This window comes from Mastacembelus armatus, chromosome 7 (genome assembly GCF_900324485.2).
Source record: "Mastacembelus armatus chromosome 7, fMasArm1.2, whole genome shotgun sequence".
In the NCBI taxonomy this organism is placed as follows: Eukaryota; Metazoa; Chordata; class Actinopteri; order Synbranchiformes; family Mastacembelidae; genus Mastacembelus; species Mastacembelus armatus.
In genome coordinates, this window is record NC_046639.1 from 23832645 (window position 1) to 24284903 (window position 452259).

The following is a 452259-nucleotide window of genomic DNA, read 5'->3' on the forward strand; positions in this document are numbered from 1 at the left end:
AAGTTTGAACTCGAGCAAATTTGGCTTTGTACAATTTTGAAGCTTAGCATTGAGACTTAGGTGAAGAAATCAATTTTTTTAAAAATAAATAAATGAATTACTTTAGCACCACAAGATGGGGAAACACCTCGCTTGTTCAAATAAAGCTACAGGGTATTATCCAACTCTGTAGTTCTCCTGAGCTCTTCACATTTTAGCATCTTCCAGCTCATTGCTTTGCTTTAACAGCCTGCAACTTTATTGTTTTCATCAAGCTGCAGTATTCTCACGTTTTTCCTGTAGCAACAGCTGTTTTCTACTAAAAACCACTGTATGCTACCTGCCCAGCACCAAACGACAGACTGAGTTAACGGTTCAGGTGGTGGTGAGCAGAGTGGAGCATGTAACCCCGGGGATAGTGAAGACCAAAACAGCGCTTAAAGAAAAGTGAATCTTAGACTTGATTTTAGTCGGTGTCCTGAAACAACTAGATGATCATGTTGCTGCTGGTGGAGTAGGCAAATATTGGCTAACATATTCACCGTGACAGCTTTATATGACAATAGGACAGTGATGTGTTTACATATTGTTACAGTGCCACTAAAAATACATCCTGCAGAATCAAGGATTTACTTCATGGCTGCACAAGATCTGTCCCAAATTCCCACCAGGTTTTATGGTCAAATAAATTCAATGACCGACTCCAAATACAAGAACAGTCACAGTGCTTGTATGTATCCTCATATGGGTTCTAGCAGAACACAAGATCTTAACATCACATAGAGCTACAGATCCAAGCTTTGCTCTCCAGCACCACAAAATGAGGAAAAAGTCAAAGGGTACCTTTAACCACAAATCGTAGCCATTTAAAGAGGTTAAGAACTTCAGAGACCTCATGTCATCATTCCAAGGGCCGCAAACTAAAATTAGTTTCCGAATGACAGGAACACAAGTACACAAACAGTCACAGCACTGAAGGAAAGAAACTGCCAGTCTACAGCTCCAGACAAGCAACATTCACCCTGTCAATTAAATGTAACTGGCATGTTTTCCACTGAGGAAAAACCTGACCTCCCTGTGCTTCGTCTGCCTGCCACCACCCACACGCATCCATCTCCACTTATCTCAGGGGATCCCAAGCACACCAACCTACAAGCTACATTTAAGCCTGTTTAATTATAGCTAACCACTGGCTGCACTCAGAGCCATTAATTATATTCCATAGTGCGGTCCACAATTGATTTGTTATATCTGATGTGATGGCTATCAACTGCTTAAATACAAGCAGAACACTCAGAAGCTGAGGACACCTGAGCCCATTGGTGGAAGATAGATGACTTCACAAGGCCAGAATCAATATGTATCCCACACAAGCTGGGAAGTAGCTACTCTCACTTTCTGATTGCCCTGGTTGTTTGAAGCCCACGGCTCTTCCTGACTCCTCAATTATTACACATAAACGTGAAAACACACCTTTTTGTCTCTTTGCCTTGGCCAGCTGGGTAGGGTGCAGATCAAAGACTTGACATTCAGTACCCCTGCAGGAAAAGTAAGAAATATAGCTTTCCAATAAAACAGCATTAAGTGGAAACCCAATTAAAAAGACAAAGCGGTTTTACAAGACAAGATCAGACCAACAAAACACAATGATTAATTCCCATAGATGTAGATGATGGGCATGCCATAAGTTATTATTGCAAACATGAGGGGAAGCATTACCATGTTGGAACAGGCCTGACAAGAAAACACAATGTTGAGCTGAAGTTGAGATAAGCAAACATACTTCTGTCTGCTGTATCTCAGCTCTGCCCTCGAGTCTAACAGCGACCTTCCAATCATTGTGCATATGCATATCAGTGTCACAGAAAAACACTGGAGCTGCCTACAGTGCCGACTGCGTTTGTGTCTTTTCTGTGCGGTTGTCGCTGCACTTGTCGCCCCCAAAGAACAGCCTTGCCTCAGTAGGAATAATTTAATTTTGTTGTGATTTTCGTAACTGAACATTATCTGTGTGAACAACACTTGAGCAATCACTCAGTAATTTTGTTCAGGCTATCTAAAGAGATTAAGGGAATCATATCTTGGAGGAAACACAAAGAGTGCGGGTCTCTGCATGCTGTTGCTGTGTATGACTTCACACAGCACTACGCTTAATTTGTGTCACTCCCAAAAGTTCGTGGCGATTTCTGCTCCTCCACCCTTTCACGGGGCCTCAAGAGGAGGGTGGTAATCACTGCAATTAACATTCTTCTAATTAAGGCCTTGCTTGGTAGTGCCTTAATGGACCACACAATACTGACAAATTAATCCATGCACAGATAATAAATCTGATTTGACAGAGCACAAAATCATTAACCTCATGACCCAGTGACAGTATCCAAGTGTGTGTGAGATGCAGTGATTGGTTGCAGCTGGGGACAGGGCTCTTGTTAGCATCTTTGAAACAATTAACCAAAAAGCCAAATAGTGCAATTCAATAAATTTGTGACTGTATTATCATATTGTCCTTGATCCTGCTGAAATGTCTGCACAAACTGTAATCTTCTATGAAATCACCCAAAATCAGGAACCAACCTCACTAACGCTTGTGTGGCTGAAGCAGCCAAGTTACAAATTATTTGTGGAAGCGTTTCCAGAAGAGTACTACTTACCAATACCCATAATTTTAATATTCAACGCTCGTAACACACACACACACACACACACACACACACACACACACACACACAATGTATGGGTGTAATACTGCTGTATTTACCTCAGAGCTACAAAAGGACAGAAAAATGTGTATATACGCATATAACAATAGTTAATATCAGGTTTTGGTGTCAGCCCAGAGAATAAAACAGACAGGACTTCATTCTAGGCTCACCATTTTGTGCCAGTGTTGAATAGTCATACAGCTCCATGTCATTGTTCCGTCTCTGCTTTTCACAGACCCACTGCTGCTGTCGCTCTCTCCACCTACATGTTTACAGCACAGAGAAGCCTTTTGTTGGAGGCTGTGAAAAGCCATTCTGGGAAATACAGGAAATTGTTAAGTGAAGCAAAAGTTGACAATGCAGGTTGAGAAAAGTGGGTACACGAAAAATGTGAATGACAACACATCAACTAGGCAACATCAGACAGTTCAGATGTAGAACAATGTCAGAGCATCTGGGGGTGGATTTGTGCCACTCAGGGCTCCAGACTCCCAGGGGGCACAGACGTTTCCATTTTATTACAAATTCTGGTAATTTAATTGCAAGTTTGCTGTTTCTGTGAGACGAGATCAATACAAGCTGCCATATCTAATACAGTCTTCCATTTGCACTGCACTTCATGGAAACTTGGAGGCAGTAGTACATAAACAAGGGATAGAAGGCATGGGAGGACCAAACCTGTGCACATTATTATCCTCAGGTCTAATCTTGAAACCAGACAGACTGTGCTCACAATAGTTTGGAGCCTTCCACTGCACTGCGATTGCTAAATTAAGCAGTGAACACGATGCTTTGTGGTGGACAATTCCCAAACAGAACAGGTCAGCCAGAAAGAGAACACAGATCCGGATCTTGCTTCCGACTGCTTCCCCAAAGTCTAACGTTACCCCACGCGCGCACGCGCGCGCGCGCACACACACACACACACACACACACACAATGTTCTTCTATGCTTGTGTGGACAAATCTTCCTTTAAGGACATGTCTACATTGTCAGGACATTTTAGTCAGACCTCACAACTTTAAAAGGAATGTGAAAGGGTTAACATTTGGTATTAGGGTTAAAAAAAAAAAATGGATGTCCTCACAACTATAGCAAAACTGACATGTATGAATTTTAAAAACTCTGCATCATAAACCAAATATAAAGAAGCTCATAAATCCAGTTTAAAGTCCCCTTAATGAAAGAAATCTGGTTTGTTTTTATAACAAACTATCAGAATATAGAAACTAACGTGCACAGCAATTATGGACAATCCGAGATTTTTATTAGCTTTTTTCCCCTCTCATGATGTTGCTTACCAACTGTCAGAAAAATAAACTGTAATTACATGCAGCAGCATTATTGTTTGCTGAAATATGCTGTGTAAATCAGTCCAGTCGCTGGAATATATATTACAGAAACAGAGTCAAATAATTGACTCAAACACAACACAGTCACTTTCATTCTCACGTTTTGCTGATGTTTGTGATTGAGCCAGTACTTAGGAATCAAACTAGTATTCTTCAAATAGTCCCTTATGCACTTTGGCTAATGTGCAGTACATATTAGCAGGCTGGGCTAAAAAAAACAAAAACAAAAAAAAACAAACTTGTAGCTGAAATACTTGTGTGAGTCACATGATGAGTCTTTATAACTTTGCCTTAATCTTTCCTCTAAATTGAAACATTATTTCCATCTATGAAGTTTTTTTGAACTTCAGTGATGTTCTCTGCTATAATCCAGGAACTGATGAATAGTCTTTGTGTCTTTGAATTTGACCATGCTCTGCTCTCACACATATGCATTCTCAATAATTCAGTGTGCTCCCTGGAGATGTTGGCAGACGAATGATCTACAATGTGGCTTGTATTGGGAATAGCACTTAGACCTCATCCTAGATATTGTTTGTTTCGTGGTTAGTCAATATGATGGCAGCTCTATCTCTATGATTGATAAGGTCCTCAGTATGGGCCCCGACTTTCCATTAGAGCAGAACGCCTCCCACTGATTTATGCTGTCATGCAAGCAGCTCATTTCCTCATAATCCTTTGTTTTTTAAAGCATGTTTACAGTCGGGTTCCATTCTCCTCAACCAGAAGATCCTTTCAAGAATCCTCCTCATTCTTTCTCTCCTCTAACATTCATTAAATGTTTCAAGAGTCGCTAGCTAGTGTGCTCTAGGGAGAAAGATTAAGTATTGAACACGCTTCTTCATTTCATTTATTTACTCATTTGTGCTGAGGCCCAACTCAGTGCTAGGTGGGTCTGTGCGCTCATGGGCTGACACACACATTTCATTTGGCGGACGGCCACGTGGGATACCAGAGAACAGCTGTTCTTAAAGCAGTGGATTCTCTCCACAAGGCAGACGGAGCTACCGGTACTACAGTGTGTGTGTGTATATGTTTCTGTGTGTGTGTACTCAGTAACTTAACAGCCAAGAGGCCATATGGACATGGTTACATTTTTTTTTCCCCTCAGCCATAGATGGACTTTTTCTGTCATTAGTAAATTCTGTAACAAGTTCAGCATACTGCACTGTCTCTGAATGCCAGGGTCACGTCATCGCATATATAAATATCAGATGAGTTTCCTGACAGTTTTCCTCTATAGGACAGTTCCCGGTTTAGAGAGAGACAAGAGCAAGAGCAGGGAGGGTTATGACATGCAAAAACCCCATCCATGGAATTGAATGCTTGACAATACAATTATGTGGTAAGTGCCTTAACCATCAGGTCACTAGACGTCAGGCATTTCTCAAACACACACATTTTGACAAAAAACCCTCCCATCTTCACTGTAGTGAATTAAATCAATGGAAAGTTTCTACAGCACGTGTCTCTTTAAAGACAGACATCATCTTTGTTTAGTATTTTAGCACAATAACAACTGCTAATCCGTACTACAACGAAGTATAGCTTTTTACTAATGTCTGGTCTCAGACACTGGTTGCCTGTAAACAGTCAGCACAGCTGTTGCCAAACGTTTCATGAAAACCTGCCTAACGTGAACAAAAGCTGCTACTGGTTATTGTCTTTCTCCTTGAGGTGATGGCAAAACTTTGTAATGTTGAGACAGTACAAACAACTTTCAGTCTTCCACTGCCTCAGCACGCTGTAATTGTGTGAAAAGACCACTTTAATTTCCTGCACAGTGTATGATGTGCACAGCGAATTATATTTTGTCTTATTGGAGTTTTATATACTATTTGAGCTCTTGTAATATTCCAGTGTTCATTTCTCGCGTTATGAACTTTTGATTCTTGTTTCTCAAGTTGAGACTGTGTAAAGAAGTTAATATCAAGCTTAATACAAAATAAAAATGAGAGTTCTGTTTATAAGATTTCCCCTGTCGCTAGAAGACTGTGGCCCTCAGGTGGTGTGTAACATCACATAAACAATATAAAGTAGTGTGGGATGGAGCTGGAAAAGACTCCAGACAAAAGAAAGCAATGACTTTCTCCAGCGACCCGCATGAGAAAACACAAATATTCTTCACGATGCACTGTTTGACCATCACATAATAGAAAACCAAATATAAAGAATGAACAGTATTTACATATAGAACATTGCTGTGAGGTCGTGGGTCTTAAACAGCACTCCTTGCAGTAGCTGCTGTGACTGCAAATGTCAAAACAGCAGTTATCAGTTTCTGAGTGTGTTTTCAAAACTTTGTAGTGCTGAAAAACACACAAAACATTGTAATGTTTCATTTTACAAGGTCTATTTAACCTAAGCGAGTCATTCTTTCCCCCATCTCACTGAGACGATCAATGAAGGGCAGGCTAAGGAGGAAAGTGTCCATGTTTTATTCACTCTCACAGAGTGATATCAAGCCTTGTTGGAAACCCCCGTCCTCATCCCAGGGGCAGAATGTTGTGGTGTGCTAATGGATTTTGCAACAAGGGCGCATTCTCTGGGCGGTTTGAAGATGCAATTATGTCGGTAATGGCAGTGCCGCTGCAAAATGAAAGCATCAGCAGGAGCGACAATGATCATATACAAAACCCAGTGTGCAGCATGACAAGTTTAATCATGTGTCTCTAATCCTAACCTCAAATAACATTCTCTGTGCTCTGCTAGAGACGTGGTGTATTGTCCTGATGACAAAGATAGATGATTATTTTTAAGATGATAGTAATTTCTAACATCAGAACTTGATGTTTCGTAGTTTTGATGATGACAAGGTGGGTGTTTGCACTGAAAGGCTGCAATTAATGTAATGCCCCATAACAATATTTTTTTTTTGTTTTCTGGGATTAATGTTTTGAGAAGGAGGCTTTTACTATGAACAGCACTGTCAGATGATGATTCTCACCACAGTCACAGCTTTCACAGAACGTACACTGAGCTGGAAAAACACTTAGGAGGGGGGGGGGGGGGGGGGGGGGGAAGTGGTGAACATTTTACTCTGAATTCCACCTCACTTTACAGCATGTGCAGAAAAGAGCATATTGTATTAAGTACTGAATAATGCAGACAACCTTCAAAGAGATAATAGGTAATAATATTTCAAAGGCGAGTGGAAATGCTGGACATGAAGTTATCAAATCCGACTGGCTTGCTTTGATGTCAAGGCACCAAACGTACACACGATAAGCACCGTGCCAGGAAGGGGGCTCTGTACGTCCAAGCTCATGATCAGGATTTGACTTTTCTTCTTCATTGGAGCTGATACAATAAAGATAGAAATCAATTCAAAATGAGGTCATTGAATGGAGATTTGTTTTAAAGAAACCGTTATATCAGTGTTATAACCGATGTTTATTAATATGCAAATAGAAAATATAAAAAAAAAGAAGAAAAAAAATTGTTACTAGTGATGGTAATCTACTCCCAACTATCTGCATAATCCATTACAAACATGCAATTCAAAGCCAATTTCATTTTGGTTTCATCTGCAGTTCAGCCTTAGTTTTATTTCTATTTCAAAAATAATAATATGCTATTTTCAAAACAAAAAAACAAAAACAACAACAAAAAAAAAAACTTCCTTGGGTATTTATGATCATAATGTCTACCGACAGAACAACAATAAACATGGGCAGGGATAAAATAAGGTGCTATTTATCCAGAGCATATAAACATTATGGATTTTTCACTTCATTTCACAAATAATTTTATTGTACATTTACTGTATTATTTATCTTAATTTACAGTTCAGCACTATTCATTTAAATAAGCCATCCAAACCAGTGAGGTTTGTGATGCTACTGGCATATTTTAGTGTCAGAAAGATAAAGATTTAGAATGAAACACCATTTTTTTGTAGCTGTACATCAGGCCATGAGCAACTTCTCCCAAAATATTGGCCATGTCCATCATTGTATATCAAATCAAACAGATCTTTGATTTTATCAATTTTCAGACATGTTTGAGTTCATCTTTACATCCTAACAGCTCCGATTACTGCTTCCCAGCAGTTACTGAATCAATATTAGGTTATTTAAACAAATATATGGCTGAAGCCAACCGACAAATCAAACAAGGTGCGGTAGATGCCCCCCACGCTCATCCTGTAATAGCACACGTTAAGGGAGAGCATGCTGGCACACAAAATCACTGCTCTGCTTTGAAACACAGTGTACCTGCTGCGGTTATTTTCAACTTATAGGTGAAGATTTTTTTGTAATCTTCAACTGCCCATTTATGAAATGCTAAATAAGAAAGCATTTCATAAATGGGCAGTTGAAGATTACTTACATGCACTGAAGCATAGAGTCACCTATTCAAACCAAGGGGGAAACTCAGGATTTGCAGGCCAACACTGCCTGACAACATTTCTGACAATAGCAGGTTGCACATGCTATTATTCTGTTTCCTTGAAATCGAACACCCATGACACAAAATGTCGCTGACACAGGGCTCTCGTCATTTTAACTTAGCAAAAATGACATTAAAAATTATTTCCATCTCTAGGTGGAAGCCCGGGACTTATACTGTTACCACTGACTATGCAATTACTGTCGTGGCTGCAGGCAGAGCAGTGAAAAGTGCTGAAATACAAACTGTTCACAATTTGATATTTTGGGTGTAAAGTAACAACCAAGAGCTGTCAGTGAAACACGAGCCCCGACAAAGCAAACGTGCTGTGAAGGTACTTTTCAGGTCTGTCAACTCAAATGTAGCTGTGCAAGTGCATGGAAGTACAGGCATGTGAGTGTGTTGCCTCAAGCAACAGTGTACGAGAGGAAACTTGTGTACTACAAATCGATGTTCCTCGACTAACGTGAGGATTTTTAAAAATGAGGCCGACATATTTCTGATAACAAACCGTTATTTTACACTCCAACATTGTTTTAGCAAGAATTTTTCTTTCCCAGAAAATCCATGGATTCAAAAGTAGCATCAATCATTTATATGTGATTTTTACATTTTTATTTTAGTTTTGTAAGGTGCCTGATCAAGACAAAACCATCTGTGAGCTCAAAAACATTAACACTAAAATAAAAATTTTTTAAAAAGTGTGTCATTTATCCTATAATCAATATTTACACCTAAACTCTTATGGGCTATTGTCCAGACCAGGATATTGAGTAGGAAGAAAATTTAAGAATGAACAAATCACCACATTGATCTACCTTGAGTATGAAGTTATCAAAAGAAAAGTAAAATTGTTTTGAGCCCGTCACTTTGGCGAGACAGTGGCACTTCCTTAGGGCTGCCTACAAGCCAGGTCTGCTCCACTGAGTTTTTCCTGAGGGCTTCTTTCCAACACCTGTTCTCCCAGCTGTGATGGAACAGCTCCAAAAGCTCTCTTCAGAGATCTGTCGCCCGCATGGAAGAAAAAGGAAACTAGTCTAACTATATTTGTTTCTTTAACCTGATGACTGACATGATTGAAAAGTACAAAGATTAAAACATTTTATATGGACGGCATGAGAAGGCTCCTGTATTTTGTCAGGCAGACAGCAGATATCCTATCTCCACAACATCTGGAAGTCAATTTTTAGATAATGATGATATGAGGTCTCTCCAGATTCCTGTCTACATTTGGTTATTGTGTTTCTCTGCCTACAAACTCTTCTCCCAGGTGCCAGAATAAGCCATCTATGGAACTGCTAAAACACACAGCAAACATGCCCCTTATGTTTGTGTGTGTTCCCCCATTCGGATGCTTATCACAGGTGGGACTGTGCCTCCACTGTGAAACACTGACACTGGCTTATTACAAGGAGACACACGAATATTAAAACACTGTCACAGCTCAGTGCCAGTGACTGGCAGGTCTATTTGGAATTTCCTATTCTGTCATAAAAAAGGACAGAAAAAAAAAGCATGACAGAGATCAATACTTCTCTCTGTGCTTGTTTATTCTAAACAGGAGCTTACTTTTATCACACTCAAAAGATGAAAACATGTTACTGAAGGAATCTAGTCTCTTCTATGCTAAAGCTGTGGCTGATTTATGCAAATAAACTGTTTATTTAACTTTAATTTTTAATTAACTAATTTACTTTTTAATTAATTTAAATAACTTTAATGACTTGGTGAATATACTGACTTTAATATATTAGTCATGTGAAATTCTTACTTCACAAAAGAGTAACCAAGCGAGGGGTTGAGAAAATGAAACAGTTGTAGTATTGATTTTTCTAGAGGTTAGAAAAATACCATTTCCTGTCAGAAGATTACTCTTAACATTTCCCTTTCTCAAATCGTATCACTTAACATGCAGTTACTGCTTAAATTGAATAATATTTGAACTGCATAAAATTAAGTACTACTACAGAAAAACTTTTCCATCATTCATGTCTCCTTGCCTGCCCTAGTGGATTTGCACTCATTTCAATTATTGGGTGAAAATCAGTTTTGCCTTTTGTTGCTACCGGTTGTTGTCAGTTTAAGCAATGTGAGCGAATAGTTGAACATTGAGAAGCTAATTTTTTGTTCTTATCACAATCTGAAGACATAAAGCAAGAGGGTTTGGAAGAGGGACCCAGAACTGTGCCAGCTCTAAATGGCCACAACCATTTCTTTTTTATAAGCACTCTCCAGTATTTATAGTGTGTCCCCACAATATGGCCTAAATTAAGTTTCATCTGCAGTACCTATCAAACCCTTAGTCTACACAAAAAGTGTTCACGCTATGATATAGAGACAGTCACTGCACTATTATAACATAAAGCTGACATTTCTACAGAAAATTGAGTTAAATAGTCAGTTATACTGATGACTAGAATCACTGCAATATGATTAGCTCTGCAAAGCTCATAAGGCAAAAAGCACAGCACAGTTACCAACTGCTCATTTCCCATCTCGATAATGGAGTGAAATTTCAAGTGCGCTTATGAAAATGTTGAATGCATGGGAAGTACTACTGGCCAGTGATTCCCAGTGCATGGGGAAATGTCCACCCATGCAAGTGACAAAGTCAGTGGGTGGAATCTGAATGTCCTGCTTGTCTTGACTCTTCACTTGCTGGGTTGAGTTTGGACAGGGACCTAATGGCAGCTGAGGGACTGGCAGGAACACCAACCCTGTGTTGTTGCAGAGAGCTGGCACAGCAAAAACTTTGGGGGTGAACTAGGGTGAAATAACTTTATATTTTCGCTTACCTGGGGAGCAATTGAGCTTTTTAGAACCCCTCCAGGCCAAAACCATCAGGTGGGTTATACATTCAAAGACACACCTGCTGGGTAAGAATGGGAGGCTTAATCACAGGCTGAAAAAAAAAAATGATATGGTGAATCAGTGCAGTTGTTACAACTGAATCAGAAGAGCTCGGGCTGTACAATGTACCTCCTACCTGAAAACACTGAGGACTCGCTGCAATCTAATTCAATAGACACAGTTGAGCTAGAAGTTAGGCCTCATTAGCATGCAGACATGCACTCACATACACAAGAGCCTGGGGAGAGTCTGTTGTGACTTCGCTACATGAAATCAGAGAGCTATTCATTACTGTACACACTGGTATCAGTTCTGTTGTTTCCACAGATCAAGTCAAAGAGTCCCAAAGACTTTGCAAAAGCAACAACTGCATTGTTAGTTTTAGTCATACTTAATCAACCATATAACTTTTACACATGTTTGTAAACCAGAGCTCCGGCCTTTCAGTCTAGGAGAACAACTGACAGGTCATCAGAAGATTAGTGGACAAAGTCATTTTAGTCTGTACTATAAACAGTATGAAGCTTGACAAAGTAGTTAGGGTTATTCTAACTGGGCCCCTAAACCTATGACCCTGAATTATGATTTCCTCACCTGGCCTTCAACTTAAATCCTTTTCCCTATGAGCAGATACACAGATTATAGTAAGTGGGGAGTTAATAAAAGATAACACTGTTGACTTTGTGGAACTTCAGGAAAAGATTAGCCCACCTGACTCTCAGTTTTTAGATATCTCCAGGCTAAGACTTTTGTTTCATCTCTTCTTAAGCCTTGTAGGGTTTGTTTCTACCCTTGGTAAAACACACATAAAATAAACATCCCACTAAAACAAGACGATATTATAGAGTGAAGAAGGGGATAGAGTTACTTTTTCAGTGAGACTATACGATTAAAGTTATGTTTATATTAGTTTACTAACAAGGAAACAAGAAAATCACAGAGAGTTATTTTTATGTTACCGAGTATGTATAGTAATAAAATGAACTGTGTCTAAAACCGTGTATATTTTTAAGTGTGACCCAGTAGCTTGTAATATTTTCATCATAAGGTTTGTGTGGGACTGATATCATATATTGTTTTTCCCCTAATATCCATATTTTTCATAATGATAACTCCACTGCTGCCACACTGTTTTCCTCATCGCCTTGCAATGTCTGTCAGTCCACATTCCTGTGGCACTATCGGGGCTATGAGGAGCGATTCAGAAGGCTGTTTTTCCTCCAATGACACTTCAACATAAGCCACAAAATTATTTAGGATCGTTTGCTCTGGAAGGACAGCACCCCCTTCCTATAATACTTCCCATTACAACTGCGCTTTGATTTATACTTAAAATCGACTCAAAAACATTTTTTTCCCCCTCAACAAACATGATGCTGATATTTTTCTTTATTCAGGTGGGTATTTGATTAATGTCACAGTGAAAACAGGACAGTGTTCAGTTTCACTAACACTATCACTTTGTCAGATGTGGCAAACGTTCAGGCTGGCGGTATTCCATTATAAATAAATGAAGTCTTTATTCATGCTAAGGATCACTTGTTAAGCGACTGCAGGCTGCCTCATAAAATGCCCTAAGTAGGTTTGCTGCTTTTTTTTTTTTTTTTTGCAATGTGTCAGCAAATTTACTAGCCCCATTTATAGCAAGTAACATTTCATTGAAGAATCCATTCTTTAATTAATTCCTCTAGTCTAGGACAAACCAATCAATATCTGAGAAAATGAACTCAATCACCCAAAGACAGAAAACACAACATTAAAACAATAAAATGTAATCCTAGTGTAAAATATTTATCTGCTGATTTTATACCAAATCTTTACAGTTCTATGAGTTAAAGCAGGAAATGCATCACATACAATCCCCCCCCCGGTCACATTCTCCTCCTACTCAAATACCCTCCGATATACTGCCAGTTCTCTGTGTCGCAATTAGATGTTTCCCTTTTCTGCTTTCTCTCCTCTGTGTCTACATTTATCAGATACATGTTGACTTATTGGATCTGATAAAGGTTATGAGAGTTCAATTAGTTCAGTTAAATTAGTTTTGAATACATTTCACACATCATCAGGTCACTTTATTTCATTTATTCCGTGGTCCAATATGGAAGCACACTGCATTTACCAGAGAAAGGGACACTTTGTTTTTGTTTTTTTTAATAAATTATGAAATCTAATAATGACTAAAATGATCTTATAAAAATCCAAAGTAATTATGAGATATACATCATGTAATTGTGCAATCAGGATCTCATAACTATGAGATAAAGATGCCAGCTGTGAAATATGGATCTCCTGAAGTATTCCTGTTTACTTTCTCTGGCAGCTGTGCCATAGAACAAAGGCAAAGAAAAAAGAAATTAGATAAAGGATCAAATGGATCGGGACATCAGCAGCAGGTGTACCGGTCTGTCGTGGTGAAGAAGGAGCTGAGCCGAAAGGCGAAGCTCTCGATTTACCGGTCAATCTGCGTTCCTACTCTCACCTATGGTCATGACCGAAAGGACAAGGTCTCAGATACAAGCGGCTGAAATGAGCCGAGCGCTCCCTTAGAGATATGGTGAGGAGCTCGGTCACCCGGGAGGAGCTCGGAGTAGAGCCGCTGCTCCTCCACATCGAGAGGAGTCAGCTGAGGTGGCTCGGGCATCTGTTTCGGATGCCTCCTGGGCGCCTCCCTGGGGAGGTGTTCCGGGCATGTCCCACTGGGAGTAGGCCCCGGGGAAGACCCAGGACACGCTGGAGAGACTATGTCTCTCGGCTGGCCTGGGAAGGCCTCGGTGTCCCCCCAGAAGAGCTGGAGGAAGTGTCCAGGGAAAAGGAAGTCTGGGTAATCCCTGCTTAGGCTACTGCCCCCGCGGCCCGGCCATGGACAAGCAGAAGGAGATGGATGGATCAAATAGGTCACAACTGTTCTATATAACTTATTGGTTTTGGTAAAGTTCACTAATGCATGAATTATTTTCATCTCTACTTTCTTTTAACTCAACATAATGTTTACTGTCGTCTGTCACATGCTGATGAACATATGGTGAGCACTACACAGTCTCTGTACAGTCAAGTGACAAAGTGGCACATTGACAAGGTGCCACAAATTATGATGTGCAACATTTTACATCCAGGAAATTTTTCAGTTTAGCAAGGTATCTGCAAAGACAGAGGAGTAAATAAGTCCAGCTGTAGTTTATCCAATTTACATAAATTCCAGCTAAAAAAAAAAAAAAGATCTGGTGCTGGGTTATTTTTAGGTTTATGTAATGAGGTGGCAAAGCTGTCATTCATTCTGCATGAGGTAGGCTAAATGACTAAACATTCAGTACTATAAATATTGTGCTAGCACAACAAAAAGATGAGTGATGCATTGAGCATATACCTCACTGCTTTGTCATTATGAAGTTCAGCTCAAGTTACAGTATGTGGAAATCAATGACAAACACGTTTGACTTCACAACCTGCTGCACCACCACCTCAATAAAAAGCTTTTATTTTCCATCCTCTTTACATTTAAATCACAACAAACATCACAAACCTTTTGCATTAATCCGTAGTCAGTCACCATCGTACTGGGAACATTTGAGAAGAAAGATAATACAGCCAAGTCACATCTGCATCCATGAATTGATTATGTCACAGCAAAAAAACCAAAGTCCTCTCAGTGCAAGCACAAGTCATTAATACAAGGTAAACAGAAGAGACAAGATCCCTCCATGTCTAATTACTGGAATTAAGAGTCAAATATTACACTACTGTATGATGGTAAGCATCTTAAGGAATATTAAGGTAGTTCTCTAATACTCAAAAGTTTATAATTGATTTACCCAGATGTGTGTAGTATGTGTTTACACTGGCTGGCAGCAATTTCTTTTAAGATGAAGGTGGCACATACAGTATTGGTGCCATGCTTCTTTTTACTTTTAGAATTAGCTGCCTGTTTTGAAGCTCATCTCTCACATGTTTTCAGCCATTTGTGTTTTCCCCCCACTGCTTTCTGGATCTACACGCCAGTACAAAGAACATGTCAAAACTATTAAGAGTCTTGTTAAAGCGAAAGCGCTTTTCAAAGCTCGAGGCTATGTGATAAAAAGCAAAAACCATTGTAGACTTTACAAAAACATGAAGCACAAAAAGATGGAATTATTAAAACACATCTTCACCCTGTCTGAATATATCAGGAGGAAAATTACCTTCAGTGAATCCAACTGGCACAAAGGAGGAGGAGCTCACTTAGGTCTGATATTTTTGTTCATACAGCAGCTTATTTACTGCCTCAAAAAAAGACAGCAAAGGTTCATTCAACCTCAAACTGTGGAATCTACTTTCAAAACAAGGATCTCAAATGAATATACACAGACATCAGCACATTATATTCTACAGCTGTGTCTACGTGACTTGTTTCAAAACATATGTATAGTTAAACTAAATATAAAGAGCAGCACTTTCTTCTTTAATTAACTTTGTTTCCACATTAGTGTCATTCACTATAGTTTCTCAGATTTGATGAGAATCACTGCCAACACAGGTTTACAGGTTAGATTAGAAACACCATGACTGTTTTTAATTAATCCAGAGACCTGTGAGCTTGACAACTGCATGTCTAATTTCTGACAGACCCTCTTTTTCACTGATGCCTATACATAAAATGATAAGTTAGTGAAAAGGCAGTCTTAGAGTACGTGACCAACTGTCTAATGATTGAAAATGTAAAAATCTAATTCTCACAGAACAAGGATAGAGGAGAACTTCCTAAATCAGCTGAAACAACAAACTCATTGACAAGAGTTCACTATGTTTCACAGTAGGAAAGACAAGATATGAGATCAAAACTTCAAAACAATCAGATATAAAAATAACATCACAAGGTGAAATATAAATTATTTCTAAGGGGTGACAGAATCAGATCTGATGAAATAATAATTGTGAATGGTCAAATCAAACAACAATATAGACGACAGAGCACAAAAACAAGAACAGAGCGATGCAGCAACGATGTCGTTATTAACGCCGCAAGCAAAGTCAACAACAAAGAAAAACAAAGAACAGGTAAATGTCACATTTGCAGCCATGAAAATTATTCAACAATGTATTTTCCTACACAAATAATGACACCAAACACAAACCTCCATGCAGACGGTACCACAAACCAACCAGACAATTAAAGGGCCAGCACCTGAAACTGTTTTGAAACTGTCACATCACAGTTTCAAAACAACTAATTCATCAACAACTAAAGTGTCTGACTGTCCCCTCTAAAACACAAACAGACCAGCACCTTAGGGTGGGGGAATTAAAATGGAATTAATGGCTGATGTGGCTCCACAACAGCCCAACAAAGAACGTTTAGTTTGGTTTTGGTATGTGTCCCAGCAGCTGGGGATGCTGGTTATTTGGTTAGTGGACCCATTGTAGGAAACACATCGGTCCTGTGAGGAGACATCCAGGAAACTGGTGTCACACAGTTTCAGCTGTCCAAGGCCTCAGTACAGGCGGTGGAGCCTTGAACGGGGTTTAAGAGTCTGGGACATCGGACACTTGCCCAAGTCAAGTCAACACTCACTAAATGCAAGCAAACATCAAAATATAGAACAACAAATCAACACACGACCAACAAGGCAAACTGCTCCAACCTTTTACGGTTTAAAGACAGAAAGGCCTAAAACTTCGATTGAAAAACGTGCAGGACGCAGTTAAACAGCTCAGAGCTCCATCCAACAGTCACAGTCACAGTGCAGGCCCCTTAAATACTAAACTCACAAAGTCCAACCCAGCTCTTCCTCAGACCATATTAAACAACACAACCCAGCAAACTAAGCCGACAGTAGCGAGTATTTAGACGGTTACTCACGGGACCGTGGACCACCCCTCGGTTGGCGTTTGAAGAAGCAGCGTCATCTCCTCTCAGACCAACAAGTCCTAGAATAAATCCAACCTGGGAAAAGCATCCTCCTCTAGACTAGTCCTGTAAGGCCTCCATCGATCGTGAGCATCTGGTTTCAACGGTGCGACTCACGCGGACATTACACGCGGACAGGTACGCACAGGTGCGCACAGGTGATTTGGTGTCTTTCACAAACCCGATTCACAAAACGCGGAAAAGAGGAAGAAGGTTTTGATTGGTTTTTAGATGTAGGTGGGTGTGTCTGTGGGTGGCGGGAAACAAGGATGAATTGTTGACATGTGAGCGCTGATACCTGGGATTTAATGGACGAAATAAATGGAAACAGGAGTATAAAAACAAAATAAAAAGTATAGCAAGAGAGCGCGCCCGTTATTTCTGTTACATAGCAATTATTTTAATTATCCAATTATCCTCAACAAGTTTGTTTTTGTCATATTCTTTACACAAAAGCACAAGTACTTACTTTGGTACTTTCAGCAGGTCAAAGTAAAATCATTCACATGACAAAAATCTGTTTCTCCACCTGCTCACACTGATGTCTGCCATGCAAATACAGTAGCTTTGGTTTTATGTGCTGTTGTTTTCAGATATGTGAAGCCTTCTCTCCCTCCCAGTCTCCAGCCTACAATAAAGGTTTGGTTTGTGATCCTCAAAGCATTGAAACTGCATTTGTGGCCTGTCCCCATACTAAAACATGTTGGACAGTTTGTCTACTTTTTGTTCTTATTTATCACTTTCCATGTTCCTATACTGTCTGCAGGCTGCTACAGAGGTGTTTTAACCATATTAATACTTCTTTATGTAACTGCACAAAGGACCTAAATATTTCTCTCAGCAAAGTTTGAGTTTGTTTTTTTATTTTTTAATTCCATTATTGAAGGGATTGATTTCACTGCTTCCCTCTGTTGTTCTAATAAAAGAGAACATTGTCTCATAAAAGAATTGGACTGGATTCATAAACTTGATAGTCTGCATCCAAGGGGACATAAAGGCTGCTTAGCTACTCTGCAAACTTTACCTTTGATGCTAATCCTCCTACATCATTTAAGTTTTCAGTATTTCCATTTTTTCTCTGTGAGAGGGTGAGCCTTTATTTTTAAAATCTCGATGAGTTGTTACTTTGGGCTGTACCTCTCCAAAATGTCGTTCTGGGCTTAGGGCGTAGGTTTGGCATAAATGTGGGCCACAAACGTTTTGAGGTAACACTTCATACTGTCATGTGAGATTCACAGTTACAGATCTACAGTATATGTTGAACATCATCACCTGCTGTAAATTCTAAATTCGAGAGGTATTTTGATTATAGTAACACCACTGATTAGATTGATCATAAGTAACACCGCTCTTGACATCAGATCAGACTCATAAGCTGTTTTTTTTTAGCAGCTACTTAACAGTCAGTGATGTAGACTGAGCTGTAGAGTCTCATGAAGTAAATACAGCAATAAAACTGGAACTTACAATTAAATCATAAAGCCGAATACATCTTAGCTGCTGTCTTTAAATGTGGTAGTTCCTCTAAGACAGTGGTCCTCAAGGACCCCTGCCCTGCTTGTTTTCCAACTCTCTCTGCCCTTCCCACTTCTGATTGGCTGAACACACCTGAGCCAGGTAATTAGTGTTGAGTTGAGAACCACTGCTCTAAGACATGTGCAGTTAAGAAAATTAACAAGAATCAGTTGGCACACAATGAACCTTCTTTAGGGCCTGTGGGTTCAAGGCAAAAAATATATATAAATAAATAAAACACTGCTAGTTTGACAAAAATATGAATGATTCTTTTAAAAAACTGAATTATATAGTGTCGATGCTGTTGTGACGTCTGAGCATGAAAAATGTATCTTTGAAAATGTAGAAAATAAACTTTGTTAATGATCTTGCAATACTATTATTTGTGTTATGGAGGACAGTTAAGTCATTTATCAATGCTATGATCCATCTGGTCACATATGACCACAACTGGTATGCCTCACCCTGCATCAGCCTCTCATGATGGCCTGGTACTGTCCCCTACCTCAGTCTCTTCCTTTGGCAGTTAGTATTAATTCATTTGTTAAGGGGGACTATGCATAGCAGGTGGTCTTCATGATTACTTTAAGTATTCTGGGATCAGAGTCATGCACAGTCCTTTATAAAGATGGGGTTGATCTGCCTAGAAGGATCAGAATTGGCACAGCACCCATTTAGTTTTGTTATTGTGAACTCCATTAAACATGCTTTACAATACAGATCTACTCCCACAGTATCACTCATAGCTCTGCTGTATGAGTTTTGAATATTTGGTGCCATGTAGGTGATTGTTTACTTAGATTTTATAGGTTAATGCTCTACATCCACTTTGTTCAAACACATCTTACTCATTAAAGCAGCTGGCGTCTAAAAATATATGAGCTTGGATTCAGTACAAGTAACATTAATTAAAACGTGTGTAATCTTGTATATGATGACACACAGTCTTACTTATTAATGGCAGGATATCAATTTCATGTTGATAAACAATGCAAATGGAATCTTAAATGCTAATGTTAAAAAATAAATGTTTTGCTTTGTGAACTTTGAGGCCAAGTGTAAATGAAGTAATTAAGCAACAGGTGTATCGCAAACACAAGACGAGCTAAAAATGTTTTAATTAAGCTGAACTCCACAAAACTAGTTAACACAGATTCCTCCTATGTCTTAATCAAAACGTTAGCATATAAGTCACCAAGCTATTGAAGCAGGTGTGTCACCATGTGCTTCATTTATTATGCAAAAGTCTTGAACGACTTATCACAGTGGCTGTTGCTTCGCTGTATGGAAATGTGCCCTCTATCCCTTTGCTCTGGTCTGATGACATTTATAGCACACATTACAGCCTAAACAGCAAGGGAGAGACATGTCTGCACGGTGTAAAGCTGAGAAGTGAAATTTCATGTTCAGGGTGGCCTGGGGAGGTATGAAATAGACAAATCCAATTGTTTTCAAATTATTCCCATGTGGAACAGCATCATAAGCAGACCCCCTGAAAAAAAAAGAGTAGATGTGATTATTTTCACCGTAGCATATACATGCAGCTACAGTTAGACATTAAAATTACCTCAATTAAAGGGTAGTAGAAATACTATATGGTGAAGTTACAGCCCATGGAAATGCTGTTGAAGCTCCCTCACAACTCTGACGTGTAGCGGTGATGTGAGATGTATTTTTCAGGTCTGTTGACTCTTGAGGCGGTGGTTGTGTATGTAGTGCAAGTACATGCTGAGCACACAAAGACATTTCACTGCTCTGTGAAGAGGACTTTCAGCACCACGGACAGCATCACTGCAGCATTCAAATAAAACAGTGAGAAAACACGAGTGAGTCACACAACACACCAGTTCCCCACCAGTAACCAGTAACAGTATCGCATTTTATGGATGAGTTGGCCAAGCATTCAAGGGCTAAGTATTGATATCTCTGTATGATTACCTAACATAGATAACTCACCTATTCTCTTAATTACAGCTAAGGCACATGTTAAAATATGTGAATTGTGATCACATTTCAACATATTGTGACCATTGAAGCCTTTGGAGACTGTGGTAGCAGCTTGGACTCATCTCACAGTTGCAGGTGGCCTGAAAACACCTAAATCCATGAAGATTCAGGTGATGAATCAGTGAAGTTACTTTGGTCATACTAATCTTTGTATCTTCAATAGAAATAAATTATTTTTTTTTATCTGATGATGATGATGAGGCTCACCAGAGTTATCTCAGCTTGGCTTTGGAGGCCACCACAAACTATGATGTGGAGTTTTATAGATGTGGGAATTTACCAGGCAGTGAGGATTTATCAAAAAAAAAAATGCTATTGGTTGCATAATGAAAAAGTGTAGGCTCCATTGATCGATACTAAGCACTAGAAGCTAGGATATCTTGGCTCTTGCTACTTTGATTTTGACCATTTTGATTTAATCTGTCTCCTGTGACTACTCCAGCTTTATGAAAGTGCAACACTAAATCACTGGAGTACCCATTTAAGACTGTGCTTTTATGTGTTTCCTTGAGATCCTCCATTAATTTGGAGAAGACCCTGAATTAGCTTTTAGATCATCCAACATTAACACTCTCCATTAACCCAATACTTAACATGATTATGCATTCTTGTGAAATTTGAGCAATATTTCTCAGTTAAGAGATCAAATGCACAATAAATATCTAATCAATTGAACCACAACATATCATATCACTAGAGTGTGACTATTGAATGTGAACTTCTTTTATGTAGCTACAGTGCAGTATAAAGCAGATTAGCCCATAAAACTGCATTAGTCCTTTGGTGTAGTCAGCAAGTCTTTTACTTCATTTTGGGGATGCCTGCTGTTTTATTAACTGTGAGCTTGTCTACACACATTGGATCATTTTCTGTCTGAAGGGTAGATGAACCTCCACTGACCACGAGTTCTGGAGGCCAACTGGGGGGGCTGTTGATGGTGATGCTTGGCCCTTTGCCCAGAGCTAGGACATGGACTCTCTGAGAGCTTGGAGCACCGAGACTGGGCTGACCTCAAGGAACACAGAGTACTATCCAAGTCCACAGTGCCACAGGAGCAAACACTGACTTTCATCTTAATTTAGGATAGCAAAGTGCAAGATCAATGTGCAGTAAAAGTAAGAGGTGCTGGGTCGTAATAGATGTAAAAGTAAGACTGCAAGGTCACAGTGGGGTCTGGAGTTTAAAGGAGATGGCAGCTTGTCCACAAGCAGCAGGAAGATCTGAACACAAATGGGAAAGGACAGCTGATGACAACACAGTCAGCAATGCTAAAATAATCCACATTAGACTATTGCCTGTAAAATCCACAAGGCATGCTGTACTTAGCATACAGATTTCATCACTTGTTCAATGAGATGAATGTGCCCAGTTCTGACTGCTCCTGAAAACTCACGCAAACTAAGCAACAGTACTTCAGCTGTCAGTTGACACATGCAACAGGAACATATAGAAACTGTTTTGGTCTGAGTTGCTACATTTAATAAACAAAGATCTATTGTGGTTTCCTGCTATTATTTCTATTTCCTGTTTGGTGCTGGGTATGTAGTAAGTGGTCTATGTAAAAGAGCTTTTTTGGCTGGAAACAGCAGCCTGCTGAGTCTCAAAAGTAAGTTCAGCTGACTAACAGCTGAAATATGGTATGAGTCCATTAATCTATGAGCCAAGTGATGCCATCATGAGCCAAGTGATGCCATTTGAGCCATCACTTATATACACGTACTAAGTGCAGCATTAAATTACAAGCTAAAATGTAATTTGTTTTATTTTGTTTTGAATTGTCAACATTTCAATCAACATTCTTCCACCTTCTACTACCCATTTAAGCTCAATGATGAGAATTAGCACCTCTCAGTATGCAGGTGAATCTTCTGGTGTCAAAAACATTTTGTCTGACAAAAGCAGAAATAGCAGTCCTGTTCTGTTAGCAGGCGAGCTGACAGAAGAGCTGACTGTTATTGACAAGTGAAGCTCCAACAGGACTGGGTCAGCAATGACACTGGAAAATCTCTGTGGGCCTAATGCTTTAATGAGCTCTTGCTGACAACAGGAAATGGGGAATAATGTAAAGTGAGAGCTTTTTATTCTGATTCAGAGTGTAGGGAAAGGCTCTAAACTGCCCCCACTCTACTGTAAGAAACTACACCGGAATTACTGACCCTTCATTTGATAAAATGGACAAGCAGCTGGGGTCCCTATTTATTTCCCAAAGACCTGCCACACACTTATGAATATTTACAGTATTTCTAAAGGGGGGAACCTAAAGTCAATAGGACTTGCGTGGGTTAACAACTATAATTCAGTTTTTTTTACCAGCCTACTCTGATTAGGTTAAAATTAAATTTCCAGTTATGTTTGATCACAGGGAATTTGAATAGAACTGTGCTGACAGACAGTCCCTATATAATTGTTGAGCGCGTCTGACACATGCTGTTTGACTTTAAATGTGGTGTGTAAATGTAAAAGGATGAGGCAGAGGTGGTTTTGTAGTGTCTCTGATTCGACTGAAAATGTGTGTGTGCAGCCCAGCCTCACTAAGTGGCTGCTCACTCTGATGTGCAGTGGTTAAAAAGCGAGGCAGATAGGTCTCCAATAGGTTTGAATGTGTAAAGTCAAAGAAAAAAAAAAAAAAAAAAAGAGTAGGACTCTTGGCTTTGAACACAATGCTCTCTGCTTCCATTGTGCTGCTTTTCCTAATTATGCCAGGCCATTGTGCCGACAGACGTAAAGTGCACAGCGATGCCCAATCAGGACTGTGCATTTCATTTCCCCTCTCTTCTTTCTAACTGTTAGTATATTAAACCAGAAATCCGGTGGCTGATTTTCAAAGAGTCTTGATTAAACTCAGGAAATGGGACATGATTTCCCATTTAAAATTCATAACAGGCTAACACTTAAGTAATTTAAATCCCCTCTACCATTGGAGCAGTTGGTATCTGCATCTGATTGAATAATTTTACCTTAACTGCATCAGTCCATTTAATTTCAATTTGATAGCAAGCAAACTCAGTCGGAGAAGCCATGTGAGCATGTTTTCAGTAAAAGGTTTGGCCATCACATACAGGCCTGCAGAATCTACTGCTGCTTGTAATTTATTTTGCTTGACCTTCCAGTTTGCTCTAATTGAAAACAGTCTGCACATAAGAAACGAGCATACTTGTGTGCATATTAATTCTTAATTAGTGTTGAAAACTTACTTTCACTGACACTTTGTAATATCTTTGTATTATTGTTTGCTGAATTAAAATACATTGCAGTATATTGTTGTTCTTTGGCAGCGTTTCCTCATGAAAAGTAAATATGTAAACAATGCAGTCCTTAAATTTAATTATGACTGTATGCAGGTGACTTTATAGGATAAAAATACATGGCAAAAAGTTTCAGTGTGAGTTTAAACATTATAACTACTTGGCATCAGCCTGCATCAATGCCTGCTTTGCATCAACACTGACACTAGCAGAGCCCAGAGCTCCACTGTGCTCCACGGCTGTAGACACAGTCGTCTTCTCTTCACCATAGACACATCTTCTGTTCTTACCTTTGACCCTAAATAAAGCTAAAGTAACATAGCTCAAGTGTTATCAGATGTACTGAGCCCAGGCCCCTCAGTGGGTTTTTTTCAGACCCTGGAATTTGTCAAAGCAGCGTGTGGGGTTCACAAATCGTCCCTCTTCTCCCACGATGCATCACTTGCCCTCTTTGATTCAAATACGGACTTTGAAAGGTCACCTCTTAGTAATATATGTGAAAAAATGCACTCTCAATTTATGTGTCATCAAAATCTTATGAAGATGACAAAGATGTAAATTTCTTCAATGTAGCCAAATTTTAGTGTCAAGCAGCGAATAATACTCTCATCTGAATCAGACCTCTCACTTTATATTGGTGACCGTACAGTTATCAAAAAGGGATATGTTAAAATCCCGGCGTTACCTTTGATCCAAACTTTTCGTTTAACAAGCCCCCGAAAGCAATATCCCTAAGAGCATAGTTTCATCTCAGAAATATCTCCAGACTCTGTAATTTCTATCTTTTATGATGTAGTCGGACTGACCCAGGCTACTGGTCCCATTCCTAGATGCATAAAAATATCCTTATTTAAATCTCGGCAGGCAGAACACACATGCAAACTAAAAAATATGATCACACTGTGCTCAATTTTGTATTGTTATTCACTTTGTGTAACTACTTCTGTCATAAAATCTTTAAGAGGGCACTGGCCCACTATATATCTTTGGTTTATTACCCGATAAACCCACATGAACTCTCTTTTTAATGGCTACAGGAATTATTGTTACCCAGTATCCCAAGCAAACAACTGGAAATGTAAGCTGTAAGCTAATTTACAGTTTCAATTTAGCCATGTAGCTACAGTCATGTTCAAAGTAATGTTGAGTAAACAGGAAGGGTTGACAGATTGTTAAAGTACAATTAGAACAGGCCACTGGCATTGGGCATCATTTATAGCTGTTACCATTAATGAGCAACTGACCAATTTATGGGACAATCAGTCTCCTGAAGAACTGCAACATTAATAAACCCAGAAATACAATAAACTACCAGCAATGATCACTGGCGGCTTTAGTGAATTACATATGGGGGATATTTATTGTGTCTTTAAGATCCATAAATACACAAACACTGGTTCGTTCGATGTGTGTGATTTCTGGTGCTGCAGCCTCTGCTCTGGTTTAATGGTTTTTCTTCTGGTTTAAAGGGAGACACAGTAGCAGAAGGCTCAGTTAGACTGTGGGAACCAGATACAGTAAATGGCACAAACTGATCTGGCTAATCATATGGATGAAAGTTTGCATACCGGGTAGACTCTCTGTTAGTGTATTTGCACTTGCTGATTTTCACAGCATAACCACTTGTTACTTGCCAACATCAAGACGAATAAAAAACTTTCTGCTGTTTTTTTTAAAAGAATTATGTCTCAGTATGAACAACATGTGGTTGTCATGTACACTCTTTATCCACATGCCCTACACAGCCTCTCTCCCGGGTCAGATTCACTAACCTGGAGATGTGTTTACAACCTGCCTCACAGTCCGAATGCTCAGGTTTCTTCCTGGACTGTCAGTGGTGCCATGTTCCCACATAGTGACACAGCCTGGTAAAGTGAACGATTTTAGTACTTTACATAACAGCCATTTATGGAAACAACACCAAGACAAATAAGAACATGAAACCAGGCTAATATAAAGTGTAAGAAGTCCCTTACCCTCCAAATGACTTGGAGGTTAGAACAGCAAAATAAAACACAGCCGAGGAATATATTAATATATAGATATATATAGATATATTCGTGGAATTTATTTTATTTTTCCCTTTTATACCCACCCCTTCTAAATAAAACTCTTTTTCAAACTTAAAATGAAGGAAGAAAAGCATTTCTCAAGATTATTAGTTACTGGTTATCTATGCTTTAGTGTTTTGTAGCTGTTTTATTTACTGCTGCCTTAAAGGAAGACTGGGGAGAAAAACAGCAGGAACTTGCTACAAGTATAAGGCTGCCATCTACTGAGGAGTGTCTCCAAACTGGGTGTGTTTGCAGAGGAACAGTGATGCTCCTTCAGTCACATTTCCCTGTGTGTTCGACAGTCATGGCTGAGGGAAGGTCCTGCTGAGACGGGTAACAAAGTAATTGAATTTCAATCTGTTAAGAGCTCTTCCTCTCATCTATGCGACCCGCGTCCCCCTCCCAGAGATAAAACAAGTCAGCAGCTTAAACTTTGTCTCTCTTTTCAATTATCTTGCTTTCTTCTTTCTGTTTAGATTTTTTTTTAAAAAATAAAAATCACACTTTCATGCTCATAAATAAAACTCACTGTTCGTGTTGATTCCTTTATCACAGTAATTCAAACTTGGGTGGGTTCAAACCTTCAAGCCTGTTCTAGCCAATCTAATCAGTGATGTCACAACTGGTGCTTTGCCATGAACAGTTGTGGAAAACATCTATTGTCATATCACTGATCAGGGCCTGGGAAGAGCTGAACAAGCTTTGAGATTTCTCTTTTTTATTTCCCTTTTTCTGCAAAAAAAGAAAAAAAAAGAAAAGACTCCTCTGGTGTCTGTGTGTGTGTGTGTGTGTGTGTGTGTGTGTGTGTGTGTGTTCTCAGTTTGATGGTCTACAGCTTGAAGTAAATTGCACGAACTCGCTTCACTCCACTGCATGAGTGCTGATCCAAGCCAGCGGTGTACAAGAGGAGAAGGGCTGGTTGCTAGGTTGCATATTCCTCCAGTTACAAAGCTCTTTGATACCTGCATGCTGTATGCTTTCACAGACACGCACCCACTCACATGGCTCAGGCCAGGCACTACATGTATTTACTGTTTTATCCTTTGAATGCTGTATGTTTGACATGTCTCTACTTGTATGGTTTTGTTTTGATTCATTTTGTAAATAGAGATTATTGTTACATTCTTATTATGTGCTCAAAAAGATGACCCTCCTGCATGCACCAGTGAGTACACCAAGTCAGGGCAATAACAGTCACCCAGCAAAAATATGAAACAGTCCCTCTGCTGGGCAGCTATACAGCCATCTAACCATACTAACAAGGTGAGCAGACAGTGAGAGCTGTTGTGGCGGGTGTCTCTTCTCCTTCAGGAGGAACCGGCAACAACTGGACCGGCACTGCTAATAAGGTGCCAGCGCTGCTCTGCGCCTCGCTGAGAGAGGAAGCATGCTGCTCAAACTGAGTGCTGCTGCTCTGACCAGGATCACAATATTAAAACTGCAACAGGCAAAACTCCATACAAAACACCCCTGGCTCACCAAGCTGCAGTGAATCACAAAGTAGAGCTGTAACAAAAAAAAAAAAAACAGGCCATCCCATACCTACCAGCTATGCGGTGGATTATTTTGCCCAATTTGGGGATGGCAGCTGACAAGAAAGCTTTTCCATGCACTATGAACACACGCACACAAACATGACGACTGAAGACTGTGAAGAAACTTCAGGCGCTTGTGCTGGCATTTAAAGGATAGTTTCAGATTTCTGTCTATCTTAATACAACGCTCTCATGCCATCTGTAGGGTTGTTGAAATAATTATCTGTCACTGTAATCTTTTCTTCTGTCCACACTGGCTGTGAAGTGATCCTTTCACAGTACGACCAAAATGCAAGAAATAAGGGATCAAACCCATAGTCCTCTTTCTGTGCACAAATGTGGAGCAAAGCTCAACTGAAGCTAATATGAGGCTTCTAAGTCACTGCCCACATGTCATGTTTGTTCAGTGGTTTAAACAAGCTGTTTCCCTAGTTCAGACAGACAACCAATCAGAGATTTCTAGATGGACTTAAAAATGGGGACACTGAGATCCTTGCAGCTACAGGATACAGTGCATTCAGAAAGTATCCAGAACCCATTCGCCTTTTTTCAGTTTTGTTATGTTGCAGTCTGACACTACATTTTTTGGGTTTTTGCTCTGATATGCATTACCAGCTGTGAGGTCTTCTAGAGAGACGTGTGTGTCTTTCCAAATGATGTCCAATCAATTTAATTTACTACAGATGGACTCCAGTCAAGGTGTAGACACATCTCAGAAAAGATCAAGAGGAATGGGAGGCACCTGAGCTAATTTGCACGTGTTGTAGCAAAGGGTCTGAATACTTATGTAAATATGATATTTCAGTTTTTCCTCTTTAATAAATTCACAAACAATCCCAAAAATTCTGTTTTCACTCCGTCATTATGTGGCACTGAGTGTAGATCAATGAGAAAAAGAATTGAAACAATTGTAATATCAGGCTGACGCCCTGAAAAGTGAAGATCTCCCTGACTGTTTAGAGAAATCAGTTAACATGAGCATAATTTCAAGCTAAAGGACTGAAGTGAAATTCAATCAGATGATCAGGCCGGTTTCAGTAGTCTGGGCTAACCAAATCAAGTGGCTATCTTCAGCCTGGTGGCCATGTGTGGGTTGATTGATTCTGCATGAACACAAAGAGGGAATTTTGTACTGAACAGCCTTTATCTTTGAAACACACCCCAGTCTGCAAACTGCTGAAGCCTCAGAATTCATTTTTACACAGAGTCACGACTGTGGCTTTTATCCCCTATTTCTTACGCTGTAGTCGCACTAGATCACTTTAGGACCAGTAATAAGAGGAATGATTACAGCAACCAACACCTCTTTCAACATACATATGGAGCACTGTATTAAGAAGAAGTTTCAAACCCTTTTGAGCTAAATATAAGTAGCACAGACAAAAAACATCAAATGTAAAAAAAAAATAATAATACATGGAAGTAATTATTAAATGCATCCAGCTGTATTTCTGTAAATTGTTAATGACAAATGTTGCTTCAGACAAGAGGTTAGAAGGTAAAGTCGGAGTGCATCCGGCTTGGTTGCTATCTCCTTTTCATGAGCTTATGCTGCTGTGCTGAGGTTTATTTTGCAGCCTGCATTCTAATGAAGGGAGTGGTGGTGGTGGTGGGGGGGTTGTGTAACTCTGTGTTACATAACACTATGTGCAAGGCCTTCTCTGTCTCTGCATCTCAGACAGAGATAGACATAGCAGAGAGCGAGAGAGTGAGGGGGAAGAAGAGGATGATGGGTTTAAAAGGGTGCTGGTGTTAATGAGGGCGATCTGAGGAGAAGTGTGCCTTGCTGCAAAATCACACCTCATTACAACACGTTTCTAATAATGCTGGTGATGAGGATAAGTTGTTTGGGAAGTGAGGGGACGTGGAGCGCGGACCCCTGGCTTGTCTTAGATTAAAATCCGACCATCAAGTGATATTCAAATGGGTTTGCTGGGTAATTAAAGTCGATAAAATTTTATTGCTTTCACCCTGGGCCCACCTTCCACTGGTTGGCATGATTTGTCAGTCAGTTTCTGGACATTTTGGAACAGGACCGATAACACTTGAGATTTAGCATCAACACTGATACTGCTGCTTTTGTGCATCTTTGCTGATTACAAGACAGAAATCCTGTTTATCTTCACCTGTGCTGTTTTCTTGATATTTCTTTCTCGTGCCCAAATGGTTTTTTTTTAAAAATTATCTTTTTTTTTTCTTTGTGCCTACTCAATATGTTTGTTTCCTGAGATGTCACCTTTTTTGATGAATTTCAACAAGATATCAGAGGAATTCTCATTTGTTCATATTTATTTATATGACAGAATATTTCATGTTTTCAAAATATGTGATTTAAAAAAAGGCATTAAGAAAAATTACAGCACATTTCTGTCTATTTAACACCCAAAATGTGTATATGTATTTACATGAGGCATCATAGAAGGAAACCTGTTTTTTATTTGCCATTTGAAACAAACATCAGTTCACGAGTATTTGACCCTCACACAGAACGTCTCCTCCGTCCTCTCCTCCTGGTTGTTCACATAGACCAGGATCTCTGCTGATCCAGGACTCTGGGTGGGGGCGAATCGTAGTCCAATGGTGTAACTCTCCCCCCCGCCGATCTGAACACAGTGAACACAAACCACACACTTCACATTAATCTGAATGCACTGGGCTGGTAGCACTAAACTGACACGCACATGTGCCTCACTGCTATAACCTCGAAGGTTCTTCTCTGTAATCAAAATAAATCATAACCTCTAAAGCAACAGCCCAACAGTTTTGGTGTCATTACTGTAATTTGCTTAAAAAATAAGGACATTTTAACCACCATATCTTTTGGGAATACCCTGTATGCCTTAGCAGCAAAAACATAAAATAAGTGTGAAAGGGGCTATGTCTTATTAGTTTTTCTTACCATCTCTCAATTGACAATGCAGCTATGACTTCACTTTATACTAAATAACACAATGCTTTGTGGTCGTCAGGGCTCACGGTGTGCAAAGGATCTTTATTTGCACATTTTTTGGTTTTCAGTGCTTCAATAAGACGACAAGTGTCTTCTTGCTCTGTCTGTAATAGCCAGTAATGAACACATGGGTCAGTTTTGGGGATTTATGCTGTAATCTTCCCCAAAAGCAAAGCAGTATTGATCTCTGCATTGATTTGTCTCCTGACACCTGGTTTTATCAGTAGTAGACAGTATTTCTGTCAAAAAAGATGAAGGTGTTTCCAGATTTGTTTAATGCTACAGTTCCAGTCAATTTTTTCTAAGACACCTAGAGGCCTGTTGAAATGATGCAAAAAACAATGAGAGATTTTTCACCCTGCCCACCTCCTTCTGTCCCAGTTGATGCTGTGTCTTCTGGATACAGCAGCGAGTCTCTTTAACTGTTTATGTGGAAACAGACTGACATTGTGTTTAATTCATTTATTTGTTAATTTAAAATGCTATTTGCTTATTTGCTTTGCCATTTCATCACACTACAGCAAATGAAAGACGACGGCAATAATGCCTGAATTTCTGTCTGCTATTAAAGACAGTGAGGCTGACAACAACAATAAACAGCAGTAATGACTTTGTTATAATCCGCCTGTTTTGTTATGTTGACAAACAAGGAAATAATTGACAGCTGCAAGGCTTTTTGGAGATGTCTCCTCGTACTGTCTAATTTTTAACAATCAGCACGGCAGATAGAGGTTTTCAGCGATATCACTCTGCAGTGTGTATGTGACGACTAATCAGTGACGTTACAACATAGTCAACACACAGTTGTAGCTAAAAGTGCAGCAAAACTGACTGTGAGGCTGAAACCAGGCTAAAATGTCAGAACATGACATTGTTAAATAACCCAGGAAAGAGTTCACACACATCACTGTAGTGATTGTGTTGTGGGCTCTGAATGTTGCCAACTAAGTTTAACCTACTGATGAAGCTGGTAAAATAAATAGGAGAGATAATAATTATGGGCCGATGGGTCTGACCAGTACTTTACCTAAAGCCCTTGCGAGAGCTATACTGAACATGATGGAAAAGTTTCTCCTGACCTCTGTCAATCTGTTCGGCTTCAAACCCAAATATGGCACAGATACTGCTCTAAAGGAGATTTTAGATTTCTACGACAGGCATGATACCACAACTTAATGTGTTTAAGCTTTTGATTATGTAAACCATGAAAAGTGATTTTGTAAGTTACACAATAGAGTGGTTCCCAAATATTTAGTGACAATACTGGCCTTTTGGTATGCTCACCAGTTAATGTATGTAAAATGGGCGAACTCTGCATCAGCAGTAACTGTGTAATGGTGTTAGACAGGGAAGCATTTTGTCTCTATTTCTATTTAATGTGGGACTGGCTGTAGGGTTGGTAACACTACCATTAACCACCTGAGGTACGCTGATGATTTGGAGATTTTTTGGTGATTCTGGTCTACGGGGCTCTTTTCTCGATATGGATTTGACTTTGACATAGAATATCATGCACAGAAGAGTAAAATATTGATTATTAGGAGTAGGGAGGACAATAAACTGTCATTCCCTGACTGTTGTTTGACTAATACCATCCTTAAAGTATATGATGAGGTTAAATCCTGAGGACACTACGTAACTGCTGACCTGTCTGATGATCAGGACATTAACGGACAGTGTCATATGATACCTGCACTAAGCTCAGTCAGGTTCTTTTCAGTCTGTGGACTCACTGGCGTTTTAACTTATGGAGATTTGTATGAATTTTGGATTCTGTCTTTTGCATGTGTCTTAAGCCTGTGTCTTAAGCATGTGTCTTAAGCCTGTGTCTTAAGCCTGTGTCTTAAGCCTGTGTCTTAAGCATGTGTCTTAAGCATGTGTCTTAAGCATGTGTCTTTTGCATGTGTCTTAAGCATGTGTCTTAAGCATGTGTCTTAAGCATGTGTCTTAAGCATGTGTCCGCAATAAAGTTTTGATGAAGATGATGATGATGACTGTGTGGCTCTTTACACAACCAGCTACATTTCCAATTAGCTTGTATTGCTGACATCTTTGTGTTTAATGAGTGTATTGAAAACAAGTTTGCTGCTAGATATATTTGTTTATTGGGTTGGGTTTAGAATGGAATTCAATATACAAAATAAATTACATTTTATACATATAACATTAACCATTGTGCTGCAAAAGTGCTGTCAGTTCCCTGTTGTTTCTATTATTTTATTCTTGATGGTATAAAAAACTAATGAAAAGGATCTTCATCATTAGTCAGTAGCAGTTTCCATTAAAGCTAATGCTACCAAGTGTCATTAATCTGAATCTGCCTGTACTGATCCAAAAAGTAAGCTTTTGTCAAGAAGGAAGGATCCTTTTTTTGTCTAGGTGTTAATCAAAGTATTGATTTAACTCTTAATGAGAGTAAAAGAACTACATGGCTCCCTTCTTATCTCACCTGGAATTTATCCTCTTTGAACTGGAGCAGGTCTGGATGGTCAGAGCGGAGCAGGAATATGCGGCTGCTGGTGTAAGGGTTGGTATAGGTGATTTTCCTTGAGCTGCCACGCCCACCACCAACCGGGACACACACTTCAAAGGCCTTCACAGACACACACACACATGCAGACACTTAGTGCTGGCTGGTCATTAGATAATTTAGGCCCTGTTAGAGATATGGTAGGTCATAAAGCACTTCTAATTTCTTTAAGATGATCGTATACAACAACAAATTCTGTGTACAAATTGCATAAATGACCCACATTTGAGGATCCACCTTAGTTAGAAACATTAAAAGGATCAAGACCATAAACACATTGGAACTTATTTCTGTGGTTTAGATTAATGGGAACACTATCAACATAAATTGAGTGCCTTCGATAATCAGTGAGTCATGCACACAGCCTTTTACTGTAGTTAGACAGCTGGTTGGAGAGCTTTGCCTGGGATCAGCTGTCCTTAGCGTGTTTTTGATACTAAACATAAAGAGGTTAGGGATGTACAGCTGATGCAGAATACTGCTAGGATGGCTCAATAAGCACTAAATGTGATTGAGTCACCAACGGCTTTTACTTAGACTGTCCTTTAAGGGAGCTGTTCATCCTATCACTGTTCATCCTCAGCTTCAACCGTCTGCCAGTGTGTTAGAGATTTGAGTGTATAATAACAGCTAATGTAGCTTCGAGCTGTTAGCCTCAAGCAGAGATCAGGAGTGGGACACAGAGGTCTGGTACAGAGGTCAAACGTGTAGTCTTCAGGCCCAACCAATGCTGACTGAAGTGGCATCACTTGAGGCTTCACACAGCTCCCTCTGGAGCCCCAAAGGGTTCAGAGAGGTTTCTTCACATACACAACAGCACATCCCAAGACCTGTAAACAGGCTTAGATGTGTAAAATCAGCTCTCCTTTGAGTGCAACTGGGTTCTCAAACAAATAAACATAAAAGAAAACTATATTTGCAAAGTCATGATGCATAAGGATCTTTGATCTGCAAGTTTATTAGTACTAAACTCGCAACCAGACTCACAGAGCCTAAATTGGTGAAAGAGCATAATAACATGTAACTATGTACTGTAACTAACCAGTTATTGGTTAGACAGATGTGGTCTTAAGTATAAAGAATACTATTTTATTATGTCAACCACATCTGGAGCAGAATAGTAAGACTGTGATGATTTATTACTCTGACACTGTAGTGCTCCACTTTTGGCTCTTCAAGCAGATGCCTATTACCATGTTTACACATCCACCCTGCTGCTAACACAGTGAAGAAATGAGTGTCACCTACAGTTACCGAAGCCAAACCGGTGGAGAATGAAGGAACCACTGATTGATCTTTGAGAGGGGCAGTGCAAGTACTTACATTAACACACATGTAGTAAATACATACTTAAAAAAATACTCCCACCTTGGAGAGCACGGGTTGCTGGATGTTGAGACAGAGCAACCAGGCGTTGGCCAGCCGCCTGTGCTCCACATCCACAGCGTTCACATACAGGAAGCGACTGCCGGCACGCCACGGCTGCACCTTTAGTTGGAGCTCCTGCACTGCTGCTGGAGGCAAAACAAATACACCCTCTGGGTCCATCTACAGAGAATAGGAGAGGACAGTCAAGGTTGATTGGATTTGGCCAAAGATTCTGAGGCTGTGATAGACTGAGTGTGTTGTGAGAATAAAAAAGATACAATGAATAAAGAGGCACAGATTAGTGAAGCGGTTCAAAAAGTTTTGGAATAGGACAGTTTTAATGGGGAAAAGGCGGTTAAGAGTTACAGGAAAACAAAGGGAGTGCACGGATTACAGGAGAGAGTGGGTGACAGAAAGGGCGCCTAAGGTTTGGTGAAAAAGGCACAAAGAGGGGGGAGACAATAAAATGAAAGCAAGTAGAGCAGAATAGTGACAGACACAGAAGGATGTGAGAATGAGATTTACTGTGGAGCTCCTTTTCAGTCTGTTGAGAAAAGCAAAGCTATTCTCTGGCAGTGAGCTTTATCCTATTTTCGAAAACTCCTCCGATGCATTCCACAGTGAACTAACGTGTCAGGAGTCAGATCAAAGAGGCTGCTGATGCATACAGTGAAATCTTCTTTAAAATACATCTGTCGTGTTTTCAGCCAAACCCATATTTCTTCACGGAAGATGTGTTTGGGTGGTACCGTATGGTACGTGGTGGCTGTGACAGTCTATCACTTGTTTATTTCTTTTGAAAGGACTGATTAATAGGCAGTGCCCTTTTACTGCCGCTCTAAGTGAGAAGTATTGTCAAATTCTCCCCTCTTGTATCCAGTTATGAATAAGAAACGATCCATTAAAAATAGAGGGCAATCTGACACTGCTGAAACACACTTTTATATGTCCAGAGAGCACAGAGAGCCAGTTTCGTCCTGACAAGACCTGACATAATTGCAGAAAGTAACAGGGAAACCCAATAAAATGAAATGAAATGACATAAAAAGACCCATTATGCCGTCAGTCTAGATTTGCACGTTCTTGATAATGACTTGAATCTTAAACTAGCGTTATTACAACAGAGGATGCTGGTGTCACCTGCTGCTAAAAGAACAATTTGTATGAAATAATTTTTGGATATGCAGTTTGAAAATTGCTAATACATAAAGACCTCTTAACTTCTCATTAGATATGTAAGAGTTAAGGTATAATTTGAGAAGTTTTGATTTCACTTTTTCCTTATTTTGTGGAAGTGTGGAAATGGACTGCTTCATTTTAGCTTGAACTCAGACGGCTGTGTGATCAAGAGCTAGACTTGTCCAAACCACTTATGGAGGCAGTGGAGAACTGGATGACTATATGGAGCAACTTACCACTACTGTAACTCCAAACAAGAGCTTTGTGACCACACTGCTATAAATTCACCATGTCTGGCACGTGTGAAGGCTGAAGGAGAACGTTCTAAACAGAGCATGTATTTATGAAGAAATTATGGCTCTGAACAGACCCAAGGATTCTCAGACATGATCCAAAACGCACCCAAGCAGACTCAAACATAGGGAAACTACACTGACGAGGCATGACGCACCACCACTTAATAAGCAGCTGCCACAGATCACACTCTCCATCAAAAAAGCTAATGTCTACTGCAGTGGGAACATAAGGTTAGAGCTCAAAGCAGCACGCTGGAACTATTAAATAAGGTTATGTGATAAAGTTAATATCCAGTACATATTATTTATGCACTGGAAAAAACGTGTATTTAGTTACTCCTTGTATGTGTATACCTCAGTCTCTTGGGGGTGTGAGGAGAAACATTTGACTTTCCGAACCGCCTGCTTTCCCCTCAGCACCAGTGATTGACAGCTCCGCTGGCCAGTCACACAGCTGACATCGACCCGCTCCAGGAAATGCACGTAAATCTGCCAGATCTGGGAGGGCGCTGCCATCCACTTATCACTACAGAGAAAAACATCATCAGGAACAATAAAGCTGAGGATCCCTGGAGACTTGGTGGGACCAGCATGGGGTGGAGACAAAGAGGGCTGATCTACAGATGTGCTAGCATTTTAATAAGCAGCAATATCCTCATCATAACCGCCATCATCCTCTCACTGCTGAGATGGAGTAAATTCAGTCTCAGTGGCCCTAGCTGACTCTAAGAGCTGTGAGCAGGAGGCAGTGTAGTCATGTACTCAGCTCTACACTGTGACAGCAACACACAAGCAACATCTGAGGGGATCTGGAATAGAACCCCGGTGATATGGGCTGCTGAAGCGGCTGGAAAGCGATATTTTCAGATTAGCATTTTTCTAAAATTTCAGACTGAACTGAATGAAGTGTTTGTCTAATGCTTTGTTGAACAGGTTCTGAACAGGCTTTGTGTAACATTAGTGCTTGCACCACATTAGCAGTAAACAGCGGGATGCTTCTTCAGGCTAAACTGTCTATGTGTGTGTATTTACTTTGTATGCCAGTTCAGTACATAATACATACGTGTAAACCATAACAAAAAACATTTTCATGTGTGGACTGGGACTTCCTGGCACTTTCAAGTACACATCCTGAGGCTCCCCTGGCACCTGGAAAAAAAAGAAATAAAAGAAACCTACAATAGGACACTGAGTGTATCAAAACAGTTTACAGTTCATGACAGGAGAGCTAGAATAAAGTTCTCTCCTCTGTGAAAATGAAATGGTGTTGAAGGCCTTTCAGTAATTAACCCCATGCTAACGGTCTGGGCTGGCAGATGTGAGAAAATAATGTCATTGTCTCACCAGCGTCCTTGTCTGGCAGATGATATTGGGGTCACTGCAGCGTACGGAAATTTGAGTCGCAGCATTTGGATCTCCAACTGGTTCACCCATTACCAAGAAAAAGAAAACATGTTAGTAAACTCAAACAGTAAGGGTTTGAGCTACTGTACATGATATAGTTAAGTAGTTAAAAATATAGGATAAAACCCACAGATGATCCTAAGGACTGTCATATTTTACATATACATGCAAATACACACATATGCTGCACTATTTTCTTTATTATATCTATTTCATTTTTTCTTATTTATCATTTGCTGTTGTATTTCCAGGGGCCCCTCTATTTATCTTAACCCTTTCTGAAGTAGAAACTGTATTATAATGTTGATATTTTAGAAAAACATAATAAAATGAAAGTAGTATACATTATTCATTCTCATCTGTCCTTCCTGTGGTATACATATGTTATTGTATTTCTGTACACATTCATGTATTGGTTTATTATTGCATTTGAGAGTAAGGCTGTAACCAATACTGATAATGCAACATTATGCAAAATGATAAAATGGAATATATCTAATATGAACATATGCGATCTAGACACAACTCAAAAAGGGTGGATAAAAGCTGTGGGAAAGGAAGTAATGACTGATGGGATAATTGGGGCAACCTTTGCTACCTGTGGGGTCGTGCCAGGGCGGCAGGCGGATGGCCTTCTTAAGGAAGCAGAGTTGGGGGTGGTAAAGTCGAAAAGTCTGGTCAATAACATGAGGTGTCAGCTCCACGCTGACCTGGCAGATGGCCATGGGCTTACCGTCTTCTGCTTTGAATGTAACCTGTGGAAAGAAAGTCAGCGGTATTAGTAGCACGCTGTGCCCCTGGTTGATGACAGATAACCAGCTCGGTGACTCATCTTTTACATCATTATGGGGCAGTCAAAATCCTCAGTGAAAGCCAAACTAATAAAACATTTACAGCTGAGTTAGAAGCTCCTTCAAGGAGAATGTACTATAATTTACTCCAACTGCAGTGTAACTTCATAGTTTTGTGCGTCATTTCTTAACTTGTGAAAAATACTCAAACAATCCTGGGCCTGTGCCATTAAACACTTAAAGAATAAAGTTAATCTAAATCCTTGATTCTCTTTAGTGAACTTCAATTGTATTGTTTTCTTCGGTAGGCAGTTCAGCTATAAATAACATATGCAGCCTTTTAAAAAGCAATCTTTGATGAGTTTTATTTTAAAAAAATCACCAGAGATTAAGATGATGAAGGAGGAAATTCTGCACTACAATATATAAACTGGCTCCAATCTGACAACTGAAACCCCCAAAGACCTGCTGAATATGCTTTGAAATTTGCTGCATTTAAGTAGCCCTCAGGATCTCTGTAAATCAACATATGCACTAATTACATTGGGTTACATACAGCTGGTATTTACAGATATGCCAGCATATGCAAACATATTGGAATTTCTAATCCTGTCACGTATTATTACATCCTGGTTTGGTATACATAAGTAAGGAGAAGTTTAGAAATTATAGATGTCATGTAGCTGAAACACAGGATATGAATGTAACTCTATGGTTGCCAAAAAGATGCTGGGAAGATTATTTGAAAACCATACTTTGGTACAAAACTATTCAGAGGAGAAGACATGCTAACAATGTGACATGGCGACTTCAGTTTGTCACATTGTGCCACATTGTGTTCCAGTGTCCTAACAACTAACGGACAAATTGTCATGACATTTGCTGGAGATATTCATGGTCCCTAGAGAATGAGTGTCATGATTGTGGTGGCCTCCTGTCCCACAGTGCCACAGTCAGGACAGAAATCCAAGTTGTACAAAAATCTAATGGGCGGAGTGACAAAAACTTTTCTGACCACATTAAAGCTTCTCAGGGAATAAACCATATCTAATTTACAAATTACCGGAGCTTATTACAATTTATCTTATCTCAGATTATCACATTTTTGACCAAAATTTAACCTTCCATTAAGAATATGTCATGATGTTATTAATTTGAAACAATATACACTTACAATTTCACACATTCTAAACAACTTTAACCTCTCTGCATGCTCTCAGGAAGAAACAAATAATATTGGGTTTGTTGTGTGCTCCTAACAAGATATTATATTTAAGCACATATTATGAATGTCAATAAATATTGCAGCCTCTAGGGGCTGCAGATGGAGCCTTACACTTGTAGCCTCACTTATTTGGATGCATATTGTTTCAGCAAATAATCAGGAGATAAGTGAAAGTAATACAATTTAAAAGTCATAAGAAAGAAAAAAAACTTCTTTCAGTTACTGCTGTTTAGATGGCAGATTAGTAGTAAGGTGCAGAACGCACAGATATTTGTTACAATAACAATTACCGCATACATGGGCCATGATAAGGACTTATTTTCCAATTTATGGCTTTCTGCAGGGCTTCATAGGAGGATTATTATAATGAATAAATTCAAAAATGAAAGCTGAACCTCCAGCATAGTGAAATACACACAAAACTCCTCATATTAGGGTTTATATATCGGACAGCGTTAGGTGTGAAAGAATGGCATGCAGAGAGCCCTGACCTCAACCGGATCCAAAAGCTTTAGCATGAACTGGAAACCAGCTGTGAGCCAGGTCTTATCACCCAACATCAGTGGCTGACTTCATGCATAATGCACTTGTGACTGAGCAAGAGCAAATCCCTGCAGCAAGGCACCAAATCCTTCCCAGAAGACTTGAGGCTGTGCAGCATGTTAATATAACAACATATGGATGCAATATTCAGGTGTCCACTTAATCTGTCTTGGTATCGACATAGATCCAACTGTAGTGTATGAAAACACATAAAAAATGCTGCATAAATTACACCTCCGAGTTTAAGCAATCATTTGTTATTTATAACAACAGACGCAGTGCAAATAAATCTATGCAGTGCTACAAAACAAGACTGTTCTTAGTAATGAAGTCGACATTCATCACGACTGCGTAAGTACGATTAAAATATCAAGTCATGAGAAAAGGGCTGTACTGTGACCTTAACTTTTGTTTTGCTCATTGATTCACAAAATCACAGGAGTTGATTGCTCCTAAATGGCAGTTGTCCAAATGGTTGATGCGCCTGATTTGTGGGCCCATGCTGACCCACAGGACTGGCTCATATCTGGCTGTGGTGACGTGTTCTGACTGACAGCAGTGCCAAAGTTGGCATCCTGACAGCTCTGCTGTTGGGGCTTGTCAGTTTTAGCAGGATGCAGATTTGATCCAGACCCGACCTCTTTGACCTCTTGACAGGATTTTTGCTCAGAGCAGCAGTGCTGACACTGAATCACAAATACACACAAGCCGTAGGACATACACATTTGGCAGACTGGCAAATATTTCATCACTCTGTGCAAAGGGAGAGCTTCAGGGTCCTGTACGCTACATGAACAACAGGATTATTGTAAGGTACTGCAGGTTTGTGAGCGGTGATGGATATCTTATTTTTGGAAATGTACAGCCACTTGTCAGTAATTGAAGCACAGATTTAAACTCAGGCCTGTGGGTCGAAGAGGACTGATATTTCATTTTGAATGGATTCATGAATAAAGTTAATTGTGGTAACAAACTGCAGTATGTACTGTAGGCACTGCAGAACATGTCAGTAGTTGAAGACACAGAACACACTGTCGTGTCTTCAGTTCATCAACAATTACATCAGCATTAGTTCTCCCTCCTCTATACTTCTTACAATTTCTAAATGGTTGAATAAGTGCTTAAAAGGGGAATACAACTTCAGAGTAATATGCAACGGTTCATTTAAAGTAGATTAGGCTGATGTGTCGAGCTGTCCTACAATTACAGATAGTTTAACTCTCTAGCCTGAAATCTGCTAGTTGGAGAAGATAAACAAAGTTCGGTAAGATAAAAGTGATTTGCAGCATATAATTTTGCTTGACAATCTTGTCTGGTTAGTATAACTTTTGAAATAGTTGACACTTCAAAGTGTCTAAGCTGTGACTGTACGCGAGAGGGAAGGAGAGAGGAGGCGGTGCACTGCCACTCCACAGAGAGTTGTCTGGGATTGTGTGTGTAAACAAGATGTCATTAGATTTAGGCATGAAGAAGAAGGTTAACCTGACTAGACTCCAAACCAAAAGCTTTATAGTACACATTGAGCTTAGATGCCATTAACTCCCTTTACTACATCTAACAATCAATCAATTTATATAGACTAAGATACTAAAATGTTTAAAATGAACTATAATAAAGCTCTTATCATGGCAGAAAGACATTCTGCATTGGACCTCAAAGCCATATCTTATTGTTATTCCAGATTGGAAACAAACAAATAAGGGATTGAGAGGCAGGGGACAACAAATGGAGATGCATATCCTGTACCTTGATAGTTTTGGCAGCAACAATATTGGACAGATTCTTCTTGGCCATCTGAAAACTTTTGTCTGCAGGCAGGAAGCTCGGCCCCTGTGAGGATTTAAGAAACAGAACGGTTCTCAAATATGAACACATACCAAAAACAGCAAATATGCAAATAATATTTATTATAAACTGTCAAGCATGAGTTGCCTTTGTGCCTTTTGGTTTGAACTTGCACTTTAAGTAGATCAGCTATAGTTAATAATCCTTCAGGTGTACTGACATTTATAAATGAACATATTTAAAAATGAAATTTTATTTGTCACTGCTCCACTGCTCATTCCCACTAACCAAAAAAACGTCATTTTAAAAGCACTTCCTGACTTGGAATCAATGAGTAGACTTGTGAAATAGTGTAACATCTTAAGTGTTTGACCTTTCAAGTGTAGCAAAGGTAAAGTGTGGTGATTGTAACTAAAAGCAAACCTAATCTTTTTCATCTGATACCTAAAATAAAAACATATGTGTCAACTAGAAAACTACATCTGACAATAACTACGATTCCCATAACATGGTTTCTAACTCAGCAGCAGGACAAAACTGTGCTTATACTGGGCAGCGTCCATGTGTCAACGTGTATAACCGTGATTAGAGCACTACTGTAAAAGAGAGGACGCCTCTCCCTCAGAGCACTCTGAATAAATAAAGATTAAGGAAATCACAAACAACCTCTGGCCCCCACTGTACCTGAGGGGCCATGGTGCGGTCACAGAGGAAGCCTTGGTATTTCAGGGGAATATGGACACTTTCTTTGGGCCGGAGGTAAACCCTTGGACCTGGGGCATCCTTCTCCAAGTGGAACATGTTCTCCTCCAGTGGGGTAGGAGTTTTAGTTAGTGCTTTGAAGTAACGCCACTCCTCTGTGTTAGTGATGACACTGAACAGAAAGATTAAAGGACACGAGTGAGATGAAAGCAGACTCTTACATAAGTTCTAATGGATCCTCCAGGATCAGAGTTAGACTTGTTATACAATCAAGAATAAGTGTCTAAACCCCTACTGTGGAACACTGCAGAGTTCCTTATATCCTATGGTAAGAGGATGTTGAATATAGTAACATATTGATGTTTTTGTTCTTTAAATTTTAATGGAAGTTTGGCTAATGCACACAAAGATTAATGCAATGGTTCTGATGTTGATGATGATGTTGATGATGATGATGATGATGAAAAGCCTGTGGGATCATTAAAATCTAATTAGTTTCACCTTGGGAACGTGAATTTGCTCATTAAATTTAATGCCAATCTGGATATTCAATTTTGCCAAAGCTTGAGTGCAAAGCAGCCATTTAGTCTTGAGGATGGTGCTACAGAAAAGCTCACTGTCAAAAATGGAAATGTTTCATTCTGTGGAGAGCATGAAAATGTTTTATTTTATTTATTTATTTATTAATTTTATTGTGTGCAAAGTGAAGTTTGACTCTAATGGGAGGGTTGATCAAGAACAGTTACAATTACAATTGTAACAACTTCCAATAGACAGAATCCATCAGAGGTTGAGATATTCTGACTTTACACTGTACTTCAACTCAAACTCAAAGATCACTGGATACTACACTTCCCATTACACCCAGTGACCTTCATGCTGAAATGTAATTTCTGTTAAACAGTGTATTAATCTTCACTTGTACTGTATCTTTCCTTCCAACATCATCAACCCTTGTGTTTATTTGATATGTCAGGATCAGCAACTCCAGAGAAGAAGAAAATCAATAGCAGGATGAGTAGATGTTTTTGTGGTAAGTTTTGTCTCTGTCAGGAAGTAAACTTTAAAGCACTTTAAAGTTTCATAATGTTACGACAATATTTTTGCCAGGAGACATAAGGGGCATTAACTGTTAGAGATACAGGTAAATGCAACAGTCACAGTGTCAGTAAGCAGGAAACTCTCTTCAGCAATAACCATAAAGTATTGGCTACATTTGTAAACAGATGATTTCTTCTTTCTCTCTTGATTAAAACGATTTAGCTCCATTTTTCATAAAGTGAACCATCTATCTCTCTAGCACTCTTCTTATTCCTCTCTACATGTGAAACCGTTGACAAAACAAAAACATCTCAGTGAGATGGAATGGGTGACTTATGTGTACAATAAGTGAACTGGAGGAAAAGCAGTAATTCAGCTTTAAGCACATCCTGATTGTAGCTCTAAATGCAGTGGTGTGAAATGAAATGAGATTATTACTCTGTTCATCTAACTCCTGGGCAGAAAGGAAATAAGCATATTTCCAAAATGCTGATCCATTTCTTTATTGATAAATACCTAATTAATAATAGAATCAAAGTAAATTTTTGAGCTTTGCAAAAGCTAAGTGCAGCTGCATTTACCAAATTACTCTAAAACTGGTGGATTGATCCTCAGTGCAGATATGCAGTGTTGTGATATCATAAACAAATAAAAAGAAATAACCTTTGCTTTTTATTTGTGACTATTGGAAACCATAGGAAATATTTTTATAGATCCTGCAAGCAATCTAAAACAATACAAAAAAAAAAAAATCAATATTGAACTCCAGTGCGAGGTTCATTGCATTGCCACACTTCACCAATCAACACACAAAAAACAATTATTTCTTTTTAATTACCAGCAGCAGCAGCTTTCATAAAGGCTTAAAGAGGTCAGGGAAACCCCTCTTCAAACCCCAACAAATGGATTTACAGGGAGAAAACAACAGGAACTGATAACACATTTCAACATAAGTGTTGTTTCCACTCTTTCCCCTTCCTTTGAATGCCTACATTTCACACACAAATGCATAAAAAAGCTTCAAAGGTTCAAGGCCATGGGCATGGAGTGGAATTTTTCACAATAGGACAGCAAGAGTTTATGAATTTTTCATGGCCCCACCTTACTACTATTTGGTCGAGACGCAACAGTCAACCCCATGAAATTTATTTGTAGATCCCCACCTGTGCACTTTGAATAAAACACTTTGCCTGTGGCTTATCATGACAACAAAGAATATCTGTGTGAGTGTGTTTCACCTGAGCCTCCATTAAAAACCGTGGGTTGATTCATTTTTAACAAGAAAACAGAACAAGGCAGGAGGTGAAGAGGACAAACAGACTGGGACAAAGACAAAACGGGAGAGAGAACAAAAATAAGGATGATTAAAAGGATATCAAGAGAAAGAACTGAATGAATGCTGAGTTGAGAAAACAGAGAGAGGAGGGCAGATAATGAGAAGGAGAAATGATGAGAGAAAGCAGCAGCATGGACAGCAACAGAAAAGCTGGATAGTCTCCTTTCTCTTGGCCAGACAGCAGCCATGGCTCACACTGGGCTGTGTGAGGCCAAGTGTGTAAGGTAGCCATGCAAAATGGAAGGCAACAGGTAGCAACCCTGTAATCCACGTCACGAAAAACCTCTGGGCTCTAAACTACTGCATACATCAAAGCTACAACTAGTCCGGCCTCTCAGTAAGCACTTTCCCTTCAAAGCCCGATGCTGATTTTCAGGTTGAGGGTCAGAAGGTTTTTTTCTGTTTATTTCTGTAGAACAAAGAGCTAACCCAAGGCCTTTATGTTCTTAAGAAAACTCTCTGTCAAATATTGGTTGAAGTGTTGACAAGAAAGCAACAGCAGCAACAGAGTAGGCTCAGTGCACTGACCAACCTGCAGTGCATGGAGTCCAGAATATGAGAGTTACTGGGGACAATTTTGTTGTTTGTGTACATATTACTCATGCAGGTGGTTTAGGAAGTGGATTAATCAGACCTGCTGGTTTCCATCCATAAACAAAAGTAAAAAGACACATTTAACAGGTAGAGTATCACCCCAGTATTTCAAGGATATAAATTCTGAAAAATCTTTTACAACCCCAATAAACTCAGGTAGCGATCATCTTAAAATCCTAGCTAAATATTTAACAATTACATAAATGCACATCTAATGACTTTCTTTTCTTTCCTTCTATTAATTGTCTCTTCTATGGATCAGTTCTGCACATCTGTGAGAAAATATCACAGTGCCATAAAATCTGAAAGTGAACTGTGTTAATCTGACTGATTCTTTACTCCCAGTGCCTGAATATAACTACATCAGATGCAGAAACATCCTTCTTAATTTCCAGATTTCATGGTCCTAGTAGAGGTGGCAGTGGTGTTAAATGCCACAATGCCTTCAGGAAATAAATAAATAAACTAGCAGGGCGCTAAGCCAGTGAGAGGACAGATTCAGGGATTGATGACCCTCAATTAGACCTAGTAGACCTGTTGGCCAGACTAATGCCATCATGATTCATCCACAGCGGACTGCATTCCATGTTGATCAGTGTGATATATGTTAATCCAAAGCTCAGGCATGAACAGAATCCTTAACAAAAGAGTCAGTGTGGGATTAACAGGAATGCTAACTTTAGAAACAAACACAGCATTGATACTAAGAATACGTGACCCAGGACACATCAGGCATAACGGCTGTTGTGTATGGATTAAAAGGGATGTTTAGCATCTCACCAGAATTATTTTTGTGTCAAGTGTTGGTGCTGCTAAAGAAGTTAGACAATTGGTGTTATTACATAGTTCAGGGTGGTTGCTAACAGTCCTGCAAAATTCGACTTATCCATGTGCACATTCAAGATGTATTGTGGCTGTTATTTCTCTTGTTTATTTATGAATAAAGTGCATCTTAAAACTGTGAAAAAGATTGAAATGTGTAAGGTATGTACAAAAACATACATAACACGCTGCCTCAAAACGGAAAATTCATAGACTAAATAATTCATCCACCACACACAAACAAAATCTGTCAAAGCAGTAAATAAAACCATTGGACAACCTATAAAAGGCACACATGCATAACGCATTACACACATCAGTATACACCTACACACACATGCACCATATAAAAAAAAAGAGAGCAAGCTGTGACTAAGAGTCTCACAACCTGAATAAGACAAAGAGTCACACAAGCAAACATCCTAATAGCCTTTCTTCATCTTGATTTCTACTTTTGCTATTTGATACTTGTATTTCAAACTTTTCTGGATGATGGGATCTCTTAATCGGTTTTGTTTTTGTGGTTTGTATTGCATCTCTTTAGGAGCTGTGCTCCATGATGTCCTTCATACTCTTCAACACTTACATTTGTTCTGATATTGTTTATTTATTGTTTCTACTATGGCAAATCAAAAGAAGCTATTTTGTGCAGCATTAATACTGGGCTAAGTGTAGCCTGTATATGTGCAGCAAAAGCTAGAGCTGGACAGCATACCAGCAGTGAGCAGTAGTAATACGAAGTAATGAATCAGCATCATAAGTCGTCACGACTGAACGCACTGTGAGTACCACCTGACATTTTATAAAATTTCTGTTTTTCTTTCTGGTGGAAGGAGACTTTGTTCTGTGTGGTCCTCCCAAATAAAAATTGTCCAGTAGTGAATTAACGCAGTACAGAACATAAAGCCACATGCAACTCCAGAACACAGAGAACTAATAAACTAGAAACCCTGAATAAAGATGGTGTAGGGCCATGTTTTATTCTTCTTTCTATTAGGTTAACAATTGATTGTATCCAGACTAATGTTGCTTTATTGCCCTTTGTATGGTGTTTTGTATTTACACGGTGCTATAAGCAACGCTTGATGCTAAGATTTTGGGTGTGGGTGAGAGTTCTGGATTAGACATATCTCACACTGGGGAGTACGTAGCATCGTTTCCTAAAGCATGATAAAAATGGGTTCTAAGAACTATCTCCAGAGCTACACCATCACCTTTGGAAACACATTCAGAATGTGTGAAAACAGATTCACTGTGGGGTACGGCTCCTCACGGTCTGATAATGGAAAACACATACAGTACAGAATCACATGCTCACAGCTGGTGTGTTAGCCTGGGGACACACCTATAAACTTGTAAAATCCACACAGTTTTAAAGATGATACACATGACTAACAAACACATAATAGTTTTCTTAGATTTCCTTTGAAAATGACAATTACCGAACAGTAAAGGGTGTCAGCCTGACACACACAGCCAACGCTTACCTGAGCTCAGGGTCGTCACTGTGGATGGTGACAGTCTGAGGCACATTAAAGGGGTTTTTAAGGACAAACTCCATGTACTCAGCAGAGCCCAGGCTGGCGTAGAGCAGGTGCTGGGTGGTGATGACCTGGCTCAGCATGTTGGCGATGCCCTCTGCCTTGATGCGCTCTTCAGTGGGTTTGATCTGAAGAGGTTCTTGGGCCAACTGGGCATCTTTATTCCGATCCTAACATTCAAGGATAATAGCAAAGACGTTCTAATGTCATCAGGCAACACATTAGCATTTTTCTTATAATGTGCAAAATGACTGATCACCCAAACTGCCCATTGTAAATATCCATCTGAGTGAAGTGACTTCATGGTTAAATTCTGACCTAATGTATTTGTCATACACACTGTGCAATGAAAGACTATAACCAGGATTTCAGCTATACCTACTCATTATCTCATGTTAAACACAAATGAAGTGATCTAGACAATCTGATGAAAAGAAAACTTTCCTGTTTTGTTGTAGTGATGCTGCCCTGTTAGGGCACAGGTATTTAGTAACAGGTTTTACTAGCATAAACACTGTTTTATGAACATGATTTTCCATCTGCTTGACTCAAATCCTACCATTGCTAGAGAGAGTACATTAAACAGATTCTGCTCAGTGGGTACACGTGTCTTAAAAATAAAATAAAAAATTGATTATAAAATAAATCACACATGGAGTTTCAAAATGAGGTCAGTAAAACTCTGTGTGTAACAACATAAAGAGAACATGAAACACTGAGGGTTTCCAAGGGTCTAACTCAATGCTGTGATGCTGGGTCCAAAACAAGTCCAAAAATTCCAATTCAAATTGAATTGCAAAGCAACTCGAGAGATATTTTCTCCTGTGTGAGCAGGACATGGTTATATTCCACATAGTATTGGCTGTTAGGGTGGTGTGAAACAAGTAAAACACAGGTCTTATCAGAGGAAATGTAATGTGTAAAATGTCTGACAGGCATGCAGCACAGCCAAAATTACATTTAACATGTGCACCCAGGAGTGAAAGTACAAGATGTGCCTTTGGGTAGAAGAACAATTAGCACCTACTTGTACAGTCACTAAAACACATAGGGTTGAAGGGCACATCACTGTGAGAATCGGAACAGCAAGAGGCTGCCTGGGAGATGCTCCACGCTTTTTTGAAAGCTCCCTTATGACATGTTACAGAGCAAGAGTGAAAGCTGTTGCTCTGTTGTCAGTTTGTGATTTAAGTGAAGAAGACACAAAGGGACAGACTATTGTGGCTCATCGTTAGAGCTAAGCAGCTATTTTAGGCTCCCCACTGGCTCAAGTGCAAAGATTGACCTCACCATGGCCTTAACTGCTTTAACATGTTCCTTGCTCTCCCGCTGATGTACGGCAGCCATGCAGCTGAGCTTGTGCTGCCCTGCATCAGGCTCATTTAGATTGCGCTCTCCAGGCATGATGTCAGGTCTGATCCTGTGTCGGAACAAAGGCATGCGATCCCCATCCATCTCCAGCCTGTGTGCTTGTACAGTGTTCCTTGCTGCAAAGGAGAAACAGGCTGCAATCATGAATATGTTTACTGAAGAGAGTAGAATCGATTCTCTTTGCCATTTTGACCATATGTTCTAAAAACCCTCCAAATGTCCAAGAGAGAGAGGCGCTGACAGATTAAAGTATTGTTGGAGCACAAGAAACAACAGCTTGTACACAGAAAACAGTCCAGTCAAACAACTGGCACTACTACAACTGGGCCAAAATCCTACTGCTGAGAAAACAGAATCGCTCTCTCTTCCCAAATTATCCTTCGCCTGCATGTATCGTCCACATGCACCAAAATACCAAATCAAAACCTGATTCATCTACTGGTCACCAAATAAGTGATATTTGAAAAGAGACTGTGCCTAATTCCTGTGCTTTGAACAAAAATTAGACTTTAACAAACCTGAAACTGAGCTGGCCCAATCATTTTTTTGACACTCAGCCTTGTTACACCATGTGGGATGATAAACCAAGAGTGGCTGTAAGTCTCCGACAGAAATAAGCAACACAGTGTTGAGGAAAAAGTGAGTGATATGTCATTGAGTTGACGGTGAGAGAGATAGAGTGATAGGAAAGAGATGCTGAAACACAAGGCTTATGTTGTGTTCACATACATCTGGAAACATTACCTGGTTCAGGGCTGGACAATAAACTTATTTATTGACTAACAGACATGAATCTTTTGTTGCTTGTGTTTTAACAACATTGAACATTAAATGAAGAAAAAGATTTTGTGCCTATTCCTCAAAGTAAGGCTCCAAAAAAATACAGGTTTTGGAATCAGCACAGAAACGTAGGGATCTTATGCCCATTGGTATATAAAACTTTCACTATATTCCCTGCAGTGTTTGGTAACTGGCTAAGATACGCACTGCAGTGGTGCAATTATGGCCTGACATAAACAAAACCAATGACATCTAATCAGAAGTTCAGCCAACCAATCAGGCAAAATCTTGAACTACTCATAAGGTTAATAAACAAGAAATCATGAAGAAATATATTTTTGTTACATTCATTTTTATTGTGGTAACTTGTTTTTAATTTGCATTTTAGGTCATAATAGGATACATTTTGTGCTTTCAAATAAATAACTAGATATTCTGTTTTTCCTCTTCCACTCTTTATCCCCAGACATTTTTCCTTATCAAAGTGCACTGGGTCAACTGTCAGTCAACTGACCAGATAGTGTCCAGTTACACCGCTTCTTTCAGAGCTACAGACAGGGCCCGGACAGGAGTGTGACCATGTACACACATAACAGGGAGGCAGCTGCTCTGTTCAGCATGACATACTGTTGCAACAGGACCCTGGTCAAAGCTGCTGGGGCTTATTCTATGTTTAAATGGCAGAGGGAGGTGGAGTGGAGTGAGGTGTGTAAGAGAGACTGGTGGAGAGAAGGAACTGGTGGGGAGGAGGCTGAGAGAGGTAAGAAACGGAGCAAACAGCGAACAGCTTGTGCTTCTGAATAAATAACTGCAACAGTTTGGAAAATACATTCAGAGTGAGCTTATGCATTAATCAATTACTAAACGGGTTTTATGCAGCACAAGTCTGCATAGTATATGAATACGTAATGTGCGATGAACAAATACACACTATAAACCGTAACACTCTAAACCATAACAATGCAGCATTTCTAATGTACTGTATGTTCTCCTCACACTGTGATTAATTCAAGATCTGCCAGACCAATTTTATTTCATTATAAGAACTTCTGTTCTTGTTTTCAACCCTTCTTTCTTTCTCTGTGTGTGTGCTTCAGTCATAGTCCACATTTGAGGACAAATTTTGGCAACAGCTTGTCCAACTGAGGAAAAAATTGGTTTCCCCCGTGTGCATCTGTGCCTCTGCTTGGACTGCGCATGTATACACACACACACACAAAATACAAACAGGGCTGAGGCTAGCCACCAGAGAGGCTTCTGCAAGCTCAATTAGGCTGAAAATTGAGTGGTTCTGTGGTGCAGCCAACAGACAGAATGTGAAATGGATCTCACCGAGTTGATCAAGGAAAGAACATAGTCGTTCCTCAATGGAGAACAGAAAATAGAGTGTGGCGTGGAACACAGGCATGCACGTGTGCTTACACATTCGCTAAGAGATAAAAGGAGATAAACACAAGCTGCACAGATTAAAGTAGTGTGAAGGAATGAAAGTTAAGTTAATTGATATATAATAACAAACACAGGATTCAGTGGATTAAAGCACTCGCCATTGAGCTGGAGGATATTTCTGGAGGACAGGCTTCCTCCTCTGAAGCCACTGGTGACTTCACGAGGTGTGATGATGTGAGAAAGTGACGGCATCACATCTGCTGCCCTCGTCCTGCCAGGCTCTACTGCGCACCCTGTGGGAGAGAGATACACTTTGTAGTTTGATAGTTCGTTTCTGTTATTTACATGTGAAACGCCTCATAAAACCTATTTTAGATCATTCAAGAAAATCTGTTCTTTTATTAGGCTGCAGGTTTGGTCATTTTAGACCGGCCTCATACATGTACCACCTACAGTAATAGCTGCTGCAGTTATAACACTTGTGCCACCCACTGGCAATGAGTGTACAAATGCCATTGTAACAAAACTGGTTTAGCGCTGCTTTCATGTGGCTGGTTGATTTATGATAAGTGTTATGTTGGCAGATTTGAATTTAGTTGAAATGATTTTAATAACAGACACATTTCGATGTGCAAATCATTTGATCTACAGTACAGTTTTGCTTTACACTGCTTTCTTTTTTCCCCACTGTATAATCTCCTAGGAATCCCCTGCTTTTCTGTTGAAATTATACAGGACAGTCCTGGAGGACAAACTGCAGTTGTAAATTAAAAACATCCTTTGCCTGCAGGTGAACAAGGGTGAGGTGTAAAAACGGCAGAATTTATTACTTTTTTGTTTCTTAATGTCTCACATCAGCCTGTGGAAGAACAGGTAACATTATTTTACCCTGTGCAGACTCTCTAAAAAAAAAGCCTTGCTTACACTTTTGAAGTGTTTTAGCCAAAAAATACCTGGTAGGGGAAGCATGACAGATAATTGCCCACAGAGTCACAACACCAGCCTGCAGCCATGTAACATCTTTGCAAGAGCATTTTGAAATACCACAGGTCAAAAGACTTGTTTTGTGCAATTTCCAGGTATACACAGGCCACCACTTGAAGTCTGTTCGATAGAATTTACAACAGTTTTCTGAAGAAGTAATTAAAACAAAATTTTTACAGCGTTTTAAATTACAGTACACTTTGACATTTGACTTTGCTCCATTACTCATGTTGCAGCATCAAAACAGACCTAAGTGAGGTCCTTAATTACAGCATATGAAGCATTTTCTGAGCGGCTCTGCGGTACCTCATCTAGGATGTGTTCGCATGAAATATGGTGAATGCAGCAATTAAGTGGCTTTACTACCCAGAACTGACACCTCAGTGAGCTTGTAGGAGGTTCAGAAGGGGGGCCAAAAGAACCCTCCAAATCTTTTAGAGGCAAACTCCATCAACAAACTGATAATGGGCAGCAGCTAAATGAGTAATGGGGAGCTGGTGTTGCCATGCAAACAGACACAGACAGCACACTTCTGCAGATTAATGGGTGAGGTGTCTGCCATCCTAAAGCATTCCCCGTATCATCCATCACCCTTCCCTGGCCACACGACTCGGGTGAATGTATTTGTTTGAGTCATATTTCCCAAATATTACTATGAAGACATTATTTCTGCTGTCGTATACACATTTCCAATCAATAACAAAGCCTTAGCGATCTCATTCCCACCACCTCATTATGGGCCTTTCAACATGCTTTCTTTTGTGTTGCGAAGTGTTTTGATGATGGATAGAATTTTACAATACGAACGCGATAAGATGAACACCCAGTGCTATGTGCTCACAATAAAACAAATGGACTGATGATGAACCCAATTATGACCCTCTGATTTAATCATTCGATCATTTTAATTAATTACATATCACTGGGGCCATCATTAGTCTCATCGGATCATACATACTTTAGTGCTAATCCAGGTTTACGTGGATGTCTTATCCTTCCCTAACTGCTGAATCACACTGGCAGATTGTTAAAACAGAGCCGGTGATCCCCATCGCTGAAATGTAAGCTAAGACAACACCAGGTTTGTGTTGCAGAGAGAAAGCTGAGCGCAGCATTGGCTACTCTGTATTGTCTGTGCAAAGGAGAGTAATTGTGAACAAAGTGCCAGGGGGTTGAACTCTATCAAATTTATTGACTGCCTCTCGCTTTTGCATGACAATAACCCTACTTGGCACTACTCCACCTGCCTGCCCTCTATGCTCTGCTGGCAGTTCTTGAGGTTAAGGCCACAACAAACCACTGATTTACTTGGCCCCAGAACAAATGGGAGTAAACACCTAGGGGTTTCAAAGTAGTCTGCAATATTCGATTTCTTCTGTTTCCCCGTTCCAGGCCACTGACCTCTCAGTATAGGCAGATTCCCCCCTCCCCTCGGGGCTAAAAGCAGGGTTGATAAAGGCGGGCTAGTAGCAAGAGTTTTTAATGAGTGAGACATACTACATGTGCACCCCTTAGGGAAGTCCCCTACCTAAACTAATTTTAAGGTAAATTTCACAGGTTTTTTTGTTCCACTTGTGGCAGCCTCAGGCAGGATTCTCTATACTTTCTCTTGCAGAAACAGTCAATCTCTTCAGGGCTTATCGGGCTGCTGCAGATGAGGAGCAATGTGAGGTCTGGAGAAGGTTCTAATCTGTCTTCTCTACAGAGATACATGCTTTCTGTTTGTGTGTGTGTGTGTTTATGTATGTACCTGCGTAAGAAATTGAGCATTTGAGAAAAGGGATGTAGACTGGACTCAGCAAAATTATTTTATATCAACAGGCTTTCCCTTTTGTCGCATTTAACTATTTCACTTCCAATTTGGATACAGTGCTGTGAAAAAGTATATGCCCCCTTCCTGATTTGTTTTTTAATTTTTTCCATATTTGTCACACATAATAAAAACATATCACAAATAATTCAGATCGTCAAACTAATTTTAATATTACACAAAGGTAACTTAAGTAAATACAAAATGCAGTTTTAAGTGAAAAAAAGCGGTTGTATTTTCTTGTCACTATACATTAATGCCCGTTAAAAAGCAATCAGTCACGGTGTCAAGATTGTTTAGTGCTTTCTATCTTTGGGATAAAATTGCATACACATACTAATGAGCCTACTTTGAGCCTCAGATTATAAATAATCATCTTGACAGGTGCTACAGAATCCTACTACCACCTTTGAAAAGACGAGCTCTTGCAGTTTTCCGTTGTGTTAAGGTTAAACACTTGTCTTTAGAGTTTCTCCTCGTCCACCCCCATCTTTGTTTTTCCCCTCAAGTGAATTTAGTACACAAAGTCAATAAAACTTTAGATTCATTAGTTTCATTGGATGAGCAGGAGGTCACCATGGTTTACACACTCCTCAGCTGTTCCAGTTCTGTGTGTGGAAGCAGTGTTTTGCTTCCTCTAGCCCTCATAAAGCAGCAAAGTTAAACCCCTTAATGTTCTGGCCATGATTTCACAACTCTCTATTATTCTGATGAGGGCACTTCCTCTTCTCCTTTATGATGCTATTAATAAAAGGTGCTTCACAGAATGATTGAATATACCTGACACCCTATATTATTGGCATTTAATTAATTACTTGTCAATCCCACCTTGTGATAATTAAAAAGAATATCATTTGGTGTTTCACTCTTTCATCTGGAAATGACACTGTGCCACTCACTCTTCCCAATAAAACCGAATTTTAATCAATTCCCAACAGGGCGAGGTAAAGACATGACTAATAGCATGCAAGAGTGAAACACATAAAATTAGAAAAGGGGAAGAGTATGTAGCCAGGACTGCATTTCTTGTGAGTTATAATGGTACACAAGGGGGGCCTTTAATGTAAAAATATGTGCAGGAAGAAAACGATATTTCTGTTAGGGATGAGAAACTGGAGCAACAGAGTACTGAATATTAAATCAGAAAGTTTCTTACTCAAACAGGTTAGTTATGCTCAAAACAAAATAAATGCTGCTATTCGATAATAAGTGTTACATATGAAATTAGTCAACATTATTACATTATTACACAATAATTCATGACTAATCATAAATCAGCACACTTATAGAAATGAATAAGATTCCCAAAAAAGAAATTTCATCTCTTCTTCCTGTTTTTTATATCGCACTCTGCATCACTGACCATTTTTGAGCAACCTTCTTTCATAGAAATACAGGAGCTGTATTTATGTCAACATGGACACCCAGTCTTTCAGCCTGGGCAGAGTGCATTTTTGATCTATCCAGCGAGGATTTGGAGGTAGTAGAATTTTTCCACTCCACAGAGAAGCTGTGTAATCCTTCTATTGAACGTGAAAATCACATAAATTGGAGCTACAGGGTTCTCACATGATTCTGGTGATATACACCATTTCTACCATCCTACTTCATCACACAAGCTGTCCATGCCCTGTTACTCCTGCCTGTCTATGTGTATGCATGAGTGCACGTCTTCTTGGCATGTGTGAGTGATCTGATATGTACACATGCTTGTGTGTGTGTCCTTCCCATTAAACCTCTGTCAAAAGCTTCATACAGCATATCCATCTGCCACTAATGTCGTACCCTGCACCCCACACCCCCACCATGAGCATTAATGACTGAGTTTCACATTCTGTAACACCCACAAAATAAGAGCACTGACTCATTACAGCTCGATGATAGATGCAGAGAAAGTAAGAGACACAAACTGGATACAGGGGAGGTGAGAGCAGAAAACAAACAGCTAGATAGAGGGTGGATGAGAGAGTGTGTGATAGAAGGGTAAGAGGCAAAGAGATGAGCAGGAGAAAACAGGAAGACAGTGATAAAGAGCAAAGAAAGAAGCGTGAATGTGAGAAAGACAGCGACAGATGGAAGCAGAAACAAAGAAAACTGCTTGCGAGTCCTCCCTTCCCAAATTGATTCTGACTGTCGGTGAGGGTGCCTGATGGATATCTCAGCCTTGATTGGAATTTACATGCCAGACACAACCCTCTGCCTTCCATCCCCTGCACACCCAATAACCCCCTGAGCTCTCAACCTGGTTTGAGTGATAAGCACAATGAGAAAGTGCTGGCATATTTAGCCCCAACAATGGCACTCTGCAGAGTTTCTTAGGCCTGGAGAATGATGCATTGTTTATGTGAGGGAGTATCATTTCAATAGTTGATTAATGGTGAAGGAGCTATCGTCAGCTGCCATCAGGCTGTGGGGGCACGTAAGCCCAAATTGGATGTGTGCAAGGGAAGAGGAAAAGTGCTCAGTTGCTAGACGGTGTGGAACTATCACATCAAGATATTTCACTTTGGCACGGTGTTTGCTTTGCAAGCCTGCACACCTCCAGAAAATCTGAACTTTCAACAGCAGCAACAGCCCTGGGGATTCACTGTCGTTTCCCAACTCAACGCATCAATAAAAGTAAAGTGACAACATTACTTCATAATCTCAGACTCCAAATGGAATATGATCTGAATATTAAACACTTCAGGGGTAGGATGAGATATAAAACTGGATTTTCTTTTGAAAGCTAAAGCAAATACAACTTATTGTTTTCCGGGCGTTCCTTATGTTTACTTTCATATTTTGGGAACACGACTACCCAGCTGCTCACACAGCCCTCACACAGCATTCACTCACAAACCTCTTCTGTTTCTCTTGGGGGACAGTGCTAGATTTGGTCTATTTAATTTGTGTGTTCACAGGAGTATTCACTCAAAGCAACACAATGCCACACATATAAATGGCCAGTCAGCTTTTAATTCTTATCAAATATTTCAGTCAATATGATATGCTCATTTGTCCTTGTATTGTTTCATGGTGAACAATATAAAGATTTAACATACTGTATATTAGAATTTGGCAATCAGCACAATCGGAACATATAAATCATTTGTTATTTTTGGAGGAGACCCTTTGGAGAAGATTTTGAGCATGGATGTTTGTTCTTGATCAGTAGATCAGTACATGTGATAGAATATAATATATAATATCAAATGACGACACATGATAACATCTGAGAAAGTTCCATTTGCTGGTGAAGACCATGAGATGTTTTTGAAAGTGCTGAAAAAGAAGACGTTGTCTGTCTAGAAACTTTATTTTAAGGACTTCTATTATAAGAAAAATCTCCTGCACAGTGAATAATATGCACGACCCCAGAGGATAACTCTTGGCATATTCCTTGGGGTCTTCAAACTGATTTTGTATGTGGATGCTTTATTTTGTAAAACAGACACAACTTGAACTATGCAGAGTCACAAAATTCCTTCTTTACTTACCTACGTTGCCTGTGCGTATGTGCAGCCGGCCCCTGACAATAGTGTGGACCGTCATAGGGCTGGAGGCCGCATGTCGGCCCAAATCTGCACTGGTCAGCAGGGTCTCATCCCCGACGTAGTCGGTGGTCAGCACCTCCACCTCATGAAGGGCCTGCACTGCTGATTTACCATGACGCAGCAAATACTGGGGACGCACAATAGGATACAAGAAAAGAACATAAGTTGCATTTCCTTGAGAATATGCATGCGAACACAAATGTACTGACAAAAACATAAAAACGACTGAAAAGAAATTGAAACACATGGGACTGTTATTTGTGTTATTGCTAAATGGATGAGATCAAGTTCAAAACAGCTCTGCCCTGTTGTAAACTATTCCTTTAATTGTCATTAAGAGCTGCAAAACAAATCAATTCCATATCAAGGTTGGTAAGAGAATTTCTGTCCAATTAACAAATAGCAGAACTGAAGAGGCCGAAATTAAAAAGCCTTTAATCTGTGGTTTGTTTTTCTTTAGGGGTTAAAGCAGGAGAAAAAGTCCAAATCCTTGAATTTAGAGTACAACAGAGAACACCACTAAACAGTCCTGGAGGTGTTCAAAACAGACTGCTTCACAATCTGGTGCAAAGATTTGAAACGCCTATGCCCTTTTCTTGTTTACAGCAACAGTGACCATGCTTGCAAAACCAGATCGGGTCATTTGTGCTTGTTCTGCTGCCAATAATCATAGAGAGAAACCATTATGACGGTTAATGTGGGCCATCTGTTTTTATTTTAAGAACACCTGGTTTATAGAGTGAGTTGTTTTGTGTTTGGCAATAGAAGCTTAACACCAGATTCACTCTGTTAAAAAAGCGGCAAATACTGCATCAATCCTTGACAGATGCACCGCACCGCACTGAAACTACGTCCTGAGTTGACAGTGCACAAGTAAACATAATGTTGGTTCGTTTTTTTCTTACGTAATTCAGGAAATTTGTTCGGTGAGTTGGAATTAGAGTGAACGTTGTTATATTACAGCTAATGACTTATCAGTCAACTTCGGTCTTTTACCTTGAGCTCAATGGCAGTGGAACCTATGAGGAGCAATGAGTCACTGTCCCAGATGTCGATGTGCATGGTGTGGAGTGCCAGGTAGCGAAGGAACCAGTGCTTCTCTCCGGGCTTCAGGAAACTGTCGTCTACTCTGAACTGTACCTGTAGACCTGGAGAACCTGGACAAAGAGAAAGGAGACAGACAATTCAAAAGTAGGGATGAAAAATATTAGAACTTGCTTGTTGAACTGAGATGACTGATTAATCAACTAAATCAATCAAAAATCAAAATCAATCAAGAGACAAATCATTTTGTATGAGTGAGGTATTTGAAGAAAGCTCAAGGGAACTGTTTTCACTTTTACGTTGACATTTCTCAGACCCAACAATTAATCAAGGCAGTTATTGGCAGCTAAATCAATAGTTCCAGCCTGACTTAGACTGAACCATCATGGTTATCTGACCATAGGCGTGTGAAGCAGTGGTACAGATGGGGTGTGGAATTTGAAAGACATGAGAAGTGCAGAATCCTGTGCTTTTTGACCACAGTAATAATTCTGGATATCTCTGGCTCAGCTGCATCTGTTTTGACCATTATTTTTCTTTTATCTATTTCTTACAATCTTCCCCATCGATATGGAAGTGCAAGACTAAACTCTTTTACTCTGTCGCACATTTAAATGATTAACTACATTGAAGCGATCACAAGGTGACCCAAGACAAAAGCACAGCCTCAAAAACTGACTTATGTCTCGATGAGAAAAAGAGTAAAGGAAGATACACAACCTAGATAATAAATCAAATATCCGATGATGATTTCAGTGTTTCTTTGACTCATTTAGTCATATTATCTGTAACCAGCTGCCAAACATGTGAGCAGATCAACAGCCCAGTAGTACAGCCACCATCTACAGTATTTGGATTTACTGGGAGTTATTATTAGCTCTTATGATTGTCTTGAATAGCAGGACAATAACCAGGGAGTGTGAAGCCATTTTACAAAATCAGCAGTACCCCAGGGTTATCAAAATTCAAGATGATGATGGTTCCTAATACACTGCCAAAAAAATGATTTCATTACTTTAATCAACACATCCACAATTGCCACTTTTTGGAGGAGTAGATTTCCCCCTTCATACCAAATACTGTACACACAATTTAAGGACTAAGGGTGTTCAATGGGCAAAAATCTCATTTGATATTTACGATTGTTAGCCATTTATTCATCCACTCCTGCTAGGACCTAGCAGCTAGGTCACATGCAGGGACGCACACATCAGCCATTTGATTCATTTACAGTAAAAGAATTAATTTGACAATGTAAAATGAGTGCTCTGGGATTCTCAGATGACAGCTCTACAATGTACTGATATGAAATCTGACTCATACACTAATTATCATGCAGAACAAATGAAAATGTCCCCACTTGTGATTCAACTCAATCAGTGAGAGGTTACACTGTGCAGCCAGCGGCGACCCAAACTGGGAGGTGTGTTAAAGGTATTGACTTCGCGTTTTGTTGTAACTTGACCCCCAGAATTCTCCCTCTCCCACATCTCTCCAACTTCCAACTGCTGCCTGTATTCCCATAAGTTACAGGGAAGCAGCCAGCTGGGTAGAAATGGAATAATGAGGAACTGTGATGACACCAAGCTCCCCTGACCCTCTTCACACATGAACTGAAGGAAAGTTCTTTTCTTTTTTTTTTTAAACATGCACATACATGTCTGGCAGTTTTCCCATGTTGTGAGCATGCAGACAGCCTGTTCAGAGGTCATGCTTTTTCGACACCTATCGTTGAGGCCTGGGGTCAACAGAGTTTCAACTTCTCACACCTATTGAAGATGCACACCCAAAACAAGTTTTAGTGTCAGTTTATTATTCAGTATAAAGTCATTTTTATTAATCAACACAGAAGAGCCTCTGAAACTGCTTTCAGGCCACCAGGAAACACAGATTTGCAGCGAAAGGTAAAACAGATTTCATCTGAGTGCATTGCAGCTGTTTCATACTGTTGGTTGAAGTGGCAGTGGGCTACAAATAAGGATTTCACAGCCTGCTGAGGAAAATCTGCCCACAGTGAAATATTTTTCTCTGATCACATATCTAAAATGACCCTTAAAAAAAAAAGCTAAAACTTACAGAGTAGAGGAATCTGCATGTTCCTAAAACTAGATAACAGCGACAATGTTGAAGGATTTTAACCGAAGGGCATTACACTATTGTTTGATCATATTCAAGAAAAGGATAAAGGGACACAGAGCCCAAAGCAGTCTTCAGATTGCTGTGCTGCTTCAGAGCTCCTTTTCCTTTAACCTCACTCATGCAGACTCCTTCACCTCCCACTCTACCGCCCCTGCCCCCAACCACCCGCCAACTCTCTCCACTTGGACCATTAATTCTCACAGCATGCTCTGGGTTTGTGTGCAGTGGACGGGTGGCAATGAGAACACAGAGGGAAAGTAGGAGAGAGAGAGACAATGTGCTGTGTGTTTGTGCTCACAAGCAGAGAAGAGCTGACAGATCTGGCTCAAGGCTTGTACAGGGTTGTGTGTGTGTGTGTGTGTGTGTGTGTGTGTGTGTGTGTGTGTGTGTGTGTGCGTGTGTGTGTGCAGCTAGCCTACAGACGAGGAGCGGCACTCAGCACATTCTCCTTACAACCTGGATGCCCTGCCCGGTGTATACACATCAGGCCAGGCAGGCTGAAAATCCTGCCAGGGATCAACAACTCTCAACAACGCTGTGAAGGCTGCAGGCAAAGAAAACAATGAGGCTGCAAAGAGTGTACAGACAGATGCAAACCAGAACATCACAGTAGACTAAGGCCACATTTACCCAAATATCTAGAGGAAACTGTGCTCTTTAAAAAGAAAAAGAAAAAACACACATTGGCCATCTAGGGCTTCTCACTGCAATATCAAGGCTATAATGGTCACATTTGATGTAAGGGTCTGGTGGTTTTCCACATTTCCATTACGCTTTTTCTAAAATAAGCTGCCCAGACATTTTGAATGACGAACAAGGTTAAGATACAGAGGATGCTCTGTTATTTGTATGGTGACTGTTCACCAGAGGACAGTAGTTCCAGCAAACTCCCAACAACAACAGGAAGTAGGGTGACATTGCTTATTATCAGTGTAACCATGATGATGATGGTTGGGGTTATGTTATGGAGGTGGAGCTTTTGATACAGAGCAACCACACACCAATCACATAGTGTAAAATCTGCACACATGCATGTGCATACTATCTACAGCCAATGCTTGTTTAATTGGTACATGGTTACAAAGCATCACAGACCGATAATTAGCTTTGTGTTTAATCAAGGCTGAATTCACCTTTAACAGATGTGACTGTTAAATCACAGACATGTCGAGCACAGCCTGTACACACCCACACAGTCCCGAGAAGATTTCTAATCAGAAAGCAAATGTAAACAGCTGTGTGGGTGGACCCGGGTTGTGTAGAGCATATGTAGGATTATTCCCATCCCTGGTAAATAATTGCCAAAAATAACACAGTTCACATATTGATCTGATATTATGATGAGCTACTCAGAAGCACTGCTGCCTTTAAAATAAAAATCTCTCATTGCAGCCTCAAAAACTAAATTATTTGCATAAGAAGTCATTTGCTTTTCTCACTGATGAATTTGTTTAATTGTTTCTAAAATTGAACAATTTCAATTGATGGACACAACTGTAAACATTTTATACCTATTGCTTGAGCAAAAACAGTCACTCAGACAGAACACTTCAGCAAACACAATTGCTGACTGATCTAACTTACATGAGGTAAACAGCATGGTACCAAACTGTGTGTTTTACTGCATATGTGTAATCTCAGTACAGGAAAGTCTGGAAAAAAAAGTCCTGGCAATCTGTTGCCATTTCTATCAGGACCAGAAAGCATCAATTAAGCCAAGGTTGGAAAAACCACTGTGGTAAAGTGTGTGCACAATGACTTTCAGATGTGGTCTAAAGGTGTTGTGTTCTGTAAGGAATCCACCAAGAGAGCCTGGTTGTCACAACACAGCAGCTGAAGTAAAACATGTATCATCAAAATAAATGTCAGAGATCCTACAGTATAGTATAAAGGTTGAAGCCCATTAGGTTGGACAGGGCTTAGAAATCATTTTCACAGCTTGAGACATGACATAAATGAATAGGAAGCGGAGGACAACACAGTGGAAAACATAACCTGGGAAACCATCAGCCAGCCTTAGCAATGAAGCATGGAGGCAGTGGCAGACAGAAATGCCTCAGGGCAGGAAGTCTAAGAACCCAAAAAAACAAAAAAAAAAAACACCCAATACTATACAGTGACCAGGGGAAAGCAGAAGAAAGGCCTAAAGTCTGGAACTGAAAAACTTGGCAAAGTCAAACTCATGATTTTAAATCTATTGAAGTACATTGATTTTGGTTGAACAAGTCCAAAGTCATTCCTTAAAGGAGGAACTGTTACGTTACGCTAAGATGTAGCTCCAAATATTAGTCATTGTTCTAAAGATTATTATTATTATAAAAATCAGTTACAAAGTCTTTTTTCTCACCACTCCAGTGAGGTGAAACAAGCTGAAAACATTGCACTGAGATAAAACTAACGGTAAATGAAAACAATAAGTCCACATACACTGAAAAAACTGCAATTATTTTTATTTAGTATAAATAAGTTACAGATCAATAGGCCTTAGAAACTAAACTGATCAATAATTAAGATAAAACTGAAACTGAACTAAAAAAATCTCTTACAAAAGTGAGTGAGTCCTGATAAATTTGAATCTACACCCAAGTTGGATAAACTCAAAACCTAAACATAAGAAATTTGATTTAATTGCCAAACTTTACTGAAATCTATTGCCTTTTTCAGCTGTTTCTCTTTCACAGTGTAGAGCCACATTTTGTCTGTCCAATATAACCTTCGCTTAAGAGCAGTCTCTGTGCTGAAAAACGTATAATAGGGTGCAACAAGTCTTGAGACCTTACCATTAGGTGACCTGAATGAAATCAACTGGACTGAGAAAACACTAAACAACAAACAAATCTTATGGTGAAGTCCAGCTCTTTGTCTCCTTTTTTGTGATAAAACAATAAAATGTTTATATGTGACAGTAGCACAAGTAAAGTTTTTTTCATTAACATAAGCCACTATTACAGTAGTAGTTGGACCAGAGTCAGTAAGGCTGTGTTGACAAAGCCCCTAAGTGGAGCAAAGGTTTGTTGTATTTCTTTTGAATTAAAATTTTATATTTCCAGCCTAGAAATTTTCATTTGACAAGTTGTTGAATCACAGGTTTTGTGTTTTGTCTGATTATTTCTTCTGCTCTAAATTAGTGCATAGAAATGTTAAAGACAATAGTTTCAGTTTTCATTCACGTTCTCCCATGTCTTCAGTTGTTTTATCGCTCTGACTCTAGTGATGTTGTTGAGGCATCAGTAACATTAAACAAAATTACCACCTGATATATTTAACTGATGAAGCTTGTAATTTTGAAAGCAATTAGGACACAAATTAGGATCATTTCCAAATGTTCACAAACAGTTGTCATGTGTGTTTGTAATTACATTACAATAAAAGCTGATTTAATGCCACAGGAGAATTTCTGCCAAATCCACTCAGTCTAGTTTTTAGTTTCTTGAGAAGCAGCTACAATAACATCCATATTTCAAAGGTGGCTCTGAGTCATTTTGTGCTTCAGGATGTAAAGTTGCTGAAGACACGTCAGGAACAATTATGGTTAAATAAGGGTTGTGAACAAACTAAGTATTAAATAATAACCTTAATGCCTAATTCTACAAATGAGAAGTTCACCAGTTGTTAGTAAAAGGGTGGGCAGGCTCCAGTGCATAGATAGATGGAAGGGTACGCCTGACTGTAGGAGAACTGGGTGAAGTTACACACTGGATGATATAGACAGAGACAGGTGGAAAAATACTGATGGCACAAGACTGGAGTGTGTGTCTGGGGAACAGCGAATATGGGTAGACATAGGAACAAGGGGTGGGGGGGGGGGGTTGTTTGTGTGTTCAATATCATGCTCTGTCAGAAGCTGTAATATCTCTTCCATTTCATTAGTTGCTACATGAATAGACTTGACATCAATCAGCGCCCGCTCAGCTGAATGAAAGAGAAGTGCCTCAGCATCACAGAACATCATGGAGCATCATGGAACAAGCTTGCTGTTTGCAGGTACTCTACAATGTCAACCTGGAGATCAGTAAAATAAATCACAGCCTGGCTCGTATCTGGAAACTGTAACACGTATACAACAGTAGCACTGGCTTTTCTCAATGTCAGGGAATTCCAAACAAAACTGTGGATGTTTCCCAAACATAAACTCCCCAAGCAACATTGATTTGTTAACAGGCACTAACAAAATAACTTAGCTGTCCTGTCAAACAAAGTACGGGACTGCAGCTTTTTCCATGCTAGTATGATTGGAAGCCAAAGTCTGATAGAAGGACAAGAAGAAAATTAATTTAAAAAACTTTAATTGCTTTAATATGCTTCATATCTAACACAACGTCATTCATGATAAATATGTCCAGGGGTGATGGAAGAATCTCCATTGCAGTGAGGAAATGAACAGCTATTTTTTTTTATTTATTTATTTATTTTTGGAGCAGTGGATCCTTACCAGAGTTGACAGTGCCATCTTTGTTGACGGTGGCCAGGATACAGGGAAGCAGATCACTAGTTTTGTGTTGAACCTTGTCACTGCTCAGTAGTTTGAGCTGCTGCGATGTGACTGGTGGGAAGCGATAGAACTGGAAAGTGAAGTAGATGTTGTCAGGCCAATCTGGACCAACACCTGCTGCCGCTATTCTGTCAAAAGATGGGCAGATAATTATTCAGAAAATAAGGGTAGCTAGGTGCAATATCTAAAAGTCATACAGCAATGAACAAGAGTTTGATTTACTGCTCGGAATACTCTGATGTTTTTATTACATCATTAATCTATGTGGGGAGAAAAGTGGTATTCATATTTAAAAATTAATAGCTTAAATATCATTAAAAACTTATGAGGCTAAATCACATTTCTGCTAATGATTGGCTTCAGACAATTCCAAGAAAGAAAAAATAAAACATGCATTTCTTTCATGCTTCACCAGAGCTGGTAATTCAGCTTTTTGGATGCTTATACCATAAGCGAAAACCCAATAATCCAAACGAAGGTCAGAATTTATGGGGCTTAGGAGTGGCTGTAATTTGGACACCTGATTGAGAAGGTGTCAGTGCTCAGTACCTTTGAGCCAGTTTGATGATGATTGGTTTCGTCTTCACAACATACAGGATCTTTGGAAGATACAAGCTCTAGTCTATGTCAAACAGAGTGGGTAAACAATAATTATATAAGTGTGTTTACATTTTTTAAATATAGTTAGCTTCTAGGTTAACTATTTTTCCCCCCATTCTTTATCTTATGGAAAAAACCTCCTGGTGTTGTGTATTCTTTTCCACAAAAACACCACCCTCTGAGTGTGATTCAACACACACATGCATAATCTAAACCCACATTTCTAACTGTGCATGGCCCACAGAAAGTCACAATGACCCTGCCTGCACTCAATATTAACACCAAACACATGAAATAAGGTTTCAGGATGTATTTCTGCCTGATGAATAGATTAGCAATCAGTCATTGGGTATTAGATAATGAAGAAAGTGCATCTGAATATAAGAAGGAGGTGCTGGTAGGTCCCCCCATGACCATGGACAGGCTATCAGAGCTGGAGTTTTCAAAGTGGAATTTAATAAGAGCAGCATGTGGCCTCCTAGTCAATCACACGCTGATATTCCACTGTTAAAGATGCTGCTGTGCTCAATCTTCACAGAGGAGCCGGCATTAATATTCATTCTGTAAACAGATAAGATTGATAATTATGGCGCCTGGGTGAGAAGTAGAAATTACACTGCCTATCCACAGGCTCCCCGCTTACCTAAGTGCTACTGCTGCTGCTGCCTAAGCCCCCACTTGCCATACCTCTTTGTCATAATTATGAAGTAACCTCCACCCCACACTACAGAGAGCCACACATATCTGCAATTTATGGTCAAGTGTGCGGTTTCACTCCACATTGCCTTAAGGTGACTGATTAAAAAAAACAGAAGAATCAGATAAGTTTCCATGCCTTCATGAACCAGAGATTAAAGTAAAAATCCATATTTTTGATATTAAATATCTGTTTTGTTTCACTGTCTCCAACTGACAATAAAATAGTGTTCAACTTACCCAGAGGCTTTATCTAATGTGGTAATCTTACAATATAACTAGTTTTGTTTTGTTTTTTTTTAAGCTAAACCTCCATCCAACTCGCCTGCAGAAAGGAAGTGATTTAATTGTCTGCCTATTTGGAATAAACAGGAGAATAATGCTGTGCTGGGGAAAGCTGGAGGTAGGAAAAATGTCATTACTGACCTCGCTGCTCAATCTAAGGGGGGGTGGGGGGTGTCTTGGGTACGACGTGAGCTCTCACAACTCTAGTAGGACAGCTGGTGAAAGTTCTAAATAAGTTTTGATAACCTGGGGTTTTGTTTAAACCCCTGATTTTTTGCTGCATGCTCCATCTGACTTACTTTTGGCAATGTCAGAGTTTTCCTTCAATGGGTTCAAATTTCAATAGGAGTTTTCTTTTCGTTTCAGCTGCTCCCTTCAGGGGTCGCCACAGCGAATCAACCAACTATCCTCATGTCCTCCTTCACTACATCCAAGAACCTCCTCTTTGGTCTTCCTCTAGGCCTCCTTCCTGGCAGCTCTAACCTCAGCATCCTTTTACCAGTGTATTCACTGTCCCTCCTCTGAACATGTCCAAACCATCTCAATCTGGCTTCCCTGGCTTTTTGTCCAAAACACCTAACATGAGCTGTCCCTCTGATGTCCTCATTCCTGATCCTATCCGTCCTCGTCACTCCACACAGAAAGAAATAGCAGCAATATGGTGAGTCTGTGACAAAGAACACATATGTGACTTGCTTTACCAAACGTCTGATGGTGCTGATGACAAGCCAGAAAGAAAGACTGGGATGTTTTGTACCCATCCTTCAGCAGCCCAACCCCACCCCTCCACTGTCAGCCCCTGGCAGAAAGGACGCTGGTTCCAGGGTTTATGTGAAGGGCTGCTGACAGCAAATGCATTTATGTGTTATTGATGTGTGTGAATGTGTGTTCACTGTGAGCAGAGGATGAGTAGCAGGACGTCCGCAGTGACGCACCGTACATATGGATAGATTTATGTAAAACAAGGAAGTAAAAAAGGAAATTCTTTGACTTTAGAGTTTGCTACCACTCTCTGCATGTTCTGCTCATGTTGACCACAACATAAATAGTTATAATTAAAGTTGAGAGGGACACGTTTAATGAACTTGGTTGGTAATTAACTTAAAAGTGCAGCGGCTCAAGCACCCAGGTTACCCTTTTTCAGTTAAAGTATAATAGAGTTTAATATAATTCCAACATTCCTGGAAATAAAAAGAATTATATATAGTAACGTAATCACACATAGTATATCATAGCATATATTCCAAACCTACATGGTGAATGAGCTGCTGCTATTTACCAATACAGCCTCATATGACCAAGCACTGGAAACCTCACCTGGTAAACGCCAGAAACTGGAAAACCATCAGGTTGCCCTGTAGGACATCAGTCTCTTCACGCTGAGGGTCAAAGGGCACAGGCTCTGTGGTATCCAGGACTTCTGCAAACTGTCCACTACAGTCCACGATGTTGGGGAAGCCAGCGGAGTAGAGGTGAGCCAGTGAGCTCCTGGAGCTGACTGAGCAGGTACTACAGGAGAAGGGTTAAATGAGAGGAGAGGATCAGTCATTCTGCAGGCTTAAAAGACTTTAGTGAAGGCTGCTCCTGATGCTTCATGAGCAGCAGGAGGTGATGTGGTGGTCCTTGCTGCACCCGCCTCACTTGTGGTCGTAAATGAGGCAGAAAAAAGGTTTGGATCTCAGTGGAGTGTTATGCTGTTTTATCATGTTAGATCCAGAGCTGTTTATCTTGGATCACCTCCATTCTGACTCAAGATAACGTCAGTTTTCTCTCTTCATCCTGTTAAACTGAGCCTGAATTTCAATATTTGGTTGGACCTGACAAAAATGTGGTGAAAAAACAATTAGGCAGCATGAGGATGTCAGCAATATCTGTCAAGCAGTAGCACAATAAGAACATTTACAGGGGAGAGAGAACGTGTGCCAATGCATTCCCTCTGGATTTTCTAGTATAATTGGCAGTTATCTCTAATCATAGTGGCCACCTGTTTTTCGGCAACTACGGTAACATTCATAACTTATACTTTCAACGTTGGCATTAAACACTCTGGGTATGATAAACACAGTGCACAGATGGCTGGCCCAAGTGCAAGCATAGAAAAATGAACAATAATGTTTGGTCTTATAAACAGTAACGCTGCCTAACGTGTATCGTGTCCAGTTGGTAAACAGTTGAGACCACCGCATCACTTTTGAAAAAGAATAAAGCCTTGATTAAAGTAATTAAGAGAACAACAATGAAGGAGACAGCGAACTGGGTTTTCCTCTGCGGCTGTGTAGCATTTCATGCTTTCCCTCTCATCCCCATCATGAAGAATTATATCTTAATTTAGCCCCAGTAGATTAATAGTCAAGCTATAATTTATATTTCAAAGGGGGCTCAATCAGATATGCACAACAACTTCAATTAAACTTCTTTAGACTTCATTGTTCTTCTCAAAGAAGTGGGTCATTCCCCTCTGAAAACAGTCAAAGAGATGTTTTGGGCCCAAGGGAAGAGGCAGAGATGTTTCAGCCCACTGAAGAGAACTGCACTGTGTCTAAGTCCAAACTCTGGGACTGAGAAACTGTTTGGATGCCAGCTGATTACTTACACACCCTCTGTACTAATGCAAAGCCTTGTTTCTGAGTTACAGCTCCTATTATGTGCAGCGAGTACTTTCTCATTTGGTGCCTCACCTCTACAGACGTGGCTGCATTACCACTGCCATTATGATATCATCTCCCATCTCTATTATTAGCTGTGAGTTGATTTCATTGGTCTTTGTACAACTAAATCAAAGTCAAAACCTTTGCTTTGGAGTTTAATAGCACAGTAACAAACAAAGCTGAGACCATCACCCAAAGTGGGATGTAAAGGCTGACAAAACGATTTGTTCAAATTGGCTCTGCGCTGACATACTGCTATACTACCCAGTGCACACATCCTGCCAATTAGAGAGCTCATCGATGTTCCTCTGTAGATACCAAGACAATGGACAAAGACGATTGTTTAAACTGGGACTCAGGGCTGGATAAAAAACATGGTCAAAGAGTGTTTTGAGTCACATATGAGTAACTGACCACAGCAGGGTCTCGTCGGCTTATCAAAGAAATACAACTAGGAGGAAAAGAAAAAATGTGTCGCAAACTTGAGCTTGATGTGTATTAATCTAGAGGTATCAGGTGACTATGAGCTACTAGTTTCATGAATGTGGAATATACTATAACATTCATTTGTACTGAAGTGGCAACCAACAAATTAATTCCACTCAAGTCAGGATTCAGCTAATAGATTATCAAGGATACACATCACGTACGTCTATCATTACACTGGCCAGTGCTTACTGTTTTACAACAGCTGGCCTCTTTATTGCAATTAATATTGCACTGCAGTTGCCACTACCAACAACAACAACACACAGTGGAATTTCCTCTACTCCTCATACTGCATCAGGGGTAGTTTTTGATTTTGTGAGATGTCAGTGGTCCCAGATTCTGTATTTAACACCAATTTATGCAATAACCCAAAACAAAAAGATGGCAAAAACAGATTATTTCCCTCAGCACATGAGCAAAAAGAAGCCTGAACATAATATCCAACATTTTTATGAAGACAGCCTTGATGAAAAACTCCATTTACAATTAAATGAAAACAAGCAAACAAGAAATTCTTCGTGTTACATTTTTCTTGGTTTCATACAGAAACATATTTAGGGATTTTAAACCTTGTAATATTTGTTTGGCATCAAATATGCATCAACAAAAACTGTCTTGGAGGTATTTTACAGAATTAAATTCTCGCCTTTCTAAAACAGATCCATATTGAAACAGACAACAGGAGAGGCTTACCTATGCACATTCATCCCTAGACTGATGACAGGGGCATGGACAGGGGTGAAGGGCAGCTCTTGAAGCTGGTCTCCTTCATTCTGAGACCAAGAAGACACATTTTCTTCCCGCTGCAGGTCCACCTCCAGGTGGGCAATGTTGCTGACAGCTGAACGGCCCTAAAACAGATTTGGTAAATGAAAACACAGGAGTCGAAGAACAAATAAAGTGCTGATGGCAAGAATGCTCCGGTGAAGGTGTCTGCGTTTGAAGCTAAGGTGTCCATTGATGGTTTGTGATGCACACACTAAACTGATCAGCAACAAAAGGTTTACTCCACAGAGAGGTCTCTGTGATTTAAGTCAACATAAACTGTTTAAAATCAGATGATACTGGAATTTCTTCCTCCCCGACTGAAGCTCAGCTTAGCAGCAGTGCATTCAATGCTGCCCTGGTGGCCATAACATACAGTAAATAAATCCAAACTGATTCCCAAACGGCCTGATAATCTGGCTGTCACAACCCCACACTTATACTAGAAACACATACTAGACACACATCTTCACACATCAATGCTAAACACACATCTTCAGTACACAGGAGTCTCATGTCAGAGATGAGATAAAGAGCTTTCTCTGTTTTAGGTTTACTTGGTCCTTGTAAATGCTTGCATTGATTCTGAAAGGCCATTTGTCAGTTACAAGGCAATAAATAGCCTTATCCATCAATATACACACCTAAGATTAAGCACCAACAATCTCTCGGTCATATACTGCAGTGTCATCATAGCATTTATCAGGGTATGACTCAGTGTTCAAAGCTGAAGAAGGTAACCTTTTTAGATTATAATTTTTTGTAATTAACTGCTGCAAACTGACATGCTGGGTAGCCAAAGATAAACAGGATGACGTGTGATTCTCCAAAATTATGCTCTGCTATACTTAATTCCATTTGACGTGTCAAAAACCAGGAGATGTCTAAGGGTGAGGGTGTCACTTTGTCTCATCAGTCACTGTCTATAAGCTGCCTTGCTAATTATAAATGATCTCTTACAGTGTGTTGGTTTTACGATATGACATTGGTGCTCGTGGATCACTAACTTGGCATATGTCTCTTTGACGTTGTACAATTTTATCACTTTTACTACTTTTTTTTTTTCTGCTTTTGTGTTCCTTGTTTTCAGCAGAACCTTACTGTACAACACTGGCACAACTGCTGGTTAAATTATTCCATACACAATACATCACAGAGAGAAAGCATTAAGGTGTGCAAGTGCAATTTCTCAAGCTACTGAAGAGAAGAACGTCAGGGATAGATCACACTGAGATGAATCTGCTCAGATGGTATAACCTCTCAATCACAAGAGGTGAAGTACATAAGTCTGAAATCACATACGTTTCAAAAGTCTAATAACCTGCTCCCATTCTGTGGTACTAATATTTAATTCATCTTTAATATTTAGCTGGAGCTCCTGCAAACATAAAATTTAAAGATCAAAACCAACAACCATGTCTCAGTATCTCAGTAATGCTGCCTGTGGCCCCGGGCACACAGGTTCATAGTACAGATGCAGATCTTTTAAAATCGTTCAGAAATATGTTGTTTAATTTAAAGTCATTTCCAAAACCAGCCAGGCACAGTAGTTTCAATCTCATAGTACAGTACCTTTGTTTGAGACTATATGTCCATTAAATATTAGTAACACTAAGGAGTATTAACTAAAAATATAAAGGCTCCTCATTATGAATAAACATCATTTCATGTGTTATTAATGTTGCGGCTCACTGATGCGCCTTTAATAGTTTTTCAACCTCTGTGACACACACAAACACACAAAATACAAAATACTCATTTTATTTTAGTTCTGATCACGTTTATGTTAGATGAAACATTTCTTTCCTGATGGGACTGATCTCTACCTGGATGACATTGCTTCCATCCTCTGGGTTCAAGGGGGGTCACTGAATGGCTTGCGAGGCATGAAAAAGATATGCATAATATTATTTGGCCTGCACAGACACCGTATCTCAATGCAATGGAAGCCCACTCTGATAGACCGCTATCATCAAAACACTAAATGTGGGTAAAACTTTTAGAAACACGACTTCCATCCCTCCGGTAAATTTCAGATTGTGAAGTGGCACATGGTGGTCCGAGACATTACTAAGACACTTCATGTTGGTTTTCCCTTTAGTTTGTCACCTGTCTGCCATTAACATATGAAGCTAGGACATTCCTATTTTCCTACTAATTCACATAATTATTACCAGGCAAATCAAAAATCAATCATAAGGTGTTAACTTGACTTTTTGTTGTGTGAAGATGATGCTATTTCTGTGAACCCTCAGTGTCCAGTTCACTTATGAAAATAAATGGCGTATAATTGGTAAAAGCTGACATTGTGATGTGCTGACATTGTGATTGCTAAAAAGAAGAAAAAGGAGTAGGGAACAGTTAATGCCTCTGAATCACCTCAACATTTCTAATTTTTTGTGACAAACAATCTGCTCTTCACTGTCAGTAACAGACACACAGCTGGAAGGGTATTAGCACAGATAATTAGCTAAGGAAAGCTAAAGTTGTCACTTTCCAGTCAAGTGATTTTTTTTTTTTTTCTGGTCTTTGATACAAGTGTATATGGTTCAGTTGATCTATCAGGGCACATGTGTGACTGTGTATTACTAAGCTTTCCATCAGACATGCAAGTAAACCATCAGATATGACCAAAGTCAAGTTTCTGTCTCTATGACAAAACTAAACTTTAACTTGTTTACCATCAAAAGCTACAGTCTTGAGCTGATATTACCAGGACCTTCCTGTATGTCAGCCATGAACCTTCAATTAGTGTATGCCTGACTGTGAAAGTATCTGAAAATACTGCAAATGAATGAGCTGTTGCAAACAAGACAGCTGAAGGACAGCTGTCCTCCTGTTTCCCAACACTAGGGATAAAAAAGATTTGTTAAAAACATTTCAGACAGATGAATTAGAGAAATAAACAGCACACTACGTTAACACTAATTAACACTAAAATTACTACAAAGAGTTTAATATTTTTATTAGCAAAAATCCTGATCTAGCTCATAATTTGGAAGTGTAGCAAAAAATCAAGAGAATACTTTAGTTTCACTGCATTTCATTTTTACATGTCATAGGATATGGAAAACCTAGTGTTTGAAATATAACCATAAATACTCAAGTACAAGGTGTTCTCAACTGTTAACCTTCTGTGTATTTATAGACAATATATGAAACCGATAAGATGCTTGGACAGTTTTTCCATAGTACAACCTAGAGAGTCTTTTGCAACCAAATTGAATTGTTTCTTTTTTTTTTGCCATATTGTGTGTTTAACTATACTGTTATCTCTAGTAGGCCTGATCCACAGCTCTGGGAGTACACCTGCACTATGATTCACTGCTTAATCTATATGGAATTTGAGTGTGAAATATGGGAGAAACACATTAAAGTCGCTGCTGTCTAGTTAAAATATGAGCAAAGTCCTTGGCTGTGCTGAGGCATTCAAGTACGTCGACTGGTCAGGACAGCTCTGAAACAGCACCTACAATGTGATGACAGGTTTGAACAAAGAAAACTTCTAAGGAAGCCCACAGCATGACAAATGTGACAATGTGCCTTGACAGCGCAACAAATGTGACAATGATTTATTGTGTGCACATTGAATTTTCCCCATTATCTGGAATGTGAACTGAACCACGGGGCAAACTACTGAGACTGAATTACAGTAAGTGTAACTACAACAAAATTCTTAGAAAGAAAGGAGTTAAAGGCTAAATTCAAATGTCCAGACATGTCCACTCCTTCATGTTCATGGAGTCCAGAGTGCAGCAAGCTGTCCAAATCCCCAATTCATCATGGGGCCTTAAGTAATCTTTTTACTAACACACCGGGTACAGACCAGACAGTCATGGTGAAGAGGGAGCCACAGATGACAGAAACGCTCTGAATTTATTTGTCAACCCAAATCGCCTAGGGTGATGAGTTTTGGGTTATCACCAAAAGAATTAGACTGCAGTTAAAAACAACAGAAATGAGTTACCACTGCAGACAGCATTATTGGGTTCACCCTTACAAACAGACATCCCTTTTGTACTGATACGTGCACGGTGATGTGATTTTCAACATTTGGGAATGCAAAAGGATACAGTGATGAAAGTATTCTATACATTTCCAACTGAGAGGAAAACCTGGAGATTATACTGTACATCCCATTTGTTAGGATATTCCAGGGGGAGACGCAAGAAATGTGTTAGGGCTCCTTTTGCTACCATCATGACCCAGACCTTCATCCACTGAGGAAAATGAATGGACAGCTGGATACGCAGGCACATACATTAGCAATAAACCATGACAAACACAAAATAACTACACAGAACCACACACCAAGCTGAAACTCATTACAAGCCGCCAAACAAACCTGGATATTGTACAAGAACTAGCAATATGTTGTTGTGATAATGTTTTCCATCAGAGAGACATATTGCATATCAAACTGGCTTCAACAAGCAGAAAAAAAATTCAGGATTAATCCCAGGATTACAGCATTATGATTTCACTCCATTCTGTGAGATTCCACCACTGCTTCTAAAGTGCAGTGTGCTGATTCGCAAATATATGCATCTTTGTGGGTGAACACGGACTAAATTAGCAAAGACAAAGAGGCTTTCAAAGGCAAAATGACTTTGCCTGCTGATTCTCAGCAGCAAACACCTACAGCCACCCTCACATTATTTCAGGAAATTATTCAGCAGAGTTATTAAAATCAGCAAAGTATAGCTGGCTTCCTTATTCCTGCTATTCCCCAGCTGCAGTGGAAGTACTGGAAGCAGCATGATTTCAATTAGACAGAGCTGGATAGAACATATAAAAGTGTTTACATTAGGCCTGACCTGCTTGTTGTGCTATGCTGTGGTTTGGTAGTTCATAGAGAAGTACACTTAATTATTTTCTATACTTTTAAAACCATACAAGAAAAAAACAAAAGTGATACATTTCAAATACTGTCCATGGGTATGAGCCTGGGAGCAGAGCTGTAAAGGTGAGCGTGTCTTTGAGCTCTGCATATTCTTTCTGATCTATAAGTCATATTGTCTTTTAGTGTTGTTGTATCTGAATGTGCACTGTTTGTGTAAGTGTAACTATGACTCCCTTTTGCCTACTGCTTGTGTATGCTCCAGTGTGTGTGTGACTACAAGGCTGTGTGTGTGTGTATATGGGGGTGGAAATCTTACGACATGTGACAGCTGGTGGGCCGATGCCAACGGGGAAGGATGGAGCAGAGAAGGAAACGACTGTTGCCACGGCAACACTGAGCTGGAGTGGCTGATGGTCGGGTAGCGTGAAGTAGCTGCCAGCTGAGACAGTGAGAGCTGCAGAGAAACAATGCAAATGATTCGCTGTTATTATTATGATTATGAACAATGGGGCTCAGGAATATACATGTGCCGTCTCAAATGACAACAACAGACCATTACACTGCTTTGGTACTTATAAACCCTTCCCACCGCACCCACGTCTTTACCCACAGCCTTTCAACACTGGTATCCCCCAGCTAGTTTAATTCAAAACTGTCTGCTCCCATTTGCTACTGACGAGGTTTTACTGAAAACAAAGGAGAATTTAGGTGTGAGTGGAGAGATGTTGTTCTTTACAACTGTCTTAAGAGTTATGCAATGGTGGCAAGCAGGTGTATGAAGCACTGCGAGCAGAGGACTTTTATTAATAGTAAAATATCAATCCAAAGGAAGCTTTGCTGACTCTTTTTTTTATGGCTTCAAAAAGCAAGAAATGTGCTTGTGACCTGACAACTACTCACATTATTTATAGCTGACATAACATATAAAAATATAACATAAAACATTCTCATTGCTAGCTGTAACTTTTTACGAGGGACAATATATAACAGAAATTTCACATGATTTCTTCTAATCTTCGTCATTTATTGCAATTTATTTTGGTTTCAGTTAGCAGACGCAGCACAGTAAGGAGGACAAGTTTAGACATCCTGGCCTCCAGATCCTGCTGGTTGATCCTCAGGCATTCTCTCCGTCGACAAGATATATTAGTCTGCCCCAAGGTGTCTGCCCAGACGTCCACAAGGAAGCATCCAGAAGACATCTTGCTCAAATGCAAAACTATTATCTCTCTATGCAAAATGGCTGAGAGCTTTCAGGATATCGGAACCCTTCACTTTACCCCTAAGCTCAGAAAGAAACTTGTTTTGGCCTGAGGTGACTTGAAAATGTTGTTTAATGTCAAATGATGGATTGGTTTCAGTGGTATCCATAGCAACTAATGTCAACCTGTTCCTAGCAACCAAGGCTGCAGTGAAACTGAATACAGACAATTTATGACGAATCTGTGCTATATATCTACATGGTTCCTCTAACCCCAATCTTATATGCGTACCAAATCATAATCTTAAAGATAAAATTTCTCCTTGAAGTTACTCTTTAAGATAAAAAACACACAGACAGACACACACAGACACACACACACACATCTTATTCCACAGTCTCTGGCAGGATCATATATAATCTGTATCAGCGTGCTCCAAATCATAATTGAGGATGTGTGAGGTGAAATATTCAAATTGAAAATTTCATATTTTTTTGACCACACCATTTCATCAAAAAGAAAAACTATAGATGATTGAATGTGAGTCAGTTTATATACAGATACACAAAATTCACCTTTGAAACACTGGGATTCTTCACAAGAATCTAAGAAAGATCTGTGAGTTTAAACAAGGTTTGGGGGCACAGACTTGATTTGTAATGATCACAAGCAGGTCAGAGAGTTGAGGAAGTTAAGGTAACCCGAGTTTCTGTAAGAACAGCAGCCATTATTCAACTGGCAGGAAATAGAAAGCATGTTTGCACATTTCTTTACTGTGGAAGTGACCCAGTTAAAGTTTGCATTTATTATTTGTGGTTTAACAATGCTACTATTGCAAGAAGGGCTTTGTTTCAGATCCCACTATGTTCACTGGAAACAAGGCACGCAGGTAACACAGGGTAATCTCATTGTAACATCCTACTGCTCCTGGTTCATATTAAAAGTGTTCAGCTAGTGAACAGGGAGCACTGCTGTCACAGCCATTAGCACTACTCCACAGTCATTCTCAAAATCATCAACAAAACAGGCCGCCAAATTCTCAGCAGGGTAGCAAACTTTACTGAGCCCCGCTGTTGTGCTGAAAACTACTTGGGCAGAGTGCAGCACGAAATCAACAATGGTTACTTACGACATAATGAAAAAATCTTAACCGTGTACTGACTTTTTATTAACAACACAAATAGATAGATCAATTGCTCTTCTGTTGTTTCTGTTTCTGTTACACCTCCTTTGTTATTATCAAGGTGACAAGAGTAACACAGATGTGGCCAGATCAACTAAGACTGAAATTATAAAGATTACAACTTTAATCAAAGTAATGACTGCTTTGAGTCACTTACACTGTGGCCACAACATAGTTTGTTGGTTTATAAATAGTATAGTAGGTGTAACGCTAAAATGAGCTGTTCTGGCCGTCAGCATCGGTTGAAATACAGGATCTTCACAATTCAAATTGTCCTAAATGTCAAGACCAGTGGGCTGTCATTGGCATTTTATATTTTACACACACACATACTCACTCACACGCAAACACACACATGATTTCACATTGAGTCACCACGTCATGCACCCAGAGGGTGTGAAAGACACCATACTCACTCTCCATGTGAGGATCTCACACACATGCACACAAACACTAAGGGAATTCACAAAGTGAGGCAATTAGTAGCATTGCTATGGCTGCCAATGTTCTGAACTCAGCCTGTTTGCCCTGACAGCCAAGTAGATCATCTGTTCTCTTTCTGGCTTCATGGGACGTATGGGCTGCATGTGTGTATTTACATCATAAGCCATACTCCTCTCTTTTGTTTCTGCATGTGAGGTGTGTTTAAATGCATGTTACAAAGCCTTAAAAACGTTCATTTGGTTGTTTTGCGATGAAGATGGAGAGATTTTCGGAATAAAATACTGTGAATAAAAAGTTGAGGAGTCAGGCACATAAAAGAGTGAAATTTTAGACATGCATTCAGTAGGATGACTGACAGTGATAGTGTGATACAAGAGAGTGTGATGAAGAAAATTAAAAAGTAAAGATATGCAGGATAGTGTGAAATTCTACAAGAAAGAATAACAATAAAAAATAAACAATATCTTCAGGTTTTAGGAAGCTAAATGCAATTACTTCCTACTGTACCTGCAATTTGATTTAACAGCTTTAACAAGTCAAACCTGATTAAATAAACATATTCTGAGAATAAGCTTGACAACAGAAGCATAAACAAGATGCAGTTTATAAATTCAACTGCAGGCCTGTATCTGTGGTCTAGACAGCATTGAACAAGATATGGTTTGTAGTAAAAGAAAGATCACACTTTGGGTTTTGCGGACAGCAAAGAGACACAGCCAACTGTGTATTTTTGTGTTTGTCAAAGTTTTTCCTTGGCAAGGATGTGTTTGGCAAAGCCTGAATAGTACAAAGGGGGCATATTAACTAGATAAAACCAGTATTTTAGGTCTCCTCAGCTCACAAATTGAATGCCAATTAATTACAGCTGCATCTACAATTTGCCACTGAAATTCCTCTGTAGCCAATGAAACCAACTCTAACTTGCTACAGCTTAAGACACTATTAATTATGTATTAAAAGCACGTCTCAATATGCTGAACTTTCCTGTGATAATTCCTCCCTACTTAAAAGTGATAATGATCAGTTTTGAAATCAAACAGCTGACTCAACTGTGTATTTTCAGAGGCTGTACTATGTTATGCAGAGAGCCATTTCTGTTATTTAGCCTAGCCTCACTGGTATATCATTAATGTGATGGCCATAATTGAAACATCTAACAGTATCCATAACACAACAGTAGAAACTATACTATGTGTCTTAATGTCACAAAAGAAACTTCAAGACCATCAGTAATAAAAATCCACCTCTACTAAACAAACGTTCAGCAGCGAATCGACAGAAAGTGGTTTAGCTCAATGCAACAATACAATACCAGCATTAAAAGAAATCCATTAAAAAGAATTTATGCTTTATTTAACACAAAAATATTTTAGGCTTACATCAATGCTAAAGATTACTCTTGACTCTGTAGCATGAAAACATGCTCAGGGTGATAATTGTATCTACTTATTTTTAGAATCAAATCTGAAGGATTTCCAAAATAAACATATAGCTCAAAAACCTGAAACATATTCTTTCTAAAAGAGATTCAATACTAACTACTCTGTGTGAAGGAGGGCTGTGAAAATTAGGTCTGACTGAGCCACTACCAGCTGCCAAGCGGACCTATGCCAGCAACAAACTGAAAACATGGCCTCACCTCCGGCCCATGGACTACAAGACCACCTGGGTCAACAGTACACGAGCATGACCCTGAAACATGACTGTAGCCCGATGTGAGAAATCATCATCAACGGAGGCAAACAAATTCAGCTGCTCTCCCAAATGTTGGCTATAAATACCACAGGATCCTTAGCATTCTGCACCTCGGCAAACCAAGAGTGTCAAGGATCAATAATTTATGCAAGCAAGAAAAAGTTGTCAGATCCAACAATGCCTGCAGACAGAGCCACAGTGTAAGGCAGACACATTTCAGAGAAGGATGCCATTGATTAATCAGCACTTGACAGCCATGATGAAGAGAAAACAAAAATGTTGTTGAACAGGGAAAATCATTGTAGGATTTAAACTAGTGTATTTTTATACAAATGTCTTTGAAAGGGTAGCAGACAGACAGAAAGACTGTTTGAATTCTGTAGCAACACTAGTCATGATAAATTGTAGGAAGACTGCCAACAGCGGTGGCATGGCTTCACAGGGTATTCACTTTCATTTCTTTATGCAAAATCCTGAAAGGCCATCAGAAAAATATCTATTCTGTACACACCATGCAGCCACAGCACTAATGAGGCCTAATTAACGCTGAAATATGTCTTTACAGTAGATTGCATTCATTGCAAACTTAATGCTGCATTGACTTTTTTTTGGAACAAGCTAATAATAGAACGTTTGACATACTGTAGTAACTGCTAGAAAATTGTTCCCTATTTAGACATTCAGCAAATACCATGCAACATTCACATTCAAATGGAGTTCTATTTCCACAAACCTAATGAGTGTAAGTCATGTATTCGCTGTCCTTTTAGCTTTGTTTCGGTCTCCAACCAGTCATGAGAACCATAGGTGGCTTTTTAACTGCGTACTCATGTAGAGTCGCTAATTCTGCCTCTCTTTAAATAACATAATTGAATAGTCAGTGTTTTCTGTCTTATATTGTTTTTAACTTTTGGTGCAAAGTTATTACTTTGGAAAAATGCAGTTGAACTTTAACCCAGAAACCTCAAAAATAATATATAAGCATATTATTCATTGAGGAGGAAATACTTAATAAATATGACAGATATACAAAGAAATGTTTCACATTATCTCTGGTGTTTGGTAGACCAGATATCCTGAGAATTAAAAGCTGATAAATGACTGTATATGCAGAGTGTATAAGGAGTTAAGCACGTCTGCCATTTAATGTCACTGCCTAAGAGCTGTTCAGTAGAGTCATCTCTTGTTGCTGCCCACTTGCAGGCATCCACAGCCCTCGCTGCTTATTCAAAATGAGGGTCGATTTGTGGAGTTCATGGGTGCAGCGCTCCCACAGCTCCCAGCCTCTGTTGGTTCAATTTAAAATAAGTCGACAATACAGAGTACACTGAAACCAAGCTGATCTCTCGCCTCCTCCGCTCTGTGTTACTGTGTGTGTGTCCCTGGCCTCATCCTGAGAGAGCAGCATCCATCACAACTCCCAGTCTCCACTGGCATTTCCACTCAGGCTGAGGGATGATGGCAACGCCTTGTAGCTTTGCTCAGCCAGGATGAATAGACACAAAAAACAGACACAAAGCAACACACACTGTTGGTGTATGTCAAATATGGTCAGTGTGGGTATTTTACTAAAAACGGGGTATGAGTCAGTCATAATCGCCCACCTTAGACATGATAGATAGTTTATTATGGTGCTTAGTTATAGAATTGATCAGTGCTGTATCAGTTGCCTGTGGGAAGCTTCTAACATGCTTTGATGCTAATGTGGCATTTAATCTGATTTGATGCAAATAGGCATGATTATCATCATCAGTCTTACTTCTATTTCACAGGTTTCTGTGGTGATTTTACTGTTACTTGACTGACACAGACATTTTGTCTTTCACAAAGAATAACATTCAAGAAGCACACACCTACATGCATTTTCATTGCCAGCCCAGCTGCATACATATTCATGGAAACAAAATATTTTCATGGATCTAAAGTTTGGACCAATCTCATGCAGATGAAGTGTTTGTAAATATGCCTCTTTTCAATAATACTTCCTAATCACATTACAGTTGAGAGATCTGGGGCAGATAATGCATTTTCTTAGCATTTTTCAAAAACATTTATAGGCTTGATCTGCAATTTTTGTCAACAAACCAGACAGAGCATGACAGTGAGTTAGTCAAGGTTTAAAAGCTTTGTCTGAAGAGCATGGGAAGGGAATTGTGTCCATGTACAGAAAGGCGTTTTCTGATCCTGTCATCCAGCCAGGAACACTGAGCCCCCCTGTTAACCGTAACCTAAGCATTTGTTTCTTCTGTTTGACAAGTGCAAACAAGCATTATTCTTGTGGCATATGCATGTTTCTTTCTTTGCTTGGCTAAGAGCAGAAGACAAGCAATATGTCATCACTAGTTAATGATCAGGTTCAGAAACACAGGCACAGTTTCTTTTGTAGATCTACCATATTATGTTTACAGAGCACACAGTCCGTGTGAATTTATTTCTAGAAACTGCACAGAAAGAATCTAAATGTAGTTGTACTGATGAGTTAAAACTCTGCTATGATCAAACTTGCTTTCAGATGTACAGCAGCAGCTGTTCTCAACACAAAAAGGTTTCATAACCACACAGTATGCTACCTGCCGGACTTAAGATGGTAGACAAAGCTGGTAAGTAACTAGAAAGGAAAGTCATACAGTTAGAAGCTAAAGAATTACAGATTGTTCCCAGGATGGACACTAACTACTGCATTTATTAAAATGACAGAAACACAATTGTGAATGAATGCGTCTATTGGATGTGTAAACAAACAACAGTTTGTCAGCCACAGACCATAATGTGTGTTTTCAATTTCTTCCACTGTTCTCAAAGGTGAAAAAAAAAAAATCAATTAGCGCAGCCTTAAATGATCTATGACTGATGACAAACAGATAATTGAATAATCCAATAACAATTCAGGCACTAAATTAAAGTAACACATAGGTACGACGGAGCTGAGCTATAAGCTTGTGTTGACTTCAAGAGCTGGACCAAAACCTTCTTGTCATAAGGCTCTGGCTGTATAAGGGCTGGGGGTTTAGTTGCCTGTACAGCTGAAGGTGCAAGGTGTCTTACCCCAGGGCCTTGAGGTGATTCTGGAGGAGAAGCTGGTGGAATATGTTTCTGCCCTGAAAAACACAAGAATATAAAGATATATATAATATAATATAATATAATATATGTAAAGATATAACTGTATATCCAAATTGTTCAGCAAAGACTTGACATAAAAGTCGTCTCTTTTATATATTGTGCTTGTGAAGGTTTTCACCACTTAGCTAACTGCACTTCATTTTTTTAAAAGCCAAACAAACAACATTATATTATCTCCCCTCTTGTACTGTTTCCCCAGTAGCATCCAAAACTACAGTGGACATACCAGAACTATATTCACTGAATAACTTCCATACCAAGTAAATACAATAACTTTACTGAACACTTGGATAACAAACTATTTACAACCAGTAATTTCCCACAGATGAGGAGGGATTGTTGGCTTTAGACATCACGCCGGGTTTAAAGTCTAATATTCCTTCCTGAGGTTTTTGGTTGGTAGCCATGGTAATACTGAAATGAAATGCTTTCCAGTATCTCTTTGTCCTCGTCTCCCACTCTTTTGCACTCTCTGTGCTGGGCTTGACTGGCCTTTTGGAAATTGCCTCAGTTGCCTGGGGTGTCTTACTGCAGCTCCCATCTGTTCAGACTACATGCACACAGAGTGGACATGGTGTGGGAATGGCAGGCTTTCTGTCACAAATGTAGCCTGGCATACACCCCCCCCTCCCACACACACACACACACACACACACACACACGCACACACACACACACACGCACACACACACGCACACACACACACACACACACACACACACACACACACACACACACACCCAACACCCAACACTTCCTCTCCCCAGCAGCCATTTTAAGGCTTTCTGTTTTCTCAGTGTTTTACGTCTCGAGATGGTGGAAAATATATTGCACCTCATTAGCTGGACGGATGTGCAATTGGCCGTGTACTGGTGATCAATGGGAGACCTTCTTGACAGGCAAGCAAACTAGCAGATCAATGAGAGGTGGATACAAGCACCTACATACACACAAGACACTGGGGATCGAGAGCGACTACATCTACATATGTAAAGATGACGCATCGTTACAATTTATTAATGAGCATGTGTCAAATCTTCTCCATGTTTTCCTTCTCCAATTAGAACCAGAAAGTGATGCATGATGGTCTCATGAACAACATGGAACTGAGCTAAATTACAGATCAATGAAAATGGACTATCCACCCCTCTAACTGGAAGTCTTGTCAATGTCCATCAGTCTGAGAATGCAGGATTCAAGTGTCTCATTTCTTTCTAACAAATGTCCGATTCAAGGGTTGTGAAAAGCAGCTCTTTCTATTTTAATAAACGTACATGCATCAAAAACATGAATTACATATTCCAGACTCATATTTGTTGAAAAAAGCTGTCTGAAATGTCAATCGGCAACATTTACAGGCACATGTCTGTGAGGCAACGCAAACAGTCTTGGAAAAACAAAGTCAAGGATGATTAAGGTGCTGAAATCAAAGGATGACAGAGATTCATGGCATCATTCTCTTCTGAAAACCAGCCCAAATCACTTGGACTCTTGGGCGATCCTCTGAGGACACTCGTGCATAGATTAAAATTTCATTATTAGACTCTGCCAAAAGCCTTCTCTACGCACCCATGAAGTAGGCCCTGATTGAAACTGTTCTACTCTCCCAAGATAAGTTAACAGCCTCATTAAGGGGGAAACCATCGAATATACAACCGGGGTCCACTCAACAGCTTTGTGCTGTCAGTGGGATTGAGTGGATGTTTGTAGTGTTTTCTACACTTTTAATCAAACACAGAGCAAATCATCAGTTTGGGTTTCAATAAGAAATGTAGACAGTGGCACATCATTTATCTCTGGCTGTGTGTTAATGAGAACTTTGTTTCATAGGTTCACGAGTTACTTTTGGAAGGAAATTGTAGAATGGTCATACTTAATTGGAAGCAATGGACTGAAAAAAGCTTCTGTTAAAGAAATTCAGCAGCAAACCACAGAGCGTACACTGTAAACTCCTTACAAGCTGCCTGTTTTTTCAGGTTATAACTGCACTTAGAGAAAACACACAATATGCGTGATGACACTCGTGTGCTGCTTCGTTTTCATATGCTCATTGAAGTGTTTCTACTTTCTTATTCTCACTTATATGGGAAAACACTATGGTACTGTAACTGGGTACTAGGTAATTGAGTATGAGAAGGTATTTGAAGTTTGTGGAGAGCTGGAGATATCCAAAAACAAAAGTTGGTTAAAAGATGGCAGGGGCAATATATTTTCTATGCTCCAAACCAACATAATTATACTTTGGAGAACTGGGTCCTGTCTCCTGTAGTAGTTTAAAGAAGTTATCCAGTTAACTGCACAGTGTAAAACAAGAAACTTTCTTGGATGTTATTCTTTTTTACTACAAAGTTTTTCTAACAATATTTTGCCCAGATATCTGCAACGTTTGAGGAAATGGCAGCATGTTTATATGGACAGTGTCACTGCATGGATTACAAATGCTCTGATCAGAAAGTAAATCTGCCCAGTGACTGACTGGAAAGCAACAGTGTGGTATGTCTAAAGATGCTACTACAGTTATGGTCCCTGGCTAAAGGTCTGGGGCTATTAGAGGTTAAGTGGGGGAATACTGTTGGTATTATTATGTCAAATGTTTGACTGAATATAAAAATTTGTTATAAAATATAGTTTGTTTTTTTTTTATCAAAGGGAGCTCATTCAGATGTCATTACATGAAGTATAGAACCAAATATATACAATATTTTATCACGTAATCTATTCTGAACAAATTCTGGACCGACTCCAGTTTTATAGAAATACTAAATAATTTTAGCAGAGAGACTAACTATCACCATGTAAAAATGAAACAAATACTCTTACCAGGATTTACCTTTAAAAGCACATTTTGGTCACAGTACTTAGTATGTAAATACTAGATGTGTGTTGTCTACACACAGGCTAAAGTTCCCCTTATAGAGCATATGTTAGTATGGCTTGTTCAAGTCCAAGAGGCTCTAATGGACAGCCAAAGTCTTCTCCCTGCACTTTGTGTTTACGCCTTTATTCCCCTCAGACCCCAACCACGGAGCATGCTAATCATACAGAGAGCAGGTGGTGCCGTTGAGATAACACTGCACAGGTGGGGGCTGCATTATTTGCAGAGGACAAGCTAGTTTGATGCTTATTGCTGAGAACTTAGGCTGATTACACATGGGGGCTGCTGCACACTTGATGTACACCCACACCTGAAACAGACCACACACTCTCTGGTCCAAAAAACAAAGCTTTCTCATGAAGACAGAAAATGTGGGTCCATTTATAGCTGTGAGCAGTAAAGAGCCTCTCACCTCCTTCTTGGAGAAACACTCTTCACATAACTTGCTCCTATTTCTTTTCAAGTAATTAATATGTGCTTAAAAACCCATTACGGATTACCTAATGATATTTACCTTGCGAAGGTGATGAAGGTGATCTTCTCTGCCGTGAGACATCTGTCTGCTTTGTTCTCAGAGATACTTTTGGGCTGGAGGACTTCCTTTCCAGACTGGACGATAGTCGGAAAGTTATCTTATCCTTTGCCTCCGAGACCTTCATGACAGGTAAAGGAATCAAACATTTCATAACACAAAACTGGATAAAATATTAAAGGCTCACATTCTTGATGAGCCAAGACAATTGGAATGGATGAGGATAAGGAGGTGTGTGACGTGGTTATTATCAAATACCTAAGCTGGGTAAAACACATACAGATGCACTGTACAAAAAAAGTCATCACGAGATGAGAACTTTTGTTCCCTTTAAAAGCACGATAAGCATCAAAAAGCCTCAAAAAATGTGACGTGCAGACAATTGTTTGTCTGAGCGTGAGTGTGTTCCAAACAGCAGTAGAAAGATTTACAGGCCATAGTTTTGATGAAAGATATAATCTGACTTTGCAGGCATTGTATGAGGGCCCTGCAACAAAAACAGCTTATCGTATATCTCAACGCACTATACAAAGCCAAAAAACTATTTAAATTGTCTGAAAGTTTTTCTCTTCAGAGAAAAATCTGTGTCCATACTGAAAGATTTTCAAAAAGTGCCTTGTCTAAACGTCTTTCGGCAATTCTTTACATTTTGCTCCAGCGACAAAGACATTCCTCTGTGCTGTTGTGTTACCTGAGTTGTGCCTGGTGCTGAGAGTGGCATGGGGCTCTGAGTGTTGGCAGACATCTCTGTGCTGTAGACCATGACTCCGTAAGGGTTTGGCTTCGCACCTCCGTGCAGAACAAGCTGTATTTCTCCCCCCTTCCAGTCAGATGGATCCTGGAAGGGGCACCAAATCCCCCATCGAAGGCACTGTAAGAAGGCTGCTCGTGATGTGGAAGTGGCAGACAGCTGTGTTATGAAAAAAAGACAAGAATAGAAATATTGTAGATATTGTTTTCATTCACAGATTAAGTTTTAATCAAACTTGTCATAACCCAACAGAAAATAGAACTGAAGTTACAGTTTGTACTTGTATTCTGCTTTCTGACCCTGACCTGCATCTCTGTTCTAATTTCCCCATGATTTGGTTTAATATTTGCCAGTAGCTTCCCAGAAGTTTTCACTCTGTCAAAACAACCAGTTTTTCAATGAGTCTGCATGAACAAGTTATAGATTTAAAAGAACATTTCCTTTAATGTGATTTTTTTTCTTACGAAAAATCTTTATATCACCACTAAAAAAGAGACAGTAGCAATACACATACAGGTAAAATTACAGAAAAATATCAATAAAAACAATTTGTTCTGCATTTTAAGTCACCATGGTCAGAATATGGACCCTGCAATAATGGCAGACTTCTTCAGTTTAATTATAAACAAATTCAAAGGAATTCAATATAGTCTGGCTGCATAAATTGATAATACATCAACAAAATCAAAGGAAGATAATGTGCAAAAAAATATTGAATCTGCTATTTCATAGCTGTATTAATTATAAAATTAATTGTAAATATTTCATTTTTTTATTATTCTCAAGCTTTGAACTGGATCCCAATCAAGTTCTAGCCATGGATCTGAACAGTGTTGTACATTAAAAATTCCATTAATTTTTTAACTTTGAATACATTCTTTAAATTTCAGATGATTATCAAGTGACAATGTAAAGACAGCACCTTTATTGTATTCTATTTAGCATTGTACAATACAACAACTGCAGTATTTTTGCGTATACAGTATGCATGTATTTTAAGTGTACAGTATTTAATTAACAGGTTAAACATAGTTGTGTTCATAAGTTTAAAAAAAAACAGACACGTCTGCACGTGTAGTTTTGTATTCCAACAAATGCCCTACGACACTGAAAAACATGGGTCCCAACATGCAACCTGAATGCAACACAAATGACTATTTGTTTGGCTTCTGCAACAAAAGTCAATTTACCTGTAACCACTGTAACAAAAAGGGATTACACCTGTAATTTCCAGTTAAAGCTGAATACATGAAGAGGGTTATAGGAACCTGTGAATACCACAGCTCTTTGAAGAAAAGACAAAACTTTGAAAGTACAAGCGCATTAGTAGGCCACAGAAGAGGTATAAGAAGAGCCACACTATCAATAACAGAAGGTTTACTGCGTGCATGCTAGTTGGTTATATTAATTACAGTACTGTACTTAACATTGTAATGATACTGGCAAAGAGTTTTTTTTTTTTATAGTGTATATTCAAAGGTTTCAGTGGATTTTGTTTTTCTTTATACTATCACTTCGTACACACCACCACTACAAATGGACATGTGTACAGTCACTCTCTTTCTACAGTTTAGTCCAACACTGTGCCGTTAAGGTTGAAGGTAAAAACCTATATGTTATAAAAAAAAAACATCTACCATATTAATTAACTCACTGTTACTTAAATAACTATTAAGAAAACAATATGATAATAAGTTGCACAACTTTGAAAACAATGCACTGCACATTACAGCACCACAACAATTCATTATGGTCAACACAAAGGGACCTAAATGCAGGGTCACACATACAGATTAGAAGCAGCTCTGTTGTGTTTGAACATGATTTACAATCAGTTCCACTGTGCTTCTACTTCAGCCATCCCAGAAACAGTAAAAAAGCCTTTTGCTTTAAATCATCTACAGGGGATGCAGAGGTTTTGCTGAATCGATTAATAAGCTGGTCAGCTTCAGACAATTGTAATCAATCACAGGCAGGATAGTACAGAATACACAAGGAGCTGGCTAGTCCACATTGTTTCCATATATACTGGAACCTATAACGGTTCATTCAATACTTACAATTCTCCTGAGAACATCTTTTTACATTTAAAACCACAACATATTACTTTATTGGATATCACATGTCTTTATTTTATATGTCATGCGGTTCCCATCGGGTGATATTAGAAAGTAAAGGAGCAGTTTGCAGTAGCCCTGAAATAGGTTGTGCCAGCAGTGATGTGTTTTGAAGTGGTAAAACCTGATGTTAGTAAATCAACCTCTCTGTGGAAATGGCAGCATTTGATCATCAAACCATTCGAAACTGTCTTAAACAGGTTTGTTTCAACTAGAAATAAAATATGACATTCATTATCAGTTTTATTCTGGCTCAGGTTTATGTTTGTATAGTGCTCGATATAGTCTTGAGACACAGTACTTCACTTTTCGCGTGAAACAATACTGCCAGCCAAGTGGAGAAGAACCTATTTCTCCCAAATTTACACCAGATTTTAAACTCCAAACTATGCCGCAACTGTCATTGTCCTCAGAACCAGATGTTACTTGAGCAGCTGAACAGAAGATGGAAACAACATTGTTTATTTATTCATTTATTCTTTTTTCCCTCAGCTGCCACAGCTCTATATTCCCCAGAGAAACTAGACAGCTCAGAGTGGTATCCAGTTGTTCACAGGCAGAGCTGTAGTAGTAGTTTCCCCAGAGAGGTGGGTATGACATCGTGTTCGGCAACTTTAGGAAGGACTACTGGTCTTCCCTGATAATGCAAATATGAGAGGACTATTAGAAACAATCATGCGGCACTAATTGGTTGGCTGGCTGAAAGCATGAAACATATAGACGTATAAATGTAATGTTCTTTGTTGACCATTTCAAGCACTTTTTAGCCTGTAACAACATCATGCTATGTTCACCTTTGTGACTGTCAGATAACAGTCATTATGCCACTAAAGGTCCTGGTCCGCTAAACCAAAACATGCATCATTTAAGGCTTTTGAACAAACAATCGATGCTGTCCTTATGGTGAGGGTAGTTTCAAAATGTCAGATTATTATGCATTATGCAAAGTAGTTTTGCCTTCTTGTTACCTAACAAAGCCAAAGTTAAGTGCTCAGATACGTTAATGGAGCTGACATTTTGAGCACTACCACTAATAGTGCATTGCAGTGGGAACTGAGAGCACTCAAGGTGTAAAGGTTAAAGACATGTCAGCCCCCTGGTTTACAGCAGTCAAATCACAATTTTTTTTCTAACATGAACTAAAAGCAAATATTTAAAAAATGTATATAAAAAAATATATAATTGTCATTTCCTCTAACGATGTCTTCAGTCTCCAATTGGTCTTGTCTGCAACAAAGACCCTAAACATGAATGATGTTCAGTCATATACAGTATTGATTGGTACTGTGGCTGACACATAAGCAAAATATCTATTGTGTAGCATCTACAAAGAACTTTCCAAAGCCTCACATGTTTCAAGCTGCCCTAGATGCAGATCAATATTCTATTCTTTTCAAGGAGGAGTTTGTTTCAGACTATAATTTTATCCCCAAGCAGCACAGACATTAACAGCTCTTTCTTTGAATTGTAACCCAAGAAATATATGGCAGCCATAAAACAGATAGCAGTATATTCCCCCTTGAGGCATTGCCTAGTTTTCCATCTCATGGGGTTAAATTAATAACATGTTTTATATGAAACATTAAATCAAAAAAGTCTATTTTCAAAGTGATGATTTTGTACAAATGATCCAACTAGAGAAAGATCATTTTATGGCGCAGGGAGTAGCCAGTAAAAATTGCAAGGTAATTTATCCAATGCGTGTTTTTTTCCATGCACTTTCTGTCTCTAACATGTCTGCGTTCCCACAGAACATGAGTGAAAGAGCAAAATGATTGTCTAGGACATGACCCAACATTCACTGCTTGTATTATTCAGTGAATGCATTCAATTGCAGGAATGGTTTGCGAGCTGTTGGCTGAGCTCTCAGAGAAGGAGAGAGACAAGGACTGATAAGAGGCCTCTTCCACAGGGACGCTGACAGCCTTGGAAAACACTTTGATCTATACAATACTCAATTCTTCTAATGTCTTTTCAACCTTCAAATCAGCTAACTGAGAATGACTATATATTCAAAACTCGAACTTCACAGAAATCTGTACAAACTGGAACTCTGAGCTCTTAACAAAGGCGCTAAAACAAAGTTAAAGTAGCAACATGAATCACTTTCATGAATTTCAGGAGCAGTGTTTGTTTTAAGGTGCTTCACAACGGTGTGATCAACATACGAACCGTGTAGAGCCCCGACAGCTTGGACTGGAAAACAATGGGACTGAAGGAATCTCTAAGACACCCTTCAGTTGTGCAGGGCCTTATGCAGTTCCTTGATTATATGACAGTAGTTACACCAGCATGCAGGTGGTTTAATAACATTGTGGTAGTGGAGGTAGGTACATACTCTATGTAGCTGATGAATGCATATGTTAAAGGCCTCCAGTGAGAAGAGAGCTGCCTCGCAGAGCCGACATATCAACTCATTCTGAGCACCACAGTAACTCAGTGAGTCCTAATCAATCGCAAGGCCTGCCGGTGACAGCTAGGAGACACCAAATCAATGACATTATATTTCAGTGGAAATAAAGTATGACTTTTTGCACTAGCACAATTTTGGGTAGGGAACAACTGAGTTAATCTGTGAATTTTCCATTGGAATTAAAAGTTGCTTTTAAAAAGGTTTGATGTGGTACTGCTCATAGTGGTAGGCATGCACAGCACAATGACCTATAGCCAATTTCCCAAAGTGTGATTACACCGATGATTTGTGTGTTAGATTTAAAATAATAGCCATTAACATCCACAAGGAGAACAACTGAGCACTTGTTTCAATAGTGCACCATGGAAGAAAAAATAAAAACAGTGGCCTAAGGCAAAAACAAGGAGGCAGCAAACTTTTTCATAAAGTTACACTGAAAACAATAACAGGCTATGTCATTGCACACATAATTGCTCCAACTGGAAAAGTGTTTTCTAAGGGAAGAATCCATCAACCTCGTTTAGAAGTGCAAAATATAATGTTGCTGCATTTCCACACAAATAAAAAAGAGTGTCTGTTTCAAACATACTATGGGCTGGAAACAAAGATCTCATGTCTGTAACCTGGAGCAAGAAAAGTAATCATGAAACTTTTGGGGGATACTGAGAAGAGGAAAAAAGGGGGAGAAATTATGAAAAGGTGGCAGAGTTTTGCACATCAATGAGAGCTGTAACTGCATTTCCCAGAAAACGAGAAGAATCGGATGCAGAGAAACATCCCATTCAATTCACCACCACAACTGACGAAAGTCTGAAAAGCTTCTAATATGTACCATGAAAGTAAAAACACCCGTACTTTTAGAAGCAGCTACCAATTCAGAGCTCCTATTGCTATGCATGTTTAAATTTTCCTAATGGGCCCAAATATTAAAAAAAGACAAGTCTGTGATAAGCTGAAATAAAACAGTTTGCAGGAACATAGTTTTGGAGAAGCTTAAAAAATGGCAAGACGTGCAGCTTCTCATGGATTTCTAGAGTACAGCAGGAATTAATCCTAAATTAGGGGGATGTGAGCATTGATGGGAGACGGAGTCTGACAGTTATTACTATTACCACAGTCTGTTGGGCTGTTCAAGTCATTATTTCAGCCAAGGCCCTGTGACAGGCAACGGCCCACAGCTCCCACTACTTATTCTCCACAATGAGAAGCCCTGGAGGAAGTGAGGGAACATGCACTGAGATCATTAACCTAAGAGCACTAAACCACTCACATTTTCATCCATCTGCACAAGTAGCCCAAATGAACCCAGCAGGCTCCTGTGCACTATTCAGCTCAACAAGGCCAAAATAATGCTTGGGAAGAATTGTGCTCAGTCTCAGATCTAGCTTTCATTGATGATAAAAATTCAAGGAGATGTTCATGAAAGGCCTGCTCACTGCTCGAGCCAATTTTCATTTTTTTCCTCAGTAGTTGGTGCTCTCCTTCTAAAAGAATCTCCAGCATTAATACAGACACAATATGCATGTCTGTGATTGTAAAACTGCATACAGACTAAAAAATCATTTCTTCTCTGATTCAACACTTATGACTGTAAAAATGGGAACATTCTTGAAACATGAGGATTATACTGCAGTGAAATGTTTTACATCTGCTGCCAAATTTGGTACTTACTTCTTTTTAAGAAAAAAAGAACAATAACCAAAATATCCACCTTATTGATTGTGCACCACTTGGATCACGGTTGGAGTTTTTACAATTTAGAGAAAGCTACCACAGACTGAAAGATTCATTTTGGTACAAGAAACTACTTCGATAATTTGTTCATTTAAGATACTAGGGATGCACTTCAGGGTAGCACAGCAGTGTGGTTAGCACCGTCGCCTCACAGCAAGGAGGTTTCAGGTTTGAATCCTGTTCATCCCCTGGTGTCTTTCTGTGTGGAGTTTGCATATTCTCTATGTGTCTGCCAGTTTTCTCCAGGTACTCTGGTTTCCTCCCACAGTCCACACACATGCAGTTTGGGGTTAGGTTAATTGGTGACCCTGGATGTCAGTGTTTGTATATGTGTAATAGAGAGAGAGAGATTTTCTTCAAAAAGAGTAACCTGCGTCTACAATATGTCCCTACTAAATTAACAAATCATATCCAGTTTGTCAATGCACATTTCAATAAATATACAAAATAATAGATGAAAACTTTGGTTTTGCTTTTGTTTGGTGTTCAATAATAAATCATGAATTACCAGTAGTTCTACTAGATGCTGATTGAAATTCAAGTTTGTTATTATTACTTTAAAAATTAGCATCTAAATCAAATAATAAATAATACATTTTGCTTTCAATAGAGTATAAAATAAGTTCCACTTTTGCTGCACTGGTTGTGCTGTGCTGTATGTCGAACAGTGCACAGTTAAAACGGTTAAACCGGCAGCCTGGCTCTAAAATGACAGAAACCACTTTATGCAGCGGCAGTTTTAAAAGGAAATCACTCACGTCTGGGCTGAAGTTCCTCTATATTGAAAACAGTCTCGGTGTGAGGTGGCCATCCACATGGCAACCGTTGCATGTGCAAACATCATCACCACTGCCTCTGTAGCTGCCAGGGCAATGCATCCGTCTGGAGAAGGATGGCACTGCTGGCAGGCACTGACAGGGTAAGACTCACTCTGGGCCTATTGTAGGGGGAGACTGATGCATTTCTCAGTGGGGGGAGAGCTGACATTCATTTTAATTAGGCGTGCAAAATATTGTCTCTGCGGCATGTATCCTCTGTTGCCTTATACATGACTTTTCTTCTTATTGTGAAAAAGGGAAAGGGGCCTCCAGGGAACAACGACCTCCAGAATAGGCCACAAATTGGCTAAATATATCACTTCCAAATCCTGATGACAGTCCTGTGCTTAAGATGCTTGATTAACATTTAATTAACATTTCTATGACATTTCAGATCAAATCCAAACAAAAATATAACTGGTTCCTTGAAAATGAGGTGTGTGTTCACATGTCATGTAATGTAAGGAAACTAAGGCCAAGGGAGGGGTTCATAAGTTCAGTGGATGGTGTCATTGTAAAGAGGGCATTTTAATGAGCATGTGATTGGGGAGCGCTTCACAAGATGCGTTTCATTCAACAAACATCATTAAAGCCTGCAGAGGCCCACAGTAACTGTGAAAATGCATACTCTCATACACACACACACACAAGCAAAATGCACACAGCCACTTAAGGGAGGTCACAGGAAAAACACACAACAATCTATACAGCATGTACCTGTCAGTGAGCCAATTAAAATCTAAACAAGAATCTCTGTGGCACAGAGGAGAGGCTGTATTCCAACACCTTTAATAAACTCAGCCGCTAGCCATGTCACTGCTTTCTGCAGCACACATTATTTATCTTCCATCCCCTGGTGGTGACATATGAGACAAAACAAGAAACAATGAGATAGTTTGAGAGTAATCTATATCTCAGTTAATGAAAATCCTGTCTAACACCTAACACAGTGCATGCCCATGCATGATTCAGAACCACAGGTTGTAAATCACACACATCAATATGTAAATAGTAAATTAGTATTTATTTTTTAAATGAAATCTAGCTTTGTTGTTGTTTATTCTGAGGTGATGTATGAGTGAGTTCAGCTGTTTGAGATTATGTACCTCTGACAGCTTGGCAGGCCTGTTAAGCTTTTGATTTCTCCACACATTGGGCTAAGATCACAAAGAACAGACTAAACAGTAGACTATTTCTGCTATTTCTGTGTTAGCATTAGCATGTGTTAGCATTAGCATGCCAGGCTAACTAACTTATAGTACTAAACAACAGGTTTACCCTACAGTAAAAGAGTTGGTCATGATTCAGCTAAGTGAAAATAAAACTTTACTTTAGAAAAAGTCAATTCGATCATAATCAGTCGTTTTAAATATGTTCAGTATGTAGCAGAGTTCAATGAAAGCCTGAGCCGCTGTTTGAAAACGTTCCTGATATCTGCAGCAGGATGTGCTGGCAGCTCTTCATCCAGTAGAAAGTCAGAACATGTGAAAATGCAATGTCTCCATTAGTTCTGTATCCACTGCACTCATCAGTCTCAGTTATATAGAAATGATTCTCTGTCGTCCCTCTGACAGCTGACAGATGTTTTTGGTTAGTAGTTCTACATCAAACCACAGGCACTAAGAAAATAAGACAATACTCATGAATACATTGTGTTCTGTATGTGACTGACATCGTTCCTTACAGACGACCATGTCTTTCTATGAGATGGAATGCTGCATATGCAAAATATATAAAATAAAATAAATAAACCTGGTACCCGATCCAAACTGAATTTACCAGGATGAGAACTTAGAAAAGGGCAAATCAGTGAGTATGTTTAAAGGTCATGCATTAATGGTTACACTTCCTCAGATGCACAGTAATTGACTGTGCCACTCACTAAGCTCAGTCAGGGTCAAAGGTGACCACCAGAAAAATATGAAGTGGGTGACACATTCATTACTGGTTGTACACTGGCCCAGTTGCTCTAAGGGAGAACCCATTTCAGTACATAACACTTGTCAAAATCCTTTTCAGTAAACAAGTTTACTGTTGTGTAACTGCTCTGGAGAATCACCAATTACAGTTCTGAGGATGTGATTTGCGTCTGTCAGAAACACAACGGTGATAAGGGAGAACATGAAACCAGGTATCTCCCCGCTGCATGTCCCTCCCTTCCCAACTGTCTATCCATCTATCTGCTTTGCTTCCAGCGTTCTGAGTCTGTGACCTCCAAGCAGTCCTGTGTCAGTGTTTTGGATGATTGCAGCTGTCACGCCTCCCGACAAATTGTTTCCTGCAAAAGGACAAAGCTCTGTGGGCCATCAGCACCTGAACCTGTTCCTCCGCTGATGATCAAATAGTGCTTTTCAGTTTAAGAAGACGGGCAACAATAAGTGCAGATGTCTCGCATTCAGCCATATGCAACTGTATTACACGTCTCAGCAGTGCCAGGCTACAGTGGTTGAGAAAAAGCATGATCCGCACGCAGGAGTGAGGCAGAGATGTCTCAGCTGAAGTTACAGCAGAGCTAAATTGGTGCTGACAGACCACAATTAGGCGAGCCGTCGCCTCCTTGCGTCAGTTGTCAATGACCCAAGTATTCTCGAGTGAGTAAATCATGTACTGTGGAAGGCATGCTCTTACATGAATGGAGGAGGTGCTATGACATTGCCATTTTTTCACTTTTCAAACGGACGAGTATGTCAAGGAGCTGAGACAGTAATGTAATGACAGTAAAGGTCAAATTAGTTTACAAGGATTTGTATCAATGCTCTTGAAGTCTGCATGAAAGATGGCTCAGTTCTACGCTGTTATTAAATGAAGAAGAAAATCAACTAATGAGGTGATCCAGGTGATGAAGAATACAAGAAAGACAAAAAGACAAATATGTTGTTTGATCAGAAATATCAGAGGTTGATGTCTTAAAAAAAGAAAACTGCCTGCATGAATAGGATTACTGAAGTTAAAGCTAATTATGTTTTTGTTTTGTGTGGTTTTGATTTTTCACTACACAGGAAGTCGTGTCAAAAGGAACATACTTTACTACACAGTCTAAGTCTCTCAGCTATCTGTATGTGGAAAAATGTAATTATCATGCCAAATTAATGCCATGTTTCATACCACAAATCAATACAGTCCATAAACAAGTAATTACAGTAATTATATAGTGGGAGATACAGGGAATTAAGGCTAACATCATCTTAACATTTTGGGGCATCATAATTACTGAGCAAAGCAGTGAACAGAGAAACTAATTGCAAGTCTCATATGTTCACCCTGGCTTTCTTCTACAGCTTCTCCAGGTCTCTTCTTCAATAGGCAGCAGAGTGATGTGGAAAAATGGGGCTGGAGTGGAGATGGCAGGATACAGTTCCCCTGTGTGCAGCCCATCAACCATAAGCACTTAGAGGGATGCTGGGTAATACAATGGAGCCCATGATGAGGAACGGAAAAAAGACTGAGAAACTAAAATGGAAGAAAAGCAAGAAGAAGAAAGGGAGAGGCACGAAGTGGACATGGTGTATTTGACTGCAAGAAAAGTTGATTATTTGAAGTTCATCAACCCCAGACACCCTCTGAGAACAGCCTATCAGACAAATTCCCAGTTCATCTTCTCTCCCCAGCCTCCTTCATTTAAATTGTTATCTCTTTCCCTCTGACTGCTGCTGAGCAGCATGAAAGAAGTCTGCTCAAACGCTCTGAGAGAGAGACCGTATGCAGCACAGAGACACAAGACAGAAAGAGCAACCCAATCACAAGGAAAATCAAAAATACCAAAGAGGACAAATGACGACACTGCAAGATTTTCTTTCTTCATATCCAAAGGCAATGAGGGCAATGCAATTTTCTTAAAGGAGGTTATCCTAGTTCTTTGTCTTCCAGTGAGAATCAGACTAGCTTTACAACACAGCAAGGATAAGACATGTAGGCAGTCTCAGGGCACAGCATGATTGCCTCTGTATTACAGTGGTAATATTTTGACAGAGAAGGGATTTCAACAAAATTGTTTTACTCTCTTCATCCACCTTAGCCCCCTCAGAATACATCAAAAGACATAATTCTATTTAATCAGAGGAAAGAACAACAGTAATGCAGCCTGCATCCAGCCCTATCGCAGAGATGCTCCCTCAAGTTGCACTACACAGCACCATCTAGTGGCAGTGCATGCAGTCAGCTGCAGAGCAGCATAGAAAATGCCTTAGAACAAGTTTAGTACTTCATTATATGAGTGAATCTACACATAGACTTGTTTGTGTGCCATCAGACTGCAAAGCCATTAGTATTTGTATTATTATTACTTGCACTCCTTTCAGTGCTTGAGCTTCACTCGGTGCATGCACTTAAATTGAAACACCTTTCAAAACATCCATTTAAAGGCTGGTTTTTACTTCCTTCAGTGCTTTAACTTTAGGTACAAATTAATACCCATCTATCTATCTATCTATCTATCTATCTATCTATCTATCCATGTATTTTTTTTTTTTTGCTTCAGCACCTGTGACTTAACTTCACTACTGGTTAAAACTTTACACATTTGTCACATTAACACAAGTTCATCCACAGTGACACTGTACTGTATACAGAATACAACATTGTTTTTTCCATGTATTGTTTGCTCTCCTCTGCTTCTTGTATATTTATATATATTTGTAAATTTGATGTGTGCTGTAGTTCTACTTATGTTACGCTTTACTCTTTGGTAACCTCTTCTGTATGTTTATTGGTCTATTTCTTGGGCTGCTGTTTCTCCACACTGCAGTAAATAAAGTCTTACCTTACATACTCTAATTCCACATTACAAACAAGTTTCAAGACCTGTATTCAGACACTGCTGTCAACGATCATATTTAAAGTATTGACATGTTCTGTAGAATCAGAAAATACACCAATGTCAGGAGTCAAAGGCTCTAGTGCATTTCGTAGAACAGTTACAAGTGGCAATAAAAAAAAATCTGTTGGAAGCAACATTGATTTTTGTAGGTTTAAGTAAAAGTGGAGTTCTAAGAGGCAGTTGTTGTGGCAAACACACATGAACCTTCAGATTTGTGGTTCACAAGTGGTGTCAAGTGGTGTGAAGTACTGTTGACAGTGTACAGCCCTGAAGACACACCTTACTTCAACACAGCTATAACTCCACAAAAGCATCACGTCCCTGACAGCTGTGACACAGTGCAGGGACGTACACTGTCCCATCACACTCCCCTTGGTAGCCAAAGATGTAGAGACTGACGTTTTAGCAGTCAGCCGATAATCCAAGAGTCTTTTTGCAAGATGCAGTTGGTGGCTGGATAAGATTTAATGTGTTATGGCTGCAGCTGTTTTCAGGAAGCAGCGCTTCATATCATACCATTATCAGTCAACACCCAAGACAGATCAGGCTCAGGATTAATGCTCACAAATAACATATGCACATAAACACTCCACTCCCACACAGAGAGAAATTACTCTCCAACTGCTAAATATCGTTCACCTCATCAACATTCATGGCCAACAAGGCGAAGGTGGTGAAGTAGAGTGTAGTACAAGATCTTTTTTTGCTTACACACACAACAGTGTTTGGCCAGCTATTCCAGGATCATGTAAACAGACACTTTCAATGGTTCTGTCAACCATAATAGAGGTTCTCTACCTGAACTGACTGTTTCCACTAAAGGCAAGCATCCATATGGGAGCATGAATATTCTCAATACAATTCAAAAACTGGCTATTAGATTTAGAGATATCTCGTGTCCAAAGTTTAAGGGTAATGGGAGTAAACTGTTCTGCCTATGAGATGTTGACATGAATAGAAATATTGTTTCAATGGGAAAACAACAGGCTCCATTCTCTTGGGAACATGAACTTCCACAGAAAATTTTAATGAAAAATCTGGACATAAGTTGTTCAGATATGGTTTAAACCAAGGACTTCAAATTTCAGGCCATCTGTCAAAATCACTGTGCAATGGTCCCAAAAAGGTGCTGTTCAGACAAAAGGTAAATTCCATACATTAGAGGCTGTAAGGACAGTCTGCATTACCTTAGCTGTGCTACTTAGCAGAATCAATAAGCTCACAGACACACTTGCTTTCCATAAAGATTTACCAGCAGTACACAGATGTGATGATGGGCAGAGCTCAATGAAGTAGCAGTTTGCTGTCAGAAGAGACACTTGCTGAGTGTAACTGAAACCTGAATCAAGTTCTGAACAACGGCTAAGACACTGGCTCAGCCTGATGGCCTGCACTGTGACTTCTTCTGTTTGTTCCCTGAACAATATCCATTATGTGTCAACAAGTCAGTCAAATAATCACTCTAATCCATGGTAAAACTCTCCATATACAGCAGACTGATCGTCAAGTGGTTGCAGATGTAAGAATGAGTGAATTAATACATAAATGCAAATGTGCTGTGGCACCGTGATGACGGTGATGATGGCTGGTTGTTTTTCTGCTGCTTTTAATTGGTGATCCTCTGACCCCTGATTGTATAAAGGAGAACACACAACACAATGTGAGCCCAGTTGTGGCATGTATTAAGTGTTGCAGGCTCACCCACACACATAATTACCCCAGTCTTTCTATTATTTTCCATGCTATGAGCAGTTGTTAAGTGGTGCAGCTTGAAACTGGAGGGGACGTGTTGTCTATGTTGGTCTGCAACAGGTGTCAACTACTGGACTATGTGATTCATATAGGCAGAGGTAAGACATGACAGGTCTTCAAATTAAGATTCAACTATATAATTTTTTTTATAAAAATATATGCATATATATATATATATATATTGTATTCCTTCATATGTTTACCAGTGTTATTGAAAACAATCACAGCAGCATGGCTGCAAAGACGTCTGACATGGTGAAAGACCATACATTATCACACAAAACCTACTGGTATGTCTCAGAGTATTTATGTTATGAATTCATCTTACTAACAACGAAGCCTAGTGATTGACCATTATTCTATTTTTCATTCAAGCCTAATATCTAACCATTGCATTGGTAAATCAGCATTATAGCTCGGTCAACTTTAAATGTCAGTCCAAAACAGTCATGAGATACTGTTCACTGCCAACCTGGGAAGACGAGGGATTACATCAAAGTTCTAATAATTTTATATACATAAACTCTAAATGAAAGTTGACTGAATGGAAACAAAGATTCCTAAAGAAAAGCTCTGACTGGATCTGGCTACTGAAATGTACGAATACTGTGCTCAGCTTCTTCTTCACGCATTCCTCGATGACAGGTATCAAAAACTGCAGTGGTGAAATGAAACTCCCCCCGTCTCACCCGTGATGGATTTGTAATGGGATCTGACTGATACTGGATTTTGGGGGTAATACCGATATCACTATGGGAATCATTGTGATGTATGGCAACATTATGGCAAGAGAGAGCCTGCTGACAAACCTGAAAAAATATCCCTATGAAAGCTGCATTTCAGCGATGGCAGTGACTGAACTATAGATCTACACACTTAGTTCTTAGTAGGAATAAAGTGAGTCATGCCCTAGGCTGCAGTCAGCGATGTCACCTATCACCCAGGCAACACTGTGAACCCTACAGCCCAGTCAAATTCTGGTTAAAGAAGTATATATCCCACTACCAAAAAAAAAATCGCACATTTGCCTCAGACACCATCTAGCCTTAGTTTACTGATCATTACCACTTTATAATGTACTGCAGCCAAAGATTCAAACTTGGCAAACTTATGCACAGAGGTGAGTTGAGAGAAAGCAGTATTAGAAATAATCCAATTCCCATCAGATCAGTCAGGATTCTCTAAGACACACTGTAAGATCTGGCATATTATGAAAGTGGATTTTTTTCATTGGTCCTTAACACCATTTCTTTTATTTGAAGTTTTAATAGAGAGGGTAGAGGTCATGTCAATGAAACCAGAAACTTAGGCAGAGATGAACATGACTAAATATGTGGATAAAAACTGAGGGTAAGAACCAGGTGTCAGCCCAGGTAAAAACACAATGATTAGATATGTTCTCCTCTGGTTCCTTATAGTCTAGTTTTATCCTTCGATCCTTCTATCCATCCTGCTGAGAACAAAAGCAGAATGAAGAGCAAGCAGCAGAGTTGGACCAAGTGTCCGTCTACATGTTTGAGTTTAAAACTTTTAGAGTAAAGAAAAACATCATTGAGGTTAGTCATCATTTCACATGATTTTGGGCTAAATCCTGGGTTTAGGATTAATATTAAGTAAAGTTTAGGGTTAGGAATTAGTCTGATTAGACTGTATATGTGTTTGTGTATCCCTCCTACCATAGTCTCTGGCCCTATCGGAGCAGAGAAGACATATTCCAGCTGGAAGACAATTGCCAAACCGTGATGATTGGCCAGCTTGAGCTCCAGGCTACTGCGGAGGCACAGCACCTCAGAGGGGGATGATGTCGCAGAGCTAAGGAGAGAATGAAAACACACACACACACAAAAACACACTTAATGAAGGACTGACAGAGTGGAAACCAGGAGGCAAGAAGCTATGAAGGGATACATATAAAGATTTTTGTAGGACTTACAAGCTGTAAAGATATTAGTCTAGAAAATGTCAGTGTTTCAGTAAAATGTAGAAAGTCCACTACCAACTTTTAATACTTTTATATTTTAATAAAAGGGAAAAAATAATGTGTTGAAGGATTTACACTTGGTTGTTAAATGTTTCCTGGCAAGCACAAGCTTCCTGTGTGAGCAGTGGAACAGCACTCTTGGTATTCGTCATTCACAGTTTGCATACAACATAGCGGGAGCATACTGTGGACCGCTGGTGTGTCACGAGGCGGGGCCTTTTATTTTTTTCACTTCGTGGGCTCTTTGGAGAATGGAATATTCTCTGCTGACTGGAAGCACCAGGCATTACATAAGTTTTCAGCTTTCAAAAAAGGCAAGCATCATAGTTAGCGTCTACACTGGTGTTACTGTTCGATGCCACTTTTACACTAAGTTTTTCTTCTCGTAACAAAATTTGAATGGTGCAGAACATTTACAGCAATATTTGCATGATGATGATGAAAAGTTGTTTTTCCTATAACACAGTAACTGAACATAGATTGTTGGTGATTGTGCTGGTTTTGCATGCCTGTTCACATTTTCTCATGCTTTTCTCATTAATGGATATTCTACCATTTTATTTTTATTTGATAGACCCTATTATGCATCAATATGTCGTGAACCTGTGCAAAATATCCCACCTAATCATAACACAACCTAAATAAATGTCCTTACACTGACAGACACATCCTGTGTATGCAGTGGCTTCTGCTATCAATGGCTACTGACAGCATGAGCACACTATTATGCATTCAACCAATTAGGTATCTTGCAGACAGTCCTGTCAGCACAAACACATTTCCTCACACCCCCATGGTGAACATCATTAAGGCAAGATAAATTTATAACCGAAAAATATCAAAATTATAACTTACTACGGAATACCAGCATTTTAAAATGCCAGCTCTCATTATTTTTGTTACAGCAGCCAAGTGCATCCCAAAATCCTAAACAATTCTTCACTGTATCATTATGATCCTATTTTGAATGAGGAAATATAACCTGCATCACACCTCTACTTGAATGATTTCTTGTGATATTTTGCATAGCGGGCGTTGGAGAGTTTTGCATATACTAATCTATGTAGAGCAAAGTGTTAGCGTGTATCTGTTGGGGCAGGATTTGTACAACCGCTCAGGAACAAAATGCTCAATTTAGAGGCATGATACACCTGCACCATGTCACTGAAAAAGACACAAACATTTTTTCAACCCAAAGCAGTTCTGCTCAGTGGCTCACTGATGTACCCAGACAACTCATTAAGTGAAACTGCTGGCTCTTGTTTACTTGTGCCGGTCAGAGTTTTGCTCACTCAAAACAGTTTTGTTTGAGAATACTGACAATGATTTGTGAAAGCCAGTGCGGAATGATTTACAAAACTGACATAACAAGATTGAACTTAATTAATGACCTTAATAAAACGGTACTTCAACATCAATCTTCTGAAACTGCATGTTTCTCATCTATACAAATTAAATGAATCATTTTTTTGGCAGATAGAGCAGGGGTGAAAATCTCATCAAACTTCATCAAGTTCAGTTTCCAGTTTTGATGCATTCTCCAGCTTTGTTCTACATCTTTTATGCTAAACCACCGAGTCCAAAAGTGTTTTACAACCAGTCTGGAGCAGATGCTGCTGACCTTACAACAGCATAATGCTCAAGGTTAGCACTGGGTGTCATGGTGTCTCAATAAAAACCAAGGGCAGACGCAGCATATGCCATATGCCCTTGGTTTGTTATGAAGTACTATCACACATTGGAATGCATTACAAGACTGTTTTATGAGGATAGAAGTTGCATGGCATGGGATAGTGTGTAAATTATGAGGCTGGGGTTAGGGTTAGGACATAGGAGTACTTAGCCTCAACACAGCATTCACACCTTGAGCAACGTTACAAAGTCACAAACAAAATAAGAACATACTTTGTTCCTACAAGATCCAAGTATGACTGTGTGTGTTGTTGCTATTGGGTGCTATTGCTTTTTTCATATTATGTCTACAGCTATCTGCTTCTTAGCCACTTAGCTGCTTGTATTTGGATTAGAGGTAATTTGTATGTATAGCTTTGTGCTGCCCTACACTTTTGACAAACAGATTTACAGATTGAGTGTGTAATATTTAGAGCAATCTATTAGCAGAAATGGAATATAGTATTCATAAATATATTGGGATTAGTGTGTAATTAATGGAAAAAAAACAGCTGCTGCATTTTTGTAATCTTAGAATGAGCCGTTTAAATCTACATAGGGAGCAGGTCTCTTCTCATAGAGGCAGCCATGACCTACTGAGTCTCTGAACTCTGAATGAACGCCTTTCGTCCTTTAATTGCTGATGTGGTGAAAAGTGTTTTCTAACATGGTGCACCAAAAAGCCTTCAGTCCTCATACAACCCAGTTGACGTAGTTAGTGTGAAGGCTAGAATATTATATACATTGATACATTATCTTCTGATAGATAAACAATAGGTTTAATGCACACAAACCTGATAGGAACTCATCATGGCCTATATGGAAGCAACTGCAGTCTTTATGAAGGAGCAGTAAAACTTACTCCAATTCACTTTAGTCTTTATCAAAGGCTAAAGCAACTGTATCTAAAAACCAATCAAGCACCCTTGTGGCAGCATTATGGAGTGCTGGAGTGAGTTCAAATGTGATGAGGATGGCAGAATGTGTAATCTGTATATACTTTAGTTCTAGGAAAGTAAGATATGAAGAAAATGGACACCAGGGAAGAAGAAGATACAAGTCTGCATGTTTCACTTTTCCAGACGTCTTACAGCCAATATTATACACAAATGACAATCATTGCAACTTTTTCAATAGTTTTTGCTGACTTTACTGGATGAACCTTCAATCATTTGCTCCTGGAGAAGATGATGACATACCATAAAAATATGCACTGCAGAAAATATGTTTGCACATTTGTGGATTTTGTTGTACAACAGCATTGTGCTCCACCATCTTCTGTAGCCCAGTACCATCTCCACTATAAACAGAGGTTTTCACTGCTTACCTGTCCTTGATCAGGGTGCTCTCTTTGGAAGTGCTGTCTGCTGTGCCCTTGGTCCCCGGGGCTAGGGGCTCCAGGACCACCACCTGGGGTTTTTCTAGGAAACACCAGCCATTATGAACCCCAACATGGAGCCTCCTTTCCTGGATGACAACTGCCCTTAGTGTACCCTCTGGTCCAGGTTGCTTTTGAGAGAGAATGTAGAGTAGAAAAGAGTTACCACACAAAAAGTCCAATCCCTACCAAACACATCTGGGATGAACTCAAATGCCAAATGTCGCCAGTGGCTGATGTCAAGGAAACCCTTGTGGCAGAACAGGAGCAGGTCTAAAATTTGATGGAAAGACTTTCCAAAGAGGAGGCTGTTTAAATGCATATTGATGTTTTATATCATGTGGAGCAGACTCTATTACAATTAGTCAAATGATGTTGCAAAGAACATGGAAGATGCATCTCAGGGGATGTCTCTCATACAGCTATAAGGATGCAGTGTCATCTTTCATGGCTTACAAAACACAAAACCAGTGTGACGACTGGACTTACAGCACATTCATCATGTGGCCAGAAACACAACTCCTACAGTATTTCGTGGTTTCATTTCTGCTAGGTGGCAAACTGGCAAGTGCTTGCCCACAAGTTCACAATAAAGAAATTTCACAAGATGAAGTCAGTGTTGAGTTTACAGCTTTTTCTGCTGCCCCCAAATGCACAAGTGCCGTAAATAAATAATGTGTGTATTTCTCAAAGTAAACTATTAAAACAGTGTTGTTTTGATTTTGGTACTGAAATCTCATGGCTCATAGCAGCAGCAGCGAAGAATTTACCAACAATATCAAGCCCTACATCGTACCGCCAATTTAACCGCTCATACAAATCCCCATGTCAGCCTAACGTATAGCGCCTGGTAGAGAAAATGCAGTCGAATGTAAAACAATTACCCAAACTGGCAACTGTTCAGTGATTGACTGTATATTATCTAACCCCTAAGTGCAAAGCCACACTGAGCTTGCCTCTCGTCCCACTCCTTCCCATTTGTTTCACTCCACTTTTTGCCCTCTCTCCGCCACATATCTTACTCCCACTCTCCCTTTTTTCAACCTTGTTTCTTATCATTTGTTCTTTCTCTCTTTCTCACTGCTTAAAGCCTTCTCCATATCCACCCACTCCTTCTCCATCAAATTAGCATATCAATTCAGCTTTGGGTTTTTCCTTTTAAAACAGCAGGAACAGGAATGGCAGCAGCAGCGCAGCCTGTGTGGCTACTGTACAGCCCACATACACCACCACTTGCTGCTGCTCTCCTCATATTACATCTCTGCACTAGCTGACTCCATCCCTCTCTGTCTGCTTGTTTACTATCTACCCTCTTCTTGTTATCTGCGTTCATTCTCTCACTTACAAGCAATGGCAGATATGTGCTCAGCAGTGTATCATATTTATCTTTTGGTGAAGTGGATGAAAGATTAGGGTTCTCATCATAACCTCAAGTGATTCCCTCCTTTCTCCATTTCCTTCTAGAAAATAACTTGAGTCAAACCTCTCCTCTCATCCATTTTGCTGTATTGGGTGGCAAGAAATATCACCGTGGTTACTGTGTAATACCTTAGGGCAGAGTTGATATGTGTAGTTTTCATAATTAATACTTAGAAGGCCTTGGGATTTTATTTACCTGTAAGAGGAAATAGTGACTCATTAATGCAATGCTCTATCTACAGTCTGTTTTAAATCTGATCAACGGTTTTGGAAGTGGAACATAATGTCTCAGCTGGATCACACAGGCTAAGGCTCCGTTCAGTTAGCGATCATCAGATGTAGCTATCTTCACAGGACAGTGTCTTTATACGTTTAAATTTCTGACTCAACTGCATTCAACATGCATGCACCGTCACCAGCACAGTAATTACTGATTGCCAAAGATAGTGATAAAAAAATAAAAACATACTGTACAATATGTTAAATCTCCGTGTGCGTGTACCATACGTTAAGGTGAGTGGCTGCAAGTTAAAAAAAGAAAAATGTGCTGACAAATTATTGTGCTAAAAATAAACATTCAGGTTTTGTTGGTTTTCTAACATACAGTAGTGCAGTAACACAGATGCAGTTTTCCGTAGTTTTTACACAGTAATCGTGTGACTCAAATACTGTAACGTAAGTTTCACCTTTTTGATTGATCTCATTTTACTGTATTTTATAAAGCTGCACATTTTTTAAGGAACCCTCTGTGCATGCTTGACTGTGTTGTAGATTTTATGTTAAATTGATAAAGTTGCCATTTTGCCCATTAATCAATACTGTTTAACACATGCTGAAAACATAATGAAAACGTGGTTTTAGATTTTTTTTTTTTTCCTTGCAAATTTGTTAAAAGTCAAAAATCTCTTTACAAACATTTCAGGCGCGTTGCTGTAGCACTCTAAATTGTGGTTACTTGCATCCTATTTACTTTAATTATCCTTGATATTAGTCTGACTGGAGTCTACCTGAAGTGAATTGGACTGATTAGACATATTGCAGCTTCAATCTAGAAATCTAAAATTAAATCTCCAACACAATCAAGTGAAATACTGAGTGAATACTAAGCCACAGCATAGTATATGAGCACTATGTATATATACTCATTTTATGATGTATAAATAGAGCGGCTGGGGCACAAAAATATGCATTGGACAAATAAAGTTCTGCGTTTTCTTACTTGATTTTATGTCAAATCATATAACTGGTTTATTAGCTACGTATATTTTTCTAGGCAAAACATTATATTGTCTTTCAATTAACCCACCTAATAAAAATCGTTTGCCAAATGTAAGCTAACAGTGGAAGCGTGACAGTATGTCTGTAAATCATTTTTCAGTAGCATCCAGATTATCATTATGATTGTGTGTTTTTCTCTGCTCTCTGTCTGCCTTTTGCACCACAGTGCTGAGGAAATGGCTTTGTCTTTTGTTGGACATGTCTGCCATGAAGCGCTTCAGAGAGCAAATAAAAGAAAGACAGAGAGAAAGTTGTTTATACCAGAACATCAGTTAAAAGCGCTGCTTCCTGTTCTCTGCATCATCTCACTCCCGACTTTTTCATTTATTTCATCGTTCTTTTTTCTCACTCTGTCAGTTTCTCTTTCTCTCTACCTCTATTGCTCGCTATCCTCTTTCTTCTTCCTCTCACCTCTGTCTGCTGCCATCACAGATTTTCTTCCCTCGCCTGAAATATGAATATTTTAGAGCTAAGAAGCTTAAAGGGAACAATGAAATGGCCCCCAAGTTAAATTATACTCTATTTCCAGAGTCACAGAAGAGAGAGTTTTCTGAGTGATGAGATCACCGGCACCACGTGGGTGTGTCTTTCTCCTTCACACACATACATAAGCTTGTTCGCTCTTGCTTTTACAGTGGTGTGAAAAAGTGTTGGCCCCCTTCCTGATTTCTTATTTTTTTGCATGTTTCTCACACTTCAATGTTTCAGATCATCAAACAAATTTAAATATTAGTCACAGATAACACAAGTAAACACATCATGCAGTTTTTAAATGAAGGTTTTTATTATTAAGGGAAAACTAAATCCAAAACTACATGGCCCTGTGTGAAAAAGTGTTGCTACAGGGTCATGTAGTTTTGGATTTAGTTTTCCCTTAATAATAAAAACCTTCATTTAAAAACTGCATGATGTGTTTACTTGTGTTATCTGTGACTAATATTTAAATTTGTTTGATGATCTGAAACATTGAAGTGTGGCAAACATGCACAAAAATAAGAAATCAGGAAGGGGGCCAACACTTTTTCACACCACTGTATGTCCATATTTGTGATATTCCCCTAGATGTTGCTCTGAATTGCTTCGCCCATAACCAATCAACATGGTGCTTTCAGCTGTCATACTGTACATGTCAGTTAGAAAGAGTGAAATCCCTTTGGAGCTAAGTTGCCTAAACGCTGTTTGTATCATTAAAGGAAAAGAAAGAGGGAGGCAGGACAAGACTAATTTGCATGTTTTTAGAGGCAGTTTGTTTTAGAGCTTTGTTAACAGAGTAAACAAAAGCAGCGCATTGTAAGAGAAGAGCTGGTGGTGGGTTTTTTGTCTTCCAATTAGAAGAGTCACCCTAGTGTGGGCGTTTTAAAGGGGAAACTAAACATTTTGCTTAACCATCCATTTCCTGTTGGAAAAAAGAACTAACAGAGAAAATGTATCAAACCCAGCAAATCACTGTTATCTGTGAGGGCTACTTTCATGGCTGTGCTGTGCATCAGGAGCAAGCCAAACCCAATTTTATGTCAATACGGCCTTGAGGGCTCAACAGAATTTTTCCTCAAACCGCAAAACCCACATTTCTAATATGTCTGCAATCTCGAGGAGGAAAAATGACCATATTCCTTTGAAATCTGTGTTGGGGATAAAGTGCTTGCCAGAAAGTCACAGATAACGCTAGTGGAAAACATATCTTATCTTGTAAAGAAAAACACCACAGAAAGTGCAGGCAATACATTTTTGTGGAGGATTGTAGTGCATAATATTTGCTGAGAAGAGTTTGTATTTGACTCCATTTTGTCTTTTTTTTTGCTTCTCATCTGAATTTCAATCCAAAATGGAAACCTCTGAAGTACAGAAGTAGAAGATTATTTCTCACTTGAGTATTCACACCTGAAAATGGCATTACCATTGTCAAATATTAACAACAAAGATTCTCTTAGATTCAATTTACCGGTTCATCTGCTGGAGGAGGCAGTGGGAGACAGAGGTGACGGAATATGAAATATTAGTAAGCAAAACTGATTTACTTGGGGACAGTGCCATTTGAATAAAATGGAACTGCTGTGAAAGGAAGTCATTTACAAGAAATTTTGAAATAACAGCAGAGAGAAATGGAAAGCAGCCGACAGCTGCCTCATTGTGTGAGTTTGAGGAAAACGATTTTTAGAGGAGTATAAATTAGTTTCTGAAGGTTACTTCTCTGTCCTCAAAGGGCAGACGAAGTGAGAGAGCAAGCTCTTTTTAATAGCTCCAATGGGGCATGTGATACTCAAGTCAGAAAATGGGTCTTGACCCTGAATTCACTGGGAAGGGACTTTATAAATGATCATGACAGGGCTGATCAATAACAAGGTCAGAAGTTGCAGCATTGTAATACTGGATGCCATTCATGTATAGCCTATGATATTTTTAAATTTTGGACTGGACTTGGTAACAAAAAAATAAAATAAAATAAAATAATTGAAGACATTATCTTGGACTACAGGCAAGTGTTAGAGTATTTTCAGCATTTTCTAACATAGTACATAATAAATATAAATTATAATATATACAGTCTATAATGGCTGCACTCAAAGATGAGGGGTATAATTTCTACTATTAGCAAGGGGGAAGATGCAGTAACCATTTAAATATGGAAATAACCACTTCATAGTGTTGCACTAGTTACAAAGGTAACAGCAGTAGTGTTTACTGTATGTCAAAAATGAAAAGGAGTGCTAGAGAGAAGTTCAAAACCCACCTACCTTCTGAATTGGACACAATTGGCCAGTCACTGCAGGATGTGTCAGATTTGTGGACACTCAAAAAGTGTGTGAATAAGGGATTTCAGACACTATTCAATGTTTTTGTATACAAAAACACTACACGAGTTGTGTACATATTGTTTGCCATTATATTGGAGTGTCTCACTCAAATGTAATATGTCACACAGAATATTTGTCACTGAAAACACCTCAAAATAATGTGCTTTATCTGGCTGGAGTTTCATTTCTTTAAAACAGCTAAATTTACTTTCTACTTTTTATAAAGAAAACTATTTAACTAGTAATGAATGAACAACGATGTTGTTTCAGACAAAGCACAAAGGTCTAAAACCTGTTCACTGCTATTTTGTGTCATCTCACTGAGAGGACAAATTCCTTATATCTTTGTGAAAGAAGAGCAGTGCTGACCAAGCTGCCAAACCAGATTATAAATATATAACAGCAAAATAATTTCAACGATCCTATGACTCACAGACTAATTACATCTTTTCTTTCTTATCTAGACAGTATAATAAAGGACGTTCCAAATCATTTGTGATTATCCACATTATCTCACATTATATTTGATTATCTGTTTGCCCAGGCTTATGCAACTGCTTATTTGTTCACCAGTCCACAAAAACCCACAGAGAGGGTATGTAATGTACTGTATGTGTCTTAAATGTGTGTGTTTGATGCCAGTCCCCAAAGCTGCACACTTATAAATTAGTAAACAGACCTGCAACAACCACAACTACTCCTAAAGTTATTAAAAAGTATATAACATACATAAACGTCTCAGCAGACATGAGGCTGCTTTGTCTAAGTGTCAAGGTTTTATTACATGCGGTGCCGGGGACAGTCAATTAGGTGGGGATAGAAACTACCGATGCAATCAAAGCTTTTCTTTCTTGTGCATCTCCAAATGCTCTGACTGGAGACCCTGCACCTTCTCTAACATTCAATGCCTAACATTTTTATCACCAGCCTGATACAGCTGAAAATGCTCTGTGCAGTGTTAGAGCTGCTGTATACAGGCAGACATACAAAGCATGAGACGGATTGTTTACAGTGTTTTCATACCTATAGCACTGTGGTCTGTGGAAACACAATGTCAAAAAACAAAACAAAACAGACCTTCATCTGGCTCAGATCAGCAGAGATTATCTTTATCTTTGGAACTGACTATATTAGAAGAATTGCTGGGGCTGTAAGCATTTATTTGTAGTCAAAAAAGTAAGCATATGTAGCTCCAATACCTAAAAAAGACATGCTACAAAAAAGCCCAAAACACGTGGCTGGTCTTTCATACTTTATGCAAAATAGATAGCCGTCAGCTATTTCTCAGCACTTCATGAAATCAACATGTAGGCTGCAGTAAAAGGCAATAACAACTCCACAGATGGTAACTGTCATCTCCAGGGGTGTGTGAGTGTGTCAAAAAGAAAGAGAAAGAGAAAGCAGGTGAAAATTATTAGTAGAGTTTTGTATGAGCCAAATGAGTGATACAACTCTGGCAAGTTTCTTTTAAGTTTGAAAACCAGCAGACAAAAGAAAAATACACAAATTCAAAGAAAAGATGCTAGTCGGCTATTAACTTTTCATATTCCAGAATCTGACAATCAGTAAGAGAGCAGCCAAGAGAGTGACCTGCCCTAGAAACCTGTTGGAACATAGCATGAATTACTTTTTGAGGCACAGTCATATCAGGGACATACTGTTCTGGCTGAACTCACTTTCAGAGACTTTTAAATCATCCACATTTGTGATTCTTCCTCATCTGCATCTATGTCAAGACACACATGTGTATGTGTATTTGCGTATGTGCTGCTACCCACACAGTAGATGTTGGCGCCCCCATATTGAGGGTGAGTCATCCATGGCAAGAAACAGTGGCAGCTTCATTAGCATGCCGCTCTCATCCTCCTACCCCTTACTCCTTAACAGATTTTAACTGGCACAGCACTTCCACCAATAATTCACTGTCGTCCTACTGCTGGAACACTCCCATAATTCACAACCAAAAATATTATGTCAAACACACATTCATACAGATGTTATCTTATTTCCCTTCCCATGTCATTGTCATGTCAGTACTTTCACTCTGCACAAGGTAACACATGCCATTTTAATCTGCTGCACAAACGACACCACGACCATGAGAACACTGTGTTGAAATTACAGTTCGTTCCACATAGAAAGAAGCCCCCAATGCAGTCCAATCCAACTATGAATGCCAACAGGACACAAATATGCAACATGCTAACTTTAAAGGGCAAGGCTTTATTCTTTTAGCTTTCTTCCTTTCAGAAAATACCATGAAAAGACCAAAACCACTAATTATTAGTCCATTTCTCAGTACCCTGTGACCTTCCTACCTTGTATGGCACACAGCTCCAAACCCATTCGTTCATAATGTAGGCATAGCTTTTTAAAAACTGGTCACTAATATATAGTTAATTTTTTAAAGGGCTTTGTAATTTCCAGGTCACTGAAGCCTTTAGCAAATGTTGCTCAAACAGGAGTAAATAGCATATCTATCTGATTTACAATGTATACAACGTGTACTCACTACTATACAAGGTCATAATTAATATTATATACATTATATTTGCAAAGGAAAAAGATCAGTCCTGCACATGTAATGCTCTAGTAAAATAACACATTTTGTTTTTTTCAACTTTAAGTGAAAGTGAAAGCATAACCCTCAAAATTAAATGTAGAAATCACTCCTGGGCATTGGGAACTACAGCACTTGCACTGATGTGCGATTTTCCTTGCACCGTTCTTTTGAAAACCACTGCCCCACCAGCATGACTAGTATCAGTTTGACTTTATCAGATCACACAAATTGATATTTTGCTCAAATAAGAATCTGAAGTACCTTATTGTATGGTGTGGTATTGATACCCAGCATGTGCCCTGATAAAAGGTGCAATAATAAAAAAAAAAAAAAAAACTCTAAAATAGCTGAGATTAATGATTGATATTGGTGGGGTCTTACCAATAAAGTATCATGTCTGTGTATCTGCCCGAGGTCTTAGCGTCTCCTGAAGGTCAGTTTATTCAGATTCTCTTAATATAAAACTCCAACAGAGAAAAAAAGAAAAAAGCAACTAAGACTTTTAAAGTTCATGAGTATATCTTTCCTCGTTATTTGCTGTGCATTCTCTGTCTTGTCTGACTTATAGGGTCTATAACCAGTCACAGTCTATTTCATGTAATCATTGGGTCGTCAATCATTACGAAGACCTGCATTTCATGAATATTTGATGAGAGCCAAGTGCATTAAACCCAATCCCTTTGCAATGCATCCGTTACAGAGGTTCAAGCCTGATTATGATAAGCAGAAAGCACTCAGCTGGCTCGTTCGAAGGTGCAGCCAAACTTGGTGTCCTTAGAGAACAATGTGCAAAATGCCTCCTATTTCAGACATGTTCAACCTCCTCTGTCTTCATCCACAGTGGCAGGCCTACTTTGAGTGAGTTTTCTTCTTTTAGGACAAATGACAACTTCCTGGAGCTTTGTTGCCAGAGTCTTTCTCCATTCATTAAATCAGCCTAAGGCATTTTGTTCTGCCTGCGGCATGACATTGGTCCTCACCAACTTCTGTCCTCCTCTTCATTGTCTTCTGTGTTCCTTGGTCTTTTGATCACAAGCCAAGATGTTACATAATTTCTGACAAGATCTCGGGGCTTTTCATCAAGAGTAATACATCCTATTGGTACAGGTCATTTGAGGTGATGTAGCCTCTAGCTTCACTCAAACTTGAAGCAAGTACAGCTGTTCAAATGACGCTAGGTTTTTAAACATGAGGTCAGAGTATGTCTGGGGAGGTTAAAGACCACGGTTAAAAATAGCCTCATTAAAGTATAAGTAACTATGGAAAGTATCTGAAGTAACTCCTACAGCAGTTCACATGAAAACTACATCAATTAGGGCACTAGCTCTAATATATATGGGAAAGAGGACTGCAAAAAGAAGCCACACTCTGTGATGGTTTGCCAAGCTAAATATAGAAATGCTTATGGAGATTATGTGAAGGGTATATGTCAGAGTAGCAGCCAGCATAAAGGATTCATCTCATGAAGCACTGTACATTGATCCACCATCCCATTCCTCCTCATTTCTGTCACTCCATTTCTGCCTCAATACCAATTTAAGCACTGACACACTAGAACAGAGTCACAAACACACAACAGTAAAACGGAGTTGGCGGGTGAGGTGTCAGCATCACTTCAGAGACAGCTTGATGACAATCCAGCTGGAGTCGCGCTTTTAAAGGTCACACAGATCACACACTTTTACTCTGCCTGTCTCACTCACATACACACATACACAAGCACACTTTAATTAAAAGTTGTAATCAAGTATGTATTAGCACCTCTGACAAACGTGAGAATGTCGTCATACCACTGAAGTTAGAAAAGTCTGGAACATTTAACTAATCTATGAAACTTAGGGTGGCTGTGAAGACCTTCAAAGAACACTTCACAAATGTAGAAAAAAAAAAAAAAAAAAAAGCTGTGAATGCCAAAATTAGAAAATTTAACGTCACCTCACAATGGAAGAGGAAGACACATTTGTAGCCTACTAGACAGTTTTATTTTATCAGGTACAGGGGTATGTGTTTAGTACAGCAGCACTGGTGCTACCATAACCCCATGAAACTACTTAATTGCACCGACAATCTAAATATCATACATGAGGATGTAAACTGATGATGAAAATTTCACCTTCACACTCAGTTTTCACTTTACAAATTGATGTTCGAAGCCTCAACTATTATCGAGTTCTCTCGGTAGTGACCAAAAGAATCTGAGTTCATATACAGGTGAAAAGAGTTTGGGCTTATCCTTGGAGACAAGGAATCTCAGGCACATATTTGAAGTAGTCGCTGCTCACATGTAATAAAACAAAGCAATCTGGGTGGTCAGACGCCTTCTAGGGAAGTGTCCTGGATGCCTCCCTGTTCTAGGAACATTCAAGTGGGTGAAAAATTGGGGACATACCAAAACACATTCAATGGAAGTACATATTCTACCTAGACTGAGAAAGCCTTCAGTTCTCCTAGGAATCATTACAGGGTGTTACCAAAGCAAATGACCTATAGGTTACTGTTTTGCTGCTGTTGTTTTTCTGCACACTGAAACACTCGCATACAGCAGATATGGCTGTCTTGGCATTTTGCTAATGTTATATTTCCACTGTATCAATTCTCTGTTCAGGGCTTCAATTGTTTCTTCAGCCCAGAAGTCTGCAGATGTTTTAATGGTCATTATAATGAGGTTGTCACTATTATTGGGGTTTGAACATTTGGGAATACAAAACACGGCTTAGCAGATTTAATGTCACTCTGCCTATTAAATTACTGTTTTTCTTGTGAGTCTTGTGTTATTAATTAATGCATTCATGTTCTTTCTCACCACAATCTTTTTTTCTTTATTGGTCACACTGCTGCTTCATTGCTATGGCAGTAATCAAGGACTCAATGCACTGGCACAGGGCTGATTCTGCATAAAGCTTTCCTTTATAAAACAAACATTTGGCACTTATTCTGTTTTAGTTATACCTAATACAGTTTTACAAGGTAGAGACACTAGCACCTACCGTTTGCTCCACTGAATAAACACTAAACACACTGCTATATATAAAACACACCTCACTTAGGCTGTACAGGTAAGTGCTAGACCATAGTTGCACCTCTCAAATATGCTTAAACATATGGGTTTCTATATACAAGAAAAGAGATGGAGAATACATAAGCTCCATTTAGTCCGGGAGGTGATGTGCTTTGAACTGCAGTGACAGCTGTAAAAGTTCTGCTTGCATACTAAAGGAACAGAAAGTGAGACAATAGAAAGCATCAGACAAGAAAATACTCCTGGCAGAGGTGCGTCAGCGCCATTGTGGCCATCTTTATTTGAAGGAGTGTAACAAACTGCTACCTCAGTAGGATGAAATGTTATCAGGATTGTATCGATACCAACATATCAAAACACTATAAGAATAAGTTTTTCCAATAAAAGTATGCCATATTCTGTACATTTAGGATGTAGGATATACAGAGAGATGAAGAAAAAACATCTTTGTGTACTTCCTTCTCCTTGAGTGCATCTTTGTTTAGTTGCACAAGCAATTTAAAACCTGTAGAGCTAATATGGACCAAAAGATAATTGGGCACAATTGTCTTCTTCTCATGATAAAGTGTGTTGCTCTCCCTAATGTGTCATGTGCATGGACTATTAGGGCTGTGGGTGTTACAAAAGCCTGGTCTTACTGTGTTATGGCAGTCAGCACTGATCAGCTGCAGCAGCTGGCTCTCAAACCTCTCCAGGGATGGCTGTAGGGTGACGGTCAGTCTGTTCAGGGTGAAGGGGAACATCTTAAGCAGCTGAGGCCTCAGCAGAACATCTCCTGGTGATAGCAAAAAAAAATGCATTCATGACATTCAAAGTAACACTGTATTTAGAGTACTGTGTACCCCCGCAAATGTCTCGGTTTACTGTACTTCCAGTTCTAAAAAGGGATTACCTTCCTCTGGTTTGTCAGTGAGCCAGCAGTAGGTCAAAAGTTTCACTCACCCAGGAAAATATCTCTTCATACATGTAGTAGATGGATTGGCACAAATTTGAGTACAAATATTAATGGTTCTCATGACTTTGGTAAATCCATTGCTTTTCCTTTATAACCACCAGCAGATGGATTTTGTGAATGAAATGTCTCACTGTTAGATGGATTAATATGCAATTTACTAAACTTTTGTGATCCTGAATTATAATATAGCAACATCAGGTATTTCAGTTAGTCCAATACTTTATTTGCTATAGTTTCTTTTCCCAGTTGAACAAATTCACTACTGTGGACTAGGCTTGTCGCTCATTATCGCGAGAGGTGCAAAATTTTGTATCACTGCAATTTTTCAATTTAACATGATATTTACTAAGACTGGAAATATAAACATGCTTGCAACAGTTTATCTGATTTTCATAGAGCCATATATTGCAACCACCTTTCTGCATAGTCTATATAGCCTCTTGTGTGGTGTCATAAAACTGGGGCATACAGTATATCCTTGCACATAAATCTTATCTTTGTATGTGTTTCAGCCAAGGATCCTGAGGATGAGTGTGGCAAAAAGCAGCCAGTCAAACATGGTTGTACAGTTGACACTGCTCCATTGCTTCAGCTTGGTGCCACTTCTGCCAACTCCCCTCACTGCCCTCAGTCCTCAGATTGGTTGTTGTTGTTGTAGAGTCAGCCCTACTAACGTGTTGGGCACCCTTGCCCTACATTATTTAACAGCTTGACCATAAGGGAAATTACTTTAAACAAGAATTTGAAGAGATCAGTACAGGTCACATATTTAATGCTTTTAATTTTGCATAACATGCAAAACCCTTTCCCCAGTCTTCACAGTTGAGATGGTGGTTCAGAGGTACCCTCACTGTTTAGACTGCTAGCTTAATATGGGTTCAGTAGATGCAGCTCAGATAGTGTAAAGTGAAAGAAAAGGTAATGTGAATGAATGGCAGTGAGGAATAATACTACTTAATCAAGACAAGCTGTTCTTATTTTTTCAATACCACAAAGCATTCAAATGTTCGTTATCATATTTCATGGAGATAACGTGCCACTTTTTTGGCAGGAAGCACTTTCACAGTCAACTCTCACTCTTCGATTAGGAGTATCACTGATTCTTACATTTTGTGAGGCAGAAGTCCCATTGAAATGACTGATCTATTGATCTGTAGCTCTCTAATGCCAATGTCACGGGATTATTTATACCACAGAGAGAGACACCAGTGGTTGTGTCAAACAATCTGACAAAAACTGTTTCCATGTGGAGTTTTGGCATAAATTGAATCAGTATCAATCGAAGAAAGCGCCTCTGCCAATGAATGAGGCAGGAAATACGGTGAAGTCCACAATCATCCCTTTCAGACACAACAAAGAAAAAACAGCCTGTGTGATTGTAATCTCTTCAAGAGTAATGTAGCCATCAAGCATGTCATTGCAGTCCTTGTCTCTGGAGCACAGAGTTGGACTGTTCTGAACGTGGCGTGAATATCAAGCCGGTGGCTGTAGTCTTAAAAGGCAGCTTAGGTCTCTGCTGCTCACAGGCCCAGAACATGAAGAGGATTAGCCTGCTACCATACCTCCCACTGACTCCCAATGATTATAGCTCTGCTCTGTCAGACTTCATTACATTCCCCATTAGAAACATACTTTCTAAGTACTGCAGACATTTGAACTTCTGATGAAAGTTTCCAAAAAAGACCTCTGTTTTGTACCTTGATGAATATGTGTTATTTTTGACAGCTGCTGGCTGCACCAGATGAGCGTGTTGGATTGAACCACGTCATATTTTGAATAACTAGGTTGAGTTTAGCCAATAAGGACTGGAAAGTCAGCAGAGAGAGCAGGTGTAAATGAAGTAAAGAAGGGTGAGATGAACTTCAGGAGAACTGTGGCTCTACATTGAAATCTGGACCATGTGCATAATAAATTAATTAGCACAACATAATTTATTTAATCATCAATTTTCTAACATTTTAAAATCAATTTTAGCCATTTTTTAATTATTATTTCTCCTGCTAACACATATGATATCAACATTAGTTATACCAGTCATAAAAATCAAGCATGTTTAAAATAACTTGGATCAGGAGCCAAGCAATGTGACAGTCTGACACTCTGATTTTATCAACATTGACTGACCCAGATTTCTCATATATTTTTTACACAGTTTTTATCTAATGGTGATCAATTAATATTCTATTTTTACAATAGAGTTTAGCGAACAAATCAACTTTTCTGATCTAGGAGTGACAGCACCATTAGAGTCATATGCTCTTGTCAAGTGAATCCTTTCACTGACGTGACTAATACAGATATTAAACAATCTTAAAAGTGCATCGTAATATGACCGGAGGGTATGATTCATTTTTTTTGACCTTACACCTTCCCCGGGAGGCTTACCTGTAGGAGAAGCTGTGAGCCCGGGAATGTTTTCATCTCCAGATACAAGGACATTCTCTGGAAGGGGGTGCATCATTGAAACCAGTGCAGGGTGGTTTTTTAACACACATTCCAAATGTGTGCCATCAATAGTCTTCAGGAGAATGCCGTCTGCAAACAGAGACATGTAACAGATACATCCATTGTTTCACTATTTCTCAATTAATTGATTAACAATTTCTCACAATTAATGGCAAACAGGCAAACTGTTATTCTGAACAAAAAAGGGATTGATATAATATTCGACCCCACCATCGCCCTTGACCCACCCAAAGCAATGTCATCCATCACTTTGGTGCATCGGAGTGTAATATTTTCTCAGAAGCAGCGAGTCACCTGGCAATATGACATCTAACACCCAGATACTTCCATTTTTCAATATTCCATTTGGCTGACCTAGGTGTAATGTTCCATTACACTGCATGCATCATTTTCTGAGGCTGAACTGCAATGACAACCACTCAACTTAGAAATCATGCATCCTGCCCAAGAGCACTGCAACAGAGATTATGCAAAACCTATGAGCAATGAAGTAGACATTGTCATTTTTCAAAAAGGCCCGACATGTCCCATAATTCCTGCCATCATCACAAACATCAGAACATTTCTAAGGTGTCTGATGCGCCATATATGTTCGCTTCTTTCAGGCCTGCACAACATCACAGTTTTTCACAGACAGGGTTAATGACTGTGTTTCAACAGCGTCAGTGACAATCAATGCAGGAAGCTCCATTTACTCCAACAGGCTGTTAGCTTTCTTTAAAAACAAGCTAGAGATTTGTTTTAGATTTTGAAGTGTCAGGTGTTATATTTAAACTTTTAAGTGAACACGATCTCCTCTGCTAATAGAGTCTAATGTTACAACATGCAAATCAATAAAGCCAAAAAAATGTTGTTATCTGATGATGTATGACTGTACATGTAATCCAGTATCATGTATGTAGGCTCCAGTATCAGCTTTGAAACCTTATAAACTTCACCCAGGAGAAAAAAGTTTAAGGAGGAAACCAGTCATTTTTCAGTCGTAGCGTGGTAGCCCACGGCAGCTACCACGAAAAGATAACAGAAATATTTAGACACCTGAAGTACATCTAAACAAGAAGGTTTGCTAACATGCCATACTTATTCTACTAAAGATATTAGAACAACTAAATGAAAATGTAATGCTTTAACCAAGAAAATTAAAGCAGCAAAACAGATGGTGGATCAACATTATGTTACAGATGGGCACCTTTATCTATATCTTTATCAATCAACATGGAGTCAGCGTTCCAGTTTGACTGAAAACAGAACTTATTGTAAATCTATTTGAAATGAAATTGTATCTTGGGGACTTGAAGGAGAGCTCTCTTAATAAAGTTGCTCTTTCCCAGTCATATAAAACCATAATACTGGGGAAAGTAAATGGGTTGACAGGAAGAGTGGGTAGAATGTCCATTTCTGTTGTAGACAGCTCTTCATCCATTTTTAGGGCAGAGGCAGTGCCTTTATCTCTAAAGTCAATGAAAAGGGATTGAGGGAAAAAAAAAAAAGATGATGGAGTTTTATCGCTGTCTTCTCCTCCCCTTTCTGTCCATGACTCATCCCAGCCAAAACCTTTAACTCTCTCTAACAGACACGTAATACAAAAAAGTGCTTACATCTTAAGCTAAAAAGGAAAATGGTTTGGGGAAATCTCTGAGGTTGCAGCACAGCCTCAACTCTGTTCTACAAACATTGTCAGTAGTGACAGCAGCTTTCACTGAAAAGGTGTCTTCTTTACCATGAAACACAGAAAAAACAAATATGGGAATGAAGGGTGAGAAAGGGAGGGCCAAATCAAACATATAACTTTCTTGATACAGATGGTGCCCAGGTGTCTGCAACTTTTTCATAATTTATTTCTTGTTATTCATTATGCATCAAGCTTTGGTTTCAGTCAGATGTTGCGCATAGATTAGAAAACCACCCCAAATTTTCGTTACAGTCGTGGTGTGGAACCTCAGAGTCAGTTGAGCAGCAGCTTGGCAAGAGATGTGAAACCAAAGGAGGGGGGGGATAAAACCCAAAAAAGGCTCGGCATCAGATAAACAGAGGCGAATACTGGGAGAAGGCTGAGTGGAAAAGAAGAAAGCAATAAAGAAGAGACAGAGTGAATTTTGAGAGAGGGTTTTACTGCCAACTTAGGTAAGAGTGAAGAGATTTGAAGTGGCAACTTTAAAGATCTGTTTGTTTCTAAGTCTGGTAGTAAGTAATCATTAATTTGATGCAGGCATGTAATTTCACAGAAATTGCTTATCAAAAATTGACACCAACTCTGTATTTGATGTTGTATATAACTTTTTATGTCTGAAAATCATTATAAGACGTCAACATAAACATCAGATTTACCCTTTAATAATGTAAAACTGTGCTAAACAGGTTTTGGGCGATTTCAAAGAAACTGTTGTTGGAGCTGGTGGAAGTTTTGCCAGAAGACTTTGGAAATAGTTAAACAAAGAAACAAAAACTAAGTATAGCTGGAATCATCACTGTTTTAGATCCAATCACTATTAAACTTACATCTTCTATATAAAACCACTGTAAACTGGAACGTTGTTTATAAGGTGGTAAAGCAGAGTTTACTCTGGCAGATATGAGGCTAAAGTAGTACAGGTAAAAGTGGAAAAGCCACAGCGGGGGATAAGTGTTGTTTAACTTCATTATGTTTGTTGGAAGCTTGAAGTTCACCCAAACGGCAATAAAGCTTGGCGTAGGTGGTGAAAACAAACACTTATGTGGGATGCCTTAGGGACAGATATGCAGGGAAAACCCTGTTGAAGGCACTGGCAAATCTCTCTATCTTAGCCACAGAGAGGCTTTTGCTATCTCACTGACAAAATTAGTCATGACACTACCTTTCTGTCCCCAACACACAGACATAAACTATAATGCATTAATGCATACACAATTAATGCATGGTGTTTCTTCAAATTAAGACATGCTAATGTGAACACAATGTACCATCTGCTTGTCCTCTCATCACACTAAGAGGGCCCCAGAGCAGCCCTGCATCCTTCTTATTCCATTTTCCTCCCCTCTATTCCTTCGCCCTTTCTCCCAGTTGGTTGAAAGGAGAAGCTTCGATCAAGCCATTGAGCTTACTGCCTCCCTTCGTGCTTGTTTCCTCCTCCTATTTTTGCCTCCCATCCTTTAAGACTTTCAAAATCTCCAAGGCAACTTCCTTTTCTCTATCTACCCTCCATTTCCTGCCTCTTGACCCTGACTCCAGCTCTGGAAAGTAGAGAAGTAGAGAAGTTCTGACTGAGTATAGATGCATTTACCGGTGACAGTAAATTAATATATATATATTCATTTAATAGCTTAAAAACTGAGTTCAGCCAAAGGAGCACTTACTTGTGCTCTTCGTGTTTTTAGATGGACCACTCTGTGTGTTTTATTGAACAAAATGGTTGTATGTTAACCCATTATCATTACAATTAGACGCAAGACCATTTATGTAAGAAGCATCTCTGCAGTTCCATCAAGTCAGACTTCTCCTAATTCTTCTTTCTTTTTTTCTTTAGGTATTCATGTTTCTCTATACACTCATTAGCCTCCCCCAGAGGGTGAAGTATGTGTGAGTGTTAGCAGCCAACAGCAGAGAGCCTCACTAGGCAGTAGAATACAGAAATATATACTGCTTGGAAGCAACCAATATATGACTGCAGACCGTAAACCCAATCTGTCCCTGCTCCTGTTCTGGCACCCAGTTACACCCCCTCCACATACCACACTACACATATACTCCAAAAACATGAACATATCCTGGCAATGGAACTTCCTAGCAATGAGTTAAATGTTTCCAAAAGGCCTGTTGTTGCCAAACTACAGATTTTGCTATGAGTCTGCAGAATCTGTAGCTCATAAACTGTATAAGCAACACCGGCCTGTTCTGAGTATAGATGCATTTACCAGTGACAGTAAATATTTCCTGGACTGATGAAGATGGCAAACACTATAAGTGCATCTGTGCCAGCTGCGTAGGTGTTTCCACCAGCTAGTTAGCTTGAAGATGTTAGGTACATTTGTTATGTTGGTAAAGTATGCATGTTATCATAAATAAAAAAGCATAACCAGACTCCACTGGGGGTAGTCTAGAATAACTTTTTTCATATTTATTCAGTTGCTTTACATGTGATAAAGTAAAAATGGGTTTGTTTCCCTTTTAATACTTGAAGATGTCCAACATATTTAGTTTGAGCTATAGTTTTCCTGAGAGGCTGGAAGTGCAGAGGCATCATTTTATAATACTTTACTTCTGGCCAATGGACAGACAAGAGTGGAAGCTCCACAATTTTAAATCACGTAATTATTTTGTGTTGTTTAATGTATGATTCAAGTAATTTGGTGTTTTTTTTCATCTGTTCTACAAATTCATGATTTACTGTTTCTGCAGCAAACATGGTAACACCAGTGGTTGAAAATGGTTTAACTATGGTAAAAGGCAACTATTTTTGCTAAGTTGTTTACACTTGTGTTTACACATAATGTTTACACATTAATACTGATTCAAGAAACTCCTTAATATTTGCATTTTTACTGTGAACTTGTAATAATTTTCATTCCACATGATGTTTTTGTTTCCATGCCCACATTAAATATTCTGCTTATTTTTTTGTTACAGACAACATTATGCAGCATATAAACAATATTCAAAACTGAAAATGAGGTTCCACCTTACAATTTCAAGGTTAACATTGAACAATACTCAAACAGATTCGTAAAAGGAAGAGGAAGGGCTCTTGGGATGGTAAAAAAAAAAAAAAAAGAATAAATTAACAAAATCAACTAATTTCATATAAGGCATCATGAGATTTAGTCCAGACAGTTATTTTCTCCACAGGATGAATCCTAATGGCTCTGGTGACTGCTGATCCCCATGCCAGGAGAGCACATCTAGTATGTTTACAATGGGATAAAGATGTATTTGGAAACAGTTGAAGCTTGGAGATATATTTCTCAAACTGGACATCTTGATTCATATTTTGTGTTCTCACCAGTATATCAAACATGCCTGGAACAACAGGTGGGACTTATATAACAGGCCATCCTGAGGGCAGATGCTTAAGAAGGGAGACGGAGAGTGGAGATATGGATGTGTGATGGTGGTGGTGAGTGGAGGAGGGGACCAGAGCATGTCAGCTAAGCCACAGATGCAGGGGGAGAGGCAGTGCAGTGGATGAGGGGAGTGATGACAGAAGGCTGGTCGAGGTTACTGGCATGCAGCAAAGGCCTGCTTCACTTTATTTCTGATTGGCATGCAAAGGTAGAAATAAACAGAAACGTGTGTACATTTAAGACTATGAAGAAGCATAATATATTGTAATTATAATAGTGTGTGATACTTACTATCACATCAACACAATATAGGTGGAAATGTAGACATTTATATTTTGAATTCATTCATTTTTAATCAGTTCAACTTTTAACCCCAACTTCATTTGCAACGCAACAAGAAATAAGATAATTTTCTTATCTAGAGCCACAGAACTTTCAAAAACAAAGTCTGAATAAAAAACTGAATAATGTGGAATTTGTAATGAATGAAGTATAAAAAAAACATGTCTGCCTCCTAGGCATGTTTTCTCATTGTAACTGCCTCACAGAATAAAGTGAGAATGACCACATATGGAAATGCACTTATTGCATGGTAGCACATGACAGTTTCAGATACTTCTTTCAATTCACAAATTGACGAAATGTTTCACATCAAGCAGTAGATATGGGGATTACACGTCCCTGTGACAGTGGGTAAGAGAAAGTGATGAATAAAGTGATGAAAGAGCAACAGCAAGAGTGGCAGCAATATGGCACTTAAAAGAGAAAAGTAACGTTCCACTAAACAACAGGCATGTGGTTAATAATTCAGTGAGCATAAGAGTCCATGTTTGAGAAAAGGTTTTCTAATATTCATGGGACATGATAGCCAAGACAGGAACTCTTGCTCTCACTGGGCACAGTGCTATTCATACTGTGAGACACTACAGTGTTTTGTAATTCATAGCCTTGGTTTTAGGCCAAGCAAGGACATAGCTAGACCAGCCCAGCGCTTCAGTAGCAAACTGAATAATTTAAGATTTGTTCTCAAATTCTAAACCGGTCTAATACATATAAAGCCAGGAGAATAAACAAATTGCCAAACTTCAGCAGTGAGATCAACAGCTATATATATATATATTCAGTCAATCATGAGTTCTGACTTTTTTTCTTTCTTTATTATCCACTGTTTATGCAATTGTTTGTCTTTAATATCCTTGAGGGCTTTGGGCTCAACTTACATATAGTGTCCTACGAAAAATATAGTTAAAATGTAAAGTAGCTAAAACACAGAGGAATTCATTGTCAATAATATGTCGACCCAGGCAGCCCGAGAGTACGGTTAGTCTGAAGTGACGGTAGCGAACACACACTGTGACATTTTTCATATACTGAAGACCCACTCAGTGCTTAATAATCATGTCTAACTTTTTATTTTTTCACTATTGTCATGTTGGATTATACTGTCCTATAACTTTAATTGCTTTATTCTGCAAACTGCTGTGAGAAATATTTTTAAGATTCTTTCTTTTTTCCTCCTAAGGTTTGTACTGGGAAACTTTCCAAGTCTTCAGTGAAGTTTTAGGATGGTGGTGCCACTTGAGCTGAGCTAATTAATTTAATCTGTCTTCCTATTCAATCAACTCTACTTCAGTCTCTCAATAAAAAATTAAAAAAAACTCTTTTCAATGCACTATTTTGTATTTTTTGCTCTTTTGTTTTCCTGTGCTTTGGGTTTTGATTGCAAATGTGTTTGATAGTTTAGTGTTAGGAGTAATTGTTGATTAGTTACATCTATTCAGATTCACTCTTGGCAAAATTAAATTGACACAGCACGAGTTCACTTTTATGAATTATAGTCAGCAAAGGTTATACCTGATGAATTAATCCCTTGAGAGAGTTAGTGAATCACTGGTGTAATATTAAATAAGAACCTAACTGCACCCTTGCTTGTGGTCATGTAGCTACAGATGGGTGTGGTTGTCAAGGCTCTTACATGTAGCTTTACTGAGCTGGAAGTTAAAGCTAAACCCAACATCTACTGTGGTCCTTTCAGCCTTCTTACTGTATTCCTCAGGGGATAAACAACATGAACCTACCTAATAAATATTTCCAAAACAGTACAAACAAAAAGACCCTTACAGTCAGCTGTGTCCTTCACCAGGGGGTGGACGAGGCCTCTTGGTGATCCATGGTGTAGACTTAGCCTAAAAGATAAAGAATACACCTGAATGACTAAATGAATTAATAGAACTGGTATATGTCTCAGCAAACAAAAAACACATCTAGTGGTTTTAATAGCAATATCTAAAACTATCCCTCCTGACTGCTGACAGATGAGCAAACACTTATTCACACCCAAACACCTTAAGCACAGTAGTTCAGCTGTCAGCAATCAGAGGGGATAGTTCAAGTAGTAGTAAAAATATGGACAGTAATAATAAATATATATCAGTACTTCACATTAATGCAAAGCCTTAACAGATGTCACTTCATAAGAATAAACAAGCTGGCAAGCCCTGTATGATACTCAAGCAGCACCTCCCTAATGTTCTTCAACTATCTCCTCATGCAAAACATCATTAATCCCTGACTGGGGTAATTAGGAATGGGCAAATCACCTTCTGTCCCCCTCAGCAGCCTGAACCTCTGGCCTGCTGGTAAAGAGATCCAAGACAGTGAAGCCTTGCCCCAAGGCCTGCTGGGAACCGTCTGGTCGGGGTGACAATGACACCAGCTCCAGAACCAGCACTGTGGTGGGGAACTGCAGAGATGTATGGAAGTACAGGACCTAGAAAACCAAGTAACACATGGAGTGAAGACAGATATTATCCACCCTACAACTTCAATTCATTCAGAACACAGCGTGGATTTCATCTACTGCCAAACAAAAAGACCTTACAAGGTCCCCTGCTGTGAAAGGTAGAACGTTTTTAAGTGTGTGGACTGGCGCAGACTGCTGATTTTAAAAGAGGTCAAACAGAAACCTGCAGTTGAATTAAACTCTATTGTGGCAACTTCAGGTAAAAACAAACATTAAAAGTAAATAAGAATTTAAAAATTATTTTGACCACATACAATTCAAATGTCTTGTTCCTTTTGGTAAATCTATTGTCATCATATGAAATATTACTTGTCTTATTATAAATACTATGAATTAATTGTGACTGTGCTGGTGGCCCCTGCCCATTGTGCACCACACAAAACAATTGGCAGAAACTCAAACAAAATCCCACGTTTCACATATGTGTACATGACAAGTCCATAGGTACATACATGACATGAGGAATTTTAAAACATCTAATTAACAGACATATTTTCCAGCTGGTATTAAAACTACCAAAATCCAATTACAGTGAAAATAACCTCTATAAGTTTCTGCATAAATGTGTCCATGTGATCATGGAGTGTCAAGTCTACATTAGTACTAAAGAGATTATCTGCTATATGGGACATCTTTGTCTTAGAGAAACAGGAAAAGAAACTACATGCTAAGGTTAACATATCCTGAACATTTGCCACACTCAGCATGTGCTTTTTTGATGCAGGGAGACTAAACATATTACAGAAAGAACTAAGATCAAGATGAGTTACATGACATATACAATAATAACGAGCAATAAACAGCATGGTGAGATTGACTTCAGGGAAATGAAATTTAAACAAGTACAGATGGTGCACAGTCCCATGATACCTAGTTTAGCTGGCAGCATCAACGGCTGTCGTTTACTTAGTGCAGTCTAGGGATAATCAAAACAAGGACATCATACACATGGAATATTTGGATCTTCTGATCGCTAAGAATGAACAGCTCTAGAATGAACAGCTCTAGAATGAACAGCTCTAGAATGAACAGCTCTAGAATGAACAGCTCTAGAATGAACAGCTCTAGAATGAACAGCTACAGAATGAACAGCTACAGAATGAACAGCTCTAGAATGAACAGCTCTAGAATGAACAGCTACAGAATGAACGGCTACAGAATGAACGGCTACAGAATGAACGGCTACAGAATGAACGGCTTCAGAATGAACGGCTACAGAATGAACGGCTACAGAATGAACGGCTACAGAATGAACGGCTACAGAATGAACGGCTACAGAATGAACGGCTATAGAATGAACGGCTATAGAATGAACGGCTATAGAATGAACAGCTACAGAATGAACAGCTACAGAATGAACAGCTACAGAATGAACAGCTATAGAATGAACAGCTACAGAATGAACAGCTACAGAATGAACGGCTACAGAATGAACGGCTATAGAATGAACGGCTACAGAATGAACGGCTACAGAATGAACGGCTTTAGAATGAACAGCTACAGAATGAACGGCTACAGAATGAACGGCTACAGAATGAACAGCTACAGAATGAACAGCTACAGAATGAACAGCTATAGAATGAACAGCTACAGAATGAACAGCTACAGAATGAACAGCTACAGAATGAACAGCTACAGAATGAACAGCTACAGAATGAACAGCTATAGAATGAACAGCTATATATATTTTCACCAGGCTGGTCTGATATTTCTGCAGAATAGCCTAGACCAGAATAAGCTGAATAATGCCATGATTAAATATAGCAAACTAAGTAACAACTCTTAAACAGCTTAAAATGACAGTAACTGCTCCTTGTAACCACTACACCAGCTCACATGCCACATAAAAACAACTTCAGCAGGAAGGACACATCACTTAATACTGGCTGGTTAGTGCAGAACAAAATATCATATTCCCAACAATAAATGGTTTAAAATAAACATGATGTCAGGCTCAATAACTGAAGTTAAATTAAACTGCTGTTTAGTCTGATTACTGGACTAAAAGACTGTTTGTCTCACTTGTTGCTTATTTTTAACCCTTACTGAGTAAAAAAGGTGTTTTGTCCAAATGTCCTGCTACATTTGATTCTCTGTGGTTATGCCAAGCATGTTTACATCAATGTCCATGTGAGCCAAATATTCACAGATCACAAGAATACCTGATTGGTGAGGATGTGACATAAAAAAAAAAATCCACATTCAAGAATGCCCCCCCCTCTTAGTGCGGGGAATAATTTTATAAGGGCCTGACCTCACTATTTTTGCACAAGTTTAGAAGAAGACAGTTGAGTCTTTTGGGAGCCTGTCTGTAGTCTGTGCCAGGTAGATGCTATTGTTTACAGACTCTGCTCTGCCATTTAAATTGGAAATAATAGCCTATCTACAGCAGAGCCTCACTGATTTACATACACAAAGGCCTGAATATGATAAAGAGACCCACAAATTCTCTGTGATCCATTGGTCCCCAAGCACAATAAAGCCTGTTATTTTTCAAAGCCATACGGAAGAGCATGAAAGTGTCTACAAAAAAATGACATAAGTAGACGTGAGATACCTTGAAATACAGAGCCAATTTCTCCCAGCCCACTGTGGCGGATCATGTTCAATCTTTAGACCCAGCGCTCAGCCACCACAGAGCCATATATTCATATTCAAAACTCAGATGCATTCCTATTTTGACCACATCAGTCTTTTATCTCTGTGCACAGTGAGTTTAAATTACTAGTTTTCCAAACATAAACACTGCTGCATACAAATGGAAAACATGGGAGTCAAAGATATTGGTTCAGCCACGGGTTGATTTAGTTATTTGTCTCGATGTTTGTTTCATATGTCCATTGTACTTTGGCTTGCTGACAACAACGTTAAGATTCAAAAAACACTATAGTTCAGAAGCTGCTATGGCTTGTAAGATGAAAGTGTCCTGCTGCATTTGATTCAGCAACCAAAATTTGTTTGAGGTCCTGTCGACATGGACAAATGAGAGAGAATGGGACGAGTAACCTGGTCCAGGAAGTTGACATAGAGGACTAAATTAGCAGGCCAGTTTTCATAGCTGAGTTTTCAATGGAAACTTTAAAAGAAGAGTAATTTTATTTAATCTAAATACAATTCCACTGGTACCTCAGGTAGTAAGCATTGATACAATAGGTACTCTAGAAGCACAAAACACTGGCTAAGCTGAGAAAGTAAAGATTTCCCTCATCCCAAGATGTTATTCAGTATTTATTTTACTGAGTTTCTTTCTTTCTTTCTTTGCAACCTCAAGTCCAAAGTCAAAGCTTCATCTTTGCATGAACTTCTCTTGATCCTGTGTCAGGCTGCATAAACAAGACACCTAAGGGGAGGGGGAGTCTATGTTCACCTAACTGTCTCCCCCAGAATTTGCATTGTGGTCAAAGACATATAGTCACCAGCCTCAGAGCCAGCCAAAGATGGACATTGTTCACTCCGGATTTCCAAATCAAAGGTAGAAATCCTCTTTAATCTGCCTCACTGCTTTGATAAACCTCCAAACTGATTCTGGTCCAGTCTCACAGAATAAACCCTCTGTCCCATCTCCATTCCTCAATTTGAAATAATCCAGATGTACAGAATCATGTAGTCAATGCTCAAGAAAACAGCCATCACATGTTATGAACAGTTTCTGAAATAAAGCTGAACTGTGAACAGTGTCTTTTGAAGTGTTTTGAACAATTATGTTCACTTAAATTTGTCTGTGAGCTGATTCGCACAGCATTTCTGTGATGTTGCAACATGTTACAGCTGCACCCCAGCACACCCCAGAGTCTTTTTACAATACACATTTCTGAAAATTTCCTCATTCGTCTGTTTTCTTTAGATGCTTCTGAAGGATGACGGAGCTCCATCTTCAACCAACTGTCCTGACATACACAGTTGTCATATTTAACTAACTGCTTTACACATGCAGGTTACAGAAAGACAGAGTATTATTATTATTATCATCAGTGGAGGGCAAAGCAATGATTTTTCAGACACTCATTATTATTCCTTTGGTTTTGATTGTATCATTTAAATCTAGCAATCAGCAAATGGGCTCTTGTGACTGAATCTTTCTTTCTGCTTAGATAAAAAGGTTGAATGAATCACACCCTCATACAGAGTTTGTTTACTTGTGAAGTGACATAACTGCAATGTAAGAAAAGATTGACACCAGATGAAGTCACAAATAACTTTATGATAAGCAACTCACAGTATGTTTTAATGTTGGACTGTAGAGCTGCAAATAAAAAAATGAAGACCATAATGTTTTGAACTAACGAAGTGATACAAGACATGTGCCAAAAGACATAAAACGTGTTGGTTCATGTTAGACAACTTACCAATTAAAACCATTATAAATGTTGTTACTGTTACATCTTTAATTATGGAAATGAAACTGTTCTTGAATTTAAATATTCAACACTGGCCTCAGCTGAACTGACCAAAGTTCCAAATCTATAACGTGCCAACACCACCATAATGCACTTTTTCCCCACAACTTTATGTTAAGGCAATGTTATGAGATCTAGTTCCTTCCCAACGCCATGGGAGCACTAAGAGATGTCATTGAGAAAACAGCTTGCGTCTGCAGTGATGCTAGGCGCAGCATATGTCGGACCTAATGAGAGGTTATATTCTGCAGCAACTGTCAACAAAGCAGTAATTGATTCTCACAGGGGTAAATATCAATCCACAACTTGAGCAAATAGGGGACAAACAGCAATGGGATGACATTAAAACATCATCAGCACAGAGGCAAGTAGCTTGCAGTCACTGTAACTACCAACAACAACCTGCCTGTCTTGCAGCTTCTGGGGGTTTTGATGTAATGAAGCCCTTTGTGGGTGACAGTGAATTTAACTTTGACAGGAAAGAGGCAACTGAATGTGTCAGGGGGCAATGTTGTGATGCATATACATCAGTCAATCGGTTATTTATGATGCATACATGGAACGTGTTTTGTTTTGTTTCATGTCCATCGAGGTGGTCACTCAAATGCTTGACTTGTGGGGCAACTGGGAAAACACTAAGGGGAAATCACAGGCATCTCACAAATCAAAAGAGGCTGCAAACAAGCGTTGGTTTTGCATCGAGTGGGCCAGAGCACCAGGAGTGTAATTGACAGGGCCCTGATGTTCGAGCCCTTTAGGATCCTCTGAAGAAAAGCAAATAGAGCATTTACATTTAGCCAATGCACCAGCTGGGAGACTGGGAGCACCAATGCCAGCTACCTGGGACTTAGATAATAGGCCTACTCCACACGTCTGCATGTCTATTTTAGCTATTCATATGTTACGTTTTTAAGATGCATAAAGGCTGAGAGCGTAGAAATGACAAATTAATACACAATCAGTGCATTGTATAAGTGTAGCAATACTGTAATACATAAATCCTACTGCATAAGTGTTTTATGCCTTTTGCCGTGACACTTGTTATTAAAGGCAAAACTCAAAGTTAGAGCAGAGCTATGAAGGGGGAGAGAGAGAGAGAGAGAGAGAGAGAGTGTGAGTGGAAGAGAGAGGAAGAAAGAGCGATACAGTAAGTCATTTGACAAGCACAGAACCAGTGGGTATCAGCATCGCAAATCCTCTTGGTGTGAAATTCTGTGACTGTCACAAGCATAGGAGAGATGAGAGATGGCGAAGTGGATGATAGAGAGGCAGAGAAAATGACAGGGATGGAGGCTTCAGGCGCTCTTATTGCCAATAATGTCAGTGCATTGCAGCTGGGGCAGATATGGCTGAGTATGCATATGTGTGACAGTTGAATTAAATTGACTTTCAACAAGAGGTCCTCAACATTTTGGACCTGATGTGGAATTGACCCCTGGCAAAACTTTCAGAAGGAACCCTAATCCAAAAAGACCCCAGGACAGTCAGAACCAGTCTGAATTAGGCCAAACAGGGTAATTAGATTCAAAGTCATGGAAAACTACCATAACTCCAGAAATAAGTCCCAGTTAGTCTAACTATAACACAATTTGGACCCAGCCCAACTTCAATCCTGGCCTGGTTCCTCTGTACCTTATTGCAATCCTCAGTAACTCACACAGGTCTAGTCCCATGATCATCACAGCTTTATGGGCAGGAATTAAGAATGGAAATGTGATCTTCCTATGCCAGACTAAACGGCAACAGAAAAATGTGACAAGTGCAAATGGGACTGACACAGCTAAAACGGGTTGTGTATGTCAACTGACGAAAGTATCATCTCTTAAACTGTAAATAGCATTAAAAAGTGTTGAATTAACTGCTCTTAGCAAGCACTAACTGCCTCTACAGGATGCTTCAGTAAACCATACATATCCAAACAATAACACAACCTCCTAACAGAAACAAAATGATGATTAGTCTGATTGTCTAGCTACTCTAGCACCCGGTTGGGTCTTATTTACAGGAAGTGGCGCTATGCAGGCCTATACTTTAGATTCCTAATCTGTCGTTTAATATCATTTCTCTGTCATCTTTCTTGCGATTTCGATTTATCTAATGTTTTCTTTTCTATCACCTGAGAGACTGGTCAGTGGGAAAAATTAGGCTTGGAGAGGCTTAATGGAGACATGATTGCTGTCTCCCCTGAGATGTACAATGTAGCTGAAGTAAAAAGTAAAAAGAAGTTTGATATAAAAGTTTATGTCATAATGAAAAAAACAGGGAGCAAAAAAAAAAAAAAAAGAACAGGTGGAGAACAGGGAAAAGCTGATCTATCAGCCAAAAGATGAGAGGACTGCAGCAATTACTAGAGAAAGAGCCCAATTATGTGCAATCCCTCCAAGGAATGAGTTTGACATTGATGTAATTTCTATCCAGCAAGGACTTACACAGAGCAGAACTTCTTATTTTTCATAAATCTCCATCTGAGGACATTTTAGACTTCTGAGAATTTTAGACAGCCAGCCTTTCGTTTTCATTGTAGATGGGGATATCGGGCCCACATGTTTACACATGAACCACTGTACATTTCTAGGACCAAACAAAATGTCTCTCTACATAAGCTTTAGGTCTGCTTACTGTTTTTTCCCCAAAGTTTAAACGACATCATAATCCTGTTTTTTGTATTTGTCATCTGTAAAGCGAAAATCATCATTTCAATTCGGTTTCCATGTGTATGGTGACATGTTTAGCAAACAGCACAAAATACCTTATCTCTAATCACCACTGATCTGACTGAATGATATCTAGTCTAAAGGCTATATTGCTACACTGCTCTGTGTCCACTATCTTGCAGCACTAAATCTATGACTACTATCATGGCTGACCATCTTGCTGCACTGCAGCAGCATCAATTTCACATCAATGTCCCACACTTACATGCATTTAGCTTATTTTTCAAGTCTTTTCCTGTCATTTACTCTCACGATATTCTTTCTAAATAATGAACTGCTCTGACCTTCGTCTCTCAGGGTTTGGGTCTCAATGTCAAGCCAAGCAACAACATTAAAAATAATTCAAGGTCAACCATGAAAATGCTGTCCTTTGGATTACTGATCAATGGATCTTAAACTGTGGAGCAAAACAAACACTTCAGTTTACATCAAGAAAAAACTATTGCAAGGTTAATTTGCTTGAGTGGGGGCAAAGATTACCAGGCAACAAATACTGTGTGCAAATAGTGCACATAGTGACATGATGAGCTGATTACACAGGAAGAAGGAAAGAAGAAAGCTCATGGGATGTCTAAATAGTAAATCAGTATATCATCTGAGGAGCATCAGTGTGCACTAGTAATATCATAGTCAAACATGGAAATTTGGCCTGGCAGTACTGGAGATAAGGATATTTATGTATAAACATAAATATATACAGAAAATTCCAGACATTATTTTATTTTATTTTATTATTATACAGGGCCAAAGGATTTGTAAAGGGGCCACCAAAAACATTAAGGAAGTATTGTCCAAGTAACAACTACAGAACAAACTGATCACCTTAAGTACAATTGCTATAACCTTTACCCCAAATCCCTTTTCCTTGTTTTTAACTTCAGTGCCTCTAGTGTTTGCTGCCTTAAACCTGACTCCAACAAAATTCAGAGGATCTGCATTCTACAACCTCAGCTTCGCCAACAACAGATCTCAGCATTCGCTGGGTAAAGTCTTAGTTTGTCACCCAGGTTTTGGTCTCCTGACATTTTGTAAATCCTGTCTAGAATGCTTCACAGACAAACTCCAGGCACTGACTGTGAATGCTGGAGATGCATCACAACATAGGAGGAATGCAGGAAATATACAGTGATGAAAGGTTTGGAGGAACAATGCCAGACTTCAGTTTCAAAAAGGTAAAGTTGGAATTGACATATCAAAGCCTGGAACAACAAAATACAAAAGAGACACCGTCTCTTTCTTTCTCTCTGCCTCAGTCTCTCTCTCTTTCCCTCTCTACCCCCTTGCAGGCAGTGCAAACCCCAGGGACAGCTGATAGCTGAATTACGGGGACGAGCTCGCTCTGTGTTTGAGCATGTGCCTGTATGTGGAGGGAAAAAGGAGTGATGGAAACAGAAATGAGATAGGGATGGAGGATGAAGAGTCAAGTAAGAACCAAGTCAATACGTACTACACACAGCTGCAATAAGCCACACAAACACACACACCTAACACCTCCGCGAGGTTCTCATCTCTCCCTACTGTCACCTTGACAGTAGCTTTTGTGGCTGTTGAATTCCCTCGATTTCACACATACGCTCGCACACACACACACTGACTATTTGGATTTCTTTTCACGTCAATCACATCACTGATGAAATAATGATCACATTTCTTTACAGAACCAGAGAACAGAGTACTGGCAGATTTCTGACAAAGTCTTCTGGTACAGTGAATATTTCACCGACCATAATTTTAATTCATTTTGAGAAAATCTCAGTAAGCACAGCTGTAAACCAAGTAAACAGACCACACTGGAGAGGCACGTATACTCTGCCTTCTCCTGACAACTCATCCCATCCAACACCTCCTGCATTCATCATTCATTTCACATATTAAGAAACAGAAATACAAATATCAAGCAGAGAGCGTCAGTGTCTCTATTGTTCCGACAGCCGGTCCATATTCTGTTATTGTTCAGCGAGGGATCGACCTGCATGTCTGACCAACTATTTAATTTCAGGACTGTCCTGTTTGTTGCATTAACAGCTGTTGAAGCTGTCAGCTTCTCAGAGTTTGTTTGTAACACTGTCTCCATTCAAAAGCAGTTTAATTATGGGAGTGTTTTCAATACAAGGGTCAGTAAAGTGCACACATTCTCAGGATAACTCTTTCTGGGAGGGGCAGGAAAGAAAAGGAGACAGGGGCTCGGTGGCCAGACTCAAACCACCCACATCACAAATTGTGTTCCTGCACATGAAGCGTCCGTCATAACCATTCACCTACCGGGGTACTCCAACTGTAATGTGTAAGGGGAAATTTGACAGGGGGCACCTTTGCGCACAAATTTATAGACATTTGGTATGGATGTTTTGCAAAGTCTGGAGTCCAAACTTTGAAGCAAGATTCGCATGGCTTAGAGCTTCTGTTACTTAACATTTCCAGCTTGCTATGCCTTGCAAAAAAGACATAGAAAAATGTATGACTTGTTTAAGGATTGTTGACTCGCCCAAGTAATCTAAACATATTAACAAAGATTATTTAGTGCTGTGGCTACTCTACCAATTGGACATCCAAGGGGAGATAATGTCAGGATGCCCTGCAGCTCAGCAGAAGTTGGATGACGTATCAGGACAATAAGCCTAAACTTCAAAACACACTGAGTCACAGTCCAAATGCTTCAGACTGACCTCAAGACAGCTGTTCACACCTGACATTCAAACGAAATAACTAAGCAGAAGCAGTTTTCTAATGAAAAATCCCTCATGAAGCTTGTGCAGGCTATCGCAACCACTCATTTGAGGTTGTTGCTGCCAAGGCAGTTCAACAAATTATTAAAGCCAAGGTTTTGCTTACAGTGCTCTTGCCACCAGCACTGTGATGTTCATACACACAGACTTCAGTCAGCAGCCATATTTCCGGTAGTCTGAAGATCAGAAAATATTTTTATGAGCAATTTTTCCAGAAAAACAGGTTATTGCAATGGGTTCACATGCTTTTGCCACTGTAGGTCCCCAGTATTATGGGGTATGCCATTCCAGTGTGTAAAGCTGTTAAGCAGCAGCTGCTCTGCTAGATGTTTGGTCCCCTTGGAACTGAAATATTGATCAGTTCTCAGGCAAGGTACCACAGTCTGCGCCCCCACCATCTCTATGTATAATTGAAGTGTATATCTCTTAGTGTGGCATGCCAGTTGGGAGAAGGAATTAAGCACCGAGGTAAGCTGAAGGCCTGTCTACGCTGCCATAGCAGCTCCTTTGTCCATCAATCATATGGCTTTTCACACAGGCAGGTTTCATAGGCTTGCTACATTTACTGTAGGAAGTGTCATGCCTTGTAAAAGAAAATAGAGAATGGAAGACAGAACATAACAACTCAATATAGGTTCATGTTTTACTGCTAGCCATTTATCTGAGCACTTAGCAGTTCAAAGGAGGGGATGCAAGACCGTTTGGGTCGGTTGGGGCCAGTGAGCAGTCGAGAGCACAATTTAATATATTAAAGGATAAGGCTGGTGCTATTCTATATTTTTCATACTGCCAACAAATTCCAACAAAAGGCCCAGAGCCAACAATGAGTTTACCCATTTCAGAATACTTTGACATCTCTACAATGTCTGTGGCATTTAGCCCCAGGCTCATATTTTCCTCCTGAAGAAAAGAATAAAAAAGAATAAACTATAGCAGGCTTTGAGTATACAGCCAGTACTTCTTAATTAATGAGTGAAAATGACCTGTACTAACCACCCAATCATGTGTATAAATAAAAACATAATACCACATGATCCCCATAAGAGACTTGACACTGGCAAAGCAGAAAGGTGTGTCCTGCTGTTTCACACATAGCTTACGAAAGAGTTTTAAAAACATTGTTCTTCAAATGTAGTGGCATAATTACAGCCCTACACCAAACATTCCCAAAGCAAATGTGAACAATAAATCTCAAAATTAAACCGAGCACCCAGTGAGGTGACACATTATGTTTTACCTTTGAGGTGTTGGCACCAACTTAATAGTTAATACCTTTATATGTATATATACACACATATTCATCAGAATGAAGAAACAGCAAAGTATTTAAATACATAAACTACTCTCTTCAACCTTGCAAGAAACAGGTTTAATTACACTTTGTTATCAAGCCTTCCCAGTTTAGGGAGCTGTATAAATCAATAGCAAGAGGTCACCTTTCCCATTATTGAATACTTTATTACCTCTGGTGGCAATGGGTATGAGTACAGTTTATGAGTTTACAGTTTATTTTTAACACAGATTAGATATCTGTATATGAATGAATGAACTACTTACAATACAACTGCCATTACAGCAATTGCACTGCTAAATATCTGAATGAAATATGATTCCTGACACTATTGACACATAGTGAACATCAAGCTATGCTGTTAAGAAACAACAGGGCAATAAGAGAAGAAGTATTCTTTGAAAACCAGCTAAACAAAACATTACAGAATGAATCAATACGTGACTTTCTTCACTGTTCGCTTGTACAATATTTAGCCCAAAACACCTAAAACTTATCAACAAGGAGCAACAAAATGTATTTTCTAACTGTTTATTCTTTTCTTGTAGATTGAAACAGAGCTGACACCCAAGTTAGGTAGCGGCACCTCTTCACTAAACGCTTGTGAAAAGGGCAGAGCTTCCTTTTATGTGACAGCTGAATGGCCATGTTTGAATAAATGTGCATTATGTGTGCGATCATAAATGGTAAACAGAACACTGTCTATGCCGCACAACAACAAATACACGAGACTCCAAAGAGAGTTTTGTTTTCTTCAGCTGAGCCAGCCTTTCTGGAGTATGCCTCCTTTTAGCAAGCACGGGCAAAAAAAGCACTGCCAGCTTAAATTTGGCAGCCAACACTGTGCTTTAAGAAGAAACTTATGCTTCACAGGATGAATGTGACTACTGCCATGTATTTGTTACTAAGAGCCCAAGTTTGAAACATATGGGATTCTTCACTTTAAAATCAGTTTGCTCTTAAGAGAACAACTTAAAAACAAAGGCTCTGGAGACCTAAGATAACATAGTCCACACTGTGGGGGTCCTTTAGTTAAGGGTTGGGGTTTAGGTCTAAAGGGATAGCACAAGGAGCACATTAGACATGTAGTTAAGGTTAAAGGAGGAACAAAGAAATGAAAAACAGAAAGAATATAATATGCACTTGTTTATCACTCCCTGTTTATTCTGTGCGGTGCTACCTACGTCAAGACAAACAGCATGAAAGCATGAAGACCTATAAAAAAAAAAAAACAGAGGTTACGTGGACGGGAACAAAACTTGACCTTTTCTCCAAAACCCAGCTGTCAGCCTGATAATGTTGCACATATGAAAAGAAACCAATGGTTCCCTTTAAAGGCAAGGAGTTCAAATGGAGCGATCATATTGAAAGACAACACAGAATGATGTACATTCCTCTCTGCCTCCTCCAGTCTCTCAGCGCCTCACTCTATGCTGTCTGTAGTACAACACTGCCCTCTAGATGAGTTAAGACATAAAGGACTGTATCAGGACACAAAAAGACAAAAATCGACATTTTCCCATTTTCTTCAGAGAGCTATACACGCAGGTATACACACAGAAACTCATTAGATGGAAAAATGGATGTGTTTTACCACAGTATCAGAAACCAAACAAAGGGAATGTTTTATATGAATTTGTCTCTACTGGGCTATACTTAAAGCATTTCATAGATATACATTGACAAATACATCAAACTATCCTTAAAGGTGTTCTTTCAAAATAAAAGTTTAATAAGTCAGACTAGAAGATAAACTTAGTATAGTATCAGCCAAGAAAAGCAACAGACGTCACCATTAAGATGTCTTGTATCTGCCAGAGAACAAAGAAATGTAGAGACAATGCGAGACAATAGATTAAGAGTGTTCTCTTTCTGTCTTTAATCACTTGCACATCTTTGCTTACCAGATATTAAAACCAATCCATCACGGTTGACTGGGTGGTGGGGGGGGGGGGGGGGGGGGGGGGGGGGTGGAGGCTTTGCAATTTTCAATGTGTTGCAGTAACTCGAGAGGATCCCCTCTGACATTATTTGGATATCAAACAGCAATTTGCCACTCATAAACACCAGCATGAATGCGAGTGCATCGGGCCAAATCCAATAAAAAAAAGCCAGTGCAGCTCTTGCGGCACAACAGAGAGGGCCAAGCCCACTTTATCATTCTGATAGGATATGATGTGGTTTATATTATTACCCTGGATGGATAATGGGATTTGGGATGCTTATTGGGATACCAAGTGGGTTTTTATACAGGCTATGACTATTATGGTGGATCAAAGTAAGGCCATACACTGTGAGAGATTTGTTCGATCAAAGGAACATCAAGCAGAGGAAAGGGGAGAAAACAGATGGTGACAAAACTGGAAATCAGAATGTGCCATAGCTATGACTCATTGATGTCGCTGTAAAAAGACTTATGTAACGCTCCGCATTTAACAGCCAGCTACAGCTCACAGTATTCTTCCCATTAACATCTTGTACAACAGCTCACACTGTAACCAGATAAGACATCTTTGACATTGGAAGCTACAGAGCAGCTGAGCAGTGCTCTGACACAATAATAAAACAGCAGGTAACTGGCCTCCAACTAGGATATACAGAGACCTTCAGATGTTTGATTGAGAGACAACACAGACATCCAGCTGATCCCCAGATATCTGCTCAAAAATAACAGAATGACTCGGAAGAAATTCTAAACATGGTGATGGGCGATGAATTTTCAAGGGATACGATTTCAGAAGGGTACATTTTGGACTGATGATCTGTTAACATGAAACTCCCCTGTCAGGCACTGTCCTCAGACTGCATCACTCAAATGAAGGATCAATGTTCTATTCATGTGATAATAAGAATGCCTAAGAGTAAATCTTGAATAAATGTGGAGTCTTGAACATTACAATGCCAAAACCCTGCCCTCAGCAGGGCTGCTGGTCTGTGTTTTACCTTGAACTCCAGCTCGTGATCATTATAGAAGCCAGTAAGAAATACTAAAATATTTTCTGCCAGGCACTGTGTTCTCTGAAACTGAGAGAGAACATTTTTAAAAACGGCTGCCAAATTATCAGATTTATATTTTTCAGTGAAACATATCAAAATGTATGGTTTTGGTGTCTGTACAGAAACTACTGAAAGTGCGATTGTCTTAGCTTTTGCATCAAAAACATGCCCCAAAGATGTAGTGGAGGGAAAACATCAGGAGCTAGAACAACGTGACATTTACATTTGACACATAATCTCAATCAAAACCTGTGGCTGCACTGCCAGCTTTCTGCATTTCCAATACTACATTAATGTCCAAAACATAAATCATCACTTCATTTGAAAAGTATTGAAACAAATTCAGTGTCAGAGGTTTTTCCTGTTAGACCTGACACCTGACTAGAATAACTCTGGATAGTGATGCATAAAGAGTTGTTTGAAGCCCTCAACTTTAACTTTACTTACTGTACAAGAAACAAGCCACACCAGCAGCCACACAAGGAGGGACCCCAGCTAAACAAAAGAAATCCTTTCAAGTTCAGTGGATACCATCGAGATAATCTTATTTGTGCTACAGTTAAATGTCAGCACTGTATATTTTGTAATATGCTCTTTGTTGCTACACCATTCTCTTTAGCATTTTCAAGAAGTAATTGAAAATTTCATCATCAAAGCACATCTTTCAAAGAGTACATCATACAGTTTGACATCAAGAAATAGTTTCTTTGTTCCCATAGTCTAATGATTACAGAGAAGAAAAGAGTCAAAGAACAATGGTTGGCAAAAGTGAAGAAATCAAAAACGTGCAGCAAAATGAGATTTCTGCAAAGCTCAGTCCCTGAAACTGCAGGCTAACCTCATTCACATTGACTTACATGATAGTGTACCTTACAATTTCATTCCCAAATCAACAAACCAAAAAGTCTTCAAACTTCAACTGTTGTTCAGAGGAGCTCAATCAAATAGAAGCATCACCACTCACAAAATAATTGTTAAACTAAAATTTCACAGTAAGTACATGTAATTGCACCAAAGTTCCCCTTCAGAGTTGGGGTCCTATTGTCTGCCTGTTAATCATTATACAGTAGCAGTACAATCTGCATACAAACAACCACATGTTATTGTGATGATGGAACAAAACTAAAATGATTAGCACATCATGACATGTGCTTCAGGCTCACAACAAGACAAAAAGTGAATTTATGAACGGAAAAAGCTTTTTGTTTTTTTTTTTCTTACAAAAATCTGTTTCCAGCTGTAAATAAAAATATTTGCCTGTACACTAATTAGTCAAATGCTTCAAATTCATCATATCTTCAAATTCTTTAGTTTGTCTAAGTAATGGACCAAAATCAAAATCTCTGGGATTTTTCCTCTGCAAGTGAAATAAAATGAATAATCATTATAAAAATATTAATGAATCAATTTTCTGTCAGCTGACATTATTTTAATCCACTGATTGGCATGCTTTATCAAGTAATACTGTAAAAAGTACCCAGTGTTGAAGTAGTTAGGTTTCTTACTTCTTGATCATTCTACAGTGACAGTAGGTACTGAATATTAATATATTAATATGGGTTATATAATGAAATACACTTAAATAGACTAAAAAGCCAGGAAAGCTACAACAACCAGCTTCCATATAAAAAGCTGATGATTTCTTTTTTTTTTCTTACTGAAACAAAAAATCTAACACATATTTCAAATTCTCATGATGTTGAGCTCTAAACAATCTCCACCTGGTTGTAGGAATATTCAGCAGTGTATTACTGCACAAATACTTTCATTACTACAAAGATTAATATCGCTCAGTATTCCACCATCATCATAGGTGTTGCAACACAGACTTGAACAAAATGAACACTGATGGTTGGGATACCTGGCTACCTCTGTGTGCTACAGCTTCATTCAGTCTAGAGCAGAATGCAGCTATGGCCAACAGCTCCATACCATTTAGTTGTGATAAGGTGATTGATGGATGTGCTTAAGCCAAATGCTCCATTTTGAATTCACTGGGCTCCTCACAGGTTTTGTGTATTTGCTGCTGACAAACTAACACAGATTCTTAGCAGGGGTTCTTGGCAGGGCTGGCTGCCCAACCTGTTGATCACAAAAGTAAAACCTATAGTAACAGCGACAGCAAGATGTTTAGAAGTGTTTATTATTGTTCATTTGTGTGGAGGAGTAGGGAATGAGTTACAACTGTGAACACAATACACGAGGTAGCAACCCTGCTATGAAATCCATTAGATATTTAATTCTTGGACCCAGCACACACAGATTGAAAAATCAATCAAATCTTTTCAATTACCTCTGTTCAGTGGGAATGTGAAAACTAAGATAAAATAGCAAATTACACCAAAGTCTCCACAATGTGACATTGCCAGCTTATCATGTTTGGTGGCCACGCAACAACTGAGGGAGAGACCAAGATGTTTTCATGGTTTTACTTGATCCAAAAAGTATAAAAAAGGCAAAGCCAGAAGCAGCTCTAGCAGCTCCAGAGACATAATGCCACTGTATCTGTCTACAAATAGACACTTTATCAACTCTTGGTCCAGTCACAGCAGTGTTTTTACTCATTTAAGCTGAAAGGTAACACCTTACTGGTTCATTAAGGGTGGTTACCATACTAGCATACTCCTTAATCCTACTCCAACTTGAGCAAATGTCTAATTAGTATTTTATGTCTACCTTTTAACATTAGCCTATCAAAGATAAAAATTGTATTTTTTAATTTGTTGTGCAATCATTTGTAAACAGGCAGAGCTTTTTGCCCTAAATTGGCCCTTTAATATTTTGGGTACAATAGATCAATTCTCATGTTTTCACATAAGAATAGGTTGTTATTTAACTTGCAGGGCGAGGAACATGGACTGGGATGCCTACAACATGGGGTTTCCTGGATACAACTAGATTCACGTATTGGCAATCAGGACAAATTGTAACTTGGTGTGTTTAGGCTGACAGCATTCTCAAGAGAGTAGCAAAACACAGCCCAGTCATCACTGCTAATTTAAAGCTGTGAGTGGTGGAGCTTTTGCATTGATTCTAATTAAATAATGGATGTGCTAAATTAATATAATTTATGCTTGAATGTGCATTGATTTTGCTACGTAATCATCTCACTCACGTATCAAAATAACATTAGATGTGCTGAAAGCTGGCTGCAAACCTAAACCACATGTTATTTGCAGCCTTCTGTCCTCGTCTTAGCAGAATGCCACTGATAATAAAAGGTACCTCATTGAAGGAGATCTTGTTGGTTTTCATCCTCTGAGGTGAGCTCTTCCATGTGTTTCCAAAAAACTGTTGGTGATTTCTATCAAACAAGGTCACTCGCAGCTGGTAGGTCAGGTTTTGTCCCCCCTCTGACTCCTGTGAGTAAAAAGGAAAGAGTCGTGTTTTATTCCTGCCATGAAAGACTGGGCTGTATGAAAATGTGATACCTTCAAATCTTCCAGTTTAACACTGGCCAAGTTCTCCACAAACACCACAAGTTGGACATGAGATCCAAGTCCTCAATTCAATTACCACTTAGCCCTGATCAAATGCAAGGTTACCTTCAATTACAAATCTTTTCAGAGGAGTTTTGAGCTCTTTGCAGAAGCACTGTGGCGTACTATAAAGTTTAAAGTCCTGAATAGGTCTGTCTCATATATTTGCTACTCACAGCCCAAAGTCAGTAGACTACAAATTAAAAAGTAATGTTTCACTTAACTTTAGTTCACTTTAGTTTATTGTTGTTATTTGAAGCAAAGGAAAACCACAATGGAAAATAGTTGCAGGAGCTCAGTCACATTTAAACACAGATAAAAAAACAGAAACATCAACTTTAAGACACTTTGCCACATAAGAAAGACAATTAAATATATAAATATTAGTAAATAACTAGGGATGGGGCCAATTAACCACAGAAAACAACAACGCGTCAAAACAAACAAACAATAAATAAATAAACTTTCGGTATGTTTAACCAACACCCTATTTCTGCCATAAGCAGCGTTTCTAGCTCCACATCCAACAAGCATTTAGCGACAGTAGTAACTAAGGTCTCACCTGCCGGAGGTGAGCTGCAGTGACCCGGGTGAGGCTGAGCTGGAAGCCGTGAGTCTGGGTGAAGTGGCTTTCCACAGCCTGGTGGACTGCCTGGCTGGGTGGGGGGACGATCCGGCTTTTCTCGAACACTTCTCTCCAGCTGGTGGAGACATCTTCTGTTTTTACCATAGTCTTAAAACGATTTAACAGTGAACACTGTCACTGTTACCCGTTTAGACTTTCAAATTCGCAGCCGCCATATTGAAACCCACTGTTCAATGCGACGGTGGCGGAGGGGGGGTAATCGGAGCTAATGAATTATTTCACCAGGAGTATTCTCAAATAAAATGAACTGTACAATCACAGATTAAACAGACCACAAATACGTTTATCCACCAAGCCGTTTTACCCTGAAATGAAACGCTTAAAACACATTTAATAGTAGTCGTCTTCAATGCGCTACACCTTTCACTTGGTATTTCCCGTTGTGCTGGGTCAGTTGCTATGGTGACGTACACGTTGCCAGCAGGCAGGTCTTCCATAAACATGACAAGGAAAAAAACAAACATTTAACAAGCATAAATAAACTATTATAATAAAACCTACAAATGTGTAATCGCTGTTATCGAGATAGCTGCAGATGAAGATGTAGATGTACATGGTCAAAAAACAGACATGACAGATGATCCAGGCGCTCTTCACACAGTCAACAGGTGCAGTATAAAAACACTGAGGACATCAGTAAAAAGGACACAACTGTCTCATTGCTTCAGGTTAGGGACATCGTTACATGATGGGTCCTTGGGGGGGCCCTCAAAACCACTGAGGACGTATCCTGTAAAAATGAGATTTTGATTAGTGTGTAGAGACATGGTATAAAGACTACAGTGCTTATACGTGTTGCAGTATTACAATCTCAGCGCTGCAACACAAAATATAGTCTGATTTGACTGTATATAGTCCTGACTGTTGTTTCTCCTACACCCTGTCTGTTTAACTGGACTTCAATACAAACTGTTCTCTTTCCGCACCAGAAACAGAAGCTCTATTTGCAGTCACTTCAGTGTTCTTACTCCCATCATTTATCTATCCATCCATCCATCCATCATCTGTACCCCCTTAGTCCTAACCAGGGTCACAGGGATCAGCTGGAGCCTATCCCAGCTCTCTTTGGGTGAAAGGCAGGGGTCCACCCTGGACAGGTCCCCAGTCCGTCACAGGGCCACATAGAGACAAACAACCTCACACACTCACACTCACTCCTATGGGCAATTTAGAGTCACCAATCAACCTGACATACATGTTTTTGGACTGTGGGAGGAAACCAGAGTACCTGGAGAAAACCCACACAAGCACAGGGAGAACATGCAGACTCCACACAGAAAGGCCCCTGATGGGTTTCAAACCAGGAACCTTCTTGCTGTGAGGCAACACACCCTCCACGCTGCCCATATATTTATTTATGTTCATTTTAATTCAAAAATCTGGAGCCAAGTCTCTAGGGGGCACTTTAGACTGGTTGACTGGAATATATGATTTCTATAGCTCCATGAAACTGTTACTGTTACTACTATTTGAACCTGCCCCACACAATATGCACAGCGTGTGCAGCATGTAAGTGTATGTATATCCTGTGCATGTTGACACTTGCTTACATCATGTTTATTTATTTATTTTGAATGCAGGAGTTATAGTAATAATGGAGTCACAATAAACCGTATGTTGCACTGAAATAATGTTATTTCCTATCGAGCAAAGGTAATACAGGAAGACAGACACTAGGGGGCAGCACCGCATCACCGCATCACCGCATCACCGCAGTCACCCACGCGAGGGAGAAGGAGGAAGCGGTAGGTACAAACTGAAAACACTGCGATGTTCGGACTCTGGAGAAAAACTAAACCTGTGAAAGTTAGAGGGTGTAAGGACAGCAGAAAGTACGGAGTTGCAGCCAAAGATGTGAAGGAGTTGCTTATAAAAGGCTGCAAGTTATTAAAGGTGAGTCTGTTTGTTGCTTTCTGCTTTGTTTTTGACGATTTTACTGCCCGTGTTTTGTTTCCTCTTTGGGGAGGAGGAAAGACAGTCAGCGCTATTTGTAAGCAGATAAAACACACAGTCTAGTTGTGTGGATGGAGGCCCTGGTGACTTCAAATATTGAGCATATTTCCATTTAAATGCTATTTACCTTTTTTGGACACCAATAAAGAGAAGGATCGAGCCCAGGGTCATCTTCAGCTTGGAAGAGATCTGGAGGATCAGATAACCTGACAAGAAACATGCTGATCTATACTAATAATATATTAGTATAGTAATAATATTAAACTTTATTTATACACAAGAGAGAAATTCAGCATTACAGCAGCCCTGGGACGTCGGCATGAATAATATGCAGAAGAATAGGAAGCAATACAATCAAATCAAGAAGAAGAAGCAACAGTTGTCATATTCCAGATCAACTCGATATAACAGACAAAAAATCAAATATAAATGTACAGTAAATATAATTTAAAGTATGTTTTTACTTTTAGATAAAATGTTGCAAATGACAGTTTGTAGCTGCAACAGACACACACAGGAAATACTGAATAAACCTGTCGGACCTGGAAGGAAAGCCCTTATTTGGGGAAGGAATCTTTTAACTTTGGTCAATATGTCCTGTGTCTTCTTGGCTTCTCAGTAAAACCCTTGTGTCTCCAGGTAGTGTGGCTGTTCATTCCTGAGTTTATCTGTTGTGTAAATTTATGCCATCCACATTTCTAGTTGCCACAATCAGGAGCTCGTGTTTGTTTGTATGGGGATGGGACAACAGTGACAGATGACATTTTCCGAACTCTGCCTGACAACACTGAGCTTGTTGTTCTCTCCAGAGAGCAGACATGGAGTGGAGGTAGGTGATTCTGACTCAAACACCATTTATAAAATTATTTACAAAATAAGACAAATGTTTTAACTGTAAACCTGTGTGTTTTTCCCCGATCAGATAAACTCTAAGTTCAGAGCCACATCCCCTGTGCTTCTTTTTTCAGTTGTATATGACATAGGTCAGTTACTGAGCACAGACCAAAAGACCACTGATGGCCTCATTGAAGCAGCAAAAGGGCTCCTGTCTGATGAGCAGTCTCCTAAGAGGCGGAAAATCCTGACTGACTTGCTGTTGAACTTGGAGGACAGATCTGAGCTGGAGAGCAGACAAGAGGATGAAGACTGGTTCCAAGGTACAGAGTCTAATGAAGACTCAGGCTATCCACACTTAGGCTGCTTGTTTTGGCACAGCAATATAATACTGTAATGATGACAAAAAAACAATATTTGCTTAGTTTCCTGTTTAAAAAGTCTTGTTTTAAAGAGATCCTGAGTAATTTGTGATTGAAAAAGCATCAACTGGACACAAAATGATGTGAAGTACAATATGAATCTATATTATCTCATAGTCGAGCCTGTTGATAAGCAGGTTTCATTTTAGGTGTTGATACTCGATTCAAGACAAAATCCGCCTACATGAAGTTCAGCTGTGAAAGCAGGATACGAAGCTACATGAAGGAGGTAAAACAGAAGCTAATAGATACTTAGCTCCTTAGCCCTAATAATTTATATTTAACATGTTTTGTCTCTCTTCTCAGGTAGATGATGCTACCAGAATTATACAGAAAGCTAAAGTCAGGACAGAATATTTGAAAACATCAAAGAGCCTGGCAGAAATGCTGAAAACAGCCAGGTACAACGGCAGCTACTTTGACAGGACTGAAAAGGAGCCAGATCGCCTCTGTACTCGGGAGGGATGGTTTACTTGCCAGGTAAGTACATAGGTAGTAGGAGAAGGCTGAAAGGTCGACCAGAGCTGAGTGAATATGCTCTAGACAGCTGTGCCACCACTGGACTGACCGAATGAAATGTAGCCAAAATTAAAAACTGTTTGCAAACGGTAACACCTTTTCTTTTCTGTTGCCTCCTCAGGGATCATTTGACCAGAAAATGTGCCAGTTTCTCCACTCCATAAACCCCTATGGCAACAGAGAGAGCAGGATCATCTTCAGCACGTGGAATCTGGACCACAGGTTGGAAACTCACTGTCTATGGTGACCACATTTCAAAACACTGAGGATGTGGACCTTTTCACCCAATTTCCTCCTGTTAACAAGCCTGATTGGTGAAATTTTCTGTGGCGAAACTAGGAATCGATTAGAGCATCTCATTTACCCACATCAGTGCACATGTTGAATATATTAGTAACGTGACATTATAGTTAAGGTTGTCATAGAGCTCACCTTTTATTGTAAATGTAGTGAAATTTAAAAGCTTAATTAATCTTACTCTTAATTTTCATTAGGTATCTGAACATTTAATTTCACACTGATGACTCTCTTGGATTTTATGTTATACACATTTCTGTGTATTTTGTAGAGTTTTTCATACATTTCACATACAACAGTCAAATATGAACCCTGTGTGTAAACTAATGACTCTTCCAAAGTCCACTACACCAGTCATAACAACCGATGTCTTGTGCACAAAATCCATGTTTCCTGACATTACAGGTTGAAAGATAACGTTAAAGTGCTTATTCATTTTGTGTCCAGGATAGAAAAGAAGAGGAGTATCATTCCCACTTTGCTGGATGCTCTGCAGAGTCACAAGAGCGCAGACGTCAACCTGAACTACTTCTACAGCCTGCTGTTCACCAAGGAGAACCTGAAGCTCGTTCACATTGTGTGCCACAAGAAAGGAGCTCACAACCTTTCGTGTGACAAAAATAAAATAATTACACGAGCCACTAAAACAGACAAAGGAGTTCAGAAAGCCAAAGCGAAGAAAAGACGCTTGTGAATATTTTAAATTCCTTTTATGTAAAATTGTTTGTATTGTACTGATATTTTTTTAAACCCTATTATGATAGACTGCTTTCTGAATCAGGACACCCTGCAGACTGGCTTTGGTTGGTTGAAGTGACTACACTTGTCTTGAAATAATGAAAAACATTTATTTGTTCTTTATATTGGCACAGTGATGGAAAATGAAGTTATAACAGTGTATGAGGCGTCTGCTCAGTCAGAAAGTTGCATAGCAGAATGTGAAATGCATTTGCATAAATAAGGCTGTAAAAACATAGAACATTTGACTGGATGGTCAGAACAATCAGCTATATACAAAATGACACAACAAATGTGATGGCCATAGTGCAATTATTGTTAATCCCAGTTAGAATACTGGATTATATTTTTAAGGTCAGGTTTAAGTTATTCTCAGGTTGCTTACACACTGAAGACGTATCAGAAACCTCAGCTTGCTGATATTTTTCATACATAATTTTGTTTGCAAATTTGAATGTAACAGGATGGCTGCACTGATATGTATATAAACAGACAGATGTGTCAGAAAGCTGCCAGAAACTACACATCGATGTGCTGGAGAAATATTAGACACTTGGTGAATGAACAATGACTGTTTGTAATGAAATGACATTCATCTTAAACAATGAATTTCTTTTAATAAACATTTGTTTTGCTGACTGTTCCTTCTTCATCGTATAAAGTCTGAAACCTGTGTGACAACGCTTTTATCAACATGTAAGTTTTACATTTTATAATTTGTAGGAAAATTAGGTTTTTGGAACATCATTACTTAATTCAGCACATTTGGTCAAACTGCAAATCTGCCCTCAGTCAGTCGTAAATGTGGTTTATCATAGAGAAGTTGGCTCCAGATTGTGTAAAATCAATCGTAAACTTGAATTAGCTCAAGGATGCTTGAGTTTTTAGCACATGGAAGCAGCTTTATGGTAAATACACCCATATAATGTTGGCTTGTCTAAAAGCAATGGTACACTTAACAGCAAATTCAGCAAAACAAAGTTCATCCTTAACTGACTGTGGGCAAATGAGTAACTCATCAGCACCTCCACGCATGGTATATTTCTGACAGTTATGTTTCTAACCACTGACAAAGACTGATTGAAAACAGCGTCTGAATTGGTAGTTTCCCTTGGCTGCTTTCACCCCCCCCCCAAAGTGCTAAGATGTTTTATGTCCTTCCACAGACAAGTGCTTTGAGTCCACCACAGTCATCAGTGCTGTTACTCATCACTAAGTGCCTCCTCTGTCATCTCGCTGCACACCGCTGAGGCCTACCTCCTCTTCATCGCTGTCTTCGCGTGCGTAGTAATGACGTCTCCTGTTCTCCCTCTGGACATTGGCAGAAGTTGCTGGTGATCGTTGAGGAAAATCCTGTGGGGTGAAAAGTCCAAAAAGTATCAGATTTAACACAATATAGACAGCCCCACTCAAAGTCCTTGAGATGAGTAAAATATACCTATCTTAATTTACCCCCATGGACAGGACTAACGGCTCTGACGGGGTAGAGTGAAGCTTTCCATTACGTTCCATAACGTTTAATATAGTTAGTGAGGCTGGGAGCTCACCTTTTCTCTATAGTTTGTGTGTGTGTTTGATTTAGTAGAACTGTTTGTTCGAGTTTAAGCATGCTGCGTTCATTATTAGCAAACAGTAGAACATTTACGTAACGACAAATGTGGGTGCTGCTTTAACTGTGGTTTCATCAGTGTCTTCTAAAAACTCAGCCACCACCAAACTTGACCATCAGTTGGGAATGTCCACTTGTGCAAAAACCTCCTCCATGCAAATGAATCCAACCTCAGCTACAGGTTGGATCAGCTAATGGGGTAAACCAAAATGCTTCACCTGTACAGCATCCAAGTTTCCAAAGAACTGCTCCACAGGAAGAATCTGATTGCTGTCGTCATCTGGGAAGAAGTGTTTGCCTGTATCTTCATAATCCATCTCCTCATCCTCCTGTTTGTCCTGAATATGGTTCACTCTGCAGCTGTGCAAATCCAGCTCCATCTTCAGCTCGTTCTCTTTGCCGTCCTGTCCGCTGAGCTCTGGTGATGCTGAACATCTCCTCCTGCCTGTAGACTGGTGGCATTCGCAGCTAATGTGAGAGAGTCTCTCCACTGAACCAGCTGCCTTACTCTGACCGCCGACAGCTAAACTGCTCTCCGCTGCGCTATGTGTTTTTGGACTGTTTAGACATTTCCTCCTTGTAGCAGAAGCCTGCGACACAGAGTGAAAGACCAGGGTCAGGATAAAAGTGATGTTTAGAATCATGGGCATATGCTACACGCTGTTTAAAGATGAGCATAATTCCATTTCAAATGTACCTTTCTGGAGCTTTTGGCCTCAGAGCTTCTCTTCCTCTTTCTGCGCTTTAAGTTGTCAGGTTGACCAGGCATCTGCAAATCAATACAATGTGGTTTGTTTAGTCCCAGTCCTCAATTATATGAACCAGATCATGAAAAAAAGTGGGTTTCATCAGCAGAAAGGCAGCTGCCAAACTAGCAGCCAAGTGTTTTCACTCAGCCGAGTAACTTCCCAAAGCCCGGCTCTGTGAAAGTGTGTTACCTTTATTTTCATGTGGTTTAGGTTTGAACACCATGAGATGTTAGAAAGATCAGCCTGCGGTGCAGCAGGACAGACAGAAAGGAGGCTTATCATGTGTGGACACAACCACTGGGCGTGTTAATGACAACACACACGGGTTTAGTCGGTTCTTTCTAAACCTGGAAACCTGTGGGGTCTCATTTGAGAGAGGGCAGTGTGGATGTGGGGAAAAGCTAAGACCAGTCCCAACATGTGAGCGAGCTTCTAGCTAATAAGAGCAGGGAATAAAAATCTGGTTTGTTTGGTGTCTGCTAATCCGGGCTAACAGTTACCTTGTGGGTCATTTGCGTAGCGTAGTTCTCCTGGTGTTTCACCGACCTCCTCTTTTGTTTCTTAGAGGCTTTTAAATCAGGGGTCCAGACTAACTACAGTTTGATGAACCGTATGTGGCGTCGTCATCGGCCTGGAGTCGCTTCCGTGTTTTTCCTGCTGGTGTGGATCACTCAGAGGTCAGGTAGGGTTCAATTCCCTTGGGTGAGTCTCATTTCCCTCATGTGGTCGTTCCTCGGAAAGAGACCCGTGAATTGGGATGCAGCCCTTTCCTAATGTGCGCGTCCCAATCCCACTAACTACATCCGCTTCCTTCCGTGAGCGACAGAGAAAGGACGCAAGGGCGGAGGAACCGAGGAAAATGTTTTAGAGGAAACAAACTGGCTCCTTGAGCCCTCCTCGGTCCTAGGAATTAGGAGGTTTGGAGAGTCCTCCGAGGAATGATCCCAAGGGAACGGGTGTTCACCCTGTTTCACGTCTCCTTCTTCTTCGAGCGACCCGGAAGTCGCTTCAGTCCGCCATTTTTAGAGTTTTTTCTAAATCAAGCTTTATTTTGTTGTTATATTACAGTTTGGCATTAACAGGCCCACATCTTTTGAAATATGCAAGACACTAGACTATTTGTCTTAATTATCATCATCATCATCATCATCATCATCAGCATTATTATTATCATTATTAGTATTATTATTACTGAGTGATGCTGCAGGTTTACACCCTGACTCATTCATCTGTGGTGTAATATCACAACATGTGTTTAAGTCTGGTTAATAAAAAGGATCATGAAATAACCTCCATCGTTTATCAGATTTTTTTAATTAAGGACATTTTCCCATTTTAACCAGTACCATGAATAAAGTTTGCTGCAGTAGTTTGCTGCAGTAGTTCGCTGCAGTAGTTCGCTGCAGTAGGGTCTACATAAGAAGTACTTTTGCAAACTATCCTAACCCTAACCCGGACAAATGTCCTAAACCTGTTTAATGTATGTACTGTTTAATGTAATGCTTATTATATGGGCAGCGCATATTTCCACACCTGGCAAAGACGTTTACAATGTGTTACTTTTGTAAATGTTTAATATGGTTTACTTGTCTGCGTTATTTATTATTTATTATGTTATTATGGTCTAAAGTTAAAATAAAGTCTAGCTTGACACCTGGTGTGTGTGAAACTTAGGAAAGCTGCTGGTCTGAGATCAGTGAGAGTCATTAAGGGGAGGAGATATATGAGATGGGGTGTTCTGGGTGAGAAAGACGTATATCCTACACCAGACCTCCATTCAGTCTGCTGAGACGCAGGAGGCAGAGAAAACCCCGGAGACGTGCTGTGAACTAGCCTGTATCCTCTTCTCGCACCAAGAGGAGAAGTGTGGCTTCACTGAGGGCCGTGATGGGCAAAAGGCCCCCCGGGGCCACTTAAGTGTCCATGTTTTCATGTATCCGGCGGCGCAGACTCTGATGTCCAAATGAAGGAATTGCACGCAGACGCAGAGTTGTGAAGCACTATGAAGGCAACGCGCCCGGCATCTGAGGGTCTCTGGGCGCCGCAGTGAGAGCCATGGATCACTTTTTCCGAAGAAAGCGCGTCGGTCTCCTGAAACCCCTGCTGAGCCTGTCTCTAGTCTTCGCGTCTTTTCTAATGATCCAGAAGCTGAAACTGTCAGAGAAAGACGGAGTGGGAGTTAAACATCCGAGGGATGGTGGCTGGTGCGGCTCCGAGTGTTTTTCATTCAAAAAGACAGTCGTGAAAAGTGGTTCGGAGACTTCAGACTCCGCGGTGCTTAGCAACAATTTGGATGCGGAGCGGGTTTCCAACGGAACTCCGGCTTCTTGGGACGCGCAAGTTCTTAACTGCAGCGAGGACGCGTCAGTGAGGACCCGGGACTGGTTCCGGCGATTGGACCCGAGATTTCACCAGTTTGTATTGCACAGACACTGTAGGTACTTCCCCATGCTCATCAACCACCCGGAGAAATGCGCGGACGGAGAGGTGCATCTCCTTATGGTGGTCAAATCCGTTATTGAGCAGCACGACCGGCGGGAGGCGGTGCGCAAAACCTGGGGTAAGGAACACACCGTGGATGGGAGGAAGATCAAAACTTTGTTTCTTTTGGGGAGTCCAGCCACTGGGAAAGACACCAATAACCTCCAGAAACTGATTGAGTACGAGGACATGATCTATGGGGACATCCTGCAGTGGGACTTCATGGACACCTTCTTCAACCTGACCCTGAAAGAGGTCAACTTTCTCAAATGGTTCGACATTTACTGCTCTGGCGTTCAGTTCATTTTCAAAGGGGATGACGACGTGTTTGTGAACACGCACAACCTGCTGGAGCTCATCGGCTTTAAGGTGGAGGAGCAGAAAAAGGCCGACTTGTTTGTGGGGGACACCATCACCAAGGCGATCCCCATCCGAAACCGACAGAGCAAATACTACATTCCCAAAGAACTATACGACAAGCCATATCCCCCTTATGTCGGCGGTGGGGGGTTTCTGATGTCCTCCCAGCTGGCCAGGAAACTCTTTGTGGTATCAGAGGGTCTGGAGTTGTACCCCATTGACGACGTGTTTTTGGGAATGTGTCTACAGAAGCTTCACATGACCCCAGAGATGCACCCGGGCTTCAGGACCTTCGGCATCACCAGACGCAGGGTGAGCCCCATGAATAGCGAGCCCTGCTTTTACAAAGACCTCATAGTGGTGCACAAACTCAGCGCGCAGGACCTGCGCAGGATGTGGATCGTGGTGCACAACGAGAACCTGGTTTGCGCGCAAAAGATCTCCATATGACTGCCAGTTTATCTAAAGTAAATGCATTTACCAAAGCTGAACTGACAGTGGGAATACACGGGGTGACAATTATGAAACCACTACCACGCAGCTCCACATTGTGCCACACCAGTCTGGACTCTAGTGTCTTCATTTGAGATCAAGCGTTCTTTTGTGGCTGAGACTTAGCTGTAATGATTTCTGTGCATTTATAAATAAAGACTCGAAACTAGAAGCAGATGATTTTTCAGTTCATGATGACGGAATTTCCGCGTAATCTTGACAGTGAATTATTTGGACTCAGCACAGAACAAACAAGTTTATTCACACGGAAGTGATTATTTTGTAGGGTAGACCCTACTGATGTTGTAAAAATCTAATGATTTGAATTTGTTAAGTTATAATACAGTTTTATATTACCCTTTATTTTATTTTATTTTTATTTTATTTTATTTTTTAGATTTCACAGAGGTAAAAAGTAAAATTGTTGTAAAATTGTTGATGTATGTATAATGGTGTAAATAAAACTGGGTTGCTTTGTCAACTTTATGAATATGTAAGGATTTTTTTTTATATCAGGGTCATTAGCAGAGAACAGAACAACACATTACAGGGAAAGATTTGTCCTCATGTAGATGGGCCCTGCACTTTAACAAGTGCCATTATACATGTTTGTTAGTGTAGCATAGTAAGTTTCACCCTTACGCTGAACAGAGATCTGTTACAGCTGCTAATCACTGCTAGCCTTTAGATGGAACAGTATCAGAAACCTGTTGCTATGTGACATCACATGCAGTGTTCAGCTTTATTTAAACAAATACAGATACATTTGCAATTGATGTTAATATTTTCAGAAAATACTGACTACTGTGCACATAAAAACACATTCATATATCCATGATTGCAACAGACTTGAGTACAGAAGCATATTAAAGCCTGAGTGATGCATTGGGAAGTGCCCTTTTTGAAGATTTTTAGTCATTTGTCCACTAACTACAACTATTAGTGCAATTACAGAAAATAATTTCTTTTATTAAAAAATCAGGGGCCAACTCAAACTGATTTTTAGGATGTTTCTGATGCTATCTCTTGGCTGTAAGTAAATGAAAAATGTATTGTAATCACCTTAATCATAATATTTCATAGTATAAGAGAAGTAGAAAAACTACTATGAATCTTGTAAATATTTGTCTTAGTGCTTAGTTTGAAGCCACTGAAGTATTTGAAACTGTTAGGGTCAACCAATGTCATATCCAGCAGAAGTCATATAGAGGAATGATACATTTATCCCTCACTACATTAGTACATCAAAAAGTATAAAACTGTGCTATCCACTCAAGATTGTCAGTAGGCGTTAAGAGAATAACTACTTAAGTTATTGTACTTAACTTCAGCAGTGAAGCTTCGTCCCTTTGGCAAAGTGCTACTTTCTTCCTCCTACATAATTTATTTAAGACAAGAAATGGAAGGACAAACATTAATGACGAAGCTGAGAGTAAAGCTCCACTGAGGTTGTCGGTGGCTTTGGGATTGAAGAATAATCTGCTGGCATGTTGCAACAGAAAGAAAATCTCCTGCTTGTAACAAAACCTTGACCTTTCATTACTGCTTCAACAAGGAAAGGAGTGTTTTCCTTCACTGTCATCTAGCCCCAGTGAAAAACAGTGATTAAGCACAGAATTGAAGAACCGATTCTAATTCAACAAAAAATCTATACAGTGATTATTAGGATATTTTTGTTTCACTTATATCCTGGGTTGTACTGGAGAATTCATAGTCTTTATAAGAAAATAACCCTGACAATATCGTGGGCCTTTTATTGGGGTTTATAACTGATTTATAACAGGAACCATGCATTGTAGACTGAAGTGAATTTAATGGCTGGATGATATTAAATGAATAGACTACCCCTTTAAGATGAAAATTTTAGCGCACCAAATGGCAGTGACTGATTAGAAAAGGAAAAGCCTGAAAAACCAGATATTCAGTAAGGTAATATCAGTAAAACAGCAAACAGTATGCTGCCTAGTAGCTGTGTGACGCTAAAGGCTTCAGGGGCAAAAGCAATATTTTCACCTTCTTCTTCTACAGGGCTCCGATTTCCAGCTACTGACCATACTAAAAATACAATACAATCAAATTGATCAAAAATTGGTATTGGGCTTTAAAATCCAATTGCATGTCAGTGAATAGAAGCCTATCACTCTTTTAAAAGTGCCTACATGCAGGAATTCGGGATGTGTAAATACGGGAGTGAAGTGCGGTTACTTAAAGGATTTATGTCATCGTTGGGTTCCTCTATTGGGTGTATAAGTGTTGCAGGGTACTTTAAAACAATTTCAACTCTTCCCTGGTGCATGTCCTCTGGCCATGGCTGCCGGTGCCGGGATGCGGCTGCTCCTGCCAATAGGCCTGCCTCTGGCGCCAACTGACCGGGTCTGCTTGAGCTTAGTTCCGCCACCAGCCTTGCCTGAACGCACAAAAACACACATTCAAAAGGACATCCTTCTAGTAAAGTAAGACATATAACATAGAGGTAAGCCCATGTCCTCATGTGTTGTTTATCTAAACAAGCCAACAAGCATTACCTGTGGTGTAAGTACAAACATTATGTCATTGTGTCAGCAACTCGTGATGATGTGGCTGCGTACTAGGAGAGATCGTCACTGATAATGTAGTCTGAGGCTCCCTTAAAATATACAGATCCTTTTCTTAATTAAAAGTAGCAATGTCACTATATAAAACACTGTATCACAAGTATTCAAGTATGAATATAAAAGAATTAGCACATCCATCCATGTATACCACATATCTTGTACATCTTAATTGTAATATGTTTCTATAACCTGCCTAGGGACCACGGATGGAAATGAGCATTTTAGCTATAATCTGGTATGTTTACATTAATGTGCATTATATATATATATATATATATATGTATATATGTATATATATATATATATCTATATATATACATATCTTGTTATACACACACACACACATATATATATATATATATGTGTGTATAACGACACTCGTGGACGAGGGCTGATAACAGGGAACTGTTGGAATGCTACTACATGAGTAACCCCAGCGATAGGGGCTACATGAAGAGGATGTGGGACCTATGGAAACTCCGAAACCCATCATCCACACTAGGGCCAAAGCATCTAGTAGCTCAGTGTTCCAACATCCGCAAACGGCAGCTGCTATCACAACTAGAGATTGAAGAAATACAACACAAATGCTACGGCAAGGGGGAGCCAGGACGCCAGGTCAGGGGGGAAACAACACCACCCCCACCCGAGATTGGGTACCAAGCCCCAATGACAAGCCCCGAGACGCTCAACACAAGAGCAGCTGACCTGAGAGTGAAGATCGTAGGCAAGATGGACACCTGGAACCTCCGCAGCCGGTTACCGAGACTAAGTGAAGTACTCTCTGAAAGTCTACTAGAAGATGTGAATGCAGCATTACAAACAATCCCCACTGTGACCATCACCGAGACCAACAAGCTGATATACACCACGGCAACAGTGATCCTTGAGATGCTTGGCCACAGAATACATTCCACCACCAAGGAGCAGTACCCTGCCTGGAGAAGGAGGTTAGAGGCAAAAATAAGGGCAACACGGAGAGAAGTCAGCCAACTATCAGAACTGCAGAGAAAGGGGATGAAGTTGGGTAAGGAATACAGCAGGCTGTCCATACCAGAGGCCCTGGAGACTGCCAAACAACGACTCACAGCCCTGGCCACACGCCTGAAGAGGTACACCAGAGAAATAGAAGCACGGAGAATAAACAGGATGTTCTCCACCGAACCATCCAAGGTGTACTCTCAGTGGGAGGGCAGTAACACGAGGGCAGACCCACCAAGGCTGGAGACTGAACAATACTGGAAAGACATATGGGAGAGGGAGGCATCACATAACACCAATGCCCAGTGGCTGGCAGACCTGAGAGCAGACCACAGCAACCTCCCTGAACAAGAACCAGTAACCATCGCAACGGCAGATATCCGAGAAAGGGTCTCCAACATGAAGAACTGGACAGCACCGGGGCCTGACATGATCCACACCTACTGGCTAAAGAAGCTAACTGCCCTCCATGAACGCCTGGCAGCTCAAATGAACCAGCTGCTAATGGATGGGACTCACCCAGAGTGGCTAACTGAAGGCAGGACAGTCCTGATCCTGAAGGACCCCCAGAAGGGAGCAGTCCCATCCAACTACCGTCCGATAACCTGCCTCTGCACAACCTGGAAGCTCCTGTCGGGCATCATAGCGGCTAAGATGAGTAGGCACATGGCTCAATACATGAGCGGGGCCCAGAAAGGAATAGGTAAGGACACCAGGGGAGCAAAACACCAACTACTGGTGGATAAAGCGGTCGCTTGAGACTGTAAGACCAGGCAGACCAACCTGTGCACCGCCTGGATTGACTACAAGAAAGCCTACGACTCAATGCCTCACACATGGATCCTGGAATGCCTGGAGCTGTACAACATCAATAGGACCCTAAGAACCTTCATAAGGAACTCAATGGGACTGTGGAAAACAACCCTAGTAGCCAACCTCAAGCCAATAGCACAAGTCTCCATCAAGTGCGGCATCTACCAAGGAGATGCTCTGTCCCCGCTGCTGTTCTGCATAGGCCTGAACCCCCTCAGCCAGATCATCACTAAGACTGGCTTCGGATACCGACTGCGAAATGGGGCAACCATCAGCCACCTCCTGTACATGGATGACATCAAGCTGTATGCCAGGACTGAACGAGACATCGACTCACTGATCCATACCACCAGGATATACAGCAACGACATTGGAATGTCATTCGGACTGGACAAGTGTGGTCGAATGATAACAAAGAGAGGGAGAGTTGTCAGGACTGAAGGAGTTGAACTCCCAGAAGGCAGCATAGCGGATGTTGAGGGCAGCTACAAGTACCTTGGAATCCCACAGGCAAATGGGAACCAGGAAGAAGCCGCAAGGAAAGCAGCCACAGCCAAATACCTACAGAGGGTAAGGCAAGTCCTAAGAAGTCAGCTAAATGGGAAGAACAAGGTCCAAGCCATCAACACCTACGCCCTGCCGGTCATCAGATACCCCGCTGGCATAATAAGCTGGCCAAAAGAGGACATAGAAGCCACTGATGTCAAGACAAGGAAGCTCCTCACAATGCATGGAGGACTTCACCCCAAATCCAGCATCCTGAGACTGTACGCTAAGAGGAAGGAAGGAGGCCGGGGACTGGTGAGCGTCAGGGCCACCATCCAAGATGAAACGGCCAAGATCTATGAGTACATCAGGAATATGGCCCCAAGTGATGGAATACTTAGTGAATATCTCAGGCAACAGAAGCCCGATGCAGAGGACGAAGAGCAAGAACCATCATGGCAGGACAAACCCCTGCACGGCATGTACCACCGACAGATACAAGAAGTGGCTGATATCGAAAAGTCCTACTGGTGGCTGGAAAAAGCTGGACTGAAAGACAGCACAGAGGCACTGATCGTAGCGGCACAAGAACAGGCCCTGAGCACAAGATCGATAGAGGCCGGGATCTACCACACCAGGCAGGACCCCAGGTGCAGGCTGTGCAAAGATGCCCCTGAGACAATCCAGCACATAACAGCAGGTTGTAAGATGCTAGCAGGCAGAGCGTACATGGAACGCCATAACCAAGTGGCCGGCATAGTGTACAGGAACATCTGTGCCGAGTATGGGCTGGAGGTCCCAAGGTCAAAATGGGACACGCCTCCAAAGGTGAGGGAGAATGACCGAGCTAAGATCCTGTGGGACTTCCAGATACAGACCGACAAACAGGTGATGGCTAACCAACCGGACATAGTAGTGGTGGACAAACAACAGAAGAAAGCCGTAGTGGTAGATGTAGCGATCCCAAGTGACAGCAACATCAGAAAGAAGGAACATGAGAAGCTGGAGAAATACCAAGGGCTGAAAGTAGAAAAGATGTGGAAGGTGAAGGCAACAGTGGTCCCCGTGGTAATCGGCACCCTTGGGGCTGTGACCCCCAAACTGGGAGAGCGGCTTCAACAGATCCCAGGAACAACATCAGAGATCTCAGTCCAGAAGAGCGCAGTGCTAGGAACAGCTAAGATACTGCGAAGAACCCTCAAAACTCCCAGGCCTCTCGTAGAGGACCCGAGATTGAGGAAGACACACCACCCATAGGGGTGAGACGGGAATTTTTTTGTATATGTATATGTATATGTATATGTACAGTGGGTACGGAAAGTATTCAGACCCCTTTAAATTTTTCACTCTTTGTGTCATTGCAGCCATTTGCCAAAATCAAAAAAGTTCATTTTATTTCTCATTAATATACACTCAGCACCCCATCTTGACAGAAAAAAACAGAAATGTAGAAATTTTTGCAAATTTATTAAAAAAGAAAAACTGAAATATCACATGGTCATAAGTATTCAGACCCTTTGCAGTGACACTCATATTTAACTCACATGCTGTCCATTTCTTCTGATCCTCCTTGAGATGGTTCTGCTCCTTCATTGGAGTCCAGCTGTGTTTAATTAAACTGATTGGACTTGATTAGGAAAGGCACACACCTGTCTATATAAGACCTTACAGCTCACAGTGCATGTCAGAGCAAATGAGAATCATGAGGTCGAAGGAACCGCCCAAGGAGCTCAGAGACAGAATTGTGGCAAGGCACAGATCTGGCCAAGGTTACAAAAGAATTTCTGCAGCACTCAAGGTTCCTAAGAGCACAGTGGCCTCCATAATCCTCAAATGGAAAAAGTTTGGGATGACCAGAACTCTTCCTAGACCTGGCCGTCCAGTCAAACTGAGCAATCGTGGGAGAAGAGCCTTGGTGAGAGAGGTAAAGAAGAACCCAAAGATCACTGTGGCTGAGCTCCAGAGATGCAGTAGGGAGATAGGAGAAAGTTCCACAAAGTCAACTATCACTGCAGCCCTCCACCAGTCGGGGCTTTATGGCAGAGTGGCCCGACGGAAGCCTCTCCTCAGTGCAAGACACATGAAAGCCCGCATAGAGTTTGCCAAAAAACACATGAAGGACTCCCAGACTATGAGAAATAAGATTCTCTGGTCTGATGAGACCAAGATTGAACTTTTTGGCGTTAATTCTAAGCGGTATGTGTGGAGAAAACCAGGCACTGCTCATCACCTGCCCAACACAATCCCTACAGTGAAACATGGTGGTGGGAGCATCATGTTGTGGGGGTGTTTTTCAGCTGCAGGGACAGGACGACTGGTTGCAATTGAAGGAAAGATGAATGTGGCCAAGTACAGAGATATCCTGGAAGAAAACCTCTTCCAGAATGGTCAGGACCTCAGACTGGGCTGAAGGTTCACCTTTCAACAGGACAGTGACCCTAAGCACACAGCTAAAATAACAAAGCAGTAGCTTCGGAACAACTCTGTGACCGTTCTTGACTGGCCCAGCCAGAGCCCTGACCTAAACCCAATTGAGCATCTCTGGAGAGACCTGAAAATAGCTGTCCACCAATGTTCACCATCCAACCTGACAGAACTGGAGAGGATCTGCAAGGAAGAATGGCAGAGGATCCCCAAATCCAGGTGTGAAAAACTTGTTGCATCATTCCCAAGAAGACTCATGGCTGCACTGGCTCAAAAGGGTGCTTCTACTCAATACTGAGCACAGGGTCTGAATACTTATGACCATGTGATATTTCAGTTTTTCTTTTTTAATAAATTTGCAAAAATTTCTACATTTCTGTTTTTTTCTGTCAAGATGGGGTGCTGAGTGTACATTAATGAGAAATAAAATTTCTCATTAATGTACAAGTAGCTCAGTGAGTCCGCTTCGCTCCCTGGTACTTTTTTGATTTTGGCAAATAGCTGCAATGACACAGAGAGTGAAAAATTTAAAGGGGTGTGAATACTTTCCGTACCCACTGTATATCTCTATGTATGTGTATATATATATATGTGTGTGTGTGTGTGTGTGTGTGTGTCTAGCAATATACAAAATATGTTTTCTTGTATTAAAAATGAAATACTAAAAAAGATGCACATTGCTTTAAATTGTCTGATTGTGTACCCTACTGGGGCCATAACTGGAGCTTGTCAACAGCCCAGAAGGGAGTGGTCAGATAGTATCTGGTTAACTTTGATCCTTTTTCTCACCTTATTTGTGATGTGATTGCTGTTACACTGGCGTAAAGTTCTAATCCTTAAAATGCCGGTCTAGGCTGAAGTGACAACACACCTGTGCTAAGTGGTGTTAACCACAGATGTGGTTTAATATTACCAGTTTGGTTCAAAATGACATTTGCACAGAAGAAACTGGTGTATCTGTTTAAACTCTAAAATCCCCACTGTGCGCCAACATGACACCATGCTGTTGTACTCAGGAAGACTAGAAGATAGTTAGATAGTCAACAGTGTCATCTGGGCATAAATTCATGATAATATGTTATTACTTTGACTGTGCACATGCACCAGCATTTATCTCCCCCTTAACATCCAGTCCATACATGGTGTTCTGTGAATCACTTATTTATAGATAAAGGCGGCCTCTGCCAGTACCAGTGATAACTCAATAAAGAGGCAGATACGCAATGTAAATACACTGACTAACTGCTGCTACACATTGACAACAAATAATGGTGTTATATATCACTAGAAATTGACATAAAAATACAGCAGCCTCAAATTTTAATCTGTCACTATATTCCTCCTTATGTGCTTTAGGATGGAAACCTTAGGGGAAAAGCAGCAACATAAACTCTTACCAACAAACATGGACACTTTTTATAGCTCTTACTAGATGTTGGGGACATACTGTAGGTGTAAGCACAGCGCCTATGAATGCTTTACCTTGTGCGGGCTGGGTTCTTTGGGACACCACAGTCCTGCGTGAGTTTTGTTTACAGCCCTCTCTGCCCATGAGGTGAGCCTTCCAGGCCTGGAACAGAGACAAAGTAGCTCAGTGAGTCCGCTTCGCTCCCTGGTATGTTCTCAGTCATGACAACCATGAGTGACTGTAGGCCCAGTCAAGGCCCAAATGGCTGCCCTCCCTCCCACCAACACTGCAGTCTTTCATAGGGTTTATGCTCAGGGCTCTGGCACAAGGGTGTGACTTTCTGTGAGTTTTCACTGTATGTTTTAGGGTGTGTGAGGTCACAGGCTGCATGTTGTGAATCAGATTTTGAACACGAACGAGTTACAACTAATGATGTACATGAGACAAGCACAGTAACAGGCCTTTCTTACAACAAATAATATGTTACATCAGAAATAGAGGGTGACATGGGGGTTAATTTTCACTCTTGCCTGGTTGTAGTCCCACAAAAATAGTCTGTGTTTTGTTTTTCTTGCACATCTTAAAAACAGTATACACAGTGCGTCAATCCACACACATCATGCAAAGGTTAGGTGGCTTTCTGAAGCCAACCAGCAACCAGAGATCACTGAAGAGTAAAAAAAAAAAAAAAAACAACAGAATCCTTTATCCTTTGAGTCACAGGATTCCCAAAAAATGTCAGTCTCTAATCAGAAGGTGTGTAGGTAATATAAATAACTACAGCTGCATTCCACTTAGATGTGCCTGTGCCTGTACTGTGCATGCTGCCTCCTTAATACACTGGAAACAGAACAATATACCATGACTGATACTTTATTATTTACACCTGTGCTATAAATCAAAATGTCTGCTGAAAAGATTTAGCAGATTTATCACTAAATCAAACCGGTAATAGGAAATTCCTCTACTTGTCTCTTTACCAACATGACATACATCTGGCCAAGTGTTAAGAAAGGAAATCTTAACCAAAATGAGTGATTCATTTTTGTTATGTGTCACAAGAACTGCATTATACTAGTCACAGTTTTCTACAAAAATATTTAGGGAAAGTATGATTAAGTTTTATGTAACCTGGTAATGTCCTTAATTCTCCTTAAACTAATAAAGAATCTGAAGAATGTGAATTGCATTTATTGCATTCTCACACAAATGACACAGCCCGTTAAGAACAAAGGTTTCTCCTCCTTTGAAGTCTGAAGGCCAACAATGGTGTGTTACCTCCTCAACCCCATTATTAGCTGCTGTCTAGTTTCTGTTTATAAAATAAAGAAATCAGAAAAGCTCAGAGTGAAGTTCATATCCACCGTCTTTTTCTTTTTTAGGTTCATGTGACTCTTTTAGTATCTAGGAAGCAGCTCTGTACATGTGACACACTTCATTTTAAATAATATGCTACAGCCACCAAGCAAAAAGTGCGTTTGTGCAAATCAAAGCTAATTCTGCTGCTTATGCCACGTGCATTTTTGTTTTTTATCTAACTACTGTTTCACAACAGAACACAGTGAGAGAGATGGGGGTGATGCAGCTGGTATCAATGACTCTCTCTTGTGTAATATGTATAAATGCTCACCTCTTCTCCAGGCATGAAGTTGCTGTGACACAAAGGACAGTGGTTAGAGCCTTTAGCAGAAACGGGGGCTGAAACAGAAACACGACACTTGTAAGCTGCTGTTATACACTCACAGAGAAAGTCCCCTGAGAGGTCCCCCAGAGAAATGATAAAATTACACCAAAGAAGAACAACTTTAATGCACCTTTGAGGACTGGAAACACTTGGGTAAACACATTTTATTCTGACAAAATTAAATTTCTGGTTTCGCACATTTAACCAAAAAGAGAAGTGAGACTTGATGTTTACAGTGATATTAAAGACTGTGTCGATTATTTATTATCATAAGAATATTAAGAGGAACTGGTTCTAAAAATGTATCTCACTGATGCAGTTGGCCTCTTATTTTAAATTCTAGGTACAGTAATAGTAAAACATAGTAAGAAAACAGAATAATCTGAAAGAAGAGCAGACTTCAGCAGTCAGATTGTAAATGAAACATTTTTCAAGGTAAGAAGATTACTAGGTAAAAGAAAATTACATAAAAAAGCATGTTTATTCATGTTTATTCCCTTTTTAATGCCTACATCACTCCACAGTGGTCTCATTAATTTTTAACTTTTATATTGTGAACCTTTGTTCACATCTGTGCTTCATAATGATGTCACTCCCGATGCATAATGCTCATAACCTGCGAATTACTGAAGCCATGCTTTAAAGTGCATCGCCTAACTTGGTGCAAGCACAAACTTTTATCTTGCACATGCACAAATGAATCAAAGTGGTTTACTTAAAATATGGATCATAAAGGGTGCCAAGGAGATCCAAACTTGGACTCCAGTGCAACTTTGTGCTGTACACTTATTGTCTTGGTTAAAATACATCTGAATTTTAAGCTCAATCTTAAGACTGATGCCCAAGGGAAATATGTTGATGTTAGATGTAGAAGAGATGAATTTCTTCTTATTATTATTATGGGTCAAATGGATAATATCAAGTTTAGCTGTACGCAATCAGATACTCCCTGTGTGGCAGGAAGACAATCAGTTTCAGTTTGGAAGGTGCTATTTCAAGATTTGCCAAAGGTTAATAAACTTCTGACCTGCTAACCTTCAGCTAGGAAGCCTGCTAGCTTGACAGGCTGCTGTATTAGCACGTTAAAAGTTAAACTTAGTCACTTTGAAGTATCCAAAAAGTGTTAGACTAATAATAATAAAGACAACATTCTGGACATGAAACTGAGCATGTGTTGTCTGGATGAAGGCCACACTGAAAATACCCCCCAGAAAGAAAGATATGTAGCTGGCTGTAGTACAGGCTCAACAGAGAAGATACCATGTTAGTAAAAGGGATTTTCAATATTTAAAACATTTTCAGGGGTTTCAAAGACATGAAAAAAGTTAGAGAACTCACGGTTGCAGGCTGGACCCTGGACATGGCGAGCCAGATCCTCAGTGACAACAGCCTCTGAGCAGTGTGGGCACTGACTGAACTTGGACCTGCTTTCACATTCACCCAGTAGGTGCTCTGTGAGACTGGCTATCTCAACTACCTGTAAACACGATGCAGACTTGTAAAGAAAGCTTTCATGCTCCATGAGGTGGGGAGTCAACAGTCGGCCAGATATCTTCAGGAGAATTCTAAAAAGTACCAAACCGTCTAGAGACGTAATAATCTACCTGTCTACATTCATCGCAGCGTTGCAGCATAGGACAGTGTTTCCAGTAGTGAAGGTCCAATCCATCTTCTGTGAATGACTCGTCCTTTTTGTCACAGAATATACACAAACTGAAACAGAAAGTATAAAAAGACAGTCGGATCAGAGTGGATCTTCTAAAAGAACTGGCATTAGTACTGGAAAATAATGACGTGAAATAATACACAGAATGCAAAGTAAATTAACACCTCAGTCGAAAAAGTGTGAAAACCACAAAAACACCAAATCTGTGAAAGCGAGTCTAGGTCAGTTTGAGTATCACATCCTTTTTTGCGTTTTCCTATAATCCCAATGGCTTTTGAAAATCTCCACTGGGTGACGAGTTACTTACTTGTCAAGATAGTTGATAGATTGTTGGCTGTCTGTTATCTTGTTCTGGGGTACTTTTGTGACTGGAAATGAAAAAGGACAGTATCTTTTACTTGTCAATACTGTACTGACTGAAGGCCACAATTTCAAGCCCCAACCAAATGTGTTCCAGCACTGCTACACAAAAAGACTTCACAAAACTTAAAACTGATTTAGAGGTAGATTCAACTTAGGCTTTAATAGAGCTCTATACCTGGGTAATAGTTATTCACTTATGTCAGGCTTGGAATACAGATAATGTCAAAGGTAATAACACCTCACTATAACTAAAGTACCTTCAGCAAGTAATCAGCAAGATACTTGCATATTTTGTCCCATTGTTAAGTTGCCTGCAAATGGAGCAGTGTAGCTCCAGGTCACATTTGTAAGCATCACTTATAGCGTTTGCATGTTTCAAAAGAGTACATCAGGACCATGGTGCTGTTTGCAATACTGTAAAATAAAATGGTCACTATATAAAGATGTTCTCTACTAGAATATTTTAGTGTGAGTAGGAACTGAGGTCTTATGTGTCTATCCATAGTGAACATGTGTACGCACTTGCTTTGCCAGATTTCTGGCTCTCTTTCCCAACTCTGGGAGCTTCTTTTTTGACCATTTGTCCTTTGGTGCTTTCATTGCCCTTTTCCTTCACAAAGAGACAGAGAAGTATTAATAGGTATTTAAAAAAAGATTCCAGACAGTCAAAAGAGATGCTAAGATGATGGAGAGCTATATACAACTTTAACAGCGACTTCAGACAAGAGTTTTAATGAACGACTCACTTTCCCAGACCTTTATATTACGTGCACTGTTCTTATTTGTACATGTGAATACCTCAGTGCATAGTCATGTAGACAACAAATACAAAGTCTGTGGTGACATAAATACAAATGAGTAGCAATTACAAGAGGTGATGTAACTGCAGACTGATGACAGCTCCACCTACAGTGATCTCTTTCAAGGCAGCCAGCTGCTCCTGAAGAGAGTTGATCTCCTCCTTCTCCCTTTGGTCCTGCTGCTGACTGCCTCCCCTCTTCAAAGTCTGGGTGAAAAGTGACATGCCATCAGCCTCTTAGAGCTATTTGGCTATCATGTCCCCCTTCTCTCAATTTCTTTATCACTTGAAAAATATTACAACTTAAATTCACACTTGCCTGCTCAGCAAACCAGTTTGCATTTAATTTCATTCTATTAAAGTGCCACAGTGTCCAGCTCTGTGGACTCGCACTGATGTGATGTGGTTGTGTTGGCGACAACTCACACAGCTGAGTGCTATTCAACAGCATGACCATTATGTAATGGGAAGCGTAGTTCTCACTAAGAACTAGAGCTTTGTCACCACACAAGTCTTTCTGTTAAAACTATTTCGCATGATGCCATCTTTGGAACACATGCAGACTTGGTTATTAGCTCCACTGTGAATACACTAGTAGACAAAACCTAATTTTGTGTCATTAATAATATAAAAAAGTTTGCCACTTGTACAGTTTCACACACAGTACAGTGTACTGTCTGAGCAAGCTTTGGCAAATAAGACAATTACTGCAGCTGCCTGTGTAACTTGAAACCTCACCCCGTCTTCTTCGTTACTCAGTTTAAGAAAATAAACAGGACATGATGTCATGTAGTCTCCTCCAAAAAGAGTCCACCCATCTGCCATTGGTAGTAGTTGTACTGTCTACCTACCATCTGCTTTCACGTATTTTTAAGGCTCCTCTTTCAGTGAAGAAAATGTAAAGTTTCCGTAAAAGATTCATTTGCAGTAAAGGAAAAAAAAAGAACAGTTCTTGCCTGAGTCTCCACCAGCTTTCCATCAATCTTGGCAAAGCCATCAAAGAGGGTCTTGTAGAGGAAGCTCTTCCGTACGGCTGCATCGTTGGGTGGAAGGTAGCTGAGAACAGCACTTCGATGCTGCTGGTACATAGATAAGATGATGCGCACTGCCAGCTCTCGAACTGTCGATGAACTATGCTCCAATGCCGCTGTACAGAACTGATGGAGGGAAAACAGGCTACTTACTATTAATGCGAACATATAGCAGAGATTTGACTGTATGGTTATTATGACATGTATTTGGAACTACAAGTAAGATTTTTTTTTTTTTTTTTTTTATATAATGACTTTTTACCTGTGCACATGAGGGCAACAACTAATTTCAGACTGCATCACAGGAAAGCAACAGGATGAAAGAAGGCGTTATTGCAGTTGTGGTGCATACACATAAAAATTATAAAATTAATTTCATTCATCAGCTATTGTTTTTTGGTTGTTTTCTATTTTTGTGTGCACATGTAGTCATGACATTTGGAGTCATTTAGGGTTCAAACCTTGAGCCCTTATTTTTAACTTCAGATGGATTCCAAACAATTCCTAGGTTTTTCCAAGTGTAAATTCCAACAAGCAGAACATTTTAGGAGCAGTGTGTAGTAAACGTGAAGTTGATTAATGAACACTGCTGAGGAAGTCCTTCAAGAAAAAAAATACACCATGACAAAACAAGCCCATTACCTAACATAGTCTCCATGAAGACAGTCGCAACACAATGGCTACCCTGTCAGTAAAAGATATGAACATCCAGGTAACCCGTGTATATAGGCCACCCATTCAACAGTCAACAAGCTCAGAGACAGCTTGCTATTATTCGTCCACTTCTCACTGTAATTACATGATATTTAATCACAGCATTTTCTAATGTTGTTCCCTCCTTAGAGCAGATCACCAAATTCAAAAGGAAAAATGCTCAAACCATAGCTAAGCTAATACTGTAGCTATCAAAAGGGCAATTCACATAAGGTGAATGAGTTCATGAAAATGGATACTAGCATTGGTTTCAGGTGTGAATTTATGTTTCTTGAGCATATTCAGTAAAGTGAAAGATAACCTGTGTCTATTGTGCAATGTCTTTGTTTAAATCTTCTACAGACAAAAGGCACCACAGTACAATGTGCAGGCCTTTGCACATATTTGTGGGGCTGAATCTCTGCAAACAAATAGAGGTTTGATTGTGGAATTTAAGGTTGAGACTTTTTTTCTTGGCTGCCACATACTGAGCCTTTCTTATCAGGTGTGTCTATCTCTAAGTACAACTTAAGGAGAGTCTAAACTTACACTCACATTTGAAACTGCCTGTCAACAGAGATACAATAACTGAGGCCATGGGCACTGTGTACAAAACTCCCAAGGTTCTAAAAATGTTTTGGATCCTTGATTTTTGTTGCTTTAAAGGCACAGTGATATACAAAGTGTCTTAAGTTAATGACAGATTATTATTTGCTCTAGATAATGTTGAGGCAAACTACAGATAAATTGCTGATTGGCACAGTGTTATTTTGTTGACCAGGGATCCCAAAAGAGCATTAAGATGAGGCAATAATATGCCATGAGCAGATATGAATAGTTTTATATGTTTGTGTGTGAGCGTAGGTTCGTCTCAGAAAAGGAAACTATGTGTTGTAAACTGGGAGGCATATAGAACCAAAACTTGAGTGTGATTTTACACCTAAGGTTTAGTTAAAACAACTCTTACACATTTCACATCAAACTGCTGTATGCGATGGTCAGGACAGAAGGCAAGTTGTAGAATAGAGTACAATCCTGACACATCTTTATCCAGACTGGAAATGTTTCCCAAGCAAACACAGGAGACAGGCAACATAAAGCAGACTGGCACTGAGCAAGCATGCACAAAATTACAAATACGCTCCACCCACTGCCACCTGTGTGCCTTCAGCTTCAAAAGAAGGGGCAACCCACTAATTTGCTCTCATTGACAAAGAGTCACGAGGACGGCTGACATGAGGGGGATGGGAGGAGAACTGGCCATAAACTAGAGAGGAAGGGATGGGACATTGTCTTGTTCAGCCTGGTCAACAGTTGTATCATTTACAAGCAGATATTAGGTCACTGCTGGGAACCAGAGGACTGCAAGAGACATAAAGTAGATGTCAACTGTGACAACATTATCTCAACTGACTAAAGTTTACTGACAGTGTGTTTGGGTGAACTGAATGAGCAGAGTGAGCCCCTTTTAGTTAGCTGCACCATAATTATTAAGCCAAATGCAATGGAAAATCAGTTTGATGCCTCTTAGTGTATATGTCTGGTACAGTACAGTGCTACCATGCAACAGAAGGTAAGTCATAATTGCTATTTCTAGGCTGGAAAAAGTGACTGGAAAGTTGACATGAAAACAGTTTAGAAATCAATCCAATCAACGCCTGATTTTGACCTACAAGGACTTTTTTGTTGTTTACATGGCAGTTATATTTAGTACATTTTCAAAAGTATTTCAAAGACTTACACTTGAATTGTTTAGGGTGTCCCTAAACAATTCAAGTCAGAATACTTCTCACACGGTTGAAAAGCCAGAACCAGTTTTAGGACACAGAACAAAGTCTTAGAGTATGAAAGCCGAACACTGCCCTGCTTGCACTGTTCAGCTCCTCAAGACGATGAGATACTTATTATATTCTCTCGAGATAAAGAACACAATAGCAGCCCAAGCTGCGGTTGCTTTCCATACTCTGAGAGTTTTGGAGTCGCAGTGTCTAAATTTAGTTTTAGATGAAAAAAAGCACTGATTCACGGGATAATAAGCTACTTAATCTTAAGCTAACAGGTTTATAATGTGATTCCAGCCAAAGCTGCTCTTCAGGCTTCAGACAAAATAAATTAATAAAGGATGCAAACATTGTAACATGCATTCACTTCTACTAGGTGGTATACCGTCATGACGTTTTCCAGAGTGAAGCCTGAGTTCTGTGTACCCAGTTCAGCGAGAAGCTTTTGAAGCAGCTCGGCACGGCTCTGAGCCAGACGAGAGGGAAAGTTGGACCTAAAAGTCTTCACCAGCTCAGTGGGAATTACCTGCAGAGCCCGTACATCTTTCAAAACAGCAATTTCCTAAATGGATGACATGAGAAAGATTCAATGAAATTTACAAGGTTACAGTCACTCATTGTCATTGTTGACCTATATCTTTAAATGAAACGTGTTCTGTAATCCTCAACAAACCGTATCTGTAGTCCTACACATAGTAATTAGTCATCCAACATAAGCATCTGGCAAAAAGACAAGTCATGACAGAGAATACAAGTGTACAATTAAAGTAGATACAAGAAGGCTCTTGAAAAAGTTGTATGCTATTTAGCCTGCTCAGGTGAGTGGAATGTATGGTGGAAATATAGGGGACACACCATCCACATGGAAAAAAACTAAAACATAGAATTTGTCCTCAACACACACAGATGCATTCAGTTATTGCTCTGATGGCGGTCTGAACAGATCCAAGGGCTGAGCGATGCTTTCAGAGGGATGAGACTGGTCGTAATGGTCTGCACAGTCGTGATCTAAGTCCATGAGCTAATGTGGTTCATGGACAACGTCCCTTACAACATACAAAAACACACACCCATGAATAAGCACACTGACAGGTTCTACACAGCAAATGCTCATTTACTTCACTTTTCCTGAGATGAATACATCTAGCAAGAACAACAAGGAAGAGCTTTAGTTAGGATTATTTTAGCATCATTTAGGTGGAGATGTTGGATTACTTATAGCAACCTATTTGCTGTTTCTCACATACCTTCATTTTGTACTTTTTTGACATACCAGCTTTTAAAAAAATGTTTAAAAATTCAAAAAAAATGTTGTCCTCCAGCTCAAAACATCATCTCTTAAATCATATCCCCAGCTTTCCTTTTTTTTTTTTTTTATCTTTGAGGTTTAAAAAAATATCTATGTCACATTTCTCCTTCCTTTTCATTCTCTAAAATTGATACCAGACTATTTCTGATGGCAATTTAACCCATGGCAGTCTGACGTTTGTGAGAAATTGTGCTCTTTATGACGAGCTATGAGATATGGGGAGCGTCATGGTAGCGTCACCATTGTAAGATCATCTTCTTATCTTTGAACATGAATGGTAATTGGTACTCTCAGACTCATCTAGCATACCTGTAATGTAAATATTCATACTCCTTATTTGCATTTATGGGTTTGTATGGTAATTTGGAGGGTTATTGGTGCATGTAACTTTTATGTAGGCCTGACTCATCAACTTAAAAATGTTTCTATTGCTTCCTTGTGTAACACCTGCTATAATAACCATAAACAAATCAGTAGAGAATTGCACACATTTTATGTTAGATGTTACCATGAGTGCTTTTGATAAGAAAGCTGCTGACGTGTTTGGAAGCACAAGGCGGGGATAGGCTAACCAAATCAATTTGTGACAAACAAAGTTTCACAATACCTGTATGAAGTCACTGGATGCAGCACGCAGGCGGATGGCTGACTCTCCAGTCCTGGCAAGCAGGTTTGGCCAGGTCTGCTCAAGGCAATAGGTCACCTCAGTCCTGCCCAACCCCAAACCTGGGATAGACTGGCTCAGCAGTAACCGCAGCAGCTTCAAAGAGGCCTGGAAAACCTGAGGGGGACAAGCAGTGGTGTTTTAACACCAAACTTAATGGATTTTAGCAGACTGGCAATGTTTAGTTTGAGCTGGTTAGTATGCAGATGGAAAGTGGCAATCAGTAGCTGAGAATGGAATTTGTTGGATCAAGATTTATAAAGTTTTTTTATACTCAGTAAATAGCTGACCAGACACATCCATTAGACAGTGGAACTAATGATGCTACAGCTAAAGTGCATTATCACCATCATTTGTAGACATTTGTGTTTACCAGGTAAATTTATATTGGAAAGGCACATATACATGTTCTTGAGTCTGTTAGTCTGAGTTTTCAGTGATCTGAGGGTGACAGTTCAAAAATAGAATGACCAGGGTGGCATGGGTCTCTGAGAAAGTTCTGGGCCATCAGGAGGCAATGGGGAATTATAAAGGTGTTCCATAGGGGGGAGGGGGAAGCCGATGACCTTCTGTGCTGTGTTGACGACTCTCTTCAGTGAATTCCTCTTAGCAGCTGTACAGCTGGAGAACCACACAGATACAGTGCGTTAAAATGCTCTCTATGGAGGAGCAGTAGAAAAATACAAGCAGTTCCTGTGCAAGATTATTGTTCCTGAGAAATCTTAGAAAAAGTCTTTGTTGTGCCTTTTTGGTCAGCTCAGGGGGAACACTGTTAAGGATGTGTATGTCAGATTGTGTGCTTAGCTTTTAACAACATGAATGTTAGTTCTGTTTGCAACAAGTATCCAGAGAACATGATTTACAGAACGCTCAGACAGTGACAAACTAAACACATCCAGTATGCCTTAATAAGACTTGTTTGTTCATTTAACATGAATATTCATAGCATTCACACCAAGACAATTTTGGCAATAGTATTTTGAGAAATTAACTTACTGATGATACTTTATCCAGGAGGGCCTTCTTAACCAGGAAGACTGCAGCTCTTATCATGTTTCTCAGCTCCTCCTTTGGCATGGTGGGTGATACCACCAAAAGCCTCTTGTACACAGCCAGAAGAGCCTCCTCTCTGTAGGACCAGGTTTTGGAATACACCCCAGCCACCTGGCAAAAAAAGGGCAATGGGGCAGAATGAGAACACATATATCAATCATTAGAAAACTACAGGAGAGTGAATAGAAATTTTGTGTATAAAAATAATATATTACAAAGCCATGCATCTGGAGATGTTCTTTTAAACTAAACATTTGACAAGGATCTTTTAAATCAAATCAAAATGCACTAATCAAAATGTTTTATGTCATCAATAAATCAAATGACCACAAATGGTGTGTAAAATGTGGCCCATAGTAGAAAACCCATAGAAAATATCATCCCGCTCTGCAGTTCCCCTTGGTTCCACATAACTGTCTATTCTCCTTGGTGAATACCAGACTGGCTTCAGACAAGATGGTGGCCTTTAACCCATGTCAGTCTTTGGTTTGTAGAAAGATTTTGCTCTTTACGGGGAGCTAAATTCTAAAATTTTGTATGAATAGTGCAATTATTTTATTTTGTTTTGTTTCAGCTTTCTATGTCATATACATCAGTGCAACACAGGATCACTGTTAGTGTCGTAGTAACTGTTCCACCTTTACATAGGCTTGCCTCTTGGGACACGCAGCTTGTTTAAATAGTTTTAGATTGGTGACAGGATGGATTACCACCTTGTAGGTGTACATGACATTTTATCCTCTGCTAGCTAGTTCGCTTTGCCAGTTCAAATATTCCCGTTGTGCCGAAGGAAACCGTTTTGGGCAAAAAAAGTTCTGAATAAACCACCTACACTTTGACACACACTTCCATGTTTCACCTGACACCAGTGCCACAAGTTTGCAGGTACATTAAATAACACAGTGCTAAGCAGATTTTAGGCTGAGAGTATAATCAGGCTATGGAGAGAGGGAGTGAGAACACCCTACTTGATGTCCTGAAGGAATAGCAAAAAAGTATTTTTTGAGTACATATGTAGAAAATAAAACCCTTATTTAGCCAAAAACACTTCATCCATCCACTTCATTTTTTCTTACCAGACTTTCACCATAAACCTCTATTGGAAGGCCAGCCTCTCTCTGGGCCTTCTCAGACAGCTCTGGCTCACAGCTAATCTCAGGGCTGGGTACACTCATGTGGGTGTCAGGTTGGTGGGCATGCTGTTCTGCGGGGCTCTGAATAGCCTCCAGTGGCTGGTCTTTCCTCTGAAGGGTTGGAAGTGGCCTTTCATCATAAGGTACACTGGTCTCCTGTCACAACAATATTTAATATGTATATACATTATACAACTGTCACACTTTTAAAATGTTATTTTGCTATGTGTACTGCATATGTGTTTCTCAGTACCCAAAATCTTTAGAGATGTCCCTTAGTTTAAGAAAACTGATCTACAGTGAATAGGGTGACCATCCTTTTAAAAATGTATCACCTCACCACACTTGTTCTTTTCACTAACTCTCACTAGTTTCATGTGATCACTGAAAAAGACATTATCATTCACCATCATGAGAATAATGAATATTTAACCCCATCTATACAAACATAAGCCCCATCCAGTCAGCGCAGTCTCCAGTGACCCTGGGCCAACTGGCAACCTGCTGCCTTGTACAAGGCTTAAAGCCCTGCCTTGAGGCCAGGTTGGCAGCCGCTGGAGTCAGCCAACTGTTGGACGCTTTTAATTAAATAGTGAAACCCAAACCTGCAGTAGGGCCAGTCTCAGTAGGTGGTGAGTAAAGAATAAGAAGCCCCCGCTGGACAATATCTCCCTATGTGCACCATGTTCCAACACTGGTGGCTTAAGGGCAGGAGGTGTTCCCAAGGTGCTATACTAGGCTAGATTATTTTATCAACTATACAAGAATTGAATACATACAGAAGTAATTGCAGGTGTAGCAATTTACAACTAACATATGAACTGAACATTAGGTTTGTCATCACTGACCATTTTCAACAAATCTGGGCTTATAAAGATGTTGTGATGTGCTGGATTTTCAACACATTTGACAACTTAGTCCTTACCTCAATCTCGGGTACAGCAGCAGGGGTACAGGGCATGTCAGCATGGCTGTTAAGTTTGGGTGCCACACTTTCTACATCTGACTGTTGGTTATGAGAATCACTGGTTCCCTTCCCCTTTCTGAATGTGCCTGTGGGAACGAGAGGAGTGGTGGGGACTGAACAGTGATGCGGAGAAGGAAGAAGGGAGGGAGGATCTTGGGCTGGGGATGAATCTGCTACCCTCGCGATCTGTGACACGGTGAAAAGACAGAACAGAAGCCGATTTAGGTAGGATGCATTATTATTAGATCCGTACTTAACTGTACAATGCACATACTCTAAAGGAGTATGTTTCCATATCACCACACGGTGTATCTTTCCATCACACCCAACAGTCCATGTGATGTTACATCACCACCATTGGCTGGTTACTGACCATCGTCATGTCTAGCAAGTTGTGGACCTCCAGCTGTTGATAGACACTCTTTCTGTACTCCTCCATCAGCTCCTTCTTCTTCTTGGCCAGGTCATAGTCTTCCTTTTCAATGGCACATCGTTTCTCCACATCATATCGAGCCAAACGCTCCCCCACCTGGAAGAGTCCAGGACAGGGAGCAGGAAAGACAGCTCTGCAGTGACATAGTGAGTCTATACTCCATAGGCTCATTGCATGTTTAGAAAGTTAAATGGGAGCAAAGCTTCAGGCTTGTGCTTGTATTGACTAATAATCTATTAAATGTTTACTGTTTCTACCTGGTGCTGTTGACAAGTCAAGGAATTATTTTCCAGTGTCTGTACAGTAATTATCTTAAGAGTAGACTTCCTGCTGATAAATCCAGTGCACTTAGAACCATAAATCATTATTTTGACATTTCAAAGATACAGTATGTACACTGTTCATAAATCTGTTTTGGTCCTTGTCCTAAATACAGTTTTATCCATTCTGGTATTGGCTTTGGCCTAGTTTTTGTTTAAAGGGTTATTTCAGCTTATTAAACCTTTGATCTTTTATTTAGGCTTATCTCTACCAATGTGATTGTCCAACTCATCTTTCTTTCTTTTCACAAATGACTTGCATATCCAGAACTACAAAAATGAGATCTAAGTTGAAATAAAACAGACTCATTTAGAGTTTCATCCTCATCATTTAGACTACACTGGACTGGGTTTTGGTGTGGCCTGGGCAGTTCTGCCTTTCACAATAATACAGCTCTGGTGCAACATAACTGTAAGTGTGCCATATGGTGAATCATTATGAGTTACAAGCTGGAAGCTTTTCAATTTCCAGTAAATCAGACATATAATTTCTACTGTGGAAATACCAACAAGCTGAATTAAACTGCTAACCAGTTGCCAAGCCACACAGCTGGAATGGCCATGTTCTGTAATTCTTTACTGTTTTGGTCAAAATAAAGTGGTGCAATCCACACAGCAACTTTCTCTCATTTTAATCAGAATCACTAGATGATCTCTAACCTCTATTTATGTCCTTATGCTTCCTACAAACTAAGCAAAAGTAGGCTGATTGAAGTAAAAAAAAAAAAACAAACATACAGGCCAATACTCTGCCATGTGTCCTATTTTTTCTCTGTCATGTCTTTTCACATGTTGTGCAACACCATGATAATTCCTGTGACATCCTGAGGGTGTGATGACAAGGGATTTTCAGAGTGACTACCGTAGCAATGTCCACAATGATAATATGTCCGGCGTGCATGTTCTTTGGTTACAGAAAAAGGTCGGTGGTGAGGAGTGGAAACATACTACCCCAGGACCATCACTGCAGCTGTTGAGCTTATTAAGAATTCATGGTCAGCGTGGTAACAGTGTATACAAAGGAGGTCAGAAACAAGAATGTGAACAATGTTTAACAACTACTGTTACAAACAGTGGTGGAATCACACTGGATACCAGTAAAGAAAAAAGAATAGAAGCTTCACAGCAGCAGTAGCAATAATTGGGTGACAAGGTCTGGGCAAGAATTATTTCTTTAACCATGATGACATGATTAAAGGTTGGCCTGTGGGCTCCAGCCCAGCACTAATCAGATATGTTCCTGGGAAAATGGTCAATAATCTCTAGATGTCACCACTTTATCTTACTAATTATCACATTATATTTGGTTTGTTTCATCTGTATAATGGTAAAAATGTGAATAGGGGTATTTATGACCATTTGATTTCTTTTGAGGGTCTTACAAATAAAATATTGAAAACTAAAATTTTCCTAGTGCAGTGAGAATGCATCCTGGTATTTAAGGGGCACAGTGTTCAAATATCTGGAGTGAATGTATTGCAGCCACCCACTCTCCCCCTAAGGTGCTACCTTCTGCAGGTCAGCGACTGCCTGCTTCAGATTCTTGGCCTGCTCATAGTTCTCCTGCCGGACCATGTCCTGCTTCTTTTGGTCCAAGACACGGATGATGTGAGCGACTTCAGGGTCCTGGTACATGTCAAAGGCCAGGTCATCCAAAGGAGAAATAGACTCACATTTCCTGAGTATAAGACAGTACAAAAAGACATCATTATTCACATCCATTTTAAGATAAAACATTAGACAAACTGAGATATGTTCTTTCTTCAGAAGCACAGTGTTCTGTCAGGTCTGAGCTTGTTAAACTTGTGAAATATGTTGAATACAAAAAATAGAATAGATTTATTGTTTTAGATAATGCCAGTGTAGAATAAATGTGTCACTAGTTAATATGGACTTGTATTGTGCAATTCCTGGCCACACAGAAAAAAAAAATACTGACTGACCCCCAAAGACGAAGACCCTGAGGTGAAATGTTCTTTGGGGGTTGATATATTAAAAAAAAAAAATAAAAAAAACATTTCGAAATGTGTTTTCTTCTTTGCACAGCCACCACCTGCATTGTCGTCAAATGCATGACCTTAAATGTTTTATTGGTGGACTTCCAGATTAAATGTCTTTGTTGAACAATGTTATTGTCACAAAACAAAGAAACCAGGGTTCAATGGCCTAGCCTCACCCCATGAAGGTCGTATCCAAAGCAGCCTCCAGCTGGGTACTGTTGAGGTAGTGGTCGATCAGCTGCGCTCTGCTTGGCTGGGGGTAGACAGATGGACAAATCACACCCACGTGCATATATACTCTTATATTACTGTGCTCAGGAAGACTTGACCATTGTTGTCTAATCCTAATTCATCTAATTTGCTTTAAGGTGAGCCTAACTTAACTTAAACTAACCGTAACATTATCCTTTTCAAAAATGAAAATTATAAACTAACATTTAACATAAGGATAGACTTCCTGGTAGAGTGCTGCATATTTATATATAATATTTATATAATATTTAAGAGGAAATAAAAAGTTGTTTGACTTAGCCAAGTTTACTGATTAACTGACGATTTAATATGCCACTAATACAATATAATTTTACTAACCAATAAAAAGCATGAGTAATTATGATTGTCAGAAATAAACAATTTCCCTAGAACAGACTTTGAGATACCGCAGAATGAAGAGCACAAGTGTAAATAACAATATGAATGATGCCTGAATTCTCACTAACTGCTTCAGGTTCAGAGTCTGGAGATAATTGTCACACGTTACTGAGACACCTAAACAGAACAAAGTCAATATTTAAGTTAGTAACACCTCTGTTTTTCCAAAAACCTGTAGCTGTAAAGCTGTAATCAAGGCCTGCCATTTAAAGCATAAACTGCCATTTAAAGCAGTTATGTTATATTAACACCACCACAATAAATAAAACAAGACAGAGTAAGAGCAAAATTTGAAAGTGACTTCAAAACTACATTACGCTTTCTCAGAATATTTTTTACAAATGTTCAGAATGGGAAAACAAAAGGAAAGTATGATGGAGACTTAATGATCTTCAGCACTATTGAGACAGCGAAGCTTAGTGCTTACTATCAGACATCATACTTTTTTAATGTTGTTCTTGCCATGAACACAATTCCATCTCAAAACCCTCAGCATGTCCATTCACCCCCAGAGGGAAGTGATAAGACATGCTCATATGTTTTCTTTATAATTTGGACAAACTGTCCCTTCAAAGCAATAAAAATTATCTTAAATTATCCTACTCCTTGTATCGCCACCCGTGTCCTTCCACAGCACCAGCAGAACTTGAGTCCATCTAACAGATTTAAGACAAGATCAGCCCTAGAGGCAAGATCATTGTTGTGGTGAAGTTCCTCAGAATCAGATTAGCGGAGCAACAATGCACAGCCTGTTCTTTGGAATCTGTGCAAGTGTGTTCCTCTGTATTTCTGTGTCTCTGTTTCTGTGTGAGTGAGTAAGTGTGTGTGTTTTAAGGTGCTCTCTTTCCTCCAGGAGCTGTCAGTCGGCAGGACTATCTAATTACCTTAGCAAACTAAAGGCTTCTGTGTGATTACATACTGCCCTCTCTTTGTATCTCATTGCTTCATTCCTGACACATATACACATACACACACACCATTCAGGCAAATACATGAGCATATATATATATATATACACACTTACATTGTGTCTTTGAAGCAGTGAATATGAATGAACACTGCATATAACACTGATACAATACAGCACAATACAATATCCAGTGCATTCTCTCTGTATAATTATTCACTGCAACTTAACAAACTCACTGGCAAAGATCTGATATAGTCTCAACAAATCTGACAAGGCTGAATTATTAATATTATTATTATTATTTTGCAAGCAGATGTTTAGAATCCAGTTTGTGTTTTATGAGAATTTATGGAAAATAAATTAATGACATAATGAAATAAAATGTGTTATGAATATATATTTTTTTTGTTTAAAAGACCTGTTTCCCATTTTAACATTCCAAAAGCTCAACCTTCTCATAGCAATGTCAGTGAATGAGAAAACATCAATGCTTTCCTGAATGGATGCAATGTTTAACAAAATCCCAATGCAATAGCACCATCTACCGATGTGCATTTGCAAGTTCAAGAATGGGAGACAGGTGAAGAGAGTGCTCACTTACAATTGTGTTAAAAGCATTGCCATCCAAAGAATCTCCCAGAACATTAATGGCAACCAAAGCAACCTGAAATCATAAACAGATTTTGGTAAAGTGGTAGAATGAAAAACAAAAAAACTGCGATATAAAATCAAAATCAATGAATGACGTGGGTGAGGACTCTGAGGTTAATGGTGGAAACACTGTTCACTGTTTAAAGAATAAGACTTGTGATGTTCTATATTTTCATCAACAAAGCCCAAGAAGACGCCACAACCAACACTTACCTAACTCTGCTAACCAATAAGAGGTACAGTATGTGTAGTCAATGCTGGCTATAACTTATAAAACACAGAACTGCTCAACATCATTTCACATGCTGGTACACTCTTATTGTTATTTTGAGTCAGTTCCACATAAACTGTTCCATGGCTGTAAGTGCTGATTAAATCTACTGCTGAACGAATAATCCCAAACAATTACACTTTTTATGCCTGTCTGAGTTGTGCTTATTAAAAAGAACAGTATGCAATGGCGTTAGGAAAATATTTCTTACTTGAAAATATTAAAAATATTATTTGTCTCCTGTTTTTAAAGCTTTAAATATTCAGCAGCAACAATTGGGGCTTGGGACTTACTGCCTGACATAAGGAACTAGTTGAGAGATGGTCTAATGCTTTGTAATAGGATTTGTTGATAGTAAGAAACATTTAGGATTACACCTGTTTACTAAATAACTTTACATTAATTAACATTAACATTTACATTAATAATTAACAGTGTTTCAAAAACTTTGACAGTGCTGAAAATCTAATTCAAGCTGCAAATATTAAAACTGAAAAAATAGAGCTGCAACTTCCATTCATTGCTAATTACACTACACAATTACACTATTGATTACTGTTGTGTAATGGGTCATACTAATAGCTTAGTAATAGCTCATCATATGAAGTAACTAAATAACTATTTGGCTCATTTCAGCACTACTGAAAATGCAAATTAAGCTTATGAAACACAGTGTTTAACAATGCAGCAATAAAACAGACAACGTTTGCAATGGAAACAACACAATTTGAAAATTGAACTCATGGTAAAAATACCAACAGAAGATATCCTGTAATCCTTCACAAATTAGCCTAAATATGCTGCAGCTATCAGCCACATTTACAATAAACCAGTTTCATTTCACCACAATAATGAGGAGTGCTGCTCCTGAGCATCTCATGCAGCAGAAATCAAGACAAACTATGTGTTTCAAAAATTGGGAGGCAAAGAATAAATAGGAATTAATTTAAATGAATTAAAACACAATACTTGAAACATGATGTTGACCTAAAAAAACAGCTGCATACATCCTGCTGTTTCAAGGATTCAGATTCTCTGAATTAAATTACATTAGGACCACCAATGCAAGCAAAATATTTTTTACAACCGACACATACCCAAACTGATCACAGTCTTAAATTATAGCCAGTGAAAGCGCAATCTAACAAAGTACCTGATTATAGTGATTGTAACGGTTGACATGGTTCCTGTGAAAGGTTACTCTCAAGTAAGTTCCGGTGGCATCTACATGGACTGACTTCAGCTCCCGAGCTTTGAAGGATGTCTTCTCATTGTCTGACAAAGACACATACCTGTGATGAGAGTACAGTGTTGCTTGTCAGTTCAGCACCTCTGCTGAGATACAAAACTAAAATGCATTCTCACATTTTCTTTAATTGTAAGTCATCACCAAGAAAATCCAGCAGTCAGCTATGGTCCTTTGAGCACATGAACTATGAGCTAAAGTATGTTCAGGTGTGTGTCTGCTGCAATATTCTGATCTCCTAAACAGCTCGTATTAACCTAACGTGCAGTTCTTCTAAATACACAAAAAGATGCAAAACTGAAACTCAGCCTGGCTGAGTGTGTCCCACCCAAGTCTGCGAAGCTGCCCTGGGAACCCTGGGGAGCTGGTTTCAGGGAGAGTGTCTCCAATATGGAACTCCACCTTGGTTGGGATCAGGTACTGGTGAGCCAGCAGCTGCAGCTTTCTCACCCTACTTCTCTCCACCAGCTGGATGGTGATGTGCTGAGGGTAGGTACAGAGCCTGCAGAATTTTTGATTTACATAATTCAAAACTACAAACTTTTGGGTTATCAAAAAAGACAACTGTTATGTTGTGGGGGGTTTTGTATTTTTTTGCAGGGCATGGACTTGCCACGTATCAATAGCACATGTCCTTAAAAGTAAAGCACTGTGTTTTCATACCTGCTAGATCTCCAGCCATGAACTGTGGGTGCATGAACCATGAGCTCCTTTGCACCGAAGTTGTCCTCATGACTTGAAGAGCTGATCACAACAAATCCGATCTTCCTGGGCATCCCGCAGGTTGACACTAACGGGAGAATTTGGGCTTTATTTGCGACCAAATGATGCAATTACATTTGTCAAAGGAAGAGGATAGAAAACAAAACCACACTGATGCTATTAAACATTTGGTTAAGTAGTAATTATAGAGGCTTAAGCTTCTCTTCTGAGTACTGTGAGTCTAAGCTGCCCAGAAGTTGAATAAACGGAGAGTTTAGCTGGATGTGACCTACACAACCGCCCTGGGTTAAACAGAGAAGTCCTTCTTTCGGACTTTTAACACGCTGGCCGGGGGTATTAGCTAATGTTAGTAGGCTAGCGGTGGTCTAACGCTATTTTGACTGGCTAAAATCCAATGTCCATGTCCGGACGACTTTTACTTGTTGTGTGCTATTTGGTGTTGACACATAATTCACGGTAAATATTTGTTTTCTTACGTGCATGTCAAAGATATCTTACCACGAACATCACTATGTTGACAGCTTGTAGTCCCATCTCATCTCCATAACCACCGCTGACAACAACTACAGCGCACATGCGCAATGATAGGACTGGCGTCATTCGCAATGTATTCTGGTCAGTGTAGTTTTATTAAATCCCATTGTACCGACGTACTAGTATGATTTGTGTTTACATGACTACTTCCTGAGATAATTCCGCAGGAAGTACAGCATGTTGTCTCCAAAATAAAGGTACACGATGACTCCCACCTTTCAAAATCAGCGATTTGAAAGGTGGGATTCTGCTATCATGAATCTATACACAAAAATATAGAATATTCACATGTTTGACTGTATTCTTCTTGTATCTGAAGGGAGCTATATAGTTTGTGTCCACAAACACATATAGGAAATGGATAATCGTTTATTTTATTTTGAAAACCTCGAAACGGAAGTCGTGCATTTCGTTGTCACCACATTAGAACTCCGGCTGGTCTGTGGCAGCATGGATAACATGGAGAAATGGCCAGAAATAGAAAAGGCAGCGACAGAGAAGAGACGGGAACTGGTTTTACAGGGTCCTGCTATCGACCAGAGAATTTCCTCTAATGGGGGACTCAGCTCCTCCATCTACTCCCTCACGTTGCTGAATTATCTGGAAGTTAGCCAGTGCCCAAGTTTGACCGAGATCCACGAGAACATCAAGCATCTAACAAACCTCCAAAGTCTCATCTTGTGCAGGAACAAACTCGCCTCCATCCCCAATGCCATCGGTCATCTCAAGTCCCTGAAGGTCCTGGATCTTTCCGTCAACAACCTCCGGGTTTTACCAGAGGCCATCGCCGAGTTAAGAGACCTGAACACTCTCAACGTGAGCTGTAACAGCCTGGAGGTCCTGCCAGAAGGACTGAGCCAGTGCACCAAGCTCTCTACCATCAACATCTCCAAGAATCACATCACCGGTTTCCCCGTTGATTTCTACTCCGAGCGACTGGACCTTCTCAGCACCCTGGTGGCCTCTGATAACTCAATTGAAGAGCTGAGTGGAGATATTCACAAGTTAGCTGCTCTGAAGGTGGGCGACCAGATGCTGCTTACAGATCCAAACAAGCTATAAATCATATAAAAACACACAGGATGTTTTGTTAAATCATTAGAATACTGCTTTGATTTTTCATACACTCCATACATCAAGATCGTAGATTGTTCCTCCACCTACAATGTTAGAAAAAGCAGGTTTTCTTATTGAAAACGCCTTGTGAGTGGGCCAAAGCTGTGCTGAATCTAAGATGACCTGTCACTATTTCTTTCTTTCCATCTTTAAGTGTAGCTAACCACATGTTCCACTTGTTAGTAGGCAATGAAGAACTAAATTGGCAAATTTTCTAATTGAGTTTGGCTGTTAACATCTACAAAAGAAACTGGCAACTAATATACCTGTATCTTAAAAGCAAGACGCTTCTTTTCTAGTGTGCCAGACTGCATTTGGTTCAGTCCTCCTCATGCTTGTCTTTTCAGGTGCTGGATGTCTCCAACAACAAGCTACGTGAGATCCCCTCTGATCTGAGCGACTGCCCCAAGCTAAAAGACATCAACTTCAAAGGCAACAAGCTGAGCGACAAGCGTCTGGAAAAGATGGTCAACGGCTGCCAGACCAAATCCATCCTCGACTACCTCAGAGGAAAAGGAAAAGGAAGGCAGGGAGAGGACGGGGGTTGCGTGGACAGTGGACGCAACGCAGACAAGAGAAAAAGGCAGCAGAAGAGGAAGGAGAAGGTGGTAGATGAACAGGATGAGGTAGAGGAACTGAACAAGATGGTGGTTAGAGTTCTTCACATTTCGAACGCTCCTACAGTGCTCACTGTCAAAGTGAGCACAGAGGTTAAGGATGTCCGGCCATACTTGGTGTGCTGTGTGGTCAGAGGAATGAATCTTAAGCCTGGGAATGCTCTCAAACGGTTCCTGGTGGCTCAGGTAAGGTCAAAACCTTCGTAAACACTGGACCACATTAATAATGTGCGAGAAACTAATGTAGTCACCTAAATCTCTCCCATTTTTTCTAGACCAAGCTTCATGATGATTTATGTGGTAAAAGAACCATTGCAACCATTGCAACTCATGATGTGCAGCTTCTCAAAGGTCCACTGGTGTATGATGTCAAACCGCCCACCCAGCTGAAGGTACGCTGACGCAGGACGATTAGTTCGTTATTGTCAGTGTTCCATCAAAGGTCCTGTGGTTTCTCAGAGGTTCTGGTGTTTTTAATGTTTGTTTAAACCTGAATTTCACACACACACTATACTGTCTGTCAGATTGTGCCACTGGGTCGGAGGGAGATGACAGCCGTCGAGCTCATAAGGCACCTGCAGCTGGAGGCTGACGAGCTGAGGAAGCAGAAGAAGAGGCAGAATGTCACTGGCCTCCACAAGTCTGTGCACGTCACTTCCATACAGCATCATCTTTGTTTTGAAACATCTCTAACTCTAGAGTTAAAGGATGATATTCTCTGGTTAAAACCTTTGTGGTATGACATAACAGCATAAAACCTTTCAACTGTTGTCTCTTGTCAACTAATCTATAGCTCGTTCATTTTCTTACAGATACCTACAGCTTTTGCAGGGAAAAGAACTCTATCCCTGTCTAGTCGACGGAGAGGGACATGTGATCTCATTCCCACCGATCACAAACAGTGAGAAAACCAAGGTATGGGTGTAGTCTTCCTTTAAAAGAAGATTTCATATTAAATACTGTGATACAGTGGAATTGATGTGGACTGAAAAAAAAAGCAGAATATCCAGTAACACATCTGACATTTAATAGCATATTATCTTGTGTACCACATGTTGGTACTGTAACCCACAATCAGCATTTGTGTTTTCATGATATTGTACCCTCAGATCAAGAAAACTACCAAAGAGTTGTTCTTGGAGGTGACGAGTGCAATCAGCCTGCAGACCTGTAAAGATGTTATGGATGCTCTGATTGTAGTAAGTTTCTCTTTTCTCCTTCTCATCACTCTTAAATAATTCTGTTTTGTTACGGTGGAGGGCTGCACCTTTGGTAGTGTCACTAGGTACTGGACTGCAGCTCATCAGCTATTTTGATTAGAGTTGGCATTTCCTTCACTACAGCTCAGGTTGAGTGTGGTGCTCTAAACTGAGTGGGAATATTTGTGAACAAGAGGACATTTTGGTCTGAATATGGCTCTGGAAAAGAGACAGGCAAAAACATCTGAGAATTATCCAAAGGGGCTCATGAAGGTTGACATCTAACTTAATGGGAATTAATCTGGTACTTTGATATGGGACATTTTGCTTTAGACAAAAATAGTTTATTAGATTTGAAGAGTTGGAATGACAGTTTTAATCCACTGCTGGCAGAGCAATACTTAAAACATTTATATGGCATGAAAGACGTCAAAGCTGAATGTGTGCACACAAAAGTTTGCAAAATAAACACATTTCAGTCACTAATGCAATTGTAAAGTCCATATCACCATCACTTAAAGTCCATTTCATGTTTCATCACAGAAAATGGCAGAGTTAAACAAGCTTACAGCAGAACATCAGGAGGAGGTGGGGTCAGGCGAGGAGGGGGACGGCCCACAACAGCCAGCTGCCAGTAGTGAGACTTCCAGTGAGCTGATCATCCAGCAGGTCCGAACTCTTGACGAGGATGGAAACCTGAAGGTTGTTTACCCATCGAAAACAGACCTCTCCAAAGACATCAGCAACTTGACTGTTATTTGGTAGTTGTGTTTTGGACAACCTGTGATGTTTGCACTTGACATGCTCCATGAAATAATTTTAAAGATTCAATTTGTGGGACATTATGGAAACGTTTGACCATATGCCACTGCAAAGCGAGTACAGGAAGTCTAATCATACAAGGGGTTTTGTGATTAAAACATTCTGCAAGTGTTGCAAGCTAAGTTTTCCTGATCACTTTCCAACTTTAAACTAATTTAACAAGTCTTTTTGCTCAACATGACCATCTGTCCAAACATCCTTTTTCAATGCATTTATAAACTGAAGGGAACTTGGATAATGTTGGACTGTTTACTTACCTGTAATACTGAAAGTTGTCAGTTTAAAATGGTATTTTCCCTTTAATCAACATCTGTCTTAAAATGTGCTTGTTTTCTTTCATTCTTTGTATGATGGTGTTTGCTGTTCAGTTTTAGCTTCTGTAGTTTTGCATCCTTTGTTCTATCATTGTAGCTACAACAGCCCATGCTAACCACATACACAAGTCTGGAAATAAATTACATCATTTCCTTTGCAGCTAATCGATTGGCTGCTTTTCTAGGGGTTTGGAATTGTAGTACCATTACTTTTCTGGAACAAGATGCACGCAAATGGTCAAATATACATATGAACAACATTTCATTCAATCCACATTTATTGTGTTTAGACTCATGTTGACAGACTGCTCTAAACACCAGGATCTGTAGAAGAGGGAACATTAAATTAGATAAGTTAATTGTGCAACTAAAAGCAGTGTGGCTTTATTGTAATTTTCCATTTGTCACTGTTCTATGCAGGCATAGCTTTGCCTTTTCTCCACTCCTTAAATATTTAATTTTGCCAAGCTGGACTGCACATTAGCTTCAGAGTAAGAGCCTTTTAGTTACTTACATTCACATGTGTAAGCCACCTCCAGGTACTTGTAAGTGCTGACACAGGGGTCTCCAAACAGCGAGTTGCTCACACTGATAGAACAGCTTTCTTTGCCACTACAGCTGTGGATGTAGAGCAAATAGACTTTACCACAACTTCAAAAGGATATGGAATCTGATGCATTAAAGCAGCTTCAAATACTTTTTTTGGGGGGTACAAAAGCTGTTCAGCCATTAGTGACCTTTTACCAAGAACACTTAGTCTGTACATACTTCTACAGAAGACATGCACAGCACCATACACTAAACCTTACTACAATGCTTTTCTGTTTGAATGCCCCAGACGTACCAAATATCCATGTCATAACTATATGTACATAGTGGTTTGAATTTTACCTTTAATGTCCTTTAGTTTCTGACTAAGGAAACCTTTGAAGAATTTAGATTAATTTATCCTCCCACACCAACAGCAAATAGTTACTTGGTTTCAATGTATTTCCTAATTTAGCGAGGGTGTGCCACTGTACCTCTCAGCAACTTTGGTAGTTGGGCTTGTGCAGTATACATTTTGAATCTGAGAAACTGGACGTTTGTAAGAGCATGTGGTCTGGTCACGACGTCCATAGTCAGCACCCAACACAACTATAACCAGCCCATCATCTGGCCAAAAAGAATACAAAAAGTCAAATTATGCTTGTGTGTTAACATTAGGCCACTGTAAATACAAAACACTGAACCTTACCACAATGCAATTGGGCCAGAGACCCCTCACATATACGGAGGTTATCTGTCAAAATAATGAGATTTAGACATCAAACTCATTGGCAACTTCACCATTAGTTTCATTCAGGTGTGTGACTGACTTGATGGGAGGCAGATGTAGCTGGTGTTCAGATATTTGTAGATGCCAGAGCAGGGATCAGACATTTGAACATCTTTTGTGTTTAGTTCACACACCTTCTTGCCATCACACCTGTAGGAAGAGGTTTCCCCCCCCCCCCCCCCCCAAGCAAAAAACACATTTTAAAAAAAACAAACAAAAAAAACACTGCATATGGCATGAAAGAGCAAACACATTTAGGGACAACATAAGACTTCTACTTCTGTTCTTGTACATGTACCTCTTCTTCAGGATGTCTACAGTGCCTTCTTGAGAGCACTGTGTGTTGGCAAGCTGTTGCTTGGGTCTGCCCTTACTGCAGGTCACATCATCAGTACGTCCATACAGTGCTGTCTGCACACTGATCACACCGGTATCTGTTACAAAGAAAATTTAAGACAGACCAGCACCAAACTGCTAAAGAAGCCAGTGTTTATTGTATTTAATACTTTTTTTTTTTTTTAAGATCAACTCAGCCATCAAAGAGCCGTAGGCTGATGCTCTAGAGTAGCCTACCTCTTGAAACTTAGTCAAAAATGGTGTGTAACCCCCAAAACTTGATGCCTTGACAGTGCAGCATTAGTTTGATGCAGTCAAACTAAAACATGTCATATAAAAACATGTCAGGTATAAATACGAGTCATACCACAGCCAAGGTGTTGGACAGCATCTCCGTCACAGGTGATAACTCTCTCTGTGCAAACAACTGAAATAAGTTTAAGTCTTCATGGCACATGTTTTAAAAAAAAAAAAAAAAAAAATTTAAATGAAACAGCTTCATACCACATTCACTCAGATTTTACCTGGTGCAGCAAGAAAGCAAGTGGCTGCCAGCACTGAAAGGAAACCAGACAAATGCAGGTAAAGGCTAGGTTCACTTTAAAAAACACATTTAGTCATGTTTTGTCAGTTAATACAGAAATGTATTTACTGAGGATGTCGGCTGACCCGTTACATTAGCCCAACAGATTTATACACAAACAAGATGGCAGCATGTAAATATCATACACCATTGTGTGCAACAGTACGTTAAGCCAATCAGCATGCACCAAAGCAGGAGGAACATTTAACACCAGATGGGGGCTTCCTGCTACAATATGGCCATTTAAAATTGCAATCAAGATAGGAAAAAAATACATAAGCATAATAGGAGTAAAATATTGATTTAAAACTCTAAACAGGGCATTTTATTTTCCTCTTATTTGATGAAGATATCACAGCTTAATGCTGTTAGAAGTAAATGCTTCTAGAGACCTATTTTACAATATACACTCAAACTTTCATTACAATATATACAGATATTTTGTCAAATCCAACTTTAAAAACTGCCTAAATTATGAACTTATTGTTCCAGTTATCTGCCAGTACTCACACAGCATGGTGCTGAGTCCAAAACACAGCATAACTACAGAAGAGCAGGCTCGAGACAAACGTTTGCCAATGCTTCCACCTTAAGGCCTTCCTCAGAACATAGAGGACAGGAGTGCTGTCTTGCTGTCTCTCCTTATAAATGACACAGCATGTAACTGCCAATCAACACAATCACTTCCACCTGTAGGCCTCAGGGCGGGGCCTGCACTACACGTTACTGTGGCATCATCCCCCTTTTATAGGTTGAAAACTGATGTAAGTAGAACAAATAAATTGTTGCATTTATTTCTGTAGCCTTCCTGGAACACTTTAATCATCACATACTGACAAGACACATGTTGCTCATTTAATGTATTTTATTTAATATATGCATATTGTGATTTTATTGAGATTTCAACATGTTTACACAGACGCCTTTGGAGAGATCGAAGGATCTGCAAAAACACAGATGGAAGATTCACTTTAGATAAATAATTGCAGTGGCTGTTAATAGAGACTAGAGTTTAGGATTTTTAACACTGTACAGATCTTTCTTTGAACATATTGCTTCACTTTGAGCTACTTACATTCACAATTATAAGCCAACTCCAGGTACTTGTAAGTGCCAGGACAGGAGTCTCCGAACACTGAGTTGCTCACTCTGATAATACAGCTGTTTTTCCCATTGCAGCTGTGGAGCCAAAGTGACACAAGTGAATACAAGTGCATATAAAATGGGGTAGTCAGAGAACATTTAACTCATTTTGATTCACATCACCTAACCTGGAGTACAAGTGGCTAACTGTACCTGTCAGCAACTTTGCTGGTGGGGCCTGAGCAGTCAGTGTTTTGGAGTTCAGTGGCAGGCACTTTGTAAGAGCATGTGGTCTGCTCATGACGTCCATAATCAGCACTGTAGACAGAAAGGACCTGCTCTTCAGCTGGCCAAAGGTGGAGAAAGAATTGGAGGTAAAGTTGAAAGAAATGTAGTTTTGTGAAGCAGGTCATCAAAAGAAAAGTACATATAAGTAAGAATAAGACAAGTAAGAATAATGTTTGTGTTTTTCATGGTAATGTACCAGAAATACATAAAGAAACTGATCTTACCACACTGCAGGTGTGCCAAAGAGTGCTCACATGTCACATGATGAACTGTCAAATGAATGAATGACACTGAACATTAATTATTACTATTCACAAAATTATTTTTCCACACCAGATGCACTAAACTGGATGTCTTTTTATATGAAAGATTAGGCAAAATGTTTATTTTTCTTATGATCTTTTTCAAATCTGATTATATAGAATCGCCACAAAGCAGAACTAAAGTGTTTCCCAGTGCTGACAGACTCCCAAAGCACCTAAATCACCCAAAGTACTAAAAGCAGAAACACTGAGGTCAAAAAATCATGGAAATCACTTGATAATGCTAAAGTGCATACATACACAGAGAAAACATTTGGAAATAAACCATAACCCAAAATCACGTAAATGCACCAAATGAAAACAAAACAAAAAAAGTCTAAGGTTTTGCAGCTTTGCTCCATGCAGACATGTGACTCACTCATTGTGAGGCAGGTGTATGTGGTCTGCAAATATTTATTTGTGTCTCTGCAGGGATCAGTTTCAAAGATCTGTGTGTTCAGTTCACACGTTTTTTTCCCATCACACCTGCAGGAAGAAAAATAAGACCAGGACTCAAACAGCATCCTGACAAAACTGGAACATGCTTTTGTGCTGTGACTTGGGTTAACAAACGTGAGCCACCTCCACTCCCAGCACATATGGTCACTTAGATAACTGGAGAAAAGCCCTTATATATTTTAAAATTGCAAACCTTCTCTTGAGGACCTCCACAGCACCTGCCAGAGAGCACTGGGTGTTAGATATCTCTTGTTGAGATTTTCCCTCACTGCAGGTCACAGTGTCTGCACGTCCATACAATGCTGTCATGACACTGATCACTCCAAAATCTGCTACACAGCAAAGAGGGAGAAATTTAGGAAAAACATATAGACTTGAAATTCTTAATTTCTGACAGAGTAAAAGATCATTACACTACTAAATATGTGGTAAGTGATTCTTAAACTTAAAAATGTTTTCTACAAAATAGCCATACCACAGCTCAGGTGTTGGACTGTGCTGGCATGACAGGTGGTAACTGTTTCTGTGGGAGCTCCTACAAAACAGATACGAAAGTACAAGTGTGACACAAAGATGCATATTTAAAGTGTATTCAAGCATCGTTACACAAGTGATCATTACCTGCATTCACAAGCAGACAGGTTGCTGCCAGCACTGAAAAACGAACTACAATATTAGATTGTTAACTAAACACAAAAGCAGGACATAGATTTAATACATTTTACATGGACCATGCATTTATATACACTGTCTGAGATATAAAGAGATGCTCTAAATTTCCCTGAATTTATATAAAGCTATATTCCCATGATTATGTTAACAAGCATTACTTACAGAGAGTGGTGCTGAAGCAGAGCATGGTTCTACAGGACCCAGTGGTCGGTAACCAGTGAAACTGATAGTACGTATTCAGTATTTATTCGTTTGAGTCTAGAGCCATCTGAAGCTATTATGCAAAACAAATCTAAACCTGACACCAGTGGCTCCTGCACAGCTGGCTACAATTTCAAATGAGAAAAACAGTGGTGAATAGGCTGCCAAGGAAAGAGAGGAGTATTAGGCAAAAACAGGATGTGAATTGCCTTAGGACTAATGAGAAGGGCATATGGGCAACTGTTCATTCAGAGCTGGTATGTTCACTAGGTGGGCTAAAATGGACCATTGGGAAAGTGCATTTCAGGCAAGCAGAAAAACAGCACAGAATGTGCTAGGTTGTTAGAGGCTTCCTTGGAAAAAATACAGAGACAGGAATTCAGTTTTGCAACTATCGACTGATACTAACCCCTACTTACACAGAGGTCTTAATTGTATTTGGGTAAACAAGGTCAGGACCAACCCCTGGGCCTAATGGTGTGCCCTATAGGCTGCACAAAAGGCTTAAGATTAGTTGTTTTCATGGAGCTTTCATTAAATGAGAAGAAAACATTCAATATCCCAAACCACTTCTTCAGACAATGAATAGGATAGAATGGAAATTTCTGTCAGTCATCAACAGACAAAGAAATTCAGGTAATTATTTAAAAGGGGATCTATTTTGACTGAAACATCCTAAGAAGGCTGACATGCACTATTAAAACTTACTACAAAATCTGAGAGGAATAGAAGTGAAAAACGAACCAAAAGTGAGGCTGCAGATGTCTTCCTATAAACGTAATGGAGTAGAGTGTGTATCTAAGCTAAAAGGGCTGACTTTAAGACCGAATCAAAAACAACACGTTAGCCAAAAACCTGGTAGAAGCTGTACTTATTACACAAACAGATGCAAGTGCAGAAAAGAATCACGTGCAAAGCTTGTTTTAGAAATGTGAGTACAAGTAGGTGTAGGAAACTACTACTGCGAAAAACAGTAGTGAAATCAGGAAGAAAATGTGACCACTTACAGTTGCAATCAACAGAAATGATCTGTCTGCACCTCTGTTATCTGATGGTGAGGCACATGAAGAGAGGGTATGACCTGGATTCTTAAAAACAAACAAACAAAACATTCTTGGGCTCTGTCTATCTGTAGTAAAAAGACTCCCAATGTTGTCATGTCCATGTTCCCCAAATATATAAAGAAAACCCTGAACATCACAGTGAGGTTCCTTTTGCAATGCTTGTTTCAGAGTGATTTCATTGTTTGCATTATTTGAAATAAACCTACATTTGAAATAGATATAGAATATGTTTATTGGTGTGTTAAGGAAGAGAAACGAAAAGGATCCAGTTCTAAATTCATGAAGATCCCTTGTGGTAATGGATGGAACCCAAAGAATCACAAGGGGCATCTGAGAGATCAGGTTTTTCTGTAACTCACATACACCATCTACTGGCAATAAGAGTCTAGTAATTTACACTAGTGCCAAACAGAATCTAAATGAAAAGTAACAACATAAATTTTAGATATAATTTCTATCACCTCTGGCTGGGGGGTTAAGATTTATGCTGGGAAGAAGACTTTAATATCAATAAACGATTAGCTCAACAGATGGGGACTGCCCACTGCAGTGCATTACACAAGAGTGTCTGTAGCACAGTGTGTGATGGACTCTCTGGGCTAGGCAGCTGTAGGCAACATGAGCAGATACCCCAAGAACATGAAATGTTTCACCTCTCAGTGGGAGGAAACACTGCATATGTAACTACACTTGACAATGGGAGGACATATTAAACTGTCATATGTGGCTCATATGTCATCGATGGAAAGCTTACCACAACCCATTTTTATAGAAAATAACTTGACAAAATCCCATTTGGTAAAAAAAAAAAACAATACATTAAAAGTCATTTACAAAAAGTCTTTTCAATTTCCAGAGTAAAAATTGATCATTAAATTGTCAACCCTGAAAAATTAACCTGAATCACACTTTCACAGTAGGCACATATATTTTTTTCCCAAAATTTCCTCATAATTAAAGTTCCACCACAGAATAAAAACACAAGACATGACAGAAACAGAAAACTACAGTAAGACATAATTGTCCCAGTACAAGCACAGTCACAGTAAAGCAAATTCATACAATTTGCAAGTAGTACTATGCTCTACTCAGACATGATCTGAGCGAATGAAGGTGAAACCGTGATCAACCTGAAATTTGCTTGGGTGATGACTGGGTTTGAAAATAAAGAAGTTTGCGTAGGAAGTTAAAGGAACCAGGCATTTGCTTGTAGAGTCCTTTTGCAGAGTTTTGTGAGACTTCGTTGTTAACCTGGAAATGAGCACAGTTAATAATCAGATATGTCTAAGTTTCGATTAAAAAGCACTAAGTGATCAAAGGGATTCAATGGAGCCCAAGCTAATTTTGCTTGTATGAAAGCCACCTACCATCATCAACATTGTGACCAAATCATCAGTTTCAGCATTTTTCTCAAGGATACGATCCAGTGTCTCAACGTACCAGGAACCTGAATGGGTGTCTCTCCAAGAAACATAACCTGTATTTGTCACATGGTCAAAGAGTTATTTTTATTATATCATCTTCTCAAAAATAAACATACACATGAGTGAAACACACAAATTCAGACAGAAACATACCAGGAAAAGTTGAGTAGGACACCAGAATGTCACTCGGGGTGGGCAGAGAGGCCCTGGCATCCATTTCGTCCGACATGCTCAGAGAGTCGCTGCTGGAGGACGTTGGAATGGCGTCTGTCTGGTCATCTGCTCCACGAATGGATGGTTCAACTTCATCAGGGGAAACCTCAAAGCCCATGTCTCTTTCATCTCAAAGACAAGAACACATTTCCCTATGAGACCACTCAAAAGCACATGTGTAACTTAGAAACACTGCAAGTAGTACTATGCATTTCAGACATAAATTTTAGTTGGATTTATTCAACAGAGTGTTCGGTGTCGGCTACCTCCTCCACAAGCCTGGATGAAGAAAAGTTTGGGTTTGCTCTGTAAAGAAGGGCAATGCTGGCCATTGAGGTAGTTTGTGACCTGCTGAACTGGGACACACTGTCCATCCACACCATACACGGCACCGGGAAAGCGGCTGTGACTCACCTATAAACACAGATATAAGCTGACAGATCTGACAGTACACATCATCTGGATCTTGAAAAAAGCTCTAGTCTGATTTTGTTAGTACATATCAGATGATAAAAACAAGTTATGACTACAACATCTCTACACACACAAACTGACATATGAAGTCATGAATAATTAAATCGACTTTGTGTTTAGTAATTAAAGGATGATGAAACAACTTTTATCATACACTGCTCTCTTTATTACAACTAGTGTGAACTGCTTTGAAGAAAAGGAAAGCAGAACAGGTTGCCCTCAGTACCATGTGACATACCTCAGTACCATGTGACAGCATGATAACCACACAGCAGTCATACAGTGAATGGTCCTTCTTCGACAGAGCTGACAGTGCGAGTTTGATTTGCTGAAATGTTGAGATATCAGCGTAACCAAAGTGATTTTCAAGTTTTAAGTGTTTTCACACACAGAAGGTGAACAAAATATTCTTACTCTCTGTTTTAGGTTTTGCTTGACTTCCACAATAAAGTTAAGGGCCTTGAATCTTCTTTCCAGCTTGTCACAGTCAATGTTAGACCCAATGCGATTTTTCAGGTCGGACTCATGTTCAAACTCCACATTGTTTATAATAAGGCAGTGTCCACATGGGCTGGCGTCCATTTTATAGTTCTAACATGCACAGAGAGTAAAAAAAGGAAGTCAAGGCGTAAGAATATCATGAGTATGTAATATAAGATGAAAAAGGTTTGACAGCACCCTTTTTCTTTCTGCAAAGACCAGGTGTAGTGGGTTGTAAACAGAGCTTACCTGAATACTGTCGTGCCTTGTTCTGGGTGGCAGCTTTATGTCCCCCCTTTCCGGTGCTGTGATATGAGCAACAATATTGGTTAAACAACGAGGAATATAATGTATCATGTATAAAATGCATATGAAGGTAAGTGCATAACTTACTGGGAGTATTATTGGGTTTCTGTATTGGGCAGATAGGGCCATAATCATTTCTTTGCTTATCTGCATCCATTGGAGAGGCTATAAAAACACACAACCAAGTGTTCATATCACAATACCAGGGAGGACACACAAAAATGTATAGAAACACAGACACATACAAACTGGGAGAGGCTGGAGGACAGGCCGAGCAGCCTCAGTGGGAGGTGCAGGCTGTAGATGAGCTGCTGTTGGACCTCCAGTCTGGAGCAGCTCTGCCAGACGGTGCTGACCTGTCTCCTGGAGGCACTGCAGAAATAACGGAAAGGCCCGACTCCCCCGGGTTTCTAGATCCCGGACTAACTGTCTGGCCTGGTCCCGTCTGGTCCCAGAGCCCTGACAGGAAACAGCGTATCAGCTGTGTGCCAACATTACATTGAGTAGCTGTTGCGTTGAACGTGAAACATTAACACAACATGAACCTCAGGGGTGTGACCTGGTTAGCTGGCCTACCTTGATCTCTTCGATCATATCTTGGGTAAAAACCCCTTTTTCGAGAAGGAAATCATACAGGTCTGACGGGTCCAGGTCTCTCACGAGATTAGTCCTGTTGCGCTGAAGGATCTTCTTGTGTCTTTCGTCCATTCTGTGTAAATGTAACGCCCTGAATGAGACTCACAGAGGAAGTGTCCTAAAATATGCCAGTTCGTTTACAAAAAAAAAAAAAAAAACAAAAAAAATCGATGCTGTATTTGTTACTGGTTCTCGTATATGAGCTCGGTTGCTTTACTTACTTCCGTGTTTACATCACTTTGTACTCTGATTGGTCCACCGAGAGAGCGAAAAAAAAAAAAACAGGGTGCGTTTGATTTTATTAACCATGCGCCGCCCCCACACGCCTAAACTACCGCGAGGCGGTCACGCTAAAACGCGCGGTGCTGCGATCATCAACAAACACACACCTTCCATCGAAGCCAAAAAGATATCACCAAATACTCCATCTCCCAGGATTACTTTCGACACTGGCCCCTCCCCCTTTACGCCTGCTTCGCAGCAGCAGGTTGTCAGCTTGCCCTGGAGGAACAGCGGGATGCGATTCAACCCGCCCTTCGCATCCATTTTTATTTTTTTCCCTAATTATTCAACGTTAAACCAAAAGCTGACGAGCATCAAAACCTTCACCAAATATGTGGCGTAGCAGCAGCTGACCGCATCTGCCCGAGGTGACTAGGAATATGCGGGGTGTTGCGGTGAGACAGCTAACCGCTGTAGCAACGTAACTAACCCCAATGTAAAAAACTGCGTGAACGTTTTTATCCTAGAGGGAAACTGTCACAGCCCAGTAACCTGTCAGCAGGATCATAATATGCAAATACACGTATGTTGCTGTTTTAGGCTGCTGTCATATAGCTAGCACCTGTAGTTAGCATGCTATAACGCTATTTACATCATCATTAATAGGTGAAGTGATTTTTAAGGCAAACAGCAGCTGTGTCATGATTTCAGGTGTGATGCTGATAAGTTGTTGTGATGTGTTGAAGGTAACTGGGATGGCAGGGTCCAACATGTCACTGGCTGTACTGCTGCTGCTCTCAGTGCTGCTCACTGGGGTCACCCATGCTGGGCCTGACATGGACCCCTACAAAATCTTAGGAGTAAGCAGGGGAGCGAGCCAAGCAGAGATCAAGAAGGTCTATAAGCGACTTGCAAAGGAATGGTAAATATTTTTACATGGCAGTGATGTGTTGTCGTAAATCTCAGTCACTTCTTAACTGATGAGCACTGTCTTCTCAAGGCATCCTGACAAAAACAAAAATCCAGGTGCTGAGGACATGTTTATCAAGATTACCAAGTCCTATGAGGTTAGTCTAAAATCTAATTCTGTAATATATTGTGTGGTATGTGTATATAAGTTATGATACAAACTAGTAACCCATGCCTGAGAGGAAATTATCTCCTTTGTTAATATTTGTTCCATTTAAAATCTAGATCCTGTCTAACGAAGACAAACGTGCCAATTATGATCGTTATGGACAGACTGATGACACCCAGCCATACGGCAGTGGTCGCTATGGACAGCAACATGACAACTTTTACTTTGATGAGTCTTTCTTTAACTTTCCCTTCAACGGCCAGAACCACAGAGACTTTGCTGACAGCAAGTACACATTGCACTTTAACCAGTACATTAATGACGTGGTGCCTGATAGCTACAAGAGACCATATCTGATAAAGATCACCTCTGACTGGTGCTTCAGCTGCATCCATATCGAGCCAGTGTGGAAAGAGGTGGTGCAGGAGATGGAGACTCTAGGTTGGTAATACACACACACACACACACACATACACACATATATAATCCAAAATGATCCAGTGCCCCGGCCCTCTGTGAAATTGGATAGGATGTGTTGAAAAAGCTGATGTGTGTATGTCTGTGGATATCCTGTTTTTGCAGGTGTTGGAATAGGTGTGGTGGATGTTGGCTATGAGAGACGGTTAGCTAATCACCTCGGTGCTCATCGCACCCCATCAATACTTGGAGTTATCAACGGCAAAGTGACGTTTTTCCATTATGCTGTAGCAAAGGAGCACTTGAAGCAGTTTGTAGAAGACCTTCTTCCTCAGAGACTTGTGGAACGGGTAAATATCTGCCTGTTTTGTGATAAACATTGTATATGTGGCACGTTTCCACAAAATAAATTACAGTTTGCATTTTCCCAATTTCAGGTCACAGACAAGAATGACCTGCAGTTTTTGAACAGCTGGCATGAGCTCAACAAGCCACATGTGCTTCTGTTTGACCAAGTGCCTGTTGTTCCTCTATTGTACAAAGTAGGCCCCTTTCTTTTAGTTTTTAATGTGAAATATATCCCAGGTGCCACTCACTTAGTAACTGAATTACTCAAAGTCGGTCTATAATTTACTTCTGCATCTTCATAGTTGACAGCTTTTGCCTATAAGGACTACTTGCAGTTTGGCTATGTGGACCAGGGCCTTTCAGAGACTGCCAATCTGCAGAAACAGTTTAATATTAACACTTATGCTCCAACTATGCTGGTCTTCAAAGAGAACATTGACAAGCCTGCTGACATTATACAGGTAAATCTCAGACAGATTGAGCCTGAAGGAAGCACTGTTTTCTACAGGTTTCATTTGATCTTTTACTGTTGTTTTTGTGTTTGACGTGAACTTGTTTCACCCATGTCCAGAGAAAATGCCACCTCATTTTTTTTCTATGTGGTTATATGTGTTCTGTACAGGCCAAAGGAATGAAAAAGCAAATTATTGACGAGTTCATGTCAAACAACAAATTCCTCCTTGCGCCACGGCTGGTCAATCAGAAGCTCTTTGATGAGCTCTGTCCTGTCAAACAGTTCCATAGACGCAGGAAGTAAGATCATCTAAATCTGTTCACACCTGATACACACCTGACATGCGGAATTAAGCTCAATACATTTTTATCGTCATTTTAACATTTTACTTGAGATGTTTTACAATATGTAATTTGTATTTACTGACATACCGTAATGTCTGTGCTCCCCTCAGATACTGTGTCCTGCTCATCACTGGTGATGAAGAGACCTTTTCTTCTGGAAACCAGGCGTTTCTCTCATTTGCTTCCACCAATACTAAGGAGGTTGTAAGATTTGCCTACGTGTACCAACGGCTACAGCAGCCACTTTGTGACATCCTAATGCAGAACAAGGACAGTACACAGTCACAACCACAGGTACACTCACTTATATCCAACCACTCAGCTGCCATTTCCACTATGGATCTACATGGGGATTTGTGAATTGATGTTGCTTTAAGATATAGAAGTTAAGTTGTTTAAACATGCAGCAGAATAATAGAGTAATGCCAGCATTTTGAGATGAAGCAGGTATTTCAAGGGTTATGCATCACTGCCATAACAGCTGGAACACCCCCTTTATAAAATATTTCCTTGTCATGAGTTACGAGTTATCTTTCTGTTGTTTGTGCAGGTTGTGATACTGGAGAGGCGCAATACTGCAGGGAAGGCCCTGTTTAAGCCAGTGACTGCCTGGAATGGCAGCGAGGAGGACAAGCAACTTCTTCTGGATGAGCTGGAGCGACTTCAGAAGGACCCATCTATTCTCAGCCATGATGCCATGCTGCCTGAGCTCAATAATGAGTTTGCCTCAGTGTGTTGTCTTTGAGTTTGGGTTGAAGACAATAAATGAGTTGTGTTGCTATAGTCAAACACTGTTACGAAATGTAATCCTTTATCTCCTTAGATGTTTGTAATTCGCTGGATTTATGCATCTTATGATTACCTCTCTGAAGTAATCGATGATATTCTACATAACAACTGGCAAGTAGAAATTTCAATTTAAGATTTTGATGTAATAGTGAGATTCATTTCATCTGAAGTTTGAAATTGAGCTACAGCAATGCATCATTTGCAAACAAGTTTTCTTTCATGGAAGAACACACTTGAGATATGAGCATTGTTTCTGTGATGACTTGCAGGCGTGAGATGATGCCTCTTCTCTCCCTCATCTTCTCTGCCTTGTTCATCTTGTTTGGAACTGTGGTCATCCAGGCCTTCAGGTCTGTTGTTCAACAGAACTGCTGTAATCTTAGAAATTAGAAATTACATGATCTTTTCCTGGGATCTTTGGAAGACACTGTATAAAGAAAGCTAAAGTGTCGGAAAAGAGAACAGAGCTGTAATAATATTAATTTTACTTCTCTATGCCTGAGAACCCACTTTGTGCATTTTCAGTGACTCTGGGGAAGATAAACAGACTAAACCAAAGGCCAAAGATGGATCAAAAGCAGAAAATGGGTCACCAGGGACCGGTACTTCAAGGCAAGGAGACAAATAGTTTTCCCACTTTGTCCAGTGCCCGATGTATCACCATGTTGTTAACCACTTTGCTTCTGTTGATTTTAGTCGGCCTCCCAAGAAAAATTTTGTGGAGGTGACAGAGCTGACAGATATCACCTACATGAGCAACTTGGTGAAGCTGAGACCAGGACACATGAACATAGTGTTGGTGCTCACTGATGCCTCCAAGAACATTCTGCTTAGCAAGTTTGCCAAAGAAGTCTACTCCTTCACAGGGTGAGAAACATTTCCACTGTTGTGGAACAAACAAGATCCATTGATTTACGTGTATTTAATCATGTTTAGAGATACTTCATCACATTAATTCTTTCAACCTTCTCCCAGGAGCTTGACACTGCATTTCTCCTTCCTGAATATTGACAAACACAGCGAGTGGATGAACATGCTGATGGAATATGCCCAGGACACCATGCAGATTGATGCAGACGAGGATGACGGGGGAAACTACAAGATAGACTACACTGGACATGTGCTGGCACTTAACGGCTACAAAAAGTATCTCTGCTTGTTTAAACCCGTCTACACCGGTGAAGACCTCGACAGTAAGTCCTCAGAGGATGAAGGGGGCTCTTCAGGGGTGAGATCGAGGTCCAGTTCTCGTGATGACCACCCATCGCGCAAACCCAACAGATCGCGCAGCATATCCACCCTCCAGATCCACCACAAACTGGACCGCTTGGGATTGTGGATGGAGAGGCTATTGGAAGGCACTTTGCCTCGCTATTACATACCTACCTGGCCAGGGCTAGACAAAATCACCCCCAGTAAATAAAAGGAAGCGAGTGTGGAATAATTTAGTATTTACTACTGAAATGGCTCCCCTTGTGTTCTGCTGAGGTTAGGCTAGATCTGCTTTTTTGCACTTGAGATATTGAACAGTTAAAGATGTCTTTGAAATTGGGTCAATATTACAAATTTGGCTTTAACACAACTACTGTGTGAGAGGTCCATACACCGTTCTTCCCTCACTGCATGCTGTTTTCCCCTGTTGTTACTCTTCTTTTATTCGGGCAACTGAGGCTGCTACAATCATGTGAACCTTGTGCCTCCATTTCCATCATTTACTAGAGGAGGCAGGAAAACTACCTTAGTCTTCATCGATGAATACTGTGAATAGAGATGCATGTCTCGAACACTAAATGTCTTTGCCTTTTTATGCTCTTTATATCTCAGCCCAGTTTCTTTTACCTTCAGATTGTCTTCTGAATACTGACTTGCTCTTGCAATATAGCATACTGCTGTAATGACAATGCCTTTTACCTTAATCTCAAGGGTTCTTCCTGATCATGTAATTGCAGAGAAAGCACATATCTGTTTTGTTACATGGAAACCGTTGGGGCTGGGTTTTAAAATATACTTCACTACAAACAAGAATTATTTAGATGTGTTGGTCTGTTTAACAATGGCAGTTAACTAGTAGCTTTATGTAGCCAACATAACAAACAGGCTATCCATTCCATGTTCTCAGTGTTTTGCTAATGGCCACAATTGACATCACCACTATCTCATTTTCAATCACGTAGTCAAACACATGAAAATTAAATTTAGTGTCTGCTTGTCTGGTTCTTTACATTTTTGTCTACATTAAGTGTAAAAATGTCAACCTAATTTTGATGGTACTACGTTGTAAATGTTGTACATAATCATGTTATCTACAGGACTCGGATTTCAAATATGTAACTTTAAAGGTAATTTGAATGTTTTCCATGAATTTATCTAAATGCCGTAGTTATGGTTTAGTTTTCATTAAGTTAGTGTAAAAACAATGTCAGGTGTTTCAGTTGGTCTTTAATATTGCATCTCTGCTCTTGTTGGTTGTAATAAAATGCTTAATGTTTATTAATCAAAATAGAAATTTGTAATTTGTGCACAATTTACATCACATTTACATCAGTCCCATTTCTGTTCTTGGTTTTGGATGTCTTACCTTGTGTCATAGAGTGGAGACTCCTCCAATAGCCCATCCAACATGGTTTGGAGCGTGGATCCAAGATCCCTGTCAAAATAAATGCAAAATCTGTTGTAAACATAAAGCCTTTGCTCACCTGATGGACATGTACACTACTGGTGATAACTTGTCTCTGCAGAGACACCTAGAAAATGCAGGTATTTTAAGTATCCCCAACAAAAATTAAGGTTGGAATATTACTATAAACTGATTTGTGTTAACGTATGGCCTAATGAATAGATCATGGCCATAACACAGCAGGATATGAGGCAGTAGGGGACTAGGGACTTCTACCAAGATCCCCCCAAACAGCATTCAACCTCATTCAAGCTGTCATTAATGCTTAAAGAAATAGCCATTTATTTAAAGTGAATAGGACAATTCCACAGCAAAGTAGGTATATGGTCAGTCAAATATGTTCAAATGCTCATGTTCCTGGTAGATTCTTCTATGTTAATGGAATAGACCTAAAGTTTACTTTGCACTTGTCATGATGAAAATTTACATGTGCTACTATGACAACTTTCCAAAGCAGTAGACCTAAATCCTGTGACCTACCCAGAGATCAACAACATAGATCTAGTTTATCAATAACTCAATAATTCTTTTGGTCTTCACTGAGATGATTTGTGTTTTCTATATTCCAGACTTTGTATTTATAAGGTCATAGCTCTATTAGGGGAAATATGAAGCACAAGAGAAAACTGTTTATCTTGACAAATAAATGAGAAGTTTGTTTGTTTTACATGTTAGCTCTGCACAGATAACAGAGCTGCACCTTCACAAAACTTCCATCATAGTTGTCATAGCAGTTTAGTTTGTTTTGGTTTTTCTTGGTTTCTCTAAGGCTTTTGATGGTATCAGTTTTAAAAATGTAACAACGTGCATTAGACAGGTGCTCTACTACAGAGGAAATGCATAATACTTGTGTGTTGTACACTTCAGTGTGGAACCAAGCTGAAAATAGAAAGAAACTGAGGTTTGGTTTGACAGAGACACACAGACATGCTGAGTAGGATACTGTTTATTAATCACAGTGAAATTTGTATTGTTGCCAGTAGGGATGTCATCAAGGTTTTACATCCTGGTGAAAATGACAAGACCGGAGGGAATCTGACAACCTCCTGGAGGAGCCCATTACAGTCTCATGCTGCAAACATAAGGGTTCTTAAACTTGCAGTCGCAATCATTTGGCTTGCCTGGAAAGGACAAAAACAAACAAACCATTAGTGCTGCAGCTAATGATTTCTTTCACTTTTAATGAACGTTGCGATTATTTTCTGAATTAATGTCCATTGAAATTTTCTAAAGCCATAGGACATATTTTTTAAAGTTATTCAGTTTACTCAGGTAGCAGGCTAAGAAATATAGAATAATTTAATATTTTAAAAGCTAGAAGAAATGATTTTGGCATTTTCTATTTAGGAAATAATCAAAAGTATTAAGTATTAATTGTCTTTACATTGTCTGTGAGTTAATCGCAAGTCAAAATTAACCTTCTGAACCTGCGTGTAGCTCTCATTATAATTTAGAAATACCAAAACCCAATCAGGCAATAAGGTACAAATGTTAAAAATTTCTATTTTCAGTAATGAAACCTGATTCTCATATTGAGGACAACAGAGAAATTACCTTGATAATTCAACTCCAAACAATCTTCATTTTGACCAACGTTGTTGGGCTCCCCTTTTGCCCAGAATGTAAAATCAAACTTTTCACCATTACTCCACAGCCAGACACCCTCCTGAAAGAAAACATCAGGATCAGTTCACTGAAAAAACATATTTTACCATCAGTAAGACCTCTGCCATCATTCCAGCACAGTGAAGATAAACAGAATTGCAGAAAAACAAAATGGATGTCCTGATTTCCAAAGATGAGTCAGTCCGTTTTGTGACTGTCACCAAATTATATACAGATTACAGTGTATTTAAATAAGGCACATTACAATGTTTTTATCATTTTAAATCACTCACCTTTACTGCATCGTGGCCTCCAATCCAAGTTCGTGCAGCACTACCAGTCGACCTGCTAATCATCTCTGTAACAAAGTTATATTGATCTTGGGTGTGGATTGAAGCCAGATTCCCACCAACAGAAATGCAGGAAACCTAGTGAAGAAAGGGAGCAGAGAATGGAGCAATAAAAACATAAGTATGGAGCAAGTTAGATGAGGGCGAATCAGAGTGATACACTACTTCATTAACACACGACTTCTACTGAACGATTTAAAAAACAACACAGTGTAGGAGTTCAAACTGATATCGTTTCAGAAATTACCTCAGCATCAGCCCAGTCCTTTGCATTGAAGTAGAAAATGTAACAGTTGTCACCAAACTGAGTCCATCCAGGAGGGCATTTTACACAGCACACTTCATAGTCGTCTTCTGACAGATTGAGTCATAGTTGACCGGAGAAAACAAATGATTTTACTCACATTTCTTCAGTAAGTGAGATCAGCTGAGGCTAATACGAGTTCTATATGGATGAAACTGGATAAGGAATTATCAGACACCAAAGCTTCGTCACTGCTGCTTCCAAATCAAACCCTGCTGGATTATTACTCATCTCAAACTTTGTTTAAACTGGGAGTAGTTTTTTCAGCCCTGCAGCTTTTTAAGATTATATACTGAGCACATGCCCAGAGCAAGTGAATGTCTCATCAGTAGACATGTTTAGATATGACAAGTTGGTTGAGTCTTACTCTGCCAGAACTAATGATATAAACGAAGACATCGAGAGGATGCTACACATCAGCATCCTCAGCATTGTGGCTTTACAATTCTCTGAGGTACTAACCGTCTACTTCTGATTCTTGTGCCTGTGAACAGAAAGAAAACATTATTAATACTAAAGTAACATAAACCTGCCTCTTTCTTTGAGTTTGATGTGTATTTGTTTGCTGAACTGACGAGCTATGTGGACGACATTATTCATTAATTATTTTTATGACATTATTTGACACATTATCATTTAAATGGGGTTTGGACAAGCTCGTATAATACTCTACACATTACTTACCATTGTTCTTGTCCAGAGTCCAGCTGTCAAACAGAGGACCACAATGAAGTACAGATGTGATGCCATCTGTGTAAAAATATGTTAGAAAAGCAAAGCTACCATGAAAATATGTTCACACTCTCTAAATGTGAGCCTCAATTACAAAAGGGAAAGTACCTTTTCAATAATAACAGTAGTATTTCCTGATACTAGCAGACAAACTAACCCCAAAAAGTATTAAATGGTTTTGTAATGAACTCTTGGATTCATCAGATCAAGATGCATCAAACAGCCAATGTTATCAAGACAAAAATTCAAACCTTACCTTGCTGGGATGATTAGATGAGGATGTACTTGCAACAGTAGCAGTTGTCGGGTTAGACTGTCTTGGAACTAAAGGCGACGTTTATATTCTCTCCAGGTACACTGACTCAGAAACCTGTAAAACGCCTTTTCCTGATCATGGGACCTCGTTTAATTATAATAATTGATGCTGAGTTATGCGTTGGCAGAGACGAGAAGAAAGACTAGAATCCTCTTTAAATAAAATAAAAAACACTCACACCCTTGCAGCTTCAGCAAAACATCAGAAGTTACTATAGTTCTAATTCCTAACATGGATTATTTAACTAATATTTTGTAGTTTCACACATTTGCAATTTTCTTCATCAATTTCTGCTTTTTAATCACTAAAAAGTTGTTACATACTGTATGTGATGAAGTCAAAAGCATGAGATCCTGAAAAAATGGTATCTGACAAATCAGATTTAATTTAGCCAAGGTTGTAATCTGATCAATCCAACTGACCATGAAAGAACATGTGTACACTGTAAAATATAAACATGCATTTGTTCTTGTGTTAATTTGTTCTCAGATGTTTTGGAAACCTTGGTCACGATTACCGGTGAGTATATTATATTTTGGGAGGTTTTTAATTTTATTCAGGGGATATCTCAAAGTTCAAAACCCTTAATAACTTATTTTCTGCTACTAATGATACAAAACATAAAATGTGAGGAATTTAATGTTCATGTTTGGTGTGACCTCCTAGATTACTACGTCCTGAATAATTAGGTTACTGAGATGGTATGTTTATCATTTTAAATCACTCACCTTGGTCTATTAGAGTTTGTTTTTTTTCTGTCTGAGTCTGGAGAGGTTGTTTACATAATGACCTATTTGTGTTTTATTTAGAATCACATTGAATTATTGTTAAGCTGAATGAATCCTAGTTCTCAGAGTGCATTTTGTTGTCTCTTGTAAAGCCTATAGACCATGTCTTATAAGAACGCAATTCCAACAAAACTGGATTGATGACACCATGTGGAAAATTTAACTGGCTGACACATCGTATGAACAAACCCCTTTAAACGCTTTAAGTATTTAGATAAGAAGATGCTATTCAAATGACTTCAAACATCCTTGTTGAAAAGTCATCGTGAGTAAATACTGCCAGAGAAAAATACCCCACAGGCTAACAAGTGCTCTTGCAGCGAGCATGACAGGTTGTATTCCACTGCATGGCCTTGTACAAAAAGCAAAATGTTACGATTCATAGGGGAAAAGAAAAACAGGTCAATTTGTCACAACAAATACAATAATCTGAACTCACTGTAAATTGATGGCCTTAAAAAAAACTGATCGCACAGTTACATTATCGTAACATTTTGGGATTGTAAATAAATATAAAGTAAAACTCCAGTAGTTCTTTCTGAAACATGGCACAATAATAATAATAATAATAATAATAATAATAATTTGCCACTGTCTTGCTAAGATTACGTTTTATATTTTCTTCTTTTCCTTTATAAACACCCGTTTTACTGACACTGAAAGAACAAATCAGTACATAACATATTTGGTGCTTTTATACAAAGTGAATGTTTTGATGCTGCAGTAGTTGGGATATGCAAAGTGATATGTGGTTTCAGTGTCTCTTCTTAAAATTAATGAGAAAAAAAAGGATCTCCTGGCAGTAGGCGGCATGTCCTCAGACACCCCCTGCATGGGGTTGGAGATAACTTTCTTTGAAGGTTGAGCTCAACGCCTCTCAGTGCTTACTTATGATGATACTGTTGAAAGATCTTTTTAATTATGTTGACACATTATTAAAGTTGTGTGTAAATCATGCAACAGAAAAAGCCACATTAGTAGAATAATTCCTCTACATTCTCAAAGCGGCACTCATAAAACATTTCTTTATTAGAGCAATTTAATAAATCCTTTAATCAGAGGGTTTCACATTAGGCAGCCTACACAACATTTTAAGACGTATTTTCCCTGCCAGTTATGATGCCAGCATCTAACCGAGGGGATTCATTGCAGGACTGCACTGGTTTTAGTTTGGTGTGTATTGTATATCTGCTCTGACAATATTGACAATAAAACTGCAGTCATCTTTCATAAATACTGCCTCCTAAAGGAGTTCATGGGTTTTAAAGTTTGAAAGAGATTCAAGAATATTCAAAAGGTCCTATGAGGGTTTAGTTACGTAACAGCACCATTTTGTGAAAAACCAACATTGCAACCTCTGCATATTGATTCTCTGTATGATCAGCAATGTCTACATTAATTGAAGTAAAACTACTCGTTATGTATATGTGTGTGTGTGTGTGTGTGTGTATATAAAATATACGTGTTATGTGTATATATAAAAATTCCCTTCTCACCTCTACAGGTGGTCTGTGTGTCTTCCTCAATCTTGGGTCCTGTACCAGAGGCCTTCGCAGTGTCTCAGCTGTTCCTAGCACTGTGCTCTTCTGAGAGCTCTGATGTTGTTCCTGGGATCTGTTGAAGCCGCTCTCCCAGTTTGGGGGTCACAGCCCCAAGGGTGCCGATTACCACGGGGACCACTGTTGCCTTCACCTTCCACATCTTTTCTACTTTCAGCCCTTGGTATTTCTCCAGCTTCTCATGTTCCTTCTTTCTGATGTTGCTGTCACTTGGGATCGCTACATCTACCACTACGGCTTTGTTCTGCTGTTTGTCCACCACTACTATGTCCGGTTGGTTAGCCATCACCTGTTTGTCGGTCTGTATCTGGAAGTCCCACAGAATCTTAGCTCGGTTATTCTCCACCATCTTTGGAGGTGTGTCCCATTTTGACCTTGGAACCTCCAGCCCATACTCGGCACAGATGTTCCTGTACACTATGCCGGCCACTTGGTTATGGCGTTCCATGTACGCTCTGCCTGCTAGCATCTTGCAACCTGCTGTTATGTGCTGGATTGTCTCAGGGGCATCTTTGCACAGCCTGCACCTGGGGTCCTGCCTGGTGTGGTAGACCCCGGCCTCTATCGATCTTGTGCTCAGGGCCTGTTCTTGTGCCGCTACGATCAGTGCCTCTGTGCTGTCTTTCAGTCCAGCTTTTTCCAGCCACCGGTAGGACTTTTCGATATCAGCCACTTCTTGTATCTGTCGGTGGTACATGCCGTGCAGGGGTTTGTCCTGCCATGATGGTTCTTGCTCCTCTCCCTCCTCCTTGGGTTTCTGCTCCCTGATATATTCACTAAGTATTCCCTCACTCGGGGCCTTATCCTGTACTGAAGTCAGTGGCATTAACCACTGCAGCATTACATATTCAAGGAGTAATGGCACACATTAGAGACATTGAACTTTTTACTATTTTGGGGCTATAGAAGCGAAATAAATTGAACTTGAATTGAACTGGATTAAACTGTGGATACACATATTCACACATGATTCACACTATTGGTCAAAAGGCACCTGCAAACTGGAGGAAACTGGCAGACCCAAAGCCACAACAGCACAGACTCCAGACTGAGACCCCAACAAGCTTGTTGGACTGAGGTTCTTACAACTTGGCACAATTTTAGAAATACAGGCCATTTGCTGCTAAATATAACTGAACATGCAGAACATCTGCAGTTGGTAAAGATGCTGTGCCCACTGCTCTTATGAAGACAAGTTTTCTGGGTGATAATTGGCGGGCAGTGTGAGTGTAGGCTACAAAGTTTGCAGATACAGTCTGAGCCTGTTAATTTGAACAGTGACCTCTGAAAACACGAAGTTCACCTATTCTTTCTGATAGAGGCCTGTTGATAGTTCCTCACAATGATGGACGTTTCTCCTGCGTATCGGCTCTGACAACCAGACTGAGCTGAAACTACTGCACCAATCTGCTCCCGCTGACACCCCCATGGAGGAGGTGCCCTTTAAAACCTCTCAGACGGTCTGACGACTCCACGTGCTCAGAAAAATCCTCACGAAGCACAAAGAAATGTGCGCGCCTGCGTGCGTGTTTGCGTGCCACGTGTTGGACAGTCCTAATGTGTTGGGCTAATTTGCGTAATTGACTCCTGGTTGGTCCTATTGAGCCTCCTGGTTGGTCCTATTGAGCCCTGTCGACCCATAATTAGTGCTCTTTAAAATTATAGTCTGAGCTAAATATTATGGTAGAAAAATGCAGTGATGTTCTTCTGCCACAAGAGGGCGCCCTATCCTCGGCAGTGGACTATGTCAATGCGTTTATGCCCTAATTTTTCTAAGGGCTCTGTGATCGCTGCAGACATTGTAGTGATGAGCATTACAGACTCACACAAACTAAACAGCCTGTATTTCCATCTGTAGCTCTGGTCCTTAGTGTGATATCATGTATGTAGCTTCTGAAAAACCTGCAAATTGGAGAAAAACATACCACTAATTAAAAAGGTAAACCACAGGAAATAATTCAGGAAAATGTCAATTAGTAATGTTGTTCATTCAGATAAACTGTTAATACAGAAGCACTAAGTCTGAAAACTGTTGCAGAAGAAGAAGTGACAGGGTGGCCTCTTTTTTCATTTTGTATCAAACCTGTTCTCTCAGTGTGTCCTATAAAGCCACTAATGTCTATTTTCTTATCTGATTATATGTCAGGCCAAAAAAAGATAAGAAGGGGAAACATGTTATTGATACTGGTTGTGTTTTCCTAATTTCTGCATAAATCCATTCACACGTGCTGTTATGCTGCTGTGCATGAGGTGTTTGTGTTTTTATTTGACAATGCTCATGAAAGGGTGAAAGGAAGGCACTCCCTTCCTGTCAGCGTCGATTTGGCCCTCACCAAATTTCTTGGCTAATGTTTAAATGTGTGTGTGTGAGTGTGTGTGAGTGTGTGGTGGTTGTCCTCCTTCAGCTTTAATTAGTGGAGACTCATTGACTCTATCCTGTGTTTGTAGCTGTGTTCCTGTGGTTGCATGAGTGTTTTTCTGTTTTGGCACTATCATGGCAACAGTACCAGGAAATAACAATCATTCTCAACCCATAAGTCAGGTACCTGATTTATTTTATTCATCTTTTTATACACCTAGTACAGTTCAAATGCAGTATCCACTCAAAGGCTGCAAGTGATGCATCTGTTTGTATCTGTCCATCTAGTTATCTCCATCTCCATCTTTTGTCTGAATCAAAACTTGGTGTGATTCTGGATTTTTCCTATTGTTAACAAACCCCATGTAATAAAGAGAGCCACTCAGTCAGTCCACCTCAAAGTACCGTTTGTAACCCAAACCAGAATCAATTTGTTCCTCCTTGTAAGGAAAGTCTGTAATGCATCAGAAATATATCCATTTATGATCAAATTCTGCATTATTTCCTAAAACAGCTGGGTACTGTAGTTTTTAGCAGTTATTCAGCACCTAGGATACCTAGCCAATATATTTTTAGCTGCAGATTACACTATATGGTGTTGCTGTCAATATTTGCAATGGGAGGATGGTGTGTTGACCAAAAATACAGTTAGGGTTAATGCGATGATTATTTTCTTCAGTTTCTGGGATTTGTTGACAGTAAGAGTAATATAGAATATCACTAGTCTTCATGAACTGAAATGAACAGTCTGATTAAACCTTTCAGTAAATGGAAGTGTGAAAAGTGCTTTAATGACATTAGGGTTATGTCCCTCAGAGCAATAATAATAAATCTGAAATAGAGAAAAAAGGGAACTATGTGGTTCTGTGGTTCTGTAATGGATACCTCTTTTACTCTTTACTGCTTTGCTCCCTTATACACCACATACCCATTCCCACAGATAGCTGGACAGATACAGGATAACACTGCTGGGTCTAAAGTGGCTGCTTTGGGATAAGATCTCCTCAAGCTTCTTCTAATGCTGACCTATTTTAGCTATTTTAGGTTTAGACTCTCTCTCACAGATCTATATCTTTAATCTCAGTGCATCCTGAGCCTGAGTCTGAAGTTCGCATGACATTCTCTGTTTCCAGACTTAAATAAAATCCATTCATTAGTTTGGCCAAAGCATCTCTGTGGGATTTAAATCCATTAGTTCTTCCCAGTGAAATAATCTGTATCACTGTTGGGAAAGTTACTTCCATCTTTGAGCAGGGCGAGGTTGTGAAAGCTTGAGAAAGGGTTAAAAAGGTAAAAAAATTTAAGAAAATCTGGAGTTACGTAAACATGTCATTCTTTTAAACTCTACCCCTCTAATAATCCCACATTCTGAGCTGAGTGTTGCAATTGGTAACTAAACAGCCCTAGAGTCATAGATACACATTAGTTTAAATCCTGCAGAGCGATTTTAGTTTGGTTAAATTGCCTTTTGCAAAAATCTATGAAATTTCCTGAAGCAGTAAGCTGAATCAGAAGTAAATCTATACCTATTAAAGTATTGATGTATCCTCATTGATCAGTTTTTTGCAGTTTGATGAGACTACAATTCAAATGCACCCTAGAACTGAGAAAAGACTATTTTTTTTAAAGGTGCATCAATTAAGATTTTAAACAAATCAAATCAAAAGGAAATAGTCCGTGACATGATGTCTCTAAGTTACACAGCCCTTCTGTTCTTCTGGCTTCTCTACCTTGAGTTGTCAAAGCACAGTCTGTAAATTAGCCCCATCTGTGTTTCTCAGTATGAAAGTTTTTGAGTTTGAGAAACACAGATTTTTCTTTGCATTTCTCTTTCTCTACACTGGAGGTTTTTTTGTTAAAGCTTATTTTCATTTTTTTTATATATATTCTCTGGTCTTCCTGTCATCCCGTTCAACTTTCAGCTTTATTTCCAAATTGAGCCCAATGGGGGATTTAAAGCAAAAGGATAGCATGAATACAGCTTCACAGAAAATTACAATGAAATACTGATTTTGTTAAGTAAGCTATTTTGGCTTCAGAGAACAGGAAGTTGAGTGCAGCCAAATTACTTTGTCTGTACAATAGTGTGTGCTTTTCCAAATACTGGAGCTCAACAAAACACCATCTGTCCACTCCACCTAATGGTTTAGGACTATTTAAGCTCGCCTGATAATAAGCACTTTCACTGATAAGGCATGTTAATAACATCATTTTATTCTCATCTGTCCATCCACATTTTTACCCACGTGGCAGTTTAGTAGTGACACCAAGCTAAAACTACATCTAGTACAACAGTCCTGCAATAAATCCTCGTTCATCAAGGTGTTTGTGGAGACGTTGATTCTAATGTATGTTCAATTTGGAGGATGCAGTTCTTGCTTCTGTTAAACGGCGCTGCATTATGAAGGAAGTGATTTCAGTTATTTAGCATAGTTTCCTTGATATAAATGATTTGAAAATAAGAAAATCATAGTTTAGGCTTTCTTTGAACTATGACTAGAATTTTTCACTACCCTTAACAGAATAGTTTTAATAACAAAAAAGTAACTCATACTTAAGACATCAATTGAATATGAATATTTTTTTTGATTTATTGTAGGTATGAGGACGATTGAGTAAATTTTCTTCGTGATATTCGTCTTTACTGTATAATCTTCATCATTTCTGTCCTCTTCTTCCACACTCCATTATTTTTATAAGGAGCAATAAGGGCTAGAACAAATTAGAACAGGCAGGAATAAAAGATAATAATGACTGTTCATCCATCCTCCATTATCCATACCCGCTTATTTCTATTTAGGGTCACAGGGATCTGCTGGAGCCTATCCCAGCTCTGTTCAGGTGAAAGGCAGGGGTACACCCTGGACAGGTCGCTGGATGATAGTGACTAGTTTAAGTATAAAATGTATAAATGATAAAAAAACAAATCCTGCTAAATTCCGACAAACATTTATTTGTGAATTCTATGACAAACAGGAGGCAGTTATAATGCAGAATCTTGTTTTACAAGCTACATTGGTCAGAAAAGCAAAAATCTCACACCCCTTTAAAAGTCCAAATATTCTCATTTGACTTCTTTAACATTTGCTTCTTTTTTTTTTTTTTTCCAAAATGTGCCTATGTACAGAGAAAATGCTCAAGTGGGGTCTCTAAAGGGAAAGAGCTACATATTTCCACAGTGACCTGGTTTCAGATCAGCTGTCGACATTCAGCTTTTCTCAGAGAAAGAAAAGGACAGAGAGTACAAACCTCTCCAGACAAATTTCCTCACTGTGTACTCATTTTATTTTGCTTTCATTGCATTCTCCTTTTATTCAAGAATCAAGCGTTACTAAAAAAGGACAAGTAGGTTATGCAAAGCGAATTTACAGGCAATGTCTCAGTAATAGTTTAACATTATGAATAGCTAAGAATTTGTTTACATATTGTCAGGGTGTAAAACTAATATGAATAACATGGAAATGCATTAAAAAGGCTGGAAAGGTCCATGTTAACAGACACACAGAGAACAATAAGACTCATGGTTTGTGCCATGCAGCCTGTATGAACTCATCTGTCATTGGCTGGTGATGGTGTGTGACCTGTAAAACTGTTCTGTCATTGGCTGTGATGCCGAGTACTAAAAACCTGAGGGGGAGGAGCAAATGTGACACCTGACTTGCAGGTGGGAAGGCCTGAATGAAATCAGAGACAGAAAGAGTCCCGGGCCGGTGGCACTGCAAAAATATTGAGGTTGTAATAAGTACCAGGTGTGTGAGATATTTCTGTGGGGAAAAAAAGTAAAATACATAGTGGCAAAGATAAGAAAATAAAAATTATTGCAAATTATTACATCCTAGACCAGACCAAATATTTTACATATTCAAACCAATTAAAAACATTGTCTTATTTTTTCTGCACCCTCCCTAATGTCATGAATGGACTGTAGCAGACCAATAGAGGCTTTATCCACAATCTGTTATTATCTGCTGTATAACATCATCATATATCATAAATAATATCATCTATAGACTCAAAAATACCAGCAGCATGTAACCTTGGTCCCAGTTTTCAGCCAATTGTGTTCCACATGGTGAAGCTCAACTAGTTTGTTATGCATACTCTACTGTTGACACTGAGATTCCACACTGGCTCATAACTCATACTGTCACTTACAATCTATGTGGCAGAGCTACCACTGAAGATCAATGTAAATTCAAATCAATCTACACCTACCACAAGACATCAAATGCAGACATTTCCTACTTCAGCATCTAATTAAAGAGGAAATTGGCATCGACCTACAGTATGTATGTAGTTGTAGTCATATCTTTGCGGAAAAATAAAAGTTTCATGAAACCAGGACATCTTTGGAAAGGAAAGGCACCAAAGTGACCTCTCGTTGACAGCGGGACTGAACCGACATTGAATCACAAAATGTGTTTTTAATTGAGAAGTGTAAAAGGTACCATAATATTTTTAGTATATGATGCCAAAAGCTATACAGTATTATGGAGTATATGATGGAAAAAGCTGATTTGTTTGAGCTTGTTTGTGCTTTATTTTGTAGATATTGTTTTAATTTTACAACAAAAATCATTAATTGTTCAGACTTGTTATTGGCATCTGGTCCAATAATCCAAGTTTAATGGCTTAATATGATAGATTCTGTAGTTTCGCAGTAAATCCAAAAAGCAAAAATCGTGCCTAATCTAATGTTAGGATATGATAAAGGTTCCTTTGTGGCTTCAGACTATTCATTCTGGGGCGTAGTGGGAAAGACTGTGGGACGACTGAGTCATTATTGGACTGTGGTCTTTGCAGACAGGACTTCTGCCAGCCTGCTGTCAGCTTTGTACTGTGCATGCATGTCCCAGCCTCTTTTTCCTGTATATAGAGATTGTTTACACCCATAATGGAGCAGTGACAGGAAAGATTTCTCTCCTACAATGAAAACACTAGTGTGTCTGAACTGTTTTCAGTGCAGGTGATCACATGTTGGCGTCTCGTTGACGTACTTGTTGTGTATTAATGTAAGAAACGAGCATTGACGGCTTGTGTTTGTCCAAACTGAGAACGTCTCATTAGCACTCTTAAGAGTCTAGCTAATGTTACAGGTTTTTATTGGGCTGGGATGTTCAAACTTTACTCACTTAGCTGAAACTGAACTCTAATGAAAACTTATTTGTTTTTACTATGTTAGAATAAATATCTACATGCAACCAAGGCAAACAGCTAACCAGGCTAGTCAAACTGATGCATTATATTAAGCCACATTTGGTAAATACGTAACTGTTGGACACATACAGAAAGGCAGCAGAGTGGTGGCTTATAATGAAATGGTTTGAGAAGTTTCTAAAAAACATTTACATTTTGTTTTGTGGCAGTAGCTGCAATGGAACGTCACTTTGCAGAGCTACTGTTCTGGGTGGAAAATATGTGACACTATATTGGTCCAAACTAGGGAAAAACAAGCTGAACTTGTTAGTGACGTAAAACTTTGTTCAGGTTAAGTGAAGTGTGTTTTTTAAGATGTTTACTGTGTCTCAGTATCGTTGAAATGTGTTTATAGTCTGTACATGTACCAACAGCACCAGAAACATTTGTTCCTTTTCCTCTTTTATATTTTAGCTGTTAAATAGATAATGTGCATCAGTATCAAGTTCATTCTCTTCAGTGACAACACCAGATGTGGTTTCCTTATTGTGTGCTGTAAGCACAGATTTTGAAAAGATGGAAATATCACGTAACGTACAGTAGAAGGGAATGGATCCTTATAAGCTGAGCTTTTTGGGACAGTTGGAAGAATTTTTAGGGTTATGTGATTTCTGTGGTCTTTAACTGATCATACTGTTTGGCTAAATATACTTTTTGTATAACTGTGGTCAGAAATCAGACAGTAGCTTTTGAAGTGGCCACTGGTTTCATGCAGTTGGTTTGGTACCAGCAGTGAGGGCTGGGCTGGAGACAGACAGCAGCATTTAGGCTGCGGGTTTTGCTAAGTGTGTTATTTAAATACATGCACTGTTACTGTAATGCCCTGTTTTAAACTGCTGAGTCATTACACGGAGCGACTGTTCCCCATACACAAACAGTGGAAAAGACATTGAAATAGGTGACTGAGTAGATGCTTCTGAACAGGCAGTGAGCCCACAGCAGACTTTACATTAAGTAGCACCATGATAACTAAATAGAATAGAAATAACGGGGTAATAAATCAGCAGAACATTCATATAAAATAAAACTAAACAAAAATAATTTACTTTCCAGACGTACAATATAACCCTTGGTATAAAAAAGTTAATATATCTTACTATACCTGTAAACCATTTTTCGTTCCATCCTGCACTGTGGTACAGTACGTTGTTGTAGCTTGAGTACGGCCTGATCTCGCTTATGTGCATAAAAACAATCTTACGCATTAAAAAAAGGCCTGCTGGATTATTTGTGTGTTTTTCATATGAAGTCCAGTTTTGGTATGAGCTGACTAATAGGTGATTTGACAGGCACTTTGAATCAGTTTGATTGATTAGAAACAGAATGACATGGTAAAACAGTAGAGAAAGAACTGTTATAAAACCCTTCCAAATGATTGTTTTCAATTTATAGTATTTTTGTTTTCAATTCACTGTTAAGACGTGTAACATTTGACTTCTTTCCCAGATATTTCTTCTAAGCGTCTGACTTAGACATTTTATATCACTGGGAAAGATGGTTAAAAAAAAAAAGGATTCACATTTTCAATTTACTAAGACAATTTAGACATAAGTTTAAACAATAAATTTAAAATGTCATTAAATAATATCTTAAAATAAGTAACTTTCAGTGCTTTAACTACATTTGGACAGTCACAGCTCTATAGCTTGTTGTCTACCAAGATTTTGTTATAATGCTACATTTTCAAAAGACGTGTAGTTTGCACAATAACTTCTCAGTTGGCGTAGCTCTAAAACATGAAGACAGTTGTCAGAGGAGAGAAAGAAAATAAAAATGGGTAGAAAAGCTGAGAAATCAACAGCCAAATGCACATAGAAATCAGAAACATCCACATTCAGAAAAAGTCTGAATGTTTTCTCGGACTAAACTCGTCTTGGATGGAGTTTGGAGTGAGTGTGTGATTCTGGGCTCACGTCGGAGTCGCTCTTTCTTTTCTACTCCTTCATATCAGATCTCATGACGCATGGAGGCTAGAGATGCACTGATGAAGCTGACAGGTTATTTCTTTACTTTGGAAATCAGATCTCAAGAGTCGCAGGCAATGTGTTGTCTAATTTGACTTTACTCTTTTTCTCCAGAAGAGAGAAATAAAATACATTTCGTGTGTTAGTTTAGGCTTCTCCAGTGTGACCCCAGTATAGTTTTAGTCACTAAAAAAAAATGTCTAAGAAGTGGAAAAATAGATATCAGTGCATCTCTATCCTATATGGTTAAACCAACTGAAAGGTTTCTCGACAGTAAGACTGTACACTCCAGGTCTTTATCAGCCTGGATTGATGATAGGCCTTGGCATTACTGAAGAACAATTTCCACCACGAAACAGACTTTTGCTTTCTGCCTGCTCTAACAGCTTCAAACCAAAATGGAAATTTCCTAACAGACCCTGGAATGTACAGCGACAGCTGTCAACAAGATTTTCTCATGTCTTTTAGATATGGCGGCAGTGCCACAGAAGGTCTTTGTATTTATGGCCAAAGTCCTTTTGGGAGCAAAGTGGACAGAGAGCCTTTTATTCTTTACATTTGCTACTAAACAACAGGAGGTGGTCCACGCTGAGATGACTTTTGTAGTCTCATGTATAGAGCTGAATAAGTTCAAACGTCTGTCAGTGGAGTCCATGTCTGGTCATACAGTCTTTGAGTTCTTCTTTTTGTGAGCTGATAATTGTAATCTGCACATGAAGCAGATGTGTTTTCAAATTCATGTTGGAGACACTCACTGGAATGTAATAACGCTAATCAGTCAAAACGACATAATTGCATTTCCCAGCACAGCATGTGTGAATATGACAGGGTTCAGAGAGAAATCATCTCTGAGGGGGGGGGGGGTCACTGGAGCTTTCCAGCAGTGACAGATGACCCAGGTGCAAGTTTATACTGTAGCTCTCAGAGCAATGCATGTGCTTTTGATGCATGTTCAGCGTATGACTGCATCTTTTCTTTCCCCTTGCTATCTTCGAAGCCAACATGACTGGCGGTCCAACAGCATGTGGCAAGATGACATTATTTTATTTTTCAGTCAAAAATGGACCATTTGTAGTACCTGTTATTCTGTAAATTCAGGGTGAAGTGTTTAGTTGGTCCTTTCCTGACATCATTCTTGTAGTTGTTTGTCTCTTCGGTTCATAGAGTTGATTTTTTTTTAGTTAAGTGTGTAAAAGCTGGTAGTTTGGAGATGGGTGGATCGATTGGTGGGTTGGAGTTTCTCCCTGTCCTTGGCATCAGAGTGGTACAGCCCAAGACATATGTGAAATTGCCTGGATTCTGTGTGTGTGTGTGTGTGTGTGTGTGTGTGTGTGTGTGTGAACATGTGCATGTGGCAGTGGATTTGTGGGGCAGTATGTGCAGTGTGCTAGCAGTGTCTGTCATGTTTGGCAGTGCACCTGTGTGGCAAGGATCAGTGTTGCTTTGTGTGTGTTGATGTGGCAGTGGAAGTTTGGTCACTCATTGCAGGTGTCCCCCTTCTCCTCAGTTGCTGCTGGGGACTCTTGTGGGCGGTGCTTGCAGTGGCCAAGCAAATGGCGGGTGGCTGCTCTTGATGGTCTCGCAAAACAGGAGGACTGAGCAGTGCAGTCACAGGGTGCATCCTGGGAAACAGACAGATGTTTTATTTTATTTATATTCTTTTGCCTTGCGACATGACTGTTATTATAGTTTACCTGTAAAATGTTGTCTTTGTATTAGCTGAGTTGTTCAGAATGGACAAAGCTTTAAATTGTGTAATTAATAGTCAACGCAAAATCTGCAGTTATCTGCAATAGCATAAATGATATATGATATATTTATATAGCAACAGATTTCAAGAGGTCTCACCTCTGTCCCGGTTCCGGCAGCACTGGTGTTGCTCATCATTTCCTTGCCTCCTCCCATGATGCTGACCATCTCCTCTCCAGCTGTCTGTCTCATAAACCTCTTATTAACAATCCTGGTGACACTGTCGTTGCCTGCACCCAATCCAGCCAGTACTCCAACCCATCCCACTCCAACTGACACACACTCTGGCTTGGGTTCATCTATACCACCGAACCCTCCCAAGACACCCAGACCTCCAATAGCGCCCAGGGAATCTCTTTGCGCTTTCTCCCCAGGTAATGTGACTCCTCCCTGGCCACGGCTGCTGCAGAACTCCTGGACTAGGCCCCCGAACCGCTGTGTGCTGGGGTCAGACCCACAGACTGCTGCCCCGGAAGGTTTCCCTGCAGCAGGAGGCTGACGTGCTGGACTGGCACCCTGGCTGGCTCCTAATGGGGAAAAGATCAGTGTTATTTTGTCATTTCAAACTGGTTTTGGAATAACCATGAAGAGCAGGAAACAGCTAACTGTATATACGTTGCAATTAGCAGATCTAAAAAAACAAAAAAAACAAAGTTGTTTACATTATTTTTGAGTGCCTTGTTTGTTCAACGGTACTGATGCTATATCTTACAGTTTAGACATGTGCCTCACTGATTTAGATGAACAATCAGTTGGCACATCTGTTTTTTGTTTTTTTTTACCTCTGCCTGCTCCTGTTAATGATGTCAAAGCTAAAACCAAAAGCTGGAAACTGCTTCTGTGCTTTCTTGGATCAACTCTACTTTTATTATAAGGCCATCATATTGCATATTGACAAGCATATTGTTTATCCATGTGCCAGATATAGTTCTAAATCCTGCTTTTCTGTTTTTATAGCAATGTAAATTCAACATGTTTGAACTATGATATGAGTTTGGAAAGGTTTAATTAATTTATATTAATTATGTATATATTGATAACCATATTTTATTAATTCATAATGTAACTATATATATACTAATACTATATATATATATATACTAATATATACTAATACTCATATATACTTGGATTAATTGACAGTGTCCTCTACCATTTTCTCCTTTGCCTTAAATAACTGGGTTTAAAATCTGACAAGAACTAAAGTGTGATACTGATTGGCATAAATTTGTGTGCATTAAAATAGTCAAATTTGAAATATGGGCTTCGTTCATTTTACTTTTCTCCTGTCTTCTTCTTGTATAAATGAGCTCTTCAACCAGTATCTTACCTCCGTCACCTCTCCAGAGCGACTCTGTGCTTCCAGAGTGTTCCACCACACTGAAGAGGCTGGAGAGGCCGTCAGTGAGGCCACTAAGGACCGGGCTGTCCCTGGTGGTGGTGGAGCGAGCCCAGGCTGAGCCTCCACCCATTGGTCTCTGTGAGAGACTCCACAGGCTGCGGTCCCTGGCAGAGGAAGTCCCATCAAGCCTGGAAGTGGAGCCTAAAAACAGAAATGTTGGATATTTCACTCATTAAAAAATATACACTGATGAGCTAAAACAGCATGACCACCGCTTCCTAGTACAGCAACCCTGTGAGTCCTCTGCTCAAACAGCTCTGACCTGCCAAGGGAAGGATGCCACAAGACCTGTGAGGTGGTGTGTGTTATCTGGTACCAAGATGTTTACAGCAGATCCTTTAAGACTTTTAAGTTGCCAGGTGGAGCCTCAGACTTGTCCCTGAACATCCCACATCACGCTGCCTACCAACTGTTCGCTTATGCCAAAGTGGCAAGGGCCACCTTGAGATGGCTAATCAGAGCATCTCCAAAACGTTACATTACAAAAATATGAAGCAGATGAGTAGAGCATTAATAACATAAATTGGGTTAAACCTGGTTACTTAAAAAAATTCAAATTACCAGAAGACACCCTGCGCTGTAGTTTTGGTGATCCATACTTGGGTGAACAGCACGGCCTATCAATGCGACTGTGAACCTTATCCAGGGATGTTGACATCTGCCGAGTTCGGGCCGACACTAATGAGGATGTGGTAGTGGAGGTGGGACGAGGAGACCAAGCTTTGGAGTGTAACCCAGTCCCCCTGCTGCTGGGAAGGTTGTCAGTCTGAAGGCCGATGCTGACATACTGGGCAGCTGTCTGCGTGGACCTGGTGGACATGCTGACCGCCTGGGTAAAAAAAATAAATGTGTTCAATGCTACAGGACAGAGACGGTTCCAGATATGATGCCTTCCCTTAACCCTACAGTTGTAAAACTAGTTTCTGTTACTGTCTCCACCTTATGTCTGTTAGAGAGCCTTGAATGATTTTATAGTGCAGTCACATCATTTTAACCTGGTTCCAGGACAAATCAGCTTCCTGCAACAATTAATTATTTAGAACATGAGACATATTAAAATTCTTTAAAATAGTCGACCTAACAAGCCGTTTGGCATTCAAACGTAGACAGAATACAAATTATAATAGAACAGAGAATTATAATGAAAAGGCCTGAAATATAATCCTAAGTCATATGGTATTATTAATGCATGGAAAGATCACCCTAGTATATAATAAATATATAATCAAAGGGTTTTCTGTGCTTAAACAAGCCAAGACAAGGTGCAGCCATTAGTCTTATCACACACCTGTTTGTTACCTGATACAGTGTAAAGTCCTATCCTATCACTTTTGTAGGCCAAAGCAACTTACCTGACTTCCATGTTCCTTGCTGGATTTCCTCTCCAGAGATGAAGAGCGTATGGCCTGGCGGACACAGTTGGTCATTTCCTTCATGTCGTCACTTAAGTTGGCTGAAATCTCCCCGATCTCTAGGCGGTGGAAGGCTGATGAGGCTGTCATCCCATCAACCACGCCATTAGTCGAACTGCCAATGCCGTTGTTGATGACAGTGGGGATCGAACCGTTGATGCAGCCGCTTCTGCTCTCCAGCAGCTCCCTGTGCTGCTTTGACAGTGAGCTGAGCCACTGCTCGTACGAGGGCGACAAGGAGGATGGGGTTTGTCGTTGCTCGACCATAGGAGCCACGCCTGCATCCCAGCCACTCAGCCGCAGGGAAAAGCTCCCATTCTGGGCCTGCTGCTGTTTGGCCTCATGGTTCCTTCTCTGGTGCTCCATGCGTCGAATGGCCGGAGGGCTGTAGTAGATCCGGATGCCCGTGCGGTCTGGAGCAGTGTAGCTCCTCTGAACAGACTCCAGATTCAGTTCTGATCCCACTGGGCTGCTGCAGGAGCCACTGGGACCATCCCAGGTTTTGTAGATGTCTCCAACCTCTGGGGTCTAGGACAGGACAAACCAATATAAAACGATTACACATTTTAAACTCTCTTTATTAATATAAATCAATAAGCAGAAAGTAAAGAAAGAGAGACGAGGAAAAATATTATGCAATTTTAAACCAGTCAATGTATAAAACCATAACTTAATAACCTCATTGGTCAAGTAGGTCCAGTTCTTCCTGGTGAGGTCACCCAGCTCTGGGCGAATCAAAAAAGGTGGGACTGCAAACTGGGTTTTCTCCTCCTGACTGGCTGTTCTGTTGATGTCTGGGCTGTCCAGCTCTGATGTGGATCTGGTCCTTTTTTATAAAAATCAGTTGAGTGAGTTGAGAAAACAGAAGAGAAGTTGTACTCTGGATGGTTATCTTTCAGAATGACAGAGTTAAGACTTATTTATGAGACATCTGAACGGATGTTTTTCATTGTTTTAGATACAATGATGAAGCAGTGCCAAAGCCCAGCCAATGCACTGTATTTCAAACCAAGTACTGTAAGACACGACTTTTTGATTGTTACCTTGGTGAACCTGTTCCATTAGCGAAGACTGTGTCTGTACATGACTCCCCACCTGATGACTTTGGCTGTGGGGACAAACAAGACCCAGACTGTCAGTGAAAAGTAAATCGGTCTTCTTCTTTAAAGCTTATTAGCTTTTAAATGACCTATATCATTTGCACAAATAGCTCCTGCAGTCTTCTTTTAACACTAAGAGACTAATAGATGTAAGACTAATGTAATGTATGATCTTAAGGTCAGAACCCAAATACTGTTAAGAGGAAAGAGAAGGAATGAGAGGGAGTGGATGTCTGGGGACTTCCACCTGCAGCCCATGTTCCCTGGTTGTCACTAAATACAAGTTCTACAAGTTGCACTAAACAGTACAGATACTTTCTGTTCAGTCCACATCTGTTGTGAAATTATGAAATAATGAAAAAAGGGTTTCACTTTCTAATTTTCACTTTAAAATACAACAAACAAGTTTTTGATTTAACTATATATGTATAACCAATACATACAATTGGTTATAAGCCATAATACATACAATAACCAATTCCAACACTCTTCTTTTCACAGGTACATTTTTTACCTTCCTATTCAAAACGTAGTGGCCTTTTGACAAAGTACACGGAATAAACTGTTGTAAATAAATACTCCATAAAGCTCATAAAGTCTACCTTTACAAAACCAATAATGTTTTTCTTAACATTATCAGAAATACACCACTTATACATTTACCACTGTAATAATAGCTCTAACTCAAGCAACCCTTAAACTATCTGGCCTGAAGGGGGCACTATATACAAATATCAGAAGTGTTTGACCCAACACACAATGAGAGTAGTTGGAGGAGTTGGGAGGGATAAGGAATGACACGCACCCAACAGCAGGAAGGAAGAGGAGGGAGATGGACAAGAATGAAAGCAAAGAAGGTGAGAACAGGAGGACAAAGACACAGTCAGACTGAAAACATCAGTCCGAGGAGAGATGTTGAAGAAACACTGGACTACCAGCTGTGGACCCAGGTCTTTATTTCTCTATATGTTTATAGGAACCACTTTAGACACTGATGCAATCCCTCTATCAGCCTGCCTGACATGTTGCAGCAGCTTGGCACTGACTGCACCAGCGTATAATCGGTTCTGACTGATCATGTTTTCCCAGTGAGCTCAGCTTAACATTAAAACTGCTCCTCAACCACAGTGAGGCAATAACACCAGACAGGGTTCTCCTCACTCACATTATGGCATTAAAGTCTGGTTACTGTCAGCATCAACAAAAGCATCCTGAGATAAAAATACCCTGCAAAAACAGCACTTAGAAATGTGTAATTTTGGGGTCTATTTTGACATTGCCAGTGTTGATACAGTGAAGCACAGCAGCATAGACATTTTCTGGGACCTATAACAACCACACTAAAGGTCTGATTTGGTTATTCTCTGAGAATGAAAGACTTTTACTGTTGGGCTTTTGCAAAATTATGACTAATAATCTTCTATATCTATGGAAAATGGCTTTTGAAGAAGGGATGTGATGCTTTTTGACAAGTAGAAGGAGTTGCTCTCTTGCTCTTACAGTGGAAACTCGAACTCAAACTCAAAAAGTTGTGTGTTGCTACGGGTTCTGGTGAATCAAAACAACGTGGAACGACCAATTAAAGCAATGGGTCCATGAGTGTGAAGGCCAAAGCACTGCAGCAATTCATAACACTAGATGAGGGAGTTCTCTGAAATATACAATCCTCTCATCTTAATGGTTGTAAGATATTTTAATTTAAATTAAAAGTGGGTGAGACCTCACACATTTGCATTATTTGAAACTACTAACAATCCAATGACTTGATGTACATTTAATGCCCTCCATATCATAGACACACGATATACACCTTCACTTTCTCAGGTTCCATTGTCCCAACATGCACTCATTTGTTATCTCGTCCTTTATCTTTGACATTTCCTTCACACACCATCTCTCAGACACACAGAGTCTTGCTTACCTTCGCCTGTTGTGCAGTGGCTTCTCTCAGCCTCTGCTCCCACTGAGCTCTCTCCTGACTGAACCTTTCCAGCAGTTCCAGCTTCTCTCTGCCCCAGTTACTCTCTCCGATCTGAAGCTGATTGGTCCACAGGTCGGTCACACCGAAGAGACAAAAAGAGGAGGCCAACATTAGAGGAGGATGAGAAAAGAGGGATGTAGAAGCAACCCATGAGAATTTTTAGAGAAATAAATGGGTACAAACAAACAGGCTGTGTTTATAACCCCTCCAAAACCTAGACTTAAGTTTGCTCTTTAGATTTAGTTGCATTTCTTATCTCTACTTTATTCACAACCAAGTTGGTGGATAGTTAGGAGACCGGAGGCAAAAGTAAAACAGCCTCATATACGATGTTTTGCCTTCCAGCTGAACCAGATACACACATCCAGTTCTCACCTGTTTAGTTAGGTCCATCACAGCTGCATAGGACTCAGCCAGGAGGTGCTGGTGCTCTTCACGCTCCCTCTTTAGCGCCACCTTCAGGTCTGGAGGATCCAGTGCATCAGCGGAGGACAAGGCTGCTGCTGCTTTACCAGCTTTGGTCTCAAACTTGAAAGGTGAAGACAGAGAGGTCATGTAAAATATAGTATAGTAATACCTGCAGTAATAATAGTAATACACCAATAATACTGACACCAAATGACAAACCGACTTGTAATGGAACAGTTGTGTGTCCATGTTAAAATTATTTGGACACATAGAGGGAAACACACAGAAATGTAACTATGACTCATCATGTGACCACATAGAGATTTGTAATGGGAAGTCCCAGCGTCTCTGCATGTTTCCCCTCACAGGGGGGACGTTTCATAAATGATCTCATAGGTGATGTCTTTGAAATATCACTAAGATCGCTGCTGCTTTCTTGTCTTCACACACAGAAATAGATTTATAGATATTAGACAAGTGTCCACATAGATGAGCTGCTCGCTGACTCTAGAAAGTTGGTGATCTTTTTTCTTTTTTCTACTCCTCTGTTTTTTTCTTCTAAGTATAAGTTAACTGAAATACCTTTTCTCAAAATTTCTGTTCTCACATTTTTCTATTGCTTTTGATGCTTCAGAATAAAATGTCAGTTTTTAATGTTTCTTCAAATACTTTTCCATCTTTCCTCTCTGATCATCCCCCTTCTGACTTACTTCTAACCCCTTCTCACCCCGTCTTTACAGCTTTTACACCCTCTATTTTGAGCACTCTCACTCTTTTTAGCTCTCCATAAATTTGGCCTGCTGTCACAGTGTAAGTAGGTATGACTGCTTTAAAATTTTATCAGCTCTGCTTTGCCTCGATCTGAGCATGGTACTTCACACAGCCAACCCTACAGGGCCACACTACACACCCCCAGACCCATCAAACATCTCTCTCTCACCAGTGGCACTGGTGTCCCTATGTGGTGCTAATGGCAGCCAATCACAGTTGAACACACGCACACGTAGCCCAGCTTTCGTCTCCCATAGCAACAGCGTTTCTCGTTAATGATGAACGTAACATAACGAGCCTCACATCACGCCCTACGTCTTAACGAGGTTTACTGCTGAGGCATTAGAGGGAGGGTGATTTTACTGGATGACTGGCGTTTATTGGCGGGCGAGAGACATCTGGTTCACGACTCGCCTCTCACCATTTAACAGGTCCAATTACTTTATTTATTCAACTAAAACCTTGAACATAAAAGCATACATTTATTAATTAAATTTGACTACAATAATTCCAGCAGGACACTGCAGTGCCTGCATAGTGAAGAGTCTTTCTCCCCCTCAAAAAACACAAAAGAAATTAGCCATTAATGAAAAGTTTCCCTCCACATTTTGCCACATTGTCATGTAGCTTTACAGCTGTTTTCCATAAGTATGAAGCAGGAATGGAGAAAAGTATTTGTAGCAAAACACAGATGAGAGGTGGTAACAACAATAATTAAACCACAGGTCTCTGAGCGACATGTGGAAGATTAAAAGGAACAAATAAATTTCACAATCATTAGATCTTTTGTGATCATTGTTATACCAATTAGTGTTTGCAAAATACTATTATAGTAACGTATGACAAACACTGTGGGTGTATCAGTATAGAATATTTTCTAGTCAGATGCCAAATTAACAGGTCTATTTTTCTGATTGAACCTATAGCTATTATAATAATTCAACTATATACATATAACACATATTTACAGACTATCTATCTATCCATTCATTCTCTATAGTGTTGAGTCCAGTTTAGGGTCAAGGTGGGGAGCCAATCCCAGATGACATTGGGCAAGAAGGAGGCAATTTAGACAGACCAGTTAACCAAACTCCATTTTCTAGAGAACCATTTTAGGGGTGATAAAAAAGAAAACTAACAAATGACCTACTTTGGTATTTATATATTGAATATTAAAGTGTAGCTGCACTTCAGGTGCACACTGACAAACCTTCCCCCCTCCCTGATCCTTCATCTTAATCCTCCCTACATAAATCCTGCAGATTTAACAGATGTGATGAATGAGCAATCAGAACTTCCAGCTGCTTGGTCTGTGTCATTGCAGAGACAGCAGGTGTTCGTAACATGTCCTGGATGACTGATAAGGGAAAAAAAAAAAAAAGAAGCTTCGGTGTGGTACTGCACCCGTTTAGTTCTCTGTTGTTGTTTGTTTATTAGGATGAACAGCAAAGATAATTTCTTGTCAAGCTGTTTGACAAGTAAGTGTTCAGGCAAGCAACACCTGGAGGTGATGACAGGAGGCCCTGGAACTGATGTGGTTGGCTTCTTGGTGAACACACACACACACACACACACACACACACACACACACACACACACACACACCACCATCAACAACACCATCAAATGGATAGCATACTTTACGGAGCATTGTTGACAGTGGAGAGATTGGCTTCAGCTGTGGCATGTAGGCCAGGGTAACACACACACTTGTATTTTTATCTTTGTGAGGACATTCAGATATAATGCATTCCCTAAACCCTAACCCTAACCATCACAACTAAATACCTAACCCTAACCTAAACCTAATTCTAACACTAACCCTAAAACCAAGTCTTCAAACAGGAGTCGGAAAAAGTGAGGGCTGGAAAAATTTCCTCACTTTGCTAAAATGTCTTCACTTTGATAGAAATATGCTAAAAATGGTCCTCACAAATAAAGAAGTACAAGTACACAGACACAGACAAAATACAAAAATAAGACATATTTGCATCTTCTCAAACTCACAACCAGACGAATTTGATCTTTGATTGATCCACAAAGGTTTGGCTGTAAATTTAATAACCTGCAGGTTATTAAATAGTAGTTAATTTTAGTCATTAACTACTCAAAGTCGCATGGAACTAAAATATTAATTGTGGTTTATCTGTACATGAAAAGATAAGGGTAGAATACAGATTTAAAATGTAGAAAAATGTATTTGGGCATATACTTGACATATAACAATAGACCAGAGAACAATATACTGCCAGGAACACAAAGAGCAAATGAAAAGACATTTTTAATTGCTCAGCTTCATCAGGTCTCTCTGTCTCCTTTCTCTTTTTATTTTAGCGTTTCTTTTTTTTCAGTCTCAATTACTAGTTGGTTACACGGAGGTTGTGTTCTATCTCAGAGGCTGCTAATTAACACTATTAGCACCGCTGCTGCTGTTATGAGACAAAGAGACAATGGGGGAGAAGAGGTGGAGAAAACATTAAAACCACCACTCGCCTGTGGACGAGACAGGCAGACAGAGAACAAAAGCCTTAGATGGAAAAATAAACCACTCGGGAGATTGAGAAGCAGAAACTGAGCCCATAGGATGTCATCAGTTTAAAAAAAAAAAACCACTTGGCAAAATGAATGGTAACCACTTCAGAGCAGAAATGCCACAGATGTGTTGCCCAACAGGTGCACAGGCAAGAGAGAAGCCTACAAACAGAAGTCTCACGAATTCATTTGTTTTTGACGTAACTTGGCAAACTTGTCTGTGGTCAGTGGACAGTGAGCTCTGCTCAGCGTTCTGAGCATCAGTATTTGACAGCTGCTGAATGTCAACATCCGTCTCTTTATAGGCGAAACAACAGAGCAGCCAAAAGAAACTAGGTCAGCTTACCTGTGTTATAAGGCTCTTTAGTTCAGTCCTCTCCACCTCCCATGATGCCTTGGCCTTTGCAAACTGCTGGGTGAGTTCCTGGGAGCCTTGTCTCTCTTGTCGCAGCTCTCCACTCAGATCTTGCAGCGCCACCTTCAGGTCTGCCAAGGTGCTGCTCACGGCGCTCGACTAGAGGGATGACAGGCGATCCACGTCAGTGTCTGTGCCTGTCTGTCTCAGTGCGTCTGCGTCACTCTCCCTACCTTGATTGTTGGGCTGAGCGGTTGTTCGTCTGCAGCAGACTTCTTGTCAGTCTGATGGGTGGAGCTCGTCAGGTTCTCCTCATCCAACAGCACGTAAAGATCCTTCAGGCTATTCATCTACAGAGAGCAGAATCACCCATCACTGATATAACACACTAATATTGAATATTATGTGAAATACAACACATTCTGTGTACATTTTCTTTCTTATAAAGGACCTAATTCAACCTCAAAATGTTTTCTCAAAATCCACAGCGTCTGATTGAAAACATAATCATATGATTTAATTTTTTCATACGTTTAAAGTTGGGATATTATTTAAAACAGTACTGATCTTTGATGCACAGCCTACCTGAAAAATGAATATGTAAACACACATTTCTGTTCAAAATAAGGCCATGCAGTATGTCAGCACTATGCACACTGAACTGTCAAATGAAAAGCACGATATCTCCTCGTACCTCCAACACATCTTTCCACTCTGTGTCCTTCTTGCAGCCCAGTCTCCACTGTTTGAGGAAGCAGCGTAGTTTGAGGCTGAGCAGTAACAGGGCCTGTTTGAGATGTTCAGACTCCTGGATCAGCAGAGTCCTCTCCTGGCTCCAAAACTTCTGCTGCAGCCGAGCCTGGAGGCTCAAACTCTGCAGCTGGAAGTCCCGACGAAGCAGAGCCTTATGGTGCTCCTCCTGGAGCTGGTTTGAGAAATGGTTTGAGACAGGACAAGCAGAGAGGACTTCAGGCCAAACCACTTCATTTGCTGAACGTTTGTTTGCTTTTAATCAGGTAAATCAATAAAACAAGTGAGCCAGTGTGTGCCATCTTGTTTGTCTTAGAATCTAACCACACTGTTCACTCTCTTAAACCAAAAACAACATTGTTATGGACAAGATGTTTGGTTTGCTGTTGGTCAGTGAAACCATTTTTAGCATTTTACAGTTTTCTTAAGAAAACATTTAAAATATGTTGTTTAACAGTACTCAGTGCTGTAACAGTACTCAGGTTGGGCACAGCATTGATTCTACAAAACACGAATAAATAACATCAGATGTGGCATCAGGTACATTAGTTCTGCAGATTTCTGTAGGTCGTGGTATTTTATTGTGTCAGTCTGAGTTTGTGGTCATTATACTTACATGGTTGGTTAACTAGCTGTGTGTGTTGGTTGTACTCGGTGCTGCAAACTGACCTGTGTGAGTTTGAGAGTGACTTCTTGTAAAATCAGTTTTTCCTTCTCCAGTTCCTCCTGAGCTCCTTGAGCAGACTCCTCAGCTTCAGACAGCCGAGCCTGGAGGTCACTGCACTGGCTCAGCTGGAGGGGGAATAAGAGGGATGAGGAAATTATTAAACTGGGAGAAAGACAGGGCAGGAGAACGGTGGAAAGGCAGAATAAATAAGAAGTGAGGAGCAGCACGAAACAGAGCAGAGGATAAGATCACACTGGCAGGAAAGGAACCAAAACAAGGAAACAAAAAGAGTTAGGAAGGAAAGGGTGAGTTAGAAGGAGACAAAACAAAGGGAGAAACAGTGAGAAAAAAGAAGAGAAACACATAACGTGGCAGTTTTGTGTTACAACAACCTTTACATCACGGCTCAGAGGCCTCACGCTACTGTCCCCACACACAAGCATCATCTCATGCACCCTCCCACGCCTCATTTGGCTGCTGAGTGAGTGCAACCCACCTCTCTGCGATTAATGCCCTCTTTCACCCTCCACTGGGCTCAGCCTTTGCCCTCCATCACCCCTGCCACTCATAGCCTCCACTGTGAGCCAGATAAACTATTCTGACCTTTGTTACAAAATGACTGTTGCTCATGAAACTGTAGCAACCAGAGAGCAGAAACACAAAAGCAGGCCACTTTAGATGAACTTAATCAAGTTTATGATGATCATGATTTTCTTCTTCACTTGTCAATCATCACACTAAAGCAAAAAAAAAAAAAAATCCCCCTGTGGCACAAAAAAGCAAAAAGCAATGAACAGGCATATTTCCAAAACCCTCAGTACAGAGCTGGAGTCAGGATTCGACTGACCTACCTTAGCACTAAGACACAGGGGGAAAAGCTGTTCTAGCTCTAAAAAGTCACAAAAATATGCTTCAGCTGAATAATCACCACTTCTTTATCTATTTTATTTAATCTGTGCACAAATACGAATGTAAAAACTGACAATTTGTGGTTTTACATGGTTTAACTAGTCCTTGTTAAAGGGACCATACACAGCCTCCAGGAATCTTCCTGTCCTGTCAGTTTGCATGCAGATAGACTGCTGCTCCAGAAACCTGCCTGCATTATAATACAAACTATTGAATATTGCATGCCTGTACTGAATGAGTGTGACTGTGTGTGGCTGAACGGTGCTGAATGCTGTATGTATGTATGTAAACACTGGGTGTTTGTATTGCTGTGTCACTGCTCTGCTCTATTCATCCCTGCTACAAACTGTCTATCCATTATATCTGACTCCCACTTGTTATCATACTCTTTCATTCTATTTTGGTCTCCCTCTCCATTCAGCCTCTCCGTTTGGGATACATGTGCAGACACACAGGGCCCTTGTTACCATGGGGACACACCAGCAAAAGGTCAACCAAACAAAGGTCTTTTCTTCCTGTCAGTCCTGCAGCTGATGGTGAAGTCATTGTTTATGTTTGTTTACATTACTGTGAAGGTCTAGCATCCGTTTGGTTTAAACTTTAAGCTACAGTATGTGTTTCTAAGTGTGTACAAATGTTTATATAGAAGAACCTTTAACAGACATTTGCAGGACGTCAGTTTGGGAAGAAGGGAGTGAACACAGCATGAAGGAACACTAGAGGTTAGTTCTCATGGGTTTAATTAGCATTTATTTCAGATTTTGTTTTGTGGTTATTCATATGCTTTAGGATATGTCAATGATGTGACATATTATCTAATGACATATGTGGATATATATGACAAGTAGGTTTAGCTGGTTGCCCCAAATTACATTTGATACATATATTCAGCTTCTATCTTCCCTAAGAGTGAGTCAGTAAATGTTCCCTCCAACATTTACGGACAGTTTCCTTAACAGACCTTTTACTTGTTGTCCTCGAAACATCAGCCAACCCCTCACCGTTTGCCTGTCTATGTGTACAAAAGACAGAGTGAGAACTCGGACATTAGCTTATGGCTGAAAAACTGTGTTACTTGTCTGCTGTGAGATGGACTAGAGGTGAAAACGCCCTAGTGTGTATGTTTGTGCCTGACTTGATATGAATGACTGTGATTCTGCGTGACTTACCAGTGCATCATCTGCCTCCTTCTCTTCCTGTTCCAGCTGCCTGGTTTCTTGCTTTTGCACTTTATTGCTGTCTGATTGGCTGTTTTCTTCAGTTTGACCTTTCACCTCCAGTTCTGAAGGGTCTCTATAATCAAGCTGCTGCATGCATGCATGGGCAAGTTAATGAAGAAAAAAAAAAAACAACAACAAACAAACAAAAAAATCATAGAGGAGAGAGGGCGAGACGGGGGGAGGAGAGGTTGTGGACAAATACAAGGAGAAAATGATAGAAAAAAAGAGAAACACAACAATAAGAAAAACAATACAACCATGATGGTGTCCATTTATGTGACAACATTGCAACAAATTAAAAATAAAAAGAGAACAAAAATGATTCATGGCTCTCACATGATGAAGAAAAGGATGTAGAGGAAGAAGAGCTTGGTCAGAGAGGAGAAGGAGAGAGTGGAGAAAAGAAAGAAGAGGAGGATGGAGGGTAGAATGAACAGCTGAAGGGGGAGGAAAGGAAACACGGGAAGAAAGGCACAAGGAAGGAGGGACAAGGGAACAGGAGAGAGGGAAAGGAAGGAGGAGAGTTAGGATGAAGAGAGAGAGAGTTAAGATGAAGGCAAGAGTGTGAGTAAGGCGATTAGGATGGAGTGTTAGCGCAAAGGCGGCAGGCGAGGAGGGAAGCAGAGGCCGAGGGAAAAACGAGTGCAGGTGAGATGGGAAAGGAGGAGGAAAGGGAATCAAACAAAAGAAAAGAAGCAGTGAGGTAGGTGCCAAAGATGAGGAGGTGTGAGGAGTGGGAGAAATGAGGTTTAAAATGAGGTGAAGGGAAAGTGAAGTGCAGAAATTGACCGTTATGGTGCCCATGCAGAGGGAGAGAGGGAAGAAGGAAGGGAAGAAGGGAAGGAGAGAGAGGAAGGAAAGGAGAGGAGAGATCGAAGGGGAGTTGGGACTCAGAACTGGCCTCTAATGGAGCATAAACATTGTACTCTATGTACAACTGCAACTATGCATCATTTCATCACAGCTTCTTCCAAACAGGCAAATTAGATTGGATCAAAACAGAAAACAAAGATTTGGTAAGAAACAAGTCAAACAAATGAAGAAATTCCAAGATTTGATGTTTTCTCAAATGTCTTCCTGACAGTCACAGGTAAGAGACAATGTGCCACCCATAGTACTGTTGAAAAATAAGCCAGTTAAGGAACTTTAAAGTCTCTGCTGATCCCCAAAGTCTGCAGACAATAATAAAAAAAAAAAAAAAAAAAAAAACAGCAGATGCTCAGGGAACATCATAAATCACTGACAATAAGGTGTAACCCAAATATTTCCCATTGGAGCATTTCAAACAGAAAAAGTGATTTATGAAGTATGACTGGAAATCTATTCAGAGCGAGCTCACCGTATCATCTTCTGCTTTCAGAAATCTGTGCGGGGAGACTCAGTCATAATCTCAGGTATATTTCGGAACTGGATTTATATAGAGCTTTTACTCTTTACACACAACTGACAGATAATAACTCTGATTATTTGACTCTTGCTTCCAGGCTCCAGATTTTGTGTTTCTGTCAGCTTAGTCTTAAGTAGATGTGCAGCCTTCTGTTTCTTACAATATTACATGAGCAGAGGATGTTCACTGTCATAATAAAAGCTTTGGTTCACCCAGTCCCAGGTGTAGAGTACTTAGTATCTGGACTGACTGAAAAGTAACTAAATACATGGACAACACCAAAAGTTCTATCCATCCTACTCCTATTTTTCCAGTTTCTAAAGAAAATAAAGCTGATCAAGGCCGTGTCCGACTATGCTTTTAGTTTAGTTTATATAATAATTTCCTTATTCACAAAATCTACTCACGGATCAATCTTTTTGCTCATTTTATAACTGTCCCTTTGACCTCAGTTATGATGCCATACTGAGTTAGACCATAAATGTGAACTCTATGGCTATAAATGTAACTTTAAAGGAACGTAGCAAGAACCTATAGTGCTGAAGCACACTAGATGTAAATCCAGACTGTATGCTGAATTGGTTTTACGATCTGCTGATGGAAAGACATAAAAATGGTGCTTAATGTGCTCTTAATAACCTCAGTATGTCCATGCAACAAGTAGGCTCCATTTGAGGCCTAAAGCAGCATCTAAACACCAGGTTAGGAGGCAGTTTAACAGCATGCAGAGGACATGGGTGGCATCACGTGGAGAGCTTTACTAGTAGCACTTCAAATCTGACTTTATCTGTTCCATCTGCACAGCAAAGGCAAAACTATTTTCCTAATTATACATTTATTTTGGTCTATTTGTCAGCAGTGTTGGAATAGTTTCAGATTAGTCTGGAATAAGAACAGACAGACTACTGTTTTTATAGTCTGTAATTGTCCGGCTATTGCTGCTGGTGCATCAGATTTGAGCATGCTGTGTAAATCCATTTTTCACTTTGACGAGAAACTAAAGCCACATGTTTAAATGAGGACAGCCAGTGTTAGTCATCCAAACTAATGGGTAGGCATTGAAACAAACACAAAACTAATGAATAGAGAAAGAAACTAATGACAGAATATAAATCAAACAAAATAAAAGACAAAAAAAGGTTGATGATAAAAGAGTGTAACGAAGAGTGGAGATGAGGAGTGTGTTCCTTGTCTTTTACCTTCTCCTCAGCAGTGTTAAGTCTCTCCTGGTTATCTCCAGAGCAGGGGAGGGAGGAGCAGGGAGAGGCTCCCTCCACTTGAGCATCACTTGCCCCTGCTGGCGGTTTACCCAGGCTGTCTACCTGCTCCACAAAGGACTGCAGCTGGGTGTGCAGGGCCTGAAGCCTGCTGGTCAGAGCACCAACCAGAGGCCGGTCTGCCAGGTCAGACAGCTCTGAAATCTAGGGAGACAAAAATAAAATTATAATTACACTCATCACAGTCATTATTGCCTGATAGAATAAATGGCCTGGGCTGACAAATGACAAGCTGCAGTGCTGACACTACAAGTGGCTGAACAATGACTCCAAGAAAAAAGCACCACAGCACTGCACCTGTTCTTGATTCCTCTTCGGTAGATGAATATCAGAGTAAATACTAATAAACTGGCATAAATTTTATCAGGACTAGAAGTATCTGATGCTAACTGTGGACAGACAAAATCAAAAAAGGGGATAAATCTGTCCTGCAGGGCAACGTGAAGGTAAGACATGAGAAGTCAGGTTGACTTATTTAGTACAGCTTTTTAATTTGTACAAAAGTCATATATCTTCATCATATAACACTCACAGCTGCAATGAGAGTTGAGATTCAAAGAGCCACATGACTGATTTGTATGTTCCAATAAATTTATGAAAGGCTGACTTTTTGTAAAAGAAATGAAAACACCAAACAGAGGACATGTACCTGGGAGTGAGGCTGAGGTTTCTCCAGGTCACACGGTTCTGCTGCGTCGTTGCTGCAGACCTTGTGATAGATGGACGGGGAGGACGAGGAGAGGCAGTTGGACTCGGGGGAGGTCAGGAGCTGTATTGCCGTGGAAACCAAGCGGGCCTGGTCCCTCATGGCCAGCAAGGCATCATGGTCCTTCTGCCCCAGGCACCCAGGGAGTGTTGCGTCAGCGTTGTCCTCGATCTTCTTTTTCTGTTCCTTGATCTCGAGGGCATCATTCTCACCCCCTACTGGCTCTTTGCGGTGGGGTGGGCTGGTGGAAAAACAGAGAGCACTTTGACAACTTCTTGTCTATGCTGGCTTTAAAAATTGAGATTAAACATTAATTCCTGTTCAGGAAATTAGAAACTTGAACTGTCTTGTTTTGTTTTCCCCTGTTTTCAAGGTCAGTAATTAACTTTCACTTTTCCAAAGTAGCTCACTGCTGATAAGCAATAATAGCCTGGGATGATTCTTAAGTCTCTAATCTAAAACCACACTGTAAAATCACAACTTCTTCTAAAAATGCTGTAATTGAATACTTGATAATTTAGGAGTACCTAGTGGGAAGGCACTCAGCTGAGTCTCCAGCCTCTGCGTCCGTCTCCAGAGCCAATCGTAGTGTGGAGGAGGAGGATGAGGAGGGAGCATGGTAGGAGGCCAGATCACATCGCTGCAGGTTGGACAGAAGTACTCTATTCTCATACTGTAGCTTCTTCACCTTCCCGCTCAGTTCTCCAATCTGAAGCTTCGCCACTCTAAGCTCCTCCTCCTGAGCAGGGGCGTCCACCGAGATAAGCACCGCCCCTTCCTGGATAGAGTGGACCGGGCTGTCATTAAGCAGCCCGTCCGTCAGCGACGTTAATGAATTGGACAGCAGGCTGGACGTCTGTGGTGGCAGTTCAGATTTATAGCGGTTGATCTCGTTCATCAGGAGCTTGTTCTGTTCTTCCATCTCAATTAGGGACCTCCTCAGCAGCTCCGCCTCTTCCTCCACAAACTGGAGGTGTCGCTGGAGCTCCATGACGTTTTCAGATGAAGCCCCACCCCCGAGCACCATGGCCCCTCCTGCAAGGCCAAGACCAGCCCCCAGACCACCACCAACACCCGTTAGTTCTTGAGGACCATCTAGGGAAATTGAAAAAATGCGTGTTTAAGCGGTTGAGAAAGCATCTGAGGAATAAATTAAAAGAATATGAAATAATAACTTCAGATGAATCACGCAGTCAGGCAATAAATAGTGTGTAGTCTTCAGGAAGAGTTAGGACAGATTGTAAATAGTGATGGGATGAAATAATAAAGGAATCTTTAGGAGCAATCCAGTGTAGAAAGGAAAAACAAAAATCAATATAATGATGATGAAAATGAATGATTTGATGTCCTAACACTGTCAGTGTTGATTTTGATGTCTTGATGTCTAATTTCTGTACTGTGTGTGCAAACTTTTCTAGCTATCCAACATAGACAGCTCAAACTAGTCAGAGAGATTAGACATTGGGGTAAGTACCGCTGATCTTCATTAATCAATGAAAAAAGGTTGTGTCCAATATATTTTAAACACTTTTGCCAAACAAGATGTTTAATTAAGCTTAAAAAAAACAAACAAAAAAAAAAAAAACTACCTTGTGGTCCCTTCATGTCTTCCATCTCAGCTCGGAGCCCCCGGTTCTCCACCTCCAGCTCCACAATCCGTCGACTCAGCAGGTTGGCCTCCTCCTCCACCAGCTTCAGATGGACTCTGACCTCCGCCTCGCGGGTGTGGGGGGAGTCAGCAACCTGTGGGAGGAGGGGAACCACTTCCTTACTCATCTCCCACTAGTTCATAAGCAAACTTTTAATCAACTGCTGACCTTTAGGGCTGCTATGACTGATGAGTCATTTAATTGCTATTAACTTCTTCTGCCCTCTTTACCACAGCTCTGTTACCCCTACATCCATGGTTGGACAGGACGAACCACCATGTTAATAACTTTGTCAATAATTATAAGATTTTCAGCATAAGAATTTCTAGATATTGACATGTTCATCATTAACATGCCCAGAAACTCAATGCTGAAACAACTATTAATACTGCAGAAACATCAGCTGTTTTCCGGTTGTTGAAAGAAGTGGCTCCAAAGCAAATTAGTTTAATAAGCTCTGTGGAGTATTTTCACTGCTTCTAAAACAATGCAAATGCAACATGAGTTTTCCCAGGCTTGTTGGCAAGGGGGTAATATCTACCATTTGGGTTTTATAAGGGTACAATGTGTGGGAATACTTTACAAACCATAACCACCATAATAACCAAGCGGCGCCACCGTGGCAGCCCTTGGACAAAGTAAAGACAGAAAAGCTACATGCTAGGAAGAGATAAAAACTCAGGGCTTAGCTTCTCCTTCAGAAAACCCTTCCGTTGTCTGTATCCCAGTTCTGAATTATTTGAGATCAAAATCTTTATCTCTCTTCCACCTTTTCCAATGTGAAGAGGTGGGAACTGCATTAGGCTACAAATGAGCATTTAGAAAACTGCATTTGGCTTTTCTTATTTGTTCTTTAATAAATATCTGACAATGAACAAATAAAATCTGTCCAGTTCTTTGCTTTTGTATAAAAGCTGATGCACAGAGTATATCTGGGTCCTCTGTCGTTCTCGTCCCCCCTCACCTCCTCCACAGTGAGCGATGCATCGACATCTCCGTACAGCGACCTGTACTTGGCCAGCTCCTCCTTCATGGCCTCGCTCTCCTTCACCAGCTTGGTCAGTTTTTTGCACATCAGGGCTGATTCCTCTTTGGCAAAGTGGAGCTGACACTTCAGGTCTGAACTGTCCTCCTGCAGTGATGGCACAAAACGAGAAGAGAGCGCTGACATGACACTGATACAGAAAGTGATGGATCACAGAGAAGCTGACATGCACACAGAGCTGGTGCTGCAAAGAGCATTTCTTGTCTCTAACTAGTGATGACATATTCAGTCAATCAATTTTATTGAAAGCTTGATGACTGATTTATCCTTCAGAAATTTCATTGCAGACCATATTTCCCACTTACAAAATAAAATGTTTTTTTTGTTTGTCAAATCTTTAAAGTTGAAAATGAATAAGAAAAAAAAAAAAGATTTGGTCAAATCCTGATTACTCAGATTTGAGATATAATGTGTAACACACAGGCAAAGCAGTGAAAAGGCCATGACAATTATTTCTTTAAATTTAAAACCTGTCTGAGATCTATCGTGTGGTTATACAGAGATGGAACAAAAACCTGACAGAGGTGAAAACACACAGAGAGTAAGAGCTGTGGACAGATGCATATATGCAGCTGTAACATTTAAAAGACACAGTTGCTCAACTTGGAATCCGCAACTTGAAATTCATCCAGACTGACAGCTGGACAACACTGGAGATCTAAAGTGAAGCACGTGAGTGATGGATATGACACTGAATTAAGTGCTGGTGCTGCGTAAATTTGAGCCTTTTTCCAACCACAGCAATGTTTTGTCCCCATCCCTGGTTATTACAGGACACACTAACTTTATGTCACTTTAAACACAAGCTCCAATCCATTACAGGACTTTAACTCAACTGAGATTAAATTAATTTTCATTCCACTGAAAATTACTAAGAAATAATCATGGCAAAGAGCTATTTGGATTGGTTCTTTATGAAGTTTTTACCAAAAAATATACAATAGAGAAACTCCACCATACTCACCCGGAATCAAATCTATTTTAATATCATATAATCAATATTTTTTCTAACTCACTAGAATACAAACTATTGAACTGTTTGACAAAAGACAGTTCACAAGTAAATTATTATTATTATTACACTTCGTGACAGAGAAATGGAAGCATTATGATAGTTACTATGGTATGATGTAGTGTTGTGTTCACAGTTTGTTTCTAAAAACTGTCCAACACATCAACGATCTTTAAACTCTATAAAATTATTTTCATTTGTAAAGTCCAATTGCTCTGTGGAGTTTTTTTAGCCTATTTTAATTCTTTGTTTTGGTTTTTCCACATAATTACATTTACACCTTTAAGGGAGTTGGTGGAGACCAAAACCTAAGCTAAAAGGAGAGTAAGTACTAGACTTAAATTCATTTCAAATGAATGACACAAAAACATTTTATGTCCCCAAGTGGCCAAGAAACTGTTACTGTAACTTTAGTGTAATAACAGTAATAATGATATAAAAGAAGATAAATGGTGTTCATCTATGTGTATTTCTCCTTAAAACACACCTCAAACTCAGCTGTAGCTACTGCTGACCTGAGGTGATCCTGTGCTGGCATTCCTCAGAAGCAGCTCTGTATTTGTTTTACAGCCTGTGGAGCATTTCCAGCCACATTAAACGAGATGAGGGCCAATGCATTTACAGCCATTTATGGTATGTGGCTTGGAGAGGGAGACCAGGCTTGTGTTAGCAACAGAGAGATGGTGGTGAGAAAATTACCTTCTCTACAAACACCTTCTGGAATGACATGTTAGTCCTCTTGCTTTTTAATCTATATATGTGTTTGTTGTTCTGTAAATCCCGACCATATACAACTACTTAGAACAACTGTAGAACTTTGTCACAGAAATAAAAGGACTTCCTGCAGAGTTTGAACAAATTTTGTGACTTGAAAAAATGAACCCGGAATAGAGAGTTTGAAAAAGTAAAGTTGAGTGTCTTTTGGGTGTCTTTCAACGAAGAGAAAGGCAGAATGAAAACCCAGTAGAGAAATAGAACGTGACACTAGATCTTTTCTGTAATCCATAAGGATTGCAGTAAGTACAAACACCTGCAAGACAAACAGAAAGCAGAAAAGAGGGAGAGACGATGGCAACGAGAGGGAATAGAGAACTGCTGATGTATTTGCTTCACAGACAGAGACAGACAGCACAGCCCTGAGCTGTGGGGCAGAAACACACCTTTCTAACATCACAGTTATGATCAGCTAATACAAATATGTCTACTCTTAAACCAATTTTTGATTGAAATGAAAAACAAAGTGTTTTTTAAGATTAATTTTGCAAAAAGGTGGAAAATATTCACTTTATGTTTAACTAGTGTCAGTGTCATTTTATAGAAGCAGCAGGTTAATTGACATATAAATGTTTTGGTTTTTCTACTTTCTCATAAATGACTATTTGTCAACAAGCATATTTTTCCATTCGTTATTGATTGCACCCTGATTCTATGTCTTATTAAGAATTTTAAGCACAAAAAACAACAGAATATGTCAACAGCAAAAATTACCTTAATTTTTAGATTTGAGCTGCAATAAATTGTGGTTGATTATAAATAATGAGGTATTTTGTGACTATTCTGTAAATTAAGGCTATTTTGCATTTCCTTTTAAATGACCTGAACATTTGAGGACAGCTCAGGGGCATAATGCTGATTAATGTCATCCCATGCTCTGCGTGCACTGTAACATAAATTTATTTATGTGTGTGTTGATGTTCATGCAGAAAATAAACCGCAGGAACTGACTGGTGGAAAACCATGTTTGTTAATGACTGTGTGATTCACAACTAAGAAGATCTGTGGAGAAACTAGTTTGTGGCATTGTAAAGCAAAATCTAAATAACCTTGGCAACTAAAAATGCAAAGTAGGCTTAAAACTAATGATTTATTTTCAATCACGCAGAGAATCCTGTGTATTGACTGAAATATTGATGCTGTCTCTGTCCCTTCCATCGTTTATATCTCACTGATCTTTTCCAATTTGTCACGCACTGTCAACATACTGTATTTTTCCCTCATTTTGCCATTCCTCATCTCCTCTTGTGTGTTTTCTCCCACAGCTCTTCCTCTCTATAGCCTTTGCTCTTCCTCCTGCATCACGCTCTGCAGGGCTGTCAACTCAGCAAACTCAGCTGTTTGTTATTCATGATATCAGTATGTGTCCCTCTATTCCTGTGTGATGTTGTCTTTTGTGCATGTCACTCTCATGTCTTTAGGGTTCACTTGCTGAAACAGCATTTTGTTTGTTTTATTGATTGAGTGTTTGGGGAAAACCATAGCTGTGTGTAAATGTGTGAGTGTTACCTGTAGAGCGAGTTTCTTGTCAGGTTTGTTGTTGGGTCGTGCTCCTCTTTTCTTCTGGGAGTTCTGCAACACATACAGAGTGTCATTAGTGAGCCGTGACAGCACATCAACTGTCATGAAGAATGAATGTGAAATAAAACAGTGGGAACAAAGAAACTGTCTGCAGTGGAGCAGAAAGGTGAGAATTCAACGTATGTTAAACCAGTGTCCACACATTTCATTTCATTCAGGTCAGTAACCTTCCACATTTACAGATTCCAAGCTGCTTAAATCTTTGTGTACTTTTGAACTACAGTCCTTAAAATTTCTAGGTAACACTGCTGAAACACTTCATGCTCTTTAGTTTCATCCTAAACTAACTTAGGAGGCATTTAAAAGCATTTCACCTCAGATCTGCTCACTTATCATCTCATGTGGTGACAGATCTAAATACCAACTCTCAGCACCATCTGAGAGTATAAGCTCTTGGCTCTATTTCCATGTTTAACAAAAATGACAGTGTCTTATGTTATTTTTTTTTCTTGATTTGTTATTTTTTGGTGCAAAAATGATGAACACACTTTCTGATTTTATTATAAAATGTTCAACATAAAACCAACCGTACATCTAGAGGCTTAAAGCAAGGGTGGTGGTACAGTACACACACACACACACACACACACACACACACAGTGTTTATATGATATGACAGCGCCTCTCTCTTGTGCTCTGCTCCAGATACCATAGCTATGTTGATCATTCCCAGGATGATTTTGATCACGAGGGCAACCCTGATAAGATTGTGGAACAACAGTGAGATGCAGGTATGAACACAGATAAAGAGAAGGAGAAAAAAAAAAAGGGAAAAACACAAAGAAAAAATTAAAGGAAATAAAAGAGGGAAAGAAAAAAACAAAAGAACAATCACCTACTGGCATTAACAGAACACTGGGTTACAGTGCTAATAACTACTCTGTTCACACACACATTATCTTCTGTTCATCCAAGTTTCTGCCTAGTGCATTAGACCCTCATAAATCATCACACACACAGACACACACAGACACACACAGACACACACAGACACACACAGACACACACAGACACACACACACACAGAGTTGGGACAGACGCTGCAGTGAAGGCAGCTAAGCTCATCTGGCTCAGTCTGTTTCCATGGAAACAAGCTACACTCTGCAACCAACCACAGACAACAAAAGAAAGGAACGGAAAGACAGATGGATGTAAAAAGACGAGGATGAAGGACAGGAAAAGGTAACTCAGCATGTTTGAAGTGAACGATTAAAAAGGTGCGAACCTTCACGCGGTGAGGAATTTTCTAAATAACTCCTCTCATGTCCAGGTGGAGTTGAAGTACAGCATCAGCATGAAGGTTGTTTGTTTGTTTATCTGTTTTCTCCATCCAAAACCGTGTGTCACTCTTCAGCTCTCCCTCCCTCACCTCCTTCTATTGTTTCATGTTCTCTGGGCTATTTCCCAAGCTTTTCATTTTTCATCTGCTGCTGTCCTTTCCTCCCTTCTGTCCTCCCTTCCTCTCCCAGTCTCCTAGACCACTTCAACCTCCTATGACCTGATGGACATCACATTTTTGGCTGTCTGCACCATAATACTTAATTCTGTGACACCCTGTTGTACACAAATGTGGACACAGAGCTTCATGTTTAAAGACAATATCTGGCTACTATATTTATTATTTCCACCTAACCCCAAATAACTAGAACACATCTAAAATGCAAGCCAAATAAAAGCTTTGGTCTTAGCAGGTTAAGATCAGTTTATGAGAGTGCAAACAGTCTATTAATGGCTTCAAACACACTGATCAATAAGCTTGCCTGATAATGGAAGCATTGATTCTGACTGGAGGTTGAAGAGATGTCGGAAACAATTGGTCCGGGCCTTCAGCTGAGCATTGTTCAGTTGCAGAGCCGTGGCATGATGGAAAAAGATGGAAATTAATTCGTGCAAGACAGGAGGGAGCTCATGACACTGAAAATCACACCTTGCTTCATTTGCATCAGTGATTCCTGAATTGCGAACAAGAGGAAAAGATTCCTGATCTGCCAGATGATTGAGTCTGTGCATAAAAGCCTCAGTGGGATAAAAGCAGACACAGGTAGGGGAGGGTAAAAGATCCAAGAAAATCACTGATATTGGATCCATGTTGATTGTTTTTTTATTATAAAATACTTATAACATCACTTCAAGGCCTGAACTGTCAGGTAAACTGGATAATGACTAATTTAGCTGATAAATACCTTCACTTTATGAAACAAGGCTTAGTTTTATTATATTATATTATTTTACTTATTAGCAGGCTAATTCTCATTTTTACAAAGCTCTGCTTGGAAAAGTGTATTACTCATTATGTAAATGCGTACACACACACACACACACACGCGGTGCACACACACTGTGATCAGAGTCTGGTTCTCATGTTTCTGAGCCCACAGGTCTACACTTACACTGCAGATAACAGGCTGACGTCCATGTTATCTGACAGCACATTTAACAGCTTCTGACTGTGTCCTCTGCTTTTCTGGCAGGTTCTGTCAGGTAATGTTTTACTGAAATTACACTATTGAGTCTATAAAGGACTGCTGATGGAAGGGGGGAGGGCAGATTGTAAATGCAGAAAGGGGTTGCTAAAGAGTGAGACGTGGATTTTCGAAAACATAACTTCTCGTCCTTTGCCCGACTCAACTGGTGAACAGAGAAACCAATCAGGGCACAGAGGGGAAGAGGAAGAGTTGGTCTATGACAGAGAAAAATGGATGGAGAGACAGATAATGTTTTCCACACATGGACGTTAACAGCGAAAGAGAGTTGTCTTTTCTCTGCCATGCATGAGGAGGTGTGAACTCTCCTCCTTCCAATTTGATCTATCTGCAGCGCAACCAACCGTGACATTCAGGCAACAGAACAGGGCTGAGATCAACACACAGACACCTCATGAGAGACCCCGAGGACACTGGATAACGAAGGCCAGAAAAATGCCTGATGAGAGTAAACTAGTGTTGAACCTCTGGATGTGGAAATGATGTGACCTCAGTGAGGTTATGAAACTGAGAACAGGGAGCAAATGATGAAACCTAAAATATTAAGACACGACAGCACCATTATAAAACTGACGGTCTGTCATTCAAACAACTGAAAATCAAAACAGAAGACTGAAAACAGTCTCTTTCAACTACAAAAGTAAATACACTACAGAATAAACTCAAAGCTGCTGTATTGAGATGATGCTTCTACTCTCTGACAGATACAGTGGAACAAAGTAAGATATTTCTTGTGTGCTGATATAGTTTCCAAATGCCTAGTCAGGTCATGCACCGTCACACAGGTTAACTGACAGTAGATGAGATTGTTCCTTGAGAACTGGAGACAGAGATTTGTTCTCAGGGTATACTCACCTGAAGTAAGAGCTACACAGCACAGAGGAGGAGACATCTATGTTGAAATTGATTATAAGTGCATGTGTCTTTTCTTCTCTACTGTTTCTAAACATTGAAGTGTTCTATTTTTTGTTTTCATTGACTGGTGAAGCAGTTTGTTCTTGCACTAGAAAGGTACTTTACATTTACTTTACCTCATTTTTTTAAATTGCTACTGGTAATTTAGAGCTTCAGGTCAACTTAACCAGGCTGAACATGTCAAGCCTCTGACGCAAGATTCAGGATTTACACTGGGCTGCTGGGGTTGTTCTTCGTCTGTTAGTAAAAAGCAGCCAAACATGTCACAAATAACATATTTACTCATACTTTCATGCAACGTTTTTAAATGTGGGACACTTTTAGGCACTAATATTCTCTCTGAGAGCAGCACATTAGATCAGATTGCTAGGACACTGAAGTACAGTGTGCACATTAAGAGAGTGTGGGTTTAAACTGATGTATTTGAAGTACAAGCAGCAACAAAGCGACACACACTCACTATGAGGGGCCAGTCTCAGCCTGAAAGAACAGGGCACTCACGTCTCATCACCACCACCGCACACACTTGAACAAAGAGTCTATACATCACGTCACACAATGGGTTGCATAACCAGGGTGTGTGTCGATGTGTGTGTACGTGTGTGTGTGTGTGTGTGTGTGTGTACGTACGTGTGTGTGTGTGTGAGAGAGAGAGAGAGAGAGCAATAAGGTCGAAAAGATGCAGACAGAAAGTGAAGTGTGAAGAGGGGGACTGGAGGAGATAATTAGACACTACTGCTGCTAACAAAACACAACAAATCAGACCAGTACAGATTGGACACTTTCAATAAGTCTTTAATTCAGTATATTAATGAGAATAGAAAAGCAACAAGTCTTGTCTTGTTTTTTTTTTTTTATCTGCTTCAGTTTTAGTTTTTAATAAGCAAAATACTTTAATAAATAGAAAATCGTCTGCTCAAATCTTATTTATTGAGCACAAGCAATACAATCACGTGTATTTAACAATACAAAATACATGCTTGTAATGTTGTGTGCTGAGTCTAATATCATATTTATTCTGGGTTACACTTGATAATTGCTTTCACTGAATTCCTTGGATGCAGATGCAGCTTTAAGCAGCTCTCTGCAATTGTTGCAAGACGAAAACTACGCCAGCGTTTCTCAAATCCCTTCTATGCTCAGCTCCTCACAACACACTCACACTGTTTCCACAATCTCTGAAGTGTCTCTCACACATTTTGTGAACACATTATAACACCCTGCTAGTGATGAATTAGGAAATAAACAGCCCATTTACTCCCACCACTTCTAGCATAAAGCCTGCCTGTCTGCTGTGATGTTGTCAGTGAGACCAGACTGAGAACCAGAGTTCAAATAATCCTAGACATTTAGTCAGCATTCATTTTGGTCACATTATCATTACCAGGTATCATTACCAGCAGAGACGATACTGGAACAGTAAAGAGATAAACGTGAACACAGAATTTGAAACTGGAGTTTTCTTTCAAGAGTCTGCAAATTGATTTTCATACTTGAAATTCAGGATTTTTTTTTTTTTAGAAAGGACTGCATGGAAGAGAAAAAATCATAAAACATACATGAATTTGAGCAGCAGAAACTCAATATGGTTTTATATGGCAGCCAAACACAACTCTGTGCCACCCTAAACCATTTTAGATTTCCAGTGCTTGAGATGACCTGCAAAGAAAAGATGTTAAACATAAAATAACTTCTAAAGAGTCAGAAAAAAAGATTATTAGCTAAGAGGAATTATCAAAGTGTCTCGCTCATTAACACTGCAAAGACATAAATTTCAGTTCAGGACAAACAAGCTGCCCATTAAAGGTGTAATATGATTTAAATGGTCATTTCTTTGTACAATCTCAGAATAGTGGTTTATACAAAAAGTGAAAGTAACATCTGTATAGCTGAAACATTTTAATTCTTGAATTTATAAATTAGTTGATGTCAAGCTAGTCAAGTCAAACTGCAAATTTCACTCTTTCCACACACACACACACACACACACACCACCATCAACAACATCTCCTTGTGTTCACAAATCTGCAGAGAAGAACCAAGAACATGGGAGGAAAAGAGCTGAGGGAGCATTTCACAGGTGAAGCAGGAAGAAGACAAAATTTGAAAAATCTTTTCAAAGAAAATGAATGAACAGGTCCCACAGCATGTACAGACATAGAGAGACATGAAGGATGAGCAGATGTTCTGACTGAAAAATATGAATCTAACCGTTTCTCTCTGGTGCCTTGGGTTGTCAGGGAGATGAGGCCATGACTGCAGCTTATTGAGACAGACAGAATGATGCAAAATCGAGTGTTGTCTACCAGCCAGCCAGCAGAGCAATGCATCACGCAATGGTGCTCCGACTGGCTAACAAGCAAAACTGAATCCTCTCTGTATGTCAGAACAATAAGGTCACGTCCACAGTCTCAGTATTTCCATTGTAGTTTTTTTTTTATTAGTGTTTAAAAAGCATTTTTGTGCCTTTTGAATTCTGTCTGCTGCGATTGTTGTTTTTGGCTTTAAGTGTATAAAAATCCACCTAAACAAATACGTTAATGCAATTTGTGTTTGATAGACAGACACATCTTTTCATTAGCTCACGATGGATTTTCCTGTCACCAAATGATGTTAAATCCAGATACATCAGGCTTAATGAAGATTCACCACTGCAGCAGAAATGACCCTGTTAAATCACCTGACGCTAACCTCTTCGCCCCCAGCACACACACATTACACTCATACAGCTACAGTAACTACGTCAAGGACACTGTCCAGCTGTAGCTCATTTTGTTTCTTATTTGCATGTTTATGTGTAAGTACTTATTTAAATCCACCACTGTTTTATGTTTGTAGTATCACAAACCTCATCTGAGCCTGATTTTAAATGTCCCTATCATGTTGGATTTTCAGTTATGCAAATGAACACTGACGCGATGTAACACAATGATTCAGCTCAAATCTGTCTGTGTGTATCAGTGTAGCTAAAGCCAAGAGAACGAACAGTCAATTACCATCACATTAGCATATCATTAGTACAGCAACAAAGTGCTGCAACACTGACATGGATGGATATGCGGAAAAGCCAAACACATAACTTTTCTGTTTTTCCCTCCATGTCTCTAACACCTGGGTGAATCCAAAAAAGACAAAACAACAAAAGAAAAAAATAAAAAACAACCTCCTCCTTTCCTTCAGCTCTTCACACACAAACACACACTAAGAAATATGCAAACAAAGCATTTATAAAGGAAGAGGACAGGGATACAAGAAAGGCTGGAGGGAGGAGAGAGGAACAGATGAGAGGAAGGACAAATGAAAGCGGAGGGAAACAAGGGTAGGGGAAGGATTTACAATTCTTTGTCACCAGAACCACTGTTCACTTCCAGCTACTTCCATTAGAGGAATGCTTAGGTGTGTGTCTGCCAATGTGTGTGTTCCTCCAGACACTTAGTGGTTATTAAGCCAGTGTGTTAGTAGGTGACCTTGTGCAAATGAACACCTCTTCAAGTGTGTCTTCGATGCTTCATATTGATTTATTCATGGAATATGTTGTGTGTGGTAATGTGTTCATGTGTGTATTGAGATGCATTTCAGGGTGTGCGAGCCAGAAACGGTATGCATAGGACATATAAATGTGTTTGCCCGGCGTTTGTTGGAGGCTGAACAGCAAGAATGGAGAGACAGGAAGACTGGTGTGTGTGTGTTTCTGTGTGTGTGTGTGTAGCAGACGTCAAACCTCAATGCCAAATGACCCCATCCCCCTCTCGCCCTCGAATCCCTCCTCAGGGTCCTATTGCCCCTGGACATTCATTAAAGGGCTGACAGTCTAACTGAATCTACAAACACTTTAATTTGTGTTTGTCTTTTTTAAGTTTCTGCAGAGTGTGACTGTGATGATGATTATTTTCCTTTATTTTCCTTATTAACTAAAGCAATCATTTTAATACTATAAATGTTATTATTCCAACATTACCTTTTAAGATACGGCTGTTTTACCAACAGGGGTCGGGGCAGAGAAAGTAGAAAGAGTTATACTTCAATATCCATCCTTCAATAAGTTTTCCTCCCTTTGGTCATGCCTGATGAAATAAATGTTTAAAAAAACATTCAATGTGTAGATTTGAAAATAACGTCAACCAGCGTTAGTGTAACTATTAAACTGGACAAACTGAGACACAAAGGGGGAGCTCAATATTTGTCTGTCTGACCTGCGCTACTCTGAGGAGCAGCTCCAGCAAGCAGAGGATGCAGCACCCATTTACATCACCCCACCTCCCAATAAAACGCCTCCATAACCACAGACCATAATACGTTGCCGTGGCGACAGCTTTCGCAGCCTGTCGCCAAGGCATCCCTTTGGCAACGCATTAAGGAAAAGACAGAAAGAGGAAGAGGCGGAAGGAAGGGAGGAGAAATAAATAAGTAGAGGGCAGGGACGGAGGGAAGGATGAACGATACGAGGGTCAGAGGTGGAGAGGAGGAGAGAAAATAAGAGACAGGGTGGAAGGAGAGGTGCAGAGGATGGACGAGAGGAAGGAAGGTGGTTGGACGGAGTGAGAAACAAGTCAAAAAACAAAAAGTTCAGGAAGCACTCCTAAAATCCTCTTCAAAACTAAACACAGGCAACTACCTCTCTCTGTTAATCCTCCTCTTTATTTGCTTTTCTTTTAAAAAAGCTCATTGTGAGACCAGAGAATGAAAGAATATGTATGCCACTTCCAATGAACACAATTTACATAAACAAACAAATTGTCTCCGCCTGTATTTGAATACCACATCTGAGTATAACAACTGTGACTTGATGATGCTGGGCAGTAAAAACAGTGGCTCCGAGATAAATCCAGACCCCGAGAACATGATGAAAACAAAGCACATTGAGCAGGAAATTTATAGGTTTAATAATAATTGTTTGCTAATTCCTGGAGCTAAACAACAATAATGGCAGAAGGGAAATAACAAAAAACAGTAACACTTGTTACAACCACCATCTCTTGGTGGTTGTTAGGATACTGCTGAGGGTGTTTGCAATCTAAATGTCTAATAATGAATACAAATATAGATATAGTGCCTTTACAGAGGTCTTGTCACGCTGTTGAGGTCTTAAATAAAAAAAATAACAAAAATTCGCTGCAGTTTTTAGACTTTCCAACCATGTAGCTTTGTTTTTTTTTGGACAGACGGAGGAGGAAAAAGCGTCAGCGTGTGACTAAAACAAGTTAACATGTTGAAGTTCTGGATGCATTTATCATTTCCAGCTGTTGGTCATAAAACTATGCTTCTTGTAGATCTTAAGTTAATATGCACCTGCTTGAGTATACTATTATTAAAATATATTATTATTAAAATCATACTATTTCTATTTTTACTTTTATTTAGTATACCAGCTGAATGGTTGGTTACCTATGTAGCGATACGTTCTGAACTGCTTTAACTGTTGTGACTGTGAGCTGTAATTAAAGCTGCTTCACCTGTTTTCAGTGCAAACTGATTCAGATAATTACCTGTATGTTTAATTTTGCTATGAACAATGTTTTGATTTGAACGGCTCTTAATGCTAATGTGTTCACTCACCGTCCTGCCACATTAAACAAGGGTTAAACTTTACCCTGCCCTCCCTTCCTCTTTTCTCACATGCAGGCACCTGAGCTGCCAGCAACTGTTACCACAGATTCACAGAGAGAAACCATATGTGAATGAGAACACAGAGACACACACATCACAGGCTTCTTCACAGTCTCCATCTGGTGAGTGTGACAGACGGTGTCCCAGCAAACCACAACACAGCACCCAGTTATAGCCTATAAATAGGGAGCATCATCTGCAATAACACATCTCTGCTCTCACTGTGCAGTTTACATTTTACAAAGGAAGTGTGTTCCTACCAGCCTAAACAGAAAATAAACGTTAAAATAAATGATCGCCAATATTAGCTTCAGTCAGAAAGTCAGATTTATTTGTCTTGATAATTTTATTTAAGGGTAAAGGTCATAAAACTGCTTTTAAACTATAACCTATTTTGACACTTTTGGCAACAATAGGATTATTATGTAAAAGTAAACTTTGTTTTTATGGCAAAACCTCAAGGACTTTAACCACAGCTGAATTAAAGTGGAGTTTATTATTTATGCAAAACCCCCAAACCTTTCTGCACAGAAGCTCATACATATACATGTGCACACACACAAACGCACACATATGCACACAAATCCATATGACCTCCACATGGCTGGTGGCTTCTTGATAAATGTGCCTCATTTCTTTAATTAGTCTGGATATCTTGTCATATATGGCTACACACACACACACACACACACAGAGTTTGATGGTACGATGCTATGACATGCAACACTTGTGTGAAAACGTGTTGGATAAATAATGGAGACAATTATTTACTGCGATTACTATGATTTAACGTGTGATGTAACGTGTGTATGAGAGCATTTCATTATTTTAAGTATTAAAATGACTAATATTAATAATCCTTTAAAGTTAACAGTGGGTCCTTCATACAGTATATCACTCCCAGTGCCACAGCAGAATCGCAGAGGAAACACTGAGTTTCATAAAAGCGGACTGAGCCCTTTGTGATTTGAATAATAACAGCCTGTTTGATCTCTCTGACAGCAGAACAAAGCCTGGCTATGATGGATATGTCAGGGATCTGGTGACCTTTAGGTGACAATGATCAAACACAGGCACGAAGATACCCAATATAAGTCAATCATTTCTGCCATGCGTTTGAAACATTAGTATGTTTCCCAAATAGAACGATGACTCCAAGCTTAACGTTTTCAGCTGGTTTAACTTATTTTTAAAGGAACAGTTTCGCATATTTGGTTTTTTGTCAAGAGTTAAGAGAATCAATAATACTCATGGTTGTACGATCAATATGAAGACACAGCCAGAAGCTTTGTCACTTTGTTTAAGAATTAGGCCTAGAAAGAAGATAAACCAGTAAGCACAAACAAAAAAACATACTAGCACCTCTTAAGCTTTCTGTAACTTATTATTACCGTAATATTTACAGTAAACTAAACGTCAACGATTTGAATTATATAACATGAAAATATTAATAAAATTTTAATAAAATAAAATAATAGATAAACACAATGAGCTCTAAGAAATTAAAGCAGATTTGGAGTTAAATGTAACAGACTGCCATACAATAAATGTTTGTTCCTCTAAATACAAGCTGCAACAAATAATATCAGAGGCGTGAGAAGATGCCGTCTCCTCTTACATTAATGTTTGCAGGGGACCGTAATTAATGTGTAGGTGGTGTTGCTGTGTTTTTGTTAAGTCACATCTGTTTCTACCTTCCCCCTAGTGCTGCATACATTTATTACTTTTGGTAGCACTATTACATTGCACATCATTAGCCATATGTATGTACACAATATTTTGACAGGGCCTTTTCTACTGCTGCTATGATTAGTTTTCAGCATTTAGATCATTAATGTCTGTATTTTGCTTTTTCTCTTTATATTCTGCTCTTTCTGTTTAGGCTGAGCAGAGCCTGCGTTCACTTCTTCTTATTTACTTATTAATTTATTTATTTTTCGCAGGAATGACTCTCCTTATCCTGCTTGTTGACTTCAGTTTACTTCTCTGACTTCAAACAGAGTAACTCATGAGTACCGCAACACACAGAATCACAGGTCCAAAGCCTTAAGTGTCCGTGTATGAATCAGTGATTATATTTGCTGTAGTGTGGATAATTACATCAAAAATAGGAGTGAAAACTAAGCAAAACAAATGTCCACATGGCACAGTGTGTCCTGATTACACCCAGTTACAGGCTGCTACGGCCTCATTATGTGACACACGCAGATGCAAATGCAGGCAACCAAACACACACAAATGAACACGAGCACAGATGTGTTCATATATTAGCACTGAGTTATGGGACGAGGTTAATGTGCCTCTAACAGGCCAGTTTATCGACCTGCTGCCCGGGTGAAGTTATTATGTGGAAGTGGGAGATGCTGAGAACAGACAACATCCCTGATTGCAGATAAACAAGTCTAATGAACAAGAAGGTCATCATGTGGTGCTGTTGCTCTTTTATTGTAAAGCTGTTTCTGTCTGTGAGGCTGATTTTTCCCAAGGGACAATAAAGTTTAGAGGTGCATAAATAACAAGCAGAGGAGGGGAGAGGTGAGATGAAAAGGGCAGGGAAGGAAAGATGGTAAGATTAAAGGGAAAAAAGGAAAATTAAGTGCACAGTCGCAGTAGTTAATCAAATTGACTGAATTCAACAGGTGGGAATCTGTGAATCTGTTTACTTATAACATTAAAAAGATTAAATATCAGTGTCGATAATTTTATAATATCCTGTTTTAAAGCATCTGATGTCTCTTTATAATATGAACATTGTTGATTATTAATTTATGAATAAAGTTAAAGTTAAAAAAGCAAACAAGTACATGCAGTCATGTTGCATAATGTTTACAATAAGGAAGTGATAAAAAACAACACACACACATTTAATCCTCTATCACTGATAGTCTTCTGTCTCCATTGGACTTGTTATATTTAAGGGCCAGTGTTTCTCTGTCTAGCTGTCAATAAATTACACTGGCGAAGTCTCTGGCAGAGATTCAGACGTTCGAAAGGAACACGAACACACACACACACACGCGCACACGCGCACACACGCGCACACGCGCGCACACACACACACACTAGACCAATTCGCTCTGCTCCACTGCCCCGATCAAATCGGTGCTTGGACCAACTATGAGATAGCCATTAAGTTTTGACCTTAGTTTAACAGAGCAACATGAACTTGCTTTACTTAACCCTTTGAGAAGGGCGGGAGGAACCACCAGAGTGCTCAGAGTAACCCCTAGATAACAGCCAACAATCATTCTGACATCCTATTCTGTACAATAACCTCGAATGGCTCAAATATACACCATTTGAGAATTATCAGAATTATCCTATAGAAAGTTTAGAGCGCTTCATTATTAGTAGCCACTGATAGAGTGTCATTATCAGATGTTTTTTATAGGTGAGTAGAGATGGAGAATCTCAGCAGCTTTTGGTGAATGCACCACCACCGTATGAAATTCTTACTATAGAGAAACTGCACTTCACCCTTAAGGCCTGATCTCACCAGAGAGCCCTACAAAATTCATACACACGTTTTCATAAAGTATCTGGGTTTGAATTACTGGAGCTGAAATGCAAACAAACCAGGAACACTCTTGCACTGATTAGTCACATAGCTCACCTTCTTTATATTTACACCACGCTGGCATTTTATCTGCTAATTCATTGGCACACAACGGGAAAATTTAAAGTTTACACAATTTATTCGAACCATGGATGGATGTCTGATGACTGTCTGTAAAAAACTGCATGTAAAAGCAGAAATGTGAAGATTAAAGTTGTTCAGACTGTATAGAATATTTTCCTGGCAGGCATTTGCTGCTGCAGTGACAGTAATTAACTACGTGGCTGCTTTAATAGTTTTTTCTAATCATGATCACATACAGTTTCCTGTAAGTCCAGGCTTGCACTGCTGCCATGGGCAATGTTTGTGCTAATTATGGGAAAGTCTAGTTAAGGGAACATCCAGAAGTAGGTCAGGATCAGGACATTCATAATCAGTCTGAGATAATGGGCAGGTTGGTGGCTCATCAATTGTACAGCAGGTATCTGAGGGAAACATATTAATAGCAGTGTGTAAACACAGCTGTCTCCTTAAACTCTCATGCAGTAACAACCTATTAGAAAGTGAAAGTGCTTCTCTGCAGCAGGCCCAGAGTATGTACAGGTTAACGACCTGTAACGGTGTTGACAGTGGCCATTTAACCAGTGATGGTCTGGCCTTGTGTGCTTCAGTAATGTTATAATTGCATTTCCTTTTTGTCCTAACAGCTACGACACTGCACACAACACACAACACAACACACACACAACATTGAGGCAAAGCAGGTGAATCCATAAAGGGGAGATGTTCTGAAGTTGGGCCAACATTAGGCCAACAAGCCCTGAAAGGTGGTGTCAGCAAAGTGCATCCAATAAGCTTGTGTTTGCCTGACTGCAGGCAAACAGTGTAACGCTAATATAGATGTAAAGCGAGTCTGTATTTTATCCCTATAAAACCACTGGTTTGCATATTTTAGTCACTGGGGCTACTCGTACACTATTAGCTCATTTTATTAGACTTTTCATACTCCAGGCAGCTGATAGCTGCAGATTTGAAAATGCATGACGACACAAGTTCTTGGAGAAATCTTTGCTATTTTGTTTTTTATTACTTTATCATGGTCATGAATTTGCCCTGCGTGATCACTGTTCTCATCAACTACAAAACAAAAACAAAGTCATGTTGTCCTGTTTGGACTTTTTATGAACATTCAGATAGTCAGCAAGAAATGACTACATTTTTCTTTTTACCACAATCTCACTCAAAGACAGGACGCTTTGCTGTAAGGGAAATTATTCTGGCCATGACGAGAACTAAACTCATGATTCCTTCAAGTTTAAGTCTGACATTTCAAAGTTATAAGCGTGATAACAACCTCCAAAGTACAGTACCTGTACTTTGGCCTTGTGCGTGAAACCAAAGAAGCACTTGTTTACGTGTTAACTGCTCTGAATGAGACAGCAACACCTACAGAAAAGTGCCTAAATGAAAAAAGTCCCTTTAACTGTCAGTAGACACCTACATGGCCACGGTCTTCAGAGGAACCTGTTCTCTACAATTGTCCAGTGGTGTCCTCTGCCTTCATCCTAAAGGACAAGAGATCAATCTCTTACTGTAGAATTACAGTCATCCACTTGACTGCACATCTACCACACCTCACACACTCCCTTCTCACAGCCCAGCCGATATATTTCCATCATATTTCATTTTCCTCTCCACCTATTTGTCTTTCCACACCCATCCCCACCTCATCTCATCTCTCTCTTTGTACTGGTGCACTTTGTGTTCACTCTGTTGGCATGTTTGTCACTTGTCCTTAATGCCCTTTCTTCTAATCCCCGATCTTCACTCGCTCTCCCTTTTCTCTGGGCATCTGTTGTCTCGCTGTATTTTCAATCTACATTTTCATTTGGCTTTTCCTACTTTCCCATTTTGTTTCAATGCAGTTCAAATACTGGCATGAGGTTAAAGAAATCAATGACATGAAAGCACATCATCAAGTAGATGACCAATCAGGTTTAAAAAATAATGCTGAGGTTTAAAAATTAATGTTGTCATATTTTAATGACTGAAGAAAACATTTACAACCTGTTACTAACCTCAACTCAATCCAATTAAAACCCAAACACACATTACAATGTCTTGAAAGAGACTGTTTTCACCAGTTTTTCCCAATTTCAAACTGCCCAGTTTTCTCTATATCACAGAGCTGAGCCAAATGTGCTGGAACACAGATCAAGATGGAAATACAAGCACCAGGAATTTCATTGCAGGTCTGATCCTGCACTAATCACGTACTAGACTGGACTGTTAAAGTGCATCCTGTATATAACTCAATGACTCTCTGTCATATCAGGTCATACAGAAAGAGTCACAGAAATTTGTTCTTTTTTTCCCTCTTTCTTGTCTTGAGCTCTTATCTCTCATCTCTTCCACAACACAAGGACACTTTTCTCTTCAGGGAGCTGCAGTCCCTCCAGCATGACCCACCAGGGCCATCACATAATAATCCCTCTATTTCTATCTGTACAACTAGTCACAGTGTGATTCTCTGCTTGGGTTTCACAAGCCCCTGCAGCTTCCATTCGGGCCCATTAACTAGCCAGTGATTGTTTCTGCACTGGTTGATGCACAGGGTAGGACTCACTGTCGAACTACAAGTGAATTACTACAACTCTTACAACAACACCGGAAAGGAAACAGTAATGATGATTCTTTGAAAAGTATTGAAGTACAAATGAATGATGTAAAATAATATAACACTGGGAATGTTAAAATTCCCAAACATGCCATGTTGTCAGATGAGAAGACAGATGAGTGTAATTACACTGCATCAAGCAATCTGTAAATTTATCCACCTTTATCTCAATTCAAGGTTCATATAGTGGCTTTTTCCGTAGCTTTCAATCATATGACATGGTCTGAACAATTCTTCTGAACAATTATGTTACTAAAGGAAAACTGCATTTTATCCTGTGAAAGTCCAATAAAAAATAAAAATATAAATCTAAAAACAAAACAAACAAAAAAAAGCAAAAACAATCAGCTTGAAGTCTAATAATTTTGTGCCTTGATGAACTGTCTGGATTAGTTTTACAGTCTGTGAAAACTAAAGGCCATCAATATTATTCTGTAAGATGAAGATGTCAACCTGACAAAGTCATAAGTGATTTAGTTAACTGAGTCCTGCAGCACTTCTCAGCAGTGATATGCTTTTTAAAACATACATTTTAAATGAAGTTACTTCAACTGAATTCTCTTGGTACTGAGACAGACAGCTTTCAAAAGAAGCCTAGAAATTAGTTAGTAATTAGTTCACAGTCTGAAGAATTGCTGCCATGTCCATCTGAAACCTAAAAGGATCTTGATCAAACCTGAAAAACTCATTACAGCCGCTTAGCATCTATTATATAACCTGGCGATCAGAGCACAGGGAGACAATGTGTATTTGTTTTTGCCAATCCATCCCAGTTACATAACACAGAGAGAAAGAGGAGATAGAGATTAGGTATATAGATACTACTGATCTATACAGAGTAGATATGGGTATAGATAGTAACATACAAACACACCAGAAGTGATTTATTTGCTTTCTGAACACCTTTATGTTAAATTGACCTTATTTTTGTATCCTAAGATAATTATCCTGAAAATGTTTCCTAGTTAAAAGGATCATTGGCATATTTGGCATATTAAAATGTATCTAGGCCAGGAACTTTACAACTTTATGAACTTTAGTTAGATTTTTGTATGTTGGTTAATACTTTTATGCAGGTTTACCAAGAAACTGCTCATGAGTTTTCCAGAATGGAGCATTTGTTGTAAGAGAATCAAGCTGAAATGTTCCCTTGTTGCTCATTAGAGAATCACTTGAGATTTACATTTTGCAACAAATTGGATCAAAACCTCTGGACACAACAAAATATGGAACCAGCCCTGTATGACTGAAAAAAACCTGTGGATATGAATAAAATCATTATTCTCAATGGAGTTATCAAAGTGTGATATCGGTGGCAGAAAGGCAGCAAAAAGAAGGAAAAGTAAAAATGAATGTAGAGTCAAAGGAAATAATGAAGGAGAGAAAGAAGAGAATGGGAGAGAAGGAATGCACTTTACCATCCTGTCAAAACACAACAGAGCCCTGAACCGTCTTAATGAGCACAGCACAATGGAAGAACTGAACTGTAAATTACACATCGTAGGCTTACAACTGTGAAACAGTGACATTGAAATACCATGAAGAGACATAGTAGGAGATTATTTTATTATCACTGGCGTGCAGTTTCTTTATCGTTTGCTCCTGGGAACATGAAATAACTAAGCGAGAACTGTGGGGCAAGAAAAATAGTTAAGTAATAATAGTATAATGAAGCACATTAATAGTGATAGCACCTCAGAGCCTGTTTAACCATCCAACAATTACTCCATCACAGCTACACTGAACACTTTTCCTAGGTTCAACATTCACACTGACGCTATGACAAACCGGGATCTAGTACTCAGCTTCAGACTGTGTCCCATGGCCTTTTTTACTATATGATGGGGCCAAAACCTAAAAAAAAAAAATCTTGAACATGAGTGGTCTCAAGGGTCAACCAGGACTCTCCCTTTAAAGAACTAAAACTAGCACTCTGAATTTAAAATGAACATGAACTTGCTTGTGTTAAGTTGCTTGTTAAATTTCATGTAGTTGAACTTGAAGCTAACAAAAGCTATAAATCATTATAGCCACATTTAGATTGTCCATCAGTTTTCAATTTGTTTTTCATTTTGTCCAATCAATGTGTAAGTGAGAAAAATCAATCTCAATGTGTGCATTACTATAATAAACAGTGCAGCGCTTGAGTTTTCCTTCCCCGACGGGCTTACAGCTGCTGTGGAACATCACACCAAGGTAACCATAGCAACAAACATCACACTGGCAAATGTAGCCATAGTAACCGCAGTGCAGCCAGACTAGCATCAGCGGGATGTGCCAGCTTTTCACTTTCCACGTCTCCACTTCCACATCACAAGAAGAGGCGGCCGCGCAGTGATGATGTCACACAGCCTCACTCTGGAGCCAGGGAGATGGAAAGATGGAGACCGGAGGATGAGTAAAAACAAATGCAAGGTAAAGACGGAAGAGAGGAAAAGACAGATGAGAAGAAAGGAGAAAAACAGGAAGAAGACGGAAGGCAAGGTTGGAGGAAAGGATAAATACTGGGAATAGAAAAGAGGAAAAGAGGAACACAGTTTTTTGGGCCTGTGCATGGTTTACAAATGACCTGCTGCTGCAGCCCACATTAATCTCCATGCTGTGGTTTTGTGGAGCCGAGCGCTGCCACTGCATCACACATCAATACATAGAAGAACTCACATTCATCATCTATCTGGAGTAAACCTCCACATCCATCATCCATCGCTCATATGTAAACCTCTCATCCACTGGCAATTTACACCAACAGGGTCAGTCAAGCCAGTCATGTGACAATTCAGAGCTAAACTAAGAAGTCAACCAATCAATCAATCAATCAATCAATCAATATTAGCTATGGTTCACTGATAGGTAATAAAATGTCAGAACACAAATGCCATTGTTTCTCTGTGGTGTTGTCTCAATAAAAATAAAATAAATTAATTAAAATGATACAGCCACAAACTAAGCTAAAAGTATTATTACTTATGACAGACAAAGACTTGACCTCACTATAACAGACTGTTAAAATATTTTTGCAGTGAAAAAAAAAAAAAATATTGAGCCCATTTGAACCTTTGCAGACTCTTTGGCCTCCAGCTATGTTCGAGTGAAAGCACTCACATCAAAAGACAAACCTAGTTTATATTTAATATGTTTTGCAGTTTAGTTCTCAGGTAGTTTAAGGAGGTGTTTCATACACCCGGGAGTTGGGGTCCCAACTGGCTTTTCAAACCTCTACAACGAGATTAGACTGGACAGAGACAAAGCATTAGGATTCAGTGCACTGCTCATGAACACAGCTTACCTTAAACCTGTAATGTATTTACAGCTGTCAGCAGTGCAAAGGAATACGAATCAATGACTATATTTAGGCCACTTCATCTATCATGCACATATAAGGTGCTTTAATGAGGAACTTAAAGTTAGACCACCACAAACATGACCTGCTAAACTCTCAATATGGATGATTTTCTACAAGTCTGATCTTTGGAGACTTTATTACACAAAACCACCAGAATTTAAAAAGGAACTGACTTAAAAAGGTGAACTGATGATCAGGTTTTGCTCTTTAAAAAGCGTAGCCTTTTCGTCTATGGCACAATGTAAAGCTTTTGCATTCAAAGGTGCTCTATCCTTTCAAGAAATGTACATGTCTTTATTGATTTGGCTCTCGGTAAGCTCAGCTGCTTCCAGCCAGCTCTGTTTATCTGCTTGACAGTAAGAAACTGGTAGTGAGACACAGAGAGACTGAAGCTGTTGCATGGTCTGCTGAGCTGATTAACAATTATCCAGGGAGGTTTCATTGGTACATTGCTGGAAAACTTCTTAAGCGTCTCAGTGAAATGAAGCTAGAGTAAATTCATTGCTGTACAAAACAAAACTAAACTTGCATTCAGAACAATCTCACTACTTTCCTTTTTTTTATGCTTTTTAGAAATGAAGCGACTGTGTCTTCCATTTTTGTCCAGCCTGAAGTATCAAACTACTGGGTGGACTGACAAGACAGTCAAAGGCTATATAATACTTGGATTTGTGACAAAGCGCTGCCACAGTCTCCCTCACAGAGCTGCTATCATGCCTTAACTTCATAACTTTCTTAGTATTATCCTGTGTAGTTAGGATAAATATATTCCTTTCACAGCATGCTGTAAGCGGTCTATAGACATTATAAGAAACATAATAAGAAACACACTAATGTTAGTAATAACAGTGGCTGAATTCTATCCAAGTGTCTTGGTAAGCAGATTCTTATTGGTACTGCAGCAGCTCTCAGAAAACAAAGCTTGGGTATAGAAGCAGTATAATGGCCAGTTGAGCAGATTACCATTGACATGGAGATGCATAAATTATGTATAGTTCAAGAGCTGAGAGCTTCCTGTCTGAGGTGACAGACATTCACCCTCACACACACATACACACACACACACACACACTTTCATATTAATTTTAAAATGTGGCTGAAAACATACACATATACTCACATCTACACAAAGGGGAGAAAAACACATGATAAAATCTCAAGAGATAAAAATTAGATCTGTAGCATATTCAGCCACAATAGATCATGACACTAGTATTTTCCTGCACACATACAGTAGGATGCATACACGGTTCATGGTCAGAGTGAAGCCCCCCATTTGTGTGTGTGTGTGTGTGTGTGTGTGTGTGTGTCATCTGCAGACACAATGGTTCCTACAAAGACCAGAGGGGAACCTTTTCAGCAAACCCCAGTTCATCCCCCACAGGTGACATAATCTACACTCCAGTCAGCTTTTAAAGGCTGTTAAGCTTTTAAGTCTGTTAGAGAAAGAGAGACAGCATCAAGCCTCCAAGCACCATCTGCTCTTTTCTTTCTTTCTTTGTATATAGTGTTGTTGTGCATCAACCACAGAGGTGTCCATCCACCTGCTTGGTTTTCATCCCATCTACTCCTTTTCTCCTTCCCTGTGTTGACATACAGATAAACTGGATAAAGCTTCCCATTAATCCCGGAGTGTACCTACTCTACAGTTCGACTTCTGTCCTTCTCCACTTAATGACCTATGGTTATTATATACAGACAGATCATTGAGAAATATCATAGACTGATACAGTCAGATGCAAAATGCTGAGCTGTTTTTTTTTTACAGGAATTTGGTTAAGGTACCATGGCCACCCTATTCCTGTTCACATAATCAAATGTATATATACACTTACCAGTGCCAGACAAGTACTCTAATAGGAAGATGCATGTTCATTACTGTATACTGTAATATTACAAATACATTAATATATGCAATAGCTTGCCTTTTTAATAGACAATACAGATTTATTCAAAACAATTCTCTAAACTTTACCTATGACTGAAAGGAGCACATTTCTACTTTTTGATATTTACAGAGCTGAGGAAAGGGGACAGTCAAGAAACTAGGGACAACTTTAATGATCCACATGCTGCAGGGAAAATAGAGGAACAATTATGTGTGACATTTTCCAACATGTGAGCAATACTAGTCGGTGCTTGTATCCGTAATTGTGATAATAAACAAGCTCAAGCTGAAACACTAAAGGGAATTAACAGATAAAATCTGAATATGGTGCATCTTTACTCTTAGTGATGACCCACTGAACTCTGTGTAGGTGGAGAAATCCTCCTTTTTTGTTTTGAAACCTTTTCAAAACTGTTTAATAAAACTTAAAGGTGTGTGAAGGGCAACCTACCAGCAGTTCCCAAGCAGAGATGAGGTTCACACCTGACCTGAGCAATGGAAGCTGTTAGGTGTGATTTTATGCTAATGAATTAGCACTCAAATAAAATGTCCCACAGTCAAATGTGAGCCTTTACTGGGCGTTTTACAACAGCTTTCAATGGCACTCAGGTGAGAAGACCAGTTTATGACTGCTAGCACACATATTCTCGTTTTCGGTCATTACCCCTCAGCTGTAAAAACACTTCATATACTTCTGTTCTTATCATCAATGATCATTTATGTTATCAAAGCCTTCCTATCTATGTTTTCTATAACTGCATTCAGACAGTAAATGGCCATATGAGAAAGTGCTGTTGTGTTGTTCTACAGCTGGCTCTCCTCCCTACAGCAGGGTTTCTATCCCTGATGGTGTCTACATATGTCCCTCCTCTCTAGACCCATTCTCCCTCCCTTCTTCTCTATCTTACCTAATCCTCTCGTCTTTCGCTTGCCTCTGTGGTTTTTACAGTATTACTGCTCCCCAGTCACCACCCAGTCTCTCTACCAGTGACTTGGACAGTTCTCAGCTCTTCTGTACACGGGGAACCTCAGGCAGGCTCATGTTAATGCTACTGAGGCATGAAATTACCTCTGCACCCCCTCAGAGCCCCCTAAAAGATGCTCAACTGTTGAAAAATGAGACATAAATATTGGTAGTAAGGGGAGGTAATATGGCACAGAGGCAACACAATGCTAATCATCTGTGTCTAAAAAGCATTGTTGGTTCTGTTCTTCCTCTGAGCTCGTACAATTCCAAATTAATAGATTAAATTAAATAGATTAGATGGTGAGACATGATGAGAGGCTTGGCTGTGCAGACACAGCCACTAGAGGGTTTACACACAAACACACCACAAGCCATTCCTTATCATTCTTCGCCGTACATATCCCACCCTGTTTCCCAGCTGCAACATGAATTACTGCAGGCTGGAGGCAACAAACTGCCCAGGTACATTCAGCTAAAAGCCTAAAGCATCTCCATTTTTGGGGGGTTATTGATTTAACCTTATGGCCATTTTGTTGAACTGCATTGTTTTAAACTTGGACATTTTTTATCCAGTATGAAAAACTAAATACTATTAACATCTCTCAGGGTCTGCCCATCTTAAGCTATCGAAATTTAACTTCTCCTCACTATTTTTGTTGTTTGTTGAAGGCATCATAGCAAAGCAATATATCTAATATATCATATTTAGTAAGGCTTTCACTGCAACTCCAAATTACTATCAAAAAATAAACCTCTGGTAGTTACTGAGGTATTCAGTGTTGCAGCAATAGACATCTGTGGGCTTTGTTTGATATAAAGGGAGTAGCAGTGATATATTATTCCTTGGTTTGCCCTAGAACTGTTCTCTTTCCCTCCCTCTGCCTGTGTTTGTGTGTAAGACACTGACTTCCCCACAGGACTTTGTGCTCTCCTGTACACTGCAGCATGTGTCCTGTAATGTTGAATGTTCCTATCATATCAACAAGTACAAACACCCAACTTTGTGTGTGTGTTTCAATAAACCAGTCTCCTGTTGACCCAGAAACACTGCCAGCAAAATTCCTTTTGTCCCACCCTCTTTCTTTCTGTTTTCCCACTGTCTCCTGACCCTTTTTCTTATGTTTTACTCTGGTTTTCCAGTCGCCTATATTCTGTATGATAATGCCTTCATTGTCTGCCTTATGTTATCTCTCTCCTTCACTCTCAGTGTCTTTTATTCCATCGTCACACAGCTTCCATGTCCTGGTTGTTTGCATCTTTGTACTGGATCTCTGCTTTAATGTTTTGTAATTGTTCCACATTATACTCAGTTACTGACAGAAAGGATGTCTGTCATCATTTATCATGCTCGCTTTTCCACAGTGGTTCAGCTTTCCTAGTTTTTCAAGCCCTCAAACTCCAAAACTCCACTAACTTTTCTTTATCTGACTGTCATCTCTAAAGCACACATCGCTCTGTCTCTGGTGTCTGGTGGGCATGGTCTGTGGTTGCTTCCCCTCTCTGTTCTTCAAAGACCAGCTTTATTTGAATCAGTCACTTTGGCCCAGATAAAGGTAAGTTCAACCTCAGGCTGCTTTGATTCTCTGACCCATTTAACAGCACTTTTGTCCCTATAGACAACAAACAACTTTCATTGTGTGCTGTTGCCCTGAGATGGACCTTTGGGAAATAACCCTGATGTCATGAGCTGCATGCTGCACAAATGTCAAAATGGAGTGAAAAGGGACTAGCCAGTGAAAGACTGATCCTGTGCTGTTTGGAACAGTCATATCAAACTGATAAACCAAAGAGTTAAATTTCTCTTCAGCTGGCAATGAGGACAGAATCTTCCTCGGTATCATGGGGAGCAATATTCTCTTCTGCAAAAACCTTGCTCATAACATTTGTAAAGACATGAATGGAAAAGTATTAGGACACCGGGAACTCATTCGTTAGCTTGACCTCTACAACTCCCAGATTGTAGCTTTAATCAATTCATGAAACATTTTAATAATTGTTAGCTGCAGTGTGTCCCATACCAATGTGGCTCTATCTTTAACTACTATTTCTGACACCTGAAGACACTTTTTAACCTTTTGAATTAGACTAATGTTCTAATGGGTAGGCTAACCTAGCCTGAAAATAACACTGTAGTCTATGACGTGTGTAGCTAAAACTTGTCAGTAAAGAGAATGAAAACCAAGCAAAAACAGCTGCATATCCAGAGTTCTCTAGGTCCTAAATATAAATGCCCTGGTTTTGCCCTCAAATTGTCACAATAACTTACAGCGTAACTGACCTTCCATTAACCCTGAATCTATCTCCTGCTTTGCTCTGCCCTGCTATGCCTAAAGATGTCTCACTTTCATGTGCATAAAGTACTGAAAACTTTGCACACATGCAGGAAGGAACACAGAAGTCAAATGCAGACATGCACATCAATACATTGCAGACTAACCTGGACATGAGTCTAGTGTGTATGCATACACCACACACTCACATATACACACTGAGAAGTCTTTGGCTACTCTTGCCCCACATCCAAGTAACTTGCTCCAAACAATAGGCAGCACTTCCTGAAAGTCAGAAATAACAGGGAACAGTTTCCTTAAACAGAGAGAGAGAGAAATGGCATTTAAAAGTTATATACCCAAAACAGAGAGAGAGAGAGGCAGGAGTGTTTATTATTCAGCTATAAATTAAATTAAAAACCGTATTAAAGCAAAAGAGAGTGACAGCAAGAGAGAAGATGAAACAAGATGGAGAGAGAGCATTAAAATGTCACTTTATATGTGCATATATGCCCAGGTAGTCAGAGTGACCTTATCATGCTCAATGGAGTAATTCATCCATACACACACACACGCACACGCACACACACACACGCTTGTTTTCATTTTTCATGGGACGTCACAGTGACTTACACACCTTTCCTGGAGACATACCCCAACCGTAACCCTAACCACGACCTTAAAGTCGTCACACTAAAATTAATTTTACATTGTGGCGCCCAGCGTTTGGTCCCCACAATGTGAGTGTTGGCAGTGATACAGATATATATATGTATATATATATATGTGTGTATGCAGAGAGAGAGAGAGAGAGAGGGTGAGAGGGAATGCAATGAAAAAGAACAAATGCGAAAGAATCAGTAAAAGATATGCTGCATTTTTCCCTCGCCCTCCAGTCACTGAGGATTTTTTTTCTAATTATGACGTTTATTGCCTCATCTGCCAGCCCTCCTACCAAGACCCCACATGGTACACTCCCCCTATCACTCTTTATCTCTCTCCCCTGAGTTCTTCTCTGTATAATTTCCTCTTCTATTCCTCTCCTCCCCTTTGTTCCCTTAATTCTTCTGTTTCTCAGTGGATTTATTCAAGTTCAATCAAAGAACCACTGTTTTCCCAATTCCTCCATTTCACCTCTCTCCATCTGTCTACATCTCCATCGCTGTTACTCCTTTGTGTTTATTCACCTTGAGGCAGTCTGGCCACAGCCAGAATAAAACCTTGTCGGTCAACATCTCCGACAGTCTATGAACAAAAGATCTCCAGGAATCAAGCCGGTAGCACAGCAGCAACACATAATGGATCGTGTTACTTGCCGCAGTGCAAGCAAATCTTATCACTTTCTAATGAGAGTGATGAACAGCAGAAATGATCGGGCACAGACAATGACACAAAAAACACTTATGTTCACCCAGCCATCCTTACAAAGTCCTTCGTTTGTTCTGCTTATAATCAGTTCATGAGCACATTCGTTATACCACTGTTCCCCTGTCTCCCCATTGCATATTCATTCATATGGCATGCTAAAATTCAGCAGCACATATGATGGGGCTGGTATTGTGTGTTTCTTCACACTACACTACCAAACCAAAAGCCAGAACCACAGGGAAACAAACAGATTAAGAAGATCATTTTGCCCCTTTTGACCACTTGGCTGGTGAAAATAAAATGTAAATGTTAGGAAAAGGAGAGGACACATTTGGTGTTCCCTAAACTTCCAGTTCCATTATTTCCACCTTCCTTTTTTCCTCCATCCCGTCCTACTGTAAAATGACAAAACACCTGGGTAAGATGGCTGCTAGCCACGTTTCCCTCAGTTTCTCATAACCACTCTGCTCCACCCCCCTCCACTGGGTCTATTTCTCTCCCTCCATCCTTACATACTTCCTCCCTTAACTAACCCATTCCTACCTCTCTCCATCAAATCCATCCTGCTCTCATTCAAAGGTCAAACCGCTGGAATGAATCGATGGTTTTGGAGGAGAGGAAAGAGAGGTGAGAGGAGGGGTACGGACAAAAAGAGGGGCTTTGGTGTGGAGGAGGCAGAAGGCAGCGAGCGAGGGGAGGAGGAGTTGGACAAAGGAGAGATTTTTAAAAGAGAGGAGGGAGACAGGATAAAGAAATCCCTGTATCAGCACTCCTCAGTATCTCTATGGGAGCAGCAGGAGAGAAGCGAGTGAGGGAGAAAGAATGTAAGGTGATGATAAAAAGGGGTAATAAGATGGAGGGGGAGGTGGTGATGGTCTGTGAGGGAGGGATGGAAGAGCAAGAGAATCAGACAGAGAGGGAACATCTCCCCTCTCCTTGTCTGACTAAATTGTGTTGATTGGCTCAGTACCCACAGGATGGTAAATAATTGAAATGCGTGCGTGTTTACGTGTGTTGTATTTCACAAGGATGTGCAAGCCTCTGGCTTGACTTAGAGCGAACAATGCTGCATCCACTATAACATTTTTTATTGTATTAAATGAAACATGTTATATCTGAGGAAAAAAAATGTTTTAATTGATGGATATAGGTTGGTAAAAAAAAAAAAACACTTTCTGTGAGTACTGATGAAAATTTTTATAAAAGTAAAAATACATTAAAAAAAAAACAAGTGGACCATTCAACCATTTATTCACATTATTCTGTTGGGATATAGACAGCGAGTTTAGAGATGCAGCTATACAGTATTAATGATATGCCAACATGCAACAATGGCTGCTGTTTATAGCAGCAGCGATTTTTAATTATATTTCTAGAGAAAATATGAATCCTTTTGTTTGTGGAGTTTCTAATTGGAGATCACTGGAATTGTTGCTGTGTATAAAACACAGAATCGAATCCCTATCTCAGTAAAATATGGAGAGAGCCCACAGCAGCAAAATGAAGGTGTAGTCAGTACAGCGCATAGGTCTCCTTTTTAAAGAACATCAATATCAGTAGAGACTGGAGGCTGCAGCCACCACAACACAATCAATAATTTACAAACCTCCTTTACACCTTTGAATCACCAAATCCTTTACTGTCTGCACGTACTCCTGTTCATGTGGCTGAAGACACTGAGTCCAGCCTGTTTGACTCCTTTATACTCATTTTTAGCTTTATCAAGCTTGTTACCTCTCCAAGTTAGATTTGAACCTAAATTCTCCAGTTCATAGTGGATATCATAGGTAAGACAAACAAAAACATTCCTGTGTGAATGAGCACACATACACACTCATATCAGCCAAATGAAGAATTCCCTTCTCTGCATGGTTAGCATACCTCAACTGATAACACAGCAGACTCAAACACAGCTTATGAAACTAGGTCCTCTGTCTTTCAGCACAGCAGTGCAGTCATCTGGTCAGTTAGCAGGCAGCTATGCCAGGTGGAAAACAACTAAATTCATCAACCTCTACTGTTCATAAAAGACAACATTACTTTGCATCCACTTCCTCATTACTGAGAAAGCTCCAGCACTCATAAAAACCAGGTCATCAGCCATGAGCAATGGATGACTATCAACACAACATGAATAAAGATGAAAATTAAGTATCTGATAGTTTGTGCAGCTGCAATCGATGATCAGTGAAATGAAAACTCAATGGTACATCACTACGGCCACCTGCCACACACGTCATCTTACCTCCACTGATGGATAAGAAAGGGAACAAAGTAGTTTTCTTTAAACTCCCCAGTCATCCAGTAAACTGAAACAAATCTACTGCCATGGGGTCAGCATACGGGAACACTGAGTGTCCCTCCCAGCTATCCACAAACAGCTAACTGGCAAATGTGTCAAGGGAACACACAGCCCAACTAGACCGGAGCAGGCAGACCCAGATCCCCTGCCAGCAACCCAACCATCCATCTAACTCTGACCCACATCAGGGGCCTGGTGCTGGGCCAAGGCCATGACCATTAGACCATCAGACACTGGGGAACATAAACAGTAGCAAAGGAGAAACAGGCAAGGATGGAAAAATGGGTCCTCAAGTTCTGTTTTCCAGGACAAAGGGTGCTCAGGACCCTCAGTTTATTGTATTTATTCCTATTTCAAAGGAAGTGCAACACCAGCTCTATTTTCTTTCTTTTCACATCAGCTGGCCCTAACATCAAATTATAGTCTTCCTTTTCATTTTAGTGCCCTATTGGGTACAATTGGTTTAACAACAACGTCCCTAGAGTGGCAGAAATGGAGTCAGCATTAGATGAGAACAGAGACGTGTTCTCCTGATGCTCACAGTCAATCTGAATAGAGAAAACCTTGTTTTCTTCAAAGGGCCGAAAGAACCACAGCCTAAATAAGGATCTGTCTGAACCTCAGTGCTTAGCTGAAATTTCCAGTTGAGCCTAAACTTAAAAAGCCACTATAAACTCAGTTTGTACTAGAAATCTCCTGTTTTTAGCTCTTCACTGAGCCATTTGGTAGAGCAGAGAATCCATGTGTGTATCCACATCCGTGCAAACAAAAAGCATTTATCCCATCTAGCCAGCCGAATAGCTCAACAGAAAGCAATTTCTGCCTCTCTGTGCCTCAACCCACAGTTTGTATATTTTAAACCCACCTTGTCAATCTCCTGCTGCAGAACCTGTTTGGCGACCTCCAGGTCCTGCAGTCGGACCCTCAGCTCCTCGTTTTCCTGCTCCAGACGACTCCTCTTCTTCTCCACGCTGTCCAGCTGGCTGTGGAGACGGATGGAGACATCTTTTGCCACCTAAGATAGTGAAGAGGGAGGAATAAGAGTTCATGTATGTCACCATCAGTTCCCCACCTGGAAAAATCTGAAAAGATGCCGAGTGACTGTGTTTTGCCTTGTGTTTGTTTTTACATGACCACCTTGTCCAATAACCTTTTAACTGTCATGGGTTTGGATATTGCACAGGAGATTACTGTTTGTGTTACTAGTCTCTGTTCAGTTAAAAAAACTGAATCTTATATCATTGTTAACCAATAGAAATGTACTGGAAACGCAGCCAGTGTAAACAGGACCAGTTATTTTAACTGAGCCTGTGAAGTGTGTCTTTCTGCATATATAACTCAATATGCATGGGGGTGTTTTTTTCATCTAATAAAGCCAAAAAGATCATTAATGACACTCTGGCAGGAGCTGATTGTTTCAACCTAAGGGCATTTATTCATTAAAAGTGTCTAATGTCAAAGAGTCAAACTAAAGTCAACTCTAATTGAAGATTTAAGATTAGATTAGAGACTAAAGACTAAGTGAAATAAGCAGCAAAAAGCAGCAGGAAGAATTTGTAACAATTGACAATTTTCTACAGCAAGAATTTAAATCAGTAAAACCCAAGACGACCTCTTCAAATGTTTTATGTCGTCCAACCAGCGGTCCCAACCCAAAGACATGCAGTTTCCAGTGCTAAAAACCAGAGAAACGTAACACAGTCTTATGCCCCTAAACTCTAAATTAATCAGATCATGCCTCCAGCTCTACACAAGTGATGGCAGAATATTTTTCAATGATTTCTAAAGTTTGAGATGTTCATCCAGTGTATTGTGCACAGTCAGCCTTTGGGTCATTCAAAAAACAAAGATAAAAAGTGCAGATGAAAAGTAGTTTTGCTTTAATAAATACCCCTTTAACTTCACAGTGAACGCTTATTTGATTGGCTTGCTCGCTATTAGATTAGTGAAAGGAAACTATAATGATTCCCATTAGGAGATGATTAAATTAATATGGTCAGTTTCAGAGAAAAGCATCTGTGTTAACTCAGTAGCTTATAAATGCACTTAAACCCCATTAACTTCAATCCTGATTTAATCTAGTGGGAGAATCTCTTTAGTATCTGATGATTTAAGAGTTTTATTTTGATGGAATTAATCATTTTTCACAATCATGAAAGTGTACACTTTATTTTGGATACATTTCTGATCTATTCAGCGCACACTATGAATAGGTAATAATGTGTGCAAGATCATTTTAACCATGCGGTGCTGAAACAAAACACAGTTGTATGTCAGCATGTATTACTGCCTGTTCTATTAAAAAAAATGTACATTTTTAAACATTGTATGTTTTGGTTGCGTGAAGGGACGCCTGAATACCAAGCACAGATGTGGTGTAATCACGGCACAAAAGAGTGTATTTATCTGATTGTGCGTCCGTGTAATTAATACTTTTAACAATTCCTAATTATATGTATCTGGTTGTGTGCATGTGTATCATTTTTGATGCGTGTATCTAGTGTCTGTCTGAGTCATAGTTATACAGCTGTGTTTATTTATTGTCTGTAGATGTGTGTGTGTGTGTGTGTGTGTGTGAGTGAGTTTGAACCAGTACCAGGGTCATGGTCCAGCTGGGCCCCACAATGCCCCTCTGTACTGGCCACTCTGGCTCCCTGAGCTCAAATTCATGTTTTAATGTATTTATTTAATGTGTTGGTCCCTAGAAGGGATTTGATTATTTTCTGTAGTGACTATATATTTTAAAACAATACGCCCTCTGGCTCTCTCAGTCAGATCCCAGTACACTTCAATATCAGTGTTGGTGAATTAATAACCAAAGTTCTTCACAGCTGGCGGCTGAAAGCTCACAGAGCTTTACGTGGGCTGAATCACTCATAAATAGTGATTGATTACCACTGGGTGTTTAATTTTCATCAAAGCATTAAGATGAGAAAACATCTATAATTATTTCACACCTGCATGTTTGTGGGCTTCTGTTTCCTTTCTCTAACTCCCTCTTCTCAATTCTTGCCTCTTCATAAATGCTATTGTTCTGCTAAGTGAAAGGGAAACATGAAGGAATCTAACACAATTGAAGCTTTTACCCAGCAACAGAGCTATAGGGTGTAATTAGCATTCAGACAGGGTGATGCTGAGCTGGGTGAAAGAATACGAGTGTGCTGGTGCAAAGAGTGTGTGTGTGTCACAGAGGGAGAATGAAATCAGGAACAGAAACATCAAACCTACAGCAATAAAAAAAGTTAGGGTTTTTTTTTTTTTTTTTTTTTTTAACTGTCCCTTTACTCAAAAACACACTTACACACATTAGCCCCAAGGCAAATAGCACTATCATTTAATAAGTGGCAGTTAGCAAAAGGATCTTTTTCATGCAAACTGTGTGTGGTTGTGTGTTTGCATTCAACAAACAGTCTTGTTACTCCTGTTAACCAGCTTATTTGCACTTCAGCTGCACACACGCACACGCACGCACACGCACGCACACACTCACACACGCACACACACACGCACACAGATACAGTTGTGTTTCCATAACGGTCATTGCTGCAATGACTTCTCTCCCAGTAGATTTTATCAGAGAGGTTTGAAATGTGACTAGTAAAGTCTGTGTGTGTGTGTCTGTGTCTGTGTGTATGTGTGTCTGTGTCTGTGTGTATGTGTGTGTGTGTGTGTGTGTGTGTGTGTGTGTGCACATGCTTATGCTTGTAAGGATGACATTTTGTCTGACAATGAATTCTTAAAAGAGCTATCATTCTCTAGTGCAGAAGTAGCACTGTGATGTGTTTAACTTACCTTTCAGCCCTAATAGGATTTGAAATTCTAACCTTCTTACTGTGCAGGCTGGGTATTATACAGGACATTATACAAAATGAATTTATTTATCACATGCTTTTAGAAAAAAAAAAAACCTTTGTGGTTTTGAAGTGTAATTTATGGACAAAAGCATTTTGAGTGAATTTGCCATAGCTTTTTCAACATTTTTATGGCCGGTACAACAATTTTATTTATGGATGCATTGTTTTTTGTCTATTTTAGTATTTAGTATTTTAGCTTACTTCAGTGGTTTAGCCATTTTGCTGTCAAGTAAAGTAGGAACCTAAGAGTTTCTACTGATGTAAAACCTGATCTGTAATTGTGTCTGTGTCAGCACTCTGCACTGGTTCATTCTGCTTGATGTGAATGATCACAAATCACTGTGGATTGTACAGCCTGGCACAGTAATAAATACAGTAACTGCAGGGAGTATGAAAAAAGTATGAAATTTCATACAGTACAGTAGAGTATAAGAATCAAGGTGCACAAAACGTAAAGATTCAAAGTTAATAACAGCACAGTTATTTTCCACCTTTTTGACTGGAACATCCACCCTGGATGATAAACTTCCTGGTAAACATTAGTGTCTGGTTAGCATGTGACAGGCAGGTAGAGATACTTTGATTAGCTAAACAGATTGCACAGCTTCAAACTGCATATAAAATAATGAAGCCTTGGCTGCCTGACAAGAAACTGGCCTTTCGATGTTTTTACTTCTCAACCTGCATCTACACTGTTCAGTCACAGCAGTAATTCATCACTGCTGTTTTTGTGGGGGTACCGTCTCCATCTCACAACAAGAAGTAACTCAACAGCTATGAAACCCAAACACGATGCATGTCACATTATGCCAAAGCCATAAGGGGATCGTGGATTTTCAGTAGAATATCAGCCACCGTACGTAGCAGCTTTCATGATTTATGATTTCTGTGTTTTTCAGGAGACTGTGAGTAAGGCAGCCCTGGTGTAGATGTTTATCGTTGATCCCATTAACCTTTTGGACATTTACTCAACATTCTGGCCTTTCAATGCCACTTTAGAGAACGTTACATCACAAGTAATCTGCTTGATGTCTAAATATAAAACCATTATGTGTGACAGCTGTCCCAGTACAGGCTGTGTTCTGTCTATCTTTGGACAGAGAGAGAGAGAGAGAAAACGAGGGACAGAGGAAAGTGACAAAGGATGACAGAATGTGATGAATTCTCACAATCCTTGACTTGTTAATTTGGCATTTGAAAAGTGCAACCTCACCTCCGGCATCAAACAGTGTCATAGCATCCATATCACACAAACAGACATCATACAAACATGAATTGGTTCGTCAGTAAAATGTTAGAAAATTGAAAAACAACTTCATATTGCTTGTTTTGAGGTTGAACTAGTGAATATTTTCATTTCGATTGCTTAATGTATTATAAGATTAACTGATTGTCAAACTCTTTCTGCGGATTCACCAATCAACTGATCATTTCAGCAACGACCGTCCAATCACAGCTTAGCAACCGTAACTTGGCACGGCCTCGCCTGTCACATTTCCTACTGTAAAAATGCAGACAAGTGGAAACCTCAGTGCCGCACTGTCAGCAGGGACACTTGCAAAGACACTGTACTTGCCACATGGTAGGATCTGTCATGTGTATGTATGTGTATGTGAGATGGAGAGATGCAAGATGAATGCTTTCCAGGAGCTCATACAGTACTACAACAATCTGGCATCCAATTTTAGCTCTCACACACACACAGACACACATTATCACACACTGTACATAACACATGGAGATGAGGCTGGTTGTTGGCCCTTTTCTGATAAATGTACCGCTGCTTCCCAGCTCTTATCTAATGACTGGGTGTGCTCCTGTGCTCCTGCCTTTGTGAGGACCAGTTTGAGTTTAAACCTTGAGGGAGAGGAAAGTGCAGGCATTTTGTCCGATCCTGAAATCTTCTAAAAGACCTTTTGAATGTTACTCTTAAGGATACTGTCAGAATAAAGCTCAAGTTTAGTTATGGGGTTAGATTTGTAACTATGATGGTTGAGGTCACAGATATTCTGGGACAAATGTGTGTGTCAGGCCAAAAGATACAGCAAATAGTTGTTAGGATTCTCATAATGTCAACACAGCACTACAGCTCATGTAGCTATAGCACTGAAGTGGTGTGATGCACATAGAAAGCAGGGCTGTGAAAAGTTGAACTGACTTAGAAGTAAGAAGTGAGAAGGAAGAGGAAGAGGAAGAATAGAAATAGGTTAGAGAACCAGAAGAACAGCATGGAGAGAAATGTGTCCATTTCATTTACTGTATATATTTTTTACCTGTACACAAGTTCCATATGTAGCATAAACACTGTGCACAGCCTTGTAAAGCTGTCCTGGTTTACAGTGTAACAGTCAGTGGTCTTTCCTTTATTTGGGCAACCAGCAGCCAGAACACAGACTCCATAGTCCCTCGCTGCTTTTAGAGAAAATATGTCTGTACTAGTTGGGTAAAGTGGTTCATTAATAAATGGAAATGCTCCAGGCTGAAATCGGGATCAAAAGAACCTATGTCATAAGTGACATAGGTTAATAGGCAGCCCCTTAAGGCTGATGCAGAACTGATTCTCCCTGCAAATACGGTGAAGTACCACTGTGTTGACATCATGAGAATCCTAACAACTATTTCCTGTATCTGTGTGTGTGTGTGTGTGTGTGTGTGTGTGCGCGTCCAGATGTGCGCACCCTGTGGGAACCAGAGTAGTGTGTGAGTAGGGCAGGAAATGATGTTAGAAATTCTCATGGAAATTCGGATTGTCATAACCTAACTAAACCCCCACAAACATACACACAACACACACTCAGAAAGTCACGTACGAGCCAAAACCCATAAGATTTTAAAAATAACACAAATAGGAGCATGTGATGTACATAAGGAGATGCCTTGGTCTCATAAGTGACAAACCCATTTGTACAAACAAGTCATTACATTTTTCTCTTTCCCTAAAAGTCACATGAACAGTGAGACTTCTTAGACAGACAGTAAATTAACACAAATTACAGTATAAGAACTAGAGAGGGCAAAGAGTGTCTGTAAAGTCCGTATGTGCGTATCAGTCTGTGTGTGTGTGTGTGTGTACATCTGCTGATTTGTGAGTCATCAAATCAGGGCCTCAGTATTAGCTGTAGTTAAACCAATTAGTTTTATAAAGCAGCTCAGTGCAGAGAAACTCAAGTCAAGGTCAAGTTGATGAAAGAAGTACAACACAAACTGGGTGTGTCCAACAAGAAAACTCTCTTATTGCACTACCATTTAGCACCACAAAGATTATATGCTGTAGACAGATGCATTGCTTTATTTCGTATCATTTACTTAGGAAGAGCCTCCAAAAAACCTGCTGTATTCTTGTACTCTAGCTTTTCTGTGGCAACACATGAACCCAAGGCCTTTACAGCTGCAAACGTTAGTATTAATACTTGAGCTTCAAAATATTCAAACTGGTCAAATGTTTATAGCCACCGTCTTTTTTCCTGTTGTTGAACTGCTTTTCCAGTAGGGCTGATTCACTGTTGACTCACAGAGGCAGGAGTGAGTGTTTTATAAGGCTAATGATGAAGCTACCAGAATAAACAGAGGAGGGACTGCAAAAGAGAAGCTTAGCAATGGCTTAGTGTGCACTGACAGACAGACAGACAGACAGACACGCACACACACGCACACATGCACGCGCACACACGCACGCACGCGCACGCACGCACACACACGCACACACGTGGTACAGCATGGTGTAACCTGACCTGGCATCTGAATCTTTGGCCCAGCCTTCAAGAAAACACAAAAAGCCACGCGATGAGAGAGATTCAGGGTTGTCTGACTGCATTTTATCTTTTAGGTTTCCTGTGTTAATGACCCTCCTTTACTAACAGACTTCAATCTTTACTTTTTTTCTTAAGCTTCCTCTTACTGTTTTCTCCATTATCTCTGACCTCTTTGAATCCATATCCCAGTGCTATCACTGACAACGATTAAAATTCCAGTCAGACTCCCATATTAATTCTAATGTATTCATACTGTCCTAAATATTTCTCAATTTCCTCATCACACCTGCGTTTGCTTCTTTTATAGATTATTCTTAGTTTCTCGCTTTACTGCTTTTTGTCTCTTTTAGACGTTTTTTTCCTGTTTTCCTCCCCGCCTCATCCTCACATTCTGATTGGCTGGTTTGAATTTTCAAGCAGTAACCGATCTTGGTTTTTTTTTCCCCTTCAGTCTCAGTGCACACACATGCCCAGACACAGGATGTACGTTCGTCTTCTTCCCCTCCCTCCTTTCATTCTTGCTTCCCTGTTTCCTTCCTTCCTTCCAAAACAACCACATGGTGAAACAGCAGCAGAGAGATGGACAGTAACAGCAGGCGGAGAGCCCTTGGACAGTGACATCACAATCCCTCTCTCACACACTTTCTCTCTTAGAGTGTATAAAAGCCTCATTGTATCCTCCATCACATGGAAAATGTTGCACGAACACTGGGAATTTGACAGAGTATGTCCACAGTCCAGGGCCAGCATGCCAAAAAAAAAAAAAAACACACACACAGATCTCAGTGTGTTTACATATAACTGGCCATTATCATGGATTGTTGAATGGGTTGGGATGACCATTGTGTACAAGGATGCTTAGAAAAAAAAGAGTGTTTCTGCTTTACGTATACGTTTTTGTGTTTGTGCTGGGAGACTCGAGTCTTTCTACAGTACATATGGCGTACATTACGTCAGTGTCCTCACAATTATAGAAAGACAATTACAAGTGTATTAACACGTGTATGATCCATTTAGAGTCCTAATGTGGCATTCAGTGTTTCTAAGTTAATATGACTTATTCCATATATAGTTTAAACAGGGGAATTCTTTAAACAAATTAGAGGAAGCCAGACCTCAGCACTGTCTTGTGACTTCAACATTATGAAGAAAATGGGTCATAACAATGGTCTTGAAAACATAAAATCCATCCAGAAGGGCACCATAACAAAAGACAGCATCTATTTGAGGTCATCGCATCTTGGGTCTTTATCTTTCTCTGGTAAGTGAGCTACTCTTAGAATGAGCGGTTTAACATCACTACTATATTCACTAACAATATTACATATTTCAGATATGTAGTATATTATCTGTATCTAGGGCATAAACAGCAATAATATGCATCTTATTGACTTCAGGACCTCTCCAATCTCCATTTAGCCATTTTAGTCATTTGCTTAAACACATAATCACTTACTTTGACGTCTTGCTCCAGTGTTCGAATCAGCTCTCCGTCCACCTGCCCTGTCTGGGCCACGCGAATGGAACGCCGCTCTGCCTTCCTCAGTCGGTATTGCAGGATGCGACAGGTCTTGTTTGCCTAAGAACCAGAAACAGAGTGAATAGATTATATTATTTCAATTCACTTCATTGTGCCTTCAGGAAAAACTCACCTTTCAACAACCTTACAACAGAAGACATGCAGCATACAAACACGTAAAACAATAGGTGGATTTCCACCCAAATGCAACGCAAATTGTTTATTATTTTAATTTCAAGAAATCTAGCAAATAATAAATGCACAATAATGCCCATTTCCATCCATTGTTGTTGTGCAAATATCAGGAATCAATTCATCAAAACAAACAATTAATTTTCCTGTGTGGTGCAATTAAAACATTGCAGACAAAGAGGGTGCAACAAGACAACACATGTACCTGCTCCAGCTGCTGCCGTAGATCCTGCAGCTGGTACACATCATCTTCCATGTACATGTCTCTCATCTCCAGCATCTCAGATCTCAACTCCTCCATCTCATCCTGGAAACAGTAAGGAAGAGAGAGTGTGTAAGTGAAACGGTCATTTTTCACATGAAATACCATCAGCCGAGTACACCTCCATTAACAACTTGCAGAAACAGACAGACACGGTATATAAACAGACAGACACGGTATATATTAGAGGCTTCTAACCAAACATTTCTGACTGCGACCTATAGTGAAAAGTAAATAACCATTACAAGAATTAGTCTTCTTAAAATGAAGTACTATGTAAAATTACCTAAAGTAAGATAAAAGACGTCATCAAAAACAGAAACCCAGCAGTATGGCATGCTGAGTAATATGATACTCTATAGATTTCCATTTTTCCTTCCAACCCAAGAGGCAGTAAATAGCAGGTCAAAGGTCAGGGTCAAGTTATTGGATTACATTAGAGGAAACTAATGGTCCCTGCATGGAAATGCAGTCCCTGCAGTGACATTATGAAGAAAAGAAAGGAAATTCCCACACTCTAAGATATAAAGTAAAACTAAACAAATATATAATTTAAATACTAGTAGTGATGAATGATGCATACGGCCTGACAGCATAAATTACATCATCTCCATTAATCCGATATGAGGTGCAACGTTTGTATTAGTGCGTATGTGTCTGCAATTATAGTAACCACACCCAACTTTATGAAATCACAGTCACTAGGATTTATGGAACAGAAAGGGGTGTTACACAGCAGTGTAATGTTGTATACATTGTGTGTTGGTTTAAAGCCGTGTACATATGATGTGTAAGCATAATAAGCAAAAGAGAGCTTCTGTTGTAGTAGTACTGCCGTCATAATTTACTACAGTGGAGAATGTGGGTCAGCGCCTGCAGATCTTCAACGGCAACAACAAGAAGCTCTGGGGATGTGTATGCGCAGACTACGAAAGCAGGACAGGCAACAACAGTGGGCAGGGCGTCTCTGCGCCTCCACCACCTAAACAAACAGTTTATGTATGGGTATGAATCCTAAACAACTAAGGTAAGATGTCCGACGTGCAGACATCTCTGTGTGACAGCATGAAAAAGAAACCGAGACAAAACATGTCAGCAGAGAATGAGAATGTGAGGACATGAGACGAGGGAATCATAAGTTAATGTGGCAAGAGACTGAGAGAGTGAGAGTGAGAGAGGTGGTCCACTGACCTGCTTTTCACGGCTAACTAAAGAAGAACAGGGAAGTTGATTTCTATCATGTGAGCAACCAGCCAGTCAGGAGAAAGAATCAGCCAATCAGATCTTAGATTTCACTGAGCCAGAGGGACTGATGTTAGAAACTAGAGCTCATGCACATCTGCAGTGATAACAAATCTCACTACCTCCCAATGGGCTTACATCAGTCAATCGTTGTTGAAGTAGCCACGGTTGTCAACAATAAGTTATCAAATAAATTAAAAATTAAAGTCATTTCTTTTTCTAGTCTTTGTGCCTGAGTGAGCTAACTGGCTAACTTCATATTTAGCATTAAGATATGGGAGTGGGATTCAACTAGTTTCACCTAACTCTATTTTTCAGGAGGGGCTCATGTTTGTTCAGCCAGGCAGTGCCACTGAGGTAAATGACCCAAAAAAAGATAATAGCTGTCACAAATACAATATCTTCAGACATAATCTATTTTATAGTATCAGCACTGAACATATTGGCAAAAAGAAAAACAGCCTTGCATTCCACATGATTATAAAACTGTGACGCACTGAAGTCAGAAGTATCTAATGCCACTTTTTGCTCTGTAAACTGTTTAACTGCAACACAAAAGCATATCTAGGGAAAGATAACACTGAGTAGACTAAAGAAAGCATCAATATATGCTGTACAGATGCTCAACTATTAGCTTAAACTGAAGTCTCAGCACAGACATTCCTTGAAATTAGGTCCAGAAACAGTATCTGTGTAAATCTCTCTCAGGTTCAGCTGAAATATCAGCTCTGCAGTAAATGTCTACATGTTGTTTTTCTCATCTAAGTGCAGCATGTGAACCCAAATGATGATTTCATTGCTAAGCTTTCTGCTCAGTAACAAGGTGTTTGGCTGGCAGGGGTGACCGACTGTTGTTAACATGCCACATATTGACTATGTTGAGTTGACTATGCTGACTATATTGACTATGAGCATGTTGTGGCTGCAGTGAAGAAGTAGATGAGAGCAAAGTTAGGACTGCATGGCTGGTAGGCTGATAGGTGGAACGTTTAGAACACATATTTGGCCAAGATGGAAGATCTAAAATCGTAATTAATTAGATTTCAACAGCTGCACCAGCCAACAGCAGGTTTATATGAAATACATGAAGCGATAAGGGAAGGCACATAGTATAAAGTGGGTACTAAAAGACAAAAAGGCTGAACATTTGGATTAGAAACAGACAGAAGGACATGAGATGTGAAAAACAGAAATCGATGGGGAGAATGAGGGAGAGTATGACACCTCAGCAGAGTGCTGTTTAGAGCTTCTGCAACAACAGGCACCATCAGGTCCACTTCACTGCCAGGCCTCTGAGGAGGCTTCAGGGTGGTCCAGCAAGGTTCTGTAAAACCATGTTTTATGGTCCTCTAAATAATTAGCCCTGGAACGCCGCACACATGCCCAAAGGCCCAGCTACAAAGTGCACATACCAAGATAATATACAGAAAAAGAACAAGAGAGGAACCTTTCAAAAGGATACCAATCTAAAGAAATGATTTGTGCTGCAACTAATGATTAACTGCATTATTGATTAATCCACCAATTATTTCTGAAACCAACTACTTGGTGTGTAAAACACCATAATGCTGTAAAAAATATACGTGAGTGTAGCCCAGAGTGATGTAATCAGATGTTTTACAGCTCACAAACCAAAACCCAAAGAGGAATACTGAACGTTAAGCAAAGAAAAGCAGAAAAATAGTCTAGTGTAACCATTTGATATTTGATAGTGTAACCATCAAATAATCTGTAACTGGGCTGGAAAAAAAAGACAACTTTTCTTTAGGTTGGAAAACTAAACTAAACATTTTGAGCTCTAATGATTTGGGCCGATACCCACAGAATGAAGTGGAAAATACAGTGACCATGATCAAAGTTGAATAAACTAAAAAACCTCTGATGCACAGATCCCTGAGAAAAGACAGGGTGGTCCCCCTTCAATCACCCTCCCCAGCCGATCTCTGACAATTATTGGCTTGTCATGCTTAAGGCCCTGCTAACGTAAATTGGCCTCCTCCAAATCGATCACTCTGAAGGCAGAACAGAGCTGCCTGACTCCTGGATCCACGTATATCAGATTTCACCACCTGTGGACCTGTGGGAGCTGAGAGACGCGTTGAGTATCAAAATCTGAAGACATAACAGTCCCACTGAGAGTCCAGGTACTTGTGCTGATGGACTGATGGTCTGGTTATTCTTTTACGAGCTGACGCTTTAGTCAGTTCATTCATGGTTTCACTTCTGCAAAAGTCAAACTATTATTATCATCAAATACTAATTATTTTACTTCCCTAAAGTGCAAAAGGACTCTACTCCCGAAGCAGGTTTCACATGAGACTGAGAATCAGTTCAGTTTGTTGAGCAAAATCACATCCTCACCTCCACCATAAGCCATTATCTGGACCAAATACTACATCGAGTATACTACGTCAAAGTATTTCACGTTTCATCTACATCTGCTGATACTTCAAAGAAGGCATGCCATGTGGCTGCCTCAAGGCTGCATGTTTTGCTGGCGTGTTACTGAGGCTGCAGACTCTATTCCTGATATCATCCTTGTGGTGAGCAGCCTTGGGTGACTGGGGAACATGTCAGAGGGAGAAAACTAACACAGCAGATTCAAAAAGAACACTACATGACAATAAAGCCACTAATAAAAGATGCACATATTTTAATGCTGTCTGTCAACAACAAGCTTTTCCAAAGGGTCCCTGATACAAACGTAAATTCTTAATAGCTGAGAGGTGAGCACTGATAAGAGGCTTTCAGTCTGCATTTATAGCTGACACTTAAAAAGATCTATTGGACTTACTTTGAGGTAATCATTCTCAGATCTTAGCTCCTCTATTTCCCTGACAAACTCCTCATGCATGCCGTCCATAAACTCCTCCGTGAGGTCTGAGAAAGCCAGGGATGTGCTTGCTGGCACCCTGCTGTCAAATGAGGTGACCGACCGCTCCTCGCCCGGGGATATGCTCCCTTCCCCGGCCTCCAAACCCAGAGAGAGTCGGTCCTTGTCTTCTTTCTCCACGGAGGAGCAGGTGGCCTTGTGGGCGGCTTGTTGGCGAGCTCTGTCTGCCAACGCACCATCCCTGAGCGGCTTGTCTCCGTCCGGCCCACCGCCCCGGCTGCTCCTCGACTCGGTGTCGCTGCTCACAGCGTCCGTGGAGAGCTTGTTTTCCTCAGAAGCGCAGTCCGATAGCTCGGAGCTGCTGTCGGTCGGGGAGAGCTTCCCGGGGGCGCAGCCGGAGTCCTTGGATAAATCGTCGGATCCAATGCTGGCGTCCGACACCTTCCTCCGCCCTCCGGCGCTTTTAGCAGCTTTGCCTGTCGAGGTCTTGGACAATGCGGACGAGGACTTGCCGGCAGGTCTTCCCCCACCGCTCTTCTCCGCTTTCCCGTCCTTTCCAGCAAGGCTTCCCACCGGGCTTCGTCTGGAAATTCGGCTCCCTAGGTGGATGGCTCCCGGCTTCACACTCAGCGTCGGAGTCCCAATTCCTCCCCGGATCTTTGTGAGCGACCACCCGGGTACATCCTTTGGTCTGGCCGGGGACGGAGCCCGGTTTACCTTTTTCTTCTCTCCCCGAGATGGAGCGGACAGGACCGCAGTCAGCTCCGCGGTTTCAGGTCGGGGATTGTGCTGTTGCTGCCCGGGCACCGCGTGCTGCGTCTGCCCGCTGTCCGAGCCCTCAGTCCCGCCTCCGCTTTCCATCTTCTGCCGGAGATGAAGTCTCCGTTCTTTGGGCGAGGCGAAGAAGAGGTGCGTCGGAGAGTTATGGACATCAACCTCCTTTGTTTTTGTCATTCATTCCGTTTAGGTCGGAACAAGAAACAGAAATGAAACCTCCTATTTGGGGAAACAGGAGGCAGAAGTTCGAGTGAGAATAAACAACTGCAGAGCAACACAAAAGGAAGGATCCTCACTCCAGCCACAATGAGAAGAAACAGGAAGCGGAGTCCAAAAACTAGAAGGAAAGCTAAATGTTGTCCTGTTCTCCGCTGTGCGTGGGCGATAGGTTTGTAAATAATTCCGCTTTGTTGTGATATTTCTCCCTCTCCTCTCCTCAGGATGACTCTTTCATGGAGTAGCCGGTCCCTGCGCAGAGCAGCAGAGGGTGAAGACAGACAGCGGCAGTGTGGCGGCTGTGCTCGCCCTCTCTCCGCCCTGATATCGGGATGCAGCTCTGGAAGAGAGAGGGAGTGTGAAGCTCAATCCTGCAGCTCTCTGTCGCCACCTCGGCCACATTTAAGAGGGACACCCAGAGCATGCAGAAGAAAATAACGTGGATGTGTGTTCTGCATAAAGAGCCGTTTCACTGTGGCTATATTAATGATATAATGTTACACGATAACACATAAAAAACTGTGGGAGTTGCAATGAAACATCACTTAAAGACATTTATGCAGCCCATTGCTAAGGGCTATAGTATAAAACGCACTAACGTATAGCAACTGCAGCATGGTGGATTAATGGTTAGCACTGTTGCCTCACAGCTAGAAGGTTCCTGGTTTGAAACCCATCAGGGGCCTTCCTGTGTGGAGTTTACATGTTCTCCCTGTGCTTGTGTGGGTTTTCTCCAGGTACTCTGGTTTCCTCCCACAGTCCAAAAACATGTATGTCAGGTTGATTGGTGACTCTAAATTGCCCATAGGAGTGAGTGTGAGTGTGTGAGGTTGTTTGTCTCTATGTGGCCCTGTGATGGACTGGTGACCTGTCCAGGGTGGACCCCTGCCTTTCACCCAAAGAGAGACTCCAGCAGGTCCCTGGGACCCTGGTTAAGGAATAAGTGGGTATAGAAAATGGATGGATGGATGTATAGCAACTAGAATATACATCATGCAGACACTCACCTAAAATGACATTATGTGCCATTTACTGATTGCACTAATGGACCCTGTGCTGCTGTCTGCACACTGCCAGCATTTATTATTTATGCTTATCTTTATGCATACACATGTACATGTTTTGTACATATCAGTTTTGGAGCTTAATCTAATTTGCAAATCACATTCGTAGAATGGCTTTTTCAGAGTTATAGGCCTTTTTTTTTGTTTGGAAATCAGTTCAATACAAATTAGTTTATCCCTGTACAGAAAGCTAAAGCAAAAACTATGTGGGATTAGGAATCATTTTAAAAAACAAAAGTGAAAAGAATAAGGTTTTCCATCATAATAAACATAAACTTTTAATTTTGTTTCACAAAGTGTCTGGAGTTTTACACACTGGACTTGTTTATGTTCATAAAATAAATTAGAATAATCAGTGTACCACCAAATTGCACTGGCTGGGCTGTGATGGTTTGTGGTGCAAATATGTAAAAATAGACCAAACAAAAAAAACCCTGCTGAGTAAAATGTTACTGTGCATTAAAGATTACCATCCAGGATGATAACAGACATTATTTTTCATCAAATGCCCAAGATAGTTTTATATTACCAGGGGTTATCAGATGTCTGCAGGCAGAAAATCGGCCTGTGGACAGACCTGAACACAGCCATTACCATCATGATTAATTCACCTCCATGTAACTTTGTACAGTAGGTCTCAGGTTTCACCAGTCTCTTTTCTGTGCATGTGTGAGACAGTGATCTCATATTGGCTAGAAAAAGAATACAGCCAATTCCTCAGGCTACACATTTCCTAATGCAATTATTAAAAACCATCTTCTGAACTGTAGTAAAAGCTACTTGAAATTATCTTTGTTCTGCTCCCACATATTTACTTTCTCAAATAGTAGCAACTACTGTATATTCATGTTTCCTCATCAACTATGTGTACACACATTTACAGACATTGCATTATACCCTCAAGCGGCATTTCTGTTCATATTTACTCTCTGATAGTGGTCTGTTTGTGAAACTCTAGCCATCATCAGACTAAAGTGATATCATAAAACCAATACAAGACATCAGTTCAGTCAGTGGTGAGAGATTCACACTCTGTGAATGATTTATGAGCAGAAAACACAGAATAGCGAAAACTAAATCAGAGCAGTTAGAGTAATTTTTACTATTCAGGGATGCTGGTGATTCGCCATATATCATGCCCATAAAGAGAGCTTGTTTAATCCTGGCCATGTTTACATGCTTACTCTAATGTGATTGCTGTGACAATAATGGGAGTATTGCAGGACTCATGAAGATAAAACTGATTATGGTAATAAGGAGTCATAGATCACTGCCAGGTTTCTCTATTTGCTTCAGCTTGACTTTTAGGTTCAGTGTCTGCTAATAACCATGATAGTTATCATCATCCACTCAAAAAGTTATAATAACGTTAAAGAGTTATTTCAGCCAACCACATTCCGTTTCAGGTATTAACTTAACCATTTGTATTTGTAAAAATAATATTTTTCAGGATTTGTATTTTAATGTTTTTTTTCTATTACAAATGTGGGGGTAAATGAGGTTATGATCGCCCCACTGGCACCTCACATCATCCCACTGTCATCTAGCATTCAGTGGAAGGCTGGAGGGTGGATACCTAGTGGACCAACCAGCAAATAGTATTTAACAATGGGCATATTTTCCTAATTATTTGTGAAAAAAGAGCCTGAAGTGCCTTTCATAGCTGTCCAGACTGGGTAATCAAGTTCATGATTTTCAGTCTGCTTCTCAGAGTGGAAAATGCCCATAATAGAAACTTGCTGTACTTGCAAGTTATCGTCAGTCCAGTAATTGGAAAGCAGGCAATGTGTGTTGGTGGTTATAAAGACGAGCTGCATCAGCAGTACCACTGCCACGGTCTGCCTGCTGACATCTATACTTGCTCTCTTTTTATTTCCTCATTGCTGTATTTTGTTTTGCACTTTTTAAATTTAGGACCATTCTCCCCAAATTGTTTTGGGTTTTTTTTTTTAGGATTTCAGCCCAGTTTTGCAATTTTTGAAACATCAAAACACTCCTCCTGCTTGCTTAAAGTAGGAAGTGCTAAGCAGCTCATACATTTTCTATACCAGGATGGGATATCACTGTTTGATTGGTCTCTTTCTTTTTATAACTCCTATTGCATTAACAAAGGTGCTGGAAAATAGATTTTGCAGTTAAATAGTCTTCACCAGCAGCTTGTGATTTAACTTTGTATTTAGTCAGACACAAAAGCAAAATCAAACTTCTTCTTTAACAGCCAAATACATAAATAACTCATACCAATGAGCTTAGGCTCTTGTCACAGGTTTGAGTATGTGGGACCGAAGGTTGTCTTCTACCTCCATCTTGTGGTGAGCAGTGAAACCTGCAGTAAGGAAACAGGTTGAGAGTGTTGTGTAGGGAAAAACAACATATGAGGAAATAAATACCCAGTTTCTGGTGCATTTACTGGTTTTTAATTGGATGTGATCTTTCAGATATCCAAAGAAGTGTCATTTACATCTCATGTTGAAATATTTTTAAAATAAACCACTGTTTCTTAAGTTTTTATGTTTGTGTGGTATTTACATGACCTCCTCTTTCTCATCCTGTCGTCTGTTCTTGCTTCTTGCCTCCTCATCAAACCGCCATTGAAAAGAAAAATCCTAGTTGTCTGTCTGAATCTGCCTTGCAGCAACAGAACATTACTGAAGATGACATTTTTCTGTTTGTAGTCATGTGTATAGTTAAGTTACTTGTCACTCTATAAGATCTTTTAAAATTTCTTTGATGTCTTTATCCTTAGAGTTTGACTTTTTGACGTTTTTTATAGGTGATCCTCACTGGTGTGTCTGCTCACTCATGAGGTAGGAAAACTACCTGGTTAACCACCACTGCTTTTTTTATTGCAAATTAATAAACTGGGACTGCATCTCCTCATGTGTTTCAGTGAACAGTGTGTTCTAAACAAGTGTCTAGAACAACAAACTGCAAAGCTTTATGATATGCACACCATGTGCCTAATTCCAATGCATATGTTACATTCTAAGCAGGCAGGCAGTTGTATCAAATATATAGTGGCTGCATTATTGATGAGAGAGATAATGTACTGCTGATGTGTCATGAACAGGGTTTGAAATGAACATCAGTTATCCAAAAGGCCAAACATTATACCTCAGGTGTGATGACATTGTCTCAAAGTTAATGGCTGTGCAAACTCTATTTAGCTCATAGATTATTTTGAAAAAATAAAAATATTTAATGGTTGTTAGCCAAGTTCTTTTAAAAATGTAATACATAATCAAATGTCACATTTTGTCAGCCACCTAGAAAAAGGCCTCATTAAGACATGAAGATGTAAAATATTAAAACATGTGCAATAAAGCCCATTCACCATCAGTTTAGCCGTGTTTCACCACCATGATCGTCAGCTGTTGACATGAAACATCAAACATAAATTCCACTCATTCTCATCATGCTCAGTTAATCTACTTAAAGAGACAATAAGAGGACATCTGGAATGTGAAACCATTACAGTGTGTTGTTCACCTGTGTTACACAATCTACTTGCCTTTATGTTGAATACACAAACTTGCCATATCATGATTAAAGCAAAATAACTTTAAAATACTAGTGTGGTGTGAATAAATCTGTGTAATTATAGTTATGACCGCAAGCAAAACACGATATTCACAATGGAACAACTTACACCTGATTGGCTGCGGACGATGTCTGTCATTCATCTAGACACGCCCACTCTGCCAGTGACTTCCGCCTCTGTGTCAATCCAAGGCTACCCAGGAAATTTCTGCTTATCTCTCTGGACTTGTCAAAACATTCAGTCTGTACACACCGGCCAGGTAAGACAGCAGATATTTTTCTGCTCAGCCTATGCTCGTCTGTTGTCTTTTCAAGGCTGCAAATTTTGCTTTGCTATTTGTGCACAAGGAAGGTTGCTAACTGTGCTAGTTAGCCACCTTTTTTTTTTTTTTTTTTTTTTTTTTAGCCCGCCCGCTAACGTTAACTCTAGCTGTCAAAAAGCTTCTTGACGTCCTGTCGTAGTTGGCACCAGCGGCTTGGTGTGTGTTGTTAAGGGCAAACACTGCTATATATGCTTGTTTAATAACCTTGTTTTCATTTAGAATCGTCGCCGAGGCTAATTAAGTTTGAATTTCGCAGAGCTATACTGAATGTGCTAATGTTAGCAAGCAGACAGTTCACCGTAGCATATTTGCGATTGTTTTCCTTGGCACTTCTTGGCGCATTGCAAGTTGTTGTCACTGAAGATTTCATTAACAACATATAGCACGGCACTTTATATATATATATATTCACGTTAACTACTATAACCCATCAGATCGCAAGCAGTAACCAGTACTAGGTATTTTCTTGGGATGCCAATTGCATATCAACATTACAGTTATTTCCAATCTGAAAAATATGAGAGACAAGGGCAAGGGCTTGTAGATCGGTAGGGGAGTGTTGAGTGAAACCCGTCAGATTCCTAAGAGTAAGAAATATTTATAAAGGAAGGCTGGGTTAAAGTCATGTCCTCTCGCAAACAGTGGGAATGTCCCGCTGCCTGTTTGGCTCCTCATCGCCTCCATCGCCTTCCACATCTGACTCACTCGAGAGACTAAACAAAGCGTTGTCTTTTGAGGTTGGTGTACTATAGGTCATTGACACCAGAGCTTGCTTCTAGTTTCCCTGACAGACATGAGGCTGCATCAACTGACGTCTAAGTTGTGATGCTGAAAAAAGTGCTTGCACTAACACTGGGTCTGTTTAGATACACACGAGTATCCTGTTGTTTAGTGTCTTGAAGATATTTTGATTATCAACTGGGAACATGGTTTGATACATGAAGAACTGATACTGAAATCCTGTTAACGTTATTGTAACATTGCATGTTTGTGTTTTGGAGCAAAATCGGTAATAATTTTTGTCAGACTGACAAAACAATGAATGCTTTGATAATATTAAACTGTATTTTGCTGAAGATTGACTTGATTGATTGTTGGTTTATGTAGTTGACTATCAGTGATTCTTAGTTGCAGACTTTAACAGTATACATGAAATTTAAATGGAAATATGTGGAGTGCTCAGTTATATTACATTAAAGTCATTTTGTGTATGATGTGTAGAATCTGTTCTTTCAAATTTAAAGATCCAATGGTGATTGAATTCTTTTTCCAGCAATAGAGAAACTTTTGGGTTTGAAATTATACACAGAATACCTAGTACAGACACCTGACAATTTTATTGTACACACGACACCAGCCCATTCTCACTGTAATCACAGTTGTCATTTTGCTATGTCTTAATCCTGAAGGTGCCTTATTAATTACCCTGGTAGTTAGTTGCTATGGCAAAGGTCCTAATATGAAAGGGAGCATCACACTGTGCTATGGGACTGCTTTCCCCCCAGCTGAGTGGCATTCTTGCATAGATGAAAGATTTTTTGGTTTACTGCTTGCCCAGTTAAATGTTTACTCTAAACACCTTAAGGAACGTTTCAGTTACTGAATATGTAAATGTGAGTTCTGTGGTTACAATTAAGAAAACAGGAAAGAGATGTTACAATGCAGGCATGTCCTAAAAGCCAGATTTCAACACAGCTGAGAGGAATGTTGCAGTAGAGTCTGGACCAACACACACCAAAGGAAATGTAACACCAGTAGCAACATAAATTTGAACCAGGTTGAAGTTTTTTTTAATAGGAAGTGAGTTTTTTGGCTCATCTACCCTGCTAAACACAAAACATTTATTGAACCAGATAATAGAAAACTAATTTATTTACCTTTATGATAAAAAGTGTGTCTTGCTATCTGTTCAGTCCAATTTTTTATATGCTACAATCCTGTACTGGGTGAAACATTTAAAAAACAAATATGTGGTTAATAGGTTTCTCACAAATCTTTGCAAACACACAAATTATCTCTTCTTTTTTGCTTTTAACATCTGCAGTTGACTGCCACATGGGGATAAGGCAAGGTTTGAGCTAGCTCCAGCCTAGGCAACCATCCAGGCAACAGGGAAATATTGTATGGATAATTTATGATAGGGAACCGGTAGCCAATCAGGAGCCTGCCTGATACACAGCCATTGTTTTGTTCAGTTGTTGGTAATAGAAAGTGCATTTGGTCAGCAGGGATAAACTGTAAGAACATGCCTGCCACATATACACTGTTACATCAGCGCACTGTCAACATTGGTGAATATTCATGACATTAGGTAATCAGTGCTTTGTCAGATCATGCAGTCATTCAAGTATTATCTTCATTTCACTTTGTATACAGCTCTAACATGATAGAGCTATATTACACCATATGTCACTTCTCAGAAAAGAAGTGATGTGTGATTTAAATGAATTTTTAAAAACTTTATTCACTGATATTCTCCCAAAGACATTATCGGTGTATTGTGCAGGGTAAGTTTAAAATTCATATTTAGGTGCAGTCTTGAGATTTGTACATCACAAAAAAACTAGTCAAAATGATTCTGTGTAATTCCTCTGAACAACTGTTCCTCACCAGCAGTGGATGTATTTTTATGGCTGTTGTGTGGAAGATTTGTAGCTGCAGGTTATGTGCTCTTCCTGAACCACACTGCATTATTTGTAACTATTGTCAGCACTCTAAAGGGGACCATGTGTAGAATGCAAGAACTGGGATTGGTCAGTTTGCTGATAGGGAAGACAAAATCAGCAAACACTAGTCAGTTAGTAAGCAAACACTAGTCAGTTAGTAAGCAGAATGACGGCTTGGTAATGTTCTCTTTTTCAGTAACACTAACCAATAAAGTATTTTATCATCTGCCAAAATAGCACTGCCAACATGACTGCAAATGTAATGAATGTAAATATAATTTGTTTGGACTCACATCTGATGAAACAAAAATCATGTCCTGGAAATGTCTTACTTAATAATGTGTTGCATCAAAGTTGTTGAAGCAGTCAGCAGGCTAAATCCTAAAATAAATTCTTACATAGTAGTTATTTTCTGCACCATCAAAAAACCTCAACTCACAAGCACAAATCCAGCTAAACCAGATTTCCCCAGGTGAACAAGGTCAGCACGGTGGCAAACAATGTTGATCACAACAGCTGACTGTTTTATGTTCACTTATTTTAGGAGTGTCACTGTGTTTGCATTGCAGGGTGGAAACATCAAAGAAGTTTCGCAAGATGCTGAGCAGGCTTGCTATCTGTGAGGCTGAAAGTAAAGGCCCATCTTAGCAGGTTTTACTTCCTAGCAGGTATCACTTGAAACGTACTGAATGCCACTACACTGAATGGCATTTTGTGCATGTGAGTGTTTGACATTCCGCTAAGAATGAGAGTTTGTTTTTTGTTTATGCTGAGTTGTCGTAGGAGGAACATGAAGAAGGCAATTATTAACAGACGAAGTAAACTCTGAATTCTGCTTAGAAATTAAGTTCTCTGGTAAAACAATTTTTTTTTTTTTTTAAATTTTCTAGTTTGCACCTATAATACAACAACAACACTACAGCACTACTTTGGAAAGGTTGTGTTATAGACATGACAAGTAATAAGTGAAATTGTCATGATTTTGGTTTAAGTGCCTTTAAGATGGAAAGTAGAAAATGTGTCAGGCCTAACAGACTGATTTAAAGTCTTTCTCTTCATGGTATTTACCTAAATCTGACTTCTGTAAAGCTAGGAGTCGATTTCTGTACATCTAGAACTTGTCATTGGTTTCTGGTCTACAAAAAACAGGTAGTTTATCATGAACTTATAGTTTTTTACCCTCTATTGCAGAAATAAGTTCATTATTATCAGACCATGAAAAGGAAACAGATTTTTCTTTGTGACTAGCTGACTCTTATGAAATAATATAAATTTTTTTTGTGAAAATTACGGACTTTGTTTCCACACTTGTACACTTTTCATGTTATTTTGGATCCTATAAATAGTTAAAAAGAACTATATTTCCTATTGCTCAGTCCTTGTTTCCTTTCTTTTATTTGCCCCATGCCAGAGAGGAGAGGAAAAATGAGATGGTTGTACTGTTTGTAGAAAATCCACTATGCACGTTAATGTCTTAACTCAGGAAGCTTGTTGAAGCACACATACAGATGTCGGCCATAGTGATTGCACAAGTCCTGCAGTCTTGCTCTTGTGTCACTAGCTATTTGCTAAAATCCTTGAAGTATTTACTGTAATACTTTACTCTGTTCCTTTGCCTTTTAAGTTGTTCTAGGAAGCAATGGAGCTAAGTGGTTGAAATGTTAATGCCATTTGTGTGTGTGTGTGTTTTGGGTGGGTCAGTGTTTATCCCTTTTGTGATTAACTTCCTGGGCCAATGTCCTCATTCAAGTCCGAAGACTGATGCAGGATAGAGATTGCATGAGTGTCTGATGTTTTTTACTGAGAGATAATATTGATTTGTTGTCTTTATTTTATATCTCTCTTTGTTTAGTTTTAATATTTGGAGTACAGCATGCTGCCCTCACTTGGCATGTATAGTTATGTAGTTTCCTCACACAGTCTAATTTATCATGTCAGCACCAGTGTGTGATTTAAGCTGATTATGTACATTATATTGCTGTTGTATCTCTTGAGTTTTATTTCCTGCTAAGCAGTCATTAATGTAGTGTAAGGAGAAGTGCAAGTCCTTTTCCTGCAGACCCGGATAGATGTTGTTGACACTTACTTTTTTTGATATTACTGCAGGCAGTGAATGTGCTGTGACAAGGGTTTAGTCTTGTGATTGAGGGTGAGTGGATATGTTTTCATACTTTCAATCCTCATTTGTGTCATTTGATTTGTGACATTTCCACACTCACTTGGTGTTGGTCTTGTGATATGTAGTGTACTTCCATTCCCCTTCCTTCAGGCTGCCCTGGTGCAGATACTGATGATACACAATATTAAAGGAGCAGCACACGAAACATAATTAGGGCTGAAATGACTTTATATATCTCTATGATACAGTTAGAACCACTAGGCCACATACAATCTGACAGTGCTTTGATACAAAATCTGCACGGGTTGTAGTGTGATAACAAACTGAGAGCTCTGACAGATGATCAGTCTTTTCTGTAATAACAGTCAACAAACAGAGACTAAACTCTTCAGTGATTTCAACATAGTTGATTGCTGAAGCAGTTTCCCAGTGCCTCACTACATCTTAGATGGTAAAGCACTCAAAGATCCTGAGGCAAAGTTTTGGCTTTCCAAAGCACACATGTCCAAAAACACTAACGCCCCCAGCAGTTCTGTCCTCCATAGTCACCTCCTGGTCCTTTTATTCTCCACTGCACAAATTAGTACACAGACAGCACCCATAGTAAAGTGCTGATCTGTGCTGGACTCCCTCTGACACAGTGGCCTGTCTGTTGCCTCTCAAGCTGCATTCACATCCTCCTTACTTCTCTAAGATTGGCAGATAGAACCCATTCCCTTCATCTAAATGTTAATCCTTTATCTAGAACTTAAAGCCCTGCGGCTTGATGGAAATAACCTATGGTAATCAAAGTCTGTGAATCTCTAAAACAAAGTTTAGTAAAAAAAAACAAAAAAAAAAACATGGAAAGCAAGCTGAATGATTTTCTTCATCTAAAATGTCAAGACAATAATTGTGTCATAGATCAACAGATTATGGATTCAGTCAACATTATAGTGTGATGTGATGCAAATTTTATAGACCTATATCAGGCAATATTTGTATCTGCATCTGAAGATGTGTATTCTTGAGTAAATAGTTTCTGTACATGAACAGCCAAAAGTTTTGTTTGTAATTTTACCTCTGTGTGACTGGTGAATGCTGGAAAAGAGATGAAAAAAAGCACCTTTCTTTAACTTTAAATAACAGCATTTTTAACACTTCATATGCCAATGACATAAAGTGGAAAAAGATAAATTGTCCACTTAGAGAAGCCACTGGTCTGGCCAGGCAGGATTCAGTTCAGATCAGACACAACCTAATTACTGACTTCCCTGTAATCCTATAGTTGTTTCAGTTCTCCCACTTTACTCAAAAGTTATTTGTTGTTAGTTAGGGTAAAGACTGGTACAGTCCATTTCAGTGTTTCTACTCTCGGTGCTTTAATGTGTGTGAAATAGACTTTTATTATGTGTTTTACAGCCTGCAGAGGTGTGTCACCTACTGAGGTAGGTGTGTGTGTGTGTGTGTGTGTGTGTGTGTGTGTGTGTAGAGAAAGAAAGAGGTGTTTGTGTGTGTATCATTGCTCAGTACTTGGCTCCGTCTCGCATGGCAACAGCTCTCGTCTCTTGATGTCTCTCACTCCGTCTGTTTCTGGTCCTCTCTGTCTGTGTCCCTGCGGTTTTGGATGTTTTTATCTGCCCTCGGAGGACGGCACAGAGACGTGTTGCTAAGCTAGTAGCTGTACACTGGACTTAATGAATGGAACAGACATTGGTAGGTTTGTGTTTGAGGTTTCGACCGATGAGATTACTACATTATTGGTAAAGTTTGACATTGCTACGTGCCCTGGTTTAGTATGTTGCTTTGAGAATGCAAAATGATTAGGTGAGGCCTTTATAGTCAGTAGAATTTGGTAGCTTGAGTGCTGTGATAACAGATTTGAATGCTAACAGTAGTACAGTACAACAAATTCTCTTTACGAATGCTTGCCTGTTACTTGGGTTCTTGGTTCTTGTTTGGTCTCTTTAGATATATGTACCTTAGGCAGTTGAACCTGTTAAATATGAGGGGGAGGAGAAGTTAAATTCTTTACTAATTTACCACGTTTATTTAGTATGACTGTGGTTGTTGCTGGTATTACAGTAGTATCGCAGGATAATCTCCGGTGTAGACATGGACAATTTAAGATCCACTAAGGTTTCAACTCTGTTTTAAACAAATTTAGTACAAAATCCAGTTATAAAAATTGTATTAAAAAACAATTGAATGATTGTTTTGTGGCGTAGAAAACTGAAGAGTGTAAAAATGGTTATTTACCACTCAACCAGTATTTCAGGGGATGAGTTATGTGGTTTTTGTGTTTGTAGTGAAAAATTTGGTTAGATCAACAGTAGAGTAACTCTGTTAACAGGGTTGTCTTATAGTCAGCAGTTTTTTGTTAAAGGAATTACTCCAGGAAACTGTAAGTAAACAGGGAATGTTAAAATAAGATGGAGTTGCATTCACCTTTGCTGTTAGTTTTTCTCCAGTTTATCTCTAAGATGTGAGACACATGTTAGAGACATGTTTGTATTTGTGTGTAATAAATGGAATTAGAGTCTAGGGTAAGGGCTTATTTGTGATAAGCACTTGCCCAAGTATGGAAGAGAGTGTGTGTATGGTGCCATGTCTGTCACAGTTACGTAAGAGCTCACAGGCGTCTGGGGCAGAGAGCGCGATATGATCTGAGAGCATGTTTCAGCCAATCAGAGGCCTCACTCTCTTTTTGTCTTTTTGTGTATATGTGTGTGTATGTGTGTGTATGTGTGTGAGTGAGTTTACTTAATCTATCTGTACCACTGTGGAATGAAAATTTAGTTGGTTTACAAACATAAGATTAAGTGAGCTAAGAGTCTTGTCTGCTGGTGTGAGAGGTAAAGCAACATTTGTTCTGCTAATCATAAACGAAGAGTAATTTAACTTTACAACAAAGACTGCAGTATTCATCTCAATATTTGATCCTCATATTGTAGCCAAGTTTCATTCCCAGACATTGCACTATTTCTTTTTAAACATGCAGAACTAATTATTGACGTCTCTGTGTCGCCTGTCCGTCCTCAGCAGTGCGTGAGGAACAATTTGGGAGTTTTTTAAAGGCCACATACAGCCTGAGGATTGTAGTTTAACCAGTAGCTGTGATACTTTTTCTCAAGTGTCGCCACATAAGCAAAAGAAATTTTCTTATGATCGCTTCCGTGCTCTCTTGCAAATCAGCTTTCACAATGGGTTCACTTTTAATGGCTTTCAATTCCATGAGCCTGGAGCTTGACTCAGTGTTGTGTTTACTGCAGGGACTTTGTGGGCAATATAATGCATCTTGTTGCTTAGGATAGAATTGTACCTGCTTGTATTTCCCCTTGGGGATTAATAAAGTACTTCTTCTTCTTCTTCTTCTTCTTCTTCTTCTTCTTCTTCTTCTCACTTCCAGGCTTGGACCAAATCAGTAACGCAGTAATATTATTGATGACAGTCTCTATCACAGTAACTCATGCTCACTGTGTTGTTATGCAAGTCCCATTGGGGGTGGTGCGGCTGACCACAAGTTTGTGCTGCCTATTTTAGATCTGAAAAAATAACACGAATGGTTCATAAGGCATCATGAATAGGCCCTACAGTTCAGCAGCAATTGAGTTGTAAAGGGTAGCCTAAGTGATGAACCTGCAATAGCCTATGCAAATGAGTTCTTCCAGATATTTTCTGCCTACCTGTGTTCACAGACATACAGGTCGGCATAACGTGCATAACTTGCTTTCTGTCGTACGGTGCTGCTGCGTCATAACAAAATTTTCAGCTTTACCTTTGGTTTTATACAGATTCTTGTCATGGTCAAAGGAACATGGTTAGAACATTGAGCACCGGAGCATTGGTATGCAAAGACATGCATGATAAAGGTTATCAGTTGTAGGCTTAGACAAACCTCTGGTGCACCCTTTGGGAGCATGCAGTAGTCTTTATGTCCTTGAACTAAGGAGATTTATTTATGAAACTTGAAAAGTTGAAATGAAATCCAATCTGGATTTAAAAATGTACTGCTAAATGGTTTTAATTTATGGGAGTGCCGTCGTATATGTAACTATAAGGGGACAGGAAATTTCAGGCTGTGATGTATGGATCTCTTGGTTGGATATCCTTTGCTGAAAAGCATTTAAGTCCTTTTTTAAAGGACTCTGCTCAGTTTGATTGTATAATTGCTTGTAACATAGAAGTTTTTTTATCTCTTATTTTATTAGTCTGCAGAATGGATTCCATAGGAACCACCTAACCACAACAAAAAAGTGCAAAGTTGGATGTTAAATGAACTGTTAGAACAATTGAATTCAATTGATTATCAGCTTGAGAGCCCGATCGATCATGAATGCAGAGGACAAAGTTCATTTGTGTGCTGAAGGCGTTACCCATCTCTGGCAAAAGTAAAACCCTTCCACTGCAAAGAAAAAGGCAGAGTGAGAGGACAGGAAAAGTGTTGCTTGACTTCAGATTCAGTTGTCATTTTTGGGATCTAACTACACTGCAGGTGCGTAAAGGTTTTGTGACACTGAAATCTTAGAAGTAGTAGATTATTCTTCTTTCAGTCGGGAAAATGGACATTTTAAATAGAAGAATGGATAATTTGGTGAAATGGTGCAATGAACAGTTGTTCCATTCAGTTTTCCCCTGGCTATTTGCCTGTAGATAATGTCCAAGAGCCAGGTTAACCTGAAAGCTCCTAATTAATTATTTCTCAATAATGATCAGTGTAAAAACAGAGGCAAACATTTAATGATTGTTTTATACCAGAGTTAAAAATACTGAAGGTGCCAGAAGACACTAAAACTGCATATATAAAACTAATCTCTTTAAAGATTTTTAACCCAACAGCTTTCCTGTCTTTTTAGGCTTGTAAAAAATGCAGTTTGAATACAGTTTATTAATTGAAAGAGCTCCCCTACACATCCGGACTGAGGAAAGGCTATTCCCTTAATAAAATATAGTGAGTTTTGCACAAGGTAATATCAGAATAAAATGAATGAAAAGGCCTAAGAATCTGACCTAGCATCCAGTGCCAACTTTGAATATCTGAGCTTTAAGCTCCAACCTCTAGTTCATTAATTGCCAATATAAACACATACATTTATTTTAAATATCCAGCTCTAGAGCTAATTTACTGTGTATTAAAGAAACCCCTGCTGTTGGATGTGGTCTAGCCTAGTACTGAGCTACTACTACAAATGAATGATTCAGCACGTAAGTCAGGATTTGGTGTATTTGTTATGTGGGTTGTCACCATGATGACAATGAAAGGTGGTTTCCTTGCAGTGTTAGCAAGGTCGGGCATGTAGGTTGTAGTGGTGAGAGAAACAAGTGGGTAAATTATGTGTCTGCATGCATCATATTTTGTGTCACTGTGATGAATCTGATGAACCTGATGTGGTTTGTGATAGTTACATTGACCAAGTGTCAGCAATGTGCTATTACCTTTATATACAGCAGAAAAATGTGGTCTGCTGCCATTTAACTGCTCATTAACCTGTTAGCTCACTTCAACCTGCATAATATGTTGAGAGTTTAAACAGGCTTTGGTTGGTTCCACCTTCACTGATCACCTTTACTGTTTCACATTCAACAGAATGGACATAGTCCTACATGGGGGTGTTTTTAAACCAGTTTAGCCAAATGCTGTGGAGGTAAATGTACATCACTTCCTCAGCTTCTGATCAAACTAAACACAATTTTCAAGCATTTGTTGTGATTTTGAAGCTGCTATTACTGCCTAGATCTTTTTCTTGGAAAGAACCAAATAAAACTATGTTGAAATATTAACTTGGAATTTGAGAATCAGGGGTGATTCAGGGTCTCAAGTCTAAAACTCTGAAGAACCAGCGTACCAAACAGAAGGTAACAAAAGACCCAGAATGCCTATGATAGTGGTGTACCCATTATGTAACTGCTGGACTATAAAACTCTCTGTTTGCACTCAGCGGGGCATGATTGACGAGCTTTTTTCTCAGCCAGACTAATATTGACTGATATTTTTTGCAGTGCATAAATTGCAGATAATGTTTTTGCTGTAAAATGGTTTGGAAGTTATTAAAACATAAATTTACCTTCATTAATCCAGAGTAAACTAATTCAAGACTTACACTCTTCTTTTATTTATTTATCTACAGGTTACTAATTTACTTCACTCAACAAAGCCAAAGAAACTCCAGCTGTCTACCTGCTGTCTGTTAACTAAACGGCTGATTTGACGTCTCCTGCTGTCAGTCAGACTGTCCAACATAATCAGCATTGGAAAGTTTGGAGCATTTCCTGGATATTGAACGAACGTTGTGCAGTTGCCTTGGTGACACTCCAGGGGGACCTTGATCAGCAGGTCTCCCTCCAGAGGAACTGTGAGGGGCCGTCACCAAAAGGAACATGTGCTAGAAGTCGAATATCTATCCTAGACGACTGGTGAGCTTTGACTCTAGAAGATGATCAATGAGGATGAGTTCTATGACGCCGTCACAGGTGGGTGCTCTGTGTTATAGCATGTGAATGTGTCGGCTCCAGGTGGTGTCAAAAGTTTTCCTAAAGAAAAAAAATTACAGCATTTTTGTATTTTTGAAATTTATTTATTTATTTATTTTTTAATGGTACGGTCTCTGTAATAACAGAAAACTATAAAATGTCTAAGCAGTGTCATCAAATTGAAAAGATAAGATGCTGAAAGGAATTTTCATATACAAGATGCCAGCTTGTGCTGCACCACAGACATCCCCCCCCGTGTCCCCAGTGTGAACTCAAGACCTTTTGATGTGTTAACATGACACTGGTTTGTATTTCAGCAGGGATCAGGAAAAAAAAACAGGTGGTCACAGGGACTTACTAATTAGATTCTGACCGATATACATTCACCTGTAGACGTGTTGTGTAAGCGTGATTTACATGTGTGTAAACTCAGCTGTTCAGTGGTTATAAAGCACTGATGCAGCCTGTTGGCTTTGTCGATCAAATCGGCCCATCCTGGACAAAGGGGTCTGTTCATGAGTCTGCTAGTTGCTGATTAAACATCCTGCAGGCTGTATTCTGGCTGTTCGTACGTTTGCCACAACAAGCTGTATATAGGAGGAGCAGCAAATCATCAGACGGGCTTTTTCTATCAGTGTAGTGAGTCATCATTCAACTTAATCTTCAAATCCTAAAATTAGTAATTATGAATATAAACCAAATAGCACACAAATGTTCTGCCTGTGGATTTTGAACACATGCAGTTTTTAATATCTGTCTGACATTTATTTTGTAGTTTCTGTTGATAAGTAAGAGCCCCCCCGCCCTCATATTAGGATTTATTTGGATCTTGTTCACACCAGGTTGTGAGACTTTTGCGGCAAGACACTGTCCATCCTAATAAGATGGAGACCTGTTTTGTCTCCAACATACTATAGAAGTGTAATACCATCCAATGGAACCTAATCTGCTTTAGTCTGATGATTACTTTAATAATTCAGAGGTTGGCTATCTTGCGGTCATGATCAGTAATATCAACAAGAGCTAGAGAGGGAGTTAGTGACCGCCCAAAATCAGCACTATCTGATATCCCACCTTGTACCAGTTGAATTAATTCACCATCTTTTACTTATGATTTATTTTAAGTGATGTTAAAAGTTGTGTTTTGGTGTGAGCAGCAATATATTCTGATATATGATTCAAAGAAATATAAGCATGTTAAAAACAACAACAAACAAACATTATAGTGCAGCAGAAAGATCACAGTTACCAGTGTCAGGGGCTTCAATATTCATATTTGGTGCTGGGTTGAAGGCAAAGCAGGGTGTTGTGCTCATCAAAAAGTAGTAGCAAAATTGTTAACCTTTACAGCTTGTTGCGTCCCTTTTGTGTGTTTTGTACTAGGTAACCATGTTGACTTATAGTTATTGTTGTGCAAGTGTTCTTTTACAGCTTGCTATGAAGCAGACATGAATGACAGATTGAAATATTTTTGTGGGTGTGTGTGTGTCAGCATTTTTTTGTGTCATTATTGTGATCATCCATGTAATCGGAGACAGATGCAGACCAGAGTAGATGGATTATTCATTAGTACATATGCACATGGGTTAGCTGTGACCAGCATCGGCTAGAATCCAGCTTCAGTGTCTATTTTTTTCCCCTAATTCAGTTTCCAGCTATTTGTCACAGACATCTGCTTGTGCAGTGTGTTACTGGCAGCTACAGAGGCTTAAATCGTTGTGTATATGTGCGGTATCTGAGGGTCATTGTGGCTCCACAGGTAGTGTAGGTTGTTGGCCCACTAATGGAGGTTTGTTACCTGGCTGTTCCTGTCCACATCAAGGCATATGTGGGAAAGGTATTGAGCACAAAATCGCTTTTGATTGTAAAGCCAGCAACATTTAAGTGGGCTAAAGTAAATAACTAAATGTTATAGATGAAAGCTACTATTTGGGACCGAATTTGAATGATACATTTGCATCTAGTGATAAGCTACATGATGGTATAAGTTGGTGAATTGTCTGGGCTCATAGTTATTAGTCACCTTAAATCTGGAACGTGTTGTTCTGTGAGATCATGGAGAATGTGAATTAGTTGGTTTCTGTTATTTTTGCTTCCAGATGTACACTCTTATAATGTTAATGTCCTCCATACCTGATGATTTTCTCATGTGGTTTAGTTCTGTAACAATCTGTTCTTCTTTCCATGTTTGGGGACATGAGAGGCCATTGCATTACCTTATTACTTTGTATTTCACATGACCTTCCCTGATATAGTACAAACACACACCTGGTACCGTTGACATCGTATTTGCAGCTGAGTAGGTGTGTTAGCCGAATGATGACAAACCATTTGGCATATTTTTAGCTATTGTTAAAGCCCCACCTCACTTTCACGACTCCACCCTGCATCAATAAAGGCTCTCACCTGTCATTTTCATATTCTGGTTGCTGCCCAGGTGTAAGTCAGTACCAGCCCATATTACCATATACAATAATTGTTAAATCATATTTAGTCACATCCTCCTGTGCATTTGTTCTCACATTATTGTGACTTTATTGTAAAATAAATAAAACATGGACTCACATCACAGAAACATGTATGTGCACCACACTGTTTAAAATCTTGCCAGCTCATTCTGTAGGTATTTCATTTTATGGTGGTTTTGTAATGAGGAAATCTAGTCTTGCACTGTGACAATTTGTTGCAGCCCTACACACCTTAACCTGTGTGTCCTTTAGGACAATAACTGCTGTGCAGAGGTTAGTGGATACAGTTTAAACAGTGCATCAAACTGAGGCAAGAAGTTTCAGATGCAAAATTGCATGCAAATTTATGGCATTACCTAATGTTGCAAACATTCAGTCCCATATGTCCCAGTTTCATCAGCAGACTAGTTTTCACATTACCTTCTTTATCTGTTGCCTGTTATTTTTAATTATGATAAAAGAACAGGTATTCTAATAGAGTAGGTATTAGCTGTTGTGACACTTATTGTAATTACAACCACATGTCACATTCCCACAGGCCTGGAGTCAGATGAGTCATATGAAGGGGTGTCGGAGGCCAGTTTTAAAGACGCACTGATGCACAGCAGCAGTCAGAAGAACAATGGGTCAGTGCCACAGGAGAACGGCATCAAGAAACACAGGTACTATTGCATTCTTGGCCCACATTCCTCCTTCAGCTGATGTTGTGTTCAAATCAATTTGAAGTCTTCTACTGAAACCAATACAACATACTGGGCAGGGTCACATCTCCTGTTGAATAATTTTTGCACTTGGAATTTGAGGATAGAGGCTTGCGTATCTCTCTAAAAATTCCTGCCATGTAACTGTACTGGACACACCTTTTTTATCAAATACATGTGGAAGACATGGCTACAAGCTGAAAGGTTAAGTCAGTTTAAATGCTATAACTTCATTTCCGAGGTATACTTTAGTATACATTAAAGTAGCAGATGTGTTAATGTGGCTAGGAAGAAACGGCTTTTTTACAGTATACATGCTAATGATCTGCTTTAAAGAAAGGAACATGATGCAAAACGCTGGCAGGACTGGATTTCAGCAAGAACTACTGACAAATAATGAGATCTTTATTTTAGTTTGTTGTGACCTGTTCTTGATGTATAATATTAATATGTCTTGTCAGTCGAAGACCAAAGGCAGGAGACACTTTCATTGCTGTTAGTGCCGAACCTTTGACTTTGACTCATACATAAAAGCATTTGGCTCTTGTTGTCAAATTACTTCTGCATCATTGCAGTCCATACAGAGTGGAAAATTACCACTGGACTCTGTCTTTTGGTTCTTGTTAGTGTTTGTACTTTGTATGTAGCATTTCTTCCCTCAAAGACAGACATGACCACATGCTTAGTTTATCTGCAGCTTTGGTTTTTATTGTGAAATTTTTGTTTGAGTAGATGCTGATAGCCGTAATAGTGACAGCAGGCATGAAAGAAGTGAATGGTTTTCTTCTGTGTCTGTGTCTACATCATATTTCAACATCGGTGGAAATATGTTTGTTTGGATGCCAAAGACCTCTAAACATCATAGATGGTGGAAGACTCAGTGACTGACGAAACTAATACTGTATGTTTTCTTTCATTTCAGGACATCGTTACCTGCGCCCATGTTTTCCAGAAACACTGTCAGTGTCTGGAGTATCCTGAAGAAATGCATTGGACTGGTAAGAACCTGCAGATTCAAATCAAATACTGATTTTCTGGACATGATTATGTCCTAGTGACAGATATTGCTGCTTAATTTTTCTATTTCGTCAGTAGCTTTTCGTTGGTTCAGTGTGGCCAAGCCAGAGAGGAAATTCATTCCAAACATTTAGGAAATTCAAATGATTTTAATATTCTGATAGACAAAGTCAAATCTAGAGCATAGACTTGATGTTTTTGTGCCCATCGTAGGAACTCTCCAAGATCACGATGCCCATTGTCTTCAATGAACCTCTGAGCTTTCTCCAGAGAATCACAGAATACATGGAACATACTTACCTCATCACCAGAGCCTGCTCGCTGTCCGACTCCATAGAGCGCATGCAGGTAAAAGACACGTGCACACACACACACACACACACACACACACACAATCACAATCACAGAGCATTGTGGATGCAGTTCTTAATGCCTTACAGCATTCTCCATTCATCACATACAGCTAGCCAGTCATCTCAAGCATAATCAACATGGTCAGTTTTTAAACACTGATTTATATTTAGCTTAATAAATAGCTGAAATAAATCATCAAAATCTCAGTGGAGGGACATTCAACAACAGTGCTTGTTTAACATACTCTGTAATTGTTTGTCTTCAGGCAGTAGCTGCTTTTGCTGTGTCAGCAGTTGCGTCTCAGTGGGACAGAACTGGAAAACCCTTCAACCCTCTGCTCGGAGAGACCTATGAACTCACTAGGTATACACGTCCACACACCTGTTTTTAAGGTCACCAGTTTAACCAGTGTGTTAATCCTCTTTCCTCCCCTCTGCACCTTTCACCAACAGAGAGGAACAGGGTTTCCGGCTCATATCTGAACAGGTATCCCATCATCCCCCAATCAGTGCCTTCCATGCAGAGAACCTGGCTGGGGATTTTGTCTTCCATGGCTCCATTTACCCCAGATTGAAGTTCTGGGGTAAAAGCGTTGAGGCTGAGCCTAAAGGGACCATCACACTAGAGATACTTAAGTGAGTCAGAAAGGGAGGCAGATGAAAGTGCCTTTTCTTATCAGCATTCTGTAATATAAGATCAACTCCTCAATTTCTCTCTTCCTTTTTCTTAATTTATCTTTTTCCATTCTTGTTCTGTCTGTCCCATCTTATTCATACTATCATGCCTTCACGTTTTATTCTCCTCATCCCTGCCCTTCATCCCCTCATTGCAGGCACAATGAGGCATACACATGGAGTAACCCTTACTGCTGTGTACACAACATCATCCTGGGCAAACTATGGATAGAGCAGTATGGCACAGTGGAAATTGTCAACCACAGGTATGCATACCTGCATGGGAGCTGGTGCCTTTGATGCAATTTCCAGTTCTTGCAATGAGCAGATTCAACAATTTAACATTCAACTTGTATAAGGATGATTTTATAATAATATTATCAAATCTTAAACACAATTTAAAGCGGACAGTCTGAAGTTGATGGATCATTATTGGTGATCAGCAGGATGTGCAACAAGTCTAACACATACACCCGATTGTCTCCTGATCTCTTGAACCATGGTCCAGTTCAAATAAAGCACTGAAAATGTCAACACTGTGATAGGCATTCAGGATTCCTGTCTGGGATCTCTGCTCTGACACTTTAGATGGCAGCTTGTTTACTCTCTGTGTCTTCTTAGGCAGACCGCCCAACTGATCAGTTGAAACCTTTATTTATCCAGGGAAACTCTTGTAATAACTCTTGTAATAGCTTGTAATAACCTTCCCTTTGCCATGCTCTGTTTCAACTTTACACAGATTCACACCCGGAGGTGTGAAGCAGTCAAAACACATGCACAGTTTGCTGAGGCTTAGCATTTACTGTTGTTCTGATTAAATAAGTGCTGTGCATTGAGAAAAGGGAAAGTTTGCTTGACATCTTCTCTTTTTTTGCACCAGTTTTCAGTCAGTCTGCATCGTGGTCAGCAGTGTGTCATCACAGTATCACACCACCAAGATGTGATTCTTTAGTGAAATTCAGATTACTGCTCTAAACTCAATAATGCACGTTATGTGACATTACAGTCAGTGCGGTGGTTTTATTGCAGTCATCATCAAAACAACAAAAAACGTTTGCTTGTGAAGAAACATTAACTGCTTCTTCTCTCTGGTTTTTTTTCCTGCAGCACTGGAGACAAATGTGTGTTGAATTTCAAACCCTGTGGGATGTTTGGCAAAGAGCTGCACAAAGTGGAGGGCTACATCCAAGACAAGAGGTTGGAATTTATTGCAATTGCAATATGAGTATGCTGTCATTTTCAAGAATATTTCAAGAGTTTTTGAAAAGTTGCTACACTAAACTGGCACTTCCTCTTCCCTCTCATTTCTCATCTGCTCATCTGTTTTGTCTCCTAATGCTTTTCACCACTCTTGTTTCTTTGTCTTAACCTTCTTTCTCTTCCTTTATTTCTTTTTCCACTTCTCCCCTCTCTGTTCTGTTTCTCTCTCATCAGTAAAAAGAAGCGCTGTGTTATCTATGGGAAGTGGACTGAGTGCATGTGGAGTGTTGACCCTCAGGCCTATGAGACCCACAAGAAGTTAGAGAAGAAAGGAGACAACAAGAAGCAAAAAAATGTGAGAATGAAACCTGGACTATCTAAAACCAGCATTATTCTTGTTAGAAGACTAACTTTTAATGCGAAGATAAAGGATTTGAAGGCAATATTGCGCTACCTTCACTAAACAGAGATTGCCACAATTCTTGGATTGTTGTAATACAGTCTCATGATTTTCAGATTAGTTTCATTTTTGTTTTTGTTGTCTCTTAATTTCCTGTTGGTGTCCACAGCGGTCTGTGTGGTCTGGTCCAGGTAAACTAACAGGCCTGTTTGTTAGATCTGTTGGTGCTGAAGCTGTTAGCTGCTCTGCTTTGGTCTGCTTGGTTATTTGAAGTGCATAAAGTGTGTAGCTTTCCTGGTGGGTTTGGAATGACCTCTACAGAAGAGAAATCATGACAGAATCTGTGATGTGATGGTAACTGTATGTAGAGACAGTAGAAAAGATGTTTCTAATGTAATGTAGACTTTGTGGTTACAGAACAGTAGTTACAATGAAGTATGTTATTTCCAGGAGGAGCTGGAGGGAGCAGAGAATGAGGATGCAGATGAAATGCCTGAAGTCCAGGAGACTGTGTCTGTTATACCAGGAAGCACTCTGCTGTGGAGGATAGACTCCAGACCAGCACACTCTTCTGTGGTATAATAATAAAAACACACAACCACATACATGTCATCCAGGGCCATTAGAAAACAAGAGATGTAAGTTAGTTTGATTTCGGCAGAGAGACATGCAGCTCAAACAAAACAAAATGCAGTTGTTAAGCTGTTGTCAGTGCATTTACATTATAACATGAGATTCTGATCAGTGATTAAGCAGATTAGATGCGTTCAAGATGACTGTGTGTAAACACCAACAACCTCTCTGAATTTTTTACTCTCTTCATTCCCCAGATGTACAACTTCACCAACTTTGCAATGTCTCTAAATGAGCTGGAGCCTGGCATGGAAGCCATCTTAGCCCCCACCGACTGTCGCTTTAGGCCTGACATCAGGGCCATGGAGAATGGCAACATGGGTAATTTCACTTAAAAGTCCATGTTTTTTCATTCATCTCTATTTGTAGAATAACAAATGTGAAAGTGTGGTGTATTAAAATTACTTCCAATGGGACAAACAGAATATTGGTAATACAATAATGCTGCCACCCTCTGGATGTCTGTATCACTGCTCTTGACAAGCCAGCCTGGTTAAATGTTTTCAAATGTATTAATGCAGTGTTTTTTTAATATGAAAAAATGTATTCTAGCACGGATCTGTTTTAGTTGATCCACAAGCTGGATGGTTCAATCCACAGATGATGTATCTGTGTTGTTCTTGTGTAGATGAGGCCAGCAGGGAGAAGGAGAGACTGGAGGAGAAGCAAAGGGCTTCCAGAAAAGAGAGAGCCAAGAATGATGAGGAGTGGTCTACTAGGTAGGAAAACACATGTGCATAGTATCTTTCATTGATCTACAGAATTCAGTTAATTTCACTTACACACACAATTAAACATGTGGGTGATACAAACATGGCTTTAGTGTTGTTTCATAACAGTTTTGACATCTGCAAGATAAGATATCAGTTCATCCCAAGCTTTCAGCTCAGTGTTACACAGTATATAATAATAAAAAATGACTTTAGGTGATTGAAGAGTAAAAATTATACATTGAAAACAACATCAAGCTGCAAAAATACAATAACATTATAAAGAAACGTTAAAAAGAGGAGGCGTCATAAGTCTCTGTACGTGTTTAATCTATGTCTGTGCACCTTTCAGGTGGTTCCAGATGGGCACAAACCCGTACACCGGCTCCCAGGACTGGATCTACACTGGTGGCTACTTCAGTAGAAACTACCAAGACCTGCCTAATATCTACTGATAGCCAGCTGGCCTTCATCTTCCTCCTCTGTAACCTGCAACGATCTGCCTGTCACAAGTTGGAAAGAAATGTTAAGAATCTGCATACTCACATTTTCATTTCACTGCCTTCATCATCATCAACATCTTCCCTGTCTTTAAAACTGACTGAGTCACTAAGCACAGATTGAAAGACCTACAAACAAGGCAATTAGTGGTCACTTCCCTTAAACTGTGGCCACCGTGGTGTTTACTGAGTCTTCGGGTGTTCTTCACCATCTTCACCACAGTCCTATTCGCATCACCCGGTGTGATTTTTGTCATCTGATGACCAGCAAACGTTCCCCACCGCCCCAGCATTGTTTAGAGCACAATAACCACTGTATTCCTGACTAGTCACAGTGGCAAAGAGTTGCTACGTCTGAATTGGTTAAGATCTCACAAACTCACAGGTCCAATCTGAATGTTTGACATCTTTACAATCAAACTCTCTCTTCTGACAGACTGCCAGCTCGGGCTCTGCGTGGTGACATTTAAAATAATCATGTGTCATTAACGAGTAAAAGCGACATGAAGTAAGACAATAATCCCAGTGATGGATTTATGAACATGGATGGAGACCCAGGCAAGGGGGGAAATCAGGGATGTGAATGCTCCTTTAACTGAAGATGGATTTTGAGGATGCTCTGTTTTTTGGAAACTTTTAAAGACTTATCAGTGACATAGCACTCTTTAATTTAAAAAAATGCTTTTTGTTAAATTGGCTAAGATTAATTGAAATCACCCTTGAGCATATTACTGTCCATGTGTCGTATCCTGGAAACACTTGGTGTGAGCACTGTTCCTGTCCCATTAGCCTTCTGCTTTAGGTTTATACATCAGAATAAAACAAGACATCTAACAGAAAACTGTTGATTCTTTGACAGTAGAATAGAATGTGCAGCTTCAGATCAGAAAAGGCACCACGTGAGATTTGAATACAGCAAGCACAGGCTGGGTGGCATACCACAATGTAATTCTTGTCCTAATTCTTGGCTTGTAGCTCCGGTATGTCTGTAGGAAGAGCAGTTGTTTTTTTTCTTCCAGGAGAAATACACACGTTTAACAAACCACAGTTCTAACTTGGAAAAGTGGAGAAGCTGGAGTTCTGATCTGAATATCTCTGGCTGCTGTTTCATAGTTTAGTTGGCTTTTCAGGTTAACTTATATGAAAGCAAACTTCACCCCAGTGCTGAAAAGCTGACTTTTCATCACTTAGTTCATACAGTACATCCTTACATTGCTGAAGAAACCTGATCTTCAAAGCAAATATTCGGGCGCATTTTCCGTTTTCTCCGTCAGGCAGGTCAGAGGTCAGCGTTTAGCAACACAAATACAGGTTGAGTGCTCAGATATACGTAGGGGTTCCCACACTGCTGGCCGAAAATCAGAAAAAACAGAATTTAGTTTCCTCCTCCCATTGAACACATCCAAGAACAGACTAGTATCTGATGGCCAGTGCCCGCATGTGCATGTAAATCTGAATCTACAAAACTAAATTCTCTCTTGCATTGTTCAATGATTTTGACATTTATGGCCAGATTAGTCTCAAAAGTCTTATTGTCTTCAAAAACATGCACATTTATTGTGTGAATGAGTATAAAATATGTCTAGACACTTAAAGCCATATTAACTTCAGGAGAGAGTGGATTTGCTGTGTGAATGAAAGGAAAATGACAATGTGAACACTATTATTAATCTCACTATCATAGCATGATGAAAAACAATATTTATGTCATTTTAATATAGTGTAACATGCAACATGTTAGATACTCCGCTGTTTGGCTGGTTGGATTACTGAACAGGCCTCCACAGCACAGGTCAGGGCCACCTGAGCTTCACCTGCTACACGACCATTTAAGGACGCAAATCAGCTATAAACATTGTGACCAAACATTCTAGTCTTTTGTCTTTCACGTCTAAATTTAATAAAATGAGGAAAAAAAAGTTGTAATCTCAAATATTAGGAACTGTGCAGCTGTCAGGATGATGGTGAGAAACAACAGCTGTACAGTATTTTGGAGCTTAATTAACAGGAACCTGTAACTCGAGACATCCTGCATCTTTCTGCATTGTGAATATTGCAAATGCACAATATTTTTGAGATTGCTGACAGTATTTTGTCTTTCATTCCAGCTGAGCAGGACTCAAATTTCCATTCAAATTAGAAGCAGAAATCCAAATGCAGATGCAAAGGTTAAAGGTCACATGGAAAGGGCAGTCTGGAATGAATTGGACAGATGAGGCTTTAATTTTATCGAAAAATAGATGTAGATTTAGTAAATACGCTGCAAGTATAGTAACATACTCTACATTTCTCTCTGTGGAACATTGTGTTGGAGCTAAGGCGCTTTAGCTTCAGATTCAAGGTTAAATAAAATCATTTCCTTTGTATTGTTTTGCTCTTGTTAAAGCAGATGGAAACAGTTGTGATTAGATGTGACTTATTCTTATAAAATTCTGCTAAATGCCTCCTTGTGAACAGGTTACAGCCCTTAACTCTCCAAGTTATCATCACACAGTAACACACGCGTTCTACATGACCTGCACACCCATTTGCACTGATAAAAATAGGACATTTGAATAGCAAACAAGCTTCTGTTCAACATGTGGAATGTTACTGTCTTGATTGTGCTTAGTGAAGTAGCAATAGATAGAAAATTTCATAATTTTGAGTTGTTTATGCTTGATTCAAAAATATATTCACTATCACTGTATTCATGCAGTTTAAATAGCAGAACCTTTTGAAAATAAAAACACAAACACGTTTTCATCAGTGCATTCCAGGGCTATAACGTTTTTGCTACAACTCTATGCAACTTTTGCACCTCAACATGAACAGTATGTCTGATCTCTGTTGTACAATAGCTTTACATTCCCCAACACACACACACACACACACACACACACACACACACACACACACACACACACACACACACACACAGCATCTGTGCTACTCAGCTTGAATAACAACAGCGTTGCCTTCTTAGTTTATCTTAATATATTCCAGGCAATTGAAAATGTGTGCACCTTCCAGAATTACTTGGCACTACAACCAGCCTTGCATTGCAGTGTAATTTTTCATTTCTATGTAATGTCTTCATGTTGTTCTTAGTGCCTGGATTCATTAGTTTCTTTTCTCACTCCTTTGGTTTTGTTTTTTTCTCTTTTTAATTCATGTATATTATTTATGATGTTTGTGGCTTTGTGAAATAATTTTTTTCTTCTTTTGCTTATGTAGCTAATCCAAACAGCTCTGAATTTACTTAAAGATGAATCTGAACCATTTTGTAAAGGAGCAGAGTGGTCTAATCAGGACTTCAATTGAACATCATTCACCAGCTAACACTTATACATTTGACTGTGACCATTACATCTGTCAGATTTACTAGCCGGGGCAGCATGCAGCTAGACAGACTGTGTTCAGTAATGTTTTGCTGTTCGACTCCTTTGTCTGCCTAAATCCAGTTTATGAGCAGGAAACAACTTTATTTTTTAATATCTATTAAAATAAAAGTCATTAGAAATCTATTACATAGACACTACAAGTTACACAGTTACAGAAAAGTGAGGTCAACTGGTCAAAGGCCTGTGTGATTGAAGTTGTAGTAATGTAACTGCAGTAAAATGCTCTTAGCAGCTAGTAAACATATGAAATGGTCACATTCATCAGTGTTAATTCAGACTCTACCAGTTATAAGAATAATGCTGTGTCACTAAACTAGATCTAGGTTTGATGTTGCTTCAAGTGTTTGTTCTTTTTCTAAAAATGTGTTCTGTTGAATTTTATCTTCCTTCTCCTTCTCTAGGACTCTGTGATGTGGTTGTCGATGTTATAAATGCATACAAGTGTTGCACAGAGGTAATCACAAAAATGGCATATTATTTTGTGCAATTGATTTATTTTTATAGTATTTAAACAGTTTTTGTGAGAACATTGTACCAGATGTTTTATTTTCAGGTGGGGGACTGTAAGGGGTCATTATCCATACTGTGGACAACTTGGTTGTTGAGTGGGGGAAATGTCTACTAATAAAATTCTAATACCAGGTTCTGATCATGACGCCTTCATTGTGAAATGAAGTGTGTGTGTGTGGCTGAGCAGGGAGTGCACAGAGGGTGTTTTATGGATATTTCACTGTAAACAGCTGTCCATTATGGACTAAAACAACACTATGAGAGCAGAGGCAGTAAACCAATCCGGTGAAATTACAGGCGTGACAGGTAAACATGAGTGGTAACTCACTATAAAGCTGTGTAAAGCCAGGGGAGCTGTGGAGCTGCACCATAAAACAAACCTTTTCATCTTGCCACTGTCAAAATAATGTGTTTTCAGCTCCTACACCTGCAACACACCTGCTACACTTCCCCCGACCACCCTGTCCACTGGGCTGGTCAGAAGTTACTGAAATACAGATATACACAGTTTAAGGAAGACATGATTCAGAGTACTGTACTGCATAGCAATCCAGCTGATATTTGCCTTATGCTGGCAGAAAATAAAAAGTCTGGACGACCAAAGGGCTAAAAGTAAGAGCTTAAACAACAGTTTCATTTTTATGTATTTGTCTTTTATTTATTTTTCCTGATTGAAATGTATTGTAAGGTCATAATTTGTCATTCATCACATTACATGGCATGATGCACCAGGTCTACTACACCCATTTACAGGAGGAATACACGGAAACATACACAAGGTTTTACAATGGGGAAACAAGAAGTTTAGCTCATTGCACTTACAACAGTGAATGGAACACTTTGTAGTCATTTTAGGCTCTTGACCTTTTTCTGTGTTTTGTTTTCACACTCATCATTCAAGTGGGTTATTTTCTGATTTTTTTTTTTTTTTTAAACACATCTCAATTGTGTAATTCTCCCTCTTCGTCACCCATATACGATGTGTTCACCCTAAAAATTACATGGAAGCCAGAATATTTTACCCTTCTTTGTTTTTACAAACACAACATGTATAGAAACTCTACACAGACCAATATGTTTTGATTTTTTATATCCAAATACAATGAGTTTTAAACAGTCTGCACGAGCCAGCCACATACATACACAATGCAGTTTTGTAATTTATTATTCAAATCAACAGCTGTTCTTGTTTGTTATATAGGTTTTGTTGTTTTTATACACAAAAAGCACAAGATCGGGCAGCGAGGTTCGGTTTGCATACGCTCCAGCTTGTGTCGCCGTGTAGTGTGCAAAGGCCTCTCTCATGCCCATGTGCATATGTGTGTGTTTGCCTGTGATGTTGTGTTGTGGTATATTAGCATATATGAGATTTACATGGTTTACAGAACATGTCCCTCATGGCATTTACATGTTGTTGCAAATCAGACTGAGTGGTTCTCATCTGGTATTTACACCGGAAAGAAGAATGGTGGCCCGTGAGTTTGGAGGTCAAAGGTCAAAGTGGTTCTAAAGGTCAAGGGATGGAAGCGGGGTGAAAGGGGGTTAGGTTTGGTGGTGGTGGGGGAGGGGGGTGTCCATTTCATGCACTTGTAATCTTACCTTTATGATTCATTACAGGTGAAAGATGAATAAACACTCCCTGATGGTTTTACAGTGAAAAATGGAATTGGTAGCTTTTCTCTCATGGGTTTATTTGTTTCAGCATTCCTGCTTTCATTTTACACCCTCTCACCTATGAAACATTTATTTTCTATATATATATATTTATATATATGGTTTAGAACACACACACACACACACACACACACACACACAGTCCGGGTTTCCCAGAAGCATTCAAAGCTGCATTTAAAGACAACTGACTCAAAAAAAACAAAAACAAAAAAAAAAAAAAAAAACAAAAAAAAAATCATGTTTTCCTCAGGTATTGAACACGTGTCAGACCCAATTCAGTTTTTTTTCTGTTTCATTTTTTCAGTGTCTTCAATAAACTGTTCCTTTACAGTTTATAATATCTTGGTTTGCTACACAACCTTTTCACATTTTCATCATTATTATTATCTACACTGTGTTTCAAACACCTGTGAAAAACTGGGATGTGGCTTGGTGATTTATCCCACTGGTGTTTGCTGTGGTCTAAACCAAAGTCTGTTGCGTTCTTGGACATAGACACATGCAAAGTATAGACAGAGACCACAACTGGCTAGAGGGCAGTAACAGGATGGCTTTCTTTAGTATTGTAGTATAAAAGCCCTTTCTGCTATGCATATTTAAGTCACCTACAGTGGCTGTATTCACACTGGAGCAAAAGAATGTGACGTTTTTAACACAATTTCATACAGATCTCTATATTTACATGCTCCTGGCTGTGTCATTCAAAATATCACTGGATCCCTCTACTTAACAGCAGCCATGGGAAGATCACATCTGTGCCATAAAGTGTTGAAAAATCTGATTTATTGCCCCCACATGAATCCAACCATTTATATCTCTTGTCTTTTGTACATCTCCTTTGCAATGCTGCATTTTTATTGTGTGCTTTCCTGAGGCAAAAGTGACTTGAGGAACATTTTATTGAATATTTCATTTTTCCAGAAACATACAACACACAACAGAGGAAGCTGATTATAATTTGGGAAACTTTAAACTCTCGCTCATATTATTTGTTCTATTTTGACCCTTTTGTGGTGAAGTCACTGATCTGGTGGCAGTGCACCGGTGATGTTTGTTAGAGCTAACAGGCGGAAGAAAAACTACTAGATCCATCAGCCAGACCAACCAGAATAATGAGAATCTTGGTCCTGCAGCTAAATTTAACACTACAGTGGCTGAAGAAAAGGCCACAAAAGGAGATTTTAAAATGGTTTAAAACATTTTAAAATAATTTATTATTTGACAGCATATTGGTACGTCTTATGTTTAACAGAAAAAACTGAAAATTACATTTCTAACATCCACTAATCTGATGTTTTAGTAATCTGATTACTGTGATGTGTGCATAAATCCACTGATAAATAACATCTGTATAAACATAATTTAACTCTATATGTATATAGATTACAAAACCAAATCGCTCTTCTTTCTTAAATCTCAGCTAGCTTTCTATCCCTCTCAGTATGATAAAATAAATTCTGACAAAGATAAATCATCTGATAAATGTTTCACAAAAAATATATATACTTCTAGTTTTAGTGTGTTCAAACAAAGTTTGGGAATTGCAAAGGAGCCAGGAGTTAAGATATTTTCATAAACCACCTCTTATTAAACTTTTCATAAATGATTTCTTTATAATTGCCTTGTCATTGCACGCTGCTACCAACTAACTAAAGACAGATGTTAAATTAGTAGTTGACTGTTTTGCTTTTGAGGTACAGACATTTATGTTCCACAGTGTATTTAGCATATCGTTTTTTATCTCTTAGCATGTCATGGCAGTGCACCTTTAAACGCTCAAACACACTGCAAACACACACTCAATCTCACGCTAGGTAATTTAATTTAGGAATGGCTGTATCCTAACAATGCTTTACTATCAGCATACAGCCATTCATTTTAGTCAAATACAATCTACAGATGAAAACAATCTTGCTGCTTATGTTTCTGCAAAAATCAAAAAACAAACAAACAAAAAAACAACAATGTGCACATTCAAGTAGCTAATAAAAAAAAATGCTGGGCTGTTCTATGAAAATACCAACCACATTGGAGAATATACTGAACTTCAATATTCATATATCGTTATATTTCTCTCTCTCACATGTGTGAGTATATATATGTATGTATATATACACATATATATATATTCTCACATGTTGTTTATACTCTCACACATGATGCACACACACAAACACAAGATGGCTGACATTCATTTAAATGCATTCAAGACAACTGGTCCTTAGAATATCTCTCAAACTTTGGCCTGGGGCTTTTACATACTGTGGGGCATTTGCTTTGTTGAATGTTTACTTCTGCTTAAGACATTGTTTACTTTCATGCCATGAAATGAATAACTCAGTTGTAAAACCTTCCAATTTTCTAACAACCTCTTAGGTTATAATTTCTAGTATTTGCGCTCATTTGTTATGTCAGAGGCCATGAAGGTGTTATTTCCCAGCTGTCATGAACACATCTTTAATGACAGACCATTTGGCTACAGAAACACAGTTTAAAAGGAGAGGGGACCCTGAACATGCCGGATTAACACAAGACCAAAACCCTACATATTATTTCCTAACTTACAAATAACTTAGAAAATACACAAATAAATTCAGAGTTTTGTCATTTCATTGTGTATGGAATGTCACAGAGATATCTTGACGTTAAAATAATTCAGCTGTGATGAACAATCATTTTTTACTTTTTCCCATTTGTGTTTTTTGTTTCCCTTTCCTTCCTCGTGTCTGTTTTTCCAAATAGGTTTCATTGCATAGAACGACTGGAGATGAGAGGTCGCCTTCTCTGCCCACCATATTTGTTATGTTTGAACTTGTGTTTGTCTTGTTTTTTTCTTTTTTCACATTGGATTGTGTTCGTTAAATACACGCATACAGAACCCCCACACACATACATACAAACATTAGGAACAGAACAATATAGAGGTGACTTTGAGGTTTTCTGCGCCGGGCGGCATGCGAAGGTTCCCAGCGAGCGTTCACACAGACAATATACAGCAGAAGTTGGTTGGTTTGTTGGGTTTGCTAAAGGCCTTGCAATGTTTGGCCCAACAGAGTTTGTTTTCAGTACCAAACCGCAGATCCCACAATGCACTGCAGGAGCAACAGCAGGGAGAACACTGACCTGAGAAGTTTCCATGACAACTGACAGTCAGAGAGAGGTTTCCAGGGGTTGGGTTATACGTCTGGACGCCACCACGATAGAAAATGAAAAGTTTAAAAAAGGCGAGTGACTTTGTGACACAACCAAGTGTGTTATTTTTGGTTCCTCAGTCACATGAGTGCTGATTTTTTGACACCATTTTCAAGTGTGCTTTCACGTGCACTGTGCACATTTGACAGAGTGAAGACACATGCTGATACACACGGATGTGTAAAGGAGCTCAACGGAGCTTTTTGCAGAGTCCTAATGAAGGTCCATCTTGGAGGATCTTAAGAAACCCAAACCCCTGCAGGTGACGACATCAAGTCCAGTTCTGCCGCAATGTGTGACTGGTCTGCTTTTCAGTGCCTCTCTGCTGCCCTGCAGTGCTTTCAGATCAGACTCCAGCTGGCTGATTCAAGCAGCGCATCACTTCGATCCAATGACTAGCTGATTTGTCACACCAATGTCTCATTTTTGGTTGGAGAAGATTTTGGTGGTACGAAACTTGCATTTTATAGGTGAGCTCCTGCTCTCTGATGTAGTGGTACAGCATTAGTACAATACTGGAGTACATTTTGTGGTACATTTTGAGTCAGACTTGAGCATAACATCGGTGATAAGTTACACAAATGGAGGCAACACATTTCTATTCCACCAACTTTTAAAATGACACAAGATTGTGCTCTTCACTTCCCTACCTTTAACTCTATTGCTTTTGTAATTATTGATATTAAATAGATCAAAATTGACAAGGGGCTTGAAGGTAACAAAACATATATTAATGAAAAATAACATCACAAACAATTATCAAAACCCAAAGAAGTTAAAAAATATTAATTAATCTCAGTGGCCAGTGTTCCAGCTGATACTACTACATAAAAAAGAGGGTGGTGAAAATGTGTGTTTAGAGGATGTCATAAAAAATATGCCACTGTTACTTTAAAATAAAACACTTAAAAATGATTAAGGCGATACTGGTCCCTGCAACATAAACACCAGACAAATAAGAAAACTCAATTAAAAAAATAAAGCCTACACAACAAATAATAACCATCTATAACAACATGAAAAATAACTGAGAGCCAAATGTTTTGGAGTAGTCATAGAAACCCCACTGCCACAAGCACTGCAGGTAAATGTTGTCTTAATGGCTTTGTAATGGCAGAAAAACAACCTGACCACATAACGGCTTCACTCCAAAAACCCATCAAAGGTTTTCCATTTAAAAAAAAGGCTCTTCTTATTCCTGTGGGGATATTCCTGTGTGTTGCTTCGGTAATCTACGTTATTCACGTCGTCTAGTTTAGATGTGTTTCCCAGTGTCTTTATGGCCTCTGTTAAGTAACGATGAACAGTGTAAGGTCTTGGATATAAAGTTCCATGCATTCCAAATTCCTATGGTTTTTTTTTTTAAATCCACTATACACTCTTTGAAGACACAGCAAGTTGAGGATTGTTGGATGGGATTAGAAAGATAGAAGAAATCCGCATTCAGGAAGAAGGGGAGCAAAAGGTTTTAATATATCCAATCTGGAATGTATATAGAAACAAAGCAGAGAAATGCATGCCGACACACTGATTCTCTGCAACGGCCAAATGGTTATCATTGTCTTATTTAAGTAAAAAGTGGCATTTCCATGTCTCAGTTTCCTTTTCAGTAGGTGGTGTCACAAGAGGACTTCAGTACCAGAAAAACCTGCAGTACTTCATTAGGTTTTATTCCATTTTCCTGACTCTTTTTTATGTCAAGAGAGCTAGAAAAGAGGAGAGAGGCTGCTTTCTTACCATTGTTTCTTTTCTGAGCACAGGACTATGAAACCAAGGATCCCAGCATGTTATCATGCCACTCTTAGCAGGAAAAGTGGCTCTAAAATAAATGATGGCATCATCGGCATATAGGAGTGAAAAGCATCACTCTTCCGCTGAAAACGCAGTGTTAAATCCACATAGAGCACTGAGGTGTTACATGAACTCTGTTGGTTCTTCCTGTTTTCTTGCAGATCTCTTGTAATGTAAGTAGAGCTCTCTCTCTACTAACAATGTGCCAGTTGTTTTTGTAATGAAGGGCCGCAGATGTGTCTAACTGCTACAGGTTGGTTTCAGGGGCTCTGCAGTAGTTTGGTTTGGAGTCTTTGGCCAGGGCTAATGGATGAACAAGGACTTCTGAAGATAATTATCTGTGTAGAATGATCTGTAATAAACAAACAAAAAAAAAAGGTCATTTATTGACGAACGTTGACCACAGCTATTTGATGTGGCTTCTGTAAACTATACTATGGTCTCTGTAGATCATAGTGTCAACAAGTGAGGCTGTGTGACAGTTACCAAGAAGGCTAACTGCTATGATTACTCAGCTGACAGTATGTAGAATATCCAGCCCCAAGGCTCAAATATCTCACATATATGAACATGGCAGCAAATATTCTTTAGCACAAAGCAACTGCTGGAGAGAAAATAATTGATAGAACAGTTAGATGGGAACTCAGTAAAACAAAATATGTGCGCTAACCATTCAAAGTGGATAATGCATCAGAGGCATAAAAATACAATGAAGTAGGATAGAGTTGTCTTATGTATTTAAACAACTTATAGTTTATATGTTGTGAGACTATTGACATGAATTTGATGATGTAAAAATAAACATGGCCACTAGATGGTGGATAAGCCTCAGAAATACACTGCTGATCTGCAGCACATAGGGGGACTTTCAGTCATCCAGCTCGTGGGAAACAAAACTGAGAAAGGTTTTGTCAAAACCTGCTTTCTTTTCGTTCCCATTAAATAAAAATAAAACCATATAATGGGCATAATAATGCCTTATATCTGCACTGATCTATTTTGATTGTGTGTAGTGTTTGTAACATTTGTGTAAAATGGCTTAAAGCAAATCATTTGATTCACCATTACATTCACAGCATGTTGGTGCAGTGAAGGAGCCTTGCTGAACAAAGCTAATAATCTTGGCAAAACTTAGCAAGTTTGGTGTCATAGAAACTTCAGTGCTTCCATTGATGTGTTTGGAAAACCCACAGCATAATATCTGTCCTCCAATCAACATTTCTCTGTGGATCATGATTTTTTTATTTATTTGTTGCAGAAAGTGAAAACTTTTGTTGTTTTTTTTTGTTTCTTTACTGTTAAGGGTGTGAGAATCCTGGAGAAAACAAAATGAACAATAAATCAACAAAGATAAATAAAGATAAAAAAAAAAATCTTTTTTTTTGTGAACATTTCCAGCATGAACCAGTTAGAAGCAGGAAGCAGACAGCAGGAGAACAAGGCGAGAGATTTCCCCACCATGTCAGCCTGGTGCTGACACAGCACCTATCAGCAAGACAGTGGGGACACATTTCACTGCCTGAAATACACAGATCTGAACTGTCCTTATCATCTAACACTTAAAACTGTTTCACAGCTTTAAGGCAGAGGCTCATAGTAGAAATCAGCAGTGTTTCCCCCCCCAATGTTTCTGTCTGTCAGGGCAAACAGAACACGAGGAAACTGCAGGGTATTTGTAGACACCACAGTAATTAGCCTCAATGCAAAACACCTGAGTCGCCCAGACACATGCTTCACCTGTGGCTACTTCAATTTGTCTACGATGCATTTCAGCCTTGTGTCCTACAAACTACAACACACTGCAAATCTTCAGCATTAGCATCAAGGGCCAACATTCATTAAGAGGAATTAGTAAGACTAAACTCAGTCTGACCTATTTTACCTTTTCTGATAGATTGTTGCCTGGAAGTGTGTAAGAATAACTATTAATATTCACTGAAGAAAAAAATGCCAAATAAAATACAAATGGTCTACAAATTATCAACCTCTGAGACAAAAAGTACTAATTCTTACATATTTTCTTTAGATGAATTTGAAAACAGGTGATAAAAGGTGCTGGTTGGCTAAAGTTTTGAAGATATTTCACTATAAAGATTTATAATTATCTATTCAGGCGGGTATATTTGCCTACAGGGAAGGGGGTGTCTGATGATCATGATCGTAACGTCTCGACAAAGTAGGGTAGAACAATGAAAATGTACACCAACTCGTACTTTTGAGTTATTCTGATGCAGTTTTGACTTGAAGCTGTGTCTTGGAAACTGGAGCCAATTAACACTCAGGACTTAATTTTTCCTGAATTGGTTCACTAAATTTAGCCACTTTCATTTCTGAGGCTTTCTCCCAGTGGTATCAGACTTTACTCTTCACATTTAAAGTTTTTTTTGTCCCTTCTCTTCTATGTACTTATATGTGTAACATCATTTGCATGATATGCAGTGGGTAACAAATGGAAAATTAAACACAGGCTGAGGAATGCCCTTCCCTGGCAAACCCCACTTACACACTTGCACGAAGTGAGATCCATAAAGACATGGCTTTCGTAAGTAGTGGTGGTTTGTGGATTTGCACAGAGCCTTGACCTCAATGCAACACCATTGTACTAACCTGACAAGGCTTTTGGAGCAGAGGGACGAAAATAAATATGACAGAGACCGGACATAAAAGGGAGGCTATAGCAGAAAACATACATACAGAGAACGTAAAGAAAGTGAAATGCTTCACAGAGAGTGTGAGGAAAGGCAGAATGAAAGTAAATGCAAAAGAGAAAGAAATCAGTGATGTTTGACAGCAGGAGTAGAGTGTGGGAGGAGAGAGCTCTCTGCAGCAGTCACATGAGGCTGTTTGTTAGCACATGGCTGCATGGTACACAGAAACACACACACATTATCGTGTAGCTAAAGCTCCAAAACCCACTGCGCCATAGCAAAAGACTGTACTTCAACTGAAAAAAACACTTTCTTTCTAGTGCAGCTTCTATTTTTAGAGTCTAAACTCACATAAAACACATTTACACCCTTTATCTGAGCCACATGCAGCGAAATGAACTGAGTGCTATCTACTACTTGCATTTCTTCCTAAAGTGCAAGGTACTGTAGAGGTCTGTATTAGCCAACACTAATTTAAGTTGTATATACAGACAGTACATTCTCTTTCTCTCTACAAAATCTACTCTTAGCAAATAAAGCAGCCTTTCAAAGCAGCAGGGTAAGATAAGAGAAACAGAGACGTTGCCTTGGTTTGATTTCTTCAATATTTAACCAGCACCACAATCTTTCACGACCTTAATCAAGAGCTTAAACCCAGCAACATGTACCACACAGGACATGAACTCTGGTTACCAATCATTTGTAGATGTAGGAGTGAAAGGAAAACCTCCTAACATGTTAAAGAGCTTCAGTAAAATAAAGCGAATAGGGTGTATTCATAGTTTCCAACAAAAACACCTCTCCCCTGTATATTCACTTTGGTATTGTGTAATTACAAAACAAAAAACAAAAAAACTTGGTACATTTTCACTTGTAATTGCTCTTCACACTGGTTTATATTTAGGCACTGAAGTTTTTAAGTGTTTGTCACATCTCAGAAATAATTATCTGACTTCTGTGATGCTGTTTTCACAGTCAGGACAGATGAAGCCAGAAATACACCTTGTATATTTAGATTTTTAAACGCACCAATGTGCAGTGGGATTACAGTTAAATAAAGCAACAAAGCATCTTCTAATGGAGAATGGCTAACACACATGAATAGAACTTTAATTTCTTTGCAGCCTTTTATTTTGGTCTTTTGCGTCATCATGAGACAAAATGGGATTCAAGCCTGTTTCTGATCCTATTTAGAGTTTGATGTTTGATTGCCGACTTACTCTAACGAGTTAAAAGCAGGCAGTAGTCCGTAAATCACTGCTGAGCTCTTGGAAAAAGACAGATTTTTGCTGATTAATTTCTGGCTGAGCTGACTGCAGGCTCATACAGCCCAGATGCCTGTGATTTTCAGGAGCAGTCCACAATAGAACAGCTGCAAAAACATCGAGGCAGCAACCAAACTGGCGTGAGGCAGAGCTGGAGGACAACACAACACAGGCAGCATATGACAAGAGAGATATGGAGATGGAAAATAAAAAAAAAAACAAAAAATGTCCTGAAGATAAAAAATGAGTAAAGGAAAATTGTAAAATAAAAAAGACACGTGTGTCACATGATGTTAAATAAAATCAATATTCTCACGACAAATGACAACAACCCACAATAGCAGACTTGTGAAATGACATCTGGGAAAGCATTTTCTGCAAGTGGGATCAATTAGGCAAAGCTAAAGGTAACTTACTGTCTGTCCTGTCAGAGAGAGCAGTGTGTTCTCTCTGACAGTAGACCTGAGACATGAAGTATTCAGAGGATCCCAGTTCTTGTTGGCGGCTGCAAGAGAAGGCAAGAGCATTTTACACAGTGTGAAATATCGACCATCTGATCCATAGCTATGAACGATAAGACAAGATAAGATGCGTTTCACAGTGTTTTCAATTAAAGAACATCGTATAAAGCTTAATGCATTATTTAACAAGTGTCCTTACAACGTATCTTCAAAAAATATCTTTGATCTCTATAAGGTTGTGTTGTGGTCATGTCATATCAGATTTATGGCAGTTACCAGTTTCTTGATTTGTTATTAATCTACACATTTAAGTTGTAAACATCTGACTTGAAGCCTAATGATACAGAAGTGCCTGAACACCAAACACTGATGCCTCATGTCAGATAAATTTAGTCTTTCCAGATACAGTAACTCGACCTGAATGTAATGGATTATACATATATAAACACTGTAGTCACCAAATGTGACATGAGCTTGCTATTAAAACTGCATTACAGTGTGTACCATGGCAGACAAAGACTCAAAAGGTTCTATTGCAACCGGGTATGAGGATTAACTACAGCAGCAGCAGATTTGAATAATCAGGTACATTTATTAATGAACAGCTGGTGGATGAAGACCTGCAGACTGTTGGCCATCCAGTGTCTAAACCAAAACTGGATTAGATGAAATTACCTCTAAAGACTGACAGTCTGTAGAATAAAGGTGCAAAATGATGATTATCATCTTTAAAACTAAACATGATGTATTGTCTAATGCCAGTTTCTGGTTTGTCCACTCTGGGCTACTGTAGGAACATGGCAGCATGTTCCATTTCTGCTAATAGATTGTTGTAAATATTACAGATTGAACTATTAAATGCTTATTTAGATACTCACCAGTATGCTCAGCTCTCCTCTCCTCTTTCCTCCCTCTCTCCCTGTCCTCTCTCTCTCTCGTAGTAAAACTAAAGCAGGAACTTGACAGGTTTTTCTGGTATGAGGCCTCGTGTCATTTTACATTTTCGACGTCCTGAAAATGTATCGTTACATTCACGTAATTCACACATTAGAAAGAAACAGCACGTGAAAGTTCAAACCACAGCACTACAGGCTGGAGTACATTCATTTACTGTAAAAAACACAAGGATCAACCAAGTCACTTTTATTACTCCTGAAAACACTGAGTCCTTTTACTTGAGCGCCTTTGTCACGTCAGTGTTATTACTTTCCAGTACTTTGATTTATGACATAATACCTGTAAATCTTAATGCCATTCCCATCAGCCCCAGCTGCATTTTGTGTTTAATACTTAGCAAAGGACGCTAACACACTAGATTGTAAAGAGGAAAACATTTCTGCCTGTTTAGCATCAGCATATTAGCACCATCATGAATGCTGCCACGCAGATCTGAGACTTTGTTCGCTGTTTTAGGACTGCAGAAAGTCAGCTCTTAAGATTTGAATGTTTTTGAAGTCCAAACCACAAGTAAATCAAATCTCAACGCAGTCAGGTCCAATTGGAGTTTACAGCGTAATATCTGCATCCACGTCTCGATGCCCATACACCACCACAGTGTAATCAGCTGTGATAACCTGCTGTGTAAACACACATCCTTATCGTGCGAAGGAGGCTGTGTCACAGCAGGAATATGTTGTCACTGTCAGTGTTAAATGTTCATCCCACACATGAAAAACGGAGACAGAGCAGAAAACACACAAACACTCAGACACAGACACACTGCTTTAGGACCTCACTGCATGTTCTGAGTAAACCACTTTAAGCCGCCCACTCACTGCTGCCTACAAGAGTCAACACACAACATAGGGTAGCTATCAGTCACCATCCCAGCGGACTTTGAACTAGCAGCATCTCAGAGATTTATTTTTATACCTCATGCTTGAGATGCACTTGTTCACTGAAGAGAGAGAGCAAAACACGTTTCCAGCTCTTTGTACATGAATCCTTGCATCTCGTGTCTTTTGTAGAGTGTAAGAGTGGTCTGTGCTCTTTGGGCTTTTAAAATCGACCGCCATGCTTTGGGTAATATTTAAAAAAAACTGTTATGCAGACAAAAAGTCTTTATGGACTTTACAATGAACACAATCTTCAATGCCTGAAGAAACATGGAAGCAAATTAAAACAAGCTGCTCTTTTCAAACTGTTGTTTTGATTGAACGAACCTCAGCTAAAACTTTTCTCTTTAAAAATAAAGCCCCAATAGATCAATAAATCACTTTGGCGTTGTGAAGGATCCGTCTGCTGCAGGTCTGACTTTGCACATGGATTGTTGGGATATATGAGAGAAAGGGTGGGAAAGAAAAGAGAATGCAAACCTTAATCTTAGCACCTCAGAAGAAAGAGGTGAACTTCTTGCCAAAGCCGGAGATAGCTGGAGGAGAGGAGAGTAAAAGAGGTTCAATGGGTGTTACAGTATTTGTTTACATTCCTAATGGAAAGGCTGGTTAAATTTTACAATGCCAATAAATGGAATATTATAGGATGTCATTTTTCCAGTTTGGTTGAAATATAACTTTAAAGCACTCTAATTACTTTTAAGTGACCTTTTAATGAACAGCAATATGGGGATGTGGTGGCTGCTTAGTGTTTGGTGTCTCTCTGTAGGTGGTTAGTTTGCATGTCTTTGTCATTTCGCTTCACTCTGCAGTGACTTTGCATCTCTTTGTAGTCACATGTCATTTTGTGTCTAAAGTACCGTTTATATTAGCAACATGGCAATGATGAATAGTAATAGCTGCAACCTATTCAACAGCACTGATGTTTTTCATTACATCGCGGCCAAATCACTTGTTTAAAGTGTGATGTTAGTGGTTTGTTTGTTGTACCTTCTCCCAGTTTGCCAGCCTGCTCAGCGGCTCCTCCAGGCAGGATCTTGGAAAACATGCTGTCTCCCTCCATGCCAGGCTGACCTGCTGCAGCACTGCCAATCCCTCCTGGCCTAGGAGCTGCTTTGGAGCCTGGACAGAAAAACAGAGGGAGGAAGCAGAGGAGAGAATGATGGGATAGATGAAAGAGAGAGAAGAGAGAGGTCCAGAGAAAAAGAAAAAGAAGAAGAAGAAGAAGAAGTCAGTATTTGTATATGTGTTATCTGCAGTATACATATTTTTTCTTTTTGTATAATGACACCTTTGGTGTCAAGTGCTCATGCTGTTCGAAGTTTTTATTGCAGTTTCCAAAAACTACCTGTAAATCAAACATTGTGGTGGGAAGGAAAAAATCTTGTCCTTCAGTTACAATAGTTTGCCCCTGTCAGCATAGTCAGCAATTTCCCTCCACCCTCTTCCCCTAATTACTCATTAGGTCTCCTCTTTATAGATCTACGTAGGCTTCCTGTGATTAGTTGCCAGATCGTCTGCACACATGTAATGTTGTAACCTTCAGTTAGATGTGCTCCTCCCCCTTTTGCTGTCCAAGTAACTATCTTAAAGTCCCAGTTGCAGCCCTGCCAACCCACAACAAAGGTTTTGCAGAACCCTGGATTACATTAAACGTTTTTTTTTCAATTATTCGTAAACTATCTAGATTCAGTTTTCTGTCAGCACTTTGCCGAAGCATTCACTGGGCATTTCGTTTAGTTTGCAACTAGAAGCAAAATGTCTTGGATTCTGCTGAGTCTCTGATAACATATCCAATAACTGTCACGTACAGTTTGGCAAAGCAACTAGAAACACCTTGTTTAAGGTCATGGAAACCGCTAAGGCTGCAAGTATTGATGATTTCATTATCAAATGATCTAACAGTTACTTTTGTGATTAACTATTCTATCAATACAATGTCTGAAAAGAACAATCTCGAAAAGATCAACATCTAAATAGTTAGAAGCAGTAATTGTCTTAGCATATTTGCTTATAAATGGGTTAAACAATTAATTGATTGTCAGAATTATTAATTATCTGCCAATCAAATCAACTAATAGTCCCACTTCTCAAAAGACCATTGTCCTGTTTTAGTATATCATGGAAAAGAAATAATTACTGGTGGTAAATGTGCTGTATTTCCTTAGGAAAATGAATAACTACAGTATCTTCATGCTTTCCCAACTACTACTACTATATAAACTACTACTACTATATAACTAACCAATTTACTACAACTGACACTCAGTCTGATCAGGTGCCATGAAGTGAAGCCCAACTGTGTTTTTTCCACTGGGATAATCTCCAGATTAATCACAGATTAAATGAGACAGCACACATGGTTACATAATGCAGACAGAGTGTGCTGCAGCTGGCGAGACGTGGGAGTGGTAGGAGTGTGTGTTATGTGTGTGGGTGTGTGATACTGTACCTATGCCTGTGAGAGGAGGCTGGGCGGCTTTTGAAGCCATGACAGGTGCTGCCTTCGCTCCAATAGCTGTTACGGGAGGCGTGTCGATCTTGGTCTGCAGACAGAGAGAGAACAGTGCTCATCATTCGGAAACACAAACAGCTCAGGGTTTACAGATTTTCAGAGTAAAACTGAAAGATATATGGAACATGGGATTAACCTTTATTTACTCAAAACCTGAATGAACGAGTGCGAGACAGTGAATAGGAAGAAGACAGAAAGGAGACAACAGAGAAAAGCTGCTCCCCCTTTGTGTTGTGTTATGACAGCTTACTGAATGAAGAGTTTCAGCTTTGTCAACACAATCAACTGTCAATCTGAGGGGTCCTGCTGAAAAAAGTCCAGCGATCTATCTACACTACCATTCACAAACAGCAGCTTGTTGGATCCAGTCTGTGTAATTTCTTTTCAAGCCAAAGAGTAGTTAGTTACGATTTTAGCTTCTGGCAAACATCTCGGTCAGGAGCCGAATATTTCATCACAGCAATTGTATTATCTTGACAGCTCTCAGATGGAAAATGAAAATGGGCCATTACAGGAGAGGCCTACACTCTTTATATACAAAATACCAGTGATCACTCAGAAAGAGACACAGTGACACTCACAATTAACTGGTTTGTCAAATTACCATTGTAAATACAATGTGTGAAATCCAGAAACTACTGGGAAGATTAGAGCTGAAAATCTCTATAAAACGTATTTTTATCATAGGCTCAAAATGTACATTTGCTGATATGGTAGATTCTTTTTATTGTCATGGAACTGGATTGGACATGTCAATATCTGCTGCATCATTATGAGTTGTTTAAAAGCTTTTGTGTTGCTGGGTTTCTCTCCAGCTCTGTTTGAAACATCAAAAGACTAAACTACTATTGGCTGCTGCTTCACTGATGGAGAAGAGCTGTAAGAAAGAGGCACAACAGACCCTTTGTGTTAGCCATCAGTTAGTGCTATCTGAACATAACAAATATGGCCCAGGGTTTGGCCTGTCTCACTTTGATGCTGTTACTTTGCGTACTCTGTTTTTTGTAAAAGCCTTGAGTCACTCCTGGTAAATGAAAATGCATAAATACATTTGACTTTACTTGACAGACACTGGACTAATGCCAAATATAATATTCTATATTTTTCCCCACAGACTCTAATGTAACTGCAGGTTATGGCATTTTATTATTTACAGCCACTTAATCAATGCTTTTAATTACACAATGGACCAAACATAAAACTGTAAGTGAATGGGTTTTTGCAGACTGAGTTATAATCATATGAAAAACTGTATTCACTGTTTACGGCTTCCTGTCTGAGCTTTTCCACTGCACAAGACAAATTACTGCATAATTTGACATCAGACCATATGAATTATTTCTCTTTGTCTTCCCACTGATAATAAAACAATACAGCAATACCAAAATGATCGACCACATTCAGCAGTGAAAGCACATCATGAATGATTTTGGGATACTCATACTCAACATGGTGACAGTGACTTTGTGAACTTCATAGGAAACATTTTCATCTATTTGCCAGTGACAATGAATTCAGGCTTCATGTTAGATGTCATAATCAGATTTTTAGATTTCAACAGCAACTAGATTTAAATGGATTTATGATTATGGAGCAAATGCAGAGAGAAATAGATTTTTGCCAAAGAGACATTTTAGTGCAAAGTGTCTAGCAGGAAGTTAATCAGCCACACTGAGTTATCAGCTGCCTCTGTGTTAAACATAGCATTAGATAAGTCATGCCAACAGAGGCAGAGCAGAATTTAAATAAACTAAATGAACTGAGTGGAGATGGACCAGCTCTTACTCTATATATGGAGCATGACATAGTACGAAGAAGGAAGACAAGAGCTGAGAGTTAAGAAAACTGGAAAAATGGTTGGTATGACTGTATCATCTACAAGGCCTGTGTTTTCTTAGTTTCATATTAACACACACGATGCAGATATGCCCTCTAACTGGATTTTAGCATTTAGCTTAGTTCAAACTTCAAAAGTAAACACAGACTTTGTACCATTATGACATTATGTATTTATCATGTCAATTACAAACAGCTGCAAAAGTTGCCCACACCCTCATTGTGGACTTCTTTCTACTATCTGTCCTCCCTCTCTGTACTCACCATGGTGACCGGCGGGGTTCCTGCAGGACCTGTCTGCCTGGCCTGCCCCATGGGCCCACCAGCTGGTCCCATCTGCCCAGGCTTGGCCTGGCTCTGCCCCATGCCCATGCCTTGACCCTGGGCTGGAGGCTGCTGTTGAGGACCAGTGGTGGCTGGAGCACCAGGCTGCCCCGGCCTGGTTGATGATGTCTGGGCCTGTTGCTGAAGCTGAGTCCTCTGTCCTGGAGCCCCATCTGTCTGGGAACCTGGACCACCTTGTCGCCCTGATCCTGTAGGCCCTCCAGTAGGACCCTGAGCCCGGACAGAGGTGCTTCCAGACCTGGAGGAGCCTGAAGGAAAGGGTAATTTTTTTTATCTCAAGGAAACTTTGTGATTGCAACTTGGCAATAGTTTCAATTTACCCAAACACTAGAAAAAGAACAAGAATTCAGCAACACAGATACTTTAAAACAAAATACTAGTAAACTGAACCTGCAGCCTTTTTTTGTGGTGTCAAAATGCAGGAAATGACTGACAGCCCACACTAATCATGTGTGCCAAAAAGATTCAGGCACTACATCTGTGATGCTCGAATCATCTGTTCCTTGTCTTATGAGAAATGTCAGTCAGTCAGATCTGACTTATATAATCAGATCACTGATTTCTGCCACCAGAGTATTTCTGCCTCTGAGAAAGTCCTACTTCTGTAAAACAGGTTTTCATATTATGATAATGGCATTTCAGTTTTTATTAGAATATATACAATAGTAATTCACAGGTAAAGCAGGAATGAAAATGGAGAATGATCCGCAACAAATGTTGTGAGCAAAGATCAAACTAGCAATTTAATGAGCACTCCGCTAAGAACACAGCCACAGTGCTACCCTGAGGGAAAACATTTCCTTTGAAAAGTTATGCTTGATCAAGGTAATAATTAAAAACTGTTGACCCCTGAGGGGACAGTTAATTGTAAAGAGCAGCAAACACAGAGTGAACAACAAGAGATATTTAATATTCCTGCCTCAGACGCAAATGAGAAATGATCATAACTCCAGTAATAATTGAAGGGTCTACCATAGTTGAGAGAACTTAATTCAGGTCTGTGGAATGCATTTATAAAAACTGTCACTTGATTAATTCAGTAGGGTTTTGTTCTATGTCCCTGGCTGACCCGACAATGCATGCAGTATTGAAGTATGAGTTTGCTCAATAATCAGTAACTTTAGATTATAAGTAAAACAAACACACACTTTTTAAACTCTGAGATGCAAATACATTAATGCATGAGCAATATTAGAAAAGAAAGTTCCAAATAAACAGGGTTGTAATGTCGTTTGTTTTCTCAGTGAATCAGTCTTGATTCACCCACTTACAAAAAGCTCAACTAACACATAAACTAGAAATATGTCTCTAACTTTAATATAATTTGCTTTAAATGAAGACATTTTGGCAGCATTACTCCTTAAGGACTGGTGCCAGATTGCCTATACTGGGGGAAAATTAGGTCTAATTTGTTCAACTAAGAAACTCATTGAGCAAGTGCCAAATTACCCTAGAATGTATATATTATAGTATTTATAAAAGCTATTCAAGACATGCACAGTCAGTAAAAAGCAGTGGGTATAGTATAGTACACTGACATATGTATGGTTGATGAAGGGCTAGAGATACAGGTTAACATCGACACTGTAATGTTCTTTTGTGTGTAAAGGTGCTTGTATGTACCTGTTGGCTGCCCCTGCATGTCCCCTGGCTGCTGGGACTTGCTGCGTGAGGACCGGTGTGGATCCCCCTGCCTGGAGGAGCGCTGACTGTGATGGTGCCCAGATGGATCCCGTGAGTAGTCTGAAGAGTGGTACCCTCCAGACCTTGACTCGCCACGCCTTCCTGAAGATGAAGAGCGGCCTGAAGGGTCATGGCGCATTGATGGGTCTTTGGGGTGCCCCTTAGATGACCTTGAAGATCTTGGTTCATCTGCATGACGTGACGAGGTTGAGTGTCGGCTAGAGCTGCCGTGGTGCCGGTGGTCACGGGATGAAGCGTGTCGTCCTCCATGGCCATACTCATCCTGAGGCCACAGGTCCTCCTCAGGAGGCTCATCGTAATCGTGGTAGGTGTGTTTGACATTGTGCCGGCTCCTTCCAGTTGAGTGGCTACTTCCGTAGTGTCGAGAACTGGAGCGTGGCTTCTCAAACCAATCAGTTTCTTCCTGGCCCAGATGGTAGGCTTTGGAAACCGAGAGCAGATCACAGTCAATCTCCATGTCGTTTGGAGACAGCGGCATGCAGGCTGAGAGAAGGAAGGAAGCAGGAAGAAGAAGACCAACCGCATGCAAAAGAAAAGAATAGGAGGGAGAGGACAGAAAGAAAGGCAGAAAATAAAAATAAAAGATTTACATCCATGCAGAATGCACGTCACATTACCTTTACACATTTCAAGACAATATAAACAGAATAACACAAACACTGCAAAACTGCCCATTTTGGCAGACTTTTTTGTTTACAAAATTTTCTTCTTCAAATTTAAAACCAAAGACACGGGAGAAAATTATGGCCAAACAAAAATAGTTTAAACAACTGGCCCACAAAGATCAAGCTTATATTTGATTAATGTTACTGTATGGTTTAATTGTTGCGATAAGATGATGATGGTACTCTTCCAAAGATAAAATTTAAGGCTAGGACTGTTTTGCAGTGTAGACAAAGAATTCATAAATCAAAATACATGTAAACAAGACATCAATGCCAAAGACATAATTAAAGATAAAACCCTCTAAAGGAAACACAATGCATCTGTGTCGTGCAGAGAAGACCTTTTCAGTGAATCAGAGTGTAGAGAATGAAGAAAACGACCACGTCGAAGAACCATGCGAGTATTGCACAGACAGACGATTGGACGAACAGGCGGAAGGACGGACAGGCAGGCAGACAGACAGACAGCAGTCCATGATAAGAGAGCTCCAAGTGACTCTCAGGAAGAAGAAAACATCAGCATGCAACGGCTATTTCTGTCTCTCTTTCTCTTTCTCTTTCTCTTTGCTAAGCCTAGCCTCTGGGTGGGTGGGGGACGTTTAGATAAACGGTGGGGGCAGTAGTAGGTAGTGAGACTGTGTGGGCATTCAACTCCCACAATTACCTTCGCTGTCTGACACAGCGCAATGATAATCGTCTATAATGTATGTATCATCCGATTTGTAGACATGCGTCCGCGGAAGGTCCCGTATGTGGTCTTGTACATCTGGCAGCGAGTGGCTGGAACCATAATGGCCATAATAGTAATGATATCTACTGCTGCGACTGTCATACGGGTCCGGACCTAAACTTGATGATCGGCCAGATCCCATGAACCTCCCCAGAGGACTAAGTGGACTTTCCTCTTCAGAGTATTGTCGGGTTGGGTGGCGACCCCGGCTGTAGCCAGATCGATAGGAGCGATCGTCCCTCTCATAGGATCGGCTGCGGTAACCAGGGTAGTCCCTGGCAGAGATCTTGTCCATGCCATAACCAGTGGAACGGGAGCGGCCAGTGGAAGTGTAGTAAATCCGATCGTCCTCCTCGACCATTGAACCATAGTACCGACTACTACGAGCAGTGCCACTGCTGCCTTCATAAGTACTCCTCTTAAAGCCGTAATCCTCGATCAGCTGGCGCCCTCGAATGTGGGAGGAGGGGTAAGCCCCACCTGTTGCTGAAGAATAGGAGGCTAGGTCTGCCTCCACATCCCGAGCCTCCTCAATGGGGGAAAACTTGGAGATTTTTTGCTCCAAACTCCCCAGTTTCCTGTGCTTGCTGCGCTTGGAGGACATGACAGCAGGAGCCAGAAGGCCTCTGGAGGATGGCGAAGGTTTCTGTACCCCGGAGCGGATGCTGCCATGTTTGTAGTCGTAGTCATAGTAATAGGGGGATCCCCCACCCATGCTAGCGCTCACGCTGCTGCTGCTGCCCCCTAGAGGTCCGTGCCTGTAGCTGCTCTTACCCCTGCCGTGGTGGTCGTACAGCTCTTCCTGCATCGCTGCTTCCTCCTCAGGCCTGCCGTACGAGGAGCTGCCAGTTCCCCCACGCGTTGTGCTGCCAATGGTGCTGCTGTGGCCATGGATGTCACCCGGGTAACGCCCACTGCCGCCATGATGCATCATGTCCCCTGTCATCGTGCCCAGCCCATCTTTTGCCGTCAGCTCACTTACGTCGTCAATCATCATGTAGTTTCGTGGGATGTTTTGCTCTAGGCCAGGAGCCCCGTACATCCCATCTGCTGTGCTGTAGGTGGAAGGACTGTCTACAGAGTGCCCATAGGCATTGGAAACTGTAGAAGTGTATTGGCCATAAGAACTGGCTGTGGTGGTGGTGTAGCCATAAGTATTAGCAGTGGTTGTAGTATACTGGCCATATGAACCAACTGATGTTGAAGTATACTGGCCATAAGTGCTGGGTGGCATGGTCGAGTACCCACCATAGCTGCTGGACACTGGTACTGAGCCATAGGGCCCATAGGTGCTGGCCATGGTTGTTGTTCCAGTGTACTGACCATAAGAGGGGGCTGCACTGGAATAGCTAATTTCCTGGGCTGTGGTGGTGACCACAACTGTGGGGTTGCTGATCGTCTCATAGTTGGTAGGCATCTTGTGTTCCAGATCAGCTAGTGATGTCTGCCTAGGTCGTCCCGGATGGACTGTCAGGATATCAGCTTGGGGTTGCCCAGGGTACGGGGTGGTCTGGCTAGGATAGGAGGACACAGCACTTGGATAAGGTGAGCTGTGGGTGGGGTATGGGGGCTGACCGGGTGGTGCAGGCCCAAAGCCCGTATGACCTGGCTGAGGCTGAGGAGCACCTGGTAACCCTATGTCTGTTTGAGGGTATGGGGGCTGAGTTTGGGGGTAGGTGTGAGAAGGATAAGAGGTTTGAGACTGATAAGAAGGTCCTGGAGGGGGTATGTGGCTCTGGAGGGGGGTGGGCTGAGGCAGTGCCTGGGATTGAGACACTGTTGGATAGGGAGGCTGGCTAAATGTTGAAGACTGGTATGGCACACTTGGTTGTTGAGTTGGTGGTGCTGGCTGGCTCTGGGGATACTGACAGGAGAGAAAGGATGAGGTGGGCGGGTACTGGGCTGCTGTGTTAAGATCACTGGTGAACTGGCTGAGAGGGGCGGTGCTTGGTCGTGTTGTCAGCAGCCCATTGGTTTCATGTGATGCAGCTGCAGCTGCTAAACGTAGGTTATTCAACTCACTGTCAGACATATAGTCCCTAGTATCCCCCATACACCTCAGGTAGGCAATATCCCTCCTCTCCCTCTCCTTCACCAATGTCTCTTTCCTTTGGTGGATACCCAGCTCAAGGTATCTCAATTTAGCATCAATCTCTTTCTCCTCCTCCTCCAGTTCAGCTTGCTGCTTTCTCAGCTTGGTTGACTCTTGTTCGACGGCCTTGAGCTCATGGGTGAGGTCTTTGAGGAGGCTGGCTTTAGCAGCCAGTCCAGACCTGGAGCTGGGCTTGAGGCTGGGCACTGAGGGCAGGTAGACCTGTTGGAGGGCAGGCGTCATCATGGGCAGATGAGCTGATGCCGTAGTCTCCTCCGGAGGAGGGCTGGGCAGGGTTCGCTTGACTTTACGGAGCAGTGAGCTCTGCTGGAGGGCTGCCAGCTGGAGAGAGAGGGGAAAGGGAGGGATGGGAGAGCAAGAGAATATGGAGATAAAAGGAAACGTGGAAAGAAAAGGATGGGACAGGTAGAAGAAGACAGCAATGACGAGTGATCAATATGACAACGGTATGCAATTGACATGGAGAGGGATGGGACATGGTAGAAGGGAGGTGAGGAAAGAAGAGAGGTCAGGAATTTGTGGAACACAAAAATGTGAGATGACAGGGATCATGGTAGGTCATGGTAGGGCAGGAAAAAGAAAGGATTAAAAAAGTGAAGAATGAAGAGAATAGGGAAGAAAGAGGTAAATGAATGAGGTAAATGAGCAAGGGGAAAATGCAGCAATCAATGAACAGTGGGGATAAGATGAACGGAACAGGAGAGAGAGGAGAGGAAAACTCAAAAAGAGAAAAAGGCCAAGAAACAATAAAATAGACAGGATGCAAGGGAGACAAAGGAAACACATATAGACACAGACACAAGAATGACGGGAAACAAAAGTGGAGTTTGTGTTAGAAGACATAAAAACATTAAAATTAGTGGCATTAATGCTTTAATGCTAAGAAGTTGTTTGTGCATTCTCTATAATGTTGAAATAATTTCCATCTCTTTGCAAATGATTTATATGCTTCTTATAATTTGTCTCTAAGGATTACTGACCACAGTAAACTCCACATTTTCAGACCACGTCTGCTGCACCACACCCAAGAAAAACAAATGATATGAATTTTAGTGTATTCGAATATGTATGTTGTAGCCAATCTCCAATGAATGAACGAGGGTTCATCTTTGTTTAATTGCAGTTTGTAAATAGATCATAGTGTTTTACAGGATGTGCTGCTTATCATGTCAGTCTGTGGGGGTAGTGACATAAAAAAATCCCCATAGGGTCTTAATAAGCACATAATCTTAGCATGTGGGCAGTGGAAACATAGTTATTACATCTCAAGGGATTAGGAGCTAAAATACTACAACGTGGGACAAATCTATACATAACAAAGACGTAATTTATTCATTATAATATAAGACCAGACTGCAGAGAAGAAAGTTGCTGTAGTCAGGCCCCAAGGCTCGTGAACAAGCTGCCCAGTCACATTTTAAATATATTCTTAAAATATACTTTTATCCCAAATACTCATTTGTTTTTAACTTGATTTACATAATTTAAGTTTATCTCTTGTTTATTCTATTTAGTAGGCAGCTTTCCTAATAAAGGGTTCACAATTTTACCATATTTTATATTTGATTTGATGATGCCATCTTGTTGATGTACTTTGTAACCTCTTTGTAAAGGTTATTACTAATTATGGATGATTTTTATTAGAAATGAATGTTTCACGCTGTTTATTAATTGGTTTTACAAAATGAAGCTGTTTACTCCAAAACTTGTTCACTGTGAGAGCAGTTTGCCATCTGTCAGACACTCTGTAAAAAGGGTAAAGCCTTATAGCTGTTATTTCAAAGATTTAATATTACTGAGTTGTAAATAAAGGAAGCAATAAAAACACCAATATTGTTATTAATGTGTAGAATTATGTCATGTTACAGTACAAGTCCTTATAGCTGTGTCCATATCTTGGTTAAACAAAGGTATTAACTGTACCATCATAAAGCTACAGGAAGGAAAATTAACTGGAAAGACATCAGCTACCTAGTTCAGTACAAGAATCAAGATAAGGAAAGAAATCAAAACTGATATAGTATTTCAAGAGATACACCGATTTTATGAAAACTCCAAATTACACCAGCAAAATCTGCTGAATATCAGTGGTAGTCAAGTAGGGCTGTGATGATGACAGTTCTGATAACGTTTTAAGTGTTTAGCATGATCACTTTCTTCTGTGTATCAGTTTTAGTTGACAGTGACATGGGTTTAAGACAAAGCGTTAATAGGTCCACCAAAGGTAAAGGGACTTTAGCAGTAATTTGGGATTTGGGATGTGAATCACTAAAGTACTGTGGAAGTATTTAATCTACACTGTGCTCTGAATCCATTTTAATCACTTCTTTATCTATATTTCTATATCTGTATATTTCAATATGATCATGGTATCAGTTGACTTTACCTGGCTCTGGAGTGCTTGTTGTTGATACAGAGACAGCCTGGCCTTGGTGTGCTCATCTGTGGTGGGGCTTAGGGGTTTAGGGTCTGACATGGACCTTTGGGTGCTCTTGATGGGTCGAGGCACAGAGGGGTGTCGTTGGGGGGACTCGGCTGTGTAGGACTTTTGTTGCGGGGTGACATGGGCCTTGTTCAGCCTCTCAGTGGACAGAGAAGTCTCCAGCAGGCGGTGAGGGGATACTGGGGATACAGGGGAGTACAGGACTTGTGGAGATTTGGGGGCTGTGTGCTGATGCCTGATAATGCTGGAGATGGACTCGTTGTGAAGGTGGTTGTGAGGCTGGTAGTTGATGTCAAGCGGGTCAGGGCGACGTCGTTCAAACTTGACTGCGTTTGCTGTAATGTGCTGTTGCTGGCGATGCTGGGTCAGAAGGTCGGCAGAGCTGCACTGTTGTGTTCCCGTACTGGTAGAGGAAGAATATGGACTGACTGTGGTTGGTACACTGAGCTGAGGAGCTACAACACCCTGTGACTGGGCTTCTGGATCAGTCTGGCATGCTAGAGACTGTCCTTTTTGGGTTCGCTCAGGTCCAGAGATGTAGTGCACAATCTCTACTTTATTTGGGTCTGGAACTGTCACATGGATTGCTGGGGAGACTCTACCTAAATGTTCCACTTCAGTCTGGCAAGATATTTCCCTGTTGGTTTGGATAGCAATACTGGAGGATACCATTTTGGGCGTGTCAGTTTTGGTATCAGAAGCTGCACTGGTTGGGGCAGCAATGCCTCCACTGGACTCAGAGTGTCTGGAGAAACGGGAGCGCCTCCGGCGGACTGGCTGTTCCGTCTCAGCCTTGTCCTCATCGTCGTCTGTCTGGACGGAGCAGTCAACACTGCGACCACGCCTCCTGGTGCGATGTCGCATCATGTACCTGATGATGGACAGAAGAGAAGGAAAAAATAAGGGAATAAACAATACTCCATTATATTATGGCCTTCAAATTACATTAAAATGTTTTGCCACACAGCATACCAGTAGAAGTACAGTACATGTGGGGTCTTGCCTTCCTTGCCTAACAAACACACACATATATACATTTACACTCCCACTCACCTATTTTACACAGTCTAAACACGTATATCTGTCCACTCATTCCCTCTCTGCACTCAAGACATCCACATATTTACCTCTCCTCCCCGTCTTCGTCATCTGTCTGCACACAGCTGTCCACGATCCTACGAGGGGAGCCATAGAACATCACGCTGTCTCCATCCACACTGTCCCTGCTCAGCCTGGTCATGGAGCTGTGTTTCCTCATGTTGCTTCTTGGCTCTACGTGCTCCTCCTGGCTCCTCAGACACATCTCCGAAGAGGAGTTGGGGAGGGAACGTGAGCCCGTCTGAGAGCTGACGTAGGGGTGCAGGGGTTGTCCACTCCCATCCAGCTGCAGAAAAAATGATTTTTTTTAGTTATTTGTTGACTGAGAGGAGATTCAAAAGACACTCCGCCCCCCTCACCTGTATGCTCTGAGCTACAGCAGCTGTTTTCTGTCTCTTCTGTTCTTCAAGCTGCTGCTGGAGCTGCTGCTGTAAAGACTGAATCTGGTCTAGCTGGGACTTCTGCTGGGCCAGCTGCTCCCTCTGGAGAACAAGTTGTTTTTCACGTTCTTGTTGCTGCTGCTGTAGAACCTAAAAAGTATTTATGGTAAAGAGAACAGAAAGAAGCACACATGGCCAAAAGAGAACGAGATAGAAAAGTGTGGAGCATGGCAAAAAAGTGAAGTGAGCAGTAAAAGGTTGAAAGAAGAAAAAAAGAAATGATCGAACGAGGAAAAAAGGATAAAAAGACAAGATGACAAGAAATTAGAGAAACAGAGTAAAGACAAAGGAGAACAATACATTTACATTTTGACAAATGGTTGTATACAAGGTGATCAAATATTAAAAATGCAAACCAAATCACAAGATTCTTGAAACTGAATGTGACATGGGATTTTCCATCTACTGATGGATTAGTTTCAGTTTTGAAAATGGTACCAAGTTAGTCAAACTTGTATATATTGTAAAAACCAAGAATGTAAGCGCAACATAAATGAAGTGCAACAAGTACTGGTAATTGCCGTTATATGATGCTCATAAATAATATTGATAGCTTTTTTTTGCTGCGTAAATGACAGGCTGGTGCAAATAAGGTGTTAGGGGTTTTGCTTGTACTGTAGGCCATGAGATGCATATTAGGCATTCCATCTCTACTTCATTCTCATTAAGGAAGGCTTCCACACCTGTTTAACTGAGTTAACTTGAAAGATTTTCAACTGCTTGTTCTATCAAAAAAGAAGAAAATTGTCATGTTAGCCCTTTTTTTTTAACCTGTTGAAACATATTCACAAGGCTGTTAAGAACTGAGAAAATCCATAAATTGAAATGTGTACTTGATATAGTTTATAAAATGTTTATGTCAGAATAATAATCCATTTTCATTTGCATTTAAAGGAGATCAACAAATGGAAAAAAAAACACTTTTTAAATGAAATTTGAGTATCATCAGTTTCTATCACATGTTCATGCACACTTCATATACAGGTAATGTCCATTATACACAGCATAGCATGCAGACCTATTAAACTATTTTTGTAACACAGGCTGGGTGCAAACATTTCTTTGAACCAAAAAGCCGTCGATCATTACATAATGTAGCATTTTATCTAATAACATGATTGTAACACCATCTTCAATGGAAATAGGGTTTCATCAAAACAAACAAAAAAAACTATCGCAGTTTGTTACATGAACCCTGACCCTTCTTGAGGAAACGATAGACATGCATTAAATAACATGCACACTGTATACGGCACACACATTTTTTTTGGTATTATTTCTGGTAATAATGCATAGCAGCTCTAAATAGTGAACACTGAACAGAAACAAAATAACATAACATAAATAACATAAATGGATAATAACTCAGTAAGGTGTACCACAAAAAACACCACCACAAAAACAGCAAAACACAAACTAATATCCAGTGCACAACAAAACAAGCACAAAACTCCAAACAAGACACCAAATATCAAGCTCTCTATGATGCCTTCTGTTTCTTCCTCTACCTGTTCCTTGATGTTCTGCAGCTCCTGTAACTCTCTCTGCACCAGTATCTGCTCCTTCTCGCGGTGCAGTTTCAGCTCTATCCTTTCCCTTTCTAGCTCCTCGTGCAGGCGCAGTTGCCGAAGTTTCTCCAACTCCACACGTTCCCTCTCCATTTGCAAGAGTTGCTCCTGCTGCCGATGCAGCCTTTCAGCCTCAGTTTCACCATCCTTGTGTATGGCACCAGGTGGAGGGAAGGGAGGAAGACCCCCAGAAATGGGCAAACCTACTGGAGGTTGGGTGTAGCCATGGGTGAGTGAGGGACCTGAGGGTGGGTAGGCATGGGCTGCCGGAGGAGCCTGCTGTGGCTGCTGAACAGTTGTCACTTGTTCCTGTTGTTGCTGACTGTTCAAATGTGCCTGGGACAGGTTTATTGGCTGCTGTTGTGGTTCTGTTGGTATGAGAACTGTTCCTCCAACTGAGGTGACCTGTGTTGATGAAGAGGTCACTGTGGCACCTTTACCAAGGTAAACCGGTTCATCCTGTACTGTAGAACTAGTTGCTGTCATGGAAACAGACACTAGGGCACCAGCTGATGCTGATGTCGTAGCAACAGTAGGAGCACTGGTTGATGTTGTTTGAAGAAGACCTGGTGCTGGGTAACGGACTGGAGCCTGTCCAGATAGGGGCATTCTGGGGCTCATTGGTAGTCTGCTAAGACTGGACAGGGGCACGGGTGTCATGCTGGCAGATGGGTATGGCCTGTAGACACCCCTCAGTAGTGGACGAAGAACAGAAGCAGGCTGGGTTGTGATAGGAAGTGTAGAAGCAATGGGAGTCTGAATGGTGGAGTAGATCATCCCATCGGAGGACCTAATAGCAGCAGGGTACATGGCTCTAAGACTAGCCTGTCTGGCATTGATGAGGTTGGCAAGTGCTTGACTGTGGGAGATTGGCTTCCCATCTAGTCCAAAGAGGAGGTTTTGCCTCATGCCAAGACCTGCTGCAAGTCTGGAGGTCCCAGATGTGCTTCCTCTCCCCAAACTGCCAAACTGCATCAAGTCTGTGTTGCTTCCATACCGGTCCATGGAATTCAGTGCTGCACACATCCGGCTGATCTCCCTGGCAGTTGTGGCACTGTACTGAGCTAAGTTAGCTTCTTGGAAGCTAGCAATGTCACGAGCGGAGTAGCCATAGTCTGTACTGATGTTAGATAAAGAATTATATCTCCTTATTGGGAGTGTTTGGGCTGTGATGTCTCCTCCATGCCGTAAGTCAGTATACGATCCATACTGCATCCCCAGATATCCTCCATAGCCCTGTTTCATAGCAGTTAGGTCCATGGCAAGATCTCCTGAAGCTTGGAGGTGTGGATCTAGCTTAGAATGGTAAGACTGTAACCCAGCTTCAGCTAGGTTTGTATCAGACATTGAAGACTGGAGCCTTCCAGGGAAAGGCAATGTGTAGGCCTTACGCCCATCCATTGGATACTCATGGTACCTTCCAGATTGTCTTTCTTGGTCAGACTCATAGGTGAGAGGTGGGGCAGAAGGAGGCCTTAAGCCATCTTTCTCAGAACCACCAACACAGCTTCCACCAAATGGAAGTCGGTAAACAACATCACAGCAAGCTGGTTGGTTGTCAGGTTTAATTTGGCCTCCTGTCAGATCCATGGCATCCTGTCCTTCTTCCACCTTTACTAGCTGAGTCACTGCACTGGCCTGCTCTGGTCCTCCATCCATCTGTACTAACATGCTGTGTGGTAATTTACCTCCTGACAGCAAACCAGGAGGACTGGGCTTTCCTTTCAGCTCAATAGGACCAGTACCATAGAGCTCAGGATTAATGACTGGTGATACAGCACTGACCACAGCTGTGGCAGTGCTAGTCTGGCTGACTAACAAGTCTTTTTTTAGTAAAGGTGAAATCTGGCCAGTCAGGCTGTACCTGGCCAAAGCAGATGCTTGTTGATGCTGTTGCATTTGATGGTGCTGTTGCAACTGCTGTTCCAGGAGCTCTTGTTGCTTCTGCAGCTTCTCTTGTTGCTTTTGAAGCTCTCTTTGTTGGATACTGAGGTCTTCCAGTTTCGCATCAATTTTTGGTATTGATGGGTCACTTGGAGGTGAAATTTGAGGTTTGCTCTGTGAAAGACACACAGCTGAACCCATGCCCTGACCCAGATCCACTCTGTTTTGATGGGGATCACCATAAACTGTTGGCTGTTTGGGCTGGGTCATGAACATTGAACCAACCACAGTGACACTCACAGTGGTTGGTGTGGTGGTCTCCTGAGCGTTCAAGTTCATAATCAGTGGCTGCACGATTGTTGAATGTCTGCTACCCTCTGATCCACCATGGTATTTCCTGCTTTCAGTGGCTAAGGAGGTGAGATCCATTCCTTGTTCAGTCATGATAATTGGAGCTGGTTTGGTGGCAGCTCTGAGGTCCACAACACTTCCACCTTGGATCATGTGGCCTTGCTCTACCCTAGAAGTGCCTGGGACTGTAGATATTCTACAGAGGGAGATATTATCCATTGATACGGACCCTCTAGTGTAAGTGCTGACTGTGGTGACCATACTTGTTCCCACATTTACCTTTTCCACTCTTTGTGTTCGGTAGAAACTGCGTGTGGGAGACTGCTGGTAAGGCGGTGTGTCTGGAGGACTGCCACATGGCGAATAAGTATCAAATGTTGACTGGCGGCTAAATCTGGTAGGCGAAGACAAGGGAGAAGTAGCAGTATTGACTGTCATTGGTCTAGCTGGGCTTGAAGGTGGGGAGTATTGAGCATCCTGGGAAGACTGCTGTCGAAACAGCCATGGGGAAACCGATCGATGTGATGTTTGGGTTCCCTGAGCCATCACTGGAGATGTAGGCCCAGAGCCAGCTGACTCCATTCTCATTGCAGAACTGAAAGTTTGTGTAGAGAACTCAGCTGTAGCTCTTCTAGAAGGTGAACGGGTGGGACTCTGTGGCGGTGGTGACGGAGAAAGAGGAGGACTGGTGCTCCTGTAATAAGTAGTATACTTAGGAGATCGTGGCTCAATAATTCTCTCAGCAGAGGATGTTGAGCTGTCTCGTACTTGGACACCCCTAGCCTCCCCTACCCTTCTGGTGATCACTTCTCTTTGACTGTAGGCCTGGGTAATTTCTGCAATTTTGCTGCATACACTTGAAACTGTAGCTGAGGATGTGGAAGAACTGCCTGTGTGTCTGCTATATATGCCAGACTGAGTAGATGTCATAGTGTGGCTTGAACTGGTCTGAGAAATAGTTACTGCATCTCTGGCATAAACTCCATAAGCTGCAATAGTAGTGGCAGCCACAGTTGGAGTTATTCCATTCTTTCCTGCTTGGCTTTTGATCCTGTCTTTGTGTCCATCCTTTGCAGAGAAGTGCTGTGTTACTCGAACATCAGGGATCCGTCCCCCAGTTTCAGCAAAAGAGACAGGAGCTGAGATCTGGGTGGGGCTGGTCCCTGGAGTCAGGAGAGCATTGCTTTGCTCCAGTAGCTTAGCAAAAGCTGAACCTGTGTCTAAGAGTTGTTTCTCTGGATAAGTGCTCTCAATCTCAATCTCTACTTGCTCATCAGTGGCTTGCTGCATCTTGGTGATGTTCTGAGAGGTCTGTCGGATCTCCTCATAAATATCTGTTTCGGTCTCTGCTGCCTCATTGTCATATCCTGTTTGGTCTTGTTCATATTCATACTCATCATCATCATAACCTTGTCCGTTAATGTCCTCCTCATAGTACTGGCCATGTCTTCCATGTTGCTGCTGTTGCTGCTGTTGTTTCTGCTGTTTTTGAAGCATCTCTGCCTTTCTCATCATCTCCTCATAAACCTCCTCAGCACTCTTTAGTGGTTTGGAAGTTGAAGATGGTGCAGTGGTGGTTGTTGTAGTTGATGATTTCTCTACCGGGGAATAAAGAGACATAAAGGTAGGCAAGTTGTACTCACTGCCTGACTTGTAAAGCTTGGACTCATATCCCTCAGCCTCTGAGTCCAGACTCTGAGGGGAATATTCAGAAGCAGAAGAACGATGGAGCTCTTCCATTTCTGCAGCTTGTCTCAGCTCTTCTGTTGGAGAAGCATCTTCAATTGGTGAGAGATTGCTAGGTGGTGTCTTGGACCTCTCTCTCCGCCTTTGAGCCCTCAGCTCCTCTTTATCTCTCTTGGTCTTTCGTGCTGTGCTCCTTATTCTCTGTTGTTCCACCTCCCGCATCTTCTCTTGTTCTCTCAGAAGTTCTTCTTCCTCTCTCAGTTCATCCTCTTCGGAAGAGTCTTCAATGGTGGGAAGGAGAGGACCATGGGAGCGATGGCGTGCTTTCCTCTGCTGCTTGGCCTCTTCCAGCCTTTGCCTCCTGCTGGGGCTACTGTCACTGTCTTCCTCCATTGATGAGATTGAAGTAGGAGACTGGCCTGAACCATATGAAGATGAAGTGGGTGGCAGCGTGGAGGAGTAATCACCCCGAGAACGCTCCTCAGGAGATCCTGTCAGGCTCTCCATCTCTAGCTCTGGTTCTCGGTCAAGGCTTAAGTCATTTTCATGGCTCAGCTCTATGTCTCGGCTGTAGCTATTAGTGTTATTTAGTTCAATGGTTTTGAAGCGCCTCAGGCCTCCTTGTGATGCCATTATGTCTTCTTCACCCTCCTCCACTGATCCTTTATAGACATCAGTAGAGCTCTTTGTTTCCTCCTCAAAACTGCTGGAATGGTGCTGAAGGCGTCTCTTCTCTTTCCCTGAGTCAGAGAGGATGTGCTTATGGTGGCTTTTTTTGTGTTTCTGGTACCCATAACCTTCATCCTCCTCATCTTCCTCTTCTTCCATCTCTTCCTCCTCCTCCTCCTCCTCATTTTCTTCATCAGCACTCATCTCCATTATTTGTCTCCTCATGAACTCCTCATCAGTCATCTCTGTGGGTTCGCCCTCTTTTTCCTTCTTTTTCTTGTCCTTCTTCTCCTCCTTCCCTTCCTTTCTTTTACTCTCCCAGTCCCCTCCATCTTCTTCTTCCTCCAGTATATCTTCTAGTTCTTCATCAGAGTCGTATGCATCTGGTGGAATTGACAGGGAACGTGGGCGTTGCTTCCCTCGGTCTTCCAAGTCTCTGTCTCTGTGCTTTCTTCCCCTTCTGTCCGCCTTGTCTTCGGAGAGACTCTTTTCTAGCAAAGGCCTCATGGAGCTTTCTAGCTTGGTGATTTCGGAAGGGCTTGGTGGGGAGCCACGCCCACTGATTCCTCTCTCGCTCAGCTTCATCTCCTCTTCTTGGATTAGACCTGTGATTTCACTGTGAGAGCTGGAGATGCCGTCAGAGGAGTAGCCGGTGTCACTGAGGCTCTGAGGGCTGCGTGATAAGTCATAGGTGCTGTTGTTTTTTGTATCCTAAAGAGAGGAGAAAAAAGAAAAAAAGATACATTAGATGTGGGGAAGACAGGGATTTTAATTAAAGTCATAATTGTCATATGCAAAGAGCGAGACTATGTTGATACTGGATAAGCACATTTGCATGCATTTATTTTAAGCCCACATAAATTTGGATTCAAATTTTTAGATATTAAATCAACAATTTTCTATTTTTAATATTTATTTATAAAGTATATACATTATGTTATTGCATTACTATTATTTATTTATTTCATCATCACATGTTCAATATTGAACCTATAACATGCAGAACATTCAGTCCTTAGCTTTTTTCTTTAACGGGATGGTAGTTGACATTGAAAGCTCTCTTGAACTCTCCATCTAAAAATATATTGATGAATACAAACTGCAGTCAGTTTTGTCTAAGGTCATTCAGCATTTCAATAGCGCCATATACTATATATTTGGAGACTTAATAGGTTTTTAATGGCATATGATTAATATGAATTATCCATTAGTTTTGGACCATTAATTGCTAGGTAATGAAATTATATCAACAAGACTACAATAAAGAAGGGCTCTCTTCATTATGTTTGAAATGTTGGCCTATAAAAGCATTTCTCGTATATCGCTATTAAAATATCTTCAGGGAAGACGAAACAGTATTTAATAACATCAGATTTGGTTTCTATAAACCATATATTGGAATCAGAGTTCTCCATTAGTTTTGTAAGTTTGTGGGCCAAAAATGAATGCTTCGAATTTATCTCATAAAAAAAGTTGCTAAACTCTAAAAAACACAAAGAAAAGTGACAAGACTATATTTACAAAGAATATGTAAGGATATAGGTTTTTTATTCTATTACGCTGTGGATGAAGAATTATACAGGAAAACACTGTAAACAGTTACATATAATAAGGGTACAAAGTGCAGAGATTTGCCCTTCCTATTTCCAAAACTCAGTTAACCACATTACATATCATCTGCTTATGGCCTCTGAGAAAAGCTGAAATAAATAATAATTTATTTTAATTACAATGTAGTTACAATTCAAATATGTAAAAGTATTAAACGACAATAAAACATTAAAAATAATTAAAACAAATGACACGAAGTTACTTATAATTGTTAGGTGAGTTAAATTTTGAGCCATTGATGGAAAGAGGATGGTCAAACTGCATTTTTTTAATTTAAAATACATTTTCAGTCTTTTATAAAGATCAGAAGATCAGAATCAGAAGTCTGATTTTTGAATTAGCATGATTTAAACATAAAAACTCATTCATCAATGGCTCTGTCTTGGATATCTATTAATAACATGCCAAATCATAATCTCAAAAGGACTGACCTGGTAAAGGAAAAGGGAGATGAAGGAAAGAATATAAAATATATAGAAAAATCTTTTCTAAACAACCTCTTATGGTGGATCTAATACTTTGGAGGAGACTTGACTTTGAGCTCATTGCACATTAAATTCCTACCAGCACCCCAAATCAGAACGGTCTGAACTGATTTTGAAAAGGCCAAAAGCAGCATTGCTTCATTTAAGAGCCTTGAAGATTCAGCATATTCATGCTGTGCTAATCTTTATTCATAGGAGTGATGGCTGCAGCTGAGTGAGAAAAGGCACTATTTCACTCATTATTCCTCTCTTTCTCTCACACTCCCATGAATGCTTTCACCTGTAGCCTCAGCATTCTGTGAAGAGGGAATCAGTGACATGCTTTTTGAAAAGCCATCAAACTCTAAAGGAGAAAGTAATTGGTTCAACGAACAATTATACGTACCAAGCCTCCACAGAAAGTTTTGGGTAGTGTTTCATTATACTGTAACTCTGACACTGATGTAGTTCATTGTCATGTATTGTCATGTAAAATACCCAGTATTGAGTGATTATTATTTTAACATTGTTTCATAGAGAAAACCTGGGCTGTGATCACCAAACTGAATCCCCAAAATGACAAGACATCATTTTATACTAGAAGTGCTATAAATTATGAGGTGACAAGTACAAGACTATGGGATCATTCTATCATGTTAGGAGAAAATATGATTTAAGCGCTTCTGAAAATGGTTTTGGAAATGTAGACTATTGAAACCACATCATCCAGTTTCATTATAAATAAATGAAGGCTACCAGTGCTGCTAAAACCTTGATGTTTTTCACTTGTCACTGTAAAACAACATTAAATGCAAAATATAACAAATCAGCATAAGAATCCAAACAAGACGATGTTGTATTGCCATAAGCTGTCATGATTCCTGTATATTTTCACAATTCTGTCTTCTGCCACATACCAGCCACTAGATCAACCTTCAACTTTCATTCCAGTCCCCCCCCCCACTCACAGACCTGTTCCCAGTTTCTCCATTACTTCTCGAGTTCTGAAACCTGCCAAGGCCACCTGCTACCAGCAGAATGTCATGTGTGTGTGTCTCTCAGTGGACCCTGTTCCTACATACCTGCCAGCTTCCTGACCCAGTTCAAGCACCTGTATATACCTGAATGCCAGTTACATGTCTTGGTCATCATTACCTCCACTCAGCTGACTGCATCTGCCTGCCTTGTTTGCATTTGGGTCTTCATTCCTGTGCTCCATATGCCAAATGTGATCTGACCACAATGAAGCCATCAAACACAGATTTTGTCATGATGGAGTTTAATGAAGTGAAGTGTGGCACTGAGTTCCTCCTGGCCAACTGCAGAAATGTAACCACCACAGAACAATGGGATGCTTTTCTGGCAGCTGCCACCAGATTCGTGTCTTCAAAGGCTGGTTGACTGGGTGGTCAGCAGACCTTGAGTCCATCCGACCATGCTGAGTGAGTTTTCATGCTACCCTGATTCCTCCTCCCTAGAGTGGAATTGCCATCCATCTCTCATAATACAGGATCATCCTTTTTTGACTTGAAATGTTTCGTATTGAATCAGGGACGTGATTTGTGCTGTGCTTTTGTGCTGTATTTTTGTGCTGTATTTTGCCCAGTACAAAATGAACAGTATGAAAACACCAGTTACCTTGTTTACATTGTTACCTTGTTTTGTTGATAATCATAGCTATGGGTGAAGGGAGCAACCCTACCCTGGAGTAGCCTGCTCCACAGTCAGATAGCATGAGGCCTGCTATCTTCTGGGATAGCCCCTGTGTTTCCGAGCTGGCTGCTACTGTGCTGCTATGCTGACTACAATGTTTGAGTCAGAACTATATGTCCCTATATGTCTTCTCCTTGTTTTGTAGTTTATAAGTACAACAAACCAAAGCTGTTGTCACTGTTTTCTATAAAGAGGAATGAAAAACTGCATGAATGTGAAGCAGGATCATGCTGAAACAGCCATGCAAACTCACATAACATAATGTGGACATAGACTGTAAGAGTTAAAGAAGTCATCCAACAACAGCCATTTCAGTGACACAGACTTGAATCTATGGTTTCCACTGGATATTCACTGAAAATCCACCCTATTTTCGTCTTCATACACAAGTGATAAAACTGCAAAAGCAGCACTGCTTGCAAAAATATCCAACTTACATCATAGTGCCTGGACTTCTTAATTTCCTTGATCGGTGTAATCTGCTCTCCTTTCTTCTGCGAGGGTTTGGTCTCTTTGGCAGTTTGGATCTCAGGCTCTACCTTAGGCTTCTCCTCTGTGGGTTTCAGCTCTTTCTGGGTGTCCGTGGTTGGTACTGGTGCCATAGCTGGTGGTGTGGTCTTGGTGTCAGTGGGTTGTTTGGCAGAGGTGGGTCCACTAACACCACTTCCTGCCTGCATTTTCTGTGTCTGGGGCTGGGCTGGCCTCGGCCCCTGCTGAGTGGTGGGTTTGTGGAGGGGGCTTTGTTGACTGGTTGGTGCCTGGTGACGGGGTGAGCCCATTGGCTGGTGCTTGGGAGATGGATGAGGAACAGGAAGTGGAGGATCATCGAGACCACCTCCAGACATCAGCCGCTGGGTCTGGCAGTTGAGACATAACCACTCCTTTTTCTGAAACAGAGATGGGACAAAAACCAAAGACAGTTAATGACAATAAACCAGTTTCTCAACAATAGAGATTTGTTGGTTTATTTGTCACTGTTCTTCCTTTCAGTTCATTTTAATGCTCTGATCAGGCTGTTACAAAGCATCAACAGGAGCCTCTAAGGAAAGGCACCACCAAGACATAATGAGGCACTAAGACAAAACGTGGGATGTTTCCTAAATATATAATTTAAAGATCTGTTAAAGTGAGTTTTTGGAAGAAATATGCTCAAATACTTAAAACCTTTCAAAAAGTACATCAACAAACAGATTCGTACATACTCAGCAGCCTCTCTGAGGTAAATGTGTGTTTCCTCACATTCTAACACATGTTCAAAGGCCTGTTTTGATGGTTAATGTTAGAATTAGGTTTATTTAGGCCAGGATAGGGTTTAGGCATTTAGGGTTGGGAGTTATGAAATTAGGGCAATATGTCAATGAATGTCCCCACAGAAAGTTAAGTACAAGTATACAAGTATAAACCCTATAGATTGAAAGTATATCATACAGAGTATTATTCTTAGCATTCTATATGTTGAACAGGTCGTAGACAACTACACACACACACACACACACACACACACACACACACACACAATCACATACTACACTGCATACACTGGAGTGATTTCTAGGCCGAGCTGTCAGAGCTGGACATGTCACTAAAAGGTCCAAGTCACTTTGACAGCTAGACTCCATTTTGATCCCATCAGTTCCACTCACACCAATTCACACCCACTGACAAAAAATTTGGCCTGCACCCACAAGCGTGCGTACACACACACACACAAACACACACACACATTTGGACACTCATTGACAGACTGCATTCCCTAGCCCCTAACCCTGACCTGACCTTAATTCTAAAGCAAAGCGTTAAACCTTAAACAGCCTTTAAGTGTAAGAAATAATAGCTACCATTTCTAAACAGATGAAGAAAGAAGCTTCGTCTCTAGAAACCTGCAGTAACTGAATTTTGGAGGCAGTGGAAACAAGCAACACGTCCTTGACAACTGTCGATACAAAACTGTTAGCATCCAGTTGCTTATTTATACATTCAGCAATTATGGAGTTACATTAACATTCATTTCAAGTTGCGTCTCTAGCCAGATGGTGAATGTACTCGATGCTCAACATTCATTCTCTTTTATCTCTGGTTTTAATCTCCACCGACTCCTACACACATCCAGCATTTACAGGTACCACCGCTAACAGGTGATGTTAAGAGCTTCTTTCCAGTATCTTCTCACCTATTCTGAAAACACCTTCTGTTTATCTCTCTTTGTCTGCCTAGCAAGGACAGATAATGATGTTTTGGGCTAAAGAGCCACAGTATTACTCATGTAATGAATAATTGACAGATGGAGTCCTCTCTCCTTAACGCTTATCTCCCATCTCCGCTCTTTTCCACTCACCGATCAAAATCCTTTCTCTAGTGCTCTTTTCCAAAAAACTCAAACCTCTTTCTAGCACTGCTCTCCTCTCCCTCAAGGCCCCATTATCTTGCTCCATATTTGTCTTTCTCTGAATTACTTTCATCTGTGATTAGGTGCCATACAAAAGTCTCTCTGCAGTAACGCTATTTTGGGTTAGATTTATTTACACTTAAAATCCTTAGAATGATACCTGGTTAGGAAGACAAATAAAAACTGAAAAAGACAAAAATAAAGCAGTACAACCGTTATTTGATATGGAAAATATATATTCATATCTACTGTACAGAGTTGCTGCTTTGAAAAGCCTTCAGTATGTGTCCTTGGATCTTTTTTTTCTTTACTGGTGAAACGCAAATCTGAGGGAACAAGAAAGAATAAATATAAATGTAGATCATTCAATTAAACAACTTATTGCTTTGGCACTAATGTAGATTATATGAGATAGAAACTAATTTATATCTCATTGATTATACAGTTAATTTTTAAAAAGTTCACAGCTAACACAACTTAAATACTTGCATGTTCTTCTCTAGTACAGGTATTTGACCCTCTATAGTAGAGAATGTGGGTTGGTCAGCTCCCTTCTCTTCTAAATCATTCTCATTCTTTTTTCATTACTTTTCACACATTTGATCCCGCAGCTCCTCTCTCTGTTTTCACTTCAGTACGATGGTTAAATATCCTCCACTTCCTCTTCTCTCTGCCTGTCACCCTCTGTCTCCTTTTCCCTTCGTCAAACACAGCGAGGGGTATTTTCATTGTTGTGCTAGAGCGCACCCTTCTCTAGCTCTCGCAGCTGCTTTAGGCTATACTCCACTGCAACATGCATACACTCATACATACTCAGACACACACACACACACTCACACACACACACACACAGATACACTGCTTGCATCAGTGCAAAGCGGAGTAGGCCTATGTAGCTGAGGGCTAACCAGAAGGAGAGAGAGATGACAAGCAGAAGGAGGAAGAGGAGGAGGAGGAGGGAAGGGGAGCAGAGAGGCAGAGAGGGTAGTGGAGAAATGGGAAAGTCAATGACACCACATATACACACATGTGCGTGTGCAGACACACAGTAATACAGCTCTGCCTCGGGTAATGTGGCTTCCCGCTGAGTCTAATGTAATTGGGCTGAAATGGGGGCAGAGAAGAGGGGAGATGAAAAAAGAAGAACCAGGCAGAGACAGCAGCCTGCTGAAGTGGACGACGGAGTGGAGCTGCTGACATACAAGGGATTCAAGTTTAGGCCACATCACAACACTTTGGTTAACGCTGGTGAAAAATTGCACTATAAAGTTATTACTATGTTCCTCATGAGCAGATACTGTAGGAAAAGAAATGAAATATGTTTAGACAACTGCAGTAAAGCTCATAAAGATATTTTCTTCAGTACAGTGATACAAAACATAAGCGAACAGAAAACAATATATTACTAACTGTAGTAGTGGAAAGTACCTTCACTCTAGGAGCATGTTTACTCTTGATTCTTGTAATAATCATGTACTTTAGTGAAATTAGTGTAATATACAAAAGTTAATTGTATCTGGGTGTTTTTGTTGTATTGGTACTTCTGCTTGATGCAATGCATGTGTAATGTAGTACACTGGAGTTTTGTATCAGTTAGATTGTGCTGTTAATTGGGTTTTAACTGCATTAAAGCTGCATATATGCATATATAGTTAAGTACTGTGACTTCCTTCCATCCATCCATCATCTATACCCCCTTAGTCCTAACCAGGGTCACAGGGATCAGCTGGAGCCTATCCCAGCTCTCTCTGGGTGAAAGGCAGGGGTCCACCCTGGACAGGTCCCCAGTCCATCACAGGGCCACATAGAGACAAACAACCTCACACACTCACACTCACTCCTATGGGCAATTTAGAGTCACCAATCAACCTGACATACATGTTTTTGGACTGTGGGAGGAAACCAGAGTACCTGGAGAAAACCCACACAAGCACAGGGAGAACATGCAGACTCCACACAGAAAGGCCCCTGATGGGTTTCAAACCAGGAACCTTCTTGCTATGAGGCTAACCACCAAACCACCGTGCTGCTCAGTATTGTAATTTGACTTAGTCAATTATGCACCCAAAATATCTATGTTAATTAAACTGATTTGATTTGAGCAATACAGAAAACAGGAGAAAAAAGAGGAGAAGAATTTGGAGTAGAGCCCAATTTGAGGGAGCAGAAGTAGAGGGGAGGATAAAGTGAGAATCGAAGAGTAAGGAGGGGATAAATTAAAGGAAAAAGAAGGTGGGGAAGGAAATACATAAATAAACGAGAGTGGAACGAAGTATAGAGAGGAGAGATGGTGGGGGAGGAGATATAGGAGGGGATGAATTACAGGAGTGGAACACCAGTGAAGGAGAGAATAAACTAGTGATAAATTAGAGGTGGAGAGGAAGGAAGGTAGAAGAAAACAGATGGGAAAGGGAGTACGCAGAAGAGGAAGAAGAAGAGTAGAAAGAAGGAAAAAAATATAGGATTTGCATGAAAAGAACAAGTAAATGAGAATCCACTATTTTTTTCAGGTTATGTAACCTAAACAGCTTTCATTTCCATTTCACAGATACTTAAAAAAATCTCCTATTCTCATTTTATCATCACAGTGAAGCCTTTAATTATGCAACCCTGTTGTGAGGAGCAGAGGAGTGGGCACATTGCTGTATGTTTTATTGTCTGTATTACACCATCACCTCTTTTACTTCCTACCTATTTTCTGTTTTTCACAGTCCATATAAAACCCAGACAGGGTTGATCTACACATCTCTTTCCTCTGCTGATACAACTTGCAGGATGACCTCGCTTGCATGGGCTGTCAGGTTACAGCTACCACAGTGATGACAGCGAAACTGAAATGAGTGTATTGTGATTTGGCGCTATACTGAACTGACTGAGGTTTAAGATTAGCTTAGCATATAGCGTTGACCTGGATGTCAGAGAAAGTCAGTATTCTCATGACAAATAAAAACAATCCACAAACGCAGATTTCTAAAACAAAATCAGGATGGAAAAGTTTTGCAGCATTTTTTTCACAAGTGGAAAAGATCTTAAATTCCCTCTGCCATTATGGACACAAGACATTTTGTCATGGAAGTGTTGGAAAAGCACAGGTGTAAATAATTAAATGAAAGATGAGCTCTGTCGTGGCTGACTGGGCTCATTGTAGGAGCCAGCTCTTAATGTGATTAGTAACACCTGTACTGGTCAGAATATCTGCTCTGTCAAAGATATATCTCTGAAGGGATTACACCACTATATGGTAAAAAAAAAAAAAAAAGTTTGAGGACTCTGTGCTCATGAGAAAAACAACAGCATTTGTTGTTTAATGAATTGTCGAAAATAACTTGTGTGAATTATGACTCTTGTCTGTCAGAAACAAATGAACACGTGCCTTAGCCTGAGCAGATGGATGCTGATTGATTAAAAACAGTAAAACACTCTTCAGTAATTAACATTTTTTGCCAGGAGGTCAATGACCTCAAAAACACTAAGTAACTACAGAGACAAAATGACTGTAGAGAGACAGATAATCACCACAAAGACAATGAAATGACCACATTTTAGGTGCAGGAGGCAAATAGAATAATTAATTAAATGATTGAAGTTATCAATAAAAACCAACTTTATTTATTCACTTATGTTTTAGTTCTGTTGTTGGCCTGTGAATAGTTCCTCTGCAGTGGATAAAGGTTAAGTGGTATCCTCAACCATTTTTTGATATGACATGAAGAAGTGTTTTCCTGCGACAATTTGCCCAGACAGACGAGGGATTTGAACCGGCGACCTGACTGTGACAAGCCAGTTTAGAGGCAGAAGCCTTTGTGGCTGGAAACGGACCAAGAGCTTGCCAGGGTTTGTTTAGAGTTTGACCCACAAATCTTTTAACAGGCTTTCTGTCTCACTGGGACTTACTTACCACTCAAACACACACACATACACACAAACAAACACCAATGAAGCTCAGGGGTGCAGCAGTTAAGTTGTTGCAGTTCGAGTGTGTGTGTCCTTGCAAGTGACTGTGCATGCATTTGTGTGTGTGTGTATGAGCTAAAAGGGAATCAAACGATTTTGACTCCCGCAGTAATAGGATGGCAGCTAGCCAGCAGCAAAACAGGGCAGTGCTACAGTGGCCCTGGCTATTCAGCGCTGGGTCAACAGAGAACATGTAAACAGACAAGTCCACTAACTTCTAAAACTGTTTGATCATACATATGTTTCTGGCATGGAAACGTTGTGCATGAAGTTTGCCCAGCATTGATACGATTCCAATAATAAACTAATGCGTTTCTGCATTAGCCTAATGATTTGATTTTATGACACATTTTCTGTACGCCTCAGTCTCACACATCACCAGCTAATACTGACAGCAGCACACAGCTGTTTGCAGTCATCATGTGATAGATCCACTTCATGCTACCTGCCCAGCACAGAAAATTAACTGCTGGCCGGAACGTTTAGCAGCTAAACCTAGATATTTTTCTCACAGGCCGATGGAAACAAAGGAGAAAGGATCATGAACGTTAGGCTTCATCAGGTGAAGGCCGTGTGTCTGATAAGGAAATGTAAGTGGGCCACTTTTAGGAGAAAAAGACAAGTACAGAACAACTTTCAAAGGGGCTTCCTGAAATAGAAACAGAAACAAGCTTTGTCTGGAGCTCTGTCATAAAATAAAGTTTGCCAAGTCTGATGAAAACTATGGATCCAAACAATATAATTATCTGACTGACTTCATTTTCTGCTGTTGAATAAGCTAAAAATAAACACAGCCATTTGCAAACTGCACTCAAGCTAAGTTAAGTAACCTGGATTCTACATTCTGGACTCAAAATGTGACTTTACTCACATTTCTAAATCTGCACTTCTATTCTTAGACATGTCGACAATCCAAGTCGTATTTTTCTTCTTCTTTTTCTGCACAGCTGCAACACAAATTAGCTCTTTGGAAACACAAAGGTTTATCAGTCTGAAGTTCTTGCCTCACTGTGCATACCCAAATTTGAAACTCGTCTTCAGTGATGGGGGGCAGCTGGGTATTTTTAGGATTTAATTGAGCTGGCTTTGGTCTTAGTATGAGAGAGACTGCTGCCTTTGAAGTGCTCAAGTGTGCACTTTGAAGTGCAGGAGGTGGTCTTTGCTTGGACAGGAGCATTATGGGTGGGGAAGATTGCTGGCTCATCCCCCAGGGCAAAGAAAAAAAAAAAAAGACATGATCAGACAGATGCTAGGGAGGAAGCTCACGTAAAAAATCTTGAGGAATGTTTAACCACAGGCTTTAGAGTGAAGGGAGGAGAGTGAGTGAGATAGACAGGGAGAGGAAAAGGAAAATAAGAACCTCTCCTAGCTCTGGTTGTTTATTCCAACACACTTCAGATGACTTAGTCTAGGCAAAATACAAATTATATTGATTCAGAAGTAAAATGTTTTTTTTTTTAAAATCACAACCCAAATACATTCTAAGACGCCAATTCAGTTTTGAGGCTGGTTTAAATATTAATTTTCATTCCCCGAGCCATGAGATTTTGTGTCAGTTTGCTGGTTGATGTTGAATTCCACCTCCCACCTTCCACCTGTCCATCAGACACTCGCGGGACGAGAAAGAAGTAGTCGGTGTGGCAGTGATGTAGAAGGAGAAATGCAGAAAACAGGATTGAAAGGCAGAAACGCATGAGGATGAGGAGACAGAGGGTGAAATGGAGGAGGATAAAAAACAGAGAGGAGGCAGAAGAAAATGAGGGGAAAAGAGGAAATCAGACAGAGAGCAGAGATGAAGGAAAAATGTCAGAGTGAAAGAGAGAAGCCAAGGGAGAGGATAAGGATATTAACGAATTAGAAAGAGAGATGAGAGGAGGGTGAGGGGAGAGGAGGAGAGAAAAGAGAGGCGGATTCCAAAAGTGTACAGTGAATTAGTTCTGCTTCATGAAACTGGCAGTTCTAGCTGAGAAATGCTTTGGGGCCAGGATTTCCGTGTGTGCATGTGTGTGTGCGCAGGCCTACACAGTCTTGTTCCATGTTTCTGTATTTACATGTATGCTATGGCGTTTATCTATAATTTACTGTAGGTGTATGGTTGAGTGCATGAATGTAAGGATGTTCTCTTACAGATCTGTCTACGTGCAAGTGTATGTGTGTGTGTGTGTGTGTGTGTGTGTGTGCAAAGAGCATCATCGCCTGACGACGTACTGACATTTAGACAAAAACACAAGCTCCGTCTCTTAAAAGAGCAAATGTGAGAGTGAAGCTCACAGAGAGCTGACAGGTCAGACACGACTGCTCCTGCTGCTGCTGAGCACAAAACAGAAAGGAAGAAAAAAGACTGAACTGTACCTGTCACATCACAGCACCTCATTTCATCTTCAGATAGCTGCTCAGCGCAGCCACACAAACTCAGAAAGAGGGTGGGGCTAATTTCAGAAAGGTAATCCAGGTGTTGAGTTTAAACATAAAGTTTGTCAGAATCAATACTAAGTTATGGCTTTATCCAAAGAAGCAGTGCACAACAGCTCATCCTACATCAAGAATCGATTTTCTTAACAATGAGACTAAGAAAAAGGAGGAAAAATACTAAAGTGAAATATCTATTTTAATGATGCAGTATTAGTTTTTTGTCTAAGAAGCATCAAAGTTTTTTTTCTTCTGTCCAAATTATTTCAACCATACACAATTTATACATGAATTAAAGTTGCATAAACAGAATTTAATCCAATTTATAAAACACAAACCCTATATGCTATAATTACAGTATAACTTAGTCAATTAATAATGATAAAAAAATTCATTTGTAATTACATTTGACAATTAAAATGAAACTGTACTAATACATCAGTCTTCATATCTTCTTTTAATACAGCAGGAACACACACACACACACACACACACACACACAAAGGAACAGTGTGTAAAGGTCAGTTTCGTCTGTCCTTCAGTGTCTGACTCACATCCTCCATCCCAAGCTCCTCTCTCTGTCTGGGTGTGTTTGTTTGCTTTGACTCTGACTTACAACAGGCTGAGTCAGCTTCTATAAAATCACACACTTTTCTGCATATTGTGCAGTCAAACAATATCTGGGTCAGTCTGCACTCACATTTATAGGATTCTTTTCTTTTTTCTTATCAAGGGCACTTCAAAAAGTAATGTCTTTTTGTATTGCTGACACTTCTGTTTGATTGAGGTGCCTGTATGGGAAAGTAGGTGACAGATGGAACCGTAGGGAGACCCTTCACTGCTCAGTATGACGTAGCTGCATGTTAGCATAACAAGCTATTGTTTCACTGTGTTTATTGCTAGCCTTGACTATACACGTATATACCTACAAATATATATATATATATATATATATATATATACACACACACAGCAGGCATCTATTTAGCATTTGTGTGTGTCTACATTGGTGATTTTTGCACATTCATTACATGGAGCACGCTTCCATTTTGAGGACACATACATGTGCATGGACAAAAAGAAAAGAGAGTAGTGAGAAATTAACTTTTTTACAGAAATACACAAAATAGACACAAAATCTCAAACACCAAATGTACACAAGCACAAAGTAGAGACCTTTACCCTCCCATTCAATCAGATCTCTGTTGGAGTGTGCTCACACTGTGCAGTGGAATTATCCACCTGCTCTGAGAGGCGGGGGCTCCTGATGAATCACACTGCTGCAGCTGGTTGGCTATTTTTCCTCTTTCTTCAATTTTCCTTTTACATTCCTTGAATTGTTTCTTGTCTTTTTGTCTACTGTCTTCTTATCTATGTCAACACCTCTTATCCTTTTTCTACCAATGTTTCAGTCTATAGTGGTTCACATTCAAAATACCTTCCTCCATCTCTAAATCTATACAGTATTTAAATAATAAGTAATGTGGCTTCAATAGTGGCCCATTTGTTAGAAAAGCCTTTTCTCGTCATGTGAACTGTTGTGATATTGAGAAAAATTTGCATATGATGCGGTGGGGTTTATTATTTTAATGCAAGCACATTTTATATGTGATGAATTAGAAGACAATATTAGTTATTATAAGCTATAAAATATTTAAGAAGATTGCTGTTTGCTGACTAAAAACAATTAATGCAAATTATCTTTTTATCTGCCGCTCATCTCACTTAGTTATGGGATTTCATCTGCACTCCTGTGCATTAGTTTGTATCTTGGTGTATAGGCCATTTTCGGCTGTTGAGAGGATCTGCAGTGGCTGCAGGGACAGCACAATCACTACATGGTGACTGTTTGTCATTTTTGTACAGTGATGACATGCTGCCTTGCACTGCTGCTCAGATTGGCATTGATTAGATGTCACTGTCACTGTTCTGGCCCCATCACTTGTTCACTTTTAACAAAGCAGGACCAAAAACTCTTGTCTCACTGCCATGAGTGCAACCAAGTACAGAAGAAGAAGTGACGAAGGAGCAAATGAGAAAATTGATGATTTTGGAATTCCTTTAAAGGAAAATTACAATTATTATGACTTTAGAGAAGCAGCTGTTCACAAATCGATTGCCAATAACCAAGAATATACACACATGGCTAGGAAGCGGTAATCAATAGAAAGAAAATGGGAAAGGACACATGAGGGCAGAAACCCTTCAACATATTAAAATTTACACACTGAGGAGAAACAAACATATAGCCTGACTGTGGTATTTCAAAGAGACAGCTGTATATGTGCATATTTTCTTTGCGTGACTTAGATTAGCACAAATACTGTGCTGATATATATAAATATACAGAAGTATAATAAACCAATATACAATTAAGACTGGACGATGATTCATAAGAGCATTTTGAAAACCTCTATGGTTAAGGTCTGTTTTTGTTTGTGCAGCCTACCATCAACCTAAACCTCCTCCCAAGACAGTTTGGAAGTCCTATAGTACTTTCATGCTACTTACATTTGGGTAACTAAGAGAAAACCTCCTTTTTTAAGGTAATTAGTTTCAGACAAACACGATAACAGATTGTCTCTGTTCAGCAACCTTGCTTTGCATCTTTGCTCTGTTACCTGACTAAACTTTACAGAAGCTGAAGTTCTCTCAAGTAATCTAAGGAAAAAGAAGCTTAATGTGAAAATGATACAAACTGGGATGGCAGTGTTTTATTACCCTAAACACTAGCTGATGTTAAGATTTAGCTGAGCCTGTAACTATATGCTGGACACAAGATGTCTCCTAATACACACTTGGGTAAGTTTCACACTGGAACATAACTGGGTTCCAGTTAAGTCATAAGATCAAACTATCAAATTGTACCAAACAGAAATTTAAGGAAAGCACAAAAAGCTTTCCACCTTCAGCAGATACACTTTCCGACCTTCTAGTATCAAACTCTGCACATACATTATTCAGCCTGAGCATTATCACCTGCACAAAGGGAAGATATATTTCAGGACCACTGTATCAGACTGCAGTAGTTTCAGTTTACAACCTTTCAGTCTGTAGCTATGAGTGAGGACAAAGATGAAAATAACGTCACCTTCACAACTATTATCTTAAAGCAGAAGTAAAACAACTGACCCTTTGCAGATGTTAAAGGGCCTTCCTCTCAAGGCCTAGAAACATAAAGATATAAGTAACAAGTTAAACACACAGACACATATACAGTAATCATATCACACAGGACTACGATGACCATGAAGCATTGCTGGCTACAATTGAACAAAACAGAACATGAGCAAGAAATTGTTTTTCTATTACTGACAAAATACCGTTGTATGCCAATACACTACACACAAACACACACACACACACACACACACCCTAGTACAAGGAATTATATTGATTGAAACTCTCCTGATCTGATTGGTCAGTTACAAGTCAGAAGCTACTCCCATTGGGCCGATATTATCCTGAACTGTAACTTGATTCGTCAAAATGTTCCAAGGGGTGTTTTCTAATGGTTTTATGCTTGTATGCACAAGTGTGTGTGTTTGTGTGTGTGTAGAGGTGAGATCAATTTACTCTCCTCTCCCATGAGAGTCACAGAGATAGTACACCTGATCTTTTCTCTCCCTCATTTTCTGTTTGCCATAAAACTCTCTGCTGGTCTCTCAAAATAGATTGGTTGAACTTGGCTTAAATGTACAATTAACAGTGGGAAAATAAACAGGAACACTTACTGTTTACTTATGTTTTTTATTGCATTTGTACCTAAAATGACAGATAAAAATAAACTGATATAACTTGGTTGTTATGGTGAACAGCACAAGAACTAATTCACAGAGAACAAACCTAGTGTCTAATGCAGGATAACATTTCACCTCCCTGTACATTGCTGGCCATTATGGGACATACCACTTCTTTGTCTATATACAACATAAGCCATATGCTTTTAACATGCCACATCTAAAAAGGTCTTATCAGGACAGTTGTCTATTAAACATAAGGGGGAAAAAACAACCATCCCATTGCTACCCACAGCATTAACATAATAAAGTGGAGGAAAGTGCAGTATCTATTTTTGAAGATGATAAATTGAGCCATGAACAAGAAGCAAACCAGAGCTGACAGAAATGTGTCACTAAATATAGTGAATCATAATAAATATGAATCACTATAGCAAGAGTTTGACAGTTGTGTGTGAGCTCCCTCTGAGATAATGTTCACTCTCACCATCTTTTTCATCTGTTTCTTTTGCTGTTTCCCTTTTCTGAGGCTTGTCTGCATCCCTGTTATTTCCCCATTACTGTCAGATCTTTTATTTCACATAGTAACTGAGATTGGAAAAGATTTTTTAAAATGACTGTCAATAGACTGTGGGGTTGTGTTTGTTCAGTAGTTGGTCTGCAATTTAAAAAAATAATAATAAACAAGGTTGTAATTTAGTTGTGATTCAGATGGACATCACTGGATGACACATGGTATAATTGTTTTTTGGTTTTAGGTGTTTTTTTATTTTATTTTTTTTAAGAAACCCTTTAAGTTATTAAAAGCAAATTGCTAGTTAAGATGAAAAGTCTGTCAGGTCAAAATATCAACAAAAGTTGCGTAGTGCTGTTGCAGCTGACGTGAGCCCACTCAGGCTGCAGCGACAGTGGAATTCAGTTGTTCTACCACTGAAATCATTTTAGTGAGAATATTTCAAGGTCGAAAAACTACACAGTGTTGCTTTAACATATCCTGTCATTTCAGATGCTGCCACTCCCATTTAGCTGTGTCTTCTTTTGTTATGTTTCCAAGGATGTACTAATGCATAATTATCCAAACACAAAGCACCTGTGTCATGGCTGTCCTCCACTCTTCCTTCCCACCACCATGTTAGTGTGTAAATTAGATTGCCAGACACAATTAGGATGTGTGATGTGGCATTATCTCATAACAGTGAAAATGATGTAAGAATTTAATTATAAGAACATACCGTACCGTGTGACAGTTGTCTTTGTTTGAGAACAAGAAATTTGTCATAATAAATCCAGTGAGTTGTTACTGATGAGAAGTTTCTCTATGTGCCACTTAAATGCGTGTGCCACTTCAGGACATGCTATTAAATTTGATCCATTTCAAACATGATAGACATATTCTGCCCACCAGCTGCATGTAAACAGCTGAGATCAGCACTATGGACGAGGCAACATCCAAGTGCACTAATCACAACCGACCAGCAGGGGGACCGACAGCCCACGCTAATGTGAGAGCTGTGATTTACTGTAGTTCGGGTTGAAGTAACATAATACACAGAGTAATGTGGTGCTAGTTTGTCTGTCAGAAAGGGAAAGGACACGTATATTAGCATTTTCAATCCAAAAAAATGAACACAAGGATAAAGAGGAAGGAAAGGCAGGAATAGAGAGAGACTGACATAGCAAGAGAGATGGCACTGGAAGAAAGAGATACTGTAGGGTGGGAGAGAGCAGCAGTAGAATACAAACCACTGAGCGTCTGGTTGAAGCTAGATTTTTCTAGTTCTACACATGCATGCACGCACACGCACACACACACACACACACACACACACACACACGCATGTACACACACACACACACACACACACACACACACACACACCCACACACACACACACACACACACACACACACACATACATGCACACACGAAAAGCACCAATCCGAGGAAAACACTGGTTCTGGGCAAGAGTGTGCGACGGTACATTTCAGCCAACTCTATGTTATATCCTGCCCAGTAGTTGTAATGGTTGCCCTTTACAGATTTCACTGAGAACCCCCATAACCTGAACAAGAATTTTGTCATATATTATGCAAACAGAAACAGCAACTTCCAATTCCCCAGGAGTGGACCTCATTTATAAACAGAAATACCTACATCCATGATAAGACAAAAAAGAAACACTTCTTTCCTTGTGTATCTCAGTCTCTTTCTTTATGTCTTATTTGTTAAAATGTTAAATGGACTTATGTCTTCCTTATGTACTTTGTCTATAATTCTACCACCCCCGCCCCATTCTGCGTCATGGTACAGTCCAATACTAACCTTTTTGCTTGTGTTCCCATCTAACTCTCCTTTAGCCATCCATCACTTCCACTCTTTCTTCTGTGTGTGTGTTTCTATTTCACTCTCTCATGGTGTTTGTGGGGATCATTGCTGCTCAGATTTGTTTGCCTGTATGCAATAATGCTGTGGGTGTGTGTGTGTGTATATATGCATGTAGGGCTGTTATGTGTATGGATGTGTCCTTTTTATTTTCTACCTATCTCTGTTTTTGGGCGAGACACGGTAAGACAGAGGCAGGTGTGTATGTGTATGCACTGTCTCTGTGCTGACTGGTTACTCCATGTCATTATAAAACACAGCATGGATAAGGAGATATACACACAGACACACAGACACACACATGGGTCTTTCCACACCATCATTAGTCTTCACGTCTCCCACTGAGCTGAGCAGATGAACAACATGCTAGTGACAGAGTTAATTCAACAGCCCACGCCTGAATCACACAGGAACAGAATTTATCTGAGCATGAACATGTGCATTGAAATCTAGTCCACTGAGCTTGAAACAGGACTGCGATAGCTGCTTATTAAGTCTGACATCACTCTCCATTTGGCAATTTTTGCCTTTTGTTTGCCTTTTGACTGAGATGCATGTGTTCCCTAATAGAGTTTTAATTACGTCTATAACTGTAAATATCTCATTCCTGATTTTAGCCCTGCTCTGCATCATTAATTGTCCATTTCCTAAGCAAATACAGTTTTAACTCATTTTTAAAGATACAAGTCATGTGGACCTAAGCGAATGAGGTGATGTCATGATACACGTCAATTATGAATGAATGGAATGTGTTATAGCTTTGAAGGATACTTACTACAAACAACAAGATGTTATACTCACAACGTGACCGTGAGCATCACAGTGCGTTTTATTTGTCTTACGCTCGTCTGAGTTGCCATTGGATCCTAACACTGATGTTGTTTATGTTTGCCACAACCAGCCCATATCTGAAATTTGTCTTTGAGCTGTTGAACATCAGTGAACACAGTGTTGCTATTTGAAACATAAGCTACAAGTGTTTCCAGCGTGAATGGAACGCTAAGACTCTGTTATCACAGTCTAACCAGCCTACATCATGATATGTGTCAAGAAAAACCTGTGCATAGTCAGCACAACTTTCAAATTTCAAGTATCATCCATACAGTTTTGTTGGACAGACGGTTGCGGACACAGTTGAGAGATGGCAAATTAACGAAGTGAAAAAGATTAAGTGAACTTCTTGAATGTGAAACTTTGAACCCTAATTTTACCAAAGCGACAGCAAAGAGAGGAAAAGATGAGACAGAAGGAGAGAAAGTCTAGAGAAGCTTGAGTCCTAGGGGCAGAACAGTGAGCAGAGGGAAAATAACACCCCTGCAAACACCATCAGAATGGCACAGCCTGCCTGGGAATAATCCATGCAGTAAGCAGCACAGGGAAGCTGGAGGAAGAGACAGTAAATGGATCTGGCTGGGTGCACTCTCTACTTTATTTCTCTCTCTCATGAGATCCATCCCTCTCTCACTCAGTATCACAGCCTCTGACAATTTCTCTTCTCTCTGGTTAGTTCTCTTGCCTGCTCTGTCAGATTTGCTCTCTGTTTCATGGCTAAGTCATCATGTAAGTCTTTCCTCTGATTTCACTCTTCTCTCAGTCTTTCACTTTCGATCTCTCCCTTCTTATCTTCTTTCAAAATTCCCTGGTGCTTTCCCTATTTTGTGTCAATCCTTTCTTTTCCAGACTCGTTCGTCCACTCGTTCTTCCCAGTCGGTCTCCCTTTTTAAGCCCCGTCACTCCCAAGCCAAGTGTATACTTTGTTTTACAGTGCAATGATTGAATTATCTGTGTATGTCTATATTCTTTGGGAACATTTGTGTATTTGTGTGTCTGTGCGTGCGTATCAGATATCAGTCTACATTTGCATTTGAATGTGTCTGTGTTTGCATATGTGTAGCATTTACAAGTCAAGTGTACACATGTTTATATGAGATGAGATGAGATGAGAAAAATGTTATTCATCCCCGAAGGGAAATTCAGATACTCGTGTAGTTAAAGTAATAAGTAGTGTGTGAGTGTATTTTGTGAGCGTGTGTGTCTGCGTCACATTTTTGTAGCTGTCAGCAGTGATGGACAGTAACCATGTACATTTATTCAAGGTACATTAAGGTATAATTTTAACATACTGGTACTTTACTTGAGTATATCAAAGTTCTTCTACTTAGTACTTCAACTTAATTACAGAGGCAAAACTTCAAGCCAGACTTTATTAGCTGGTAACTCTAGTTTCAGGAACAGGGTTGCTGTTTCAAGTTTTACTTGCTAGAAATATTTAGTCTAGTGTCTGTGCACGTGTGTGTGTGAGCCTTAAAATTCCAAACACCTAGACTGCATCTATTATGAACTTTTCTTATGTATGATTTGGACCTGACATACAAATACGAACAAAGCAGGAGATGATAAATAAAATATATACAACTTATTACTTTAAAATTATTTTGATTAATCAGTCAGTATTTAAAAAGTAGTCACTGCTGTCCAAGAAATGTAGCTGCTGCAGCATGTGGGCTGATGACAAAGTTCCATTTATTTGTGGGTTGTTTGCATGAATGGGTTTTGCAATGATAAATACAAATTCTCTTACAGTGATCTGCAGAGGATTCACTTAATTATTCAGTGCCTCTGGCTTTTGGAGCTCGACTACTTCTATGACAAATGGTTCCATAACTCGTTGTTACAATTTTGATAGTAATTAAACATTTAATAATTGTATTAATAATTTAATACTTGTTCAACAAGTAGTAGCTTCTTTGTCACACACTTGAAAACTGTATAAAAACACTCACTAAAACTGCATATACTTTATATGACTTTCATTATCCAATACTCCTACTGTCTACTGCTGTATAAGAAATATGAAGTAATGCATAGGAAATTAGGAAAGGATTGTTGAAGATATTTGAAAAGAAGGAAAGAATAATGTATAAACAGTGTGTAAAGTAAATAGGATTTCTCATTCAATATCAGCACATCCCTCCAGCAGTTTAGACTCAAGCTTTTACTTTTTTATACATAAACTCTATTTTCCATGGGGGCTTTGCTAATTCAGTTCTGACACATGAAATAGAAAAAAAAAAAAATCAAACACTGTGAGTGAACTTTGGTAGAGAGAGAGAATTATCAAGCACAGGTGTCATTTATCTGCTCTGCCTCCCTTCTGAGATACAGACGTGGAGCATGTAAACGAAAAAAGGCATGAATCAGTGTTCTCTCCGTCTGTCACGACCCCAAAACACACACGTCCACCTCCCATTTCTCTCTCTCTCTCTCACACACACACACACACACATATTGTTAAAGAGAGACAGAAAAAGAAAAAATAATGACACATAGATGAAATGACTATGTCTGAGTCACTCACCCTTTTCACTCAATAATCGATGTGAGTCATGACTGCATGTCTTTGTGTGTACACTGGCTTTCCCACAAGAGTAGATTCCCTTTATATGATACAAAATATTATGTGTGTTGCTGTATGATCTCTGTTTCACACACAAACACACACACACACACACACACACACACACACACACACGCACAGCACTTTAAATGGTGTGAAAGTGTGAGAGCATGTAAAACAAAGGCAGATCACCACTGCCTCTGCACCTGAGAAACCAGTGGGCCCTGTCACAAAAAGCTCCCCCTAACATAGGACACTCTGAGTAGGAAACATATATTGAGCCCAAAATGTGCTTTTAGACAAGAAGTGTGTTGTATAATTGATTTTATTTTAAAAGCAAAAATAGGTAAGTTACAACTGTATAGAGGAATCTTTTGAGGCTGAGAAATCAAAGGAACTATGAAATTACTGAAGACTCACGGATATATATGTTCAGGATGTTATTTATCAAAAATGCAAAAGTCTTTGACACAACATGAGCTGCTAAATGTGGGGGCATATTATTCGATAGAGTTCTGTTTCTCTGTTCTCAGGTTATAATAACTACCTGTCAACTGTGATTTCTCACTTTCTCCAGCAACAAACTGCATTTCAAGGAGTCATCTATTACAGCTAAAGATCCAGCTTAAAATCAACACATCTCCTAAATCAAAACCTGTATTGTAGTTCTGCTGCAACCTCTGGGGTAACAAGCGCATGTCACTATAAGACACTCCAGATTCTCCAGTCAGGCATAATGACTTAGAAGTTCAGGCCTCTCCTCGGCATATTGCTCAAAGAGAATCCCTCATTAAGGCTCAACAACAGACCCAAATCCAGTAATAGTATGTGCCTTCATCTTATCTGTGCCCTCGGGTTTCATCTTGTTTTCAATCACTGGCCACTGGCAAAGCTGTTACTGAGATTGAGGCTCATAACATCACTCTGGTTCTCCATTACACCTGTTCTTGACAATTTTGATGTGTGCCCCTCTGGCTCTCCAACTGCATGGGTCAAAAAACTCTGATCCCTGCTGCTCAGTTTCAGTTTGTCTTTTCTCGTACTACCACCACAGCTCTAGGCAAAGCCCTCCATTTTGTTTTTGTTGGTGTTATATGCAGGTGTGTAACTCTGGGAAATTAATTTTCTTATTCTATTCTGCCACTGGCATGACTCAGGATGGACAGGGTTACATACATTTTATTTACATCTTCAGTTTCATTGTCAGCTACAGTATGTCTGAGCTTTATTCCTGATTTAAAAGTGACATCTCAGGGGCAGAACCATATTTCTCCTTAACTCCTCAAGTCCAAGAAGTCAAGTTTGATCAACCTCATCTAAATTTGGGATAAGCTGGAACACTCATCATCAGTCATGTCAGAGCAGAGACTGAACTAATATCATTGTGGTTAAACAGGAACAGATATTTTCCAGATACGTATCATTCTCTATAGGTATAGGTGTATATACCTACAGTCATTTTTTAAATGTCTCCAAACTGTTTCAGCTGCATGTTTTTTTACTCTTTGTAGCCCAGTTTGGGAATTCCCACTTCCTTCAGTAGTGTTGTTAGGTTGTTCAGTATCACACATTGTGGTTCTATGGGAGTCTCTTTTGTGTGTATGTGTGCAGTACTGTTAATCAGCTGTGTACCCCAGGGAAGGGAACATCTCTCCTCTCTGACCCATTTAAAGGCAACATGGTGGAGTGAGCAGTGAAATTAGGACAGAACAAATACAAAAACCTAAAGCTACTGCGCACGAAAACACACGAGCAACACACACCTATCTCCTCGATTCACTTGAGATCTGATTGTGTACCAAAGAGGAATGTATTGATCTATCTCTGTCTCTTCCCACACACATTATCTCTTTATGTCAAATGTGTCTTCACATAAGTGCATTACTGTCCTCAAGAGATTGTAAACTGGTGCAATTTCCCTCATACATAACTATTTTTTGATCCCAAAACCTCCCCCCATTGTGGAAGGCTTAGTAGTATGTTCCTGTGTCTCTTGTTGAGGCTCTCTGAGGGGGAGCCACTTGACAGGCCCTCAGGAGGGCCATTCTGCTGCTTTTACAGCCTCCACTTCAAAATAACACCACAAACTCTGACTGACAGTAACACACCTGCTCACAGAAAAGTACAGTGTCACACATATGGGAAACAGACATAAGACTTAGACACACTCAAATATCTACATATATAGAACATACATATGAATACATATATATGAAAGCTACTGTGTGACGAGGCTGATTTTAGTTAGATTAGAATAGATTAGATTAGGTTACGTCAGTCTATAGTCAAACAAATTGTCAAACAATAAAATTTAATGTCTTTAAATAAATTACACATCAAAAATACTGTTGATGATAAAGGATTATTTTGACAGACCTTTCTAACCCTATTCATAGAGCATGTCCTCTCTTAACACTCTCAAATTTAGCAAGACACATTTTGGACTAAGATGTTTTCCTTCAAACATCCCCAGCTATTCATCGGTGGTTATAAAGAGAGAATAAACTCACTGCCCTACTTCTCATCTCCTTTTTCTGCTTGTTGATGTAACTCTGACAGTGTTAGTGAGAAAAGCAAGTCTATAAGACTCATGCAATACTCAGCTCCATTTAATTAATTCCACAACCCTCTTTGCTGCTACTTTTAATGTTGTTTTGCAGTTTTCTCTTTTAATCTAATAACATATTAAACTGTAATCTTGTTGATTACTAAGTAAATCTACAGAGTCAATAGGTATAAATAGGAACATAAATAAATGGCTTTAAAGGCTTGGCTGCAGTAGAATGTGGCACAGCAAAATAAAACGGTGTCTGCCTGTGGACAGAGACTAAGTTCAGAGCTAACAAACACACCACTAACAAGCTACTCAGACAGGCACATGCTTAGCACTAGTCAGTCACAATACCTCCCTGAGATGCTTCATATATTATTTGTACTACACTGTTTATTTTCCCTTTGGTATTTTGTTTACTGGCCTGTATGCAATTTAATTGAAAAAAACAATTACTAAGCAAAGACTAAAAAACACACCTGTAAGCTTCCTAACTAAATGAAGTCATGTAGTTTATTTAAAAGGACCCTACCTCATAACTGTGTACTCCAACAGAAGAGGTTGAATAAAAGTTTATGGATTAGTGTTAGCTTTGATGGTTAAACACAGCTAATAAACTCCCATAACATCCTCCGCTTTGGACTCTTTGACTTCCCTCAAAGGTCTGCACTTAAAGAACGACCTTTCATGTGGGTTGAGCTGAACTCAAAAACAAACCAGTTTCAGCTTCAATATTTAGTATACTGTGATGCTGATGTGATGAGGCACAGAGAGTTGACTCGGTGAAACAAATGACAAGTGAAACACGTGACGGAGAAATGAGGACGAGTGTTAGAGATGGAGCTGTAACTCATCCACGCAACATAACACAAGAGAAGTCATGAGGAACAGAAAGAGGCAAACATGAGGGAAAAAGAAAGTGATGGAGAGATGTGGGGATCAAAGAGGAGAGGGAGGGGAGACAGATGGAGGGGTGGAGGCAGACTGAAGAGGGAGGACAGAAGGATGGACAAGTAGAGAAGAAGAAAGAGAAATATACATAAGTGGAATGAGTGAGGAAGAGGTAGAGGAGGAGAAGGAAACAACTGCAGGGGAGAAGAAGACGAAAGAAGACAAAAATACATGCAAAAAATAGTGGAATGGATAGACTGAAGACAGGGGAAGACCAAACAGTTCTTGTTGTTCTTGGTGGGAAAAGAAGTGAAGTGATGAGAGGCAGAGTTCAGCGAGACTGAATGGAGGTGAAGATAAATACTGTAGGAGGAGTGATCAAAGGAGAGAGAGGTGATAGAGAGAGAAGCATCACGAGATGAGGTGAGACAGAAAACATCATAAAATAGCACCATTATAAATAAAGTGGTGTGTGTGTGTGTGTGTGTGCGCGTGGGTGTGAATGATGTAATCTCACACATGCCATCAGACTGGGATTTGCTTGATTAACATCACAATTGAACTATTTTACATGTGTAAAGTATTAAACACACAGTATATTAAGAAACTATATTAAAAGAACACATATTCAAAACTTTGAGAGTTGGATTTTTCTGTCACAATAAATTGTGCCAGGTTTTCATCTCTCTCATCACGCTAACAGACGCGTCCTAAAATAACGCTTGCACCTATTGGCTGACTAAGACGAGCGAGACAAACTGAGTGAACCACCTCAGAATACATCATCTGCAGGTATTTAAAGAACTGACTGAGAGGTCAGACATAATGACTTAGTTAGCACGCGATTCTTGGCACAAACATCAGTCTGAAAGGTTAAAAAATAAATAAATATCAGCACCAAGCACTCTGAGAGTTATAAATGCATGGGACACATAGGGGCATATGGAAGCAGGGATATATGAAGGATAAGAAAGAGCTGAGTAAAGTTTTAGGTGAAACAGTCAATTTAACATATTGAGTAGACTTGACAGATTTAGTACAGCAAAGTTTAGTCATTGAACTAACATTAAATATTAGGTCCAAATGTTCAAGACAAATTCAAACATTAAAGCCGTTCCTAATTACCACATCACATTGAATCCGTCTGAGCTGCCTCATGGTGCCCAGTGTGATGGCAAGGATTCTGTTGGAGAGGCTAAATGAGCGGCAGAAATCAGCAGCTCAAATACCAATCAAAGCATTTGCCAAAAGTCATTATGGTATCATTCTTCATTTCACAGCTATGAAACATCCATGAAATAAATCCAGAGTATACTAGATAGAAGAACATTACAGATATACGGGGAGACTCTCTCTTTCAAGGAGTAACATATATATAGACAGGATGTTTCACAATCCAGACATTTCTTTTCTGTTACAAAACATAAATCTTATTTGTCTGACCTTTAATATTCCAGTTTTACATACTGGGAATGTTGAGTGACAAAATCTGCAATAAATGTCCTTAACCACTTAAGGTCTCTGCAGTCTTTTGGTGCAATGTGAATAATGTAAAAGATTCAGCAGCATCTAGTGATGAGTTTGCAGAATCCAACTATCTGAGCAGCCCTCACACCCCACCACGTCTTTTCCCAGACACATGGGAGAGTACGATGGCCGTCAACAATGACACGTTCACTACAGCGAGCAGAGCTTATAGCTGAAAGAGTTCTGACTGATAGATGTGTCTTTTCACTATTTGACTAATTTGAGAAATAATAAAAAAAAAAAACAAAAGCCAACCCCACCTTAAAAAGTTACTGGACTTGCAGTTTCCTTACTGCATATTGTATGAATTCTTTAAAAAGTGAGTGACGTTAGGTGTGCTGAATAAGTCAAGAGCACTGAGACAGAAAGAGCAAGGGAAGGGAAAAGAAAAACGGTAAATGGAGGAGAGGCTGAAGGCGAATAAGTCAGACGATTTGTGAAAAAGAGGAGGCAGAAAAACAGAATCAAAGGAGAAAAGAAATAAAGAAGAAAAGGATGGGGATGTGGGGAAAGTGGGGAGGCTATATTTCTATGTATATTTCTCAAAAAAGGACAGGGATCAGAAAGTTGCTAGTTTCAATCCCACCTGGGAAAATCTGGGTGAAAGTGGACGTAAAATGGAGGCAGAGAGGAAAAAAACAGAGGGATGAGGTGGGTGGACAGAAGCAGGGAGAGGGAAGGAGAAGAGGAAAGGATGGAGAGTCGTTGTTTTATTAATTGTAGTTAGATGTCTTCAAGTGCAGGAGCAAACTATCCATTAGGAGCTCCGTCTTTCCAGCTGCTGCTGCTCTCATCTTCCATTTTTGTTCTGACTTCTTTCTAAATAGAGGAGCATGACTCACTCCATCCTTGTTTCCTTCCCTTGACTCCTCTCCCTCTGTCATCTCTCTTTGTTCCTGGCCCTCAGTGTAACACAAAGCCTTTTTTAGCTCTTTTGATGGACTTTGTTAGTTTAGCGCACGTGTCGTCTGAGAAGAAAGTGAGAAAGTGTTCCTTACAGCATCTCATTACTAAAGGGTTAAGACTTGGTTTTAGGGTCAAGGCTAGAATTAGGTTTAGGTTTGGGTTAGTGTTAAGGTAAGGGGCAGGGCTGGGGTTGGCATTAGGAATTTAGCTCTGATGCTTGCAGTAACAGTAAAAGGCTAGAAATTGTGTCAGGAAGTGCCTTCATAACTGCTTAAAGGCAAAGTGTGACTGTGTGTGTGTGTGTGCATGTATATGAGTTTGGGGGAAGCGGGCGTAGGAGCGTCCGGCACAATATGACATCTGCTTCTTTGTGCTATTTTCAGATGCTGACCAGCACTTCACTGAACAGACAATATAAACTGCTCTGACTGACACACACACACACACACACACACACACACACACACACACACACACACACACACACACACACACGCAAACAGTAAATATATGGAAACTCCTCCACACAAACATGGACATTCTAGTTTGACTACCTACATTGTGTCTGCACGTGAACGTGACTTTGCTCAATATACAGTTCAGTCATTTATAATCACACACACACACAAAACTTTACACACCCTTATGTCTTTGCAAATGCTCATAAACACACACACATGCAGGATGATAATTTGACTGGAGAGCCACAGTGAAGTGGACTGTTGTGACTTGAACATCACAAGCTGATGACAAGTACAATTATAATCAATCTAGTTACGCCTTGTGTGTGTACATATCTTCCTATGGCTCTGTGGACAAACTTTAGTCGAGTCTTGTGACCCCTTTGGTAAATTCTTACCAGCTTTACCTTAGACTAAAGAAGCTACTCAGATGAGTGGTGAAACGTTTCTACCTAAAACCTCGAAGTCCAGTTGCCATGACTCAGCATCTGGATTTGGGCTGGTCCTCACCCTTTTAAATAGCTGTTTGAGGGTTAGAGTTGCAGGATTTGAGTTCTGATGGTTAAGGTTACAGTTAGAGTAAGTCTCCATGAAACACAAGGTAAGTCAATGCCTGTGTAGAAGGCCAGGTTCATTTAAATCAGACTTGGTCATTACCTTTAATCTGCAGACATTAGTGTCTACTATTTATTTGAGTAACAGTGACTAAATGTCACCACAGTTTGTGGAACATTATGCCGCTTCTGTCTTTTGTTGAAAATTTCTTCTCGCTGTTTACGCGCTCCATTAGCTTGGTCCTCTGTGGGTGTCTGCTTTCTGCTCATCAATTTACAGATTGTTATTCTCTGATTTATTTTTCCCAGTGGAATAGAAAGCAGGACAAATGAGGAGGGAAGATAACAGGAAGAAGCCAGAGGATGGAAAAGGGTAAGGGGGGGCCAAAGAAAGAAAAAATGATGAATCTGTGTTACATAAAACAAACAAAAACTATGTCCGATAGTCCTAATGACCCCTGTAGTACTGACAGCAACTTTTATAATGACCAGTCAGCTCTGTGGGAACTCTACATATAATTAAAGTCACAGAGAAAAGCTCATTAAATTACACGTTAACCTTTTTGGCTGTGCCAGTGAGAAGACATTACAATGAAATGGTTACAACCAGTGTGTCTCTAATCTTTTTGGCCTTTTGGTCTGTGTTTTCTGCAGGTCCAGCCTCTGATTTGGACGCACTGCATGTGTTTCACTCGTACCGTCAGCAGGCGCACAAACTCGTTCAACTCGTTCACTCGGGCTGACTGAATGCCTACATTTGAATTTCCCTGTGCACACAAACGCACCGCATGTGCACACACATGGAGATTAAATGTCACAGTCCCTAATCAGTTCCTTTCAGATGTGCAATGTCACATAAACATGAATGCAAGCGCACACTCACAAACACTCTAGGTGGACTGGGTGCGGTAATGCTAATAATTGTTCCGACAGCAGTGATGACAGCTGTGAAAGCCTAAATGACAGACTGGACAGAGAAATGGCCTCATTCACTCATTCACCAACACCTGCTTATACACAGTATGTGCAGAATGTGTGTGTGTTTGTGTGTGTCATGGTGCGTTGTCATTCAACGACTGAAAATGTTTCCGTGTTGAGTTTTGAGCTCACTATCACATAAAATATCCACAGGGGAGACTTTGAAAAAACACATTTCTCAGTCCCTTTCAAGCACCACGTAATAGAGCTGTTCAAGAATGACGAGAAATATAGATAAAAGGCAGAAGCAAAGAAGGAGAAGACAGGACTGACAAAAAGAAGGGTAAATGAGAAATAAAACAAGTTAGTGGGAAAAGGAAAGAAGGGATGACAGAGACAGGAGAGGGAACAGGACTCTGACTTTGTACTTTTCTGTTTCAGGAGACACTGCCTGCCCCTTACATATTTCATCTGTCCCTCTATTTATATATATAAAAAACCTCACTGAATTATTGATAAATCATATGAACACTACCCTCCACAGTGTTCCTGTCTTTCTCAAACACTAATGCTTGTCTGCACTGCCTCATCAGACACATTTATTTTTCAGTAAAGACGCAAGCTTGTGCTCTGCCAGATGTATTTTAGGGCACCATGAGTTACTTACTAGACAACTTTCTCCTGTAACGATTGACTGTGTATTTATTACATTTGGCCACACGTTTACATCTGCTACAATATTATCATATCATTTGCATCAATATACATGACATTTGATCCATGGGCTTTTGCATTTACAGCTAATACAAAGTATATTTCAAATGTTCACTCACTGAGCTCATGTAGATTTGATATTTAGAGTACCAGTTACATAAAAAGCCTTTCTATGTATAAGAACAGTGCTGCGTGTGCACTTGGTTTATTCTATTAGGACTTTGGAAATGTTTTTAGCTTCTAAAATTTCATGGTAGTATCTTAAAAATTAAGGCCTGTAAAAATCAGATCAACACATTTACAGTGGGTACGCAAAGTATTCAGACCCCTTTAAATTTTTGACTCTTTGTGTCATTGCAGCCATTTGCCAAAATCAAAAAAGTTCATTTTATTTCTCATTAATGTACACTCAGCACCCCATCTTGACAGAAAAAACCAGAAATGTAGAAATTTTTGCAAATTTATTAAAAAAGAAAAACTGAAATATCACATGGTCATAAGTATTCAGACCCTTTGCAGTGACACTCATATTTAACTCACATACTGTCCATTTCTTCTGATCCTCCTTGAGATGGTTCTGCTCCTTCATTGGAGTCCAGCTGTGTTTAATTAAACTGATTGGACTTGATTAGGAAAGGCACACACCTGTCTATATAAGACCTTACAGCTCACAGTGCATGTCAGAGCAAATGAGAATCATGGGGTCGAAGGAACTGCCCAAGGAGCTCAGAGACAGAATTGTGGCAAGGCACAGATCTGGCCAAGGTTACAAAAGAATTTCTGCAGCACTCAAGGTTCCTAAGAGCCCAGTGGCCTCCATAATCCTCAAATGGAAAAAGTTTGGGACGACCAGAACTCTTCCTAGACCTGGCCGTCCAGCCAAACTGAGCAATCGTGGGAGAAGAGCCTTGGTGAGAGAAGTAAAGAAGAACCCAAAGATCACTGTGGCTGAGCTCCAGAGATGCAGTAGGGAGATGGGAGAAAGTTCCACAAAGTCAACTATCACTGCAGCCCTCCACCAGTCGGGGCATTATGGCAGAGTGGCCCGACGGAAGCCTCTCCTCAGTGCAAGACACATGAAAGCTGGCATAGAGTTTGCCAAAAAACACATGAAGGACTCCCAGACTATGAGAAATAAGATTCTCTGGTCTGATGAGACCAAGATTGAACTTTTTGGCGTTAATTCTAAGCGGTATGTGTGGAGAAAACCAGGCACTGCTCATCACCTGCCCAACACAATCCCTACAGTGAAACATGGTGGTGGGAGCATCATGTTGTGGGGGTGTTTTTCAGCTGCAGGGACAGGACGACTGGTTGCAATTGAAGGAAAGATGAATGTGGCCAAGTACAGAGATATCCTGGAAGAAAACCTCTTCCAGAGTGCTCAGGACCTCAGACTGGGCCGAAGGTTCACCTTTCAACAGGACAATGACCCTAAGCACACAGCTAAAATAACAAAGGAGTGGCTTCGGAACAACTCTGTGACCGTTCTTGACTGGCCCAGCCAGAGCCCTGACCTAAACCCAATTGAGCATCTCTGGAGAGACCTGAAAATGGCTGTCCACCAACGTTCACCATCCAACCTGACAGAACTGGAGAGGATCTGCAAGGAAGAATGGCAGAGGATCCCCAAATCCAGGTGTGAAAAACTTGTTGCATCATTCCCAAGAAGACTCATGGCTGTACTAGCTCAAAAGGGTGCTTCTACTCAATACTGAGCACAGGGTCTGAATACTTATGACCATGTGATATTTCAGTTTTTCTTTTTTAATAAATTTGCAAAAATTTCTACATTTCTGGTTTTTTCTGTCAAGATGGGGTGCTGAGTGTACATTAATGAGAAATAAAATGAACTTTTTTGATTTTGGCAAATGGCTGCAATGACACAAAGAGTGAACAATTTAAAGGGGTCTGAATACTTTCCGTACCCACTGTAAGTTTATCAGCAAAACGTCAGCAAAAACATTTTCTGATCTCGTCGCTCCTTTGTCACCTTCGTCATCATCGTTCCCTCCCTTAACTTAACTGTTAACCTTCCCTTCCCTTTCAATATATGAAGTGTTCATATATTGCACTGGTTGTGTACGCTAAGCTGCTATGTGCCTTATGCTATTTGTACTTGTTTATGTTTTTACTTTATCTTCTCTTACTTTATTTTGCCTGCCCTTGTAATTTCTACATTGCACTATTTAGTGTTTAGTGTTTATCTGTGTGCACCAAGGGTCTGAGAGTAACGCAGTGGCATGTGGCAAAATTGACAACAAAGCAGACTTTGACTTCTCTTCTGTTTCCATACATTCTATATGTACTTTCTATACTCTACTGCTCTATTCTTCATCATCTTTCATTAGGGTTTCTCTCCATCTTTTCCAGTCCTGCTCACTTTTTGTTTTGGATCGACTTGAATACTAGTTGGTAGTAACATACATGCTGTCGTCATCGTCTTTTCGCATATTTACTTTATATTTCTACTTGGTCTATATTTTTATTTTAAAAAATTCTGTGCTAGTTTCACTACTTCTGCAGAGCCACAGGCCTTAATCCGAACTGCACACACACAAAACCGACACATACACACACACGATTTCTGTCAAGGTCTAAATAACATTTTGACCCATTCTTTCTCTTTGCAGTGAGTGTGTTTATCACTGTCCTGTACACAGTAGTAGTAGTTATATATAACCCTGTATTATCTCCAGGTCTATCTTGAGGCGGTGACAGTACTATGAACAACCATACTCCTGAGAGGCCCTGATGGCATCACATTGCCTCAAAGTAAATAGTAAATATAATAGTTGTTCTCAATCTCTCTAACATTGCTTCTTTCTTTCATTCACCTCTTCCCTCATTTCTTCCCTCAGTGCTTTGTTTAGTCTCCTTCCTTTTTCTTGTCCTCTTATTGCCTAATTTCTTTGTGTAGTTCTTTAATTCTCAGCGTATCATATGGTTGCCCCCATCGTCCTATTTACGCAAACTTCCTTTCTTATATCTTCTGTATTTAGTTCATTCCTTTTTAATGGTTTCTCTCTTCCTTACTTTCACCTCCAAGCCTTTGTCTGGATCAAAAAAGCGAAGACGAGAGAGCAGTCAGCCGTTGTTTTTGTTTCATTGTGGCGTGAATAAAATCAATTAGGAGGAAAGAAGCAAGCATAACTAAGAATGATGACAGTGTTTTGTGATTCTACTTCTCTCAAATCTTTTTTCTTCACTGCTCTGGCTCTATTCTTTAGCTTTATGTTTCTCTCTCTTACTTCTGTCTATTGCCTTCTACTCTTTAATATTTTATTACCCTCATCTGTCTCCATTTCTTCTTCAGTGTTTTTACAGCTCTATTTGTCTGTTTATTTCACCCTTCATCTTTCATTCTTGCGCTTTCTTTCCCATTATCTCAACAATATGCTTCTCCTGACATCTGTAAAAACAGGGCTTCACCTATGTACCAGCTGTGTGAAGGTCCTGCAGATTTATCACCCTGGGTTAGTACACGGCTTCCTCTGGAATTAACTGGTACATAAATGAGTCCAGCAAAGACTCCTGCATGTTATTGTAGTTCTTATGAGATAAGGCTTGTGAATCTGGTGCTCCACTTAGAAGGAATGGTAATTTCTTTTGTGAAAATGTGTGTCAAATGCAGACCAGCATAGAACAAAGGAACGTCTGAGATGTGAGTCAATAGGGTTGCATTTACTACTTGTAATTAGGGGAAAATTACTTTATGCATCCAGTTTTGCCCCTGGCTGTGCATGTTTGCGTTGAGGATTTGAGCTGTTTTAGCAACATTTTCTTTAATTGTTCATAGTCCACATGGCATTGGCTCAAATTAAAATTTTATAAGTAATCGGTTTTCTGTTAAAGTGACAGAATATAACAAAATGTTGAGATTGATTGGTAATATTTTATTAGCTAAGAATTTATTCAACTCATTAATTCACTTAATCATTTTAGTTAATTTTTAATTAAGTCACCAGAGGGAAATGCATAGAATGAGACTAGACTGAGCTCAGTTAAACCTGGTTCTGTTTCCAAACAGTGATGAGGAATGGCATTTTCTATTTGTGCTCAATAGTATTGACTCTCTGGAAGGAGATGCCTTGGTCTGTGTGAGTACAGATATAGCTCTTAAATATATGTCTTCAACATCATGTTGTGGAACATTTGCTGGCAGACCTATATGTGTTATTTACATCTATGTATGTATATTGTATTGCAGAGTATGTGTAACACCTCTTACCTCCACCAGATGTGGCGTGGGGTTGAAGCCACACAGGTTACACACTTCACTGTGACATTGCGTACAAGTGTTGTAGTTGGGTGTTTCGGAGCTGCCGATGTTCAGCTCTGTTTTGCAAAGAGGACAGTTCACTTTCGGTTCCACGGGCTGTGGAGCAGGCACAGGGGCTGCCTCAGGCTCCTGCTTCTGTGGCACTTTCTGCAGATGAGCAGGTGTTTGGTGCTGCTGTTGTCCTTGCAGTTGTGGTTGCTGTCCTTGTGGTCCTTTTTGATGATGTGCAGGTGACTGCTGTTGCATCATTCCTTGTTGATGGGGCATAGTCTGCTGCTGTTGCTTCTGGATGGGTGCATGCAGTCCAGCCATTTGGGAACTTCCCACTTGGCTCGGCACATGAGGACCTCCCATCTGGCTCGGTGGATAAGGGCCTCCCATTTGGGTTGGTGCATGAGTTCCACCCATTTGAGTAGGAGCATGAGGACCCCCCATCCCAAATGGTTTGGTGCCAGTGGCTCCTTGTTGCTGCCTATTGTCGGGAGTTGCATTGCTGAACACCACTTTGCTTCGTGCAGGGCTTGGCTGGGTGGAGGTGGTGGGTAGAGGGTCAACATTGATCAGGGTACTAGCCTGATTAAGGAGTGATGCTCCAAAGCCGAACAGTTTGGTCAAGCCGTCCTGGGCAGAAGGAGGTGCCTGACTCTGAGGTCTGTGTGCTGGGGAGGAGCCAGCACTTCTGGTTTGGTCTTGGTGTCGTGCCATTGGCTGGTGCATTGGAGAACCACGTCCCAAATCAGGCTGGGAAGGTGCCTTTGTCATGCCAGGGAGGGGTACAGCGCCAGGGTGAGGAATTCGTGGACCTTGGCTTGCGCCTCCTGTGGGACCAGCTCCTGGAGCTCCGGGACCTCTCTGGGAGTATGAGTCTGACCTCATGCCCTGCTGAGAGAGCCCTGTTTGAGTCTGGGGGCCGCTAGGGCCTTGGTGCCTTTGTATCCCTGGGGAGGTGTGAGGCTGACTCTGGGGCCCAGGCTGGGACAGAGGGTATGTCTGGGATTGAGACTGGGGATACTGCTGGGACTGAGAGTAGGGCTGACTCTGGCCGTAGGGCTGAGACTGAGGATGCTGCTGGGTGGGCTGACTCTGGCCATAAGGCTGAGACTGAGGCTGCTGCTGGGTGGGCTGACTCTGTGCCAAAGGTTTGGGCTGTGCTGCTGCGGTTGGCTGTGTTGGCTGAGGTGTGGGCTGCTGAGGCTGGACAATGGGTTTGGCTTGGTGGGACGGAGAGTGAATCTGCTGTTGGCTCTTAGAGCGAGGTGTGGTCATATCAATGCCAAGGGCTCTCTGCATCTGACAGTTTAGACACAACCACTCCTGGACCTGCAAATGGAAAACAGACAGGTTTGATGTTATTAACTTCACAAAATCCACTGTTGCCCTGGGATAAATTTTTGTAATTTGACTTCTTTACAATATGACATATACATCCTGAATCAGTTTGTCCCAGCGGCTGAAGTTTTTGTATTTAATGATGCTGTTATGAGGATGAAGAGAAAACAACAGTTTCAAGTTTGTTTTTGTAAGATATGGTAAGAAAATGCCACCATGGAAAAAAAAAATAGCATCAGAAAAAAGAATAAATAGAGAAAGAACAAAAATGTATGTATTTCTGTAAACAGAATATTATAAAACATTACTATGATTAATTGATTACTTTAACTATCACTGCTGACTCAGGCAGGACACAGTAGTTTCTCTTATCATCCAGACCACATGAACTTTGTGTTTATGAATTCAGCTTCAAAGCTGCAGAGGATGGAGAGAATGCATATGGATGGCTGAACATACAGTAGATTATGGTGCATCCTTCTTGTTGTGGAGAACGAAGTGCAGAGAGAATACTTGTAATCAACCAGAAATAGAGAGAGACAGAGGTAAATCAACCACAAATTGACTGCAGCGCTGAGTGATTGCTGAGCTGAAACCGCAGCCTGAGTGAAAAGCATTAGATCTCCCACCGACATACATAACATACATACATCAATGCGGGTAGGCAGGTATGCGCACGTACACAGAAATCAAGTGCAGACACAAGCCAGACCCAAACAGATATAACAAGTGACACACACAGTCAAATGAAACGAATACGACACACCCTTCATCATCTAAAAATAAAAATTAAACATCACCCCTCCTCCTCCTCTTCTCCTGTCTTCCTCCTTCTTTCTCTTCTTTCTCCAGATGAGAGCTGATACTCTCTTGTGTCCGGACCTTTACTGGCTCTCTAATTTCTCCCGACTGCAAAAAGCACACAGGGTCTGTCTGAGCTGTGCCAACCTGCTCTTGTCCCATCTGTCCTACTGTAGCTTTGCATCCACCACTGCGACCCAGCTGCCAGAAATAGGGCTATTTTAGCTCGTCTGCAACTAAAGCAATGCTAGTAAATCTCCGCATGTTTCAAGCACTTCTCCAATCCCATTTCCTTCCCACAATGCAATGCGCAAGTGTACTGTATCACCCTGCCCACTAATCACTAAACACCCCCCCCCCCCCCCCCCATGATTTTTTTTTTTTTTTTTTTGCAAGATGCTACAAGACAAGGTGGGTCCTTAAATCTGAAGGGAAGATGTGATTTGCACAAGTAGACGAAACTCAGAAGCTATAGCGACTGTTATAACGTCACATCCTCCTTAAAATATTTTCTGTAGAGCTGCTGTTCCTCACCTCCATGCTTCTCTTCTCCATTTCTCCTCTTTTTTAGCTTACACTTTCCCAGTTTTATTGCTTACAAAATTTAACAACCTGTTTTTTTCTGTTCTCTCTGCAATCAGGTATGAAAACAACAGCTAATGTGGAGGGAGATTTTAAAGTATAATTTCGCCATTCAGGCTCCTCCCACATTGTGCTGGCATAACTACATCTGATCAAGATGGTGAGAGGGAGGTGAAGAGAGGTAAATAACCAGCACAGGAAAAACTTAAAAGAATGTAGGACAGAGTGAGAGATGGCGGGATGGGAAGGAGAACGGCTGAGAGTAAGCAAACAGTGGAGAGAAAGGAGTCAGCAGTTTTTTAATCCAAGCATCTCTCTCTCTGATGTGAAGCTTGATGAACAGCACAACATAACCGAATATCCACTTCTGCTTTTGCTAACCAGTGAGGAAGATATATGTTTGTGTGAACATTAAAGAATCTCATCTAATGCTACCTAGCCATGCCTATAGGCTTATGTACAGCAATAGAGTACAGTGGTCCCCTCATGTTATAGCCTATTTGCTAATGTATGCTCCATATGTCTCCCAGACAGTCTGCATGTGGAGTGTTGGCCAGCTAAGGCAATTTTCAAGCCTGTGGAAGATATTTCAAAAATAAATTATTGCAAACGCCTTTTGTAAAACAACACGGCCACTGCACACTATAGAAGGGGGAAATGTAACGGAGAGGGAAACCAGTACATCATTTTCACTAAGCAAAAAAAGAGGTCAGCACTGTAGCAAATGTGAGAAAATGTCTGCCTGTTGTTGTATAAGTGTATTTCATGCTTTATAACTTCTTACGTATTCTCACAGAACCATAGTTTATAGCTTAAATGTAAGAAGAGACCAGTGAATCGAACCATTAAAATCTTAACTGAAAATAAATTACAATTTTTTCTGTTCCTATATACAGTATAATGTTTTACCACATTTGAAACTTATAAGTAACTACATTACTTTTCAGGATTGCTGACTGCTGAAAAAAGCTTTGGGCAAACTGTGTTGCTGGCTGCTCAACAGCGGAAACATCTTTTGAAGTGCCTGACAGTTTGAATAACTATGAACTGTAGTGAGGGGGTTTTCAGGGCTTTTATTTTGAGAAAATGCTATAAAAGGGCTTTTATTTTGAAAGGCCAGAGTGCTGCAGGAGACACATGGGACCTTATATTAGAATCTGATTAGAATTAGATTAGATTAGTCCAGATTAGAATCTGGACTTTATTTTGAATATTCGTTATACTTTACAAAAATGTAATATCTTCCTATAAATAACTTCATATAGATACATGATTCATACATATACAAAATCACTGTATGTGTGTATCGTTTTGTGTATTTGTGTTTTTGTGTGTGAATGTATGTGTGTGTCTGTATGTGTGCAGGGGTGTGTCCAGGGTTGTGTGCGATTGTGTGTTTATGTGAGTATATTTGTGAATGTATTAGAATATGTGTTTCTGTTTGTGTTTGTGTGTCTGAGTACATCTGAATGTGTGTGTCTGTATGTGTGTGTATCTTTTACTGTATTCAAGAGGCTGAACTCTGTCAGTTCTGTGTCTTTATCATATTGACACGGTAAGACACACACACACACACATATACACACCCACACACGCACACACACTGAAGAACCTTCAATTAGATTCATTTCCCCAGACCAACAAGAACTAAACAGTTGGACAGATGTTGAAACATGGATACACAAATGCATTTGATGATGAAATCAAGATATTGCAGCAGGTAAAACAAATCTAGTTACATTACACTACAAAAGAGCCTAAATATTTGTTTGTTTGTTTTATAGCCAGTTAATGAAGCAGTGATATGGAGAATATGGACTCAAAGATGCATGTTTCAAACTTCATGGTGTTAAAAAAATACAACTACCACCTCCTCCAATGACTGCTGTAATAAGAAGACTTGTAAATAAGAAATACTACAATACATATTGTGAGTAATTTGTTGTGCAGCTACACTAAACCAGAAGATGTTTCATTATTAAAATATCAGATTAACAACATCAATTACTAATCAAAACACATGCTGTGCAATCTTTGGTTAAACACTGCTGATTACTTGTACTGGGCTTCCTTGATCCTCAATACAATCAAAAGAAGTGGACAGGACTCTTCATCCTAGTGGGTTGAATAAGTCTGAGTTTTGTCCACAGTCTCCTAAATGCAGCAGAAGAGCGACCAAACACAGAAATCAAATTTCAAAGGTTTAAACTGCCAATTGCTTGAATGCTCACTACACTTTAACAGCTGGCTTTACAGATTAGCCGAGCGGACAGAAAAACAATTAAATGGATTAAACTGTACAACACCTTCAATATCTGTCAGAATTGTTATATGATACCTAACCAACATCATGCAGCTCTAATTCTGAGTGCAAGAGATGAGTGGAAGTTTCATGGAGCAGAGTTCACACTGATGATAATCTAATTTGTCATTAATTAGCCTGGAGACACAAAAAGAGGAGAGATAAAACTGCAGAGAAACCCAGGGACAGAGGGACTCTATGGTTTATCCCCTGCTTGTCTCATTATCATCTCCATATCCCTGTTGCTTCTGCTCCTATTTTAGGAAAAGGGCGCAAATATCAGGAAATAGGTGAAGTCATTTTCTGTTATGGTTCATTATTTACAGGTGGATAATCCCTGACAAGTATTATTTATACTATCATCTTTACACTGTCTCACACACAAACACCCACCGCCTCCCCGCAAACCCCACACAAGCTACTGCTCCGTCCACAGGAGAGAGAAAAAATGGAAGTCGGCCACTTTGGGCCTCGATGACGGGCTGAGATATTTCGTCTGGCTGTCACTCTCAAAGTGTGACATGGATACAAATCCAGTCACACTCAAAACACACAGATACACACACATACAATACACAAATACATCGTGACCAGATGCCAACATAAAATTTTCACATCACAGATGTCGAAACGCTGCATGTTTTGAGCAGGTGTTAATGCATAGAGAAAACTCAGAACTGTTTGTAACAACATCAGCAGACAGTTCGCTCAACACACAAAACAACTTCAAACTACATCCCATTGTTCCCATTATATCTATTTATATCATTATTATATTATATATATATATTTATATATTATATCATTATATATTCCCATTCATTTCAAATTCATCTGTATTTAGAAAATATGCTTTTCAGTATCACTTCACCGTTATGCTATGCACACATTATGGTTTATGGTTCATAGTATACCAGCTATTGCAATTTTCTTAGTGTACATTATGTCACGGTAGATCCATTGTAGAAAAACAAGTGAAATGTGGGTATTGGTGCCTTTATTACCTGAAAACAAGCTTGAATTACTTTGCCATGAACTGTACTTTTCTCAGAGTGGCTGGAAATGTCACATGTAATGTAAACTAAATGAAGTCGACCACAAACATTCAAAGCTGTTGGTGGTTTGCAGCTGCGGTCTGGGCTGAGCTGCTCACTTTCATGGAACAGACTACAGAAAATTACATATATATATGTGTGTGTGCCTGCAAAATCCATATACTCCTCCACATCGGGGCATATGCTCTGCACAGCCTTTAATAGACCTGTCTATCAACACGGTCTGCAGCATTTCAGGGCAGAAGTGTAGAAGGGAATAATGTGGGGAGGGAAGGAGGGAGAGAAGGAGGGAGGGAGGGAGACAAACATACAACAGTGGGACGTTTGTAGAAATGCAGGGTGGGCATGAAGGAAAGATCAATGTAGAGAACAGGTACTTCTCAGGTTCAGGTGTGTTTATTTATGAAATCATTTTGTGTAGCAGGTTACAAAATCATTTTTAGAAGAAATTAAAATAAACAAACAATTTTGCTACAGGAAATGGAAAAAACAAAAAATTAAAGAAACTATGAATTTATGTGTAATTATGTTTATTAATGTAGCCTGTATTATAGATCCAAGACACCCAGATTCACCCACACAGACGAGTTCACTATTTTTTGGCAGTCTAGACTTCTTTGTTTTAAAGTTATTGTAAATGTGTAATTGGGATTTTTTAATACATGAGTGGTTTGGACATGAGTTTAAATAATGTGGTTAGGCTGATAAAGCCTGTTCAGCTTAATTGATTTAACCTGACATTGTGTTTATGGCAACCAGATGTACTTTTGGAAGATAGTGTTTAGCTTATTACTGTATGTGTTGTTTCCAGATAATGTGACTTATCTGATGCCACGTTCAGTCGACATGGAAGCTATTATTGGAGTACCTCATTGCTTTTACAAATTTTGAAGAGTTATGTTGTCACCTCTGTATGTATGTCGACTCACCACAGTAGCTTACTGAAGATGACGTCACAGTTCTTAATCCAACCAACAGAGCTCTGATTGGTTAATTATTTCTTCATCTGGCACAAATTAGATATCAACAAAAACAGAGACATTCAAACCAATCAGAGGTCTTTTAGCTCAGACTCTCCATTTTGGGATTTCAGATTTAACAGCACCTTTGTGACCCTTATAATGAAACTAATATTAGTTACTCCTAATGGTCACTCATAATGAACACACAAGCATGTTCATTGTATGTTTCCCAATTATCTTGATTTTCAGTCAATCGGTAGAATGAGTTCTTAATGCAAAGTGACTCCAGAGGGTGAACGGTTTGTCTGGCCACTCGCAGTCAAGGCAGCAGACTAATGTACTGATTGATATTCTACGCACAGAGAGGACGTTCCAGGAAGTATTCCCATGATGAAGAACAGATTCTACACACACACACACACACACACACACACACACACACACACACACACACACATGCACTAATGTGTGACATAATGCCTTCTCCAGCCCGTAATCGTAAACCATAAACTAAAAAGTCCTTCCAAAAGAACAAAATTGAGAAATGTCCTTTTCTTCAAAATGTCCTCTTTCAAGGTCTAAACCGGGTCCTCAGAAAGACAGAAGCACAACGCAGAGACAAACACACACATTTATTGTAGCTTTGTGTTCACTCAAGCATCAAATGAATTTCACATAAACTTAACCCAATTAAAGAGGCTTTTTGGATGTCAGAAACAACAGAACTACAAGGCAAACTGGAGAAGGAGTGACCACAATAACACTTTTGAATTGTTGCTACTAGAACAAAAATATCATTTATACGACCTTGAATCGTTTTACACGGTCTTATGTAAAGATTGCATTAAAACTAAAGCTGCCTCCCTGCATTGACAAAATGATTGATGACATCCAAATTGAAGCAGGGTTTAAAGGGAGTCGAGGTCTTTCTTTGACAGAATTGGAACACTTTGACTGATTGGATTCTAAAGATTAATGATAATGAATACATGACTAAATTAATAAACTGATACATAGCATTTTGAAAACGACTAAGGAAAATAACTAAGATATCACCACTGTTCATTTAATTGTGCTGAAAATCAGGATCTTGTTAAACTGGGTTTTGTATTTGTGTTTGAATTACATTCATAGTCGATTTGGGAGACAGGGTGGCAAATTTGTCAACAGCAAGAAACTGAACAAAATCTTCCTTAAGTTCCTTTCACTTTGTCCCCATTTCTGTGAAGTTCATACACAGGAAACAATGAAACAACACAAGAACCTTAGACACTACAGCTCATTTCATTATACCCATGTTATAGATAAGTTCAGATCCTTATCTTTAAGTGTTTCCATACGGCCTTCTAAACTAAATGAGCAAAAAACAAGAAGTTCTTGATTTTCAATGTAATCCAACAATAGGTCTGGAAAACTGCCCACCGGAACAAATAGGGGACAAAGCTTGAAATGCAACATCTGAAGACAAAGAGAAAGACTCCTCGTTTATTCGAGACCTAATAGCACTGCAGCTGACACTTCATTCGCTTCTTTGTCCTGATGAATGGACTACTCTATCTTAGCCTGATTACTATCAGCAAGCTCCTGGCCAAGAGAAAATCAGAAACACACACACCTCTTACTTTTAAAGCTGTGCACCACACACACACATACACACACACACACACACACACACACACATATTCCCACATGCTCTATTAGATCTATCGATGCATGTACACACACTTCCTCACATGGAGTTCACAAAGAGACTACAATCATTCTGGATCAGGTTCAAAGTGCTGAGGCAGATTTTAATTAAGAAACATATATTATAGCAAGATACTGGTCAATACAATTGAATTGGGATTATTCAGAGAAGACTATGGAGGTGTGTGTGTGTGTGTGTGTGTGTGTAAAGATGACAGGCAATGGGCACAGGGATGTGTTTATGTTATCAACAGAACAGAGTATGGACTGAGATGGTATGATAAGAAAGGGATTTATGAAATTGGAACAGATATTGGAGTGTGTGTGTGTGTGTGGGGGTGTGTGTGTGTGTACGTGCACCTGGTATTACTCAGATTGGGAATTGAAACCTACTTACATACTGCAGGGACTCAGCCTTCCTTCATGTAAGGTGTAAGGTTAGTGTAAGGTTTGGGTTTGGTTAAGGTTAGGGCGAGGTTTAGGGTTAAGCAATTTGTGGTTATGGTTAACATTCGTGCAAGTCTCCAGGAAATGAATGTAGGTCAATGTAAAGTCCCCACGAGGAATGAAAACACGTGCGTGTGTGTGTGGGTGTGTGTGTGTGTGTGTGTGTGCAACCTTTGATTAAAAGCCTGGGTCTAAGCCTATGCTGTAAGATCAATAGCAGATTTGAGTCAGTCTGAAAAACAATACGATGAGATGGAATGGATAGATGGAAGAAAGTAAAAACTCATTAGGATGCATTAGCAAAATGGAAATGCAAATGGACAGATTGAGCAAAGGAAGATATTGAATAGCAGGAGGCGGAGGGTTAAAAGGAAATGAAAAAAAACACAAAAAGAGAAGAAAAAATACAAAGTGAGAAAGAGAGTTGTCAAAAGCAACACGAGTACAGATGGAAGGACGAAAGAAAAAGCAATAAAGGATTATGAGACGTCAATGCATTTTTAATGAGATGATAAAGAAAGCTGTGTTTCCTGTTTGTGAACAGTACCTGTCTGTCATATGCATGTCCTCTTTTATTCTACAGGCTCGAGACATCAATGCTCAGGAGAGGCTGCTGAGAAAAGTCTGGTCTTTCTGGCTGCTATGTAATTAAGACATAACTGGTTTAGTGGTGATTTCAAATCATCTGATCGTCTTCTTCAGTGCATACAGATTGCTACGTTTTCAAACTAACATTTGATAAAACATAAAATATATACCATGTATAAATATATTATTATTGTTATTCAAAAAAAATGTACCTCCTCTGTTATATTATATAGCCTGAGATGGGTTAACAGTTCTTTAATGGGAGATAAGTCTTTGAAAGAAGAACCAGTCCAAATAATAACCCCACTATCCATGTCAAATTATTATTGTATGCATTTGTCTAATATAGAAGAAATTTAAAAAACTGGACAGAGATCAAGTGTCCATGATGCTTCGGTACCATTATGAAAATAATTCAATCTGTGTGGCCTACATATTTATTGTCTTATAGAGATGTTGTCCCAATCACTTTCTGTTGGCTCTATATTTTAAATTAAAGGAGCCACAACATGAGCATTAGCTGCCCACAGTGGCAGTGGTTAAAGCACTGAAGCTTCCACAGTTGTGCCCTCTTCAATGAAATGCAAAAGTCCCAGGGAAAACTAGAGTGAACCTCCACTTGCCAATTATTCATTAAAGAGCTGAATAAGTTCAAAACTGATACTAGGGTTGTCTGTCTATTAGAGAGTCTGTGTGGAGGCTTGTCAACGTGTTAAATATTTGGGGACAGGAGAGACTGTCTATTGGTCATTTATTCAAACTCAGTACTACTGAGGTTTATTTGGAGTGTCACTACAGTATTTAGTGCCGTGAAAAATTAGGACGTGAAGTCCTAGTTTGTGAACGGGTGTATCACTTTTAATGGATCACGCCTTTCAGTTCCCAAATGTTTCAGCTTTCCAGAACTCGTCGTACCTTAACCCTCACGTACTGTTCAGGTTGTCTTCATCCACCAAGGGTCATTTTTGACTCTTAATTTGGCCATAACTTTCACTGTATTTCACCAAATGGAATGATTTTCGGTGACAAACCTTAATTTGACACACATTTTGGAAGTATGATTTAGAAATTTTCCATAGGTCAATAATACACTGTGGGCAAAGTTTAGAACAGTGCACAAGGGTTAACTACAGAGGGTAGCAGATCTGAAAATGGGTTATGAATATTTGTCGGTTAGTTGTTGCACAGAGGAACATCCCCAACATCCAGTCAGGAAAAAAGATGCAGGCTAAAACCCTAAGAGCAGAGATTTTCAGGCTGATGACACTAAGATCATTGCAAGATGGGAAAAAGAGGAACAAGGGCTAGGAAGCACCGTAAGGTATATGTGTGTTTTGAAATGTGCTTCAAAAACAATCACAGCACAGGTCTGAGCTGGGTGGCCATGATTTCCACAGGCCACTTATGGTAACTAATTCCTGTACTACTTATAGGAAACTAATTAGCAAGTAATAGATAGTATGTGATAGTAATATATCATGTGTACCAACTAGGTAGTAGGGAAACACAATAATAACAAAAACACTATAAACTTAAAAAACATATTTTAGCTGTTACTCTATGGTCAAATCCAAATGGAAAGGTAAAAAGACTAATTTCACTGCTTCTTCTGAAAACACGGGAACTATATTTTACTGAACTTCAATTAAGTTTTCTTCATTTTATGCTCTAATAAATACTTTGGCTGGGCCTGTGTGTTACTGTGTGTCAAAGCTCAGTGTAAAATGACGCTGTTCAGAACAGTCTCTACATGAGTCAGTAGAGGGTCAGCCATGCATATCCCCCCAATGTCAGACAAAGTCATTTTTAGGTGCCCTGAAGGTAAAGAAATTAAATGTGAAAAGTTAGACACGCTTCGGGTTTTCAGACTTTTCTCAGAGGGGAAGCGTGTCCATTTAAAAGTTTGATTAACTGATTTAGTATTTAAATTTTCTGCTCTGATTAGATTCCTTTGATGGTTTGAGCACCCCATAAGATAGACATCAAATCAAGGACATTGCACCAAAGGGTATCTGTATTATTCAAAAAAGGGGGCTGGTAGGACATCTATCCACCCAGGAAGCCAGCCAGACAGCCAGACAGTGCAGACCTGTTTACAGAAGGATGAGAGTGTCAATGAGTCGTATCAACACCACCTCAAACAGTCTTATCACGCAGAGACAGCACCCAGCCAGGATTTTAAAAGCCTCCAATGGCCTTCAGGCACTGCACTCCCTCCTTCCCTTTACTTGTCCTTTTACAGTATGTCTGAAAGGTTCCTCCCCTTTGATGTGAACATATATAATCGGAGTGGCCATCAGCAGCACGAGTTTGAGTCTGTTTTTCAGGGGAAGGACAATCATAGAGTAAGTGTGAGGCCATGCACAGATTTGTGTGTAAAGGATCAGTGACACAGAACAGAGCGGGGGTTTCTGGAGGTTGCAGCTGTGTACTTATCTCAGCTGATAGGCAGCTGACTGACTGACTGACTGACTGACTGACAGCAAGAAACTCAGAAGAAAAACAACAGCGATATTTTCAGCAATGCCCCAAAATGACATATGTTCAGGTTCAAGTGACAAAAGCACTCTGACTGTTGTAGAAAGCACATCCACAAAATATTATTTTATCCTCAGCAACTTCTCAGCCTTGCACACAAAATATACATAAGGTGCAAAATTATCTTTGCTGTTCTAACAGCAGCAGAAAGGAGCTAAGAATCAGTTTTATAGCTGTAATGTAAATAATGTAAAAATCACTTCTAAAATGGGTTTACTCAATGTAGCAAACAAAGCCACTGTCCCATTTTTCTCCTGCTGTGTCTCAAACAATATCTAATACAGTAACTCCGAATGCATTGAGCAAACTCTATTATATTAGCACAAAATCAGATCACTTCAGGTGAAATTAAATGGTTGCACCTATCTCATCTTTGTATTTCATTTTGCTCAGGTAGCTTCTCTCAGAGCAGGTTGTGTCTGCAGGAATCTGTGAGTGCCAGCTAAAGTCATTAAACATTTAAAGGAAATCATTATAAATTCCTCCGTTGAACTCCAGGGTTTGCAGCGGCCCTAAGGCCGTGCAGATGCGCATCCATGCATGTGCACGTGTGCTAGTGTGTCACCGTGAGGGCACGTGCCAGCAGTATGTGAGCTGGCTACTATATGCATGTATGTGGTTGCTTACATGTTAATTTGTGTGTGTGTGTGTGTGTGTGTGTGTCAAGGTGTGTGCTGCTTGCCTAGGGCTTCTCTCTCTCTTGCTCTCTCTCGCCTGACTGGAGCCTCTCTGATGCTCTCTTCTCATAGTTTAATGCATATGGAGGAGGATCCTCATCCCCCAGTGTTCTCCCATTCTTCCTCACCCCATCCTTCCTTACATCCCCAGAATAGACTTCATCCTCACCATACACAAAGAAAGATAAGTTCAATTCCTCCAACATTTCTCTTGCACGCCTCAGCGGGCAAGTTAGAACAGCATAAAGAGAGAGAAAAAGAGAGATAAGGTTAGAGGAAAAAAAGGGCAGGAAGATAGGAAGTAGGAAAAAAGTGAGTCGGGGTGATAAGGTGATCTAATAAGGACATAAATTAGTCCTAAGGTGAGAAGACGAGGTACAACAGAAGGGAGAAAAGACAGCAGAGGAAGTTCATCATTCATCCCTGTGTGCATGTGACGCAATCAACAATTTCATCAACAAAAAACTGCAAATAGTCTTAATCAGACAGACAGACGTAGTGTGAAAAAAACAAACACACAAACAAACAATACTGAGTTACAGAACCAAATTTGCACGGTAATGTTTGCAGTGGGAAGCCAGTGAGGGATCAACAGCTGAAAGAAGTGGTGACACCATGTCCAACAACCTGTGTTGTTTTGAAACATGACAGTGACTGTTCCCTAACCTTACCCATATGTTTCCTACTGTAACCATGACGTCTAAAGCCCTCCAACCTTAAAAAATATGATTTTTAACTAAACCTTACTTGTTTTTTCTCTGAAGCCTAATCAAATCTTCATAACATGGTCTTGTCACATTAGAAAATTAATTTCATTTTCAACATGATTGGCCATCAGGTAAAAAACATGCTTATGTGTCTTTGAGGACCAAATATATGTTTATTAAAAGATAAACTTATTATATTGTTATTTCAACCAAAATCCTGTCTTCTTTAAAAATATATACCTTATGGAATATTTAAAACCTTCATTCTGTGACAGAATTTGGTAGGATTTGACACGCTACAAATACAATTAACAAACAGTCAAATAACAATTTAAATGTATAAATGTAAAACTAAAAACTTTCATAATAAAGAATAATGCCATCAGGTTTTATGTCCTTGCTCTATTTCTGTCTCTTCCCTTGTTGACACTAAAAAACACAAAACGTGCTATTTGGCATCTACATCTCTATCAAACACCTGATGCTATCACAAACATCTATTTCAACTTGACAGAACACAGTAATAAACTAATCAAGTGTATTTCAGCGCAGATTTATCATAGATTTACCAGATTTAAAAAAGATTTACCAGATTTACCAACTTCGCAAACAATAAAATTAGATGAAACATCGAAATATAAAATTACATATTACTAAAAACCACTACTAATAAAAAGGACTAAAGTGAGAAATTGCTATCAGCCGTTGTTTTGTTGCGATTTTGTTGTGTCTGCAGCTTTTAGCGTATTCCTGGAAGTAGGAACAGAAAACAATAATTTCCAGGAAATCATCTGCATTTACCTCCAAGACTTTAACTAACCGATGAGACAGGAGTAAACAGTACAGTTAAGAGTGACCTCGGTGTAGACAGAATAATAAGAGATGAAAGTCAGAGGCTAAAGGAACTGCATATTATGTGCATCAGTTAGCTTTTGAGTGGTTTTTCTTTTTTCATTCCTGATGTTGTGTTACGGTACGTGCATGTTTGTTTCTGTTTGCGTGTACAGTACAATTCCCCAGGTGGGTCTGATCATGCTGTTGCCATCACAGTCACTCCCAGCAGATTTCTCCACCTTGATGTTCCAACACGCCCACAGAGCTTCACCCATGGAAACATGCAGCACCGCCCATCATGCCAGCAATGACACACTCCAGCATATATCACAAATACAATGAGCTTCAACACAGGTGACCTGGTTTCCATGGTAACAGTCGTGTATGTCGGTAAAGGCGTGAAAACTATTTAGGGCCAGGGCCAAGATAAGTACAGGGAATAAAGGTTTCAGGAAAGAATGACAGGAAGATATATATATGCGTAAATGGGATAGCAGAAAAAGGTGGGAGCACAGAGCGAGGCTGAGGAGGACGAAGGGGAAATAAATGAATGACAAATTTCTTGGGGGACGCTCATAGTCAGAAAGAGACTTGGAAAAATGAAATTGTTCTACAAAATTATGTAAAGAATGTAAGAATATTTAACATCAGACCATCCTCTACAGCAGACATTTGTGAGTCTGAGTAACAGATACAACAGAACAGCCTTTTGAGTCGACCTGCGGGTAGATCATGAAATTGTGTATATTTACTATTATAAAGGTGCATATGTCTGTGTTGAAGAGCGCTTTGCCACAAGGAGGAATTTGTTCCTGAAAGAAACCAAAAGTAGTCATACATATCAGAAAATTTAAATGAAGGAAAAAGAAATAAACTGGTGATGTATTATCAGTGAAGTCCCATTTTTCTTTTATTCACTTATTGATTTTGTCGATTTGTTATAAGCCCTGGCTGTGATGCACTGTTGTTACTGAATTGATCAAGGAGCACATACAAAGACTGACAGAATAAAAGAAAATAGCAGCATCTGACTGCTTACTACTCAGACTCTGTACAGTACAGTACTTCTCTAATGTAAAAGTCATGGTGGAAACAGTCAGTGGGCTGGGTGGTCAAGTTCAGGGCAAAAGAACCCTTCTCTGTGTTGACAGCTACTTACAACACTTCAAGTACTTAACACAGAGTGTGAAACAACAGACCTTAATAAAAAAAACTGTTTAAGGAGCTGAAAGTCTCATATGGCCTTTTCAAGATGGAAACCAGGAGATGAATTGCTTTTGGTGTGATGCCAAAACTGCATGTTCTTGCTGAGATAGTAATTAACCAAATGACTCCTTTTTAAGTAACTAACCAAATTAATCTTCTTCTGTGCTGTTTTCTGTTAGTGCAGAACAAAGACATATTGGTTGTGGTTGCAGTGAGGAAGAAACCTCAGGGGAAATCTGGTTAGTACTCCTAAGTACTAAGACCCATATCTCAGGCAAATGTGACTCCATACAAGCAGGCTAGTCTATACACATTCTGTCATGGGCTGATACCAGGTCTGTATGTTAGTGTGTGTCACTATCTAGATATGGGAATTTACATGGACAGAGTTCTCTACGCAGCTAAATTTGCTCATATTAGAGTGTTAGTATATATATATATATATATATATATACAGTATATATATATGTTTATATATGTTTGTGCTGCTCCATTGGGGCTTTCAAATAGGATTTCTGGTGCTTGGAGGAGGTTTATGCTGATGTTGGGGCTTTTGAAACACTGCTCACTCACACATGGCCATGTAGGACAGATTGCCCCGTCAACCACAGAGAAGGGGGGACACTGAAGATGTTGAAAGGGAAATGTGCAAAGTAGTCAGCAAAGAAAGAGGTGGATAAAAGATTAAGAGTAAAAGAGTAAAAACCAAGGTAGAGCAAGAAATGTGGACCTAAAATGTCAACAATGAGAGGATGGGAGGAGGAAAGTGTTTGCTTTGCAGGAGGCAATATTTCCAACACTGCTCAGAAAATGCCACACTCACATGTCAGTAAAGTTGAAAGGTACTGTTGGTGTTATTTTGACTCTTAATGTGAAGCTTAATTGCATGCCAAGATGCAGGTGATTGCTTTAAGTTCTCACTGGCAGTGGCATCTCAAAAAATATTTTACATAAATTATTTGTGACTGGATTTTTGGTCTTCTGTACAACTTTACTAGTGTTTCTGAAAGTCAATTAGGGTTAGTGTTATTTGTCGGAAACTCTCAGACAGTTTAAATTGTGTGAAAGAGTTTGCCAGTAGCAGTATGTTGTGCTATGTTTTTGAACTGTAATACATTTGGCTTAATTTCAGCTGAGGGAGCTATTATAGAGTTATTGAGTGAGGATTTCCTTAGGAGCCATTAAGTTAGTAGCTTTTATTATGTAGAAAATTCAGTTAAAATAAAATGAGCAGTGTTTCATTTGTGTTGTAGCTCAAAGGGAAATTATCTTGAAGTTAGGGTTAAGTTAGGGAAAGACTGGGGGTTTTTTAAATATTGAAAACACCAGAATTTCCTTCCCAGGGGACGAATAAAGAGTTATCTAATCTGATCTGTGTTATATTAATGTAATGAAGCACAGTCTTTAATATAAAGATACATTTGTTCTGAAATATCACATACCGCAGACCTTTGGGCAACAGTTCACAGTCAAATAGGAACACCCGGAGACAATGGAGCACTGATGAGCTGACAGCTACTACTGGTGTATAGATGTATGTGTCTAGGTGTCATCTGAATTATAATCATCATTATACATCTGCAGTGACGAAAACATATCCTCTCATTTAGGTCCTTTTGGTCGCGTCTCTCATTACAGACAAATCTGTCACTGTTTTTGGTGGTTATGAGCGAACAGGTCCATTCCTCTAAGTGGAAACTGTCATTAGGGTGATAAATATAATATGTCATTAGCACAAAATGTAAGAGGTAATTATGAGTAACTGTCATTTCGGTAACCTGTGTCATTAGTGTTATTATTATTATCACCAGAGCTGTTATTAAGAACACCACTCTCCCTACTGAGAAGGGTGCAAATGCTCATGACGTTGTGGGTTTGTGTTTGTCACATGGCTTAAATGAAATTTTATTAACTCACCATGTAATACTGAATTAAGCACAGTCAGTAAATCATCGTTGAAATACAAGAAATTACTTTCAGACTATTATTAAAATTTGTTACAAGTATAACCTTGATAAAAACCTTTTTAATAGACTGATCTTGACATCATCAAACACAACACAAATATGCATCTATGGCTTCTAAAAAGTCGCACTACAAAAAATGGATTCCTCATCAAGGGATGATGATCTTGTGCAGATTTTACAAAATAAAAGAATAAAAAAATTTAATTTGGGTGCACCCAGTACATGTTTCTGTTTTAGAAGGACAGTAACAGAAAATGCACTATTTATCTCAGATAAATGGCAATAAACTGTAATGTTATGTTTTACATTAGTGATTATTTTATACTATTTATGATATTAAACATTGTAAGGTAATGCCGGTAGATGACTAGCTGGCAAAGGGTTTCATGTAGTCACTGTTGTTAGCTGAAACAAAGTTAATAAGATGGTCCGCCAGGTTGAGTGTTTTTAAAGTGACATTCCAACAAGCTGCATTGTGACTGGCCAGAGGTGTTCCTGTCGTCGACGACTAGTATAGTAAAAATGACTTGGGGGCGAAAAAAACAAATGCTGCGAATTTCCGTCAGTCTGTTGACAAGTTATTGGTTTGAAAAATATTACTGACGTGCAAAATAATCACTCAGGAAATTCACCTCTAGTGTGCAAAGGCCTTAAAAGCCGATTTAGTAGCAGCTTCTGGAGCTTTAAACCACATCTAGATTTAATCTAAGCACCTGATCAGGCATTAATAAAGCTTACTTATCTTATCTTATCTGATATACAATGTCAGTCCATATAAACCTGAGACAATTCTTTTCACAGATGATGACAATGAGATGTGGTTGGTAGCTAATAAATGGTCCTTAAGTTTGTATTATTTCACACATTTTTGGTTTGTTCTGACTGCACTAGATTGTATAAGTTCATATGTCATATTCTCAATGAGCTACTTTTTTAAAAACCTGAATAAATTGATAAACATAATTTTGCTGAAACCACTCAAATCCCTCCCATTATACAATGTTTTTAATTCTAAAACCACAACCTGACACTTGTATTGTTTGATAATTGTTTATATTAAAGCTTTTCTCCCATTGCAATATGCATCTTTAAAAAAAGCACAACGTTTTGTTGTTATTATGATGGTATACAACTAAAACTAGACCCTTTACAGATTTGAATCATATATTTCTTTTATCTGTACGATCAGAATTGATGGAGTTATTTAAGTTTGTTTCGGCGTTATAAGTAGAAGATGCGTCAAAACGCGTCGGCGCGTTCGTCGACCCCAGAGGGTTTTAAATTCTCTGAGTGTGTATAAGGCATCAGCAAAGAATGTAATGGTAATGATAACATTGCCTTTTGCAGTAATGTATGTGTGTACATGTGTGGCTGTTTATTGTTTATCGTGAGGACAAGGGGCTGGGAAATGGGTTAGGGTTACGCTTTATGTCCTGCAGAGAGCTGCAAAAATGTGTGTGTGTGTGAGTGTGTGTGTGTGTGTGTGTGTGTGACAGAGTGGGTGGGAGACCTACAACTGTGAGGTTTAATTGTCCGTGATGAAACTAAAAAGTGAAATGGGCTGGAAGGTTCTCCACATCAAACATCATCAGGGATGATAACCTACTGATATTTTCAGTCATACCATCATAAATCTGTTTATATCCATGTACCTGTCTACAACCTCTGGCTTTTGTCTTAAGCTTGTTTGATCACTGTCTCCTTACCTCTCTTGTTCCTGTCTTCTTCTACTCACTCAAATCAGTGGCAAAGGAAAGTGTGTGAGACTGAAGGACAGAAGTGTACATAATCAAAGGTGTTAACTTGACAGAACTGCCATCCACTGTTGAAATGTTACTGATTTGCCTCTGAAATTTATTACTGTAACATTATTAATCTACAAATATGTGCAGCAATGATTTTGCAAGCTCCTCTGCAGTGGCACACCAGTGCTCACAAGACAAATGACTATATTTGTTTAAACACCTAAAACCACCTGCGTTCACCTTGTTACAAAACGTCTGCAACAGAAGTTGCTACAGATGGTGTTCAAAAAAGAATAATTTTCATAATGGATTTTGGAGGATAGAGTGGAAAACACATTTTCTCCACAGCAATCGATAGTCTGTCAATGTTATACTACATTAACTGGCTATAATAATGGAGAAATATGTTATTTCTGTTTCATTTCCTACGACTGACATTAGTTTTTCCGTGCACACAAGGAGCATAAAAAGGGCCTAAGTGAAAGTAAAACTGAGCACTAGACTTCACTGTAAAATGAAAGGCATTGGGCGGAGCTGACAGGATCATTTTTTTACAGTCTGACAATTACGATGTATTTTAATTCACATGGGATACATGTTAGTAATTAGAGTGACTTGCCAGCAATTACATACAGTCTAAACGTGAGCTTGAATTTATTTAATCACATTTACACCTATATCCTTGCTTACTGTTTGCTTGTTAATATATCAAACTGTCCAAAAATGACAACACATCATCTCACCAGGTCATAGTCTTGGTCGTTGGTGAAAAGTAGGAGTAGTTTTATAAATGAATCATAATCCTCAGAGATAGAAGGGTTAGGGTTGTTTTGAATCCCTTTTTTTCACTATTGTGGTGTTTTTGTGGTGCTTGAATAACACTTTCAAACTTATAATACACATTTTACAGATTATTAACAACGTCTACATCATATCTTCAGCTGACTGCACAAGAAGCAGGTCTGCATGGATGGAGGGATGGTGGGAAGGTGGAGGTGCACTAGATAGCTGGATAGGTTTATTACCTCGATTTTTTTTTTCACGCTTCTCTGTCCCTGCAGTAACAGTTTTTTGTTCATGTGAAACTTTAAAATGCTCAGAGGTTTGACACTGAGACTTGAATGGTTGTTAATTCGCAGTTGTAGAAAAAAGTGTATGTGTGCAACTGAATACAACACATAGTGTGTGTGCAGAGCATGTGACAGGCAGGTGCTTAGATTTGAGAGGAGGGAACAGAGAAGCACGATCTGCAGATTGCTCTGGAAACTAATTAATCAACCTCATACACACACATACTATACACACACACACACACACACACAGATTTCCATTAGCAGCCCTATGTGCACGCTGAGTCTAAAATTAGTATGCAGTCTGTTGAACAACAAACAGGCTACAGGGAGGAAAACGTGCCGCCAATAGACTTACATTACAAATGGCTTAAAGACAAGTCGGCCAAGACCAAGTTGGCTACAAGAAATATCATTATAGTATCTCAATAATATAATACTCAGCACTTATACTTAAATTAATTAATTTGCCATAAACCTCTACTGCTGTGCTGTAAAAACGCAACAGTACTTTGCTGTGGTTTAACTAACTAACTAACTATACGTGGCAATAGGAAATGTAGATTTTGTGTCACCTTTTTGGAATTTTTCATTAGTTTTTATTCTTTTATATGTGATTAATGAGGAATTGAATACTTTTCAGTGGAGGTAAACAGTAGAAGGTTGAATGCTTGATTGAACTGAATTATGATCATTTCATAGAACTGAAGTCTCTAGTTCCTCTGGGAGACTCACTCAAGGCACTTTGGATAAAAGGCTCCACAAAACTGCATGCACAATGCTCCTCTCTAATGGATTATGAAATCACTTTTATCAGCATATTCACATGGAGGTTCACACTACAGCATGTTGCTCTGTAGGTACATTTGCAGGAAAAAAGACAAATGTTTGATCGATGCATCACTTTGTACAACGACAGCTTACTAATGTATTTTCCATCCCTGAGACTGTGAATGGTTGAATCTCAGTTGACATAAAATCATGTGATTTAGGTGAGAGCAATCAATACATTAAAAATGGAAAAATAGTGTAGAATGTGTTAAAGCATCAAAGCTTAGCGTCAAAGGTAAAGTGGAGATGATTCAATAAATTGTTTCCACAAGACATTTGGGACTAAATAGCTAACGTCTCTTTTTCCACTGTGTAAGCTACAGCTTAGAGTCTTCAGCTAAAAAATATCACATTAAGTTATACAGCTTAATATCACATGTCGTATTTGATATAGACCAAAAGGTGTCCATAACACTGAATATTAAAAACTATAAAGTACCAAAAGTGGCCAGATTTATAATCTTGCTTATGTACACGGGTTTAACAGTTCCTGACTTGCATCAGTCTTTCCAGTTTTAGTACCAATAACAGGAGTAGTAGTATTGAAACCAATATATTGGACCAAAAATAAGATAACTGTTCTTCAGACTTTTTCATTACCGTGATAACACTGAAATTAGTATAAGCAATACAATACAAGTCTCACAGAAAAGCAATTTTCTTTTCTTGGCATGAGAATATAAGGTCAGTAGTGTGAAAACCCTTTTGAACAAACCACAGCAACAAGTTCTATGACAACACTAAAAATGAGCTTTCTGCCTTGTGTAGAAGAATAAATAGAAACAAAAGACCTAGGGTGTACTCAAGCTAAGTGAACTATACCATGCCCAAGCATGTTTGACCTCGAAGACCAATTCATTCCAGTAATGTGATCACTCTGCTCTGCTCTTCAGTTCAATTCAATTCAATAAACTTGTCTATCCCCCAGTGTATAAAAGAGTTCCTAGAAATTTTCTTTCCGTGTTACACTAAAGGAACTGCCTGACTGAAGCAACTGAAAACGATAAAGATGGTTTGAACGATCTTTGCAAATGATGTTTGCCTTCTTTTTCAGTGCATAACTACATGTCTGAGAGTTGAGTTATGCAATTTTAATTGTACACTTGACGGTTTGGCCTGTGAGGAAACTGTACCAGGACACAAATACAGATTCGATGAGAGAGCAATATAACGCTGTTAGAATGTTCTGTCGGGCATTAAAAATTTTGCTGGACCTTTTCTGGATCTCTTCCACATGTTATGTGAAGGACAAGTGGTGGTTGATCTCAGTGCCTACGTTTCAACCTGTTCCACCAGCTGTCCCTGCAGCCTAAGTGGTGTTAACTGTCCTGCAACCCCTGGAAGCTCAGCTTCTTGGTCTTACTTGTATTCAGTTCCAGGGAACTCTACTGAAAAGACAAAAGACAAGACCATAGTATCTATGTACTCCCTGTGTATGGACGATAACGTTCATCTGTCGTACAGACTACCATGGCCATATCATCAGCTTATTTAAAAAGTGCATTATTGTTGCAGATAATTTCATTACTGCACATGGAGTAAAGGTTAGGGGACAAAACATAACCTTGTGGGACCCCTGTATTTAACAGTTTTGCTGGAATTACTACTATTGATTCTAACATTGTGGTTTGTCCTTTAAAAACTCCTTAATCCATGAGATCAGTAATGTATTGACTTGTGGTCCCTGGAGGCGGTGCAGAAGTGTGTTTATGTTTACTGTGTTAAAAGCAGATGAAAAGTCAATAAATAAAGTTCTAGAGAGTCGAAGTGTCTGCCCACTTTATCCGGGAGTGTTACATTGGTATCCTCAACTCTCTGTTTTGCCTTATGGGCAAACTGGAGTAGATCCAGTCTCCCACCATGGTGGTAAGCTTCCTAATGACCACGCTCTCCATTGTTTGGCACAGGCTTTTTTAGGCTATAAGAATGATGATTGGCTTCTTCCATGCCAATCCTCTATTTTGCCAATCCTCTATTTTATTTGTTTTTATAGTGAAGCCTGGCCATCTTTATTTTTCCTTTTCAGTTCATGAGAAAGTTTTTGTTTTTGGTTTGAGACAGGGTTTTAGTTGTTATTAGGATAGAGCCTAACCTGTTAAGTTGGAATGTAACGTGCAGAATGGCTTGCATGAACAGAGGGCGTCATCAAGTAAGATAAGGTCTCTCACTTCTCTGCAAGAACATCTCCCAGTCAGTGAGGTCAAAAAAAATGTCTGCAGTGCGTTCAGCACATAGAACATAGATAGAACAATCACAGCTAGCTGTGTGAACTCACAGGGTAAGTAAAGCGGACAAAATGAACAGATGCTGGTTCAAACTCCAGCTGTGAGTGTGTGAGTGTAGAGTAGGCGGTATTACTGAACAGATGTGGCATACCAAACATTTAAAGGTTATGGTTGATTGGAAAGATTATTTTTATCAGTTCTAGAACATCTGAAAAAGGTGACAATCTCCAGCCCATTCAAGCATAATTTTTATGCTGATTATTCAGACATGAACCACCACAGTGAGGCTTTTACCATCTTTCCCAGATGCATTTATCAAGGATTGAATAACTCACAGAAATGAGTTGCAAATACATAGCGTGTGGGTGTTTCAGTATTCCTCATCTGTATTCATAAGAGCTGCGACACTCAGAGTTTATCCTTTAAAGTGCTAAACTGACAATGCTAGCACACACCACACACAAAAGTATAAAGGGATTCATGTGGTTCATTCCGACATGCTAATTTTTCATTTTAGATTTAAGAAAATCCTACCTGTAATTTAACAGTAGACATTTCTGAAACTCAGGAGGAGAGTGGTGTCATCTAAAGAAACTGACTCATAACTTTAAATGAAGGTGGAAATTATATTTTAAAGAAAGTGCTAATATTTTCATTTTGCTAAACACTTTTGAATCAAACCTGTGATCTCTCAAATACCATTTTGATCTGTTTTGTCTTATACTAAGTTTTCTCAACCTTTTCAAACATGATCCCTTTGTTTGCTACCAAGAGTCTGATTGATTTGACTAGGAGTATGGTGGTTAGCGAGTCCAACCATGAATGTGGTGATGCTGGTTTGACTCCTGGACCAGGCGTCCTTTGTGCCACCTGTCCTCCCTTACACTCCCTCCTATATTTCTTGTCATCTCTCCACTGCCTTATATAATAAAGGCAAAAATGTTTTTAAAAATCATATATAAAAAAAAATCTGAACAGTATGTATATTTCAGTGCAAGACAAATCAAATCACTTATCATAGGACACAAAGGTCAATTGACACCATGAAAGCCATTTTTCCTTGATGACTGCCTCCCAAATCAAATACATCAACTATAATCTCTCTTTGATCCTCCTCTTTGGCCTGATAATTGGTGTCACACTCCTGCTTTAGTCTGATAAGTGTCTGTATCTGATGAAAAGGGCATCAGGACATAACAAGATATGGATGTTGGCAGTACTTATTAGATTACCGGGACAGAGGGTTCATTGTTTGACTACAATAATGATAGACGAAGCTGAGTTAAGGTATTCATCTGTAGTTCTACAGTGTGAACACCAAAAACAATTATATGTGAGACAAAAGCTGTGCATTTAAGACAAAATTTGATGTGATAAAATGTCTTCTTTATTTATCTTTCAGTGATTTTCTTTCTTCCTGTGCTTTTCTGTTTCAAATTGTTTTTCCTTCAATCAAAGTTAACATCCTTTAAACATAAAGCATTCAAGGACTGCATGTGTGGCTTTGTGACTGTTTAACATACCTTGCATCTTAATATAAAATGATCTCTTTGGCTTGCCTGGAGAAGTCTGCTAAATGTTATCTGATGCAAATGGAATCAGAGCATAGTAGAACAGCAGTGGAGCCTGGCACTGCTTATTAGATTACCAGGACACACAGTACATTGATTAGCTGTAATAATAAAGGATAATGTTCATTTTATCAGTCCATAGCTGCTGCACACAGCTGCGGGATTTTATTGAGGGTTTTTATGTCTTATAAAAATTGTTTGCAAAGGTATTTTATGACATTTTGTGACTGCCTTCATCAGCTTGTCTGTGTAGATATAATTGGCACAAAACATTATTCTGAATTTTTTTAAGAGTTGATATTTGACATATTTGACAGTGTTTGTTTTGACTGTAGCATTGACATTTAATTAATGTTCTATGTTTGTTTTCATACTATTCTATACTTAAATAGAACAATTTTCTAAAGAATAGAGTTGTTGAGTGACCAAGAGCTAATTCCAAAATAACATGGCACAAAAGACTATTTTTTGAAGTGTATAATAGCGTTGACACTCTCAGAGAGATGTGGATTCAACTAGGGCTGCAGCAACTAATTGATATTATCAATAAAATTCAATTATTAAAATGGTTGGCAAACGTATTTATCGAGTGAAAAGAGTGAAAGGCACGTTTTCCTTAATTAAACAATTTTTAAGTTGTCATGTGTACAGCGGTGGTGAATTTTTGTTCTAGGTTTTTTCTTTTATGTAGTTAGATAATTTGTCATCAAGTAAAATGTTTAGGGTTGTCACGCCAACTGACACTGTCACTTGCGCATCTCACTGACCAGACAGATTTCTGACAAGCAGGTGGATGGTTGCTACCGTGGTTGCTATGCACTATGATTGCTATGTACTATGGCTGCTATGGACTATGGTTGCTATCCACTATGGTTGCTATGGACTATGGTTGCTATGGACTATGGTTGCTATGCACTATGGTTGCTTTGGACTATGGTTGCTATGCACTATGGTTGCTATGTGCATCACTGAGAAACACTATGACTCTTTTTTGGCACCAGGGCGAGAGTCAAAGTCACGCTTGATGTGAGGATTCTGACTCTCATCAACTTATCCTGTTGATATTTTATCAGTTGTCTATTTTATCACCGGAAAATGTCCCGGTGATCCCGACAGTCTGTCCGCCACTGGTTCACACCACAACACTACCCAGGCTTTTTACAGACGAGCTCTAATTGAACTCCAGCTAATATTCGGTCCGTATTCCTCAGACAATTGCCTTGCAGCTCACCAGGATAATGTCTAGCAATATTCAAGTGCATGTCTGAAAACATGTAGCTTCATTTGGGTTATTGCGCCACTCACCTTTTATTTAAGTGCAAAATTCAAGTAAACAAGTGCCTTTTTAAATGTAATATAACTTAAGATCTGTTTAAATGTCATCACACAAAAATAATTACAGTTGGTTTTTGGTTTTATTTTTTATTAGATGTGTAGTAAACTGGTTTAAGGTTATTATTTTGACAACAAAAATTGAAAACAGACTTTTCTATATTCTTTTGTAAAAGTCCAATTAATCGAAAACATAATGGACCAATTATTAAAATAGTTCTTTGTTGCAGTCCTAGATTCAACTCTATTGTTATTTTAGACAGATCAGAGGTGAGGTAATGGATACTGAAATGTGGATAATAATCAGTGATAGAGACCTTAAAAAGGTTTTCTAAGCTACATTGACTGAAACATAGTTTTTATTAAATATATGTTTTAAATATTATAATAATATCAGTAATTTTTAAAAATCTAATTAGATAGTGTAGTTTGTGTGTTCTTACCTTGAATAGTATTAATCGTTTACTATCTCCCAGCAGTGGATACTAATTTGCTAGCATGGAGCATCAGGATGAAAATCATCCATTTTTATTACACATGGATTATAAAACTAAATGAAAATAAGACACTGCAACACAACAACAGTTGATTCTTAATTTCTTTAATCCTAGACTGTTCTTCACGCCTGCCTACCAATGAAAAGCCCCTGGGCCCTGACACCTATCCGAATCAACGACTACCATCATTGCTAATATATCCAGTCTGTCTGAAATCTTTTACAGGTGGGCTGAGATTTGATAATTCGTCACTATAACCATCGCTAACGGTGTGAACCGATCACCAAAGCAGGCGTCGACCTCTTCTCAATAAAAAAAAAACCTTTCTATCCACCTCTCTCCTTCTCATCCCTCCATCTGCCTCAGAATAACTTTAAAATCCCATTAATCCAGCCTTTCTTTTTTTTTTATTTCTCAGTCTCTTTTCCCTCCAGCTCTCTGAATACCAAGTACTGTAGTTTTTCATATCACACCCTACTACAATAAACTCACACACACACTGTCACAAACCTTGTATCTTGCCTCAGCACATTAATGGAGATTCTGTCAGCACCTCAGGAAGGAATTACTGCCACTTGCTGAGCTCTTACATTCACTGTCTATCACAAGCACACACATAGAACTACAGTACGAAGTCACACACGCATAACGTGCACACAGCTTCAATACGTTGGTGATTTCATTCCTTTGCTCATTCATGCATTTGCTGTTTCTTTATTTAGTCTATATAACGTACATAAATATACACATAGCTAAGGCTTGCTAAATTTTACCAAAAACAATTTTAAGAAGGAACAGATTTGTTTTGTTTTCACTTGGGTTTTGTGCTCTCTCCCTCATTTATCTCCCTCGCCTCAAACCATTTCTCTCAATTCTTCCATCCTTCCCTTCGCCGACTTATTCACTCACTTGACAGTCTCATTCAAGTCAAAGGTGCATTATTGGCACAAAATACCAAAAGAAGCTTCTGCCAAATCAAAAACATCTCTCTCTCCTCCCTCATTGACTTTAGGCAAGATTAAATCTTTATCTTGTTTCTGTCTCCAACATGTTTCCAGACTCAAACTTACGGTGTGTGTGCTCATTGTTTTCCTGTTATTTATCATCTTAACCTGAAACATTAATCGCCAGTGACTTCTATCCAGCCATTGGTATAATTAAGATTCATACTCAAGTAGTTGGTATCTCACTATAAAAATATAGAATTTTCACTGATTGCTCATATTTATAGAAGAGTAAGGTGAGAAAAACAACAAATTTGAAACAACTCAACACAGATAAAAGATAAAATCTGACCAACCTCAGTAAGGTGTGGGTTGGGGTTGAATCCACACTGGTTACAGACAGTAGCCTTACACTGGGTGCAGGTGTTGTAGTTAGGTACAGCCGGTGGGTTAGACAGCTCTGTGGTGGTGCACACGGGGCACAGTTTGCTGCTTGGCATGGGTGCAATCTGCGGCACAGAGTAGGGCGAGGTGGGTGTCACCCCACGGTCAGGAGACACTGATGGAGAACGTCCTGTCCTGGAGCTGCCTGATCTGCTGAAGTCAACTTGGAGGTTTCGACGGGAGGCATGCTGGCCAGGACTTTGACCTCCAAGGCCTCCCATGCCAGACCCAGCAGGACCATGACCCATGCCATGGACAGACCCTGGGCCTTGCCCCATGCCTGTACCCTGGCTGGACTGCATATGACGGGGGGACGTTGGACTCTCATGAGTGGCCAGGCGGTAGGGTTCACCAGCTCTGGACCCTATTCCTCCAGCAGTGCCTGCTCCCATTCCCCCCATTCCTCCACCACCTATACCTCCCATTCCTCCACCAATCATTCCTCCCATTCCTCCACCACCTATTCCTCCCATTCCTCCACCACCTATTCCTCCCATTCCTCCACCACCCATTCCTCCCATTCCTCCTCCACCCATTCCTCCCATTCCTCCTCCACCCATTCCTCCCATTCCTCCTCCACCCATTCCTCCTCCATGGCCTCCTTGTTGCATGCCAGGCTTTGGGCTACCCATTGGGCCCCTGGAAAAGAGGGACAAAGCAAAAAAAGAAAAAAAAAAAACATTAGGATTAAAACATTTGATTTCAGCCAAAAAAAGCAAAGCTGGAAAACCAGCTAGAAATGAGAAGCTAACTTTACCATTGTCTGAAATCAAGGGCTCACTCAACATTTAATAAGCACCCAGTTCTAAATATGCTCCAGTTGTCAGTCAAAATCTCATATGTGCAATAATGGAAAACCTGACAGGCACAGCAACAATAATCAATGCAGGCAACTGTAAAACATCTTCAGTCCCATAACAAAAATCCCATTAGAGCAACATGTTGACTACTCACAACCCAGACAGGCTGACTAGCTATTCTGGCAAGTATTCTAGCAGACTATTGAATCTTTTGTGACCTGCATTAAACCGCATTAAACATATGTTGAGTCAGTGTTTTAATTTATAATTTAAATCCATATAATAGATTCATTGCTGAATGCAACTGTTTATTTTCTTTCCATTGCTGGGACAGAATAAATCTAATGAGGAGTGCTGATTGATACACTGGGGAAAAAATGCACTTTTAAATGAATGAGCACTACAGGAGAACTCAGCCTGGTACTGTCACAATATTCTAACAAAGTCAATTATCTCCTCATTGCAAGAGAAATAGCAGTAGAAACAACATTAAAAACTGTTTATTAAAGGCGACATACAAATACACATCAGTCAGAAAATGGCACATAAACCAAGACAATATTCGTTCAGGAAGCGCAAACACACCCGAGGGGAAGTAAATTTGTGAAAAACTCTGCCTTAGAACAACTGAAAATGATTAAAAGATGTTTTAAGTTAATGTGAAATATTAGAGAATTAGAATATTAAAGCTATTTTCTTCTATCTGCATAAATGTGAAATCATTAAATCCATCAAATGACTCAACTTGGTTTCTATTCTGCTTGCCATGATTTAATACATCATAAAATTTCAGTGCAACACACCACAGTTTTTTAAAGTTCGTGAAATTGACTAGTGCGTAATAACTACTGAGACTTTTCCTCAAAGCATCAACAGAAACAACTTTACTTTTAATCTTCAGGCTCGTTAACATTGCTGCCCTATGTTTTGGGCCTTACTGCCCTGTTAACCTCACCTCTCCAAAATAACTCTGACTGTAGTGAGACGTTGTTTATCTTAAAAGAAAAAAAGAGTTGATCATCTATTAAAAAAATTCTTGCAACCATGCAAAAGAAAATTTGGTTCCATGTTTGTCTGCTAATTAGTCAGACACTGCCCCTAGTGTCCCACAGTTATCACCACGTGTAAATGTCTACGTCTCCACATACATATCCCAAAACTGAATGGGACATCCATGTTTTATATGGCTTGCATGAGTGTTTTAATAGGTACCATCTCTGTTGTTAGGTCAGATTAAAATGAGATACATCACCTACAGTACATGGCAACAACAAACCAGTAATGGACTGATTTGGGAGACAGGACGCCAATGGACCTTAAAAAGTACTTAAACAAATAACCACTGCTGTCATTTTCTGGGGACGATAGTCACTTTTCTATTCTATTCTATGCTATTCTAGTCTGCTGGGTGTGCTGTTGCTGATTGAGTAAATCTAGGTCTGGTGTATTACCGACTCGAAATGGTTAGTGCTCACAGAAATTGGAAATGTTGATTTACTGATTCCAGTGCCACAATGGAGACTGAAAAATGTTCCAGTCTGCTTCTCCTTTCACTGAATTGTTTTGTTCTTGTGTAGGGTTTGGCAGTGACAATCACTCGCTCTCTCTCGTTCTACTTTATTTCCGCTGTCAAAAGGCAAGTGAACCTTAAGCAACCTGGTTTTTCTTTCATACACCAAGTCTATCAGTTAAAGAAGCGTTCTATTAAGAATCCTTTTGCAACTATCACTATTCCTGCATTTGTAACTGAGGAACCTGTAAGTCAACATATATATATTAAAGATATTTGTAAAGGTACACTACAAAGTTTGACTAAGTATCACAAATAAGAGTGATACTTCAATCATACATACACATTTCCAAACCAACACACAGTAGCAATTGTATATATATATATATATATATATATATATATATATATACACACACATATATATATAAATATATAGGACAGAGTGAGAGAGGGAGAGAGAGCTTTTGAAGGGGAAAGGGATGACTCAACAGAAACCTCAAAGCTTCACTGATTCACCAAACAGACACGCTAAAGAACACAGGATAAGAGACTTAAAGCTGACAAGGAAACTGAGGGTGGAAAAGAAGGTAGAAAGAGAAAAGGTGACACAAACCAACACGAGCCAGAGTATATAAAAACGATTTGCTTTGTTTGGTATGGATTCTGACGTCCTGTTTATATCCATTAATGCTGCTATACATATATGCTTTGTGGCTCTGAGTGCAACCCTGGGACCAGCCATCCTTAACAGATATAGTAGAAGTTACTACGTGGCTGTGGTGAGTTGATTTATTTGTGGCACATACTTGAAAGATAATATTTACAATGCGATTATTTTTATCCCATAGATTGGTTGTTTAAGAAAGAACTCTGGGATTTTCCTCTCAAAGGGTCAGTATTGGTCCAGTCAATTACAAAAAAGCCTACATTATTCAGTGTTAGCAATATGACAGAGAGCATATGAAATTACTAACTGTGAGAAACTGAAGCTGACAATGGTGACGATCCAAATAATAGGAACAGTCCTTTTCTCTGTGTGTTGACACACTTTGCCTTCACGTTGCACCGAGGACATTTGTCACTGTCACACCCCGTCTTTAATGACCCAGTAGACATGCTTGTTCAGTCAAAGTAATTTCTTCCACTCCCATTAAAACCCCCAATTTAGTGTTTGATTGTGGAAGAGAGGGATAACGCTTGTCTGCCAGTGAGTAAGTGACACTGATAGGAACAAACAAATACAGAGGGAAGGAGACAGAATGAGAAAAGGGGTTAAGGAGAGAGAGTTTTGTCTAAAAAGATAATATGCTGGTTATTTTTGGACCTCTCCCACTCAGACTGTCAGGCTCAGATTTCATCAGTCGATACACTAATCTTTGTCAAGATTATATCTAGTTGATTTTGAGTTTGTTTCTCATTGTTGTCCTACAGGTTCATCGGCCATACGAACAACTTTAAGTTACCGCCTGTGACCTAGTTGCCTTTGGGTTAATGTATTTGTTTATTAAGATTGTTAGATGTCATGGAGCACTATGCTGTAGTTGACCAGTGAATCTGTTTTGAAAACATGGTTAATCAGATCAATTGCTGTGCAAAGAAGGAATAAGGACAAGGCTTGACGACAGTCTTTTATTTGTGATCCCAGGAAAGGTACTTTTCCCTTTTTATTGATCTAAGTCTTAGTATCCTTCTCTTCCAGTTGATACACAAAGCAAACAGAGTACGATATCGTTTACCTAAGTTTATTCTCCTTTGGTGGATCCATTCGTTATCTCACTTCTAGACCTTCAGCAAAGCAAGTCTATTTAGATTATTAGTGACCCAAACTAAACATCTATTTCCCCTCCTCCTATATTATTCCCTAGCCTTCATTTCTTTACCCTCAGAGCTGTTGACAGAATTGGTTTTTGTTTGGCCCATTTATTTCCATCTGCCTCCTTTTCTATCCTTCCTTTTCTATCTCTCCTTTCTCACCTCCTATTATTTTCTGTCCTATCTTCTTGTCTTTTGTTCCTATTTTAAATTGACCTTTCTTCAGTTTCTGCCTCCCAGTTTTATAAAGTCATATTTTGTTTTTTTAAGAATTGAACACTTAATTTTTCATTAATTTCTGATCATAACATGTTTGATCTCAGGAGGTCAGCAAACTAGTTAGCAACCAACAGAGGATTAACTCGGCTAGTTATAACTTAGCTCTGACAAAGTAACACTCACTGTAACCATTTGATTAGCATGTTGTTATATTAATTAATTGACCGGATTTGTAACATTAGTCCAACCTCCTAAACCCAAACTAGGATAATCTCCAATTTGGGTAAAGTGGCCTTTGTCAAAACATGATTTCCCGTCTAGTCTCAGTGCTTCGTTTGTCCATTCTGGGCTACTGTATAAACATGGCAGTCCAACATGGCTGCCTCCATGAAAGCAGACCTGCTCCCTATGTAAATCTAAAAGCCTTACTGTATAATTTTAAAAAATGCAATGGTTGATATTTTCCAGTGATTACACAATAATGGCAACATATATTTGAATACTATATTCCATTTCTGCTAATAAATCACTCTAAATATTACACACCAAACTTTTAACTTATGGAAGAAATATAAGCCTTGTAAGTTAACAATGACCTGCCAGAGACAAAGACATTATTGGTTTAAGACGTGTTAGACAAATTATATCATTCCTATTTCCACAGTGGCTCAGCTTCTCTTCAAAACCGTAGAACTTGTATACCAGCTAGCTCTTCTCCCTGATGTTCCCTTAAACCAGTTGTAGGAATGAGTCTCTTTCCTCCCCGTTAACCATCACTGACCTTCCCTCTTGTGTAAGAGTCACAGCAGAATCACTGCCCAGCTCAGGCTTCTGAACAAGAACATCAGGAGGTCACTTTCTCAATCATATCTCGTATCTCTGCTCACTCAGACTGTTCTCATCTGTGGTGTCGTCAAACATAATCATTCAGGTCCGTCCCAAACCTCTTCGGTCCTGTCCAAGGTTAACACTAAGTTAACACTAGGTTAACTCTAAGGCCATGGACTGATTTTGGAGCAAAGTGTAACTAATCACGGAGAGAGAGGTAGTAATTTAGTAATTTTTTTAAACACACTGCCCTAAGTCTTGGCAGTGAAACCATTTGCCTTCCTTTGCAAATTATTGTTTGGCCATGGAAGAATGGACAGACAATAATTATTTCTTATACAAAAACATTAAGACGTTAAGCTCTTTGAATAAAGTGAAACTAATTGCTCAAGCAATGTACAGCATGTCATCTTGATATTTACATTTGATATTTACATAAAAAACCATATGGAGACTGAACGGAAGGTGCCCAAGGTGAACTGAATGAAATTTACAAGAGAGAAGGTAAACAAACCGGTTTTATATCGCAATTTAAACTTTGAGTGAGTGTGTCTCTGTCTCTGTCTAATAATGTTATTTGTACATTATTTATTATATATGTAGGTGAAACCTTCCCAATCAACCGATGCCTATTTCCCAACAAATAAAACCTAAGCCCAGTGTAATCATGACTTAGCTGCTGATCATTTCAGTTCTAAAAACACTACTGGTTTCTCACCCTTGTTTTTTAGCCTCTACTCACAAATCTTTCAATACTATTGCATTTCCTTTTGTTGATTATAGTGATAGTGATGTGGATATTGTGGATATTCTTACTATAGCTGGTGTGAATAATGTTTATATAGGCCTAGCAGTTCATTAAATCACAGCATATCAATCCAGTGCATTATCAACACTGTTTAATGGTTTTCTCATGTCTCTACCTTGCTCCTTTACTAGATGAATCAACACAACACAAACACACGTTGCAGGTTCATAGGCCAGGTCTGTTGGGTACATGCAACAAATACCGAATGCATGCAGAAGTTAACAAAAGCACAGGAAAACAGGAATATTACATTTATATAAGTGGGAATCAGAAGCTGAAGAACTCGACAAAGGAAATATGCACACATGCCCACACACATACTGTACTCTCACAAGTTCCTGTCACTGTTTTAAGCAGAGAGTGGGCAGCTCATCAGGCTATTTTCTGTGAGATAAGACAGAGTAAGTATACACTGTATTAGACAACACTATGTATTTTCTGGTGTTTGCCACAGAGGGATTAAGAGAAGAAGGCGAGTCTGAAGCCAGTCATTCAGAGGGTGCTAGCTATTAGACCAGGGACACCAGGTGATTTCACTTATTTAGAGGAAATGACCAATGAAATAACGCTCTTGCTCTGGTGAAAAGGTCCATTGCCTCAGTTCCATGTGGCACAATTTTGTCACATCTAATCTATCATGTAGGAGGTGATAATACCCTCCTACCTTTTCATTTGTAGCAAAATTTTTAGTTTAAATGTGATAAACGAATAATAGCCAAAATGTCCTGAATTCAATACCAGTGTTAATTTTTGGAACTAATAAAAAATGCATTGAAAATACACTTTTATGGAAGACTACAACAGATTTCTCAGTCAAGGCTTTTCTCATACTATTGATTGAAACCAGCTACAGTACCTAACAAGCTTAATATAACAGAAGTATCTTATTCCTCCGATAAAAACATAATAAATAAATCATATAGTGACACTGTCTTGTCAAATTTTGGTGTTGGATTTATCTTACTTTAACTTAAAATAACAACTGTGTATGTTTAACAGATTAAAGTGGAAAAATACTCTAATATTTTACAGTTGGGGTGATAATGCAGCGGTATGGTAGATAAAGGTTTGTTATGGAAGGAATAGCAACACTTGACCACAACTGTGACATTCACTGTAATACTCTTGCACATTCACACCAACATACACACCGACTTGGAGGCGTGCAACTTCAGAACATACACACGAACATCTACAGTAATACACATCGTAGGATAACAGCATGTGCTAAAAGCAGTTAGTGTAAAGCAGTGCACACTAAGAGGCTTTGTGGCAAATGGCTTTGTAATGATCCTACATGGTGCAGAGTAAAGGCCACAAACACTGACCTGGATTTAAAGTGAGGCACAACCTACAACCTACAACACTTAATGAATTTTCTTCCCAAATGTGAAGGTACTATGCACACCTTCCCATAATAACTACACCTCATCTCTATACATAGTTTCTAGCATTAAAATGTAGGGTAATGGATAGTGTTCTGCTCAATTTCTGAAAAAAAAAAAAAAAAAAACAGTGGTTATGCAAGGCAAGAAAATGTCTTCACCTCAGCTACAACAACATTTCACATTAAAATCACATTCAGTGTAGTGCAATGTAGGCCCATTACACCAGGTGCCTGATGGTTGCTTCTTTGATTTACAGCTGGAGAGGTTGGAGACCAGCACTTAGCGAACTAGCTAAATTCAACACTATCCATGTGCCATCCTATGAACATATGCACTCTTACTGTGCAGCAGTGCTACTATGTCTAAGATGCATAATGTACTTTTCCAACAATTTATATCATTAGCAGACACCCTTGTGCCCTTCTAATGCATTGGACAGCAGATAGCTGCACAGTGACAAATCCCATTCTGTCATTTAAATATTGTTTGTGTACAAAACTACTTTATAAATCTGAAATGTAGACGTGGTTTAAGTATTGCCTCTACTGATACTCTATATGCATTTATGTACATGCCCTGGTTATTGTCTTATTGTCTGCAAATTGGGTGCTAAACTGACATGTATACAAACCTGTATACATTTACACCTCTGTGTGACCACAGGCTTACTGTGTGTTCATCACTTAGAGATGCCATCACTGCTACAGGGTGTAACACTGTTTATTATATTATATAAATACATGTTGCCCGCACCAATGCCTAGAGCTTGCAGTAATCACAGTAAACCTATACTCTTTCTCTGTGCATTACTATGCCCCCCCCACACACACACACACACTCACACACACACCAGCAGACACTGATTGAGATGTATAACGCCTCATCAACTCTCCTCCCAGTCAAATCAAGTCCCTAGGACAGAAAGGGCTAGAACAGAAATTGGATTTTGAAAATGATATCTGTCTGGCTGACTTACAGTCTGGCTTTCTGGTTGAATGAACTGCTAACTTACTGTCTCTCTGATAGTAAGTTAGCATTGGTTGCCTACATAACTGACTAACCAGCTGGTTGACAAGCTTAGTATGCAGTACTTGACTGGTGCAATGCTGGCTGGCTGTCTGATTTGTCATCATATTGACTGATTTATTATCTAGCTGGTTCCTTGGCCAACTACTTTAATTAGGATTAACTGCCTACACAACATGGTAAACTGGCCAACCAGTTTCTTGCTTCAGTGGTTTTCACCTGACAGGTTTACTGACAGTCCAGATGATCTCAGTCCTGAAGACTGGCTCACATATTAAGTTATTTAATGTACTATTATCTTCACCAGTGACATGAAAACAGTAGGTTAAATGTAAATAGTAACTTCATTCAAAGTTAAGTCTGGAATATGATTAGCCTGAACAAGGGAAACTAATGGACCATTTCAAAGTAGACAAGCTACACAAATTAAAGAAGATTATACAAAATTATACAACTGGAAATATGTTTTGAAAGAAACAACCACTTCACTGGCAGTTGCTTGTGGTACATAAATGTGGCACCCGAGTTTAACGAATGACTCCCTAACTACTTGATTGCCTGACTGTCTAAATGGCTAACTGACTACAGGTGCTGCCTCGGCCGGCTCAGGCACTGAAAGAAGCTAAATTCTGACAAATGGAGGCTGGTGTGGAAATGATCAGAGAGAAAAGCAATGAGATGAAGAAGGGAGGAACGGAAACGTAGAAGGTCTCAGAGAAGAATTACCATGCTTAGCATAATACCCCATACTTGGAAACTTATCCTTCACCCTCTTTTTTCCTAAATCCTCACATTCCCTCATTTACTATATACATATTTATGTCTGCACACACACACACACACAGACAAATTAACTATTATTTCATGAGGCCTCCTGCTGCACCCACTCACCACATTCAGTCCGACTCTGACATAATATCTAGTATTTCAGTTTACTTGTTCTTATAATTTAAAAAAATGTATAAATAAGAATCTACAAAGAATAATGTGAAAATTATACTGTAATATCACAGTATAAACTATAAACACAAAAACTTTTATGCCTCCATCTAAAACATAGAAAAGACATCAAAGTGTAATAGAAATCAAAATGAAATTATACATTTCAAACTAGGAAAAGATTTATTAATATGGTGTATTTTTATTCAGGTTTTAGAAAATGAAGAAACCATAGCAGTAGCAGGAAACTGAAGCGGTTTCCCTTTCGCTGCAGAGTGAACACCACTCGACCATTTCTCTTCACTGTAATTGAAATTTCTATCGGTGGTGTGTTGCCCGAGGAAGGTAAAAGTGTATTAAACAGAAGTGCACAGAAAGCAAAGGGAAAGGAAAGATGGGTACAGGTGGGAAAACTGAGGAATAAACAAGTGTGAAGAGAAAGTACAAAAAATAAACAAGCAACTATGCTGCTGTCAGTCTGCAGTAAATAGATTTCATTCATTCCTTCATTAATTCATTCATTCATTTATTCATTCATTTTCTATACCTCCCTTTTCCTTAACCAGGGTCATAGGGATCTGCTGCCCCTAAATAGATTTCAATGACACTGAAAACGCAAATATATGCATTTAAAGGAGTGTGTGTGTGTGTGTGTGTGTGTGTGTGTGTTTTTATACTTCTATTGTTGCAAGGACCAGTTTGAACATAATGGGAGTGAGGAGAGTTTGGTCGGTCCAGATTTTGTTCACATTGGTTAAGACTTGGTTTTAGAGTCAGGGATAGACTTGTAGTTTTGATGATTGCAATTAAAGTAAGCGACAATGGAAATCATTATGTCAGTAAGTGTCATGATAGGCAATGGTTGGTTGGAAATGTTTCACCTACATATGTAAATAATACATAATGAATAATTTTATAAAAACAGTTACTAGCACATTTAGAGGTTATAAATATATTCAAAGGTTAAATTTAAATCTAAAATGGGCTTGTTGCAGTCAATATATCGTTATTGGCTATAAAGTGGCTATGAGTATAAGGACAAGCCGTTTTAATGCTAAACAGATTTCACTTGAATATCCATAGTTAAATTTTGAATCTAAAATGACAATATAACTAGTCACAATTATAATTCAAGAATGACAATTTAAAATATCTGCGATTACATTTTGACTAGTCACAATTCTAGTTTGGATATCTGAAATGACGTCTCTGATGTTATTGCACTATTTTAGTATTTATTGAAAATACCACTTCAGATATGTAAAATGACAGTCGTGACTAGTCATAAATACATTACAGATAATGATACATGTGAATCCTGTCCAGCTCTTTAAAGCTAAAACAGCTCGCCATGAGCAGCAGCAGCTGAACCAGCTGGAGAAAAGGCTGTGTGTGTGTGTGTGTGTGTGTGTGTGTGTGTGTGTGTGTGTGTGTGTGTGTGTGTGTCTGTGTCTGTGTCTGTGTGTGTGTGTGTCAGCAACAAACTTCAGACATAAACATGTCGACACAAACAGCTTCTCTCTTTCCAAGGTGCTTAAAGGTTTAATATTTATTTGTATAAGAAATAAGTGTCTGTTTGTCTTTCTGTGGAAACACCATAATGATTGGAGCAGTGTGTGTGTGTGTGTGTGTGTGTGTGTGCGACTCAGGGACAACTTTTATGTTCCACTGCTTTGTGTTGCAACCGGAAGTTACGTCTAATAGTTTCAACTTGCGGCCAGCTTTCCCATTTACCTTCATGTTTCTTCTTCAAATATTCAAGGAGGCCAGTCTGCGTGTTCACACCGAAACGTTTCATGCTTCACCTTCCTCACGAGTCGTCCGTAATGTGCGTCGATAATTAACTGCCCGCTCTCTCCGACGCTTTAATTAGTTCCGGGGTTTTTGGCGCTAAACGTCAGGACACAGGATCAAATTTTACACATGAAATCTCTCCCGTATATACGTGTGTATATATATATTGTGCCCTATACTATACTATACTATACTATACTATATATATATATATATATATATACACGTATATATATTCTTTTTCCCACTTCTCCACTCCCTCTGTTTGTCTTTCCTTTTACAGTTCCTGCCCTTGCGCTGCCCTGCCCAGTCTTTCCTCTCCTCTATATGACTCTATGATTTTTGTTTACAGCGCAGCTTGCTTAACCTTAATAAGGGTCTTTTCATAATTACTCTCATTAAGTCAACCAACAGATCCACAAGGGGATCACAGAAAACAAAGACAGCATTGGCTTACAGCTAACTAAGCAAAAAGTGTGAAGAACGTAATGCATTTCCACCTTGCAAAATCAGAGGAAAATAGGCACACTGAAGTGAGAATGTACTCAGATCGGATGCAAACACATTATGTAGGACTTCAGCCTTAATCTCATTAAGCCTAGCATCAATAATGCTAAAGTTAGCCTTATTAACGCAAAACATACAGTATACATTCACAGATGTCCTCTAAAAGCGTCACAACTTCATAAATCTCAAAAACAGAATGACCGAGAAAAGTTCCAAACCATAGGATTAAAAATCTAGAAGTGACTAAAATCACCTGATTAGTTAGCACTAAATGTGCATGTAATTCAGAGACTAACATTTTCTGGGCAATTTAAGTGTCGGCATGACTTCACTTATGATCTCTGCAGCTCTTACAAATCACTGTAGGTCACAGGTCGATGTTAGTGGATTGTACAAAAAAAGCAATTAAAATCAATTACTAAGTAACTCAAAGAGAGGCCATGTAATTATAGTTGCACTGTAACACTCATAATTAAGACTTACATACGGGTTTCATCTAGATATGTGCATGTTTTCTTTAGACTACAATGCAGATACATTACGTCACCATAGCACTTCACATACATTTGTCCACAAAGACATTGTTTTTTTAAGGATCACATGATGTGTGTATTAGTGCAGACACACACACACACACACACACACACACATACATATATATTCTAGGGCAGTTGAGGGTAGCAGGGGGTAAACCCTCCACTGGATGTCTGAGAGAACACTCTTACCCCCAGGCGAGTACTGACTGACCACTGATCACTGACTCTGTGTTTGCGTCTGTTTGAGTATGTGTCCTTTTGCAGTATAACAAAATCAGTGCTCAAAGTCTCGAGGACTGAAACCTCCAGGACAAATATAGAATCCGTAGATTTTCCTTCAGCACTGACACTAACAGAGGAACATACTTAAAGGTGAACATGAGCAGAGCTTGAAGTGTCATCATAAAGGGGTAAAAATAATGAATCACATCTTGGTCATGTAGTTAAAAAATAAGAAGGATATACTGTATATTGTGATCCACCAAATATTTCACCACTGCTTTATTTTTTTGTGCTTTGAGCTAAAAGCTAAACGTCATGTTTAGCAGGTGTAATGTCTACTGTAAGTCTTTTACTGTCTTAGTTTGGTGTGTTTTGGGTTTATGGAAATGCATTCACCAGTCTGGTCTTACCAAAGTTATCCACCAGCCCAGCACTGACAAAATTAGCATGACTTATAAAAAGAAGCAGCCAGTAGGTTAACACCACATTTACGTGTATTAATTATCACACCTTATGGGCTAGAAACACAAACTGCATCCATCTGCATCAAATTCATGATAAAACCTCATCTTTGAAAAACACTGCCAGGAATGAACTGCTCCTCAGCGTGAAGACCAACTGGTAGTTTACAAATGGGACAGACGATGCAAATAAAGGATACCTCACTCAACACTTTCGATTTCCACACACACTGATACAAAAGAGGCAAAAAGCCTGCTAGAAAAATCATTTCTTTACAGTCATCGTAATTATCACTGTTATGATCATGTGTCATTGCTCTCATTTGGCTGGAAAGTCATCTGTTTACTACTGTATGTCTTTAACTTATTGCACCAGAATAATAACTATGTGATGAAATGATGACCACTCATGTAGCAACGTGATGAGCAGATACTGACTCAGCATGATACTAAAAACACCGGTCATGAAGGAAGTGTGCACAATCCTTCCAGGCTGCACAAATGACACTGCAGCAATTTACTTAGCTGCTGGTTTTTCAGTGACCAGAGTGTTTGTTTATTGTGTCGTGAAGCTGACATGGCTTGAACACCACATTTGACTAGTATAGTAATGTGTGTGAATATTTAAAGGCATTTACTTTAACACCTCAGCGTGAAATCCAACTTTGAATTTAAATACTAACCAGCTTTTTAGGAGGAGCTTTCAACTGCATATCTTGAGGTTCACCAGAAATTTATCATCATTTATCAATTTATCATCCTGTCAATTAAAGGTTGGTGGCGACAAAAGCATGAATTTTATGTTCAAGACTATTTTGACACACACATATCACCTTCCTCCCCACTATTAGTTTGAAAACACACCTTGCAGAAGATGGAGTCTTGGCAACAGGCTGCGTTGATGTTTTTCACTGCTGCTGTGATGGAAAATACAGGTTTTATATTTTCTCTTTTCACTTTTTGTCACAGTTAAGCTGTTTGAAGACAACTGGACTATTTAAATTAATTTTCAGGTCCTGTTTCTTGATAATGTCCAAAATGTACTTAATTGCACAGTTTACACTGGTTTAGTAATAGTTATATTTTGGATACAGAGCAAACAGTGAAAGCCAACAGAGGTAACAGTGAAAATCTTGAGGATTAAATTTAAAAAAAGTTGTTCTGCAGAAACAGATGGTAAAAATCAGTGCCAGACTGAAAATGCTGCCATTAGGCTTTAGGTTATAGTTGTGGAAAATTTACTGCTAATTTGTTTTTATTACATTCTTAGCCAAGAGGCTCACAGCTAACATTCACTAATGATCCTAAAGCCAGCTTCACTTTCCAGTCACACTCATTGGTTAAAGGCTCACAGTGATCATGTGTTGTGTTTAACGCATCAACCTGGTAGTTTACATCCCAGAATGCCAGGTGACCGCGTCTGAAACAAGATCACTGGTTTTAGTAGCAGATGCCTGAAAGGTCATGAAACCCTGAGCACACTGGGAACTCACTTCTCAATACAAGGTGAATGAAATCAATAAGGGTGAGACTGGAGTTATAAGGCCGCTGTTTGACAGTGAGGCTCCGCAGCCTGTCCTTGGCAGAGAAACAAACACAACACAACTGCTGAGCCACAATATGTCCTGCTGGGTTTACCTCCCCTTTTTCCCTCCCTTTATTCTGCTCATTAACTGTCATACAGGACTGTCAAACACAATCAGACACAGGCAGGCAGGCTGCTCAGAGAGGCGTTTAGAAACATGGAGCTGTTGTACCCAAAGTGAAGAAAAGCTGCAGGGCTCAGGGCAGCTGCTCACTTCAAGGCAGAAACATTCGTCACATTCGTCACTTGTAATTTTTATTTTGTTTGTTTCATGGCCTTTACTTACAGAAACTTTTTTTTGTTTGTTTTTATACCTTTCTCTCTAAAGGTCTTCTAATTAGTCTTGCTCTTATTTAACACAGAAACTTCACACTTGAACAAGTTTAGGGTCTACATGATATTCTAGGAAAATCTTGCACAGGTTGGAGATTTGAGTGGCTTCATGTAAAAAAAAAAAAAACACGCCTTCATCAGGTTTTAATTGTATTTATATATATTTTGGGTTTACAATGGAACGAGAGACCTAGAGCCAAATATGAAATGCAAATTTAAAAGATTTGAGCTTTATAAATATTGTTATTAAATCACTTTTAATAGCTGTTATAGAAATGCAAAGTGGGATGATGTTGGTTCCAACAGAAAGAAGCTGTTAACACAACAATATTATGTTATTAGCCTATCTTTAAATTGTCTGGGCGAATGTGTTATGAGCATGTTAATTTATCAGCAAACATGAAGAAACATTTTGGATTTTTCTGCCAACCTGGCAAATGCAATGAAATGACAGTGTTTGCTCCCTGTTTTGGTTTTCAACAACTCCTGGGGGGCATTTACTAGGTAGTCACTTATTTTTTTCTGCCTGCTGTTCGCTGTTGCAGGTTTTTAGAGATACATAGTTTCACTAAAAGCAGCTGCTCGCAATATCTGGAAATAATGCTGACAGTGATAGTGATAGAGAAAAAAAAACAAAGTTGAGGCAGTGAGTTGAGAAGCACAGAACTGAGGGGAACTCTGGGACTGCCACTGCCAGTCAACCCTTTTACATACACATGAAAATTTGATCCATTGTTAATATATAAGTGTTGAGTAACAGCTCAAACTAAATCCTCATTGTAGCTGCTGAAGTAGCTGGATGCTACTGATTCATATAATGATTTTTAGCTTCAGCATCAATCATCCCAGTTGTTAAGAATGGCTCTTAGTACTACATCATCCCTGGCCTATGACCACAGATTTGTGCCACTGATGGTTAAATCGAAGAACCATAGTTTTTATACATTTGTTCATCTTTTATGCTGATGATTCAACCATGTAAGTTTATGTCTATCCAAGTCTATGCAGGTAGTTTATGTACAATATCATCATTCACTATGCTTAATAATGTCCTACCACTACGGACAGCCTGATTTAAACTGATTGTTGTAAATCTCCTATCAGCTCGGGCACAGCTGATTTACTGAAGTCATTCTGAAGGCACAGTGCTTTTTGAGGTCTTTGAGTCAGGCAGGCAGCATTAAATGAGTTATTTCACATGTTCTGGAAGCTCTATAATATTTCTGACAGGTAAGCACTGCGTTCAGGAGGAGAAATATGGACCCGCTGCACTACTTGAACTCAGAGACAGAAACCTCTTTGCCTATTTGTGACAGGCAATAAACTTTGCATTGGACCAGTTCCCAACTGATTCAGTGTCTCACACAACCTCGTCTTCATCTTCCCACAGTTTGGTCAATTTTCTCTATGTATTTTTAGCTCAAGCTAGTCGTTAATCAGCGTTGCTGACTGAGATTTAAAATGTTTCTAAAATAGGAGACTTTGAATCCGAGTGATTTTGTTTACCCATGCTGCAACCAGGATTGACTCATTATTGAATTCATGTACAAAATCAGACAAGTCGGCACGATAACAGGAACAGAGGCTGCATCTCCTTTTGAAGCTGCTGAATAAACTGCTCCCAAACCTTTGAACACATAAACCAAAGTGACCTAAATTCAAAAATCCCATTTTTCCCCTAATTTCATGCTGATAACAAAAACATCCCATTTCAGTGTCTTTTGCTGTGCCAAACCCCCCACTGAGTCCAAATGACTGCAGGAGCAGAACTGTGCTGAAAATTAAACAGTGCCACCCAAAGAAAACAGTCAGTCTATTTGGCTTTATCAGCTAACAAACACTGAGTATTTAATAAAACAGAGAAAATGCTTAAATATTATCGAACTCTGCGTTTTATCACCATTTTAAATCAAATCAATAAATCAATGATTTCTGTTGGGTTTGTGTTTGTAGTTTCAGAGCTATATTTATTTCACCCAGAATCTTTGAATAAACTCCAGTGCAAGATAAAAGACACCAGACTAAATCTAAACTAGAAAAGGTTGAAGCTTATTGGCTATGAAGAAAAGACATATTCATCAATGGGCTTCACAAAAGACCAGTGAAAAGTGCACATACAATGCAGGCACACACACACACACACACACGTATCCAGCCACATCATCAATACACCTACCATTTACTGTCAGGTCGCGACAGCATAATGAGAAAACATGGTGTGACCTTTGCTCGTGTAGCAGCGGAAAAATGGAACAACACAGCATAATATTCTCTGACAAATGAAATGTCCCCCTCTCCCCCCTTTAGCATTTAGCAACCATAATGTTATTACTCTTTCTAGCATGCATGATGAAACTGGAAAAATTACAATATAAAGTAAGCACAGCAATGTCACTTTTAAACAGTGCGTTAATGGACCATTGTCATTCCAAAATGCAATGTGTTGTCATTGTGCAAAACAAGGAGCAGGAGCATTGTGCTGTTAGCAGAAGATGCTAGTTAAATATTAATTCTATGAAATTAATCAAAATAGAGCACTTCTTTAACTCTGATTGTTCAAATAGTGCTAAACTACCAACAATACTGCATATTTTAATTGTAATTTTTAGTATAAATGTATCACTGGGACATCATTTTAATGTGAGGTTTAACAGTTTCAGTGGCCTGAAAATGCTGCCTTTCCAATTAATGGCCACCAGGGGGCTGATCCTTACTGCATGACTGAATAATAAAATTTATTTACAGTACTTGATTCTAATTTCCAGAATTAAACAGGATCAGAAAAAATCACATGCTAAAATTCATTACTGTTATCTCTAAAAGATTCATTGCTCTAGGCCTCATTACTGCAGATATGAGTTATTGGAGTCAATGACACAGGAACAGTTTTGGTTGATGCCAGCAATTATTAACCTTACACTTCACAAATTGTCCCGCCAAAAATATAAAAGTGTTCAGTCCTTGCCCTAGATTTTTATTCCTGTGACAGTCAGAAGGCATTTGAGCCAGCACAGACACCAAACTGAAACCAAACTCATGAAAGTATTTAAATCATTTTTTTTATGCAGGGTGACCTCTGCACCTACAATATTTGAGTAATTGATCTGACAAAAAAGGAAAGAAAATAAAGCAGCGCACCCTCAGTGTCATCAGGAAGGATATAAATGATCAATGAAAAATAAAGAAATAAGCATCAGCCAGTTGTATTCACAATGATGACTTTGGATGTAAGTCATCAACAAAAATGTTGATGACTTACATCCAAATATATATACAGTATGTTTTCACATCCTAACTATCCACAGTCCAACATTCGGCTGGTTTGTACCTGTACTACTATGTGTTTATGATCTTTCCCCTCCTCTCCTCTCCTCTCCTCTCCTCCTCTCCTCTCCTCTCCTCTCTCTCCTCTCTCCTCTCCTCTCCTCTCCTCCTCTCCTCTCCCCTCCTCTCCTCCCCCTCCTCCCTCTCCTCCCTCTCTCCTCTCCTCTCCTCCCCTCTCCTCCCTCTCCTCTCCCCTCTCCTCTCCTCCTCCTTCCTCTCTCTCCTTCCTCTCCTCTCCTCTCTCATCCCTCCTCTACTCTCTCCCATTCTCTCCCCTCTCCCCCACCCCCTCCTCCTCCATCTCCTCTCCTCCCCTCTCCTCTCCTTCCTCTCCTCTCCTCTCTCCTCTCCCTCTCCTCTCTATCTCCTCCGCTCCTCCTCTCTCCTCTCCCCTCTCCTCTCCTCTCCTCTCCCTCCTCCCTCCTCCCCTCCCGCCCTCCTCCTCTCGCTATCTCCTCTCCTCTACTCTCCTCTCCCTCCCCTCTCCTCTCCTCTCCTCCTCTCTCCTCTCCTCTCCTCTCCTCCTCTCTCCTCTCCTCTCCTCTCCTCTCCTCTCCTCTCCTCTCCTCTCCTCTCCTCTCCTCTCCTCCCTGCTCATTGTACGACTATTGTTTGTGGTCTACAATTTCTGTAAAATAGGCTGAAGAGTCTCAGTGTGTATTACCATCTATTTGTGAATTATTTCTCATGCCAGGTTTACATGGATTAAGCCTGAATTCATGCCAGTAATGCCGAACTGAGAAATGCCCCATGGTTAGTGCATGCCAAGAGGAGACTGAGTGCTTGTATTCAGATAAATGTCAGGGCAAGCTGCTGTATGTCACTCTCTGCCTCATTGTCTAGAGAGTTCATCCTAACCAGGACTGGATTATTAATCGTCCCCTGTCATGTTGGTTTCTGGCAGAGACGAAGGAGCTGTGTAGTTCAGTTGTTGACCCTGCAGATGTTCGCAGTGCGCCAGGTCACAGCTCACCTCCTAGACAGTCAATTTGTTAATACCAGAACTTCTCCCAGAAAGGATTTCTTGGCAGGATTAGAAACCTCTCAACCTGCAGTCAGATCACGTGACTGACACACTCCATTTGAAACCAATAGTTGTGACAGTCCTCCAGGGGGAGTGGAAGTCTGTGTAAAACAACACTAAAAGCGGCATTACTTCCAAAACATTACTAATACTAAGCTCCAGTAAAATGCAACTCACAGTCCTGTCTTTCCCTGACAGGGGAAATATAGTTACATATGCTATTTAGTTCTATGTGGGTCAGCAGGGAGGATGAAAATACATTCACTGCCTAGATTTACAGTAAGTACCTGCCAAAAAATGTGCAGTTACTCTTTATTTTGACTTTGGAGTAAAAGAATTTGTGTCATTGCAGTCCCAGTTGAACCAAATTAGCATCACATCACTGATTTCCTCTGCTAAAACAAAAACAATGTTTTGTGTAGCTTTGTTTGTTCCTTTGCTGGAGACCAGATTAACAGTGTGCAAGTCCTTGGATGTTCTTTTCAGCCTGTAGCGGACACTGAACTAACAGAGTTTAAGTATGGACGTCCCACGCTGTGGAAACTTGTAGTGGTGGCTGAAGTACTTCAGGCAGCTCTGCACTCTGCTCGCTACATGAGGTGAGGGCTGATTGTACTGGTGTCTCTTACAAATCCCTGCTGAGCCCTGAAAGGGGATGCAGCAGTAGGACTGACAGCCAAAACCAGACGGCCTCCGTAATCTTTACTTTTGATCCTTCATGCACAGAGATTAAAAGGGTGTGGCAAGTGCCAATCCATCTTTAACATGAGCTAAAATTGTAATAATGAAATTTTCAATCGACAAATTGTCATTGCTTTGTAACAAATTCACAGGTATAAAATTGTTGCTTTGCTTTTCTGAGCCTTAAACATTTTTAAAGTGTTACCACACCACAAAACTTTAGATGATCATACACCAGATATAAGCAAATGGTTCAAAGCTGACTATTTTCCCATCTCTACTATTAATAACAATTACAAATATTTCTGACAATGATCTTTTGCAATGTGCAGTATCAGCCATCCCTGTATACTTGGAGTGCAGCTTTAAAAACTTTGTAGTTTGCTTTTTTACTACTTCTTCTTTTTACTACTACTTACTTTTTTGCTTTTTCAGAGTGGTGGGTGATTATATTCCAGCCATTTATGATGAAATATCAGTTTCAGGGCAGAAAAGTAGGAAAATTGCTAAATTACCATTTTCTTTCACTAAATTCATTCAGCCTGGCACTATGATCTGTTTTCCATTTAATTGTTGGGAAGAAGATTTCATTTTGGTTTGTTTTGCTCTTACCAATCCATAGCGATACATGTCTAGCTGGGGTCATTTCTAGGAAGAGCAGCAGTGATTAGTCATTATTTTTTTTACAGATGTAGCTGGTAAGCTCTACAGAAAGATTAAAAAAATGTTAATCTGCAAAGCTCTGACTGGTTTATTATTTTTACTACTTAAGGGGCATCTTTACTACAAAGGACAAGGGGCATAACATCAGACCTGCAGTACATGACTTTCTGAACGAATCAGACATGTGGGTAGTGATTTAACGTCTGGGGCCATGGAAGCTAAATACACAGCTTCAGGCTTAGTTCTGCACTAAACAACAGGGTATTATTATTATTATCACCATTATTATTGTTGTTGTTGATGATGATGATGATTTTGTTATTGATAAAATTGACATTTTTTGTTAGTTTAGTTTAGAGCGTGTCAATATTTCTTGTCTGTATTCTGGCACGTGTTGCATTTCCCTACATGCTTGTATATCCAGACAAATTCCTACACACTGACCTGGCACTGTTGTAGTTTTGCTTCTGTCTTTTTTCAATTTCCTAGTCAAAGAATCCAACAGAGAATCCATTATCCACCAGTGTCTTCCCTGTGATTCCACAGATTTCACCCTTCGTCCCGCTCAGATAAGCGTATCATTTTTGTTCAGTCTATTTCTGGGTTTTACTTATAAGCCCCAGTGACAGCATCTTTTTGCGAAAACTAATACTGTCTTGGGCTGTGATATTGTACTTATTGCCATCTTATCTCCCGATGCAGCCACCCAAACACATTTTGTATTAGTAGGCTACTGCAGGCAAGGCCTCCTGATAACGAGATGTGTAAATATATAGAGAGCACCTGCCTGTCTGCCTCTCGCCCACTCTCACAAATTCACACACATACAGTTTGTAAAAAGCTCATTGTTTAAGCTCACACACCAACACACCCACGTACAGAAACACACTTGTTTTTGTTCGCTTCTGAGGTGAGGCTGTGCTTTGTGAACATTCAGGTGATGGCAGACAGTGAGTAAAAACCTGCTCACTGCCTTTCTGTGAGAGAGCCAAAAAGTCAACCAACAATCTCAGCCCAGGACAGTGTTTTCCAATTGTATGTTTTAAAACCCCCATGACAGGCCTGAAAAGACAAGGAATTTACAGTGACACAGTCTCGTTAGAGAGACAGAGAGAATGAACCTGAGACAAAGGTTGTCTTGTTATTTCAGTTTATTAAACTAAATGTCTTTAGAAATGTCGAGTTGTCCCTCAGCTAAAGTTTATTGCCTCTGCATGTGTGCATTTTCATGATCAGTACTTTTTTAAAATGTATTTTCCTTGTTATGTCATTTCTTTTCTTTTGCTCTGTACTGAAAAGCACTTTAGTTCAACCCAGTTGAGTTTTAAAGGCCTATAAAAATAAAGTTAAGTTGAGCTCAGGGACTTCTTTGAAACACTTCCCTATTGGTGCATTTATGTACCCTCAGATATCTGAGATTTGGTTTCATTACATAGATTTGGCTTGAGTTCACATTTGCATAGTTCTTGTTTTTTTTGGTTTCGACAAGAAAGCCAAAACTTCGATGCTGAAGTGTCCCGGAATGCACGATTATGGAACATTTCCAAAATGGAACCTGCTCATAACAATACGGCCTTTTTTGTTTATTGAGTGAAAACTACTGGGTGAAAGAAGATGTTATTTAAAACGCAGCCACTGGTAGAATTCAGCTGTTCACTAAATGTCAGAAATCCTTCCCCAAAAGCAAATGAATAGAATATTCAAATTTTGTTTTCGCTTAAGCAAACAGAAAGCAACCAGGAGGTTCAGAGATTTGCATTAAAATATACACATGTTCAGATCTCATTTGCATTTTACTGTTGTTATGTACTAACACTGTAACTCCAGTTTTGGTGAAGTTCTTGTCTTTTATAACATGTTCAGGGCCTCCAAGAGTGGGGTGGGGTTTTCCCATTCAAGGCCCAATCTATCATATTTCTGCCATATGATGCTGAGCTAGATTCACATTAATGATTAAACTGATAATGATGATGAAAACTAGGCACTTTAAATGTTAGTTAAATGATCCTAATTAAAATTACTGGTCTTTTCCCTTTTGCATTTATAACAATAGTCATCTAGATAAACATTTAATACCTTTAGGAAACATTAAAATTTGAATTTTCATTTTTTGTTTTTTTTAAAATAATATTACCCAGAGTTATTACCCAGCTCTGCAGCTCTACGGGGCTTTTTTGATCTTCTTTTTATTTATTGTTTTTGGTGTAATGGTTTAGCTTGAGTATCTCAGTAAACAGCTGTTTTTAAAAAACAAGCTCTGATAAAGCCGCTGTACACTACCCACTTAATGCCAAAAAATCTGAACAACAAATTTAATGGCTACCTGATGAATTTAGCAAAGCATCTAGAAGCTAGTGAGCCTAAGGGTTTTTCTCCAGGCTTGGTGGAGACCAAAACAAAACTAAAAATAGAGTGACTACTGGACTAAAAAGTGCCAGGTGGCCACAAACAGACTCCAAATAAATACTAATGTTAATGTCTGGAGATCTCTGACTTTCTTTGTCATTTGCTAATATACTTGTTAAAACACCAGGCAAACAAAGCAATGTATTGTACATAGATATCCTAATATATGTCACCAACACTGCATCTGTGCTTGTTACTACCTAGCCTGGGATTTGAATTAAAATATTGGCCTACATCTTATCAGTCTCATACCCAATAATTTTTCACCTCACCATCAACTTCAGCAACAAAAGGCAAAAGGACGGCCTGCAATCAGCCCACTCAGCACATATGAAACTGAATCGTATCAGTGTTTCTTTCTCTGCTGATGTGAGAAAAAAAAATCATGTCACTCTGTCAGCAAAAAGCCTCAATAACAAACTCAGTCGTACTGTACCTTCACACTGATCGCAGCAATGACAGGCTGCTGCTTTTCTGCAAGAGGTGAAAGTCACACTTAAACATGCACACACACACACACAAATTCTACATGCATGCTCCTATTCAAAGTGAAAATTGCTCACAAGTCTGCAGCATGTCAGAAAAAAAATGAAATGTTCACACCTTCTTCCACATACACACAGATTTTACATATTCTCTCACATGAAACTATGATTGTGTTTAGCGAACACATTGCAATGACTGTTGACGGTCACAAATCATCAAGCAGCAATTTACGGTTACTAATATATGTAAATGTCTATGTGTTAAGCCAAAAATCAAAGCAGACCCACATCACAGTCTCTATGTGATGAAAACAGCCTGTAAACATGATGTGAGTTGGGTCAGATGAAATGTAATCACATGATCTCACAGCAAGGCGATAGTCTCAGGGCTCCAACTGTGCTGCAAACCGAAGCTTCTCCTTCAGTGTGCATTGCTATGCTCTGTACTTTACCTCCTTCCACAGCTTTTTATATTCTACTCTTCCTTTCTTCCTTTATATATCTGTGCATGCTAATTCCTCGCAATTCATCACCAAAGGGCTAGAAAGTGCTATGAGGAGTTTCTGCTTGCAAGACTTTATAATGGTGGAGGCTCTTTGCAGGTTTGGCTGCCAGTGCACAAATGGAGCTGGGGATTCAGTTGAGTTAGTGGTCTCCTCTGCAATGAGACATAGAGACAAATTCTTATCCATCACTCAGTACCACAAAGCAGCAACACGGACAACCTAAATCCTCAAAAAATCACTGGCGGGTTCTCCAAGATACTTGGAACAATCTCTTGCAAAGTACTGTAAGACACTGTGTGCACGTGCACCTGGGAGAATTGGTGCTGTTTTAAACCCAAATGTGGTCACACCAAATACTGATCTGAATTTGAAACTACGTGAACTATTCGTGGGATTAGTTTTGATCCTCTTTGCAACTTCAAACCAAAACCTCAATATTTTCATTAAAACTTCACTTTCATTAAACTTTCTACCTTGTTAAATTTAAAGGCACTTTACGTTGCACTGACTGTGGGAATAAGGATTCATTCAACATGACAGCAATTACTAAAATACTCAGCTGCACAGACAGTGAGTTCAGCTATGACAAGCGTACCAAAACTCAGTATACTACGATGTTAGCTTACCCTGGGCCTGATGAAAATCTTTGTAAGTACATTGACGCTGATATAAATTTGGAATTCATATTCATATAAATCATATTTAAATCTTCACCTGGCAATATGATGGAGCTTTGTTCATATTACTAGTTGTTCCTGGATTACCCCTGACTGGAGGTAACAGTTTTATGTGCCTTTTGATTTATCACTCCTTTCCCCATTCCTGTGTCCTTTGGGTTTTATTCAATTGTATGGCCAACTCCGCATGATCTATTTCCTCCAGCGTCTATTTTCTCCTTCTTTTTTTCCTCAGCTTTCACCTCCTTCAGCTCCCCTTATCTCTTTTTTTATATTCCTCTTCCCTCCCCTACTCCTTATCTGTACTTCCATACCCTATATAGCACTAAGGTAGCGTCTTATTTTAACAGTGAATCCAGGTGCAGGCTCCTGGTTATTGGTTGGGTAGGGAGAGAGAGAGAGAGAGACAGAGGGTTAGTGGTTTTTGTAAAAAGAGCAAATGCAGGTGCATGATGACGTAAATGCATTAAAGGAGAAATAAAAACACCTGTTCCATTATCATTGCAAAGAGCACAAAAATAGGTGACATGGCCTGTAAAGTTGTAGTTCCCAACAATACTATTTACTCGTGTTTGAATAACATTTGCTGAAGACTATAGTGCCTGGCTGTTTTCAAAAATGACTGTCATGAAAAAGTCAAATTTTATATTTGTGGTGTATTTTTAAAAATGTTCATGAAGGAATCAAAAGGCTTGGAACTGAGAGCTACAGCTGAAGCAGGTAAAAGTCAGAAAGAATCTGCTGACGCTAAAAATGATGTCTCCATAATAAGAGTGCAAAGTAATAATAAAAGAGTGTTATGTTGATTTGGATGTAAGGCTGGTGTGGTATATGGGAATGTGCTGAGATTAAATGTGAAACAAAAGAAAGGGAAACTGTAGGAAATGGGGGATAATAGAGAACAATACACTTTCTCCTACATAGAAAAATATAAGTGTGCACCAAATAAAGACAGACAGAGAGAAAAAACAAAGCGAGTGTGGAAAGAGGAAGGAAAAGCATGCGAGCATGCAGAGGAGACAGGAGAGAGAGTGATAGAAGGAGGCAGTGAGGCAGAGCAGTGCAGAAGTGGGAGGGAGTGTGTGAGAGTGTGTGAGAGTGAGAGGGACAGGAGGAGCGAGCAAACTCACCCTGCACGTGATTCAGTCCGTTCACATGGCCTTGTATTAAGCCATTCTAAATACTTACCATGAGGCACTGCGTGCTGCAGAAAGCCCTCGCCTGTTATTCTGAATGGATATGAAATGTGGGTACTGTTTTAGCGGTTTGAGATCAGGAGTAAAGACACCTGCAGGAACACCAATTATTGTATCGAATACACAACAAAGATGACTGCATTACAGTGCATCCCCAGAACAGAGTAGTGCAGAAGTAATGCATCTGAGCATGTTCAGCTGTGCTGTAGTTCATTGTAAGCGAGCTGAAGCTGTCATCTACTCTCTAGAGTCCCTGCGTTATATAACGTTAGATAGGCCTGTGCTGCTCTGCTCTTCTCCCCTAAAGAGGCATGAATCAAACCGAAGATGTGTCCTAAATATAACCCAACACACAAACCCTGTTGTGTGTAGACCAGCCACAGCCCTGCTTGTGCTCTATTTCCACAAATCACCAACCAGATTAGGTCTCTGTACAGTAGTCCGCCTGCAGATGGACTCCACGGATGCGGTGGTACAGTAGGTTGGAGTCTGACAAAGACCAGGGAGTTTAGCACCAGGGTTATCTAAAAGAGAGATGGATGTACTATGCAGCTATTGTGCAGATGTAAAGTCAGGTCATATTAAGTCATACAGACATACAGCACATCACGGTCGGGTCGTTACATGTATGTGGTTTTAGGTTGGATATGGAAAAGAAATGTAATTCCTTATAATGACAGTTGTGTTGTACTACACCAGGATAGCACATATGTTTTTTTACTAGAAAAACAAAAAAGTTCACACTTTTTCATGCAACCTTTGTCAAACTATCAGCTTTAATTCTCCATGAGATCTGGTCACATGTCAAAGGAATAGCAGGCTTTAATGGCAAATGATGGCGTATTTTATGGTTGACTGATCAACAGATTAGAACTGGGATTGTTCTGGTTTAGGTCTTAAAAGGCTGCATTGCAGTTTGCTTGTTATGGAAAGTGTTCTGGCCATTTGAGCTGAATGAATGACTGATGGCTGTTACATGTATTTAGGCCATTATCCACGCTCAAATAAGAGATACAAGATTTGTGCAGACCCAAGACGTCACACCCAAAAATACTGAGTACTGTAGACTCAGTAGAAATTATTGTGAGTGTGACTCGGTTATTAAATACATTTGCCATAAGAAGCTGTGGAGTGAAATGCAGAGGGTGTATGCAGTAAAAGGTTTAGAGCAGCTATGTCCGCAGGCTCCATCTTCTTTTATGCGTTTCTACGTCATTAACGAGAAACGGTGGCGTAGCTGATAGTACCAGTACTACAGACATCATCATCAAACACACGCCTACAGGTAAGCCCCTCAACGTACGAACACACACTCACTCACAGGCACACATGCACCAACACACACATTCAACATCCTCCCCTCGCCCATGCGGAAACAAACGAGAGTACGATCCAAACGCATCGCGTCTCCAACATAAACCACAAAACCGACCCCGTGTCATCGGCTGATGATCAAACCTTCCAGCTTTGAAATGAACATCGCGAAAAACGGAGGCTCTTTTTCGTGTCCCATGCAACACACACTACGCCAAAGCGCACCCCGAGCTGAAGGAAGGAGGAAATACTATTACAGCAGCACATGACACCGCGGAATAAAATCACATCTGAAATCACAGGAGCAGCAGAGGAGGCTCAGTCTCGTAGCGCACAGGGGCATAGTGGTTGTAAAACACCTCAACATGCAAACTCGAGTCTTTTTTGGGGGGAACTGCATCTTAAAATGAGGCACTGGGGCGCAGCGTGTAGCGTTTCAGCACCACGGACAGCTCTGGTTTGTAATTTCACCATCTGGAGACTGATGCGGGATATCACGGCTCCTCTTTAGAGGGAAAGACGTTATACCACCCTGTTAGTCCATCGCTGTAACATCTGAATGTATCTGTTCTGCTCTGCATCAACCGTTTCCGTGGTACAATACACACTGAGATTTAGTGTTAACCCAGAGCGCTTCACCCAGAGCACCTCCACCACTGCTGCTCTTACCTCGTCATTCCCATCCCGGGGCCTCCGAGTCCCATCCCTCCCCCGGCAGCAGTTCCGTTGACCGGCTTCATGTGTTGCCCTGCCCCCGGTCCTGTTGAGGGTCCTCCGGGCATTACCGACCCCATCATCCCGGTGGCTCCCGGCTCACCGGGCTGCCCGCCGCCCTCCATGCTCGCTTCGTTCCCCATCTCGGTCTCGGCTCAGGAGACGGGAGGGAGGTGGAGAAAGGTGTTAGGTCAAGTCGCTATTTTGTCTTCGTGTGTTATCAAAAAGAATGAATGGAAAAAAGGGAGAGAAAACTGGGAGAGCGAACTCAGCGTTGCTCCTCCGTCACCGCCGCCATCATCATCATCATCATCATCATCTTCCTCGTCAGCTTCAGCACCAGAAGGCTGCCTCTTCCTGACGTGGTGGCGGGAGCGCGCTGCGCGGCCACGACGACGTCGAGGGGAAATAAAACCGTGAGAGGCGAGAGAAAGCGAGATTAGATTAGATTAGATCAAAGTTGAATGAGCCCCATGGGGAAATTGGGTCGAGTCAGCAGCAGGATGCAACAAGCAACGCGCAAAAACACGAAAACGACGGTGTAGGAGCAGCTAAGGAACAAATACAATTATAGGCTAAAGGAAATTATATTTCTCAAGAAGCTACTGTATCCCTAACTTTTGTCATTCAGATTTATTTCATTATAAAAACTTAATTCCAGACTTCTAGTCCCTGAATTGAGCCATAAAACCCAATCAGGTCCCATCAACAACACAAAAAAGGCCTGACAAAACGAGCATCACTATCTGTTTCAACAATAGGCGAATTAACAGAGTATAATAATGTATAATAATATAAGTACAACTACGTCTGCGTGGATTTACACATAGCCGTGTGAGGTACAGAAGTGCGCAACCACAACCTCGGGGCCGCGCTTTCCGACTGCTGATGCTGCTTTACCACAGAGGCGTGTACAGTTCGGTAAAGTTAGCCCGATATTCACAGATTCGAACTTCCGGCTTCAACAAATCTTTAAAAAAACCCACAAAAACACCGTAACGTAATCCTCCTCACACAGACAATGTACTACAACCGCATTTTTATCACAATCACTGATATTTCGTGCGCTACACAGAACATGGCTCTAAATGCAGCAGGGCTTGTAGCCAAAGTGTGGTCGGTGGCACCAGGCACGTGCACAGGTGGGGCCCAGAGCACATGCATTTTTGTCCGAACTGCCCTTTTTTGTTCTTCTTCAATAAGTCAATGCTATTGGTCACCCTTTACGTCTGTCTGTCTGTTTTACAAATATATTTAGCCAATGAAAGGTATTAAAAAGGGGCAGCATGGTGGTTTAGTGGTTAGCACTGCTGCCTCACAGCAAGAAGGTTCCTGGTTTGAAACCCGTCAGGGGCCTTTCTGTGTGGAGTCTGCATGTTCTCCCTGTGCTTGTGTGGGTTTTCTCCAGGTACTCTGGTTTCCTCCCACAGTCCAAAAACATGTATGTCAGGTTGATTGGTGACTCTAAATTGCCCATAGGAGTGAGTGTGAGTGTGTGAGGTTGTTTGTCTCTATGTGGCCCTGTGATGGACTGGGGACCTGTCCAGGGTGGACCCCTGCCTTTCACCCAAAGAGAGCTGGGATAGGCTCCAGCAGATCCCTGTGGCCCTGGTTAGGAATAAGTGGGTACAGATGATGGATGGATGGTATTAAAAAGAGCTTATGACTAAACCTGTTGGATCTGCTCAGACTGTCAGTCAAACCTCATAACTCCACCCCCTGTCTTGACAGTGAAGTGAACTTCACTTCGTCTTACAAGGGTAAATAAATATCTTGTTGGATAAGTACAGCGTTGTCTTTACTCAAGAGACACTAGAGCCTTTACAGACAATAAAAACTCTTATTTTATGCATCTGAGGTCTGAGAGAGAGACAGGGCCAGCATTAGCCATCTCAGTTAGTCATAGCCAATAGCCTGTGCATACAGTAGCATTTCATCTTTTAGAAAATGGCCAAACATATTTTACAACAGGAGAAACTAAGCACCTGTATTGCTACAACAAACTTTCTAACCTGTTGATGAAAATGTAATGTGAACATTTGGTGGTCAAAATCCAGACCAGCCATAACTGCATTTTGTTAGGTTTCTGGGATTATGGACTTCCTCTGGAGGCTTTTATTTTTTGGACATTACTTCCTGCCGGCTCTTGGTTTCCTTCAGTAAACTGACCTAATTGCTTTATTCATTTCACCTTCCAACTGCACCATTTAAGAAGGACCACAACAGGTCATTCCTTGCCAGATTGTGGTTACGCTCCCGTTGACACGCTCCTGCCATTTGACTCGAGTCTTGCCTGGAACTACTTGAGAACTTATTTTTGAGACTATTATGCTGTTTTTGTGTTTTGTGTTTTCACCAGGGAACCTGTGATTTCAAGGAACCCACCTTGACCTGCAGTACTGGATTATCCGACAAAAGACAAACCCGGTCTGTACCCAGTAAAAGGATTAAGACAGCCTTTCTATGGATTCGACTACTGTACATGAAGAGAGATAAGTGAACTCATCTGTGTTTTGGGGTTTTTGAAGAGGACTAATCTGTTTGGAATAATGTATCTCCCAAGTAAATGAACACTAAGGAGCAAGGTTGTATTCACATTTGACTTGGGACACAAGTTATCAGAAGAAGACTGGAACCATTGGAGTTTGTTTATTTAAAAGATTTATCTGTTTTTGGAATTTGAGGATTAGTAAGAACTTCCTGTATCACCACGACGAGGAACCTACAAGACAGTAATTCAATTCAATTCAATTCAATTCAATTTTATTTGTATAGCGCCAAATCACAATACAAATCATCTCAAGGCACTTTACAAAAACTAAAACTAAAAACCCAACAATTCCCTTATGAGCAAGCACTTGGCGACAGTGGAGAGGAAAAAACTCCCTTTAACGGAAGAAAAAAACCTCCAGCAGAACCGGGCTCAGTTTGGGCGGCCATCTGCCTCGACCGGTTGGGGTGAGTGGATAGAGCAGAGAGAAAAGAACAGCAACAATAAACAACAAATAGACACTGCAAGTTGGTGGGGCCAGTAGGAATCAACAACACGAAAAAGGAATTAAAGAATTCTACATTTGCCTCACCTACCTGCATATCTGGAATTTCACCTTCCCAGGGGCAATCCTCCACAGTTATCAGTTGGAAATTATTTTCTGGGCCAAAGGACTTAGACCCCACTCTCGGATCCAGTTGGCCTACCATCCGGACCTTCCACCAGATCCATCCTCGTTATCAATAAAGATTGTTAAATCTCTATACCTCTTTGTTTGTCAGTTTTTGAGCTCTTGGTAAAAGATTCTTGTCGAACCCTAACACATTTCAGTTTGACACAAAGTGACTGAGTGACACACACGCAAACCTATGATATATATGTATAATGGCATAATTAAAATTTTTCATACCAACTGTATTTTTCAGAGACCAGACACATTTTTCAGAACCAGACATATTTTTTTAACGAATAGTTGTATTTATTTATTTTTTTTGGCCAGACGATTTTACAGACTAGTTTTATTTGTGTCGACCAGACTTAGTTTTAAAGCCTAGATGTATTTTTCATAGACCTGTCATATTTTTCCATAGTAGACATATTTTTCAGGATCAGATGTAGTTTTCATCTAAAATGGCCAAAGTAACAGCTGTGGTCCATTGAGGATTTCACCCCATGTGTGATGGTATTAGGTGTTACTACAGCAAACAATGTGGGATATATGCAATATAATATAAAATATAATATTAAATTGTCATAAACATTCCTATAATATATTACGTGAATATTGTGTAAAATATTGTGGTGAAAATGGCCAAAGTAAGAGTTGTAATCCATAGAGAAGTTCACCCTTGATGTGTGACAGGAGTTTGGTGTTACTACAGCTAACAATATGGGAGTTATGAAATATAATGTTGCATAAGAAATAATAAAATCCTTTAAAAAATAAATGTCCGTCAAAGCCAAAATTCACAAGGTATTGTGTGTTAAATGGCAGTCCCTTGATTTATGACATGAATTTCACATCACTACAGTGCACATTCCCAGAGATATTGGATATTTTCCACATTTATTGACGGTCCCTAAATTCTCGCTTAAGAGTATAGCTTAGAAAACAAAACAGAAAAAACTGTTAAAGGCATATTAATGCAGTGCATATTATTAACATACAATGTATGAAGTTAATGTGCAACATTATTGTTTATGTCATATTTCTCATAAAAACATATTTAACTCAGTGAAGAAGTTTGCCTGTTAGACAGTAAAAACAGGTCCTGCTTTAGATTTTTAACCAGTTTTTAAACATTTTTATATCAAACATTTTAAAACTTTTTGCCATTTTTTTATGAGCCACTGCGCTTACAAAAAAACAAACAAACAAAATTGATGTTTTATGATTAGGCTAATCGACTGCCTACCCAAACCCTCGGGAGCCCCGGGGGTCCCATATGCATTGTGTGTCTGCAACTAAAGCACCGTTGAGCCTAAGCTTTAAGGCAATGCCTGTGCAGAGATGGAGCCAGACATTTTTAAAAATCACAATACAGAAACAGCTGTGGTTTCTAAGACTAAGAGCAAATGAAATACTACAACACTATGACTGGTTTTAAAAACCTTGCCTGCCCAGCATCAGTATCAGTGAGAGCAACAAGGACAGCAAACCATAAACACCATCAATGGAAAATATTTACAAGGGAAAGGGAGAGTTTTTTGAAAAAATAAGAGAATAGTGGGTATTGAATCTATTCTATACAACAATAACAAAGTCAGATAACACCCTCTAAGCAATGTCTCACACCCACACTGGGAAAAGGTCCACTCTGTTCTAGTGCCAAGTCTCTCCCTCTGAGGCCACACTTTATAGAGATGAATAAGCCCTGCCAGCTAACCTCAGCCCTGCATGTATACTGTGCAGTATCGCTCTCAGCATAGTGAAAAGAGACAAAATAGTGCTGGCACTGCAGCTACAAAAGATAGAAAGAGACAAAAACAATCCTCCTCTGAGCCTCTTTGAGCTGTCAAAGCACAATAAATGCTATTAGTTTTAGTTTTAGGACAATCTTTTTCTTATGATCGCACTTTTATTAGTGCAGTCCTGACAGGGCTAAACATAGGCATGCTTCCATTGTGTCAAGTTGACTGCACGTTTAAGATTAACAGCTATTAATGACTTTTAACAGGAATGTTAAAAAGGAGTGTTCACATTCATTCATTCTCACTCTGTTGCTGTTTGTCCTGTGGATTATGGCAAGTGTCTTTGACATCTAAGCAGGGATACCTGTTTTTGTTGTTTGGGAAGGTGATATTGTGAAAAGAATTAAAGAACAAAGGACAACTTATTCGTCTCAGTGCTCTTCCATGCATGAGCTTTAAATCTGCCATAGCTGATTGTTGGGGCACAGTAGTACAGTGGGTGTTAGAAACGTTAGAAAAAGATGTGTTCTTGTTTTTGGTCTGTTTTGAATGTAAACCTTGACATGTAATGTAACCAGCATTGACTATGAACATTACCTACTAGGGTACACCTTGTACTTTGAATACCTTGAAGTACAAGGTATTTTTTTCTGTGCATGTCATTTGGGAGAACCAACCCTTTAAGCAGGAGTAATGAAATGTCCGAACATCATATCTTACTTAGTGTGTGGCCTCCCTCTGATTGGTCAATATGCAAAATGACTGGGCTGTATTGGCTTTCACTGACCTTAGGGGGCATTCAAATAAATAACCTCCAACATTTAGCATGTCTACAGTGCTAGGCTGTAATGGCAACAGTCCAGGTGGTCTCTTTTCAGTCTGCTATCATGAATCAACAGGCAGTTTTCGAACCTACGGTTTCCTGCTCCAGCAGAGAGTCCTGGCTGCTCAGAAAAAAACCAGCAACACCAGAATCCATCACATCGACAGACTGACTCGTTTACACTATTGTGGGGGCAAATACTTAAGGAGATTAAAATGAGCAAAGTGCCAGCACCCTACTTAACTCTGAGCAACAGGCAAGACAGGGAAACACTCTTGGTCAGCTGCGAGTGGTTGATTAAATGATGGACAGGTGTGGTAGACCTCAGTAAGCACTTTCAGTGGCCAAGTACAAAGGTAGCCACAGAAGAGACTGGTTTTATCTCTTCCCAGGGAGTCTGTCCTTCTGATCACTTCACTTCTTTCCTCAAAGCAACTCAGGAAAGAGGCACAAATAAGCATTTTGTCCATCTGATTAACAGCTAGAATGACCATACTGCAATTTTGGCCTTTTCCTGCATATCACTCAGCAGAACATAAGATTTCTCATCATTTCCCAAGGTATGTTTTAGCCATTTGTTTGTTTCCTACCTCCCAGGCTCATTTAATATAAGATATTAGATGACTACTTGTAAAATCAAGTAATAGTTGTAGTTGTGGTATCACAATGGTAATACTATTCTGTCTGTTCATCAATTCATAAATCCTCGAGAAAGGCCTGCCTGAAAACGAATTGAGGATAAGGTTCAGTGAGAGTTAAATTACATTAATGTATATCAGCTACTTTATCTAATTTCTCCTATAATCAGTTTCTCTCGTTCCATCTCAAATGTGTCAGACAAGAAACTCTTCCCTCCTCCTTCCAACGTAACGTTGATCTAAGCTGTAACAGGAAAAGTCTTTTCAATTTTTTTTACCTGAATTTAATTAAGCTCTCAGCGAGAGAAGTTATCAGTTGTTCTTCTTGTTGCTATTTCATGATAGGTCTTGAAAATGTCAGAGAAATGAGACCAATTTTAATGTCTGGTGACTCCTGTGCTTTATTTCTTACCTTCCCTCAGGAAATAATTTATTTAATTTATAGCTAGAAAAAAGGTTGAGATTACATTTCTGACCCTAATGGAATTTGTAGCCTGATACTCAAAAAGCTGAGTGCAACAGAGACTCTAGGTCATTAACTAATTTTTCTCAAACTCTCTATGGCTCACACCACCTTTTTGCTCTTCTGAGTCCAGAGTTAATTACTGTAATGTGTGTGACGGGAAAGATTCAGTCTGCAGTCAGCATTTTATTTGGCCTGCACTGTATCCTGGAAGTGATAAAGTGATGTTGAAACACAGGAAAATAAAATGATACGCACTAACTGCATTTCGGTCATTGTTAGTGCTGCAAAGTTTTTAGTCACCACAAGGAGCCAACCAATGTCAATATACCTGATAATGCATCTAATGAAGCTAACATGTTAGCTCGCTGTTTTCTGTGCAGCATTTAATGTGCTTCATATCAGCTCTGCAAATTGAAGCTACCAAGATGCTTCAGATACTTGGTAGAACAGATGGTCTGCAATAAAAGCATGAAGCCTTCCAATAACTGAAAGCAGAAATAGAAAGAAGTAATCATTAGAGTAAAAGAATGTAGCAGAAGAAAATATAAGACAATAACTGGAGCACAACCAGAAATGGACTAAACTAAAAGACTGAGAAAACATAACTGACATTGGGTACAGGAACGTCAGGGCATCTAATAGACAGAGCATAATTATCTACCTGCGGCTTACCTTGTTGACTTTAGGCGTGCTGCTGTGTTCACAGTGGAGAGGTCACGGTATATGAGGACATGATGCTTTACAGACACTAAAGATAATGGAAATGGGATATCCTGCAATAACAGTGGTAATAAATCTGTTTGTATTGTGTTGAAGGTAAGGGTGAAGTTAAAATACTCTTTTGGAGAGAAGTGGTTCACTTTAGCTTTAGCTGTTTGTTGCCTGTATTAGATTCAGCATAAGACCTCTCAACAAGACTCTGTTTTTACATAAAGCAGCATATGGCAGAGCTGATAAGCAAGCAACTGTGCTGGCACGTGATTTCCTCTCTGCTGCACCACACACACACACACACACACACACACACACACACACACACACACACCATGCACATTTGTTTTCATTCCTTGTGGGCACGTTACACTGACTTACTGCTCAGTATTTTTTTCCCTAACCTTATCCATAATCATTACTTGCCTAACACTGACCTTAACATCAAACCAAGATGTCAACGCCCAATTTAACGATTTGCATAATGGAGACCAGCAAACCTGAGTCCCCACAATATCAGTGCATAAATAGGTTTGGGTCCCCACAGTGTTTATAATACCATGCACACACGTACAACACACACACTTATGACAAGAAAAAGAAAAAAGTTTATGACAGATTACATTTCATAATTAAACATTTTTTGACATGAATAATTTCTAAGAGTAATTATGAGGGAGCAAAACAAATGGCTGAGAGACTGATATGTATCCACACAATCCATAAATGCTGATTCTCAGAATATAATGTTTTATATGCGCTTTAGCAATGCTAGTGAGCCAGCATACAAAATACCAGCACCTTAAATGGGATCCATCCTCTACACCACTTAGCCAATTCAGGGTGCAGCCAATTCCAGCGTGCTTGGACATGAGGTGGGGGATAGCCTGGACATATTGCCAGTCTGTCACATGGCTGACACATAGAGATTTAGCATTATCTTAGTAACTGTAGCTGTGCTCGTTCTGCATTGACATGCCAAGTTGTCTGTTGTGAGAAAGACTGGTAGGACAGCACCGTGGGAAATCAAGGTGACCAACTCAGAGACATTTCTGTGGCAATCAAACAGCAAAACTCATCATGTTCCAGTCATAGTTTAATGAACTGAGGTGGTTTTTGTTTGCTCGACTCTGTTGGACTAAATAAATGTATTTGGAAATCACAGTTATGCTGTTTTACACTACTCCCTTCACGTTAGTTGTGTTTACACTTCCTGAATGTTGCTTCATCTCTGTGCTAATTTCACAAAGCCGTGCATTGTGGGTGATTCCCTTGTGCAAAGTAAGAATCTGATGAATTGCAGATTTAAGACAAGTGTAAATAAAAAAAAATCAGAAGTTCAGTGCACTGTGGGACAGTAGTGTCACTGAACACTGATCAATCAGGTTAATTCTATGTGCATACTGGCATCTTCACTGATTTTTCCAGTGAAGCAGCGTGTTACATGGTGAGTGGCTCCATCTGGTGGTCATATAAGGTCAACACAAAATGAAGGTTCAGACTGTTTCTCCGACTACTTGCTTTTGTAACATCATATGTAACATCAGTCCATGCCCGTATTTAAACAACAGTAATTAATGTCACATTTTTTTAGCTTATAAAATAAAGCAGCCGAAGCAGAAAATAAGAAAAAATGAAGCAGAAAAAGTCGATGTACCCTAGTTTCATCATGCTCTGTGTCAATTACTTCTTTTTTGATTTTGCATTTACAATTAAGTGTTAAATTAAACATCACACAATTATTATAATTTATTCAAATAATTCAAGAAGCATGCAAAATATTTCAGAGATGAATATAAATGTGATTTTATTAGGAAGTTAATTATAAATTTCCATCAATCGAAAACAAATACAGCTGTGCACCATTGGTTTCAGATAAGTACATTCATTTTGGCTGTAATGCATGAAAATAAAATGGCTGCTGCCCTGTGCTGCTCCATATTTACTTGGTTTGTGTGTATTCCTGTGTGTTTTATAGCCAAGAGAGGTTGCTGCCAGTTGAATTCAATTATCACGGCCTCACATCTGTCAAAGACGAGGAAAGATTGCCTCGACCCGACTTGAGACAGGAAGTCTCAAAAAAGTATGTGAGATGAGAAAATGAAATTTAAACGGAGATAGTTGAGCCAGTGTCTCCTGACACTGCACAAATATATAACGTCAATAACACACATACACACAAATCAACATACGATACACGTTTATTCATCGAGCCTGACATTTATTCTATTTTCTCTTCTCCAGTCTTTGACTACTTTGCTGCACAAACAGATATTTCTCATCTCAGTGAAACAAAGATCATCAACAAGCAAGACAAAGACAAAAAGCTTTCACACTGGACAGAGCAACTGGCTTAGAGACATGGAGGCAGAGATAATGGAAAGGGAAAAATGGCAAGCAAGGAAGAAAGGGGATCAATAGTTGAGAAAAAATAGACTGGCGAAGGTGGAGAGAGCCATAAATAATAATAAGACTGAAGTGAAAAACAAGGAGTAGTAAATCCCTTGTTGATTTGTGTTTATGGAAATTTCCAAACCACTTTTGTGCCTGTACTACCTAGACAATATTCAGCTTTCAGGGTTGATCACTGTGTCTGGGAAGGACAGCTGCCAATATGCAGACAGTTTCCTCCCCCACGTCCTTCCTGGTTCTCCAACCAAAGCTGAATAATAATTACTCATGTTTCTCCTTAGTTATGCAATTAACAGGAACTCGTCTCCTTCTAAACTACTGTTTTTGTTACCTCTAATCCAACATACAACTGCTACTCACAGACACATGTCCAGTAAAAAGGTACTGTGGAGAGATATCATATGTATGTATATATAGGATGTGGTTGTATTGTATCTAACTGCTCTATGAGAAAATATATCCCTAAGGTCATAAATGAATAGACACAAAAATCAAAAGACCATTTATGAATTTGTGTTGAAAAAAATGAAATGAAATATGTTTAGTTTTTATTAAAGTGATGGATTTTTGTGCACAAATGTTCTTTTTTCTACTAAAATTGGCCAAATAATATATTTACTGTGGCAGCATGGTGGTTTAGTGGTTAGCACTGCTGCCTCACAGCAAGAAGGTTCCTGGTTTGAAACCCATCAGGGGCCTTCCTGTGTGGAGTTTGCATGTTCTCCCTGTGCTTGTGTGGGTTTTCTCCAGGTACTCTGGTTTCCTCCCACAGTCCAAAAACATGTATGTCAGGTTGATTGGTGACTCTAAATTGCCCATAGGAGTGAGTGTGAGTGTGTGAGGTTGTTTGTCTCTATGTGGCCCTGTGATGGACTGGGGACCTGTCCAGGGTGGACCCCTGCCTTTCACCCAGAGAGAGCTGGGATAGGCTCCAGCAGGTCCCTGGGACCCTGGTTAGGACTAAGGGGGTACAGATGATGGATGGATATAT

The 452259-nt window shown here is 39.8% G+C and overlaps 13 protein-coding genes across 21 annotated transcripts; 5 read left to right on the forward strand and 8 right to left on the reverse strand.

Moving 5' to 3' along the window:
- Window positions 1–29887: 29887 nt before the first annotated feature.
- nphp4 (nephronophthisis 4) lies at window positions 29888–146723 on the reverse strand. Of its 3 annotated transcripts, none has more exons than XM_026333408.1 (29): window positions 146481–146723; window positions 145665–145799; window positions 128112–128281; window positions 127633–127697; window positions 120394–120543; window positions 117692–117828; window positions 105929–106107; window positions 102626–102761; window positions 87240–87458; window positions 86531–86669; window positions 83064–83116; window positions 75811–75948; window positions 70580–70737; window positions 68067–68258; window positions 65109–65296; window positions 58490–58650; window positions 57437–57620; window positions 51322–51456; window positions 48914–49110; window positions 47570–47793; window positions 42272–42461; window positions 41549–41632; window positions 37842–37998; window positions 37184–37260; window positions 36903–36988; window positions 36194–36365; window positions 34365–34544; window positions 32916–33059; window positions 29888–30119 (listed from the first exon to the last, which is right to left on the reverse strand). In XM_026333408.1, the coding sequence occupies exons 1-29, from the start codon at window positions 146646–146648 to the stop codon at window positions 29979–29981; spliced, it is 4359 nt and encodes a 1452-aa protein (XP_026189193.1). In that variant the 5' UTR covers window positions 146649–146723; the 3' UTR covers window positions 29888–29978. The 3 variants fall into 3 exon arrangements, 2 of the variants coding, with proteins under 2 accessions (XP_026189193.1, XP_026189192.1); XM_026333407.1 differs by having other exon boundaries at window positions 105929–106110; XR_003297318.1 differs by lacking the exon at window positions 29888–30119 and having other exon boundaries at window positions 32924–33059; window positions 34365–34510; window positions 105929–106110.
- Window positions 146724–148298: 1575 nt separating this feature from the next.
- dffb (DNA fragmentation factor, beta polypeptide (caspase-activated DNase)) lies at window positions 148299–151965 on the forward strand. Its single transcript, XM_026333101.1, has 7 exons — window positions 148299–148457; window positions 149220–149346; window positions 149486–149674; window positions 149923–150002; window positions 150080–150253; window positions 150414–150514; window positions 151037–151965. Exons 1-7 carry the CDS (start codon window positions 148335–148337, stop codon window positions 151281–151283), a joined length of 1041 nt encoding a protein of 346 aa, XP_026188886.1. The 5' UTR covers window positions 148299–148334; the 3' UTR covers window positions 151284–151965.
- On the reverse strand, window positions 151418–154702 carry c7h1orf174 (chromosome 7 C1orf174 homolog). Its single transcript, XM_026333102.2, has 4 exons — window positions 154186–154702; window positions 153634–153705; window positions 153155–153526; window positions 151418–152680 (listed from the first exon to the last, which is right to left on the reverse strand). Exons 1-4 carry the CDS (start codon window positions 154195–154197, stop codon window positions 152540–152542), a joined length of 597 nt encoding a protein of 198 aa, XP_026188887.1. The 5' UTR covers window positions 154198–154702; the 3' UTR covers window positions 151418–152539.
- A 941-nt stretch (window positions 154703–155643) lies between these two features.
- b3gnt7l (UDP-GlcNAc:betaGal beta-1,3-N-acetylglucosaminyltransferase 7, like) lies at window positions 155644–157185 on the forward strand. The gene has a single exon (XM_026333100.2). The coding sequence runs from the start codon at window positions 155741–155743 to the stop codon at window positions 156974–156976; it is 1236 nt and encodes a 411-aa protein (XP_026188885.1). The 5' UTR covers window positions 155644–155740; the 3' UTR covers window positions 156977–157185.
- Window positions 157186–157736: 551 nt separating this feature from the next.
- On the reverse strand, window positions 157737–186709 carry cep104 (centrosomal protein 104). Of its 2 annotated transcripts, none has more exons than XM_026333251.1 (22): window positions 186571–186709; window positions 186013–186139; window positions 185678–185851; window positions 185257–185395; window positions 183783–183845; window positions 181797–181873; window positions 181130–181298; window positions 179241–179396; window positions 178826–179053; window positions 177844–178056; window positions 176711–176878; window positions 175658–175831; window positions 174127–174303; window positions 171193–171393; window positions 170348–170443; window positions 169960–170047; window positions 169382–169442; window positions 169013–169121; window positions 168747–168885; window positions 167355–167422; window positions 165799–165886; window positions 157737–159425 (listed from the first exon to the last, which is right to left on the reverse strand). In XM_026333251.1, exons 2-22 carry the CDS (start codon window positions 186123–186125, stop codon window positions 159295–159297), a joined length of 2832 nt encoding a protein of 943 aa, XP_026189036.1. In that variant the 5' UTR covers window positions 186126–186139; window positions 186571–186709; the 3' UTR covers window positions 157737–159294. The 2 variants fall into 2 exon arrangements, with proteins under 2 accessions (XP_026189036.1, XP_026189037.1); XM_026333252.1 differs by having other exon boundaries at window positions 186549–186591.
- A 305-nt stretch (window positions 186710–187014) lies between these two features.
- lrrc47 (leucine rich repeat containing 47) lies at window positions 187015–190802 on the forward strand. Its single transcript, XM_026332598.1, has 7 exons — window positions 187015–187626; window positions 188070–188525; window positions 188615–188731; window positions 188864–188979; window positions 189152–189254; window positions 189449–189538; window positions 190082–190802. Exons 1-7 carry the CDS (start codon window positions 187057–187059, stop codon window positions 190301–190303), a joined length of 1674 nt encoding a protein of 557 aa, XP_026188383.1. The 5' UTR covers window positions 187015–187056; the 3' UTR covers window positions 190304–190802.
- Window positions 190803–190879: 77 nt separating this feature from the next.
- LOC113145223 (L-rhamnose-binding lectin CSL1-like) lies at window positions 190880–197056 on the reverse strand. Its single transcript, XM_026331671.1, has 16 exons — window positions 195878–197056; window positions 195665–195709; window positions 195519–195578; window positions 195237–195375; window positions 194964–195070; window positions 194507–194551; window positions 194208–194340; window positions 193987–194090; window positions 193825–193854; window positions 192696–192755; window positions 192291–192426; window positions 192033–192142; window positions 191912–191956; window positions 191697–191829; window positions 191189–191292; window positions 190880–190998 (listed from the first exon to the last, which is right to left on the reverse strand). Exons 1-16 carry the CDS (start codon window positions 195900–195902, stop codon window positions 190985–190987), a joined length of 1290 nt encoding a protein of 429 aa, XP_026187456.1. The 5' UTR covers window positions 195903–197056; the 3' UTR covers window positions 190880–190984.
- A 136-nt stretch (window positions 197057–197192) lies between these two features.
- Window positions 197193–200666, reverse strand: casp9 (caspase 9, apoptosis-related cysteine peptidase). The gene is made up of 10 exons (XM_026333247.1): window positions 200454–200666; window positions 200123–200336; window positions 199965–200042; window positions 199821–199876; window positions 199506–199682; window positions 199330–199419; window positions 198884–199031; window positions 198558–198746; window positions 198348–198457; window positions 197193–198231 (listed from the first exon to the last, which is right to left on the reverse strand). Exons 1-10 carry the CDS (start codon window positions 200583–200585, stop codon window positions 198106–198108), a joined length of 1320 nt encoding a protein of 439 aa, XP_026189032.1. The 5' UTR covers window positions 200586–200666; the 3' UTR covers window positions 197193–198105.
- Window positions 200667–200996: 330 nt separating this feature from the next.
- dnajc16 (DnaJ (Hsp40) homolog, subfamily C, member 16) lies at window positions 200997–206153 on the forward strand. Of its 3 annotated transcripts, none has more exons than XM_026333534.1 (15): window positions 200997–201190; window positions 201482–201657; window positions 201736–201802; window positions 201930–202254; window positions 202396–202580; window positions 202668–202772; window positions 202881–203039; window positions 203201–203331; window positions 203487–203670; window positions 203927–204106; window positions 204200–204276; window positions 204435–204515; window positions 204691–204777; window positions 204862–205032; window positions 205141–206153. In XM_026333534.1, exons 1-15 carry the CDS (start codon window positions 201176–201178, stop codon window positions 205586–205588), a joined length of 2391 nt encoding a protein of 796 aa, XP_026189319.1. In that variant the 5' UTR covers window positions 200997–201175; the 3' UTR covers window positions 205589–206153. The 3 variants fall into 3 exon arrangements, with proteins under 3 accessions (XP_026189319.1, XP_026189321.1, XP_026189320.1); XM_026333536.1 differs by having other exon boundaries at window positions 200997–201163; XM_026333535.1 differs by lacking the exon at window positions 200997–201190 and adding an exon at window positions 201201–201318.
- A 1619-nt stretch (window positions 206154–207772) lies between these two features.
- Window positions 207773–210186, reverse strand: LOC113145750 (galactose-specific lectin nattectin-like). 2 transcript variants are annotated; one of them, XM_026332808.1, is made up of 7 exons: window positions 210090–210186; window positions 209786–209851; window positions 209564–209585; window positions 209045–209148; window positions 208741–208875; window positions 208397–208508; window positions 207773–207963 (listed from the first exon to the last, which is right to left on the reverse strand). In XM_026332808.1, exons 2-7 carry the CDS (start codon window positions 209849–209851, stop codon window positions 207902–207904), a joined length of 501 nt encoding a protein of 166 aa, XP_026188593.1. In that variant the 5' UTR covers window positions 210090–210186; the 3' UTR covers window positions 207773–207901. The 2 variants fall into 2 exon arrangements, with proteins under 2 accessions (XP_026188593.1, XP_026188592.1); XM_026332807.1 differs by having other exon boundaries at window positions 209045–209151; window positions 210090–210181.
- Window positions 210187–217927: 7741 nt separating this feature from the next.
- mtcl2 (microtubule crosslinking factor 2) lies at window positions 217928–289016 on the reverse strand. Of its 2 annotated transcripts, none has more exons than XM_026332471.2 (24): window positions 287694–289016; window positions 283601–283702; window positions 283141–283263; window positions 274944–275093; window positions 246631–246693; window positions 243255–243422; window positions 242231–242384; window positions 241169–241736; window positions 240585–240882; window positions 239858–240079; window positions 237221–237355; window positions 235145–235267; window positions 234420–234650; window positions 233959–234075; window positions 233717–233884; window positions 230035–230187; window positions 229600–229716; window positions 227622–227686; window positions 227257–227404; window positions 226519–227106; window positions 225728–225995; window positions 225095–225307; window positions 223864–224291; window positions 217928–223637 (listed from the first exon to the last, which is right to left on the reverse strand). In XM_026332471.2, the coding sequence occupies exons 1-24, from the start codon at window positions 288684–288686 to the stop codon at window positions 223491–223493; spliced, it is 5742 nt and encodes a 1913-aa protein (XP_026188256.1). In that variant the 5' UTR covers window positions 288687–289016; the 3' UTR covers window positions 217928–223490. The 2 variants fall into 2 exon arrangements, with proteins under 2 accessions (XP_026188256.1, XP_026188255.1); XM_026332470.2 differs by having other exon boundaries at window positions 237221–237358.
- A 4445-nt stretch (window positions 289017–293461) lies between these two features.
- On the forward strand, window positions 293462–317570 carry LOC113145592 (oxysterol-binding protein-related protein 2-like). Of its 2 annotated transcripts, XM_026332479.1 has the most exons (15): window positions 293565–293589; window positions 296888–296986; window positions 304545–304887; window positions 307894–308017; window positions 308979–309054; window positions 309287–309421; window positions 309693–309790; window positions 309880–310062; window positions 310260–310367; window positions 311209–311298; window positions 311536–311656; window positions 312152–312277; window positions 312532–312655; window positions 312963–313053; window positions 313397–317570. In XM_026332479.1, exons 3-15 carry the CDS (start codon window positions 304851–304853, stop codon window positions 313497–313499), a joined length of 1416 nt encoding a protein of 471 aa, XP_026188264.1. In that variant the 5' UTR covers window positions 293565–293589; window positions 296888–296986; window positions 304545–304850; the 3' UTR covers window positions 313500–317570. The 2 variants fall into 2 exon arrangements, with proteins under 2 accessions (XP_026188263.1, XP_026188264.1); XM_026332478.1 differs by lacking the exon at window positions 296888–296986 and having other exon boundaries at window positions 293462–293589.
- A 13228-nt stretch (window positions 317571–330798) lies between these two features.
- bsna (bassoon presynaptic cytomatrix protein a) lies at window positions 330799–413955 on the reverse strand. The gene is made up of 14 exons (XM_026332799.1): window positions 413467–413955; window positions 385161–386531; window positions 354576–355025; window positions 345701–351061; window positions 344876–344917; window positions 344112–344282; window positions 343782–344038; window positions 342598–343525; window positions 338033–340532; window positions 336623–337123; window positions 334919–335247; window positions 332756–332849; window positions 331294–331425; window positions 330799–330839 (listed from the first exon to the last, which is right to left on the reverse strand). The coding sequence occupies exons 1-14, from the start codon at window positions 413953–413955 to the stop codon at window positions 330799–330801; spliced, it is 12666 nt and encodes a 4221-aa protein (XP_026188584.1).
- Between the last annotated feature and the right edge of the window lie 38304 nt (window positions 413956–452259).

Bases quoted from the DNA above. Each gene is read 5' to 3' on its own strand.
- LOC113145750 (XM_026332807.1), bottom strand. From the start codon at position 209,851: ATGGCATCACATCTGTACTTCATTGTGGTCCTCTGTTTGACAGCTGGA. The intron at 209,152-209,563 runs GTTAGTACCTCA...TCAATCTGTCAG, and splicing joins ACAAGAATCAGAAGTAGACG to AAGACGACTATGAAGTGTGC. The intron at 208,509-208,740 runs GTGAGTGATTTA...GTTTTCTTTCAG, and splicing joins GAGGCCACGATGCAGTAAAG to GAGGGTGTCTGGCTGTGGAG.
- nphp4 (XM_026333407.1), bottom strand. From the start codon at position 146,648: ATGGTAAAAACAGAAGATGTCTCCACCAGCTGGAGAGAAGTGTTCGAG. The intron at 128,282-145,664 runs GTACCTTTTATT...TTGGTTTTCTAG, and splicing joins ACAAGATCTCCTTCAATGAG to GTCCTGTACTTCCATACATC. The intron at 83,117-86,530 runs GTAAATATCATT...TGTGTTTTTCAG, and splicing joins ACCTTCATCACCTTCGCAAG to GGCAGAAACATATTCCACCA.
- mtcl2 (XM_026332470.2), bottom strand. From the start codon at position 288,686: ATGACAAAAACAAAGGAGGTTGATGTCCATAACTCTCCGACGCACCTC. The intron at 242,385-243,254 runs GTGAGGGGGGAC...CTCCTCCCACAG, and splicing joins CATCGCTCACTGTGGAGGAG to GTTGCTGACTCCCCCCACAC. The intron at 240,080-240,584 runs GTACATGTCCTC...TTGTCTCCCTAG, and splicing joins AACCTCAGCCTCACTCCCAG to ATTTCAGAGCTGTCTGACCT.
- b3gnt7l (XM_026333100.2), top strand. From the start codon at position 155,741: ATGGATCACTTTTTCCGAAGAAAGCGCGTCGGTCTCCTGAAACCCCTG.
- bsna (XM_026332799.1), bottom strand. From the start codon at position 413,955: ATGGGGGGAATGGGAGCAGGCACTGCTGGAGGAATAGGGTCCAGAGCT. The intron at 343,526-343,781 runs GTAAATATGTGG...GTCCATCATCAG, and splicing joins GACGAAGACGGGGAGGAGAG to GTACATGATGCGACATCGCA. The intron at 330,840-331,293 runs GTACAACAAACA...CCTCTCCTCCAG, and splicing joins GGCTGGCAAACTGGGAGAAG to CTATCTCCGGCTTTGGCAAG.
- casp9 (XM_026333247.1), bottom strand. From the start codon at position 200,585: ATGGACGAAAGACACAAGAAGATCCTTCAGCGCAACAGGACTAATCTC. The intron at 200,043-200,122 runs GTATGTGTCTGT...GTGTTTTTATAG, and splicing joins CCTCCAGCCTCTCCCAGTTT to CCTCTCCAATGGATGCAGAT. The intron at 199,683-199,820 runs GTAAGCTCTGTT...TGTGCATGTTAG, and splicing joins CAAGGCACGACAGTATTCAG to AACTATAAAATGGACGCCAG.
- dffb (XM_026333101.1), top strand. From the start codon at position 148,335: ATGTTCGGACTCTGGAGAAAAACTAAACCTGTGAAAGTTAGAGGGTGT. The intron at 149,347-149,485 runs GTAGGTGATTCT...TTCTTTTTTCAG, and splicing joins AGAGCAGACATGGAGTGGAG to TTGTATATGACATAGGTCAG. The intron at 149,675-149,922 runs GTACAGAGTCTA...GTTTCATTTTAG, and splicing joins GGATGAAGACTGGTTCCAAG to GTGTTGATACTCGATTCAAG.
- LOC113145592 (XM_026332478.1), top strand. From the start codon at position 304,851: ATGATCAATGAGGATGAGTTCTATGACGCCGTCACAG. The intron at 312,278-312,531 runs GTATAATAATAA...TTCATTCCCCAG, and splicing joins GACCAGCACACTCTTCTGTG to ATGTACAACTTCACCAACTT. The intron at 312,656-312,962 runs GTAATTTCACTT...GTTCTTGTGTAG, and splicing joins CATGGAGAATGGCAACATGG to ATGAGGCCAGCAGGGAGAAG.
- lrrc47 (XM_026332598.1), top strand. From the start codon at position 187,057: ATGGATAACATGGAGAAATGGCCAGAAATAGAAAAGGCAGCGACAGAG. The intron at 188,980-189,151 runs GTCTGTGCACGT...ATTTTCTTACAG, and splicing joins AATGTCACTGGCCTCCACAA to ATACCTACAGCTTTTGCAGG. The intron at 189,255-189,448 runs GTATGGGTGTAG...TTGTACCCTCAG, and splicing joins CAAACAGTGAGAAAACCAAG to ATCAAGAAAACTACCAAAGA.
- cep104 (XM_026333251.1), bottom strand. From the start codon at position 186,125: ATGCCCAGGAAGATCGGATTTGTTGTGATCAGCTCTTCAAGTCATGAG. The intron at 183,846-185,256 runs GTACTTTGTTAG...TTATGATTTCAG, and splicing joins GTTACAATCACTATAATCAG to GTTGCTTTGGTTGCCATTAA. The intron at 178,057-178,825 runs GTAAGGACTAAG...TTGTTGTGACAG, and splicing joins CTGCTGTACCCGAGATTGAG to GAGACCAGTGTACCTTATGA.
- LOC113145223 (XM_026331671.1), bottom strand. From the start codon at position 195,902: ATGCTCTGCTTCAGCACCACTCTCT. The intron at 195,376-195,518 runs GTATGGCTATTT...TTTGCTGTGTAG, and splicing joins AGTCCAACACCTGAGCTGTG to CAGATTTTGGAGTGATCAGT. The intron at 191,830-191,911 runs GTAAGGTTCAGT...CTTTTTGGCCAG, and splicing joins TCTGGCCCAATTGCATTGTG to ATGATGGGCTGGTTATAGTT.
- dnajc16 (XM_026333534.1), top strand. The intron at 202,773-202,880 runs GTAGGCCCCTTT...GCATCTTCATAG, and splicing joins TTGTTCCTCTATTGTACAAA to TTGACAGCTTTTGCCTATAA. The intron at 204,277-204,434 runs GCAAGTAGAAAT...GATGACTTGCAG, and splicing joins GATATTCTACATAACAACTG to GCGTGAGATGATGCCTCTTC.
- c7h1orf174 (XM_026333102.2), bottom strand. The intron at 153,527-153,633 runs GTACATTTGAAA...TCTGTGTCGCAG, and splicing joins AGGCCAAAAGCTCCAGAAAG to GCTTCTGCTACAAGGAGGAA. The intron at 152,681-153,154 runs GTGAAGCATTTT...TTCACCCCACAG, and splicing joins GAAACTTGGATGCTGTACAG to GATTTTCCTCAACGATCACC.